Source organism: Seriola aureovittata, chromosome 8 (assembly GCF_021018895.1).
Source record: "Seriola aureovittata isolate HTS-2021-v1 ecotype China chromosome 8, ASM2101889v1, whole genome shotgun sequence".
Taxonomy (NCBI): domain Eukaryota; kingdom Metazoa; phylum Chordata; class Actinopteri; order Carangiformes; family Carangidae; genus Seriola; species Seriola aureovittata.
In genome coordinates, this window is record NC_079371.1 from 9,912,469 (window position 1) to 10,458,454 (window position 545,986).

At 39.5% G+C, this 545,986-nt stretch overlaps 12 protein-coding genes and 1 long non-coding RNA gene across 19 annotated transcripts; 8 read left to right on the forward strand and 5 right to left on the reverse strand.

Moving 5' to 3' along the window:
• The first annotated feature begins 28,294 nt into the window (after positions 1 to 28,294).
• neil3 (nei-like DNA glycosylase 3) lies at positions 28,295 to 37,504 on the forward strand. Its single transcript, XM_056383546.1, has 10 exons — positions 28,295 to 28,583; positions 28,674 to 28,783; positions 30,298 to 30,432; positions 30,831 to 31,044; positions 31,976 to 32,050; positions 32,385 to 32,551; positions 34,220 to 34,383; positions 35,876 to 36,290; positions 36,608 to 36,788; positions 36,974 to 37,504. Exons 1-10 carry the CDS (start codon positions 28,479 to 28,481, stop codon positions 37,154 to 37,156), a joined length of 1,749 nt encoding a protein of 582 aa, XP_056239521.1. The 5' UTR covers positions 28,295 to 28,478; the 3' UTR covers positions 37,157 to 37,504.
• Positions 37,505 to 37,509: 5 nt separating this feature from the next.
• Positions 37,510 to 53,710, reverse strand: aga (aspartylglucosaminidase). Its single transcript, XM_056383547.1, has 9 exons — positions 53,409 to 53,710; positions 50,909 to 51,062; positions 49,310 to 49,422; positions 46,933 to 47,045; positions 45,137 to 45,248; positions 44,716 to 44,791; positions 44,243 to 44,350; positions 42,325 to 42,458; positions 37,510 to 37,731 (listed from the first exon to the last, which is right to left on the reverse strand). Exons 1-9 carry the CDS (start codon positions 53,515 to 53,517, stop codon positions 37,631 to 37,633), a joined length of 1,020 nt encoding a protein of 339 aa, XP_056239522.1. The 5' UTR covers positions 53,518 to 53,710; the 3' UTR covers positions 37,510 to 37,630.
• Positions 53,711 to 53,989: 279 nt separating this feature from the next.
• si:dkey-237h12.3 (teneurin-3) lies at positions 53,990 to 233,156 on the forward strand. Of its 5 annotated transcripts, XM_056382542.1 has the most exons (34): positions 53,990 to 54,135; positions 55,092 to 55,118; positions 55,243 to 55,382; positions 95,469 to 96,282; positions 107,966 to 108,450; positions 110,750 to 111,025; positions 157,007 to 157,232; positions 165,456 to 165,694; positions 172,899 to 173,024; positions 174,850 to 175,064; positions 179,820 to 180,030; positions 181,092 to 181,193; positions 182,132 to 182,326; positions 183,457 to 183,657; positions 188,587 to 188,772; positions 191,188 to 191,208; positions 191,721 to 191,744; positions 192,843 to 192,989; positions 193,568 to 193,784; positions 198,848 to 198,967; positions 200,959 to 201,220; positions 202,259 to 202,526; positions 203,562 to 203,705; positions 211,583 to 211,832; positions 213,518 to 213,538; positions 216,849 to 217,081; positions 218,764 to 218,918; positions 222,170 to 223,053; positions 224,240 to 224,415; positions 224,832 to 225,067; positions 225,863 to 226,159; positions 228,129 to 229,740; positions 230,372 to 230,502; positions 231,106 to 233,156. In XM_056382542.1, exons 5-34 carry the CDS (start codon positions 108,180 to 108,182, stop codon positions 231,856 to 231,858), a joined length of 8,199 nt encoding a protein of 2,732 aa, XP_056238517.1. In that variant the 5' UTR covers positions 53,990 to 54,135; positions 55,092 to 55,118; positions 55,243 to 55,382; positions 95,469 to 96,282; positions 107,966 to 108,179; the 3' UTR covers positions 231,859 to 233,156. The 5 variants fall into 5 exon arrangements, with proteins under 5 accessions (XP_056238517.1, XP_056238519.1, XP_056238520.1 ...); XM_056382544.1 differs by lacking the exon at positions 95,469 to 96,282; XM_056382545.1 differs by lacking the exons at positions 191,188 to 191,208; positions 191,721 to 191,744; positions 213,518 to 213,538.
• A 5,745-nt stretch (positions 233,157 to 238,901) lies between these two features.
• On the forward strand, positions 238,902 to 244,516 carry tdo2a (tryptophan 2,3-dioxygenase a). Its single transcript, XM_056383730.1, has 12 exons — positions 238,902 to 239,054; positions 239,225 to 239,330; positions 239,465 to 239,555; positions 239,920 to 239,990; positions 240,555 to 240,682; positions 240,801 to 240,987; positions 241,187 to 241,294; positions 241,407 to 241,518; positions 241,723 to 241,780; positions 242,333 to 242,412; positions 242,744 to 242,834; positions 243,171 to 244,516. The coding sequence occupies exons 1-12, from the start codon at positions 239,020 to 239,022 to the stop codon at positions 243,322 to 243,324; spliced, it is 1,221 nt and encodes a 406-aa protein (XP_056239705.1). The 5' UTR covers positions 238,902 to 239,019; the 3' UTR covers positions 243,325 to 244,516.
• ctso (cathepsin O) lies at positions 244,437 to 251,765 on the reverse strand. The gene is made up of 8 exons (XM_056383731.1): positions 251,432 to 251,765; positions 250,050 to 250,155; positions 249,636 to 249,760; positions 247,428 to 247,595; positions 246,943 to 247,064; positions 245,589 to 245,752; positions 244,810 to 244,902; positions 244,437 to 244,686 (listed from the first exon to the last, which is right to left on the reverse strand). The coding sequence occupies exons 1-8, from the start codon at positions 251,636 to 251,638 to the stop codon at positions 244,652 to 244,654; spliced, it is 1,020 nt and encodes a 339-aa protein (XP_056239706.1). The 5' UTR covers positions 251,639 to 251,765; the 3' UTR covers positions 244,437 to 244,651.
• Positions 251,766 to 252,924: 1,159 nt separating this feature from the next.
• On the forward strand, positions 252,925 to 259,100 carry asb5a (ankyrin repeat and SOCS box containing 5a). Of its 2 annotated transcripts, none has more exons than XM_056383744.1 (7): positions 252,925 to 253,273; positions 255,340 to 255,419; positions 256,267 to 256,374; positions 256,622 to 256,772; positions 257,183 to 257,317; positions 258,125 to 258,316; positions 258,490 to 259,100. In XM_056383744.1, the coding sequence occupies exons 1-7, from the start codon at positions 253,069 to 253,071 to the stop codon at positions 258,615 to 258,617; spliced, it is 999 nt and encodes a 332-aa protein (XP_056239719.1). In that variant the 5' UTR covers positions 252,925 to 253,068; the 3' UTR covers positions 258,618 to 259,100. The 2 variants fall into 2 exon arrangements, with proteins under 2 accessions (XP_056239719.1, XP_056239720.1); XM_056383745.1 differs by lacking the exon at positions 252,925 to 253,273 and adding an exon at positions 253,966 to 254,281.
• Positions 259,101 to 259,918: 818 nt separating this feature from the next.
• spata4 (spermatogenesis associated 4) lies at positions 259,919 to 263,540 on the forward strand. Its single transcript, XM_056383747.1, has 5 exons — positions 259,919 to 260,133; positions 260,745 to 260,874; positions 261,232 to 261,350; positions 262,036 to 262,256; positions 263,110 to 263,540. The coding sequence occupies exons 1-5, from the start codon at positions 260,033 to 260,035 to the stop codon at positions 263,196 to 263,198; spliced, it is 660 nt and encodes a 219-aa protein (XP_056239722.1). The 5' UTR covers positions 259,919 to 260,032; the 3' UTR covers positions 263,199 to 263,540.
• Positions 263,541 to 269,211: 5,671 nt separating this feature from the next.
• gpm6aa (glycoprotein M6Aa) lies at positions 269,212 to 288,143 on the forward strand. The gene is made up of 7 exons (XM_056382538.1): positions 269,212 to 269,663; positions 281,509 to 281,701; positions 282,067 to 282,223; positions 283,119 to 283,272; positions 284,051 to 284,127; positions 284,794 to 284,859; positions 286,073 to 288,143. The coding sequence occupies exons 1-7, from the start codon at positions 269,627 to 269,629 to the stop codon at positions 286,223 to 286,225; spliced, it is 837 nt and encodes a 278-aa protein (XP_056238513.1). The 5' UTR covers positions 269,212 to 269,626; the 3' UTR covers positions 286,226 to 288,143.
• A 2,267-nt stretch (positions 288,144 to 290,410) lies between these two features.
• Positions 290,411 to 295,803, forward strand: lrit3a (info leucine-rich repeat, immunoglobulin-like and transmembrane domains 3a). The gene is made up of 4 exons (XM_056382537.1): positions 290,411 to 290,526; positions 291,693 to 292,159; positions 294,246 to 294,551; positions 294,767 to 295,803. Exons 1-4 carry the CDS (start codon positions 290,411 to 290,413, stop codon positions 295,792 to 295,794), a joined length of 1,917 nt encoding a protein of 638 aa, XP_056238512.1. The 3' UTR covers positions 295,795 to 295,803.
• Positions 295,804 to 298,629: 2,826 nt separating this feature from the next.
• egf (epidermal growth factor) lies at positions 298,630 to 317,982 on the forward strand. The gene is made up of 23 exons (XM_056382540.1): positions 298,630 to 299,506; positions 302,455 to 302,654; positions 302,831 to 303,012; positions 303,662 to 303,889; positions 304,091 to 304,293; positions 304,428 to 304,541; positions 304,711 to 304,833; positions 306,916 to 307,038; positions 307,438 to 307,563; positions 307,790 to 307,926; positions 308,306 to 308,454; positions 308,820 to 308,924; positions 309,246 to 309,469; positions 310,215 to 310,382; positions 310,735 to 310,884; positions 310,972 to 311,052; positions 311,155 to 311,271; positions 311,762 to 311,884; positions 312,276 to 312,441; positions 313,272 to 313,436; positions 314,880 to 314,982; positions 315,316 to 315,412; positions 315,533 to 317,982. Exons 1-23 carry the CDS (start codon positions 299,380 to 299,382, stop codon positions 315,736 to 315,738), a joined length of 3,417 nt encoding a protein of 1,138 aa, XP_056238515.1. The 5' UTR covers positions 298,630 to 299,379; the 3' UTR covers positions 315,739 to 317,982.
• Positions 317,983 to 324,066: 6,084 nt separating this feature from the next.
• Positions 324,067 to 342,600, reverse strand: elovl6 (ELOVL fatty acid elongase 6). The gene is made up of 4 exons (XM_056382539.1): positions 342,362 to 342,600; positions 327,772 to 327,903; positions 326,991 to 327,142; positions 324,067 to 325,734 (listed from the first exon to the last, which is right to left on the reverse strand). The coding sequence occupies exons 1-4, from the start codon at positions 342,442 to 342,444 to the stop codon at positions 325,295 to 325,297; spliced, it is 807 nt and encodes a 268-aa protein (XP_056238514.1). The 5' UTR covers positions 342,445 to 342,600; the 3' UTR covers positions 324,067 to 325,294.
• A 20,133-nt stretch (positions 342,601 to 362,733) lies between these two features.
• On the reverse strand, positions 362,734 to 374,399 carry pitx2 (paired-like homeodomain 2). Of its 2 annotated transcripts, XM_056382085.1 has the most exons (4): positions 373,022 to 374,399; positions 370,375 to 370,444; positions 365,295 to 365,494; positions 362,734 to 364,437 (listed from the first exon to the last, which is right to left on the reverse strand). In XM_056382085.1, exons 2-4 carry the CDS (start codon positions 370,418 to 370,420, stop codon positions 363,880 to 363,882), a joined length of 804 nt encoding a protein of 267 aa, XP_056238060.1. In that variant the 5' UTR covers positions 370,421 to 370,444; positions 373,022 to 374,399; the 3' UTR covers positions 362,734 to 363,879. The 2 variants fall into 2 exon arrangements, with proteins under 2 accessions (XP_056238060.1, XP_056238059.1); XM_056382084.1 differs by lacking the exons at positions 370,375 to 370,444; positions 373,022 to 374,399 and adding an exon at positions 366,026 to 366,709.
• Positions 374,400 to 499,293: 124,894 nt separating this feature from the next.
• Positions 499,294 to 509,228, reverse strand: LOC130174135 (uncharacterized). Its single transcript, XR_008828546.1, has 2 exons — positions 508,682 to 509,228; positions 499,294 to 500,783 (listed from the first exon to the last, which is right to left on the reverse strand). It is a non-coding gene; the product is annotated as an uncharacterized LOC130174135 (long non-coding RNA).
• Positions 509,229 to 545,986: the final 36,758 nt, after the last annotated feature.

Genomic DNA, 545,986 nt, shown 5'->3' on the forward strand with positions numbered 1-545,986 from the left:
TACAGGAAGAAATGTTGGAGGATTCACGACCGCCTTTGCAGAGTCCCCCACATTTGCAACCATCCATCTCCTGTAACTGGCAGCTGACTATAAATTTCGATATGCAGCCTGGGAATCGATTGCAACTTGAGGTCGTTTATAACTGTGCTGGGTCTTTGAGCACTGACTGATGGGGAAAATATGGCATCCCCATCCAGATGACATCTCCAGCATCCCTAATTGGTTCACCGTATACGGATGGAAAGGCCAAATTTACGGGTGCATGTTATGTTTTGATAATTATAGGGTGCTGCAGTAGCGGTTTTCGAAGAACCGGCTGCTGCTGCTGGGAATGTTCGGTTCTCGACTTTAGCGTAGTATTAATCATGGGTCAGGAAATCATTTAGAAAGCAGCCCGGCATAGGAGAGCTTCATGTTAAATACACTGTAAGTTAAATCATTTGACATATGTCTCCCATTTCAGCCTTCATCTCCTCATTACGTCCAACGTTTAACCGCTCCATGTTACCACACAAAGATGAAAGGATTTTAGATTTACCCTGAACTCTATAATACACTATACATCCTGCCAAGTATCAAATACGTACGCGTACAGTATACACAACAATTTTACCAAACTGAGAAACCACAGGCAAAGTAGAGCAATATACCTGACTATACTTAAACTGCTAGAAAGTTCAGTGTTTGAGCATTGCAGCGGCTTTATAGGTCATCCTGCAGCTAGTCATCAGACATTCAAAAATCATCAACAATTTAAAACCAAAGTCATCAAGTGTAAAGTATCTGAGTCAGGCAGATTGTCACCTCCTCCGCCTCAACTGTATCGCGTCACTTATGAATCACTTAGCAAATGCCATCTGACTGAGCGCCTCGCTTTATCCCTGAGCACATCTGCGCAAGTGATAGTGTGTGAGCTACATTCATGTCATAGCATATCTCCTTTCAATACACACACACACACACAAACACACACACACACAACATAACATGGTGGCAGTTGTAGATACACTGAGGGTCCAGGACTGATGAGTTGCGACAAGCCTCTCAGAGCTGACGCTATTACTCACAAACATCAAACCCTGCCAACAGCCATGAGAGAAAAGCATCCTTAATAGAAAACAAGGTCAAAAGTCGCTGATTCCTGTGTCATCCAGTCATCCAGTTAATTGGCAGTGTGTATGGCTCACCCTGAAGGTACACTTTGTGGCTCTCTAATGATGAATTCCAACTAAGAGGAAAGCAGCGCTCTCTTTGTTAGTCTTTGGTTTAATATGATGAAGGGCAAAAATAAAATTTTAAGGGATTGAAAGAAACGTTTTGTTTGTTTTTTTGTTTTTTTTCTGAGTGAAACTAAAGATGCTTAAAACGGTCAAATTGAATTTATTAAAAAGAACACAAATTCTCCAGGAGTACTTCTCAATGAGAAGTTTGTGCTCCTTCACAAATAAATATGTGCCAGTAGCATGAATTATGAAAAGGTTAACTGATGATAACACTGCAAGAAAAATAACTTTTTTGAATAGTCCAGCTAATGGAATGGGTTTGGTGATGGTTAAAAAAAGTGGAAAGCTTCACATGTGCTAATTGTCAGAATGAACTGCAGGAGCCACAGCAGATATTTTAGACAGTATGTCCTAGTAGGAAAAAGAACATGTGTAATTGATAACATAATTATAGCTGTGTTTCATTTAGATCTGCCAGTTATATGCATGCCGGCTCATTTCCATGGCTCACTGGGACACTTAAAAGGCGTGGAGCCATTGTTGATGTTATTAGTTACACCTTTGATTTTACTGGTAAGTCGAAATGTCTTCTGAGGAAAAGCCCGTACAGCTAGCTGTGCTGTCAAGTTGCACGGATTAGGATAAATGTTGAAATGCAGTTTTTATCTGCCTTAATCCACAAGGCTGCGAGAGATAAGATAACTGTTCCTTATCAAACAAACGCTCTCTTGGAGACGTCAGGAATGTGACTCTGTTGTATCTGCCACAAATATATGCATATTAACTCTGAGGTGTCATTGCAGGTGACTGATATGTTGTGGTCACGTAGTTGACAGATGTGTACTCCATATGGCCCTAGGCGGTAAAGGTCACATGATCTCCCAGGGGTCCGTGGGTAATCATTCACAGTGGTAGCCGAGGGACCTGGATCCCAACACTCCGGTGACACTGACAGATAACCAGCCAGACTCCTCCTGACACATGAGGACATACATGGAGCCAATTACACACGGAGACAATTTAGTTCTATATGTTGGATATTTAACACCATATGTGTGCGTGTGATTTCTGTGTGTTACAATGAATTCTGGTGTTTAATCAAGCAAGTAGATGTTGATGAAATGATAAAGTGTGATTCATAGTTTTGTGTGAAGCACATAATTGCCCTGTGTTAGCGTTGCTAATCACCACACGCTGTGCTAGCCGCTGAAATAAGAACAAGTGATTAGGTGATTTTTTTTTCAAAACAATGCAAAGGGGACGGACGTTTTAGAGATTAATGAGAAAACCTTGAATCTTGCACAATAAAATATAAACAAGAGAGCGAATTTAACTAACCTCTGTAATCAAGCTTTAACTTTTGCATCACTCGGGCGTGTTTTTCCTCCATGAAATTATTGTGATCACTGAAAGAATGACTCATCAAACAACATGCTTTTATCTACAATAACTCACGAAATGCTGTTGTTTTTAATTGTTTTATATTTGTGTTTATATTCCTCATGTTTGAGACTAGGGGCAGTTCTCATGGTGTAAAATTTGACACAGATGTATTGAATAACATTGACATTTAGCTCTGCTTCACCTGTGGTTTTTCTGTAACAACAGGTTAAAAATGTCTGCTGTTTCTTCTTATAATTTGTCTGTTATTGTTAATAAATTACCGTATATTTATCTCCACTGTTGTTTACACCACAGCTGAATTCTTCCATCATGGACATGGGTCTAAACACATTTCATTTCTGCTCACTATGTGTCCAGTCATGTTCTGTAACTTGACTGTGATGTCACAACAAAGTAGACACCGCTCTCAGCAATGCTCCCAAGCCCAGCCCACCTGACCCACCATCCAACCTGGCAGGATTTGGTTTCTCCAAGTGTTAACTGCAAGGAGATGTAAAACTATACAGAGATGGTATTTGGTACTTAAAACCCACCACTGTTTCTTATGGATATCAAAACTTAGAACTCAGAACATAGCTTTATCAATTGTAGTTCCCAAAAAAATGAAATCCATATTTTTGTTTTCATGATAGCTACACAAACAATTTCAACTTTTTTTTTTTTTTTTACATGAGCTAAAGGGACTGCTGCCTTTACTCAGCTAGTTAGGACATGATCCTTAGAGAGAGAGAGAGAGAGTTCACTCCATGTTAGCTTTTACATCTGAGTATTAGCAAAACACAAGGCCTCTCTGTCACACACTGGACAGAGATTGATGGTCTCTAATGCCACTTTGTGTGTCTTTCTGAGGATGAAAGAGGGACATGGTACAAATGTAAACTAGACTTTTCCAGGTTGTATTAAACAAGCTGCCTCATCGTTAAACAGAAGTGTGGAAAAAGTTTTTAAAAAATCTGCAAAATATGCACAATAGTATTATTTTAGCTTTATTTAAGTATGGGTTTCTTAAACAGCCATCTTTAAAAGTATAAAAGAGAACAGCAGAACTAATCTTTACTTTTTATCTACTAAGTTCTCGGAAGTGACAATTGCCCCAAAGGATGGTACATGGATGGCAAAGAATGTTTAATTAAGAGGAACTGTCTCTAATTCAGTATCTCCTTGTGAAATTTTGGTGTTGAGAGAAAAGTAGAGTTTCTAGATGAATATGTGATATTTACTGAAGAGCCCTGAGTTCTGTGTGATGGTTTCACAGGAAGGGCGAAATATACAGAGAGGATTGTGTGAAAGGTTGTGGTTTAAAGTTTGCTTTGCATTTCAAGAGCTGAGCATTAGATCATTGACTGAACACAGCAGGCACAGGAGTCTCTGACCATCAGTGAATTATTTTCTTTTCTAACATGTCTGGACTTGCCCCATCGCCTCACTTTTAGTCACACGCACAAATGGGCCGAGTCAAATGGTTTGGGCATCCTGTTTTCATTTTTCGACACTGTTTGAAATGAGGGTCACAGACCACATGTGAGGCACAACACAGGTCCCAGTCAGCAGTCCTCTAAATGTCCCATTCATGTCGAGGCACTGCTGAGCCAGTTCTTAAAAATCTACTCCACTGATGTGGTCAGTGGGAAAAAAACACAACGGACGGGATCAGTTTACGCTCTAGCAGGGAAGGTGTACAAATTTAGGAAACCAGCCTTGGCTGATGACATGGGCATCTTCTTTCCTGCAGACTTTCCAGTCATTCAGCTTCTGGAAATTCTCAACACAACATCGCTGTAATTATGCGAGGCACCAGTGAACACGCAACATCAGTGCACTCAGTGCTGATAGCATCAGCGTGGAACTAATCTGAAGCAAATGTTTGTCTTTACTTAAAATCAGCCGAGCACACTGCACAAACTAGGAATTAAAGGCAGCCCTTAAATATCCTGTTTTATTTAATGAGAGACACACCAATGTAGAGCCCCGAATAAGTCAGCCCTTCTCTGTTTCTGCTGCCTGTTAACAATGTCGACAAGTATTTCATATTAAGTCCTGAGTGAAGCTAAAATAAACTCTCCCATCACATAGCCTTATAAACATAGTGCAGCCGGTCTCCTTTTAAGGAAGACGGAACAATGTTTGAACATACCAACATTTCTGAAACATAATGGCGGGTAACATGCACTTTGAAGGGAAACCAAAGACAACATCAGATGCCAAATGTTTGTGTGTCCTGCCATTTTCTTAAACTAACTCAGACTCTTTTGAGTTTTTTTTTTTTTTTTTTTAATTTTTAAACTCAGAACTACAACCATATTTATTTTTCTTGTTTGCTTACATTTTTCCCTGTTAAGTTTATGTTGTGCGGTAGCATTTTTATCCACAAATGCCCAGTCTGGTCCTGAGGGGTGCCCCTTGACTTTAATCACCAGCTGTGTTCCTCTAATCAGTTGAGACGAGCATACAGAAATTGCAGGAGTTGGTATGTACTGTATTTTCACTTTTACTACTTGACGGCTGTAAAGTGTGTGGTGTAAACCTATTAATCAATGTTCAGTCATTTATGAAGGTCTTTGACTAATATTTCTTCATGTGTGGATTTTATTGTTCTGTTTCATCCTTTGCTTCTGTTACCTTTCCTTGTTACAGTAGGTGTATGAAAGCTCTACTTATCTGTAGTATTTGTATAAAATGAACATCTCTGGCAGTGTGTTCATTAACAGGTCAATTAATCACCATAATGACCAGCCCGGACAGGTTCCAGAAATCGCTGTTCCATGCTGAGGACATGTCCCCAGTTAGTCATCGTGAAAGGACTTTATCCAAGTCAGTCCTTCACACACTTATGTACCTCCAATAGACTGTCATTGCTTCACCCCTGCATTGTGGCAGGCAGATAGACAAAGACTGCAATCAATTATGAACCTGTTGCCTAAAGCACTTCAGTAAAGCTTAATAGGTTTTGAACTGGCAATCCTTAGTGGTGGGAAACTCCTGAGCCATCTAACTCCAACTTTAAAATTATATGAAGATCAGTGTAAAGTCATTTTGAAATCACTTCTACTCTAATAAGGAAAACGTGATTGGTTGCATTCGGATTTTAAATGGAACTGGCAAGTAAATCAAAAGTCAGAAAGACCAAAATTACATCTTTATCCAATTGTAAATCAACAGGAAGTTGCCCTTAAACAAGTCCATCCAGTAGGCCAGATTGATTTCTGTTCCAATAATTACCTTACTTAGCAAATTGGTCATTGGCCACGACAAGATGGATTCACATTAAGTACAGTTCATTATAGGCTTCAGTGTTTCCGCAATCAGTTACAACCATTCAGTCATGGCAGGCCACTGGCTGAGTTTCTACTACCATGCAATCATGCCCTGGTGTTACCTTACAAAACAGTTACTCCAATGAGGTGTGTTGTTTTTAACTGTGGGAAAGAGAGCACTGATATCGGTTCTATACTTGGTATCAGCAGATACCTTGAGCTGAGGTATCAGAGAGAGGAAGAGACTGGGAGAGAATGGTCTGGAAGTGTAAATGTACCTATTTGACTTGGACTTTCCAGCGGATTTTACAGTTTTGTAGATGAATTTAAATATTGACTGGTGATTGATAATCAGTTAGAAATACTTTGCAAATAAGAATTGATGTGGTCATGATGAGTTAAGGACGACCATCTCAAGGCTTAAGGATATCTTGAACTATGTGCCAAATTGAGGCAAAATAAGGCTGCACTGAAATGGGAAAGACCTCATCGAGCTGTTATGATGTGTTTGGTCTAGCAACGCAGACTTTGAAAGATGCAATCCCTGAGCTGGGACAGAGTTATTGTTTAAGTGCACACTTTTTCCATCAAATGCAGCTGAGCCTTCTCAGAGTGTTTGCTACTGGTATATGAAATGTCTGCAAACACCTCTCTGACAATGGGTTTTGAAAATCTGCCATGTCCTGGGGCCACATTGTTCCACAGATCCTCTGGACATGCTGTGAGCATTAAGCCTGCACAATAAATAAATTACATAAAATGAATAGCTATCTTGATTACTGCAATCTCAACATCAAAAGCTGCAGTAGCTTTAACAAGGAAAGACATGACTGTCCTACAGTAAATATCAAGCTGCCTGCAGTAGAAGTGAATTAAATATTAACGAAGAATCTCTTCTTGCCACCTCATGTTCCTCTGAAAATATATTTTAAAAAATACTGCAACATAAATGAAATGGAAAACTGTGTGTCCACAGTTACTGCAATGCATGTGGCAATTAGTGAAACAATTGCATCATGTTTTTGTCAGTGATGTGGTGCAGCTGTGGTGGTTTTTCAGTAGAGATGATCATTTCAGTAAACTGGTGTCATCTTTTGTTGCAGGTGATCTCCCATTTCCCCTTTGGAAACATTTGTCACAACCCACTGAGAGGTTTGCAATCAGGATTTCAATATATATTATAACAGAATAACCTTTGATGTAAAAATGGCAAAACACACCCCTCAATCTGAGAGTTTTCCTTGGTTCCTTTTTGTCTTTAGACTATCTGGCATTTAGTGCACTGCATGGCTTTTTTGTACTGCGTCATCTGCTGAAGTTTTTCTAATGAAAATGTCTTTGAAGTCTGTTGGAGATAAGATCAAACATTCTCAAATAAAACTGTAACCGAATTATTAAGTACAGAGCTTATAAAAACATTATCCACCTTCTCTTTGTCTGAAAAGGCATCAAAGCTTCCCGACTATCCGAGTATTGGCTTAGATAGGTTAAAGTAGCATGACAGGACTTGTGCTTCAGTGATGTACTACTGCTGTCACTTATCTCCGACCAGTAAACCTTTTACAAAACAAAAAGAGTTTCTCAGTAATGGCGGTGGGATGTTGAAATTATTCAACAAGTTTGAAGAGCTTGAGGTTAATGAAGGTCACAAAAACAGGTTGCCGATCTGTTCAAGAGTAAAAAACAACTGAGGGCTTCTGATTCTGTAGCAACAGAATCTATTTTATGTGCTGAGCCATCCAGCAATCCATAGAAACATTGAATCTGAATAATGAAATGGCAAACAGATTTTTTTTTAGCCATGTATGATATAATGACATAAGCTTTTAAATAGATTCTTAACAGTGGTGAAATCACTACTTTCAACTAAGCAAATTGTGATCATTTAAGCTGTGTTTAGGCCTCCTGTAAATTATACTGACTGTTTGAAGAGTAAGTTCTGACTTCTCTTTACATTTAACTATGATTTTTTTTCCCCAGCTTGCACACTGTACATGCACAGCACTACACGAACCTGATGGGGCGTAGAGGCTGTTTTCATCTGAAAGCACAGTGTGCCAAGTAACTGCAGCTTAAATGAGGCTGTTTTTATTGGCTCTTTAGTTCTTGGCTCATGGAGAGTTTAGCTTTAGCAGGCATAGCCCACAGTGTCTTAAGTAGCTTGTGAGGTCCTAACTTTGCTTTCAACTTCACTAGTGAGTGAGGCGGTTTGTAAATATTTTAACCACGAAACAATTATTTACATTCCATCTAATTGATAAAAGCTTCACCTCCCCATGTGTTTGGGGTTTTTACAACACTTCATGATGTACGAGGTGCTGCTAACTCTTACCCATGAACCCCAGTAATAGATCTACTGAATATTACTGTGGCAAATGTGATGGGAGTTTTCATTTAAGAAGACCCCAGCTCGGCTACCTCATTTACAACTTAATGCATCTGCGGTAGGAGTCTCTGTTTAATGAGGAAACAGCTTCAGGGTAGTGTAAGTCAGATGCTGTTGCTTTATGGGTAAAAGATGTGAATGGTGCATTTACCATGCAGCACTTTCATCTCATAACACTTAAAGAAAGTCCCGTAAACCCCCTGTAGACATTTCTAATGTAAAGTTGCCCAAAGGCAAAGACTATCAAACCTTTTCACACTGTCAATATTACCTAATTATCGAGGATGAAGGCTGATGAGGCCTCTGTAGGTTCTGTTGAGATCCCCGGATGCACTTACAGAATTTTTGTGGGTTTTAAGAAAGTGCAGTTTGCCTCACAAAAGTGTCAACCAGTGTCCAGTTGACTGATTTTGTCTATAGTTTCAACCACGTAACTGTCACCATCCCTATTGTAGAGGTGCTTGAGGGACTGTGCCTCTTGAAATCAATATGTTTATAATAAGTAACAAATTAAAAGAGAAAAGAGAAGAAAGAAGAAAATACAGGAATATAGAGATTTTGGAGAGCCACAACAACAGCATATTTCAGATCTGCAGTTCTACACAATGTCAACATGCGCATCCTATAGGCCAGGAAAGTAAGTGCAGCAACAGTTTTACTAAAGATTTGCAAATACAGGCGCACAGCTTCTATTTTTACTTTTTCATTTTTAATCATCGAATCATCATGGACAGCACCATCTACAAACACTGATTTAATATGATAATAATGATAATTTACAGTTACAGTAATGTGTAGCAATGAAAAGCTTGGGAGACACCCCAGCCAATCCATATATTTTCTCATACATTTACAATTTTGTGTTAGAATATGGAAGTGCTCACAAATGTGCAAGATCTGCTAATATAATAGTCCGTCTTGAAAAACAGCCAGATCAGGGGCTCAATTCCAGAAATGTGAAATACGTTAGAGAATAGTTCACCCTGTGAAGTTTTTGTCAAAGAATTTTGATACTGTCACAACATTTTGTCAGACAAGTTGCTTCCAGTGGGTTTTGACAATTCTGAGTTGGTGATACACTACTTCCTCCAAGTGGAACAAACTGTCTGAGGGCCTGGGGCCTTTCTGTGTGGAGTTTGAATGTTCTCCCAGTGCCTGCGTGGGTTCCCTCCAGGTACTCCGGCTTCCTCCCACAATCCAAAGACATGCAGGTTCAGCTAACTGATGATTCTAAAATGCCCATAGGTGTCAACGTGAGCGTGACTGGTTGTTTGTCTGTATATATCTGCCCGGTGTACCCCGCCGTCGCTCAGTGTCAGCTGGGATTGGCTCCAGCCAATTGAGTTTATCCACTGATTGCACTCATTCATCCCTTTTACTTGATGCTATCTTAATGATATTTGAGACTGAATTCTTATGTTAACAATGTGCCCGTCTGACTGTGATAATTATTTTGTGTGACTGAATCATCTCACTTGTTTATGTAACTTGGTCCTAGTGTTTGCTGAAGAAATCTGGATTTTAATACATCTGAATAAATAACAACCTGAGGCATTAGGAAAAATAAAACTAGACCAGGATAAAATACTGATAAACATAAGCCACCGCACCAACAAAAAATAAACCAATCAATATCTAGTGCAGACAGAGAATAAAAAAAAACACTGTCCCCTTCGATTGGGCTTGATTTCAGTTTCCAACAGAGAGAGCGCAAAGGGGAAATCAAATTAGATCATGAGACCATGGTTTGCCTTCTGGGGGAAAAATAAGTCTCATACTCTACTGTAAAAACATGAACCTGAAAGGTGTTGCAGGTAATGGTTTCCTGACATAACCCAATAAAAGAAAGTGTCTGACCATCCCCATGGATACAAGGGGAGCTGCTGCTGTGAGCAGTCAAATAGAGCTCAGGAACATCAACAGAGGGCAAAGCCAGACCGACCACAGTCAGCGGCCAGAGGCTCAGTCTCTCCGAGCATCATTCAGGTCAATAGTGCACAGTAAAGGTCTGTGTGGAGTCAGAGGAACTACATTACACTTACAGTAGATGCATGTACATGCTTAGTCTGTCTATTTTGGATTTGGCAACAATACAGAGTTAGCAATTAGCAATTAGCCATTCCCAGATTAACCCTAAGAATCTGTTATACAGTATGTGTATGTACAAATGGGATTACAAATCTTTCAATTACTTATGCAGTTTGATTCTAAGATGACAGCTACACTGGCTAATTGGACTTATTTCTTTTTTATGGCCAAGATATGGGTGATGTTGCACTTTTTCTTGTAGTAAATATTCTGTCGTTTGGCTGATTGTTTAGGTATTTAACAAAAGAGAATCCAGTGTGTGCTGAAACAACAGACTGATGATAGAGCAGAGCTGATATAAAAATGAACTCTGTGGGAGGAAGCATACAGGCATTGGTTGTCTGCCACTGCTGGCACCGACTCAGAGTGTTTCCACTGTAGATGCCAAATGGACGCAGGTTGTGCCAAGTGAGAGATGGATCAAGGCGACGGGCCGTGGTATTCCCATGTCTCTGATCACAGAAGGTAGACTCTGCAGGGGAACCTGGGAAAATCCGGAGGTGGGAACGGTTTCTGATTTGCTCTCTGAGCAGAGCTAGAACTCGCCCAGACTGCAAACCTCTGCGGTGCGTTTTCATTTAGATCAAAGGGCCCAACCCCAATTCCAAGCATGCAAACACAGTGAAACAGCTGCAGCAGAATCCATGATATTTCCCCTGAGGATTTTCCAAGTGGACATATTAAAACAAACTCCTCCGTGCTGTCGGCCACACCCCTGACCACTGGAGCTCTGACCACTCTATGTCCACATCTGTGCCGGTTTGAAAGGAAAATAACCAAGAACGGCCTTCTTAATCGTGAGAAAATGAGTACAAAGATTTTCAGTGTTGTATTCTTAGTTTTCTTCATCTGAAATGCGCTAGATAAAATACTGCAGCTCCGTGACATATTTACTGCAGTGACAGGATGGGAAAAAGTCTTTTCCTCCAGTGAGCACTGCAAACACTTGTTTCTCATGCATATCAAGTGGCATTTTTTTGACATACTTGAGGGATGATCTACAATGTGCTGCCATGTGTCAAAATATGAGCCAGATATTGAAACCACTGAATCCACACACACAAACATCCCTCATTCTTCTGCAGATTTCATTTCATATTTTAGGAAAAAAGATGATTTAGTCACTGAATATGAGACTGAATCATTTCAATGCACATTTGTGGTCTGTATAATCTTTTCAATACACTGTTAATACCTGCATTATCCAGTTGATACGACAGAGGAGACGCTTTTCAGTAAACACAACAGCAACACTATTAGTAGTTTTAAGAATTGAAACAAATCTGTGCAATGAATACACTATCCTCAGACACTGCAGATGTCATGTCCTTGTGTAAGTGCATTATTAATTAATAAAGCGGCTCCTTTGTCTTTGATCAGATAGGCATAGTTGCAAATGACTGGCAGAGATGGTGCAACAGCCTGCTTGTCTGTTCAAAGCCTCACTCTAGCTTTCTTGGAAATAGCGTTGCTATGGTAATAGGCAACCTGGCTTAGTTCACAGGAGAGACTGCCTCTATAAGCAGAGTTACTATATGCAAACATCTCCCTCAGGCAGCACATAAATGAGACTGAGAAGCTGCCTGAGGGCACAGCGGTTGAAAGAGTCTCGTACTACTATCATACTTGGCAGGATTATTTGTGAATTATTGATATTCTGATGGTAGATCATGTCACTCTCTCTCACACACACACACACACAGATATTCATACCACTGACATATTCTGTGAATAAAGTGAGCAACATAAAATTGCATCCAACTATCAACAGATAAGGTGGACTAAGTTTTCTTAAAGCTGCTCAGCAGGAGCCTTTGCAGATATTTAAGGGGTATATACACATGAGAAAACACCTCATACTACAAACTGGTACTGCCAGAAAGCGGACTTTTCAGTTTGCCCTGCAGCTCTCAGAGGATTCCTTCTTGAAGCCCAGGACCTTATTCTGTCTTTCTTTGGTTATTGAAGGCTTCAGCCTCAACAGCACCGCAAAATGCTGCCACATATCATAGTTCAGTGGGTGCAGTCAGACATTTTGCATCAAATTGCTCATCAAATGTTTGCTCTTGTTTTGCACTTCTGCAAGCATCAAATAAGCAGCACAAATCCACTTCCTGACTGCTTCTCAGTTGACAGGATACTTAAGTTTGCAAATGGGTGCAAAAATGAATAAATAGCTACTGCATTGAAAAATCTAAATTGAGGGAAACAAACAGGAAACACAAATTCGCATTTAGTGCAATTCACACATATTGCAAAAACGATTAAAAACGTCTTAATTTGTTTGTGACAAAAAAAAAAAATCAATAGTTCATTTATTTGCTTTCAGAGCTTTCAAATAGCATGTGAAAGTATTCTCCAACAAAAAGAGCTGGTTATGTTTTACCACACAGACCAAGCCCAGAGGTTAAAGGAAAAGCTTCCAATGCTTAAATGCTTTACTTTGTCATTATGCGTTATTTTTTATTTTCATTAAGGAATATAAAGGATATTTAGATGGCTCTTAAGTCAGTTTGAAGCTTATAGCTCAAGATGTATTTGTGAAAGCTTTGATATATAATTGTGTGAGGGAGGGAATTGTGCAACAAAGTTTTCTTTCATCTGAAAATTCACAGTTTGAAATGGTGACATCAGAAAGTTAACAAGACATGAAAACCATCAAAACCTATATTAAATGGTATCGTCTGCTATTTGCATTCTGCCTGGTGTCAGCTGGTTTCAGCCCTTTATCTCTTTGTTTCTCTCCTACTCTGTGTTCACATATACAGTATTTTAATACAGCCGAATTCCCAATAAAGCTGTTCTTATTCACATGTTTTTCTGTTTCTGTTGTCAGACAACGGAACAAGTTTGAAATAGTGACTGAAACGCAGTCCATTAAGATAACATGTTAACCAGCAGTCACTTCCAACACTAAGTTGGCAACACTGCTTGTTCACACCAAATCATTTTGAACTAATGTAGTACCTAGTACTAACACCAAGGTCTCCTACTGCACTCCAGCTTTAGTGATGTCCCTCACTTGTAAGTTGCTTTAGATAAAAGCATCTACCAAATGAGTCAATGTAAATGTAAATATAAATGAAAGCGCAACGACCAGTGGTCTAAACTTAGTCAGTCACTCAGTCACTCAGTCAGTCAGTCAGTCAGCAACAGTATCATTTATATGGCTGGCCCCACTGTTGGTCCAGCCAAAAAAAAAAGCTGACGTAATATGAGAAATAACAAAGTGTGGTGACCCATTTAAATTCTGAATGTTGGCACGTGAAGTTTGTGTGTGAGTGTATCACTAAATATGAAGGAATTCAAATAAGGGTAAAATGCCAAAAAGCCAGAAAGAGTGAAAAGAATACGAGTGTTGCCAAAAATCATTAACTGATTTTACATTTTGAGTAAATTACAGAATATTATGTTTATGGATCTGACATGTAAAAAGCTGTATGGAAGCAAGTCAAATGAAACACTACAGGGACATTTGAATACCTTGGCAGGGAGGAAACTCCCAGTTTGGTCATTTAAAAAGAGTGGGTTCATATTTTTGAGGCTGCAGCTCTAGTCTGACACTATACAACTGGTTGCCAGGCAACAGCACTGCCAGCTCCTGGAACTGAAGTCTCTCTTCGGCGAAACCTTTCTGCACAGCAAGCTACACAAACACAAGTCAGACGTTTAATTTAAAACACTTAGATGAACATGGTGTCAGTCTGGATTTTTAAAAGGCAATTAAAAACAGAGATACACACGTATCCATTTATATCATGCTCTTATGCTGTGTCTCGTTAAAAGGTTCAAAAAGCAGACTGAACACAAAACAATAATGATAATAAATGATTTTTGTTTTCTCTAAAAACGTAGGTCTCTAGCTTTAGATCTTGTCTTTTATTCATGTCAGTCCTGCAATGCTTGGAATTCAGCAGCACCTTGGGAACTGATTTGCTTGCTGATGCCTAGTGAAGATTAACGTTCAGTGGGTCAACGTAATGCAAAGTAATAATTCACACTTAGCACACTTTTTGTAAACCTGTGAGCTATACAGTAGCGGAATAGAAATCTGTGATTCTGATGAAATTCTGCACATTTGACTGAAGAACCTTGATGCTTTGCTGTCTGGAAATTGTGTTAAATATATTGCTGTGATATATTGGTGGGATCAAATTCCATTTAAGATAAGGGATGTATAGGTCATGGCTGTTTGAAAAGTTTATAGCTTAGGACTGTATCAAGTCCTAAGCTGTCAGTCAGTACATATTATATGTGATATGCATGGCAGTAATACTTATTATTAGGTCTAAAAAGAAAAAAAAAATCACATAAACAGACACTGTTTCCTCTCAGGTGTGAACTTCATTAACTGGATAGTTTCAGACATAAAGTATTTTTGCAATGATTGTTAAATGTCTGATCGAGGCCAGAGGTGCACATTTTTGATCCCAGCTCCACGTCTGAAAAGCAGGACGTCTGCTCTCTGCTTCAAAAAACTCACTGACAGCGACTGGTCACACAAAAGAGTCTATTTTGAAGTTTTTACTATGACAGATGACCCCAAATTAATTTGGTCCCGGTCTCTGACTTGCAATTTTCCTTTAATTTATGAAAGTACTTTTTCTTTTGATATGAGGCAATTGCATAGAGATAATGACATCATGCTTCAAATTTAGTTTATAATATCAGGGTTATTTTTTTCCTCCTGCACTTGGCTCTGACATTATACACTATTGTGCCTCTGGGTGAGTGTTGAGACCTGGAAAATCTGCCCATTAAACTGCCTGGAGATATTTCAAGCCTCGTTAAAGACCTGCTGTCTGGTCAGAAGATGAATTCCACCCACACCTTCTTCTTCTCTTCGTAATCATGGTCTCTCAGAGGTTTCGATGTGAAAGTGGATTGATGGTTCAAAGGGGCTCGGAATGCTACATCATTTTAACTACATCAGCTCTACTTAGTGCATTCACTTTCATTTTTACTTCCAAACAAGTGGCAGAAATAATTGGGTTAAACCTGCCTTGTTGTCTGACCACTTACCCCCTCCAACTGACTAAATATTCCCTTTCAACTAATTACACTTTCGAGCTGATGCTAAAATGCTCATTATAGCCTTCACCAGAAAATGAAATTGTTGGATGGATGAAATATTGAGTAAGAACTTTTTTTTTTTTTCTTGCCACTTGTCACAAAAAAAAAGAAAGGTTTGTGCTGCAGGAAGATAAGGCCATAATATTGTTTATCATTTGCACCATAGCTATTTTACTTTCAGACATCTCAGACTTTGACCACATTGTTGGACTTTTTCATGTTCATAGTAGCATGTGAGCATGTTACTTTTAAGTCTCTGAAATCTCTGAACACAGATAACTTTAGGTTTTTTGGCTGCAGCCTCTGAGAAACATCTCAAGAATAAACTCCAGTTTGCACCTAGTTAGACAGCCATGATGCATTGTGGGATGCTATGAGTCTACTATATATGGTAATAATTCTCACTGTATTTTCGAACATCACTACAAAATGGCAAACTCACTATATAGTGGACTAAATAGGGAGTAGTGAGTGATTTCAGACACATCTTAGGACTCAAAGATGAACTGATTAGATTTTGGTGGTTAAAAGTCAAAGGTCAAAGGTCAAGCCGTAGTGACCTCACAAAACACAATTTTGGCCTTTTGAATGTGGTATCTCAAGACCACCTTGACAAAATTTGTTACATTCACAAACATTCACTTGGACTCCTTGATGAACTGATTAGAGTTTGGTGGACAAAAGTCAAAGTTCAAAGTCACAGTGATCTCATGTTCTTGTGAATGCAACCGCAAGGTGGTCATTCTAGTTTTCTTTATGTTATTTGGCAGATTATGGCAAGTACACCTTTCCAACAGTAGTGAAAAATAGCTTGAAGCCACATTGATTGTGATCAGTGTCCATATATGCTCAGTTACAAAGTTACAAAAACTAGCATTAACACATAAAACATAAAAAAAAGAAAACTTGATAAAACTTATTTTTTACCGTAAGACATAAAGGTTAAAAAGTTACAGTATTTATAGGTTTCCAAGAACAAACTATTTTAAAAAAAAACCATGACATGACCAAAGAATATATTAAATTGAGACCTGTAGTTTCAATATATACAGGCCCTTTACAGAAAAAATGAAAACCTTCAGACGTGAAGCATTTCACCGTAAGTGAACAAGAAGGACAGAAAAATGTGATCATGCAGTAAGAAGACAAAGGCAACATAGCATCACCAAATTATAGGGATAAAAAGAACAAAACAGCAAATGACTGTGGGAGGAAGACTAAGATGAAGTTCCTCCATCTGTGTTGGTGGCTGGAGTCATGCTGGGAAAGCACCTGTGTGAGACAGAGCCCATTACAGAGCTGTTACAAGGCCATTTCCACAGAGGGAAGACCACAAGTGGCCAATTAGATAATTAGAGCATCCTTCTCCTCCATGTCTTCCCCTCTGCTTCTTCTTCTCTATCTCTTGCTCAGGACTAGAAATTTTAAGCTCAAACATGAAAAACTTTTACCATCTCTGATGTAGGCTCAGCTGGACGCACAGGAAAAAGCATAGGGATTAAGGGTCGGAGAACGAGTGTATCATTTTTCCTTGTCCGCACACCACAGGACTTGTTTACTCTCTTAACCCAAGTCATTACTACTGCAGACTGTGGAGAATAATCACAGGCTGGATGCATCTGGATGCTCAAAACAGACCATATGTGGAACTGAAATACACCTTTCTCTTAATTTCAAGCAGTTTCTTTCTTACTTATTGTAGTTTTTGTTGTTATTTAGTCATAAATCTTTAACCAACGTTTTAGTATGTTTGCAGTATATTTAGATTCAGTGCCAAAGGACCTGGGTGTGGTGGTTACAGCAGTGTCTGGACAACACTTGACTTAAGTACTGGGACTTCGTGCTCCACCTTGTCATAACTAAAATGGTCGTTTCTTCTAACAATGAAGGAAGTAGTTTGCATTTATCCATAAGTCCTTTATCTATACCCACGTATCCTGTGCAGACACAAGGGGAGCTGAGGCTGATCCCAGCACTTGATGGTATACCACAGGGCTAAGATATACAGACAGACAACCATTAACACTCACACTCACGACTTGAACCACAGGTGTATAAAATATATAAAATACATGGGATTGTGAATCTGTCTATACAATGTGAACACTAAGATCCACCAAAGGTTAAAAGATAAAAGAAATCTTGAAAATAACACAGGAGTGTTATAGTGCTCCCATCCTGGCTGTAATTATCAATGATAGAAAGCATAGTGGAATGACAGTGGATCGAGCTGAATGGCAACAGTTGTGTCAAGTTAGTGCGTCCTTCAGTCAACTTCCTTTGTTGCAAAAATAAAGTCAAAATAAACTATTGGACGCACAGTGGCCTAAACTGCCACATCACCAGTTCTAGTCTGCCAGGGAACCTTTGTTGCATGTAATTCCTTTCTCTCTCTCCCCATGTTTTTACTACAGATTACATTTACATTCCACCTCTCAAATAATACTATCAGTTAAAGACGATAACCCCATCCCCAAAAAATATATTTTGAATAATCATAATTAAGGTACCATTAATTACACTTCAACAAAGAATGGTTGTAGATTTCGAAGCTGCAAAGCAACCTTCATAACTCAAACTTAACGGTTCTTATTTTTCATTTCATGTAAAGTATGAAAACAATGTACAATGAGACAGGTTGTATACTGCCATTGCAATGAAGCCTCCTGATACAGACCAATTAAAACTCACATTGACATTGAGCACTTTCTGTTGTGTGAGGAGGTGTATCAAAGAAAACAGAAGATGAGTCTTGTTTTCCCTCGTCTTTCCTTCCCTTCTGGGCCCCGTGACACTCAGCGATAAATAATAGAACTCAAATGCAGCCTGAGGCAGCTGAGAGCACAGCAGCTCCCCAAAAATCAAGGCCTCAGATCAAAGGATTAGTTGTGGAAATCTATGCACCGGGCACATTAATGGCCGTGTGCTTCGGTTGTGTGCGTGTGGGTGTGCGATTATCTCTGAACTGAATAAGTGAGAGAGAAAAAGAGAGAGACACAAACAGTATACAGACTTAAAATGGCAAATGGTAGTGCGACAGGTGTCGCACTTATTTGCGTTGTTGTCGTGTTGTTGTCAACCTGTAATCATATTTCACTTTAATGAGATACAGGCTGACAAGATTCATGCATGATTGTCATCCACATACTAGGGGGGTGGAGTTTGTGTGTGTTTGGGTGTGTTTATTTGTGTTAGTGCATGCATTTGCATGTCAAAGTAGTGGTGCTGAATTTTTCTACTTACCCTTCCATCCTCTTTTTTTTCTTTTTTCAAGGTCTTTAGTTTTTTTTTTTGCACATGTATTGCTGGATACCCCTGTCCTTTGTAAAGATCATTTTGGCCAATCAATAAAAAAATTACAAATGTTGTATTTGCTGCATTGTTTCACAAAAACATTAGCTAGAATTTACACTAGTCTCGCATGCAGAAATGCTATAAAAGAATCAACATCACAGAAACTAAGATTAAGAGTCTATTTGAGGTACTATTTACTGTATGCAGACTGTTGCTGTGAACTAAATGCTAATGTCAGCATGCTAACACATTCACAATGGCAATGCTAACATGCTGATGTTTAGCATGCATGCTAACATTTGCTAATTTGCACTAAACAAAAAGAAGCAATAGCAGAGACTGATGGGTCATATCTTGCAGGCAGCCACACTTTCATTCGCAATGGCAATGCTAACATACTGACATTTAGCAAGTAATGTTTACCATGACCATCATCTTAGGCTAGCATGTTAGCATGCTAACATTTGCTAGTTTATACTAACCAAAAAGTAGCTATGGCAGATGGGTGTCATTAATTTCACAAGTATTTAGACATAAACCAAAGCCAGATGAAAAGACAGGGGATCACGAAAGTTATTACAGTTCATCCTGTGGGGAACATGAAACTCTGTACAACATTTAAGTGAAATCCATTTCCTAACTGTTGAAATATGTCACTCTGTGCCAAAGTGGTGGATCGAATAATCAATCACCATTGCCATCCCTAGAGTCATGCCGCTAGTGTAGCTAAAAATGAATTTCCTCACATTGCAGAATTAACTCATGTGCATTTCATGGAGATACTGTGGAAAAGCCTCCAGCGACTCATTTCATCATGCAGCACGTCCCTGATTTTATGTGTCCCTCTTTGCTAAGTTCATGAATTAGCCTACAATTAATGTGCAGTTGAGAGTGTTTTTATGCAGATGCTTTGTGTTTGTTTAGTCAGAAAGAGAGAGAAAAGAAAGCGAAGAGTGGCATGAGGAAACTGAATTTATAGGATACTTCAAAAGCTGAATTAGGAAGTTAAAATACTGACATGTAGCCCATGTATAAGTTTTGAGTGGAGGTTAGATACTGTATTCTTTAGTTTATTTCATTTATTTTGCATCATTCTACTGACCATGTCCACATTGTCAGAATAATGCAGTTTTGGGAATCAGTATTTGAATTTCAAGTGATAGGCCTCAGTTTTTTGACCTTACAGGTTTCAAACCTTATAGGTGGGTTTGCCAAGGAACAGGCTCCATTGAGTCATCCTTGTGCCAAAAAGACAAATAAAATGACATGAAAAATGTACAAGGATATCATTGGGTGGGAGGTTGTTCAGCTGGTGACTCATGTGGCTGTGAATGAAAGTGGGCAGCCTGATATAAGCCTCTGTGATGCCAAATCTCAGATGGACCTGAACAAAAAGCCAATAAATGGTCGTTTGGCTTAAGTCTGGAAACTACTATAGAACGAACAACAGCAGTTTTTGGGTAAAGAGACACTTGTGGATTGTAGGATTGTTGATGTTAATTATAAATGATCTGAGAGCTGAGAATTGAAAACTCTTTGTCATCAGGTGCTGCTCTGTAGATGATCAGACTGGATAATAAAGTAAAACAAAATGCGAAACACAAATTCAGAATGACTGTCTCGCTGAAATTGGAGTTAGAGTTTAGGGGAAGTTGGAAATATGCACTAAAATCTTCTGGAACATTTCTTTTGTAGAATCCACTTCAAAAAGAAAATATTTCAAAGAGTACATCAGAACCACAAACTCCATGAAATGATGATTCAGAGAACTGTGCATCTCTCATAACTGTGAAAAATATCAAATATGCACATATGATCAAATCAATACCAAGTACATTGTCAGCCCCCCTTTGTAAGAACTGATGCGATTGAATGTCAAGCAGGAGCAGTTAAAATCTTCAAATGCTGTTCTACAAATTGCTCCAAAAACTGACCTGAGCTATTGCACATGCAAAACTGAGTTCTGTTTTTTTTTTTCAAACTTATTAAACATTTTAAATATTTTAAGAAGTAAATTGAGATGCTGGCTTCCGCTCTGTTTTTTCTGCATGTCAGCACTTTCATTAAGAAAGATGTAATTATGTTTGCTCAGTTATTAATAGGACAGATTTATGTGTATGTGTGAGCTCTGGAAATAAAACAATTCCAATTCTGATGAGTACAGGACATTATTTTGGGATTCACCCCCAAGAAAATGAAGTGTGTTTACAGCAACTTTTGCCACTGTGATGACCTGCCTTGAAAGCTGACTAAAGCACACTAAAGATAGTAAAATTACACAATGAAGTACGGCTGTTACAGACATGAGACATACACATAGACCAGGATGCACCTGAAAGGGAATTTTATTTGACTGCTACTGTGCTGCTTTATGTATGTCAAATTATTGAATACTAACCTGCCTGGTGATGAGTGCTTTGGAGTGGACAATCAACTGTGGTATCGAAATTTCCAAAATCATCTCAACAGCCTCATGAAATGTTAAGTTAATCATTAGGTGTCATGTGGTGCACACCTGTTTCTGAAATTAGCCCCACTCTTCTCAAAAAGAATAATAATAAGATGCTGTTTTACTTTTGCTCACTGGCAGGTCAGAGGTCAACTTAATCAAGCTTAATGATACTTCATCAGGGCAGCTGTTTGGATTTGAACCCTGATCACCGGTCTGATAACATTATACTGAGACTTCCGAAGTGTGATAGCTTGATGTCCTTTACTGCAAGTGCCATCATTTACATCTAATTAAATGCGTCATTATCAAATTAGCCTAACAGTAGGCTATGCACTACATGGGGGCAATAGAGATGGCAGTAATGATGTCAACTGACAATTAAGTTTTCCTTCTGACAGCAGCAGCGTGTGGATGAGCTCAAAGAGCTGGAAGTCTCGATTCGAAACTAATGCAGTTATTTTGATGCCTGATGTTACACCACTTATCCCAGCGACAAGCGCAGCCTGGTGAAAGAGGTGAGGAGGAAATGAGTGGTTTTGTCCAATTCCTCTCAGAAGAGAGCATCACCAGTCAACGAGAGAATATTGCCACCTAGAGGGGAAATATGTTAACACTGAGCTGTAGCTTTTTTTTTTAACTCGCAGCCATTTTGTTGTGAATGAATTCATCACTAACATGACAAAAGCCAGACACTTACTTAGCTTTTGAGTCTTGCTATGGACAGAGCTCCAGGGTGTCTGCATATCTTCTGTTATTGCAGCCTTGGCAACATTTTGCCCCCTTGACTGCCTCTGGCATAGGTCTGTGAGTGTTTCTGTGATGTGTGTGTTGTTTTGCTGCAGTGACTGACTTCACACTATAGAAACAGTGTTAGTTGTTTCCTGTTTTCCCGGTCATTCCATGGTTGACTCAGTACATGACTTCACAGGCTTGGCCTGCCCTGTTCAGCTGACCTCTCCATATCCCAGTAGGCCTCCAACTCTGAAAGGTTGTGTCCGTGACTTGAGTGCTGGGATGTGGTTTGATGAACTGGGCCGTGGCAGCCTGAGGAAGCAGCTCCCTGCAAACAATGTCCATCTTTACAAGTCATTCTTATCTTATATTTAGTCTTAACAGGTATTTCTACATTATTGACATCCACATTGTTTTATTCAAGGTTGCACAGTTGCATTAGAAACCGGTCAAATCATCTTGCCTCTGGTGATTTGGTCATTTTAATACAACAAAAAGCAACAGAAAGAGGTTTTATTTGAGATTTAGAAATAAAACGGATATTTTATTAAGCAAGTAGCAAGAGCTCTGTCATTTAGATGTAACAAAGCTCTTCAGGTTGTTTCCAGCCAAGAGCGTCAGACTTTCTAATGAAGGTACAGGGGGACTGTGAGTTGTGTTCAGGGTGGATGGGCCAACAGAGTGACTAGTTGTTTTTTCCTTGCCCAGCACGTGCTACTATTCACAACATTTGCTGCTGAAAACCGTGATGGAACAGTAATAAAAAATCTTCCGGGCAAAGATGATACAGTGAACACATTATATATGAGGTGCATTTAATACTCCTCTACCCCTGTAGATCATGGAGTAGGAGCTGGGGTGTGATGTGTTGTAGACCTCTACTACACAGCAGAGTTTTTGAAGGATGGAAATATTTTTACAGGTAACAGGAAAAGTCAATAATATGATGTTTAGAAACTGAATGTCATTGGTCTTTCTATCTCCATCACATTCAACGGTGCATGTTTATTTTAAATATTATCATCTTCTACTGAGAGGAACATTTGATCAACCTTATTTTGCAGATTGCCAGCATTACAGGTAGCGTTATATAAAGGACACATGAATGTGTGCAGAACCACCACAGTATGTCCCTGGAATAATGATAATGTATGATCGAGAAATTGACAGGGAGAAAATGAAGAAGTTAGATTTCTGCAATATTATTCAGAAACAGTAACAGTCCTGACACATTTCATATGCTATAGAATATTCACATTTGGAGAGTTGCAAATGAGATGCTTTAAAAATAGCATTATTAGCAGTCATCATTTCCTGCCAAGCTGGTGGAGACAGACACTGAAATGTGACCCTGGCGCTGCAAGTACTTTTGAAATCCCAGTTGCATAGCAACGCATCTCCATCTGCAGTTAAGCTTCTCTCCACCAAAGAAACAACTGTAATTTGTGCTTCACATGCAGTTTTATACAATAAAACTTTTCCGAGAGAAAAACATAAACATCACTCTGTCTGAAGAGTATAGGCCTATTGTCCCTCATTCTTCCGAAGATTGTGTCATGTCAGCACTTCTTAATACCACGGCTAATTTGGAAATACATTTGTATGTTACTTTTGCAATACAATCAATATTACAAGCAGTTGATAACCACAAGATTCTATACAGTTCATGGCAAATCTGTACTTTCAAAATAATATTTACTTGCTTTAAATAAAGGACCTGTAAGTTATAAGACCCTACAAAAAGATCCCAATGCAAAGTCATGATTTTTACAGAAAATATCTTGTTATAAGTGTGGAAATCACAGTTGACTGAACACTTCTTATTGTGTTAACCAAATTAATTATGCACTGCAAGTCAATAGCCAGGTCATTGCTATATGCTCCATTTCCCAGCGGTTAAATTGGCTCTTGATTTCATTTAATGAATGAAATCTTATTTCATTTCAGACCTCATGAAGCATTCACCAATCAAGACACAGAACTGCAGTTTAGTAACTATGTGTGTTTTAAAATCCTCAACACATACAACACATACAAACAGCCTATGAATACAAACACACACATGACTGACGTATTCATGCATGTTTGTGAGAAACTGTACACTGCATATGTGACAGACACATTCACATACAGTACATTTATATACACCATTAACAGCTTCACACCAATTGCAATCCCCAAAGTTATTTAATATTTATTTAACAATTGGGAGCCACATTAGAAAGAATTAAGAGAAGACTTTTAGGACAGTTAGAAGGTTTCTGCAGGTCTTGAATGAATTTGCTTGATCAATGAGGAGTCTCGTAATGGTTCAGTTACATTTGTGGACTGGAGTTGCTGTGCAAGCTGGTCAGACTTTAATCTGTGCATATGGAGCTTACAGCCTGAAAGTGTGTCTGTGATCAGCTGGTCATCATGGTTTGTGTCACAGTATGCGGTGACAACCTTCCTTAATTCACCTTTAAATATAAGTCCGGAGTTAGAGATACTTGTCATAAGAAAATCACCATTTCACCTATGCATCCTAAAGCAAGGCTCTTAGTTCTCCTCAGTTTTGACTATTCAGGTATTTCAAGTTGATATTTTCTGAATACAAAAATCTTTCATTTTCAAACTTTAGGAGCTCAGCGGCCGGCAGTAGCAGAGTTGTTCCTCACTGAATGGTTACCAGATGTGATTTTGTGGTATGTGAATCTCTTACAAAAGCACATGGTCAAATTGAAAGCTGATTAAGAGGAAATTGGTGCTTATGTGTAGTAAAAATAATTTATTAGTATAAAGAAAATTGCAGATGAAGTGGGTTCAAACTGGATATTGTTTTTGAGATGTAACAATAACAATTTCTTTTAGGAAATGATAACCAATAAAATGAAACCCAAATTTACACTGTTTTTGTACAGTGCGCTGGAGAATGGAAACAGTCATGAAAACGTGTGGGCAATGAGCATCCAGGGGTCCATTCAATGTCTTGTAAGATGCAAAGAAATACTTTATGTTTGCTCGTAAAGTGTTTTATGGGCAGATTTCCTTTACTTCTGTACCCATAAAATAGCTGGATATTATATAAACATATGTGATTTACACACACACACACACACACACACACACACACACACACACACACACATACAGACACACACACACACACACACACACACATATACAGACACACACACACACACACACACACACACACACACACACACACAGACACACACACACACACACACACATACATACACACACACGCTCTCACACATGCACACAATTACTAAACATCTATGAATCAAAATGTGCCAGATATGATGGATTCCAGCATTTATATGACATAGCAGCAAAATTTACAGCAAATCTGAAGTATTAAAGAATATGAAGTATATGTAAGACATGTGTGAGCAATATGAGAGAGTGTGTAGAGTACTGACACCCAGCATTCATACACAGTCACACAAAAACGCACACACACATACACACGTCTGTTTGTACATGCATAAGGAAAAGTTTTCCAGATCCACATTCTGAGGCTCCATTTTGGCCTCTCTCTGTGTGCCACACCTGAAAGCACGATGCGTTTATCTTGACACACCTTGACACTTTCCCCCCCAGTGCTCATCAGTTGCCGGCCACGCCTGGATGATCATCTAGATCCTGGAATACTGAACTCCTGTAGCTGCACTTTTTATATTTTAGCTGACAAACTAGAAGCCCTGTGCTGCTCGCTCCATTGAGCCTGTGGTTGAGTTTAGTCTCGGAGGTTTCACACTGAAAAAAATTCCCTTTAAAGTTGTTTAAGAGCCTACAGTATGCCCTGTCTTTTACTTAGTCAAAGCAGATGTCACTGTCTTGATCTTGCAGCAAAACAAGGGGTTTTCTTGGTGGGGGCTGGTGCCGGGGCATAACAACAACTAAAAGTTTCATAGTTCAAACTGGTGCACAAAGCAAAGCAGGGGAAAACAACACATGCTCAGTGCAAGGGGAGAGTGAAAGACGGACAACTGATCCTGGGGTAAAAATATCACAGTACAAATGAGCTATTGAGCACTGTTTACACTCGGAAAACATGGCAAACAGTGCGTTTATAGTTGTAGATCAGGTAAACTCAATAGACTGGAATACAGTGGATTAAATTTGCTTGTGCTTATTATTTACTCTGCATTTTTATGCAACCTTCAAATGTATCTCCCACTGTTCTATCCTTGGGTGCAAGCACTCTATAGAATTTCACAGACTGCAACTTCTATAAAAAAAAAAAAAACCTCAAGCATATGAAAATGAATTATATGTAAAAGGTTTGTCTTGCGTCTTTTTGGTCATTGCAGTTTTTTTTTCAGAGAATACAAGACAGTGCTTTAATACAGACACTATGAATCCCCTCTGCATTGTACAAGTAATCCACAAACATGCTGCTGATGCTTTTCTTTTCTTATTTTTTAGGTTTGTTTGCCTGTACTGAAAAAGAACCATTCAAACTGAATCTGAATCCCCACCAGAAGAAATGGCATGGACTTGTTGCCCCTTAATCTTTAATATGTCTCATTCTGTGGGGGGGAGCGGAACTCTGCAGATACTCAGGAGGAAATGTTCACTTTTATCCCAGGATAGTGTAGGTCCTGAGGCAGGAGAGAGGGCTGCAAGGGGGCACAATCTGGTTTTTAGCAACTTGGATTGAATTATATCATAATTCCTTGGGTGAGACCCAGCTTCAGGTGCCCTTTTTCCCTTGGAGCCAATGTGAGAGAGCAGCTTCAAATTTTAATACACATTATTGCTGAGTGCTGCCTTTTTTGAAGGAGGGCATGGCTGTCCATTTGGCTGGAGAATATGTAGTCTATCTATTTTTATCTGGGCCAACAGAAGGGTTTCTGGATAGCAAAACTGCAGAGCAAACAAGTTGCTGCAATTACGCAAGCAAGCCATGCAGAAAATCTTTTGACAATAATGCAAATTATAATTCTTTTGAATTTTCTTCAGCCAGATGGGACCTCTTAAACGAACATGGTCGAGATATGGAAGGTCGTATGAATGTGCGATGATGGTGAAATGGATGGAGTTGAGGAGACATATCAAGGGAATTTTCAAGAGCTTGAACACACCATGTGATGTTAAATGAAAGTCAAACTACAGTCCTGTATTCACTTATAGGTAATATTTATTCTCAGCTGTTTAGATTTTCACATAATGCACTATATAAAACAATGTGCTTGGATCTATCTATCTATCTATCTATCTATCTATCTATCTATCTATCTATCTATCTATCTATCTATCTATCTATCTATCTATCTATCTATCTATCTAATACATTAAGGGAAGTATTACAGGTTACATCACAGATTTGTGTGGGTTGCAGGCCCAAGAATAACGCATTAGCGCCCTCAAGTGGACAATCAATAAAACTACTCTAATCCATCAGTTTACTGCATATTATTGGCACCTGTAAGAATACTTTTGAGAGAATTTGACAAAAGATACTGGATCATCATACCTCAAGACTACACTAAATGTGTCACACTTCATCCTTTGGTAAACTTTGCATGTTGATCCTTAATATTTGCAACCCAACATGATTGAATAATAATCATCATCCTTTGGAATGTGAGCCTTTTTAAAAAATAAAGGAAAATCAGTCTTTGAGAATTGTATTATAAATAAGACACCCATTAATATGCAATATTACGGCACCAATATTGGTGATTGCTAGAAACTTGATTTGGTACACAGCATTCAGCAGATGTCAGAAATCAGAAATGCAAATATTCAACACTTATCAAGAGCAACTAATCAAGAACTGTTTATCACACAGGCATACATTAAAATCAGTATGCAAACATATTCTGTAGTTATCTATGGTAATATTTCTTTGTCCAAAGCTTTCAAGTGATGGCTATTGTATCAGAATTCAGATAAATTTAAAAATAAGGTTGTAAGATTAAAAAAAAAAAAGAGTGCTCGAACTTAAAGAAAAGATATCATAGTTTGAACTAGGTCTACTCAAAAAAGATTACAAAGACCTGACAATAGCTGCTATCATGGAATTAGTTTTATATGTTTTATTAAATTGTAGGCTGAGTTGTGTAATGAATGAAATAAAGAAGCAATTGAATTAGGGATTAGGGAGAGTCTTTCTCACCATGTGTCGGTTAGTGTCCAATTAGACCATTTATTTCAGCAGTAGGGTTTATACTGTGTTTCTCATTTCTCCATTGCTTCACAATGTCACATTTTATTGTTGATTGAAGGGAATAAAGAAATGCATAATTCTACAGTACATACGTAGGCTACCTAAATAATACAATTATTTATGATATATCTTTTCATTAAATTGTGCAAAATTGCGAGTTGCTTAATTTCCAATCATTTGTTAAACCTTTTTTTGTCCGTAGTAAAGCTCTTTTGCCACCGAAGATAAAATGGTTAATACACCTTTAAGGCCCCATTTCCCCGCACCACGCATGCGCAACATTAAATTTTGTGGCGGGGAATCAAAACGACAACAAACCTCCCAGTCAGAAAGTTGGAGCGATAATTTTCAGTTTAACTCGAAATAGGTTAAAAAAAAACTGAACTCGAAGATGGTTGAAGGTCCAGGCTGCACATTAAACGGAGAGAAAATCCGATCCAAAGTCCAGAAAGGACAGAAACTGAAAGAAATCAGAGGCAGTTTGACAACATCGTCCGTAAGTTACGTTATGTCACGATTTGTACTGCGAGTTGTCAAGCTAGCGTTAACCGGCTACATCTCACTGCGTGTTATGTCTCTTTTCTAGAAAAACAACCCCGGGGGACATGTCTTCCACAGTTTCTATGGTTGTCTGTACACCGGTGTAGAAACTCTGGGGAAGGAGCTCTTCATGTACTTCGGTCCAAGAGCGTTGAGGTAATGTAGACTGTACATAGCCACTTTCAGTCTCTACATTTCCAAGTAACTTTAGCCTAGTCAGTGCTAGCTGAGGTTTTGAGTGTACAGGTCTTGTGTCAAACTGTCACGCAGAATAGTGCTTTCCTGCCGTGAGAGTAATGTCTCCTGCAGCACCTTCCTCCGAGGCTGCTCGCAGGGAAACACACGTGACACAACACTGGTGTTACACTAAACTCTGTGACCCATCACATTATATGACCTGCTCCATCTTTCATTTTTGCCACCAAGATCTTTTAATTAGCCGTCCAAATACCATCTTTGCTGCCAAGTTTTGCAGTGCGGTTTAAAGTACTTCCTGGGTCACAGAAGTTAGTACACCACCTGTTATTAGTCAATTAAAAAATCATGAGAAAAATAATCAGTAGCTATTTTGATAACTGATAATTTTGTAAGCAAAAATAGTGAGTATTTTCTGACTCCAGCCTTACAAATTAGACGATTTCCTGCTTTTTATTTTATTGATTATTTTATTGTAAAGTAAATATTTTTGGGTGTTTAGACTTTTCTTAACAAAGTTACAAAGTGCTTAACAGAAAGAATTTAAAAAAAGCATTCAAAACAAACACATCATTATAGATGAACGATTAATTGAAACAATAACTAGCAAATTAATTCATAGTGAAAATAATCTTTAGTTGCACCTGTACTGCTAAAAGATTAATCTGCTCCACTTAACGTCTCATTGTTGCTTGTGCTGTTTGCTCTTAGAGGACCACAATGGAAATGTATTAATTTAATCTTTTAATGATTGTAATTAAGGGTGATTGACATGGATAAAATTCTCCACCATGGTAATTGTAAATGTATTTCACAAATTTGATATATATTGTGGTATATTACCTTTTTTCAGGAATTTTTTTTTAGAACCTGTTAATGAACAAACTTAGCAGACACTGTTGTCTGTTTTTGGCTAGTCCACTTAATCAAATACCAAATAAATCCAAATAATTCATCACATTGATATTAAAAATTAGTATTAAATTATGAGTATAACCATAATTCAGTCATGGATTTGCAACATGGGCTACATTAGTCTACATACCAAGAGATATCAAAGGGTTAGCTACCACTGTGTAAATGGTATCGTATAATCTTTAACAGTTGACAAATGTTTAGTCTTACACTGTGTACAGTTCATATTGTCATATCACCCATCCCCAATTTATAGTTGAGTTATAGTGTTACTTTAATAATCAAATAAAATCAATCAATCGTCAGTATTTATAGCTGAATAGATTTGGGAAAGCATGTACAATTTCCAGTGCCTTGCATGAGAGTACTTCAGTAGCACACATGGCTGTAGGTAGAGACACACAGCTGGATGGACCTCTTGATTTCTATTACACTGTGGAGTTTTCAACCATCAGGGCACCTTTCTGTCCTCTAGTTGTCAAGTCTTATATGGATTGAGACATGCTATCTTTAAAGTAAATGTGTCTCTTCTTTGTTTCTATCATGCTCACATCCTTTAGGGTCCACTTTGGTATGAATGGATCAATGCGTATAAACCCTGCTGAGAGGAAGGATAGGATGGGCACCATACCAGTGCTGGAAATACACCTGACTAACGACATTGTGTGCTTCTTTGACAGCACTGTGGAAATGAGGTAACGGGGACACCAGCCTAGATAGATTGAGGTGATAGAAGTTCACCTTGGGGTATGAGTCTCATACGGGGAGTATGTCCTACATTAGGCTGCGTCTGAAGACAGTGGCTATTGTTGCATGAAAAACGCTGCTGTTTGGCTCGACATTTGTCCTGTTCATTGACTGTAAGGTCCTGGTGTACTGTTCAGTAGCCAGACACACATTTATTTCTACTGTTTGAAAATGTCACCTATGCTGATCCATCTCATAACAAATAAACTCAAGCAGAGTATGTGAAAGAAACAATTTTCAAATGTGTAACCTCACAAGTGCACCAGTGACCTTGTGGCACACTTGCTGTAACAGCAGCCATATATTTTCAAGATTCTTCTTGTACTATAGAATTGTGTGCTTGCAGGTTGACAGAAGACTGTGAGCAGAGGATGAGGGCTATGGAGAGTCTGGATGTGTGCTCCCCTAAGTTCAGCTTCTCCCACTCTGAGGAGGCAGTGAGGAGCCAAAGTAGCAGGATGCTCTGTGACGTTCTCCTAGACCAGGCCGTCATGCCGGGAGTCGGCAACATCATTAAAAACGAAGTCCTGTTTGACTCGGGCCTCCATCCAGCCGTGAAGGTATGGAAAAGATGATGGATTGTGTTCAGCAGAGGAATGAAAAAAGAGGGTAAAAATGCAAGACATCTCTCACAGAAAAAGTTTAAGCCCTTGTATTATTGTGTCATGCATTGCAATGAGGAGGGTGAAAATAGGGAAAAGACAAACAAGCGCATTGCGGCATACATATGCCTTTCCCTCAGTGCAGTTTGGAAATGGAAATGGAATTTTTTTTGTCTATGAATGTGTATAGTCTTTATTGGGACTCAAATATGTTTTTCCCTCTGATTTATAACATATTTGTATTTTAAAGAAACAAATAAAATATTTTCCAGTCCTGATCTGGAAATCATATCACTTGAAAAGTGAAAGGTCCAATGCTTCACATTGCTCTTAGGGAATATTTTTTATTAAGCAAACAATAGAATAAAAGTGTGATTTTTAGAGTGACCTATCCACTGCAGGAGACACTTTGCAGCATGAATACTTCTATTACTCAACTATTACCAGGGGCTCTGCTCCCCTTAGAAAGTATTAGATGGGGTCTGGGGTACAAGAATATAGTACACTGGACCAAAACATCAATCTAGGACTTTTGGCCCCTTCTTCTTCTGGGACCACTGAATCTTTATGAGCTTCTCCTCCATTATAGAGCCCCCAGGTGTCCTGAAAGAGCTACAAGCAATGTTTTCTTTTTTTTTTGCATTGTCTGAGTCTAAGTCGGGTCCTTGTTGCCTGTCTTGGGAACACCTTATATGTAATTTTTCTGTGTTGCATCATTTTAAATCCAGTTTTTCCTTCATGTCTGGCTCTTTTATTGGTTATGTGCTTCAGTATTATTGATTTGCTGACTGTGAGGTGCTTTTCATCTCTGTTTTGAAATGAAGGACCATACAAATAAGACTTACTCACTCTCTGTGAACTGGAACTAACTGTGCTGCTTCACTCTCAGGTTCAGCAGCTGACAGACGAACAGATCCACCACATGGTGAAAATGACACGTGATTTTACTCTTCTGTTTTATAAGGTTAGATTTTTGTTCATCATTGGAAATACTTTTGATTAATTGAATATGTTGTATATGTGTATGTGTACTGTTTATTTAGATGTATAAACATTCACCTTTAGATAGGTAGCTGACACCTCATTCAGTATGACTCACAAGAATGGATTCATTTTAAATTCTGTATTGCTGAGGAAGGAGAGCAGAAGTCAGAGCGCCACTGTCTTGAGAATAGATAAAACAAATATTCCTTTTTCTCCATGCATAATAGACAAGTAAGAAAAACTTAATGTTTTCTCTTGTTCTCTTTATCCTCATCTTTCTATTCACTCTTGTCTGCCCTTCTTGTCTCTATCAGTGTCGCAAATCTGGCTCTCCCCTCTACAAACATTACAAAGTCTACAAGCGTTCCCAGTGCGGCCAGTGCTTTCATGTCATCACAGTCTGTCGTCTTGGAGACAACGGCAGGATGACTTACTTCTGTGAGCGCTGTCAGAAGGGAGATCCCAGCAGGGTTGACATCAGGTAGAAATTCTCATAGACCATAGGCACTTTGCCTGGAAAGATATTGTCTTGCGTTCTTGTAAGAATGGTTTCATAGAGGGTTGGTGTAGGTATTGTTCAAAAAGGGTGATACCAATAATGTTTAAGGTGGGAATAAAATAACACCTATTACAGTGCATGTTTGCAGCAACATGAATGCATATTTTATAGCAATAAGGATTTGTTAGACTACTAAACTGTTTGCTGGCTGTTTTAATGAACAATAAAATATGCTGAATTGCATTTTGTGAGTAGAAATGTGATAAAAGCCAAAATCCCTGTGTAACACTACAATTTCTAGGTTTTTATTTGAATTCTTAATACATTTTGTTGCTAACAATGTAATGCCACTATAATACAAAGCAACACAGTAAAGCTAGGTGTCATTATTCAAAACCTAGTCTATGTAGAAAGTTCTAAAGCGTGTAGATAATAACTTCAAATTTGGAGAGGCCATCTTTGCAGGCAGATGGGCTTGGCAGGGAGTGGGAAGTGTTACGGGGGGGAAATTAATGCGCATATAAGGCTGTGTTTGCCAGACAGGGCACAGGCTCAACACCTCCTGGGTTGTGTTTGAGCAAGGCTTTGCAAGGGGTTAGAGCCTAAAGCCCTTACAACACATTACTCAGCTGATAAAGCAATCTGTGAGGAAAGTTTTTCTTCCTCCCTCCTCGATGACTGTTGGCATTGCAGATTTACCGTCTTGTCAAACATAGTCGAGCTTCGTGTCAAAGCACTAACATGTGTCCTCGCAGCTATTATGTGAAACACATTGCCTTCCCACACATCTTCATCCTCTGCTTGAACTGTAAATGTTTGTCTAGTTTTCTTTTTGTCTCTATTTTCTATATTCATGTTACAATAATGGTTGTTTAATTTTATTCTATATTATTATAATTTTATCATGAAAAACAGGACACATGGGGAGAGAGGTAAGACATGCAACACAGTGGTTATGTGGTATGCGCCTTAACCATTAGGCTACAGAGGCACCCCAGTTATTCTATGACTATATGCATCACTCATTTTGCACTTGTAGTACCAAGGACTAATTGCTCATAATATAAGTAATCAAGGAAATGTATATATAGTGTATAGTGTGATGTATATTGTACATCATATATTCACAATTTCAATAATATTATTGTTATTATATATCAGATTATTAAAATATCCTACAATGCACATACACAAACACACTACCCACAACATACCCTACATAACATAATTTCGCCAGTTTATTAGGTACACCTAGACACCACTAATGCAGACTAATACAACAGTCCTGCAATAAATTCTCCCTTCATGATGGTTATGATCAGTTTTTGTTGAAACTGCTTCAAAGAGTTGTTGTATCGATTTTACAGTCATTTTCAAGGCTTTTATTGTGTTATCCTGAGAGGTGTTTTTTTTTTTGTATTTAGTCTACTCAGTGATTGACAAAATATTAGAAAGTGTAAAAATTGTTCATTTTGTCTACCCTCATGGATGGGTGTGTGTGTCTGTTTACACACAAAAGGATCCAGAGTTCTGTTTTAACACAGTAGAATGATTTCTGCTTCAGTGCATGTTTCATTTATTAGTAAGCCTGTTTTAGTAACAAGGGTTTATTAGAATCACCATTGTCGCTCCTGTGTTTTCTTTATCCAGTAAGCTCCCAGTCAGAAACCGTCTGACTAACTGGGTATACAATGACAGAACCAATGATAATGTGGCTAAGAAGGAGGAAGAGGACTGGGCCTGTCAGCTCTGTACGCTCATCAACCAGCCAGCAGCAAAAGCCTGTGATGCATGCCTCACTCCAAGACCTGAGGGTGAGTAAAATGTTTGGGCGTCACTGTCACTGAATTTAATGAGGCGACAGAACGTCCTTGTTAGCAAGAGATAAAATAATGGTTGCTATAGTTTGGCTGTTTAGCTGAATGATCCCATGTACTGCTTGCCATCGATGTTTAAGTACTTCTGAGCAAGGCACCAAACACCAAGCTGTTGAAGTGACACAGCAGTCAAGCACGCTGTTTTCTCTGTAGTTGTGTCTCTATGTTGCTGAACAAGTAATGAGCATGTCTGTCAACTGGCCATTTTTCTCTGACCATCTTTAGATACGTTATGACAGCAGTGAACGACTGTTTGAAAGAAATGTCTTTTGCTGTCTGTCTGTTGCAACTGCCAAACCACAGTTGGATGGTTCACTTTGTATTTTTTTCTATTCTATAGTTTTTTAGTTTCTTTTTAAGATCATGCTCCCACATTTCAAATTATATTTTTCAAATGGTAGCTGACTGAGCAGCTGAAAAGCTGTATGAGAATCACTTCAGACTACAGTTTGCCCGTGGTTCATTTGGTTATGCTGAGCTTCCCAACCATGGGTAAACTGCTGACTATCATATGTCAGCCTGTCATCTTGGCATTGATTCCTGCAGTTGGTTCAAATGTTCTCATTCCAGACAAACCACACTTTGGACAGGATACCAGAAACCTGCAATTCCAGGCATCTGGCTGCATTTAGAGTTCTTTTAAGAAGCATTTTATATTTTGTATTAATTAATTGATTAATTAATTAATTAATTAATTAATTGTAGTGATCTAAATGTTGATTAGTGTTTAAAAGCCACATCAAATCTCCTTTGATTCAGTTTTGTAAAACAATAAAACATGGAAACATCCAAGGGCGGTGAATACTTTTTATAGGGACTATACTTGTGTTTTTACAGAGTTGCTGTCAGCTGTTCAAAATAGGAGCAAATATGATTCAACTAGATCTCAATACATTTGTACAAGGTTCACCTGCATTTTTGAACTGACATGAGTGTGAGTGATTAATAACAATTGTTCCACTTTTAGATTAACTTTAACTTTTAAAAATGTGGAAATGAATAATGGACACTTGTTTCTCCAGGGAAAGTTTCTTTTTTCAGTAATACCCTGATTTGCATTTCTACGGTTATATATTAGTTGACCACTGTGCAGCTCCACTAAAACAGCTGGGGGTTAAGTGCCTTGCTCAAGGACAAATTAATGTCATCCAGGGACTGTAGTTCACCATTACTAAGTTTCAAAGTTTTATTAAATGGGGATACATTTCACAGTATTTTGCATAAGGGCATCATCAGCACAACGGATTGTGTGACTTTTTTTTTTTTTTGACTACACAGCGTAGCAGTCTACTGCTTACTGGTAAATTTTATGGCAAGCTAACCACTTAAAGCTAACAACAATCTGCATTTTACGAGAGCAGCCAGTTCATCTAAATAAGGTGCAGCTGCTGAACATGAAATGAGTCTCACTCTGGCTTCATCTTCACAGTCCACAAAGACGACATTAGCACTGAGGCATCACCGTTCACCACTGATTTGATTAAGTACCCTTGCACTGCTTTCAAGAAACCACAAGAGGAGCTCAAAGTCAACTGGAGGTCTGCCTTCGGGACTTCCACCCTTGTTTTCTCTGACTTGAGCAAGAAGCCAAAGCCTGTAAACTCCCCGCTCTCCCCAGCCGGCAGTCATTTGAATTCCTTGGCGGCAGAACAAGGTTTATATAAATACAGCGTCTGCCAAGGGACAACAAGCCCCAATTATGCCTCTGGTGGCTGGCAGAAGCAAAGTGCCGAGCTCTCCAATGGGGAATCACTGGCCTCCTACAGTCACCCATCCAAGAAAATGAGAATTGATCACAGTCCCTTTCCCAGTAACAATGCTCAAAATGGAACCCCCAACACCGGGTGAGTGAATCTCTTGTTTAGCTATTCATGAATAAGTTTATAATAAGAGAAGTTTTTTGCAACTTCAGGGAGATAAGTGGGATAAAAAAGCATCTTGCTGTGGAATTTTTAATGCAACATTGTTAAAAAAAAAAAGTTGAGATTGATAAATAGCTATGGTAGGATACCTTGCAAATACGATTGTTACTCACACATATCATCACACACAGTTGAGGAGTGGTCGTTTGCTCACTAATAAGGGCTGATGTGACAGGTATTCCTGTATTTTCTTTTCAGTTTATTTCAAGCTAATAAGACTGTTTCTTCACTTCTGTCAGTACCCACAGAATGGGAGCTACAAGCCGCGGCTCCTCTATATCTTCCAGTCCCAGTGCCCCTTGTTGTTCATCCCATAGTCGTCCAGCTGTCCTCAGAGTGGTCCATAAGGAGGGGGAGAATAAGGGACGACAGTTCTATGCCTGCTCGCTTCCCAGAGAGACCAAATGTAACTTCTTTGAGGTGAAAATGGAAAGCAACTTTTCTCTATTGCATTGTGTAGCCTGGAAAATAAATAACTTAAATAATTTCTAAGTATCTTCAGGTTTAGCTATAACACTCATACACACATTTGTTTGCATCCGATTCAAATGACTGAAATAAAACTTCACAGCTAACTCAGAGAAACCTTATTTTCTCTGTTGCAGTGGGCAGACTTGCACTTCCCTTCTTGTCACCATGGTAAACGCTGTTTAATGAGGACTGTTCTGAAACTAGGACCCAACAATGGCCGGAATTTCTACACCTGCAGCTTTCAAAAGGGTAAACAGTGTGATTTTTTTCAGTGGGCACAGAATGGACCAGGGGTATCCATCCTTCCTGGTTGTTAATGTGTTTTAGCAATACACTACTTGAAAAGCCAAAGCCTATGTGTTAATATAAATAAATTCATATAGAAAGAGACATGATAACTTCATCATTATATTTACACAGATATGTCTATCCTGAAAAATACATTTAATAGGGAATACCTATCAAACCTATGATCTTCAGATTATGCCCAATCACTTGTTTGTACAAAATTATTGTATCTGATTGTCTTTTTGCATTTAATTTGTACTATGTCCTGTCCATATCCATCTTTTAAAGATGTAAATTTCAAAGTTATCAAGAGAAAACTGTTATAAATCTAATAAAGAATCAAAACAAGCCAAAGCAGCAAAAATTGACAAATGCATTTTTTTCCTCTTCTAATTTATTTTATTTATGAATTAAAACCAAAATCATCAGCATTAAAATACAGTATGAAAGCTGTTACTTAATTTAAATATATATAAAAAAAGATGCTTGCAATTATAAACCATTTAAAAGCAGTCCACAGATTTCAGGAGTGGTGTGTTTGACTCAGAGTTTGACACCATGTAGTGAAACTGGGAGAGTCCAGGGACTTTGTTACAGGCTGCACCTGAGGAGGTGAAAGAGAAAACAGTGATTTCACAGGAGAACCAAACTTTTAGCCCCATCTCACTAAGGCCACATTTAGTGCTGGTGGTGAAATGTGATATCTTTACCCTTACATGTTAACAGCTGTTAATGCAGATGTTTTCTTTTTTATTTATTTTTTCCTTTATTTAGACTCGCATAATAACGGCAGTTTACACAGTCTTTAGTTAGATACCTTAACAGAGTGATCCATCTTTTCACCTTTTTGCATTACAATTATACACAAAACAAACTTAAACAAAAGAAGGGTGTTTTGGGGAAATATGTTTTTTCCCCTCCTCCCAAATTTCCTTTAATTTCCTGAAGCCTCATGCAGAAGATGATTCTTTCCTTTACAAAGATTTCATTAACGATATCATACCATTCCTCTATAGATGGGCTGTCTGGATTAAGCCATTTCTTTGTAATTGCTTTTCTAGCAGCTACAATATTCCAGCTTTGTTTTAATATTTGTAGATGTTAGGGCTGGAATGGTTCACAAAATCTGCGGAAAACTTCACTGGGTTACTGGCGCAAGGCCTTTTTTTTTTTTTGCGCATGCCCTGAACTGAACAATACACACGCCCCCGAACCGAGACAACCGAACGGGACGGGGATTTTTTTCATGAACTGTTCCAACCCTAGTAGATGTTGAATTTAGAAGCCCAAAAAGGAGTTTGTCCCATTTAAAAAGTAACTTTTGTCTCGAATATAGTCAATAATTCTTTATAAATCCTAAGCCAAAAAGTTTTTTTTTTTTGGACAGGCCCCAAAACAAGTGGTAGTATTGGCTTCCTGGGAGCCACAATTCCTCCAGTAGCTGGAGGAGCCTGAGTGGTGAGACTTCTGAGCAGGTCTGATAAAATATCTACTGAGACTCTTCCAGCCAAATGCTCTCCATGAGGTTGAGCTTGACAACCTCCATTAAAATTCACAATATTTTGTACAGACTTCCTTTGGAATGTAACTGTTGGTTTCCCTTTCCATTGTTTGTTTTCAGTAGGTGGTACTTGCTATTTTAACCTCCTGAAATCCTCTATACAGTCTTGCAATTACTTCGAGCCCCTAATCTCTCCTGTTGGCACTAATAAAAACTTCCAATAGGTTGTTTTCAAACACCCTTTGACTCTCTAACTGTTTGTGTGATAGGGTATCTGAAGAAATTTTAAAAAGTTACTATTATTTAACCCTTGTAGTCTCTTCAGTATCTGAAAACTGCTCACTTTCAGCTGATTAAAAAATCCAATTTATCTGGGGTAAAGTCAAGGTCATGAGAGCACCATCTCAGAATCTTCATCTCTTCAAAGTCAGCGATAGTATTTCACCAGTGATAGTATTTTCAGAGATAAGTTGATCCACTTATTACCTGTTTCCATCAAGTTTTTAATTAGTCTTTTATCCTTTAACCGTGCCTGAATTGGAACTGCCCCGGACATATTTCTTTCCATCTCGCAATAGACTCATTACACCAACAAATCAAGATCCTCAGTTGGGCTGCTGTATAATAGTCCTTTAGGCAGGGGAGTGCAAGTCCTCCCTTGTGCTTAGCCAACTGAAGTGTTTCAAATCTTATCCTTGGATTTCTCCCTTGCCAAATGTACCGTAATATTAATTTATCCCATTCATTGAATAGTTTCAGGTATTTCAGTTGGAAGAGTCTGAAACAAATATAGTACTCTAGGCAAGATATTGATTTTAACAGACTCAATTAAGCTTCAAACTTAATATTAAAATTAAATTCCATCCCCTTATTTGCTCCTTTACTCTCTGATTTAACAGATTAAAATTTAAAGCATACAAATTTGTAATTTTTTTCCTTCTTTTTACTCCTAAATCTCTCATGTGAGCCACATCCGAATTTAGTTGCAAGTCAGAGCTTAATGATCGGGCTAGGCCTGTAATTGAAACTTAGTATTTGGGCCTTGGGAATATTGAATTTATAAGCTGAGACGGAACTAAAGCGATCTAAGAATGACAATAATTTCAAACTTGAACTCTCTGAGTTTGACAGGTAAATTAAAATTTCATCCGCAAATAAAGAAATTTTATGTTCTTGACCTAACATTTTCATACCTGTAATATTATTATCCTGAGTGATCCCATGACTTAAGGCTTCAAACACGGCAAACAGTAATGGAATTTTTTGGACAGCCCTGTCTGGTGCCTCATTCCAGGCTGAATGAGTTTGATATGGCTCCATTTATTTTTATTCTTGCTCTTGGGCTATTATACAGTGTTAGAATAGTTTTAATAAAGCTCTGATGAAATCCAAATTTTTTGTAATACTCTATATAAAAACTCCCAATTGACTTGATCAAAAGCTTTTCCTGCATCAAGGCTCAATAATACTGCCTGGAGTTTATTTTTTACTCTATGCTCAGTCACATTATCTTGTGTCTGCCTTTGCTGAATAAAACCTGTCTGAGCTGGACTTATTATCCGGGGGAAGATTTTTTTCAACTCTTTTTGCCAGAGTGTGGGTAACGATCTTATACTCTTGGTTCGGTACACTTATTGGCCAATAACCTCCATATTCAAGTTTATCTTTACCCTATATTGGTATCAAAGAATTCACTGTTTCTCTCCAAGAGGGAGTTATGCCAGTGTTGAGCACATGGTGACCATTATTGTAAGGATCAGCAGATCATTCATTTTGGTACATCACTTTGAGGGAAAACCATGCTGTCCTGCTGCCTTATTGTGTTTTAAATCTGATTATGTCTTTTAATGTCTTTATCTGTAATTTCAGTAATTAGAAGCTATTTAGTCCCTTGCTGATGGTAATTTATCATGTCAAAAAAGGATTCCATTTTGTTTCATCTAATTTGGGATGTGTATATAAATTTTAAAATGACTGTTATGTATCTTTTAATTGGCAGTGTTTGGAATTTGTTGTGGGATCCTTTATTTTATCAATTGTATTTTTTTACTTGTTGCTTTTTTAATTTGTAGGCAAGTCATTTAGCCTATTTATCTCCCACTTCACAATTCATTTTTGTAATTTGAGTTGATTTCATTTAATTTGTTTCTATTTCCATTTTTATTCCATGATTCAGTGTCTTTCTATGGATGATCTCCGATTTTTTTTAAATTATGTTTGTAACCTATCAATTTTTTGCTGCTTCTTTAAAATTAGAAACCATAATAGCCTATAATTATCCCACTTAGAACAGCTTTGTATGCATTCCAAAGAATCGGAGGGGACACTTCCCCATTGATAATCTTATATATGCAGCCTTATTTGCTCCCTCATTTGATTGAGAATCTCAATGTTCAGCCTCCAGATGGTGCTCTTCTTTTCACAACCTAATATTAAATATATGGTAATTGGGTGTTGTCTTAAAGTCCATGGTTCCAATATCGCAATTTATCACCTGTTATATAAATCTCTTTGGAAAAAAATTAGTTAAGCCTAGAATAAACAGAATGTGGGTGAGGAAAAAGAGGTATAATCCCTCTCTATCAGATTCAGATCCCCCCATATGTCTGAGAGTCGCAGCTCCCCCAACATTAATTTTATATTTTTTGTAGTTTTCTTCTTTCCTGTGTTGTAATCTTTCGCTGTATCCACAGTCGGCTGAAGTCTAACGTTAAAGTCTCTCCCACAAATTAGGATACCCTGAGCCTCAAAGATTAATAATTCAAAGATTTGTTTATAGACTTTTCATTCAGATCACGGATGTGCATATACATTCAGAAAAGTAACTAAAACATCCTGCAGATATCCCTGCGCTATTACAAATCTCCTTTCAATATATTTCTTTTCATATGTGCACTCAGTTTAATTTACTAGAAATTAAAATTGCCACCCTTCTCTGAGAACCTTGACTTCACAAAGACGAATACTAATTAAATCTCCATCTCTGAAGTTTTTACGTGTCTTATACTTATTTTCAGTGTCTTATTACATTCAAATCTTATTTTACATACCTGTGGTGCAAAGTGTGTGAGCAGGGGGAAAAACACTGTGGATACAAGGTAAATAGATATAATCCTGAACAAACTACACTGTTTGAAAATGAAAATGTTATCTAGTGATTTTTCTGACTGAGGTAAGAGAAACGGCCACATCAGCTGCTACAGTGACTTTAAACTATGTCTCTGTTGTCATGAGAACAAAGCAGTCACTAGGTAGAAAGGATTGTGCTGGAGTTTGCATGGATTAAGGTTCTCCGTCGCTACGATGGATTCCCATCAATTGGATTCCATAAAGGCCATGTATTTGGCCATTATTCCATGTAATAAGCATTCTTTGAATATGATCAGTAACCACTTTTATTAATTTGATTATCACTTAAAAAAGAGGCTAAAAAAGTGACCTGTTGTATTTTTCACACAAATATTTTATCTGTACAAGCCTAATTACCACTGGGTTTGGTGAATCCTGGATTGTCTTTATCAAGAATGTAGCATGGAATTTTAATTTGCAGTTTTAACCATTTAGATAACTATCATTTCAACCAAATGCAATTTACAAAAAAAAAAGAAGAAAAAGATATGTGTGTGTATCAGGTGTGTGTCTTAGTTCCTTTGGCAGGGAGCAGTACAGTCTATATTTGTGAACCCAAACACTCACCATAATGGCCTGTTGTGTTAGCACAGATGATGGCTCCAAAGAACTCTGAGTAATGCCTCTTGATTCTGGAAATAGCTGTCTTGCAGGCTGCCGAGGGATCTGCCCCGGCCCTCATCAGCTCCACGGCCAAGTAACTGTTGGCAGGATTACATGCAGTACACATGAGGCAAACTTAACGAGCGCTGTCAAGGCCACCAACCAGGATGATGATGGGGATGAGCTAGTGATTATGGCGGGGGATAAATCTGATGCAAACAAATATGATGTGAAGAAACACTGATTAAATGTGATTTAAAAATAGTAACATTCCCACGCTCACTCGATGTTATACAAGGAAGTCGTGACAATACTTTTCAGGTGTTCGCAACTGTATAAAAATGTGCATTAACTGAAGCAATTTGCCATCACTGCAATTCAAAGTTGTTCTGCACAGACACTACTGGTGCTATTAACTCCATTAGCCAGAGGTCAAATGTATAATACAATGAGTGCGAAAGTATGGGATTTTTAAGTGGAAAATGTGTAGGAACCTTGTTCCGCTGAATAATTTTGACAGGACATGTACCATGTTGTGTTTTTTCCCCACACAAGATAGCAAGCAAATAAGTAAAATTCCCCTTTCTGGAAGAGAGAGAGTTTACATTTGAATGTATCTCAGGACGCGCTAAAGGAAAAATTCAGGATTTTAGACTTGCAGTTTTAGGTCTGCTCATGTAAGGGTACCAGGGTTCTACACACACACTTTTTCCCCCAGGGAGTACACATGTGCACATGGAAATTCAGGAGCACAGTGAAAAATGTTAAAGTAACAAAGTGTATTAACAAACTTTATTTCTAGTGATTCTAGTGAAGATACCAACAGCCCATTGCTGGTTATTGCGTGTTACACTCCTTAGGCAGGCTTGCAAACACATGCTGCATTGAAACATTAGGGCACAGAGAATGAATGACAAACACTTCAGTCCACTCCTTGCAAGGTCTTCCTCAAAAACGACACCTCCGGTAATTCTAGGATTTCTAGGACTCACAAAACTATGAGTGAAACAGACAGCCCTCTGGTGTGGTTGTGTGTGACGATGAATGTAAAATTGAGTGAAAATTAAAAGAACAGTACGTGTGCTCACCAACCTGTCCTGGATGAATAAAACAAAACAAAACAAAAAAAACCCTTCCGAGACCGCCATATTCTCACAGCCTCGAAACAAACAGCAGCTTCAGTGACATCTCGCCTCTTCTGTGCAACGTACAAATGACAGTTTTGGGGCAACATAGTCCACTCCACCCTTCATATTCTAACTGCTGCACTTGCACTCAAATGCTCACACCAGAAATTGGCTGTTTAAAAGCTACACGTGTCGAAGATGTCAATATTCTCTGAAACATAATCCTTAAGTGTAGACAAAGCCATGTAACAGTCCTGTTATTCAGAAAGTATGCTGTGAAATAAACCCTGTTTAGGGAGGGAAGAAGTAGGGATGAAGGATACAGTCAACATGTCTCATGAAATTTTAAATGCAGCACTGTTAGAGAAGTTCAGATGGATCAATATTTATAATGGGAAACTATTTTAACTTGTGAAATGAGGAGCAAACCATAAAGTGGTGCATATCTGGATATACTCCATTAGATACAGGTAATCAAGGTATACCTACAAGAGGTGAAATTTTAGTCTCACTTAAAAATACACATCACATTACTCACATGCCTTCGTGAATCCTTTTTGCTGAGACAATTAAAACCTTCATATGAAGGCCCAGAGAATACTGACCTTCCCTTTGTAAAATTCCTATCTGATGGGTTTGAGACCTCAATTTTCTTCCATGGAGTGAAGCACACAATGACACAAGGTAAAAACATAGGAAAGGTATTTCTAAATCCACATTCGACTTTTGTGTTAAGAGGACAATGCATGAGGTACCTTGGTAGAAAGCGCATCATGACGTCTCCATCTCCAGTAGCGGCAGCACCACCAGCTGAGCTGTCTGCATAGGCCCCGGCTCCCACTATAGGAGAGTCCCCAACACGACTGCAGTGCAGGAAAATGAAAGGGTTTAAACACAGACCACATGAAACACTCACATATAATACACATAATAAAGTGCCAAATATAATGCACACAAATCATTTTTTAATCAGTACAATTGTTTATGTTTGTCTTTCTAGATGCAACATGAAATGCCTATATTTTCAATGAACAATGCAGATTAACAGCCAGCATCATTTCCTTTAGTGTTGCAATTCATTATGTAATCTTTTCAACCAATGAAACAGCATGCTAAAACCTGTTTATTATTTTGGATTATTTTGTCACACTCATGTTCACCCAAGGCCTAGAATACTAATACATTTTTTTGCTCATTTTTGACACTAAAATCAACATAATCTACGTACCCTGGAACTTTGTGAGTTAGTCCATTGGTTGATGTACCAGCAGCCACATGACCATCCTGATCGAGAGCAACCATCCCTGGTGCAAAAACAAAAGAAGTGCTATGGAGACATCAGCAAACACTATGGCAACATAGTAACTTATAAAAAAAAAAAAAAGTGTGACAAAGTCATTTGAAACACTCGTGTGAAGTTTTTTGGGAGCGTAGCAATAGATTGGATCTGTTTGGACAGAAACAAATTCAAAACCTTAAAATTGTAGCGTGCCCTGATAACCTCTACTTTAGTCAGCTTTTTGGCACGTTGTGCTGCTAAACGTGCTCTCATCCCTGTGTTGTTTCAATGAAGTGCTTATATACTGAGATATAAAATGCCCAAGGAAAGCTGACTCCACTACTTTCAATGTTAACTGATAAAAACCTACCTATGGTGTCATGGGAACGCGCATTAGCATGCTGTGCCATCCTCTTCTCCTGTTTCAGTGTCGCCCTGGGCTTGTAGGGTCCACAGGACATGGAAGGATCTGGAAATACATTCTTTTGACAGGAGAGAAAACTCCATTGCTGCTTGCATAATGCCACTATACTATATATGTACACACACGCACGCACAAACACTATACACACAAGCAAGACATGCTGATCTGCAGGCATTTACTTTTACTGAACAATTAGCACTATTGTCAATGCATGGTTTGGTACTTAATAATGAACAGTTGGCAGTCTTACAAAAATCATGTTCCCAGTGGTCTGGACCACTTCATGAACAAAACATTCCAGTTTAAATTCCTGCTGCTGCCAAAATGTGTCCTTCAGCTGTCCAATACCATTTTTATTGAGACACAGACAGCCTACTGTACCAGCTCATTCAATCTAAATTGACCTGGATAAAGCTCAGGATGTGATTATCTGTCAGAGTGCAGTGTAGTTTGACAAAAGGTTCTTCTGTGTCTCTACCTCAAGGCGTCTCCTCTGCTCTTATGAGTGACTCAATGTACCAGGTTGACCTGCAGGGAGGTGTGAAAAGTTCATTCAGTGTCTTCTGCTCCTTTGATGTCACAGGTAAGTGGGATTAGGAAAGAAAAGCCTAATTTTTAGTTTGAAGTGAGCAGTGATAAAATGCAGACTAGGAGTCATAAAAGGTAAAATAAAATATTGAAACAAAACTAAAATCCTTTCATATAGAATATGTATCTCTATCAGCATTACTTTTCTATGGAGCTTTCATTATGCCATCAGCAAACCGAAGTTGGGCTCAACTAGTCTGTTTTATGAAAGTGCCTGTGCATTATTCATAAAGCAAAGTCTGTTATATTCCATTTCATGAAGGTGAGGGTAAAACCCTTGAAAACAGTCTCTTTAGTTATAAATAATACAGGTATAGTTGTTCTCCAGTGGCCTCAGCAACAATCTGAAATTTTCCAAAAAAGCCTGTCAACGGAGTAATTTGTTTACAAGGTAAAAGGAGAACAATGACACCTCTCTGCAGATTCAAGCTGATACAGTGGTGAATTTTTAACTGAACCACACCTAGTCATGCTTTTATTATGACTGCCACTGCAGGTATTACTATTATTCTATATTTACATGGATTATACAATTTATGTCAACACTAAATGCACACAGCAAATTTATGGAAATAAACCCTGTGAATTCTTTTCTCGCGACCCATTTTTCAGTTTTTACTGATGAAAGTTTTCTGTGCCTCTGCACCAAATACAGAATTTTCATGAAGGTATTGTACTTCTTTGGCATGAATAGGTCAAGAAAGCTTTGGTAAAAACTTGGATGGCAGAATTGATCAGCTTTTCCTTTCCTTAACTACTGTTGAGGCACTTGCTCTTGCACTTGTTAAGCTGCTCATTGGCCATCAATAGAGGACTACGTGTGCTGGGCATCCCCAAGTGTAAATATTGTAAATTTGATCAATAGGACGCTGCATACTCTCTCTGGAAAGATAACAGCTGACTTGAAAGGAAAAATAACTCTTACTCGGGAGACTTTGGGACATTATTGTGGAGGTAAACAAGAGAGGTTGAAAGAATAGCAAAAACCCCAGCGCTGTAGGACATCACCTTTACCAGAAGAGCTGGCTTTTTATGAACTTCTTTAGTATGCCTGTCAATTTCCTAGCTTAATATCAATCTTTAAGAAGTAGCACGCCTGTAGCCAAAACAAGCGAGAGAAAAATACACACTCTAATACACACGCACACACACACCTTTCGATAATTAGGTTGGCAGTTGCCCTTCAGCCACTGTGAGAAAATATTCACAGATTTGTTGGTAGTCAGGTCTTCTGCAATGAAGCCCATGTTTTCAGCAAACACAGACGCTATAAAGAGAGAAAGAATACTTTGAGGTCAAGTTACACATTCTGGTCCACACTGACCTTGGGTTATAAGAAAAACAAAGGGTCACAAATAAAGGAGGGACTGGAGGCAATCTCATCTCATTTAGACTTTAGCTCGTGAGGAAGTTTTCCATCGCTACAGCAGTGACCTTACTATTCCATAAGAATGATGGTTCAATTCAGATGAATAAAGCCAAATGAATTGAATTTGGTGAATTGAATTTGGTATAAAATAAAAAAAAGTTGGTCTTGTGATATTTTGACATATGAGCCAAATTATTTGATTTAGAAGACACTTATCACATAGAAACAAAAGGCTTCAATATTGGACTTCACTTTACTTTGACTGACTTGCAGAAAGTTGACTTCCTCGTCCTTCTCCACTCTTTTATTTATTCATTTATATAAAAAAAAAACTAAAATAATTCTCTTATACAGTCCAGACTGTAAGTATTCAGACAGTTACACATTATTTGCTCTTAAGGCTCTGTGCTTCATCAACATTCAGTTTGAAATAAAAATCATGCACACTGTATTTAAGTGCCAAGTATCAGCTTTAGTTTGTGTAGGTTTATATCAATATTGAAAGAACTGTGTGGGAGATATAACCATTTTAACACATACTGGCTAACACATGATTCAAAAGTAATTAGACAGATAGACATGAAGTCAAACAAAATCATCATACTTAATATTTTGTAGAAAATCTTTTGCAGGAAACAACTACCTTAAGTCTTTAACCCATAGACATCAGCGGACACTTTGTATCCTCCCTGGTGATGCTCTCCCATGCTTTCACTGCAGCGGGGTCTCTCTACCTTTGGGCTGGTCTTCAGTAAGTGCAGTGCAGCTCAGTAGGATCAGACCAGTCAAAGACATTCCACCTCTTCACACTGAAAAACTCTTTGGTTGCTTTGGCTGTTTGTTTAGAATCGTTGTCCTGCTGAATGGATGAAATGTCATCCAATGGGTTTTGATGCCTTTGGCTGAATCTGAGCACACATACTACATCTGTACGCCTCTGCATGCACCCTGTTGCATCCGTCAGCCATGAAATGATCAATGAATGCCGGTGTGCTAGTTCCATTGGCAGCTGTCATGCCCGCGCCACAACAGAAGCAGCACCATGTTTGACATTTGAGGTGGTGGCTTTGGGTCATGAGCTGATCTTTTTTTTTTTTCCCCCACACTTTCCGTCTTTCCATCATTTTGATTGAGGCAGATTTTGGTTTCATCAATCCATAGAACTTTTTGGCAGAACTCTACACTCTTCTTTTTGTGTTTTTGTAAACTGCAACCTGACCTTTTTCTCTTGATTCTTGACTTGTTGTGCAGTCATAGAGAGGTTTTTGTTCACCATGCAAATAATTTTCTGCTTTTCCACAAGGCATGTGCTCCTCAGTCTACCAGGTCATTTGGCATTTTCTAGTTTTCCTGTTCACACCTGCCTTTTAGAACGTACCCGACTGTTGATGTTGGCAAACCACCTGAGGTATCTCTCTACAGTTTTGCTTTTTTTAGCCTCATTATTATCTTCTTCACTTGCATGGTCACCTCTTTTCTCCATATACCAACTCTCAACTCTCAGTCAACTCTGAGCCGTGTATGAGCTCTTTTGTGCGTGACCTAAGACTGAAACGACACACCGCCCCCCTGAGAAACATTTAGCAGCCAAGTGTCAAATTACTTTTGAACTCTTGTGATTTGGGAACTGTGTTAAAAGGGCACAAACAAAATGTGTAACTGTACCAAAAACTGTCTGGACTGTGTTTTTCCCTTTCTGGCCACATGTCTGTTATGCAATCATTCTATTTATGTTCAGAGCATTATACTGCAGATCTGACCCATGCATCCATCACCAGCTGCTTATGCTAGTGACCGAGGGATTGAAGCTTATTCGAGTGTTGCAAAAACCACGCATTACATAAATGCCTAAAAGGCTTTGCCGCTAATGTGACAGCTGCTTGATGAAGATAACTAATGTAAATTCATGGATCACAGTGTCTCCTTAAAACATATTTTATTCCCTTTTTTTCCCAAACTGCACTAGTTTGGTTCAACAGAACTGCATTTAAAAAGAAGTTGTAAGAAGAACAAGGTTTTACACTCTGTTGGTCATTGAATTTAATTTACATTCTTGTATGTTGTTTAAATAATGACTGATGTTGTTATATGTTAACATTAACCCTTCCAACATTAACCATGATTGTGTAATGATACCTTTGAAGACATAAATCTACACATACCTGACTCTCCCACTAGCAGTGTGTGATCAGTGTGCTCCATTACAACTCTCGCTACTCCAATGGCATTCTTGATTCTTCTCAGGTCTGCGACTGCTCCCACCTCCATGGTGTCCCTGCTCACAGAGAATACACACTGAGAATAAACACTCCTGCTGGGTTATCAGACACAAGTAACATCAGATTTAAGGGACAGCAAGTAATCTATCTATGAGCTTTATAAGCCAGCTTTGGTGACTAATACAAATCACAACACTTGCACATCTCTGATGCCGTCCTCCCCCCTCTAACCCCCCTGTACCCTTGATAAATGGTTGGCCAGTGATTAGCACAGACAATTTCCATAACATTGATGACTAAGCAAATTAGACCAAAGGTGTGTAAAGACAGTATACTGTTGTCAACAATTCAGCAGCAATGTAGTTTAAACACACAACATGATGCTTTTGTCAAAATAAATGTTACACATAATTCACCAAGTAAACTGTTTAGATATTATTTGTATCTCCTACATATTGTGCTTGAGATGAACTAATGAGATTCTCTATGTATTGCAATTCACTAAAAATGCTATACCTGAAGTATAATGTTCACTTGTTTGATACTGTGTCAGAGTGAAGTTAACTCATACTTGTGACTGTAGGTTGTAATGGGGGTTTCATGGATTGCTTTATATTGAGAAATGCTTCTAGTATTTATCCACCACAACAAACTAAAGCCTCAAGAAGCCAAACTGAAGCCAAAGAGTCGAGTCAACTTCCCCTGGCACAATATCAAAACTTGAACATCGTTTTCTAAAGTTTTTAGAAATGGATCTTTTTTTTGCAGCGTTGTTCTATTGGATTGGATGAAACTGTGCAGGTGTTTCAATTCTTGTTCTCCGTCACTGTGTACAATATGTCTGCTAGTGATAACTACTGTATTTCTTATGCAGCTATATTGAATAGACTATCCTCTCCCTAGAACATATTCATGCCTATACAGCCCCCAAAAAAGTCAATTTTCCTGTAAAATGGAGGAAGGAACATTCCTCAGAGTAATACCCAACAGCTTGCTGCTTGTATTTTGTCTTCCACCGTGAGCTGACATTTGCCTCCAATGATAACTTCTGAGTGTGTAAATGTTTGTGTTTGAGGACCTAATAATTGGCAAGGCCTTCAGATCCTAATGAGGCTCTTAATTAGTGCTTTACTGAGGAACGGCTGGCTGGAAAGGTCAACCAGTTAAGCCTGTAAATGTTAGAGATGCATAGACAGCACTGCAACAAATTGTCAACAGTTACACAATATGTTGACAGCTGCAGGTGCCTAATTAAAGTAAGATTTTCATCATTTTCAATTAGGTCATTTCTGATTAAAAATAATCACAAACTGTTCTCTGTTCATTTAGAGCTGCTCTTGCTCATATTTTCTACAGCTTAGGAAATTGAGAAGGAGATCATTGCCAGGGATTGAAGCTTTCACCAAAAGTGGAAAAAGATCACATTTGCAAAATAGATTTGCGATCTTACCAGTCTTTACTGTTTTACTCTGCTACATTACAAATATTTTTTACCATGTAATTTTTACTCTTAATAAAAATGCAGTTAATGTCACGGTTTACCCATTCATGATCATGGCATCCAGTGTGGTCTCTCCAGACTCATCTGGACTCCCGCCATAGCCTACACTGCCATCACACTGCTCCATTTCACAGCGGGCACAGCCCGTCTCCACTGCATCCAGCACTGAGCCACCGGACTGCAGGGTATTCCACGCTGCAGTACAAAACACAAAACAGTGAGTAATTCATTGTACAATACACAACAAAACGGAGGCCAGCCAGTCAGCCTTTCTTTCTCATGATAGGAAATACAACCTTACAGTGTACAGAGAATTTGGAGCATGTTGTCAGGGCAACCAAACATTTAGGCAGCTTAACCTTATCTGTGGGGGTGGATGAGTAGGGTTACTCTGTCCCTTAGGTCTCTATTTGACTGAAAATGGTTGAGTCTGACGTAGACAGTGCTGACAAAGAAAGTTTATGTCATGTTCTGAAGAAACTTTACTGTGTCACAATCCTGTTTTATAACATTTTTGACAGCTAATGTCAAATTAAACATACAGGGAAACATATTTTGCAATTTAGATATGGCTTGATTGAGTGCAATATCTGATATATAATATATTAGTGCTGTCTATGATTTTAAATATGTAGGGTAAATGATATAACTTAATCTATTTCCAAAAAAAAAAAAAAAAGATTTGAATCTGAATTAAAAGTCCAGATGATGCATGAGATGACCACTACAGTGGATTTCTAATAAACAGGGAGCGTGAGCTGACAAGCATCAAGCATTTGGTCACTGATCCCCCAAGTGCCCATGGGGGATCAAAATACCAACTGGTAGCACTGTCACCAGCTTGCCACTAAATTCTCAGACCATTACTCTGTGTTCAGCAGGATACTACCACAAATTCCTCCTCTTATCAGTTATGATTTATCCATCTATAAATTCTGTTCGTCTTCCATTGTAGGTAAGTGCTCTTGTCTCAGCATATATTTCTTTTTTTTTCTCTTTTCTTCTTTTTTAATATCAAACTCAGAATTACAATCTTTTTTACTTAGTAAATGCTGCAGAATGGAAGAGGAGATTAGTCTGTTATTGTCAGCTGCTTCTATAAGCCCCCAAAGGAAAAGAGATCTGCATGGGTGGATCAATAGTAGTGGCTCACAGACTTCACTTTTAAATATCTACCTGCAGAACAGATAGCGTGGTACATTTTTCATTTTCATAGCTACCTCAGGGAAAACATGTGATGTACATCTCTCAAATGGTGAGTTTTTAAGTTCACTTTAATCACCTACAGGTTTGATCTGTTGCTTGAGATGTTTTGAACACATTTCTATCATTTTTTTTCGTGTCGAGCTTTGCACTTGGTGGAACTCCACGTGACTGATAAGTGGAAAGCAATGCTGAAATATTTTCTGTTTCAACTTAAACATATCCAATGTATCATCCTGAAGGAAATCAAATAGAGTGAGAGCAAAGCTGGCAATGGCAGTTATGAAGACCAGTTAGCTCTACCCTTTTCCGATCAGCATCTCAGACTCTGATGGTCTTACATACAGTGGATTCACACTACTGCACATACTGCAAAAAAATAAATAAAGAAAAAGAGAATAATATAATATATATATATATATATATATATATATATATATATTATAATATACTTTATAATAATGTGAGGGGGTAATCCTGAAAATGCTAGTCATGGAGCCTACCAGCGATTGCACTTGAATTTTTTTTTTTCAACCAAGAGTCCAAATCCAAAAGAGATTCAATTTGCTATCAGTTATGATGAAGACAAGCATATCTGAGAAGCTGTAACGAGAGAATGGCTATATTATGACATATTTAATGGATAAATAAATAACAATTATCAAAATAATTGCTGATTAATTTTCTGTTGATCGAGTCAGTTGATGAACTAATCATTTCAGTTCTAGGCATTTTATTAAAATGTAATCATGAATGAAATTTAAAAAAAAAAAAAGCAAAAGAATCATAAATACTAAAGAGGGGGAGAGGGGATTATTCAGTTAAACCCTTCACTGTACACTAATCTCATACAACCACCATAACACTACTGTTAAATTTCATGTGTTTTTTGGTTTTCTACCACCATAAATCATGGATGTCATGTCAAGCCTTTTTAATGAGCTGCATGATGATGTGAGCAAAATGACTGTGCACAGACATGAGTACATGATGATCAATAAACAAAGCATTTGATATCCTAGCAAAATAAGTCATATCAGACTAACAACAGGAAGGCAGGTTTATCCAACCTCTGCTTCTGCAAGTGTCACCACATAAAAATAAATATTAAGATAATACCAAAAACATGACCAACATACTCTGTAACTGTGTTCAATTAATTATTCAACGCCCAGACACATACAGAAACTAATTAACAACATACACAAATGTTGTTTTGAGTGGGTATGCGGGTATTATATTTGTTTGTCTGCAGATTTTGGCCACAATATCACATGAATGAGCTCCGGACTAAAACTTTTCAAGCAATAACGTATGGTTAGATACCGTAAGGCCTACCTGCAGCCGTTGCATTCTTGAAAGGCCAAGTATTGATAACGAGAGGGAGAGATGTTTGACCAAGTGGAAACAGTAACGTTAAAGTGGAAATAAGCAGCGATATATACATTTTTCCCTGACAAAACGTTGCATGAGCATTACAACGATACACGTGGCTGCTATTTCCTATTCATTGATATTTTTTCACGCCACAGAGAATTCGCATCCGAGCAGACCACCAAACACAGCAGGGTTTTACATGTATATTTCATAAAAGTCTACACTTTGATGCAATGAGACGTTACATTCAAACTTCCTTGTTTGTCACATGCTGAGTGGGCGGGTACTTTATTAAAGGGGAAGAGCAAATACTTCGGTGCAGGAGGAAATCTGGCATGCAGTTTGTGGGATGTGACGTTTTGATTCAAATGACCATTTTTTATTAAAAAAAAAGAAAAAAAGAACTTAAGGTGAATGTAATAGCCCACATGCATTTAACCGTAGTCACAGTAGCCCCTACGCAGGTTTTACCTGAAACAGTTACAGGACTTTTTTCTTTGTCGAAATTTGGAAAATATAAATATGGGAAATATATAAATACACTGAGAATTATCCTGCTTTCATGTGGTGTCGAAATAATTGCAAAATTGAGTTTCCGACTGGGAAAATTCACGTGAACGCCCCCTCAAGTAACATCACGATTTACCGAGTTGTTGACGTCATTTACGTAGAAACATGGCGGATGAAAGTAAGTGTTGGTTAATGATGAGAAACTTTTGATTCGCAAATTCATATACGGGACATCAATTTTTGACAACATTTAATTTGTAGTAAGGTATTAGGTTGTAACCGTTGGTTGTTGTTCACTTAGAGTGCCCTAGAAAGGTTATAGCAGTCACCCTGATTAACTAAATAACACAAATACTAGAAACAGCTATCAATGTGTTGTTTTAATGCTCTGAGCAAACACACCCAAGTTGGAAGAATGACTACCTAACTTGCGAACTGGGACCATTTGAGGAAGACGTGAATGCGGCATTAATTCTGAATTATTTTGAAGGGAGTCGGTTATTTTGTGTGTATAATTATGTGAAATAATGTTTTGAAGTTGGTGCAATGTAATGAAATATAAAAGCTGCACTGTCTCAGTAGTCAAAACTAAGCTAGCTGATTGGGCAGGTTCCATGTGTTAGCAAAATATTATATGGATGGTATGTTCACATCTAATAGTTATAATAATAATAATAATAATAAAAAAGATGTTTGTATGTATAGATTATATAAAAATATAATCCAGTAGTCTCTTATGCTTGCTTTAACATTGTATACTGTTGCATAATGGTTTCCAGCCAGCGGCACTGAGCAGTGGATGGACAAGGAATTCATACATGTACAATCTTGGATTTTACAGCAGCCCTTTTGATTTCAGATTAGGATTGGGACAGGTTTAATTAAATGAAATCAAGGATTTCAGTCCTTTCAGGTAAGCCAGTTGCAGGGCCTTCCATTTTGTATTGTACTCATTGGTGTAGCTTAATCGAACACTTAAAAGACACTTGAAGATACTGAGCCTTCGTTAACAAAATTAATTTCACCTGTGCTTTTCCTGCTACAACAAGTCAAAATGTGCTGCCAGAAAGGTTTAATGAATACCAGAGTAAGTTTTGCTTTATTTGGCTGACTGATGTTTTCTTCTCCCCATAGATTGCTGAGAAGTTCACTTCCCCTCTGGTAAGTTTGTATTTTTAACGTTTTTCCATTAAAGAACTTCATGAGCACTGTACACTTGAAATGAGTGTGTTGACTGGATATGACTTATTGCACTAGTAACTTAAAAATGAAATTATTCACACAGGTGTGCAGGATGGCCTTTGTAACCTGGCAGTTTTCACTGATTGTGCTCAAGAAGAAACCTCCCTATGTAGTTGGCAGCTTGGGACTGTGGTGACTTTTTTTCAAGGGATTCATTCACTGTGGAGATGCCTGGAAACCAAGGTATGTATTTGCTGCTTGTGCCTGTAGTAGATGTCTTGGATCAGGACAGTTTGTGCTTGCAAATTTCAGCTACCTGCCTAAGCTACCCTCATTGCTGGTTGTTTCTCAGTACAGTTCCAGCTTTTCTGCTGTGTTTTTTGCTGGCATGGGCTTGACACAGATTCAGTTTGTAGCAGACATGAATTTGTTGCAGGGTGTTTGTGGCTCTCTTGCAGATCTGCTGGCGGTTGCTGTCATAGCCACAGCGCCTGCTGCCAGCTTCTTTATCATGCTGCTGCATCTACTTCTGTGTACTGCATTGAGCAGCTTAGCTAATTTATTTGGTTTGTGTTTGGCTATGCTATCTTGCAATTGGTGTCAGAAGTGAAATATGAACAGTCATATTCAATTATACGTTTGGTCAAAGTTGTTCTGGGTCATTTTTATCCCTTGTGTTGTTGACATTATAGTTTCTATTGGCCCACTGCATAATAAGTAGAGGGTTGCACTTTATATTCATCTGGGGTGGCAAATAACTGTCTTGATTTATTTCTCTGTAATTTTAGCTTCATGGTAAATGCGGCTATTGTCACGTAGACATTGATTTTACTTCATGGCTTGCTTTACTATTCTTTATTTGATCTAAAGAGTGATTGCTAATTTGGTGAGTTTTCAAGGAGTACAGAGCAACTTGCTTTAATTTAAGAACAACATGCATTGCATTCGCTACATTTAGTTGTAGCGTGTTTGCCTTGTATAAGGATACTACTGACAGGTGACAAAAGGAAAACCAAACAGTGTGCCGCCTGAACAGCCTCAGTGCTCCTTGGTATTGATTCTTGAAATTTCTGAACTATATTGGAGGGATGAACACCATTCTTCCAAAAGATACTCCCTCATTTTTTGTTTTTTGATGATGATTATGATGGTGGAGAGTGCAGACTAACGGTCCAAAATCTACCATATGTTTTCAATTGGGTTGAGATCTGGTGATCTCGAAGGTCATAGCATATGATTCACATCGTTTTCACACTCATCAAGGGGTCACTGAATGGACCCCTTGTGCCTTATATGGATGGGGGGTATTGTCATCCAGTTTGTCCACTCATTTTTCAGGTTTTTCCTTTAATATGTCATTTGTCTGTCTTGCTGCAATCTTATTGTGCTAAATCTAAAAATCTTTGATCCTTGGATTGTGTAATGTTATAAAAGCACAGCAATTTCTTGACTTGTCTGACTGAACTGATGTTAACAAAGTACAGCAACGACAGATGAAAGCTTAGTAAGTCTAAATAGCTATGACCTAATTTTGATGCTGGATCTTTCAAAGGATATGCTCCACAAAGGTCGGTCTTTTAGAAGATCTGAAGTCTAGGCTGAGCCAGCAACTCTTTCCAAAAATTAGATGGTCCAGCCAGAGACCAAAACTAATTGTATATTCAGCTGGTCCTTGTCATATTGTAAAGTCAAACATTTTCAAGGTTAGTACCAAGCAGTAGCTCTTAAATAGATAAGAGAGTGTAGCAGTGGAATAGTCGGGAAAGGGTTGTTAATATTTAACAGAACAAATGATGACATTATCACATAATGGACAAATCGTGCAACAAGTTGATAATAAGGGGAAAAAGGAATGATGAAGTCAGTGACTTGCAAGAGCACATAAAACAATGACAGATACCTAGTTGACAACAATAACAACAAGAGTGATCTATCACTCAACTGCTCAAGTCCAAAAGGTACCTTTACTGTGTGACTCCCTTACTGTCAAAGTTTTAGATTACGTCTCAAATGACATAAATCATCCTCTGACTTACCAAAATATAAAAAAATGTCAGAACTGAAAGAGGCATACAGCCAAATGTTTTGTTTCCTATAAAGTAATTCAGGAAATAGAGGATACCCCCTTTGCAGTGGAATATACCATAGCCCAAATATATCATGATTGATCATTTTATTTGTCTGTATATTATAAATAAGGAGCAGAGCAGCAGGCTCAGTTTTTTTTTTTTTTTTTTTTCCTGTGCAAAAGTGCGTTCCTTTCCCTGCTGTATTCTGTTCATCAAAATAAATTGCATGACACCGTTCACTCATACCTGCTGCTCAATGGAAAGATTATTGGCCTATCAAAGTAGGAACAAATGATGAATGTAAACCTTTAGATTTCATGGTTTTGGATTTTGATTACAAGTCACACATCAAACTAAAATTCCCTTGGAGAAGAGTTTTGGCATGAAGCCATTTGTGAAGTGTCATCTTTAATCATTTAAGAATATAAATCTATCCCTATGTTCTATCAGTCCTTTCCTCATCTCCTTCAATTTACCTCTTGGTAGGAAGGAGATGATTTTGACAGAGTGAAGGAAGCTGGTTGTGGTGAAAAGTTTTGGCATATCCTCCAAGTCTTACCATATGGCACTGCCTTGACACTACATACCTCATGCTGGGTCTGGAATTTTTCTTTCAAGTCTCTGGAACAACATATCATGGCAGAGGAGGCAAAGTGTCCCTCAGAACAGAAAACTCGATAAAATTGGATCCTCTCATTTCGTACCAAACAAGAACAAAGCATGGGCAAGGCGGGGAAACTAACAATATAGTCTAACCTTGAGACGTGGACGCCAACAGCATGCCCTCTTTTACATTATTCATATGAAAAATACAATTTTCACTTATATTTTATTCATTGGTTTTTCCTTAAACAATGGGAAATCCTAGTGTGATTTTGACAGGGGTATCTAACGGGGAGAAAATGGATGAGAGAGAGAGTGTATTATTACTTTCAACTGTGTTATTGATCGAAATTAAAGAACAGCAGCTAAAAGAATAGCTTTTTAATAATAACTTCATCAATCACCAATGATCTTTCAAGTTGTTTCATAATGTCCTTCATAACAGTCTGAGAGGGCATAGTCAATGTCAGTATGGGTAAAAGCAATGGCATCTTAAAAAAGCGTATGGATATCTAAACCACTGCACTGCTGAGGTACTATATATATATATATATATATATATATATATATTGACAGCTGCTGTAGGAATATACTAGAATATATATGGTATGCAAGCCACACATATGGACCCATATGTATCAAGCCATCCAAATTATTAGTCTAGCTATAATCCATATAACGTTGAAAGCATGCATTTAGCTGTGAATGGGCAAAATTGCACAGAGGTGGGGTTCATCTGATTGAGTCAATATTTATTGATATAACAATACCCTATTACAAAAAGTACTGCAAGTTTTCCAATGGTAAGATTTAGTGCTAATGAAGGATGTAGTGGTAAATGTAATAACTAAACCTAACCAAACCCAACCGTGACTTTGAGTAGTTCTCGTTGCCTACCCTTACCTTAAGTACTCTGTATGTGTCATTTGGATATGAATTCATTTGAAAAAAAGCATTATCGTTTTGTGTTTTTGAAACACTCAAATTTTGTTCCATTGGGTCATGTTTAAGCCCAGAAGGATACAGCAGATAAGTTAATTTCTCAAAACAATTGCTATTATTGAAGTTTGGCTTATTATGAATGTAAAGGATGGGAAATAAAGCAACCTCATCCCTTTGAATTGACCCCAGTTTTATTTAAGCACTTAGCAAAAATTCTATCAGCTCAAGCCATTATTCACTGTGATACTGAACTTGAACTTCTTCACTGGGGCTGTTGTTGCCAATGCTCGGAAAGAACAATGAATGAATACGTTTATTTGTGGGAATACCATCTCAGTAAAACTATTTTTTTTTTTTTTTGTCAAATTTTTTTTACAGAACTTATCCAACGTTTTTCAGTTCATCCTCGACCATAGAAATGAACTTAAAACAGAAAAAAAAAGTCCACTGAAATCCCAAGAGTTTTTCTAATTATCTCGAATGCCAGCTAAGTCAATTAGCTCTTTTTTTTTACGATCTTCCATAGTGTCCAAAACAGATGGTACGAAGGTTTGTCCAGAGCCCTGCCTTTGTACCACATTTGCAAATGGGGAAGTTCAGATGGTGGCATTTACAGGTCTGTTGAAAGACAAGTTGACTTTCAAAGGCAATAAATGGGGTAAAATGCCAGCGAGGTAAGCTGCAATACCAGCTGTCAGACACAAGAACAAGACGAAAATCTCTCAGTTGATGGCTGGCACAGGACAAAGTGTTCCGCCGAACAGATCTGTCTTCAGAGAAAACATAGACTAAATCTATCAGACAATATCAACTAATAAAGTACTGCCACCAAAAAAGTTTTTTTTCATGCAGTTACAAAAAAAATAAATAAATACTTGAGGTCCTATCCCATTTTTGTCCCCCTTTAAGCATAGCCAAGGAATCCCAATTACCTAGCTAATTGCTAATATATTTTACACACCTTCTCTCTCCTAACGTTTTGTGACCAACTGTGCTGTTCACTGCTCATGCATTAAACAATTGTTGGAATGAAAGTTACTTATAACCTCTGATATTTTTTGTCAGTGTGTAAGTGAAACAAAATATAATTAGCTTGTATACAGTGTTGCAGCAGTAATAAACGCCATTGTAAACACACCTTAATGAAGTGATTATGATGTTTTCATTTGAGTTTTGGGCACGCTAATCATAAAATATAAGTTGAAAACAGAAAGCGAATACTACAAAAAACTACAACAAAAGTGTTATTTATTAATTTCTTATGGCCTTTTCTTATGTTACATTTTTTTTTTTTTTTTTTTTTTTTTTAGATATTTTATTTATTTTACACATGCACATTATTAACATCAGTCGATGTAGTTATGCAGCCCATAAATCTTTCAGTAAAGCATAACCTAATTAAAAAGTCTTTTTATTTTTTATTTTTTTTTATCTAAGTCATTTTTGATAGCAAACATCTTAGTTAAGTGAGAGACTGCTCAGAATTAAAGCGCCCCCTGGCTCTTACTCAGTACAGCGGGGGCAAGCTTTTCAGTATGCCCATGTTTCCAGGCAACTGTGAAATAAGTCCCACAAATGCTACATTGCATTTTACTGTATGAAATCACTTTCAATGCACCATTCTATAGGCTACTCTATAGGCTTCTATGGCCAAATGTTAGAAATGTCAATGTCACTCAAGACCAAGACCTCATTTGAGCCCACCCATTGCATAAACAATTTCTTTTTTTTTTTTTCAGCTCTTGAGATCATGTTAGCAAATCTGCATAGTCAGTCAGCCATCTACAGAGGCTTCAGGAGCTTAGATACAGCTGTATTATTTGTGATTGAATGTTTGAATCTCCTGCAAACTAGGATTTGAGCCCATTCAATGTTTGCTTTTTCATTTAGCTGAAGCTTGCTGAACAGACTGTCAGACATGCCGGATTTAAGATAAATCCATGCATGCACTTCTAACCAACAGTCAGACTTCTAACTAGCAGGATGACAGTGCCCAGATGTCATGTACACCATGCTGCAGCTGCAGGGGAAAAATAGGAAAGTTCCATAACAGTGTACCATATAGTGTAGACCTTATAATGGTTTGCTGTCTGTGAGTGGATGAATGCCTGGGAGAAACTTACAACTGTTCATTCTGTCTTGAACAGTAAATATACAGGTACACTTACAGAATAAAGAGCCTGTTCTTGGGTGTACAGCAGGGTACAGTGTACTCTGTTGCACTTGCTTTCAAATTTGATTTAAGGTAATAATAGGACTCAATATTTGAAAGCTTTCCTGAACTATATTTATTTTTCAGTATTTCCTTATCTACAAACCTAGAATTCCTAACTTTTTTACATTATACAATATATCTTTTGCCAGATCTATTTTTATTACCAGCATGTTCTCGATAATTAGTATTAGAAAAAAAACATGCAGCCCAGACATATTTTTCATAGACATATTTGTGTACAAAAAGAGAGGATTTATTTTCCATTATATAAGCAACACCTGTATTAAGACGATGAACCTGGTCAGTGTGTATGTGTATACCCTTCTGTCCTCTCTATATGTGATAATGTATAGTGTACTCTCTTTTGTATGCTGAAACTTTATGAAAAATGGTACATTAAGTTGTAGGTTGATTGGTGAACCTATGAAAAATGGCAACAGGAAATTAAGCGTTACTCTTATTTGTTTTTCATTTAACTTAAAGGAGATTCATCTCTCAAGAATCAATTTGAATAAAGTTGAACAAAGAAGGCCCCCAAGCACATCAATGAAAAAAACTTGACTGGGGGATTAACTTAGAAAAAACCCCCCAAAACATTAAAAGTCCCTTGCAAAGTAACATCTGGGACAAGGCTCCTTAATTCTATCACATACATTTCTGTGTTGCTCTTGTCATTCATCAAAATCCGTCTTCACTGCTCTTTTTGTTGTCACAAGTGATAAATTTGAATATCTCGGTAAAGGATTTAGATGCACTCCACATACTGCGGGTGTGTTAAAGTCACTCTGCTGCAAGGGTGGAATTGCTGTTTAGACAAAGGGAAGCGACAAAACCGCGCTCATCAGTGGCATTAGTGATCCAGCTAAGTCAATCACAATGTAATTGTGCCTCTGATCCAGAGGATGGGGCTGAAGCATTAACCACAGAGTGTTGTTCTACTATTCTGTTTATGACACACTGTGTCTAATGATAAGGCTGCAGTCAGGGCTTGCATGACGAGGATGATTATAAATTGAATTGCAGCTCGCATTGAGACCACCACATACTTCAAATCAGATTTCCAAGTGGCTAAGGTCTAGTTGACAGCCTACTGATGTGTATGATTTGTTGAATAATATTAAAGTCACTATGAACATGTAATTAAAAAAATAAAAAATAAATAGTTGGATGCTAGACTATTCTCCTGAAAATACAGTGTTGCCACATGGAAAATGCTAGGATTCTTCCACTACACTGGATCCAAGTACTGAAAAAGCCTGATCCCCAATCATCTTCAAAAGATGCTTTAAGGGGGTTTCGAGATGTCTTTAGAGGAAAAAATGTCTTGGTAAATGTATCACAAAACCACAGGTATTACTCTGGAGATTTAAATTCCTCTTCATGCATTAGAGAGCAAGAAGAGGCACTTTTTCCAGCATTGGCAGGGGCACGTCTGTCTTTTCTTTTTCTCTCTTTATTCCCTGCTGCCTGAGAAGTCCTGATAAGACACATGAGTATCTGGGGAGGAGTAACCTCAGCATGCTGAGGTGGGATTCAAATTGTTTGATGGAGTAACTGATTAACTGCTCTCATTTTTTTTTATTTTTTGACTCCTTGGTATTGCTAAGGGACACTAGGCTTTGAGGTGGTGACCGTGGTCCCATTCCAGTTTTTTTTTTCTGCCAAGCCACTGTGTATGATGGTAGGGATTATATTATTTCTGTCATTGTGTTACTGGCAGACACGTAATTTGCTCTCAAGCACAGCTACTGTAGGGCCACTCTCAAGGCTCTAGTGGTAGAGCTATACTGAGAATGTATTCCTGTTGCAGTAGAGTACTTTATTGTAGCAAAATAGCTCAAAAAACATTAATTATAAATTTTGACTCAAATATCTAAATTTTTTGTCTAACAGCCCATCATAAATTAGGAGCACCCAAAACCAGTCCTAACAGTGTAAACATAACCATTGTTATTATGGTAAGACAGGAAAGACACCTCACATTATTTAATTAGATTAAATTAAATAATTTTTTGCTAACGTACTTAAACTGTCAAAAATATGACCACAAACCTATGTCACACATATATATATAGTAGCTCCTGAATGATATAAAAGTTGTGTTCTTTCAGTATAGAAGATTATATGACCAGAGCATGAGATGACCATGCCATTTTCACAAATTAAAGTAAAGTTTAGGCATGTAAAGTAACTTCGAAGGGCAACATTTTTAAGTAAGAGACATTTCAATCAGCATTAAAGGAAACTGGGGATATTTTTCTTATTATCTACAAAGCCCTCCAAAAGACGGAAACCAAAAATGTGTGAGTCCGTCTCTTAATACTGTCTGACTTCTCCCCATCTGTGGCACCCAACCCCAAGACCAACTGTTCCAACTGGTTTCCACTGGTCACAAATATGTACTTTAATTTTTAAAAGGCACAGTAATTTAACATAACAGCTGGACACTGTAATTTTTTAACAGTGATTACTCAAACAGGAGTAAATAGTGCATTTTGTTGGGGATTATTTTCAGTCACACATTTGGAGCAATAGGATGTTGTATGTGGCCATGTCCATGGTAATGAAGGAAGATGTCACCTAGTGCGTCAGTGTGGTCCACTGATGTGTTTTTGATAAGCTCTGGCTACACAGATAATACTTATCTTATCACTGAAGTTGACAACATAAGAATTCCTAATGAGTTGAAGACTAAACTTTGATTCTTGCAGTTAATGTGAAATGTATATTCTCATCCACTAGCTGCATATTGGTGTTATCACATGATACTCTGACATCAAGCTGTTACCTGTTTGTAGTGCTCCATGTAATCCTTTTGTGGTAGAGAAACCTAATAAGAGCACAGTATCCATTATTTGCATTTAAAAGCTTTATGCTTGATGAGTTTGGGGTCAAGGGCCTTTGTCAGTGACTTTGTATCAGTGTTGTTCATTACTAAAGAAGTAACACTTAGAAGCCCTCAGTCACCGGCTCAAAGAGGGAATACAGCCTCCCGTTAGGGATTGAGCCAACTACCTTATTAATTAGCCTTTACAGCTTTAGGCCAACCTGCTAACCCATTTAATGAGTAAATAATTGCTTCTTAGGTCTTATGTCATCATGTCTTTTATTAATATGGGAAGTTATCTCAAAATTACTCTTGAACCCTCGGAGTGCCGAAACAAATTTGGAGCAGAGGGGAATCTGGCCCAAAGATCCTTCTTTGGGCTATAAATCTTGGAGGATTGGTTCCAAAATAAGATAAATTCCAATTTGATTCCTTAAGGATTTTTTGAATTGTCAAAAGACTTTTTGACAAGGGATTGTTATCAAATAATTGGAAAAGTACATCCACTTTAAATATCTTACTAGAACTTGTACAAACAGATAGATTAAATATTTGGCTCCATTACACTCTTACTCCTTTTACGATTAATAAGGATGACCATGCAAAGCACAGAAAGCCACATGCACAGTGATAAATGACTTCCTCAGTCCCCAGGGTCACACTATCATGAGGAGCAGAGGTAATTCTAGTAACTCATATCATTTTACATGTTGACTTAACTTTGACAATTCCCTGAGGCTCTTAGTGGCTCTGTGCTAAGTGAGTAGTGGCCGTTCTGCTTTCCATTGAAAATCAATAACTTGTCTTTTGTGGTCTATTGTGATTGATGTATTACAAATCAGTGAAGATTTCTATGAAGTTGCTATCTTCAGTACACTGCACTGATGTTATGTTCTTTATTTATTTAGTGTGTCAGGGTTGGGCTGTGTTCCTCTGCAGTTAATCATGTCATGAGATGGATGTGCAATGTTTGTCTGTATTTGTTTATACCTGAGTTTGCCTCTAAGAATATTGGTGATCTGGGTCTGTTTGGCTGTCTATCATCATACTGGGAAGTTCTGATTTTTTTTCTTCAGGAAAGCTATAATATGTTTCTCATATTATCCTTGATTTAGATTTTTTTTCCATGTTATTGGTACAAAATAAAGTGTTGATAATAACTGTCTTAATATTCATATTGCATTAGACAGAATAGCCTATTGTTAGTTCAGTAAGATGTTTGTGACAAAAGTGGAAAACGGTAATATATACTGCCAGCAGTTCAAGTTGTTCTTGTTAAGTAACAAAACACCAGTTAATCAACAAATGTCAAATGTGCCTAATTTTACTGATTCCACTAAGTTTCTGCAGCTGAGATTACATGACCTCTTTTCTCTAAATAGAAAACACGCAGAAGGCCTGAAAGTTGCTGGAAGTGAATCTGTTTCAATCACCTTCTCGCCTTATAAAATCTGCACTTCATTTAGCTGGTAAAGTAATGACCATCAGCGCGTTTGTAAATAACCTACTTGGAGGAAATTATGCTCGAAAATGTGCTAATTAGCAAGAACAATGCTTGCACTGCCAGTGTAAAACCATCTAATCCTTGTCCTCTCTAGCTTAATGCTTGTCTCTAGTACTTCAAGGTCCATTCACGAAAAACTGTGAGGATTAGGCAGTCATTTCTATACTGTTTGTGCCTGACTACTGATGCCAAAAATCTATATGCTTGTGTTCATGCTGCATGGCATTGCAGATGAATGTGTTCAATATTAAATAAAAAGCACAAACAAAAACATGATTGCAGTTCATCCCATGCATCACCAGAGACTAGTACAGCAAGTGCATCTGCTCACCTTTTTTTTTCCCTTCTGGATCTAATTCAGATGTTTAAATTATGAGAAAAACATGCTCCCTACCAGTCTTTTGAAATATATAAAACATTCATTTGAATTTTTTAGGTTTGAGGATTGGACAAAATATTTGGAAAACTAAGGAGAAAGATTTTTTTTTTCCCCTAATATGCATACTGTATCACTACCTTTTATCATTTTTACATGATTTTCCTTCATAGGAAATAATTTTCAGCCATTGAATGACAGGACCTACAGTCTGACAAGCCCTGGTATTATACTGAACTGTGACCAAGCATCCCAGTAGTTTAGATGAGGAGGAATAATGAAAATTTTAAATTTGTATCCACCCTGACAGAAGTTGTCTGAAGGAGTTTTGTATTCTGAAACCTGTGAACATATGACAGTGTACAGTGAGTGATAATAATTTAACAGGAAGGCTCCTGGCAGGCTACAGTGTGTCTATGGACAGTTCTGAACAGTAGAAAATGCTGTTTTGCTGCTGTTCGTGCTGATGCCTAACAGCTATGACAACAGCTGCTTTTTGACTGGCTGGTTATGAAGCAGTTTGTCAAGACTCTTGACAACTTAGACTAGAAATTCTGCAATAGAGGAATGTAAGTGTCAATGTGGGCTTTGTAACACAGACATGCAGCAATGAGTCAAGATGTGCTGCTAAAGACTGAATGAATTCCTGACCCGTCCTGATGGACGGGTCCTGTGGGTGTGAAAGTGTTTTGGTGTAAGCGAGAACACATGAGTGAGATTTCCTTTCTGGGAGAGAAATTATTTGTATGTTAAATGTGCACATAATTACATCACTAATGATGTGTCCCAGCGTATCCTTGGATGTATCCTTGAATCATGTGTATGCGTTAGTGCTGGAACAATTAGTTTATTAATGAACATTTAGTTGTTTTTTTTTTTACCAAATAACTGATAAACTGAATAAGTCATTTCCAAATGTTCTGGTTTCACGTTCTCAAATGTGAGGACTGCTGCTTCACCCTGTTTTATATCACAGTTTTATACATTATTGTTTTATTTTACAAAGAAATGAATCATCAATTTAATGTTTTGGCCTTTTGAACTATTACTCAGACAACACCAGCATTTTAAAGGAAATGTTAGACATTTTGTGAAACAGGCCCATTTGGTTTCTTGCTGAGATTTAGATGAGAAGATCGTTAAGACTTTCATGTCTGTACAGTAAATATGAAGCCACGGCATGCAACTGGACCGCTTAGCTAAGCACCAACACTGGAAACAGGAAAACAGCAAGCCTGGCTCCGTTCAAATGTAGCAAAATCCACTGACTAACATGTCTAAAACTTGGGACGGGCAACGGGGCGAGACACACTCTCTTCCTGTAGTGAATTCACTCAACTCCTTCGCTTCACATTCAATCTGATTTGAACTTTTACCCACAAAATCATGAGGCTCTCCAACATCATGCTGGTTTGAGAGTACAGGCAGACTTTTGTCTGACTGTACTATATTTGCCAAACTATTTGTTGCTCAGCAACTATAGCATATACTCCTGAAAGTTATTGGTCTGGACCAAAGAGCAAGGCCGTGTTCAGAACATCCACTTGCCCACTATCTAGTGAGTCCTACATATTAAATAAACCATTTTGTAGTGTTGTTTGAATTTTCAACTGTAAATTTTACATTATAGTGCACTACAAAACCAACATGAAGCATACAGAGGCTGTATGCTACATTGATCAAGCTAAACCATTGTGCATTTCGGCCTATCTTGTTAAAGTGCTGCTTCTTAATGCCAGCTGGTACTTCAAGTCACTGTCCTCTTTTCTGCTTTTAATCAAACATTAATTTACTTTTCCTAGTCTATTACAGAATTTAACTGAATTTTTTTCAAAAAGATATCACTATTAATTAAGTCTGAGGTATGAATGTATTTCTTATTTTATAAGTAGCTGTTTGTTGGATTCAGTCCAATGCCATTGACCATGACACACTCCTGAGATGAAAGAAAGGGAGAACTGTCTTTTGCTGTTTCAAACACAAACCTCTTGAATGCAGATTTTCTGGGATATTTTGGGCTGTCTCATCATGCAAAGTTAACATAATAGCTAAAATGTCATGTTTCAAAGTAATTTTTCACTTCATCACGTGTTTAACAGTACAATCTGGATGGTACATTGAATAGAGCCAGCATCAATATCATCTGAGCACTAACCACTGTTACCACTGCTTCCTAGAACACAACCACTTCAATTGAAGGTAATTAGAATGAATGTAGGAGGAATTATTTGGATGATTGAGACAAACAACCAATCTGTGCACCACAATTGAATTGTTTTGTTGGCAATAGAGCTTCCAATCATGGTTGGACACCTCTCCGCTCCCTGCTGACTTCAGATACCAAAAGACAATGTTTGCTCATTTGCTTAGTAAAGATTTCTTTTAGCCATGCTGATTTCCAAATTCAATTTAAGGCCAATTTCTTGCCAAGCAAAAGAGAAGGTCCTCTGGAGTGCTGAGAGTATTGTAGTCTCTGTTTTGATCATTGTTTTCTTTCAGGTTGGAGGGAGAATTATTGATTTGGATTCAAATGAAGCTGTTGTGAAGGCGAGAGGTCCATTTGTCGAAACTCGCTGGCGTGCATCACTCCAGATAATGAGGAAACATAATGAAGCATGTTAACTCTGTGCTCTGTCATCATCAAAGTCGTCAGTGGCAGCACTTTGATTGGCACCTGTCGCAGAATCAATGGAATTGACTTACATTTATGCCTCCCCATCTGTTTTATTGTCGTGCAGTATGGGTTTTTGAACGAGTGGGAAGAGGCTATGATAATTCCCTTCCTCTGTCATTTTTTCTGACAGCTACAGAAAACTAAACGAGCACATGTTTCCTATATAGAGCTGTGTCAATTCCAGTTCTCCACGCAGATGAAATAATGCATAATGTCATGTTGTGGCCGAGCGCAGCAAATCACATGGCTGTTTGAATCTCCCTGTGTGCATTATTCTCCATTAAACACAGCGGGAGTGTTCTCCCATCAACCTGCTAAATATAGAATCTCTCCCTGGTCAAATCACAGTGAACTTGTTCACACAAATGAGCTTACGTTTATGTCCATAGGTAAAAGAGGGAGGTGTCGCGTTGTTGTATGAACCAGGGTGACGTGGCATACGGATGAAACAGTCGAGTTCGTCCTCCCATGAGGGACTATCCCTTAGATCTTTAATTAGGGCAAGAGAAGACAGGAAAATGTAATCAATCCTCTCACCTCTGGGGTTTCTGTAGTAGGAATATGCAATAATGTATTTTCCCAAAGGACGGTGTTTTCATCAATATTCTATTTAATAAAGCCTTTTTGTAATCATAAACATGAGTGATAAGTTTTAAGAATTCTACACATCACCAGTTAAATTCTATTCTGTCATTGCAATTTGTGAAAGCTCTCGCTGCAGCTTGCTGAATTACACCTGATGTTAATTATGAGCAAAATAATGATGATAAACAATAGTGGTTTGTGCTATTTAATGTAGTAGCTTTAACAACTGACTCATAACCAGCAGAGTTGCTCCTGTTCCACACATTGTAATATAGAACTAAAGTTGACACATTTCTTTGGGAAAGGACACTGAAGTTGTTACAAAACCACTTGCTGTTTATGGGGATACAGCAAGGTTGTGTTATAGTCCTAATTAATGCGTGCAGAGGATTGAAGCCTCCATTTATGCCACAAGACATTTGGGATAACTTTAATTTATGGAGTACAGAGAGAACTGGTGCTCTGACACAAGCAGCAGGGGGTCTTTGAAAGCGGGCGGCATTTTGCTGTGGAAGAGCTTTGAACATCTCTCCCTAAAGCAGGACAGGAATCAAAAGCAAAGGCTAATGCGCCTTATGCACCACAGTGTGCCGTATCCAAAATTGTCTCGAGCTGTTCATTATTCATTACGAATCCTTGTTAGGTTAGGTGCATGTCTGACATAGCAACAGGCTCATACATGTTCACATTCAGATTATTACATCTTATTACACATATATATGGAGTGTCAAATTAAAGGGAATACCTGAAAAATGGGTGGGGAAACAGGATGACAATGCCCCAATCCGTAGGGCGGTAGGGCTCACTGAATGGTTTGATTAGTATGAAAATGATGTGAAACATATGCCACAGCTTTCGCAGTCACCAAATCCCAACCCAACTGAACACCTATTGTAGATTTTAGATCAATGTGTTAGACAGCACTCTCCACCACCATCATCAACACACCAAAAGAGGAAATATATTTTAGAAGAATGGTGTCCATCCCTCCAGTAGAGCTTCAGAGACTTGTAGAATCAATGCCAAGGAGCATTGAAGCTGTTCTGGCAGCACATGGTGGCCCTGTACCACCCGTCGCTATGTGACCATACAACTACAGTATAGTCCTCCAGATTTGTATGAGTTTTACCGGTAAAGTTAAATTTAGCTGTTAAGCCTGAGTGTGCTGCTGTTGTGCTGTTTCCAGCTCTGTGCTTTTTGACCCCCTGCTACCCCCCGCAGAGCACCAAAGATGTTGTTGTTCTTGTCAGATGCTCACAGCAGCTAATTAGAGAGGAGCTAAGATTGGTGTGAACCAATACCATTACCATAGGTAGTTAAATGGAAAAAAAAAAAAAAAACTGCGTGTGCTTTCAGTAGACATGTAAAGAATATGTACTTCAAAGAATTTCTACAAATATAAACCAAAGAATTTGATGTGAGTCAAAGTGTATGTGACAGAACTCCTCTCATGAGGTAAAATAAATTGATAGAGATCAAGGATGTGAGGCTGAGACACTTCTACTGATGTCAACACTGATGAGATTCCCCACTGAAGGAACAACTTCTCAGAGGATGAAAGTTTGGTTTACACATGTAAACACTTGTCTATGACTGAACTATGAGGGACTAGATCCCCAGTAATTATATGAGAGAAAGATGTCGCGTAGAGGCACACACATGCCCTCACTGCTAGAGTGCAGCATGTTTAATTTTGACACTGCAGGGAGATCAGCAGCCTAGGAACCATTCATTCATATGGTAATTACATAAACCTGAGACCAAACTTGTGTTATACTATCTCGTGACAATAAGACACATCCACACAATGGACAAAATGACTGCTGATGGCATCAGCTACAGTTATCTCCATGGTTTGTAATGGAGAGAAACAAATTGAATAGCTGTGTAAATGAAACTGCAAGCAAAACTTATGATCTGTGAAATTCCAAATGTAGCCTTGTGGGGTGCAGCTGGTAACGGTTTTTATCTTGATAAGCCCGAGGAGTTAAATACATTTCATTAAGTCTTTTTTACTTCTACGAGAGCTGAATATGGCTGAAAGTTAGTCCCTCCACACTTTCCCCTACTATAAAAATCAGTGTCTTAGCTGAAATAAAACAGAACCCAGAATCTGTATTAAAATGTGTTTTCCCCTTGGCCCATTTCAGTTGTGTTTGGATGGCTTGAGAACATATTTGGATAAAATGGGAATAAAATAGCCCACCTCAATTTTCTTGGGTTTGGCGCTGTGCCTGGCAGCCACAGTCTTCTGTGGCATTGTCTTTTGTTAAGATTTGTATTGTTTTAGGAAAACAAAATCACATGTATTGTCTGTTTGTTAATGTATGTCACTGGGGTCTTTTGCCACTGTTCATTAAAATAAACTAATCACTAATTAAGCATTACCAATTCTGAGACTTGCGTCACATAAAGTGCTATAGATTGATTATTTATTTAGCCTTCCTGAGCAGGAAATGTTACCAATAAGTTAGTTAATGTAATTTACCAGGAGAACCAGTTAAAGGCTTAAATGAATCATTGGAGCTGGTTGACATCTCTGTTCATGAGAGAAGAAATTAAATTCCCAAGTTCATTAAGGTATCTTACAGGATAATGTCAGGGTGACTGTCCAGTCCACCTTGATGGTAGCTGGGTGATGCAGCAGAACAATAACGCTAAACATCAAAGTAAATCCACTACAGAATGACTTCAAGCAAAGAAAATCCACCTCTTGGAGTGGCCCAGTCAGAGCCCAGACCTTAATCCAGTAGAGATTTCTGTGGGTTGACCTGTAAGGAGGAATGGTCCAAAATTCGTCCTGAGCATTGTGCAGGTCTGATCAGCTGCTACTGGAGGCACTTGTTCAAGGTCATTGGTGTCAAAAGACGTTATTAAATCCAACGTTTCACTTACTTTTTCCACCAGTGCTGTTAATGGTTGAATGCTCTGTTCAATAGAGACAGGAAAGATTATAATTGGTTGTGTGTTGTTAGCGCTAAATACACTGTTTTTGTGTATACTTGTTAGTTACTTAGATAAAAATCAGATCCCATTTTATGACCAATTGATGCAGAAAAACGGGTAATTCCAACGGGTTCACACACTTTTCCTTGCCACTGTAATTATTTTTAAAACTGGTTTGATGATCTTAGCTCTTGGCATAGTGTACAAGCTACAGTACCATCACATGGTTTTACCTAGGAAGTCAGTGTAATTGCTTATTTTTCTTCTACCTAGAGTCACACAAAGAGGCTCCTGGTTAGGTATCCTGGAGGAAGGAAGGTGCCATCAGTGACATAAAGTGATTGTGTCTACCTTTGGGTTATTTCATGTTGACAAAAATAACTTCACCTCTTCTTGTCTGTGGCAGTAATGCGTATTCTTAAATCAAGCAACACAAAACTCTTTAAGCAAAAGATACTTTTCTACAGTTATCCAAGTTTCTCATCACAACATATTGTATATACTCCACAACCCCTTTGGCATCTATGAGTCGTTTGAGTATTTTTATCTGAATGCAGTTCTCGAGGGGAGTGTAGCTGCTGAACACCCACACGGCCTCGCTGACAGCCTTCAAACCAAGCAACAGCACTGAAGCCAAGATGCACCACCTCAGTTTGTGTCATTGCAACATACCTTCTTTGACGGACTTATAACAATTGGATGCCCCCTAACAAACATATACACAAACACACACACACACAAACACACATACACAGTCCATGACATCAAGTGCTGATGGTGCGCCTGCAACCAAAAAACTGCTGAAAAGTGACCCTGGCTGTGACCTTGTCACTGACTTGGGGTAACAAGTGAATGGAAATTGGTTTTACCTGAGTCAGGTAATCATTACTAAATGAATTTGCTCCTGAGCCAAGGGTATAAGTGGGATAAATATATATCTCTGAGATGAATACAAATTTCAATTATGTAATGAAAGGCAGGCAGGTTATTGATTTTGGAGGTTACACTCTGCATGCCTTTCATCGCTGGACTGTTCTACATTAGAATGATGAGTTTTAAATTTGGCAGGTGTTTACATGAAGCTGTCAACAATTATAGCCACAATGATTTCAGTGTTTTGTTATTTTTCTCCGGTGCTCCAGGTCCTCCAGTCCAGTGCAAATATGCAAATCATTTCTGTTTCATGCATGCATAATGAGCATAAATGTGAATTTTGTCACCATGTTGATTTTTCCAACCCGTGCTTTTGTGCACCGTCACCATCATAGCAGACACCCATCACCTTCATTATCATCATCATCTCCACTGCCATCATTTGCTTCCTAATCATCATTATAATCAGAAATGTCATAATTATTACCGTTGCGACTGTATGGATGGCACAATCATCGCTATTGTCGTACGCTAATAAAGTGGCAGTGATTCATTTCTCCATGGCTCTGACTGTGTTCATTATGCCTCAATAACAGATGGACCGTGTTAACTGCACACGTCTGACGACTGCTGAAGTGTCGGCTTCAGCACACGGAGCAGCTGGGAGGACATGGCCCGTGTTTCAGAGCTGGTCCGTGCTCTTCAATAATTCAACCCTTCCAGCTGTCTCATATCAGGCCCAAAGCTCCATGGCCTCCAAGCTCACATCAGAGCTATACCCAGGCACTGCAGTGGTCCAACTATAAATGGACCGTTGCATCAGTGTTGTTATTGAAAAAACAATGTCTTAAATGCAGAGGGCTGCTATATGAAGCCTTATGCACAGCATAACTCCAACCTTTATTTAAAAGAAAGTTCCCAACATTCCCTTTTCGGTTTAACCAATTTTTTGTAAGAATTGAAGATATTGGTCTCTTTCTTTTTTTTCACTCGAGGCGGACTTTTTAGTAACGAAAGATATCTTTAATTATTGACTGCTGCCCTGAAGGAGACTGGGTAAAGACCCCTGGATTTATTTTTTCTCCTATAGGCTTCCTGGAAGAAGAGAATGGATCTATGGATGTGGCATCCTGGTGAGATGAAAGTCTAATTATCTCTCAAGAAAACGAGTGGAAAGGCTTTTTAATTAGGACCTGACCGAATCCGCGCACTGAGAATTTGTACATTGTGATGGATGGTGTGTGCATCTCCTTAGTGACTGCAGAAAGAATAATAATCTGACGAAGAGGAGTGGACTATGTAAAGCTGGGTGGCCAGTGAATAAGAAACCAGGGAGAGGAAAGAGTTTGGTGGAGGAAGGGGAAAACCCCAAGGTGGGGTTGAGGGGGAGAGGTGGAGGAGTATGCTCAGGAGTAAAGAGGTTGGGGTAAGACTAAAAGAAGCTTGATCACATGATTCATGAGGTAGACAGTGTTGAAAAAGAAGGGCTAAGAGTTGAAGAGACAGAGAGCGATTTAAGAATAAAGAAGTAAATAAGACGGAGATGTAACAAAAAAAAAAAGGGAGAATAACAGAGAAAGACAGAGCAACAGAGCCCCAAGCAGAAGCCATGATTGGTCCCATTCCCAGCGCACAGCCGATTGGTTAGCCTTCTCCACACTCCCCTCTCCTTGGCTCTTACCTCCCCTCTCATCTCAGCAGGGGGTCCCACAGTCGCCAAGCCCCTTAATGCTCCCCTCCACTCTTCTGCTGTGTGGCTGGCATGCAGAATGCATAATCACTATATAATCATAATCAATGTCTGTGCATGTGTAGGAGGAGTATAATAGCGGCTGGATCGAAACAGTTTTTCATGTTTTTTTTTTTTTTTCTTTCTATCAAAGTTCAATAAGAAATAAGAGCGGCATACTGTATACGTAATGCACCTATGCAACAACAGCCTCGCATGTAAATTTACCAGTAAAAAGAGAACACACGATAACGTGATTATGTCGGTGCTAACTCGATTATAGGCTTGAAAGAGTGGATGTGAGCTGTGGGTACATAAGGTGTGCCTCAGAATTTGAATGCTTTTGGAATACAGCCTCCCTTTTATGTATTCAGAGCAGCTCAGAAAAAAAGGTGATATTCATTTATTCAAAAATAAACATGCTGTTTGGTTGCAGGTTCACTGTCGAAACCAGCAGCATATTGATTCCACCTCTGTAGGTTCAGAGACTCCCCATAACTGTCCTCTTCTTCCTTCTCCTCATCTCACTCATTAAAACTATTTAATAACCTCGACACAACCCCTCCCCTGATAAGCAGTGGAGAATCATCATGCTTGATTAGTAAATGACAAAACTGATTGAATAGATGAACCATCCTGATGGTTCAGGGATACAGCTGCCAAGCTCATCTAGCCGCGGCGTGTTCGGATTAACTCACATGGTTGCTTTAGTATTACTTTTGACATCATTGTCGAAAGTAGAAAAACAAATATGAAGACACCAACAGAGCCGACATAATGAAAAGGCCAAAAGATTCCTAAATAAATGTCAGGGTTTAGATTAACTACCCCCTAAATATAAGCTATTTGGATGAGAATCTGTGTGTGTGAGGCAGTGTTTCCTCTCTGCTGTGCAACATAATGCACAGGTGGCTCATCTGTTACAGTAACCCACTGTGAGCAGACTGGGCAGCATTTAAGGTAGTAGCTGGGAAGTTTAGAGTTCGGACTCCCGAGGGGATTGGAGGGGGACTGGGGTCCTTTGCATCCGAGGATGAGTAATGGAACATGGAATATCACGTAATCTAATCTAAAGATATTTTATCATCTCTAATTGTTCTGTGGATTCCTTTTTTTAAACTAATGAACATTGTTCAGCCTCTAGGCTTCCTTTGATAAGTAATTACACCAAACACCCTGAGAATGATACAAAAAAAAAAGAAAAAATATCTCATGTTTGTTCAGTACGAGGATATCAGGGAATAACATCTTGAAATCTTCTATTTATCTAGTCTAAGCCTGAAACTACCCTGGGTCTCAGGCTTACTAAGCAGATAGGGAGGTTGTTACTCATATGGTTTCCTTTACATCCTAATCATAACACATTCAGTCTGATCTTCTGATTCCTTGATGAGGACACAGTGACCTGCATATGGCTGCACAACTCCTTTGAACTCCTGAAGGTAGATTAGTAGGATTCACAAATCATCTTTTAATGAAGAGTAACAAGACACTCTCATTCTTATGTTCCATTGACTATAAAGGAAAAAAATGCCTATAGCCATTATCAGTACAATGTAAAAAAGGATATGGGCATTTCATCACTAACAAACTATTTTAAGCCTTTATTAATTTAGATGTCATCAGCATCGGCGTGTCCCTGAAACAGGCATTTGACCTCCCAGCTGCTTAGTGTGAATGTGCAGTAATTAGGAAGTGCCACCATGCCGAGGTGCACTTTGATGATATTCATCCTGTGAACTTTCAAGTCCCAAACATGCCACCTGAAGCCTTTTACTTTATTTTATTGTGTGTGCCATCATTACTGTATTTAGTGTTCTCGTAAGAACAGCAGACTAAACACGAAGCTAAACTCCACTCAGAATGAAGAAAAAGAGTCGCTGTAGTTGAAGACACGTTTACTGGTGACTCCTTCACACTGACATGGAGTGAAAACTGTAGGATAATAAAAATATAGAAGAGAAAAATTCTCTTTTTACAAACTAAGAAACTTAAATTAGCGCCGCAGTGGCACAAACCAACTTGTGTACACTTGTAAATAATAATAATAATAATAATAATGATAAAAAATTTTGCACACAGCTGCATTTTTGTCAAATAATTTTTAATGTATAAACCTTAACATGTGAATAATGACATACAACAACTTACAACATTGCTTCATCAGTCCTTGTGTATAGATGCGACTGGATCCTTGTTCAAACTAACCCATGTGGCTTTCTTGCATTTCTGGCATTTCCTGGCCCGAAGTGATGTTACCTAACTTGATATTTTTTTTTAAACAAACAATACAATTCAATACAAAGGCATTGCAAAACGGTAATTAACATTACAAGATTTCAACTTATGTCTTGTAGATAGCACACTGTATGTCCTCTCACCATGGTATGCTACATGGCATACCTGGCTTTATGTTACACCGTCATCTGTGTTGAAAATACACAAAATAAGTCACAAACGGTTCTTAACAGAGACTTCACACTTGCACTGAAAGTTCTCCCCTTTTCAACCAAGTGAGCAAAATTTTGAGGTACTGGGACTGTACATGAGTATTTCTCTTTACCACAACTTGCTTTAATGCCACAGCACTTCAGAGGAAAATATTTTACTTCCTCCTCTAATACATTTATCAGTTGTAAAGTTGCAGAGCATGCAGAACATACTATATGATAAGCTCATGCAGTATGACTCAGAGGTTTTTTTTCTTTTTAATTGATTGCGATTGTGATCAATAGCCAATTGAAATGCACAAATACAGCACACTGTCTGACCAATCACATGGTTCACTGGCGTTCAACAGTCAAATTCTGTTAACGGTGTGGTCAGGTGGTTTTTCTATTCATCAACCCTTAAAGGCTTGAAGACCAGTGTCTGTTATCTTTCCAACACATTCCTCCGGGAGGCTATTCCACATTCGGACAGCAGTTTGGATTAAGCCTTTGTCCGAGGAGTGTGCTCTTGAGTGGCTGTGGAGATATGGTGGTCTGGTGTGGCGAGTGGTGCAACACCTAACATATGGTGGTGGGAGCATGGGGCAGTGGTGGGTGGGCAGCTTGTACAAGACAGCAACAACCTGATGTCTGTGGCTACGACTGGGGATGGGTAATTGAGAACAAGCAGGAGACCTGGTCCACTCCAAAGCCTTTTTCTGGCCAAGATAAGTAGGTTGAGTGATCATCCATCTCAGTGAAGCATACTCCATGACACTGCCAACCTGTGCTTTATGGACTGTGACTCGGCTCTTGATGTTCAATTTAGTAGCCGCTCTCCTCAAAGCTTCTGCTTTATGATGTGAGTTGATGGAGCTGAAACAAGCCAACATTATATGTGACAGTCACACCAGTTATAACATTACTTACCGAGTTCAGGTTGACGCCATTATCATACAAAAAACAAGCTGCCTCCTACTCAAATGCATGGTGGAGAGTCTCTGGTAACAAACAGCTCATTGGTTACAAGGAACATTATGTAGTATGCACTATACACTTGTGGTTGCCAAGTAACTAAATGGGGGGGGGGGGTTGAAATAGGCAGCAGAAAGTATAGTTGTTTGCTTGCACTTAACTTCAAGAGGTGATTACGCACACTGATAATATTACTCACAAGGTAATGTTCTTCTGCAGTTTTACCCCTCCAGCTAATTTTATTGCCGCACAGGTAAAGACAAATACAATGACAGAAATATCTACTAATTAAAACTTAAATTAATCTTAATTAATGACATAATTGATGTAATGGGTCATGCCTAAACCCATTATAATAAGTGCCTGTGGTCAATGTATCATGATGATTATTGCAGGACTTGATGAAGCCCAAGAAGGGTCTGATAGAAAGCTCAGTGGTGGGAATAGCAATGCTACACATGTTTGTCAAAGAATTTATGTGGATAGAAAAATCGAATTTTTAAACATTATGATATGGTTAAGGTTGCATACGATGCACCAGCTATCATCAATATTCCCAACTATTTGACTGCAGCTATAAAGTGAATTTATGAACCATCCATCTAGAATACCAGCCTTACCCAGCACTATTCAGAGATTCTAGTAGGAATATATTCTAGTAAATAATCTACAATTCTTTTACACCACTTATACTTAAGTATCAGTAACGCTAAAAAGACTGCTGGAAGTAATAGTCCTGCATTCAAAATTTCACTAATTTAAAAGTAGAGAATCATTAGTAGAAGTGCACTTCAGTATCAAAAGTAAGCGTGCTCAAATAGATAGAATGGTCCATTTCACTCTTTGAGGCTACTTCACTGTGGCAAGAAAACTATGAACCCTTTAGAATGCCCTATTATTCTTTATTGATTTGTCATAATATGTAATCTGATCTTCATCTAAGTCACAAATAGACAAACACAGTGTCCCTAAACCAATATCACACAAACAATTATAACCTTTTGTATCTTTATTGAACACAGCCATTAAACAGTCAGAGTGCTGCTGGAAAAAGTATGTGAATTCTTGGAATTATAACTTGTAGAACCTCTTTTGGCACCAGTAACATCAAACAAGCTCTTCCAGTAGCTGCTGATCAGACATGCAGGAGGGATTTTGGACTATTCCTCCTACAGAACTGCTTCAGCTCAGACATATTCTGAGGATGTCTGGTGTGAGTGGCTCTCCTCAGGTCATTTCACCACATCTCTACTGGATTATGGTCTGGGCTCTGACTGGGCCTCTCCAACAGGTGGATTTGCTTTGTTTGAAGTCATTCTGTAGGAGATTTACTTTGATGTTAAGGGTCATTTTCATGCTACGTCATCCAGCTTCTACTGAACTTCAGCAGGTGAACAGCCACTCTGACATTATCCTGTAAGAGGCTTTGATAAACTTGGGGCATTCATTTTCTCTTCGATGATGTCAAGCTGTTCAGCCCCAGAGGCAGCAAATCTTGTCGCTCCCTCCACTGTTTTTTCACCCTTGGGATGATGTTTTCATGTTGGTATCTGTGATTTTTACACCATGCAGCATCTCCCCCTGTGGTGTCCATGGCAGAACACCATGCACCATGATTTGCGTATGTTAGACTCATGAACAGAGATGTTAACGAGCTCCAATGATTCCTTTAAGCCCTTTGCTTTTACGCTAAGGTTCTTTTTTTATGTTACTGATCATTCTGCGTTGTGCTTTTGGAGTCATCTCAGCTGGGTGCCCACTTCTAGAGAGAGTAGCCACAGAACTAAATCATCTCCATTTATTGACAGTTTGTCTGACTGGACTGATCAGTAACTAAACTGTTTGGGATGACTTTGTAACCCTTCCAGCTTTATGCAAATTAACAAATCTTGATCTGAGATCTCATTTTCGTGAGGCATGGTTCACATGAGCAGATGTTTCTTGTAAGCAATAAACTCCAAATATTTAAGTGTTTTTCATAAGTAGCTCTAACCCACAGCTCCAATCTTGTTTCATTGATTGGACTCGAGGTTTGATAACTCCTGACTCCAATTACCTTTTGTTAATGCTGTTAGCCGAGGGGTTCACATACTTTCTTCAGCTTACAGCGTGAATGTTTTCAATATGGACAAGAACAACACAATGATTTGTGTGTTATTAGTTACAATAGCTGGTATCTGTTCATAATTGTAACTTGGATGAAGATTTGACCAAATTTTAGGACAAATTTATACATAAATGGAGGTAATTCTAAAGGGCTCATTTAATTTTTCTTGCTACAGTAAGTAATAATACCCTATAATATTTTCTACAACAATTATAAATGTAATACTTACACAACTGGTAAAAAAAGTTTTAGAACACCTACATTTTTCTAGTTTTTATTGAAATTCAAGTAGTTCAAGTCCAGTGAGAAACCTTAAATGGCACAAAGGCAAGTGGTGAATAATGTAAATTTAATAGAAAGCAGGTCTTTTTCAAGGAAATTGGTTAACTTTCTGCTTTCCTGCAGCAATGTAAGTGAATGAAGCCTCTTTCTGTACAAAAGCAGTCTGATGCATTAATACTGTACTGCAGGAAGTAGAAGCCTATTGTATATATTCATCAGAATGGTGAGAAAAAGGCAACTAACAAAGGAAGACGGACTGGTTAGTCAGGGGTACAACCGACATGAAGATAATAACCCAAACATCAGAAGAAAAGAACCAGAAGGTAGCTTCACATGATGGAAGACCAGCGGAGTGTCCAGAGTTAAACCCCATGGAGGTGGTTTGAAATGAACTGGACACAAGGCGAAAGAAAAGCAAACTGCAAGTGGAACACATTCACAGGAAATTCTGCAACAGTGTTGAGATGAACTTTTTGAGAACGTTTGGGTTCCATTGTAGAAAGAACGTCACGAGTGTGTTCGGCTGCTGAATGACTCAAAATTTTAGATTCAGTGTAGTTCAACAAAAAGATTCTAAATTCTCCAATTATTCATTTGTTCTGTGCTTTAGTTTCAGACATTAAATTCTGTAAATTTAAATAACAGCTGTAAAAATTGAGATGTTCTAAAACTTTTGAAGTGTATGTCAAAGATATGTAGTGGGGTAAAAGGTGCAATATTTCCGTGTGAAATGAGAGGGAGTAAAAGTATAAAGTTCCATAACACAGCAATACTTGAGTTAAGGTTTTTACCAAATAGTGGCCTCTGAGCAAGAACAGAGCAATCCTGCAGGAACACACACACACAAGCACACACAAAACCGACATGACCGGTCATCGATCAGAGGAAGTCGAGTTTAGCTGAAAATAGTTTTAAATGAACCCCGAACTCCCGCTGTTTAAGACATGGCTAGGTGAGCATGGCATATCACTGGTTTCATGTATGCCAGTGCAAAGGAGTCTGCCATTTCACGGACTATTTCTCTCTCTCCCACAACGAAATGGTGACATTCTGCTTTGTCATTGTCCCACCGCTCACAGCTCAGTAGGCCTCCTGACAAATTAACCCATGCCCCGAGAGTCACTCAGCCTTGTCACTGCCATGAATTTATCATGAGAAATGTCAGTCAGTCGAGCGACAGACTCGGCAGCATAGTTGGCACTTTTTTTTTTTTTTTTTTGTACTGTTTTATCTTCTCTTTGGAGCACAAAAAAACCTTTTTGCGTCAGACCTCACACAGAGCACAACCATAAAACAACGGCAAATCTACCTGCTACTTAATTACACGTCTCTGATTGAGCATACTGTATACAGAATAGGAAAAGCACCACTTTCATGCAGCTTTAGACATCATGCAGGATTGTAGTCATGGGTTCATTACCACAAGGGACCCTTGTCATTTGATCCTTTTGTTAGTGTATAAATATTGATGAGCAGCTTTTAAAAAAATAATAGAAATATTATTGTCATTTTAATTATTGTAGATGTAGAGGTCTGCAGCTGCAGTTAAACGCCCCCATATTTACTAGCTATCTGGCTAACTCCCTGTATTGATATGCGCATGCTGCCATTATCTTCAAATATAGTTGAATCATACAGAATAGCAGAGGTCAAGGGTAAGTGGGGTTCATCAAAAGTATTTGACATATTATGCCAAAGCCATAGCGAAAATGTGGTTGATTGGCTGGCAGATGTTTGTTAAAGAAATTATGGAAAGACAGTTAAACCACCACTCAATTTGCCAAGTATTTTAATATTGCAGGTAACTTAGCAACAATGCCCCTGCTTGATGCTGCATTATCAGATAACAGCTCTCTCTTCTGAACCTGACCCAGTTATTGGTTAAACTGCATACAAATTTGGCATTTAATCCCTAAAAATGGATGATATTTTAAACACAACTACCCTGTTCTCCTTTTTGTAAAATTCTATGATGTAAAGCACAAAAACACACAGAGGTGTGTTGATAGAGCAAAAGCATTATTTTCTCTCTGGGGATGTGTCATCGTGTATGATTGCCAACATAAACACATCATCACAGAGCAACTCTCAGATTTCATTAGTCAGAATAGACTAATGATAATGATGTGGCATGTTTCACAGGTGGATTATTAATCCTTTAAATCCAGATTATAGAATTTATCATAGTGGTGTTGGCTCTATTTTACTCATGCACTGCTGCATATGTCACTTTGGCTACTACAATGGCTGAAAATAGCTTTTGGCCTTGGAATTTGGTCATTGTTTAATTTTATTGGATACAGTTCTGTTGGTCCTTTTAGTGTTGATGAATACTGCTTCAAACTATGTGCCAGCACCTTTGATATTGAAAGGCTGTTGAGGAGCTTATCTCAGGGTTTAACAGTCACATTTTGTTGGCCAAACCTACGCCATTACTTTAATACAAAAAACAAAAGGAGATCAAGACCTTTATTTAGATGCCTCATCTCCTCTCTCTTTTAAATGCCTCTGTATCTTTGGAGACACCAGTGGAACCCCTGCAAGCTCCACTTTCTGCTCTCCCACATATTGATCCAAAACAGATGCATGAGAAATTGATTATTCCATTCAAACACTGGTTCAGGTCAGAAAATATAAACAAGTTTGATTTTCTGCTTCACATAAGAACATTAGGCTTGCTTTGGTGTAACACAGTACAATATATATTTAGTGTATATAGTAAGCTTTCCTGTATATACATGTCTAAAATTGCATCTATTCGCATATGTGCTCTGCTAAAAGCAGATGATCTAAATGTTAGGCCAAAGTTCAATTTGTAAATCTGTAAAGAATTGTTGTAGACACAGCTATGTCAGATAACATTCAAAGCATTAAAGTCTGTGTCTAGCCGATAAAAACATCCTGTTACCCCTTAAGGCAAGAATTATGTCTTCTATCAAAGATTTGATGGTAGGCAACCTAATAGAGGGGCCTCTTTTCAACCTCTTTTCAAGAGGAGGAATGAGAAAGCCGACCGTCCAATCACTGTAGAGCGATAGATTGAACAAAGTATCATTGCCATGGGAGACCAATTTCAGCTCAATTATATCCACTCCCCGCTGCTCGTGCCCTCTGTAGTGATCAGCCAGGCCGCTGCGAAAGTTCTTCTCATCTTTGAAAGATGTTGAGATAATTATTTTTCTTAGTAGTAAACTTAAGTTCCAGTTGCACTGCATTTTTTTTATTTATTTATTTATTTTTTATAGGAGTGTTGATTCATTAGTTGCTCCAAAATGATTCCTGCACTGTCCGCCGCCATTTTCCAAAACTTGTCCATCACCACCAAATCTGATGTGGGCTTGCCATTCCTGACACATTTGTATTGACAGTTTGTGTTGGGATTTGGAGAGATAAGTCAATACTGTGTCAGTCAAGTGCTGGTGCGAATGCTTGAGCCTTAGGGGAAGATATTACATACACACACCCACTCGCACTGAATACTCATTCAGTGAAAACAGCATGATGTACACGGTAAAAAGGTCTTCAGTAGGGGTTAGGACATCTGTGACATGTTACGGTTTGAATTTTTCAAGTGTGTAGGGAATGTACTGTACATCTCTGCAGTGTAAGCTTGTGTCTATGAATTATTTTTTATTCAAGAAGGAAAATCACAAGCAAAATGGCTTTTCACATTGAAGGAGACTTAGAGTAGGAGAGCCACTGGGAGTAATGGAGCTCTCATGCTACTCTCTTTGCAAATGATCCTAGTTTGAGTCGGCTGCTGAAACAGAACAGAAATTCAACTTGAACTCTGACTGGGGAAAAAATAAAAGATCCAAGAGAAGTGATTTTTGTGTAACTGCATAGAGACGAGGTGTAGGAGAGAATAAGTGATGGGTCAGGTAACAGTCTGCCACAGCTGAAAAAACAAAACAACACAATCTTATTGAACCGTCTGCCAGCCTGTTATTTTTACATGCAGTATGCGGACTATGATGTGGAGTTGCATTTTGAGGAGGCGCATGGCACGTGTGCACACATGGACTGTGATCCATGCACATAATGCTGCACAATAAATCAGCAACTGTTTCTCAATGAATCATTTTTTCTGGCAGTCTTGGTTACAGCTGTTGCTTTTCTTTGTCCTGTATGATAATTAAATATTTTGGGTTTCTGACTGATAGTTGGCTTAAACAAGACATCTGAAGATGGCAATTTGGACTTTAGGAAATTACAATACTCATTTTTCACAACTTTCTGACATCTTATAGACCAAATGAAGGATTATGCAATAATGAAAATAACTGTAAATGCTTCAGTCTATATGATATTACTGTAATTAATAATTAAACAATATTTGTAAGAAAGTCCAACATCAATATTAGAACCTAACTGATAAATCAGCAAATATCGTAATAATTGTCAGATATGTCAGAAACAGCCCATTGTTGGTCGACAAGTAACAAGATATGGCAGCACAGAAATCTCAAAGATACAATATGTTTGAAGTTATTCGGAAACTGTTTCCATTACATAATTTGTCCACCACAGAGAACTGTTTGAGTTTATTTTCCAACTGAATCTTATCTTATAATTCTTTAATAATCAAATGTATGCAATTCTATTCAGCCCGAAGTCCTAGAAGATTATATTTTTGATCTTGTGTGCATGAGATAAAAAAAAAAAAAATCTGTCAGGACTTCTGGGCTTCCATAGGCTTTTTTTTTTATTATTTTTTTTAATGTTTGATATATTAGTTATGTGTTTATTGAAAAAAAAAGATATTGGCTGATACATAAATACTGTTTAACACTCAAATATTAGCCTAAAAAAATCCAGTATTAGTTAGGCTATAATCACTTTATAGCTAAATATGGGAAATATTTGTAAAATGATACATAAACTGATCAAAATAATGTTTATCATATAATTTTATAAAATGACATAATATGATTCTATCGATAATATTGAATTATTGCTCAACCCTATCTCTCTTAATGACACACTATGGAGTCAACCTGTTGCAATGAAAACAGATTTGTTTTTTGTTTCCTGTTGCAACCTGCGTAGAAACCAGCGAACAAGAGTCAATGAAAACAATGCAGCCACTCTATAAACTGGCCTCTTTGACTGCCCTGTCGAGTCCCACCCATGGCCCTTTGCTGCATGTCATCCCCTCTCTCTCCCCAACTTTCCTTTCACTCTCTCACTGTCCCTATATTAACAAAGGCAAAAACTGCCCAAAAAAATTACTTCACAGTCGCTCAATTAATCTGAGAATAAGTCAGCGATTTCGATTAGGTTTCTCATAATGTGAGTATGAGTGTAACCAGATTATTCTACTACACTGATTTGAAATTATTTTACCCTGTCAACCTTGATGGTTTCAACATGGCCGCAGCCTAAACTGGCTTGATAGAACTAACATCAATGGTGTTGAGTTTATTATCTATGCTCAGCCTCTTGTACTTTCTTGTAAAAGCATTTGAATCAAAGCACAGCGTCACTGTTATTGGCAGACTGACGGACTGTTGCTCTGCTGTACAACAGTGTCGGTTTAAAGAGGGTGTTGAACATCGATTTTATAATATTACATGCAGGAGTATTTTCTTAAATGAGAGCCTCAAAGCAGAAAGGAGTGGGTGAGTGAATTGGAGTAGAATTGAAACTTTTTTTTTTTTTTTTTTTAATTCTCAGACCTTGGATATTGCCTCTGAATAGAGTGGTTGTTTTAGTCGAGGTGTGCTTACATATGTCTGCGGTGATATGACAATCACTGGAGCCGGGAAATTCATCTTGAATGACCTTGTCTGTAATTGAATCACTGCGCTCGTTCATACTGCCATTGTTTGTAAATAGTGACGAATAATTGTCAAAGAGAAAGTATGTCGTATGTCATTAATGAGTGGGGGGTTGAGAGGGGGTTGGTAATGATGAATCTCAATGTGTTCCAGAGAGCCAGGAAGCAGAGGTCTCTCTTCTCCCTTTGGTTCAGAAACAGTGCCAGAGCTGAACTGTAATGGCCTCCTGTTTGCTTGTCACTGGAGGAGAGAGAGGAAGTTGAATGAGTGGAATTAGATTGCATTTCCCATCCCCTTCGTTGTTATTTTTGGTCAAATAACACATTGCTCTTCCACTCACAAGCAGGAGCAAAAAGCAGTTGGTGTGTAATCAATCCTTTTGGAAGGGGTGGGGTGTGTGGGGGGTCGGTGGTGGGGGCTCGCTCTATGCCTGCCGCTGTGCACAAAATGGAATAAATGTGACATTAGGGACGCGGGTATCATTACCTTGATGAATTACGGAAAGTATAACGATTATGGAAATTGTCATCGACTGATCATTCGTCTCAATTTATTGCAGCTCAGTGCCACTGTGGCCCGGCAGACTGAAATGTTATCATGTCAATAGTTCTATGGGCTGTTATCAGTGCTTGCTCTGCTCTCACAATGGCCGAGCACTGTAGGTCTGTTGTTCACCATCCATCGCAATCCAAAGCTCAGAGCCCAGACCCCCCTAGTAGTTGGTGAGGTGAACAAGGAAACAGATTGGAAAAATTGACTGGTCACAGATGTAGTGTGGTCATAGATGGGAGGAAGATGGAAAGCTATCAATGAAAGGGTTTGTGTTGATTTCCACTTAAGTTAAGGAGGAGCTGAATCTTAAAGGTCCTGTATTGTAGAGAGTGAGATTTTCCAGGTCTTTTTTGATTATAAAGCAGGTCTAGGTATAAATATCAAAGTGTGTGATCCACGAACAGAAAGCACACAGCCGTATTAAAAAAAAATGTGCCGTCAAGAATTTGACTGTAACTTTATGATGTCACAACAGTCACCTCCCTGAGCTATACCCCCAGTATGGCCCACCTGGACCCAACGTTCAACCTTGCAGGATTTGGTCTCTCCAAGCGTTTGCCTGAAATCAGAAAGCTATATTTCTATTCGATCACTCAAAAAACAGTCAGCAAATCAGGAGAGTGGCTCAGAGCCTCTCTTCTTATTGGCTGAATCGCTAGAGCAAGGGGAGAGGAGAGGGAGAGGCCCAAGAGACAAGATGCAAAAGTACACTGAGATGTTTTTGGTATTTAAAACCAACCAATATATCTTTTTATGGAGAGTAAAACTTAAAAAATATGGAACCTTTTTAAAACCTCTCTCTCATCTCATTGCTGCCAATCCTAGAAATATTTTTAGAAGTGGTAAAACCCATGACATAAAAACAGCTCAATGCAAAAGAACGATTTTTGATTAGCTCTAGCGGGCTTAGCATTATTAATATGAACTGTTCGACCTACAGCATATGGAAAAATTAAAAATCAATCACCAAATTACAATGTCAATGCTAAACTACAAATTACACACATAACATTAACAATGTTGTTATGGTAATTATGTCTTTGAAAACAGAGTAGTTGTATTATATCAGCATGCAGCAACACACTGAAGTGTGTCCCAAAGAGATCCCTGGAAAGATATTGCTCTGTGCTCGCCGTCAACAATATCAGGCCACCTCAGGGAGCTTGTTAATGCTCTGCATGTTTGCAAGTATTATCATAACGCACCTACAATAAAAAGAGAGAGACATTTAGGCCCTTTTACTCACGTGACACATCATATTCCCCTTGTTGAGAATATATATGAATATGATTAAACCCTTGACATTCATAATTTGCAGTGCAGTGGTGAAATTGGTAAGCCTCCGAGACGATAAATCATAGTTATGTCAACTGCGCTCATTAGACTTCAATTTATGAAAATTGTGCAGGATATGAAGATTTGCAAAGGTCCAGACTCAATGAAAGCCTGTGATAGAGCCCCTCTGGAGAGTTTTCTAATCGCTGCAGCAGGAATATGGCCCCGTAATGGAGGACATATCTCTTCATTAGCCCTGTGTTGGAGTACAGTAGCGTTCACTCAGGCTTTGATAAACGCAGTGCTGTTTTCTTACCCTGGCACTTTTAGCACACAAAAGTTGCCTACGTTTAACCAAGTCCTCTCGGAGTGATGTTATTGCTTATTGCTCTAAGTGCAATAACCTGCTAGGGAGCGCATAATGGTGTACTTAGCTAACATTAGATCAGAATCACTTTTACTTGCACAGCACAAGGAATTTGGCAGGGCAGCTGCTGTTTAGGTAAAATAGGATTTTATTACAAGGTGGTCTGTTTAAACTTTAATTTGTTTTGTACAAATCACACCTTCATTCCTCCACAAACTATTTCAGGGACTGGGAGAATTCCAGCAGAGAAGCTGTGGTTTGGTCATACTTCAAACTAGTGAAATTGCACAAGGTTGTAATGTGGTACTGGTTCTCACCTGTGTGTTGTCTTACCAGCATCACATTTGTTCTGCGGTATGATTGTTACAGGCTAATCTCCCATAGGCCCATCTCAGTCTTGAACTCATTAAGGAACTGTACGGAAATTATTAGGGGGAAGGGAGGTTCAGAAATGGGAGAGGATTATTTAGTTTTTCTTTTTGCTGAGGGGAAGTGCAGTTGAAATTGTTTGGGAGATTGGGGAAGGGTCTTTGGGGACTGACTGCATCTCTCCAGAGAGCCATTTGTGACTGCCCTTCATTCTGATTCTTAAAAAGTAAGGTGTGTCAAAAATGTGAATGCATTTATGCATATAGTGACAGCTTGTGGTTCAAAGATTGGCTAGAATATTTGATAAGGTTTGGAAAAAAAAAAAAGTAAACAAAACATGCCCTAAAATTTGTATGAAAAAATATGTAAAAACATATCCATCAACACATTCAGAATACAGCTGGAGAGGGTCTTTCTTTGTAAAAAGGGTTAGACATTAAGCCTAACTGCCCACCAGTCATTTTCATACAGTCCCTAACATGAGAAGACAAACTGTGACTACACTATTCCCCCACTAATGCAGTGGATCACAGGGTGTGAGTGTGAGACAAAGGTTTCACTATTGGTTGATTGGTAACAGGGGCACAGACCCAGGGGAGTGGGGAGTGCGGGGTGGTGGGGTGGTGGTGATTGTTTCATTCAGTGATTGATTCGTTAGGGAAATTAATCAATCAGTTATATTCAGAATCCTTAATTCCAATCTATAACTAGTTAGAAAGACGTTTTATGGAAATGGAAGAAAACAGGCATCCCCAAGTGTTTTGGGGGCCTGTAGTGTTCATTAACATCAGTATGTAATACTAAAAAATGTCATTGCTGTCTCATTTCCAATATTATATACAGTCAATATGGCCACTTCAATGTTTTTCCCAAATAAATAAATTAGGTCATGTTAACAGTCTGAAAATGATCCGTGTAATTTACATTTCAAATCACAGAAAGAAGAAAATAAATTATCTTAAGCCAAGATTATATCTGTCCTTTCTAAGGAAAGGCAGAAATGTGGAAAAAAAAAAAGAACAAAAAGAATGACAATTTCAAAAATGTAAATTAAACAAACCACCATTGCGATTTGTTAATTTTATTGTATTAATGGTCACCACAAATTATTTTATGTTTAAGGAAACATAGTAACATTTGATATTAAAATGCCTGAAAATATACTTGTCAGTTTTTTGACAAAAGCTGTCCAGTAACTGGAATATAGAAAGGCGTAAATGTAATTTCTCATTTAGTGTGACTCCATGCAATATGTTGCAATCGAACAGACATGTCCACAACTTATTGCCTATTTCAGCATTGAATGGGACTGGGAGGCATTGGTCTTTAGTCTTGAAATTGACTTGAACTCAGCCAAGATGGGCTTGACACAGCCTCGGGTACAATTCAACAATGACCGAGTGGAAGTATACTAAGCACAGAGTGCACACAAGGACATGAAGGACCTCACCTGCAGTGCAGGAGTAGGCAGCATACAGTGTCCGCTAAGACAGGAGACCACTCCAACATATTTTTAGTATCAGAGTTATTTCAGTTGTGTAACAAGTGCATGCAGTGGAGTGAAGTTTTGTGTATGATTTAATGATTTGCCGTAAAAATGCTTTTATTTATTTATTTAGGAACAAATCTATCTTTTCTTTAAGATTGACGAGTCAGGTGACCAGTCATTGGAAAAGTACAGCTTGATAGGACATGGTGAGGGTTTAGTCTACTGACCTCCTTTTGCATCAGACTGGTCCCTCGTGCAACATCTATCATCAATGCCCAATGTTCATCACGCAAATAACGAACATGCTAGATGTCAAGGCACCGGTAACTTTAAGAAAATTAACAATATATTACTTTTTCAGAAAAAAAATTAATTAGGCTGATACTGATATCGATTTTTTTTTTCATATATCTGTGAACAGAATTTTATTTATTTCTTTTTTTTTTTTTTTTTTTTTTTTTTTTTTTACAATTTTCTCGCAGATATTCAAGAATTCCAAATGCCTCAGGTGCAGGTGTGTTCAGTCTTGAAAAGAAGAATATCCCTCACACTGCTCTTGCTCAGCATCACAATTTATTGATCATCCTAACGTTTCGGCATCCCTACCCCTCCATCAGAAGTGTTTTTAACAATTAATACAACCCTGATCTCAAATAGATGATGCTCCAAACTTTTCTAATAGAAATAGAAATAGAAATAACAATAATAACAAACCATCTTGATACGGATCATTTAGACTTTTTTTTTTTTAATTTTTTTATTGTCCACAAGATACTGAGCGGGACATTTTACATTTGAAAAATCAACATGTCAGTGCTCTCTGGTGGGCAAACACTAATACATCTCAAATAAGGTAATATCTCATATTGATTTATTAGTCTAGCTCCACTATGTACACACATCATCATTTGAAGTTGTAAGCAATATCAGATGAATCACGCAAACTATTCAGAACAAGCAATGAAACCACCCTGCCTCATCAGACAAAGATATGAGGGCCACTTACAGAGAGTCACACTTCATCAGCACAGCGGTGGTGATGATAGATGGAAGAGTAGAGTAACAACAACTTCCTTAACAGACAGAGATTCAGCGTCACACTCTACTTAAAAAGGGTCTGCGTTGATCTCGAACTCACAGGCGATGATGTGTGTCTGTGGCAGTTGACCAGAGCAGCAATTAACGTCTGTCCTGTAAGAGGTGAACCTGCAGTCACGGATGTCATGACTCTCAATTTTACTTTCTAAGTAAAATAATGTAAGAAAAGCAAAACAAGTCTGTGCTTTCCTTTCCTCAGCAATTTATTTTAGTAGAAAGAACTGCACTGTTTTTACCCAAGCTCACCTTTTAGAGGCATATACTGCAGGTACAAAAAGATTATTTTCATATTAATGATCACATATTTTGGAGAGGTTATTCCAAGATTGGATTGGATTTCATACAAGCATAACTCCCAGTGTTGCCCTGAAGACCATCTGCCAAATGTCTGCTCAAATAAAAACAGAGAAATGAGAAAGAAAATGTGATATTTATGAGGTTGAATGCTGCTTGCTGAGGAGGAATCAGTGTCTTATCACCATGTCCGCTCCACCATAATTCCATAATCACTACCAAAATTAGGTTACTGACTGAAAAAGTAAACAAAACAAACCCCTACCTGCTCTGCTGCTGTCTGTTATATTCCTCATGCTCAGAGAGTGTTTTATCTATGGACGCTGCCATCGTCACTCAAACTTTTCAAATTAACTGAATGTAGTTCACAAGGTCTCCCACTACCAGCTTTGATTTGCCACAGGTCCCTTCCCTTTGAGGTTGTCCGTCCATCTGAAAAATTTAGAGTGACACTGAGCCTGTTTGATATTTCGAAAGTATTTCATTTTACTGTCCCTTTTTAGCCACATATTGAAAAATCTAAACTCCATTTCTGTCAGTTTGAAGTTTAAAGAGCTGTCGGTTTACTTTTATTAACAACAAATTCAAAATAAATTGTGAACAGATTTTTTTTTCACCCACAATTCAAAAACTGTGATCAAGTGTAAAAACAGTTTGTTATTTTAGACCATGTGTAGAGGATGTGGACATAGGTCTTGGTAATTTGAAATTATTTAAATACTGCAAGGCTAAAATTTGAATGTACCTGGTAGGAGTTTTTTTAATCACCTTTCACTGGCCTGAAAATTGTTTTCTAGCTGTCTGGTTTCTAAGGTTTTCGACTTCCCCCTTTCAACTTGGTGGTACTATAGCGACCCACTACAATCAATAGAAATGTTCAGCAAATGGGCTCAGAAGGAAACCCAGGCCCTCCCATCTCGTTTCAAAGTGTCCTCTGAGATTTGAAAGCTCGGCAGAGAGGCATCCATCTCTGTCCTCCTTTACAGTAGGCGACTGTGAAAGACCTCAGTCCTCTCAATAAATCTGAGACACATTTGCAAAAGCTAACACTTCCTTTTTTCATTCAAATATTATCATGTTTTTAAATTGCTGATGTCGCCTGCCACAATCTTTAAATGTTTACTCCCCCCCCCTTTTAATCTTATCTTCAGATGTAAAGGCAAAAAGGTACTTCCCTAAAATCCTCACTGTATAACCAAGGGTGAAAGCTGTTTTTTGTCCCTTTGGATGGGATTCATTTCCACATGAAAAGAGAAGTTCTGTCCAATCCCTTTATACATGTCCATTTAGTTTACAGAACACAATACTAGACTAAGAAAAGGCAATAGCCTTTACAGTGTGAATATAATGCACCGCACATATACAGAGTGCACATCTATTGTGTCTCTTGCTTTTTAACAGACATGAGACAAGACAAGACGCAGTTTTGAACACATCAGGCTCGCGGTCTGACCCCTTGGGGACAAATTCCTGCATACATAGGAAGAGTAAGGGAGTGTATGCATAATTTGTCTTTGGCTTTTTTCATAATGTCCACTGGTCTCTCTGTCCCTGTGGTGTGGCCCATCTGTTTTCTCTGTTGATACTATACATGTGTAAAACATAAGGAGCAGAGGAGAGATATGGGCTTTTATTCTTTAATGTATGCTATGCTCTAGGGCTTCAATGATGAAGTTTCTGGTTCATGTTTTGTGTATTCACGCACGCTCCCTGCAAGCTGTAGGTAGTCCGGGAAGCAAATGCAGTAAATAATAGGGTAGTATGTTCCTGAATTTAATTTTAGTGACTATTCCTGACTTTAATCTGTGAGTCTCAACAAGGCGCAGCACTACAGGATGCATGAATCAAGCACTGCGTGTTCATACTGATAAAACTGTGTCCTGTGAAACTCATTCATCAATCTATGATTTGTCTGTGGGCCATTTGTTTGATGTTTTTTTTTATTTTTTTTTATGCATCCTTACATCTCCATCTCATTTAAGTTACAGTTTCAAATTCGTAATTCCTTCAATGTTCTTTCCATCATGCAAAACACAGTTGTTTACCGTATGCACACTGATCACACTGCGCTTTAGTCTTTGAATTTAATCTTTGAATGTTGAAAGTGACTAGCCTCCAATAGAGGGCACAGTTGACTGCATGGACAAGTGCTGAATGTGTTTGGGAGAAACTAAAGCCTTTCTGAAGGTCTCACAAGAAAAGGAAATCTGAATCAAGGATGGAAACTAAAGACAAATTGTTGTAACATATTTGTGGGAAAAGAATGAGCTATTTTCCTTGGTTCAAGAAAGTGAAGGACTGTTAATCTGTCATTAACCCCCTGGTGTACCAAACCTAAAAGAACCTTCACTATTAGAATATGTTGCTTAGTAACCAACTTCCACGTAGAGTGTCTGAAAAGCCCCCAAGAATATTACAGACGAGGGAAAAAAGTAGTTTGACTTGAAGTAGAGGGAGGAAGGAGGGGTGGAAGCAGGAAGAGTATTGGCTTCAGCAGCCGTTACAAAAATTCATCTCCTTTTTTATGTCCTTTATTTCTTTCCTCTCTTTTTGCATGCCCTTGACTGAACATTGAATGGCAGAGTTGAAGATAGATTGTTGGGCAGTTGCCTTTCATGCAGATAATGCCATTTGATGGAGGCACGTTTTTGATGTGCTCCGGGTATAATAAAAGAATCAAGCATCGAAGGCCAGGGCTGATTTTGCTTGGAGAAAAGCTGTCCTCAGTGATAACTTCATCACTGCATGTGGTCGGACGTGGGGTAAATTCAGGAAGGGGATTAAAAAAAAAACTGCCCAGTCAGAGCTGCAGTAGTTGGCCCCCTATTGAGCCATGGGGCCTGCAGACCATAGCTTGAAGGTCTGTGATCTACCATTGGTATTGTTAGTCTTTCTTTCTTCTCTCTCCCTCAGAACCAAAACGACTCGGCCTCAAAATGCCTTTCTAGTGGGATTAGTGGGCTGTTGCTTTTGTAATTAATGAAACTCTGCTTTCCACGCTCTATCCTCTAAATGCTATCATTTGAAGCCTATCAGATAGGGTCTCGTATGTTTTCTTCAATCACAAAGCTAATTCAAAGTAAATGTGGTTTTAGTTTAAGACCAGGACGGAAAATGGCCAGGAGGCAAATGTACTTATCTCTGTAACTGGAGCTCATCAAGATGAAGTTTTCACACTTAAAAAAAAAAAAAAAAAAAAAAAAAAATTCTGAAGAACATCAATTCTGTCAACTTAAGGCCTACAAAACCCCTCAAAGCCTGCTCAAGCTCTGTTTGTATGTTAATGTGAAAGACATGGGGACAAAATCTTGAAACGATATGCATTAGAATAACATTTCTTCAGGGTGTGGGTTGATAGAAGTTAAATAGGACATATTTATTGCATACCCCTGCTGCAGTTGATCAATTCCACAACAGATGGTGGATGGAGCAAAACAATATGAATCAAGCTTTATTCAGCTGCCAGTCTAGAGGCAACACTTTCATTTGAACACCAAGTCGTTCTAGGCCTCCTTGTTTATCTAACAGTTTAATTAACAGCTTGAATAACCGTGTTCCCGTCAGAAAATAATACATTTATTTACATCAGTCTGCCTTTCCATTTGCTTTCCTTTTGTCAGAGCAAAGGTGAGAAATTGGAGATTTGGAGAGGCAGTCAATTATATGGCAGCGCGCGCGACCATAGGTAAGCTTTAATGAACAGCTTCTCAATACAAAAGAGAGGAGAGCAGGCGGAGGAACACAGGCGGGTAGACTGAGAGGATGCAGTGGCTCACAGTAAATCCACCTCTGCTCTGTTTCATGTTCAACTTATTGAGATATTTTTCCCGCTTGTAATTGACTAAAAAACATGATCTGATCTAGTAGGTGGGTAGCTATCAAACTGACGCAGTCTGAGTTAGATAATGTCCAGCCTGTGAGGTAAATGGAGAGTTTTTTCTAGTAAAGGAACTATTTTTTTTTTTACAGATGTTTGCATGTTGTTCCCTGGCTGGAGGTCACAGTTGACCCTCGTTTTTATTTACGGCCTACACCAGGACAGCTACAGCGGTGCTGATAGGCAGACCAGAGGCGACGCTGAGGGAAGCGACGGGATGCGCAGTTTATCAGCTGACAAGTGCATATCGGACAAAAGAGCAGCTGAGCGGCTGGGGAGCCTCTGCATCCTTACCGAGTGAGTTTTCTTTAACAGAAAACAAAAAAACAAAAAAAGAAAAAAAAGAAAGAAAGAAAGAAAACATCCCGCACTGCTGCCCGGTCACATGAGACATATAACTGCGTTAGCTCCTGAAAGGGGACAGCTGTATTCTTGGAAGTACTGGCTGAGCCGAGCCGAGCCGATCCGAGCTGAGCTGAGCAGAGCAGCGCGGGGAGAACTGGGAAGATTTCTGAGCAGACACGTTTCTCACGGAGCTGGCAGCTGAAGCTCTCTCTCTCTCTCTCTCTCTCTCTCTCCCTCTGCCTGTCTCTCTCTCTCTCTCTGCTCCTGACAACACAACGCAGCACAACGCAGTCGCACTTACTATTCCGCACCGGGCACGGCTCGGTTTCAGCGTCTGAAACAAGCGGCTCGAGAGGTTTTTGTGCGGAGGATTGAAGGAAGCGGTGTCCGCGAAGAATTACAACTGTGTCGAATTTGCTACATGAGGCTGTTGTCTACAGAAGGACGCCGCGACGCACTCTGCCCACCGCTGCCTGCAAGTTTGGACTAAAGCGCACCGCTGGAAGTTTATGTGCCGCTGCCTCAGCCGGGCTCGCTGAGAAGCTGAGAAGCTTCGTGCAGGTCAGTGTGCTGCTGGTGTTTCATCATTTGGCTTGGCTCTGAGTGGATGTCAACCGCGCGTAATTTAAATAAATGGCAGAATCGGTGGCCCTTGTTCAATAATGGTGTCTAATTTGGTCTGTACGCTCTGTTGCAATATCCCGAGTCCCCTGACTAAGATGTGGAGCCGGGGCTTCCAGCCCCCTTTTCCCATCAGTATCTCGATTAAATGAATTAGATCACACTTTGATTCACCCTTAGATGAATCACCGCCTTAATAAGTACAAGTGTTGAGTAAGATGTATGCGTTTCTGGAGGGCTCCAATTTTGGGGAATTCATCACAACCTTCAAGTTCAGCATCCAAAAAGAGGCAGTTTGTAAAAGTCACTTCCTGTGCTTTAGAAAGTATCATTTGTTATCATTTTGTGCTCTCAAAAATTGTGTAGTTTCTTGGCTCTTTTAAAATGTCATGCTAGAAAAAAATAAAAAGGTACAGGAAAGAAAATTTAAAAGATTTAGCTGCTGCTTTCTGTGGGTTAGTTTTTTTTCCCCGAATTAGTGATGTCAGTAACAACATAATCCTCCTCTCAGTCTCCATCACCTCTCACCTCAGTGTCCCTCTCAAGACCTCTGACCAAGAGCTGACACGATTGGATGGCTGTGCTCCAGAAAGTGAATTTATCTGCACATTTATATATATAAAAGCCTGAAAGCCTTACATGAGGTGTGAATCACCCTCAGAGATCGCCTGCTCAATCCACTAATAATCCAAGTGCCAATGATCTTACACACACTCTTGCTAAACTGTACCAAAATCTGTAGTTTCAGCCTCAGGTGCACGAGGGAGAGAAACTTCATCAGAGCCTCTGAATGAATTTGGAAAGAGGCCTCTGGGAAGGTTGTGTTTAGTATAGGGAGTCAAAGCCTCTTGTCTCAGGACAGGCACCTGCACAACTTTTAGAGTTGTATTTCCTGCATTAGGAGAGAGGGACGGTTGTCTGACAAACAGTAGATGGATATACAATGTGTAGTTTGTGATTTTATTTTTTAAAATTTTTTTGTATCAGGACCATTTGAGGAGCTTTAGGAAGTGCTGTTAATTAAACCAAATGGTTTTCGACATCAGCTGGGTTCATTTCCCCTTTTTATTGTGTCTCATCTATGCAACATGGTGACTTGTCTCAGTGCTTGGCTTGAGCCAGAGAGAAACGATTTGATGTCACTGTGACTTGGATGAGGCTTAAACGCAATCTGCAAACACGCATCTGAGTCCACATGATAGCCCAGAAGGACACGTATATCTGTCCAGCTAAACTGATTTATGGCTGTTGTCTTGAGTGCTGTTGAGGAGCTGCAGCAGTTGAGGCCATTTTCTGTTTCCTACTCATGCTATGACAGGGACCAGGATAGTAAAGCAAGACCCCGACTCCCCCCACCTTCCTCCACCCGCACCCACCCCCACCCCACCCCCCGCCTCGAAATCATAACTTGTACTTCTATTATCGTAGCGTTGGAGGATTGTTAAGTGTAAAGTGGCAGGTGTATTGTGAAAAATTTGTTTTCAAGTGATCGATATTCTCATCTCAATCTTCAGCCCTTGTCTGTGTCGTGGGCCACATAAGGATAAAAGACAAAAAAAACAAAAAAACACAAGACCCCATAGTATTAAAGAAACAGTCTGTCTTCCTTGTGCCAGCCTGTAAAAGCATTACAGTGACACTTATTGGTTGATATTGAACATGTGTTTTTTTGAGCACAGTTTGCATCTTATTTTTTCAAGGCACTGATGCTAGTTTGAATTGACTCTCCTGAATCAGATGTCACAATCTATGGCACTAATGTTCTGTTGACTGCCTCAGAATCCTGATAAATGAAGTGTGTTGTGTTACACTTTGAAACACACCTGGAATGAGACGATGCCCTGGTGAATATTAGGCTGTTGATTCATTTTGCACAGCACAGAGAAAAACAAATAAACCTCTGTAGTTGTCTGTGCCACAATGAAGCACTGAGACATTTAGACTTTCTGCTGTGACCATATATTGAGGCTTTAGCGTGTTGCCTCAGCTTCAAACTTCATTGCCCTTTAATCCCACTAATCAAAGCAGGTGACTACAATTTCTGATGCAGCCGAGAGCATGAAATTCTCGAGGTGATTTTTTTATTTTTTTATTTTTTTTACTGCGCGTGTAGCTTAAAATCATCTAATTAATTCAGAAATATTAGAAGAACTGTGTACACAACACTGCCACTCCATGTTCCTATCCTTAAGTAATTTCCCCTTTCATTATTCCTGTGGAGAATTTAATATTCTGTGTGATGAGAACTGCCTCCTTTAGGGATAATGTCGGCTTGAATGCTGGCCCTAAACAGTTTTATAGATTGTTAAGGGGGCAATCAAGATGACTCCTCTCCCTCAGTAAAAAATTACTCCTTCAAGATGTGAGAGATATGGAGGGAGAGTCGATGCTCAGACCTGTGCCCATAATATCTCACCTTATTACTTGTGGATGCCGACGGTGGCTCAGAAGATGACCTTATGAATTATAACATTTGATATGGCAAACAGCATGGCCGAGTCGCCTGTTTCAACACATCAGAGCAAACACGTGAAGGGTAATGCAGCCTGACAAACTACCCACAGTTCCCTGAGCTCGACGGACCGGCTCCATGTCATATTTACTTTACATAATTGCTGCCCGCTAATCTGTTACTATTAACACACAGCCTGCCTATTGTCTCCTGCACCTTCTTTTCACCTGTTTTTTCCCTCACTGCATTTTTTCCTCTCCTCCCACGAGAATAGCCAGACATCGTGATAAATAGTTGGCGTGAAAGTAAAGCATGCCACGATGTGTTTAGGATCTTTTAGAAACATAAAGAAACCAGGCTTCGGCAATTGCGAAAACATCCACCGGCGGACAGACTCGCATATTTGCTTTTAATGACCTTAGGTCAGAGGATTATTTGGGTTTGGTGCAGCAATGTGATCCACATAGAAGAGTTTAGCCTCATGGCAAAAAAAATGTTTTTTCTGCAAGCTGCCAAATTATTGCTGAAAGTCACCCTAGGATTTGGGGGGAGGAGATTGCATGTTCTTGAAATGTGCTTAGAGAAGGGATATTTAGTGACAGGACTTGATGCATTACCACTCTGGTCCTTAACTACATTGTATGCTGCACGAGAGAGAGAGAGAGAGAGAGGGGGAAAAAAAAAAAACATGTTATGGATGAGGGCACTTTTAGGACTGTATATGCTTTATGCTGTCTCAGAAGCCATGCTGGTATGTTTTGAAATTGTTTTATATAACAGATTGGTATTTTTTTCTTCTTCCCACCAGTTTTCTTTTATTAAATTAAAATACAGTTGCCTCAAAGAGTTTTATATTAGCCTAAAGATGTATTCATGTAGTATTTTCCGTGTCGAATATCTGCTCTGTATAATGTGATACCTGCCATTGCATTATGATTTGAAAGCAGAGAGGAGTGTTCTCATGGGAACAGATATTGTACTTGCTTCTTGGCTGTTATAGACTGACTCCATGACCTAATGCGTTGTGCAGAACATAAACTGATTCCTGCATCTCATTGTAAGGAAACGTGCAAATATGCTGTGGGTAATGTACATGTGTAGGTGTTCATGGACAAAACAGCTGAGCCGGTAATTGTTAATGATGAAGTGGAAGCCATTCTTCTGCCGTGTATGTGTTTGCTTAAAGTCAAGAAAAGCAAATATTCAAACACGACAGCTCTCGGTTTTGTTTCAGACATTTACTACTGCTCTATGGCCAAAGCTGGCTGAGATGAAAGCCGCCTGCGATTAGCCACAGGATGCTGTCCTGCTGGTCCAGCTCTGGGAGCAACACCGCTTCACACTGTTGTAACCTACAGATTAACATTTATGGCTCAGCATGCTCCGGTGGACTTTCTGGGTCAAGACCAAGTGGCAAGATTGAGGAGTGGGACTGACTCTGTGACAGTGCTACTCTCCCCTGTGCTCCAGGCCGAGTCTGGCGGTGAGCGCCAAACAGAAATGTGCTTAGTTCTGTCATAGGGAGAACAAAATAGAAATGCATTGTGCTCTCTGCTTGTGAAAATTGCTTTGAGTGAATAAATGCGCTGCTTCTAGGTTCGGCCTTTCTGAAATACAGACATTATCTTCAAAGTCAGGAAACCTTACATATTTAAAGGAGATTACTTGGCAAACACTTCCCTGCCACTACTTACTACACATGAGCACATTTGCCTCATAAGTCATCATTATATATTGTCCAAATATTGTGGAGACAAGACCTACTATTTTTTTATAAGTGAAAAACATATTTTTTCTTTTCGTGGTGCCGTAACTTGCTGAAATTCTAGAGACAGATCTCTTTTGCTGTTTTGCTGTAATTGCACAAAGGAATATTAGCCCTGTAGGAGGTTTCCCAGAATAGCTTCAACCTGCCAAGGGCCTCAGCTCTGGTCTTTTGTGGCCCCCGGACAGCCCAGTGGGAAGTTGGGCGTCAGCTATGCTTGTCGATAGAGCTGCTTGACGGCCTCAATAATTCAGTTGATGCGACCTCTGTGATGCTGAAAGCTGCAGGTCTGGCGGGTGACGAGGAGCGATGATGGGGACAAGGCGGAGGCGCTGGTTCACGTGGAGAGCCAGTCAGCAACACTTCCTCTGTCTGTTTATTGTCAGCAGGGTGAAAAAGAAGAAAATATGGAATATCAGACCATTGAGGAGTGTAAAACTGGCGCCTCAGAGTCAGTGTAATGGTATACAGGTCAGCAATCTTTGACTTCCAGTGGAGAGCGGTGTGCATTCCGAAGTTGGTCTCAGCCAATCGCTACAGGGCAGACTCTCCAAGTTTCACCCTTGGAAGTAGAGAAACCAGTGCAATGTTGGTGAATTTTCAGATTGATGTTTCTTTAATAAGGCCTGCAGTCTCTCAGTATTCTGATAGTGTGCCATCATGACCTACATACTCCTTAAAACGCTGACAACTGGAGAATAAAACCCTCCAGTTTCTTTATGTATTGTGTGGTTTATATGGCACCATATGCCCAAAGATAGAACACACCCAATAGATTATTCTCTGTAAAGTGCAAATATCATATTCATTGTGTGCATGTCATTTGTATTTCCATTAATTCCATATTATTAAAGTGAGTATTTTGATTCCTTTTGTAATAATGAGGTGAATGCCCAACGATAAGAGCCGGTCAACGTCTGTGTGGTCAGGTTCGATATTTTCCAGCAGTCGCAGCAGCATGCGAGTGTTGCTTTCCCATTACAGTATTGAAGCGTTCCCTCACACTCTTCAGATTTCTGCCACTATTATACGATTGCAGTGTTTTCCTATCTCCCCCCCTGCACATGCAAAAATAGAGAGGGTTGGCTTGTCTTGCAATCATGTGAGATACATTTGAATGACACCCAATGTCAGCACTTTAGATATCTCTCTGCATTAGAATTTTTTATCAGGTAGCCAGGTTTGTATGCTCCCAGCATTTCAAATGTAGTTTGAGTAATGACTTTCAGCCACTCTCTGAGTGCTGTGTTGATGGGCTATAGTAGTGCTACAATGATGTCTCCCGATGTCTAGATTAGGCCGTCAAGCAAGACCAACATTTGATTGAGAATTTGTCATTAAGAAAAAAAAAAAAAAAAAAAAAAAACGCAGCTGGTGTAAATGAATAAGATACCTGCTATAATTCCCTTTTTTTCCTCAGGATCATCCAGGGTCTTAAAGCCATTTCCTTTTGTTTATTCGATATGTTCTGGACAGATATGATGTGAAATTCATTCTTTCAATCACCCTCTGTGGCGTTGTGATTGCTCTGTAGCTTCATTACAATGCAGCTGCAGTATCACCGCAATTTAATTTATTTCCCTAACAATGTGTTGATCGTGGATTTGTCTGTGAATTGCCACATGTCTGTGGAGTTGATTTTATTTTTGCACACCATGGAGTCAATTCATTATGAGTAAGCATTAGTTGACAATTGTTGACACCATCTTGCAAGATTCTCAATTAAGTGAATGTACACGGACATCATTACTTCCTTAGATCCCCCGTGTGAAATAACACTGCAGTGATACCAATTTGAGAGAATTGCAGACTGTGGCCCATAGAATTAAGACTGTCTGGTGTAATTGGGTGTGGGATATGAAAGGCAGCACCTATTTTGATAAGAGCTTGGTTCAATACTAGTAGCCTTGGATACCGATAAATGCTGGAGACTGCATGTGTGAATGCACAGACTAACCTGCTATTACCATTCCAGATAGAGGGATATACTGCAGAAGAAACATTATAAAATCCTGCTTATTTTATATTCCAATTGTCCACACATAACAATTACATTTTAAAAAATGAATTTGGCTGCACTTGCGGTTTTCCCGCTAAAGATTCAATGAATATATAACTCATACTGTCAGTGGTGAAGGGTTATTTGGGGGATTTGTAAACATCCCTGCTCAGCTTATTATGTTGTATCCTGGCACTGGCAGATGCCTTTTTTTATTATTTAATTCACACAGACAAATAAAGCGAACAATAAAATGGTTAGGATTAGACGCTGACCGTAATGATTTACCAGTGACAGACAAGAAAAGTAAAAAAGAAAAAAAACAAAACGGTTAGTTCAGCGCAGCTTTTTGGTGATTTGTTTTTCATAGTCACAGTAGCTTTGTTTGTCTTCTAAATGTGCTGAAACTATGAGGGATAAGGCTTCAAGCTCGGTGTGTGTGGAATAATCTGAAGTGGCTGTATCAGAGATTTGCATCACTTTACTCCACTTGTGAATATTCTGCATCATACACTGAGACAAGAGACTTAGCATGGAGCAGGATTTCATCATCTTTCCTGAGAGTCTCACTGAGTGCAGTAAGCTCATCCATCACTAAGAATGCTAAGGATATAGCTGCCACTGAAATTTAATTGTTGGTAAATGCTGCCATGATTTTGTTTGCTCACTTTCTTTCTTCTCTCTTTATCTCATACTCTGTTATATGGTCAGTGATTGCACATATTTTAAGATTAAGAAATCGCAAATTATAGTAATCCGCAAAAAAAAAAAACCCATTTAGGTCAATCAAACTACAAGGAAACTTGGCAGTAGTTGATCAGATCCAGTAAAAACTCTCATTGAAAGATCAGCTAATCAAAAATGGATCATCTTGACTCTGATTTGTCGTGTATTTTTAGGTAACAGTTCGTCACTTCATGTTGCAGCAAGGGATTCAGGCATTGAGCCTCGATAAAGAACGAACACAATCTGGTTCAGATGGCATCCAGAATTCACAGAGTCTGGGCAACGTGCTGCAGACAAACACTTCTGTGTCTCCAAAATCACTGGTGTCAGGGGGAAACAGGCAGCATCTGATGGAACACTGCCCTGGTTCTCCCTCTCCCCTTCTCCAAGCGCCGGGAGGCAAGAAAAAAAAAGAAGAAGAACTGAAGAGAAACTGAAAGAGGAGAGGGAGAGAGGAGCGTCAAGGAGGAAAGGGAGAGGGACTCGACAAGATGAATTATGCAAAGCTGTCAGAGACGGCTATTGTTGGAGGTGCTGGCTGTGTTAAAGGGAGCCAGTCCTGATCTCCACCAGCTCCATCAACCGCTCTCACCACTCCCCATGGCTGAGCACCGTCTGATCTGTGCTCCGGCAAATGGCCAACAACAAGATGAGAAGAAGTGGGGGGGCAGGCAGGCAGGCAGGCAGGAAGGCACTCGGTGACAGGTGGATTGTCTTGGAGGGACACACCAGCGACGACAAGTACGCTCTTTATTACCGTTATTTACAGAGGTCACCGCCAGGGAGATCTGAGCTGATATGTACAGCAGCCCCACGGAAATATAATTACCGAACAAAGGCTTGGGCAAGAGTTGCCTTTTCAGCATTCTGGTCAGCGCTGGCGACTCCTGTTTTGCAAAATGCTTTGTGTGCATCAACTCGGGAGTGTGTGCCAACCCAGTTTCAGCAGTTGTATTTGCTTATTAAATTTGTTTTGCACAGAACTCCTTATCAGTTCCAAGATATCTTGGAAGTAGGGCTGTGAGATTATTTGCATTGTTGATTGTTGTTGTTAAAGAAAAGAAAAAAAGAGAAAACACAATTCATCGTAGCCTAAGTTAATGTCTTCAGATCACTTTATCCAACCAAGCATCCAAAAGATGATGAAAATGATGGGGGGAAAAATTAACACAGAACCAGCAAATGCTTGCTTGATAAACCACTTTAAAGGCATTAAAAATGTATTTTCTCATTCAGCTGCTTATTATGGAAAATGGTTTCCTGCACAAAAACATGATTCTCTGCTAAAGTTAGAACTGTTTTGTTCATTTCATTTCCTCTATGCTCACACAACTGGTCTGAAGTGGGTGGGGCTTAGGTGGGAAAATGTGATGTCATGTACTGCCATGTACCAATCAGGATTTAGCAACATTTGAATCAGAATCTGTAGACAGATGCTACGCTATTCTGTCACAGTCACTCAAATCTGATCTCCTAATAATTATTTTCGGTCGTTAAGTCTGTCGCATGTCAGAGAGTATTAAAAAAAAAAAAAAAAAAAAAACTCCACATCCCAAATTCCCAGAGCACAAGGTGATGTTGTCAAATAGTTTGTTTTGTCCAATCAACAGTTCAAAACCTCCATTAATGATGATCTAAAACTGATTAATGCTGCAAATCCTCACAGTGGAGAAGCTGGAACCAGAGAATTACTGGAAATTTTCTGGAATTGACTTAAATATTTAGTCAGTCATTCAGGATTAACTATGTCAACTGACTAATCAGTTCATTGATTATTTGTTTCTGCACTAATCACTTGACTTATCATAGCGCACTATTTGAAAAGTTACTCCCTTTCCTTTGAGAATAGAAAAACATATTTTCCTTTCTGCAGTTTTGATGAATAACATATTGAATGTCATTTAAAAGGGTCTAATTAATTTTGTATAAAACAACTTATTGGTTCCAAGATTTCTTAAAAAGGTTGCTATCCCCTTTAGTCATCTCTTTCTGATCCTCAAGATGGAAGCATAAAACATACCCTCTCTCATCTTTGATGAATAGCATACTCTATGTCAGACATGAAACAAGTAAATCTCACTTAGATCCTTGAAACTTCTCCAACTGCACTGGAGAGCCAATTGACTTGGACACAGTTCTTCGCACCATATTATACAGATGGTTTATGGTTTATGCTTCAAAGAAGTGCAGAGGTGTAGGACAGTACTAGGCGTCTAGGGGACTGTACTCAACTGGCATGGGAGTCGTTGTGACGTGTATGGAGCTGCGCTGTGTAGATCATGAATTGTCTTTTTCCCTGCCTCACTGGCTCGCCAGAGGACCTCTGCATGACACTAATTTTGCAGTGTCGACCGTTCCACTGAGCGGTCATGGGTGACTGACTGTCCTGATTTAACTGCATGATCAAGGCTAAAAGGAAATGTATAAGTGAGTGATACCGGAAAAGTTAAGAAGAAAAAGAAAAAAAAAAAAAAAAAAAAAAAAAAGGAACATGCATTTACAAAAGTTCTGTGGAGGTCCTCAGGATAAAGTAGGAATGTTTATATGGAGACTATGTCTTGTCACTGAAGGGCTTATTATCGATTAGGACACAAATCTAATTCTTCCTATAGAGGAGGCTCAGTGGGAAGGACTTGTGGCATTAGCTGTTTTTCAGATGGCGGATCTCTTTACAACTCCATAAAGAAGAGGGGGATCGTAATCAGGGAGGCTTCTGGGCGTGTCTGCTTGCACTCATCCTGTACATTAATCTGCCAGTCTGGACGGGTGTGTACAATTTCCTGAAAGTGATGAGATGTGAGTGAGATGTCCTGTGGCATCGTAAAACAAGTGTGTGGGGGGTAGTCTTCAGAGTCGAGTGTCAGGGTTACAAGAGAGTGTGTCACTGATTGCATCTCAGCCCATCAGGGAACAGAATGATATCCAGCAACTCTGAGAAAAGGAGGGGAAAAAAACGAAGGAGCATAGAAAAGCTCACTATTTTCATTATCCCTGCATCCTGTACTCTGCCTGCGACTGCCTCAGTTTTTGGGAAGGTCTCTCCGGGACTGGTGCTATCTTCCAGCGCAACAGTGCGCTATCCTGGCTTCATTGGAAGGTTTTGATGCTTGATGTGAAACGAAGTAGATCTCATTTGGGGAAAGAAGGAGACTGATACTCTAGTCTTACAGCTCAGCCAAGAGAGAAATGAAAGTGTGGTGTGTGAGTGTGTGTGAGGGTGTGTAGTTTTGTGTCAGGAGGCAGTGGAAAATGGCTGGTAATAAACACTTGTGACACACCGGGACTCCCATCCACATTCTACTCAAGGGTTTTTTTTTTTGCAGATTAGTCACATTCTCATCCCCCTTGTCCACATTTTAGAGCACTGTCTCCACCTGAGAGAGTCTTCTAAGGATTTTAACTCTGACATGTCTAATGTTTGAGTGCAAAGCCAAATTATGTTTTTAACGCGAGGTGCAGATTCGCTCAGTGCTGCGGTCAGAGCAGTTGGGATATCCAGCCGGGTCATGGGCAGTGTTTGCATTTTGGTAGAAACATTTCATATCACTATTATTCTTGCTGTTTAATATGCAAGTTCTTGGTTCACTTGTGTACCCACACACAGTATATCGAGCCATACAGTAGTTTAAAGGGCCAGTTCACCCAAAAAACAAAAAAAAAAAAAAAAAAAAGAAAAACATTTTTTTTCTCAATTTTGAGAAAATTTTGAAATTTTTTTGTCACACAGCTTTGTTTTTTTGTTTTACGACCCTGGCTTTACTGGAACTGCTACCTACCAAGGAAGAAATCCCTATGAAAGCTGTCATCTTCTGTGGACTGTCTAGAGTCCAGTGCCTTGAACAAAGTATTATACACCTCCATTGTTTTTGAATGGAGGCAGGAATCTCAAAACCTGGACAAATAAAACCAAAAGTAAGAGACAAATAGTAACAAACAAATTTTTGTCACTATCACAGTAGATATACATTTTTCATTGAAATATGTCATCCTCTAGTCATCATTGCTATTCTGTGTATGTAATGTGACACTGGGTTAACATGCATGTCATGGGTCAGAATTATAATTCTGTATGAGCTACAGTTTAAATTAAAAATTAAAGCATGATATGATGGTGTCAAAAAGCCACTGGCCACAGTGATGTGTGACTTATTGATTCATGTGTCATTTAACCGGCATTTAATAACCACCATCTTCCACTTGGTGGCTGTTCATTTTTTTCGGCACAGCTTCATGGGAAAAATTAAAACCTCCTCCTCCAAATAAAAAAATAAATAAAAAAATAAATGAAAAAAAAAAAAACGGAGAATGTTTCATTGAAAAGATTGTGTGAAACCACAATTAGTTTTTGTGAAACTGCTTTTGCTTGCTGTGAACAAGTGTGTGTGTGTGTTTGTGTGTGTGTGTGTGTGTGTGTGTGTGAAGACAACTTTTAAAATCGGCACACTCCAGATGAACTTGAATTTTAAAGGCTAAAACAGGCGGAATAAAAAAAAAAGTATTTCTTCTTTTTAAGAGGGGAAGTCATGTATGGCAAGAGTTCACGGGTGAGGTTCCAGGGATGGGGAGGTAGCAGTGGGGGTGGGGCAGTGAGAAGGGGATAAGTGTGTGCTTTTGAAGATGAAGCAGATGGATTAGTGTTATCTGAGCTCCTTGCTTCCTTTCCTCTTCTCTCTTTCTACAGGTAGAGTGGGTGGAGGACTGAATGGACTGAAGAAGTGACCGACAAAGGTTGAGAAGTGGGGAGGGGAGTTTGAGGGGAAATCGGTACAGGACGAGAATCACAACCAGAGAAGGAAGAGGAGGGGGAGAAAAGAGAGAAATAATCCAGTGCCGAGTATCTTGGGAGAGCGTCGGTGGTGAAGGGGAGGGAGTTGGATACCCAGCATGCAGGCAGCATGGAACGGGTGAGGGAGCAGCGGCCTTTCTGCTCGCTGTCAAAGAGCCAGAGAGACAGAGAGAGGGACTGCGAGAGAGACAAGGATCGAGAGCGCCGTTACACCGCCTCCTCGGCTGACCGGGAGGAGGGAGCCTGTCGCGTACCCACTCAGAAATCCTACAGCTCCAGCGAGACGCTCCAGGCCTTTGACCATGACCCTTCACGAATGTTGTTTGGAGGCAGAGTCAAGGAGATGGTCCACAAGGAGAGTGCAGAGTACAGCAGGCCAGGTGAGCAAGAGCAAATGTTTACTTGAGTCGTCCCACAGTAGGTCAGTGTTTGTCAGATGAATCTCCATAATTCCAGCTAAGTGTGGTGGTTATTAAGGCTGCCAGAGAAAAGTAGGACAGTTACATTTAACTTGAAGGCCGATATTATGAGAGAGTAATAGAGTGATGACCTGGCTGTAGAAAAAAGTATTATTTTTAATTAGAAAAAAATCTATGTCTCAAAACTGCATCTTGTAGTTTTATTTTCATGAATCTCAAGAGGGAAGTTCAACAATAACTCTGAGATTCAACTAATAATATCCTAATGTCCATTTCTATTTGCTGATGTTTAACAGTGCGAAACGGCACCAGTAAATGAACAAGGATTCAAGGATTTTGTTGTTTGTTGTGTTTTATACATTTTGCCATCCTACAGTTTTATGTTCTACTTATCTGTGCAAGTTTGATAAGAAATAACAGGATAATGCCAGTATGTTAGACAGTGGTAAACACAATTAAATAATGTCAAACAAAGGCACAGTTTTGTTTCATTCTCCTAAACTTTGAGAGAAAACTCACATTGGGTGTGATCCAGTGGACCGCTATGACCTTATAAAATGTCCGTACCCTGCTGGACTGTGTTAAAATAATAAGGAAAAATGCTCAGTAAATAACTCTCTCCTTTAATTGGCTGTTGGAAAGTGCTTTAATTTCTGTAATTAAAAAGTTTGAGCAGTTTATTCTATTTTATTGCGCTCCTTTGGCTCATAAGATTGCAATTAGAAAATCTATCCATTACTCCCTTACATTTTCTTGGTGCTAATTGGTGCTCATTTTAGAATTAATGGGATTATGATGAAGTTGTGGGAAGAATGCTGGTTTTCTTTATTTCTCTCTCAAATCTGGGCATTTAATGTTAATGACTGTTTCTTACATCTCTTACATCATCACAGTAAATGTCAGATTTAATGTGAGTCATGTAGGAGTGAAACAAGAGCATACCGTGTATAAATGGAGTGTTGATACTACTATATCTGCTCATTGTGTGTGTGTGTGTGTGTGTGGATGTGGGTGTGTGTGTGTGTGTGTGTGTGTGTGTGTGTGTGAGTGAGTGTGTATGTGTGTGTGTGATAGAGAGAGAGAAAGAGATGTATGGAAATATCTAAATGTAATAATCATTTTAAATGGTATGGATTTTAATGTGGAGAAGTCTATTTCCTGTAACATCTAAACATTATTGGACACATTTTCAGACACTAACTTTGAAAAGGTTTTTTTTTTTTTTTTTTTTTTTTTTTTTTTTTTTTTTGCACCATTTCCAACAACACAAAATACTCAACAAAGGGACATGGGAAAGTTTAAAGTCCCTTCACTTTGTGACCTTGAATTTGAAATTAAACTTAATTTTTGATATGTAGACATCTACCATGAACATCTTTTGTTCTAGTGTGTTTCAGCAACATTGGAACATCTGACCTTGAAATATTGAAAATCATTATTAACCATTACCATTGAAATACCAATCGTTTCTGTTTAAATAAATGGATGAATTGTTCAGGTTAATAACAGAAGCGTGTTTGACGTGGACTGTTGGTGTGGTACTGACCATACAAATAAAAAATCAGAACATCTGTACTACTTAATTATAGGTTTTAAATAGACTACTGTATATGAAGCGAGTGAAACATGAAGAATATATTCTTATTACTTCAGGGACTTATTAATGAGGTTAACATGAGGTATTTTTGTTTACTGGCAATATACCTGTGTCCTATTTTAAAAAATAAATTAATTCATTTTGCTGCAGTGTCTTTGAAGGCATGGCAGGCTATTATTTTATTTCCAGACGACACCAAAGCCTTAAGTAATTACAAATGAAGACAAAACTAAATTATGGTAATGACTTGTTGTGAAATGGGCTGCGTCTGAAACAGTTTCTGAAAACTCTTAAGTGATAAATGGGTGGATAAAATTTTTCTCTCATTTTTTCACGTGTAGATGCAACTTTGATTTCAGGTGATGTGCTTTGGGTGTAAATGTCTCATCAACCTAGGCAACATTAAAAATCTTATTTTATTACTTAAGAGCTGCTCTGTGATTTGAGTTCGAGAAAATGCTTTTGGGCATCTTGCTAAGTTGATGAGTGTTAAGTAGCCTGGGAGGCTGTTGTAAAGGCTTTAATTTAACAGCCCCCTCTCCTTCCCCCAGGCTCACGGGTTGAGTGTTTTTTTTTTTTTTTTTTTTTTTAAGTAGCCCTGCTCTTGGCCATTAACTGCGTTGTTGCTTGGTTTGTTAACTTTACAACTCCTGTCATTCACAGGGCAGACATTTTCGTTGAGGCAGCTCGGGATCTGTGAGCCACCGGCTCGCAGAGGCTTGGCGCTATGCCCTGAGACGGGCCTCTCCCACCCACTCAGCAGCTACTCCAGAGGACCAGTCGCTACAGAAAACCATGAATCTGTTTCACCGGAACGTACCATGACTCTTTGGGGAACGGGGGCAAAGTCTGGGCAGAATTCATGCCTCTCCAGTCGCTCTAACTCGGCGCTCACACTCACTGACACGGAAATGGACAATAAATCGGACAATGAGATGGGTGAGTAGGGCACACGTTTCATTCTTTTATCTATAAAAAGCTTATTTGTTTGCGGCTCATGCTTTCATTGCTTTTCAAAGGGGGAGAAATCACTAGGTAGGAAAGGCAGCAGTAGGTTGGATTATGGTTGGTGCTGGAGACAAGGACCTGATTGGTGGAAGAAAGTGGAAGCGCGATTGGTGGGGCTGGTATCTGGAGAGGCATTTGCAGCTGCCTTTCTTTGGATCAAAGGCGTGATTCCTCGCCGCATGCGGAAAAGAATTTGGCCTACCGATTGAGTAGTTGCTAGTCACCTGGTCCTTCTCCACAGGAAGCAGAGGAGTTTGATAAAGTTTCCCCATGGGCTAGCGTATAATCAAAGATAGCTTTGTGTGAGATTTTGCTTAGAAATTCTGCAGTGGTTGACTGGGCATGCACAATGGCTGATTAAATGGGTACAATGGTTTGAAGTGCAAATTTGATCATGCTGGAAACCTGAGATGGAGGATTGAGGTTCTCTATTTGAAAAGGGCAATGTATATAAGACGGCTGCAGATCTGCCATGTTGTTAAATTCACTCTGTTTTTTTATGCTCTCTTGTTTATTTTAACATAATACCTGATACGGTTAATTTGCACTTTTTGAATTATTTATATTTCTTCCTCTTTACTTTACACTGGCATCCATTGCTGCTTTTCAACAGTATTTCTTCCTCCGACACTCTTTTTGACCTGTCAGCTTCACGTGTTTCAGTGTAAATCTTAAAAAAAAAAAAAAAAAAAAAAAAAAAAAAAAGGTGAAGTTGAGTGCTGCTGACATTGTACATCATTCATCATCATCATACTGTGAGCCATCACCATTACAACACTTCTAATGTAAAGCTCAAATTATTTTAAGAAACCAGTGATCTCAAAGAGTGGCAGGCAGTTAAAATAATTAGGGCTGATTACACTTTCCTGGCAAGAGCATTAAAGAGAGGGTAAAAAAGTAAAATGTCTTGTGTTCATGTGCTATCAATTTTTATTCTGAAAACACTGGCTACATTCTGACATTTGAGACAAGTCATTTTCTTAATGGCAGTATTCATCATAGTGAGCTTGTCTCCGGAGGGAGGCTGAGTAAGTCCTTTACCTTTTCAAAATGCCATCAGAATTCAAACCCATGTATTTGTTCCAGTGTCTGGCCTTTGCTTTAGCCCAACACGCAATATACATTTATGAGTCGCTGAAAGCTCAGCCTAACCACAGAGGTGCCGGTAAACATAATCCTTACCTCCTTAGTGCGCGGCACCAGTCATATTTGTTGCTGAACATGCCAAGCATGAAACCATATCACCATTCATTGCTCCATTCTGCAAGACAATGCAGAAGCTGCTTTCAATGGCTTCTCTATTGAGCTTCAATTGCACCTTCCCTCCAGCACTTCAACTGCATGAGCGCACACACACACACACACACACACACACACACACACACACACACACACACACACACACACACACACACACACACACACACACACACTCTCAAACACGTACACACACATCACCCTGCGCCCCTTTGGCATACCTTCTTTGGAGTTTCTTTTGGAAACATCTCAGGAAGCTGCAGCTGATTGGCTGTAGTTAGTACAGTGTCCCGTTGAGGCTTTATCTAACTCACTATTGTCTCAGTTAGTTAGTGTCATTATAGAGAAAATAAACAATACCTGCTAGATCTTTGTCCCAGCTGCCATGCATTTTAATGCTACAAAAAGCAAAAACACCTAACAACTAATTTATTTAAGTGCACACTGGTATGTTTCTCTTGCGCATCATTTTAATTTGCTGAAACTGCTCTGTAGAGAGAAGCATGTTAGTGGCAGTGTAATTTAAAATTCTAATTCTTTTTTATTAAACTGTTTTTGGAGCTAAGGCCCTTTTTTCATCATTTAGATTTTGAGCGTGAGCAAAAGAAAACATTGTCATTTTTCCACCTACATACATCTTGGTTTTTCTTTTTTTTCTTTTTTTCTTTTTTTTTGTCAGGAGGCATTGCACTTTTGACTTTCACTATTTAATGAAGCAGCTAAGAGAAATGACCCATCCAAAGGTTTCCATCAACTGAATATGCATGCAGAAGCTCCGACAAGGGGCCGTTCAGCCCCACTTATTCATAAATGAACTCAATATTTCATTCTAATTCGCTCTGTTCTACAGAGTATTCGACACAGACAAGTACCAAAGCCTCAGCACATTTGCAGAGTACGGCATCTGCAAATGTTAACCTCCGTGATCCGAGGGAAGGAGGTCCACCTTTCAAATATGAAACCATGACTGGTCATCTCGGAGGTTTCGGGGCTCTGAATGATCCACTTGGGGGCAAAGTTCACAGACTGAATAAGAAGGGTTGTTTTCTGAAGTGATGCTTTTGCATTTTAGTAGTATATTTGTCAAAAGAGAGGAGCCAGCCAGTGAAAGGGCTGTCAGCTGAGTTCTGTGCCATTATTTAAAAAAAAATATATATATTATTAAAAGTATTAAAATCAACCTTTTAAAAATGAAATCCACATTTTTTACTGAAAACCAAGTCTCTAATTGCATTGAAGTGGACTGATTATATCAATCATAACAGATTATTTATGACACAACATGAAGTTGTTGGATTTTTAATGAAAAAAGTGGGGTAAAAAGAAAGGAGGAAAGTAGAAATCTGTTAAGCAGCTTTCATTGATTTTGCGCTTAAGATAATCCCCTGCCACTGATAGAATCCCTTGAAAACAAAATTGATTGATTAAAGCGTCAGTTTTATTGGTTTCCTAGTTGTAAGAGTGGCCATGTGATACTAAGCAGTCATTGCATATTGAAATAGAAGACACCATCCTGTTCCTACATAATGTGTATTACATTACAGTGTACAGCAACCAAAACTACACCTTCTAAAGATATTAATAATTATTATATTTATATATTGTTAATTTCTCTCATTAAAAACCACGTGAAAATTCCCATTTTTCACACATTTTTTATAATTTCCTAAAAAAATTATCCCTATCAGTGACTCGTTATTTTCCTTTTAAATATCCGCCTGCCCACATTGACGTACCGGTACATACATTAAAAAATCTATTCATGCTTTTTCTCCTGAGAAATTATTTAATATCATCACCTCTACATGACAGTGATAGCTCGCCATACGCAAACACCCACACACACATACATCCACAGATTTATACACACACACTTGGAGGTACATATGCTCACTTACTGTCACTTAATGTCTGTTGTGAGTGTAACTTTGCTTTAAGTGGCACCATGATAAAATAGAAATGTTTGCATGCAGCAGCTGGAGGAGAGACAGGACTGAGCTTTTATAGCTGGAGATAAGGAGGGAAGAATTTATCCAACTAAAGCCTCGTTCACACAGCAGCAGTATTATATAGACTCTTCATGAAATTAATTAATTCATCTGCGTTAGGTGAAATACATCTACATGGAGTAATAACATTTCTTAACATCACTGGTGCCTGATTTTATAGTTTTTCTAAAAATATTTTTATATAATTTGTAACCTAATAATTTAATTTGCCTTAAATGGAGGAAACGTATTTAAAATATTGTAATATATTTCTTATCAGTGATAGAAACGCTCATAGAGAAGCAAAGCATACAAAGGAACTACTTTTCAAACACTTACAAAAGGAAATACCGGGAGGTGGAATTGGTTTCATGAGGTGACCTCTGTCTTAACTGAACCATTATTTGTGATGGAAATCATATATTTAATATTTATACAAACACTGGATTTGCATTGGTTGGAATATGGGTCACTTGATGTCCCTGGGTATTTCAGTCCCACGCAGCCATGCTGTTTTTATTGAAATGCAGAGTTTTGTTCTGAATTTTATCTGAAAACAGATAATGGGATAAACCATGCCCTCTTACTTTTCTTATCAGGTTTGAATTTTATACAGATGGAATTTAATTTTATCCATCCATCATAATTTAAGATGCCTTACATTTAAGATGTAGACCCTGAAACTGTAGGTGAACTCCTCTTTATCTGTGCTCTACTGCCGGTTCTTGTAGCAAACGCAGAAAACAATAAATTATAAATGAAGACAGAAAATGTTCTCATTTCAAAAATCGAACAAATCACTTTGTAAACAAAGTCAACTGTGGGATACAACTTTTCAACAGGAGTTGCCATTCTTCAGTTACCTGGCCTCTATAGCCCTTACCTCAGTGTATTGTAATGTTTCATATTAAATTACCATAGTTTGGGTTAAATTGTTGCTGTGTAAATGTATAAATATTCATATTGGAGTCAGCCTATAGCTGCTGTGTAAGAGTGAACACAGCCATGGAGAAAGATTTCCACTCTAATGTTGACTGCGCTGACTTCAGAATCAATATTATACCCCTCATAAAACATGAATGACTGCAGGAAACAGAAACATAGCATGGCCCAGTTGAGTTGTATTCCTAATAGGGTGTGAAAAAGCTCGCACTGACTTGTTAGGTACTGCAGCTACAGCACTGCAGTACCTCGTGACAGCTCTCCTCGGCTGTATAAACCGTCACACATGGGGTTTATCGTCGGTGGGAGAGTCTTGACGCCTGCTGACCCCTGGTTGGTAGACGGGAGACTTTCACTGCAATGCCTGTCACCCTTTGTAAAGAGGCATCACTTGCTCTGGCCTGCACTTTCTGTCCAGAGTGGTTTTTGAGGGAAATGGTGTGCCCCTTTGATGTTTTCATGGAGAATGGCTAGTGTGGATGTACCACTCTCTATTTTATGTCTTTACTGCCATGTTCACATCCAGGACTGTTAACTGTATTAGAAAATAATTTCAGAATTAATTCCAGTTCGTGGAAGTCAGAGGTCCACGTTGCAGTTGTACACATTTTACAGTTGAGTATAGCTCACACATTCATTGTGTGAGCAGTGCCAGTAAAAGGTTAATTAAATCAGTAGAGGAGTCACAGCAAAGTGTGCTGTAGCACAGCAAGCACCAAAGGCTTTTTGGGTGGGAGTATGAAAGCGTATCAGACACCCTCTAACATGCGTCTCTGTGTGCATGTATTCATGTTCTCTCACTCTGCGCCTCTCCCTCTCCCCTGTCTCACGTACACACACACACACACACGCACACGCACGCGCACACGCTCCCATATCTCACTTTGTTTCTCACACTTTATCTCTCTCAGATTAGAAGAATCAAGCGAAAGTGCAGACAGTTACACACACGCACGGACACGCACGCGGACGTCACGCTGACGAAGGTGACACGCCATCTGTCAAACTCCTGTCTCAGATCTGCGCCTTGTATTGTGACAGTGGAATCAGTGTATTGATCGTAGCAGGCAGAAATCCTCCCTCACCACTTTCATAATTCAATATGGCACAAGCAGACCACAAAAAAGAATAAATAACATCAGAGAGGGTTTTTTTTTTTTTTTTGGTCAAAAGGGCTGGCCATCTGTGATGTTTTTTGAAGAACACTCCAAACCTGGCAGAGAAAACATTTTCATCATTTGTTAATAGGAGCTGGGAAGGTGTCTGAGCTTTATCGCATACCTCATCAAAAGAGGAGGCACGCTTTGATTGCCATCATTTATTGTCATCACTTCCCTGCTTGCTGGCGCCGTTGCCAGTTAAGTGCTCACATTGTTAGTGCTCGGGGTGACGGGGGGGGGGGTGTGGAATACAGCAGTGACGTGCCAAGGTGTCAGAGGGTGTTGTGCTCATCAGTCGTGTGAAAAAATTTCTATTTTGGAGTAGTTCTGGAAAAGCGTGGAGGAGGTCAGTGCCCCTGTTTCTGTGGAGAGTAGAGGTCGGTGACATTTGAGGCTACATCCAAATAAATCACAAACTGACCACTTATATGGGAACTTTGGTTCATAGCATTTGTATGTTTATTTATTCGTTTTTTTTTGTGTAGACACATTCATGTGAACACATTAACACGACAGCAACACATGGCAAAAAACTTTCTACTCACACCATAGCTCCCCCCTACAGAGTGGATGATCTGATTAGACTTTGGAGTGTCTTGCTGTATAAATTTGCATCTTAATATGGCAAAACAGATTTTCTTGAAGCTACTATGTCCCTTTAATACTTAAAAGATACAGTTCCTATTAACATAGTCTATGTGAGGACACTTTTTTAAGCATTAGTTTTGTATAAATCAAAATAGGGCTGCTGTTTACATTACTTATTATATATCACTTGATTTGTTTTTGTAAGTTTTTTTCAATTAATCTATTAATCATTTAGTCTATTAAATGTCAGTAAATTGTGAAAAACACCCATTACCACTTATCAGACCCCAAGGTGATCTCATTCTGTCAGACTAAAAGTCAAAACTCCAAACTGACAGTGATATAAAACAGACAGGAAAAAAAAAAAAAAAAAAAAAAAAAGCAAATCCTCATATTTAAGAAGCTGGAACCTCTTTGCATCATAAATGTCTTTAATGGTTAATCTCTTCTCAAAATAATTTCTGATGCATTTTCGACAAATTTCCAGAGAGTTTCAAGTGGAGCACTTTTGAGTGTGAAGTTGACAGAAGGCATTTGGTATTTGGGTTAATCTGTCAGGGTTAGTGTTACATGGTCTGCAGAGATGCAGCTGTGTCGTAAAAAGGCTATTAACTTTGTCCAGCATCTATTTTCTGACACCTAATCGTTAAGTATCAACATTTGCCTCTCTGACTTAAGTTTCACCCAGTTTTGCTAAGCGTAGGTGACAACACTGTCTTAGCCCGCACTTGGCTCGGTCTAATCACTGGCGGGTGCCAGACTGCAGGACATGTTATTACGATTACGAATCACTCTGCAGTTGTCAATTATGAGGGCCACTATTTACCGTCCTCAAGAGAAAATGGCTCATTTCATTTCATCACACTGCTTAATTGAGTGTTTGTATTACCATGCAATACGGAAATAGTCAGGAAGTCATTTTATACTCTATGAATATCAATGCAAGAAACACGGATTAGCATGTAGCTCCAGTTGTGTTCGTCATAATTACATGTATGTGTGGTGTCTCTTCAGCCATCAGGGGCCATTTATTTTTTTCTGAACCCAGGAATCCACCTTTACTCTCCCAAGGAAAAAAAAAGACTAGACATAGAAGGAAAGGGATATGTTACACTGATTGCCTGTAAAGTGAGTAATCAAGAAATTATATCCTTTTTTTCCCACTTATTGTAAGTTTAGGACAGTCAGGATAGAGTACCTACTGTAGGTCTCTTTTTCCATTTCTTATGGGCTAAAATAGATTTTCTTTCTTTTCCTGGAGTGCTGAAGGAACGTTGTCCCCAGACTAGCGCCAACCCACCAATCTATTTGGTTTCATGTCTTCTTTCCTTAACTCTCTCTTTTCTCTCCCCTATCTTGGGACTCAGGAATTTTTTGTTATATCTACTTTCATTGTGCTGCAGCTCTGACCTTTTGCGCTCTTTAGTATTGGATGTTGGAAATCAAAAAGTTGGAAGTCAAGGTGACTCCTCTGTTGTTGTCTCATCTGAATGTAAAAGCGTCCCTGTTTTGCTTGTCGTACTCAAAGGATCAGCTCATGTCGCGCTTGCTTGTCTTTTCTCTAAACTGTTGGTATAAAAAAAGGTCTTTTGTCCATTGTTGTCCACGTGTCCTTGAGCAAGATACTGAACCCAAAGAAGCTGTATTGCAGAGAGTGGCTTTGAATTGACATACACCTGAACAGTAGGACGTCTTAAAACACTAGATTATGCAGCAGGTATTTAAGGCTATAGGCTGCAGTGGTGTTCATAAGCGATCTCAGGAATGAATTAATCGTAAGAAACCAAAGTGAAACCACAGTCATCTAAACTCAATTGTGCTTTTCGTCCAATTAAGTGACCAAATATAATGAGGAAAATATGGGCAAAATGTATGGTCTTAATTGTATTTGGCTGCTCTAATTTCCTTTTTGACATATGCAATTAAGAACACATTTTAACCGCATATTATTACCCCTGAATCTTTTCATTCGCAGTGGAAATGTTTTTTGAGTCTTTTATACATATCAATAAATGTTTCATTAAAAGGCCCTGACTTCAGTCGGGATTTCACATAGTTTTCGTCATATGAGCGTTTCATCTCGCTCAAACAATGCCACAAATCAAAGGCTTTCTGTCTCCATTTATTTTTTAGTGTATCGAATAGTCATTAATATTTCCCCCGAGTTAATAAGGGTGAAGGAAGTATATGGAGATTTGTACGCAGAATGGAGCCTGCAGGTCCCCCTCGTATTTTAGAACCCTGTTTATGTTCCTCTCACTTTTTAGTTTCGGGGTTGCTTCTCTTGAACAGTCCCTTCTTACTGCCTCTATAGGGCAAAGGAGAGATGGGAAAGGTTAAAATTTTGAGTTTTTTTATATTATTATTATACACCTACAACAGCTGGGAGGGTTACAGACTTTTTTGCACTGGGTTTCGCCTGTTAGGTTCTATATAGACTATGCAGCCTGAGAGGACGACCTGCAGACACTACTCGGTACATTAACACCTTTCTCCTCCTAGACATACTTTCAAATGTATTTTATGTTAAATGTTTAATATTCAATACTCAAAGATAAGACAGTTAACCATAGAGCTTTAGTAGAATAACAGATCAAAACCAATACCTTGTAAAATATTATTAAAACCTTTTATAATATAAAACCCTTATTTTGTAAGGGCACTTCCTAATAATTGTTAAAAAAAAACAAACAAAAAAAAAAAACATGACAGTCTGGCAGGGACACACACACACACACACACACACACACACACACACACACACACACACACACACACACACACACACGCACACACAGTTTGTATGTATATTTATGTATATAATTATTTTATTATGAATTTCTTTTGTTTTTAATTAATTTTTCTCATTAATTGTTGATTTACTTAAATATGAATTTTATTCCATGTCCTATTTAACCATAGAACACTTCACGTTAAAAATATCCATTAAAGTATCATCATAAAAAACTTAAAATTCACATTTTACAATCTAAAAATTCACAATCTTTTCTTGAAGATTTCTTCACTTGAGTCACTGTACAATGTTTTCCCAAGTGAAGCTGTTTATTGATCAGATTTTTACGTTTTGTTGTTTTAAAGACATTATAGACAGTGTGTACCTCTACCTTGCAGATATAACAACAATTAAGAAGTGGCATTAAAAATGGCTATAAAATTCCGTCTAGACACCTTATTGTCATCAGGGGACATTTGTGGCTGAGGCAAATTAAGATGAGTTTGATTGTACCAGTATTTTGAGATTTACTTTTTTAATGTTTTATTTAAGTAGTCTAGCAGAAACCACACACAAACCACTGTAAGGACAGTAAGTAGGCTGCCGATGAGACGTCCCCGTGGCTCATCCAGGAGACGAGGGCAGGAGGGGGGGTCATCTAACACCCTATAGTATCACCTCATGCACACTGCTTTCTCCGCACATCATTCCGGTTTCTGTCGCTCTTTAGTTATGGGCACTGAACTATGAGAGATATGGCCTTAAATAATCTCACTCGCTGATATTTGCATGAAATCTTGGCAGTTCTCCTCACTGGAGCAACGCCATCAAATCACCTTGTAAGCTGTTTAGGTGATGGGATTTTAAACATATAAGCCTTATGTCACTGCCCCCAAAATTTCTAAGTGTGTTATCCGAGCTTAAAATAGTTTGCACAACAGAATAAAATAGATCAGTATTTCCTAAAGTGGGGTTTTTCTTTCAGGCCATTTTTGCTTTTCAGGGGGAGGAGGATCCCCGCTAAAGGACACTCTTATGGCTGTATAGAAGGACTTCAAGGGCTGATTGGAAAGAGGATGATGGCACAATGAAATCTAGGGGAACACACACACACACACACACCCACACACACTCCAACACCTGCACACACCTCCTTTCCTTAAGGGAGAAAGGTCAGTATCCAGAGGAGGAAATGGTGAGCCATTGTTATGATTGATCACACGGCAAGGTCCAGGGAGGACGCAGTGTCACTTTCATTGTCAAACTCATTATACCACAGAAGAAGATTCCCCCTCCTCCTCCCAGCTCTCATGTCCTTTCTCCCTAGCAGTCATGTGAAGAAACCCTTCCCCTGCATGCGGAGACGAGTTGGGCACGTCGAAGTGCGAAGCCGAGTGAAATATGCTGAACACACACAATATTTTCAGTCGCTACACTATGGTGCTATAGTGGGGAATTGCATAATTGTGCAACAAGAAAGGAGCAGCTGAAAATACAGAAATAGAGAAAGAATTTTAAATGAGAGGTGCAGCAGTTCTCACTTGGTATATTAGCAATATTAGCAATCAACTTACCGTCGACAACGAGGAGAAACTGCCAAATCAATTAAAATATAACAAAATTGAAGTCTTATAGCCAAAGGCAGCTTGCAAGAGCTTTGGAAGGATATTCTGGTCCTGATTAAAAATGAATGGTATCAGAATACATAAAGCTTTCTGGCCAAGGGCCCAGAGCAAAGCATCCTGAAACTGTGGTCACTTCAGAGGCAGAGGAAAGGCATTAGGTATCCGGGCTATGAAGGGATGCTCAAGTAACAGACTGTTCTCAGTTCAATTCATCTAATCACCAATGCAAACCTAAGCACTTTGCAGATATAGATTTGAGGCCAACGATTGATATTGTATACCATGTAAACTGATTCATGCTCAAAGAAAGAAAACACATTCAGGGTCTCTTCTTCATATCCTGCCTTGACCTAAACGAGCCGGGCCTTTTATCTCGGTTGAACACAACCCAACACCAACAAACAGAACATGAAACAGAATCCTTAATTTAGTTGACAAAATCTTATTTTCCCTCAAAATGCACTTCTCAATGTTACGATCCTGCCCCTGGAATAGCCACGATTGTGGTTTGCATAATGAAATTACTGCTGAATCAGTATGGAGCTGACATATTTTTTTACTCTGCTCATCTTGCTTTACATTAGCCATTTGTGATTTGAGAATACACAATTGGATTAGAGCTGCTTTAGAAGGCCAACTGTAATGTAAACATTTTTAGGTGAAGTAAAACTCACTTTAAATCACAAATCATATTATGCATGTTGTTTCAGCCATAAACCACCTTTTAGAGATTACTTGCAGTTCTTTGGTCTTTATCATCTCCAGAGCATAATAAATACTGTATAAAGAGAGTGTACTGCAAAAAGAAATAAGTGATCTTTCCTACTCAGTACATAATCCAGGGTCGTAAAAAGGCAATGAGCTGTTGGATCCCAACTTCCAGACACTTTTTGTTTTGGATTGTTTTGCCTCTGTGGTATTGATCCTGCCTAAAGGCTTCCAAGAGAGGTGAGGGCTGTCTCTGCCAAGAGTAGAGGTCACTCAGATAAATTGGCCAGGTTGGCTTTTAGCAGCTCCAGGGTCAAAGCCCATTCATCTTATTAGGCCGATGTATCCTTTTAGAGGCCTCAGCAGTAGGATTAGACAATAGAGCAGCACCAGGGCATTAGATGACAGACCATTTGGCAAATAGGTTAGAGCAGTTTCCACCTATTGTCTTTTTCTACATTACCCGGAGGAGCTGTCTGCAGAGTTTTGCATGGCAGCTCTAAAGGTTGGACGGCTTGGAAAGAGAGATTCACGATACATGGAAAACGGGCTGGATGATTGTGTGAAGAATGCCTTTACAAAGTGAACAGAGCAAAAGAGCATTGTAACATATGTCCAATCTGACTGTTGTCAAAGGTAATATGTCGCTGCGTTTTTGGTCTCAAAGACGTTTCTCACCTGAAATGACAATAACCATTAACCCAAATGTTATTTTTACGGTTGGTTATGAATTTCTCACATTAATTTTACAGTTCAACTTTCTTTAAGCTTTAACTGTACTCTGCCTAAGGTTGAATTTATTTTGCAGTAAAACACAGATTTCAACATAAAAAATAATAAATATGTAAAAAAAAAAAAAAAAGCATAATTAAAACAAATGGCAAACCCTCCCATACTGGCTCACATCAAACAATGTACAGCAGGGGTGGCACACTGTAATATAAAACCTGGTGTGCATCCAGTCATTATTGTCCCATTATCGTCTATGGTTAAAACAGGATCACCATTATATGGAAAAATGATCTCTACCAAAAGACATTGATCAGTCAGAACCTACTGGCAAAATAACTTCATAATATTAATAGACAAAAAAAACGTATTTTCACTATAGACTAATTCCCTGATTATTTTCTGGAATAATTGATTAATAGTTTGGTCTAAAAAGTGTTAGACAATAATTAAAAATCCCCCTCTCTATTCCCAAAGCTCAAGATGACATCTTCAAATGTCTTCTTTTGTCAAAAACCGAAAGTTACTCAGTTTGGTTTCATAGATGATTTATAAAAAACAGAAAATATTCACATTTGAGAAGCTATAGCCAGTTATGTTTATTCATTTATTTGTCTTCTTATTTAAATAATGAAAACAAGAGTCGCTGGTGCATTTTCTGTACAAACTTTATTATCTTATCGACAAACTCACTGAATCTCCATCCAGAAAGAGCAGGACTCCCCAAAGTTTGATCTGATGCCTCGTTCATCTCGTTGGTATCACATGGTATAAAGTGATCAGACAGGCCAGCTGGACAAACATGAGCTTGCTGCCTACGGTTTGCTCATGTCATATTACATGATTTCTGGGTGTTGAATCTCACATTTGCTGCCACTTGGAGCTGCCTGCGTGCAAGATTTTGCCGGAGCAGATTTAAGACAATTTAGATAGCCACGCAGTGTCAGTGTCATTTGTTTCTAATCTACTTAAACTTCATCGGCGAGTAGGAAAATTAACCTTGTAATATGGGTGATTACTCTCATTGGTTTAAGAAATTGTTACTTCACTCAGGAAAATGCTTAATCAAGTGGAATCACATTTGAACAAAAAGGAAGTATCACTCTGCATTAGTGTATTGTTTCTGCTTGCTTGAAATTACAGTGCAAACAGTGGATAAATGCATGATGACACAAGTTGTCAAAATAGACACATTGGCGCTGTCCTGAGTTGTTTATGTGAAACTGCTCACCGATTCCCCCCAATAATGGCTACAACAGCAAGCCTGAGTCTTTCTATCATTACTGCAGTGCAGCCTTTTACGTCTGGTATATTTAATACATCGTTGAAGAAACCCAAACGTGGTGTCAAGATGACACACACAGTCCGCCAGTAATTGGATGTCCGCCCACCCTCCAGCCCCCCCTCCCTTTTCTGCTCCTTCACTATTGTTGAGAGAAAAATGTGTTGGCTCTGATTTAAACTCAGCCTCTGACGCTCTTTGCTACATTTACCAAAAACACTGAATTACATTGACATTTTTTCACTATAATGGTGTTACTGTGAAATCTCTTTTTTTTTTTCTATTAGCCTTTTTTGTAAAGATGGAGTGGTAAGGGGTAATTTCAAATGTATTATAAGATGGTGATGATTAAAGTAATTTTCCGGCAAAGTGTTTGCAAAACTATTCTTTTTACTTAACTAGTTTTCCAGGACAAAAGAAATTCCTAGCTGAACCTAATCGAAAGCTCAGTTCAGCGATGCCTCAACAATTCATCAAACATCTCCAATCATAATGGCCCAAACCACCTGTTTATTGCTGACCTTTGACCCCTTTCCATAGAGTAGTTTGTGTTTTTTGTTTTTTGTTGTCGTTGTTTTCCTTTTTCGGCAGCCTTTCTCTGGGGCTGCTTGTTTTCAGATCACTTGAAGACGCACTGAGGGACAGCCAGGCTTCTAGAGGACTTTCTCTGAGTTTGCTCCTGAAAGAAGTATGAGGATGACATTTGGGACTTCATTAAAACAGCTTGAGAGAGAATTTTTCTTCCACCCTCTGCTGCATGACACAGTATATTTACCCCGGCGAAAGAATATTACTCACAAATAATCCACCGCCACATTCTGCCTCGCGCAGAAGCCATTTTGCATCTTAGATAACGTGGCGGTTACGTGACTGATGAGTCGCTCTGAAACATATTAAATCATCTTGTCATCCTGTCGGGGGTTATCATATTTCCATAGAACACGACGTTCTTTGTCATTTATGTTTGAAGCGGTGTTGCATGGTTAGATTACATGGGAAAATTCTTCGATGATTGCTTTGAGGAATTTGATGAGGGTGTGTACAGTCAGGGCTAAATAAGAAAACGGTATGTACACCAATTCAAACAAAGGATAACTTATTGTCTTCTTTAATCTTTTATACACCGGTTTATTTTGGGTATGAGTCAGTTCCTCCTTTTTTTACATTGTGAGATAAAAAGCATCAGCTCTCTCCACTGTCCCTGATGGAAGTGGTGCTGTACAGACCCTGTGCTGAGTTTCCCACACCCTTACAGTCTCAGAGGCAAGCTAAGAGCCAAATGAAAGTACAATATTAGCTTGAAAATTGAACATTATGCTAATACGTCCTTGGCGACAACTTCAGTTGCGCAGGCGAAGAGCTCTTAGATTATCCAGTAGCTGTACTTTTACTCCGTATTATACTTCATGAACAACATTCATTTCACCACTGGCTGCCTACCAGGGTGGGCCATATTCTCTCCATCATTTAGTTTGTAGATGTTAGCGTTACATGCACCAGGTGCTGGCTGACAACTAAATGAGTAATGTGTCTGGTAGAGGGGAAATTCAGTCAGGGGAAGCCCATTCCCTGGACTCTCCATTAATATCACAGTCCAGTCTTTCAGGGGATACTGCTGACATTTTGCTCTCTGTGTAATAGAGACCTAACCTTTAAGCACTGTAAGGAAGAAGTCATTTTTCATAATCCGCTGTCCATTTTGGAGAATTCCCCAACTACTGCCTTCTATGCAACTGTCCTCATTTCCTTCCTATTGTTTTATATTTCTTTATTTCCTTTTAGGAATGCGCAGCAGTCATCATTTATTTTCAGGCTACACATGTATAAAGTGAAATTCCCTCAAGTGAAACCGCAGCTCTGTCTCACTTTCCCAAAATTGCAATACCTATTGGTGAATTTAGCGTAATTCATGAGGCAGATTGTACAGTGCGAGCCAGGCCATAGTTGATGACTTGGATGAGTGATCAGAGTGCACATTTTGTTGTGTCCAAGACTGCCTTAATTCCTTAAATCCAGACTCATGTGTTAAGCCACCATAAGAAAAACTGGCAGATCCCCTGTGTCCTTCTTGAAGCCGAGCGGACTGAAGGAAAGTCATTGTTAAAGCAGCTGGTAATGATGATTAGCCACAATCTGGGGGATCGACTGCACATCGGTCAAATGAGTCGACATCCTCAAAGGGAGAGATGGCCCACTGTCCTAGCCACGCATACTGAGCAGATTGATTGTGTTTCCTGCAGAGATTTAGGGGAAATCTTTGATGTGTGCATGGTAATAATGTGGACATTGCCGTGAAATGCAAAGCAAGCGTCTCAGAGTTCAAAAGCTGCAGCTTTTTAACATATTCCGATAAAAATCTTAATGTAAAGGATAATTTAGCTTTGTGACACAATGCAAGGCTATAAATATACATACTGATAGTGTATCATTTCATATCTGATGACCAGCCTTACTCTCTCTACATCACATTACTCCTTTAAAAGTTCTTGGCCCATTTCACACTACAAGACGAGAGCACATTTCACATCATAATGTCACGAAAAGCAATTATAATAATGATAGCTCCTTGTCTTTGTGAAGGTTCACTCTGTGTCCCTAACCTTCTAACATAAAACAAAAATGGATGACAACACGCTGCAAGTGGGCACAGAATCAGTCACTGACTTAAAATAATAAACCTTTTTTTGAGAACTTTATGGTTTTAGGCATTAGCATACAGCCACCATTACATACTGGGGAGCTGCTGATGGGGAAATTTTGTCAGTGCAATTTTTTTTTTTTACGTTGGCTACATGTGATCATAATGTGGTAATTGGATAGCTCATTTATTTCACTTATGTCTAACTGGAGGTCTCCACACTGGAATTAATTTTGCATGAAAGCCTACCTTTGACATGATTGATGCTTTGCACTAAGGTTTCAGGTGTGGCTGTGGTGTATTAGGGTGAGGACACACTTAGTGTAAGCAGTCAGTCTACACACTATCGTTCATTTCAGTAACAGAATAATATTGTGCATATCGTGATTTATGTAATCAAAGCAAATTCTGAAAGATTCCAATGAAAGAAGTGCCCACTGGCACCGTGCTTGGAAATATTCCACTCATTTGCTCTGACTTTACTGGAAATAGCCTTTATTATAGAAACAATGATAGAATCCAGTAAATCAGGGAAAAGTATAGGGTGTAGTGTTGCCATCAATAATAGATTGGAAACAAGTCGGCACTGATGGAACCTGAGGCCTTTCCTTTGTGGAGGTCTTAGTGCCGTAGCGGTGCATGTGAATAATGCATGGTCCCAGATAGACTCCAGCTCCCTCTCTAGCCCTTCCACTCACTGGCTGCCTGGCTTGCAGGCTGGGGCGCCACTTTTCCCCAGCAGTGATTGGCTGTGCCTTGAGGGCAGTGGAGGAGATGGGAAATCACCTGCCCTATTTAGCCATGCTGTGCTAGCTGCCTTGGCTCCCCACCGTTCAGACCTTTGTGTCTGCTGCTGGCACTCGACATTAGGACCTCTGGTTAACTTTAGTCGGGGATGCAGTGGCACAGAGCTGTCATTTGGATACTTATTATCGCCCCAGACTTTTTTGAAAGGTAAATCTGCTGCACAGCTGCACTCCCAAGGTTCTTTTTCTATTTTTTCTCCCTTTCTTTTTCCCCGACAGAGCAGGCATTGTGATTGGCAGTGATGCAGTGTCGCAGTTCTGCCACAATCACGGTTGTAGCTTCTGCCTCTTCTTCGGCGCTACACACCCTGATTCCCCCCCGCCGACCCACCCACCATTCCTGTTTTCACTGTCTTTTTTTTATTTTGCTAGTTCTCTTTCACACACTGACGTATGGTGCTGGTGTGGGAAGCATCGGCTGCATTCTCAATGATCCAGCCTTGAGAACCAAGGGGGCTCTCGGCGTCCTCTCACCCAGGGGTCCCGGTGGGGAGTCCACTGAAGCCGGGCACCCAGTCCAGCCCCCCATGGAGTGAGAGCCTGGCCGCGGCACCACATAATCCATATTCTAAAGGCCAGCTGGACTGAGACCATGAAGCACAAGGAGAGCAAAGAGACCTACCACCCCCGCCCACATCCCACTCCCCAGTAACTGACTACCTCAGACAGCTTTGGCATGTCAAAATTGAAACTGGGCTGAATAGCCGTCATTTAGCAACAGCTCTTTAGTGAAAATAAGGGTCCATTTTCCCCCTTTTAGCTGGAGAATTAAGCATATTATGTGGAGAAGATCCTGGCCCGTTTCCCATATTGTTTACTCGGGTGAAATTTACTGCAGCATCTTTGCCAATGCGGATACCATTTTCCCCCGCTTCTCCCGCCCTCTTTGTTTGTACATGATGCTGTAGTGAAAATGAGCTACTTGGCTGTAGGTGGTTCAGGATCCAGGGCGGCTTTTGGGGTAATCCTGCTTTGACAGTGGATGGAAAATGTAGACGGGTGACTGTCAAAAGACAGGTATTTCAGCAGATTGATATTTATTCCCTGAACAGACCAAACCCAAGCCCACTACCTCCTCAGCTGCCACTGCTTACTCGTCCAGCACCAATTACTGTGTTCCTAACAAGCCCTCTGTACACATTCACCCTGTACACTATATTCCCATTGTGCCCTGCTGTCCATTACAAACAACATGGCAAAACATGTACAAATATTGTATTGCATTGTATTGTATTGTATTTCGGCTCTGTTGTAGGTTATCATTAAAAATACAGTACTGAAATCTGCTAAATGAACATTCATCTTGCAATAGGTTATTGTGGATGAAGCATTAACTTTTCCATGTGACTGATTCTAGTTTTAATTCTACCACCTCACCAAGGAACACCCTGTGGGAATTATAATGAGGCCGTTCGTTATTCCCAAAAGAATAGAAATCGACACCATCTCCAAGGTGTTCTAAAGTGACTAATGTAGAAATGCTTCCATCTTAAAATAGCCTGTCCTACACTAGGTCTCGAATACCGTTTCTTCAGGATGGATGATGAATATAATAATTTGGGCCACATGAATTTCACTCAAGCTGAACGGAACTGGGGCACTCCTGGATTACAAGGACCGCAGTCCAAACTTGTAACATATTTCCCCACTTGAGCCTACAGGCGTGACCAAGCTCTTTGAGTCAATGTGCGGTTGCAGTGGGAAAATGTCAAAGAAGCACTCCCTTGTTCTCGAGCCCAGAGGCATCACTTTTGATGTCCACCTTCAAAGGAGTCTTATCAGTCCTTTGCTGTTTTAGTTGTTGCTCATTAATGAAAGCAGAGTATTGCAGACATGATAAATTACATGATACATGATAAATTATAAAAATGAAATGCCCAATTGATTTGGAATTAAGATATGACGCACTGCAGCACTGTATGACTCATTAGACTTCCTTATCAAACAAGAAGTAGTTCACAGAGTGGATACTTTTTTTTTTCAAGTCAACAACTGTTTTTGCATTTTTTCCTATTACATGTGTTTTTTCAGAGATTTGAAAACCAAATAAATCCAAAATCAGAACTAATAAACTGATAGGTAGATGTCGGTAGGTCGATAGAAACATTGCATACAGTAGGTATATAGGGGAAAAGATGCAAGTTGATTTTTGTCAAGGCAAGGTGCATTTATTTATATAGCACATTTCATACCCACAGGCAACCCAAGGTTCTTCGCAGAGAATATAGGCAGAGATAGCTGCAATTATTTGCAGTAGAAAAATTATACAAATTCACAGTTTTTGACCAACAAATGTTGTTTATATAGAAGAATTTTAAATCCAGTATAATTTCTCTCATAAGCTACAGTATTTTTTTTTAATGTACAGTTATGTGACGGATGTGATCGAATCATTTTATCTTCACCTTTATATAGAATGTGGAATAGATATCAATTTACTTGGCAATATATTGGTATTAGAAGTCTTTTTAGACTCAAATTGCAAGTGATGTTAGAGGGCACTATTATTTGGCGATTCAATTGAGAGAACAGGCAGTTTCATCTTCCCACTAGGATATCTGCTGACACAATCAGCCAAGATATTCAACAACTCATTGATCCAAATTCTTCCCTAGTTAAAGTTGCACTCAAGATTGTGTACGATTGTATACTGACATTCTCTATCTGTGGCTGTTTTTGTTTGCAAAAGATGACCCTGACGATACTTGATCTAGACTGCAGACTACACATCTGTAACAGAAAACCTGTGTTAAGAACTGGAGGTTAGAGGTTTAGAGAGAAGGGAGGGTCTGATGAAAGACTGTAGACTGTAGCATCCATTGTTTTTGGAGCTTGACCCATATAAGGGACTAGAAGTCAGGATATCTCGGCCTCTGCTGCAATTATTATTTTATTAATCTACCTCCAACTTTATGGAAATTTAATATGAAATCACTGGAGTACCAGTTTAAGATAAGGAAGCTCAGTCAAGTTCTTATTCTTATCTAGATACTTTTTCTTTTTTTTTTTTTAACTTGTGGGTTACATCTCTATTAGAGTTGAAATTTAAGTGATGCTTTAAGTTTACTTTTTCCATGTCTGTAGCATAAAACTGAGAAAATTGCTTGTATCAGAAGCTTTAGATCAACATAGTCAAGGCAGTTTTATGAGTCACCAGTAGAAGGCAGAGTTTGATGAAATGTGCAGAACTAGATGTGCTTTCACAAAAAAAAGAAAATACCTTTTTCGTTTCGACAAAAAAAAAGAAAAAGGAATAATCACACCAATAGCTGACATTCTATTAATTAATCTGTGTATACATTTATGGTATTTGGTAGAGACAATATAATGCAATCAAAATCAAGGAAACTATGGAACCCAAACATTTCCCTGATAGCTGTTGTGTTTTATAAAAGTGCTTAGCAAATGATAAGATATAGCAGCATCTATGAGAGGGACACAGTCAAACTGTTGACTAGTATTTTTATGCCTCTTCATTTAGGCTACATTACAAAAAAATACCAAATTTCTTCTGAGAAGCTAATGAGGATGTGGCCATTTTAGCTCACCAAGGACTTTGTGAAATAAACAATTTTCTTTTGATTAGATCCAACCGGTTGTGAAAGTATGTCTCTATGAACAGTTAAATATTTTGCCTCCTCTTTAAAAGGCTGTCAAAAATACACAAACAACACTGACAACCTAACCAACAAGATAAGATCAAAACAAAGATGGGATAGCTCTGGTTCTCATCCTCACATTGACGGAGACGGTGTGGCATTACTGATTAACTGCTGTGATCGAAACATCAGAACATGTGATCGGAGTATTTTTGATGGTAAATATCCAATTCAGTTCATGAATTGAAATGTGACAATTTTTCTATATTTCTTCTATCATTTACACGGCTCTATGTTTTAATGAGCTTAAATTATCATGAAATATTGAATGAATAAGACGGACAAAGGATGTTCGCTATGTATGTCAGCAAAACAAAGATAAACCGCCTGAATGTGATTAATCAAATGTTATCAAACTGAAGGAGAGCCATTTAAAAGTAGCACTTTAAGGTCTGGATGCAGTAACTCAGCGACAGTCTCATGAATTCACATCAAGGTTTTGTGTGTAAGCCTGTCATCTAGCTCGATAATCTTTCGTGGATACCATTCCAGATTTTTGTGTTTTAAAGGAGGCAGCCTACCTCTCCCTCCCTCCCTCCTTCCCTCCCTCCTCTCTTCTCTTCTCCCGCTACTTCTTTTGAGGGGTAAACACACACGCAAAGCTCCTCAGCCTATCATCTGTGACCGCCGCTACAGCCAGACAGTGTAACACGATCCATGATAGAGTGGTGCAAATCGCCCGGCGCTTTCGTCTACCATCTCACACAAGGAGGGGGGGGAGAAGCCCATGAGATAGGTTGAGTTAAAAAAAAAAAAAAAAGGAAAGAAAAAAGAGGAGGAGGTGAAGAGCCGGTGGAGAGTGCTGCAGCGGTAGCTGGCAAGTAGAACGATGCTGGTGTGACTTTCCGGTCCACTAGGTTTTAACCCTTTTGACATCGCTTGAGTGCCATCCATGTGTCAGTGCGATAGTGTTCTCGTGCAGTGTGTGGCTCGTGTAGCAGCCGTGGAAAGAGGAGGAGATCCGGAGCATTTGTAAATCCAATACAAAGCAGCATCGCAGCCTGAGAAGTGGACCTTGATACAGTCAAGCCTCAGTGGGGAATTGCTACAAGCATTTCTTTAAGGTAACACACCAACTTCTTTGTAATCCTTTTTATAATAAGCCTGGAAAATGAACCCAAATACGAATCTGTGTCTGATCTCACTGTATTTTACTAGTGTCGTTTTCATGCTGGACATCTGTGCTGACAAATCAGTAGTTGAACATCTGCATCTGTCAACAACTTGGATGTGGCGAAATAATGTTTAATGCATTACAGGGGCTGTGTACCGGCAGCTCTTCTGTCAGACTGGGCCTTATTGTTACTGCAGAAATCTTCAGTCTATTGTATTCCTCTCAATCCCCTTGTGGATCTTCTTCTTCTTCTTATGAGGGGGCGGTGTGTGTTGTGTTTAGAATGGTACTGCAGACTAACACGTGTAAATTGATAATACAGCATCTTGCGCTTGCCCAAAATCTGTGTCCACAGGCTTGGAAATATCTACATTCAGGAGTAACTGGAAGCACATTTTGGACTTTCTCAGGGTCAAGCTGATTTACAGTCACCTAAAAACATTTTTAATGAGGTGTTTTGTGGTGAAATCCATTGCTGTTTTCACATGAACACACAAGGTATGATGATTATAGTTTCTCTCACATTATCAGTAGCACTGCTTGATTATGTGGAACAAAAGGAGAGAAGGGATTTTAATATTGTATGAAATAAAATGTTAGAGTATATTGCCTTAAGCTTTCTAAACTGCATCACAGCAATTGGACATTATACTGGTATCTCTTGGCTCATGCTCCAAAATAAACTGCTGCTGCTTTTTTATTTAAGAATTCCTCACACGTTCAATATTTAACATGACATCCATGAAGTATTATGGGTAATGTATGCAAACAGGGTACCCTAGGTGTTGCTTTTGGGTGTTGACTTGCCGTTGATTAATCATTTCGGGTTGACGTAATGGCCTCGGAGACAGAGATGGATTGAAGTGCTTAGCAGACCAATAGCTACAAAGACAAAGAGTAATTGGTGTGTAGTGACTGGTGGCCAATGTAAGCAGAGCAGATGCATCAACAGAGGAATAAGTCTGAGTGCTGCAAAGGGTCATGCAGTGGCATTCCCACATACATTTACAGGCGACAGGTAAATATGAGCAGGTAAATGCAATAAGCCTCTCGTCTGTGGGAGTTGCATCGTATTAGGCATCATGATGAGTTATTCTCCAGGCCACGAGGTGAGTCTTGGAGCAAGGCAGGTATATTTTTAGCCGGCTAAATGAATGGGAAAATATTAACTATGTTGTACCTGTATTTGTTCATTTTAATACCTTTCAGTTGTGTGATTTCAAAGCTGCGGTCTCATGTTGGCGTTGGTTTTTTGCTATAGCTGAGCTTTGGCTGTGTTTGTCTGTGTAGTGGTGTGTAGGTGTAATTGAGGGGGTGGGCATGCTGCTGAGCAGTTGGGTATATTGTGATCCAGCCATCTTTATATGTGTCAGTGGTAATTACATTGAAAAAGTGGGTTTGTGTCCCTGGAGGAAGAGGCGAGTGCACCTCCATACATGGTGAGTGGTGTATACTGGAGGAGAGGTAAAGTTTTAATGGAGGCGTTCAGTAGATGTGCAATCAGAACAGCAATAATGACTTCAGAATCATAAATCATAATGGGCTGATGGACTATCAATACTTTGTACGGGCTCGCTTTTGATTCATGGTTTTCTCAATGGACTAAAGCTGCTCGGCATTCGCATTAACGGTGAGATCTGAGCAATTTTTGTTTTAATTTTCTTATCTAATGTTTCACCAGGCAGCTCTGCCAGCGTTATTCTCCTGTAAGCTTTACTGGCAAACACGTCAGGTCTTCAGGGCCAGCGAGGGCCTTAACCAACAAAGGCTTTTGTGCATTATGATGTGGTTTCTGGATCGAGTGTTTCATAATTCATGCAATGAAAGGATGAACTGTTGTTTAATTTATGCAATGTCTGAATGAGGACCGCTTGTATCCGTTTATTGGGCAGAGCTCAATCTCTCCTTGCGGACCTCTGAATATATGTTCTGTTCAACTCATATCCGGTTATGAACCGCATCAGCAGCTTTAGCTCTCAATAACAAACATCAGAAAAAAGGCACTCAAACTACTTTTTAAAATTTATTTTCATTCCCTGAAATCCCATCAGTTCACTTGTCATTTTATTTTCTACACAGTGATTGTGACAAAGTGCCCTCAAGGCAAACATGATGAAACAAGACTCAAGACATCTTGATTTTTACATATTTATTTCAATTAAAAAGCTGTGACGCAACAAAAGTTTCAGGATTACATTAAAAATCCTGTCACTAATACATACAGATAAATTGATGGATACATGGATCATACATATATGAATACGTATATCCCGAAAGCTACATGAATATAAACGTTTTATGTACATGCAGTACAAGCTGTACATTCTGCGGTCTCATACGCACAGGAGATTAACAGATAGATGATTGCCTTAATGATTGAAAGGCAGGAAAAGTGCCAGTACCTGTTTCCTCAGCAGACAAAGGTGACTTGATTGTGATCATCCTCATATCCACATCTGAAATAATCTTAATAAGGTTTTTGCAAAGCATGTGAGTGTGAAATTGTCCACAGAGTGATGTCATCCGGGAGACACTGAACCCTTGTTTTTAATCAAGACCTGAGTCAAATAATATGGAGGAGAAATCAGCACACCTGAAAGCATCAGCCGGTGTCTGTTGGGAAAAGTTAATTAAAATATGAAACATAATTACAATGAAAACCTGAAATTAGAAAATTAATATATTATTTAGGATTATATCATGTACATGAATGTATCCTCTTTTCGTATAATAAGAGCAGTGAAGTGTTGTCATAGTATAACAGTACTGACATGGTCCTTTGGTCCATTGTCCTTTAAACAAATGCTAGACTTTGCTGTTCGATGGCTTCTGTTCACCTTGTCAAACACACAACTAAATTCAGGCTGAAGGCTGGTCTCCCTCTGTGTGTCACCTCGGAGGTAGAAGCACACAGAGTGCGGCTGCTTGCAGCTCGCAGCTCAAAACCAATTTGGAAACAGCAAAATGAACTAAAAAAATAAATATGCTGGCAGATGGATTTACTAGTATACAGATGATCGAACTGATTTGAAAAGTAACAGTGATGCAGGAGCTGTTTATATGCCACAGTCAGGGTAGGATTTTATGATACTGACTGACTGTTAAAAGAATAGTATCACATTTATTTTTATTTTCACTATTGTCTCATTCTTTACACACAAGAAAGTAGAAAAACCAGAATGCGAGGATTATTTGCAAAGTATCAAAAGCAAAAGCACACAATGCAGAAAATAACCCTCATGAATCTGATATATTATATTGGTGACTAACAACTCAGTAATAAATACGCAGTATTTTACAGTTGTGGTTGATTGAGGTGAAGTTTGTCCATCTTTTGTAGGCCTATATTGCAGGGTAATATAATATATAACAGTACATCATGTATTTATACAATGATCATATGTAGGGCCTACAGATGTACATTAGGTTTTAGCTGTGTTTGTTGGAATAAATACATTGTGCTTTGTATGTAAATATCTTAATTTGTATAGTAGCCGAGCTAGTAACTAGAGCTGTCGGATTGATGTAGTGGAGTAAAAACAGACAGTAAAGTTGTATAAACTGGAAATACTCAAGTGATTAAAGTAAGTACAATACTTGGATAAATGCTGCATTCCAGTACTGCCCAATGTTAGTCGGCTCAAACTACACATTCGGATATACCCAGGTTCTATTTGTAAAGAAATGCTCATTTATTGAAAATCTGTCCCAAGTGGTCTGATACGCTCAGTTTGGGAAGCAAGGACTTTGTATCCTTAACCCTCACATGCTGTGAGATTATGTATTAGTGTTGAATGTCACTTGTCACCTGTCATATTTTGCAGACCAGCGCAAACTCGTCACTGTCTTTAAAATAAATCATAATGGCCAAAATTGAGATTATAATTTGACTATAAAATATGTAATTTAAACTGACAGTAGGGTACGATCTGCAGGGCTCTGAATGCTTTTATATATACTATATATATACTGTTTTTTGGTTTTTATATTCTGTGTCTCAATATTCAGTGTTGCATAATTGGCAGTGTGGTGACATTATTAAAACAACCATGCGACACAAAAATCTTGCTTAAAACTCCAGATAGAAAGATAAAATAAATAAATAAAGGTGTCTTAAGATGTTGTATGTTGGGGTGAGTTTTTGACCAGCTATGTCGGTGTTTAAATTTAATTTGCAACACATAACTGTAGCGTTTGTGGTTCTCTTTAGTGACCAGAATTCACAGGGTAATGATCATCCCTGTCTCATGTAATGGTGATAGGGAAGGGCCAGAGCCCCTGTTCCTCAGCTGTTTACTGCGGACATTTACGGGTATCATTATCCAAACAGTGATGCCAGTGGGTGGCTACCAGAGCTGGAGGTGAAATAAGCCATTTAGCTTCTTTATGATAGCAGTCCCCAGCCCTTGCTGTTTTGGCGTCCAGGGTCAAAGCTTAGCAGCTATCTAATCTCCCTCAGTCTCAATGCTTTCATTAGCGTGGCACTTGATCAATCAACACTGCTGCAAGCGCCAAAGTTTGACACATCTTCAGATGAAAGTACATAACTGTAATACCTTTTTAGATGATCATTGTTGTTTGCAGGTTCACCTCATGTCTAATTTAATTGACATTTAATACGGGTTCAGATAAACATTCTGCAAAGTTGGCATTGCTGAGATTATAATGATGGTTTGGCTGCAGTCACAAAATTGGAGAAAACTATTTCAACACAGGAAAGTAATTACTTTTCATGCTGTCTGACACACTTTTTCCTATGAGGGTAAAACATCTGCCACAAGTTTGATTACAACAAGGCGATGTTGTGTTCAGTATCATTTTGTCAGGAATCTTCAGGCTAGACAAAATGTTGTTGATGTTTTACAGATAAACTATTAATATTTCTCATAGTATTTTAAAGTGTGTGCATTTTCCCTTATTTTTTCCCCTGTTGTAATTGGCTGAGATCTCAAAACGCATTTCATAGGTTGCATCTGCCAAATGCCAGGCCTGTCATCACATATGCATACAATAGGACACGTCGAAATCCTCGGCCCCTCCTTTCATTCGCCTTCACTTTTTCCATAATCAGGGGCAGTGGATGGGAACAGAGGCAAAAAGGAGCTTTTTATCCCTTAATAAAAGGCCACTTAGGCAGATAGTTCTCCCCAGTCTCATCAGCTTTGGTCTTTTTCTTCCCTGGCACCACATAAAGGAGTTTGTGGAAGAGGGCAAACATTCCATCTAATTAAGGATACCTTTAATATAAGCTCACCTCTCTCCCCCGTAATTTCTCTTTGTGCCCATCTCTCCTACCTCTCTCTCCCCCACATCTCTCTCTCTCTCTCACCTTCTGTCTTTTCTCCTTCTTATCATCCATCATAGGAAGCCCAAAGGTGCCCTTCGCAGTTACTGTACCTTTCTGGTTAGCTCTTGATGCCTTTTGAAATCGCGGCTTACCAACGCTTTGATGTTGCCTTCAAATGGATACTAAGCAAAACTTTGAAGTCACGACCTAGATGTGGCCAAGAATGCCAAATCGCCGCAATAACTCGACAGTTCATAAATGTTTTTTTTTGTTTACAAATGTGAGTGCAGCACATCATTAATGCGCAGTATGATTGGAGTGGCAGCAGTTTGAGTGGGGTTTTTTTTTTTTTTTTCAGGAATCTGCATTATTTGTTTTGAAAAGTGAAGGGGAGAGAATGAGTGCTCTGTCTGACTTTGTTCTATTTCTGGGGATGGCTGCTGGTGGATTACTGCAAGTGGCAGAGTATTCATTATTTAGATGGCAGTAGCGGAGTAGGGGAACGGGTGATTTCATAAACCACTTGACTATGACATGTGTGCTGCTATACTAGACGACAAGACTGAAAAAAAAAAAGTTTCACTTCCAAAAATTTTGCCACTTGTAGCAGCTCTTTGCCAAAGACTGCTGAGACAGTCGCACTAATTGAACGTGATGGAGCAAACACAGATTGATGGACTTAATGGATGAAGTTGTTGCTAGTTCTCAGGGATTGCTCTTCATAGAGGCTTTCAAAGTCATAAAGCGTTCTTCCAGCTGTTTCATGGTGCATGTCAGATGTGGTATTATTTTTTTTAAATGAAGCATTTTTTCTCCTTGTTATTACATTCAGAATGACTGAGTTGAATATTTGCAGCAGGAAATCTTTGTTGAGCCTGGCTGAATATGAAATAATGACAGTTTTGTCTTCTTGGCCGGCTCCATATTTGTTCAAAAAGATGACTGAAGATATCAGCAGCAACGTTTTGAAACGGCCTAAGAGAAAAATGTGAATGTGAAATGAGAACGCTGTGACTGTTATGTGTTGTAGAGAGAGAAAGCTTGGCACTCTTTGCCAATGTGGTGGGACACAAGCAAAGAATTTTTCTCCCGACGTAGCAGTAGCAAATCTATTGGCTCAAGTATTTACCCTGACAGTTTTCAGCCTGGACGCAGTGAGGGTCCCGCCACTGTGATTAATGCACTGCCAGGCCGCCATGGTAGAGGATGTCTCTCGGCGGTCTCCTTCCCCTTTCCAGTACTCCTCCCTGATATTTCACTAATGTGACTCGACAATGAAGAGATTGATAGTGATCATTATGCTGCTCTCAAAGAGTAATGTCACTTCCCAGCATGATCCAGCCAGCTTCTAATTCAACTACTCCTGTGGGTAGCATATGAGCAGTGGCGGTACACGTTGTTACTGTACAAGTGGCTACAACTGTGTTATGTTAAAACAAAACCAATGACGTGTCTGAATCACCTCCTCCTGCTGTTAACACAAACTCCTGAAGCCCCGTTTGCATATTTAGGTGTGACGATTCTGAAAACGAGACCAAAACCAGCCGCGATCTGGTGTCGAGATACCGGAAGATGGCCACACGAATCGTGCATTTGGAGAATCCTTACACCCCATAATATTTAGCGTTGAATGTGATGCCTCAGGATGGCTCTTGTTAACCGAGCAACTTCACACTAGAAGTATTCTTGCGCCAAACAAGGGAATCAGCCTCTCACCTTAACACTTTGCAAGCTATATCACCGTTTCCCCAGCACTCCCTGTACAAATAAAGGTGTGAGGGTCATTCATTTGTTTTCCCTCGCTCCAAGTCCTTACAGCTAGGTTGATTTGTTTATCTGTGTATTTAGCCCCTGGCCTCAATCTTCTGAGAGAGAGAGAGAAGGAGGTTTAGCATTTAAATTGGTTGATCCACCGCACGTTTGCTAAACCTGCTTTTAAGGCATTACACTGATGAAAAGCAGACGCTAATCCCTGTGGGTGTGCGACCTTATCTGACTAAACACCTGACAATGAGATTCTATTGTCACTCTAGGAACACAAAGACTCTCAGTGAATGTGTCTTGCCGTATTTATTGACCTCCACTGCAGAGTAGCCACAGGTTAGCCCGCTCCAGGTATGATTTACAGCGTGAAGTTTGGAGAGTGTTGTTTTTGACCGCTGGCCATTGACGACATGGGATACTTCAAAGCCCTGCTAACTCCTTACTCATGCCAGACGTCTGCTACAGTAAGTCCTCGGTGTCAGTCGGTGTCCAGACCTGACTGAAGAGACTGCGTTAGCATATTAGCTTTCAGAGCTAATCCCAGAATCTCCTGTATGCATTTCTCTTCTGCTTATGTTCACAGTATCTGATCCTCTAGTTTCACACTTTCCATTGTATACTTAGCCAGACAAGACATTTAGTCAATATTGTTGCCTATGAATATGTAGGAGACAAAGTGGCCTTCATCTGAATGTGGCAGAACTAAATCATAGGGATTACATTATTGACAGTGCCTTGAACAAACATCAGGATGAGGTCAAAATTCATTGTCTCTTGTTATTTGCACAGCGTCAAGAACATGTTGAGGTTTTAAAGCAAGCAGAGCATATGTCACTTGTGTTCAATAATTGTTTTATGTGGTCAATTATCATAATTCAATGTTAGACATCAGATCAGATATAACTTTAGTGCAGGCAGGGAGAAAGGATATTGCTCTGTGATTAGCTGTGGTGTCACATTGTATCCAGCATTGCAGGTTGTGTGTGAAGCATATCTTTTGGCTGTGTGCGCTGCGTGTTGGTCCAGATTTTTTTATCATCAGTGTTTGTGGGCCTGACTTAACTGCAGCATTGCTTCAGGTTCATCAAATTATTCAAGCACGGACTGTATGATTGAGTGTCATGTCATGATCCAGTGGCATATACTGAAGTGGAAATTCCAGAGGCGGAGAGAAAAGGTGTTATCAATACACACAGGGAAAGGTTATGCAAATAGTGAGAGTCCATTGTGCATTATGGCTGAAAAATGATACTGGGAACAAGTGTGACTCCAGACTGTGGTGCCAACTGTGGGTTTGCTGCTGTATCAATACACCCTTGCGTCGTTTTAATCTGGTCAAGAGTAAAGAATATACAGTGTAGTCATACAATATTAATCCTAGCCAGGAAACTCAACCAGCTGCTGCCTTTTATAAACTGACAGCTTATGGTTTTGCTAAGCCATATGCTGCCCGCTGCCGCCTTTCTCTCAGATTTCACTTCTCAGTTTCCATTGTCAGTCTGGTCTTGGCTTTTTATGATCTTAATTTTGATGGATGTATTCCAGTGTGAAATGACTCAGCCGGGTGTGAATGCGGACCATCCTTTGCCTCCTACTACAGCCATTTGGTGAGCAGGAGGAAAAACACGGGTACCATCAAAGGAGGCATGAGAAAGCTTGTGTGTTGATGGCACCCCTCCCTTATCTAATTGGGGCGAAGCAAACATGATTATATCCAATCTGTAGGACGATCAGGGTCCTCTACTGCAGAGGCGTCTCACGGTTATGCATGTTCTGCAGCGTGCGCTGCTGAGAGACAGACCAACACTATTTGATGACAGTATCAAGCTGCTGTTTCAACAAAAAGATGTGACAGCAAAACACATTCCTTTTTTTAACATTAAGACTGATGCCAAAAATTCCTTAGCCAATACCTAAACAACAAAGTAGGTTGCTTGTCAGTGCATTCACAAACAACATTCAGCCCCTATGAAGCTTACAACAACTGATACTACTTATGCCGACCTTCCACCAAACAACTTTTCAAGCGATTTCACTGTCACAGACAAATTTCTAATGTTGTAATAAAATCATGAGTTTTACTAGAGTTGTGGCGCGCTCCTGTCATCTCAATCGTTTGGTATAAGGTGATCATCTCAGCTGTCGTAAGTCAGTCTTGACGTTCAGATAAAATCAAACATGTTTAATATTATTGGAAGTTTTTAAGTGTTGTCTCATGCAAATAGTGACATTCAGTGACACTTTCTCCAGCACCAAACAGGAAGCTGCAAACCATGGTGATGGTGAGCATGGAGCTCCTCCAGGAGGTGCAAAAAAGGTCTGGAAAAAAAAATTTTTTGCATGATGGGAATGATGGGAAATAATCTCAACAGAATGTAGTCTTGCAAATGGTGAACCTGCAACATCCCAGTCTTTACAAAATCTTAGTGTGAGACTGAAAACTCTGAATTTACTTTTAAAAGGCTAAAGTCTGACACAAAGTCTTCTAGACGTTGACAGTTTCTAGGAGACAGGACATAAATCCTGGTGTCCATTGTCCAAATCAATCACCTTGTACACCCCAACCACCACACCACCTCCTGCTTTGACACAATGACCACGTCACAATACAAAGTCCTTTTAAACACTGAACTATAATTTTTCTAATTTTCATCTAAGGCTAATGTTTCCATAGGATGTCCAGTGATTTGAAAGTCTTTTGATTTTTATTGGATAAATCTGCTCTTTGTGTGATTTTCTAAGTAAAAAGTAATGGGCAGTTCACCTACAGTATCATTACTGGTGAAGACAGACTTCCCTGATATAATATGGGGTTTAACTTTCAGCCTAAGCAGTGATGAGAATGCTTAAAGATTTTCAGCGCAATTTCCCCTCATTCAGTCAAAAGGTTTGAAACTCTGAAATGTTGACCTTTGTGCAGTTGTATCTGGGGCATTTGTGATTTCAACAAATTTCATTATCCTTTGTCAATGTGTTTTACAAAATGCAGAGGTTTAGGTATAATTCATCCATTTCAATATTATGAAAATTGTGCGAATAAGGATTTGCTTTACACAGGTGTTGTGTGATTTAAAAAAATCCAGGTGCATCCTGGACAAAGTATCTTTTTATTTCTTTCCATCACACTGTACCTTCTGCAGATAATCCAGCAACAGTAATGAATACCATTTCAGTCTGTAATCAAGAAGCACAATACACCTAGTATTTATTCTTGATTTAAAAGCCCAAGGTGAGCTGTAAGCAAGCTCCCCAGTGTTGAACATTTCCTCCCTTTCAGTCGAGTCATGACAAATTCACGTCATGTTCTGAGCAGCACAGAACCAAATTTGATGCATTTCAGATGTGGAGGCGTGAGAGAGGTGCTAATTGATGCCTGCTGTGGCATGAAACACAAATTGCATAGTTTACAAGTACAGCAACAAAACTGCAGATATGCACAGCCCTGTGGAGTCATATGAAGAGGCTAAATGGGGAATGTGCACAAAGAAGCATAATGGATGCTGTCGACACTACCTCTTTGCTGCTATTCTGTTGCTCTCGCCATGTTAACACTCATTTGCTCACTCGAATATCATCATGTGACACAGACACACATTTACCTAAGCTAATTATATGTGTAAATTTATGTAACTATGTCTGTACAGTTGATGGTTAAAAAGAAAAAAAAAATCAATTTAATACCAAATGCATATTCTAAAGTTGCAGTGGAGATTCAGATCCATTATGGAGACAAAAGTTTCCTCATCATGTTTGTTAGTATACTATACATATACTCATCAAAGCCATTAAATAGCAATGATTGCATTTGCAACCATTAGTCTAAATGATAGTTTTTGCTACTTATGCTATTAGCTGCAGTAAAAATACATTTTGCATATCAAACATTTAGTTGATGATCATCCAGAGTGAGTCACAATAAGTAGGCATGTAACGATCCAGCGTCTTGCGCAGTGCAAAGATTTAGCTGTTGCAGAAACTGAACTTTTGACCTTGTTGGAGAGAAATTCTAATATACAAGCCAGTCAACTGTAGGAAACTGTTATCCGTCTGCTGTGCTTCTGCATGATAAAGTTGTTCTCCCCAGTCTCTTTCATTTTCATAAATAATCAGGATATTTATCACGCGCTTTTAGAAACACAGCAGGTTTATGATGCTCTCTCTTAGCGAGAAGCAAGCAGGCTGAGAGATTCACAGCCAAACCTCGCCTGTCTCTTTCTTTCTCTGTCTCCTTCTGTGGAGCCCATTTTGAAAAAAAAAAAAAGAGATGCTGACACTGTGTCATCATTAGGGCTTATTTTTTCAACAAAATATCAAAATGGAGCCAAGATTGAACCTGGAGAGAAAAGAGGGAAGGCTTTTTCAGTGCAGCAAATCACTGTAGCACTAAAAGAAAGGAGAATCTCTGATTTTTTATTTTTTTTTGCAAGAGATGTGTTTCTGCAGTCTTCTTACGGAAAATTGATGTCATTACTGTAAACTATAAAGTTTGTTTGTCTGTTCTGGAGTATGGAGACCTTCATCTATGATGGTCAAGATACTTCTTGAAAACTTCTTTTTATCATCAGGTCACGATTCTAATTTCAATTTGTCCAATATTTGACCAAACATTCAAAGTAATTCAAAGTAATGACATCGCCATCAGCCTCAGTTGCACATGGTTAGCATACTAATGTGCTAAACTAAAATGGTGAACATGGTTAACATCAGAAACCCTAGCATGGCTGTAGATGTTTACTCTTATTAAAAAAATGCTGCAGTAGTACAGTTTGTTAGGATTCTTATATGGTTTCTCCACAATTAAAATTTAGCCTTACAACTGTTCCTTGCTATTATAACTTTTTTATAATTGGTGTTGCTGTTTATATTGTTATCAAACTGTGAAAGGATGTTACTTTCAAGACTACCTCATGGATCATTTCTCTTCGGTGCCAGATATTTCTTAAACAAGATATACTGTTGCTCTTTTAAGCCAGCTATTTGTTATAAAATTCTGACACTTAATGAATATAAAGTGTTGCTCAACTCGGCTGCAAGTGCGTGTGTGTGTGCGTGTGTGCGTGTGTGCGTGTGTGTGTGCGTGTGTGTGTGTGTGTGTGTGTGTGTGTGTGTGTGTGTGTGTGTGTGTGTGTGTGTGTGTGTGTCTGTGTCTAAAGGGTGGGGTGGAGGTTGTGGTAATACAGTAGTTGATAAATTGTCGTTATCTGACTTGCTGTGGAGGAAAACACCCCTAACATATGGATGGAGGATTGGATAATTCCGCTGAAGTGGATTCAAGTCGTTCTATTTACCACCTGTTTTGATGTCTTGTGTCCTGAGAGTGTTTTGGCAGAGAGCACAAGCATGGGCCGCACCAGTAAAAACCACAATAGGTCCACACTTGTGCATCTGATATGCTTTGATACGGTGATCCTCATCCTATCAAGCTTGCATCTCTGTGTGTGTTTACAGTATATATTTGAATCTGGATCACATGCTTCCCAGCTTATTACAGTACATAAATACGCCACAAGAATAGGGACTGAGAAATGTTGCTTCGATAAGCCCCAGCTTCTCATTCACACATTTCATCCCCACCAGTGTCCTTATTCCACAGATTTGGCAATATTTTAGGCTACCTTCAAATGTAGTCATTTCTGTGATCTTTCCTTCGTGTGTGTATGTGTGTGTTCCTGCAATTCCTTCCAAAGCAGCCTCCAGAGAGACAGCAGAGGAGGTATGTATGAGTTGGATGCCTCCTTGACAACACCTTGGAGGTAAAAATCAATGTCTGCCAAACAAAGTGAAATGTTAGGCTGCAGCCAATACATGACAGATGAGGCTTAGGGTGGTATTTTCTAAGGTGAATGAAGACTGGAATGCAGGCAGCCCTGTCTGATGTTGTCAAGCAAAGCACCATTAGAGAGATTTTGAAGGGAGGTACGTCTGACTTCCCTGACTACTTTTATTATTGATTAACATGCTGTGGAAACGTGTGCGAGCCAATGTGAAGGGGAAGGCGGGATGCGGCTCAAAATTAAGAACGACTGCACGGTAGATTAAACTTTAAAGGCCAGTTTCGCTAATGAATTGTGATGCCAGGGCCACTCAAGAGACCTTGCCTCCATCCGGGGGTTGCACAAAAGTAAAGTCATCTTGATTACAGTGGATTGCTCCTCAGATCAGAAACAGTGTCTGCATTTCATAGCATGACCAAGATTCTCTGTTAAATCACAATATTTGACAGCCGAACTGCTTATAATTTCAGTGGCAGCGCTGCAAAATTTTCTATACTTTCCATTTCAATGCCCAGAACAGAGTTTTGAGGTAGAGTCCAGTTTCCTCAGGGTGGAGCTCGGTCTATGCAGCTGAATAGTAGCTGTAGAAGCAGCATGGCTAGCCTGGCACATTAGCAGGGCAACGCTGTGTTGCTACCTCATGCATGATGAGGCTTCAAGACTCCAGCAGTGACCTCAGCACAGAGCCATGGGCCATATCATGTTGCTGATTGAGCATGCACCGAGCCTCAGAGGGTGCGCAGGTTGCATCTTAGTTCTTCTCGTCGAGAGAGGCAAAGGGTGTTCTGACGGAAAATTCCAAAACATCAGTAGTGCTGGAAGGCTGAGCTTTAAAGCGTGTGCTTATATATGTGTGTGTGTGTGTGTGTGTGTGCGCGCGTGTGCGTGTGTGTGTGTGTGTGTGTGTGTGTGTCTGTGTCTAAAGGGTGGGGTGGAGGTTGTGGTAATACAGTAGTTGATAAATTGTCGTTATCTGACTTGCTGTGGAGGAAAACACCCCTAACATATGGATGGAGGATTGGATAAATCCGCTGAAGTGGATTCAAGTCGTTCTATTTACCACCTGTTTTGATGTCTTGTGTCCTGAGAGTGTTTTGGCAGAGAGCACAAGCATGGGCCGCACCAGTAAAAACCACAATAGGTCCACACTTGTGCATCTGATATGCTTTGATACGGTGATCCTCATCCTATCAAGCTTGCATCTCTGTGTGTGTTTACAGTATATATTTGAATCTGGATCACATGCTTCCCAGCTTATTACAGTACATAAATACGCCACAAGAATAGGGACTGAGAAATGTTGCTTCGATAAGCCCCAGCTTCTCATTCACACATTTCATCCCCACCAGTGTCCTTATTCCACAGATTTGGCAATATTTTAGGCTACCTTCAAATGTAGTCATTTCTGTGATCTTTCCTTCGTGTGTGTATGTGTGTGTTCCTGCAATTCCTTCCAAAGCAGCCTCCAGAGAGACAGCAGAGGAGGTATGTATGAGTTGGATGCCTCCTTGACAACACCTTGGAGGTAAAAATCAATGTCTGCCAAACAAAGTGAAATGTTAGGCTGCAGCCAATACATGACAGATGAGGCTTAGGGTGGTATTTTCTAAGGTGAATGAAGACTGGAATGCAGGCAGCCCTGTCTGATGTTGTCAAGCAAAGCACCATTAGAGAGATTTTGAAGGGAGGTACGTCTGACTTCCCTGACTACTTTTATTATTGATTAACATGCTGTGGAAACGTGTGCGAGCCAATGTGAAGGGGAAGGCGGGATGCGGCTCAAAATTAAGAACGACTGCACGGTAGATTAAACTTTAAAGGCCAGTTTCGCTAATGAATTGTGATGCCAGGGCCACTCAAGAGACCTTGCCTCCATCCGGGGGTTGCACAAAAGTAAAGTCATCTTGATTACAGTGGATTGCTCCTCAGATCAGAAACAGTGTCTGCATTTCATAGCATGACCAAGATTCTCTGTTAAATCACAATATTTGACAGCCGAACTGCTTATAATTTCAGTGGCAGCGCTGCAAAATTTTCTACACTTTCCATTTCAATGCCCAGAACAGAGTTTTGAGGTAGAGTCCAGTTTCCTCAGGGTGGAGCTCGGTCTATGCAGCTGAATAGTAGCTGTAGAAGCAGCATGGCTAGCCTGGCACATTAGCAGGGCAACGCTGTGTTGCTACCTCATGCATGATGAGGCTTCAAGACTCCAGCAGTGACCTCAGCACAGAGCCATGGGCCATATCATGTTGCTGATTGAGCATGCACCGAGCCTCAGAGGGTGCGCAGGTTGCATCTTAGTTCTTCTCGTCGAGAGAGGCAAAGGGTGTTCTGACGGAAAATTCCAAAACATCAGTAGTGCTGGAAGGCTGAGCTTTAAAGCGTGTGCTTATATATGTGTGTGTGTGTTGTGTGTGTGTGTGTGTGTGTGTGTGTGTGTGTGTGCGCGCGTGTATAGACTATATATCCGAACATGTGCTTGCAAACATAAAGTTTACCGCTTATGCCCATTGAGGATATTGACAGTATGAGAATAAGCCAATGATTCATCCTATTATTATTCTCATCTTGTGCTCTGCTCTGTAGCCAAGAGTAATGCAACATTGGGATATCAATTCATAGCCTTGGCCTCAGGAAAGCTCTTTGGAAAGCAGAGGGATTTTCAGCCTGTGTGATGTAGCTGCAGCTCTGGAGCCAGACACTGCAAGAAGTGTTGGCTTAGAGAACCATATGTGGGAATGTTTGGACGAGTCGGGAGGAAATTTAAAGGCCCCAACATGCATTGTTTTTTCATTGTAGTCCATCAGATAAGTCTTGGTTGACAACTTGCCCTCTGGGAAAATATATTATTTACTTTTTTTTTTTTTTTACTGTTTTCTGATATTTAATCAATAAAGCAATTAACAGAGCAACCAAGAGAACAATTATCAGATAATCAAAATAATGATTCATTGCCTTGTGGTAAGATAAAGAAATTATATCATAGAAGCATTATCATTATAGACGTTCTGCTGGTAGACTGCTGAGTGTCGGTGAGTTTTTACCAACCAGTTAAGCAAATTTTTTTTTTATTCCAAACCAACAGATTCACTTGAATGTTTTGTTTCACTGCAGCATCTTTTTAAATTTCATTGGATTTTGTGTAATATTTAAGGCAGTGCTGCATTGGAGTTTTAATCTTAATGGGAGCATGTGGGTGTATATGATGGTTAAATAATAGAGCTCAGCTAAAACTTTATTTTACTTGTGCACTAGCAGAATATAAAAACATCAACCTCTGTGGAATATTATATAGGTTTCATGGTGCCATTTCAATGTGGTGTGAAAGATACACTGTATAAATCTCCGTCTCCTCAAATTCTCTTACAATAGAGACGAAAATTAGTCATCTGTGCAAGTGGAGTGCATCCAGTTGAGAACAATATGCCAACAATTAATCAGGAAAAGATAGGCTTTCCCTTTCTTAGATGGATTCTGCTTCCTTTGTCTGGTTTCCCCCCACAAACTGAGTGACTTGCGCAGGAAATGCAATTATAGCAGCCATTGGAAAAGACTGTGCCACTACAACCATGAGTGGTTTGTTTTTTTCCTGCAACCATTTTCTCAAGTGATTGGGGAAGCGAGCTGTAAATGAATGGGGAGGCACATGAATAGCTCTCCCGAGTACACATGTCACATTTCTGTGACCCCTAAGATGATGTAGGCAACATTTTTTTTTTGTGCAATTACTAATTCAAATCTATATTGCTTCAGACAGAGAAATGACTCGCACTTCAGTGGGACTGTTTTGTTGTTATTCCTGACACTCAGAGGTTTGGTTGCAGTTGGAAATAAATTGCTAAAAATCCGTCAGGAAAGCTTTTGAATGTTAAAAAACTTCAACCCACCCTATCTCTCTCCTGAGGTGGCCAGGACCACCCTCACCACAGTTTCATATTGGCTCCATCAGCCAGACGCCATCACAACTACCGGCTGTTACTGAAGGCACAAGCCATTCAAGCCACCACAGCAATTGAGGGAGAGAGCGAATGACTGCTCTTAAGACTAGTTCAGTTCAAACGCACACAGGAGAAGGATTGAAACTGGTGACTCGCTTTTCAAAAGAATGCCAAAAAGGAAAAAAAAACAAAAACAACCATTCAAAACAGACAACACAACAAAGTGCTGAGTGGAGACGCGTTTGGATGAGAGCAGGTCTCTCCAGTTCCTCCTTTTCCCCCACTTTCTTGTTGGTGATTTGTTTATATTATACAGCTCGCGGCATTGTAGCTTACTGTGTTGTTCCACCATCAAAAAAGGATGATGCAGTGACAGAAAGAGGCAGGTTGCTGCTGTTATTGCGATTTATAACGGCATATCAAGGACACAAACTGTGAGGCCAAGAATTTGTAGCCAACATGACGGCTGCAATGAGAACTCCAGGGCGGGATTGCGTATTTATGCCATTGACTGGAAACTGGGGAGGTTCATTATTTTTTCAATACACTGAAAAATGTAACTGGTTGACATGAGCCATACTAATGTAGTATATTTTTAAAGGCGCTCTGATCAGTATTTTTTTTTTTTTTTTTTTTAAATCAACAATGGGGCAGATAACTGTGAAATACGAGAAGGCTTGCTTGTAATAATGAACCAACAGAGAATTATCAATGAATGTGGCAAGTTATTGTAAAGCACTTTGAGTGGTCAATAAGTCTAGAAAAGTGCTATTTAAGTGCAGTCCTTTTATTTACCATATATATTTATTTCTTAGTGCACAGAAATACCACTATAAATGAACGTTTATGCTGCTTCAGATGTTACAATAGGTAAGTGTTTCCTAACATGATTGCCACAACAACTTCACAAAGTAATATTGTGACAGCGGAGCGTTTATAGGTTGTAGATCTGCCTCGAAGTGTTAGAGAAAAAAAGAAAAAAATCAAGCAATGCAGGTTTATAGTTTCCTCTACCAGCTTCAGATGTTAAATCTTCAAAATGGTCCTCTGCAGCATGCTAAAAATAGTTTTGTGCCATTGTTTATATTTATTTATAACCGGCCTTTTGGATGATTTCCATCATCTTGGTTGATAACTCACAGATTCAATCAGTTACAGGAAATGGTGCTTGACGCTTTAATCTTTGTTATGATGTAACGTGGCCTCGAAGATATGTATCTAGTGGAAATATTGATACACGCAGCTTTAAATATTGCAGCATTCTTTGGGTTTTGATGATGGTTAAAATCAATCTTTCTTGACAATGACAATCCATACACTCTTTACATGTTAAATATCAATTGCTTGCTGAGCTGTGTTGAAAATGAACTTCTGGGGACTGGTTGGTGAAGTTAATGGCTGTGTGAACGCAAATCAAATAGAAATGTGTTTCAGAAAAGTGAGAACTGGCACACTTCCCTGTGGACTGAACCAGGTTTTTTAGCTCTGCAGGTTGAAGAAAATACAGTGATACATGTATTGTTAGTGCTGTACTGTGGAAACCGCGCTGTCTGCACCGAAGTTACAAAGTGTAGCGTTTTACCAAGGTGTGAACACAATCTCTCTGCACAAACAAGGAAGCCAAAGCTGTCCACACATGAATAAATACAACTAAGTGTTTTGTCAGCAGGCTAATTGTCAAAGCAGCTTTTGAGACGGAGTGTAACTGCTATGTAATCGGAGAGCTGCTAAGCAGTCATCATCTGTATGATGATCTGCCATCTGTAGCAATGTCTGAGCGAGAGTGGTGAGAGAGAGAGAGAGAGGGAGAGATGGACAAACAGCGATGTGAAGCTGCTTATAGTCACAGTCCATCTTCAGCAGGTTCAACTTTCTAAGTGTATTTAAAAATCATACATTTTTAAATGAATGGCAGTCTAGGATTTGCATCAAATGCGAGCTGATGAATGCCCGCCATATGACTGTGTAGGAGCGCATTATGTGCGTTTAAATGGAATGATGCCTTTCTATAATGCAATGATTATGTAATCCATGAAATATTGGTTACATCCTGGTTACCCTGCAGAGAAATGGCTTAAAAGAAATTTCTGTCTTTGATCAGATAAAAAGTCAGGAGAAGAGTGGGGCAAGGCTGTGAGAGCAGTGAAGGTACTCTGGCAGGAAATATGATGGAATTCACACAGCTTCTTCTTTTTTTTTCTTTTTTTTTCTTAAAAGCCCAAGCCCCTGAAAATTGCCAACTCCCTTTGCAGAGTAAATCCCCAAAACTCACCTAGGGCAAGGTTGTTCTAATGGTCCCGAATTCCAGCGGGTACAGCCCACCCCTCCACCCCCCCTTAAACACCGCCACCCCCCACCCCACCTTCAGGTCTTCCCAGTGAGAAGCTGCTGTCTCTTTTTCTACTGAAGAATACTGCCACTGCCTTCGACCAGGCGCCAGAGCTGTGCTGAGATGAATAGAAAACAAGGCACTGATGAGAATGACTTTATTGATTTGACATATATAAACATCCTACCTGGTCCAAATGGCATGTTTTATCATGGTGTTCATCCATTATTCATTTCATATAAAATCAAATGGGGATTTTGTTAGAGGTCTGTCTTTTTATTTTAATATGTTTTCTGAAATTTGAACTTTGCAGAGCGCAGATGCTGCGTTTTTTTTAATTCTATATATTCTTCTGTAAAGAGAAGAGAGAAAACGTTAGGAGCTGTAATAGAAAAACAGTAGTCTCTATATAGGTTCTGTGATCTATTTTGATGTAATTCTTGTGATGCACACATACTGCAATTTTCCTATTGATGAAGGGCAAGCCAGTCAAAGCAAGTGCCCTTTCAATTCCATTAGCAGTTGCATCACTCTCTTAATGGAGAGTAAAATGGCACAAGACCTTTTGCAGTAGTACTTACACAATGAATATGAAAAGGCTTTCATCGAGCTTGCCAAGCTTAGTGAGTGCAAAACGGCTTTTAATTGTGTCCCGACTCAGTGTGGAACATTATGTGAAGTATTCAAGGCCTATCAGTGCTTTAATCAAAAAAAGATATTTTCAAAGGAGCACACACTATAGGAACCTGATAGACCTAAACATCCAAGTATCAAGAAGAGGCATCAAAGGTTCAAGAGAAATGTGGTGAAATTTGAATTCGCAACCATAACCTCTGACACACTTATTATAAAATGGAATAAAGTGTAATACAAACCCAAACCATTTCAGATATCGTTTGCTATATCAAAAACACATATTGTAGGTATTTTCCTGCCCATGAATCATTTTGGTTCACTCATACAGTCCGACACACTTGTCTCTTGTAAAGAGAAAACCTCTTAAGTGTTAAGAGCAACTAAAACAAAGATGTACTCCATGAAGTGTTTGTGTTAAAATACAGAGGCTTTGACAGATTTGATAGATATTGCAAGCATCATTAAGAAGGGAATGAGTCTGTCATTTTTTTGTGCTTGCATGCAGTATTAATCACAAAGGTCCTTTTAAAGCATGTTGCTGATGGAGATGATGACAAGCTGACGTTGAGGAATTATGCAAAGGAGGCATCCGTCTTGATCTGATTTCAAAGCAAAGCCCCATAAACCACACAGCTGTTTCATCTGCCTTCCCAGTCACTGAGCCTGCACTTTAAAGGCCAGCTTAATTCCCTGTGTGTCTTGATGGAAGACAATGCCAGGCTTTCTTAAAGGCTCATTGTTTAGTGTGCTTATTAAAAAAGAAAAAAAAAGAAAAGAAGACACACACACACACACACACACACACACACACACACACACACACACACACACACAATCACACACAATCCAACATATGCGGTGCAGTGGATAATCTAATTCAAAGTGCTACTGTGCCAAATGTCCATATTTCAACTTGGTTTGCCCCAGTGGCTTTCAAACCTCAAGTACACAGAGAATGCACACTGCACTGCCAGTGCTACATTACACAGAATCACATTGAGGTTATCACTTATGGCTTTTCATCATTGAGAGACCCTGTCCTGAGTGTAAAACTGTTTGTCAGAAATTGGATTCAAACCCACGTTTCAAATTGGAGACCAGAACCCACTGCGCCTTACACGACTCAGACAAACTGACACCTACTGTGTGCAGTGAAATTGAGTGACTGGAAAAACAAATGGTGTCAGATATTTTTAGGGGTCCATACTTTTTTGAAAATGACCAACATACATCCCGGAATCATCCGAATTGAAACACTGCAATCCATTAGAATGTTGATTCTGATATTAAATTACATACGTGTTAACTTGGTTGCTTGTTGCACAGAAAAATTGTAAACAAGTCTCATTAAAAAAAAAAAAAAAAAAAAAAGGAAAAAAAAAATCAACCACTGCACCATTTGATCTTGAAGTCAAAAAGATAAAGATTAAGGGGATGAGGAAAAACCCTTTAACTTAGAAAAATGTTTGCATAATTAATCACTCAAAGTCCACACAGAGTCAGGTCTCAGATCTAAACGCTTAAAAGGGCATAACTCTGTGTATCTATCTGTATATCTCACAGGCTTAGGTGACTGGGGCAGTTAGTCCTCAGATTTTTTTATATATATATATATATATATATATATGTGTATATATATATATATATATATATATATATATATATATAATATATATATATATATATATATATATATATATATATATATATATATATATATATGTGTGTGTGTGTGTGTGTGTGTGTGCTGATATATTAGGAGGAGTGTGGGTATATTTGTGGAACTGAAAGGTGGATTAAGGTAAGGGAAAAGCCATTTTAGATTAGTTCTCACAGCTGTTGCTTCTTCCTCAGTATGATATGGTGAATTTAGTCCAATTGCTGAAGTTTGGTGTCATTGTATGGCAATTATATTAACAGTGACATAAGCGATAATTGATTTTTGTCATCTCATTCCAGCTGAAACCAGTTAATAGTCACATAGCGACCTTGCTGCAGTCGGGGAAGCACTGCACTGCAGTTTGGATTCATGTTTTGCCCACTTTTGTTCAGGAAAACATTTTTATCTCAGACTTAGTTTAGACTTGTTTTGCCTCTTTAACTTTTTCGAAAACAGAACTGATCCACCGTTTTCATCTCATCCCTTTGCAGCTAACTGAAACACAGCATTTCAAGTGCAAGGCCTTATTTATACCCGAAAGCTTTGTGCGCGTTTTTGCAAAGCATGCATACAGTAGGTTTAATTCAGTTCATGGGATTTTATGTTCCCTTAGTCCATTGTGGGATTATGCAGACAGATTTGCTGCATGTCAAATCCCACTCCTTTGAACGTTTTGGGATTTTGTGCTTTGAGAACCTTATGCTCAGCAACTGTTTTCACCTAAAAACACGGTTCATTTCATGTCACAGTTCAGTCATGCCTTCAACACGTTGATTCATCTGAAATTGATTCAGGATTGACCATAAAGTTGTGATGGTGAGGGAGTTCAGACTTGTGACTCATCTCTGTTGCTTGCTGTGCCCACACTATTCCCATCAACCATAATGCACCTGCACTGTTTTTATGGGTTGGAGTTTAGTCTATGCTGCATTTTCAAGCTCTTGAGTATGAGCAGCAGCAGCAGCAGCAGCAGCAGCGAGCCAAACAAGGGCAATCAAGATGTTGACTTGCACTTTATGCCAATAGATCAATATGCAGACATGAAGATAAATGGATACAAATTTCTGCAATATCTGTCATGTATCTTTATTTGTAATGCGTAATAGGAGGGCGGATTGTTTACAGGGATAGACTGTGACATATGTGGGCGTGATAATTAGGTGATGTTGGTACAGGAGAGCAAATACAACAGCTTTTATGTGTTTATACAAAAGGTGGGCGTTAATTGTGTTTTAAAGATGATGCTGCATTTATTTCACTTGAAATGGACATTTAGCTAATTTTTTTATCATTTCTTCATAAGTGATTTAAAAAAAAAATAAAATAAAAAAAACTCAAAACTTTGACCTCTGAAGATAATGTGTTGTAATCATTCCACTTCCCTCCATGTTAGATCATTTTCTGTTTTTCCGAACCCTTCCCTTCCGTCACTCATTGACATTGTGCTGTTACGCGAGTGTGTGCTGATTATATGAAAAATACTTCTGCGGGAAAGTGAAGTGGAGCTCGTGGCTGCTGCAGGCTCATACAGTGGAATAAAGCCCAGAGGTGATGTAAAACCAGCCAGTGTTGGTAGATAATCCACATTTCTATTAGCCTACTTAGCACTTTTCTAATAGGGCTCACAGTCTAGCCCAAGAGATGAGTGGGATGTCTTGTATTCATTATCACTAAGTCATGGCTGCCTTATATTTTTCAAATGCCAATACCACAGTTGATCTCGGGTAATTCATGTGTGAGGACTCCGAGTTGACTTCGCACGAGGTGGTTTGGGGTTATGAAGGGATCATATTTGATTGGGTTTGATCCAAGTCTAATCACAGTCCACAAAAAAAGGGAGGAAAAAACAACCTTCATCTGCTCCTGATGATTTTGCGTTTATTGTATTTATAGCCATGCTGTTGCTGTATAATTGCAGTCAGGAATCAATTAATCTTAGTCTGGTCTTCTGCACAAGTACTGAGCACCCTTGACTCTCTTGACCGTGCTCCACTATTCACCCTTATATGTCAACAGTATCAGTGTGTATTTGTCTAAAGTATTCTGTTATTGAAAAAAATACAAGTAATCAGTCACAAAAACAATTGGTACAACCAGCGGAGAGCAGTTTTAGTCTCACAGTATTTCTTACAATATATATTTCTGATATATTCCTAGTTTGAATATGAGAGAGGTGATCCACAGTTGTACCAATAGCCTGCATTTGCAGTAGCCTTAAGGTTTTTACCTCAAAGCGTTGGAAATGATGTCGTGGCTCTGAATGGCATAGATGTTTCCTCCTACCACTGTGGAGCCAGATTCAAGGCTCATTTGTCTACATCAAACAGCTTGCTTTATGCATTGAAGGGCACACTGAAAAGTAGAAGCACATAGTGAAGGACAGAAATTGCTTGGTCATTAAAGGCTCTTTTCCAAACAATGACTAACGTCCTTTCAATAAAGTTGCTCTGCCCAGCCAATAGCATAGAGCAGGTTTTGTTCCGTGGCGACAAGGTCTTTATGCATGGTTGGGAAAACAAAGGTTATATCATGCACCTGATCCAACCTTCAGCGTTCATATGCTCTAAATTTAACTCCTTTAGGCTTTATAAAAATTCATGCTGTCAATGCAAAAACAACAACAGCTCCTAAAAGACGCATCTCCCAGCTTTCTCAATCTTCTCTAAGCCTCTGTGAGGAAAGAAAGACGATACCCATTTGGGGCTCATTGGAGCAAATCAGAATTGTCAGCACTGTGGGTTTTTACCTTTTTAAAAGGGGAAGATGGATAGATAATCACCACATGCCATTCTGGGGGCCAATTACACAGCTTTGTGTGAAATTGGAAAACCTGTTCTCTCAGAGCTCTAATGGATGTTCTGGTCATTAGTTATTTGAGAGTCTTCTCCGGCTGTAATCAAACGTGAAACATTGCGTTAAGCGCCCATAAAGGAACAGCTGCCTCTCTAAGTGACCTTCTGTTTAAGAGAACCCAACTGTCAGGCGCGTGGCGTTTTGCGACAATTATTATGTGTGTCGCCATAAAAGCAGCTCTTATTTCCCTTCTTTTTGCAATGGTTGCATCTCATTTTAATGTCTTGCTCTTGGTTGTATTTACTTTTCTGGGTCTGTTAGGTGTCTGTATGCTGTCATATCTTGCATACAGGTGCATAATATTACCCATCTGCTGTCTTTTAGCAATCCAGTCTCTTATCTCTGGGTGTACTTTGAATCAGCAGAATAGATTACTGCATTTTGATTTTGCCACTATTAAGAATAACATTCTGATATTTCTTCCCCTCTGCCTCTCTTCAGGTGATCATCTGTCTAGTCAGCAAGGCCCACCACCTCTCCCGCCAGCCCCGCCCCCACACAAGCAGCATCCGTCCATCACGTCCCTGAGCCGCAGCTCACTGGCCAATCAGAGGAGCCCGAGCCCGCCGCCCACAGCCGGCCTGGCGGCCGACTTGCAGAGTACGGCAGAATGCGTCCAGCTGCAGGACAGCTGGGTCCTGGGCAGCAATGTTGCCCTGGAGAGCAGGTGAGTGACCCACAATGACCTACAACAGAACTGGGAAATTCAGGCGTTGTCATGACGCCATCTTCACTGACTCAGAAAGCAAAATGATGTGAAACAAATGAGCGGGGGCCTTTAAGAAATTTCAGTTAAGTTTAATGAAATAATGCAAATTTTGATTACTAGAATTTTGCATATGCCAAAATTTTATACAATGTAATACACTAAACTAAACTGAACACTAAATACTGTATTTTAATTTTTTTTTTGTTTTGTTTTTTTAACAATTTTCATTTTATAGCTCATTTGCCTTTTGTAATCTGATTAATCTACTACTATGATGTGGTTTGATGTGTTTTCAAGAACCTTATTCAGATCAGTCAGGGTTAGCAGCGACTCACTGAGTCATGACTGAACCAGCAGTTTGGGTTTTGTTTTGGTTTAGAAACATGAATTTGTAGCATTTATGCATTAAGCATCTGTGCTTTTGTGGCTCCACCACAAACTATGAGCTAAAGTGTCAGGGAAGTGCACAGTAAGTATCACCCATGTAGGCAGGTTTGAAGTTCAGTGGTAAAAGACAGTGCTGGGGGATTGGTAGTCTCCTGGTTGATGGTTGTCTCATGGAAGTCTCCACCTTCCCCAAGACAACAGTGGTGCTGCCAACAACTAGGGAGGCTGTGGAACATACTGGGAATTAAACTTATAATACTATTAATTCTTAAAACCTGATGAATTTGTTAATATGTGTAGCTGGTGGATAATAACAGTATTTAAGAGTGTCTCTTTATTAGGCCCATTTTAAGGACTACATCTCATCAGGTTCAACTATTATACCACAGTTTTTGCATGCAATAATATGGTTACCACTGAGTTTGATAAAAGCATTAGTTTCTCCTATTTTGAGAATAATTTGACTAAGTGCACTTCTTTTTTTTTTTTTTTCTTTTTTACCTTTTTTCCGCTTTTTGTATGCACCTACAATTAGGAGCTGATTACTAAATTAGACAGACCTACACTCAGAAGGAGAGTGCATGATTAGAGTGAACTATGTGAATATCAGAGAGCTCACCAGTTCAAATCAGAGAGGCTATAACTTCAGAAGAAACTTGGGAAGCAGAGTGTGTGTTATATCAAAATTTGCTGTGCAAGATACCACTTTGTCATAAGAGCCACTGCCAAGTTTCCCTCCTGAAACATCAGTTACATCTTTCTTAATCAGTGAGCTCAAAATATCCTGGCTAATGAAGTGTGGTACATTGCGCTCTGACTCAGAAATGGCCTCGAGTAAATGATTGCGTTCTCGCCTGATATTTCCCTGGCACGGCGTACCCTTCCTGAGCCCTAGATGAATGTAAACTTTGAATTTTGTCCGTGGCAGCATGAAGTAACAGCCTCTTATGATCTGACTGAATCAATTGGGATATGTGGTGACAGTTTCACTTTCTCTGGAAGATGCGGTGATTGAATACTAACCGCGTGATGACCTTGAGCTGTCTTAGCCGTATCGACAAAACAATATGGGCACACCTATCATCAAGTGAGGCATAAATCACTATCAGCACAGTGGACTCTAAATCAAGTGCTTGTCAGTGGGTGGGAACAGAGGGCTGCTGTGAACCAACGGGGCCAAAAGGGAAGACCCAGTTCACCACATAATTGCACATGTCAAGAAAACCACCAGGTTGGGAAATGTAAACAGAAGCTCCAGAAAGTATTTATTATGCTGCCTTCAGGGGGTTTTGGGCGAGCAAAGTCCTGGCACAGCACATATGCAAGAGGCCTCAGGTTCAGCAGGGGTGTGAATCTCTCTTGAATCCTCAACATCAACATGCACTTTATTCCTCATGCAGCACATCAGACGTGGTCACATGTGCAGACAGTAAATTATTCTGTACAAGGCAGTTGATTAAAAAAGTGTCAAATATAAATCACAATGTTATGATCTTGCTTAATATATTTCCTCTGACATGGCCTCCTTGAAAATAAAGCACTCATTTGACAGCATTAGCTACTTTTACAGCAATTAGCAGTAATGAATAATGTGTGTGTAACCTCCCATAAAAGTGTTGGTCTTCAAAGCGCGAGTGTGCTAATTTGACTTGGTACCAACTAGCTTTCACAGTGAATAGCTTTCAGTGTTCTTCTAAATGAGTGAAGTGCAGCACTCGGTTACTACTACTGTAACTACTGCAACACGGCAAGTGAGTAAAGTCACTGATCCCACTGTGATCGTGCTGTCAGAGCTGTGTTAAGACACCAAATTGGATTTCAGCTCATTTACTCCCGCAGTTTAAAAGCATCAAACATAAGCGTCAGATAAGTGAAGCCTCCTTCAACAGATCAGAGAAATGAGAGTGACATTAGGAAGTATTACAACTACACAAATACAGTGTAAAAAGTCATCCATATCTATTGGCGCCATTGACATTTATACTCGATCTCTAATTAACAGAAACACAAACTTCAGTGAGATGATGGCGGACAGGATCGGCGACCATCTGATCCCATGACATGACATGACTCTTCACTGGGAGTTGTCCACTGAACAGTCTATTTTCACGGTGCAGGTTTTCCATTGAAGATAAACCTATGAAATCAACCTCCTTCAGCTTTTGTTGTGCTTTATGCTTAAGATCACTCCATTTAAAGGGCTCAATTAGTTGGAAACAGAGCAGTGAGGCTGCCTGCTGTTCTTTGCTATTCAGAAGTGCAGGAGACATTTAGATCTTTTAAAGTGTGTGGAGTACTTTTAATAAATCCCTCAGGGTTCCCTCACTAACCACTTGGCTCCTCTCGAAGAGTATTTGGTGAAATTTTCAATTAAAAATATTCCATTCAATTTCATTATAAAATGAACCGCCATGTCCCTTAAGAGACCATTTGCACATATACGGTAATTATTCTCAAGCGGTACTTAATCCTTTGTTTAAGATAGACTACATCAGTATGTGTGAAATGTGTATTTTGCTATAAGCTCTATAAGTGCTCCACGGGATACGATACAGGTAGGTGTCTGGTCTTACATATGTATGTCCTTTGGCGCCCACTTCAGCACTTTTTTTTTTCACTCAGTGAGGTTCAGCTAGCACAGCCGTTATGACATTTGAGAATGAGTCTCTTGAAGGCCTGCCCAGCCACACGTTGCAGTTATAAATGTACTGTCAATCCTCATTGGATTCATGTGTCAAGGGAGTCCTTTGGTGAAATGAAATTATGTCTCAGCTCTAAAATCATCATGTGGTACAGTGTCCCACAGACAGTACATTTTCCTGATGGAAAATGTGTTAGAATTGTTCTCGGGGGCAAAAAAGAATAGCAGAGGTAATCCAAGTAGGATTTGGTGTGTGTGTGTGTGTGTGTGTGTGTGTGTGTGTGTGTGTGTGTGTGTGTGTGCGTGCGTGCGTGCGTGCGTGCGTGCGTGCGTGCGTGCGTGCGTTGTTTTTGCGTGCGTGCGTTGTTTGTGCGTGCGTGCGTTGTTTGTGCGTGCGTGTGTTGTTTGTGCGTGTGTGTGTGTGTAAATCATGAGTCAGACAGTCATGCTTCCCATCGGAGGAAAATTGAACTTTTTTTTTTTTTGTGCACCAGCCGCAGTTTCAGGATCGCACCAGGACTGATTAGTCATGTGTAAGACGCCAGCCAACTAGCCTTTTGGAAAAGAAAGGAGCTTCCAGTGATGGCTGGTTACCTGCCAAAGTGGATGGTGGTGTAGACAAAGTGGTAATCCTCAAGACGTGTTTTTTTTTCTCCTTCTCATGTGTTTTCCTTTTTGTTTATTTTGCCAACATCTTTCATGCCAGGCACACATTTCTGTGATGATTCCAGAGTCCTGTAATATTTTCCTCTTATTTTAGACTACTGTATAAACTGTTGCTGCTGCTGCTGATGCTGCTGCTGCTGGCAACATGAAGTGCATCTGTTCCAGATGATTTTTGCCAGCGAATGTAAACGCTTTTCATGAACAGAGTATAGATAGTGAAGAGTAATTCATATAAAAAATACATCACACATTTAACCTGCAGCAACTAACTAACTATTCAGCTTGTAGTGGAACATGTCCCTCGCCTGAACTGTCCCTCACGATTCCGCTCCTGTCTCAGGCCTGGAGTTAGACTCCATAGCCGCATCTTAAACGTGTGTACATAACGGCTGAGCTCTTCTTATGCCAAACCCCAATCAAATCCGTTAAATATAATCGGTTCCACGTGCAAACATTCAAAGCACTCGGAGGGAGTGACTCAAGATGGCACCATGCTGATCATTGGTGGGCAGGACGGCACGAATAAGAGCGTCGGTGCCGAAATACCATCACACAAGTACCGATCTAGCTGTACCAGAATAGCACCTGCTAACAGGCCCCCTGTAGTGAGGGCAGGTGGTGATCTGGGGGAGAGCGACGGCGACGGCAGCTAGTGTGAAAACCAGCCACTGTGATGCCACACAACATCTGTAGTCTTTTTTTTTCCCTTTCTTTTTTCAGACCGTGGATTAAAGCGCTCTGATTATTCCAGCTCTCACCTTGAAATGCTAATGCTAACACAGGACAGCAGCTAATAGGCAGATTACGTATTCTGAGGGCTGCGATTTGCATTGTTTCTAGTGTGCTCCCTCGCCCCTCCAGCTGGAGCTTAGCCGTAGACAAATCCACCCACTCACTGTTTAGTCTTTTGTCCTCTGTGAGGATGTTTTCAAATGTCATCCTGATGACAAGCAATGTTGTGAGAGCAGAGGAGACCGGGCTGGCTGCTGCTTTTGTGTTACGGGCTTCTCAATGGGACAGACAGGCGTGCACACAAACACACTGCGATCACACTGACACGTAGCCATTCATTTGCTCGCTTTCGTCTCACACTCTCTTGATTGTCTCTTCTCCCTCTCTCTCCCCCTCTCTCTCTCTCTCCCTCTCTCTCTCTCTCTCTCTCTCACAGCATACATTGCTATCACTAGGGCTGGCTGGATTAGCATAGTAATGTGCCTTGTTGCATCACACTGGCTGTAATCAATTACAGCCGGTCATCCAATGTGTATAGCCGCAGACACTTTACACTGGTCTGCTGTTTGTTAATCATGTCCAACAGCATTTCATCTTTAGACCCCTTCAGTCTGCTCTTTAGAGAAAAAAAAAAAAGGGTGGAGAGGAAGGGGCGACATGAAAAACATCAGCACCAGAATTACTCTAAAGCCGAGCAATAAATGTCCAGTGTAGGAATTTGTGTCTGACGCTGGTACACACAGGTTCTGACTTTTAGTTTCACTTGAGATTTGTACAAAGCAGACTGGATAGAAATAACTGGAATATAACTGACTATCTTGCTTTGAACCACCCATTGCATGCCATATGTTTCCAGTAATTATATGTGCATTCGGATTGTTTAATCAGCTACATGGTACCAAGAAACACTCTTCTATGATTTATTTATGTATGTAAATATTTATTGATATATTTTTTCCTTGATTTTTTTTTTTGCTTTTTCTTTTTTTTTTTTTTTTTTTTTTTTTTTTTATGTTGCTGTTTATGTTATTTTCAGCACTACTAAGTTTTCTGTTGCACTGCAGTTCTACACATTTTTGCCTTTTTGTGTTTTTAGTTCAGGCGTCTTTGCATAAATTAGAGTACAGGTATATTTGAGACATTTATTTACTGGCAAAACTGCCTCCAGATCATCTCCGCAACTCGCAATAGCTATTCACCTTCCTCAAATAGAGTGCAAACCCCTCCCGACGCACGCATACACAAACACACACGTCCTCGTCCCTTCCTGTCTGCCTCATCAGATTGCATCCACTTACACTTAACTCCCCAGATAGTAGTGTCTATTTGCCTGTGTGTCTGACTGCACGTCTGCCGCCTCCAACGTTGTGCACGTTTTGACCTCAATTCATACCCAACTGCATATTACAGAGTCTGCCGCAGCTACAGTACAGATTGTTCCAGATTGAGAAATCTGAACTTCTTCAGGTTGCAGACGCCCGGAACATTGTCATTCCAGCGGTGACACACCGTAACCTTTAAATGGAGTCCCTGTCTGTCCATGACAGAATGTGTCAATCGGGGCATCAAGGAGCCAGACGATCCAAATCTGACATTTGTTCTTTTAGTCAAGAATTGATCAGAGGGGGGTTTTAGCTCTAAGATATCCTCTCAGGAGATTGAAGGAGCTGAAATATCAGCGGCGGGACTGAAATCCGAGCAATGCATTATGGTGTAGGTTTATGATGTGTCCCCCCTTTGACATCTGTTGAAACTGTATTCAGCTAATATATGATTGCCTTCACTTACCAAAAATTTAATTTGAATGAAAGAATATCATAGGTTGGTGAAACTGTTTTTAGGTCCATTCACAGCTTTCCTTAAGCTTGTGACCCACCGCTCCGACCACATAACCAGGGAACTGCGTGGATTTTCAGTCCTTGACTGCTCAGCTTTAGATTATGTTCTTATTACACTAATTAGCCGTTCTCAGGCTCTTTTAGTAGAGATCCACAGTCGGGATTAAAAAAGCCTTTACAAAACTTACATGGAGACTTCACAGATGCCGTACAAATAATTGATGAGCTAACACTGCATTATCAGTTTATTGGTATATTTAAATTAGCAGTTACCATAGCAACCCACTCCTCCTGAGATCTACAGAACACATAAAACATAACTTGTTTAAAACGTTGTGTGAGAGTTGTTACAGAAACTGGGGGATGCCAGAGCAGGAGGGGAGGACTGTGCTTTCTCTGGTCCTTCCTCTCAAAAAAAAACGTTTTCATGATCTTGTGCACCTATCGTGACATTTAATTGTATTTCCAGTCTTATTCAAGTATTTGCTGCTTTGAGAGTCTGTTTTTTATTCCTGGATTACTTTGTAAATGTTTGTTTTATTGTTTTAGTGGTTGAACTCACCTCTTATACAGTTTATAAAGCATTTTTAACTTTTATTTTGTTAACAGCAGATCACTGGGGTGTAAACCTGGACTGGCAAGTGAATTTGTAGCACTTGACTGACTTTATTTACCCTCGATTGAAGTGCTCTTCAGCAAAACATTCAACCCTGAACTGCTCCAGTTATAAAGATATGACAGTGTCAGCACTGGGGAGATACTCTTGGGTATAATTTGTATGTGTAACAGTGAGTGTGAAGGAGAATGTTCATGCAGAGCAACCATGAGCTGAATAATACAGCTTCGGTTATACAATTAGTTTGCTCTATTCTTTTTTATTAGTGTTAATAATTAGCACACACCTTATTTTATGGCCAAAGCATTCCTGATTGAGAATTTAAGACGTTAATTTAGAGTTATCCATTATCTGAAAAAGAAAAAAAGTCAAATACACACACATACACACACACACACCCACACATACAAAAAGAGTACTTAACGGTAATCTACAATAAAGTTTTATTATTTATAATAATTTTATTTTTTATCAAAAATGTACAAAGTGTCAGCAATGACATTCTACAGTTCTAGAAAGAGCATTTGCAATGCATGGTCAGTCTGTCCAATTTCCTGGCCGTCCCCATAAGCCTGGAGGCATTTGGGTATTAATCTCTAAGTAGTGGCAAGAGTGGCAACAAGGCTTAATTCATTTACTTAAGAGCTTTTCACGTGGGGTTTAAAAGTTAATAGGACGATCACTCCGTAGTGCATTTGATTAAACCCTCTTAATTACCCCAGGTATAATGGGCTATTAGCAAAGGCCCAGTTGTAAAAGGGCAAGTGGGAGATGATTGTTTTTATGAGGTACTTTTTGTTAACCTTTTCCAATGTCAGGATTACACTGGATATTAGAATATAACCCAGTGTCTCTTGCAGTCTAATACACACAGGAGTCACACGATCATATGGTTTGTCACTGTGAACTTTTGCTGTATTAAACCGGACCCCAATCTTTCACTAACTTTAACCAGGTGCTGTGAGTCACTACAATTGCACATTATGCTGCAAGATCAGATGTTTTGGGGAGAAAAAAACATTGTCTGGGAACACTTTACTGATAAATTCATTATCAACGTATTTGTGATTTATCAAATATTCAAATTACCAAAATTTCCTCATTAGGTTGATAGAAATTATAATCTGCTCTCAATTTCCTGTTGCAGATAAGTTGTACAGAAATGTAATTTCTAGGAGACAGGGCTGCTTTGGCAGTTTCAGAGATCAGACATCTGACGGATGCTGTTTTCAACCATCACTCTTTTTATAGCCATTTGTTTAATACGCTGTTCTCCTATCTCTTTTTTTCCCCCTCTGCAGGCACTTTCTTTTTAAAACGGGCACAGGAACGACACCTTTCTTTGGCGCAGCAGCCCCTGGTTACACCATGGCAACGGGGACGGTTTACTCCACACCGGCGCGCCCTCTGCCCAGAAACAGCCTGTCCAGAGGGGCTTTCAAGTTCAAGAAGTCACCTAAACACTGCTCCTGGAAGTGCACCGCCCTGATCGCTGTTGGCATAGCCGTGGTGCTGTCCATCATTCTCTGCTACTGCATAGGTAAGGCTGGCTTTTAGACTATGCAAGCTTTTGGAATGTGGTTTTCACTGATTCATCTTTTCTCAAATCACCAAAACAGCCATGTAACAAGATAAGGCGCATGAGAATTTATTAAGATTATCACTTTAATGAGAGTTACACAACGTAGTTTTGTGTCTTTTAAACACACACATCTCCAGAGTCAGACGTACTGTGTAGTAAGTGACAAATAATTGGGATGTGAGACTTGGGGGCAGCTGTGACTCAAAAGCGGGTTGTTCACTAATCAGGTGCTGTGGTCCTCCGGTCCTCATGTCAAAGTGTGTTTGGGCAAGATACCTAACCCCAAATTGTGTGACAGCTGTTTCATCAGTGTATAAGTGTGTGTATGGGTGTGATGCATGACTGACTATGTGAATGTGGCTAGTTTTGTAAAGCATTTTGACTGGTCAATAAGACTAGAAAAGCGCAATATAAGTGCAGTTCATTTAGCATTTTACTTGACTGCTTGAGTCTGGACTAACCTGAGACTTAACCTAACCTGAGACTCGAAAGCATTCAAAATGTAGGTTTTGACTGGGTTATATTGTGATATCGTAATGTCCTGTGGAAAAAAACACAGTTTAAAACAGCCATTTACGTGAAAATCTTGCATCTTGAGTTGCAACTTGCTTATGAAATCATATAACTTGACGTGGACTTGCAGAGAAGGAGTCGAGGTTTGATTTGGACCCACAGCTCTGTTCATGTTTTTCTCTCAATCATTGACAGACACCGGGATTTTCCTCTCATCTCTTGGTTTTTCATCTGTACATATAAAAACACATTTAACTCATCAGTTCAAAGCCCCACTCTTAGAAGGTTCAGTCTGTGATTGTATCTGGAAAAAGTTCAGAAGGTGAAAATCTTGTCTCACGTTACCAGATATTCTAGGCTGAACATCTGTACTGGCTGTGGGCTTAGACCAGAGCTTCCCCTCTGATTCTCTGGAGGGGCAGTTTGCAATTTGGTCTGGCATGACCAGACTTTTTTTTTTCTGAGGACATGTTATTATTGTAAGTTTGAAAGAAATCAACCACCTAGCCTGACAATATTAACTATACTTTCAGGCTTTGACATAAATATTGCCACCTAATACTTACTGTTATTGCCTAACATGGAGGTGCAGAACAAGCTGTCAGGCGAGTACATGAAAACCAGTAGTTTCTCTGCCAGAAGCAACCTATTTCTTTCAGTTTTAGTCAGAGAAAACATGACTCCATTATCTGTAGTGGCATTAGACAATCTTTAGACATGTCATTCGGTCAAACAAAACAGATGATAGACAAGCTGCCTGGAGTGAATGGAGCCAGCATACCTCTTAATCTGTATGAAGTTTGATCTCCGCCAGGAGTATTTCTATTTCACTGCCTTTTCCTTTTTGCAGAAATTGCAGATGTCCTGATATGATTCAGTAGCGTCTGTCTGACTAAGCTCCCAGTCAGATATGCAGACATGGCCCCGGTACAGTTTCCAACAAGGCATTCCTTTCTGTTTCCCTTTGACAGCGGCAGTGCATCATCCCCGCACTTCTGATCACAGTTCACAGCACGACAGCCAATTCACGTCCTTGGGGGCTCCTGTTAAAACACAGACAGCGAGGTTCAAATGGCCAGCACAGATGGCAACGTCAAAATGAAACACAAGTTGAGGAGCTGAACTCGTAACAAAGGAAACCGTCCCAAGCACTTGAACTTTAAAGAAGACCTTGGTCCACACCGCCTTTGTTGTACTTGAACCAAAACTTGCTCATTCTGTCAAACAGGAAATGCTTTTATCTCGGCCAGGAAGATAAACTAATGCTCATCCTCTCCCTGCCTCCTCCTTTGGGCATTATTTCCTATGAGAGAGCTTTCGAACATTTTTTACAGCGTGTGTCAAAGCTGACTTCTTGCTAACCTTTAGAATCTTGACCACAGCAATAAACCCGTTACAGATTCATCTCTCCTTATGCCCTCCCTTGTCATCCAAGCCCTTAATCTTTACACTGAACCTTTCTCCCCGAGCGGATATATAAGTATTCATGCAGCTTGGAGGCAGGGGAAATGTGACACAGTTGTATAAGGAGAAATATGGCGTTGTTGGGAAGATCCTATAACCAGTGTTTTATTGCTGAATAGAGAGGGGAGTGCTCTCTTGGAGGAGAGGTCATAAATGGGCTGTATCACTATCAATATTCGCAATCCCTTTATTGACTTAACTGTTTTTGTTGCTTGTTGTCGTTCATGATCTCATATCATAAAATTAGTATGGATATATACATACATTTTATAACTTAACTGCTCCTCTGTGTGTAGGAATCAGTTGCTATTTTTATTTGTGCTTCTGCTCATGACAGATATGCTCGGTTTACACAGAGAAAACAAGCAGAAACAAGTCATTTGTTCAGCTGTTGTCACTACAGTTCTAGCAGATTGGATTCATTTACAACATTTTCATCCCAACAATCACCAACTTGTTTAATTGTAGACCTGTTGGATGTTTGGGAATTGTATTTTTGGCCTGATTCCAGAATGCGCCCCGGTGCTTAAGCTCTCTCTCTCTCTTGCTGTGTATATGTGTGTGTGTGTGTGTGTGTGTTGTGTGTGTGTGTGTGTGTGTGTGTGTGTGTGTGTGTGTGTGTATGTGTGTGTGTGTGTGTGCGTGAGAGAGTTTAACAGATGCAGCCCTCTGCCACTTGCCTCAGGAGTGTATTTCAACCACCTCCTCTCTCTTTCATTCGCTGCCAATTTACCTGCCAGGTGCAATGACTCAAGGAGCCACAATGCGCACTCATACTTTAATACTTTCCTACTGTCAGCTCGCATAATCCCATTAGTACCAAGACAAACTCAAAGACAAATACAGGCAGACCAGTACCAAAATGGTATTGTGCTTGAAGTTTACTGTACCATATAACTCCATTTTTGTTTTGTTCTGTAGCAGCTCAGGGTAAGATGAATATACCTCCTGATATTTTATAAACAAATAGATCAGATAAAATGTTTTTTTGTTTTTTTTGTTGTTTTTTCTTATCAAATAAATCTAAAGAATAGCGCACATAACACTTGCAGAACTGGACCGTGGCTGACTGACAATAGCAGCTCCTGTAATTCAAATGAGGCAAACCTGCTGAGGTAAGGCTTTCCAGCTCCACTTCTGCAAACTGCCTGATTGGAAGGATTTCAGCGATTGTTCAGATATAGGGAGGCCAATCAGGACCAAGTCCAGCTTTGATGCTCCGACTGGATGCAGAAATAGCATGTAGATTTTTGGAAATGCACTTTAAATTGAACCGGACAAACAAAAGTGAGTGTGAACAATGTCCTCAGTGAACATGTCTGATCAAAAATGTTTCTAAGTAGAAGATGACAGACTCTCTTTGTCTGACATTTGCCTTCAAAAATGTCGGACAGATATAAATGTGCATTTTTAATTAAAAATGTGCTTTAAACGAAGCATGAATCACCTGTTGTTCTGTAAAAGTGTATTTCACAGATTTCTAATTTAGGATGAAATAAATTTCCCTGAGACCTTTTTATCAAAAACTAAATAAATATCAGGCAATCAGTCAATTTTGGATTATTGATGTGTTTTTCAGTGAAGGTTTGTTGATTAAAGTGATTGCAATGAATTGTTGACATGGTGGGCATGGTGATGTAAAAACAGCCCTACCAGTTACCAGAGAAGAGTAGATGATACAGGTGGCTCCACTCAGCAATGATGAGTACTTGAGTACTGTGTTTTTTCTTTTTGGTTTTTCTTTTTTTGGGGGGGGGGGGGGTTTCCTTCACCCAACTAAAGGACCAGATGAACAAACCCTGTCTTGGTCAATCTTATGGTACAGATGCTGTTATTCCATTTGATACAGATACCATCCCACAGAACAGAAACATTTTAGCCGTGCTCTGATCTGTGCGGCTTATTTTCAGGAGTCCCCCAGGGAAGTTTCTGGAGAGATGTGCAGGCAGGTTCCAGCATAAAACAATGTTTATCTCAATGATTTTAAAGCTGTAGAGCTCCAAGTTGTTTTTGGCACACCAGGACTCCAGATGGGCCACCTCTCTCACTGTTAAATGGACTAATTATTCTTGGTGACGGTGGTCATCAGAATAGTGTCATCTGCATATTTTAACAAGAACCTTTTTTTTTTTTCTTGTTTTTCACTTCCCATTCATGTTTTCAAGTTAGTTAGCTTAGCCGAATAATTCTTATTTTTCCTATAAAGAAGAGGTGCAAATTTCATCCGTACCATAATTAGCACAGTGTTTTCCAGGTTAACAACACCACCAAGAATGATGTGAACAAGATGGGGGAATTTGCTCAGGTAGAAGTATTCATGCCTCTGTGCACTAGATACCACATGGATGTCAGAGCTCAAACTAACATGTTGTGAACTTACAAATTCAACCTCGAATTCATTGTCAGTGGTGATGCCCACTGGGGCAGATTTTGACATCAGAGTTTGGAGGCCAATGTTTTCAGCAACTTGCCTAAGAAGAGAATTGTTCATGGCCCATAAATATTCATTTGAACTGGCCTAGGCAGCAGGAATAACTTATGCAAATGTATAAATTGAGGGCTATTCACCTCAAAGAAGTTTGTTGATGAGCCGCTGTACCAAGAACAGTGAAGAGGGGATGGGTCTCTGTGGTTGTGTGGTGTGTCAGATTTACAAGAGCCCACTGCTGTACACGGTTTGCTTCCTATTGTAGGCCTGGAAAGTTGGGAAAGTCAGGAGTGACCAATATAAAGCTGTGGGGAGTCTCTGACCTTATCATCTGAAATTAACTAGTCTACAAAAAAGCAGTTTTTTAGACAAGGACGCTTTTTCTTTTTTTCTTTTTTTTTGGCTTTTGGTTCAGAGTGAAATATCTGGAAAATCAGACATTCAAGGTCTCCAGATGATAAATTCTTGTAACTTTGGTGATTCCCTGACTTTTCATCTAGTCATTGAGTTAAAGTTATAATTGAATTTTTATGACTATATGTGTAAACACTAATTAGTAAATGTGCTAACAGGCTACACTAATATGGTCAACCTGGTAAATATTACTCATTTATCTCATCCATCCTTTTACCCATCTTATGCTATAAGAAAACAGCGTGCGTGAGTGCACTTTGATAAAGCTTGGTGTCCTGTGTTCTGTCAGCTTAGAGACAGATTTCTCTCTCAGCATTAAAAAGGTTCATTTTCTAAAATACTTAATGCTAATTTTCTAAATACAGGTTTTGTCATATGAAAGATTATGCTACATTTTATTTTTTAAGTAATACTTTAACCTGCTTTCAATTTCATGCTGTCAATCGTTTTGCAAGAGTAGGTGTCAATTTTTTTTTTTTTTTTCTTTTTTTTCTTCTTTTTTTTTCATGGAGAGGATGTTTCACTTCGGGTTCATGCTCGATGTCCTCAGTTTATCCTCTCAATTTAGGCTCCAGCTCAGCACACGGTGTTTTTTCAGGACTCTGGAGCCTTTGCTCAGTTAAAAGCCACCGACATGTTAGTCTAAGAACTGGAGGTATTTACCACAAGGTGCTGTTTGAAAAGGTTGGTACTTACAAAGTAAGACTTTTGCAGTTTAACGAGACCAAGGAGAATATACTGTGTGCTTCAGTGTTAGAAGACAAAAGAGAATATTATAGATAATCTGATCTGAAGGTCTGATTCTGGGCCAATTAGATTAAACTGCATAGTTTTGTCTGTGTCTGTTTGTGTTGCCAGTACATTAGTAGATCTGTACTGAGAATTATCTGTATCTGGTGAAGATTTAGAAAAATTTTTATTTTTTATTTTTTTTGACCACACTGTCAACAGCAACAGGAAAACCCATTGATGCAGAAAATACACGAAAGAAAAAAGAGACAAAGGTGCACAGATCTTGCTGGTTTTCACATTTAAAGGCTCTGTTAGATGAGTCCGTTCAGGATGTTTAGAAAAGACAGACTTGTCAAAAATATTGATGGATCAGTCAGCATTCATTTCTGCTGCTGGGGATGTTGCTGGTTTTTGCTTCACCAGGAAAGAAAATTGATTCTGATGCTGAGGGTGATGCTGGATGAACTTACCGGGTAGCCAACCATTGTCACTCAATGTTACACCTGCGTTATTTAATTGGAATTCAAGGTTATGGAGCACCTGTTCATCCGATCTACCAAGGACAGTGCTGTCACTAAACTGATGCCAAATATCTTCATCCACAGGCTTTAAACAAAACACACGCCTTATTTCTTAACAAAGTACCTACTGATGCACTGTCCATGCTAGTTTTCCATCTTTCTTTTGGCCTCCTTCACATTTAATATTCTCCACGGCTCCACATACACCTCTCAAGTTATTTGCTGCAGTCGATATCCATCTTCCCAGTGAGCAACGGGTGTTAGAGAAAAGTTTCTCCCGCAGATCAAATGGTCGGAAATCAAGATGCTTCCTCAGCATGTTCCCTGGCTGGCGACTTTGAAGGAGATTGGCCCTCTCGCTGCGTTCACAGAAGCACCTCAGTTTCCCAAAACAACAAGAACACAGTTTGATTGGATCCAATACTGTGACAATAAAGCAGGTTTGCTGAATGAAAGCTGCACACAGTTTAGTTATGTAAGAGAACTAGAGGAGTGTTGCAGCATCCTACCCTCTCACTTCCCCCCCCCCGCTGCGACTGTCTGTCTCAATACACTGCCTTACACTTTCTTAAAAGTCTCTCACTTTCTGTCTCTTTCTCGCTTACTTTTCCACACACATGTAGCTGTGTATCTGTGTCCTTCCTGCTTTGTATTAGACTTGGAGAGTTTAAGGCTTTTTCGGCACATCCTCTGCTTGTCTGAAGTGAAAGCTTTGTGTCAAAATAGAAATTCTGCCTGCTGCCCTCTTTGATACAGTTGCTGTTTGTGCGGCGCGTTAATGAACAGCACTCCCCAAGGAAACATGCTAGAGCAACAGGGTTCCTAAGTATTGATTGAAGTGACTTTGGCTGGCCTCTATCAGTGCTGTGTTTACGCAAAAGCCACCCATGGCAGAGTAGCTGCAAAAAAAGCTAAATGTGAAGTGAAATGTTAGAAGTTTAAACACTTCTTTTCTTCTGCATTGGATCTATCCATCATGCTCTCCCACGGGTCTTTTGAGCTTAAGTGGCTTGATTGTTTTTGTGCGACTATTTGCTTATTTGTTTATCCATTTCAACAAGCCCACGCAGCTTTTTTGTGTATTTCACAGCAATGCACCTTTTCGGCCTCAATTGGCAGCTCCAAGAGTTGGACAACCAGCCGGCTTTTGAAAACGGAGGAGTTGGGAAGACAGGGCCCACTCAGTCGAGCATAGTGACAGCTCTGGCTGCTGACGGTGAGGAAATAAAAAAACTCACATCTGAATAAATCACTAGTCAAGATTAAATCAAGTTTTACTGTATGAATGCTCCAGATTAATACTGTTTAGTCTTTTGTTGGCTTTCCTTTTTAGGAATATATTTTGGTCAAGGTTTTTGGCATTTCTTTTTGAGGATATATTTTGCCATCAGGGTCAAGTTCTTTTCAGAAATGAAAATAATAAACTAAACAACTTAATAGTGAAAAGTAGAGTGTAAGGATTAAATATGCAAATACTCTCAGGCTGTCAGAAAAGAAGAAAAAGAATGTATTTATGTTAATACTGCTTTTTGAAATGAAATGCTGAATTAAAACAAAACAAAAAAAGGTCAGCTGACCTTAAAAGCATCAAAATACAAACTAATTAAGTCAAATAAAGGTTCAAATGACTATTATGAAAGACAAACTGCAACAGCAAACCATTTGGCCTCCTGAATGACAGAATGACAATGTTCGATGCTCAGTCAGCCTTTGGAGTTTATTGAGATCTTTCACCTTCTGAATATTAATCGACTGATTCCAGACAGCTTTGTACTGCCTAATCATAATTTTGGACCATTGTGTATTCAACAACAAGCAGCCAGGCCATCTCAGTTCACCTTTACAGCAAAAGCCACCAAATTAATCTTTAAGCACACTGCGGTATTTAGAATGCACGGCCACGAAAGCATTAATTGAGTTGAGCAGGCCAGGCAAAAGCTCAATTGTTTAAACTCGGCTAGATTTAAATCCTCATAAGTACTGCTAATTAAGATAGCATGAGGCAGGTTTTGGACTGTTTAAAGGCAATCAATAGCTGGCTATTATTCTCCCCAGAGGTAAACTTGGCTTCCAGTCTTCACTTTGACTGAAGCTAAAGCGACAGGCAATGGCCTCATTACACACACAACACCGAGGCATGTAAATAATGGAGGCCTGGCACAAACAGATACACTCACAGCTACAGTATAAACAGGCCCACACACTGAAATACCTCTTACAAGATGCAGGAGCAAAGGTTGAGTTGTTATTATGTTGCAGGACGACGCTGCACCATCCAACTAACAAGTTAAAAGTCATTGCCGCAGTAAATTAAGGAGCACAGCTGCGCTCCTTCTACAGTAGAGCTTTAGACGGCAATGACTGCAAAACGCTTTCCAGATTTTTCTTCTTAACAATAAAATCTGCTCTTGTAATAACACCTCGCAGACCACAGTTTTTCATGTGAGCATGAGTCATATTAACAATGGCCATCCCTCCATCTCTTTGGTGCTGTAAGGACACAGTTTAAGGACATCATTCGCCAAATTGTTTTGATTTGCTGTTATTGCTCTGGCAAGGTAGCACAGTACATCTGACAGATTCCATTTAGACCTTATCTGATATGAAGCCCTGCTCTATGAGTCACCACGACCAGAGAAAAGATGGGCGATGTGGCCTGTTTGAGTCTTATAAAAAGCCAATTATATCTGGTCATTTTTTTTCGGTGAGCAGTGCATCATGGACCACAGGGAACCATTACTTTTAATCCTGTCTTGCTTGGCCACTGCTCATTTGGAAAAAATATGACTATCTTATTGTTAGGTCCCTGCTTGACTAAAGGAATAAGATTACACTGAAAAGCAAAAGATAGAATGCAGCATTTACTGATATCCAAAGATCAAAGACTTGCACAAAAACCAAGATTGTATTTCAGATGTAAGTGTGAAGGTGCCGTGAAAGGCTCTGTGATGACTGATTTGCACCATATCACCTGAACTGTGTTGTTCTGGTTCTGTTAACTACTTACATAATCTGGATGGGGCTGTGTTTCTGTCTTCTAGGGAGGACTGGTGTGCTCCATCAGGAGAACAACTCAATCGATACCGGACAAGTCGATGTAGGGAAGAGGGTGGGTCAGAGCGTCCCACCTGGTGTGTTCTGGCGTTCTCAACTAAGCATGGACCAACCACGCTTCCTCAAGTTCAATATCTCGGTACAGAAGAACGCACTGATTGGAGTCTATGGACGAAAGGGTCTTGCGCCATCTCATACTCAGGTAAAGACTTTTTAAAAATCTTTTTTAAAACTGGTTAATCTCTGTGAGATTAAAGACACTATGACATGGACACACGATGGCTCTTTAAACTGCGACAGGTTTTTCAGCTACAGCCTTACCTGGTCTGGTATGACCAGTAGCTCATGGTGGCAGCTAACGTTAACTAAAATTAGCGTGTGTGTGTGTGTGTGTGTGTGTGTGTGTGTGTACACACACACACACACACACATATATATATATATATATATATATATATAGCTAAGCTGCTTTTAAGACCTTTCTGTACTTGTGCTACTGTTACACACTGTGTTACATTTCAGTGGTTTTATCACCAAAGTAAAAACACATATTTTAAGAGATAATGGAAAATTCATTGTCTCAGTTGTTTAGAGAAGTTACATGGTCTTGCTTTTATGGTGACCTCATCCAGCACTAGAGAGTATAAAATCTAACATAAAATCTAACCAATAAAAGCATTCATAATTTTTATGTTAATTCCACCCACCCTCTCCTGTGAAATTTAACAGCTTTTGTCTTAAGATACTATTCCACATGGGTGTGCAATGATTTCTACCTGCATTATGTCTTGCCCAACAAACTCTTTAAACAGGAATTACATTGTATTACGGAGATAAATATGGTGTCAATAAACATGCATTGTTTATGTATTTCTTTGGTTACCTGGGGTGATAAAAAGCAGTAAACACAACATTGACATATTTATCAAGATGTGCTGGTGGTGGTGTTATTTTTAAGTACAATATTGACTTTTCTTTTTATCTCCATTTTGGTTTCCACCAACTCCTGAGTGAAATATCTGTCTCTTTAGCTTCTAAATCCGACCATGTTGTCAATAACAACAGGAAAACACACTGATGTAGAAAATATGCAAAACAAAACAAAAAAAAAAATTGCAAAAGTGGAAATGAACCTGGTGAGAGCAATGAGACCAAACCAAAAGAGTAAAGCTGCAGGCTATGAAACCAAAACCTAAGAGAGGGTGAAGCGCTCCATAGATTCGAGGGGAACTGAAGAGTTAATGATAATTCTCTGTGGGTTCATCACTGCATCACTACTTTCATCACTAGCTTCACATTAAACATAGCCATGTGACCAACTGTTGACATAAGAAATTGATTGTAGCAGCTTTAAGCATGAGAAGAGGCCATTTTCACTGTGTCCTAAAGAGGTTTGTTTCTAAGCAGAATCAAAGCTGTACAATAAAGTAAAAAACAGAAATAGTCCTGATGATTCCTGACATGTATGCATTGGAACTGGGCACTAGTTTAGTTTCAGTTTTCTCCCCTCAGCTTCAATTTGCCTGTGTGTGGGCACGTACGTCTTTTCCATCCCACTAAATGTCTGCCATTTGCAAATTGAAGTGTTTCCAAAATGTCTGATGTGTCACTTGAATGACATTTCTGGGGATCCGAATGTCCGATGTCTGGTGATGGTGATGGAAGCACTCAGACAATGGCTATTTTCCACCACACTTGACTGCAAAAGCTCTTAGCTTCACCTTCTTGACATTCTCTCTTTGTAAAGATGGGCTGCACTCAAGTGTAGACGGTTAGGGCCACTCTTTGATGGAAGAAAGTCCGATGCAAGTGACAACAAGTGAGTTGGATTGCACTTTCAAGGTGAAAAAAGGAAGACCAACAAAATCAAAGACCAAAGGGTACTAATTAACAAGACACTACTTTTATGTCTTCAGCAATTGTTGCACAGACACTCAAGCTTGTCAATGCTGGACACTCTTTCCATTGTGGCCACCTCTAAATTACATTCTGTTCAGGTACTGGGGGCACAAATCAATGCATTTACTTAACTGAGCATGAAAGACCCCAATGAGAGATATTGACTGTTCGTCTTATTCACAGCTTGGAAGACAAGACAACAGCCTTTCCACCTTTCTCAAATATAGACTTCCTCCATCTGCTATTGAATGTCTGTCTCTGCTGATACAAACCAAACAAGTTAGAAAGCAAACTTTTGTAGTTTTTTTTTCCTTGGGAATTTGTTCTCAGTTGTTGTCAAGTATCAGACTAAGTTCATCCAATCTAACTGAAGAATTTACAGGCTCTGAGTGTTCCTCCTCCGTCCATGGGGCATCCGATGGTTTCTCTATGCTTGGTCTCCTGCCTGTTATTCAACGGTATTGTTGGATTGAGATGAGCTGGGGGGTGGGGGCTTTCACACCAGCTAATCGAGATGTATGCTCTTGGCCAAGAGGTTCAGGGCTTGTGGGACGAAATGTTTTATTACTTCCCCCTCAAGCCGGCAACACAAAGAAGTCAACTTCCGCCAGGTTAATATCCCTCCCCTGCCCCCTGCTCGACTCAAAGGGGTTTAAATCACAGTGTTGACTTTACCTTCCCCTCGCTTAATGCTCTCTTTCCTGTTGTTTGCAAGTCAACTGAAAGATTGCTTGGGTCCACATTTGTCACATTCCAAAGAACAAAATCCTATTTTAATGTATTTTTGTCTAGTTCTTTCAACAATTTCGTAATCCACTGGGTTTCTCTGAGGCTGGATGTTGTACACATGCTGATTTAGAGCTACATTAATTGATATAGGGCCACTAGGGAACAAAAGAACTGACATATGACCCAGCTTATAACTGTTAAACCAGTTACCAGCATCCATTTTGAGTTGATATATGCAAGTCCAATGTTTCTGTAGCACTGGTTTGGTGTACAACAACTTCTCTTTACTGGCTAGAAGGTACCAGCTAGTTGTTAACTTTGTCTGTCTGCTGTCTGGTGCTGGGTGGACAGGTAGTATGCAGCGGGTTTATAAGAGTTTTGTTTTGGGTTTTTTTATGCTGAAAACAGCTGCTACTGCTAGAAATTATGTAGATGAGAGTTGTGATACTTAATGAGTGAGCCATAAAACCAAAACGATCAGCTGCATATTTGGGATAAAATTTTGGATTTAGGTAAAAATTCAAACAGAGTTGTTTTATTCAGTTTCAGTATAAAAAATATGTTGAATAAGACGGCTTTTAAAAATAACGTGAAATTTCTCTTGGTAGTTTTATGATTTATTTACTTGGCTAGTTATTTTCTATTTGATTTGGGGGGAAACTATATATTAAAAAAATGTATTTTTTCCCATATTTTATTTTGAGGGAGAACAAAAATATACATTTTGCCTTTTCCCCATTTCTCCCCCTGCACTTTTTATTACTGGAAACATGTTTAGAGCTGTTCTTGCCATGAGAACACCCTGTCAACTGCGGTGTATATATATCCTCCTGAAACAGGAAACTTTCTATTGTAGAGGAACATTACAGTCACTTTTAACTGCTGCTTTTAAAAAAAAAAAAAGAAAGAAAGAAAAAGAAAAAGGTATTTCCTAAATTGACATGAAATGCTACTTATTTAAAAACTCAATAGTCCAAAATTTAAATGAAGTCTCATCTCAACTGTGTGTCAATCAAAAATCAATGCCTAAACAGTTCATCAAAGCGCTCTGCAAACAGCCTCATTGCTGGATTTAAATCCAGACTCTTTTGAAAAGCCGGCTACGGTGCCAATCTTTATACACCACACTCCTAAGCAGCTCACAGACTCGTTTCAGTCTTCACTATAGGCTCAGTACAACTGTGGAGCTAACAACTGCTTTAGCCAGGGGATCTGTCAGCATCTGCTGTGCTCCTCTGCAGCATATAGCCTGTTTGGGGGGTTGTTGGTACGTGTTACACTGTCTTCTGCACTGCTCTGTACCCTACAGCCTCAGTCAAAATGAGGTTCAGGTGTTGAGCAGGTGCAGAGAGAGCAGATGCACCGCTTTACTTGTTTCTCTTGGCAGGAATGAGTCGTTACTCCTTGTTTACCCCTTTAATCAATGTTTGTTTTGAAAAATATATTTAGAAGGACTGTTATGCTGCATTCCCAGCATATTTTAAAAAGCACACCAGCCTGACATGCAGTATATAGTTTGTTAGATTTATTTTTGTATGTAAAGTTTATGCACTGTGTATGTGGACCTTACCAACAAGTGCATATTTGCTTTGAATTAATTATAGACTTTGTATTTTCATTTCGGTTTACTTGATTTTACCAGGATCCACTCAGTATGTGTTTTTCATGGAAAACATATTAATTAAAAACAAATAATTAAACAATTAAAACACACCAAACATAAGTAACAGTTTTAACAGTTGGTCCATCAAGTGTACCATTGATTTATTAAATTAGTACTTGTAGGAAAATAAATAAAATTGTGTATAGATGTGACTGAAGAAGTTTTTTTACTTTGTCTATCTTTATATTTGTATTCTGTGCAGATAGACCAACACTGAATTCTAAGTATTTGCATCCGCAGAGTACACTATCAGGGTTAATTTATCAGATCATAATAAACACATTGCCAGAGGCCCTTAAGTGCACTCCTATCAGAGTTAACAATATATTTTTGGAAAACTTTTGAGCATTTGCCCCAGAGCCGTATCAGCTCTATCAGTATACAAACAACTCTCCAAACAACATCTATCAACTCCAAATAACTGTCACCGAAAAATCAACACTTATTATACTCGAATATTTGCCGTGTACACAAACCTGCTTCTTGAATTACAACTTTGAAGAGTTCCTTTCAGACTGTTTGGAAATCACAAGAGAAGCTGCATACAAAGCATCCAATAGAGGAAAATATAAACTTTTTGAACTCTTTCGCCTGATTTAATTACACTGATGTTAAAATAACAGTCATCTACATCTGCTGGAATCTTCTCTTGGTGTTGTTTTGCAGTATGACTTTGTGGAGCTATTGGATGGCAGCCGGCTTATCGCTAAAGAGCATCGGACTCCGAGCGAACCTGAGACAAGGTCCCGCCTGGATCATCAGGTTGCCGTCCACCAAGCCGGATTCATCCAGTACCTGGACTCAGGGGTGTGGCACCTGGCGTTTTATAATGACGGACGGAGCGTGGAGGCAGTGTCCTACAACACCATTATACAGGGTACGAGGTCACACATCTGCTGCGATGGCTGATGAGTGTGATTGGGGTGATGTGTAATGACATGTTTGGACAACTTTAATTTCCTTAAACAGCTGCGCCTGAACAAACAAACAGGAAGGTTGGTGGAAATTTTTTGGCTGCCAGACAAACAAGCTGAGCTTTTCAAACTTTGAGCTCAACACTATAATACAAGACCATACACAGCATTGATCCTTCCCACCTAACAACCTCTTCAGTGTTCTGAAGTCTGTGAAATTTCCTTCTGGGTTTTGAGGTAGGAGAAACACTAAGGTTGAGTTAACGTTTTTCTTTTTCTATTTCCTTTGGGGAGTTCCATTGATCTGGCCCTACAAATATGAAGGTATCGATGTGTGAGGTCAAAATTGCTTGGGTCCGACATTGGCTCAGAGAACATCCAATACAAGCCCAAGTAATAACAAAAAAGTTTGCCCTCTTAACGCCGATCAAAATGAGGGCCCCAGTCTTTTGGGGGCGCCCTTTATGAGCAATGGTCTGTTGAATGAACACAAGATCTGTCTGTAGGATATGTCAGATTAACTTCAACTCAGAGAGGATTTGAGCTGTAAACACTCAGGAGATTGCATGGCTTGTGTGGGCATGATCAGTCATTCAAGGGGTTTGAGGGTGGGGGGTGGGTGGGACGGGAGAGGAGACGAGAGGAAAGGAAATGTGTCAAGGAAATTGAATTATTTGGTCTAATTTAAAATGCCTGTGTGGCTTTTACTTAACATGGCTTAGATGGGAAGAGTCAGGCAGCAGCATACATGTTATGGAGGCTTAGACCTTAGTGGGACATGGACAAATAGCTGTAAATGTATGCCATGCCTGATACGAGTGCTGCAGATAAGGGATCCTTAGAAAGTCTAGATTCATGCAGAGAGGGAAAAAAAAAAGAGAGAAGTTGTATCTTGGTTGTCTGGCAGTATTTCTCAAACTGTACAGTCGTCAAATGTTCTATCAAGGAGGAAATTCAGATTTGCTGTAATATGACAATCTGATGGGTTATTAATAGTTGGACTTGCACACTACTGTACCCACAGACTCTGTCATGGAGTGCACACACAACTGTTACGGGAACGGAGAGTGTGTGGCGGGATCGTGTCACTGCTTCCCAGGATTCATAGGGCCGTACTGTTCCAGAGGTAATTATTAAGCTCATACATTACTTTTATTCTGTTCATTCAGTATATGATTTAAAATACCAGATGACTCAAATTTTCAAAATACTTTTTACTTAAACTTTTTTTCCTCCCTTAATCTTTAGTGGTGTGACGATCATGTTGGTTTTATATGCCCATGTTTTTAGATTTTTGCTGCTCCCCAACACAATGAGGTTGAGTGGAATTTTGTTAATCGTCCTCGAAGCATTGAAGAAGATAAAGAATAAAGTTATAACACTTCCTCCAAACACTGTCTGGTAGAGCTAGGCCAGTAAATTGTCTGAACTGTATATATCAGCCAGTAATACCTAATTACGAATGAATTGGTACTGATAGATATACTGATAGGTCTCAGGGCAGTCCGAATATTGGCAGGTTTTATTATTATTAGATTTTTGTAGCTCTCTGTCAATATCTGTATCATCCTTTAAAAACCATGTATCGGTCAAACGCTATTTCACACACTTTACCTAGCTGTTTTTTTGTTTTTAATTAAAAAAAAAAGTCTCTATGACAACTGTTGAAACTTTGTTCAAGGTAAAAGGGTCATTGCTTTTAAATGCATTGAGGAATAAAAATTTTCAGAAAGTCCTCATCTCCATTATATTGGAGTTGGGAGATTGTAAAAGTCTGGGCAAACTGAACCCCAGCTGTCTGCATAGTTAGATACTATAAGAGATCATTTGAGTGAAAAGACCTATTAAAAAGAATCCATAGATGGCAGGTGAGAGAGTGGTATCAAATCAATCTTCATATCTAACTCTTGGCAAGAAAGCAAATAAGCATATCTAACAAGTGTTGAATTATTCCTTTAAAAATGGACCATAGCTGCATTATTTCCAACATGAAGTTCTTTATTAAAAAGGCATTTAATTAGGTAGGTTGAAGAGGACTTCATTAAGCTTGTTGTCTTTCCTCAGCCGCCTGTCCAGTCCTGTGCAGCGGTAACGGCCAGTACACCAGGGGGCGCTGCCAGTGCTACAGTGGCTGGAAGGGCACCGAGTGTGACGTTCCTGCCTCCCAGTGTATCGACCCTCAGTGCGGGGGACACGGACACTGCGTGGCGGGCAACTGTGTGTGCAACTCTGGCCACAAAGGGACCAACTGTGAGCAAGGTAAAGAGAAAAGAAGAAGCTTCAATCCGTGGGATTTGAAGCAGTTAGATGCAACATACTCCTGCGTGGAGCTCAGGGGGAATCGACACAGTCCATTGGCGAAACAATCGGCGTTTTCAACTCCACCAAGCAGATAATGCCTTGGATGTTGTTATTGATACCATGTGTAAATTAACTCCCTCTTAGTGTTTAGACCACATTAGGGTACAAACTGGAACAGATTGTGCAGCGCCCGTTGATACAGTCACCTATTGGAATACTCCACAGTTGAAGACACCTGTTAAAATCGATCCGTCAATGGCATCTGTTCCTTGGTTTATTGAGAGAGAGCTGCTGCTGCTGCTGCTGCTGCTGCTTCTTTCTTTGTCAACCCCTTCCACTTCCCCCCTTCACTTCAGTGCATTTAACTTTATTGATCCCCATGCAGACAAAAGGCAATTATCAGCTCAGATTTACATGTGCAGGTCATTGATCTCTCATGTAAAAAGATATTGAGTTCACTAAATGAATATATGGGAGTTTTCTTTGACACAGAGCCATTTGGGAAAGAAAGATGGACACGAGGATGTTGAATTTGTGGTTCAAAGCTTGCATGTAAGGGCTCCGATGTGATTAATTGGTTCAGGTAAATAATCAATATCGGTGTCCAGGCAGATATGGAAATGCGCACAGCTATCGGCTCCAGAGGAAGCACAATGATGTTGTTGCAAATTATCCCTTGTTAGTAATGGGTTGATTATGTTGGTCATAATTGCCAATTATTAACCTAGATCAGCAGGTTGATCTGCAAATTGTTAATAGTAATTAATTATATCTGTCTAGACACTAATTGCACTCCTTTTCCTAGTGCCTATAATGGAGCATAATTATGCTTTCAGTATATTGGAAGTACCCTATAATGTACGGTAGAGGAGGTAGTTGAACATAGGGTAGGAAATTACTACCAGCCATCACTAAACACTGCAAAAATTTCAGCTGTGGGTCACCAGCCATCATCCGGCACTGAAGCACTTCCACTCTAAAACTGATTTTTGGCTGGTAACAGAGTAAGAGTGGCCGGGGTAAATAAGTAGGTTTGATATCCTGTCTAGAAGTGGGTAAACTGTGTCGTCCTCATTGTGTGTCCTCAGTGGATTGTGTGGACCCGGTGTGCTCCGGTCACGGAGCCTGTCATCATGGTGAGTGCCACTGTAACCCGGGCTGGGGCGGGATCAGCTGCGAAATCCTGAAGAGCACTTGTCCAGAGCAGTGCTCCAGTCACGGCACCTTCAACACCGACTCGGGAACCTGCATCTGTGAGGCCAACTGGACAGGGGCCGACTGCTCCATAGGTCAGAACACGTGTCACTTTTCTTTTCATCACTTAAAGCTACTACTGCTACTGTGTAGACTGGTGCTGTGAGTTAGGGATGCAACTAATCTTTGTTTTTTTTGATTAATCATTTGGTCAATGAAATGAAAATATCCATCACACTGTCCTAAAGCTCAGGGGACATCTTCAAATGTCTTGTTTATATAGCGTATTAAATTAACAGTCACATATGACAAAGAAATGCAACAATTACTCACGAGAAGCTGGAAATAGATCATCTTTGGCTTCTTAATTCAAAAAATTATTCAAACACTTAATTGGTTTTCTTTCAACTGATTAATCGATTAATCAGCTAATTGTTTTTTTGTTTTTTTTAAATGTGAAGCTGGAAAATGTAAACATTACACATTGGCTTTAAAAGAATTAAAGGCCAAATTAAGTTACTAAGAGCTGTAAACGTTGATGTCTTTCATTCATTCGTTCATTTATATTGATGCTATTAGTGCAGTATTATTTGCTCTGCTTCAACAGATCCTTTCAAACAGTATAGTCGCTTCTATAATGTCTGTTTTACTGTTTTTGTGGATGAAGTTTGAGTTTCTCTAACAAGTAATTGGCAACACTTTCTCTGTATTTATTCCAAACAAACTTCCCCCTTGCTGTGCACAGACACTGCAGACGCCAGATGTCCTCAGCGACAGATGTATGCGGCTTTATTAACGCTGTAGGTTGACATAGAATAGCCTATCGGTCTCATACAGCACAGCGTGTCTACATGTTGGTGTCTTCATAAGACATTTAAGGAAAAACTATTTTAACTTTCTAATACAAATACAACCCAAAATACAAGGGAAACATATGTGATGTATAATATAATCTTTAATGATTTGCAAAAAAAAAAAAGAACATTTTGGGTAATTCTTCATCTCTGATTTTGAAATATCTTTTACTGAACATTAGAGAACAATTTGTTTGCCTAGATCACAATTTGGAATTAAACTGTCTGAATAATATACACAGCCAAATCAGTGTTTTTCAGCATTTTTTCCATAGATACACATGAAGGAAACAAAATTATTAATAATGTGATGTCCGGCTGATTCATAGTGTGGGTATGCCCCAGAGGTGATGAATGGGAACCCAAGTTTTTCATCCTTTGATCTATGCACTGTATGTTCCAGTACTGTCAGCACTGTGTTTTATGAGTCTCCTATATCACATTCAGTAAAGTTTTGCTTTGGTCTGATGGGGCGCAGTTATAGCAGACAATGATATATTTTCACTAACGCAAGAAAGCTACAATAATAAGACAGTATTTTTATGATGACGATGTGTTCACATCGAGTGCGTTTAGAACTTTAAAACAATTTGATTCATGTATCTGCATGAAAACAACATTAAATGTCTGTTGATATAACACAAACACACCAGGATGCCTCTAGAGGTCTCATTTCTTTTCCAAGGAAGAGAAGGGAAGTAATCTGAACTGACTACAGGAAAGAAAAAAAAAAAGCTTTCACAGGGATGAGGAGACAGATGTTGACACCTGATAGCCAGGAGCCACTCATGCTTGGAAGGTGTTGTAACACAAAAGAAAAGACTGGTGGCAATCATCAGTCTGGGCTGCTGTTCATACATTCTGTGTTCTTTTTTACTTCAGCGTGTTCAAAGCTCAATTAGAAAACTGGTTTTGCTTAAATTGAGTGACAAGACTCGACATCCGTTATCAAGCAATGTGCAAATCCCTGTGACAATTGTGAGACACATTTTGCTTGTCTTGTAGTTTTGCATTTTGAACCTGGGTGAACAAAAATACATGCACTTCATTCTGTTTTGGACTAAAAAAAATAAAACTGTCGGTGTGATCACACCCTTAAAGTTTTGTAATCAACACTTGTGGCACGTGTTGGTTTGAAATAGAGGATATGTTAACAACAAAGCTTTGACTCCACATGTTACTCTTGTGTGACCCAGCATATGCTCTTTTTTTTTTTTTTTTTAAATCAGTGTTGTTTCAAAGCAGACATTTGTTCAGAGCCTTTATCAAAAATCCCCAAATTTTATAGCATCTTCACGTATCTTTAGTTTTTTTTAGAGACAATCGTGTATCTCTATCTGCTTTGCGCAGAGCCTCTTCATTTGCTACCAGCTTTGTATTCAGAGCTGTTGCCTTTCGACACAGGTTAATGACATGTTAGTTCAAAGGCCGACCCCTCCCAATCTGTTATCAGTGCCTTAGATTAAGGTGATATATGGGCTGTTTCCCCCCACAGAATAGACTCATTCTCTGTGAGAGAGACACGAAACAATTAAAAGCAGAAGTTGTGGTTGTTTTTGTCAGTGAAAAGGCTGTCGAATATATTTCTCTTGGCTGAAATTCAGTTGAAAATAAGTAGACTGGATGGTATTTTTGAGATGATAGATGTGTGCGCAGACCTTTTGAAGCACCATGCAGTGTGTTTGGTCGGTGCCCAAGAAAAGAGAATGATTGTTTTGGTGAACAGACTTTTTTTTTTCTTTTGTGTCTCACATTATTATCTCTTTTTTTTTTCTTTCTTTTTTTTTTTTAAAGAGAGGTAATTTGCTATTCAGTCAAAGCTTTCGAAAATCCAGACACTCACTCAGCAGGATATCTCAGGCCTGTCAATAGCAGATCGTACAAGGCTGGCCTTGATGCAGTCCAAAAGTTGGGGTGTTTACCCACCTGGGTGGGTGGAGGATTCTTTCTTAATTAATGCTGCGGTTCTTCTTCAATTAAATAAACTTTAATTAACAAGCGCATAGCATGGATCGACCGCCCACAACCCCTATCCAGCTCGAGTCAGGGGCATGTTAAAGGCAGATAAACACTTTTGCACTAATGAAAAATTGATTGCATAGATTCTATGGGAAGGAGGTATCCCTTTGGAATCGAATGACTCCCCTCCAGAGGCATGCTTAATATTCTACAGTGTCGGCTCGACTTAATCAGAACCATCCAAGGTCTCTCAATCGAAGAAAAACTCTATTCAGAGAGCTGGAAACAGACAGTTAAAAGAGCCTCAGTAAAGGGGGTGAGTGTGGGTAAAGCAGTAGTAGTGGAGTGGATTAACAATAATACAAAAATAAAGATAAGTAGATATTTTATCCATGACTTGTTATTTTAGGTGGAAGAATCATGGTTCTTGGCTAATTTGATTTTCCTGCAGGCTGTACCAAGTTTGTTAAAAAGTCACAAACTTTTCGGTTACGGGGCTATATATATTCCCTGGAGCATCTAGTCACTTAAAATTTGAGGACATACTTGAGTTACTTTCCTCCAGCACACTGACGGCTATTGTCACAGCAGAAAGCTTTATGGTTCTTCTGTTCAGAAGCTTTGATAGAAGCTCTTGGTTCCAGTAAATGAACATTTCTTATTCAGACACAAGAGCAGCCACAGCTTGTCGAGCATCAGTTTTACCCTGGTACACACTGATTTACTTACCACCCATGGATTCAATCATTTGAATTTTACTTTTTCTGAAGATAACGCAGATTCACAGCTGCTCTGCAGTTTCCGAGGCTCTGTACTTGAAAAAACCTTGTTAATCTAACATCTCCCAGAGTCCAGACATAAGAACCTGCTCATATCCACCATCCTCGCCTCAGTTTGCCAAGACTCCATGCAAATGAGCTTTCGGAATATGTAAAACCTGGAAATGAGTTGTTTTAGAGGTTTTTAGATGAACAGTGATTGCAGTGATTTATTGTTCCTCTGCTCTGAATTTCGACTTTTTGAGTGATGACAGGTTTTGTTTCATTTTTAAGCCTTCTGCACTCGTGAGGAAATAAATTGGCCTCTGACATTACTCTGATAAAGATTAGTTAAAGTGGCTGCAGAATCAAAAATGACAATAATAGCCTGTGTTGCCTGTCTGTGCGTGTGCACAGAAAAAAAAAGGCTGCCTCTATTATCCCAGGCTAATTATTCAGAGCATACTTACATTTTGTGTGATAAGCTTTGAAGTCGTTTCAGATGGTAAAAAGTGGTTGTTACACTGATTGGACCTGTTTGTTGATAAGCACATTAAAGTCCTTCAGAATTTGCTGCTGAGGAATTTTTTTTTTTTTTTTTTTTTTTTTTACATAAAATAGATGTAAACTGAATCAGATATCATCCATTTGCCTTCATAAGAGCACATATCAGTGCAAAATTTGTTTCTTTTTGATGCTCTGTTTAAACTTTAATCCCTTCAACGCTCATTCCAACACAGTCTCCTTCACACTGGTTGGTTTAATGCACTCTGAGGGCACTGCGTTGTTGCTGTCTGTATTATAGAAAACAGAATTTACAGATTAAATGTCAAGCACCAAGAATTTAAGGCACTTTATTATCGCCTGAACCCATAAAAGTAATAACACTATATATCAAGATTAATGTGATACCTTTTAGAGGAAGCGTTATCCTCGTTTTTTTATTTTTATTTTTATTTTTCCTAAACTATTCATTGTGTATTTTCGCAAAGTGGCAGCTGAAGAAAAGTGGAGTTTCAATGCTCTGACATTTTTGTATGTCAGTTGCGTATCCTGCTCCGCACTCATTTAAAAAAGAACTGTGTACACGGCAAGTCCATTGAGATCCATAAAGCAAGAGAAGGCAGTAAAGGCCTGACATTTTCCACGTAAAATGATGCTTCTTAAGATCTTCTTTAATAGATGGCAGTAATTTTGAGCCTCTTGACGAAATACTATCATACATTAGTAGTTGCCTTATAATGCCAGGATTTTCTATCAAGCAGTTTTTAAAAAATGGGTCCTTCACAATTTAACTTTGGCCCTCTCTAACTGAGGGAACTAACACTCCTCAGCAAACAACAGAGTGTTTTTCTTCAGTTGCAGGTGCAGAATATAAAAAGCGGAAGAATAAAAAAGTGAGTTTTTCACAGAAAAGAAGTTACATGTCTCTTTTTTTTCCTTTTTGCAACAGAGGTGTGTGTGGTGGACTGCGGTCCCCACGGCTCGTGCATCAGCGGCGTGTGTCACTGCGAAGAAGGCTGGACAGGATCAGAATGTGAGCAGAGGGACTGTCACCCACGCTGCATCGACCACGGAGTCTGCCGAGAGGGCAAGTGTGACTGCCACCAGGGCTGGACGGGTGAACACTGCACCATCGGTGAGCCACGGTGACACATACAGCACCGTCCACCTACACACACGTGACAGAAGGGCATGAACTACAGGAAATTCATTTATGGACAGGCTTAAAAGGGCAACTTTGGAGTGTGAATGTCAGTATATCCCATGCAGTTTCAAGCATCTGTTGGAAGGACACAGATCATGACACAGTTCTGTTGCTGCCTACAGACTCTAAGCATGCGGCTTTGCATGACAAACTAGTGACTAGTAGTTTCTGTAGATGTTTTCAGTGGGTAAATGAATAAACTGCTGTGTTTCTTGCAGTTTATTTTCCAGAGATAACTGTAACTGTATCAAACACTGGCCAGAATCTCCATCATTGGCTTCATTGTTTTTCCTGTTATTGATTAGGCGCAGTCAGTGATGGAAAGTGACTGAGAACATTTACTTAAGTACTGCACTTAAGTACAATTTTGAGATATTAATTAATTAAGAGTATTTCCATTTTATGTTACTTTCTACTCCCACTGTATGTTGCATTTTTTATAGATTAAACTATACTAAGCAATAGAAACAATATAAAACCATAATTAAATTGAACTCCATCTTTAGCAGATGCACTTCATCAACATCAAAAATGTTGCATGTGTAAATGTTTGAATTAAATGGGTTAAAACCAACATTCCGTTCTGTCAATGGAGACAATCTGAATGAAATTTAATTTTCTTAAATGTTGTTGTTATAATTTGCTAACTGTCAAGCATCTTTCAAAAGAAAGAAAGAATCAAAAGAAATGAGAAAATGTGATCTATTCTTTTGGCCAGCCGTACTTCACTTTTCATTCTTTTTTGAAATCTCTTTTCTTTTTTGCAACACCTCACAGCAACTTTGTAATTTTTCTATCACCCATTTAGATATTCCACCTTTCAGACTGCTGAAGTGATGCTCTTGTATTAGCAAGTCAAGGGCAGGTATTTAGGGAGCGGAAAAGCCACGGGAAGGCCTCTTTAGAATATCATTTTTCTGGAATGGCAGTGCTTCACCTGGCATTAATGAGGATAATGAGTTCTGAGATGTCACTTCCTATTGACCTTTAACTCAAACTTCGTTGACACCTTACCCCCTGTCAAAGGTCCTGTAGTTAAACCCTGACACGCCGCGTCAAACAGCATTCCCCCAAGTGTCATCTCCAACCTCTCAGTGACGACAAATTCCCTGAGAAACAAAGATCTGGCACTCTCCAAACTGTTGAACCCTAATTACGTATTTACAGAGATGGATCCACAACGCGGCTCCATCTCTGAGGGGGAGAGGGGATTGCAGTGAGGGAGTTGTTGGAGGGGTCACATTCCTGATCGTATTAATCTTTTCCCTCCTCGGGGCCGACTGTGAGCCGTCCATTTTCTCTCTCTCTCCCCCTGTTTAAGGCTCCCGTCAGGAAAGTAACTCCTTGCTTTGGATGCAGAGGGGATGAATGGGCAATGCATTACCTTTTCTTGGAGAACCGGGAGCTTATTTTGTCTTTCAAACCCTGAATAACTGCCATTTGCACAAAGCGCCTTTTAATCACATTACATGGCCAGAGCATGAATAGAGGACTTCCTTGGCCATTCTTCTGTCACACATATCTAGATCCTGTTTTATATGCAAGACTTAACCCACTGTCACTGCTTTCTCAGCACTGAAGTTTACCACTAAGGTGTTTGTGATTCGTTTTAGTGTACTGCTGTTTCATTGCCGTGCAGTTGTTGAAATCACTGAAGTGGAGATGACGGCAAAATTGAAAAGAAAAAAAAAAAGAAGAAAAAGTTTAGTATTCTGCTTCATGATGCGTTCATATTAGAGTGCGGGCGAAACTACATACCTCTTGACAAGCAGACAGGAAAATGTTTTGAAGCAGGCCCAGATCAAACTGGCTCATATAGTCTGAAAACAAAGTGTGTTATAACACTCAGATATTTAGAGAAACAGTGTGTTCCCTTTGTGTTAGCCTGTCTTGCTTTGGCAAAAGCTAAGCAGATGGAGAGTGTTAAAAACGAATATTTTACTGAGCTTAAGATGCTGAATTCTTTTATGTTGTTCCTATGGAGAGAAATATAATCACCATCCAAGGCGCTTCTACAGAAAAAAGTGATGATTTTGACCGTGGAAGCATTTATTATTCTGATTAATCACTTTCTGCTTTAATTAACATCCACACTCTAAGTTTGTCAAACAGTGAAATTTTTCCCCCTTATACTGAAGCTAAACTAAGAATCTAATCTTCCAAATCTGCAGCTTCTGTCTTTTTTGTCTCTCTCTGTCTCTCAAATCAATTTTCTACTTGTTTTCTCTGTTTGCATTTCTTTACCTAACTTCTGCTTATATCCGTTCTCTTCTCTATTTTATGTCTGTATGCCTGTCTGCCTACCTATCTGTCTCTCTCCAACTCCCTCTTGGCTTACATGTATAGCCCTGGATTCCAGAGTATCAGGTAAAAAAAACTTTCACTTTGCTTGAGAATTATATTCTTCATGCAAGATGTTTTTTTCTGGTCCAGCTGAACACCTATGTTTTGCTTATAAAAAAACAAAAAACAAAATGTAAACTCTTGGTTTTTTTTTGTTTTTTTTAAAGAAAAAAAATAAATGGGTGAGCTCGCAGCTCAGTCATATCCTGTCACTCATGCTTAGTATTAGCTATTCAGCTCAATCACCATAACGACTGTGCTTTACATACACAGTTGAGAGATTGAAATTAGAGCAGAAGCTGAAACGTGGCAAAGGCAACAATAATCTTCGGGAAAAACTACCTGCAAAAGCTTCTTTTCCAAATATTGAAACAAAGTTGGCAGGTACATCAGCTTTATGCCAGCAACCATTTACACTTTTTGTGCTCCCTGTAAGTTACAATAAGTAAATGTGTTTGTCAGTCTTAGCTCTCTGCCACCTCAGAGATAAGTAATTTTCTTCTCCAAATGTTTCCCTTTCCTCGGTCGTGTAATAGGAGCAGTCAAGATAGGATATAAAGGTAAATTGAACCACTACCCCCCCAGGGAGATTGTCACAAACAATCCCTCCCTTTTTCTCTGTCTTTCCTAGCACGGCGTTTATACACCTGTTCTATGTCCGAGTCGATCATAATGTTTCTGCTGTGATCCTGCTCCCCCCGATATGTCCCCTCATCTCCTGTCCGTCTTAACCAGCCTCACACCAGACTCCACGGTCCCTTCTCCCCACCCCACACCCCCCTGTCTTAATTCCCTGTGTCTGCCAGATTAAACGCCCCAAACTGGTGTGGTTTAGTCATTTTTCGGCTCCCTGTCTTCACCCTCCACTAGAAGGAATGTGATCTGACAGCAAGTGCTCTGTTTTCTGTATATGTAGAGACTCTTGATCCTCCCTCTTCTTCCCACACTTCTTCTCCTATTTACATATATACTTCCCTCTCCCCTTTGATGTTGCTGTTACTTCACATGAGTGTTTCTAACGTCTGCAATGGGCTGTTCCTACGTTCATTATTTTCAGGCAAAAGAAATGAACTCCTCTTAAATGGGATTTATGCAACTGTGAACTCACAGAGAATGTTTTAAATATGCATTCAAATACAAAAAAAAAAAAAAAAAGTGAATTTGACTCCAATGCAGCCCTTGATTTGAAAATGACACTAAGAGAATTCACGGACCCAAATAGAAGTCAACTGAACTCAATAAGAGCCATTCAAACTTTGATTTAAACATAAAAAACTCCATCTGCCACAAGGATTTGACTCATCATGCATTTTTGGTATCTCCCATTGGCCTGTTAAATAAACAGCTCAGCAGGTTTCTCCCTTTTTTCATCCCATACATTTCACTTCTCAGTGCAGCTGAACCTGCTTCTGAAACTCATGTGAAACGACTGTAACTCCACACACCCTCCCCCACATCCCCAGTCCTGTCAGAGGTGTATCGTACTGTATGTTCACTCAATACTGTCTTTTATCATTTTTGTCCCTCCTCTACCTCTGTCCACTCAAATGCCCCCAACCCCTTTGCTCTTGTCTCCCCCCCCCACACTCCCTTTTCTACTCCTGATTTTCTTTCTCTGACTTGCTCGGCTGTTTGACACATACATGATGTGTTGACAGACGGCTGCCCCGGGCTGTGCAACAACAACGGGAGGTGCGTCCTGGATCAAAACGTCTGGCACTGCATCTGCCAGTCAGGATGGAGAGGGCTGGGATGCGATGTAGCGACCGAAACGCTCTGCTCAGATGGCAAGGATAATGAGGGAGGTAGGAAGAAGTAAAAGCCTCATACAAATAGTCTTTTAGCTTCAGAAAAATGTGTGTGTTTTTATGTGTGTGTTTGTGTATGTGTGTGTGTCACTTATTGTGCCAGACCGCAAATTGGCTTTGATGTGGCTCCTCAGTGACAGTGCAAACAAACAAAACAAATCAATCATACATAAACTCTCACTGGAAGGAATATGCAAATGTTGTAGCAGAGCAGATTGTTCAACAACGTGCTTTAAAATATACAGTAGATCAATTATAAAAAAGTAGTTGAGACTAGAATTACTATTAATACCCCACAAGCTGGATTTTTAATAAACTGCTCCTCAGCCTGATCAACAAGCCCAGAACTTTTGAGGCTCATATTAGGTGACACACTTTTCAATAGTTCATACTTTAATGTCAACTCAGGATCTCTGCTGTCACTTTAATGAACTTAAGTTCATGTTAGAAGTCATCTGTGTGCACCAGAGCTCAACAAAGTAATGGAGATGCTCACGTTTTCTTTGTCAAGCCCTAACACATCCAGGTCAACAAGGCTTTCCCTCCCTGACTCAACTGTCCCTCCTGTTTTCCAGATGGGCTCATCGACTGCATGGACCCAGACTGCTGCACTCAAATCTCCTGCCAGGGTCAGACCTACTGTCGTGGCTCACCTGACCCCACTGCCATCGCAGGCCAGGGCCAGAGTTCAGCCGCCCAGCCCACATCGAAAGGCTTTTATGACCGTGTCAGTTTTTTGATTGGTCCCAGCGGCAGTCATGTGATACCCTGGGATAACCCGTTCAACAGCAGGTAAGCGGCTTAATGAATTACTGACAGCTCCTTAATGATTTGGATCACGTTAGCTGTTTGCTGTCTCATTACCAGTTGGGGAGAGGCACCTGTGTTTGTGCAGCCACTCTGAAACGTCAAAGAATCTCACATCTCTTAGCCTGTGCAGCCCCACTGACAAGTGTGTTTACGGTGGTATCACTGCCACAAGCATTTTTTTTTTTTTTTTTTTTTTTTTTTTTTTAACAAGTGAAGCTTAAGTAGCTCAAGAGCTCTTGTTCCTTGCGAAAAACATCCTTGATGGCTGTAAGAACACGAGGATAAGGTTTCGTACACCAAGGTAACAACAACAACAACATGTGGTCTTCCAAATTGGAAAGAAAAGCACAGCAAACATTTCTCTGAAGAGACTGTTTTCACTGCACATGAATGTATATCTTTTATCAGAAACCTTTTTTTTTTTTAATCATCAACAAGCTGGCCATCACACAGTGTATTTGAATATCTGAGGCTGGCCCACTTAAATAGACTTTCTCTTTGATATTAGCAAGAAAGGGTTTCTTTCTAGAAACTGTCTCTCCAACAGAGAATCACATTAAATCAGCCGCATGAACAGAGAGTCTGCAAAGAGCCAAGAAGTCAATGCTGTTTTTGTGCTATGTAACAGCAGACAATAGGAAATGGATTTTTGTTTTGTACATTATTATTGGGTGCAAGATCTATAGAAATTACACATATTGTGGCTATTATTTGATACATAATTAGCTACATTTTCCATTTTGCAAGTTCATAAAGTTGCCTTTTAGAGGCGGGGGACTGTTAAGTGTTGCACATAGTGTTACTTTTTAGCCACGCTAGTTGCATGACTGTGCATGGCAATGTTGATCTGTCGTTTAGCCCACCGCTTTGCTCCAAGTGTCTGAAGTGTCTCAGTAACTACTGTATGGATGGGCTTAAAATTTTGTCCAAACACTCATATTCCCCTCAGGATGAATTGAAGCCTCTTTGGCGATCTCTTAGCATTTAATCAAGCATCATCATCAGCTCAAAATTTTAATTTGTCCAATTCGTTTAAGACCTTGAAGGAGCTATTTGTAAGTTTTGCTATTGCCAGCGTTGGTATTAACAGCTGTTTACTTATCAGTCTAGAAGAAACGTTGTGAGTTCACCATCACACAAATCAAAAATCAACTGTCTCCAGCTGTGGAAAAAGCAATACCAATCTTAACGCTTGTCTCTACCACCTCTTTTCTCCTACTAAAGTTAGCATGCTAACCAGCTAGCCCCAGCCCGTCTGACTCACTGTAGCCTCCAATCTGCCCTGAAGATGTAGCGCTGCTCAGAGACCGTATTATAACTTCTTCTGTAATTGGAACAATGGCTAACGCTCTTGTCAAGTGACAGTTATCACAACTCGCTCCTGGCCAGAAACCACATTCAGCGGCAGAGAAAACTTAAAAATAACCCCTTTTAAAAGTGAATGAAATTTACATGTGCTTTGTGTTTAATGCTAATTAGCAAATCTCAGCATGCTTTCATGTTAAGAACAAGATGGAGAACGTGGTAACCATTATACCTGCTAAACATCAACATGCTAACGTTAACTGAAATCATTGCTGGGTCTGAACAGACTCACAGACCAGCTAGCATGGCTATAGACATTTCCCTCACATTACTTTTAGTTGTAGGATTTATTTTCCTTTGCATATCACTCATACAGTAACCACAGTAGCTACCTACAGCGCAGTGAATGTGAACAAAGTGTATTAAACCTGTGACCTTCTAGTTTTGGGTCTCTCTTTTCATTCATGACACCTTGCAATGTGACCGCACATTTTTCTACAGCTTGTTCCAGAAACTAAAGTTTTAAGGTGTTTATCCAAGGTAGAAACAATGATTGAAAAGTTTCATATAAAGGGACAGAACACTTTACCCAGTAATAGACTAGCAGGCTACATCAATATGCAAACTGAGGAGACATAGTTATATTTTTCACCAAGAGCACACATCTGTTCACAATCAAGAGTAGAGTTTATTTTGTGACTGATGTAGAGGAAAATGATTGCCAACTGTGTGCAGAAGGCTTTGGGAATATTTCCTCCAATAGTTTAAAGTAATCCTTATGTAAATAGCATGCTTTACTGAAAATATAGAATGAGGCAATTCCCCCCCAGCCGGGTTCTCAGTAATCCTCATCCTCATTGTCTTCAGCTTACTGTCGATTTCATGTCTGGCAGTGGCATTAGCTCTCTTGCTCAAAATATTCATTTGCCTTTTTATCTCCTTGTAGAAGTTAGTTTTACAATCAAAACATCATGGTGCATTTTAGAAGCTCAGCAAACATACATACCACTAAATATGACAAAATGAATTACCTTTTTTTTTATTGTATCTTATCAGCACAAACATTACACATGTGAAATAATTTTTGGGAAGAGTCACGTAATGAAGTCGAATTTAGTCATGACAGAGTTTGTTTGGAGACCCATATTTTTCAAATATTCATTTGAGGTTATAAAGTGAATTATTTATTGACAGCCTTTGCAGAGTATACATTATAAAAAAGTCTCTGACGCGCTTGAACAATGCCAGCAGAGCATCAAGACTTCCAAAAGCAGCGGTGACTGTTATGTCTAGTCGTGGAGTATCTGATGTCTTAACAGTACAGTGATGGGAAACAGTTAGAGGTCATTCCTCTCCCTCCATTTTTAAGAATGCATTGTGTAAGCAAAGAGAAAGGGAGCAGATTTCAGTGTGCGGTCGGGTTTCAGAACTCGGCAGTGAACTCGTCCCTCGTACAGCACAGAGAATAAAACATGTGTTGTGGTTTCGGCCCCCCCACCCACGCTCCCTGCCACCACCACCACCAGTCCCCCAGCTGTATCACGAGTCCCAACACAAGTCTCCCAATGGGTTCTCAGATGGTGTTTTTTTTACTGCCGGTGTGAGACAGTGACAGATATGAATGATTGTATTATATGATTCATTTCTGGGGTCTCAGCAGGTGGTGTGAGTTGCCGTTTGTTTTGGAGATTCGGCTCTTGTAGCATCTGTCTGCCTCTCTAAAGATTAATAGAGACACAGGGAAGAAGGAGTGAACCTTCGCCGGGGCTCTTAAGTGGCCTTGTTCCCCGAACCGGTAAATAAAGGATGGGAGACGGTTGTGCCAGGCGTGGAGCGGGAGGGAAATAAGAGGGGCTAAAGCTGTTGATCATCCCCGTCTCATATACGTAATGACCCGGAGATAAAGTGGCAAAATGAGACATCTTTTGCCCACCAGTGACAAATGCAGAGGGAACACTTTTAAAATTCTGCTCTGTGGTTGAGAAGTGGGGAATGATTAAATGTTGATGGAGAAATATTGCATTGTCTCCTCTACTTACTTTCAAACAAAGGACTGACTTAACAAATTACTTCACACTTGAGAATATAGGAAAGAGAAGCAGTGTTGGCCAAGTTTTACCGGAAGGGCCAGCGCTCATGTTGAATAATCACAGAGGATATCTGAGGCTTTAATCATGTATGAACCTTCCGTGTCTGTGATTTATGAAGCAAAAAACGTCAAAGAAAATACAGTTTTTTCAGTAAAAGCGAGGGAGGGGATCCTGGAGGTGGAGAGCCTTTTGACCAGAAGCAAATCCATTTGCCAGCAGGGAAAATATGGGTGGGTGGGGAAAGTGAATGAGTAATTCTCTCCCATGCTAGAATAACTACCACAGAGGTGGCCTTAAGTGAAGTATTTAACCCTCCCCACCTGCTCTGGTGGCACTGCTCTTTGGCCAGTAGTAGGAGGTAGGTTATATAAGGCAGCCACCAGGTATGAATGTAAGGAGAAAAAAAAAAACACAGGTGGCAAAGAAGATCTTTGTTCAGAAAACCTTTCCTGCATTTATTTATTTATTTGTTCCTCCATAGACTTCAAACTAACAAAAACCTTCATGTTTTAACATTTCACTCCTCAACAGTTTGTATTTTTTGTGTTCAAGTTACATTTCCTTTTCACATCGGCACTATTTATGACTTCACCTCTCTAAACTGCTGTGGCGATTCATTTGTATTGTAGCATTGCACTTCTTTTGTCAAACCCCCTTTTCATTTTTTTTTTTTCTGTGTGACAGTTTGCCTCCAGCATTGCATTTTGTTGTTCTGAATTCCTATAAAGTGCCTCTTGACACGTCAGGCGCCAAGCTTTGCAACTTCTCACATCAAGAGGATATCTGTAACCGAGCTGAAGAGCTCGTTTTAACACAATTCTTGTTGATATATTATCTTTCATCACAAGTATTACCACAGACATTTATCACGCTAGCAAGCACAAGACTTGGGTACGACATTGACAAAAGACTCATTTTTGAAAGTAAAAGTACTTGCAAAGAATAATCACGCTTTGATCGCATCGTCTCGAAAATACAATTTAGGGTAAATTCTTAATTCAGCAAGGTCAGAGCGATAACAATACTGTGAATATTTCACTCACGAATTTCATTTGATTTGCCCACTGCTGAATATATTGTACACTTCATTTACCAAGTGGAGTTTAACAGGCTGATTATTTAACTGCGTGTATATTTCATGTTAGCTAGATAAGATGTGTATTTTACATTCAAAGCTTTGATGCCCACTGTTTTCGGTGCTGGCCTCACAGACTGAATTGCCCTAAAGAGCTATATGTTTGTATGTTGCATCCTGTCTCTACATAATATTGCTTTTAATAGAAATAGAGCTTAAGCATGAGAAGAAATTTACATCAATTTCTGCGTCCTTGTGGAAAATAAATGCTGCAATACATGTGCAACATTCTGAAAAATCTTTATAGTCCTTGATGTCTTGAAACCCTCATCCTATTGAATTATGGGCTTCTAAAAGCAGTAAACAGACACAAAGAGGTGCTCTGTGAGGTGGCATTTTCATGAATAACAGACACTGACATGTGTGTGCTTCTAAGGCTCAGTAAATCATACCTCCCTGCTCATGCCGCTGGCAAAGGAATAACTGTTGTTAGCAACTGATGCCGTAGCCGCTTGTTGATGCCGACTGGCATTGTTTGTTTACTCAGCCCTTTCTGTGTTTGTTTGCCCACGCAGCCTGGCATCAGTCATCCGGGGTCAGGTCCTCACAGGAGACGGGACACCGCTGATTGGAGTCAACGTGTCTTTTCTGCACTATCCAGAGTACGGCTACACCACCACGCGGCAGGATGGCATGTAAGGGAGTCTCTATGCACACACGCATCCATAGGTGCCACATGCAGGTACACAGTGATCCATCTACATTTACCAACACTGATTTACATGTCCAAATAAACATGAGCAGTCTCTCACAGGCAGCTCAGCCTTTAGGTTCCACCTTTGCTCTTGCGGTGATTTATCTGTGCTATGCACTGCTGTCCCCAGACCAGTATGGAAAAAATTACACAGAAAGGCGTTCAGTGGTAGGAGAGTCGTCCTGGCAGTTATCCAGAAAGCATTCAAAACAAATCGAAACAGCAGCACATTGTGCCCCAGAACAATTCCTCATGCAAATGTCACAGTGGTGGAGGCCATTTTGAACCAGGCTGTTTAAAATGCATTGAATCAGCAAGGGTAGAATCAATCTGCCCACGGTGTAATAAAACATGGGATTACTATCTGACCTTCTCCTGCTATTACCACGGGCAGCTCCTTAATAATAGGAGTGCAAATACATACAAGACAAACGTATGTCACATATTTTAGAGGAAGGGTTCACTTCAGGTAGGAGCTTAAATTTGCAGATGCTCACCAGAGATAGTGAACCGGGTCGTCATTCAAATGCAGCAGACAGAGGCCATGTTTATGTGTTGACAGTGTGGAATAAAAGGCTTATGAGTGGCAGAGAATTGTACAGCTGTTGTTATGAAGCACAATCCTTGAGTCCCCAGATAGCTGAGGATTAGCTGATTTCTTCAGATATTCTGCCCTGTAACTCTTCTGACAAGGAGCGTGATAAATGGTCGGGGATAATCACACTTGGTTAGCCAACAGATCCGCTCAGTATGTTAAGAAGGAGGGGGGGGCAGCATCAAAGCCTGGCCTCTTGCAGCTGTGAGCTCCCCACTGCCCAAAGTGGAGAGAGCTCGAGAAGGAAGCTGTTGTAGGTCAGCTGCACAGCTTGGCTGTTGGCGCGTGTGTCCGTGTGTGTGTGTGTGTGTGTGTGTGTGTGTGTGTGTGTGTGTCATCCTGGGTGTGGGTTCATGCATGAGAGATGTGCATAAGCATTCAAATCTGTGAGGGTGTGTGTCTTTGTGCATGTGAATGCATGCAATGTCACCACACAGATGCTTTACCCCCTGGGTAGTGGAGCTCGCCGAATATATAGAGCAGCACTTCAAAGACTCGCCCTTCATTTCCAAATCAGTAACTTTTCCCTGAGTAATGTCGTACTAATTAAAACCAGTTCACCAGAGGAAACTCCCAGGACGCAAGACTCCAACCATATTCAACCAGAAAGTGTCTTCTTACGCCATGCCTGGTTAAACAAAAGTCATAAATTAGACTCAGTGAATGATAATAATATATGGAGGCTGTACGGAGGGAATTCACTTGAAAGGGAAAAGTTCTCTCTTCCATTGAAAAAGTATTATCAGGCTTAGTCTTGACATAAATATTTACTTTGCTTCTTGGCACTTCAAGTTAAATTACAAAAAGTTATAACAGCCCACGTTTTGGCCATCATTTTAATCCATAATGATAAAATCTTACACAACAAGTTAATTGCTGAGATGTGGAAATGTGACAAGATTGCTAAAGAGAAGTCCTGAGGGGTGAGAAGCAGCAGTACTCGTACAGTCATACAGGCTTCAAACAAACCCTCATTCACCTTTAACCTACTGTTCTTGTCTTGCACACACTGAATTCTTGTACAATAAGTGATAAAGTGGTTTATAGAAAGAACTGACTTGTTTACACAGTGTCTGATGATCTGGCGGCTTGTATATCTCGCCCAGTCAGATTTTGATCTTCCGATGTTGAAATGTTCTCAGATCTCAGCATTTACTTTAGTGAGTATGTGATGTCATCATGCCAAAACTATGAAAGTAAGTTTTAATTGACTGGCAGCTTCTGCAAATCCGAATCTAGTATGTTTATAGTTCATGAATGTACTGTTTATCCTGTCACTTACTGTTTGTGTTTTACAATGTATTTTGCATGTTTCCATTTTATGATAATTTCTTAAGGTTTGACCTCCTGGCCAATGGCGGTGCTTCTTTGACACTGAGCTACGAGCGTGCCCCGTTCCCCACGCTGCACCGCACAGTGTGGCTGCCCTGGAACGTTTTCCATGTTATGGACACCGTGGTGATGAAGCGGGAAGAAAACGACATCCCCAGCTGCTACCTGACCGGCTTGTTCAGACCCAACCCCCTCATCCTGGCCACGCCCCTCTCCACATTGTACAAGACCTCCCCGGAGGACAGTCCCATCATCCCAGAGACCCAGGTGAGAACGCTGTCACAGAGCGAACACGGGGGCATCACATTACATGGCTTTTATGGTCAATTCCAAATTCCTGCTCGTATCTGATTGTTGTGAATGGCTTTAATAATTTAACCCATGTTTGATCCCAACATTACAAGCTGCAGTGTTCAACTCGACACAAATACGGAGTAATGATAATGCTGTTATCTTCCTTTCACCATGGCTTCTCTCGCTTATTTTAAATAGAGTCAGATTTGTCTTTCAGTTTGCCTTTGAGCTTTGATTGAATTCAGGCGTCTCCCCAAATACTAAGCCATAAATTGTCTCATAGCAACACTGATAAATTCTGAGGGCACATCGCATGGAGGTTACATGCCTCAGGATTTTGGTTTGTATCCATTTGGCTCAAATCAGGGTTGAAAATCCCTAAATGCAAAATGTGACTCTGCAGCTTTTACTGTTTAAAGTGGTTAGAAAAAAATATATCTGTGTTATATTTTAGGGAAAATATCCAAATCGTCTGGACATGCTTCAGCATGAGTATCACGGCAGTCTGAGATGCAGCCTAGTCAAAAATTGGGACTCTGCAATAAAAAGAGAGTGAAACTTGTCAATTATTAGAGTCGTGGTGTTCAAGTAAAAGTATTTATTTCTCTCACAGACTCAAATAATGAAGAATTAATTTATTGCCGGTGGAGTTGGCTCAATTTGCATATAGACTAATGTAGTCTGTGGTTTGGCATAAGAACTTATTTTAAATATTTTGGCTACTCAACAGAAACTGGTGATGTTTGCCTGGACTGTCTGAGATATAATAGCCTGTATGTCTGTAACTTGCGCAACAAAAATCTCTTACATGACAATAAGGGTTTGTTCTGACCTGAACCCCAATGTCAGAAGTGCAATATATCATGTTATATATTACATCACATAATTTTCTGTAATTCGTCATCCTCTGCATTAAATACCAGCAAACTCCTGTTGCTCCTGTTACTTACAGTAGGTCTAAACTTCACACTGTGTATTTGGCACCAGACTGACTGCTAATTAAATTCATAGGTCCTTCATGAGCAAGTGGCCATACCAGGCAGTGACCTTAACCTGGTCTACCTGAGCTCCAGGGCAGCTGGCTACAAGCCCATCCTCAAGGTGCTCCTGACCCAGGACCGTCTCCCCTTTGGCCTGATGAAGGTCCACCTGATGGTGGCCGTCATGGGCCGTCAGTTCCAGAAGTCTTTCCCTGCTTTCCCCGACCTCTCCTACACCTTCATCTGGGATAAAACAGACGCCTACAATCAGAAGGTCTTCGGCCTGGCAGAGGCTGTGGGTGAGTCCCTGCTCTGAAGCGCCAACTAAAGATGTTGTGTAAGCATAGGTTCGCTGATGGATACTCGTGCTACCTCCAGGCAATGAACCTTGGTTGAACTTTTGAAGATTGATTTTGTTTTTTTGAAATTGAGGATTATTTAGTCAGGGACTGCTTTTATTTCCATGTGCAATAAAGATATAGAAGGTGGTGTGAAATGGTGAAATCCCCCAGTGAGGCATTTTTGAAGGCCAGTGCTCTTTTGCTGACTTCTGTGTTTTGCATGTATGATATTTCAGTAGCAGTGCACTGATTAGAATATTGCCTATGAGGCAGTGGTCTGAAAAACCACAGCAAGGAGTCAATAGTCACAATGAAATCTAATGACAAATACTAACAGAATCTTTTGATCAGAGCATACGTAACAGGACATCTTGAACAATTGTTATTTTTTTAGAAGAATAATTTTAAGTGTCATCTTAAGGATGTACTTAGGTTCATATTCCTGTTCATGTTCCTGTTTGTGCAGAAGTACATGCACTTGCAATTTTACTAACTTGCACAAATTTTTTCAAAGGCTGAGGGATTACGTTAAGAAGGATGAATGTTAGAGCACTCCAGCTTACATGTTTCAGAGAAAACCCCCACAACCCTGACAATTAACAGGATTCACTCATGGCTTATGGCCGTGAACATACCAATGTGTTTGTGAGTGTAATGTGCTCCATCTGAGCCTTTATTGTTTAAATAATTCCTGCCACTTTACACACTGTTTCACATTGTGGTTTGTTTGCATTTACACAAGATAAAACAGACAAATGAGAGGAAAGCGCATAAAATATAAACTGCGCAGGTGAGACACAGAAACCCCATGGGTCTCCTAAAATCATCCCAGCTGGGGAAAATTACATAGTCAATGAGAAAGCAGCAAGTACAGAAAACAGCTGCAACGTGTGCTGAATGTCTTACGGTGTACAAGCCTCATTGCTGCCGTAAGCGTCAGGTAAGGAGGTTGCAGCCTTGCTCACCATAGGCATCTGCTGTCATTACTTTCAGTGTCAGTGGGATATGAATATGAGTCCTGCCTTGATGTGGTGCTCTGGGAGAAGAGGACGGCGGTGTTACAAGGCTATGAACTGGATGCCTCCAACATGGGAGGGTGGATGTTAGACAAACACCACATATTGGACATTCAGAATGGTAAGAAATGTTCATATATTCAGTATGCGTGTGGGGTAGAGATAGGTGGCCTCTTAGGGTTACAAGCAGGCGGTCTTTACCCTGAATCACCGCAATAAATATCTGAATCAGAATGAAATATGGTTCGTCATCCCATCTGGAGATAATAGAGGAGAATTTTGAAGGGCTGATCATTCACAGTAATGATAGAATAAATCAGGGAATAAGTCACCAGGGTGCAGGGCTCACCACGGTTCCACACTACTCAGCTATTTTAGGAAGAAGACGGCCTCACGGCGGCTCATGAAGGCTTATGCTTTTGATGAACAGGCATCATGTTTAATTCTTGCATTAATTCTATAAACTAAATGAATTTCTTGCTCTGACATCAATCAGAATCACTTTAATCGCCAAGTACAATAAATGGACAAGAGTTTGTCTTTGTCGACCTGCTGCAGAGACACGAAGAAGTGAAACATGCATAATGGAACTATCAGATATACATACAGCATTGAGTCATTTCCGGGGTTATGGTACCAGGAGGTCACACTCTGTAATCTGGAGAAGCCAGTGCTATGTTACAACTGCGCAGGCAGTAATATGACTGCAATTATAAGAACTAGGCCTCAGGGTAGTGTGCATTGTCAGTTTGCCAGGCCGCTGTTTTGACATTAAACCCACTCCAGCTCATAATTGTTGTTCCAGTTGTCCAATGTAATTTGTGTCCCTTTCATCTTGAAAGTAGTCAAGGTTACAGTCTTGGCCTTCAGCAGAGTCCTTAGACTCTCACTGTCAGACTGGAGATTGTAACTGGATGTTCAGTTGTTTCAGATTTTCTAGCATAGATAGATAGATAGATAGATAGATAAGTTAGATTTTTGTGTCTTTCAGTCTCAGAGAGTTTTCTCAGGGATTTTCTTTGATGTTCCTTCACTGACAGCATCGCTGCCGAAGAGCTCAGCTTGGCTATGATCGATTTTTTTTTTTTTCTTCTGATTCGACTTTGTTATTTTCATCACTGAGGAAGAGAAAAGGTGAAGCAGTGCAAATGTTAGAGCTGATATAATTTGTAGATGTGGACCGGATATTTTCAACCAATCTTTCTCTTCTTTGTGCAGTTTTTTTGTTTATAGTCAGTTACATAACAGGTTCAGTGGAGTGTGTTTATAGTGTGTGGGTCAGCAAGTATATTGAACTGTCCTGATGTACTTTTTAATCAAGTCAAAGATGGTTTTCAGAGGTTGTTGTGTTGAGAACAGATGAACCAAATTCAACCACTTATTTTAAGATGAAATATTCCTTTATGTGATCTTCAGAAGGAGGCAATATGACCTGATACTCAATGATATCTGTATTAACACCCCTACAAAGCAACATCTAGCATGGCCTAGTATGCCTTTCTCCTAGCTCCCACTCTTGAGAGTTTTATTGTACACCTACACTCGCTCACTCAGAGGTCTCCCCATTCACCTAACAGGTAGGAGTATTGTGCTTTTCTGATTCACCTCCCTTTGCAGAGCTCTGTAGGAGCTGAAATAAAGTCAATTCCCCAAAAAGCAGCAAAAATGCACAAATTTAGCTCGATGAGCTTTTATCAGGCAGCACGTTGTCCCAGCAGCCATCAACACTTGAGTGTGCATCACTATGAAGCTGCTTCTCAGTAAAAGCCGCTGCTAGTAATTACTATGTCACAGATGCATTTATATTCTGTGCAATAGAGGGATAAATCACTTTAAAATGAAATTTCATTTGTTTCCTTTCAAGTGAAATGCCCGATGCTCAGGGTTCAGCAAAGGTTTGGTTCCTAAATGACACAACGTATCATTACAAAATGGTACGTATTTATTACCTCTGTGTGTGATTAAATTGTAGTTTATAAGGCGCCACCATGAGGTCCTGTGAGGTTGAAGAGGTTAATGAGGTTCACTGGTTTAACAGCACACCATTAAGGTGTTTGTGTGGCTAATTGTGCATGAAAATAGATGGTGCTGATACAGAATTTGAACTGCCATATATAATGAATTCTTTCAGTCTGTACTGTCTTCAAAACACAAGCAACACAAGCTGCCCAATCAAAATTTTTGTGGTCTCCATGTGGTATTTCTATAGCCCTGATGAATAGTTACACATATGCAGAGGTTTACATGAGCTCTGGAGCCTCCTCACATGTCCTCTGCAGCTGCCTGACACACAGTATAAATCCGGCTTTTGCCACTGTGTCTCTTTGGCCTGGTCCATCGAGCTTTATGTAAACCTTAGAGGTTATTTCCGTTACTAGATATTTTGGCAACCAGAGAAAGTCTGTTTTTAAGGAGGGAGGTTTGTGCAACCAGAACTCTGCCTACTTCTTGAATGTAGTCTTTTATAGCATCTTTCATGCACACCCACCAATTGGCAGGGGCAATAACATCCATTCCATCATACTCAGTGGGTTTGCACAGTAAAATCATCCTGCATGTATATTAGGTCCTCTCACATCTCCGAGATTGCACAAACTGTCTTTTGTCGGATATGTTTGTGGAAAACATGTCAGAAAACCAGTTTCTGAAACGGGAGTCTTCCTTTACTTTGTTCAGACCTTGATGCTACTTTGTCCTGCGTCTTTGTTGAACATTACAAGAACAGACATAGGGGCCCATTGCCGAACCCAATCTGTCAAGCCATTCAGAATGTGAAGTTTGTGAAGTGCGCAAAAGAACACTGAAATATGCCTCTAGCTTGACTGCTGCTGGCGCGTTGCTTTTCATCCCACCTGTCTCAAAGTATAGCACACCCATCTCCAAAGCCTTCGCTGTGGCGGCATTACAGTTGGAGTTGCAGTTGTTGTGAGATGCATTTGTGATCAACAGATAGGTGCAGCATGTGTGATATGCTAATGTTTGCTGCATCCTTTATTAGATTGAGCTGTGCTGTGTCTGGATTTATCAGAAAATTGGATGTTACTGTGCATGAAAAATCATCATGTGCAGGGTTGTAAGTGTACGTGGAAGCACTGATGACAGAAATAAAACAACAACCAGATGGTGTCGAGTTTTTCTTATGCAGTAAGTGCTGCAGCCTCCCCAAGGCTTTTTCACACTTTTCACTTGTCCTGTTACAACACCGCCCCAAAAATAAATGGCAAAGTCTGACTAAATTTAAAACATTCATAAATAGTTTAGCAAACTTGTGTTGTTCTGTCTCATTTACCCCCGTCTGACAGGAGCTTAATCAATTTCCCGAAAGGGTTTCATGCTCCAATCCTATTAGCTCGACCCAAAGACAGTGAGCTCTGTGAGACTGTGAAATGGTTTTGTTAGCGACTTTGGGATGCTAGTTTATACAGGGTTCACATCAAAGTATCATAAACCTATCTGTAATCCTATCTGCCTTTGCCCTCACACATATTCATTTTTATTACTGAGGTTGTGAGTAGGCACCTAGTTTTATCCGCATGCATTTTCTCAATCTGAACTGAATTATTCAGTCTTGCATCCAGCCACTTTTGGACATTTGAGATTTATGGCTCACGTGGGTTTTTGGGCAGGGAATGCAGTTCGATATCCTCGGTCGGCATGAAGATGAATCCAAATATCACTGTTTGCCTTCATTGCTGCTCCAGTATTGATTCTTTAATGCTGTAAACCTTGACTAATGTCCTCACCCAACACGTTAGCGAGCGGTGGTCCTCCGCAGCTGCACAGCGGTTTAGCTCCAGACATTTGCTATCGCTCTTTGTTGTGACTCCTGCTTCATTTTCGCACCACTGCAAACATCTGAGGACCTTTTCTCTCATCGTTTATGGCAAAAGACCCGAGCAAAAGCCGTCTCCCTCTCTCTGCCTCCACTCCAGAGCCTGTCAAACTAGATAAGGCAAATTGCTGGTGTCTGTGCTTTAGTCATGTCCTCCTGCCCGCCCCCCCCCCAATCTGCAGCTTGTGTCTATCTACTGTAAGAGAACTGATTCTTTATTGGACACAGGCAGAGTTCAGAAACGCACTGTCTCAGAGTGTACTTACTGTACAGCTCACACACTTTGAAGCAGTAAGATGTTTCCTGCCCACTTTTAGCCTCGACCATGGCGAATGAGTGCAAGCCCGGTGGTATTGTAGAGAATGACACAGTGCAAGGGAGAACAAAGAAGGACAGGGTGCAATTAAGACTCTCCTGCTCCTCCCCTACCAATCTCTGTACTCTCTATGTGTCACCAAGGTGACATTGCTCAGGGCGCTCTCAGTTTTTTATCAGGTATTGAGGTTCGGCCTTGCATTTGTACCATTAATCATCTCGAAAGCCGTGATGTCGGCAATAAAAAAAAATTTTTTTTCCCACTACATGACTAAACTTTGCCTTTTATCAAAGAAATGATTACGTTCTGTCATGACTCTGAGAAAGGAATCGAACAAATTGTCACCAATGCATGAATATGCATTATCAGAGAAGGTAGTGAGGAGGCCTTGCAGTTTGGGACAGTGTAATGTGGAATTATCGCTTCCATATACAGGAGGTAGGAATGTGAATACAGCAGAGCGAAAGCATATTTCTGTCACAGCGACTCTTTTAGTTTTCTATCTTCAGCTTCATTTTCTGTGATTGAAAATGGCCTTCATGTTTCCTCCACGTCTCTACAGTCACATTCACTTCATTCATTATACTTCATTTCTTTTTAATGCACTTTTATATTTTGATTTGTTTTTCAATGTCTTCCCGTTATTATTTGGAAAAATCTCCACTACTGTCGGAGCCTAACTATGTCTGAGTGTTTAATAATGTGGTAAATGCTGCGTGACATGCAGTTACATTACATTATAGGCTGTGTGATAGTTGGATGGAGCAGTACCGGAGTTATCTTGGAGTAAGAGAGACAACAGATTCTCAGAGTTTCTAAAAAGCCTGTTCTATTTTTTTTTCTCTTGCTTTTTCCCAACTTCTATCCAAAACTCAAAGACGCCTCCACACATTAATTTACTAGTCAATGAGCAAACACGTCCCTAATGGTTGGTCCATTCAGCTGCCATACTTATACTTGGACTTGAAGTCTCCTCTGCAAAATCTGTTAGTGAGTATTAGTTTGTTTGAGTCTTATGCAGAAAAACACAACTTTGTATAAATTGTATTTCTGCTTATCTCACATGACAACAGTAACTGCATCTCGTCTCAGAGAAAGTTGTGTTTACATATATATATATATATATATATATATACATATACATATACATACACATACACATACATATCTTTAAAGACTCCGAAGCCATTTTAGTCTGGTCACTTTTGGAAGTCCTCTTCTTTTCGGCCTGGGGCGCCGGATAGTCAGAAACCAAATTCCCATCAGAGCAGCTCTCCAGCTGAGACGTCACTAGCTTGATCCTCGCAACAATCATCAGCAGTAATGTGTCATGACCAAGTGTCCTTGAGGGAAGAAAACTGAACTGAACCTTAATCTGCTCACTCACTCCACAGTCTGCTCCACAGAAGAGCAGCCCAAGTTGTGCATGTCTGAGAGAATCAAAGTGAAAAAGTAGAGTGTCTCTACTAAGTGTGGACTGATCGTGGGGGGTAGTTGATGATTGATTAGTCTATTTAATCCATTCCATTATGCTGTCTAATAGCCTATGGTAAGACTTGTGTGTACAGTAAACTGTGATGGAAGTGTAAATAGAGAGGATCACGGCAGCTTGCCAAAATGACCTCAGCATTAATGTTTTGTTTTTTTGTTTTTTTTTTTCTTTTAAAGCTGAACACCAGCCAAACTGCAAGACGGCTATGCTGCTGTAACTGATCCATGTCCTACACACTGCATTAGGCTCCTGGATATGAGAAGCGTCTTTGTCTTTCCTGAGAATGTTAAGGAGCCATTACACAAACAGACATTAAGATTCTGGTCAGAGTACCAAGCTTATTTGTTATTTGTAGCTATGTTTCTGGGTGCAGTGTAAACCTTCCAGCTCAACTGAGAGTTTTCATCGCACTGTGTGTTTCATTCATTTAGCAGACACATGGATCACAGATCAATTAAAGTCCCAAGGTCGCGCATTTGATGGCGTCACGCATAAAGCCGTCCCCCGGACCTATTTGTCTTTGTTAGAAGCTCATGTATAGCGCTCTCGGATACAAAAGACGGATTGGTCAGATCGTCCTGTCGAGAGTCTCGCCAGACCGTGGCTTCATTTGAATTTGCCCTTCAATCAATTAAATCAATGAGAGGAACTAATCAGAGAAAGGACAAGCAGCATGGCCGCACGCTTGATTTCACATACATCCAGGGTTATGAAGGCTTACGGGATAACAACATTATGTGGCCATTCAGTGGAGTCATAGATCCACTAATTAGGACAGAGGCAGTGTGAACTCAAACAAGTTGCTGGATGTGAATAATTAAGTGCTTCTAGCATGCACTTCTTCCCTTTGATGTGCTTTTCCCCTTTGAAGAGAGTCCCACTATATAACCCCCCTAAAAAAAAAAAAAAAAAGCCAGCAAGTTCTCAGTGAAACATACGCGCAGTTATAAGGGGAGGTACAGTGTACTGTATTTATGTTCACCACCTCTCTGTGACCTGGAGAGGACAGGCTCCCTGTCAAGTAAAAAGAACATAATTTTAGATCAAATATACTTTAGCTTTGTGGAGGGTGGAGCAGTTCTAGAATAATGCATGGGACAGAATTATTAGGGTATATCACTTAAATTGATAGTCAACCGGATACCTGTGTACTTCCAACTGCTCACTGCACTATTTCAATCTGATCTCTGTTACTTGATCTAATACTTTGGATGACTGTAGTCTAAAAGTTATGATGAGAGCCTAATTAAACACCCTTAAATTATATATTAAACAAACCACACATTTATATTTTTTTGTTATGACAAAATACTTCCTAGTTAGGGCCAAAGGAATGTAGTAAGTAACCCTAGTTTTACTAATGCTTCCAAGAATTTGCATTAAGACTTCAATAACCGGAGTCAGCTACTTCACACTTTGGAGATTAAGAACTATTTGAAATAAATGTCTTAATATATCCTTGCATATTGAGCTAAATAAGCCAAATATGTTTTAATTTGGCCATTTTATAGAAAGTAGTAACCATTTATAAGCTAAACTGGAGACCATCTTGCAATGGTATCACACCAGCCGCCTGTCAACATGTTTACATTCTGACCAATGAGTACTCAGTAGTTATTACTGATAATTACTTATAATCTGCCACAATATGTGTCACAGCTGGAAATTAAGGTGCTTTTTGTAACATTCCACTCATAAATTCATAGGTTTCATATGTGTAATTAATTAATTAAGTAGGTGACGGTATTGTTTCCTTTTTTGTTTTTTTTTGTTTTTCTTGTCCTTCCTTATAGTAATAATATTTTGACATTTTGGAAAATATGTCAAAGTGTTTTTTTGAGTTAGATCAGAGGGATGATGTCAGTGTGTTAGCCTATCCTAGCCTAGCAACACAGGAAGGAGAAGAAAAAACATAACTTAATAACTGTCTAAATCTTGTCATTTTTATATTTGTTTGTGTATGGTTTAATCAAGCGAGACATGCTAACATGCTAATTAGGTAGGCGTGTCTTTGGTTTAAACTTGAACAGAGTCAGGCTAGCTGTTTCCCTTTACTTAAAGTCTTTATTCTAAACTAAGCTAACTGCCTCCTGGCTACAACTCCATTGTTAACACACAGAGAGGGATAGATTTTATCATCTGACTCTTAATGTGTCCTCCTGTGTATATGCACACACACACACACACACAATATTGTAAATTGAGTGTAGATTATTGTATGTTTCCATTTTAGCTGCGGCTGTCGCAGAAAAGAGAATCTCTGGTTAAATAAAGGATAAATAATGAGCTATTTATCTGCGACCAGTAACAAAAACACATGCTTTTAAACTTGCAAGTAACTGCTGTTTTGTGTACTAGGCATTCTTTACAAAGGCAGTGGGGAGAACCAGTTCATCTCTCTCCAGCCCCCTGTGATCTCCACTGTCATGGGAAACGGGCGGCGCAGAAGCATATCATGCCCCAGCTGTAATGGACAGGCCCAAGGCAACAAGCTGTTGGCGCCGGTGGCTCTGGCATGGGGCATCGATGGAAGTCTGTATGTTGGAGATTTCAACTACATCCGCCGCATCTACCCATCTGGCAATGTCACAAGTATCATGGAGCTCAGGTAAGACCAAGGCCTTGTTGTAGAGATTTTTTAGGTGCATATAAATGTGTTACCTGTTGATTCTTTACCTGTGTCCCACAATCAACTGTTGTAAATGCTTAAGTATTAATTAACCTTGAACCTTGCGTCTTCCAGTGTTTTTTTTTTTTTTAATTATCGCTTGTATTTCAACATTCAAATGATGCAAAGACGACATGGAACATACTGTAGTTAACAAAAATAGACCCTAATTTAAAAAAAAAAAAATCTGAACACACTTCTTACATTTAGTCCTCAATGTGGAGAGGGAAACTAAAATGGTATGGTGGACCAACTTCAACTCACACACATCTTTCCCCTACACATAGAAATTTGAAATCTTTTCCCTATCCATCTCCATAATTAGGAAAGACATCCTGTCTTCAGCGTGTAATTGGGATGATTTACACCCTCATGCCAAGTTGGCTTCTCTCAGCAGTGACACTGATTCGGCCAGTTGGCTTATTTCAAAGTAGCAGGTGTTGATTAAATGTACATTGGGCTATCATCCTACACGAGACACATAGATGACAAACATATGAAGACTGCCTTGAAAGGACATAGGTCACAGCACTGTTGGCGGGTAGCTGCACGTCAAGCGGTGTGGAAGTTAAGAGTTAAGATTATGAGGGTGGATGTTCACTGAAAAACCGAAGTGATTAAAAACATTCATACCTGCACGGTGATCAGCCAGGGCAAGTGACAGGGCAGTCCTCATGTGGGAAAGGTTACCACAGCATGAATGGGAGGCAGGGTGCTGCTGCAGAGGAGCATGCATGCTCAGCAACTCCTTCCAAGATAAATAATGGTTTAGGAAATGGTTTGTGTCTCCAAGCAACTACTTTACTCTGTTTACAAGGAGAGAAACAAAACATTACAATGAAGACATGTTGTGTTTGCAGAATTAAATTTAGTCTCACATAAAAGACACACCAAGGACAATTTTAATGCATTTTGATGGTACTTTCAATACAGATTTATATCAATACAGTTGAAAAAGTGCACGTTTCATTTGATGTTAGCCTCTTTCAAACATTTAAAGACCAAAGCAGTTTCAGTGTTTAGTATGTGTGATCCACTCTTCCTGTACAAGAGCCCAAATTCTCCATATGGGGATTCTCTGAACCTCTTTCAACTGCTCTTCGTGGAAAATCTGCATTTAGAGTCCGGCTTCAGTGGCCAACATAACAAGTGGGAGAATCAATACTTCAATATGAGTGGTCAAATTGAGAAAAAGCAGTGGCAATGCAGAATGAGGTTTTATGGAGACAGGAGCACACATTTTCCTCTGGTTTGTAACTCTCGGCCACAGTCCCACCTCGCCACTTTATGCCAAACACATTGTTGTTGCGTGCGACTTTCTCCGGTGGCTGTGTTTGTTCTTCAAGGGGATATTTTGACTTTCTGAGTTTCAGCTGTTTGTTTTTCCTTATCAGACTCTGTTTTTAACTAAACTCTGAGCCCTTGTTAGAACAATCTTTGCTTATTCCTCATGGTTTCAATAAGGAATAAAGACGTCAAAAAGAGTCAAGCTTTTATTATGACAAGCAAGCTGTCAGGCAGGCAAATAACAACCTTGAAAACGAGAGGTAAAAGTTTAAGATTTACCAATTTCCTTCTCTTGATTGTTCTTCCTCTCTTCCTGCTCACTTTGTACCCTGTCATAGAAATAAAGACTTTAGACACAGGTAGGTGTCTTATCTTAGTGCATGTTTTCTTGTCGCTCTCCTTACATCATCATCTTTATCATCTTTTTTTTTTTTTTTTTTTTTTTTTTTTTTTTAATAAATATACGAGTAACGCTCCCTTTTACATTCACCTTTAGCACCAGTGATTACTATGTGTAATTACAGCAAACCAATTATAGCCTGATTACATCCAAACAAGAAGAAGAGTGCACGGTCTTTTAAGAATTACGACTGTGCAAAGTGATTATTGACGACATGACTACAAGATACACTGGAACAGTTTTAAGACATTAAGTAATTAATATTAAAAAAGGATGTTATTGTAAATATATATAATCCGCATGTACTGTATGTATACATTATAATGCAGTCCAGGACAACAGTGCTGCAATTAACAGTACCATTGTGAAGCTTATAATTACATTTCCAGTGATGGTGTTTGGCAGATGCTCTTACCCGCAGGGGCTTACACAACTGCTTTGTATTCATAATTAAGACGACAGCATCAGATCAAGTGACTATGCAGATTGGTGGCAATTAGGTTGTCTCAGTGATTAACTTGACCATAAGTGCCAGAGGTGCTGCAGACAGTAAACTGGAACAACTTTATTAAGTTGGCTATCAAGGTAATGCCTCTGGTGTGACAAAAAGATGATGTGATGTAGATGCTCCTGTTGTATGAATTTAAAATCAACACCATTTAGCCTGATGTGTCTGCCGAAAGCCCCCCCCCCCCTTTTTTTTTTTTTTTTTTACTGCAGAATACATTGGCTCCTCTCTCCATCTGCAAGGGCAGTATCGTTTTGATCGCTGTCTGTGTCTGAGAATTTTATTGTAATGCTAGAAAGCTTCAGAAAATAAATAAAGCCATAAATAAAGCCATCCAGTGCAATGAAGTGCAATGAAGTGCACTGTTTGGTGACGATTTGTCGTCAGTGACCAGAATAAACTTTGTTTAGATTGTCTCCCTAAGGTCTTTGCATGTCTGCTGATGTAGCATAGCCGACCACAACAGTGCAGGTCACTGTCAGTCCATTGGCTTATATTGACTCTTGGTTTGTTTGTGTGAATCCCGACAACAACAGATCTTTTTTTGTTTGTTTGTTTGCCCTTGTTTGCCCTGTTTGGCTCCCAGACCAAAGGAAACAAACTAGAGGCATGAACATTACCATACTAATTTGGGACTAAAAGATAGCATACTCTTGATGCATGTTTGAAAAAAAACAAAAGAAAAAAAAAACTTTGAAGGCTAAAAGATGCTTCTCCTGGATACAGATGAACAAACACAGAAGTTGTTCAGCGACCTTCAAATGGCTGTTTCCTTTGTACTCAACTTGTGTGACATATATAGGTTTTACCCACGACTCTTAGGTTGACAGAGATGTTGAAGTGTATCTTCATGGAAGCTTAATTTTAGCTGGAGAGACATGGCTACGGGGTTTGACTGTGTGCTGATTGTCCACTAATGAGGTCTCAAACTTTTTACGAGCTACCACGGGAAGCCAGTGAAGGGAGCGGAGACACAGAGTGACATGTGAAAGCCTGAGCACGTTGATGTGAAGGCTGCTGGATTCTGGATCAGTCGGAGGCTTCTGATTGCCTGCAAATGCCAGCAATTAGGACACTGTGGTAGTCTAATCAAGGGATGACTAGCATCTGGACCACAAGCCAGTCACCACCTGATCAGCTGGTCAAAATGGCAGTTGTCAAATTTTTGTTGAGACTGCCAAAGAGCTGCCAATAAGGTAATTTTTGTGGCCATAGTCTGGGGTGCTCTTTTGTACCGAAAAGGTTAATAAAATATTAGATACAAGACCACAAAGCCTTAAAACTAGCCATAAAACATAGTATGCACCGTACTTAACATCAAAAGCTTCACCAAGGTATTATTTATTGCAGGATTGTTTTATAAGACTGCATAATGTCATACAGGTGTTTCATTTATTGTGTCCACCCCCTGCAGGTTGACTGTAAAAGAAAGGGTTACTCTTGTACGGCTGGCTGAATTCTTTCGAGGAACTTGATAGCAGCCACCTATTTTGGGCATTTACTTTGACTCATAAAAGCTGTCAAGTTTTACGACTCCATCTTCATCATTTTACAAAGATGTTTCATTGCCACATTTATTTTGCCATCACATTATCCCACTTCCAAAGCCAACCAGTATTGACTCAGGTACCATTAAGCTGGAGTATAACCAGAGAAGCCATGTTTACGACTGCTCTGTAAAGCAAGCTATTTCTCATGTTAACTGCCGCTGTTTTGAGCTCTTTAATGACACTTGAGCAACTGCTATGTATTAACTTTGCCCTAAGAGAAAAGGTTATTTCAATAGCTTCTCAGTGTTTTGAATTTGTTTAAAAGTGAAAATCATTTAATTGGCTTTCTTCAAATTGAAGGATCAGTCAATCGTGTGTTGTAAAATGAAATATTTCAAAATAGGTTCATTAGGATTTATTATGAGACTGTAAAAAGCAGAACCAGATGCAATGTCATTAGTTGTTGCACTTTGTTAACATAAGCCAGTCACTTCTGTAATTTGCAAAGGCTTCTCCCCACAGGGGAGTGATGATAACTGAAATGACCTGGCACACAAGTTGTCATTTCTGCTTTGCAGTGGTATCCTGTTAAATTCAGTTTGACTTCCATCCTTTCAACCTTCTCTGTCTTCTACTTGTTCTTTCTCTCAAAGGCTCTGCCCTTTTTCTCCTGCTGTGGAAATTTTCTTCAGTTTTTAACATTAAAAATAGACATTATTTCCTTCCTCGGTTCATCATAAGGTTATTTTAAGCTGCAATTGGACTGGAAAAAAAAAAACGCTACAGAAAATTCTAAATGACAGCTTAATACGATGAAAATACCCTGATTGAACATTGGCATTAATTTACTCTTGACTCTTAAGATGCGATTAAAATACAATGACGTGACTCTAGAGAAGGTTCTTTAATTACATAACACTTAAAAAAAAATTATGCAAGATTGATATTGATCTGTAAATAAATACTGCTGTGCACATTCCCTTGAATATTGTGAATCTGAGAGTATTTTCTAAAAAAATACTTAAATGCATACTGAACACAATGTTAGCTGAAGGGAGAGATATAATGGAATCTACTCTTGATAATAATCTTAAAGGTTTTATTCAGAGGGAAGAAAAATTTCATCAGGAGTCATTCAGGTTTTACACATTTTGTGTTTGGTGTTTTTTGAGAGAGTTTTGGACTGTTTGGCTGTACTGTAATGGCATGTAAAGAAAAATCCTCTGTGTCTATAATGACAACATATAACTGAGTTATTGTCTTGAATACAGCAACAACCCTGCACACCGGTATTACCTGACAACTCACCCAGTAACTGGCCAGCTGTATGTGTCAGACACAAATTCCCGGAGAATCTACCGACCGAAAATCTTAACCGGGACCAAGGATCTGCAGTCGAACACAGAGGTGGTGGCAGGAACTGGTGAACACTGTCTGCCCTTTGATGAGAACCACTGTGGGGACGGAGGCAAAGCTCCAGAGGCGTCTCTCACTGGACCCAAAGGTATCGTTTGAAACTGATAGGGTTGAAGTCAAATGGAGGGGCGGAACACAGTGATGATTTTGTCACCCAGGATCAGCCACTGTTAGATTTAAATTCATGTGTGCATTGGGCTCTGTGCCTTTGAATGATTTGATTGATTTCAATGTAATGATTGATGACTGATTTAAATGTACAAATTTTTGTTGGGGTTCATATTTTGTAAGTAAGAAAAAGTAAGTAGGACTGTCCGCTAAGTAAAAAACATGCTGCTGCTGCCTAACAAAAGGTTACTGTTTTAACCTCCAGAAATATAATGCATAATTCATTTGACATGATTGGATATTCCTGTAAATATCATTTAAGATTTAAAATTTTATTTATTCTTCAAACTTTTTTTCTCAAACAACTATTGGGAAAGTGAAGTCTAAAGTGACAGCCATCCATGTGTCGATAGCCTCAATGCACAACCTGTTCCTCCACATTCAAATGGCGCATGACCATTTTCTGCTTGGATTGCTCACTCTTCCACAAAATCTTCTGGATGAAAAGGCTAAGATGAATTGTTTTGCGCTAGTTGTTGCCGGCTCTAAATGCCAACTGCAACAGCTCAGCTTCAGCTGGGTGATAGAGGCTTGAGTGAAGGCAATCTGAGGGAGCGACTCTTAATGATTGAGTGGGTGGAAGCCGAGACCAGGGAAGAAACAGCAGATGGCTCCTTTTTCTTTTTTTTCTTTTTTTCCTGCTCTCAGACATTTGGTGAACTCTGCTCAAATGTGACACTTTTCATCTGTCTGAGAATCTCAGACTGTCAAATAGCCAGCTCCCAAGGATTCACCGTGGGCTCCCTTGGCTCATCAATGTTTTAGCAGAAAGCAATCTTGTGCAGACCTAGCCACAGGTCAAACCAAACCACTCACCTTCCATAGAGGCTTTTAAAGACTTCATTGAAAAAGAAACCATACTCTGGAGGTAAAACTGAACTTAATGCTGATTCAGAACATTTTAAATCCTCCACAAACTAAAGCACAGTCTTCCACTATACATACATGTTTCTGAGACCAGCGTCTCTCAGTCTTTAGAATTACAGCCAAAGCCACAGCATGTTAAAACCAATGTGGAAAATGAAAAATAGCCTCACTGCATGTAACTCCATACTGGATTTGCTGCACCTTACAACTCTGAGCTGACACTCAATCACTGAGACAATTTAGTCCACAGTTATCACCATGGCAACTGTCTGTCTTTCACCCCTTTCATCTAAAATTGGCCGAAGCTGTCATTTCCGCTCCCTCGCTCATTCATTTCTCAAATGGTGTGCAGATTGTTGATGATTGCCGCTGTCAAAAAATGTCCCAAACGCACCACTCATTGACACCCCCACCTCACAAGGTCCCTTTTTAGAGAGGAGGTTTACAAGACATGGCAAGTGCATATATATACGGTATGAATACAGCCTTTCCCACTTCTGCCTAAGAAATTATTTAATACCAGAAAAGCAGCCCGTGAATTATTGATGGGTGTGCTTTTTGCAGTGACCTGAATAATGGGAAGGCAAGCTTGACACATGTATCCATCGTGTTCCGTCCACTGAGTCATGCAAGCAGAGATGCCGCATATCTACCATGTTGCCCTGTTATCACAGCTTTTTTTTTTTTTTCTGTCTCTTCTTTTCTTCTTTTTCCCCCCTTATGTGATGTCAACAGGCATCACCGTGGACAAGAATGGGCTGATTTATTTTGTTGATGGCACCACGATCCGAAAGGTGGATCAGAACGGCATCATCTCCACTTTCCTTGGTTCCAATGACCTGACATCGGCCCGCCCTCTGACCTGTGACAACAGCATGGACATCAATCAGGTGACTTATACACACATTGCCTGTATGCCCACACAGAGCATGTCACAGCGCCACCTTGTGGCCCCACCCCTCTGACCCTCTTTCAGTTTGCTCACCCATGACTCAGCTCTGATATGCAGTGTTACATAACTGAATATATATTACATATAGAGTATATCTCTTTTTTCATAAATGATCATCTTTTCGGGGGAAACTGGTTTCTGAGTGAGACATGCGGGTGCATTTTTTTAGAATTTACCTTCCTTCACTGAACTTGGTAAAAGAGCTTTTTAGCATGCTGCTCCCGCTGCTTAGAAACCTCTGCAATTAAATTTAAAATTGCAAAAACTGGTCTCTTTCTGGGAATCTAAATCATTGCAGCAGAAACTGTGTGCTCTCTCTTCTGGCTCCTATTTGGGAGAATATTAGAACAGGGATGTTTTAGTATAATTCATTCCTTGTTTGATAGCATTAGATCATTCTTACTTATTTATATTGACTGTTTTAGATTGCCCTAAGGTTTTTTTTTAAGTACCTCCTTAGTTTGTTTCAAGGATGTGATCTTAATGGCATTTTCATTCCTGGTTTTATAATCCCATTTTAGTTTAATTCTGATCTTGTGAGAGATATTGTGTTATCTGCTTTATGTTTTTAAGTCTGTAACATTGTTATTGCTTTCTGTCCAGACAAGGACATTTTTATCTCTAAGATTCCCTGGTTAAATAAGTGTTAAATAAAATATTGGCATTTAACTGACAGATCTTATCCAGAGAAACTTACAGTGACATTAGTGGAATAAGCTCCAATTCCTAGAACAGCAATAAAATTGGTATAAGATGCTTGGTGTAGAAACAACAGTGACAAAGAAAATGCTTTCTGTTTCTTTTTTTTTCTTTTTTTATTTGCTCTCAACTCTCAGCAACAGTAGAGCATTTTCTCTGAAAGTACTGGTGGAAAATATGTGCTAGGAGGAGGCTGATTTAGGCAGGAAGTGGAGACATGAAGTGTTTATTGAAAAGATGAGTTTTCAGGTCACGGTAGAGGATATGGAGGGAAGAATAATTACTCATTTTGGGGGGCTTGTTTTGATGTGGCTGAAGCTGAATTAGTGTTTAGCGTTCAACTGAAAATTCTCAGTATTGAGGACACTTAGACCAGACATGATAATAAAGCAGCACTCGGTAGCCAGTTTGCCGCACATAAAACACTTTCTTCTGCAGCACCTGACGACAGCCGCCTTTGTCCAACAAAATTTACCCTCTACCTGTAAATGAGGTGACATAAAAACGGCGCCCTGCCCTTGCGCTATAGGTTATATTATTGCAATAGAGGTGACATTTCTTCCAAAGTAGAAGTGAAGCTTCCTGTGCTTAAGCATGAATATCTCTCTTCACTTCTTTCCCTCAGAGTTTTCAGATCTGACTTAAGATGAATAATGAAGAAAAATAAAGTCCAAAAAAGGTTTTTAATCATGTGATAATGGAACCTTTTGCAAGCTTTTGTCTGGGTCCCGTTTCTGAGTGAATGTAAAAAGGTTGATTTTTAAGTGTATTGACCCTTGAGAATGAGATTGGTTCTCCCACGTCTTACACGTGTGCACCTGACATAACAGTATTTAGTTTTTTTTCTTTTGGTTTGTTTTTTAACCAACCAATTTACATTTTAATTAGATTTCTAATGTTCTAATGCAGATCAGCTTACAAAAAGAAATAGTACAAACAAAGCACTTAGTAGATAGGAAGGACTGCAACAGTCAAAACCAGTGACCCTGACAGCAGATATCAAAAATTCTTGTGTCCTTTTGAGAGAGATTAGATAACAATGGAAATGCATTAAACGAAAAAAGAGCCAGGGAGAAAATTAAAGGGTGTTTTTGGCAACATGAGAACATTTTAAATGTAAACAGACGAGAAAGCAATCTGTGTTTGTGTTAGTACGCGCATGTGGGTGGTGAACATGAAGGGAGGAGAACATGAGAGAACATGAAGACAAAGGATTAAGCTTGTCACTTTTTGCTAATTAACCAAGTCATTTGGTTTGAGCCAATAAAGACATGGTTTTGGCGAGACTGTATGATCCTCAGGCATCCAAGCTACAGAAATGGCTCAGTGCAGTTTAACTAGTGGCAGCCTTAAAGGCTGAGTGTTTTATTATTAATCACCCTGTGGAAAAGTACGATTCAGGAGCATTTTTTACAGTTTTAATCATACAGTTGTGTATTTGAGGGCCATTTTGTGCTGTTTGAAAATAAGCTTTTTTACCCACTGACATATTTCTGACGAATAGACTATAATAGTTGACAAAGCTTAACTTATTTTTTTTCCAAGATGTGTTTAATGTTGCTATCAAATTTTGACCTGTGAAATATCTTTTATTTAATTTTGATTTAATTTGATGTACTTAATCGACCCTCCTCCCCCCTCCCCATAGGGAGCTTCTCTCTCAGGTTGCAGCATCAGTTAGTACAGCACAAATGGAGCGGGAAGGTGTGAAGTGCATGCTCAAGGTTATTTTGTAGCTATACTATAGTCACACTGGGGAAAAAAAGCCTTGATACTACATTTAGTTTGAAATCTCTGTCGCAGCATGTTAAAAGTTCAATGTTTAGGAGGGAGAGAGGGCATGATGGGAAACAATTTCAACAGTCAGAAATATCCTGTTATATAAATTTTGCTTTAAATTCACATATCAGCAACGCCAAAACAATGTGAGGATAAGACATTATCTAATAACCCAAAGGTTCTATCATCACATTATTTAGTTTTCCTTCCGGGCCGTTGAAATTATACATCCTAAGTTTGATAAACTAGCATAATGGAAAGAGAGACTACACTGCTACTAAAATGTCATGTTTGATTCCTGCACCAGCCAGTGTCTTAATCATCAACCAGATAGATTAGGTTTCACCCGTTGAGAAAGATAAAAGTAATCTTCTATGAGGAAAGGCTGAGGCTGGAGGAACTGAGGGTAGCTTGAAAGAGCAGGACGTTGCCTGTGCGCAATTATAATGGAGATGTATTCATGCCTTTTTGAATTCGATAAGTTGTGCTACAACATTGCTACATTTTTGTTGATCTTACAACCATGCAAGTTTGAGATGTACTTTTTTGCTTACTGCATTTTATTAATCTGAAAAAGAATAAGAATTTAATGAAATCAATATTAGGTCAGGATTACTTTGAGTAAGCAGCAATTACATTTTATTTCAATTTGTGTAATAATGTTGTAATACTGTGTTGTGAGAGTAATCTGTTATTTTCCCTGTGTTTCAGGTGATTTTGGAGTGGCCCACAGACCTAGCAATTAGCCCCATGGACAACTCACTCTATGTCCTGGACAACAATATAGTGCTACGCATCACAGAGAACGGTCAAGTGAGCATCGCAGCTGGCCGACCTATCCACTGCCCACTGGCTGGACTGGAGCGCGGAGTGGCAGGTGGTCAGAGGGCGCAGTTAACCCCTCTAGAATCTGCTGTTTCCATCTCCGTATCTTTCCACGGTGCCATTTACATAGCGGAGACAGATGAGCGAAAGATGAGCAGGATCCGGAAGGTTTCTGTGGATGGAGAGATAACGCATTTGGCGGGAGCTCCCTCTGACTGCGATTGCAAGAATGATGCCAACTGTGACTGTTACCAGACAGGGGACGGCTATGCCAAAGATGCAAGGCTCAATGCTCCATCTTCTTTAGTGGCAGCTCCAGATGGAACACTCTACGTGGCAGACCTGGGCAACATCCGCATCCGGGCCATCTATAGAAACGGGCCAACTTTGACTTCCAGTGCCAGTACGTATGAGGTGGCTTCCCCTGATGCCCAGGAGCTGTATGTGTTTGACAGCAACGGCACCCACCAACACACTGCAAGCCTCCTCACCGGAGACTTAAAATATACTTTCAGCTACAGCACAGAGAATGACATCACGGCTGTTACCGACAGCAGCGGCAACACCTTGAGGATACGCAGAGATCCTAACCGCATGCCGGTGCGCGTCGTCGCCCCTGACAACCAGGTGATTTGGCTGACTATGGGCACCAATGGCAGATTAAAAACTCTTACAGCGCAGGGCCAGGAGCTGGTGCTTCTTACCTACCATGGTAACAACGGCCTGCTGGCCACAAAGACATCAGAGATTGGCTGGACAACTTTCTATGAGTAAGTATAATGGAGACCGGCAAGATCATTCTGCGGAATCTTTATCACTTGCCAAAGTCTGTTTGATTTAGGTTGCAATTCAATTTAGGCCTCCTACATCTGGAAACTGCACATGCTACAAATGAAACAGACTTTGTACTCTGCATACTAATACAAATTATGGAAACAAATTCACTTTGCAGATAATGTTATGTTTGGGAATTTAAAAAAAGGTATTACCTGCTTCTCACAGACGAGGAGGCAGTATTAACAGCCTTGCAGTTGAAGAATTTATTAAACTTTTGTTTGAGCTTGTTACCTGCTAAAAAACTGGATTTGACACTAATATTTATATTGGTTTTTATTTGTAAACTAAAACCTCAAGCTTTGAGGTACAAAGACTAAATGGTTTGCTATCTGTGTGTACTTGCATGGACATAACCCTGTGTGTGTTCTGTCTAGTCTCACAGATAAGTGCAAGTTTACTCTATAATTGGTAACTGCACTTACCTGCAAACTGCTTTAGGGTGCACATTTAAATGAAACCTAATTATAACATTTGTCTCAGATCTCTAAAAAGCCTAGTTATACTTAAATAACTCAATATCCATAAAGTATGCTACTTTTTTTCTTATTGTTTTTTACTTGACTAAACTATGTGTATTGTGGTCAATAGCGTGTTGTGTTGACATGCATACATTTGAAAAAAAGTGAAGTTGAACAAAATGACCAACTAGTCACCTGGACTCTGTATCATAGTGACGCTTTATTTTGGTAGTATGGCATGTCAGTGATTGAATTTTTCTCCTTTGTGTAATTCACTGTCACGTCACATTACACCATGAATGATATCCTCACTATAAGTAAAAACACAAAAAAAAAAACCAACAAAGCATTCAGTTGAGATTATAATGAAACATCAATCATCCAAATAATTGAATTCATTACAAGCCTGTGGTTTTTATATAAAACTGATAGCTGAAGAGATGTCAGTCTCCCATTTTCAAATATTTGGATTGTGCGTCGGGTTGATACAGACACCCATTCGCTTCTGCTCCCAAGAAAGAAAATGTGACATTTTAATTACAATAAAGTTGACGGGTCTTACACAACAAGTATAAAAGAGCTGATAATTGAATACACAGTGGCGCTGAGATCCCTCATACATATCAATGCTTTGTCATTTGATGTTCTTTCTGTCACGCAGCTATGACAGTGAAGGACGGCTAATGAATGTGACGTTCCCCACTGGAATGGTGAATAACTTGTACACAGACATATACAGCGCTTTGACGGTGGACATTGAGAGCTCCATGACAGAGGAGGAAATCAGCATCACCACGAATACCTCAACCATTCGTGCCTTCTACACTCTGGCTCAGGGTGAGGCCACGCCACACATCTTCCCGACTCAGGCAGCTATTATGTGAACAGTTATTTGTCATTGTTTCTGGGGTTACCGGGGCAATGTTGAGTAAGCTTAAGTCGTGTATCATTACAGCTCACAGGGTCTGACGGACAACAGTGTAAATGATTACTCTCTCAGTGTGTGGGTTTGGGTGTCAGGGAGACACATCAACCTTGTGTCTGAATGGTTTCCACTTTCCGCCAGAGCCAGATGGTCCAGTTATTTCAGCACATGATGTTCATTCTTTTGATATGAAAATTGTCTAATTTAAAATACTATGAAAGTACACACAACCAATAATTACTTCAGGAAACTATCAACATTCATTTCAGTGTGTAATTACCTATTCTTCTGTTCTAAGTAGTAGTTTTTGTTCACTTTTTGTTTACAGACCAATGTAGAAGTAGCTATCAGGTTGGCTTTGACAACTCGCTGAGGATTACCTATGCCAACGGGATGGACACCCACTACCAGACAGAGCCCCACATCCTGGCAGGCGCTGCCAACCCAACTGTAGCCAGACGCAACATGAGCTTGCCAGGGGAGAGTGGGCAGAACTTGGTTGAGTGGCGCTTCCGCAAAGAACAAGCCAGAGGGAAAGTTATCGTGTTTGGACGCAAGCTTAGGGTATGTTTGATTTTTTTTTTTTTTCTTCCTCTTTATGCACATGCAAATGATCATCGACACAAAAGTGGATATTTCCTGGGCCCTTGCTTAGCTCAGGGGTAAATAGAGCATGGCCGTGACAATTTTAGGGCTAGGGAATCAATAACCAGCCCAGGTTACTCATGCTGATAATCAGTCAAACTGACCAACAAATGACATGATACTTTATTTCTGTGGCTGTGTCACTGTCCTTTTTATAACCTTGCAAAAAAATATTTATGCAATTCTTTCTTTCCATAAAAATTTATGAGTGACATCAACATTTAGTTCTGTATATTAGAGGGTTATCAATATTCCAGTATTGTACATAAGCCCAACTCTTATTTCTCCTTCTTTGAATCCGACTCTCAGATTTATGATTTACAGGACTTCATGAACTGAACTTGGGCGGTTACTTTGCCTCACAGTAATTTTCATCTCCACGAAATTTAGGAGGTTGTGATTTAAGTGTACCTGAACAATCGCCAGAGTGTCTCTCAGTTTAATGAGCCTCGTGAAGGGGGTGTTAATCTCTGTGACTAGTGAAAATCTCTGTGAATAGTTTTAGGAGCCTGCCAGACAAAGAACAGTGATATCAATACCAAGAATATGTTCTTTATATTGTACTATTGTGTAATTTATGTGCATGGATTGTGTTGACTATTATTTTTTAAATGTTATCAAATAGCAACATATTATTATAAGTAGTAAGAGTAGTGAGCATAGTTGTCTTTTTTTTTTTTTTGTCTTACACCTTAAATCAAATCCTTCCCACAGGTGAATGGGCGGAACATTCTCTCTGTCGATTATGATCGCACCCTGAGGACAGAGAAGATTTATGATGACCACAGGAAGTTCCTCTTAAAGATTATATACGACACAGCAGGCCACCCGGTGCTCTGGGTGCCCAGCAGTAAGCTACTGCCGGTTAATGTGAGCCGCACAAGCAGCGGGCAAATCAGTGCCTTGCAGAGAGGTCCCACCACTGAGAGACTCGAGTATGATAGCCAGGGCCGCCTGGTTTCCAGGGTGTTTGCTGATGGGAAGATATGGAGTTACACCTACCTAGAGCAGGTGAGAAAAAAAAATGACCAGGGGAGGCAATATATAAGATATATTGTACTGCAGGCTAGTCATTATCGCTACAGGGTGAATCAAGACCCTGACATGTAGCAGAGGTCACCCTGAAGACACTTATTTTGCCATAATCACCAGCTCCATTGACACAATTCTGCTTATTACAGAGGTACTTGGCAAACATAGTAATCATTTTACACCAACTGCAGATTTATGAGCATCATTCACAAGCCTTAGATATAAAAGAAATTTAGTACATCTGCCTCCACAGAAACATGAAGCTTCTATGCAGGAGCTACACATCACTCTATTCAGTAAACAAGAACAGACCTTTTTCACAGGAGACACTTGCACACATCATAGCAGGAAAAGAGCAGGTGTTTTTAACAACATAATAATGCCTGCCTTCCACTTAGAAAGTCCTATTATCGTGTGCATTGTGGCTCAATGGAATAGCTGAGACATTTAACACAAGTGAGTCATTGTTAATGTTATTAATTACAACTGTGCCTTTACTGATATGACAAGTCAAAACTCTCTGCTGTGAAAAAAGGTCTATTCTAGGGCAACCAGAGGAAAAATGGTCTCCAGAAATGTTTTGAACAGTGTGGCTGGTCACCGTCCCCACCTCTGGGACATATTTCTCATCCTACTTTGTAAAGCAGGGCGGGACCTGAAAACGAGCTGAAGCTAACAAAGACTGGACACCCCACACATAATATATAATCGAGACCGTTGAACATTATGCGTTCAAGCATTAGAACCAATTACAAAAACAAATGAACAAATGGCAAAATCGTGGGGTGTACTGTAAATGAGAGTAGTTATTAATTTATAATCCACTTTATCAATTTAGTGCAGCATTTAGTGCTGATGAAGTTCACTCACCTTCAGCTCTCTGCACAGTTTAGTCTTTACTGCCGTCATCGCTTCCAGATTTAGCAATTTTCCTTTGTGTCTTTGCCCTTTTCACATGCACTGTACAAATTGTACAAATTATAGGGGTAAACTCTTTTGCATGAATGGCCATTTTTTTAATACATCACAATTGATATCCTTGTAAGATTTTAGCAGTTGCCTAATGACTGTAATCACAGCCTATCTGTTGCCCATTGTGTAGTTCCTGTATTTAGCCAGTTGTTAAATATGTGCTCCTTTCTCGTTGCTGAAGCCTAAAAATGTGTCGGTGTTGGTGGAAGCAGTCGTTTTCACATGTATCCCTGACTTTAGTGTACACCTTGGAAACAATTTATTTGTTAAGAAAAAAAAAAAAGAACAATTAACTAAGGCTAAATTACATACATTAAATTATGATTTTAACAGTGTAGAACATGTATACCACGCATAAATAAAAAGATTTTTCTCAGCCACTCATTCCTGGCTGCATCTTTTCATTGCGTGACCTGGAGAAGACATGTCAACACTCTGACATAAGGAACACAGAGAGCTCAGGGAGCACAGGGAACCTCAATGTAGGTGCGGATGACTGGGCATGACATTTTAACAGAAAAGGTGGTGAACTTTTAGATGACTGTACACACTCCAAACTGCATATACTGTAAATTAAGTAAACTAGTCTCTCTGGACCTGCAGTTAAAAGTAAACATTGCTCATGTCAACAAGTGTGTGTTACTGTAATAGACAATAATTAATAGTTGAACACATTTACAAGAGTAAACTCCCTCCACACTAGCATGTCAAGTATTTCAGATCAATATATAATTATAACTTTAAAACTAAAGCTGTATATTCTGCATTAACAGATTAGACAATGGGCAGCACAATTGGTAGCTACTGTCTCATAACAGCCTAGTGCATTTTTCATACATCCTGTTTCTCCTTTTCTCAAAAAGGAAATGTCTTCTCATTCTGCTTGTACTCTCCCTGGCTGGTATTACAAATATATTATGTATAAATATTACGTAACTCAAGAAAACACTTATTTTTTTTGCTCTTTTCCCCTCAGTCCATGGTTCTCCTGCTCCACAGTCAGCGCCAGTACATATTTGATTTCGACTCTCTGGACCGGCTTTCTGCTGTCACCATGCCAAGTGTGGCACGCTACACAATGCAGACCATCCGTTCAGTGGGTTATTACAGGAACCTCTATCACCCCCCAGAGAGCAACGCCTCAGTGGCTGTGGACTACAGTGAAGATGGCCTCCTACTGAGGGTAGCTCACCTCGGTACAGGACGCAGGGTCCTGTACAGGTATCGCCGGCAGAATAAACTTTCAGAGATACTCTACGACAGCACAAGGGTCAGCTTCACCTATGACGAGATGGCGGGTGTGCTGAAGACCGTCAACCTGCAGAATGAAGGTTTCATCTGCTCCATTCGTTATCGCCAAGTGGGTCCCCTGGTGGACCGACAGATTTTCCGCTTCAGCGAGGATGGCATGGTCAATGCACGTTTTGATTACACCTATGACAGCAGTCTGCGTGTCACCAGTGTGCAAGGTGTCATCAACGAAACGCCGCTACCCATCGATCTATACCAGTTTGATGACATCTCAGGAAAAGTTGAGCAGTTTGGAAAGTTTGGGGTGATCTACTATGATATAAATCAGATCATCTCCACTGCAGTCATGACCTACACCAAGCACTTTGATGCACACGGACGCATAAAGGAGATCCAGTATGAGATCTTTCGTTCACTCATGTACTGGATCACTTTCCAGTATGATGATGTGGGCCGAGTCACCAAGCGGGAGATCAAGATCGGTCCCTTTGCCAACACCACCAAGTACAGCTATGAGTATGACGTGGATGGCCAGCTCCAGACCGTATACTTGAATGACAAAGTGATGTGGCGCTATACGTATGACCTTAATGGAAACCTGCACCTGCTGAATGCAGGAAACAGTGCTAGACTTCTCCCTCTGCGCTATGACTTGAGAGACCGCATCACCCGCCTTGGTGATATCCAATACAGAATGGATGAAGACGGTTTCCTTCGTCAGAGAGGAGCAGAAATCTTTGAGTACAACTCTAAAGGGCTCTTGGTTCGGGTCTACAGCAAGAGCGGTGGCTGGACGATTCAGTACCGCTATGATGGACTCGGCCGCAGAGTATCCACCAAAACCAGCTTGGGCCAACACCTGCAGTATTTCTACGCAGACCTGAGCTACCCAGCCAGGATTACACATGTATACAACCACTCCAGTTCAGAGATCACCTCGCTCTACTACGACCTCCAAGGCCATCTCTTTGCTATGGAGATCAGCAGCGGGGAGGAGTTCTACATTGCCTGTGATAACACTGGCACACCTCTGGCTGTCTTCACCAGCAACGGACTCCTCGTCAAACAGCTCCAGTACACAGCATACGGTGAGGTCTACTTCGACTCAAACCCAGACTTCCAGCTCGTGCTAGGGTTTCACGGAGGACTGTATGACCCCCTGACCAAACTGCTGCACTTTGGGGAGCAGGATTATGATATAATGTCTGGAAGGTGGACTGTTCCAGATGTCTCTACTTGGAAAAAAGTTGGCAGAGAGCCTGCTCCTTTTAATTTATACATGTTTAGAAATAACAACCCCATCAGCAAAGTCCATGAAGTGAGAGAATATGTTGCAGGTAAGTGATATTGCAGTTGATCCTGCTGGTACTAGTGATGATAATTAGGGCTGCTACTAATGATTTATTATCATTTTCACTATCGATTTTTTCTGCTGTTGAATTTCTCCATGTATTTTATCTATAAACTGTCAGAAAATAGTGAAAAATACCCATTATAATTTGCAAATTCAGCTGTTATCCTCGTATCTGAAACATTGATCGAGACGTTCAGTTTACTATGATATATGACAAGGAACAGCAGCAGATCCTCATAATTTAAATGCTGGAAAACACTGACTGTTTGGCATTTTTGCTTGAAAAAATAACAGATATCAAAACAGTTGCCTTTTAATTGTCAATTGGCTAATTAATAAATCAGCCAATTGTTGTAATGGTCATCATTGATCTGAATGAATTTAGGGTTATTTGTAGCTCTACTTTATAGATTTTACTTGTTTGTTATTTCTTTTTAATACTTAGCATTTAAATGACACTTGTTAAAACTTGCATTTGTTCTGGCTCAATATACAGCATTAACATTTTTAACAAACAAATGGTTTTGCTAATGAGAATGTATAAGGTAAGGTACAAAGGTTTCCATGTTGTAACTTGGAACTTTCTGCCTTTAATTTTTCTTTTTCATGCACAGATGTGAACAGCTGGCTCGTAACCTTTGGCTTTCATCTTCACAACACCATTCCTGGCTTTCCAGTCCCAAAATTTGATTTAAGCATGCCGTCCTTTGAGCTGAGGAAGAGTCAGCTCTGGGATGATCTGCCGGTGGGTATAATTAATATCTCTTATGCATGGTGAACACAAAATAAACAGAACTATTATACACCTCAAGCCAACAGGCAATTTGCTTTTGATAGTGTTGGGGTTCAGACAGACAACAAAAAACAATTTTGTTTTTTTCTTTTACATCAGTATTTTGATGATGCCATCTCTTAATTGGATTGCTATGCATTTCATAGAATAGCAGTTTTAATTGGGCCATATTTGCATAATAATATGTATAATAAGCAAAGTGTACTTTCCTCTGTCTTGTTGTTTTAGTTACTAGCTGAACACACTTCAACAGTGTCTAAGTTGATATAATATATAACATTATAATATATAAATAAATAAACTTTTAAAACAATCTTTTGAAGCTATTTATGCTAGGCTTCTTTAGTCTAATTCCCTAACACAAAAAGTGTTGCTGTAAAATTGTCATGGGGGATTTATCTCCTTTTGGCTTGAGAACACAGCTTGAAAAACACCATTATCTTAAGACGGGGATGAAAAACTCTCTGAAGCAGAGCAGTAGCTGGTTCTAAATGGCCTGGAGAGTCAGGTTCTGCCATGTTCAGGCGTTAACGTTTCACTGCACTTTTCCTACAGTCTATCTCTGGGGTCCAGCAGGAAGTAACCAGACAAGCCCACTCGCTCTTGTCATTCGAGCGGCTGCCAGAGGTCCATCTCAGTCGAGGTCGCAGAGGTGAAAAGTCTTGGCTGTGGTTCTCAGCAGCAATGTCTCCCATCGGAAGAGCTGTTATGTTTGCCATCTACAAGGGCAGCATCCATACTCACACACTCAACGTGGCCAGTGAGGACTGTATCAAAGTTGCGACAATCCTCAACAACGCGTTCTATCTGGAAGACCTCCACTTCACTATAGAAGGACGGGACACGCACTACTTTGTCAAGCCAGGCCTTCCGGACGCCGACCTTGCCGCGTTGCACCTCACTAGTGGACACAAGACTCTGGAGAACGGTGTCAATGTGACTGTCTCCCAGTCCACCACAGTCATGGATAGTCGGACTCGCCGTTTTGCAGATGTGGAGATTCGTGCCGGCGCTCTAGCTCTTCATATCCGCTATGGATCCACGGTGGACGAGGAGAAAGCGCGAGTTGTTGAGCTCGCTCGTCAGCGCGCCCTTGCGGGGGCGTGGGCAAGAGAACAGCAACGAGTGCGAGATGGCGAGGAGGGGGTCCGCCCCTGGACAGAGGGGGAGAAGAGGCAGCTTTTGAGTAGTGGAAAAGTTTTGGGCTATGATGGGTACTACGTGCTCTCTATCGAGCAGTACCCAGAGTTAGCAGACAGCGCTAATAACATCCATTTTCTTCGGCAAAGTGAAATTGGGAAAAGGTAACAATACGAGGTGCATTTTCTGCCAAAGAGACTTCATTTTGGTAGAGACATACTAGCGGACAAAATGAACAGCAGCTGTAATCAAAGGTTGCCGATATGTATCCTGAGTGTCCATGTGTTTTTTATAAAAAAAAAAAAAAAAAATAAGAAAGGAAAAATACAAGCGGTCAAAAGCAATGCTGTGCATTGTGACCTAGGGACTACAGAGTAAATGTATAACTACACCAAGCCTTAACATGGCAAATTACAGGTCAGTTCCTCTGTAGCACAAGCCTTCTGGACTCTGGACTCTCAAACAGAGGAATAGTGGTGTCTTTGGAGAAACAGTGAGCTAGTTTAGGTGTCTTATGTTTGGTTTTTGTTTTTACCAAGAAAAGTCTGGCTCAACAGAGAGTATTCTAAGAGCAAAGGAAATGTTTACATTATGCATATCTGCACTTCTCTAGAAGTACGGGGCTCATGAGTTCACCTGCCGAGAGCAAACAGTGTCCTTGAGCAGATGTTTTTTTTTTTGTTGTTTTTTTTTTTTTTAAACCAGAGACTTCTGACATTAGACAGATTCTCACCAAACAGCCACTATGTATACCAGATTTAGCACTGTAAACATCAAAATGTCTTATTCTCTCTGAGATGCTTTTAAATGGAAAAAAGAAACTGTTTCCATGTTTAAATACCCAATATTCATTGTGAAAAAAAAGGACAGTAAAGGTATGAAGAACTCTGGTGGGGGAGACAAAGGCACAGCTGTGTCGTGGATAGCACAGGGACACCATGTTTTGTAAATTATGCAAGAGTTTTATGGCGTTTTTTTAAGAAACTGAATAAATGTCTGTATTAGTCATATTAACAGTAATTTATGTTGTGTTTATACATAACAAATAAAGTCCAGCTGATTTTGATTTTTTTTTTTTTTTTGTTTAATTTCTTAGATTTTTCCAGACATGTATTTCTTTTTTATGTTCCTCCTAATATGGCTAATGTGGGGCTTCTTCACAATGCTCTGTTTAAGTAATTAACAGAAACCTGTGCATGTAGTGACAAGTATTTACAAGTGGTGATGTATCTATAACATGCAGTCAACTATTATTTCCACTAAATTTAATGTTTATTGGGCATAATGCCTTTTGACCTGGCTTCCTGTCCAATGAATATTTCATCAACACAAATATTTCATGAACCCATCTCACATAAACAAGGTTACAGTGGATCCAAATATAGATCACATCCATGTTCTCGGTAGGTATAATTTTTTTGAATGTTAAATGCACTCATGGATTAAAATGATATTGGGGTTCTTTTGGGTGTGTTGTTTTTTTAAGAATTGGAACAGCTTTTATGTTTTCAAGTCACAAATCAACAGTTCAGTTTGAAAATGAATATCAGAAGTGACTAAATGTTGAGTTGAGTTACTCAGACACTTATTTGGATATAATGCTTAAGAAAGTCTTGCCAAATATTTATGTATTCATTGCCTCTGTTACAACAAAAAAAAAAAAATCAAAATTACAAATTGCATTAATGATTTAAAATACATCTGAGCTACTGAACCAAAGGAGACAAATGCAGCACTACTCTGAAGCCAGCTGCTCGAGGCTGTTCTCAATTGAAATAGCTGCAAAAAGTTTTAATGCAACTAACCTGAAATATAGGAGTAATCTACACGGTCAGCATCGCAGTCACAGAGGATGTTAGGTATACGTTTATGTGTATTTGTGTGTGTATTTAATCGCTCAATTTTTTAAATTATATGTAGGTTGTGATCAGCTTTGCCGTACTTATGCTAAATGTTATTCTTCAAAGCACAGAAGAGTTTTGATGATAGAATGCATAATTCTGAAAACAACCCCTCCATATGAAAGTGATTTTCTTTTTCATGGTAAACTTCAAACAGCATTTCAAACCAAATGGGAGTAGAATATTCTTTACTCAAAGGTTGTTTTATGCCGCTGTTTTTGACCTCCTCTCTGCTCCTCCAGAAGCCCACAGATTCTTTATGTCATTTCAGAGATTAAAAAAAAAACATGCTTTGGCATATAGAGCTCTGTAAAACTACATCTCTTTGAATGTTGCACAGCTCAAAATCTAAAATACATGCCTTCGAAGTTCTCATCAGACTCCCTCTGGGCATACCACCCCTCTTCACCACCAACTTATAACGAAATATCTTATTAAAGTTCCCCTGTGAGCAATTTTCTGTTGTTCCTTCACACTGAAATTACAGTGAACTTATACAAACCCCCCATTTGTTTTGATATATCCATACAAAGAGCTTCGAACCCCACCAAACCCCTGCTGGAAAATCTTCAAGTACAAACTCAGCTCTGCCAAATATGAAGCATTCAAATCTTTCATTCTCTTAAAAGTCCTTTGATGCTCCCTAGTGGTACAAAGTGCATAGTTCAGACAGTCATCCAGCTGACTGTTTATCTACATATCATGTAGCAGTGCACTTGTTATAACAGCAGCCACCACTGCACTTTCATAGAGGACAGAAAAACATCGTTGCTTTTAGCTACAGCTTCAAATAATTCAGTCAAATTCTAGTGATTAGTGGGCCAGATGTTCAGGAAAAAAAAACCCAAAATAATCACTTTTGGATACTCCAGGTTAATTTAAAGAGACATCAAATGGAATAGATAAACCAGTAATATGAAAATGATCCACAGTGCTGCTGCAATATCACACTGTGACCACAGAAGGCACTGCCAAAGCAACAGTACGGCCTATCACGACGCAGTGCAACTAGACCTACTTCAAAGGCTTATATAAAAGAGATGGCACAACTTTGCAAGAACATCAAAGACCTAAAAGCATCATGCAATAACCACATCAGAGCGCTGGAAAAATGAAGCTTGTTTCATAATTCAGTCAAGCTTCAATTAATGGACGTAACACAGAGGTAGCCATATGGAATCGCACTACCAAACATGAAATGACTTTGCAAGCTATATTTCCCATTTTGGAGTCACAATGACTTGAAGGGAAAGCTATACATCACATATGAGGCCTGAGTTTGTCGTCATACAGCTTGGATTTATGTAGGTGGATGATTTGGACTTTTGTGCAGCACAGTGGCCTTATATCAAACTGGTTGTTACTGCAGTGAACCAACATCATTTAACTATAAATTTTGCATCCACGCAAGCTGAAATCTGTCGGATGTAGGGATTTAAGAAACAAGCTTGCACTCAAGTTTGAATTTTTTATAAAAGCTCCCCACTCAAAATCAATTAAGATCATATGATGTAAAGCTTAGAGGAAGGAAATCTGCAGTAATTTAAAGTGAAGTTGAATTTATAGTAGTAATACTGCAATTATTAATGTGATATTAGCAACGGACGATCAAGTGCATCAACCAGGCAGATTAGATAATTATGAACATAAAATAGTCAGGCCAAGCGCTCTAATGAGCTTCTAGTAAATAAAATAAGTGTGTAACTGACTACTTCTCCAAAGGAATCACACATTTTGAGTCTAAATTTACATTCCCCTTCACGGGATGTAAACATTTAAACACATTTGCTGCATCTTATTTTTGTAAAATTCATTTCTGTGTTGGTGTCCCTCCATGACTTTTTACCACACCTACTATTTTTGCCAAGCAACATTATTACATTTTCACAAGCACAAAAGGTGACATGTTCATTATTGCTTTTTCTCACCTCTTGCTGACAACCTGTGGACTGTCTCCTCACAAACTCCAACAGGACCTGTGGATAAACAAAATAAAATCACAGGATTGCAATGGAAAGCAAAAAAAAAAAAAAAAAAAAAAAAATCATGTCTGTTCATTTAAAATGTTTCCTTGAAAGATTTTTAAAACATATAAGTATGAATTTAATGAGGGGAGAGTTAAACCTCTCAATCTCAAACTGTAGCAGATAGTAACACTGTAAAAAAAAAAAAAAGATTTAAAAATCCCAACAATGCAGTTTCCAAAACTACAAAGCAATCTGCCCTTTATTGCATTTTGTTTCTGAACTGAATGGATTTGCATGTAATGTATAAAAAGAAAAGAAACAATGGAAAGGCCATGTTTCATTGTACTACAATGAATGAAGCAGCTGCACTCATGACCTAACTGTATTATAAAATTCTGCCTAGTATTCGGTACCAAACTGTAGATGTACTGTAAAAGAAAGAAAAAAAACATCTTCTCTCTGCAGACACAGGTGACAAAAATAATCTGAATCAAACTGTTAAAATTTTCTCCAAGGACAATGTGTGAACCACAGGCATCTAGAAGGGCTGACAGGATTTTTCTTTCCCCTCAGATCACAGAATAATTATTTTATGTCAAGATGAAAACCTTGTATTCTGAGCTTTTATATGAGCTCCGTTTTCCTGTGGACACAAAGCAACAATCTTGTGATCTTGACATAACCTAAACTGTCATTAAGATGATCATTAGCATCAAAGAAAAAGAAAAAAAAAATCATTCCGATATGGGAATCACCTATAAGCAGCAGTTTCTACCACTTATGTTGTCACTCATTTTGATGTGAATCCTTATCACTTTTTGTAGCCGCAACCAAGCAAAAATCCCTGTAGGATTGTAATATATATTAATACATGATAGAGTGTCATAGTTAGTTTACTGTAACCTGTGGTGACCAAAATGCTGAAGTCACTGTAGTGTTACATAATATCCCCATAATACAGATAAATAATTAACCTGCAATATAGTGGGTATAGATTAAACATTAACAAATTACCTTTTATCTGTTTAATTCCATTGTACGTAACTTTTTACTGTTGTATTTTTGTACAACTAAACCCTGTTAATCCAAAATTTACTAAAAATAATAAGTACACAATAATAACTGTAAAAATATATAAAAGTCAAGATAACAGTGTACATTGTAAATGTGGTGTGCAACCAGACATGGTAGTCATGGTCATAGAAGTCATTATATCTGACTTCTGTTGATTAAATCTGATCATTACATCAGATAAAAATCTATATTTTTACCTTTAACTCTTATTAATAAAAATATAATTTTTATCTGAGCAGCTAGTGACTCAATGATCCAAAGAAGACATTAGTTCATATTATGTCAAGATCAAAATAATTATTCTAAACTGAATTATTACAGTATGCAATAATTTATAATAATTATTTCTAACAGCGTAGCTGGAACACAGAGAACAAGATCAGCAACAGGCTGATCGTTCTATTGATACAAAAACATTTAGTTGATCTCTCTGTTCTAACAAATATATTGATTTTAGGAGTTAATTATTCCTGAAACTCTCATAATGGCTTGAGAGTCACAAAAAGCCTCAAGTTAAATCTGATGCAGAGATGAAGACGGATGTAGCCACTAGCAGGGCTGACACTTGACAAACACACCTCAAACAGGAAACTGTAATTGCACGGTTCAAGGACTGGGGGCCCAGACAGAGGAAAACAGCTTAACTTTCATTGGAGGCTCCATGGCAGTGAGGCAAACACAGGCCACATCCCTGCTAATGAGTGTCTCACTCAGACCTTGGAGATCATGTGTAATGACACGTGCATCATATCAGTGAGATGGACAGGTCTGTTAAAGCTTCGAAGACTTAAACCGACAGGTCTCCAGCTCTCTCAACTAAGGTACCCCCTCTCTCTTCACTAGCATCCCATTCATCCTGGCTAAATGGGAACAAGAACAAAGCATTTTGGGGTGGTTCTTGTTCACTCCTCTGCTTTATATTGCTAGGCTTGTACCATGTCCCAATTCAGAAATAGCTGCTTGTTATCATCCCTCTGATCTTCTGAGGACAGTTGCACAGGCTGTTGGGACTCTACTTGAGAAGTCTATAAAGAGTGTGGGTGAAAAACAAGGGAGCTAATGATCTTGAAGAGATTTAGAGGATTGTGGATTTTGAGGCTTACTCTGATGAAACTGGGTTAACTGTTGTTCAAAAAGGACTTGCCTGTTGTGATTGACAGTGGTTTGGTGGGAAGGACGAGCCTATCATTATTTTTCTACCGATTCGACCAATTGCGGATGAAAACAAAAAATAAACATTTCCCATGAACTGGAATGACATTTTCAGCTGCTAACATGTGTTGGATGGTCACATTCTCCAGCTCGAGCAGTGTGTACAGTATATCTCATTTGTCCCATTCACTGGACACAACACAAACATAAGCATAGTGTACTTTTTTTTTCTGAACATATTACGTGCAGCCCGCACACACTCACAATAACCTTGTGTGACTAAGGTAAATAAATTATTAACCAATTTGCAAATATTTACAGATGAGTCCAATGACCTATAGAGTGGCATCAGTAATTCCCTGAGAGCACTATGATGCAGTTTGGAAGAGGTTAATGAAGACAGACTTCAGCTTACATTTATGACTCAGTGTTTATGGTTTGCTGGTGGGTAAAGATTGTCAAATCCAAGAGTTCTTGGTTAAAAATTACTTTTATGCCATCATAGTAAACATAGCTCCAATTTGACTAACATTTCTTTCTCTTAGCACTTTATAATTAGCAAGTGTGTTTTTAGGATTAAACAGAAATCAATCCTTTTACCCTGGTACATGGTTGAGGTTTAGGTTTTTTTTTTTTTCTTGGCAGAATTGAGTTTTTCATATAATTCTTCATTTAGTTAAAATTAAGTTTATCATTTAGAAGTTTTGATGACTAAATTAAAAGGACCCCAAACCTGTTATTTTATATACACACACACACACACACACACACACACACACACACACACACACACACACACACACACATATACATATACATATACACAGCAGAGTGTCACTGTCACAAAGTCCACAGAGAAGTTTCCTGACTTTTGTTATTTTAGCATAAAGGTCTTGGACAATAATTACACTATAACATCTTCTGCTGAATATATCTGATTTCCTGTTACTTTAGTTATTATATAAGTTATATGTATTTGGTATTTGTTGTTTTGCATTTTGTTATTTGAGAAGGATCCTGTGACCGTTCTTTTAACAGGTCAAACAAAGTCCAGAAGGTGGTCCTGGCTCACGGTAAACATGGGGCAAATAGAGGCGGGCCGGATGGTGACCACATCCTCATGAGGGATTGGATGAGTTGAGTCTTTAAAAATCTGGATAGCGTTGAATACAATTTTAGTAAATATTGGTCAAGGAAAAAGAATACATCTTTACTGCAGCTGATTTGGACAAGTCATGAGTGGATGTCCGTATTTTGAGAAGAGGCATTTGTACGTACAATTTTGTTACTTCACCTAAAATAGGGCTTTCAAGGAATTTGGCTGCTTTACTTTCCATGTTTATTGAAGTTTTTCTAATTCCACTGGCTGCAACACTCTTAACAGTTTGCATTAGTTTAATCCAGGGAAAACACCAGGTGACCTCTCTCTTCACACTGCAGGTTATTCAAAAACAAACCTCCAAATCCAGAAGACGATGAGGATGCCTCTCAGTCCGGGGTTAACAAAGCCAGTAAAGGAGGAATAATCTATGGAGACTACCTGCAGGTAGAAAACACCACCTATCATATGCATCAGTCTCTGTGTCTGGCTTTTTAAATGAAAGATAAGTATCGGAATTTGCATTTGTTTTTTAAGGTCAAGTTTTTAAGCCAAATGGCTTCTTTGTTTCCAACCCTCAGCTCGACAAAATTGTCACGGCCCAGGTGTTGCAGAGTGAAGTAAAGGGTAATAAGATCCATGATGAGCACCTCTTCATTGTCACCCATCAAGGTAAAACTAGCTTTGTAGTTTAAGAGTATTTTTTTCTACTGGTCTGACACATAAAATTGTTCTTTTAATCTTGTATTTAGTCTTTATATTTTTCTTCTATATTCATCTTTTTCTTTTAATTTGAAATGTTTGCAATTCAGTTTCAAAATTTATTTTTTTTTGTATAAATTCAGCAATTCATTTGAAAAAAGGGAGATTGCTGCTTGAAATTCATACAAATCATTAAATAAAACAACCAATTTATAACAATCAAGCAGCAGATTTATCACTTATTTAAATATTGTATAGCTAAAAAAAAAAGGACAATAACTTTTTTTTTTATCTTGTAACATTACACTACAATGTTTTTTGTGTTTTTTTCCAGCCTATGAACTGTGGTTCAAACAGATTTTGTTTGAACTTGATTCAGTGCGAGAGATCTTCATCAGTGGACACGTAAGTCACATTTCTGAATCCATGTGATTGTATTCACACACAAAAATAAGAGCCTGAATTAGCCTGTATCAAACATAAACAAATATCTTTATTTTATTTTATTTTATTTTATAATACATAGTCTTTAAGTATCCTCTCAGATATTATTCTGGAGCAGAGAGGAACATTTTGTATCACTAATTTCAAATGTTTTGGAGGTGATCTGTCAGTGTTGAACACTGAATGCTGCTCAGAACAAGAAATCATGAAGTAGAATAACTTAACATAATCATCAGAGAGGAGAACACTGCTAGTCAGATCTTGCAGTACCTCTGTTGAAGAGAAAGTTATATTCAATAGGAATTATTCAGTCGTTCTGGCTTTGGAGCTCAGTCAGGAAAAAATAAGAAATGTTGTGCATCACCCAGGCTGATGTTCTAAATTGAAATTAGAGCAACGCCAAAAGTCAGAAACTCTAATTATTTCAGTAATTAGATTTTTTTTTCCCCTGTTTCAGGATATATACTTACAAGCTTTACTATGATTAGCAATTATTTCCCTACACATTTTTCCCTTTTCCTCCAGGTCCGAGACGAACGCAATATGCTCAAAGTCAACACTCGCATCCACAGGATTGTAATGATATTCAGACTGTTGGTCGACCAGTTTGCGGTTTTGGAAACAATGACAGCCTTGGACTTTTTTGACTTTAGGTGAGCTTATAACTAACTTCTGGGCATCTCTACTTCAGCTCTAAAAAATTTATGAGATGCACTCTGTCTGTGCTGTGTGCATGTATGCTTACTTGTGTGCGTTTGTGTTTGTGTGCAGGGAATACCTGGCTCCAGCCTCAGGCTTCCAAAGCCTCCAGTTTCGGCTGCTGGAGAACAAAATTGGGGTCCCGGACAACCTGAGGGTCCCATACAACAGGCGTCATTACAGGGACAATTTCAAAGGTCATGACAGTGAGATGCTGCTCGCCACTGAACAGGAGCCCACACTCTTAAAGCTAGTCGAGGTACGTCTTACAACCGCTGACCGCCTGCGTATGGTCATCGATTTTTAGATTTAGTTTATTTAAGCAGGGATCACTTTATTGTATTGTATATCTTTGTTTTTCCAACTCTGTGTTTGCCGTTTCTCGCTGTGGATAAGCTCATCTGCTACTGAACGGGGTAGAATTTGATAAAAAAAAAACCTTGGGCTGCTCTTCTCAGGAGTGGCTGGAGAGAACTCCTGGCTTGGAGGTGGATGGATTCAATTTCTGGGAGAGGCTGGAAATCAATATATTTGATGGGTTGAATCAAGAGAAGGAGAAAATCGAGGTAAGAGATGACTACCAACTTTCAGAAGAAAAACTTTCTTTCGCTTTCACTGGAGTGCACAGATGATTGACAAGAGACTGTATTTTTATTTATGGGTTGTTGTTTTGAAAAGAAAATGACAGATTCTGAGGAGAAGGAGGAACTGATGGCTGAGCTGGTCAAACAGAGAGAGCTCTTCACTTCTCTGTTTGATGAAAAGCGTCATGACCATCTCCTTAGCAAAGGTGAGGGCTCTCTACAAACTGAAAATCTATCCAATTAATTGAATCATCCCTTGTGTGTCAGGGGCTCACATATTTGTTTTTGGTCTAGATTTGACAGCAGTGTGTCTGTGCTATGTATTACCATATGAACTTTCACGCACAAAACTACATAAATGAAGACAATTTTACTTTAAGTAATATATTTTTTTTAATTTTTCTAACAAGGTGAGAGGCGGCTCTCTTACAAGGCTCTACAAGGTGCCCTGATGATCTACTTCTACAGGTTTGTGGTTTTAACAGCATTTCCTTCCCTTTTGTGGTCTGATAAAACTCTGCTGACACAGTGTATCTGTGTTATGCTTGCTTCGGATTCATAACGTTATAATAAAGATTAATAAAGTTACTTCTCTTAGACAGTTCAGGTTTTAACATCTTGCTTAAGAGCACCTCAGATTCCTGAGGCAGGGGTACTAAAATTACCATGTCACATCCCGGTTTTTAAAACTCTGTCAGCCATCCAGGTCATGTGATATCCAGCAGCTATAAACACTAGCAGTTGGACTCTCTGTGCTGTTTCATCACTCATTAGAGCGTCTTTGTCAGTTTTAGCACAAGGTGTGGTAACCAGCTTTTTAAAAACCTGTGTGGTAAGGATGTAACGTCACGACACTCATTAAGGCTCCGTGAGAGTCATATAACAGTCACCGAAAGGCGATAATTAATGTGAAACTCCTGGGTTCAAGATGTTAATGAAATTATGGGTATTAAATAAGTGATAGTCGCTCTTGTTTTTACAACTGCTATCAGCACCACTCAGTCTTCTCTTACCTTTCAGGGAGGAGCCGAGGTTCCAGGTTCCTTTCCAGCTGCTCACATCCCTCATGGACATTGACACTCTGATGACAAAATGGAGATGTAAGTACTATAGCGCCTCTGTCTGCTGTGATTCAGAACAGAAAAATGCAAAAAACAAAACAAATTTTTACAGAAAACTAGTGCTTTAATAATTTGCCCAAAAGCAGAGTTGACTAAGTTTACAGAGCTAAAGTTAGTTCACAACCTCAGAGGCAGAAGAATTGGATAACATCCTGCACGCCTGCTGATCAACCCAACAACCTATTCCCAATAAATACATTTTTTACTGATCTATGCCTCTCTTATGTCCAGACAATTTACAGCTCAAATGAAACATGCAGAGCCAAAACATCGCTCACGTCACGCTGAATATTTCTGTCTTTTGTTTTAGACAATCACGTATGCATGGTGCATCGTATGATTGGCAGCAAAGCCGGCACAGGGGGCTCATCTGGCTACCACTACCTGAGATCGACTGTCAGGTATTGTGTGCTATAAACTTTAACCAACTGATTAAACACTTTACACTTCAAGTATCTTAAACACTTCAGAGTTAATTTAGGTAAGGACAGGATACTGCTGCTCTGTGCTTATCTAAATTACCTGCCATGTGGTCGCTTCATCCAGATATGCACAAACTGTATTTAAAGTTCATTTCGAGGGAGCTATAACACCAGTTCTTGATTCAGTACTCATTAAATTTTAGCAGCAGTTTAAGTTAGCTTTTGTCCTTCAGAGTACAATTTGTGGCAGATGCGTAATTATATTGTAAGAGTACATGAGTAAAATTTTAAATACATTCTGCTCTTTCCATTTAGTGACCGCTACAAAGTGTTTGTGGATCTGTTCAACCTGGCCACATTCCTGGTGCCTCGCCACTGGGTGCCCAAGCTGAATCCCAATGTTCATACCTTTCTCTACATGGCCGAGTGCTGCGACAGCTCCTACTGCAGCAGCGAAGACTCAGACTAGAGGGCACCTCACCCGTCTGTCCCGGCTTCCTTTTTTTCACCACAGCAGACCTCACAACAGTGGATCATTTGCACAGCTGAAAGGTTTTAGTGGCAGGTGTGAATAGGTGGCCATCAAAACATGCAAAGAAACACACTGTTTCAGTATAGTGAGCCAAGATACAACATGAGGTTGGTGTACCTGAGAAAGTCCATACATTCAGAAATTATATTTTTCTCAAGAAATCAATATGTCCTGTTTTAGCACAAAATACCTAAATACTACATAGGATTATGAAGGACACTGAGCATCTTGAATCTTAATTTGATGGGGTTTTTTTTCTCTCTGGCATATAAATACAGAAAAATAACAAGTGTACAGAATTACAAAATTTGTAAAGGTAAAAACTCTTGTTTTCCATTGCACATCAAATATCCTAAAATTATGTTGGAAAAAGAACAAAAGAGCAAATTGCTAGTTCATTATTTACATCAGGCCACAGAACCTGTCACACAGCGTCTGACCCTGAATCAATCAAATGTCCATTTTAACTATTTTACTCTAATCTCTGATCCTGACTGCTCACAAAGTATAGCAGATGGCTCCTTGATAAGATTTGCTTAGATGTTTTCTCAATAAAATGATGCTAATTCACAGTAACTGACCTGAAAGCAAATGGATCGGCGAGAGCAGTGATCAAACTGGTGGTGATGAGGAGTTTTTACAAATGCATCATCTGTCATGCCAGCATGGGGGAGGTGTCAGAGATGGAGCTGTTTCAGACTAATAAGATATCGTATAGGTGCAAACCTCTGTGTAAATAAATCAATGTCAGCATCTATCATAAAACAATTTGTACAACGTAAATGTTAAACTATAACCACAAAATTTGTACATAATGTTAATAATGTAGCTGTTATAGAAGTGTTTTGTATAGTATTCTATATGGTTAAATTAATTTTGTTATGTATTTATGCAGTGATTAATGTGATCTCTGTATAGATAAACTTGAGTTATATTACCCATGACATGTATCTACCTTATGTATTTAATAAGATACATATTTTGTACAGTGCATCTATTCTTATTAGTTTTACAGTGGTGTGTGTTAATCACTCAGTTATTATCCAACATTTATCAACATATGAAGTGATTTATTTTGTTTTGGTGATGCAAGATGGTGACACTTCAATAAAAGCATTTTTTAAAGTGACACTTGAAGGCAAACAGATGACTGATTTCAATTTTGGCAGCCAGGAACACACACACGGTCGCTCTCACTCACACTCACACACACACACACACACACACACACACAGTGACACAGACAAAAATATACACAGTGTTGTTAAAGGAAAACTGCTGCCACAGAATCTGCAATACCTGGGAAGACAAGAAAAGAAAGCCGCATTAATGCCTGAGGGGATAGTGGGCACAGCTACATACAGACTACAGACTAAAAGGAGATATAAGCAGAAAATGAAAAGAGGCGGAGATCACACTTACCACAAACGTTGTCACCAATTTTTATATAAACATAACCCTCGTTCCCCCATGTCGTTCCCCAGGAGTTCTGCACAATCCAGTATGGAATGTCCCCTAAGACAGACAACATGCATTTCAGGATTGAATTATTTACAGGGTAAAGGAGCACTAGGAGTGTGTGACTATGTGTGTGTTTGTTTGTCTGAACTTGTGTGTGCACTGCAGCTGCAACCACTCTAAACTGTTACATAATCACTGACATCCTTGTTTAATACCCACAAAACGCAAGCGTGTGTGAAATAATTAATGATAAAAAATATATAAACCCTGCTGTGTGTCATGGCTGAAGGTTGAGAACACATACTGATAATAAAACTACTGTTTAACTTTGCATGTTTAAAACCTTTCAACCTCTCACAGTGATTTTGTATTTTAAACGTCGGAAACAAAGATTTAAGAGATAACCGTCCAAGTAATCAGAACTTCTATACTAAGAAATCTTGTGACATGACGTCAAGAAGAACACACACAAGTCTTATGTTTACCAACCCAGCACATTTCCAATCATTGTGTACTAAAGAGGAACAACAGGACAGGAAAAAGGCCAAAGGTGAAGTGAAGCCTACACACTGTAAACCCCGCAAAAATTGGTTTCATAATAATTAAATTACTTAACAGGCCCTGGGGTTTTCAAAACTTTCTTGACCTAAAAAGGTAACTACTAGCGCAAGTAAAACATAAAATCTCCTTTTTTCTTGAATTACGATTCTGTTTCATGATAGTGCGGTGGCAGTGTGTACCAGTAGTGTCGTATCCAACAAGCAGAACAGCGTGATTAGACCATTGGCTGGAACAGTGGTGTTGGATAATTCCTCCCAGGTAGTCCTGCCAGCTGACAGCATCCACGACTACAGCCAAAGGACCTCGCTCCACCAGCTGACCCATCATTGCCTCCTCTTGACCACTGAATAACAGATAAATAACACTGTACTTTTTGGTGGCATGTGTGGCGTTGGGATTACACATCTTTTTTGAGGAATTATCATGTAAACTATAGTGTAAAATAAGGGGTTGGGGGGGAATATGATGAATTTCCCCTCCGCTTCCTCTCATTCATCCAATGGGCGCATCAGTTTCTGAACAACTATTGCACATTTTCTCATTCATAAAATTGCCTTTTTCCTCATTCCCTATGACATATGCAGGCGTCCTGTGTCACCACATCTTGTCCTTCCCACCAGACAATTCCCACTGGGGACAGCTGTGATGCCTTGCTCTGCCAGGCTTATGACATATGGGGCACGGAGGGGTCGTGGAGTCGCAAGTCTGTGCTAAAACTATATGATGAATAAAGCCATTCTGCATCCCATTCAGCTTGAGGTGGGGTGTTGTCTTGTTGAAACTTTATGATCAGGTTTTTCTTTTGCCATGCAGTAGTAAAGATCTGGCTTATGAGCCCCGCTACTAGTACTACTATTACAATCCCCTCTACTCAATGACCCAGCACTCTGACCTTTGTGAAGACAATGGCAGGTCAAAGGGATGGTGAGATAAAGAGGTCTTTTAGTAGAAGTATGACATTGACATTTACTCTGTTTGAGAATTGCTGTATTTTTACTCTGCTTTACAGTTTATTCCTGTTTAAAAATCATTTTAAAAATATGATCATATTAACAATTATATAAATAAAAAGCTACATCTGATATATGTTGTATGGAAGGAAAGGAACTATACAAAAACTCTGAACTGTACTCTATCAAAATCAAAAATCAACTCTAACAGAGGACCCTGATGATAGCAATACTGTGCTAAAAAAACAAAAAGTATGAGTCATGTACGAGTATGAGTGTGAGTCACAGTCCTGTTCAATATTAAATAAAGAGGATCTGAATTCACTTTACCTCAAGATAACCTTTGGGCCAAAATAACTGGCCCAGAGTCAAGAACCTCTGAGCTAATGAGCAATCCATGTCTGTGTTGACACGGTAAACACTGTGGTCTGTTGTTGCGCAGGACCAATCCCCTTCCCCTCTGCTCTGTCCTTGGTACTTTATGAAAAACACATTAAAATTACATGTGATTTTACTAAGATATAGCGTTGTTAATTTTTAGCCTTTATTGCTCATAGACAACCTGCAAAAATGTGTCTTTTACCCAAAGTCATTTGCAGTAAAGTTCTTCACAGCAATGCCGTCATGTGACTGGGAGAAAAAATGGCAGATTCCCGTCTTGGCCTTGTAGGTATACTCGGACTGAGGCACCAATTTCACTCTGGTCTAGAAAGAAAATAGTTCATCTCAGTGAGTTTGTTGTCTGAATACAAAATCAAAATATCCATTCATCTTGTTTATGAAAGATTCTGGTGCAGGAACTGTAGAGAACACCAATCTTATTCTGCTTTCTCCCACTACATTTCTCTCTGATTAAAATACATAACAATATCTTTTTTAAAACACAACATTTAAAACATCAACACAGGTCTCCTCTTTCATAAACAGCCACTTAAGAGACAGAAATATTCAGTACATTTCTTGTGCATGTGAAGTAGTGGAAGTTAAGGTTTATTCTACCTTTGCATTGCGTTTAAAAGACCTGAAAATATGTTAAAGACCTTATATTATGTAAAAGTATTACCATACCTGTTTTAACCAATTCAGAGCAGAGGATGGGGAGCCACCGTTGCAACCTTCATTTTTAAAAGAGCAGTCCAGAACCTGCTGCACACTGAGCTGCTCCAGCTGCGAGCCTCCTATAGCGTGGACGGACTGCATGGCACCAACCGCACTAAATGCCCAACAACTCCCACACTGCAAAGGTAACATTATAATAATGAGAAAAACAAAACAACAAAGAAAGGTTGAACTATTATTTTATTCAAACTAAGAACACCACCACATCCTACAGTCTCCAAAAGAGAAAATCATTGTTTTGCTTATCCCTATCTCAATGTTTTGCTCGAGGAAACTTCAGCAAGGTAAATATTTATTTTCCATTGAATGATGGTCTCTGCTCCCTATAGCCGTACTGGCCCAATCATTTCTGTAATTCTTATTTGGATTTGGATAGTGCATAAAGCAGCAACTAACCTTCAAAGATTTGTTCCAAATCACAATACGTTTGAATGTGATGGTTTTTAGAATTAATACCTGAATTTTTAAAGACCTATCAGGAATCTACAGTGAGTGTGGATGTTGTACATGGTGATGGGGTGAGATGATCTGGCCAGTCTGAGTGAACTGTGACTAATTGTTTTCTGCTGCCATCTACTGACAGAAACACCTCAGGTATACCGTGTCTACAGCAAAATCTTAATTTCTGCTTCAGTTAATGTTCTTAAGTTTTAAGGCTGTGGAGCATTTGTGCTATTGTGATAGCAAAAGTTGCCCTTACACTTCATATCCAATATACATTTTATTGCTTTCCTGAAACTGAGACAACATACAGTGCAATTTCCCTGTGCAACATTTACAGCATCAGATTATGTTCAGTTCACTTGCTCAGCATAATTTCCCATAAATGTGATAAAAGCCTGAGCCCTCCATGTAAAACTCCAATATTCTGTTGCTCAATATGGTTCCATGGCTTAAAATCAATACCAAAACCAAAATCAGTCATTATTACTTGGACTGGTGATAAGTATGTGCTGAGTATACAAAATATTAGGACCATCTGCTCTCTCCTTGAAAGCGCTGAAATGCACTTGAGTCATAAAAGTGGAATCAAGGGAAGGGAAAACTGGATCAAGCTGAATTTATGAGATGTGAGGGGCTTAATATTTTGTGTCTTTGTGCGTGGTACTGCATTTTATTTTCTGACTTTCCATATCGCTGTCTGATGTGGAAACTTAGCCCAGGCAGGTTCACAGACAAAGCCAGAGAAAAAGGGCAAATCTGGGCAGGAAAACTGCAGCAGAGCAAAGTGGTAGGTGAGTGTGGTCATGTGTAGACACCACTCCCTGGAGTGGTAAAGCCTTACCTGAATTCAAGAGAGTAAAATATATGTTATCGCCTTCGCTTTTTCCTGTACGGGCTATGTCTCTCCCTGAGGACAACAGTTTTACAGTATAAATATCATCCCCGATGGCAAATTAAATGACTGAAGAGGTAAAGGACAAAAAGAGCGCAGAGTGAACCTGTGAGGACAAGCAACAGCTCCATCTCACCAACCCTCTCCCTGTTTGTGTCCCCAGGTCCAGTCTGTTCTCTGAGCAAATTTAATGACTTAGTTTGTCATTTTCACCTTCTTTTCCTTTATTATTACCAAAGTCGCTCTTCACTCAAAAATGAATTTTGCTTTCTGTTTGACCTTCATCTTCTGAAGGGGGACGGTTCCTTTGTGCTTTAGTTATGCACATCCAATCATGACTTTTTTGTGATATCCCAACAGGTTTGGAAGGTTTTTCAGTGAAGTAGGAGACATCATGCGTCCACAGGTGAAACATTTAAATTGAACAATTCAAAGAGGGAGAAGGAATAGATGATTTTCATCATTTTTAACTCAGTAATTGAACTGTTTTTTATGGGAAAAACATATCAGACAAATCATAAACTTTGTATTGGTTAAAAACTAAAAAAGCGAGGGATACACTTGTCAAGAACATCATTGTTTTGGCTGTATAATTGTGCGTGTTATGAGTGCCCTTACACACATTTGGATTCCCTATTGCCCACCTGTTTGTTATGACATCATCTGTTTGTTTTTTCATTAATGATCAAATGTTTTGATGAAAAACCCCCCCCCAAAAAAACAGACATTAATTTGTTTGAACGTAACCGAACTGTGTCTCTGTACCTGCAGTAAATCCCTGTCTATACACTATATCTATCATCTCTCTGTGTAAAACGTACTGCTTGTTGGTTCTGGACTGGTGCCACCACCGCTTTGTCCCTCCAGTCAAATTTGGCTGGGAGCCCCTGTGTCTTCAGTCCAGAGAAGAGGGGAGCTCTGTCAGCGCTTGCTCGCAGGTAGAGATCTGTGGATAACAGATACAGTTCAAAGTCACTCCTGGACACAAACACGCATGTAAACAATGACTGTGCAGATACAGCACAGTCATCCAGGGGGTAGCATGCTCAGTTACATTTCAACCAATCAACTGAACCGATATAAGTGTGTGAATCCATTTCATCTGATGAACTACCTTGAGTTGTGAAGAAACTATTTGGACACACAGAGAAGCATTTTCAGCTTTTTTACACCTGTCCATGCACCTAATCTCATCCTGCAAACTTAAAAATATGTGACAAAAAAATTCAGTCTACCTCTGAATTCCTTCTGTGAGAGGTCAGAGAACTGGTTGATGCCATACTTGGCAGCCCGTGGTGCGGTGGAAAATGAGTTCAGGAATGCGTGTCGCTTCGTAGCGTTCTGCAAAAACACAATCGACATATTAAAGTGTGGTAATTTATTGCATAAAATAATGATAATGAAAAGAAAAAGACAGCGAAGAGCAAAAATCTGAGGTCTACAGATGATTTTTCTTCTTCTTTTTGTTACATAACACAGCATGAGTGAGTCTGAACTACAACAAATTAGTTATCTGCATTGTAATATTTGATCACTAACCAGTGTTGGGAAAGAAAAATGTGGAAAGAGTACATTTACTCAAGTAGTGTTTTTGAATATTTCAAATGGCCACTGAACAGTGGCCACAAGTGAAAATTATGATATAATGGTAAATCCTGAACCCTGTGACAGCACCACCTTTCAAAGTCTCATTTTAAGTATTTTTCTCATAGTAATTCTGGACAACTAGTGTAATTTGTAAATGCAGAACTTGAAAGAGGTATTCATATATATTTACAAAAAATTCCAATTTCTGTGTGACTGATAAATTACTATTTTTTCTGTACTATATATTATCACTAGATTGTTCATAGCAAAACCATAATGTATAAGCAGAATTTTATTGCTGTATCTGCTCGAGATGGAGCTAGTTTTAAGCACTTTATTTATGTAGTTAGTTTTATCCAATGTTTCCCAACCTAGTGTTCAGTTCCCTCCAAAGTGCCACAAAATAAATCTGCAGACTTCTGAGATTATGTATTTTCAAAATAAATACTAATAATTATAAAAAAGACACACATTTAGACCTTTAAGTTCTGGTTGTTCTTGAAAGTTTTACCTTTTTGAACCCCAAGCAGTTATCGAAATGAACTGAAAAAACATTTTGGGGAATTTAGAGTTTAGGGGAAATGTCTCTTTAGTGAAGCCGTTTACAAATCATGATCTGAAATTACCAGTTTTGTCACCACTGATTTAATACTTCAAATGTGTTGTAATGTGTGTGGAAAAAATCTGAAATCTGATGAAAGTAGCATGACATGGAAATGCTCATGTAAAGTACAAACACTGCAAAATTGTATACAAGTAGGCCTAAGGTACTCAGGTAAATGTACTCATTTACTTTCCACCACTGAAAACCTGGTCACACTGTGGTATTAGGATTTTGACTTACGTTTTCTATCGTCATTTATTAAAATTAATTCTATAATATTGTACGATTCATGCAGAATTAGTCAACATTTCAAATACATTTCCTTCATCTACTTGAGTGGGCGTGATCTGTAGTGACGTTTGTTTTTAGTGAGTTGAGGAGTGTAAACACAGCTTTTCCACACGTCTCTGTCTCCCTTTCTCTTACCTGAAAATAGAGATGACGACGCTTAAATTCCTCGCTGCTGACTTCATACCGGCGGTGAAACTGTTCTCTGAACCAGTCGAAATCAACTGCAGAGCCATTCAACTTGCTCCGAGTCTCAACCGAGTTGACATGTTGACAGCGCAGAGGAGGAGAGACGAGTGTGCAAACGGTGATTATAACAAGTACAAACACCTGGCGAGCCTTCATTTGACGAAGAAATCTCGGTTACAAACGCGCACTGATTAAAAAAACAAACAAACAGGGAAGTACGAGTGTTTGTATGTTCGCGGAAAAGGTGCGGGTTAAATTGTGGCACATGCGCAGTGATCAAGAGGCTTCCTTTGAAAACAGAAAGTAAAGCATCATTCACAGGAGGGAGAGCATTTCAAATACTCCTATAAGTTTCTCATTGGCTTTAAATATGGATGCTTCGCACACTCTTTCAGAATAACCCTCATTATTAAACTGTTAGAATACACTGCATTTTATTAGAATTGTAAAGTTGTGAAATACGAGTTCATTGCACAACAGCAACACAACTGATCAGTGACAACTGGAAGGTTTTTGGTGGAGTATGGGCTCAGAATAGCCTCATAGCTAATGCATAAACAAAACTCAGGTTTTAACTGAAATCAGATCAAACATTTCACAAGAAGTGGTAAATCCTTGTTTACAAAAGCATCAACAATATATAACAGAGGCAACTGTTCAGTGAGCTCTTTACATGAGATACATCCATACTTCGATTGGATTGCCATAATTACACCTGAGGACTGTGTTACCAGTAAGCATAATAGCTCATTTAGTTCATAAGGACCAGAGTTATTGATATGTTGATTGACAGCGTTTAGCTGGGACTGATAGGGTTTAGAACTGACTGACAGACTGACAAACAAAAAACAAACATTAAAAATTATTTTAGTTTATTAGACTTCTAATCTAAAGGCAGATGTATCATTGACTTCTGTTCCTTATCTGTTCAAAATTTGAAAAATTTGCTCACAGTGCCTGTTGACAGGCTCCACATGTGTAATGATTTTGTACCCTGGTACCCCAAATATTTTTTTTTTTTTGTTGGTGTTGTTGGCTTGGATTTTGTTTTCTAAATTCCATCTAAAATTAAATACTATTATAACTTAAAATGTACATAAAAATGCATATATGTTTTTCATCTCTATTATTCATAAATAAACTGTCATGAGTTCAAACTTATGCAACAAAGTTTTTTTGATTTTTTTAACCTTGTTTATCCATATTCAAATACTCTCATTTAAAAAAAATCCTGCACACATTTTACTCATGTCATTTATCTAGAATTAAGTACCATCATAGATTAATTTACAAAAATGCTTTTTATGTAACATTTCTGGCAGGCACAGGCACTGTGTTACACTGAAATTTGTGTTACTTTTGACCATACACACCAATACCCAGTCGCATTGTACAATAGCACTACAGTAGTTGCTCTCAGGCACAGGAGCAGCTGCAAAGCATTTTTTTTCCAGCCGGAGCGTTGTCAGGTCCAGCCAACCAGCCAGTACACTGGGAGAAAAAGTAGGCTACTCTTGTGCTTTTTGGAGTGGCATCTGATCCTGCCTTCATCAGAACCAAAGCTCGTGTGTAACGTGCCAGAGGAAATGTCAGACCAAACAGAGGAGCTAACCAACAAGCCCTTCACGGCCCAGTTGTCCAATGTTTACCTCAGCATCTTGGCACTGTTCTGCTTTAAGCTCTTTGTTAAGATTTCCCTCAACTTGCTGACATACTTCTACATTGTCCGTGGGAACCGTAAAGAGGCGGCCAGGATATCAGCAGAGTTCTATGATTATGGTCAACAACACAGTGAGTACTCTGAGAAAACCATAAAAGCCTAACAGAGTTGTTTTTTCTTAAGGTGGTTTGAATTTTCCAACTGACTGCATCATATATATTTGTGCTTTTAAATTTGGTGGAAAGTGTAACCACAATACAACTGTGTTTACACTATACAACAAGAAACGTGTTCGGCCTCAGGAACATAAGGTCATAGGATAGGTAGAAAATATGAATATTGTTTGTTGTAAAATCAAGTAGAAGTACACTCCACTCACACACACATACACGCGCACACACACTCAAAATTTCCGTGTTTACAAATGAGCTATAAATACTGCATAGCTAATCCACTGAGTATAAGAGCCATTAATTGTACTCACATTAATACATACTGTAGATATGAATGATAGCCTACTTTCCTCTTATTAGCTTAATAGCTACTTATAAGCCCTGAACTGTACATTCAATATTAACCGAAGACACTGTAGGCTGACAGCTCTTTTTCTCTAATGTATTAATAGAACACAGTCATGATACCCCCCCCACCCCACCCCCTCCTCACCACCCCCTTCCTGCCCTAGTTTCCATTCCCAGCTATGCAGTGCACCCTTTCACACTCAGACAGCAACCAAAACAACACTCCACATTCTCAGGGACAGGCGGTTTCGAAGGCACGTTCTGGGGGAAGAGACACGGCGACGACAACATAATCTGTAGCTATCGTTCAAACGAATGTTTAATTTAAAGTGGACCCACTCCATGGAATACTAATCAGCCAGGCTTAGGTTATTAGTCACGGCTCTGTAGACATGGTCTTCCTTGGTCTAAAAAATCTGTTTGATGACTGCTTCTTTATACCCGCATTTCAAATTAGTGTCACTCAAGGAAAATAGGCTGCATGAATACAATAGCATGAATTTACTAGAAAACATTAGATTGATTATTATCTATGAATTATAATTAAAATGCAGGAAGAGGATAATGATGATGATAATGTGTGGAATGCATCGGCTGTTATTATGGACATCGACTCAGGTGTGCTTAAGGAGACTTTTTTATTTTTAATTTACATCAAAACAGCTACAGCCAGTTTGTCACATTTATATTAATTTGTCACGTGAATGGATTGTGAATGCGCTGAGTTTAATGCATCAGGACTTTTCAAGCACCATTAGTCACATAATAATACCCAGCCCCATGCATTAACTCTTGGACGATGAAAGCTAAAACATTAACAGAAAGGGTCAAATATGAACTTGATGAATATATTTGTGGTTGGGATTTCATTAAGCAGCTGTAACGGTTAACTAGTAAAGGAATTATAATACAAGACAAGATAAATAAATAGAGATTTGGTGACTCAAAAATATCAATCTAAGTAAAATAATTTCTTAAAGAAATAAAATCACCATTGTCTGGGTCTTTAAACTTCAAATTCAAGGACTTTTCAAGGACTTTCCAAGCCCTATTCCCTCAAATTCAAGGACCCCAGAAGGCATAATATGAGACACGGATCAAGGTTAATTGCTGTTGTAACACTAAGAAGTTTTATAATGATAACTAGCAGGCTTTACAGATGCTCACAGACAATTAAAACGAGAGAGAGGCTTGAATGTTATGAAAACTTCAGTAACAGTAGAGTATGTGGTCTCTTGCTTTCTCTTGTACAGTGCAGCAAAACAGTGTATTGTAAGCAGAGAGAGAGTAAGCAAACTAAGCAGAGACAGACTTATTTACGAGTTGAAGAGCTGAGAGATGGAAGGTGACATGCAGACAGCGGCACGTAGCCTATTTACTAATATAAAGTTAAAAAAAATAATAAAAATAAATCAAATTAACTTCAATTTCTGTTGTTGCACAAAATAAATAAATTCAAGCACTTTAACCCATATCAGTTTACTATTGACAATTTTACTGGTACACCGCGCTTAATTTTTTATCTTCTATATATTTTCTGCAAATGTCTATGTCCAAGTACTTAGCTGTCATTAACACTGGAGGGCAGCTGGAATACTTGTGTGTTGCATTTGTAAATAGGTAAATGAAAATGAATGCAAGTAGAAGCAAACACTGAATTCTTATTCCCATCACAGGATCCTGGGCAGACCGGTCACCCCTCCATGATGCTGCAAGTCAGGGCCGCCTCCTGGCCCTGAGGACCCTCATTTTACAGGTGAAGAGAACACAATCCTGGGAGAGTCATGTACACCTGCACCCCCCTCGTCTGTACACATGGGGTCTATTGTAACTATCCCTTGTGCAATTAAATTTGGTTCAGTAGCTTTGTAGATTACCAGTCAGATACAGAGACAGAGGTTTGGAAGAAAGTCAGCGGTTTCTACAGAGTTTTCAGGAGTTATTTAAAGGGGCACCTCCTTTCACAGATTCATTCAATTCATCTATCTGCACCTTTTTAACTAAATCTGGACAGTTATATACATCTTGTCGTTTAAATAATAGTGTATGAAGGCAGTACATTAAATATTTTTGATGTTACATATTACATAAAAACATGTACAGTGTGTGAGGGTTGGTCCGTAGACTTAGAAACTTTAAGAGAAACTGACTGGGAATGGATTCAAATTGCAATCTCCACTTTTACGTGCATTTTCAGCTGCTCACAGATGGAGGACTGTGCCACAAGAGATCAAGCCGTTTCAGCTTCAAAGCCCACAATGCCTTGTTCTCAACTCAGACAAGCTCATGACAAAGCAGCAATATCATTACAGAATTTTACATGGTGATTCATTAGCGCTTTACCAGACTTTTATTGGTTCTGCACTTTAATTAGCAAGCTCATTAATCCTTATTGTTGAAATGTGACTGTAGAGAATATGTAGTTTGTCAGTTACTGAGAACCATAACCACATAGGAGGATGTGTCTGTTACATAATTGGAGATAAGCCTTATTGATCTTTTTGCAATTCTTAGGATTCGCCAACAGAGGTTGACAAAGGTCATGTATTACTCAATGCCTCTTAACACGCAAAATGTCTGTGGCTGCTTGATTCGGCTTCCAGGGTCACAATGTGAATGTTCTGACTATAGACCATGTGACGCCGCTTCATGAGGCCTGTCTTGGAGACCACGTCGCTTGTGCCCGAGCTCTCATTGATGCAGGAGCAAATGTAAGTCATATATTGGCCTTATGACTCTTTAATGTTGCTAAACTGCACAGGTCAAATGTAATTTCCATGGCTGGGAAAATCCGGGTAGGGTAACAAATGTGCAAGGCACCGCTCTCTATCTACAGTCACTGTAGAGCTATTAAGTTTATGCTCCCCTTCAACTGTGCCCCCCAGGCTGTTGCCATTAGTCAACCTGCATGGTTAAACAAGGTCTAAAAATATCAATAAAAAGAAAATGTGTTTACAGGTCAATGCTTCTACAATTGATGGAGTAACCCCTCTGTTCAACGCCTGTACAGTGGGCAGTGTAGCATGCACTGAAATTCTGTTAGAAAATGGAGCAAAACCTCAGAGTCTCGTGTACCATCCCTCACCCATCCATGAAGCTACCAGCAAAGGTATGACAAAATATTCTAAGAAAATTTATCAACTTATATGTCAGGTAGTTTTTTTTTTTTACTTACTTTTTGCATATACTGTACAACTTAAGTTAGTGGAAGTTAGTTGTCACAAGTAAACTCTGCTTCACAGCAATTCATCAAATTTCTCTCAATGAACCAATACCAATGTTTATCCACTCTGATTTTTAATAAAACATAAACCAACATATCACTCTAACTACTGATTACAACTTGCACTTGATCCTGTCATGTGTGTCCTTTATTGAGCTATAAAGCTCTTTCTAACAAACCTTCACTGCGAGACACAGCTTTAAAAGTAAATCCCAACATGACCGGAGTGGACAGCTTGGAGAATAATCTCACATTGTCACTCACTGATTACTGTCTTCATGCTCCATTACCTCCAGGTCATTACGGTTGTGTGGAGGCTCTGGTGACTTGGGGGGCAGATGTGGACATGGACATTCCTCACCTGGGCACAGCACTCTATACAGCCTGCGTCTGCCAAGAGCTGGAGTGTGCCAGGAAACTCCTGAGGGAAGGTCAGCTCACAGCACAGTGTGGATCTTTACATCTCCATACAGACAGCCACACATCCTGAACTAGAAGGGCACTCAAAGAGCACAGAGCTCTGCCAAGGCCAATGTCAAACAACATACACCAGACTTCAGAGAAAAAAAATTGAAATTCATAGTAAATTATCCAGATCTGCCCTAAAATGTAATGGGTTCTCCCCTGGCACGTGTCCCATCCTTGCAAGTTTGGTGCAATTCAGTTCAGTACTTTTTGCGTAATCATGCTGTCAAACAGACAGACAGAGACACACACACACAGTACACAGACAAGGAAATAAATACACAAACACATATGCATGCACACTAGATTTTAGAAGCCTCTGAAAAAACATTTAGACTCTACATTAAAACTAAGAGTAATAAAATCAACACCAACAAAACAGTTATTTTTCATCAGTTATGTAAATTATGAAGGCAACAGTACACTGTGCAGTAGGTGTTAGTTTGTCAGTTTTTTTTCCTCTTTCTAGAGATTATATAAGGAGAATTTCAGTTGTAATTAGACAAACATTTCAGACACAACACATGCTGCAGTTTCAGTACTGCAAGGAGCCGCACAGCAATGATATGTAGCCCACAACTGACTGACCACATTTTCAAGTTATTGTGTGCCCATATTGCTGGCTTGATTGAAAGTAACAAGCTCATATGAATTCTCTCAGGGATACTGAAAGTAAAATCTGTAGGAAATGTTAGGTACATAATGGCAAAAGTGTCTAACTTCGGAAGTTTTCTGATTGGACTGTGCCTAGAATCAAGTTGTCCTTCGTACAGGTGCCAATGTACAGAAAGGCAAATCCCTGGATTCGCCTCTACATGCAGCTGCAGAGAAAGACTGCACAGCGGTGGTGAAGCTGCTGCTCGACTTTGGTGCAGACATTAATGCCAGGAACACAGAGTGTCAGAGGCCAGTAGATGTGGCACCACCCAGCAGTCTTACAGAGGGCTTCTTATTGCTCTATGAAGGTAAACACTGACCTGTAGCTTGGTTTTGTATGCATTCTTGGACCTTTGTTTGTACTCCTGTTCTGGGATTTAATATACGTTTGTCCTTACCTGAGCTAAAATGTTTTTGGAAGTAGTCTATGCATTAATCCTACAACCAGCCTCAATTATTTTTCATTGTCTCCTTTTCAAAGCTACACCACGACTTCTGAGCCAGCTGTGTCGTCAGTGCATCAGGAACTGCGTCGGCCGTGACAGACTCCACCTTCTTTCCCACCTCCCCCTGCCCAACAGACTAAGAAACTACCTGCAGTACCAATGACAGACAGAACAACCAAACTGTCTAAATGGGACTCAGAAAGACGCCTTTGACACAAACAACACATCAACTCCATGAGCTCTTCCCACTTTTAATGTTAGTTGCCAGAAATGCAGTAAGAATAATTAATTGAAATTAGGCAAAGAGCAGCCACTGAGTAGCTGACAGTGCCAAGCTGTGTTGTATGTGTGGACCTGGATGAATGTGAAGCAGGATACTGCTACTAAAAGAAGCCTGCAGGCTTAGCCTTGGATATATAATGAAAAAAAACAACAATAAAAATACATATTTATTAACTATTCAGATTTGCGGTGTTTAGAAGATACCTTGATAGTTGCAACAGCTACAAGTGAGTGGTACACTTTGATAAGATTATAATGCCACATAAATACACAAGATATATGTATGATTGAGTATTCTTAGTTTTGCATTTGATACCTAATGCACTGCACATGACTAGGAAATTAAATTTATTTTTGAAACCTGGCGCATTCCAAAATTTGTTGTTTTTCCAAAATACAGTGCTGTGTTACTGGTGTTTGATGTAGAAGTGCAGTGGGATATTTACGTATCCAAAAATACTAAAACAAAAATAGTTGACAAGTTTAAGCTTGGATTACTGAGTACTGACAACCCGCGGAGGCTGACCTTATCGGAAAGACTCAGATGGAAAATATGAGTGGGTGGAGCAGCAAGTGTTTGTTTCTATTGCTGAGACATTAGCTACTACTGTATTAATGCTCCAAAGACATTATGAACTAGATAATCATATATATATATATAAAGTAGCAGAATTAAATAATATTTAATAATATTGAACTGAGTTTTAAATTTCTATTGAATGATTTCAGTTCTATGATTACATTACATGGCTTCATTGATCAATAAGACAATAAGAAACCATTTTATTTATTTATTTGGCACTTAGCACCTCACTTTAAGTTCTCCTTTTTAGTATACCACTAGTTGGTATACAAACATTTAATAAACGATTTATAAACAAGTAAAGTATTTGTCTGTGGTTATAACTTCTCCTATTGAAGGCATATTTTATAGTATTACAACTGTGTTTTACTATATTGTCATTTATTATCTGTTAATACAGCAGCCTACACGTATGGGTATCCACATGAGGAGTTATCATTAATAAACTTATTGCTGCTTACAACTACATTATAGTGACTTTCTGTGCTCTTGCTACATCCTCTAGAGGGCAGCAAACCGTTATCTATTGTTTGTGCTGCCACAGGACCGGGACAAAGAAGTGCGTCGTTGCCATGGAAATGTAAACAAAATGCGTCAAATGCAAGCCGTAGTGGCTTGAGGAAACTTGACGAGTCAGTTCTTTCTTAGTATAATTCTATACTTGTCATACAAAAACGAGATTGGTTTGTAGGTTAAATTAGGCTCTGAGCAGCATGTCTTACGCACAGTGTCCCAAAAAAGCAGGACTGCCAAGAGAAATCGTCAAGTGGCTGCAGAGCCTCGAATTGTCTTTTTATCCGAAGAATGTGCGCAGGTAAAGAAGTGGTCTCATGATTTACAGACTGTCGACTAACTTACAGCAAGCATATCCACTATCCAGTGAGCACATATAAAGATGATGTGCACCTCAATGTCTACATTTGAAAACCTTGATAAATGCTGTTGAAAAGCTTTTTGCAAGTCCTAGACGTTTGAAAATGACAGAGCTGGCATGCTAATTGACAAACCTCGTTATATGTTATATGTTAATGCGAAGCAGCAGTTGAAATGTCTAAATGTAAATCACATTTAAACTAAATTTAACCCAGTTTTAACCTAGCTATACATTTAATGGCTAACTATAGGTTTTCTGATCTGAAACATCTCCAGTGTTTACTAGCGAGTTTTAACACATTATGCAACTCAGGATATTTTAATTTTATAACATCTACAGGTTAACAGTTACTCCATACCCGTTTCTTGTGACCCTGCCATATTTAATATTGGAGAGGCCTCCCAGAGACTCTAAAAATCTCAGTTACAGGAGTAGCACCACACAGATCACAGACTTATGAGATAAATAAAATATTAAGAGAATAATCATAAACCAGCCAATCATTCAAAGAGGTAGCGTAAATAAACTAAGTCTGTCTCTTTTATTTCCAGAGATTTTTCCAGTGGTTACCTTGTGGCAGAGATATTTTCTCGTTATTACCCCCAAGACTTTCCAGAGCATTCATATGACAAAGGAACATCACTTTCTGCCAAGCAGAGGAACTGGAGCCAGATAGAGCGGGTAAGACGAGGGGGGGAAATGTATAAAAATATAATGAGCGGGGAAGAAATGTCTTCTTTAGGCAGTTCAGCTAGCATGTGGTTAAATTAATTAATTTCTGTGTGCAGTATGGCATTTAATGCCATTTCATGTTCCCAACAAGTTAATTTACATTTTAAAAAATGACTACTTCAAGGTGTCCAAACCAAATGTTGTGATATTGTCCAACCTACCAGCAGAAGGTCTTAAATATAAAGTTATATAAAATAATCAATACTGAATACCCACACATACCTACATATACATTTACAGGATAGATCTGAAACACTAAGTTCTTATTGTGTGTCAGATAATTACTGAAACTGGTTATTGTCCCAGTCTTTACAGAAGCAGAATTTGCACTTGAGGAAGGAGGTTGTTGATGGAACCATTCACTGTAAACCAGGAGCAGCTGAGCTGTTGGTGAAGGAGGTTTATACTATTCTAACTAACAGGAGGTAAGAGCTGACTGGGAGCAGGGCAGGAAATTACAACAATTTGAGCCAGAGTCAAACATTTTACCAGATAAATAGGAGGTTTATATAGCATATTATGTATAACTGGAGGTTAGAAAATGTTTCATTGTAAGTTTGTGTATTTGTTACAGTTTAGTTTGATACTGGTACATAAACAAGTCAGACACTCAAGCTTAAGTGCTATTAGCTAACAAGTTTCCCAGGGTTTTGTTTTGTTTTGAGACATTACTATGATTTGAAAATTGCACCTCCCAGGAATGTGTTACATTAACTGTATAAGTGTAACTTTTCCTGTAACACTGTCACAGGGTTGATTGTTACACTCAGATTTCACTAAATACTGATGTTTCTTGAAAGAACGGGGGCATTGCTATTACAAATTACACACATCACTTTCTTAGATATCTGACTAAAAATGAAAGGATGTTAATACTGGAAGAGGAACAGCACAGGGTAAATGAAAAGCAAACAAGAAAAACAACCCACCAACCAGTTTCTAGTGCACTGGAACCCAAATAAACTGTGAAAACATAACTGAAAAGGATGCCAGTCAGTTGGTGTACAGCACATTTGCACAATGCTAAAATGATAACACAAATTCTAAACAGATACAAATATAACAATATATTCCTGCATAATTATAATCTTCATGAGTCTGCTTTCTCAGTATCTGGGGTGTTGAGGGCCCAGAATCAGACTTCACCGACCAAGAGTACCAGGAGCTGCTGCCCACACTGGCCCGCTCCACGGCCTCTAAAGCCATCAAGAACAACCTGAGGATAACAGAGATCATGGCTAAGCCTGACATCAGCACAAACCAGAGGAAGGCAGAAGTCATCCTCCACAGGCACCTGGAGCACAGAGCTGCAGAGAGGGCCCTCAACCCTGGTGAGACAACCCAGGGTGATAAAGGTGTTTTGTTATTAATGTATGTCTCATTTGTGCTCCATACCATGTGATCATGATATGGAGTCACATAAATAAATGAAATGAAGAGACTTATGGGGCAGGGGGGCAAATACAGGGTGCTATCACAGCTTCTGTAGTTTTTGCTTTGATCTGAATCACTGTATGTCAGTTAAATTACAATATGGGGTTAGATGTAAAAACCGTATGCTCTACAGCATGGCAAGGACATTTTACAGTTCAGAAGCCATATTTCTCTGAATGTGACAGAATTTGGCCACTTCTGACAATTTCTTTCGTCGGGTGACAGCAGGACGTTTTAAAGTGAAGCCAAATCTGTGTCAACTGGCAGCCAAAAGACTTTTACCATCCAGCCAGGGTGATGAGTGCTTTGACAGCCCTTCATCTAGAGCCACCACATCAAGTCTTACATTCTCTCTCAACAGTAATCAGCAGAGTATATTGATTTTGATGACGGTGATGCTAAAATGCATCATCTGGGTGCAGCGGTTTTTAATGGTTTTGGCAAATGGTGACAGTTAAAACGATGAAAATACAGAGAACACATTTAGTTAACTGCTATTTTATTCTCTCTGAAGCATCGACTGGTGTGTCTGTGCTTCAGTCAAAGGTTCAGTCACTTGCTTTGAAACAATGTCGATGAAAGACACTTCATCTGTCGCCAGCACATCACCTGTTCATATTGTATATTATTAAGTTACTGTCTTTTGTTACTTCTTCCACTGCTGCCAAATAATCCGATTTATTGACGGGAACGTAATTAGAGCTGAACTTAATCACTGTTAATCACATTTTCCCATTTCTGCTGTTCTAGAGTTGTGCTCCTCGTCGACATGGAGTCGAGCTGCTGTTTCCTTTAAGGAGAAAAAAAGTGCATCAGCCTGTCAGACACTGACAGGTTAACTATTAAAAAACTGGATGGAGATGTGTGCTTTAATATTACAATGTGTGTGTGTCACATGATGTATTGATACGGTTTCCTCTCTAATTCATATCTTATTTTTAACTATCATGCCAGACAAGTGTAATCTGTTTTGAAAGGCAGATTACGTCACTGGTTGTTGCGGTTTATGTAATGTTACAGTGTCTCTACCATCATGTTTGGACTATACCTGTTTGAACCAGTAGGTGGCAGCTTGGAGTCATGAGTAAAGTTCTCAAATGTTTTTTGAGACTGAAATCCACTGCTGTAAGTGTACCATTGACAAAAAGAGGAAATAAACCAGTGCATGCATCAAATATTGACCTGCCTTACTGTTTATCTGTACCCAATGCTATTCAGAGTCGCTTCCACCATAACTGAATCTTCATCTTCCCTCCTTTACCATCACTGAGGCAAAAGACAGACCTTATTCTCAATCTGCATTCTAAGAAATTAGAATCAGCCTCTGGCCAAATGCTAGAGAATTTAATGCACTGCAGCATAAATTTACTGTGGTAGGAGCCACCCTAGGCAAGAAAGTGATTCCTAAACTGGCCTGCTAAATATAAGGAATAACCAGTCATTGTGACGTGACAAAATATGTTTCCTGTCTTCTGTTTTCATTCATTTTCAAAAATGTTTAGCTCTTAGTTTAATACATTTCAGCTTTTCTATCCATTATAATCTCTATATGAGAACTACCAAATCGTGAATCACTAGCTTTTAATTTTCAAAGGTTCTCTCTGAAGATGCCAATAAACTTTGCCCGTGGTAACGTTAATTAAATGTGCTGACATATATTCCTGTGCAATCATAAATCCCATACCTGCGATAATGATTATATAGCTGTGTCCATAACAGCTGTTTATCCTATTTAATTTCTATGCATCCTGAGGGACCAGACATCAGGCTTGTCTGCTTTATGAGTTTTCTCCTCTAGTTTTAAGCACAGCCCAGTCCTATAGTATTTTAACTACAAAACTACTGTTTAATTTGAACAGACAGATTGCTTTATGTCAGCATTAATGACACCATATGTTGTGCCCTTTCACTGGATCCCCTCAGGGCTGAGTCCTGTCATCTGTACATACTGTACACAAATGACTGCAGAAGTTTCTATCCTGACAGACAAATTTTTACATTTTTAATTATTTAGTAATTGTGACCCAGATACAGGAGAGTAAATCTGCTTGTGGTTTGGTGGGTGATGATTTTGTTCCGGCGTGCAACATCAGCTTCTTCCAACTTAATGTATGAGAGATTCATTTTGATGGACAAATATAACTTCATAATATACATTATTCTGTTGGCCCTTACCTCATCCTGCATTTATAAACTTGTCTGAAGGGTATACATTTATACCTATTTGCTTTATCGTTGCTGCTGGTACTACATTATCATTTGCAGCTATGTACACAACTGTTATATACCAAAAGTAAAATCTACATTTTTTATCTGACTGGCAAGGGAAATTGTTTGTTCAATATAATATTAATACAGACTCCACGGACTGGAACTCTTAAGTAATAAACATTTGTGAAATCTGTGGCTGATATATGGTCAAATGATTCTATTTTGTGTTAATGTTTGTATATTTAGTAATGAACATTTTTTAAGCTCACTCAAAACTCAGATTCACTTGAGGTCACTGTGGTGGCTCCAAATCTCCAAGCACTCGTGGATGCCCAGTGTACAATACAATTGAGCTGTGAAGCTAGTGAAAAACGGATGACAGGATGATAAGTGTTTCTGGCTGAGTGCCTGGCTTCTCATGTGGTCTAAGAGCCTGGGGTTTAAATAGAGATAGGACAATGCTGTAATGATATGATCTTCAGCCTCAACAGACTATTAGCTACAGATGACCATGAAATCTATTGCTGCCGTAATGACAGACCAGAATTTGCCTCTTGAACTTTTGTGGGAGAGTGGCATCTAGGTCAACTACAAAACCAAAACAAATTGAATAGCTAATGCTAAACTGAACCAAATGTTGAAACAGAAGACTTCCTCTTGAGCAATGATTGATTGATTGAGTTTGAAACCGAGTGTGGATATTTGACATTTGAACAAATCTACCAGCTTATAATGTATCTGATGGTCTCTGTGAAAGCAGCCCATTCTGTTTCCATGGTAGTCACTGGCTGGTAAAGCCTCTTTCCCTGCCTCCCTCAGAGGAGCTGTAAAAACCTGACCTCCTTAATCTTTCAGTGTCTTTTGATTTCCCTCAGCTTGACTGGGCGTGAACACACATCAGCACTTAAGATGGAGGGTGCTGTCGCCTGTTGATTTCTGCAGGCGCTCTGTGATGAGCATCGGAATTTGGATTTGATCCTCACATGTGGTTATACTAAAAATCCAGACTGTGAGTCAGAAGCAAGTATATCATGTACATGTACAGTATAGTAAAGGAACAGCCAGAGTGCCGATATATTCCTTGTTTATAACGCAAAATAAATTATACTATAAACACAAATGATAATCAGTGAAATGGGCTAATTTGCATAAAGAGCACTGGCCAGGGTTACAGGGTGATGTTTATATTTATTCTACATCTACACATATCCCTTACTGAACAATATCTAGGGCTTGGTTGCTATGGCAACTAGAAAGCCCACACTGGAGAGCAACCAGGAGACATTAATAAGCTTACTGTGAGCTTCTTTGGCTCCTTCTGTTGGTCATGAGCACAGGCAGTGGCTGTAAGAATGCACGTAGGATGCATGCATACCAAAAAAATAAAAGCTTTTTAAGCTGATAAACACACGCTTACATTCATGTACAAAACACTGATAACATTTTTGATGAAAACAGGAGATGCCACGGAACTGATGTTAGAAACCAAGGATGCCTAAAATGCCCTAAGAAAGTGTTTCGCCATCTGCCGATTTTTCCTATCAGCATCACAGTGCCCACAGTGTGAAGGAAGCTCTAGTGATGAAGGCGAGGGGATGCAGCAGGGGGAGGAGGGGTCAGCGCCTCGTTGGAAGCATAGACAGGAACACGACTAGCCAGGGGGGGTATTGTGAAGCTTTGTAAGCTAAGGATTCCCCTTGAAAAAAAGCCCTCCCCCATTCTCCCACAGCAAATCTCCCACCCCTATTAACAAAGCCACAGCAAGCTAGTGTGTGGCCATGTTATCCAGGCCAAGGGTGGGGCACTGTGTGTGTGTGTATATTGGCATTCACACAAATGTGAAAAAAGTCATGTGCATTTCAGATTGTCATATTTGTATGTATTTATTCAGTATCCTCTGATGAACTGCTTGTATTTATGACCATATTTTCAATTTAGTTATAATACATTAGTCACTAACAAGCTGCTGGCCCCTGTTGTCAATTTCCCAATCCCAGGAGACTAAACATAATTAAGTGCAAATGAGTATTTTTTATGTGCCACATGCAAACAATACCACTTAAACAAATATTGAAACATCCATTAGATTGGAGTTCAGCTTTCATTTTTATTACTGCTATTTCCAGTTTTTAAAATCATATGCAGCACAAATATTTATCAAAGAGCAAAACTCAAAATGAGATGAGAACACAAAATAAGTATTTGAATCAGAAATGTTCGATTCAAATGGAAAAACAGTACCAAGACAAGACAGGGCTAAAATCCTTTTTATTATTTAATTATACTGATCCTGTAAGCCCGACACATCTGTACAGTGAAAACAGTGACCACAACATCCTTGACATGCTAGAGGACTGCCCCTCCCTGAAGAAGAGTGAGCAAACCTGATTCACAATAGAAAGGCCAATGGCAACAGGAAGCTACATTAAAGTAAAAATACAACATAAGACAAAGAAGAAATGTCTTTTAGGTCAAAAACAAGAAAGGAAAATGCCTTTCACGCTGCCCAGCAGTTACTTTTTTCTGTACTTATAACACACAACATATCTTGTTAAGTGATCCAGCTGGTCATATCTCAACCATAGTATTTGGCTAAATGACCCACTGACCACAGAATAAAAACAGATATATAAGTCCCTTTGTATTCAGTATTTGCAAAGTCAGGCCAAATACAGTTGGGGTTTGTTTTAAACTCTGCCATTTTGACCTATGGTTTAGTTTGTTTGAGCAGGAGAGTGGATTTTTGAATCAAATTATTTCATGAATTTAATTAAAAGCTACAGGAAGCTATAAACCATAAGAAACAACAATAAAAAATACATGGTTAAATGTGTATATAGAGTCTGATGTGGACTGTTATCCAATGCTAGCCAGAAATCTAAGCTACGCTAGCAAAAGCTTACCTTAATAAAATGTGCAAGTTCATTTTTTCTGAGTATTTTCATTTTTACTAAGGCTTTGACAGAATGAGGCAAAAAAAAGTAAACAAATCTTGGATAATTTAACCTTTACTTCCCCACAAGTCAGGCTACCTGAATTCTACAAGTCTACCTAATTCTCATGCCTGTGGTCTGTGCAAATAATGCAACATAGCAGTTGTCTGTCAAGTCTTTTTTCTTTTTCTTTTTTATTATGGGAGGACCAAGCAAATGTCAGGACACAATTTTAAAAAGGTGCAAGCTATATGGTTGTAGCCAACTTTTTTTGTTGACCAGAGGTACAAACTTCATCCCGTTCCACTGTGGCACAAGGTGGAAAAGCAGCACACAGAGTCTCCTAATGAGCTGGAACTAGAGTTCAAGCTAGCTGGATCTGGATCAAAGTGATGGACCAACCAACTGGCCAACCATCGAACAGAACAACCAACCAACAAACAAACCGGCACTGCCATGCCTCAAACCACGCCACTAGCCTGGCTATTAAAAGGCTAAGATGCTAAATTAAACTGAAGAGAGAGAGAGTCAGTGGACACAGGAAGTTAGATCATTTGGTTGGACAATATGCTACAGAAGGCTAATTAAATTATTAAAGATGTTACATTAAGTAATGAAACATTAATAAATAATTAAATTTTAACATTAATAAGTTACCACATTAATTTTTGAACATTAGCATAATGGCCATAAACAAGATGTGATGGTGCATCTGTCGGAGTTCCTTTAATTAGGGCAGATATACTGTAATACAAAATCGAGTTAAACGCTGAGGAAAAGACGACCCTCAGCCTGTTTATGCCAGTAAAGCTACAGGTTGTCAATACACCCATTCCTGTATTATTTACAATCTATTTTATTCATGTGTTCACTTGTATCATTCTCAGGACTCTTTATTTGCCTCCTTGACCGTTTTCCAGTTCTCTGCTGCAGCAGAAGCTCAATTTCCCCACAGGGATCATTAAAGTTTTATTTAATCCACCTATCTGATCATCCATCCATTCACCCATCTGTCTGTACTTCAAGTCAAGTCAGATTTTATCTATACAGCACACCCCACAGCAGTGATTTAGCCACATTGTGAGTTATTGCTCCTATATCTACTGTATTTAAGTTGAGACATGCATTTCATATAGTAAATATGTTGCATGATACATGACATGATATTCAATATGGAATTGAAAGAGTGAGTGAGTGTGTGTGTATATATATATATATATATGCGGTGTGTTTCTCCACATATAGTGTGCATTTATATATATATATATATATATATGAGCAGTAAAACCTCAACCTACAGTAGACGACATAAACCTTTAGTTTAAATCTTAAAAGGACAAAAAGTGGCCAAAAACTTGCTTATGCGGTGTGTTTCTCCACATATAGTGTGCATTTACAGGGTATAAATCCAATGACACCTCCTTGGTGATTGTATAATTGAATCTGTAAGACTAATAAGATTAGGAGAATCCCATTTTGAAATCAATGCCCCCCACCTTATTTAAGGAAAGGTTCAGTTAATGCAGTAGAGCTGCTGCCGCGGGGGGCGTCCGGCTTAACCATTCTGTCTGAGAGCCAGGGGTGTTTAGGGTTGGCCGGGTAAGAAAAGGTAAAATACACTTGAGAACACCCCTACCTTAACATGACATAGTAAGAAGGTCTAGATTCACTGCTCAGTCTATGCTCCGGCGCTACTTTCTGTGTTTTAATTCCACATTTTTCACACACCTGTCTATGCAGTTGCATACCCCTCTCACACATGCGCTTTCCTGCCAACCATAGAGACCACCCTCTGTTCCATCCAGCCCCCCTACTCCCCTCCTCCTCCGCCTCCTCCCCCTTCTCCACCAGGGACTAAGGAGGTTTTCAGCACTTGCCACGGCAGCTCGCAATGGACAGCACCACAAAGACTCAGTGATCACTCGCATCACCCGGACGCTTGACAGAAACCACAGCTGACAGGCAATCTCGCTGTTCAGTAGGGACATCTAGAGAGAGAAAGAAAGCGAAGAGAGCTTTGTGGACTACTACTAAATAAAAAAGGTTTTGAACCTGCAACCCAAACAGGCATTTTTTTTTTTTTTTTTACACATCTGTTGTAGCTCCGAAACAGCATCAGCACAATGGAAGAAGACATGGACGAGGGGCAGACTCAGAAAGGTAAGAAAGTATTTTTCACATGCTTGGGTAGATTTCCTTAAGTAAATCTGACGTGGGTGTTTTGTAAGTGTGTCAATGGTGCCTCTGCAGAGACAAATGCACAAATGTTCGCCTTTCCCTGGCTGAATAGGAGAGCAGCTGTTTGTGGTAATTCCTTTGTCCACTGAGTATCAGCACTCCACTGAAGAGTGCACGTCTGTATGTGCTGTTCGGGTAGTCAGAGGGGTGTGAACTGCTTGAGCGAGGGCTGGCCTGTCTTTGTTTGTTTGATAAGGTTTTCATGCCTGTCACAGTGGCTGAGAGAGAAACATGAAGAGTGAAGAACCAAACCAAGCTTATACACTCATTATGCCATCAACTCTCAGGTTTTATCCTTTGTGTCCAAATACCCAGACCCAAGAGTCAGTAGCTGTGCGACATTTAGTGTGGAATTCATGCAGGAGCAGCGCTTTCTTTCGCTCATTTAAGAGGGGCAGTGGTTGCTTTGTGCAAAGTGGGATTGCTATTTATACTTCAAACACACACCCCCACCATCACTACCTTTTCTCTTCATGAATGATTCAATGTACAGTTGGGACTCACATAAGTAAATAAATTAGAGTGTATTTTTTTGTTCACTAGTGGATCGCAACACTGAATAGGGTTGTTACTTCTAAAGCCATCCTGAAATGTCATGCTCAGATGAACATGATGCTGTTGTCATGTAGAAAACATATTTGTCTCTACCTCCCTTGTCTCCCTCCCTCTCAGACTGATTCATGTGACAGGCATGGCTTCATATGTTTTTGTTTCTCTTGCCTACTGTCCCTCCACCCTGCAGCCTGGCGCTTCTCACAGGCACACACATGAGCTGAAACAGTTGCCATGGCACTGGCAAAGTGTAGTCATTATCTATTCTCTCTTCACCCACTCCTGCTGATGACATTTCAGCAACACAGGAATAGTTCACTGTGTCTGCGAGTGTGGGAAGCAAAGAGACAGAAAGAGGTACAGAGTCAGACTGACAGAAATCAAGAAGAAGTGTAGGCAAGAGAGATTCAGGGGGCGCAAGAGAGAGTGAGAGGTTTGGGGGGAAAAAAAAAACAGGAGGCATAATCATCGACTGTAGAGAGAATAATGGCTGCCTATATGTTATTTATGCACATCCAGTAGATACGGAGAGATTGTATTTTGTTGATTAAAGGGATTGACAAAATTGCTGCAAAATGATTTCTGAGGGTGCTGTTCGCATGACAGTTAATAATGTTTGGCATGTGTACCACAGCAAACCTTACAGATTTTGATCTAATACCTCTTGGACGCCATTACTAGGTGTGTACTCAGGCATTCCTGTTCAGAAAGCAAAATCTGTAATCTTTGCCCACTAACACAAATGTTCACCCGACTGAAAGACACAGCCATGCAAGCTTTGCATACATTTCTGCATGCCATGTCCATTTACATAGGTGACGCGTAGGTTTGTAAGGACTCTGAAATCACCTTGCCTGCCAGCTCGGTTAGCCTAAATCTGGCTCACTTGAAAACATTTTCTTCTGATTATCTGAAAAGAGTGTGGTTTTGTTGTGCAGTTTGAGTTGTTAAGCACAAGCCAGTTCAGAGACGCATAAGAGCAAAAGAGAAAGACAACATTTTTTTTCCTTTTCCTTCTTTTTTGCCCCAAGTGACGTAATTGTTCTTCTGTGTCACTTGTTCAACTTTGATGGTTAGAAAGAAAGGATGGCTGGGAGCTTAAAAGTCAAGCAGGGAAAAGTGGTTCAGGATAAAATACAAGATGCATTCGGGGCAAAACAGTAAATTAAAAACATTTTTTGTCCACATATCCTGCGTTTATAGCTGACATTTGCAGTGTAACACTAACATAAAACATTCCCAGTTTGTTAAAACAGTAAATGACCAACCTGTTGGCCTAGAAGCTGACATTCAATCTGGTCCTGGCTCCCTGACAAATGCATGCAGCCACTTAAAACCCTTTGGTTACCATAATGAAAAACCTCCATCAATCACTGTTCGAATGTGAGGAAACATTAGATTTGTTTCTTGGAGTTACTTCCTTAGAGGCTTTTCTGGGAACTTTCCATCATTTCTTTGGTAGCAGCAGTGGATTCCTTGATGGGACCACAATGTATTTCAGAGTACATTCTCAAAGACTTGTATAAAACTGTGTATTTTAACATGGACACAGAACAAGTCTTTTCAATAATCAGGTAACAGATGTTTAAAGTGTATAACACATACAAAATAACTGGATGGTGAAAATTGATCCACTTCAAGCTAATTATGCTTTAAATGGTTAATCTGGAAGTTCCCTAAACAATACTGTTACGTCACTTATATAAATACAATATAAACAAACACATAAAATACTCTGGAAAAAGTAGGTTCTTCTCCAAACCCAGTGAACTCTCACAAGATTTTGCAGGGTTGGCTTTTACCTGGAAGGTTGTGTATGCTTTCACTGTAAGTAAAGAATTAGTGTTATTAGTGGATTTAAAGACAGGATCCCATTTATTGCCAGGCTCCTATGAGATCATGACACAATAATTCAGGACAACATGTAAGATACAGTATATTAGAAGAAGGTAGCAGGGCTCACTGGTCAGCTAACTTATCAAAAGGACTGACTTGAAAACTGAAATTTGCATGGGGTAAAAGTTATAAGGTGCAACCCCAGTTTTAAAGTCGTTCAGGGTAATAAATATGGTGATCAATAAAGTGAAAAAATAAAATTGTAAAACTTAGCATTAGCAATCTACAGTCCATCAAAGATCAAGTCTGAGATAGGGTTAAAACATTGAAACACTCAACATTGGAAAAGCATTGCTCACAGCAAAAGTTCTTTAACAATATGTCTGTGTAGCCATAACCATTTTAGAAGCTTATGAATGTCACGTAACATTGTTTTCTTATGGGAAGGCAGCTCTGTTTTATAGGGGCTTTTAATGTCAAGTGGGTACTGTCTTTACTATCCATCACAAATTTATTACCTTCTTAAAGGACAATTCAATATAGGTTTGTTGTTTTAACATGCCACCAACACCAACCAAGCTAACAGCAAACTGCAAATAAATACTAGTACTCGCACCTAAGAAGAGGAGAAGGTGTCAATGAGTGCACTCACAGCATGCTAATGTCCTTCTGTCTTCCTTTTCTGAGGCTGCAAATCTCTGATTATGAGTCAGACATACCAGGTGGGCACTGCTCACTTCAGCTGCTAGCCAAATGTAGCAGACACACTCTGTACCAAAGGGGCCATCAGCAACAGGGGGGCAAACCAACGCCCTATGGTTGACAAAGCAGGTTTCCACTAAACACAGGGCTGAAATAACTGACGTTTCAGCAGACAAGTTCTGCAAATGAGCACAGGATGGGTAATGGTGTTTAAGAATAAACCAAAGATTCTGGAGATAGTTCAAACTGGTTCTGTTAATTGTTGCTCAATGGAAAAACTGAGGAAGGCACACCTGTTAGCTTTTCCTGAGCCAAGAATCTACTCTGCAAGGCACCGCTTCTCCGTCTGTTTGATCAGTTTGATCAGGCTTCTAACTTGGCAAGCTGTTAAATGTTGAGCATCTCATTGATATTTTTTGTCAATCTTCATAAAGCAAAACTGTTTTATATAAAAGGCAGGGAACAAACACAGTAAACTGCAGAGTTTTGCTGTATCTTTAATGGCTCATTGAGTTTCATGCACTTTGAATTTTACAGCTCCCAAAATAAATGTCAAATTTGCATTGATGTTAAAAAAGCTGCTTTGAATATAGATGATGCTGTTGTGCACCAATATGTATGACCCCGAATCAAAAAGTAATTTGGTCAATTGTAAACATTTATATTGTATATAATTATTTTTGCAGATTTGAATTATTGTTAGGGCTCAATATTGTGTTTGGGATTCACTACTACCAACAAATGAAGGCATACATCCACCGAGATTTCTCCTGTCATTCACTCAGGTTGACCATCTTGCCTTAAAGAGCTTCTAAGCATAAATAATTAAACTGGTAAATACACCAATGGAGAGTTTGCGTCCCATGATGGCCTCAAAGTATCAGCGGTGAGTTCTGGTCATGCTACGGTACACAACCTCTCTCTTTCCCTATCTCTCCTCTCTCTCTCGCTCATTGTTCTGAATCCTAATTTGCCCGACCCAAGACAAAGTCAAGGGAGTTCCACCAATTGTTCTTTGTTTGGGCTATTGCTGGATAACTTCTGAGGGTTTTCTTATTGTTCTCACTAGTATAGATTTTTAGATAAGGGGCTAACAGGTGTTCAATATATAATGATGCACTTTGAGACCATTTGCAAAGATCCATGCTGGGTCCATGCAATGATACCTCAGCATTATGATGATACTGCTGCTACTGGGAAAATAATGTACTTATGTAAAAGGCATTTCATGATGGTTTTCTAATTATTTAGGCTTTGATACTTTCAAATCATAGTTGAAGTAAGTAAAGAAAATTCAATCATTGCTTCATTCAGGGGAGAGTGTATTTGGAAACTAATCAAGTAAAAATGGATCACAACTGTACAAATTCAATCAGACACTGAAGACAGGATATTATTACAGTCTATTGTTTGGGAGCTGTGGCTTCAATCCCTACACTCCCCAGTGATGGCTGCTTATAATGTTGGCAATCAAAACATTTAAGCTCATTTCACCCTGGAAAAAAAAAAAAAGTACCAGCTACACAGTTTAAGTCTTCAAATTGAAAGTAAAAGAACAGCCCTGGTTTCTTCTCCTGAGTTTTTGACATTTGGCTCTCAGTTCGTGGAGTGAACTTGGCACAGACAAAAGACACGTCCCTGCTCGGCAGTCACGCAGTCATGCTCAGACTCCTTCATCTCTCAGCGCAAAAATAAAAAGAGGAAATCAGTGGTTGGGCTTTTGGAACTGGCCTGCAACATCCTTCTCTGCCCAGAGGGGTTATCTGTGTAACGTGTCTCATTCACTATTGTCCCACTGAATTTGTTGACATACAGTAAGTGGGTCACAGCTCTGAAGTACCCGGACTAGTCGCAGATTTTGCGCTGCCGTTGACATGGCAACCATACTGGTTGATTAAACATGCGCAGAGGAGCTGAAAAAAAAAAAAAAAAAACCTGCTTGCTTCAGGGGAAGGGGGGCTTCGCATTAAATATAGGAAAGCAACAAGACACATATACGCCCATTACTCTCAGGCTGACACAGACACACCATCCCCCCTCTGAGATTTCTCTCCCCTTCTCTCTCTCTCTCTCTAGGACCAGGCTCACTGCCACCCCACCCCCACACAAAACTCCTCTGCTAACAAGGAACTAATAACTGCTAGTTGAATGAGCAAAAATTTAGTCTGATTGGATGTCTTGCGGTGTAAGTGAAGTCAATATGCACTAGACATTAAATTAGATTATTATTCTCTTTTCTGTCATCTCCTCTATTTAATTTTGTTCATTTCCTCCTCTAGTGCTGCATCTTATTAATTTTCTCTGTGGCTGCAACTGCACCAAAAGCAAAGCCCAACATTCCTATTTGACGGATTTTAATTAAGGACATGCCAAAGAAGCATTGTATTAGTTGTAATCAGCCCTATATTAATTTGATGACTGACAGTATGTGGAACAAGTGCTCTTTTTTTATTTCTACTAAATTACATATAATTCAATCAAAACAGCAACAAAATGAATGATCCTCATGGTCTTAAAGACAACATGAGGATGTGCTGAGGGCTTCTAGTGCATCAGTATTAGGATCAGCATTCTTCCCTCACTTTAAAGAAATGTTGGGAGGTATAAACAAGATGCATCTGCCATGAATGTGAGCTTCAAGCTGCCAGATTCTGACAGTTCATTCCAGTGCAAACATCCTTTCTCTGCACTCCTGGAGAAGGCAGGTGTCTGCAGCCCATATTTTACTGGTGTAAATAATCCTCATCTTTGTGTCTTTGTTTCTTTCTGCATCTCTCTACTTCGTTGAGTGTGCTGACCCAAATTACACCCAAAAAAGATCATGTTGATTTTGCAAGTTTGTGCAAAGTGACGATTCTGTCAGTTCCAAATTACAAAGTTTTGAGTCACTATATGTTTTACGTTTAGGGGGAGCTCTACAAAATGTAAGTGACTGAAATCAAATTAACTATTATAATTATGTGAGGCAAATCCGGAAAGAGGAGCTTTCTTGGTGGCTCTTGAAATTCAAAAATATGTTGGCGTAAAAAACATGTCTCTCCTTTGACAAAATCCTGTAAACAGATCCAGTTGGGTAGAAAGAGGAAAGCTAATCAGTTAGGTAATAAATACATTGACTGCTAATGTCATTATGCTTTAAAGAATGGACCTGCTGTGAGCTGGTAAAGAGCAGGGAAAATTCAAATTCAAGCAGAAGGAAACTGAAGAAAGTCATTAAGGTTAGAAAAACATGCTTGAAGAATACTGTATGGATATTGTATTGTATGAATACAACAATATCTAACTCATTAGTGGGTTAACAAGGGCAGCAAATCTCTGGTTAATTAACTCCAACTGTCTCTCAGATGTTAGAGCCATGTTTTCTTTAAAGGGTGTCATTTACCTCTAAGCATTATATAAGGATAACCTCATCCCTCATGCAAATGTTGACGGGATCAGTGAGTCTGTGTGCATGCCTGTGTGCGTGTGTGTGTGTGTGTGTGTGTGTGTTTGTGTCCCTTTTGCCTGTCGGATATGACACTGACAGATGGAGAAGAAGTAGGAGGTAGGAGGGGCCTTGGGAGGGGGGTCATCCTCTCTCTTTGTATTAAGGAGACAGCTTCTGTTGATTGGACCGTGGTGTTTGGGGTCATGTTGGCTTCACTTTTTTTTTTTTTTTTTAATATAAACAGAAGCTTTTTTGTGTGGAGGATGAAATATTTAAAGCCCCAACGTCTCCTGAAATCCCATCTCTTTGTTCAAATTCATTAAGACTAATCCTAGTGTTGCCAGATTTTCAATTTTGGCAAGTGAAATTTATTTCATTAACACTCAGTGGGAAAAATATCCTTAGATGTTATTTCCCTGTTGGAGAGACATAAAGTAGCAGAAAGCATTTTAAATCTGAGAGTTACTTTGAAAAGAGGGTCTAATTTTTAATTTGAAAAGATTTTTATGCTCATGAACATTTGGTGCTTCGGGGATAGCCTTCAGTCTGCAATAATGTAAAAAAAATGAATTAATAAATAAAGCAATTTCAATGAGTCATTTGCCTATTTTGCAATGAAAACCATGAATTACAATATCCAAAATACTAAACCAGCTCCATATTGTGTCCTGCTAGACCAGATCAAGTAGAAAGCACAAATAAGGTTCCTCATCATTACTCCCATTGGTCCATTCAAAGCTTACTTAAAGTCAATTAAGCCATATTCCCAGCTCGACTATCGGTGGGTGCTTCAAAAGACAAGCAGCGCTACACCTGTGAGCAAGATCAATTCAAATACTTGCAGCTCCTCATCAAGCGGGGGATCTTTCATTTCCATCGCAGGTAATGTTGGGCTAAGCAGAAAGCATGAATAATGAATGTGAGAGGCTTGTGCTCTGCTGCTCTGTGCCGCTTCTAAATTATGGATCAAGCATCTAGTAGCTCCCCGAGTCAGTTCGCACCACCACTTGCCATTTTTCAGCGGCTCGATCTTGCAGTCAGTTAAGATCAATGCAGAGTTGCAGGGGAGGAAATGAGAGGATGTGGTGGTGTGAGAGGAGGTTTCGTTTAATGCATCGGTGGCAACAACACTTTTCATTAGTAATAAATCACATCTAATCAAATATCCTCAATAGCCATAAAGCTATTACAGCATTGTCCAGTAATAGTTTTAACTGTGCTCTCAAAAATATGAAGAAACACATACAGCATTAGACAAACAGCTGAATAAAGAGAAGATTATATGTAACTATACAGATGACTAATTACACTCATCAACATCCAGCCTGACCGAGTCCGATTCAGTTTTTTCTGTTAGACCATTATGCAAGACTCACTGTGAAGTAGAAATCTTAACCTGCAATTGACATGGTCATTTCATTTCACACTTTCCTCACACACCTCGCTTTACTGGGTCCGAGGAGTTTCCTCTCCACAAACAGCAGATAATCAATCAATAAAACAATCACTCTTATTACAACCACTCACAAATTCTCCCATCTTATCCTGTAACTTCATCTTCAACTGTTTCCATGGAAACACTTCCTTCCTACATCATTTTGTTGTAGCTGACAAACTATTATAATGCAACTTAGTAGCCAGGTCTGTTATTTGAATCGGTAATACGCAGGAATGACACCTGACTTCACATATGACTGGTGCCGGGAAAAGTAAAATAGATTTCAAATTGCTACTTTAATCTGTGTGTAGAAATGTAAATAATGCAGAGGTAGTAAACCTTGATTGAGGCCATGACATAAATCATTTATATTTCTGCTCATTCCCTGTCATGTAAAGCACAGGCTCTGAACATCCACAACACCAAATTTAACCAGCATGTCTCAAAGGTAGGCAAAAGGAAGTGGAAACAGTTTTCCCCCAGTGTGAGGTTGTAATATTTGCTTCCACTTCAGGTGATTTCTGTATGAAGTTCCTTTAAAACTTAGGCTTGAATTTTTATGTTGCTGCAGCAAACAAAAGAAAAATAATAGTAGGAAATGAATTGAGAAAAATTACAATAAATCTTAACAGTTTTGATGCAAATACAACAGGAGAAAGCAACAAGCACTACATGCAAATCCAGCTAATCATCTAAAATGTCCACTTGTCTGTTCTGGTGAGTAATTCACATGACTGGACAGTTAGTTCTTACTGTGGCTTAAAGAGGCACACAGACCCAGAGCATGAGGGGTAAAGGTGACTGCCGTCTCTGTCACTCTCATCTTGTCAGTAAACATCCTCACATCAATAAATCCTGTCACTGCCTGCTTCCTGAAACGATAAGGTAACTCAGGATAATGAGTCCAAGGGAAGAGGCGGTGACAGAATCTCTCTTTGTCCTAGCGGGCCTGTGTTAAAGAAGAAGACATATGAGGCGCCAAGACACTGCACAAAAGGCTTTCTGACACAGGATTTGAGACTAGATATTATCTAGTGGCAATTATTTTATCATTTGTCCTGATGATTGAGCAGTAACGGTAAAATATGTGACGTCCATATAGAAAAGTGATCAGGAATTTAGGCTTGCATGTATCAGCTGGCCTACATAATGCCTTGCCACATGACAAAAATTCAAAAAGCCACAAAACACAAGTTGCAAAGGTTCAACTTTTTTGGGAATATTCTGCATTTTTTGCAAAAAGCCCTCAGTGCTGGAAGTTCTGCTTTGTCGCCGGACTGGCCTAATTCAAATGAATGAGGAGGCCGCATTTTTTCACTCAGCTGCACACAGCCTAAAATATTGAAAATACTGCAAACACTGGTAAAAGGAAAATATTTTATTTTGGCCAAATTAAGTCAGTCTGACGTCTTACAGAGATTTCCCAGTTGTCTGATCTGAAATGTCATGAGCGAACCATTTTTTTCCACAAACTGTGGCCTCAACAGGTAATGTGATGCACTTTCAAGAGATACTGTATTCTAAGTAAAAACTCTACAGACACACTGAACCCTCTGCTGAACCATCACACTTGCAAGCAATTTTTTTCTGTAATTAATCTTTGAGAGCAACAAATTCACAGTGCTTTTATGGGAGCTGTCCATGCATTGTTTGACAGTCATTTAAACAGGGACTGACCTTTTACCTTTAATCTATGACTATCAAAACTACACTATTTAACCATTCAACTTAAATTATAGAATTGGGCTTGTGTCGCCACTCACACAAGAGTTTGACTGGCTGATAGGGAGTCCTTGCTGCAGGTTGGCAGAGTTACATGAATTAAGGTGTGAATTGGCATGAAACTGCCTGTGGATGTCGGTTGAGTGGATGTCAGGTGGCACTGCAAGTACCTGATATTCTAATGGGCACCAAAGGTGAATTTGATGTCTCTTCCCAGGTGATGTCCCGATCCCCTAGGTTGGGCTGGTATGGATGCTGGAGAAACACCAAGACAGAGATGATGTAGAAATGTTTCAAACAGCAAACAGATGGTGTAACCGCTTCAAGGAGGGATTCTCCATGACATCATGACATACTGTACTCTGATTTCTGTGAAGGAAGGAGAAGCCTTTTGTTGAAACCCTACAGAAAACCCAACTATGAAGATGTGTACCTCCCCTTTAAACCATCCATTTAACCACTTCTAACTTTGCACAACTGAGCCGAGAAAACATCCACAAACAGACGTTAAAAAAAAAAAAAAGGGAAGAGAAGCATGTCCACCAGGCACTGATAACCTCCCTTTTGACTATTTCAATTGAGCCACTGATATTTTTGTATCTAACCAGAGTAGATTCGAAGTGTGAAAAGCTGGACCCCCCTCAGCAAACCTTTAATGGACAAGAGGTTTGGAATAAAGTAGGAAGGCAGAATAGACATTCTACAGTCTAGCACTGGATTACATCAGCGAGGATGCAGATAATCTAGGCAAGCCTGGGCAAGGGTTGGAGCTGCAGTAAGCGTCTGAGTGCTCTGCACAGCCCAGCAGGCAGACCAGCTACTTGGTATTCCACTCAGGTCCGGATCAGAGTCAGAAGCAAAGAGTTGAGGAGGAGGAGGAGGAGGGGGGATATTTGCTCTGACTCCTGCTTTGTAACACAGGCGAAGACAATAAGATAACTACAAAAGAGATGACGATGAAAACAGCCTTGATGAACGATCCTGAAATCTTTTATCATCTCTATAACCGACAATGAAAACCAACAGTCGTAGAGTCTCTTTTCTGTTCGAAGACAGCGGTGTGCATGCAGATGAATTTAATCATCAGCCATGATCGTGATGTAACTGATCAAGAGGAAATTTCAATTTCTACACTCATTGAATTACATTTGTACATTTCACATGCGTGTATTGATTCGGACTTCAGACAGCTACGCATATTTAGGCTGCAGCTCTCCATTGCGATACAGCTGTAGATAAAGAGTTACAAACTGATGTAGTATAGGCTTGGGTTTGTGAAAAACGTGTGCGTGTGTGTGTGTGTGTGTGTGTGTGTGTGTGTGTGTGTGTGTTTAATATACTGCAATGCACTGCAAGACCCCATAAAGTCTGGTTATGTTCTGTGCTTCCACAGAAAATAAATGCCACTTCTGTTGCAGTTACTCTGAGAAATGAGTGACACAGTACCCCAAAACACACACACACACACACACACACACACACACACACACACACACACACACACACACAATATGAGGACTCTAAGTGTTTCAAATAGACACATTTTTGTGCAGGAGTATTTACAGACTCAGCTTCTCTTTGAGCTATCTGTGACAGGAGATTGAAGTTGAACCGAGCAATGATTAGTCACCTTCAGAGGCCTCAGGGAGGAGGAAGCTGGGCAGAGAAGGACAGGGTTAAAGTTCAGGATAACTATGTAAAGCTCGGGCTGCGCTTTTAGTGCTGAATAAAATGTCAGCATGCTCTGCAGGGCTGAAGAAATATGGTGCATGGACCAAGAACACGGGGAAAATGTGATACTGCGTAGATAAAACAGAAGTGGCCATTAAATAACTTGCTCCAGCACGCCAACACCTGATGCATAAAAACAATCAGCTGCTCATAAACCAGGGAGGAGATGTACTGTAGTCCAGCTACTTCTCCTTACTGTGGCTGAGATTCTCACAAAGTAAATGGTACTACACTGTGAGTTATGCAAATGCATTCGCCCATTGGCAAACTTTTGTGGAATTATTTAAAACTGAAATTTCCTCCCATCCTGAATTTAGTTTGACAAGTTTTTTTTTTTGTGATCACGTTTTTGTGTTTAGGATGCCTGGAATGCTGCATCAAATGTCTGGGTGGGATTCCATACCCATCGCTCATAGCCACCATCTTGCTTTATGCGGGCGTGGCTCTGTTCTGCGGCTGCGGACATGAGGCGCTGTCCGGCACCGTCACCATTCTCCAGAACTACTTCGAGGTGGTGCGGAGCCCTGTGGACGCACTGGATGTATTCACCATGTGAGTAGTAAAGGTTCAGACTGACTTTACGTGTTGATAAGCTGTTAAAAGGAAACATTATCGACCCTAAGGAATTGGCAAATTGCATACCCACAAAGAAAAAAAAAACAAAACATGAATTAAACGTATAACGTAATTTAATTTTACTTTGATTTTTGCTTCAGAACAAAATGCCATCTGTGTTGTGTATGTTACAAAAGCAAAAAGAAGAAAACAACATCTGACCCTAAATTGGATCCCTCTGCCCTGTGGCACTTTCACAAAGGCTTGTTAAAGGCTTGTTATATTTTCGATAACAGTGTAACAGTTCAGAGTAGTATGGTGCTGTTGTGCACATTTTCAGTGGTTCTCTATTCATTCTACAGGATTGACATTATCAAGTATGTGATCTACGGCATTGCTTCGGCTTTCTTCGTCTACGGCATCCTGCTGATGGTGGAGGGTTTCTTCACCAGTGGAGCCATTAAAGACCTGTATGGAGACTTCAAAATCACCACCTGCGGACGTTGTGTCAGCGCTTGGGTAGGACTAACATTTTACTGCATGTTAACTGTCAGATTTAGTTTCGATTTTGGTTGTGTTACACCCACGATTTATTGATTTATCATAGCTACTACTGTATAAAAGTATACTGTATATAGCTGCTGACCCTTTCAGGAGTCAGTTGGTAATGCAGCAGTCTAAATGTCAGGTCATTTTCCAGGGAGTTTGGTTAAACAGAGCAGAGTGAAAGGTAAAAGTTTTCATAAACTGGGAATAGGGTTGCATTTTTATTGGGTTACATTAAATGGTCTAATATTGCATATATCTCAATTTAACCAGAAGAACCGAACCATGCAGCAAAAGACATTGCAATGGTCGTGCAAAACTACATTAAACACATTAATCAAAATAATTGTATCGTACTGCCAACAACAATAATAAAAATTAGGAGCACTCTCGTACAGAGCATACAACAGAGCTGGAGGCAATCCTAACAAGATTATCACTGGGATATAATTGCTTAGCATATCTGAAGCTCCACAGGTAGGCAAAGGAAATGAGCTATGTTGTGGTATTTGTGATCAATGGGTTCATTAAGTTAGTGTGTGTTAATCTTATTCCCATGGAAATGTCCAACCCAAAATAAGTCTAGCTGGCAGAAATGGGCAAGTGAACCATGGACACCTTGGGGACCTAGTGGCTTGGGGGCACCTTGTAACCTAAAAGGCTCACAGATTCACATCAGTCAGTTTGTGTACCTCAAGACCTGGCAGGAGTAGTGGTTAGTAGTTTATCACGATAAAGACACCATCGGTCTGATCCTTAAATCACTTAACTTGAAACTTGAGAGTGTTCAATCTTACATAGATTACATGAAAACTGTTAACTGACACAGCACCTACATGTGATCTGTTGCCCTCTGTTGCTCTTTCAGTTCATCATGCTGACATACATCTTCATGCTGGCTTGGCTTGGAGTGACTGCTTTTACCTCCCTCCCAGTCTTTATTTATTTCAACATCTGGAATATTTGCCAAAACGCTACCGTGCTTGAGGGGGCCACACTCTGCCTGGACCCACGCCAGTATGGTAAGGATGGATATTCTGTCTCCAGTTCTGCATCACTCGTATCTCTATGGCCTCCATTGCTAAACACCTCTCTCACATGCACTGTATAAATTGCTGCTTTTATCTTAATGTTTAAGCTTAATGCTTAATGTTGCTTTTATTTTAAGTTCATTCATCAAGTATGGTCCATAGTGTTTTTCTGTTAAAATCTCCTCTTTACATTCTCACTTCAGGCTTATTATATTTGGTATATGATAAACATAACTGAATCTCCCGCTCCACAGGAATCTAATAAACTATGACAAATTTCACCCTTATTTTTTTATTTTATACATACAAAGAAACTAATCTGTTACTTTTAAAATGAAATACCATAAATGACCCAATTTGATGCTCCCTATTTTGAAATTTACAATATACTCGACCACAAATCCACAAATTATTGTCCTGAAAACTTTAATGACCCAAAACGGCATTTTGTTAAGCTGGTCCATAAAAGTCCATCATATCACTAGCTTATATGGCTGGCTCATTAACTTTAATTAGTGGCAAGTCTTTCAGTCCATTAGCCACCAGCAGCCACTAACACTGCCTCTGTGTCAACAACTATTTGTGCTGCCACCGTCACACTAGTGGCCTATATGTGGCCTGTGTGTGACTAAGCGTACAATAAGATTATATTATAGTGGTGCGTTGCCTGTTGCCACTTTTTGCACTTTGTTGTCTTTAGTGCTTTTTACTGCAGAGCACTCCACACTGGCATTTATACATCCTTTATGAATAATACAATTTATTTCAGGTATTGTGCCAATCGCTGAGGCGAAAACAGTGTGTGCTGGATCAGAGAAGTTCTACAAGATGTGCGAATCTAATGAGGTAAGAGAAAAGTTACTTTTAGGTATCAAACAATGGGAATAATCGGCACAGATGATATGAATCCATTATTGTATAACGTCTGTAAATTTGTGCTAGATGGCTTTCTAACATATGACAAATCATGAATATAACACAAGCACGATTGTGAACAGTTTGCCAGTTTAAATGCCAACAACAGCTCGACAGTCGGAATGGTGGCAATGTTGAATAAGTAATACTTCTTCAAAAGATCGCAGCCTGCTCACTACCTGCCACAACGACACACTACCACTACCTCAACCACAGAGCCACCGTCTTAGTGCCCTTGAGCGAGGCACTTTACTCAGCCGCTCTGCTGGAGCTGTTCACAGGTGTATGATAGAAGATTTTAGATGTACCAGATAGTTGTAAATTATCTGAGCGCTAGTCAGTTTACAGCGTATTGACACACATGAATACTCTCAGTTACACAATGTAAACAAGATAGTGAATGATAATATCAGACCAATAGTTGAAGGACTGACATATATGACGGTTTATAATCACGCACACACACATGGGTTTATGGCTGTAAAATGGAATGAACTGAATGTATACAAGTGCATTTTCTAAAAATGGGGTTTGATTGGCAGATATGTCCAGGAAACACTGACGAGTGACATGTGCTGCGATTTGTTTTTGCTACAGCTCGACATGACATTCCACCTGTTCATCTGTGCCCTCGCTGGAGCAGGAGCTGCTGTTATTGCTATGGTGAGACACCAATAAAACTTGCACCTCCCTCTCAAGGGACATAACTATATCTCTTCAGAATCGAGCACAAAACAGAGGAGCCCCTCTCTGTGGCGTGTGTTTTTAAATGTAGATACCACAGATAGCACAGGCTGGATTTTCTTTGTTTATTTCTTAACCAAAGCAGCATCTCATGTTGTCCATCAAGGACTGATTTCTCTTTGGTGTTAGCAAATCATTTCAGCTGTGGCAGGAGTTAGGTGTTTTTGACAAAGACGGTAAGTGAGGGGAGATACTGGAGCTGGGAAAATATCTGTGATTTGTTGTGGCTGGTTCATAGGTAGCCTGTCGTATCTGCCTGTGAGAGAAAAGCTGTGGAGGGGAGGGAAGGCATTTTGGCGCAGTGAAGAAGACGGGGTTTTATCTCCCTCCCTCTTTTGGAGGCGCCAGACATGTCAATGTGTTGTCATGGAAACAGGGAGAAGAAAGGCTCAGAAATTGTTGCAAACATCACTCAGTAATTTGTGAGGAGCCATTTTCTGAGAAACAGAAAGTGCTTGCTAGTCATGGATGATGGTGCACATTGTGGAAGGACTCTTTTTCCTCATGCGCTCATTTTGTTTTTCCAGCTAATGACGGAGAAAACTCACAACAGATACACTGATGCATCCGAATAATGAGCTGCCCTCAAAAAACACTTCAAAGTCCGGAACACAGTGCTAAAACAATCTTTGAAAAAAATGCATCAGACTCATAAACTTAGCGGGGGGAAAAATAAGAAATGATTTTGAATCTCAGTCGTATAATTGGTCTGTCTGCATTTCATAAACGAAGAGCAGTGCAGCCATGAAACTGCCATTCCTTGTGAAAAGGGAAGCCTCAGTCTTTAAAGCACAATACATTCATTATAATCTTGGCTGCCATAGTAATGCAAGTCCAAGACCACATCTAGCATTATGCTGCCACCTGCTGGACCACTGGAAACACAAACAAGTTTTTCAGGTCTATCCACTGCATTTTAAATTCATTTGAGTACTATAAGTCCACAAGAGATAAAGCTGAGAAATTTGAGATGAAGCTCCAATGGGCTTCTATAGTTATTTACCTATTTTGGATTTTACACTGAAAGTAGCAGTGTTTCACAACTATAGGTGACCAAACAAATACGAACAAAGGTTTTTATTTGTTTAGTTTTTTTTCAATCTGCTTAATGACTTAATAATTTTCCTCACAGATCCACTACCTGATGGTGCTGTCAGCCAACTGGGCCTACGTGAAGGACGCCTGCCGAATGCAGAAGTATGAGGACATCAAGTCGAAGGAGGAGCAGGAGCTTCACGACATCCACTCCACTCGCTCCAAGGAGCGTCTCAACGCCTACACATAAAGACCAGCGTGAGGCCTGGCCCTGCCACTCCGGCCTCTCTCCCTCTCTCTTTCTTCTGTCTTTCTATCTGTCTCTCTCTCTCTCTCTCTCTACCATCCCCTCCCGAGGGGGGGGCGGATGGCGCCTAGGGCCCTCGCCACCGCTGATGTCACTGGTGCGTCATATGACAGTGTGGTCTGGGGGGAAACGTCACACAAAACTCCCCAGTCACAAACAGCATTTCAGATGAAAAAATAGCCCCTTTACCTCTCTCATGGATGGTGTTATGATTATCATTATGGCAGTTATATTATTCTTGAATACGAGTTGTTTAGTGCTGATAGTAGTTTTAGTGTAGTTTGTAGAATCAGAAGTAGCAGTAGTATTTCTGCTTTCTTTTTTTTTTTTTACTTTGAATAATTTGCATATAATTGTTTTATTTTTCTTGAAAGTTTTTATTTGATGCCAAGTGTCATTTTGCTCTCATGCATTATTTATTTTTTGCTCATTTCTGAGGGGGTACACAGGGGCTTAAAAAGGGTTTTTCAAGCACATTTCTCATGTTGTGTGTCTGGAGATTTCATCTTCAAGAACAATGTACTGTATGTGAACGGGTGGTTAAGTTTTGAAAATGTTTTAAATCTCACAATGCAAATAGTAAGCAGCGTAAGCCTTTGTCATACCAGTATTCCCAGGGATTAAAACCACTTTCACATGAAAGTAATTCAATCTGTTTTTCTATTTGAAGTTATACAGTAGCAAGACGACACAATAAATACCAAATCATTAGAGTAAAACAAATATTTGCTAGATGTGCCAAGCCTGTTAAACAGGAAACAATGACTTTGATAGATATCAAAGATGGGATTAGTGGACAAAAGATAAATTATGGCTTATTTTATGATAATCCTGCCATTTAAATGTATTTTAGGACTGTGAATGATTCCATTGTCTTTGAATCACAAGCCACAAAAGCACATGCAAACATGCTTTCATAAACCCCTTTTTTAATTTCTTAAAAGTCGAACTTTATAAATAGTAAACTCCTGTTTTTGCAGAACTCTGCACTGTATATACTGATATATCAAAGCATACTTATATGTTAAGCACTGACATTTAAGGACAATTCAGGTGAGAGGAGGAGATCACTGTGGGTCAGTCCACTTTGCATCGATCAGTCTCAGCCGAAAAAGAAACCCTGACAATAAAAAGGTTGTTGGTGTAATGGCACTACTTGGTGGAATTATCAGATGTGAGAAAAGTGTGTGTCACAGTATTTTTTGTTCATGACAGTAACTGTATTGCTTACACATCTTGATGCCATATGACTACACAGGTGGCCTGTCAGTTCATTGCCTGGCAACGTTTCATGCACTTATTTGACCATTTCTGTGCTCTCTCTAGATGTAAGCGCATTGGTGTTCAACTCAAAGTTGGATAACTGTACTGTTAGTAAAGACTGTGAATTTAGATGTTTTTCGTGGCATGGACATGCATTAATATAGTCTTATTGACTCAAAAGTTACTTCATTTCACTTCTTTATTTTGACACTTTTGACTGTCTTGCTGGATCAACCCTTTGTTTATATGTGCAGTACTAAACCCCTCACGCTTATCGCGTTATGCTACTGATATTAGAGACTGTAGTCTTTGAGTTGTGTCTGTTTAGTTTGTGATGAGCTCTCAACCATGTCTTAAAACTAATACTTGTACCAACATTGCTTACTCTGTAATGATCTGAAAAAAAATTGCTCTCAGCTTTCTCCTCGTATTAGTCTTTTGTACTTTCACTACGAATGCTTAGTAGCAGGCTTTAAATTGAATATGTTTTGTACATTCATGTGCCAACAGCTTGAGGTGGCTTATTTTACCTGTATGATCAAATTTGCTTGCATAAATAAAATTCACTTGTGTACTTGTTAATAAATACTTGATGTCGCTTTTGTCCATTTTGTTTTGCTGTCAAGCAGTCCCACTGGTGGTGTGACAGGATTTGTAAAAGCTACTGTATGAGCCCATATTTCACTGTCATTAAGGTGAGTCATGAAATATGTCAGGCAGGATTAGACTGTAGAAAGATGGATGACTATTTTGAAAGGAGAAAGGAAATTGATACTCATCAGCAGGGGCGCCGTAAAGGGGGGAAAAGTTAGGACGATTCTAAGGGCCCTTGACTGAAAGGGGGCCTCCCAAAAAAAAAAAAAAAAAATATATATATATATATATATATATATATATAATATATATATATATATATATATATATATTTATATTTATATATATTTATATTTATATATTTATATTTATATATATATATATTTTTTTTTTTTTTTTTTTTTATATATATATATATATATATATATATATATATATATATATATATATTATATATATATATATATATATATATATATATTATATATATATATATATATTATATATATATATATATTATATATATATATATATATATATATATATATATATATATATATATATATATATATATATATATATATATATATATATATATATTTTGGTGAGGGGGCCCAATGTGATATTTTTTCATGGGGCCCAAAATCCCTGGTGGCGCCCCTGCTCATCAGGAGGAAATACACTCAGTAACTACCTCATACCACTAGATGTCTCCCTCTCCTCTGTCAGCCAGAAACTGGGAAAATAAATAGTATGTGTGTGAAAATCAATGATTATAACTACACTAATAAGATTAAGTACTGTTGATTATTAATATTAGGCACATTATAACAATACAATTCAAGTTTTGCTTCTTAAACTGAGGTCGTATATGAATAAGCAGTTTCACACTTTGTGTATAGGAGGTTCCTAACATGTTATATATTATCTGGTACCAGAAAGTCGAAAGCTCAAGAATCAATTTAGGTAACATAACTAACATAATATTAATCTTGATCATAAAACCATAAATACATTTTTCTATTTACCTGCAGTAGGTTGTATTTGATTTTAGTTTTGTCCTCCTGATACTACACTGTATCTAAAAAATGTTTCCATGAGAAATTGTTTATAAATAAGATTTGGGCCAAGGATCAGCTGATTTGATTTGATGGTGATGCAGATACAGAACTTCTAACATTTGAATCCAAGACAAAAAAAACACATTAAGATAGAGGCCAAATCCCAGACTTGTGTTTGTCACAAAGTCCATTTCAGTCAAAATGTTAATGATAGGAATGATGTCACTTGCTGTGACATCAAAACACAGGACTGTCCAGAAGATGTTTGCACTCTCCGAATGCCTGTGTATGGAGCCATTCAAGTCAACCCAAACTAAAATCAACGTGTGAAGAAAATATGAAACAGATACACTACTGTAAAACCGTCATCTGCATGCAGGTTGAATTTGGCCCCTACCCCAAGCAACTGTTCCAGCCAGTCAGGTAATAAATCAAATCCAAGATTACACTTTGCACCCTGGTGCCAGACAGAACTCATTCACACATCTTACATATGGCCTCCAGCTCGATAAAACATTTACATTTAAGGAATTTCTTGAGAGTCAGAGGGACTTGCATCAGAATGCAAGTGCAAAAGAAGCAATCTACAGTCTTCTCATTTTGGAAGCAGGTTAAAGCAATGGGTCAAAACGAAGAAGAATTACAAAGACAAGGGGATTGGACATAACTAAACAGGGTTGGCTGTAGCTATACTATATATAGCATACTGTTAGTTAAAAAAAAATATTTCCAATGTGTCCAACAGTGAATTGAGACATAAGTAAGAGCATGGACATTCAGCAAACCCAGGAAAAGCAATGGTGTGGTTGGTATCTGAATGGCTTAACAAAAGGTGTCGCTGGAGGAGCACGTGTGGGGAAACCTCCGGAATTAGCTGATTAGCACCACGTCCAGATGACTGGTCCTGCCCTGTCCTGCCCCGTCCTGCCCCCCGGTCCCTTCCTGTAGCTTGCGTGACCCTGTCAAACCAAAGCAATCCTCCACTAATCCCTCCACCCCCCCCCTCCCCCAGCCGTCAACCTGACAGGTCACCTGTACTGTAATTAGATCTTCAGCCTGTACTGCTGCTTCTTATGGACTTTGAAAGCTCTTTTCGTTATTTTACATTTGTTTTTTGGGAAGGATACTTCTTCAGGCTCTCAATGAATCCGGATGTCTTTTTTCCTGATCTCTCCTCGATGTGAGCATTTTGGGTGCATTCGGTGAAATCATGCGTCGACTTCTCTATGTGCATGTATTCCTATGCTGCCTCAGTATGGCTCGTCCCTTCTGTCCATCCCAGTGCACCTGTGTCTTCCATGGACGTACTGATGGAACAGGAACAAGGTAAAAATTGCACTTAAACTATGCTCCCTCATTCGAACACTTGGTCTCTTTTGCCAATTTGGAAAATTTAAATTAAAGATTTAAATTGCTCATTTAGCAATGATGACGCATTTTAATGAGCAAAGCAGTAAGAACCACAGTATTCAGACTACTTGTGTTCAATCAATGGAAAGTTAAGGGGGCACACTTTAAAAGTTATATTTACATGTTCACTGAGGGGCACAAAGCTCCAAACACTGTCAGCCATCTGGCCTCCACGAGGTGTGTTAATCGGGGGTAGAGCCTGATTTGGATGAGCAACAATTAACTAAATGCAGAGCCATCCAATGTACTGTTAAAGTAAAAGCAATATTAATACCAGTGTAGGAAAATAATCAGTTTTGAATCAGGTATCTCAAGGACACTGAAATAAAGGCAAGTTTATCCAAATCCACCACAGTGTAATTTGTACTGACCTGTTTTGACATAATGTACGTTCCCTGGCGTGGTACCAATCCATTTATCCCAGAGAAAGACCTAATTGCCATCATGTTAGCACTGAACCCTATTCCCCCATCTTTCTGTGTGGGTTAATTTTCACTAACAAGTTCGACATCAGAGAAAAATTTTATGATGTTACATGTCCATTGTAAAAACAGAGAAAAGGTGCCTATGGCACATGTTCTGTACAGGACTATATGACTATGTTCTTTTGTTCATTTTTTTCGCTTGTTATCATGTACTGCTAATAAAACTGTTAGTGAAAGGCTTTTCAGTCAAACAGTTCTCTTCTGTATATGTCTTTATCATGACTATAACTGATTCCAGATATTCCACCTCCTGCAGTGGAAGTCAACCCACATGTTAACTCACTAGTTATGATGACAGTGATTATCTCTGACCTTGCCATCTAGGAAGTGACCTCTAGAAGGACTACAGTCATGTCAGAAAAAGCATCCCACGTCTCGACAGAGTCTGGATGGATGGATAGCTGAATGGACAGATACTGTAGATAGATACTTATAGCTTGTAGACTGGTTGTTAATTCTTTTAGATGCTCATCTGTTGACATAACCTGCTGTCTTAATTGGAAAATGGGTTTAAGTGTTATACCATTTGTAAAACTGTTTTGTTATCTGGCCATAGTTATGTTCAAACCATTTAACTAATTTATTTTTCAATCTCAGATCTGTGCTCTGCAATGACCCAGACATGTCCGATATCCCTGTCAATGTCCCAGTGGATACGATTAAACTTCGTGTTGAGAAAACTGCTGTACGCCGAATTCCAACTGAAGCTTTTTACTACCTGGTGGATTTACGGTACCTCTGGATTACTTACAATTCCATAACCTCTGTGGATACTGGAAGTTTCTACAACCTCAAAGTGCTACATGAGTTGAGGCTGGATGGAAATATGATCTCTATGTTCCCTTGGGAGTCTCTAAAAGAGATGCCCAGACTGAGGACACTGGATCTACACAACAACAGACTCACCAGTGTTCCCACTGAAGCTATCCCCTACCTCCTCAACATTACTTACTTGGATCTATCCAGCAACAAATTAGCAACCCTGCCATCTGATCTCATGGATATCTGGCCGCCCTTCAATGGAGCACCCATCTCTACTAATGCCTCCCAGAAAATTGTGTTAGGTAAGAAGAAAAGGTTGTCTCTGACGTGGGTTTTACAGGATGTAAAGGGCCATGGCAGGACACTTTTGGGTTTATTTGTAATTACCTCAGGAATCTCATTCCATCACCTGTTAATCTAGCTAGACTTGTTGTGACTGACTCAAACCTGCCAGGTAGTGACTGCCAGGACACAGTCAAATTAGCTTATTCTAAGTAGTGGCAGAGTTGACACTTAATTTGTATTATTTATTTATTTTCCTAATTAACTGTTGAATGTTTAACACAGCGCCTCTTGGCTATCCAAGCTGGGGTCAAGTTCAGTGGATCAAATTAGAAAAAAAAAAAAATAGAAAACATTAATTACAGAAATGTTTCTGAAGGGAAGATGATATCTAACCTTTGATCATTTTTTGAAAGGTTAAAAGATCCACTGTCAAAGTTTGTTCTTATTTTTAATGTTCTAAACTTTTGTCCAATACACAATGTTACAGGTTTTCAATATTTCCGTTTAATAAGATTGTGTTCATCTCCAAGAGGAATTAGAGATACATAAAAGAGTAGAGTCACCCATTCTCAGTTTCAAACTCAAACTTGTGGCTATCAGTAAGTCGAAGAGTTTCATTAGCAACAACTGTCAGAAATTGCGAATTGCATTGTCATTGCTTTTTGTTTTTTGGCATGACAAGAATTTTATTTGTTGCCGAAATGTCATAGCGATGTCAACTTGTCTTCCACTGCTGACAAAGAGTCAGGGGAGATGCAAGGACAGAGGAAAGATAAAATGCCTAAAGGAATTTAATTGTTTTGAAGCAGAAGGGAGTGGGCTCGAAAAGATGGTTTCAAAGTCAAAAATCTAAGCAATTGATTATAGGTAGTCACTATGTTTTATGTTTAAGGTAATAATAAAACCTTACTTATGTCCTTTTAAAACTGGACACAAGTAAGCTTTTTTTTCTTTTTAAGTCTATTTCTTATAGTCTTATCTATGGTACTCGCTTACTGTGAAAACAGTATAAATAGTTGTGGTGTGAAACCAAAGTAATTGCAGCCTTACTATGTTGCGCATATTAATTAATTGTCAATACTCCTGTTAAATCTTTATTAAAAAACCTTTTTTGGATGAAATTTTGATGTACATGTAAGTAAATGTGTGTTCATCCCATCTGTGTAGCAGTGACAGTGGGAGGGATATTGTTAATAAGCTGTGTAAGGGCAAGCTAGCTTATCCGTGCCACAAGAGCTGGCTGTGTGCACTGGTGTACTTGAAGGAGAAACAGGATTAGGCGGTAAGAAAAAAACAGACCATGCACAAACAGACGACAGCTTTTTTAGCACATCCTAAAAGCATTTCCTGTTAGTATGTTAGAAGAGGTAGGCTCACCTTTACTGCTGAATTATTCATAAATAAATTATAAATAAACGCTGTTTTTAAAATATTGAAAGAAAAATTAAAACATAGTTCGGACAAATATTTGAACTATTTTCAGTTTCTTCTAAATCTTTCAACCACAAAAATAGGCCTGACGAGCTCAAAATTAATTCAATGACTATAAAGCGTTGAAGTTGTCAGAGACCTATTTATGTTTATGCTAACAGAAAGGCTAATGGAAAGAGAGTGTTGCTACAAAATGGAAGAAGGCCAGAGGAAGCTTAGGTGCTTTGCCACTGTTAAGACAAACTAATCTGGTTAAAAGGCTTTAATATGCACCAGTACGTATGATTATCTATTGGACCTGTGTAACATGTGTTTACAGTAAGTTGTAAAGGAGTTCATAGGATCGGTTCACTTCCACAGCCCTTGAATTTCCCTCTAACGATGCCTAAAATCATGTGAATTTTCACAGCAAAAGAGAAAACTAATGGCAGTTTATAAATATGGCTAACTTACATGTACCATGCAACCATAAGATACCCACTGTTTCCAGTAGTGTTTAACTCACCACAGAGTATACATCATTAGGGGTTTGTAAATTTTTTTTTTCAATCTTATTGGTTTGCCTTGCTTCCATAAAGTTGTACATCCATTTTTAAATGGATGGTATTTCACGTGGCAATGGAATGAATCACCAATGAATAATCATAATTTTACTCATCTTTTCATTTTCAGGCCTCCAAGATAATCCCTGGTTCTGCGACTGTAAAATCTCCAAGCTGATTGAGCTTTCCAAAATGGCAGACACACCAGTGGTTTTGATGGACCTATTCCTGACCTGCGGTGGACCAGAGAATCTGGCTGGTGTTCTTTTTCAGCGTGCTGAGCTTGATAATTGTGTAAAACCATCAGTCATGACTTCCGCAACCAAGATCACATCTCCTTTGGGCAGTAATGTTCTCCTGCGATGTGACGCAACAGGATTTCCGACACCAACTCTTTACTGGGCTAAGTCAGATGGCTCACCAGTCAACAACACAGGTATAATATATAGCCTCTGCATTTTCAAACTTATATCTTTAGAAAATCTATGTATTAGTATGCATGTAAATGTTCACTCTCTGGTGGGCAGGAAGCATTAATCTGTGCAGGGCTAATGCCACAAGGTCATAATCCTTTGAAAAACATGCAAAGCAGGTCAAGACCTGGTAGGATTTGATCCATGCTGACCTCTGTCTTCTTGTGTCACCCTATAGTTCAGGAGTCACCTGGGGAGGGCATAAGATGGTCCATCATGAGCTTGCATGGAATATTGTACAAAGATGCTGGGGACTACAGTTGCAAAGCTAAGAATGTTGCTGGCAACGCAGATGCCACCATTTCTATCTCTGTTGCTGGTACCATCAGCACCACCATCCCTCCACTGAGGCCAAGCACTGGAACTGGACCAACCAGCCAAGGCACAACATTTACTCCGCCAACAGACAGTCCCAACTTGCCCTTGTTAACGTCCACAGTTCTTCCAAGAACATCAACAACTCTATCTGCTGTCCCCAAGAAGCCGAAAACTACCCCCAGCAATGGTTTACAGAAAGGCTCATTCAAACAAACAAAGACCCAGCAAGGAGGGAGAAAGCTTGCGGCAGATGAAAAGAGCAAAAAAAGTGATGCATCTAAGTCTGTCAAAGACCTAAGGATTGTAGAGGAAACATCTGACAGTGCAGTGTTGCTCTGGGCAGCAGATGGACTGCCAAATGATGCCCCTCTTACAGTTGTATATTCACCCTATGGTGAAGATGATGTCAAAAGGACAGAGGAGACAAATGCTGGCAGTGGAAAAATACTCCTAGAGGGACTATCGTCTGGGATGAGGTACTCAGTTTGCCTCATAGCAAAAGGTAGTGATTCTGGAAAAGACCCTTGCATTGACTTCTACACACTGGACAATGTAGAGGATAGTGGGCCGAATCAACTTTTCATCATCATAAGTGGTATTGCCTGTGCTTTGGTTTTGTCGCTTATTGCTCTGTTGATCTACAAGATTCTCGCTCTCTACTGCAAAGGACACAACACAGCTTCGGATGAAGAGGAGCTTGAAAAGGACAGCTATGTGAAGTTTGAGACAATTTCAATGAAACAAAGAACTTTGACCTCTCACCCAACTGAGCTTTGGGCAAGGAGAGCGACCCATGAATCAGAGCGAATGCTCCTGTGCTCCAGGTCAAGCATAGACTCCCAGATGACCTATAAAAGTGACAGTTCCCGGTCTGAGTATCTCTGCTGACATAAGGAAACCGTGGGCAATGCCTGAATGCCACATTAGAAACACATATGAAATATTTGTTATATGCCTTTTATGAAACTGATAATATATTAACTACAAAATCATTTATACATCTTTATAAATATTAATTTTTTTCACATGTGGGGTGATAAGGCACTGATTGACTGTAATATAATGGTTTAGCCCATTCATTCTCCATTTCCAATAAACTATCAATTTATAAAGATTTATATAATGATTTAGACAAGCTTAGTAAACATGAAAACATGCCCTGGAAGTTGTTGGTAAAAACTCAGATTAGTCAATGACTTTCTGATGTTTTTTATTCATGTCCTTATTTCTTTGGAGCCTTATATTTGATAAAGACATTTCAATAGTTGTCACTTCAGCACAGCACCTTTGTTGAACTGAATTATAAATAGTACCATACAAAGAGCCTGTCAGTTAACTGTGTGGGGTGTTAAATGTTATATTCAATGCCAAAGTTTAAGTGTCAGATATGAATATCATGTGGTGGTGTCAAAAAGACCCATTACCCATTCCCCATCACATTCACAACATCACTGTTGCTTTATACATCAAGTTGATTGTTGCCTTACTGGACAAGCAAGCACGGTCAGTGTGTTTGATAGAATATGTGACTCATCTGATAAACATTGCCAGTTTCTATGACTTTATGTATACGTTTGTTTATAAGTGGAGTTGTGCATTTGTTTTTAATAAACCATTAATTAAACTGTTGAACTCTATTGGTGTTATTTGTGTACCATGTTATCAGAACGGGTATGTGCACACTGTTCCTATATAAATAGGTCTCTCAAATGGTATAAATAACCTACAAAAATGTTGACCGTCAATGACTTTCAGGGTCACTAAACTCACTGACCTTCAATTATATACCATCAATTCTCTATTCACCTATGCATAAATTAAACTCTACATTACCTAGTACGAGTTAAACACAATACTTCAAGTAGAAGCAAAATAAAGAGCCTGCTGTGAAGTAAAAGTATGACCAGTGTTATTTATGAACACAAGACAGCATCGAAATGTACACAGACATATCACATGATCAGTCAGTTAAGAACAAGAGCAGGCGTGTTCATCCTGAAAATCAATGGGTTACAGTTGTCATGCTCTCTGCTCATCTGAACAGGAGTTGCAATAAATCCCAATTAGACAACCTGGAAAACTGTTCCCATGGATACCTCTGTGCCACCATCTGTATGAGCCTGCAGCAATAAATAATTTTTACACCAGCTGTGCCGTTATTATGGCAACAGACAGGCTACTTTAACAAACAGAATGAATGGATGTAGAAAAGGATGGGCTAAGGTGTTAATGATAGATGAACTATGACTGGACAGACAGTCTGTTAATTAATCTATCGATTTGTCGGTCTGTCCTTTATCCCCTCTCTATGTCCCTGGTCCTCTTGCCTCTATAGCTATCTATCCTACCCAGCTGACAATTTATCTGTTGGATATAAAAACAGATACAATAGATTTCTTCCTTAATTGTGCCACAGCTGCCACTAGGCTGACAATGCAACTGGAGGTGAGATACTTTACCTCTCTAGAGGCTTTACAGTTGCATCATAAATTCTGCTGCCATTATAGCAGGCCAGTGGAAAACTGATTACATGTAAGTAGTGACAGAGTATATACCAACATGGCTAAGACTGTTGTGTGGTTGTGGAAACATTTTGTAATCTATGCTATGCACTGGGTCTAATAAGCTGGATTTGCTTCCAATTTGACTTAAATGTGAAACAAACTTGCCCTTAGCATTTTCAGCCGGAGGTCAAGCACAAAGCCATCAATCTTAAACCTGCAATCCATTAACTTTAACCTCACTCAAATAACAGTAAAGTTTAAGGAGCACTTATTTCTTAGGTTTTTGCACATTGTTGACACTGAATGTAGAAGAAAATAACAATATCAGCAGCCAAGTAATCTGAACACAAATACAGTATATTATTAAATTCATGACGGTATTAGTACCAGCAGGTGGGACCTGGCAACCCTGATCAATATTTTTCCATAGCAGATGGGAGCTGGGTGGATGAAGCAGCCAAAGCAAATGTGCTATTTTAGGTGTTTCACCACTCTCAACTTTGTATCATATAAACTTTAGTAAGAGTGATGATTTTGCAGGTATTACTATCAGCATGACATTATTTCAATCAAAAGTTGCATAGTCTCAAATGCTTTATAATGTAACAGCTTCAAAGTGACTCATCCAGATGGAATTAAGAAGTGTTCGTTTTACAAAAGCAATGACATGATGTAGCATCTAATATGGCTGCAGCATCTACACTCTTTCTCCTAGATAACACACTTAACTTGATGATTCAGACCCACGTGTACTTGTCATTCAGTGCAACAGTTACCTGAAGAGAAATTAACATTATAATTGTCTGCCCGGGGTGAAACCGTGGGAAAAGGTCAGTGCCCGTCAGACTGCTAACATTACTCAGGAAACAAGGCAACGTTCTCAGCCGTGTAAATCTTCTACTTCTCCTATACAAGCTTACTGGTGACGTTGTTGCTGACAATATCCTAGTCATTGGAGGGTATGAATAGAGGTTTTGGTTCCTGCTGTCTGTTAGCTGTTCTCCTGGGTAAAAAGAGGACAAACAATTTAGGGATAATCAGCTCCACTCCTGCTCCGTTCTCTATAAATGACTCATTTTACCGATTCCCTCTGGGAGCCAAATGAACGTCAACAGGAGACAGCCTGACACACTGGCTTCTCATTCACACACACGACACAAAACAGAGTGTCTATTGTGTGTGTGTGTGTGTGTGTGTGTGTGTGTGTGTGTGTGTCTCAGTCATGTGTAAATTATACTTGTACTGTAAGTGTAGGTAATTTATGAATGGTGTAATAGTCTGGAAAAAATACCCAAAGTCAATTTTGTTCCCCAATGAATAAATAATTGAATATCTCAAGGTTGTGTCCGGTCTAATAGCCCATCTCCCCGTCTCCCTCTGCCAGACACAAAAACTCCAAACAGACGCATCCATCCACACACAGAATGGACATGGGTCAGGGGGTGGGGTGAGGGTAAGATTTGTTATTATGTGGGACCTTTCTTCAGCCCAGCCTCATTTCTTGCATATTCCACATTCTGCTTGAGACACTGACTGCAGCTTAAAGAAGATCTTGCTCCAATACTGGACTAGCATGTGCAAAATTTACCACGGGGGTGTCAGGAATTTCAATCTTTGCTTCCAAAACAGGCTGGCACCCTGGGGGCAAGGTGGGGAGTGAGCAGGATCCCACACACTTTTCTTTTTTTTTTTTCCTCTTTTGGTCAAACACTGCAATAGCAGTATCACCCTCTTTATTGAGTCCATCTTTTCACAGTGGATTTGCATCTCTCTCATCTCTTAGCATGACATCACCTGGTATGTAAAGTTCCTGTGTCTCTAGGGTTAAAGCCGTCGACAAGGATGTCAACAGTCTGTAAGCAAACGTTGCTTGATTTTGGGGAATTCTTGTGCGCCAGCTCTGATAGTGGGAATGCCTGAGAAACAGTGAACAAGTGCAGCTCCCAAGGCAGGGAAAAGGCGCAGGATTATGTTGGCAGCAACGATCACAGCAGTGCTGATCTATTTCATGGTGCAAAACTCTGGAGCCTTGGCCCTCAGAACAGGATGCTGGGATGAACGCCTATCACGAGCGGGGAGAAACAGCAGCTGTGCGGGTGAGTTTGACACCTCTCCTGTCCAGAGAAATAATTCCAAGTCACAGTACTGTCAGAAGTGATTCTAAAAGTACTGTAGTCCACCAGATAGTCTGTGGTATATGGAGGTCTATTGTTCTTTAAACCATGTGTGTCAGTAGTCTGTTGATTTTAACAAGTACAGTATACACTATCAGCAACCATGTCAAGTACTATTACAACTGTGATAACTGCTATTCTGCCTTGGGCTAGTGCTCAGATAAAAAAAACAAACCTGACATTGTGTAAAATAACACAAGAACTACCCCATCTCTAGAAAGAGCAGAGCAACAGATGGTAAAAGACAGCCACTCTTCAGTGTGTGTGGCAAAGTGAACTTGGCTAAGCAAACAATATAATGCACTGTACCAAAGGTACAGTACACTGGCCTGTGCTGAGTGGGTGTATCTCAGACTGAGCCCAAGTTTTTTGTGGGATGCCACAAGGACGTCACATGAAGCTTACAGGTAGTGACTGCTGACGTCTAAAAGATTATTTCCCTGTAGGAAAAGCAACTGTCATAACTGATGACTTTAGCTTTATCTCAACAGAACATAATGAAGAGTAATGATGAGTTGTCTCTACAATAGCCATTGATAAATTCTTGTCACTATTTGGTGTCCTCCACTGATAGATCAAAGGTCAAGCTTAAGAACATCATCATCTGAGTTGGTTTAGTTTCCTCCGCACTCAAGCAGGTGTATACTTATCAGCCAAAGCCGGTCTCACAATGAACAAGATGTATTTTATTTAAACAAAAAACTACATTCTAGCATCCTCACGCAGCAAATATGAGATAACAAAACATCCAGGGGCATTTTTCCCCCCTTTTTCTGTGTTCCTCCTAATGAAAATGTATTGATCTTAATCAAGCCCATTTTCCAGTTTGCACAATGTTGTGCCAAATTTGCAATTATACCTCGGTTCACTAGAAATTAGTTGATCACACCCCAAAGGCTGTGCAAGAAATAAGGGGCCACACACTCTATGCTGCTTTCACTGACATCACTCTAGAAATCTGGATAATATGAAACATCTTCCTCACATCTATTCAAGAAATGAATATAAACTTCTAAATTATCATGTGTAATTTCATAAAGTAATACTGGGCTATATTGTGTGATTTTCCTTTAACTCAATTGAGAATTCATTTATAAATAAAAGAACCAGATGGAGAGGTCTAGTTTTTGGCTATTTCAATTAATTAAATTACCTGATAGTTATAATACCTCAACATATTAACAAAACAAGTATTTCTTTATTGCCGTAAAGTAGTCCTGCTCAGTAATCTGCAACATTGTCCACAAAAGCCAAATACAGCCACATATATACTACCCTGGTATAAGTGGTATGCGGAAATGTCTGTTATATGTTATATATTGTCATACCGCTCAAACCCTTACAGTCTATGCAATGTTGCATCTCCAATACTCAAGATTGTTTTGATGAGCAACAGGATTGCATTGGCCAATCCAATGGACTGACTCAACAGCCAAAATTACCACTCAAACTGCCCTAATAATATTTATCATGATGAAAAATGGGAAATCAATGTCCATAATGTTTGCCTTCCCAGGCATTAGGAGTATCCTGATTTGTTTCACTCCGCTGTCAGATCCAATAACTATTGTAAAATGGAAAATGTTCTGACAGCACCCCTTTTCCCCAATAACCATATCCAATGAACTGAGCTTACTCGGACTAGAATAACGTTGACCACCCTGTGAACTTGTCAATCAATGATTCATCAGGATGTCTCCTAGCAACTCAGCACCAGTGGCTGTCTTAGGGAGCTCAGGCCAGACATTTCATTATGTTTGTCTGGTGTTGCTCATTGTTTTCTTCATTCCACAGAGTTAAGAGCAGTATCCATGGTTGCACATGACCATGATAGACCAGAGCAACTTCTATCAATAGCAATTCGGAGATCGAATTAGGCCAGTTTGTCAAAGTTCAACTGTTTGGACAGCAAATTACATGTCTGTATTAAGAAATAATAATTTGTACAACTGACATGTTGATATGAACATGCACTCCTTGTAAATTTAGATTTATTATTTATTTATTTAATATATATATAAAAAATATTGCCAAGTTTTTGATGTTCAGAGCTGTTTCAGAACTTCAGCGTGTTAACATTTGATTTCCTAAAACCAAAACCTATGAGAAGAAAGTGACACTAACTGCTTCAGCTATTAACTTAGTTCATAGCAGAATGTTGTCAGAGAGTCAAAGGATAGCACAGGAGCTGTTTGTTGCTAAGGGATGATGTATCGCCTGCCCTGAACTTCACCCCATTACAGCCAGGCTCTTCATCAGATTGTCTGACAAATTTACCGACAACTGCAGATTGGCACAAAGATGGAAGAAGCGACTATTGAAAAGTTGGGTTAGTCAGAGGACAAGCCTTATAAAAGGACAGAAACATCTGTGTGCATCAAATCTCATTCACAATTCAAACAAAAATCCAAACAAGTATGCTGTTGTGAAGCATTTAGTGAATAAAATGTTTTTTTAATCTTTCTGATTTTCAACCACGCCTGATTTGAGGGTCAATCCAAATCCTGGGGCCAATTCAACATGTACCTTTAAAAATAACCCTATAAACACACAGAAGCATGTCTTGGATGAATTAAGCAGGTTGGGCTGGTGGACACAAATATATAGCCATAAAAAAAAGAAAAAAAAAAACAATATGGCACTTTCAGACAACATTTGGAAATAAAAAGTTTCTCAGATTACAAACCATGTTAAAACTTTAGTCACCTAATGCAACCATTGTTGTGGGTGACATTGTTTATACCATTGCGCTGCCAAGTGAGAATACTGAGTTACCCTTGTCTACCAATATGGAGCTTTGGAAAGATCTGTACTGTGTGTTTTAGTGTTTAGATTCACATAAGAGGTGTGTGACTTTTGATTTTGTTAAGCTATACAGCCCTTCCTGTTATTCGGTCACGGTAAAGCCATTCATCGGCTGGACCTCGATGGGAGGAACCAGAGAAGGCTCGTGGCTGGTGTGGGAAGTTCTATCCTGCTCGACTTTCATTTCAGACAGGAGGGAGTTTACTGGGCTGACAAACACACTGGGGTCATCTACAAAGCATCAGTGAGAGGAGCACACAAACAGGTGATTATGTAACAGCTAACACTAACCCCAGCAAGGAACTTCACTGATGCAAATGGATTACCAGTCCCTTGTATGAAATATATTCAAACTTGAATCCATCTACAGTAACAGATCAGTATGGCAGTTAAGGATCACCAAATCACAAAAACTCAAATGTTAACTTGTTTGTTTTCCAGAAACTCTACTCATCTGACAAACACATTTCAGGCCTTGCAGTGGACTGGGTTTGGAACAGTGTGTACTGGACAAGTCGAGAAAAGGGAAAAATCAAGAGAATGGATTTAAACGGGAAAAATGAGAGAACTCTTCTAAGACACTTGACCCAACCAAGTTCTATAGTTGTTGACCCCACTAACAGGTAATCCATTCTGCATTAGACTTTTATGTTTGTCATGACGGACCTTGTGTCCTCATGTAGGCAAGTTAGAGGACAGGTCAAATGAGATTACATTTATAACTCCCATGCTTCTGCGCACACAGTGGAGATTCCTGGCATTTTTTGTGTTTCTACTGTATAAATGTTTCATCTCCCTCCATTAAGCACGGCTTGCACAGAGGTGCAAAAATGCCAGACTGACTCTGACATACCACCGATCTGTCACGTAAAAGACAGCTCGTTTTTAGCCAGGGAGTCATTTTATTGCATTTTTGGTCTAGTAGACTGGCAAGTAGATACGCCAAAGCAAATACTGGCAGAGAGGGATTTATATTAATATTTCAGAATATTTCACCGTGATAATAAAATGCCATGAGCATATTTTAAATTACTTTTTACTTTTCTAAACATGACTAAAATGTGACTATAAGGCAAAAGGTTCATGAGACTCCTGAGTAGGGGTGAATATTAGCATTCAGGGACAAATGGGGACATCAGTAGAAGCATCGAACTAAAAATGGCAATATTCTGTAACAAAGTAGGACACAAAGGGAGCAAAAAAAACAATGGTGAAGTTTCAGAATACTTCATTGCGCAGCCATCTTTCTCAGTTCCAAACATACGTTTGCAGGTTCCTTTTTTGGCTGTCCGGTGGAATGACTCCGAGTATCCAACGCTCCGATGTGACAGGACAGATGAAAACCACGCTTATTAAGATAGCCGAGCAACTGAAAGCCCTGTCGATTGACAGAGAGGACAACAGACTGTTCTGGGTTCAGTTTGGTCTGCAAGGAGAAAGTGCCATCGCCTCTTGCGATTACAATGGGAACGCCTTGCACATCATAGATCAGCCACTTCGGTGAGCATGTCATTGTATTCAAATCAGTTACTCATCCTTTTTACTTTTGTCACTGAATCTCCAACAGGCCAATATTGAGACGTCTGAAATTATCTAACATCATTTCTCAGTGAAGAAAGACATTTCAATAAGTGTCAAAGATTCCAGAATTAAGGCATTGTGATTATTTCTATTAATGTTTTATTGTTTTGTTTTTGTTAGGTCTCAGTCACTGGGGATATCAGTTTTTCTGGAGCACTTATACTACAGTGATGCTGCATCTCAGGTTATAAAACAAGTGAACAAGTACACTGGTGGAAAGGCACTGGATGTTAACATAAAACAAATGGCAAAACCCCCAGTTGACATCAAGGTGGTACATGCCCTTAACCAGCCGCTGGCAGACTCCCCATCATCTTTTCCAGGTTGTGGCTGAACTTCGACATTTAAAATTGCTCTGTAGCATCTCACCATTTTATTATTTTTATTTACATTGTACTGTATATATATGAAAATGAAAATGTTTTGATAATCTATTTTTGTTAACCCTTTCAAACAGAGTGTGACAAACAGAGCGGAAACTGTGTGAATGTGTGCTCCAATCTAGCTGAGAAGGGGGTTTGCCAGTGCAGTGAAGGCTTTGCTCTCAGTAAGCAAGGCACTTATTGTGAAGGTTGGTATGTTTGCCATTAAATCAAAGAATTAAAAAAAAAAAAAATCGCAATAAAACATTTTTAGTTCAGTCAGTGCATTTTTACTAAAGTCAGTATGAATCTCAGAAATTTCAGGGTAATATATTTATGAAAAAGTTATACCACACTTTTTGTCTATGTGCGCCATAGATGTAAATGAATGTGCCCATTGGAACCATGGCTGCTCGCTTGGTTGTGAAAACATCCCAGGCTCCTATTTCTGTACCTGTCCTAAAGGATACGCCCTCCTTCCAGACAGGAAGACATGTCAAGGTAGAGTGGAAACAGATTTGCTATTATTAACACGTTGATCATAACTAATGTCTATTCTATTCTTTTGTGTTTTGATTTTTCTAATGGGTTTATTAGAGATGTGAAGAATTGATATCACACAAACAATAAATTAGCAGATGAAGTTACGCAACTAGTTGACAACGATCAATTCAATTTTCCTAGCTGTGCAGAATCCCTGTTCAGTGAAATAAGAACGAGAGGAAACATTTTGGCTTTATTCAAAAAGTGTTAACAGTTGCACTGTCTTTCAGTATAATTAATATAACTCTGGTTTGGACTAGATCATTATCTTTTTTGTGTGTGTTATGAAAGGTGGCATTTGTCCCACAGACACTACCTTGACCCTACTGAGCCAATAAAAAGGCTGGGTCACAGACAACCAGACAGACCAGACATATGTGAGCTGCCAATTGTGTGTTAGGTTACTTTGGGTCACTTGTCGCACTCCTGAAGGCCTGGTAGTGGTTAGACTGAGAGGCTGTTTAAAGCTCATGAGAACAAGGATGTTAATAAATGTTATTATCTAACAATCTGCCTTTTTAGGATTAGATCAATATATCAGTTTGATGGCCTGTATTAAAAATGTAATAGTGGCTGTTGGAAATGCTTGATAGTTGTTAATTTGGCCAGAAACTGGTCAAAATGAGAGATTCTGATTGCTAGCTCTAAATATTGGCTGTCAGGAGCTACACTGAAACATATACTGTTTGAAAACTTTTTTTTTTTTGTAATTACACTAATTCAGTTATTCCATATAGCTTTTCTATGTGTCTGGTCATTGCTCTCTGCCATAATGCAGGTCTGTTGTCTGCCTGCATAACAGATTGTTTTTAAGTGAACAGATACCGCAGACAATCTAATATTTTTGGCACAAACATGCTTTGCAGTCATGAGGGAACGTATAAGAAAATCTTTATTTAGTTAAATAAATTGGTAAGAACAACTGATTTTGACAAGGATTTTTAAGAAATATAGAAATCTTTTTTGTTTAATGATTAAATTTAGTGTTGGGTATTTAGTGTGTGTTTAGTGTATTCCTAAATTTTAAATTTTTCATTTAATAATGGTGATCTTAAATCATCAAAAAAGATGTGGTTGGTTTCTGACCAAATTTGCCATTAAAAGCTACAGTGGTGTCTACACAGTGATTAACTTCATAACATATTAAAAGACATTATGGACACATCCTAATCTCTTCTCTTCTAATCTCACAGCTGAGAGGCCAATACAACAGGAAAGGTTCACAGACACAATGAGATTAGATAACGAGATGACATTTTCAATAGGGAACATATCTGGTCAGCAGCTTTGTCTCTCTAAGCCGTCTAAGTAGACAACCTTTGCCAAGGTCCACAAGAAAACAAACATGCAGCCAAGCAGCAGACTAGACAATGGAGACAGCAGCAGAGATTACATGGAGGAGGTGGATAGAGTGACGCTGCTTACGTTTTTTGTTTTAGACTCAATAAAAACAATAGGGAAAAGATTAATTCACAATAAACAAAGGCACTTAAAAAAGCAGTTTTTCATGTAAATTGCTTCAAGTAAAATTTGAATTTTTTTTTCCATGCCATCTTTCATCATTTTCATGTGTAGTACAGTTCGTCCTGCACATTTACACATAATGTATTCTTCAATTAAAGTTCAAAGTACAGTATGTAGTTCAAAAAGCAAGCTAGCTAGCGCAATAATTTTACCTGTTACCAGTAGGAAGAAGTCAACAGTAAGAGGCACAGCAACTGCTCCTGTAACTATTTCACGTTAAATTCATATCTGTATATTGTCTGTGTATACATGGAGCATATTCACAAGTACAGGAGATACCACACTCCTGTGAGGTAACATTACATCACTCTCTCAGTGTGGGCTTAGGCTGCACTCTCATCGCACTTTAACAGCAGAAATACAGCACACTTCATACAGGGACTTTACCAGAGCTTGTTGTCCATCTGTTTGTCCACGTTTCTATTAATTAATTTTTATTCGCTTAGATCAGATTTTTACCATAACTGTTAAAATGGAAAATAGTGTTTTAAGATATACATTTCTTTCTACAATCAGAGATCATACCATGTGAAGGCAATATGACTAAGTGTGGCCATGGATGTCTGAAAACAGATGAGGGTGACATATGTGTGTGCCCTGAGGGATCATTACTACAGGAGGACGGACAAGCCTGTACTGGTATGGACAATATTACAGTGAAACTAAAATCTACCTAATATTCATAACTTTATGGAATTATTTGACACACACACACACACACACACACACACACACACACACAATCTAATACCAAAACAAACACTGCGAGGCAAGAAAGCGGCCTTTCTATTTTGCTTCATTTAATAATGGAGTTCCAAATTTATAGTGGGGTTCAGGTAAAATCAGGGGAGACAAAGTGTGCAACAACACAGATGGATTTTCTCTCATCAGTAATAAAAGTTACAAGACGGAAGGAGTTTTAAGCTGTTAAAAAAAAGCAGTATTACATAAATACATGGAGCCAAGTCCTGTTAGAAAATGGAGCATGTTTGAAGAGAACATAACTTATCTGTGTAACACTATTTTTGGCTATTGCAGGCTGCTCATCTGTAGACAAAGGGGGTTGCAGTCAGCTCTGTACTCCCGTCACCCCTAGTAGGTGGCAGTGTGGTTGTCTGCCTGGCTACCAGCTCCACCAAAATGGCAAGCGCTGTATTGCTACGGGTGAGTCATACCACGCCAAAGCAGAAAGCTGAGGCGCATAAGCCCACACAGATGAACAGACTTCCTATCTGTCTAAATCTCACTGTTTATCTTCTGCTTCCACAAACACAGTCTGCAAATGACAAAGAAAAATTTGCAAAGAAAAGCAAATTATGAGTTTAGTGTGTTAACATCTACTACAGTACAACTGATCTGATTATAAAAACACTGCCTTGGTATTTTTCAGGACCACCACCGTATCTGCTAGTTGCTAATTTAGTAGATGTACGAAGAATGAATCCTGATGGCACTGGTGATCAAACCCTGGTGGAGGAGCCCAGAGGAACAATCATAGCTTTGGATTATGACCCGGTCCAGAACGATGTAAGATGAAAACCCCTTTCATTTAGTATCGTCATTTTGAGTCAGATTTTTTTTATTAGTTGCTGTTGTAGTAGAGTATGAGTGTGTGTTGATGTACTTTACTAACCTCCTACACTCTCATGACTCCTACAGAGCAGCACATTTAGGTGGATGAGATTCAGGTTTTGGTGCAGGCATCCAATGACACCTAGTGGACAGACGCTGTAATTTGATGGCCTATAGGTTGCACCAATGTTTAATCAAGAGTCATTTAACCTTTAGTTCACATTTTGGTAGTTTCTGGTGTTCTCCGTTTAGATTATTATCTGCATGTTTTACCATTTGCCCATTTTATATGATAAATGTGTCTTCATGAAAAATTTCTGTATGCATTTTGAAGGTGTACTTTGCTAGTACAAGCCAGAAGACAATAGAGCGGATCGATCTGAACGGTGGGTCCAGAGACATTGTTGTGTCTGAGAATCTGAACTCTCCAGAGGGACTGGCCATTGACTGGGTTCACCGCAGGATGTACTGGACTGATAAAAGGTTTGTGGTGTGTGTATATAAGTAAATTCAGCTGATCCATTCCATGAAAAGATGGTTTCATTTAGTGCTAGACTTATGAATCTTGTGTAGAAATTTTACTTTTATTTTTCTATGCTGGGCCACACTCTGTTGATGTGACTTTCAGTGCTTAGGTCAGTGTCGATTATGTCTGTCTGTTTTGTTTTTATTAAACCTCAAGCAAACCCTGTGAAGCATTGGCAACAGGCATTTTAAGTAATTTTTGTGTGGATAAAGTTTATAGTATTTTCAGGTAATTGTTATGTTGCTAAACATTAACAAAACTGACATGACTTTTGTTCTCTGTTTTACTCTCTTTTGTTTTTACTTGTACTGTTGCGCTCCAGCCAGTCGACTGTTGACTGCAGTACCTTGGTAGGACTGAACAGAGAAACCATTGTGAGAAAAGGGCTAGAAAAACCAAGAGGAATCGCAGTCCATCCTTTGGCAAAGTGAGTATGCCAGGAACCATACATGCACCAGTTCTTTCAAACAAGGCAAATTTTCAGTATCTCAATAGCAGCTCTACTTGTTGAATTACCCTGAAAAGACCACTGAATTTTTGTAACCATCATTCTGGACTTTAACACTGCCCCCCTTTTCTATTAAGTAGTTTCAAAGTGAAAAGAATAAAAACTTTTCTTTTTGTTTTATATTCTGTAAAGTCATATCATTACCAAGAGGTCCTGTTTTAAATACTATATTATTAAAAAAAAAATTCTAAATGGGATTAATAAGTATCTGCCTAATATACTTCTTTTTGTTGTTTTGAGGAAGTTGTTCTGGACTGATATGGGAGCCCAGCCTGTGGTGGAAAGTGCCTCTTTAGACGGGAAAGTTCGGACTGTCATTGCTAGCACCAACCTTGTGTCACCTAGTGGCCTGGCCATCGATTTCACAGAGGATCGTCTGTTCTGGTGCGACCAGCGGAGGGGTCTGGTGGAGACTGCTGCCCTGGATGGCTCAGACCGACGGATCCTGTTAGAGAACCAAGTAGGTGAGGCTTGTTTGAAACATGCACATGCAAACATGTAGAGGTGACACTGTACTGGAAAGTACATCATTAAGTATTATAATACAAGACAGAATTGTTTATGTTAAAATCAGGGCCATAATACACCTGAGCCTCACAGTTAGAGATGATAAATACATTTACAGCTTTCGAACTACAACTGAGACTGACATACTAAATCTATGTGTGGGTGCAGCTGTATTTGCTAAATGTTGATTTAAGCCTGAGAAAGTACTGTACACTTTAGACTGATGAAGGCAATGCTGCATCTGACAACACAGAGCTAAGTCAAACAAGCTGAGCCTTAGATGCACTGAGCAGCCACCATACAAGGGGAAGAAAATTACCTAAGTGCACTGTGGACTTGGCGTATGTCAATTAAAACTTTATCCAAACCTTTCATTAATTTATCTGTAGATGCAGCAGTCTGCTGAGAACGACAATACCTTGTTCAGAAAGCCGTCAAATGCTTATCACATGCATCTTCTTGCTTTCCAATAACCCACGCTATCATTTCAGTCCAGGTTATAAATGTAGTCCTCCTAAATACACACAACATTTCTACCAGTTGTCCAATTTACTCTTTCATTCAGTGACTGTGTTCACTTGAACCAGTGTGTTCTTGCCCTTACTGTAGTCATGGACTTAACTGCTGAACGAACAGAAAATAATTCTCACCTGGTATCACCCAGTGAACTCAATTCTTCCTCCTCTATTCTGATTGGTCCAGGTCGACCTTTTGACCTCGCAGTATTCGGGGACAGGCTCTGGATCTCTGATTGGGAGCACCAGCAGCTGAGGAGCGTACACAAGCGGACTGGGAAGAAACTGCAACGTATCCATGGCAGCATGGTCCACCCAGCATCCATTGTGGTGGTTCATCCCCTCGCTAAACCAGGTACAGAGAGAGAAAACAGGGATTATGATCTGAGGAGTTGGTATATCAACACTAGTAATTAAAAGTGGCATAACAACAGAATAATATTGTATGGCAGGAAGGAAGAAGGAAGGAGGAGAGGAGTCTTCTTCCAGCCAAAACAGTGCTAAAGCGTTTTTGTTATTATTAAGTTTACAAAATTTATATCAACAAAGCAACTTTCTCTACATTCAGTGTAGATGCACAGCCTCTAAATATGATACTTGGATACAGTATATATAGGCCAAGAACAACAGAAAAGATCAAACAAAGAATCCTCTAATCCTTGACATTTCCTGGGCTTCTCATCGTCGATTTGCATCCTTATCTTCAGGGGCAGACGTTTGCCTTCATCTGAATGGAGGTTGTGCCCAGGCGTGTGAAAGCAAACTGGGATTCTCCCACTGCTCCTGTCTGTCAAGTTACATCCTATCAGCTGACGGAAAAACCTGCTTGCCTTCTGATGCTTCAAATGGGACAGCAGGTGATTTATTTTATGCTGGGAGACACTTCTGTAGGAACTCTAAATGATGATAAATGCTAATGATAACCTTACGTATTAACTGTGTAGAATCTGGAGACAGTGAATCCACTGAGTTGACATCTCTCAAGGGCAGTGAGCCAACTCTCTTCACAGACAAGATGGTCTCAGGTAACAGTGCACCTTTACAAAAGAAAATGATTTGTGGTTCCTACCATTCGATATCTTACTCTACCTCCATGTTATGTTTCCATATGTCCCCTTCTCTGTCAGACCAGAATGAGTGTTACTCACTCCGCTGTGATGTGAATGCACAGTGCCTGCTTCATGCTGGCAGCCCAACCTGTTTATGTCTTGAAGGTTTTACGGGTGATGGACAGTCGTGTGTGGGTGAGTATTTCTTCTTCTGTACTATCAAAGTGTCTTAGAGGGATGAAGTTACATATCCTGAAAAAAAGCCTATGGGATAAAAATTTGGCACAGAGAAGGTTTTATCTCACTTTTCTGTAGCAGGGATTTAAACTGCAGGCTACATATTAACATAGGTGACAGCGCTGGGAATGGAGTGGAATTGAGTTTTTGAAGTAAAAACATTTCTCAGTGGAAGAGCTGCTCGGGAAGCAAAGGTAATGTAAGATAAAAATTAATGAGAGCAGCTAAGTCTTTCAGTAAGTTCTTTATAGGCCAGTTTCAGTGACTGATGCTTTCATCAATGTACCAGCGAGTACGGTCTGCTTATAGAGATTATATTAGATTATATTTTGATGAGAAGGTACCATTAAATGTATGAATTGAAGAATTGTAGACCTGTGATACTTTGAATACGGTAACATTTTAGGTTATAAAAGATTAGTCATCTTTTCTTCTCCCTGTGTTTTAGATATTGATGAGTGTAAACTGGGAACACACAATTGTAACAAAAACGCTGAATGCCAAAATACTTTGGGGAAGTATCTCTGCAAGTGCCAGGCTGGATACCACATCAATGGGAAAACATGTCAAGGTGCGTCTTGAATTTTTACAGCAAATGTAGTTTTGAGTACCACTTTTTTCCCCCATTTAGATTATTACAAACACCATGACAAACACTGAAACTATATTCACTCCTGCTACTGATCATCACATGTACTATTTAAAGTGGTGAGATATCAGGCTCAAAGTCAGTAAAGTGGAGGCTTAAAACCACTGTGATTAAGTAACCGGGCTTACTCCGGCGAATCCCTAGTATCTATCATTCTCACATCTGGGATGTAAAATAATCCCTTTTATCATAGACAGAATACAGTGTATATATGAGTCACTTCAAGACACAAGTAGTATTTCAAATAGCAGACTTTGACTGAAGATACACAGTAGTGCTGTACTGTAATCACATCATATCCCTAATCCTCAAGAGCTGGAGACCACATCGACATGGGTGACGACCAGTAGCCCTGCTGAAGTCACCACCCGGCACCACAACAGTAACTCTGTGGAGAACTGCCCCTCCACCCATGAGTCCTACTGTCTATACCAGGGCGTCTGCTTCTACTTTCCTGAAATGGAGTCCTATGCATGCAAGTAAATAAACTTCCAATTGTGTAATCCCTCTATTTGACCTGCCACTTTCGAGTTGAACAGCTTACTGATAGTGTGCTCATGCTTGCTGGCCTTTCTCCAGATTAGATAATTAGATAACACATACGTAACACATTACATAAAAAAGGCTGCTATTCATTTGTTCAAGAGAGGTCGTAATGTTCATTTATGCTCAATACAAACAGATATAAAGTCACTCAGACTGTAATCAGGAGAATATTTAAGTGTTCTTTGGGAAGTATTTTCCTTTTCAAACAGCTTGTCACATCACACTTCTATCTCTGATGTTATTTATGACAGCTGACAAGCTGTAGGTGTCACTGTTGTTCCATGATTAAAGCCACTGCATCATGACAGTGGCTATTGCTACTATTGCTACTTTCTCATATTTAAACACATGCAACATAAAATGACATATGCATATATATATATATATAGTTAACGTAATTTTTTTCCCTTGCAATGTTCAACAACACTATAGCTCGTTATGTTATTCTTTCCATAGTTTGTAATGTGTACTGCTGTTAACTTCAATGTAGCATAAATCTATAGCCTAAGTGCAGTCAGTCAGGTTCTAACAAAATACAGTTAAGAGAGTTATTATTTAAAATTTAGGATTTTTACATAATTTTGCATTGTATTATATTTAATGTAGCATATGCACATGACCCACTTAGTTGAAAAGCTTGAAGAACGCACTTCATTTCTCAATAGTGGATTCTGATCATTCAGTACATTACATTATTAAATGGCTGGCACATCGGAAAAATTCAGTGTAACTTTTAACTGTGTCTTTGTTGAACCTGTTGCAGTTGTGTATCAGGCTACATGGGGGAGCGCTGTCAGTTCAGTGACCTGGAGTGGTGGGACCTTCAGCAGGCTGAGGAAGAGAAAAGGAGAAACATGGTCATTGCGGCCTGCATGGTCGTCCTCATCTCCCTGCTCTCCATTGCTGCCTGCGTCACCTACTGCTATGGGTGAGAGGACAGGAGGACAAAAAGTGGTACACGAGGACCAAGGCATATAAAATTGTAATGTGAAAAATAAGGCAAAAGGGAAATTAAAAGAGAAAGTGAGAAAAAAGAAGAGAAAAAAAGAATTCCATTTTTATGGGTTTTATAAAAATGGTAAATGTAAGAGTTAAAAAAAAAAAAGTATATATATATATATCCACACATACAGTACGTCACAGTATGTGCTGGTGTATGCACGACAGTAATGATGTACAATATAAGCAGTGTTGGGTTTAGTCTGCTGGACACTGGAAGCACGGGGCAGCACAGATAGCCAGGGAGAAGCGGCCTCAACAATGAATGAGCTGACAGCCTTTAGAGGTGTCTATCAAACCCATGGTGGCATGATCCGTGTAATGTAGGTGTCTCAGCATGACAGCAGGGGGTCAGGGAGCAGATCACATGTGGAACGAATGGCAGCATGCAACCCTGGTTAGCTGAGTAAGGAGCATAGGTAAACTACATACTGCCACCCCTCCTCCCTTTTATTTCCACCTGAGCTGTCTCTAAGTAGCTGATTTGTTTTACGGTTGTTTCGCTGGCTTACGGACAAGGCTGTTGGCATTCTCCACTCTTTTGACTCACAAAGCACATCCCTCCCCCTCCACATACTACATCCTAACGTTTGCAGCCTTGGTTCCCCCTGTGGAAGCAGCACGCTTTCAATTACATGCTTGGTTTAGCTTGTTCTACAGCAATTACACATAAAAATAGGTCATTTCTCGGCTACAAAATGGAGCCGGTGAGGTATGACCCCAGTGGAAACACTACATCGCCGCCAATAGCTCTACCTCAAATTGCCTTCTGCACTTGACTGCAAGTGCACTTGTCAGTTTTTGAGTTTGGTGGTTGAGTTTCCTCTGCAACACACACAAATATGTTAAGAGTCACACAGTACACACAGCAATACGGGCAAAAAACGCAGTTTCTCATACTCTGTGTTTTTAAAGTCAGACATATAAATATAGCAAATATAGCAAACGTACACATACACATACACACAGCCTTTGGGCTAGTACATCACTGAATCTAGATTTATCCTCTCTGGTCGATAGTATGTTAAAGAGATTAAACACACAGAGCTAAGCGACTGAGACCTGTACAGTGTGCTGCATCTGCTGTGCTTTTACACCGTGTGTGTGTGTGCGTGTTCGTGGGGTGCAGTGCTAGATAACATTATTAACAGGCCATAGAGAGTAAAGGTCATTTTGATATTTTCTACCATGATCAATTTGAATGTATAACATTATGCAAGGACACCATCTCTTTGACTTGATAACCATGTAAATGCCATGTGGGTCTTTGAATATCTGTATGTAAAATTATGTGTTGAGCGAGTCTGAGGATTCTTGGGATTCATAAATTAATTAAAATACTGCATGAATGATTTTACCGTCTTCCACACAGAACTAGAAAATTCTTCCACAAACAACCCTCAGTGGATAATGTGAGTGAGACCAGCATGACAGATGAGAGCATGTTAGATGCCACCACCACCAGTGTGCCTCGGGTAAGACCATCATCACCAAGCTCTCTCATATACGTCTTAAAGTGAAGGAAGCCATCCAGTGAATCTGAGATTAATGTGACTTGACTGATGTGGCCAATAATTTGAATCTGTGTGGTCTCTGTTCATAACATGCGGAACACACAAGTTCAAATCATCACATTTGAGAGGCTGGAATAAGAGAATATGTGGCATTTTTTCACATTTGTCTTGCTTGAGAAGTGAATGAAATGACTGAAATTATTTTTCTATTAAGCTAATTGATTCATTGACAAATGGTTTCAGAACTAATAAAAACCCATTCACCATTTAATTAATTTCTGTATGAATTTGCAGTTCTACATGCTGGTAGAAAATGGAGTGGAAGAAAAAGTCATCCCTGCCATGGGCTGTCCCAGGAGAGCTGTCTGTCCATCATGCTCTTCAGAGACAGGTACCTGAAACTGACATTGACCTTATTCCTTTTATCTTCTTACAACTTTAATGTGAAGAAGTTTTTATGTTTATTTTTTTACCGGCTGCTAAATTATCGTGGTTTTGTTTTCATCACCAGCGGACAACCATGTGTCTGAAGAGTCAGAAACGTTGTCCAAACACAACAGAGGGTATGAGTGTTCCATGGTGTCGGCTCTTGCCATGGAAATCACTAAACCCACTGTCCATCACTCGAGTCCATCACTGTCAAGCTCATATTCCTGTACGTCGTTCAAGCTGACACCACTCTCCCAGACTGCCAGCCCAGAGTCACCCGCTTCTTAGTTCAGCGGAGAGACCGACACCGCTGTACAGTTAAACGCACACATACTGTAACATCTGCCTGATGTACAAACTGCAAATGAAGAGTTTCATTCCACAATGAAATGTGCCGCAAAGTGAACAAGAGCCACTGAAGCTGTTGCCTGGAAAAGTAACTTGTGGCATTTTTGTGTAAAAATAAATTCATGTTTACTTCTCAATTATAGATTTCTATGATACACAATATTTCGGTCAGGCCAGTAGATGTAAGCAATTGTAAATACAGGTATTTGGTAGCAAAAAAAGGAAACTATAGTTAACACACAGACTACAGTGCATTGTAAAAGTAATGAGTGCCATCTTTCATTGAAAAAAATAATAAAATAATGAAATTGTAGATTACCAATATAGTATAAATATCCCTCACCCAGAATACAATGGAGCTGTCAGCTTCAAATAAGTGTATTCTGGGAGGTGGCATGATGGTGTAACACCAGAGTACAATGCTGCATTAATGTTACAGCATAGCCCTCTAATTCTTAATCATTTAACATTAGTAGGCTTAATAATAAAATATTGTTGTTGTAAACTATTTTCCAAAATACAGCATTTGGATTGAAACTCTTCCTTACACTAATATACCTGATACTGTAGCTGACAACTATGTAATATACATGTGTACAGTATGTCTTTCCTTCAAAGTTCTAGAGTAGATCGATATTATCAGGAGTTGTACAAGCTCATAACTTGCTCAAACACAGAGATAAACCAGTGAAAACAGAAAATTAAGAACTACTCCCACTGCTTGCTTTTGAAAATGTCATTGTCATGGACTTTCTAACAAGAACAGCTAAATTTCTGTTTGTCTTTAACCTCATGATCTTAGCCTAGATCCCAGCACCTTCATTCACATCTCTGTTTTGCATGTTTTAGTCACAAGCATTTGCTTTACTCAGGGTGGCATTGCCTACTAAAAATGTTGGACTCCACAGGGTCTTTAAATAGGTTTTCTATTTTTCACCTATCACTGAATAACTGAGGTTAGCCACCATCACTATAAGAATTTCATTCCTAACACCAAGTCGTGTAAATGCTGTTTATGCAGCTTTTTCATCAAAGCATGAAATGTTTCGAGGTGGAGCACTTACAAGTCTTCACATTTACTTTGGGCTACTGTTACAATTTTTTTTTTTTTTTTTTTTAAAATGATCAAATATCTGAAAATCCCTCTCAACTTCCTTGGATAAAAAAGGTGGTTGTAGGAGAGCAAAAGCTGAACACTGCCTGCCTGCTTGTGTTACAAAGGGACACATTTGTTTTGTTGTTTAGAAATTACTTACATGTTTTCCATATTTGCTATATATTTTATGGAGTAACTGTATGAAGTTTTCCTTTCAGTGTGTTGTATTTTGACCATCGAGGTGGAGCTCTGTCAGGTGCAGTGTGGCTCAGTGAAAACAATTTGTTTCTTGTCTTGCCAATCAATTCAAATTGACAAAACGATATGTAAACGGTATAAAACACAGACTATGCACCACAGTGTGTATTACCATGGTTACATTTAGCCAAGCATAACAACTATCATGTCGGTGCATTACTTAACTAACCTGAGAACTGTGACATTGTTAGCAAACTTGCTATATTTATTCTATACAAAAATCCATGTTTACTTTAGCCAGAGTTCTGCTTAGATCTGTGCTTTTAGAAATAAGATGAGGGTTAACTGAACTGGGTTGATGACTGACTGATGATTGACTGAACTGGACTATTTAGTTTGGAAAGGGAAGGCATCTTGCTATTTACCTAATTTCTTTACAGTACAGAGTTTTATATCCCCTAAACAAGCCAAAAACGGGTCATATTTATTTGGACAGGACAGACAACATCCAGAATTTTTATTCACACAGTTTTCGCCTGATTATTTCTCTTATTTTCGGCAGACATAACTGGAATTAGAAAATTGCAAGATGAAGCTCATTTTTATCTCCCTCAATAAAACTATATTCCCAAAAATCTGACTGTTTTAATAACTGCAACATATTCACCAACATCCTCGGTTTACTAGACACACAAAAATGATTACCATCACTAAACTTTTGCCTTTCTTTACCATCCTTATTTCTTTGAAAAATACACTTTTCTAATGATATTATCTTTGTTATAATTGAAACCTTATTTTGACCATTCAAACCCCATCTCTGTCTCGTTACACCACATCGCACTTCTTCAAAGCTCTAGCCCATGCTCCACTGATGATGCTTTTCTATCCTCCACCAAATCTAACGCTCTAGTGATGTTGGTAGCGATGCTGTCACCCTCCACCACCACCACCACCACCACCCCATCTGTCTATTTCTATCTCTGTCTGTGTCTGCGACTTCGTCTCAAGGTTGACTGGGAATTGTTAATAGAAGGACCCATAGCCTCTTTGTTTCGAGGCAATGGCAGAAAACAAAGCACTTTAACTCAAAAAACCATCAAGGGGCACATAGATATTGATTTTCCTGGCAAGACACACTTATCTATATATATTGGCCTCCATTAGGGCTAACAGATAGGTTAGGGCACCACTCAAAACAGCAGCAGATCAGCCCTCAAGTAAAGATGAAATTGGGCCCAGTGTCAATTTATCTTGTATTACTCATCAATTGGGGCAACAGGGGGCAATAGAGTCACTGACACTGTAAGTAACGGCCCTCAGGGGGTCTCAGTTACGTCTCATTTTTGGAAGCAGCTTTGTTTCAAATGTTAATATAAATATAAACTTGCCACAGCTGCCAATTTATTAGTTGTATTCTATAAATATATTAGTATTTTATTAGTTTACAACAGTCCTGCAATAAATCCTACCTTAAATGAAGGTTATGATATTCTGTTTTTATTGAAAGTGCTTTAGACAGGTGTTGATTCACCTTCATTTTAGAGGATGCAGTTTGTGGTGCCGTTACACTGGCAGCTGTTTCTATTACGCTGTCTATCCCATTTATATTAATGTTGGTTGGCTAAATAACAAAAACTGAACATTATAAGCTTCATGAAGGTAGGATGTATTGTGGGACTCTTGTATTATGGTTTTAGCTAGGTGCACATCATGAACTTTAAACTGGGTGTCATTGTCTCAAAAACATTAACAGTAATGTGGTTGGGACTCGCTTATTCGTCATCACTATGGATCAACAAAGAATCTGTAAAAGAAAAGAAGTGGGTGACTATATGTACAACAACATGAGTAAAACAGACGCCTGGTAAAGCAGTGCTGACTGGAATAGGTCTATTAAGCTTACTAAGACATAGGACATCCAGTTGCTGTAATCCTAACCTTCTGCAAAGCACTAACCAAACACCTGAACAAAAGTCTGTCTTTTTGATATTGTAAGCTACTTGCTTGTTCATGTAGCAAATCAACTGTTTATTATACCACTAGATACTAGAATAAACCTGTTATTGTACTACTAGATACTACTGTTACTAATACAACCACTGACTTGCTAGTTAGTGAACATTTTCTATGCACCAAAAGTAAGCAGCCTATCTGGATTAATCAGTAGCAGAATTATTAGCTCTCCATCAAAGTCAGCAGACAAATTAGCCATTTTAATTCTGCTGTAATGGCAAAGTTACAAGTTGGACAACAATTCTCTCTCTATACTCACTATTAATGAGCTGGGCACCTCTAATAACGCAACCATCATGATGTGTCCCTATCATCTGAAAGATGTACAATAAGCAGAATTGTAAAATGTAAAGCTCTCAGAAAGAGACAGAAAGAAGCCAACTGTACATTCAAAATCACCGTCTACATCCAGTCAAATCACTTGCTGTTGATATATAAGAGCATACAAGTTTCAGTTTTAGCTTCGGATTTTATAAACAAATAAAAGCAGCGGGGTTGAATGTGTCAATAGATTCAGAGATCCAGTCAGAAAAGGCTAGAAAGTTATCTTACTAAAGGAATTTCATTTAATAAGTGAATTAATTTAAAGAAAATAATGTGTTCAAATTATGAAGGAAAGAGAGATGACTGGACAAGAAAGTGATTTTTTTTTTTTTACAGAAAAAAAAAAAAACTTACACAAGTGAGTAAGTATTACAATTCATTCTCTACTAGCTAATTTTGTATTTTTCTGCCAGATGGGACTAGCTTTGCTTTATCGCTCACGTCTCCATCCCAGCCCGGAGGACAGCTGATGAGGGCTAAAGAGGGAATTAGCTACCCACTCAAAGGCTTTGCTCTGATCCTTCAGGTCAGTATTTGGTCCCCTCAGCTCTTGAGCAGGACAGAGTAACACTAGTTTGGAAGGATTTTGGCAGATTTAAAATCAAAAGGGGAGGGGGTCTAATGCATGTATTGGACATAGATACATGAGCCAGAATCTATGGGTGGAGGGAAAGTCCCAAACATTAGAGCTTCCTTCATAGTTTTGTCTCCTGAGGGGTAATTGGAGAGAAGGTTTTGAGTAGACTGATTTCAAGCCTGAAATATGCTTTCCCATAAGTGGGAGCCAATCCCAATGTATATCAATGAACATTACCATTACTACAACATGAATGCATCTCACTTAAACTTTGAAAAAGTTTCAAAGTATTCAACAAAACAGACGTGTATTTGAATAGATTTAAGTTATAACTAAACATATTTTATATATATATATATATATATATATATATATATATATATATATATATAAAAAATTTAATCCAAATCCATTTAATCCAATTTTTTTTTCCAAAATATTTATTTAGGACATATTTTCAAAATACAGCATATGATAGTACATATGAAATCAAATCTTTTTTTCCTGGAACTGTTAATGGATACCCTTAAGTACTGATTCATTGTGTTTAATGTGGGGCTACAACAAACAATTCCATGTATTATAATTATAAACTAATCTGACAGTTATTTTTTTACTCAAACAATTAATTTTTTGTCTATAAAGTGACAGTAAACAGCAAAAAATGCCTGTTATAATTTCCCACAGTCCAAGCTGATGTTCTAATGTCTTGCTTTGTTAGAACAATCCAAAATCCAAACGTATTCAGTTTACTATCATGTATGACAAAGAAAAGCATAAAATCCTCATATTACAGAAGCTAGAAACAACAAATATGTAATTTTGCTTAAAAAATTACTAAAATGTTTACTCAGATATCAAAATAGTTGTTGATTATTTATTTATTATTTCTCTTGTAGTATAGATATTATTATAGTACTATAGAATTACTGCAACTGGATTTGATCAGGAACATCCAGATACCATGAACACTGGGAGAACATATTTGCTATCATCATTTTGTTGTCTAGTTTTACATTTGAGGCAGGACTGTCTTTGTTCCAGCAGATGGCGATACCGTATAAATAAAACCACTTTGGGTCTATGGTGAGATTATGTGAAAGGTATATTGTGGTAATGGTAGCAGCAGCAATCCCTCAAAAACGATTACTTCTTAATGACTGAGTGTAAGACAGACCCCTGCTTTGACCTTTTAAGTGCAAACAGCTCGTCTGACAGGAGTGAACTTTCTGCATATAGACTAATAAAACAGTGATGACTGTATCAGATCAAAATGGGGGAATGGGGGATGCATAGTAAAGTAATGCACCTCTTAGCTCTCCTGCAAATGTATATCAACACAATAAACTAGACCACATCTGTCTATATTGACTGAGATTAACCATTTTGTGGCATACATTTGATCTTATTGGAAATGTCCTACAAAACTGTCACAAAAACAACATTTCTGAAGTCAGTTTGAGACGGTCTAAATCTAGTCTTTTTTTGTTAATACAATTACAGTCTTTCAGAGCCCTACTGATGTACAAAACAAGGTTATACAGTACCGTATGTGTTTGCAGCCCCTTGTCCCCCTCATTGCTCCTCCTAACAAATTATAGTACATTAACAAAAATTATATTATATTAATAAACAAATATATTATTATATTAATAAACAACAACAATAATAATAATAACATACAAGAAAATCTCAAGCCTTTTAAGATTTAAATTATTACAATATATCCTGTTCTGCATAAACTGAGATGCGACTTGTGAAAAAGCTGCCACAAATGAACATCAGAAATATGTCCAACAGTTTCAGTGCATCATTTCACAATCCTGCAGGAAGTCAAACCCATACACATCTGTACTTCATGACAAATCCGTCACTATGACCGACTGTCCATAATCTGCAGCTTAAACTGAACAAACTAAACCATCCATCATGCTATATCCAGTAAAACAGCAACAGTCACCACAACAAAATGTGACAAACACGTCAGACAGGTCTGTTAACAAAAGCTAATAGATCAACACCATGTTCAACAGTGCCAAAATAGAACAGGTCGTTTCTTCTGTGGAACTCTAAACACTGTCATTTTAGTTCTTATATTTTAGGCTAAAAGAATTGGACACTGCATGTGTAAAAAGAGTGTGTTAAAACACAATACAAATTACAAGGCGTTTGCTTAATGCCATAAACAAAGTTCATAGCTAGTGATAAGATATTACATGGGAAGCTGGACACTGGCAAGATGGAAATTTTAAATTTTTATTTGCTTATATATTTCAGGGACAATGCAAACTAAACTAACTAAATGTGCCAGTGTTAGTCCACTAAAAGGCTAGTTTTCAAGGCTGCCACTTGGCCGGGTTAGCCAATTAGCAAAATGACAAACAAATTAAGGAGAGACTTATTTCTTATTATTTCTGAAAACACAACGCACCTCATGTTGAAGAATGCTCATTAGGTGAAACTTTCAACAGTAGGCCAAGTTCGTGACTGTACTCAAATTGGCGTTATTTACTGTTAATTACAGCGCCGCCTTGCTTATGCTGTAGCAACAAAACTAGCGAGTTGAGCTAAGCATTAACTTCAGTCACGCAGCGTCCTTTGTCACACAGGTGGGAAATTATTTTTTTTCAATCTTTTAGCCATTTTCCAGCAGTGAGTTAACATTAAATCTTAAAATGTTTGTTCGTGATGTCATAAATCTCTAGCAATCATCTGCAGTCACAGGTGGGACTAATGCTAGCTAAGCATGTTCTTGAAGATAAACGCAATTCAACCTTTCAAAAACTTTCTGGTCGTTTGACAACACTTACCGCAGTTTGAAGACATTTCCAGATTACTGAAAGGCTCCTTGATCCAGCCGGAATATGAATATCATGTTAGCTTTACAATAAAGTTTTTGAACTTATTCACCAGCAGCAACTTGTTTAAGACGAAACAACGACGGTAGCCGGAAGTGACATGTTTTGTAGTCCTTCAACAAGCGTGAGGAGACAGTCGTATCCGGCGGCCATGTTTTTTTTTTTGCTTATCTGATAACCGCTGATAAGGGAACACAGTGGTCTAAACTAACCATTCATGTTTGTGTTCTTGCAATACCTTTTAGTCACTGAACTACTGCAAAATAAAACTTTTTATAAAATGTGAGTAAAAGTTTTCATCCTAAAGTGTGTGGCTGTTAATAGAATCCAGAAGACACATGATCAAACATGACCATTTTTAGCCATTTATACTGCTGGCTTTTTCCATTAAACAGGATGCTAATTACTAATTTCTCAAATTATGAACTCTGCCCTGCATGTGCTACAGAACAATTCTGCATTCAACTACATGTGGTATTAACACATTCACAATATGGCATTAAAGTGAAATACACAATGAATTTATTTTTCTAAAAAGGTAGAATTTGATCTTGATATTCTTATGCATATGATATCTCTTTGATGAAAATGGAACGAAAATAATAGAGAGAGCACAGAACCCATCTGATTTACAGAAAATGTACATTGTCCTTACTGTAAGTGAAAGATCTGTGCATCCTTTAACAGTTTCTGCACAAATGTAGTTTGTCTCAATGATTAACCCTTATTGCACAATTGCACCTCTAGGCGGAGGCCAGGTATCTTGGATAAGAACACTTTTAAATACAGGTCTAGCAGCAATTGTAGAGTGGTTTATTGGTTAAGCCCATTAGCTTGCTTACTCCAGTCATATATGCTGTTCATACCTGCAACCAGCCAATTTTATCCAGCACTGACACACATTCACTTCAAGTGGAAACCCTGATATGCTTCAGAGTAGCAGGTATGCAACTAAACTGTTTGTAATTACTGCTACATAAGATCCACTGAATAAAGTTCGGAATGCATGCAAGCATATGGACTACTGATATTAACAGCTGACCAGATATACTAGATATCTAGAAGTGACCTTTCTAAGAATCGCTGCTTGTAAATCTGCCAGGTATCCCACAAAATGGCTTTTCAGGTTCAGCACCAAAAAATGGACTGTGTAATGCCACGTTGTCACCGCTGAGAAAAGAATGAACACCACAGGCACGTTACATTTTAGCACTCTTTGTTCATACGTTACGTTTTTCAGCAACAATTGTTTTTGACATTGATACAGTGCAAATGCACAATAGCACAACAGACACCATTAAGGATACATACTATTTTTTGAAGTCAATACGGCAGATTTTGACAATTTGCATGTTTATTTTTTTTCTTTTGCTAAACATAAAGATGTTTTTCCTCCATTAAGCTGTCAATGTCCAACAGACTTTTTTTCTTCACTGGTAGGGACCCTTTAACACAGACAAGCGTTTGGAAATCAATGGCAAGTCATTTTCCAAGTGTGGTCGGCAACTTCTGCAAGGTCATGACAAATGGTGAAGCAGGGCACTGTCAGCATCTGTTTCCCATCATGCCCAGGAGCAGTGTGATCATCTGAGGCAGTCAGTCCAATCAATTTCATTCATACTTTTTTCAACTATGCGGCCATACTGGATGAATTTCAGCCATACTGTAAACCGGTGCTGATGTTAAACATGTCTACTTTGTCTTGATATGCATATTATATTAAGAAAGAGATAACCTAAGACCTGAGAAAAATATCGCATTTTGCAATGTAAGACACAGAAGATACAGTGCCGTTCACCCCATCAGTTCACATCAACCACCAACACACATGAGCTTCAAGCACTCACCAGTGTCTCAAACTTTTTCTTTGACAGATCAAAACAAAACAACAAACACTGACGACAGACAGACAAAAACATACTCAGATGGCTCAAGTTAACACTGACTCCATCCATCTTCATATGTACTGATTAATTTATTTTTTTTAATATCACTTAAACATATGCTCATGGCAGATGTAATTTTTTAATCTGGTGATTTTGTCTTTTTGTTATCTTTTAGGTTTTAAGAACTATTCATGGTGAATTCAAAAAAGGGGTTTTTAAACTTCAGGTGGACAACTCGTGATGGCTTCTGATCATGGCGGCGCTGCTTCCTCAGCATCCCTCAACGGAGACGTCACCTCCAGTGAGGCTTTTTAGATCTGCACATTAGTAGTAATGCTCAAGCACAAACACCAGCCATCTTCTTGACCCTCCCACCCCCACCCCACACCCACTCCCCCGGCCTCCATGCCACCTCTCCATCATCCAAACCCATTCATCCCCCTCACTCTCTCTCTCCCTCTCAAGTCACTGGTCCCTGCTCACCATTTCCAACTCCCTTTTTCTTCATTATCTCCCTTCTTCCCATACTTATGGCATTTTCTTACTCGCTCTTCTTTGTGATAGCCATAGCCGATTTGGACTTTCCAATGTAGGCCTCGAAGAAGAACTGGACAAAGAGCACAAAGTAGCTGAGATACATGAGTGAGGACCACACAATGTTCTGCATGTGGGATGGACACTCCTGGCCCTGCTGCATCCACGAGTACACCAGGTAGTTGACCACACAGCCCATCAGCATCTGGGTGATCTGGGTCAGTGTAATGAACATGGCAAACTTGCGCGACAGCTTGAAGCCGGCTGCCCGCAAGGCGTAGTAAGAGTACATGACGGCATGGACTAAGTAGTTCATAGTCATGAACCATCCGCCGCCGGCCACCATGTCTTTGTAGGAGTACCAGGAGTAGAGCAGCACGGTGATGTGGTGGTACCAGTGGAGGAAGATGAGCTTCTGTTTCCTCAGGACAATGAAGAGAGTGTCACCTACAGGTATGGTATGAGTTGTACAAGAGATGGGTGAAGTTTGTGAAGAGCATGAGGAGGAGGGGAATAAAGACAAGGGGGTGAATGAAGGGACAGAAACAGGAGGAAAAGAGAATATCATTACCACTGGCCCATTCAAAATGACTGGCTATGATTCAAGCTGCTCTCAAATATGCAGAAAATGTTGGCTAAATGAACTATGTTAAACCACAAAGCTGTTGGCACAAAGTAGGACTGAAATGTTTCAAACAACTGAATAGGCTGCCCTTTAAATAATACACAGAAACACAAGTGACAGCAAAAGCTGTATTCATAGCATCTAATACAGATTTTAACATAAGGCTGCTACAGAACAAAATGTGAAAAGGTGAAGGGATCTCAACACTATCTGACTATTAGCAATATTACACCTTGGCACAGAGTCATATTGTAAACCTGAATATATGTATTTCTGCCAAATGTGTATGAGTTTAATTTAAAATGACTGTAAATTTGTGATCCTGAGCCTTGTGGGTAAACAGTGACTGTCCATTCTTCCAGCATTCACAATCTAGTTCATGCTGGTTTGGACAACAACCAGATAGAGAGAACAGAGGCAGTGAGCGTCTGCCACCTTTCATTCCCACTGAGAGGAACAACTGCTCTTGGTTTAAGCCTGGAGTTCATGCCACTTTAAGGCCCAGAGGGACACAGATGGGCTAAAAAGCAACAATACAGGCAGAAAAGGATCCTAAGAAATATAAAGCATAACCCCAAATAAGTTCACATTTTATGAGAAGGATGGACAAATAAAAGGTTTTTCAGATGTATTTCAGTGAGAACGTTTATAAAAAATAAAAAAAACCTAATGTAGAAGCATATGAAATCAAATATTGATAATTTATTGGAATTCATTTAGAAATGCTAATATTTAATATTATTAGCATTTGATTAAGGAAGGAAAGTGAGTCTAATATATTGCAGCTACTAAAATGAGTGCAGTCAGACATTGCAACATTTGATTGCATTGCAACTGGAAACACAACAGTTGCTATGAACTGATAAATGAGTAATAGTCATTTTTCATGAATATGGTATTGTTATTTTGGTAGTGTTAAATGTTGTCTTTAACTTCAGTGAAACACAGGTGAACTAAGAAAAAATGTTTCTGGTGAGCAGTTTATTCACTTGGGCAGGGTGTTTTATGGAAAACATTATAGTACACTGGTATTATAATACATGGCAATATGAGATGCTATAAGAAGGTTTTGACTTACCCAATTCTGGTGCTTTACTAAGTACAAAAGCATATGCCCAGAACTTGCTGACAGGCCCGTTGTAAAAGCTCTGGTCACAAACTGACTGTTTAAGCCCTTTTGTCATCAAGATGTACATCATGTAACTCCCAGTACGGATGGCACCAAATATACTACATGGACAGAGAGAAAATACAGACACAGCTGATTATTATGGTGGGAAATATGTGGCTACCACACATGAGCAGGTTGTAAGTATATGGTATGTTTACATACAGCAGTCTTAGTCACTTACTATACACTGTCCATATGCACTATACTGCATGTGAAGTCTATGCCTTGTGTGTGTTGCATCAGCTGCAGATTCTTTTAATGTGTTGAAATATGCAGCATTTTTAACATATTTCTTTCCAGCCTGAATTAAATTGTATTTGCAGATTGTTTAAAATCAACTGTGACTCAGTTTCCCTCTGGATAATGAAATCAATCTGATTACTCAAACTGGATTCTACACATTTGCCAAGAGATGACTCACAAAATATGTACTTGCTGTGTAAATAAGTTTCATGGCTCCATAACAAAATATAGCTGCTTCCCCCTGTTGGTAGTAGTGTGTAATGTGACCAGCATGTGTCACTAACAGACACTCTGCAGCTATAGCCACATTCAAACATAGTTTAATTATATGTATGGACAGTTATTTTCACATCAAAATAATTTGGGTTACTCTATGTGACAGAAAATTCATTTTTACTGCACATTTACTGCCGTTCATAAAGTATGTATAATAACTCTTTCTCACCTGAATACAGCAAGCGTGAGGGACCATAGCACCAGCGGTTTCCTCAACTCAAACTTCTCCCTCTGCTTCATGACATGGCGGCCCCCGAGGATACAGGCAGCGTAGAGTGCAGAGAAGAGAAAAGACTTCTTCCTGTAAACACAAAAAGTAAAGAGATTAACTTTAACCTTTCTTTGACTTTTAACTGTCTATGCATAACTGGGTTAATTCACTGATTATGTCGCGTCTTTTTCAGCAACAACCTGCTTAATATTCATACTGTCACATACAGAAAACACTGGGCAGCTTAGCTGCTGCTTAATATCAAGTCCCAGAGCATCCTGACATGAGCAACAAGCATCTATTGATCAGTTAGAAATCCATCCTAAAACTACAAGCAGCTATTTACCATGGACACCACAAAACTACACAATTTATGCTCATGTCAAACTGATGACATCTAAAAGTTGAAGTGTATCCTAAGAGGGTTTATTCCTTTACATCTTCGCTGTAAAGTATTTTGACAGTATTTAGTTGAGGAGCCATTACTGTTACTCTTGTACAGTACTGTAAGAAGTCCTTTTAAACCCCAAATTTTGAATTTTAAAAGACAGTTATATAACATTAAGTCGGCATCTGTACCTGCTCCTCTTCCAGCAGTGCTACTATAATAAGTACAACATACTGATTACAACACAAACCCAAGTTGTACCGAGTTTAAGCAACGCCTGAAGTAATGATTTAATGATTTAAATCTAACTCCAACTGTCGCTAAATGCTTAGCTTTCAGTTTACAGTTATTGCCTCTATTCAGCTCCAACTCCTACCATGCTGTTTGCCTTAATTGACTTGTCAGAGATCACTGCTGTGCCACATGAAGTGGAGGACTTGTAATGAAGCATCACCTGGCCCAACTGAATCTGAATAAAAGCATTTCCTAGCACTCAGCACAATTACAACGCACAGGTGGTCTGATGCGACAGACTAGATGCTGAGTAGGACCGACAGAAGATGGGGGCATGCTGCCTAAAACTAGAACAAACACTGTTTGGTCTACTGGACAGAGAGCAGAGCAGCTGTTTGGAGCAGCATTAGCCAAAAAAGTTAGGGAAAATAAACCAATGACTATAAGGTAGCAACTGCTAATGAGTAAGGCATTAGACCTGCAGTAAGGTTGCTCAGTGGTCAGAGGTAGATATGTGTGTAAAAGTACAGTGGTGCCTGAAAAAGAGGCTAGTACAGTAACACCCTTGGAAAAATAAATAAATAAATCGGGTTTGCTCTCAGAGGACATTGTAAAGGGACCAAGGAATGAGGCATTCTGGGCGCTCTGGGACCAATAGCACTGGCGATAATGAGCTGTAAAAAAAAGCATTGCTTTCAGAGGGGTCACGACATCATGATGACTGTCAACCATCAGGAATCAGCCCAACCCTAACCCAAGTATATTATTCTATTCAAAGCCTTACTGTAGTGTGTAGTGCTGTATTATACAAGAGAGAAGTTATATCTCTGGTTATGATCATCTATTCTGTGTTTGTACAATACAATGCAGACTAGCACAAAGGTCAAATGGTTTGCATATTACTTCCAATACAAATGCAAACATTTCTCACAGAACCATGACATATGCAAACTGTAAACAGCAATCCATCCTGTTCTGTTTTGCAGCCTCAGCAGAGCACAGCAACAACAGCACTTAGTTTTGCTGAGCAGGTGTGTAGCTGGGCAAGAAAGAGAAAAAGTGTTCAATTCACTAAGCCATAAAAAAAAAAAAAAGTGGCTGTATGATATATTACACATAAAAAGAAAACATTTACTCAACCAGATTATAAGCGAGTAAGTCATGTTAAGCAGTTATATCTCAACTAGTACAAACAGATTAAAAAAGGTCAACATTTGCCTGATGCCAAAGCTGCAGATGGGCTTGGGGCTTCCCTATTTCTCACCTATTTTCCCAATACATTTCAAATATAATCAACTCTATAAGAAATACTACCACCATTACACAATATATCGACTCTTTGTTTGTCTCCACCTTCCCACACTAAAAAGAAAATGTTGCCAGGAATGTGAATCTTAAAATATTTCTATCATAACAGTAACCAAGCGGACAAAGATAACTGTCAATTGTTTAAAAGAATGGACGTCATTGTGTGTCAGCGTTCCGAGGATGAAGGATGCCACCTCTCTGTTGTTGCAGGAGGCCCAGAAACTGATTTAGGCCACCTCCAGTGAACAAAGGACAAAGCAGTCCAGTCAAAGTCAAAAGGAGCAGCTTTCACAGAATGACAACAGGGCTGGACTGCAGAATGACATCACTGTTTCTCAACTACACACCAACGAGGGGAGAACAGAGCAACACAATACACAGTGGCCTACATACTGTAGTGAGGCCGGGAGGATTGCGAAGGAGAAACAATCTCAGCATTCCCCTTCAGTGTACTGCAATCCAACCTAAAAGATCACAGGTCAGAGTGATATGTGACCTGCGCAGTGAGCAGTATACTTTTTACACCTAATGATATCCTACACAAGTAGCAGTAGAGACCATGTATAATTCAATCACATTAAGACTTGCCACTAACATTTTTTATAATCGATTAACCATTTAAATTGAGACCATACAACTTTGGAAAGAAGATATAACATATTCTTCCATTTGCAAATGAAAACTTTATTTCATAAGAAACAACACAAACTTGCTCAACTCAATATACTCAGCAGTTTTGCTGCGACATCCTTGCTTGGTCTGGTATGACCAGTAGCTTAAAGGGAGCTATGGTTAGCAAACTTTATAGACTGTATAAAATAAATTATTGTGTAACTGTTACAATGCATTTTGGCATTTACCATTATCCTGAAATTGTCACTTGTAGCCACCAAAAGTTTAACCTAAAGTTGGTCCTTTAAGTAATTCATTAAGTAAAAGTCCAAACATGTGGTGGTCACAGCTCAAAGAGACTCAAATATTTGCTTGCTGTGCGACATTTCTCATCAATTTACATCAAATACCTAGGACTGTTGTTTAGATAAAAGCCTTACTGCTAAATTCTTAAGTATTATGTTACCCTGTACTTAAAGAATTAGAGATATACTATACACATTGTAATTCGTTACCACTGATTCACCTTAAGCCCAAGCACTCATAACCTCAACCACCTTTTTGAAAATTACCTAAAAAGACATAATTTACATTTCAGACCCTGTGAACTGAGTGACCAAAACTATTACACTTGTATTCTCATTATGTCTTTGCACTTAGATTCTTATCTTTGTAATTCGTATCTGTGTACAAAAGAATGACAGAAATCTGTGTGAACACTGACCAGCTATAATGCAATTCAGTATAACAAGTCTGAACTGGTTTGACACGTAACTTAGCATACCAACTCAAGGCAAAGATAACTGACTGAAAACTATCCAAAAGATTAAAGAATCCAAAAGAATGTTATAATCTATCTCTAACACAAACGTATAGAGGAATATTTCCGTGTCATTCTCTGTGTTTTGTCATTATCATTACGTGCATAAGACTTAGCCAAAGGTTAAGATGTGTCGCCTGCTGCAATATGTTTAGAAGATGGATTCCACTGCTGTCAGAAAAAAAAAATGATAAAGGGTAAAGAAACCCAAGGGCATGGTCAAAGCTGACAAGTTGGTGTGGAGGTGATGGGGGAGGGGGTGGTGCTGCTGTTGTCTTTGCGAAGGCTCTGAGTTGCCAGCTGCAGCCAAGCTATGTCTGCAGTCACAGGAATGTATTTGAGACATCAGTGTGAATTCACATCATCATTTCATGCTTCCCTGTGTCTCTACAGCTCCACCCATGATCATCAGTATTCAGATTCATCCAAGAAATAATGCAGGATTCAGAGAATAAAACAGGGTTTTCTGCTCCTTGGAACAAGCCAAAATGCCATCATACCGAAACAAAACAAGTACTATCACTGCAGGGAAAGACAAAATGACCCACACATTGTTGATCATCACAAGCACTCTGGACCGACTTGAGGATCAAGACACTGACAATAGTCCATTGTGCATAGTCACCAAGAAATTCACATACTACCTCTTTGGATCCTTGCTGATATTACAGAAGGTATCTTATCAATCCATTTTGTGAAAATTGAGACTTTATATGGATGATTTAGAAGGATATGTTTACCATCATTGGTGTTTCATTCTCCTCTGGTGCAGGGACTAAGAGGATCATTTACCTCCATTATCATTTACCACTTACGAAGTCAGAAACTTTGGCCTGGAAACAGCAGAAAGGAAAACCTTATGAAATTTTGTACAAATAAAAAGAATCGTGGAAAAACAAAAGGACAAAGACAAGCATTAAACCTAGCACCCCTGATCCTGACTTATGTCTACACAGGACAATACATTAGAGGGGTGTGGCAAGAGGCTTGACTCTGCTGTTTGTCAAAGTGGACCGAGGCAGCACAAATGAAAAACTACAACATCAGAGCTCTTTTGGAAAGGATCAGCAGAGATTTCTTGCTTTCTGCATGGTTGGAAACCAACTGCTTCCCTCCTGCTGAGATTTCCTCCAACACAACAGTAAGCAGCAATGGCTTCATTTAAAAAAATTATAGGTGTCTCAGATCCACTACATATTATACATGTTCAAAGTGTTTATATTATTTTTTTATGCCCACAAAGCTTGGTATACTTAAATAAACAAAAATGTTACACTTGTTTGTAACAGAAAAATACTAAATTATAAATAACTTATATGCTCTGTGTGTTGCTGTGTTGATATTCCTTATTTTGTTGTAACATAAACTGAGTCCAATATTAGTTTACATGAAAACCACCAGCTTAAGAGATCATGTTGGTGTGTACAGCAAGGATAATATGCAGGAGCTGCTGGGTTAGGTAGGTTAGACATCTCTGGCATCTCTTTCTCTCATGTGTGATTATCATCACAGGGCGAGATGCTGGGCATTGGCCCAGTTTGCACTGCTGCCAAATCATGCTGAATATCTGGGATATCAAAAAAAAAACAACTCATATTATATACTCATATTCGACAGAGTTAAGAACATAAAGCCAACAAACCAAAACTCTAATGCTGTCCTGTGCCACTATGGCCCTACAGAACTATCCACACCAAAAAGGTTCTGGACATCAGCTTAGGGTATTGTGACACAACAGAGGTGTGCACTTTCTGCCTGTGGTTTTTGGAGGACTGTGTACTGGCATGTATCCTCTTTAGTACAGTACATAGTATAATGAGGATGTTGATCCTGTAGACCCTCCCCTCCCCCACTGGCAGTGTTGTATAAAGCTGCTGGGTAACCTGCTGTGGTACTTGGATCTGTATTAGCTGGTCCAGGAGATTTCACTCGTTACATAATCCTGAGTTTGCAGTCTGAGGATGAGTCTGCACGCCTGTGCCCGTGAGCTGGTGTCTAACTGTCTTACCAAAGCATATGTTTACAGTGTCACAAGTGCATATGCAACTGCAAGCATAACATGTGCATGCATGCATGTGTGCACACACACACAGTTCAGGGTGTACAACTCTATTCCTTGTCACTGCTCTGTATCTAAAACCGAGGAAAGGCAATCCGAGTTACTGTGCCAAAGTGTAGGATGTCCAGCAAACCACAAAATAAGACCAAGAGGTGCTGTAAATAAGACCTACCTATTACAGAGTGAGCTGTTATCCAGGAAGCACCCAGATATAATCCAGTTAGTAACACACCCACCTTTCCCTGTTACTGCATTGAGTTTCATGTGGGACTTAAAATGACCAACCTTGTAAGAGTACTACCATTTGTTCAGTTCATTCTGCATCCGGTGGCCCACTTGAAAGGATCATTTGATTATTCAGGAAACAGAAGAGTACTTTTGTTGAGTGGTTATTATTTCAGCCTGTTAAGTGCTTAAGAACATCTTGAGTCATGCTTATTTTAAGCAGTAAGACAAATGGCTTGAAGGAAGCTTGTATCGCATAGCAGTCAACAGTATAAGCACAATGTACACATTTTTACCAAACCCATTCACCTTGACCCAGTCTTTATACTGGACACTTACTGTATTCAAAAGATCACTAATGTGTGGCTTCTTTTTAGAAGACTACACGACTATAATCTGTGACTACGCTATTTATTCAGTTTCGACCTTGTGGAGAAATGAAATTAAAATGCACTGTATTGTATTTGATTGGTATAACACTGCACTTTTTGACCACTGGTGGTGCTATGGACTGATGTTTGAATGAACAGGTCCCAAATTTGTGTCTATCTTGTGCTCTACTAATGCCACATAATAACACACACGTACTAAGTCAAGCATGAGGGTGACACCATCGACATTCCTGGAACTGCAGAGGGCTGTAATGCAATTATGTACTGCATGCAAGCCACACTATTCCACTGACTGAAAGTTTATAGAGATAACGTGCCAAGAAAAGCTACAATGTGCTAACAGGGTGGGGATGACTGCTACCCAATAAAAACAATGCAGGTTTCAAAATGTTTTTAAAAATCATGCAAAAATCTTAAAAACTGGAGGTTCTCATGGAAGATGCTTTGGTGTTCGCTTGGGGTAATTCCCTCATTTGCTACCTTGCTACACTTTTTAATCATCCAGGCGCACAGACTGAACTATGCCACTCACACTGTACTTGATTCTCCATCCGACACATCCGCTTAGGTAGTTAAAGTTTTCAGTTTATATGCATTTAATGTATATTTGATTTAAATGGCAAAGATTACTGATTGGGATTTTACAGAACTGACAGGGCACTGGCAATCAAAAGCTCAGCTGGTACTAATAACTTTAACGGGTGGGTTTCCATCCAGTCAAAAAAATCTCAAAAAATTGCAAAGAAGTTTTTGTACTTTGGTTTTGCAATATTCTGGGATTTTTTTTTTCTTTTTTTAATTGGTGAATCAAAAAAAGCAAAATATTATTTTTCACTCATATTTTCTACATTTTTTTTTTTTTTTTTTTAACCATTTGGAGGTTTGACCGGCACTCTTAATTATTTCATCTTGTTGCACCATCTTCTTCAGCAATGATTTAATGGCCCCTCAGACCTGTTTATCTTGGCAAACCAACTCCTAATATTCACATAACAGTGGATGGAAATGTGCATTTATACATATTTTCTTTTGAAATTCAGTTAGCATCTCCACTTCCTCCCACTGAATGAAGCCAAAATATCACTTGAAAATACAACAGCTTGATAAGAACTACTTAGATTGGCCCATGTCCCATCCACTAACATAAAGTGGGTGGGGTTTATGACCTAGCCACCAGGGGACTGTTGAGATGTTTTGGCTTCATTTTTGGGGAGCTTTGATGTCATCCATCTTTGTATACAGTCAGTGATGGATATCCATGTAATAATGGCTCCGTTCTATTCAAGTGTACTAGACAGCAAGCAAAAAAATACTAGGACCCTGAAACTAAAGCAGCTAAATGGACTTTGGCCATCATTAGTTTTATCATTTATACCTCTGCTTTTCCTATTGTGACATGTTGAAATGTTTTCCATTGCCTATTTATACACCAAACATATACCTTATGAAAAACATATTCACTGGACAATGCAGTATGTTATTACCAACTTGCTAAAGGAGGTTGGTAATATTCATGATATATTCACCAATGTATTTCCAATGATATGGACATTAAATAAAACAGGAATTACATTTAACTGCTCTTTCCTTTGTCTGCAGCCATGTTTTTCCTGGACAGCCCGATGATTAAATCTGAAAGTGAAACCAGAGTGGAGCAACACTCCAGGCAGACCTGGAGTGAGGAGCCAGCCCACATCTTCATCTCTGACCTCACCAGTTGAGAGGAGAGCAGCCAAGCAAACATCAAGCCTGGGGTGGATTCTGGGTTAACATGGTCAGGATTGATCAACATCACCATGTGCTGCTCTCGTTAAAATGGCAGCAGCATGAAGAACAAAGACTTTGTAGATTTACTGTATGACTATCAAAAGGAACCTCTAGAATTGAATGCAACAATGATGTCTTCAAATTGAAAAATAATACATGTCAATGTTTGCTTGCGTTTTGCTCAGTTGTGGAGTTCTCCCATTTGATTTAGCCCCGAACAAAACATCTCTTTATGCATTAAATTCAGGGCACAAGAAAACCTATGAAGTACAAACAGAAGGTAGTCCCACTGTGTTTACAAAATATAATATATCTTTCCACCCCAGTTTGACACCTCAAAACTAATTCTTTATTGAACATTTAGAACTGTCCTAACCTTCCCATACCGTCTGCACTGGAGCTTTAAATAATGCATCCTTTGTTAGTTGCCTGCCTGTAATGCTGCCTTCTAGAAATATATTATTCCATTGTTTCTGTTCAGTGTAAGCTACTAGAGAAGAGTATCAACAAACAGATATTATTTAACCAAATGTATCACAAAGGAAAAAAAAAAAAAAGGAACTTTATGAATGTGAGGACCAGTGAAATGACACCCTGTTGCCAAATTTAAGATGGGCGCATCTACTGATCTCATCCATCCACCAGCAGGGCTCAGACAATAGGCTGGACTGCTCTTGGGCTGAACGAGTAACATGACACTTGGACAGAAGAGACTTATCACCTTAACTCATCAAATCCCAGGAACCTGACCTTCAAGACTAGTGAATGAGCTGTGATACTTCTGAATGAAAAAGCAAATGATAAGCTGTGTTGAGCTGAACGCGTCAACCAAATACCACTAAAACAAAGCAACAGTCCCAATCCTCTAATAACATCTGCAAAGACAATTAATTATGTTATTTTTCCCTACAAATGTATTTCCAGCGTGATGGTAAGAACAACAGAGCAGCTGAATCATAAAAATAGCGAGAATAAACATTAACAAAACAGACCACAAATGAGATCTCATTGTTCATTCGCACTGCAGCATTCTCGCTCTCTGCATCTCTTATTATCAGTCCAGGGCAAAACCACCAGAGATCCATCAAAAGTGCGGTCCCCCCGTGGGGTTGCTACCTATCCCAGAGGCTTTATAAAAATTAAATAAATACATTTTTTTTTAAAACACACACAAAGAACACAGGTTCCCAGCAACCTGCATGGCAATGAGGAGCGATGACGTCTGTGGGAGTACAGAGTGAGTCAGCAGGTTGAAGATGTGTGTAACAGTAGGTAACAGCTCTCTTTAGGACAGCAATGCCACACTGCAAAACATGGAAATCATAATTTAAAAAACAGGCCTTTTCTACACTGCAGCAGATTTTTCCCATCACATTGAATTGCATTACTACAAGAAAAAAAAAAATCCCAAATCCCAAATGCACCCATACAATGCAAGAGCACCATTTGAATGACACATACATAATCCTCAACAGAATATTATACATCAGCCTGATATTAGATAGTTTTCAATGATATATCTCTACCACATTTGACAAAACAAGTAATCTGTCTATTAAATGATTTGCTTTTCTTTATGTTGTGTCCTGCTTGTCTTGTGTTTATGTGCTGTTAATACTATACTGATGATGATGAATCCAGCAATATTGTCAATGCCGTCATGCTAGAAGGTATAACTGTAATGGTTGGGAACACTGCCATCTTTCCAAACTGTCTTGTTGAACATCACATCATATCACAGTATAATTTGAAATGAAGTTCACGTTATGTGTGTGTGATTTAAAATGCTTTATTTAGAAAAATGGCGACAGCACATATACCTATGGCATTTCACAGAAAGCAGACAAACAGTTTGGAAAATCATTTAAAACATAAAACATGATACATTAAACAGTTACATGAGTATATGAATCATTACTGAGGACTGTGGCAGAAAAATGTGTAAATGCAGAATACAATAAGTGAATTTGAGATTCTTTAAGTGAATCTGAAGGCTGTATTTCAGCAAATATGACATTTTCAATTTTGTAAATATGAGAAAATCGACAAGAGAAGAGAAGTCCAAGGACTACAGTTCCTGTCACATATAAAGAAAAATCTTCCACTGCCATACTAAAATTGTAACACTAAGTAGCCAAGCAAGCTATTTTAAGTCCTATTCCCTATTCTACTTTATCTGCAGCAGAGCCAGTCTTCTCTTGATCGTATCCTACAGTTGAAGCACATGTGTTGAACAGAGCGACAAGTGCCATGGGGTTCAGAGTATGTGACAGAAAAGAGTCACTAATATTAATATCACCCAGCTGACATGCCAGGTTCTAGCTGAAATGATCGTCACTTCACTTTGCACGTAATTCTCAGGTCCCAGATGCTATGTGACGCTGCTGACACCCCTGAAATAACAAGACAGCATCGACAGCAGTTTTATCTGAAATAGGGGAAATGTGTTCGTCCATTTTTCAAACATTATATGTAGAAACTACAGTTGTATTTGATCAGCCCGATCAATTGTTCTAGACTGTTAATAACAACCACTGATTACTTTGAAATGGTGAACCACAACGTCATCAGTATTGTCAAGCATGACGGACATGTCAGGACAATATATTGTCCCGTTCCTGCACTACCTCATGTGTTCATGCTTGTTATAGGGGTGAAAGAGGTTGATACTGATGTTGATAAATAACAGCATCTACATCCATAACCACTCGTTCCTCTTCCTGGTCTACTTTCAACCAGTTGCTTAATTGTCCACGCTTCACAATGCTGAGCTGTCTGCTGCCAGTCCCCAGGGAACACATCAGATCAGGGTACCAGTCTCCATTCATCCCTGCAAACACATGCACGCATTACTTTAGTCAAGGCACTAGACTGGACAAAAAATATCTTTCTGAAACGCAAATATTTGCATGTGTCATCAGTAAAAGTGATGAAAAGTGAAATGCCACAGGGTAAACTAAGAATAGTGAATGAACTAGATTCATCAATGCATCTTAGCTAAAAATACCTGACAAACTAAACAATTTCTGACTCATTTAACAGCTCAGATTACATTTGAAGTATGATAACGTTTTCCTCCTTTGATAATGATAAGATTAAAGAAATGCAACACCATCATTTGGCCCTTGATATGATGATAGTGGTCTGCTTATTATTTCAACTAGCTTCCCGCCTATGCTGAGCACCTTGGATACTAATAGCTAAATTGGACTACCCATCTACCCATATCTGCCACTAGTTGGACTGTGTTATCGCCAGAACAATTTGTCTGTTCATAAGTACAACAGACACACCTCAAAGAATGTAATACAGAAAATTGGGTTCAATGGTCACATTAAGATAAAACTCATATTCCTGAATGAACAGTGTAATAGCAAAGGTTGCATTTTTGTAACTTGTCTGAAATACAAATAGTATAGACTATAGTATAGTCCAGTTAATCTTATATATGTTGTGTTTGTTATGTTATGTTTATTCAATCCTTTGACATGCAAACGGTTTTACCTGCATGTTAAGCATCTCCCACTTTTAACAACTTTCATTACCAACATAAACCAATTTCTTTAGGAATGTAAAAGTTAAGATTTCTGACAAAAAACATTTTTCAGGTGATATAAAAACTTAAACATACCATAAATTTGTCTTACCTTTAGAGATTTGAATAGTTTTCTTGATTGACAGTCTTTTCAACAACAAAGATCCTCCATCTCTGGTGGTCTGCTCCTCCTCTGCTGTGACAAATTTCTATTTCCAAAACTTATGCTGGTTTATATATACACCAGGTAAAATCTACCACCGACAGCATTTTTCATAACTTCTGAGAACTCATTCTATCAGATTTCATGCGGTATGATCAGGGAAGAATATTGAGCTATTGGTTCAAACTTTCAAGCACATTGCTGTTCTCGCCTCACTCCAATCATTGATGTCACTGCAGGTATTTTTCATAAAAGATGGTCAAAGGTAAAACACCTGCTGTGGCATCACTGACTCAGGTGTTAAGTGCAACATAATAAAATGTTTAAGGACGTAGAATATAGTTCCTCCATGTGAAGTTTGGACTGATCTTTGGCCAACATTAGCACACATGTAGGGTGTTTACAATGTGATGGGCTGGAGCTAGAACCCAGAAGTGAACAATAAAGCATTTCCTTAATCACTGTACAATAATAAAAATGATGTATTATTAAGTAATATTGTGCTCTGACTTTTAAAACTAGGAAGTATCTGCTGTTTTTGTTATAATGTGGCAGAATCAGCTAATACTTGTGCATACATCTCAAGTACATAAATGTTAAACAATAAACATTCATCTGAAGAACATTTTTATTGTTCTTTTACTATATGACTAAGAAGACACAAAAAATAAATTGTCATTCATGACAACGAAAGTGTGTCTACGGCAGCCTAAATACAGATATTTCGGATATTTAGATTTTGCTCTCAGCATATTTGGTTTCTTATTTGAATAATATGCCAAAAACTAAACCAGGAGCGAGCACTGACATTCATAAACAGATTCAGAAGCAATTAACACCTGACTAACACCCAACCTTTGTGCTAAGTGAACATTTGTCAGTCAAAAACTAATTGAATGAGCATTTTCACTTTGTCTTAGGGGATGTAACTCCTGGACCATAGCAGAGGTCTGCTGAAGGTGCCTTACCCCAGGCTAAATGAATAAATAAAAGTGTGGTGTGCAAGTCTGTGATTAAAATCACTGCACGGCTAAAAAAAAAAAAAAAAAAACACTGCAGTTGGTTTTCAAGTGTCGTACAGAACTAACCATTTGACAACAGCCTCATTTGTTTCTGTTTTGCATGACATATGCATTCGGACTTGTTTACTTTTGTTGTATTTTTCCATTCTCTGTCTCACCCTTAAGTCATAAAAACATGTCACACCTCGTCAGTTGCTCCCTGTACATTATGAATGTAATGAACAACCGATCAAATCCCATTTGCTGTGGTTGTTGCCTCTATCGGCCATGTGCACTAGCCCAGTCTGACACCCTCCACTACAGGAGCAGCAGAGAGAAGTCAGCACAGATCAGCTGCAACATGATTGGCTAATGCTCTGTCAGCAGACATCAGAAGATGAACGTTATTGGCCCGTTGTCAGTACCAGGGTATGGACAGCTCCTACACACACTCTCTCTCTCTCTCTCTCTCTCTCTCTCTCTCTACTTCTCTCTCTCGCACACACACAGACACAGATTTCATTCCAATGAATAAGAAGGAAACAGTTTTAAATCTGGCTCCAAGAACACCACTCAATCCAAATTTGTGTTAAAAATAATATGAAGAATGTGAGTCTTTTCTACGGGCAGTTCAAACAGACGATAGAGGAAGCCAGACGAATGCCCCCTGCTCACCGTGTGCTGCTTTTTACAAACCCACTGCCACTGAATGCTTAATGAAGCCTATGCTAACTTTACGCATGACTCATTTTGTTTAGCTTAGAACCATTTCTCATACAACCTGGTGTGGACCTGGGCGACAATTACTTTTCAGTGAGTCCATGCCAAGGATGCTTGGATGGTCCTGCACATGACCTACATTTGAAATGCATCAACGCACACAACCACAAAGCAATATTTACTTAACTCCTGTAGCAGCAGTGAAATATCAGTCCTGGGTAATACTGCAGCTTGTGCAAGGCCTGGCAGAAACTGCCCTGGGTAAACAATGACAGTTCTAGGATTATTTTCATTTTAAATCACGGTCCTCAGTGATGCCAATGTTTCATGAAATACATTACAAACTCTGTTGGAGCTTGTTAAGTAATTAATAAGTTATGGGTTAATCAGTATTCTCTGTTCCTCATTTTGCCAAAACCTAATTTTTAGAGTTGAAACTATAATCTATTAATCAAAGACAGAAAATGAATTGCCAGCTATTTTAATTCATGAAATGAGCAAGCAAAAACACCAAATTCTCAATTTCAAATTCTCTTATGTATAGATTTGGTACTTTTCTCTGGACATCTTTGCGTTTTGGATTGCTGCTTGATCAAAACAAGCTTCTAAGAGCTCGTGATGGCCACTTTACCCTTTTGTCTGCAGCTTTAATCATTTTAACACAGAGCAAAACATATTTTTCAGAATAGGCTTGAGTGACTGCTATAGATTTAAATTAAATATCTGTGCAGCAGTCTACTTTAATTGAAATAAACGGAAGACCATCTCTTTGGAAGGAGAAAAGCATATGGTCGATGGGAATGTTAACCAGGCTACCGCCAGGCTTGGTTCAATAACCCACTGGGCCAGTGACTGTCTAAATGGATGAGGCAGCTGGAACCATGGATGACCTTTACAGCAGTATCGCGGTAACTGATGCCGGGAGAATAAATCACAGGAAATCAAGGACAAATCATACCCGTGAAAAGATGCATCATGGAAAAGCGGAGTGCCTTGTAGTGTCTGCTGAGTTCAAACAGGCTCAAGTGTAGCACAACATCGCACTGGCACGCGGCTCCAGGCCTGCGTGAATTTGTTCATTTTATGAAGCACAAGCAGCAATGTGCGGATGATGACAGAGAGCCTGATATAATAGGATACGGCGAGGTTTAATCCCGGTGAGCGAGGCTGGTGCATGTGCGCCGACACAGCCTCCTGCTCACATTTAGCACGTACACACCGCGCTCAATTTGCAGTAGAAAGCGTAAACAGCGATGTGTTTTTTTTTGGGGGGGGGTTTAAACCGAGGGGCTAACCATTACGTTACATCGCAGTGAAGCCTTACCAGTTCTCCTGCATCCATCGGATGGCTTCGTCCTCGTTAAACTGTCTCTCGAACTCATACTCTTGTAGAGCTAGCACCGACATGCTCACTGTGCTGTGTTGCTGTTCACGCTGCTGAAACAAGACGATACCCGGCCGAAGTGTTTCTGTTTAGTCTGTTCCTTCGTAGCCCTCGACTAGCATCGCTCGTGCTGCTGTCAAGACCTCGCGGTTGTGCGCGAGCAGCTCGGCAGTGGCGGCACCTTCCTCCTCTACCGGCTGACCGAGCCTACGCCCTCTTCCTCAGGAAGATGCACGCCAGGTCCTAACGCCGCCTAAGTTGCTCCCCTCTGTCGTACGGCTGCCATGTATTGCAATTAAATTTCAGTACAATTCACATTATTTCACTTCAGGTCAATTTTATTTTATATAAATTCAGATCAAGTCAAGTTTATTCGTATGGAGCAACATTGTCTTAATGGACTTCATAGTACTGTGCAAAGATCTGAGGCATTTTAGATGTTTGGATTATCATCAATCAGGCATTAGGGAGGCCAGTATCCAGTCCTAAATTTATTCAGCAGCGCGATAACAACCCCAAACATATATCTTGTGTCATAACTAACTTCAGTGACAAGAACAAGGAGTCTTGCAACAGATGGTATTTCCTCCACAGAGCCCTGAGGTCACCATAATCAAGTCTAGCAACTTAGAAGCAACAGCCTGAATTCACAGAATAGCTATGGCAAGTTCTTCAAGATGCTTGGAACAACCTACCTGCCAAATACCTTCAAAATCTGTGTGCAAGTGTGCATGGAGAAAAGGCAACGGGAAGTCACACCAAATTGCTTTCACTTACAGTAGTTTTATTTTTCTGTTGGATACTTTGTATGAAGTTAACTGATAAATAAAAATGCTCATGGCATTATTAAAAAACATCGATTTACTTATAAATGCAACCCAGTCCAAGTTAAATAGAAGACAAAGAAAATTGCTGAAAAAAACATAAAAAAAAGAATGGAAATTCAAAGAGAGATCCCCTTACTTGCAACCATGATGTTGAAAAAATTAAATATTAATTAAAAGCTTTAAAAGAATCAGTTAAGTTCATTTGTGTGTAGATCATTTAATGAGAGGTCTGAAGCATAGTGCTGAGGTATAGGTCTACAATTCAAATACATATTAGAAATGTTTCCATCAGCTTTTTTATCCCTCATCACTTATTTAAAAAGTGCCTGAATACCTCTTTTTATCTGTTTAATCCTTGGTTTCATAATCTCAGTGTGAATAAACAGTTAATTTCACACTTTCCTAATAATAGAGATGTACATTATATCATATCCAATCAGTTTAGCATTACTAGCCTGATTATGTGCCACTTTGTTGCATAATCACTTCCCAACGTTATGAAAGACTCATATAATGGTGAAAGCTATTTCTTCATCTGGCAAAAAGGTTTTGGTACAGCCTGTCTGAACATTCACCTAGTGATTTCAAGTCTGCAGCCAAATGCAGATATATGCACACACACACACACACACACACACACGCACACAGCACAATTATGCTTCTTCAGATATGGTTGCAGCACTGACAAGCAGACTATGCAGACAAGCAGACTATGCTCCCCAGGAGATCTTTCGATGGTCGGGTGATGATGTCTTCTGATTATATTGCAGCATGACTTGGACTTTAAGCATATTTGCCAATGATCTCTTACAAAAACACCAGGGTCAAAAAATCACCTCATTCAAACATGAAAAAACACTCCCCTCCTCTGTTCAACCAACTCCTCTGCCTGGACTACATGTACTCAGCAGCAAGTGTGGCCAACCCAAAAGAATTGACACTGACCACACTCACATTGCAGATGTGTCACACTGTGTGACTGTTGTGGAGGAATAGAGGGAAGAGATGAAGAGAAGAGAGGAGGACAACTTTTTCAATTATCATTTATAACTTTTAATTTACATTATTTATTATTATTATTATCATTATTATATTTTATTTGTTGCATTTGTGTTTGTGTCACCTGATGTTTCATGATGATCTCAGTCCAGTGTTCCCTCTCTTTTAGCTCTGTGTTTGGTCTCCACCAGCTCCTGAGGGAGATCTCTGTCTCTTTAGCTGCTAAATGCTCCACTATGTTCACCAGTTGCTATCGGACTGTGTTTGTCTGCTGTTTGCTGCTGAGGAGGTGGGCAGTTGTTTCTCTGAAAAAGTATATATATTCTATTATATTGTGTTGTACTCATACTACTATTATAGTTCAAAAATCTCAAGCTGACATGTCAGACTGGGTGGCTGGGATTGCATAGGGGCGTTTACAAAAGCACTGGGTGTGTACACATACATCCCCGGTGACCTGAATGGTGTAATGAGGATGAAAATGAAGTGAATCATATGCTGTGGCCTTCACAGTCACCAGATCTCAACCAGTGGTTGTTTTGGCTCAACACCTTACAACACTTTATCTTGATTTTTTCTTTAATTTGTCAACTGTCTGGTATATTATACATCACTGATATGTTTTACCAATCTACATTTATTAGGCTGCCTCATCATTTAGAAAGACCCAACAGTGTTCCTCAGTCATTTTGGTTGGGTTAAGCTGTGCAACAACTACCTTTCATGTTCCAACCATATATCGAACTGAGCCCCTCGCCTCTCTTTCTCCCCACCTTTATAAAGAAGAATGAATGGTTACCTGCACGGAGCAATTAAGTGTGTGTGTGTTTGTGTGTAGATATATGTTCACCCAAAGTAACAGAATAAGCAACCTTAATCAAATTAATAAGTTGATGAATACATGAATTGTAAGACTATAATAATTCCAATGTCATGATGGACAGTTTATTGGGTTTTGGCTGAAACAGTGATGCTTAACACACCAGCTGGGCGGTGTCAGCTACTGTTAGCATAGCACACACTAGCTCTAGTTAGCTAGCTTGGTTAGCAAGGTACATCCGGAATACACTTAATTGTAATATTAACAGGAGTGCTAATATAGGCTAGCGAAAATCAGGCTGAAAATGAAATGTAATTAAAAAAATTAAGTACAACTGAACGCTGAACATGACATTTTCAGGCAAAGAAAATGTTACCACTAACTTTCATGAACCAAAACCACAAAGACAATTCAAAACTCTAGAGGCATCACTCTACTCTCTATCCTCTATCCTGAATGACAGGCAGGTCGCTTTCCGGTGCGCTTGGTCATGTGACAGACTTCACCTGACTGTTTAGGCGGGAGATTTAACGCACCAATGCCCTGCCGGCTGTTTTGGTCTGCAAAGCTGCTCTCTGGCTAACTCTGTGATAACACTCCTGCGAACATTTGCCAATGCTGTTGCCAAGCCAACCTGTTAACAGTCCTAATGTCGCCTCAAAATTACTTTGTTATCAACTGTTGTTCCTTTTGTGACATCCATGCCATCTGCTGTGAACCACACGCATGAAGCTAAAGTCTTACTTCCTTCTCTGTTGTGGGCAACGTGGAGCCACTGCGACCCTTCCCCCGAGACACTGCACCAAGTAAGTTTTTGCTGCTTGTGCTTGCATTCATATTGTGAGGTGATGACTTAGCTCTGGACAGTTGTTGTCGGTGTGCTCGGCTATATGAGCAAGCTACAGACACCAGACATTGATTGCCCACAAGCAGCTATGTGTTTCTGCTCTGATGCTGTTGCGATCTGATACCTGCTGTTCCGCCGTTCCTATCTGCACTTTCCTTTATGAATCACTCTGTTGTTGTGGCTAAGCTCGTTTTTGTTTTTGGTTGTGTGGTGAATGCAATGCTGCTGTTTTATGTAGTTGTCAAAAATGAATGTTTTTAAAAGCCTATCATCTTTTATTGCCAATATTAAGTGTCAGTTTTGTCTGTTAACTTATCGGCAGAACTGATAACAGCATATTTCCTGTACATAATGTTGCACTTGTTTTGGGGGATTTGCTATCAGCTCTCTGTGAACTAGGCCTCTGTAGAAGGGGGTGTATTATTTTAGCTTCATGTTAAATATTAATGTCGTCTTCTTGGACACTGCCTATTGACAATTATTTCCGGTTACTATGACTTCATGGGAACCCATCATGGCTTTTCTCAAGCATATACATGACAAGCCTTCTCTTTAAGATGTTTTTGTCTACACATTTTATATTTAGCTGAGTGTTGGAGAAATATTTGAACTCAAAATATTGGATTTATGTGTCAGTTTGCATCTCGACTGCTCAGCTCCTGTGTTGTGGTTAATGCTGCTGCCTATAACATTGTGCTTATGACGATATTCTTGGTCATCTGCTGATTGTCAGAGCTACATAATATTTTGAGGATTATCTGATGTAATCATACATAATATGTCATATGTGAAGCAGATCATTTTTTTGTTGTTTTGCTGACATGTTCTTGACTGTTGCTGAATTTCATGTGTGTTGCTCGCTCACGTGTTTTCACCTCAGCTCATAGTTTATTCCCTGCAATGGTTGGAGATGCTTTGTTGGGGGATGACCACATAGCCATAGGAGACATCGGCTCACAAATGATATGATTCTAAATAATGGCTGGCTCTGGACTCTGTGTATATAACCTATAGTTTTCTTCTGTGCAAAGTTTGATGAAGGTTGTGGGGAGTGTTCAGGCTAGATACCAAATATCAGCTCTGTATTAACATAAATAAATCTGTTCCACCTGAGCCAGCTGACTGAGCTGCACTTACGTTCCTGCACCTCTTCACGCTTGCTCTTTTTCTCCCTTGTTACCTAATTATGCTTCCTAAAATATCCAGCTTTTGGATTTCATCTTTGCATCATTAGTTTCTCAGAGGTCTCCTGAGTGTGATTCAGCTGTAGGACTGAGGGGTGTGACCTCTCACCTGTCTGTCTAAACATATCATCTTAAAGTCTCCCAGTGGAGCATCTGCTGCTGAAGCCGGGTGTGCTACAGCATCATCTGGGATTTCATCATCAGAGCTCTTTCTCTCCACATCAAATAAATCTGAGGAAGCACATGAGGGCTGTGTGCATGTATTAGTACATGCATATGCGTGTCTGTTGTGTTGTGTTTTGTAAGTTAGTGAGTGCACCTGTGTAGTTGGTTTGCCCTCAGGGAAGACGTTTGGCAGGCATGTTAGGCATCTGGAACGCAGCTCAGGGGAGCTGGACTGCAGAGAGTTGAGAGTTGCTCATGAGTTGTGTCCTTTCGTAGTCGGAGAAGTCAGTCATGTGAAATGTGGGAGAGAGGCAATGTGTGCGTGTGTGTGTGTGTGTAGGTCATCAGAACAAGTGCTGAGACTTCAATAATAGGAGTGACGAGGCAGAACTTAATTGTCTCACGACTTAATAATTAGATAAGAAATGTATCTTATTGAAATCAGTGATTTGGTTTTTGTTGTTGAAATAATAAAAAATGATTTAATAATAAAACTCAGAAACAAAGTAGTCAATTGAAAGGATTTTTAGAAATGTATTATTTGTTTTAAATAATTTAATAAGTAAAACTGTTATTTGGCTCCAGTTTCTTCGGTTTGAATATTTTCATGTTTTCTCTTTTTCCCTTTCTTTTTTCATCATTGTAAATTAAATCACTTTGAGTTTGGGACATATAGTCCCACAGAGGTTTTAAGACATTCTGGTTTTTTAAGCACTAAACAGTTAATTCAGAACAGTATATTAAAGTAGTTAACAATCATTAGTTGACTAAATAATCTTAAATCAAGGTCCATTTACTACCAATTTGTGGAGCTCTCAACCTCATCTCCTGGTCTATATCTGTAGAGACTTCATGTAGTTTGGCCTTTTGACCTCAGGGCTATGGATGTTAAATAAAAGACAGTGAGACAGATAGAGCTGAAGGGAAAAGCAGCAGAGAGTGAGAAATCACTTTTTTGTTGCCTTTTTCCTCCATGTGAGATTTGGAGCCTGACAGATGTTCATGTGCTCTGATATATTCTAACTCACGATTCCCTGTCGAGTCCTGCTATAGGTAGAATCACAAAGACCACATGTCCGTCCATGTTTATTTTTGTTTTTGTTTAATATTTAGCAAATACTTTTTGAATCCTACAATGAGTGGGCAAGTAGTTGAAAGTCTTACTGAGGACTACTAGTAGCTAGAATATACCTTGCATTTCAGGGTCTATGTTGTTGTTATGTTGTTGTTGTTTGCTGGTTGATAACAATAATAATCACAAAACACAGGCTTCTGTTGTGAGCTGCCACTTAACCTTGGTTAACAGTAATCTTACTATATAACTTGTGACCATGAAATGACCTTTTGACTGTGCTGTACATTGTGCTGTAAACTGCTGATGTTTAAATGCTTTTACATGGATTTTCCACTTTTAATGTTATGTGTTAGTGTTTTCCTCTGATGGACGAAAACTGTCTTCCCATGACTACAACCCATGTAGGATCATACATCAATATGACACATACTCCCCCCCTAAACTCTTTGTTCCACTGTTTTGCTTGCTTTGCTTTAAAAACACTGTGTTCTTGAAGCAAAAACAAATATGTCCTGAAACAAGTTTGTTAACATACAGTATTTCACAGTTCATCTGGATGCACTGAGGTGCTGTCACTATGACAGATTAGGTTGAAGTTCTGGAAAGTTTATGTGCAGTTTCCCCCAATGCTTACACCACTGTAGAAGTTTAATACTCTATAAACGTGCAAAATGAGTTGACTAATACTGACAATAATTTGTTACGTTTAAGTAGTTCATTGAGTCTTTTAAAAAAATGCCAAACAATTGCTGGTTCCAGCTTCTTTTTTGGACTATTAGTTGGACAAAAGAAGCTATACTGATAGACAACACCTTGGGTTGTCAGGACATGTGATGGGTCTTGTTTTTTGGTACCAATAAGTTGAATGTTTGCATCACAGTGTGAACTTCACTGCAAAGACTTCTACAAAGTGCAAAGTTGTGTGGGTGTGTGGCCGTGAGTAACCTTGTAACTGTGGTGACAGTCCTCCAAGCCACTTCAAACCTCACAGAGGGGGCCTGCAAAAAGCCTGAATTGCTTTCTGAAAAAAATTAAAGGAAAACAGCTCGATAGACACTCGTTTTTTTTAACAGCCTCCAACCTTTTTTTCTGTGAGAGCTACTTTGACAAAATCAAACGGGCTGAGAACTACTCATGTCATCAGCAAACTGAAATAGCTCATTCAGTACACTTAATTTTCCAAAATATAAACAATCGTGGGCTAAAAAAAATGGGGCTCAATCTGATGTCAAGCGCTTAACTCACTTCATCCATGGCAACAAATTTCCCGTTTCTTGGAAAAGTTTAGTTTATATCTGTACTGCTGTCAACAGAGTTGCTATCACTGCATGTCGCCTATGGCATATCTGATGTAAACAATCTTGACGCGTAACTGATTTGACTGACAAATGACAAATAATGATCTGGTGTTGAAGAGGGGTGGGTCTGTCTGTGTATTTGATTTAGTTGCATTTGGAGAAGATTTACTGAGTGAGGTTGTGTTGCATTAAGTTTGAACGATGCATCTAAGGTTTGAACAGATGATATTCTCAGAACCTTTGACTGAACTATATCTGGTAGCTTGTGAGCCCCCTGTTGGACACCCCTGGTCTAATGCAATCCAGTAAAACAGCCTTGCAAAGGCTGTTTTAGCCTTGCAAAGGCTGTTTTACTGGAACAAACAATTTTGTTCAGACTGTGTCAGCAATGTTGATTAATCTATATGGTTATTTTTGTAGGCCTGTATTGTGGTGCTGTTGCTCTGGATTACATTAAGGTATATCCTATTTTGCCTCCTGCTATAGCCTATATGCTTACAATGTGGAGAGAAAACCTGAACCCCTTCTATATAATGCAGAATCACAAACCATAACACAACAGGACCTAAAAACAACCTTTGCAGATTATTCAGCACCTCTTTTGAAACAGCAAAGAATACTATAAGCTTCACAAAGGCTATCGGTTGTTACAGGCTTACTGATTTTCCATTAGATTACATAGGTGTTCTTTAAACTGTGTCCATAAAAGTTCAACTTTCTTAAACTTTGTCTTACTGCCACATTATACTTACATTAAATTGCCCTTGTAGCAATTTAAAATGCTATTTGAACACGCAAAGATGTAAATATGTTATTACATATACGTATCAGTAAACCTGAGCATAAGGAGAATGAAAGGCACCTTATCAGTGCATTGAATCCATAGGGGATAAAATACAATTTTATTGTAGCCTATAAAATTACTGTGATATTTCACAAATGGCCTTATTTGTCATACGATATGGTATTGTTGCAATTTTCTCATTATATTTTTTATAAGATGGTATAGTATATAGTTTAGTATGTAGTAGGCCCTATATAGTTTTAAAGAGTAATAGTGTCACAGGTACTCATTGCAGTTTTAAGATAAATGTATATTTTCAAGGAGAACACATTGAAACTTGTCTCAGTGGGTTCATCAGGACCATATTCACCAGCATATTGCCATCTAGTGGTCTTATGGTGACTTTCAGCCCAGCAGATCTATTTTGCACTCAAAATACCTGATCTCGCCCAAACAAATTGGATTCATAATGTATGACTTACATTACACGCCGCTGATATCATATCTGAGGCTGTGGACCAGCCCTTGCAGTAAATCTATTCTATAATATCTTCCAGTACTCTGTGTGACATTGCCAATAAGATGGAGAATTGGTGATATGATGTATGAGTGGCCAAGGTGAATGTATTGTTTTAACCAAAAGGGCACCAGCTGCAGTCACAGAGTTGTGGTGTGGAAAGTGGAAATCTGACCTATTGGTTTAGAGCAGATAAAAACAAATTCCCCCTGACCTTTCCGCTTCATTACCTGCCATGATACCTCATAAATTGAGGAGAATACAGTGCTGGTGTCATGTCAGAAGCACAGTGCGACCGGCAGTTTTCTTTTTTTCTTCTCTCCATTTTTTTTTCTTGACTTTATTTTCAGTGATTGTGTTTCGTCACCTTGTAAATCTGTAAGATGAATGTTTAAATTACCACATTGTCAATAAATACCCTTGCTATAATTACCTAGAGAAAGTTAATGATGAAATAATTAATACATTTAAATAGTTTAATTATATATAACCATATAACTGAAGTTGTCATAAAATATTTTTTAAGTAAATATTTACCTACAGAAAATTAGAAATGCCATAAATGATCAAACTATACAGTTATTGATGCAGAAAAGGTACACCAATGGAAAATCATAGGATATTTGGTGAATAGTGAGTCGACTGAAATAAGATTATAAGGTGTATTTTCAAAACTGAGCAGATGCTGAATTATGTTAATTGAAAAAAAAAAAATTAATTGTGAGAGGAATTGATTTAATACATTGAAGTATCTTTGGCGCCCTCTGCTGGCCAATACGGTCTCAAATAAACTGCATGACTGGGTGAATGAGAGCTTTAGTTGGTGGTGTGTTCATGGACAAATCGCAAAGAAATAAACACTGAAAAGTTGTAACTTTCATACTTTATTTATCAGCCTGTTGGGTCACCTCATAGCACTTTGGAGAAATGGTTACATAACTTGAGCCTATAATAAATGAACTATAATGGTTTTTAATGACAAATGGCACAAAACAACACGAAACTTTAATAGTTAACTAAGGACAGGGCAAAATTCTACACTAAAACACTAAAGGCAATGTGCACAACTGCAAAATATAAGATCAAGAAGTTTAATATTTTAAATAAACATTACATTTGCAGGGGGTCTTAATATCAACATAAACTTAAATAAATTACATAAACAGGAAATGCTGTAGTACACCACAGAGATACCTCTCATTTGCTAGTGTCCCCATTACTTATGATAAATGTGCATGTGATAAAATGTACAAATATCACTATAAAACCCATTGGTTAGGCCAAAATCTTACTGCAGTGCTGTGGGACTCCTCAAGGGGTCGCAAAATACACCAGGCAGGTCCTGAGATAATTGGCAGAATAGCAGAACAGAAAAACATATTTCTGCTTCACAAACCAGTGGCTACTTTTTCCATCTTCTTTGTTATTCTAATCTTGTGGATTTCTTGATGATTTGACTTCTTAGAAATAATTCAAATCAAAGAAATCTGAGAGGAAAGAATCATTATTAAGTTGAACTGCTCATAACCTGTAGACATATACAATCAGTTAAAAGGGGTCACAAGTAGACTTAGCTTTGTTTTAGGTGGTCACAAGACAAACGTTTGGCAACCACTGCTCCAGGAGGTGTTTAAAAAAAAAAAATACAGAAAGTATGCAAAGGTGAGTCCTTACTGAAACCTACCATTTTTGCAGATGGTGAGCAGATATTACATAGGACAAAGCAGAAAATTAGCCCACAGCAGAATAACACACACTGCATGACATCAACGACAACAAATAAGAGCAGCCCATTCCTATAACTTACTACAGAGGATGATATGAGCGCCCATAACATCTCCTGCAGAGAGATATAAACCTTCAACTGTAATCTACAAGATGCTGCTGTAACCATTCATCAATCCTGGCCCTGGGTGTGTACATGCATAATATATGTATGTATGTGTATATATATATATATATATATATATATATATATATATATATGTGTGTGTGTGTGTGTGTGTGTGTGTGTATGGCTGTGTCATTAATGACAGTATATGGTGACACCATCCATCGGGGATTACCACACCGTGTGCTCTGGCTCTCCCACCGTGCGTGGTAATGAAGGAGAGCTGTGGAGACTGGAGGCGTGGGCGGCAGGTCGCTTTCCACCAGAGTTTACACGGCAGACGACAAAGCTGGACGTGACTGTCTTAGCAGAGATTAAAACTGTCTGAGAGACAGAGAGAGAGAGAGAGAGAGAGGGGGCTAGTGGTCTTTATGCACTTGTGCAGTCAACCTGCTTGTGCAATTTAACAGCAAATCACTGGCTTACAGTCCAGGAAATCAAAGGGAAGACTAAGACAAAATAGTTTTTTTTCAAGTGTCACTGCTGTGCTGTGTTTCAGCTAAAGGGCACGAGGATGGTGCAAAAAGCTGCACCTAAAGCTAAACAGCTAAATTGTTTTCTCAGCAAACATGGAACTCAAGGTTCTGTCAATTTCATGGTTTTGTCTAAAAAAAACCAAAACCTAAAACATAATCTAATATGAGAAATTGAGATATGGATCACCATCAGAACAGTTGTCTCTTGAGTCGGCTCTTTTCTGTAAACAAAATGTCAGATCATTTGTTCAGATGGTTTTTTTTTTTTTTTTTTGAGACTCAGACAAGTTATTAATCATCATGACATTGCTTTTCCCACTCACTTACAGACACACCGTCAGATTAGATATTGCTTTAACAAGTACAGAAATATGCCAGTTATAGTACATAATTTATTTTCTGATCAAAACTTAAATTCTTAGCTATAGGCCATTGTTTGATCTGAATTTTGTTCCTCATCAGATAACCTACAAAGGCGGATGGTAAAGAAAGACAAACCTCAGATATATGAAATTAAATGCTTGACATTTGCAGATAGGCTTTAATTAGGTGATGTTTTGTCATTTTGCAGAATCATTGTTGGGAAAAAAAAAAAAGATGGCTCTTAGAAATCCCACTTCAGTCATGTGAGACTTTATCTTCAAGGAGAAATCTGCAAAGTTATTGTTTTTCATTTTGGAGACATCTTTGACGCAAACTGATTATTACTGTTGTGGTTTTGAACTTAATCTACGCAGAGATCAGTTGGCAAGCAAACAGTGAGTCAGGATTGTCTGCTGCTACAGTTTCACTTGGCAGTACTCTTTTCTTTATTCTCATCTCAGACGTGGATGCTAGTGCTGTAGCTAACCAGTTCTTCTTCAGTTTAATTGAAACCATTTGAAAATGTAACATGCATCACTTCCTCCACTATAACATGATTTCTCATGGAGAGACTGTTTGGGACTAAAAATGTAAAAACTTTGACCAAGTGGCTATAAATTGAATCATTATTGTGCTACAGCATATGATTTTGGTGAGGTTTACAACTTTAACATTAATGTTTGTAAAACTGTTGAATATTATTATCTCCATATCAACCATTAAAGGTGGAGTGAGATTCTCGCCGCTCCTCTCCACTCCAGGTCTCTGCATATGTTCAGATCCTGTGGAGATCAGGCAGAGAGAGCAGATCTTAGAAAGATCAATACTCCTTAGTGGATTTCCTATATCAACCACAGTGAAATCCTACCATCTGTGACATATAGGTTGAGCGTATAAGTCACTGCTGAGTGGGATCGAATCCAATAAGTCGCTTTCCACACCGTCTGTTCTTGCTGGGTTGGAAATGCTGTAGGCTGGGAGAGGTGGATGAGTGGAGCCACCAGGTACACCAGGTGGAGTGCACCCCCCTCCCTTTTTATTTTTATTTTTTATTTTTTTTATTTATTTTCAATAGTTCATTGTTTATTTCACATTTCACTGCTGTCCACCTAAAGGTCATTTATGGAGGTTATTTGTCATCGTATCTGACATCAACAAAAACAATCATGAAAATGGTTTAATATTAAAGCTCTAAGCTTCTCCCCCTCCTCTCTCTCTCTTTCTCTGTCTGTCTGTCTGAATATTGTGTGTGTGGTCATATGAGCAGCGATCAGTGCCTGGGTGATCCACCCTCCCACACAGCTGAAATTAAATTATACTACATTATTATGTAGATGTGCAGAGTTGGCACCAAACTTAAATAGTCTGTCATTTTTTGAAAATACACTTTAGACGAGGAGATTGATACCAGTCTAATGTCTGTATGATCAGTTTGAATGTACAGCCAGTAGCCATTAGCTTAGCATTAGGTCTGGATTCAGGGGGAAATGGCTTCACTTCAAAAAACACAATGCTATGCTTCAGCTTTTGAAAGAATCAAATAAACAATATATATCAATGAAGAGTTTATTAGTGAGCTTTAGATGTTCTTTTAGGTGGATTTTGTGTTTTTCTGACACAACCAGGCTAGCTGTTTCTGCTTGTTTCCAGTCTTAATGCTAAGCTAAGTCAACTGGCGTCTAGCTGTAGCTTCTCATTTAACACAGACATCAGAGTGGTAACAATCTTCTTGTTTAGCAGCAAGAAACCTAAATATGTGTGTGTATAGATTATTGCTCTCTTTTTAACTCCATCGATTTTTTTGATATGTTATTTTTTTTAGAATTACACATTGAATCTATGAATTAATGAAAGAATAGGACGCTAAATGTGATTTTTTTTTTTTTTTTTTTGGTCAAACTTTCTATATATAGACTAACATGACCATAATGGAAAGAAGTCAGACCTAATAAATGACATAATAATGTAATAATAAACAGAGATTGTAATAACACAATAACATAATGTGCATTTTAAATAAAAGGCCAAATGGAAAATGTGAGAAAAAAAAAAACATAAATGTGCAAAGAAGAGGATAAATCAACAATAACCCTGTTAGAAATGAAGAGAGCAATCAATATTTATATTATTACCTTAAACAACAGTGACATAGACATTTCAGCTTGTATATAATAATTGCTTGTTTCAAACAGCTGGTCGTCAACAGAAGAATGTGTGGAGAACAGTCAACCATTAGGGTTGTGTTTAGAAAAAGTGAATGCCAGAAATTAAACTTGGGAAAAAAACCCAAAACACCACAACTCCAAACTTACCCCAGTGAAAACTGGAGCTTCCAACATCTGGCTTTAATAAGGGAGCAAGCCAAATAAATATTTTTTACAAGGAGTAAACATTTTACACTTCAGCCAGCACCAGAGTAACTTACAGCGACTTAGCGGGCAGAGCTTCTATGTTTTGTTCAATGACAGTCTGTCGATGGAGGCACAAGTTGTTGAATTATAGGCTGGTCTCTCTCTAACCACAAGCTGCTGCTGGCAGGATGGTCACGGGCAGCAACTGCAGCAGGCTCTGGAAGTAGTGGACAAAAAAGCTTATTGCTCTTAGGCCATGTGCAATGTAACAAAAACACTGTGAATTACATCATTTAAGCATGTGAGAAAAATCCTGTTTCTGATAAAACAATGGCAGACATTTGTTCATTAATAGGCAAGGTTTGATGTTTTTCCTTTAAATGAAACATGTACAAATTCAAACATGAATGTTGATATATTGAACCAAATTCTGAGGGCAATTTTATGTCTGCAGTGCAGACCAGCAAATGTGTGTGTGTGTGTGTGTGTGTGTGTGTGTGTGTGTGATGAGCAGAGTCAGTGATTTAGATTTGAGATGCTGTTGGCTAAATTTTAAATCTGACTTCCTCTTAGTGACTGTTTTAAACAGAAAAAAGCTGACTGCACAATTCAGTATGACAAAAAGATCAAAAGATTTATGCTGTCCTCACAAAGAAATGACAAAGAGTCATCAAAGTTTCCTCAGTTATCTGCGTAATGGGAAAGGATAATGGCATGCATAAGTATTTTGATGCCTAGAAACACAAATTCTAATGCAAATCTAACATTACTACTTGATACAGAAACCTAGTCTGGGACAGCAGACGAAGGCTTGAAATAACTGAGTTTTAAATTCATCAGGTAACTGTGGTTAAGACTGAGCAATTGCCCAGATTCTTACGCTCATTCAAACCTACTCTTCAAAGGCAAGTTTCCAGCTTTAAAACCAAATATATCAGATGTAACATTTAACTGTAACATAGTAGAAACTGCTTTACATTATATTATAATTAAAATCTTGTGGCTGTCCCTTTATTTCTTCCTTTCTACCCAATATCTGAACCACATGAAAGCACAGAGGTTTTATTTAGGAAACACAAATTTCTGACTTGTAGCTTTGAACTGAACGTGGCATTAGAGGGGGGATAAATGATGTAAAGCTTCTCTTTAAGTGGCCCTCCCCATAATATTGTGCATTTCATGCCCAAAGATACCGTGTTTGTACAGCTGGAGAGTCAGATCAGTGTGTAGAGTGTGACATTAACTCTGCAAGTGTTCAGGGTTTTGTATTCACGGGGGCAAAAAAAAAAAAAAAAAAAAGTTGCACTTTAAATGGCTGTGCATGTAAGTTTCCACATTATTTGTATATTTTGCACAATTTGACACAGGCTGGTCAGAAGCAATGAAGAAACCTCATTATTGAAATATCTAATCTTACTTAAGAGGGAAATTTAGGATTATTACCATAAAGACAAGTCTTAATGCATACCATGAAGATTCAGTTGGAAATCCTCCCACATTTTGCTTCTGTAATGGTGAAATGAGTTGTTATCTGATCTTTGATTTTTCAGGTAAGACGGGATGAACAGGCAGGATTTCATTCAGGCCACTAAACTCACATGAACTGGTGAGAGCATGAAGGCGAGCGCTGGACAATTTCCACAGCTTTTTCTAATTCACTCTGCGTGTGAGGGAGAAATTGTATGACACAAAATGAAAAAAAACAAAAAACTAAAACAAACAGAAGCGCTCAGGTGTAATTTTCTATCTGAAGTTGGAGCCTGGGAAACTATTGTGCCAGGCTGCTCGTCAGACACAGACTCCGGGTGGCTGACAGCGGCGAACAGAGGTAAACGTCAATTAAGACGTTACAGTAGATGACAGGCCTAAAGAAAACAGTGCTGAGAGATGCCATCTGGGGCAGACTGTGTAAACTGAAGGTGTCTGAACACGATGCTTCAGATAAGGTTAAAATGTTAGCAGCTTTAGACTTGTCAGGTTAACATGAAGAGGCATGAGGAAGACTCTAGGTAGTCTATGTGCCTGCAGGCTGCCTATTTTTGAATTATATGTGTTTTCATTATTTTATTTTCAACATTTTTTATAGTTATATTTATAGATAATGCACAATGTATTCGTGGATAATATCTGATAAAAATATAGGATGCGTTTCATGTGGTCAACACGGATCATAATATAGTATTCCTGGTTTTTCTTACAGCTGGGTAGGTCGACCTTAATGCTGAATAATACCACTTGAATGGCATTTTCATCCAGAGGAGTTTGAGCGTGCAAGCTTTTTTCTGCAATAACCTGCCGAACACACACACACACACACACACACTCACAATACTTTTTCGCTACTTTTTTTATGTATTCATTTTGCCCACTAAGGTAACTCGGGGAGCCAAATGGCTCAGAGATACCTTCAACATTAACACCCCAGAGCAGAGCTATACTGAGTGACATCCAGGGTTCAATTTTTCTACACTGAGGATGCCAATCGAGCTTTTAAAATATTCTGGCACAGGCTCTTAAATCACTGCTTTTCACCTGGCGAAACATATATAACATCTACAGTTAGTTCTGAAAGATTTTTTTTTTTTTTTTTTACCCAACACAGGGTATGTTTCCTCTATCAAATAAATTCATGAGTCTCTCCTGATGGATCACTTTTTCCCTCCCACTATTTCAAGGTCCATGAGAGCCGTGCTGCTGATCTCTTCAGCATGCTTAATGTGTAGAAATTGATTTGGAGAGAAAACATCTCAGATGTGTGTTTTGTTTTCATTTTTCTTTAATAGAACTTGAGCGAGCAGGAAGTGTGTGCGTCATGAAATTCGCCCTGGTTATCTGCTTTCACACGCTCTGGCCAGACGCCTGCCCTCAAACAGCACCGAGCCCCCACTGTGAGAGGAGCCGATACACAGCTTACACACATGCGCGCGTACATATTCACGCACACGTCGATCCACATACAAGACACACACATATACCCAAAGATATACATGCACTGGACACTAGCATTGAGGAAGTATGCATGCCTTTGTGTACCTATTCACAAGCGTGGAGGCATGAATGAACACCCGCAAGTCAATATTTTCACACAGAGCACACACATTTAAATCAAAGCCTGCGGCAAAGACATACATGTTTTTTCATTTTGCAGTCCGCAAACGCATGTGAATGTTGTTGCAGCGAACAAAAAGAAAATTGAACAATTTCTCCTGCATCATGTTGTAGAAGCGAAGCGAGCAGGTCAGTGACTGTGTGGTTTTCAGAGTTCAGCTCAGACGGACGCTCATGCATCTTGTTATATGGAGAACTTCTTCTTCGGGCCTTAGGTGAGGGTGAGAATGTGTGAGGTCACACCATGTGACCTTTAGCTGAAGCCGCTGGGCCGCCATTGGTCCAGAGCCAAAAACCCCCCCATACCCTCAACCTCAACCTCCTCCCCCAGACACACAGCAGTCCTCTCTACTGCCTGACCGCTGCACTGAGGGCCAAAGTGAGGAGACTAGTTGTGTGTTGTGCACCTTCTATGTAGCCATATTCTGAAACACATATAGAAGGACCCCAACCCTAAATTATACATATGTGGGGATACAAAAAAGGTGTATGTTTATATATTTCCATTATGTTTGTTTGGTGCATTTGAATGTTTTTCTTGTGAGACAGGAGCATGTGCAGATTGTGAAAAGCTAATTTCCCCCATTGGGACAATAAAAAAAACAATTTATCTCATCTAACTTATAGATACAAACTTGGCTTTAACAAGCTGAAAATTGCTGATGATCTTTGAGGTGTTGGTGCTGGGTGGCAGAAATTGAATCTTGCTCATTTAGCCCTGATGCCTTATTGCTTACTTCAAAAATAAACTACTGATCAGCAGCACTCTGTAAATCTGAAATCTGTGTTCATTATACCTTAACTCATAACCCACAGCTCTCACTCTTCCTGCTACTTTTAAACACACAACCCAAGACTCAGCTTCTTTAAATAATCTGCATGTTTGTTTTTCTTTGTGGCTGAAAAGGCAGAGGTTTAATTCTGGAGTTCTCTCTGGAGTTAATCTTTTTTTTTTAAGTCAAGCAAGTCCTACAAAAGGGTTTTATGTTGTGCATTCATAACAGTCATAATATCACACATTAACATCCACCACTGAAGTAGCCAATATATTAATCTTTGAAGATGAAATTGTTGCCATCATCATGCAGTAAATGAATGAAATTAATTAATGAAAAATAAATATTGTTTTAGAATTTTTAGTCTTGCATCAGATTTAATTTTGATCAAAATTCAACCAGCAATATCTGTGATCCTTCATAGTGAGTGTGTGTGTGTGTGTGTGTTCAGTAGTCTCATGCATATGTCATGCAACTTGTGCAACAACAACAACAAAAAAATATGTAACGTTTCAGAAAATGCAATAGTTGAAATTCAGGCCTCATTAGCGTGTAATTAGAAAATATGCTCCCTGATGCGTCACATGCAGAATATTATACCACCCAGTCTGTTGTAAAGCCGCCGCTGCATGAATATTGACAGCTTGTTAATTATTTTGATTAGGGGCTGTAACGATACATGTTTGGATATTTGCACTTGCTCGCTTTTTTTTTTTTTTTTTTTCTTCAATTCCCAACGGAGTGTTGAGGTGAAAGCTGTGTCGGTTCGGGTGTGTTTCCTCCCATTGGATTTTTATTTTAATCATGCTGGCGGAACAAATCTCACATTAAGATGTACTAGTGTGTTTTATACCAAAAACTGGCGGCGGGAGGTGTGTGAATTTGCTTTAAACACATACTGAGAATTGCATCTTTGTTGGAACATGAACTACATGCGTCTGCTGTATCTCTCAGGCGATATTAATGCGTGGTTATGCCTGGAAAGTATATAGTTTTCTACTTGAACATCAGTTTGGTTTGACGCATTAATGACTGCAGTGTCTGAAGTTTGAATTAATTTCTAATTTAAAAAAACAAAACAACAAAAAAACATGAGCAGAGTACAAGCAGACACGGTACAAACAAAAGCTCGTTTTGCAAAGCTTCTCTGCAAATGTCAGTAAATAAACCAGTGTAGATGCAGCCGCAGCAGCTAAAAGCCATGTGTTGTTTTGCATTGAAACTGTAATGAGCTCTTACCTTGCGCAGGCTGAAGAGGAGAGGAGAAAAGGTCCGCAGTCCTGAGCGCCGTTTCAGCCAAATGAACATTTCCCACTGAAGCCTCCTCTCTTCAGGTCATCCTCTCCTCACATGTTGATTGTGTGGATGTGTATTGAGGCTGCAGACTTGCGTATTCGCCCCTATACAGCAGCCGAGGCTTATCCCCCCTTGTCAGCTGATTATTGCTCCGCGTTACCGACTCCATCAAAAGGTGACGAGACAAAAGAGCGCGCAGCTTTTTTTTTTTTTTTTTTGCTTTTTTTTTCTTCAGGAAAATGTAATTGTGCAGAGTGAGGAGTTCAGGCCGCAGACTGCGCGCTGCAGATAAGAAAATTACTTGAATTCATTGGTGTTGAAAGAGAAGAATGGCTGTCTTGTGTTTGTTGTTTAACAGTGGTCTTCTAAAAAACAACATTTAGACTAACTCTTGATTTATTTCTCTTCATTTTAAATCCCCCCTGAGAGGTGACCTCTTCCAGCATGACATCAGATCCTAAATCAGCTCCTTCAACAAGAGTGCTGCAATGGCTGCTTTTTTTCCTTTCTCAAAAAAATATCCCAGTTATTTTAATTGTGACAACAGTTTCATATAATCATACAGAGCGTTTAAAATAACACAAACTCAAACAACTCACACGGTCGACATTAGGAAGCTGGAAAGTGCACTCAGCTCGGCCTGCAAACCCAGACTCGGGACTATTTATCTGGCTCTTTCAGCGGGGAGCATTGCGGTGCTTTCCCCCCGGTGTCTCGGCTCTGCCTGCAGCCATGAAGCTGCATTCGTCCCCCCCCTCCCTCCCACTCCCCACCTCGCCTCCTGCTGTCAGCATCGGCCCACATACCTCTGTGTGAGCTTGTTTGCTCAGGCTTGTGAATCATAGTTTCCCTAGACCGTGGCTTTGTTTTGTTTTGGCGCATTTTACGCACTATAATGCATGACTTTAAAAAAGTGCAAAGTTACAAAAGAAGGGCAAACAGATGCATGCACGAGGCAGGCAGGCTGCGTGGAGATCATCTGGATGTTTGGAACAAAAAAAAGGAGCAAGACTTTATATGAATAACAACATAAACTCTAAACAAATAACGCTTATGGTTAAATTATAGAGATTAAATTCATCAGTAAAAATATGAATTTGGACAATTACACTTTTGTAGAATTGCAATTAAAGCATTAATTAAATCAAGTGATTATTTAAAATTGTGGATTATAGGACGTTTTCTAATAATCCACTTGAGAGAATCCCCCTGAGTTCAAACACAGGGAGAAAAAACAAACTCTAATGGACTGTTGTCATTGTTGTGTGGTCCAACTCCTGTTTGTTGATTCCCGTGTTATTTCAAGCACCAGTGACCAGCCGAGACCCTTGGCTGAGCAGGCAGACATGTATTCTGCAGTTAATCTGACGGAGCATCTCGCTGCTATGTGTATTGGAGCGGCCCATTGTTTTCCTCTATAGATTAGCCGCACAAGTTACTCACATAATCGAAAGGCTATAGACAGGACTGTCATTGCTTTACACTCCACTAACGGACTACCGACACAAAGATTCAATAAAAGTCCTCCAGCAGAATGTTTTTGAACAATATATTTACTTCCATTAAATAAAACACAATAGTTTTTTTGGATGTTGAAAAAAAAAAAAAAACATAATTCCGTACCAAATAGTATACACAGAGCAAAAACCAAATAATTTGTCGCAGGAACATTTTTGATGCTTCTTTTTTTTTTTTTTAAATCCAGAATTGCTATTCTAAATCGATATTCACACAGACATTAATAATAAATTTATAATATGTTAGAAACACACAACTGGTGCGTTTTAGTATGTACATTCCCTTTTTGTTTGCAAGCAAAACATGATTCCTTTTTAGGGTTTTCTCTTTTTTTTTTTTCCACATGCGTTGATAAATTGAACCTGGAGAGAACTGGAGGGTTATAGCGCATTCGCCTCGACAAACAGGAGATGATAATTCAAATATATATACAACCTTTTCAGTCAACAATTAACGTCCAAAATCCATCAGGAAAAACCCTCATGACGAGCTATGAGAATGAACCAGGCTTGTGTTGTTGTTGTTGTTGTTTTTTTGTTTGTTTTTGTGTTTTTTTTCTGTACTGTGGCGCAGTGTGAAGCAGAGGCCTGGACTCGTCATCATCATCAAAGGGGGGAATAAACCTAAAAACTCCCATTTCAGTTTCACTCCGACCTGGAGTTGAGCTTGTTTCAGTGGTTCAGTCTTCTAGTGCCCTTTTTTTTTTTTTTTTTTTGAAAAATGAAAAAGTAGTTGTAGTAGTCTCTTGTTCCTGTGGCCGGCTGTTTGTGATTACCCACACACTGCAAAAAATGACCACCATAACCAGCCATTTAGTCTTTGTAATCAACATTACAAATCACATTTTCTTTTCCTGAAATAAATGAAAATTAAATCTACCCACGTGGCGCGATGGGGATAATCTCAGTTTTTTTTTTTTTCTTGAACGTTTGGGGGAATGTTCAATGGCAAAATCTTGATGAAAAAGCCAGAATATATTCCAGCTAGTACCAAGAAAATGCCAGTTGATCAAGAAATTTCCCTAAACACATGAAAAAAAAGGTAAAATGATCCCCTCGCCAGATTTCCTTACCCCCCTTTTGCGAGAAAAATAACACTTAAAGCGTCACTACCAGCCTCTAATGACTTGTTAGGGTGGTTATTTTTTGCAGTGCAGGTAGGTATTAGACTGGTCTGTCCACGGCGTATTGGCAAGCGCTCAGATTAGTCGCCGGATTCTGCACACTGGCGTATCCAAAACTCGAGTGCTGCTTGGCTTTCAGTCTCAGGCTGGCCAGGCTGGAGTTACAAGTGTCCCTGTACACATAAGGAGGGGTCGGAGGCGCGTAGGGGCAGGCCGGCGTGGGCACCCCCGAGTTGAGAGACGGGTTGCTGAGGTTGTTCAAGTTATTGAGGCTGTTGAGGCTGGAGCCCGGCACGCCTGTGACCGCCGATGGCACCATGCTGGAAGTCATGGAGGATATGGAGTTGGGCGGCGAGAACATGGTCTGCGAGGACAAGGGGTTGACATTCATGGAGTTGAAGAAGGGGAAGCTTTTGGTAGATAAGGAGGCCGACGTGAGGCCCTTGGCGGCCCAGTTGTTGTACGTGTAGCTGGGGTACATGTCGTCGTAGGGCTGCATGAGTCCATTGAACTGCGGGCCGAAGCCGTTTTTGCAAAGCTCCGCTTGTTGGTTTCTTTCCCGTTTCCTCCACTTGGCTCGCCGGTTCTTGAACCAAACCTGGAGCAGAGAAATTAGAAAGTTAGAGATTATATTAGAGGATTATTTATCCACTATAGCCTCTGTAATTCTTAGTATTTATTGTATTGAGTCAGTTCTATATTTTAATTATCAGTCAAATCCTATTTAATTTTTTGCACTTGCTGCTGAAGTTTAAATTAAATGAATTCTTATTTCCTGATAATCGCAACGTCTATAAATCCAAGGTGGCTTCTTCTTTGATTCCGTCCTTATCTGAGCAGAATACACACGGGGCTGTCACTGCACTGTCTTAATGTGGCGGTGGATGTGTATTCCTCCGCAGGCTCCCACAAACAGGCTGACCTCCATCACACAACACCAGGGCGACAATCGCAAAATACAAGCTTTGCACCTCTTTCACACGAACAGGCGAACACGACTGGTATCTGTCACCGACTGAAACCGTTCACGTTAATAATGTGTTGTTGCACTTAACAGGCAAATAACAAACAGGCAGTTTTCTCCCGGTTTATAATAAAACCACTGGAAATATTGAAGTTTGCCGAGAACAACAAATGAATTTGTACAAAGATAGATTATGTTGCAGTGAGTGCAGTGGATTGTAATTATATTTAGCCTAACAGATAAACATAGACAGTGTAATTAAATTGAGCTTGAAGCAGCAGTATATTTAAACAAGACTCTAATTATTTGTTTTCAGCTGAAAACTGTGTCCTAAATTATTTTCAAGGAAATTTCAGCCGTGCGTAAAGTTTGGTGTCCGTGCGTAATAACACTTAGGTGCAGGATATTTATAGTTGAACCGGGCAATTGGTACAAATTACCCGAAATTATACACACGAATTGTTTTTGTTTACACCCAGGGGAACACTCACCCTGACCCGGGCCTCTGTGAGGTTGGTCCACACGGCTATCTCCTCCCTTGTGCTCATGTCCGGGTAGCGATTCCGCTGGAAAGTGGCCTCCAGTTCCTGCAGCTGTTGGCTGGTGAAGTGAGTCCTCTGCCGCCGCTGCCGCTTCTTTTTAGAGGGGTCATCTGAGGAGTCGTCGTTTTTATTTTGGATCTTTTCTTTTTCTGTCAAGAGGAAACGAGTTACTTTAGTCAGGGTCAGGCGGATTAAGGCCTTTGTGCTACAGTGAGGGAAGAAAAATTCCTGAATCCACGACACTCTTGGGAAATGGATGAGCTGTTCAGTCTGCCTGCACTGGAGAGGAAACGCTCTGATTCATAAACTGAGTTAGTTTTTCGTGGTCTGAATTTTTGCATTGTCCTTCATTTCATGCGACTTGCCTTGATATTTTGATTTAATGTTGACACTGAATGTTTGAGTAAATGCCTGACTAATTTTAGTTGACACAGGACAAGCTCTCTTTCATTCACATGACACGGAAACTTTTCACAACACACGCGCACACATACACGCGCGCTCACACACACCAGCATCAAAACCAATTATCCGAGTAAAAAAAATGACAGCTGTAATCTGCTATCTGCATGCATGTAAAACTCGCTGTGCGCTGATTCACGGGAGCCATCTTTTGTTTGATATCAAGATGACATCTGCGGCGCCTTGCAGAGAACATCTGCACCCCGGGCGGTTCTTACCGACTGACTCCGGACTGGACGTGTCCGACACGGTGTGCACTTCTAGCCGGTGTTTAGAGTCCACAGACCGCTGCAGCGGCTGTAAACTAGAGGCCATCGCCAGAGCCGTGTAGTGAGTGGAGGCAAGTTTATTCCCTGTTAGGTGGTGATGTTCTGTGTTTAATGGATCCCTCATAGAGTTCATGGGTAAAAGATCGCACAACTGGCTGTCAAAAGCAGATTAAGTCCCCTTTTAGTACAGGAAGGATAAGCGGAAAGTCCGACGGCGGAATGTGATCAGCTCTCCAAAAAACGCACAGCAGCGCGGCTCCTCTTGCGGTTCAGCAGAAACCCTCTTTCTGTTTAAGCTGGTAAATGCTTTAAAATAGCCCATTGAGTGCTGCCATAGCATCGGTGGCAAACAGCGGCTACCTCGGCTGACTATCAGAGTGACAAGGACAGGTAGGTGATATTAGATCCAGAGGCATACACACACTACACCGCTCTCTGTTCATTTCAGCTGTTGCCTGCGCACTGCCCATCCAACTGCGCCTCTCTCCAGACCTCCACGTCACCAAGTTGCGCCCGCCCATATTCTCTCTGACAGGCACATCCATGTGGATATGACGGTGTGCCCAACCAACCGGAGCTTGCAGAAACGAGATATGTCTGCCAATGTGTTTATGCCGGGCTGGCGCTTATTTTTCTCTTCCAAATAAAAGCATGTAAAGAGAGATGGGACGCACGGTGTACCCGAGGCGCTCCGAGGTGTCGTTGCGCAGCAGCCCAAGACCAAATAAAAATGAAAATAACACAGTTTGGCCTCATTTTATGAGATGGGTCCAGTGGCCCAGTAAAACGATGCAGTTCTATTGATACCCAAGCTGAGCCGCGTGCTCGCAGGCTCTGTCACCGCAGTTTACTCAGGGAGTCGATGTGGATGAAGCGAGCTACTGAGAGGATTGTATTGAAAGCACAAAGAAGATGAAAAAAAAAAAATCCACACTGAATATCAAACAACAACCTCCTTGCCTACAGCACAATGATCCTGCGGAGGGACACGCGATTTTAACTTCAAAAGGAGGGAGGTGCCAGCCTGCTCCAAAAACTGTCTGTGCGCACTTGTCAACTGACGCTAACTACCAGACATGTACAGTATGTTAAAAAGAGCACATGTGCAGCTGGTGCAGCTCATACTGGCGTGGTGCATATGGTGGGGGATGCAGAATTTCAAGTAGGCTATCATATGTTCATTCAAAGGCAGTGAAGACACAGGAAGTTTTAAAAAAAGGTGGTAAAATGACTTTAAAAGCGACAAACTGAGGCAGGATGAATAATGTGCATTTTCATCACATGCCTCAGAAATGTGACCCAACTGTGACCAAAGTGATTCACTATTCACCACAACCCCGTATGTAGCCTCCGTGCACTGGGAAAGCAGTGTCAGTCATACTAGTTGTCAAATGAGGCGACCCTCTTGACCTCCCTAGAGTTAAGGTTCAAATATCCATTAAATCAAACCAACGGAGCCACAGTTAGTTCGCCGCGCAGACTCAGTTTGTTGACGACGGATTACTTCATCAGAGCTTAACTGGATCTCCCTCCTCACTTTGCGTTTGGACCCCTCAGTCTCAGGGAGCACTCCTCTAGTGTTTTCCCCCCTGTTTAATCTGATAAGACTCTCATTTGCCTAAGAATTTCTGAAGTAGGACTTTTAATGAGTTGAATTGATATGACTGCTTTTTTTCCTTTTTCTTTTAACCTATAATTCCCCAAAGATTGTGACGCGTTAAAGCAAAGCAAACATGTTCAATCAAAAAAAATGTGACTTTAATTTTCAAGGCGGGACACTGAGGGTGGAGAAATGTCAGCTGGGTAACAGGTGATTGAAGTCATGGAGCGATTTTATAGAGAGGAGGCAACATTCACGCCAATCAGGGCGACTCATAGCAGTGTGCAAGTGAAAATCATCATCATCATCATCATCACCATCATCATCACCATCACCATCATCAAATAACACACTTCCCATCTCCACGTGGCCAGGCGGACGCCCATTACAGCCAGCACATTTGGATTTGGCGCTGTTGAAAAGTTACTGGGCTAATCCCGTGAAAGCCCCTGATATATAAATACCAGCAGACCATAGCCTACAACACACACACACACACACCCACACACACTGAGGGAGGGGCAATACTTTATCAAAAGCAGCGAGCCAATCACCCTCAAAGAGCAGTAAAACCTTGTTTTGGATCGTCTCTGAGTCATTGAATTAAGATGATTGATGTTTTTAGTTCGGATCATTCAAGCATAATTTAAAAGTAACAGATGTATTATTATTAACACATTACATGTGTATGCATACATAAAACAATCATGCTCTGACATTTCTAAACATCAAATAAAATACATGTTAAAATTTAATGAGTACCTTATTTCAATAGTAATAATAATTATTATAATGACATAAACATGTAATTCTAAAAAATTGAACGTTCAGTCAGAATCAGGTTACTGTTTCCTTGATAAGGATAATAATAAAATCCTATTTCCTGTGTCTTATTTGATGGAAAGCAGCGGTCAGTCTGTTGCTCCTTTTTTCCTTCCAGCCGTATTGTAATACTAAACTTGAAGTGGATTATCGGTTTCCTCTTCATTTCTACCTTCTGAATGCTTTATCTCACTTCTGCGGATTACTGCGCGCAATAGGCCTCTGTCATAGAGGGCCATTAATTAGCAATTCAGTCAATATAGGGGGAGACGACAAGGCTTTTTACATAGGATTAAGGAGACATCAGATTTCTCCATTAGTATATTCCTCCTCACGACTGGGCTTTCATTATACATTTAGTTTTCCCCGGAGTCAATCCAACAAGCGCCGCATATATTATACAGCAGAACAGTTGACGCTGGTGTGTCTATATTTGCAAGCATCATTCTGACATCCCCCCCCCCCCCCCCCCCCGTGTTTTTATATTTCAGTTTTCTTATTATTCATAATCAATGATCGTTCACAATGTGCAGCTATGCCATGACGAGCCTGCGCTCTGTCGCACAGTCCCGTCGATGCTGGCTAAATGAAACAGAATGAGGGTTATTGGTTATTCGTTTAAGACCCTAACAAGACTCGATGTCATTTCCACTCCGCACTGGAGAATAATTAATAAATCCCACACTTTGTCGCGCAGGATTCCAGCTTGTGTTTAGTCCTGTTATCGTTTTTTTTTCTTTCGGGGATGTCAGTTTGGAAAGCAGCATTTATGAGAACAGATCTGAAAATGGTTAAGGAGGATTATTGGGGGGGGGGGGCGCATTAAAGTCTGTGTTTTGTTGCTGTATTACTTTGCTGAGCCAAAGGCCGTGCAAGTAGAACTAAAGGCTATAATAACATTTATAAATAGGTTCTTTTAATTACATCACATAACGCCGCTGCAGTGCTGTCAGCCTTATCTCATGCTGGGATGATGCTCAGTGTTTTCTGCCAGCTTCAAGTGCAGCACTGCAGCTGCAGGTCCACATCTGGCCACCAGGTGTCCCTCTAAGACAGATAACAACCTGGATTCACCCTAAATGCCTCCACAGTGACAAGAGAAGAGGCCAAAATATCTGTGGCCACTTTTGAACAAACTAGTGAAATTCACTGCAAAATATAATATGAAACAGGTTTTTTTTTTTACCATCACATCTTCACTATTATTCAACAGTCTTAAAGTTGAAGTTGTGAAGAGAACAACTGGAGATTATAATGTGAGAATTCAAACAGAAGTGATGGCTTGGCCTATACATTTCCAGCGTCATTTTATTTTTACCTTTTAATTAAAGATGTTGAGTTTATTTTTTAAGAAACTTAACAAAAAGCAATACATTTGAAACAGTAGCTCACCATCACACTACCACATCAGTTCACTGATTTGACACAAAATCAGATTATGATCAAAAATGTGTTTGTGCCACATCTGAAGGTGCATTAATAACTGCATTATTATTGTTATTATTATTAATAATAATATAATATTAGTTTTACGTTGACTTCTCAGAAGATGTCAACTCATTTTACTTTTAGCCTTTATAAAAATGTTGACGGTTGACAATAGAATTTGTAGACGGGAAGGGTTAGAATAAAATATTCGCTGTAATTAATAATCAGGCCATGTTTGGAAAGGAGCACTCGATATACAAATATCTATAGTGTTTGTTACCATGACGACCATTAAATGAAGGACAGCATATCTTTTTAATGATTTATATGCAGATTTGAAATGGAAAATATTAGCCTATGTTTTATATTATATTAACAAAGAAGCCCTGTTTTATTATTTCTGCTGGAGGAAACGCGTCACACTGATTCCTGTGGATCAGATACTCACCTATTTGCGCGCAGGTGGTGGCCAGTTTGCGGCAGTGGGAGTCCATTATGGCAATTTGAGGAAACCGCTTCTGTAAAAACAGACAAAAGAGCCATAATTAGCCTTTAAGGCTGGTAAATAACCTCCTGTGTGGTTCACTGTCATACAGCTCTGCCTGTGCAGTCAGTAATTTTGGAGTCAACATATGAGACCTAAAAGAATAGTGGTGTGCTCAAAGGATGACACCAGAAAAATGCTGGTGGTCTAGAGGAAAAGATTTAAAATGCATACAATTAAAATACAATGGTGTTGTTATAATGAAGCAAATGCATAAAATACATTAAACAAAGTTGGGATGTCAGCGATGGTGCTTTCTAAACGAATCTGCTCTGATCTGAAAGTCTCACTCTTTGTAAAAATGCGTCAGTGATCGATTTATTTCCAATTTAATTTTACCGGTCAGGAAAAAACTGTAGCTACGGCAGAAAAATCCCATCTGTATTTCATGAAAGCCTCATATGATAAAAAAAAAAAATAGAATAAAATAATGGAAACAAGATGATTTATATTGGAGAAAAATCTCATCAGCCAGAAGCTCTTTCTCATCATTGTTTTAAGACAAATTAGAGTCTAAAACGTCATATTATGGCTCATCATGTATTGTTCTATTTTTTTTTACCAGTGCAAGATTTCTTTTTTGTACAGTCTGATATATTGTTTAAAATCCGTCGTGTTTTGCATGAGCCGGATCTTGTGTTTCGGTGCAGCCTGCAGCAGTTGGAAGTGCAGTGATTCCGTAGTAAAATCACGGGATTAGAGTCTGATTGAGATGTCTGTCGGTGGGATATTACAAAATTCATTATCGCAGCCCTCATACTACTTCGATATGAAGTTACACAGATGGGGTTTTATTAGTCCAGGCTCACACTGTTTGCTTATGATAATTCAAGTCGGGGGGAATTTGCATGCAGTCATGCTGTTAACCATTTTCCTCACTTCTTCTCTTCACCTGCTCTACATCATCTATGAGGTTTTTTTTTTTCTCTTTATTTCAGAAGATGCAGATATTGGAGGTTAAGTTTTACACGGTGTGTACCTGCACAACCTTTCCTCTCCTCCCTCCCCTATATCCCCACTGCAAAATGAAATAGTGGGGGTCAGGCTGTAAGGTGTAAGGTTATTGTATGCGGCTCCGTGTTATCTAATCAGTGAGATTTAATGAAGGGGGTACCTCAAATATATCACCCTGCCTGGCTGCTCCGCGTTATTTAGATATTTTACTGTATTTTATTCTGGTGTGCTAAATTTCAGCATTGAATGATGTTTTTTGATCTTTTTTTTTATGCTGAAAAAAAATGAAATGAAATTAAGGGCGTATATTTCCCTTTACAATTACAAGTAAAATAACAAATGACAAATAAAAAATACTTAATTAATAACGCTTAAATAAATTAAATGCATAAATAACGTAATAAATGACGTTTAAGTCAAAGAGAATTTATATTATTGTGCTAATTTGCAAGCACGTAAATTTAGATGATGAAATTAATATTATCTAATTCTCCAAAATAGGGGATCACATAAAAACTGAAAGACAGCAGTTTTCATATTTTTGCATTATAAATATCTTAAAATAAATGTGGCACGTTCAACACCAATAATATTATCAATAATAATAATGATACTAACAGAAATAATTATAAATGGTGGTTCTGTGGTATTAAATATTTATTTCTCTTTAATTTTTTTCATCAAATGCCGCAGTGGACGCTTGTATGGATGTTGTGATTGCTGATATTCATGTTGTTCATCCATTCATTCTCACTTCACGGACGCTCCACCACCAACAGTTGATGTGCATCAGTGACTCACATGGCATCCGGCCCAGTGCAGACAGAAAGCTGGCATTGCCTCACACTGGCTTTACTTCTGAAATTAACACAGTAGAGCATGAGACTGCAGCCTTTACCGGGAGATGAATCGACTAACCTCCACCATATGGTCCTGTATTAATTAAAGGCGTGAGACCGTGAACGCCCCCCCTCACCCCCCCACCCATTCTCTTTTCACTATATTGCAAAAGGATGCACATCTGAACTCACTTTACCGACTTGTTGTGAACACTGTTATTGGTGATTTGCTCAAGAGCGTGAACTCACCATTTTATTTGTGTTACTGTGCGAGTGTTGAGACGCTTTGTTTGTCAGGTATACAGACATTTTAATGCCTTTTCATGGAATTTACGTTGCTTTTTAAACTCAGAGCACCAAACTGACAAACTACAATGACGCCAAAATGCGCAAATATCCAATTCTTGGATACTTCAAGTGATATTTAATCATTTCAAACCATCGCCAACCAGAGGACAGTACTGTCTGGTTTACCCCCTCGTTTTACTTCCCACACTCCATCACCTCTAACGATACATCATTATCACCCGCCGACCTGTATGGCGGACCCCGCTCTCACATCACTTCGTGCTCCTTCATGTTGCACAGCCACGGCTTTGAAATTCACATCAGGACAGGCAAAAAAAAGAAAAAAAAAACTCGAGGTGGAACAAATTCCTCCACTTGCATTAACTCACATCTCAGTTTCTTTAAAAAAAAAAAAAAAAAAAAAAAAAAAAAGAAGTGCCCGCAGCTCCTCTATAGCCTACTGCACTTACCAGTTGTAGACACCGGTGGGGTTTTATTTGCCCAGCCGTCGTTTATTCTGTAGTGAAGAGTTAAATTCCACCGTCCAGACACACTCAGACACCAGCAGTCGTGTTTACAGCAGAAAATTCAGTCAACTTCAGGGTCCAGTACCGTTGAAGTCTAAGTTTCTGTCCGGAAATATGAGCGTTGCATGGATGTGGCTCCCCCACGGCTATGTTATCCAAAAAAAGGAGACGCAGCGCTACCTTTTAGGATTGTTTCATTTATGCGCATAAATAACCATCTATTTACAGTGCGAGGAGAAATGGCGAAGGAGGCGCTTTCATCAGAGTCTCCCCTTGGTTCGTCCTCTTCTGTCTTCCTCAACTTTTTCCCCCTAGAAAGACGCTCCAAGAGTGGCGCATTTTTTCCTCCTTCTTTTGAGCTCACAGAGGGACCCCGCGCGCGTGTATGTTTGTGTGTGTTTGTGTGTGTGTGTGGGGGGGTGTGTGTGTGTGTGTGTGTGTGCGCGCGCGCGCGCTTTTAAAGGGGTGTGTTTGTGTATGTATGTGCCTGTGTAGTCTAGCTGAGGACAAACTTAGTAGCCTCTCAACTTTCAACAACAATCAAACAAAATAAAAAAATCATCACTGTGGTATCTTTAAAAAGAAAACCTGTGTTTAAAAAAAATAAAATAAAATAAAAAAATTTAAAAAAATAAAACACTGATATTCCTGTTTGCCCGCCCCGCCGCGTTTACGGTTACACTGCACCATTTGAGATGCAGGCAAGCAAAACATAGAATGGGTCAATTTGCCTAAACCCAACCTGTAATTTAAAACAAGCAACTCAACTGCTTATTATCTAAACTCTGTGCGCGCAAAAATAAACAATAGTCACGACCACAGATTCATGACTAAACCCACTTACTGGCAGGTAATTTAAATAAAATAGGCTACATTTGCAGCCACAGATACTGATTCCTGTTCCAGCTTATTATGTAATCAGTAACATTAGAGTCCAATTAATGCTCATTTAAGGGCCATTTCACACATGATCATTCTATAATTTAACATATCTGCAAAACAGAGTATTATAGAGGTGATGGAAATTGATGCATCAGGCTGCTTCAGGGCCAGACAGACCTATGGTGGAGCGGATTTATGTGCAGATGAAGTGAACAGCTGGCTCGGATGCAAATGTTCTTTATAGATCCGTTTCCTGAGATACAGACAGATTTTTTTTTTTTTCCATTCAGCATCTTAAGTGAGGCGAGCGAGCAGACCGACCGGACGTAGGCCTGCGTTCCCCTCTCCTAATCCTTCTTTTACATTTTTAGTCATACTCCCATTAAACCAGTAATTAATGCGCACATCCACACGGGAATTTCCAGTCAAAAGGGGACACTGAAGCAAAACGTGCGCATCACTCACCCCTCCAACCCCCCCCCCCCCCCCCCCCCCCCCCCCCCCCCGTAGAAATTTGGTGAATCAGAGGCTGGTATCCCAAACACACATGTGATATAATAAATACTCAGCCCTACAGAATGAGTCATTATGAAAGTGGATGTGATTTGAACAGTTGCTTAGATCAGGTTTATTTATTCAGGACTAAACATGTGAAGATATCCTCATTTTTAGCGCAGATAGTCTAATACAGAGGCCCAGGAAGGCCATATTTGATCAATTTCTCCACTGGCGTAAATACACGCGCAGGCTAGGTGCGTTGACTCAAATGCAAACCAATGAGAAAAATAAATAAAATCAGCTTGTTTACCAACACAACTCATTTAGTGCTTCAAAATGTGACCCCTCGTTTGCTTTAATATTGGATTGTGATGTGGCACACGCATCTATTAAAGCACAGAATGTACACACACACACACACACACACACACACACACACACACACATACAATGCAAGTAAACGAGCCCAAAGCACGTGCAGAAAAATCTCCCACATCATGCACATCTTCAAATCACACCCCGCCTGCACAGAGGGAAAAAGAGGGTGAGCGGCGCCTGGAGAGGCAAGATGGTTCGGCTATATTCTCCTCTTACCTTCTTATACAAAGAGAGAAAAAAATCAGTCAAGAGCCTCCTCTTTCTCACGCAGAAAGGTGCAGAGGAATGCCTGAAGTTCAGAGAAGGCTGGCGGGTATGAAATCTTTCGCCTCGGGGGCAAACCGGCGGCTTCTTTTCATTTCAAGCGCTTATCGATTCGCCGTTGTCATCTTTGGCGACGCAGAAGGACACTTGAAAGAATTTCTGATGGGGCTGTGATGTGAGAATCAGGGTGACCTGCTCCGCTGGTGTTCTCTCCTGATTCTTAACGAGCACATCAGCCCCGCCAGCCTCAGTACAGTTGGACATTTCAACTTTTCCTCCTCATGCTGCATACTGGAGAGGACTTTAAAACACTCTTCCCCCCCGGCTTTCATGTATATATCAGCACGTATCTAAGCCTCCACTTTAAAGAGGCAAGATGATGGACTGCCCAGCAAATTCAGCCACAACACAAAACTCTCAAAAAGTAGGCAATTGTAGTGTTGGGGTTTTTAAAAATACAGGAGATTTTTTTTTTTTTAATTATTATTTTGAATGAATTGTCTGCACAATTCTCTACTGTGATTAATTGCAGCTCTTCACATCAGTGCAGGCTTCAGATGCTTCAGAGCATCTAAGAACAGGTTATGCACATAATATGATGTATAAAACCCAACATTTCCCCCCTTGGAACCAGTACTTGGATCTGGCAGCCATATAATTATTTAAAGTGACTAAATACACGGATTTATAAAGCCACAACAGTATCCTGAAAAGACGCACAAGCATCATAACCTGATATGCACACCCTGCAGATGTGGCCCTACATTTATATCTCTCAGAATAGAGCCCATATAACAAATATTCTTGCTACTTGTTAAACTGCCCTGTGACACAAAGGTTATTAGTCTTCTGAAATTAAACCCAACTTAATTTCTACAGACATAGAATAAATGGCTTGATGTGACAAATGTCTTTTCGCATCTCTCCAGCACTTTGCATCCTGCTCATGCCACAAGGAATCAGATAAATGACAGTCAAATCAAAAAGAAACAAATGTGTGTCAAGGAGCTTGTCTCTGACTTCTCCCTTCACTTCACACCATGACTTTTGAATTAATTCTATAGGCCGTCAGTAGAAAAACGATTCTGAAGCTTTTTTCCCACAGCATTCAGTGAAATATAACGTCCTTGTTTTATACATGGTCATCACTCTGTTGCACCGGGAAGCTTGAGTAATGCAGATGTGAAGTGGTTCCTTTATTCGGGGGGGTGCTCTTTGCCTGAGAAACCGAGCCTGGTTTTTTTTTTTTCTTCTTTTTTCTTTTTTTTTTTTTTCATTTCAGTTTTAGCCTCAAACCACATGCGATTGTCGCCTAGTGTTCTGTCTGGCCAACACTCTGTGGCCATGTAATAAAATTTGGAGTCAAATTGGTGTTTCCAAAGCCACAAATCTTTAAACAAATCAGTTTATGTACTGCTAATATGTTAGAAATAAAGTAATGGCTGGGAATTGAGTTTTATTTTGGGGTGTGACTTCTCTGCGATTGAAAGGAGGATGAATATAGAGAGGAAGACAGAAGACAGAGAGGAAGGAAGGTGGAGAAGATGAGTTCGGAGAAAGAGAGGAGGAAAAAAGACAGAACATTAGATGAGTCTTTCTCCTCTGAGGCAGAAATATCCTGTGTGTATTTCCATTTGTCAAGTATCACTCCAAGAATGTTATTAGCGAAAAAGCTGCCTGTAAATTAACCAAATTAAAAGGGTGGCTCTTTGATAGCTCTTGAGCTTGTTGAGCGGCTTTATGCCTGATCCTTACTATTCCAGCTCTGTCACAGTACCAAAGGGAGATGAGCTACACCAACGCTAAGCACTCCAACTCAGCAACATGGCTTGTGGTTTAGAACGTAATACACGAGGCCAGTAAATGACTTACATGTTAGGCTGCCCTCACTTCTCCCGACATGCTCAGCTAACATGGTGTATATTTAAAAAGTACTCAGCTCTTCGTCTTTGTCTTCTTCTGTAATTATCCTATCCTCAGCTTCCAAAGAAAATGCTTAGCTGATGTCATTGTGGTTTTGGCCCCCCGACTGCTCTAATATTAATCCCATGCATGAAGCGGCTTCAAATGAACAAGGATTACTTTGAATTAAACTCTGCTCCATGTTTTTATGTGAACACATTAACTCCTGTCATTGCTGGTCAGTCAGACGAGCCCGTCTCCATTTCTCTTGACTTTGGACATGACATGGCTTCGGTCAAGCATGATTAAAAATGTCCCTGAGACTAGGACGGCATTCATTACGCTGACAGCCGCAGACAGACAGCACAGCAATGCTTTTTATTGCATGCGCTTGATCTCGGCGAAAGTAATAGTCGGTGCATGCATAAACACATGCGGCCTCAGCCTTAATCACAGGTGCGAGCGGGCCAATAAATTGCTCAAGCCGGTCTCTGATCAATTACATGAAAAATCAATGGGAAGCTGCCACTAACCTGCCTAAGGGGAAATCGGCCAAGAATGAAATTGGTGTGATAAAATGACTATGATGCCTCCCACCCTGTCAATAACATGTAAAACAGTTCAGCTACATGCTAACTCTCCTGTCAGCAGACCTGAGGTGGACCCAAAGGTCACAACTGGAGTCAGCTTCGTCCTAATTGGTCCGCTGTGGCAGAGAGCGGCGGCATGAGGAGAGGCAAGGGAAGGAGCAGGAGAAACATAGGCTGATTCAGACCGAGTGTAGAGGATGGGAGAGTAACGTGTAAACCAAAGCCTTAAAAATGTTTATAAGAATAAAGACATGCATATGAGGTGTAAGTAAGAGTGAGGGAAAGGATTAATTAATTCAAGATAGGGTAAAAGAGGAAAAGACTCAGGCCATGTTCACGCAAATTGAAATAAATTTCATTTTGCAAATTGAAATAAATTTCATTTTACAAATTTCCACATCAGTGTTATCAACCACCAATAACTAATCTTTCCAAAATTCTCTCTAAAGTCACTAAATTTGAACAGGATGCCAGAGACTCTGTGAGGCAGTTGTGCTTTGAGCTAAATGCTAATGTCACCATGCTAATGTGCTCACGATGACAATGTTAAGTTCTTTACCATCTTACTTTTGCGTGTTAGCATGCTAACATTTAGCACTAAACTCAAAGTACAGCTGAGTGTCATTAGTTTTCCAGGACTTTATGAAGCAAAGTATTGTAGTACAAAATAAAACTAGATGAAAAATCAGGGGATCAGCAAAGTTGTTCCATTTTATCCCGATGGGGGAGGGGGGATGTGAAATATTTTAGTCTGGGCCAAAGTTGTGGACCAACCAACCGACCTACAGTACGTTGTCATCTCCAGAACTGTGCCACAAGTGTTGTGTTGTAGTGATGATGGGGATACAGGGGTTTTTGATGCTGACTCATGTGATTTCAGGAACCTGATTATCAAGTGATTTGTTCTTTCATATCTGAGTCTTGACTTGCTCACTAGCTTGCTGTGTAAATAGCAAAGCAAACCTCGGAAAAAGACGGAAAGTTGCTTAAAGGGAGTGTAATAAAGTTGCTGTAATGCTAAAGCCTTGTTTCAGATCTCCGACTCTCCTGTTCAGATCGGTCCAGAGTTGTGCTCATTGATGGATGTTTCCTTGTTTTTAGTCTTTTTTGACGTTGTATTGTGGCCTGCAAAGTTCAAGAAAAACCTGAAAAGACTAGCACTGACGGATGAGTTTTGATATTTAAAGACATTCAGATGGTTAGTAATGAGAAAAGGAGGAGGATAACAGAAGACTGGAAGAGAAGATAAAGCAAAGGGGAAAACATAACATAACTGATCCAAAGACAGATTTTAAAGAGGAGCCAGACAGATAAAGAAGAACACCTCCAAAAGGAAGACAAAGATAAGAGATATGAAGACAAAGAGCGAGGACGAGAGATGGAAGGAGGGAGGGTGGATACGACATGGCTAATCTGAAATCAGAATGCTAGACCCATGTCATGTGTTCTGATTAGTTCCAGTGTTTCATGCTCATCTCTGCTTTTCATGGAGCCACATTGCCTGGCTGCACTGTACACGGGCGCGCCGCAACGCACCGGCCATCCCCATGCATTCAGTAGACTAACAGTGACACATGAGAACCATAAAGACGACGCAGGGTCAACATCCACTCATTTTGCACTGATCTGTAAGCGTGTGTATCTGTGTCAGAAGCCTTATGAAAGCAGCACAGACTGGAACTGTGGCTGATTTTTAAGAAGCCGCGTTACAGCCGTTAACCTTCGGACGACTCTGTTCAATCATTTCACATATATAGACCTCAACGGCTCTTTGGCCTTTTCCTTCACATCAGTACTTCAGGTTCACTAATCCGTCAGTGGGCAAACATCACAGAAAAGGTGATGGAGGGAGGTGGATGTGTGTGTACTCATAAGTCTTCATGCTGGATGCAAGATTTGCTGTGTGACTGATTCAGAGTGTGTGTGTGTGTGTGTGTGTGTGTGTGTGTGTGTGTGTGTGTGTGTGTGTGTGTGTGTGTGTGTGTGTGTGTGTGTGTGTGCGCGCACGTGTGCGTGCGCGCAGGGGTTGCTGTGCCAGTGGTGTGGGAGAGAGAAAGAAAGAGAGAGCGAGGCCGTGTGTGAATGAGGAGGGTGAGGTGGGGGTGTCTAATCCAGTCCCAGTGTGAAACTGTTGACATTTGTGCTTTTTTTCCCTTCATTATGTGACTGGGGCTGTTTTGCGCTGGATTAGCTACAAATCTCCCATGCAGCACATTCAGCATGCCACTAGTAGTTTAACTTCATTAATAATGGATGAAGAGATTGTAATCCAGGAGTAAGAGAGCATGCAAGAGCACCCTACACACACAGAAAGAGAGAGAGACAGGGAGAGAGGGCACCCCTCTTGTAGAATCAGAGCCTCTTTTTTTTTTTCCGAGACAATCCTGTGATGGTGATAACATTACCTATTATTGCTACCCACAAGTAATATTGCATCAATACCTTTGTCTCAGGTTGTAATTTGCGTGCAACCCACAAAGGTAGGGGTGTGTAATCGAATATATGGAGGGGTGAATAAAAGCGGGGAGACTTCGGAGGTCTCGGCGGTGCATATGCTAGTATCTTCCATTGATTGTGTTTACTCAAGCTTCTCATTGCAGACTATTATAGAAGACCGGGGGACACACCCTGGCCTAACAGCAGGATAAGGGGGATTAAAGGTATACATATTCACTATTTCTCTCTCCGCTGCCAGCTTTGATTTCTGTCAACACAATGGTTGATTCGGCCTGAGCAAAATAAAGGCCAGTGGTGTGAAGGTGGAGAGACATTTAGGTGTTAGTACAGTTTTTATTCAGATTGGGAATAGAGAACAAAAACATACTTGTTGCATAAGTGGAATGGGCAATGGAAGACTGATGGTGAGACGTATAGTGTAGGTAAGAATAATTTCACACATATGAGATAATTATATATTTTACGTTTAGCATTGAATTAAGTTTATTGGTTGTTTTATTGACTGGATGGTGGAATGAACCTGTTTTTGCGCCCTTGGAAAAACATTTCCAGTTTGCTCCCTGTTCCCTACAAGTTCCCATCAAGTATAGCGGACACAGTGTGGCGTATAGATGAAAGCCTCATTGGATTTTGTCACAGGGCCACAAGATAGCATAGTTTACTTTAGTGGTACAAATTTGCAATTAATCATATTACTTAATAGTAGCTCACAAACATTGAACCTGGGACTCTAACGGCCCCCGTATGTCTGAGGCTCAAGGGAAATGCCACATTTGTCCGGATGCATGGATAAAGTAGAAATGCCTGTACTTTAAAATAAATGGAAATAAATGCTCATGCAAATTTAGAAATAAAGATGGCCTCCTCTGCACTCCTCTTTCCAGTTAAGGGGCATTTGAATGGGTTGATACTGCAGGCTTAGGGGAAAAAGATACTTTAGTACAGTAACCGGGGGAGTTTTCATCTTGTTGAAGAACTGGCATCTAAAATCACCCAAAACTGAGTCAGTGTCAGGGTATCAGCATATCAACCTACTTTAAATTTCTGTTGTCAATATATTGACGTCCCTTCAGAAATTAACAAAAAAGAATTTGTGAACGCACTGACCTTTTATGAAGAGGTGGAAACTTGAATAAAGTTTAAAAAAAATGATATGCACATGTTCTGATCCTGAATGACTCTCACATGAGGTGACACAAGATATCAATAAAAATTTTGTAACCTCATGATGTCCAGTTTGAACACCCACAAAAGGCACAGGTCCTTTTATACTATTATTTCAAGTGAGGAATCACTTGAATTATTCAATTTCACAAGAAGGCCATGCTCTTTAATGTGGCCTTTGTGTAACTGATACGAGATGTTTTACTGGAGAGAAAAATGTGCTGCCAAAGAAATTGTGTCATTTAAGCTTCAGACACACTGCATCACGACAACTGTAGATTCAGGGGCTGACTTTGTCTTTTTGTCTTTCTTTAATAAAAAAAAGAACAGAGAAAGATGTAATTTGCATAACACATAACATAACCCCTACAGTACAAAACTGTAGCTCTCTAATGTAGTACGAAAAACATCAACAGCTCACACCTGCCAAATGCCACAGGTGGAGATATCTTGTGGAACAGTAGCCACCTGTTTGTGAACCTCCTGTTTCAGTTGAACAGAAATCTTGTTTGTTCTTTTCATTCTGCAGGAGCTGGATGGCTCCGGGATCGCTTACTCTCCCACTTGAAAGTGAGATCAGCTCACAGGAGATTTCGAAACAAGACAACTAATCAAAGCTTTTGCCTACAATTATGTGAAGATCAAAGTCACTCCATAATTAGAAAAGATGAACTTTATTCATCCCAGAGGGCAAATACGGGTTTTGAGTTAAAGTGCGATATGTGATAAAGTTCTGATGCTGCCAAAGGGAAATGATTATAGTGTATTTGTATATGTTATTAATCTGAGAGTAAGAGTGTGATAGAGGGCTTCACAAAGAGGCCTTGTTCTTTTGATTTAGATATAATCACATTCAGAATAGGAATGTGACTTTTATTGAGGCTTTTTCGGTGTTGGTGCAACTTTTTATATCTTTATATGGTTTTGATAATGTTCAGTGAAATGAATTTAATATTTCATAAACTGGACTTGGTGCTAGGGCTGTGCAATGTGAACAAAATGACATATCCTCATGTATGTTATGTTATATCCATTTCCAGATATATCCAGAAAACAGTACAAATTATAAGACAGCACATTTTCTGTAAAATTTAATGTAAATTCTACTGTGTAAATTGGGGCCATGCCTTTACAGATGTCAGTTGCAATGGCAACTTCTCATTCCGTCTTCGTGATTCTTTTCCATGTGGGGTTATCACAGGCAAAAAGCCTCTAACAATGTCTGAGTCTGGGGTTTGTTTTCAGCACTCAGCCGTACTTCTACGGCTCTCATCCGTAGACTCCCTCTGTTCTGTTTGACATGATTCTTGCGTAGGTGGTAAAACAAGTCAGTGGTGTTTGAGTCAGTTGTCTGTATGTGGCATAATTTACATAGTAGTGTTTTCTGGTCCATGTCAGACTTTTCATACCCAATCCACATCCATGCGCTAGAAGTAGAGCTCTCCTGTTTAGTCTTGGCTGGTCTGAGTCCTTCTCCTGTTCAAAATTACCCTGTTTTCTATCACACACTCTCCTTTGTGTTTGTTCTTGTTGCCCTGATGCAAATTCCCTGATGCAAATTCCCTGCTTGCATTCGTGGCATGTGGAAGAAAACAAAGCATCACCCAAATGTAGAAAAATATTGCTGGGAAGTCTGATTTTTGACGCAACCGAATATGAAACAACAGACGTTTTACTATTGTCACACGATGTATATCGTCATATCACACAGCCCTACATAGCATGTATTTCCCTCTAGTCAAAGCTGCCAAAACACGTATTCTTACGGGTTGGAGTTGATGAGTCCCTTTTGTGTTATCTGGCTATTGACTCAACTATGGAAGATGCAATTACACCTTATCAATAAACACGACGGGAGAGTCTGAAAACAAAAATCTGACAGCAGAAAACAAATGTGAACTTTGGTAAACACCTTTCTCTACTTGGACAAAACACTTTAAAATGCTGTAGTTCACATTCTGTTCACGCAACTAATAAAAATAGTTACTTTTAATTTACCAAACTGAGAAAATCTGTCAGTAGACTCTAAGATCTGGGTTATATCAGTCCAACAGTCCTAAATATCCACTGCCAGCATGTCTAATGTTCAGTTTTAGGTAGACAGCCCACATCTAATATTTTCTCTTGGCAGCCTTCCCTTTCAAAAGAACAGGCCAACAGTGTAAACGTTTTACACTGTTGGCCAATGAGCAGCTACTGGGCCGGTTGTGGGTTTAGCACTTTGCTCAAGGGCACAGCAGCTGTTGTTGTTGCTGAGGTGGCGGCGAGTACGTTTACTGTCCCAGCAGTGAGCATCCAGTCGCAACCTTCCTTGTGCAACCATCAGATCGTGTAATTAGCCGCAGGCTGTCGCAGGCACAGGGAATACCAGGCGGACAGCTTTGATGTGTGAGGTGCCACATTGCTACAAATAAATGCTTAATGGGCTAAGCTTAGGTGATGTCATAGTTCATTGTAATGGCAGTTGCCAGCCTCATAAATAATGCTTAAGATTGTTTCCAAGTACATCTTTTGACTGACGTGTCAGTTTGCTTCAGGCTGGCGCTGCTGACCCCTGGCATGCTGTGAATGTCACACAACAGTTTCCATTGTAATGAACCAACGGAACAGACACACACACAAACATAAGAGATGACTTTCATCACTGAAGGAGTTTTCCAAGATAAAAAAAGACTCTTACAAATGTTGGTGCAAAATTAGAAGTGTGGCAGTTCATCAAAATGAAAACTCCTCTATAGTTTTATAGAGATGTTCAATAAAGACTCTAGGGGAATTTTGTTCCAACACAGACACACAGAACTACAGTCGAGCGTGATTCACAGCCACATATGCACACACAACAACTGGTGTGAGAATAATGAGAAAAATGCCAGCATGGCCTAAAACCCTCACAGATGGATACACATGGGAAAATAAAGTTTTCAAGTCAAGAAGCACATGTATCTACTTTCATTACAGCCAAGCTAGTTGTTCTTATTAGAACATTGCAATCCAAACTCACCACATATTATGACATAAATAAAACACAAAAATACTCGGACAAAATGGGTCAAAATGTGTTATGACTCAAATGTTGGTTTAAGGATTTGATTATGACAAGTGATGTAATCACTGACTCTATAAAATGACAGGAAATAATGAAACATGTCCACCACAATTCCCAAAGGGATGTTTTGTTTGACAACCTGCATAAACCCCTTTCCATTTACAGTGCTATAAAAGAGGAGAAGCTCAAGTCAGCAAAATATTTAGCTTTTTTTCTTGATAAATGACCACAAATGTTGATTGATTATCAAAACTGACAGAAAAAAAAAACAAAAGACAAAATTTTTAGTGGTGAGTATATCAGCATATTAACTTCAGTCCTGGACATGACTGTATCAAGAACTTTATTGTTTTTCATACTTCAGGTATAGATTTGACACCTCCGCAGATGTATGCTCTGGGTTTAGTGTTTGCTGAAGGACATATAAACTGAGGCTGAGATTAAACCTCTAATCTTTTGGCTTCAGAGCGGTATCTCTCATTCCAAGTCCGAACCTGCCACTCCCTGCTTTTTTCCCACTCCCATATACTATATACCCCCCTATGTACCTCCAAATAACTAGTCAATGAATCATATGTGCACCATAAACTAGACGCCTCCATTTCGGGTCTTTTATGTCTAATACTTTCTGCCTTCCAAAATAATACACAGCCGAGCAGTAACCTCGTCACGACAGGACGTCTCCATGGCGGCTGCCTCTACATGATACAAGTGCTAATGCTGAGTACAAAGTTACATCTGGTTCCCCCTGACTGGGAGGAAAGCTAGCCTGCTGACACTGAGGCTAGGCTAAGCTGCCGCTGGATAGCTTGTGCTTTCCGTGTCTTTTGGGGGCTGCAGTGCATGCGACGCGTCAGCCAAGGCCACATGAGCCCCGGAGCATTCCCCTGTCTCTCTCTAATGTTTCAATTAATTGCAGGGCTGTCACGAACGGTGTTCAGCTAACAGGAAACACATTGGCTTTGACGTGAAAGCCCCAATTGTTGATAGATGTAATTAGAAGTGTAAAACCTCGTTCCAGATTGTTTCACACAACTGCGCCCTTTCACTATGCCTCCCTCCACTCCTCAATGTATGCTTAACAGGTTTTATTTTAAGTTTCATACAGAGTTCGAGGTTTTGCTGTTTGATTTTACACATCATGGATCAATTATCTTTCCAGTGACAGATTTCTGCCAAAAAAGTTGTTCATTAGTCGTTTATTTATCATTTATTTATCTAGTTGTAAGTATAGGTGAGAAAGGGTTTCAAACTGTCCTGCACAGGAGCCAATGAGCCACTATACGTTGCTCAAGGGCATGACAATGGAGCTTGTGATGTACTCATTCAGTCCCCCCACCCAGGTTTTTCATTGCAAATCTGGCAGATTCAGACTGTAGCGACCTTCCGGTCACAAGAAAGCTCCTCTAACCTTCAGGCTACTCCAGCGTTGGAATACTTGTGTAATGAAAAAGGGATGAGATAGTTTATTTGGGAAAAAATGTCTGAGGAGTGTGAGAGAAAAGAAAGCATGGGAGTGGAACCAAAGCCTTCATTATATGACTGATAATGCCTGATGTGATGGATCACGCAAACACTGTGTGCATCCCTGGTGGTGCACATGACTTCATTTTGCATGTCTGGTGGGACAAATATTCACTCCAGGCAATTTCAGAGCTCTGCCCTTGCCTTTTCTTCATATTCTCATATGTTACTTTAATAAATATGGCACAAGTAAAATTTGATTATGAAAATTAATCGGTGTGTTATTGGATCACATTCCATTTTTGTGAGATTCAGCTGTGGACGACCCTTTCCATTCGCCTTGTATCTTGACAGAGTTATCTGAAATTCACAGTCAAGTATATATAAAGTGTGATTATTTAGGCCAAACACAGAGAGGTTATGTCGCTGATAAATAAGACTTTAGGGATTCCTGAAGAAAATCATTAAATGAAAACCTATAAAATGCTTAAAAAAAGCAGTGGCTCCAAAAGAGTATTCTAAGTGTTTTTATATGAGTAGTGTGGTTCTTTTTCTATTTTCTATTTGTAGGAAGCAGATTTACTAAAGGAGTGTTCTTTGATCTCTGCTTTGATTGGCAGACTGAGTGGAAATCACCCCAAAGTGCATGAAGTGATGCAACAGAACCTGTGTTTCTTCTCCCTTTCCTGTGGCATCATTCCAACACATAATTGAGGCAGTGCTATCATTTTCAACACAAAGACATGAACGTTGCTGTCACGGCACAAGTTTGAGCAGCTCTTCAGGATCAGAGAATACTGCAGTTGTAAAATTTGAATTTTATGAGGCAGCTTTAGTCATGACGCATCTGAAGTCTGATGTCTGCACATGTACATATCTATACATTTGAATACTTTTATATTTAATATATTTGATGCTTGTGGGTTTATGAAACCATGCAGGGGCACATCTCGGAATTGTGGACCCTAAGGAAAAGAGGTTATTCTGAAGGTTAATCTACACTTAATCTACTTTCCCACATCTAACCCAAATGTATCATGTCTTGTTTGTTTATGTTTTAATTGTGACTTGACAAGAGATGGCAGATGAAAATGAGCTTCAAATGAACTCTGGTTCAATACATCAAATGATAATATTTATGTTTAGAATCTTACATGGTCCCTTACAAATAAAAGTAATGGATTATTTTTAAAAGAAATAACCCAAAACTCACAACATCACAAAGTCATTTAGAAATCATTACTGACACATCAGAGACTAAGAAAATGACACAGCTAATGATTAAAATTAATTACTGAATCATATTTTAAGACTTTATTTTGGTACATTTTAAACAAATATTATTTTAAACCACCACGTTTCTTGTTTATCACCTTGTGACCCTTCACATTTGTTGTGTGACACTTTGGAGGGGTCCTGACCCCTGCTTAAAAAGTATTTCTGTGTGGACACCTTAGAGTAAAAGTACTGGTAGTAGTTACAATACCAACATACTGTTATTGCTATTATTATGAATAGAGACTGTGGATTGCATCACATACTGACTTTAATAGGGAACCACCTTAAAAACAAACGACCTAAAATCTAGACTGACCTGTAAAAAGTTGGAGGAGAGTGAAGATAATCCGACTTCGGCCATTTCAGATGAAATATGCTGTTCCAACTTTGGACAAATATTGATGGAGACGCTGAAACTAGTCTTTTTCTTTTAAAGGATAGTCCATGTTTGTCAGGAAGATAAAATGTTTACAGACTGGATTTGCTGCCATTGAATGGTGGGCTTCAGGTAATGATTGATTGATATTTTCCATTGGCCAGTGAGACATGAATTTAGCAGAGGTTGACAGGTTGTAGGTCCATGATCCTCACAAAGAGAACTGCAGATCCTCTAGTGTGTTGAAGGCTTGGCCCTTGCGGACCAACTGAGTCTTAACCCCTTCCCTGGTGCTCATGGTTATAACACAGAGCATTCTGATCACTGGACCTGAAGGGCAGTTCAAATACCGTCAGGTCATCGGGGGCCCATATCAACAGAACCAAGGCTTTGTCACCAATCCCACTCAACTGCAAGGATCTTTAGGGGAAACAAATCGATCAACTCCTGACTCCATAACTGGTCTATGGCTGCAGAGAAGAAAAACACCATAAAGATTTTTTTCTCTGTGCGGCTCGATCTTACCTTTATCTCTGCGAAAACACTGAAAAAATATTAAATAATGGATAGGAATATTTGATGAAAACATACCAGGTTTGAAATTAACAGGCACCAAATTAGCACCAGACATATAAACTCTGGCAGGAGTGACGCCTTTTCTAGATTTCAGAAACGATTCTGATACTTGAAAGACAAAGAAATTGCACAGTTGACATCAAAAAAAAAAAAAAAAAAAGCAGAAAAGCAAACGTCTCCTTCTTCTTTTCACTGATACAAAAATGAAGATTTTTAGCATGCCCACCTGCTCCTCTCTCTCCTGACACCCAATTAGCTATCAGTCCAATTACCTCGGCGTACAAACCCCAGATCCCTTTAGCTTTTGAACCAGAGCAGCCAAATCAAAGAATGAGTTGGAATCAGATCAGACTCTCCATCTCTTGTTCAATAATGTCTCCTGGTGCACTTCATGAGAGATGCAGTCTAATATCAGTGGCTTCAGTAGAAAATGTCACTAACCTGCCGTGAACATCGCATAGTGTAAAAAAAAGCTTTGATGACATGTATCTTTGATATTTCGTATGTCTTCCACTGACCCTTTGCTCTTATTGTGATTTCTGTCCACCAGATTTCTGCTAATTTTTTACTCCAAAATAAGACATATTTCTACCTCTTCCTTTAACAATGTTGATTATATCCTCTTGTAACTTAAATCGCATCATATTAAAGCAATAGACGGAAAATTTTCAAACACTTCTGAGCTATGTTTTTTTTTTTTTTTTTTCCTGTGCACTGTAGCAATATAAGACAGCAGTGGAGTAAAGGGCAGATTGCTATTGGTGTCTCAGAAGGTCATGGAAGAGGCTTTAATGTCCTTCCATACTCTGTCGGCATGCCGTGCAGCTCCCTGGCTCTCCTGATACGCTGCCTCCCTGCTGGGACACTGAAGCAAGTCTGTCCTGGCTGCAAAGCAGGAACTCAGAAAGCGAAGGTGTCAGCTATGCAGCTCCCAGAAGAAACGGTGGAGCGCTGGAACGGGGTAGTGGTGGTAGAGGAATGACGGTGCCACCTGTTCAACTCAACTAAACATCCAACACAGGGCACTTGAAAGGAGAGAATAGGTATTTCTGTTTTAACATGGAGACTTTATGATTTATATTGTCCCTGTAGCACAAAACGTCCACAACGATGGCATGGGATCAAAAGCCATGTCAACCAATACCACTGGCTCAAATAGTACTCGATGTGCTCTAATTTCTGCCCTTTAAAACACACTTTCCAATCTCAGTCATTTAAAACAACATCCCTCCAAATTCACTGCCTGCGCTCTTCAGCATGAAGTGTAGGCCGAGAGGATGATCATTGTTGCAAGACACAGAAAATCTAAAAACAAGCAAGCTAGCAGCTCTGTGAGGCTGAACATGTGCTCAGTGGCGCTTTGAGCTAAATGCTAATATCAGCATGCTAACATGCTCACAGTGACAATGTTAACATGCTGATGTTTAGCAGATATGATCTACATCGTCATCCCCTTCATTTAGCATGACAGAATGCTAATTTAAAAATTTTTGACCTGATAATGGTGGTAGACGAAAAGTCACAAGATCAACAAACTGATTACAATAAATCATGTGCGGACAATGTGTGTACCAAATGTCATCACGATTTAATCAAACAGTTTGAGACATTTTACTTAAAAACACAAACGTCAGCCTCATAGCAGCGCTAATGGTAACGCCAGGGGATCATAGAAATCACTGGGATTCATCCAGAATCAACATGGCAGTCAATTCAATAGAATTTGAAAATATTTCGGTCTGGACCAAAGTGGTGGACAAACCAGTCCATAGGTAGATGGTGCTATCCCAACAACTTTGCTGCTAGCATGGCTAACAAAAGACTCTCACCACACAAACAGACACGCACAGCATTGTGTAGCTGAGGACAGTAAGTGTAGAATGCAAATATGAACTTCTAATGTGCTGCAAGAATGAATGTGGTGCAAATTACCTTTTATTTGTATTTATTTTTTGCTAAAAATTCAGCCTAAATACAATCTGTATGACATGTTGTCACTGTCTGAATCGATGTCAGTGCCAGGTTAGTCTCACATTCTGTGTTTTGATTTAAAAAAAAGCTCAGAAAGCAGCATGTAGTGTAGTCATTAAATTGCTTTGCATAAATCTGCCTGTTTACAGACTGCATGTTGTAAAATTTCTATAAAAACGTAACTTTTTTTGTTTGAGTTTGTAAAAAGCTACTGTACTTCACAGTGGGAGGAGGCTTGTGAAGCTGAGAAGTAGACGATCAGTCCTTATAAAAAGGATTGCACTTCTGTACTGACTGGATGCCAAAATATTGTAGGTCTTTAAAGGTTAGATTCATTTTAACTTCCTAAGATAGTCATGCAGGTGCAAAATAATGCTTGTAATGTTGTCATACAGACAATATTTAACTCTGGTGCGTGGGATGTTGATTAATCAAGATTTGGTTGAATTATTGAGCAGTAGCTGGTACGAACACCCCAACTCTGACAGTGTCACAAAAAACAATTAAAACGTCATTAACCTTCTACAGCAGCCCTTTTTTGCTCAATCAGATGATATCATCCTGAGGAAATGTCCAGTCCATCCATTCAAGTTTTACCACTCAACCACTTTTCACACTTACCATTATCTTCCTCTAACTCTATACCCTCATTCATCCCAAAGCTCCCCTTAAAGCACTTTTACAAGGTGAGAAGTGCCAGATCCAACAACAATTGAAAACAGAGCTGGTGTATCAGCTGTAGCCATCAATCATACTTCGATCAATCACTGTCACCCTGCCCCGCGCCAACCTCACACACCAGTCTCTCTGCTGCGCCCTCGGCATGTAGCCCTCAGGAATGCTGGGTAATGAGGGATGGCAAAGGGGCATCCAGGCATCCGATTACGAGCCATGTTGGGAAGAAAGGAAAGATGTGTCATGTGAGGGTGTGTGCGAGCTTGTTTACATTTACATCAGAGGTATTTAGCTTCTGCTTTCATCCGGAGGAACAGTGAGATGAACTTTCTGCCTCGCAAACATTACAAGTGACTTCTGAGAGGGGAAGAAAAAGTCACAGCAAGGAGGCGATGAACGAAAGAAGTTTATGACCAGGAAGAGTCTGGGGTAATTGTTGACATGTTAGATGATAAGCTGATATTGCTCTGGGTTTTATGTTGTGATCAGCTACCAGTCAAACGCCGTCTGTTACTGTGCCGGCCTTTTCTTTTGACTTTCTGTTAAAGATTGACATTCAATATGCATCATTGTTTCCTTTGCTCATTCTAAATACCCAGTTACCTGGCTTCTTAACCCTGCATGGACCAACATGCCCCTCCCCCTTGGTTTAAAATAGGCTTTTTTAGTGCTGATGTCAATATCCAAGAAATAATTTTTTGCTCACTTTACAAACAAATGAAGAAACAAACTACAAATCCCTTTTTGTATTTAACAAAAGAAGTTAAAGTTGACATCTAAACACGAGCAGGTGTGTTGTACAACAATGTAATACAACATTAAAAATGGCATTAGATTTTGAGATTTAAATATGGAATCTGGCAAAAGAGCAAATAAACAACAAATAAGAACTAACAAACAAGAATATGAATCTGACCAGACATTTAACATTCAGTATTTTCAATTCACTGCTCACATTTATCAATACTTGTTGCTACTGTACAGGCCCGTTTCAGTTGGTTTAAGACACAATAAAATACTATAAAATCTGTTCATGCCTCCATAAGGTTCCACTGGACCTACACCATTAAACTTAGGTTCTCTAAACTGAGTAACAAGACCTCACTAGATGGCTAAAACAAGCTGTAGCAAAACATCATGTTTTTCATCAACAAGTGAGTTGTCACATTAATCACTAAATGCAACAAAAAATAAATAATCAGGGATTTGAACTGAGGTAAATTTGATTTAAAAAAAACCTTTATTTTAAAGGCATGTCATTTTCAGTATGTCACATTATAATTCATCTAATTGATAATGACGTCATTGATCTATCAATGTTATTGATCCTCACAGTGTTATACTAACAATGGTATTGTTATAAGCAAAGTCAAAGGTACATATTCCCAAACCAAGCACACAGCTGTGTTGAAAATAAGACATAATAAGATTTACACTTGTAAAGATGTAATATTAGGGTGTAACATGTTTATTTGTTGTGTATTAAACTTGTTTATTCGTAGATCTGATGGTTTACCAATATTTATTCCAGCGACAGCCGCTTTAATTCAGCTTGAACATCTTAAGATATGAGTCCTCGGACTAAGTATCTTTTAAATGGCAGCGAATATCACATCATGCCATGGAAGAGATGGAGATCTCACTGTTAATCTGTGCTACAAACAGCAACTGTTGGAGGGGGCACTGCAAGGTATTAAGTGTAAATCCTCTTTCCAGAAAATTGTTCACAGCGCAAATGGAAATTCCATCAGAAAATTCAGGTTCATTTATTATTCATCGTCACCTCCTCACCGATGCCTCGCTGGAGGTGATGAAAAATGATGGCGGATGCGCAAGTATATCATGTGGGACTCTAATATATAGCTATCAAAAGCAGTGAACTGGAAAAGACAGGATTTAATATGGTATCTGGTCCTAAGTCCCTACTAATTCAATAACATTATGCCAAAGATTTATTAGGCATCCCATTTCCCATAAACACATCTGCTCACTGAGTTTGATGCAGGCAGGGCTGCAATATGTAAAGTATGCCTGAGCTGTTTGCTTGGGGGCAGAGTGCAGCTGAAGACACCTTTTTAAAGGGAAAACTTGAAGATTCACTTTTCAATGTTACTTCCCTTTAACCACTTTATTTCCATTTTATACAGTAAATGAATACGATATGGTCGATAGTGACTCATGGTTATTTGCAAACTTTTAAACAAACCCTTTATAGTCAGTTGATTTTCAAATATAAAGCTTTTTCTGTGGGACACTGAAAAGTGAAACATAGCTACTCTTGCGAAGTGATCACAGTTCCTTGATCCTTTCTGATTTATAGATAGTAAATGATTTTTTTCCCCTTGAAATGGACTCATTATTTTGAAGTGCGCTGCAGTCGAGTGGAGAGTGATCTGTCAAATCTCAACTGGAAGGATTCCAGACCAGCAAAGGACAGATGTTACCCGTTTGCCTTCAAAAAGTAGCTATTTCTTTTTTCTCTTTTTTTTTTTTGTATCTGCTATTATTCAAGAGCCTAATTCACTTTGTCAAATCTTTACCAATGTTTTGAGTACAATTTTGAAATTGAATTTATCACTTTTGGATCTGATGTTGCTGTTGCCAGATTCCTCCGGAGGCCGTCATATCATCCCCAGTCACCTATCAGACCAGAACTAACCTCATTACCGAGGAATGTGTCTTACTCATACACACCGAACCCTCCTGCTCTCTACAATATATCTCAGTGTCAGGATGTGCTACCTTTTTGGGCCCAGATAGAAGAGAAATCATGAATCTTACAGATATGGAAATGGATTCCTCTTATCTTTTCAAACCTCTCATGTTTGCCCTGTGCTTATGTAAAGCTGTAAAGTTTTAAAGGCGACATGGGAGTTTCGGAGACGCGCAGGATAGCTGAGAGCCATCCTCTCCTCTGGAACCCATTAAGAAATGTATAAAATGCCTTCCTACTCAGTTTGATTTGTAGTTAGAGGGTTAACCCCTCAAATGTCTGTCAGTGGTTCCCGAGAATTTGAAACCCCAGTAGTGAGTGATTGTTTCAATGTAAATGGGGCATGAAAGCCCCTCTATAACTTTTCTTTTGGGTCTTGTCATGCTCAATTATAAATCCCACAAGTGACTCCTGGTTTTCAAGTGGCCATTTTACAGTTTCAAAGTAAAAATAGCCAAAAATATTTTCACGAAGAGGCTAAATAACAAATTAAACTGTCGCTTCAGGAACATCGGAAAAAATAGTCCAAAATATGAGAGAGACCCTGTGTCAACATGATATCTGCTTGTTGTGACAGTGGGGCCGCTGCATGCACAAACACATGACTGAGTTTTGTGGGGAGGTATAACTGAGGCTGGCGCGGTGTTGACATCTCCAGCTGTCTCCAGGGTTGGAATAAAGATCTGACACCCACAGCGGTGCAGCGTAGACACCAGCTGGGCCTGGAGCCAGAGAAAATGTCTTTCACCTCCTCTATCAACACTGCCATTCTCTTTTTCCTTCACAACCACAAGTCTCTCTTCTTCACCTCCTTACACAAAAAAAAACTTCCCTTAACTTCTCTTTTATCTCTTTCTTTTACTTTAGTCGTACAATATTTTCCCCCTCAACCTCTTTTATTCTCTCCAATGCATCCCTCTTCCGCTTTAGCCCGAGTTCCTCTACTCATCCCTCCCTCCCTACTTCCCCTTGTTCTTCCTCCTCCCACTTGCAAATCCTTTCCAATGACACAACACTGATTTTCTGCCAACTTTTCTTCCCTCCTTGAACATCAGTCTCTGTGGCACAGTAGCTCTTGACTTTTGTGATGACTTCATACCGCCTCTCTTGGCTTGGGTGGCGGTCAACTCAAGCGGAGAATGAGGACTCTTGAGAGTCGCAAGTGCTGTCTGCTACAAGTAGTGCAGAAGATGCAACAGAAGGATAACATTATCAGACACTTCTAGTACATTTAAATGCATGGCCTCTGTATTTTTCTTCTCCCTTGGCAGAAATGACTACAATACATGACTGTACTGAGTGCAGTAAAGTGGCGAGCGCCTGGATTTATTATACAGTAATGTCCTTTTTTTGATTCTTTTTGCGTGCAGCTGGGAGAGAAGCAAAAATTCACACAGCTTGAGCTCATGAGAGAGTCAGTTAGTGGTCTTTTTGATATAAATAAAACATCAGTGTAGGGGTGGACAATCTGGAAATCTACAGTCTTAATCATGATCTGCATTCCGTTTCCGCTCTGATTTTATTATGAAAGTCCTGACTGGAAGCTGTTGTTCATATGTTTCTGCCGCTTTGACGTCTGTCTGCCCGCTGCTGATCTTCTTCCAAAATGCTGTCATCTGTTTACAAAATGTGTCACAACCAAGCTGTTTAACATTGACAGTGGGCTTGTTAGCAGTGATTGAATCTTTGAAATTAAATATCTAAATATAGCACCTTTTTAAAGACGCAATCTGTACAATTAATCTGAAAAGTAGATTATATGCCAAAGTAAGATATAGTATATTGCGTATAACCTTTCTTTGATGGAACATTAACTTCCTCACAACAGAAGATGGAGACTCTTGAATAAACTGAGTGAACTTATTATCCCACTAGCCACCACTTTAGCTAGGCCAAACAGCTGTTGCGACTCATTCGTACAACATAATACATTAGCTGTTAGCTTTTCTCCAAGGGTAGTTCGGCATCTAGTCCTGCAAGTATTCCCTATGTCACCAAGCATCTATCAGCACCTATTTCGCAAGGATGCAAGAATAAACTTTGTTGTGCACTTTCTGGTTACAGTTTGTTTATCAGCTGGCTTTGATCGGAAATCATCCGCACTGGAAAACGTCACTGTGATACAGTACAATTGACAGTTTCTTGAATTTGGATGAGAAAGTGTAATGCATACAGTATATACATGAATAGCAATTCCGGGCAGGGGCTTTTTGACATCCTACAACAGTGAGTTCTTATAGGATGGCATCCTGCCCCAACTTATAATACAGACCGAGGGTTTAATACTTCTGAACATTTCAGAAATTGCACGAGTTGCACTTTGAAGACAGCATGAGATGGCTACACCATTATTTAAACTTAGTATGTCAATCATTTCAGCCATGAGTACTTCTGTGGGAGAAGCTCTGTAACCACAAGATATCAGCCTTTGCCAGTGAATATTTATGTTCCAGCTTAGAAATTGCCTCACTGTGTTCAGCACATCTGACACTTCTAAGAACATTAGTGGAGGCATTGTTAAAATACTTAGAGGGAAATGAAATGCTTATGAGACAGAGAACAATAACGAGTAAATCATTTGATTTTGGGAGTAGCCTACCAATCATCTTCTGGAGAAATGATCCAGTTCCACATCAGACTGATACCAGTCAAAATCTTGTTGTACTAGTGTTACTGTTATGGTAGTGTTATGTCATCACAGGCTGAAGATGCAGGTTATGAAAAGAAACTGGTTCAAATTATTATGATTTAATTTTAAAGCCGTATCTTTTTATTTAGGCGCAGACATTACGACATGTGGATCACATGTAATTCCAGTTACACTTACATATTAACACCTATATCCATGTTTAACTGTATTTAACCAAAAATTATGGCTTATTTGGATTGGATTAAACCATTCAGTGACGCTTCATATCCTATGGATGGGATCATAGTCATCCTGGAAGAGACCACTCTCATCAGGATAGAAATGTTTCATCATAGGATAAAGGTGATCAAGGGGACAAGTGGACCCAAACCATGCCAGTAGAATTCCCCCCAGAGCATAACAGAGCCACCGGATCCCCTCACTGAAGGGGTCATGTATTCAGGCCTTTACCGTTGTCTTGGTGTTCGCCACACATGCACTCGCCCACTTGTTGAGAATATGGCGCAGGATGACTCATCCGACGATGTCACTTTGTCTACATCTCTGTAGACCAGTGCCTCTGGTTTTTACACCACTGAACTATCAAATGTGCATTCATCTTTGTAATGAGGGATCATGCACTGCGACTCTACTGTAATATCCCTCTCTATGTAACTGTTGACAGACTGTTCTTGCTGTCGTAGTCTGATCATATCCTACGCTGACATTCTCAGTCACCTGAGAAAGACTTGCTCTTCTCTTTTTCCTTACATATCACACTAATGCACGAGCATCGCGCTCATCAAATACGCAATTACTGATGTCTTTCCCATAGACCTGAATGGAGATGTCACTTTAGTCAGTGTTCCTATTAAAAAAACAGCTAGTTGAGCATCTTTGTGATTGAAGCTCCTGCCATCTGTGCCCTAACAATGAACCATCTTTTCAGTCAGTCAATGACATCTTTTCTTCTTGCCATCCTGATACAGAATCAGAATCACCTGGACATGCATGATTGGATGCTAATTGCTTAATTGTACCATGCAGGGCACCTGTGTGGAAGCATATGCATTTGTTATGTTTCTCCACTCATTTATTCATGTTTCCTTTAATTCGTCACCCGTCTGTATATCCAACCTTAGTTATTAGTTTGTCCATCAACTTTAACTCTGTCATGTTAAATTCTTTATTGCTCAGTCTTGTTACATTTTGAAGATATTTAATTGGATTAAAAACAGTGTGTGTGTTCAGTAATTGCACGTCAACTGCTGAGGTACATGTCTCGTAGCGGGAGAGAAAGCCATATTGGCTTTGATGAGGGCTCTGTGAAGGGTGCGGAAAGGGAAAGGAATGCCTTCAGATTTCATTTGGAGCAAAAATGCTGATGCGGTGGTAAACGAATGCAGACGAAAAGCTGGAGAAAAGAGTGAAATCATGATCACAGTCTTGACGTGGTTCACAGACAGATTTTTGTGGTCACCCAGCAGCGTTACAGAAGCAATTCCCAGTTTCGGCTCCTTTCCCCAAATGTTTTCCTATCGCCGCTCTTACACTTGCATTTTATGGGGCTCGTATTCTGTGGCCCATGGTAGCGTTTAGTACCTTAAATTGGGCTGATGTAGAAGAAATGACTGAAACTGAACTGGATCCAGGTTGATCAGGATTTAAAGTACTGTGTGTTAGTTTTCTTCAAGGTGATGATAGTAGTAAATCCTCAAACATGCTCTTTAGTGCTGTTAGAGTTTTAGGAATTTATGGTTATTTGGCTGCTGCGCTGATTGTATGAATGGAAAATAGGTGTCAGCTAAGGAAATTAGCCCTTAGAGAGCATTACAACTCAAATATTGGACTATAGTCATAAAGTCAGTACCCCATTGGCTATGCAAATCATTTTAGAACCTTTTGACCTGCTTGGCTTTTATACGAATGAAAGGGAAGATTCTTTGGTTTAAGCCTCTTAGTGACAGGAACTCTGGGCCCGAGGCCAGCAGTTATGACTGATGGAGAGGGTTGTCTCCTCAGCTGCTCCTGTACCCACTGAGAGAACAAGCTAAAGATGTAGAAGCCAAATATAGAAGGCTATTTCTCACCCTGGGTTGATGGATTACTCTAAAGCCAAACTATGTACAGTGTCCAAAGAGGTAAAAATGTAACATATTCATAGGATGGGTATCATACATAGTAACTGCACCTTTTTTTTTTCCCACCTTTTCATTTTATCTTGGCCCCGCCACATTGCAATAAGTTTCTTCTGCACATGGAGATCATTGTGAGATTCCCGGCTCTGAAACTGAATAAGACCTCGAGCAAATTGTGTCAGAAGCCAACAAAGCTGGTGGCGTTTGTTTTGAAGGCTGTCTGCTCCCAACTTATGCAGTCTCCTGAGCTGGGTTTGTATTCTTTGGAGCCGAGTCCAACCAGATGTTTCTCTTTGAGCCACTGAAACTGATAGCTCATGACGCAGTGTCATTTTTCACCGCCATATCTCCGCGCTCCACTCAACACCCACATAATGCTTCATTTCTGCAAGCGGAATCAATACGTATTTTAAAGTAATATTCTCCGGGAACAATTTTTCGGTGTGTGGCTGGCATCTTTAAACTGTCTGAAAGCGATCTTTCAAAGGCAAAGCCTGTGTGGGAGGATTTGGCTGTGAGTAGGGAAAATGCGAATCAAAAGGGGGCAAAGATCAATATGATTTTCAAACAACATAGCAGTAATTCCTGCTGTCTGTATGCAGCAAACTCAAACCTGAATGACTTTGTGTGGGGGAGGTCTTTTTTTTCCTGTCTTTTCTCATATTCCTTTCGTCCTTAATATCATCTCCACAAAAGACAATAAGAAAGTAACATGGGTGCAAAGATGGGGTTCACTCTGTTTGAGGTAACGATTGACCTTGTTAATTAAATGAGAACAGCTACTATTGCATGGCATTGAACTGTTAAAGATTGCACACAGTAAACCATGAAAATCAATACTCAGCCAAGAGGAAGATCAGAAATTGCTTGATGAAACGGTTTTGTTTGGTTTTCTATCCGCAACTTCCCACTTCCCACTCCCACTGTTCAGTGGCCCCTGTGGTATGTTTGTATCTTTTCAACACTATGGATTTATAGATGCCTCAGCATTGTAAATCATCTGGAAATCAAACATCCACATGCTCTGTATCTACCACTATGGCCAAAAATACCTCAACGTTTTTCCAAGAAACTCCGCTCTCTTGTGTTAAATCAAGAAGCTTGTCTGATCAGAATGAAGTTCAAAGCTGTGTTCGCCACAACAATACAGAGAGTTAAAGGTCCCAACAGATGCTGCACCTCCTCTGAGCAATGAGACAAAAAAAAAAAAAAAAATGACAGCAGTGACCTGTATCTACATTATGAGGACCTTTGTAAATAGTTGGTATGGCTCTCTAAAAATAAATGACATGGATATCCTTTAAACAATGTCGCACAAGTGGCTCCTATTTGTCTGTTGATCAGAGGAGGTTTCATTCTCCCATCAATACTTGTCAAGCCCAGTTTCTTTTATTGGAAGACAGCAGTGGAATAAGATTTCAGTATGTACAATCAAAAACTGAGAATATAATCCAGTATTTTAAGATAATATATGTTATCAAGAAAGAAAAAAAAAAAAAGTCACAATCCTGAAAACGTGGGGGGTAAAAAAATGACATTATTATTACATTATAGTGACATTCTCAGCTTTTAAGAAATTGTATTGTGTCAGCTAATTTCATTATTTCATTATCATCTTATTATTAGCCAAAGGTGTAATTCAAACCAACAATATGTGTTTTTGTCCTGACACTGGAAACTGTATGTTGTTAGCTCTGTCCTCCTCCCCCTCACTGGGTCAAGTTCATGCCCCAGCACTTGTCGCTTGTCTTGGTGAGCTGTCTGTTTTTAAAGTGTCAAGGTCAAACTTGTGTCTGGGCCACACCAAGCATGTCACAAGAAGACAGTACTTACAAGGCATTGGCGCTGCTAGTAATGCCTACAGCAGATGTTATATGGACAAAATGACGTACACCTTTCAGAAAACAGACAACAGCTCAGGCGGATAAAAGGTGTCTGCACAAGAATGACTTTTTAAATCTGATCCTTATTTCATAAAATTTTGTGAAACTGTGTTTGTCAAAAACAAGCTGAAGTTCCTATATAAGTTATGTCTTATTTGATGGCAAATTAATTATTATTATTATTATAAAAATTTTGATTTGAATTCATTTTTCAAGCTTGTCCCTAAATGACCCCACCCTACCCCAGCACACACAAAATCAATCTTAAAGCAATCCAATCTTTTTAACATGCTCATAGTTTTTTGTCCTTGAATTTTTTACACTTAACACTTACTTAAAAGAAAGATTTAAAAAAAAAAAAGAAAAACTCTGGCTCTGCCCTGAATGATCCTCATGCTTTTGCATGCAGTCTTTTGCGACTTAAATTTAGCCCAGCGCCTTAATCCCCTGCATTGTTCTGTTAGTTGGGAACAATGCTAGACATGTTTTTGGGTGCGTGGCGCGCAGAGCTTTAAATGTGGACGGAGTCAGGTCCAGTCCAAGTTCACCCCGTGCCACTGTGTCATCTGCCAGACACAGAGATGACTCACTGCACAACTGGAATCAAGGGGGCTGCGGTGTCGGGTGTCCCACGCGTTCGAGAATAACCAATCAATGTCAAGAAAACAAAGTAAAGCACAAATTAGCCCTGCACAACTGGACATGGGAGATGTATGTGTGTAGAGTTTTGTTTCTCGGCTTAAAAGAGCTCACAAAAGAAATGTGTGTCGGCCTTTGATGATGATTTGTAACTACCTCAAAATTTCATCTTTTGGTATTTCCCTTTGCCTTCATTCAATTTAACTGCATGATTAAAGATATAAAAGAATATGAATCATGTTTTTTTTTTTTTTTTCGCTGTTCCTCTTTTTCTTATTTTTCCCAAACAAGAGGAAAAACTTTGTTGTGAAGTCATTGGGGACAGCGCCGCAGTGCCCTATACAGACAGCTCCTTTAACACCCACCATGTCCACCTCACCCTCCTAAAACAATAAAGGGTTAAATTTCATTTGTTTTCACACATGTTAATCTCTGCTTGTAAAACTTACACAAGCCCAAGGAGGTGTGCTCATACAAAAATTCCTCAGTGAGTTTGTCAGGCGACGAGTGCGTGGCTGGAGTGAGTGAAATTAATGAAGTCTGTAATGGGTTATCAAAGAGGGGAACTCGATATCTGTGGCGGGGAACCCCACCTGTTTATGGGGAGACGCACTTGGTCCACACGCATACACATGCATACACATGCATACACATACACATACACATATGCACACATCACAGTCTGCCAGACCAAAGAATTGCAGGTGGGGTTCAAATGCTCCCCCAATGCCAGAACAACAGGTGGATAGGCATTTTTTTTTATGATGTCTGCCCTCTCCGTGTGTACTTTTCAAGGCGAGCAACATGAGACTTCAGAATTTCCTGCTAGAAACAAAGACAGACAGACAGACAGACAGACAGAGAACTGTATACCTTTTGTTGAGGAAAATGTTCATGTCTCAAATGGAGGTCAGCTTGATTTAGACATTCATTATCCTTATAAACAGGCTGTTTTGCTGATCACTGTTGTTTCTAGATAGAACAGTTTTACATTCGCTTGCTTCTCTGAATGAGAAAGATGAACGTTATTTAATGTTCAAGGCACCAGTGATAACAATTTGTAATAAACAAAACAGGAAACGGGTAGTTAGCATGATCAGCTGACCACACAAAGTAAGACCAAAAACTAAATCCCAATCAAGAGAAAAGTTAAGAGAATTGTTTTATTTTCTTTCCTTTCGAAATGAGAAGATCGATACCACTCTGATGTCTGTATGGTAAATATAAAGCTAGAGCCAGAAGGCAATTAGCATAGCTTAGCATAAAGACAGGGAGCAGGGGGATAAAGCTGGCCAGGTTATGTCCAAAGTAAAAAAAATCCCCCTAGCAGCACCATTAATATTCACTAACCCATATGTCAGTTATTATTAAGTGTAAAAATAAGTTTGGGTTTTATGGAAATAGCCGCTGCTATTTGTCAACTAAACGCACAAGAGCGTAAGAAAGAGTTTGGGACTGGAAATGGCAAACACAGATTGGAGAATTGGAGATTTGCAATATTAAACGCGGTGTATTGCACCTTTATTTTTTTCCCGCTCTCTGAATATCTCTGGTGCCACGGTGGAAGAAGAGAGGAGACTGTTTACAGATGGATTACTGAGATGTGTCTCGTGCATGCAGGTGATGTGACTATCTGCTGTAAGGAGCTAAAGTCAAGGGTGCAAGAAGAAAAACATGGTTTTACTTGAACCCTATTTACACAGTTTCATTGGTCATCACTTGCTGTTTTGTTGTTTATGGGTTTACCGAATTTCAGATATTGTACACTTTTCCTGCAACAGCAGAAAGAGTACTGTTTAGTTCAGGGACATTTTTCACAACAAAAGTCCCATTTAGGATCCACATCCCTTGAATCAATTCATGCACAGTAAGTTTTATGAGGTGACAATTTCGAGATTTTATGAACTGATAATTTCCATTCAAGGGGCTATTTACCTACCATTACTTTACCTAACAGTCAACCACCCTGGTTATTTGCCATGGGCACACGCCAGTCATAGTCAGCCAAATGGCAGGATATGTGGAACGCTTCACTGAGCAGCCAAAGTGTAGGTAACACCCCTCCAAAACCACTTGGAAAATAGCACTAAATTTCCACTCCACATGCATTCTGAATATCCAGCCACTGCACGCCTCGCTACATATGCACAGTTCCTCAGCTAATGGGTCTAAAGTGACTGTTAATCTGCAGAATATCAAAGAGTTATTTGCACGACTTGTAATGTCAGCCTTCCGTCTACTGTGACACTTTTTCATCTCAGGAAACAGATCCATGTTACTTAATGCTTGGAGCTTACATGTTGAATTTGCTCCTTCTTCAGTGTCATTGAAACAACACAGTCTCACGAATACATGAAATCAGCCTGAAGTCTGAAATGCAGATTATGTGGCATGGATGTGGATGAAGTGAAGAACGTTCTCCTCCACTGTGGCAACAGCTCAAACTGGACATGGTTCACTTGTGTTTCTTCTTTGGAAGATCAAAATGTTTCAGTTAAAGTAAAATTCAGGGTATCACATATGTATCACTTGCGACTGACATATCTGCCCCGCTGACATCATTTTCACATCAAGTGAAGAAGTATGCTGATTTAACAGTTGTTATTTTTGTAATTTTTGTTGACTTGCAATAATCTGTGCATCAATTTCATCCGTAGCTGTTGCCATTTTTTTTTTTTCTGTTGCCACTTTTTTCTGGCTTTGGCGCAGGAACATGACGTCCCCGTTCTTAATCCTTTAACTGCTAATGCAAAAAATAGTCAAACATGAAGATAAATCGTGAGAGATAATATTGCAGCTGCAGGGAGTGCTGCTCTCCATAACACGGAAACGCGGCCAACGCAAACTCCAACGTAGAAAACCCAAAGGAAAATAAAAACGTGCCCTTTCAACACAGTAACACTCACACTGCAGTTACAAGTTATTAAAAAGCTGAACAATTATGGAAACCATATTTCAGTTGTAATCGTCCATTTGATACTTGTGGCGTTGTGCACACATATTTCATTGCTGGAGCCTGAAAGAGTTCTTGTGATTCACTCACTGAAATGCATCATCCATTTTTACTCTTTTCTTCTCTAAAATGAAGCCAGAGCAGACCTTATTTTTTTGCTTCTCATGGGTTACACTGATTATTGCAATGTGTTATTTCAAGTCAGTTTTGATTAGATACTCTGCACTTGACAAATTAATTCAATCTGTTACTTTTGACGTCCATATTGTGTTTATTCACTCAGCGTGCTAGAATCACAAAGAAATCCGTTACAACTATTGTATTGTTCGTTTTTCCAACTTTTACAGACAGTTAATCAAATTTGGTTTTGATAGACCTAAGCACCTCAATAAAACATGCTCATCACCAAGGTCATCAGTCAGTTGTGTCTGTTGTAACTATGTCTCCCAACTAAACTTTCCATTAGTTTTCCAAACACCCCCACCACTCTGTACTTTCCATCTCACTGAACTGTGGAGCATGCACTAATACTCCTGGCTCATCATATTATGTCCTTTAAGTTCATCTATATACAGTATGTCCTAAATCACCATACAGAAGTGCTAATCATTTTCAGTGCACTAGGGCCAGTGTATAGTAAGATCAAAGTTAAGCTCATTCGTAGCTGGAATTTGTTACCCTCTGGGTTATTTTTAGGTTCTCCTTGCTAACTATCTGCCTTTTGGACTTGATTGGAGATTAGCGCTGTTTTCATTCTGGCGCTGAGTAAACATCCTTCCATTTATTTTCAAGCTCTGAATCCTCCCACTGCGGCTAACTGGATGGGCACCTGCTATTTTTGGGAGGATATGGTGAGGGGTCCTCTAAAGAGAGACAGGCTTGTTTTACACCCTGATCAGAATCTATAAATAATATCTGTGAGTGTGTGTGAGTGTCTGACTTTTCTTTTTTTTTGGGGGGGGGGGGGGGTGTAAAAGGGTATGTGTGGGTGATGATGTGTGTATATGTGGTGTGTGTGTATATACATGCTGAGCATATGGGTGTGTATTTGTGTATATTTATGTGAGGTAGAGAAACTGAGACTGACACAAGTGAGTGTTGAAATATAACAACGTGTACTGTACGGTTTCCTCTTGTGTGGTGTCAGTTTGATGGTTGGAAGAGTTGTTGATGATTATTTATAGGTCATTAGCTACTTTACTATGTTAACAACTTAAAAAAAATGATAATCATTATATTTCAAAGTTGCCCATTTGTAGTGACTATGATGCACATTTCTTCTAGCAAGTTGAAAAATGCTGTATTTATGTTTATTATTGAATTAAAATACAGAAACTACTCTCACTAGTGAGTATTTTCTCCATTCAAATCAACAGCATGTTGCCTGCATAAAATATTGTGATTTTATTTGGTTTTTATTGTTTTATGCAATACATTTGCAGTGAACCACACAGGTTGGAGAAGTGCTGCTGCTGTGGTTTTAAGATTTTAAACATGTTGAATGTCTGGCCCCACCCCAAACAGTGATGTCACAGCAGGTGTTTGCCATCAGCTGTCAGAGGCACACAGTTGTTGTGACCTCACTAGGTGGGGCGTGGTCTATGTTCAAACTGCTTTACAGCTGCAGTGTTCTGCTCTGTGTAATTAAAGGCCCCCTCCGATTAAAATCAGGTTTTCAACCTTATTAACATGCAAAACAAACCCGGATCCTTGTTGGTACAGAGGGTGAGAGTTTGCATTAGAAAAACCACTAACACTGCATCAGCTAACAAGCTAACAAACAACACTAACTGATACTACAAGATACCAACTGTGCTCACAGTTCTGATTCGTCTGCTAGTCACTGATTTTGGTGGACTATAGATTCCTCATCTGAGTCTGGGTCTCATTGAGGCCCGAACGTGTCTAGATGAATCTCTCCAGTGTTTCCTCTAATGCTATCCATCTTGATATGCACTGTTCATAAGTTTGTTTGTTTTTTTCCTTCTTTTTTATGTGGGAAAATCTTGTTAAACTAAATATCAATCATAGCAGTCTATTTTTTGCATACTTTAACAGTGGTTCTCAAACTTTTCTCACTAAACTGACACAAATTAGACCTTGGACCCCCATTTGATAAGATTTTGTCCCATGGTACCTCATCTTTTTTTTTTTTTTTTTTTAGTGTTTGAAACCCATGACCAAAATAGTCATACATTCTGTCATTGTTACTGGATGGATGGAATTATAGTTAAAATAAATGATTCCCCTTTTTGCTGTGGACCCGTAGGAACCCCTCAAGGATCCCTGGGGGTTCCCGGACCCCACTTTGAGAACCACTGCTTTAAAACGTGTCTGGAGGGAAACTTATGTTTGTGTTAACAATTTTAACAAATACAAATCGGCATGTCGACAAGATGCAACTAATAAAAATAAAAAAAAAAGTATTTTTTTAGATCAATATTTGCTTGAAGTAAGTGAGATATCAAAGTTTATTTGGTTTTCCTTTTAAATGTTCAAATGTAATCTGCTCTCAATATTCTGCATGAACACAGCTGTGCAGCGTGTTAAACAGTTGAAGACAGAAGTTGGACCTTGAAGTTTTTACTGGAAGCAATTACAAAACTGTGATGACAATGTTGGACAACAAATTCTATTGTGACTGCAAATAAGAGAAAGCATGAGATACCATACAGGATTTGATACTGAAAAGTAATATGTTAAAAGATAATTTGTACAGTAACAAGGAAACTACATTCACAAAACCATAGATTGTCACCACCAGGATGAAATAAAATATCACCAATGAAAGAATGAAGTCCCAGTGCAGTCGGTAATACAAACCAAACATGTAGAGTCCGCAAGAATAAAAGTAAAATGCATGTTTGCCCATTAGCCTCAGATACTGAGTATGCTAGCTTATTTAGCAATAAACAGATAACAGAAAAACTAAAGTAACAAATCACAAGTCAGTAATCACAGAACAGGTATAATAGAAGAGTACCTACAGATAATGCTTTGGGGGAGTGCACAAAGATAATTTTCAGTATTTGCTTAGTCACAGGTCTGACAAGATGGCGGCTCTAACGTGTCAGTTAAACTGCTATAGAACTGTGCCAGTAACAGTTGCTATAGCAACAAAATGTTGCTGATGGCAGGATACATAAAATCAGTCACTCTGAAAATGAAATTTAAAAACTGTATTAGAAATAATCTTATAAATTTCATGTTAATGTTCTTAAAGGAAGTAGTGTAAACAGTAATGTTCCCTGCCGTGCTCGTAGCATGTGAGGGCGAACACAGGCCTGACAGCTGGTCTGCTTCAGGACTGTGAAGGTTATGATCACAGTGACTGATTTCTATCTCACCACTCACCCAGTCAACATGGCCTCAAGACCCCTGCTCAGACCCTTAGACAGCTGGACCCTGGTTCTGGTTTCACTACTAGTTTGGTCAGTACAACTACAAACTGGAGTTCGTTGTCCATGTACCATGTCTCTATGACTGTGACTAAATGCCTCCACACAGACTTATCGTACTTGGTAAATAATTATACTGACACTTGTTGCATAACAATATCCATGTACTGTGAAAGCAGATACACTAAAGAGTAGGGAGGTAAAGAGTAAAGCTTTCTCCTTCTGTCTTTTTCTTTTCATGAGTAATGTCGATTTTTTTTTTTTTTCAAAGCACCCTTCCCCCTCCTCTTTTCTTCCCCCTTCCTTCTGCTTTCTCCACTACTTTCCCTTGCCCCTTCGCGCCAGCTGTGGTCTGCACAAAAACTGATTTTCAGAGTGTTAACCACCATGTTCTTCCTGCCGACGGCAGGATTTCATTTGCAGAGCACAGGGGGCCAATATCTAGGGTAATTCCCAGGGTTTAGTGCCACTGATCTCTTCCCAGCTCACCTTGGGGAGAAAAATTAAAGCAGCGATAAGGCCTTACCCTGCCCAGGACCGTGTTCACCCTGTGCTGTCCGCTGCCTCACTTCTGTCAGCTACTGGAGGCTCACACAGATAACACCTGGTCAGTCTCATATTCACTGTCTGTAGGTATTTGTGCACAAACTAAAGGTGCCAGAGAAAATATGGTAAATATTAACATTCATAATGAAGACTTTAAGTTATTATCTTGCTTCATTATGTGTATCTTTAAATAGTCAAGCCTTATAACTTGATCACCTGCAGATTTCAATATAAAAGTATGAATTAATTGGTTTTCGAACAACAACAACAACAACAACAACAACGACTTACTGTCACCCTGGTTCCATGAAGGCTCACTAATGTCTTTATCAACAGCGGGACAGCTCTGTGTTTTAATGTGTTTAAGGTAATGTAAATGCTAACTGTCATGTTGCTAAGAGGAAGGTTTTATATTACAGTACTATAACCACAATTCCAAGTGATTGACATTTTAGTTTAAGTTAAATTGAAGCACACTTCTCACAGGTCTGTGAAACAAACAGAAGCTTGGTGTTGCAAAAAGAAATGCATTACTTTCATGAGTGGCAACATCTTCACTGAGCTTTTATAATACCACAGATTTTTATGTCATTTCATAGAGAGGTAACAGCATAAATATCATAAATTCATTAGACTGAAATACATTGCTTCAAGTCAGATAATTGTGCTCCAGGTATCCGTCTCTCATAGATCTCTCATTCTTTCTCTGTTTAAAAGAATCCTAGTATGGTACAGTAGTTTCTGCTTGTATATTCCCATCCCCCCAGCAGCAAATTACTTTTCTATCATTTGATAAAAACCTTGTCCATGACCATTTTTAGGACTTGGATAAATGTCATTCTCCCGTGAATGTGACATCTGCAAAAATCCTAATTTAATTTCAAATGTGTTCAAACTGACAGCATTTCATTTAGTAGAGAGATAGAGAGAGAGAGAGAGAGAGGGACACACATTAACAAATGAAATGTCAAAAGATTGAGTCACTTTTTTTTTTTACAATTCAATTAAAGTGGGGAGATGTGTGATTTCCATGTACAGTATGTTAAATGGAATATAAAATTGGTTGCAGAGGTACTTATGAGGAATTTGAAAAGAAATAAAAAGTTACCTCCAAGTTTTTATGGTTGGTGGTCCGTTCAAGGACATCGCTCGTCATTGCTCTGCTATTGCACCTCAGCTGTGTGATGGGAGCAATTAAAGGCAAAGTCTTGCTAACCATGTGCTCAAGCTCAGCACAGTGGAGGGGGAAAATAAATAGGTTCAGGAAACACACAGGCTTTATAGCCACCTTCATTCACTTATACAGACATTTACTATTTCTTTTCAATTACTTTCCCCTCCTCTCGGAGAGGAGTGAAATATAGGAGTAGAAATATCAATAATCCTCTGACACCTTCATGCATATTCTTTTCAAAACCATCTTTGAAAGCACACACAACCACACACACACTTTATTCCTTCTCACTGGGAGTGGGGGATCCCGGAAAAACAATCTGTTGCTGCACATCGGGGGGGGAGAGAGAGACTTGTGGGTTTAAGTGAAACCAACTGAGCTGATGTCTCCCTGATTAAACGCGCAAGTTATTGTTTCTTTAAAAAACTGCATCACATAATTTTCTCTCTCTCTTTCTCTCTCTCTCTCTCTCTGTCTCTCTCTCTCTCCCTCTCTCTCGCTTTCATACATGACATGACTGCCGGTTTGACATTTTACCATACAAAGTGCGCCTCAATGTGTTTCCAATCGGCGCGAGATGTGAAGCCCACGGTGGGACATGCATGCTGCCCTTTGAAATGATGCACCAGGAGGAAAACATAAACAAATGTTTGCCACCAAGCACGTTCAAATCGCCCCCTCCTCCTTCCACCGCCCACCCACCCCCGCTCTCCAGAAAGCCACAGCCTCACATGTGACACATTACCGGGGAGGCAAAAACATGTTTTTGGAATTAAACTATTATGAGCCCTCCAAACAAGATAAATTTCCTAATTGGCTCCTTTCACAACATTTACATATTGCCCCCCCCCCCCGCCCCTCTGAGGTGGGTGTTGTTCGTTCGCTGGGTGTCAAGTAGAAGTGTCTCATGGAGGTAAAGTTTATAAGGAGCAGCCTGGTGGAGAATCACGGGGGGACAGAACCACACTGGGCGAAAAAGAGCGGCCGCGTCGACATACGAAACAAAACAAACAGTCTGACTTCTAAGCCTTGGCAGACCCTGCTGACGGGTCCTTTGGTTTCTCAGCTTTCGTCCCAGATGCCTTTCAAGCCTTTTATTCTGTTTTTTACTGGCATTCTTGTTTTTTTTCTTCTTAGCACTGCATTTGGGGTGTGTGTGTGTGTTTCAGTAATCCCCACAGGGATAGACTCAAAAAGAGAGCGAAGGGAGTAGGACAGAAACAGAGGGGTACAAGGCACAGTGTGAAAGTAGTAGAGGGCTCCTTTAAATGCCACTTTCAATCAGCTATACGCTACATTTGAAGACACAGTCACACACACATGCACATACACAATGCTGCCATAACAATACACATAGCCAATGTGAAATGATACTCTCAAAATGGCCAACCCAAAATAGCTTCACACCGCACTTTAACAGCTCCTCACTTTCGCTGTCAAGTTGAGCAAACACAGACGTCACGACTATCAGAGGAGTCGTCCCTCTCCCTCTTCCCCTGCCCACTTCTGAGACGCTGCTGCTGCTTCTGCTGCTGCTGCTGCAGAGAAACTCAATCTATTGTTTGATGTGAACAGACAGATTGTCTTCCAAATACTTTGTGTAAACAACCCTCGTTTTAACCTTCCCCAAAGTGTGACTTAATAAAGATGAAAACACAAGGTGTCCGTTTCCCCCCTCGCTGGGGAGGCTGAATGAAAACCACATGCGTAAATACACCCCGTTGCGCGGCGCTAAGTGTGTGCATGAGAGAAAAAAACAGTAATCAGATTGGTTTCCTGTGACAAACAATAACATTTATTTTAAACTAGCAGCATTTTTCTCAGGCAGAGGCAGTAGCTCCCATGATAATCGGAGCCAGACTTGTCTCGGCTCCAGGACACTGGGATGTTGCTACCTAGCTGTCTTTGGACCAGTGGGGCAAGTGGGAGGTCACATTAGCACTGGTGTATGACATGATGGTATTGCTCTTTTAAGAATAGATTTAGTTTGGAAGAGGATTCAGGGGAAGGAGATCATGGGTGATTATTTTAAATATAGCACTTAAAGGTTTTATCAGCTGGGCTTTTACTGGGATTTTCCTCCCCATAAAAAAAGTACAACAACTTATTAGCGCCTGGCCTGAAGTGGAGCGCTCACATGTGCTTTAGCATCAAGAGCTGTAGTTTCTTGCCTTTTTAAGTCACTGTGTTTCAACTTCACATTCATTGTTAGTTCAAATGTTTACTGAGTCATAATTACTAATTAGAGGTGCTTGGCAGGACAGTAACAACATTGTTTATTGGCTTTCAGTAAAATAGAAGTAGCCTGATAAATTGGCTGATCTAAATCTAATGTAACCTGTAACAGTTGTACACACCACACAATCATATATGTTGATATCAGAGAACATGCTTATTGATACTAATTTCAGTCATATTGCATGATTTTACTGACAAGCAGGACATATAATAGAAATACTCTTCTGAAAACTTTGAGAATGAAGGGTGTTATTGGGATAATATTTTACCTCTTGCTGCATATCTGTTTTACGCAGTCCCTATGAGGATCTACTTTAATTATTTAATGTGGAAGCTTATCTCGGTTTCCCTCCATTTTCATAATGAGTGATAGCTTTGGTGCCCCATGTAGCTCAGCTTAACTGTGATCAAGTGGAGGCCTGTGGGAGCTCCCAGCACGCTTACAGTCCCCTAACAGACAAACGCGCCAGCGATGATGGATCACACGGTTTTCATCACAAACTCATACGAATGTCTGCTCGCCTCAACTTAAGGGCTTCTGACCTAAGAGCTCCCCCCCGTTGGGGTGATTTTAGTTGGACAAATTTCAACTCCTACAGGGTCTCTGCCGGCTGTGAGGGGAGTGGCTGCAGGACTCATCTGCCTCTTATTACGCACCCAAATTGAGTACGTACACAGTGGATGTGTTAATGGATAGAAATGCGGTGCAGGGACATGGCGTGCAGGGCTGGTAAAGAGAAACTTCTCCCATGGCCTGTTAGACTGCCGGGGTAGCCAGAACTCTCAGTTTATCTCTGCTATTATGTCTAGTGTTATGTTACTTGGCAGAGGTTGGAAACGCAGATATTTCTGTGTCATTTATTTACACACTGCACATGTGAGTATGTTCCTTAGAGACGATTGAAGAACTTCAGAAATGTACAGTATTTCCCTTCTTACTTTCACTTTTGTGGCCTGCTGATGTGACCTAGAATTACATGCCAAGTGCTAATGTTGACTTCAGTAGATTCCAAAGTCTCGACCCAGCTGCTGTCATTTATAAGCATTACAAAACAGGCATTTGGTGAAAAGAGGACCACCACCACCCTCGACCGTCACCTGATAACTAAAGGAAGTTTGTAAATTAACACTGTCCACCAGAAAAATACAGATATTACATTATATTTTTGCCTGTATTAAATATTAAAAAAGAAAAACTTCACCAGTAAATAACCCTTTTTGTAGATTTCAGAACACCTGTGCAGGGAAGTAATAAAAATGAATGTCCTGTTTTAAAATGCACTGGCTAATTTCACGAGCGGATGAGAAAATTAGTTTCGCACGCTGCACATAAGTGGGTGAGGATTACCTTGCGAGGGCTGTTAGTGGCAGGCGCAGTGCAAGCAACCTGTGGCCGCAGTGTGTGGAGAAGCTTTCATGGCAACATTCAGTGCCAGTTTTTTGAGACTGTAGCTTGCCATGACGAGTGCCTCGCTGAGCCCACAATGGATTATGCATGACCACGACACTTAAATATAGAAGCGCAGGCAGCAAAACTGCAGCTATTTTACCAGTAACTGACGGTAGCACCTGTTGCTAAAGTATTGTACTTACTAGCAGGCCTGTTTTCATGTACTCTCCCAAAACATATCCTCATTACCTTAATAGAAATTGTAATCCGGTAGCAATTATGTTGCCCACAAAATGTATTTAAATGTAGTTTAGTTGTATAAACATAATTTCTAGTTGCATTATGGGAATTCTATGATTCAGAGGCTAAGATATCCTTCATATTAAGAAGGATATCTTGGACTCTGATGCAATAAATTCTCTCCGTGTCCCTCAGGTTTATAGAATGGCAATGCTAAATCACTGGCGTACCCCTTTAAAGGACACTTTCCACGTTTCCTGCTGAGAGTTGGATAAGATAAGATCTAAACCGCACTCATGTCTGTATGCTAAATGTGGAGCCTGATTATCTTAACTCAGCGTAAAGACTGAAAGCATGGGGAAACAGCTAGCCTAGCCGTCCAACGTTATAAAAAAAGCACCTCTGAGGTAATCCATTAACACATATCATGTTTGATTTATACGCACATATAAACGTTTAGCTTGTAGTTAGTTACATGCTATAAATATTTCTTGGTGATCAGAGGTCTCGCTTCCAGTCATTACGCTAAGCCAGGCTAATCACCTCTCTGGATGCTAGCTGCACAGGCCACAGACATTACACACAGTCTTCTCATCTAACAGTCTGCGAGAAAGAAAAAAAGCATATTTTCTTAAATGTCAAACTTTTAAGTTACTGGCTTAAGTACAGCCGGTTTCTGCTTTCAGGTGCACATATGGAACACGTAAACAATACATGTCAGTTGAGGGACACACTCTTCAACAGCACTTATACTAGTGTTGGGGTTCTTACGCAATATTCTACCTAGTAATCAATATGATGTAATTAATAAGACATCCAGTTCAGGCACAGGATAGAACTCCATATTAAATTTAGTGCTGCATTACATATTAGTATGCTGGTCCTTGTAGTCAAAACTTCCTTATACACTAGTAATCGAAGCCGTTAGCCAACTGTTCCAATTAACCAAAGACAGGTTAATATCCTGATGGGCTGGTTAGATAACAGGATACAGTCACAGGGATATTGGGATGCATCTGACAAAACCACGTTTTGTCATTAAAAGACAATCAAACAGCAAATGTTCTGGTATTCAGATGATGCAGTGAAAAACTGAGAAGAGAGTGAGGATTAGAAACAGCTTTGAGTGCAAATTGAATTAGCCCTTTTCAGATGACTTGGGGTAAGAAATGAAATGTCATCCTCGCCCATGCAGGCAGAAATGCAAAACATGTGAATGAGAAGAGCATCTTTTTTTCCTTCTTTCTTTTTTTCTTTTTCTATGCTGACTCTTTTTACTGTACTAAAATGTGTCAGGCATAAATCATCACAGTGAGGATGAGAACCAGCCGCTTGCGGCTCCTCGACACAAACAGACTCATGCTAGATGGTGAGTCGTGCTGCTGTCTTCAAATTGTGTGTCACAGCTTTAACCCTGCTCGGACAAATTACCTCTTGCGGTGCTGCTGCTCCCACCAACCGAAAAAAAAAGACACATCACAAGACTGATTCATAACTTAGAGGACTTGTGGTTTGCATTAATCATTTCTGTGTTTATGAAAAAAAAAACAATTCAGTGTTAAAGGTTTGTCCCCAAAAATATCCATCTAAACAAGTAAATATAATAAGATTATCAGATCTTATAGTACTATGTTCCTAAATGGAAACATTGGAATAAAGTGAAACTGCATTGAAAAGTGAAATGTTATCATTCTATATTACAAGGAGTGAATACGAGAGCAATAATCATTAGTTCTCTGCTAAAGACACTTGCATTGGAGCAATAATCCACCAGTAAATCTCAAACTCAAACTAAAGGGTGTTTTAGTGAGCTGGAGCTCAAGTACGCAGCTTGTAGACAAAGTGATTGTGTTTCACTGAAGCATGAGCCATTCTGTCACTATTTTTATAGACCTACAATCCCAACCTGCTGGAGAACTTTTTTTTTTTTTTCCCCCCTCTGCAAGAAAGTTATATGCAGCTCCCTGGTGCTGGATTTGAAGTTGATATGCAAGACTCATCGAAGTTAATAATGCTGGGAGCAGACGAGTGGAAGCGGGTGGTGTGTTTCTCTGCTCCCCTGGCTCCTGCCGTGATGGTGGTATAGTTATGACACCAGAAACTGGCTCGAACTATAGATCCATTTTTCAAAAGCTGGTTTTGGTGAGAACACACAGACTCGAGTCGTAACAGTGTGATCATGTAACAAGAATCTGTGTTTAATGGTCTCACTGGTGCAACTCAAATAAATATTCAGCGGAGTTATTGTTTAGTTAATGTCTAAATATCTATGTGCAGTGATATTTTGTACCTTTGGTCAATAAGGAAAGCCTTTAGTTCTTTAAACTGAGTATAAATCTTCTTCATGCCCCAGAAATTCCCATAAAGGTTGCATGATGTGTAGGACTATCCTGACTGGCTTTAATTCCATGAAATCACTGTTGAAGTGGTTTCTACTAGAGCAGTGAAATATTTACTTACTTATGAATCATTGTGGGAATAGTCTTTGTGCAATAGCCAAAAAACAAAACAAAACATGAACACAAGCGGGGGTTCCATCAAAATAAGAGATAAGCAGCTGGTGGCATTAATTGTCCAGTTTGCATTTAAACCGCTGCAGAAAAAGACGCGAGTTGACGTAATAAAAAGAACACCATGCAAACCTCAAACAATGGAGAACGATGTCGAAAATATGATGCAAATATGGCGTCCATTTTTATTTCATGTATTCATTCGAACCCAAACAGATCCCATGTCGTCATCTGCCACCATTTTTTAGTCTCTTCAGTGGACGGTGAAGTCATTTATTCACCCTTCCTCGCAGTTTGTTTTTTTATCAGCACACCCATTTTTCCATTTCAGCCAAGTGCGGTGTTTTCTAGGAATATTTTGATGCTTCTACTCTTTTTTTTATTTGCAAATTGAAAATGCACCTAAAAACAGGTGGATGGAAACACACTTACAGTATAGTCTCTGTTCATAGTATGTTGCAAAGCAAGTCACTCCTTTTTCTAAATGTTGCTGATTGGGAGGCCTTATGTTGTTGGTATTTAGCCGCTCATCCGTCCCTGTTGGTGAGCTGTGGCCTGCGACCACTGACCCTTTTTTTGGGGGATGAGGTTTGTTTGTGTTTTTCCTGATGCGGTGAATTGCTCTACCCCTCGCTACAATAAATAATTATTTAGTTAATTGGCCCAGTTTCCATAGTCTAATGTTGTTGTGATACTTCATGTTGAATATTATTATTAAAGTTAAAAAAATGACACTTTACTACTTGGGATGTAACTGCCATGAGTTTGTGGTGGAAGCTTAAAACGTAATGTTGCTAACAGGACGTCACTTACTGTCACTTGCCTAAAATGCGTATGTGGAGCATACTGGTGGGTGGGGGGTGTATTTTACTACAGATACAAGGCACATGCTGTACGGTGATGATGGGTCTGAAACTAGGTTATCCATCACCGGCTGTCCTCAGTCCACGGGTCCCTGGCCAATACCACATCCATTATCAGGTTGTGGGGATACAAACGGAGAAAATGAAAGGGCTTTTTCCCAACAGGAGACTGCATTAAAAACGTATGGACAGATGTGAGAGTCTGGCAGACTGACTGTACTCTTCACTCTGAGGACACAAGCTCAGGAATGTATTGTTGTAAATGATAAAATAGTGCACAGGGACAGACATTAATTATAGCTGACTCTTAACCAAACATAATGTGTAAGAAAGAGTTTTACCTTTTTAGAAACAAAGGACATGCACTATTAAATATAAAATCTTTTAGACTGAACTATACCTTTTAAACATATACGTGAATATCCAATGTTTTAAAATAGAAATTCACGCGTAGGAGTATAGAGTACAGTGTAAAGAAGACCTATTTTTTCCTCTGCAACATGAGGCAGAAAAGAAGAAAAATCCCACCACGACTTGGCCAAAAGTGCTTTTTCATATTGTAAATTAAGGAGAAGACTGTGGCTTTCAAAGCAAACCATTATGATAGTTAACGTAGAACCACTTAAAAGGCCAGCTGCGGGAGTGACGTGAATAATAGTGTTTAATTTGTCTAATCTTAGCAGGAGCAGTGGGTGGCTGGGGTGGTGGGGGTGGGGGGGTCGCTGTTACCATGCTGGCACTTGAAGAGAGCTGCTTCCACCACAATGTGGTGCAAATGCCCTAAATTATCGTTTGGCTGTGTTGCTGTTGTTTTTTGTGCCGTTTCCCCCCTTTCATTTGTAGTTTGTCTGTTTGTAAACGTGTGTGCACGAAAGACAGAGATGGTGCGATTACTGTGGAAAAGTTAGCGCAGGAGGAAGTTTGGCACGTGAACGCTTGATTGAGGAGATGACTTTCTGTTTCTTTTTCAAGGGGGCTGTAATTTGCCCGAGCGCTATAAAATCCCTATAAATAAATAATTTAAGAACTTAACAGATGTAGTTTGGAAAGTATTTACAAGGGCAAGTTCCTCTGACCCTTCTCGCTGCAGCAGAGACATTCACTTGGCCACATTATAACGTTACATGTATGGTGAGCCTTATTTAAAGTGTCAATAAAATTGTCTGCTTTTGGAAGTAGGGTCGAATGTGGCTGCTCGCAGTGTGAGTGGTTTAAAAATACAAAATAATGCAGATATCAACAGTTTTGCGAGTATTCATCATCCAAGGGCTGTGGTTTATGCTGAGCTATATTTCCTTTATTTTATTTTCCTAACTGAATTCAGCGCTGCTGCCTCTTGTGTTGCACCAGCCAGCACTAGTTTGGCAGTGGAAAATCACTGCTGATTTTTATACTGCTTGTTTTCAATTTGACACAGTTTTACTTTCCTGTAAAAGACGGTCCTGGAGCCGAGACATCTCCTGTGATTCTCCCAGCAGCTCTGCTCAGTGTTGGTTTGCGTTGGAATAGGAGATGTTGCTCTGCAGCTAGATAGTCTCGTACTATTTATTGTTATAATCCCTCAGCACACATTATAATTATGTGACAGAGCTAATAGTGCGCTGAAATGTAAACTCATGTGACATCAAATACATGTATAAGATTTAAGACGGGCTTTAAGAAAAAAGGAAGAAATGTCTTTTAAGTGTGAAAAGATAAACACTAATGTCATCTGCAGCTTTAACAAAAACAAATCATGGTCATGAACACCTAACATAAAGAGGAGAAGGCGCATACTGCGGGGACAAACCTTGTGTGTGTGTGTGTGTGTGTGTGTGTGATCTCACCTAAATTAAACCATGTGGTCACCAAAAGTCCCTCACCGCTCTCCCACCCCCACCCACCCACCTCAATCTCCTCGTTCCTTCAACCCAGACCTCTCATTGACCTTCCAGGCGCTCATTGTCCCAAAGTGAGACTTGATTACTAGCCTAAGCCCTGTGAAGGTTCGCCTCAGTGGCCACAGCTGATCTTTTATACTAATTTCGGATTAATGCGGGGTCTGCAACACTGCGTAAACACAGCCACTGAGAAGGCCCCTGCCACACAGAGCTAAACATTAATCCTCCTTAATGCTGAGAGTCAACTTCCAGTCCTTATCAGAATTTGTCTTAATCTCTGCCTAGGCTGTACAAAACTCCACTGCTCAATAAGTAAAATGTACACCACCAAACAACAAATGAGCCAATGAGCTGTGCTGGATCAGGGAAAAAAAAAAAACACACAGCACAATGTAGTGGCGAAGAATAGAAATGAAGCCAGACTTACCTTAGAGATCTTTAAAACACTTGTCCTGATTTGCAGATTCTAAATGAAGATTTAAGGAAGACAAAATGAGGATAGCAACGACTGCACTTTCTGCCTGTAATCAAAAAGTTCAATTCTAGCTTTGTTTTTGTGCAAATTTTAGTCTTTCACTCCTCAATTTCAGCCACTGCCACAAGCATGTTTTCAGCAAGTTTCCCCCACTCTCTGACTCTCTGTCTTATTTTTCTCTCTCATGCCGTTACGAATCCACTGATGTGTGGGTTTTGACCATGTGGGTCCTAGTCCCTGTCTAGTCTAGCGCCCTTCCCTAGACTGAGTTCGCTTGTCTGTAATTTTCTCAATATGAGATATGTGATATATTATTTCAGCAAATATCTCGGCTCAGTTCAGCAGCGTTTCGAATACTTTGATTTATGACTGGATGTTTTTGTATCATAACCACTGGCATATTTATGGTGTATTAAAGTCAAAGAGTCAAAGACCTTTTTTTTTTTTTTTTTTTTTTTTTTTTTAAAATACTCAGGGACATTTTTTTTTGTTGGTGTCATTTGCTTGGGTCATGCATGAAACACAGAAAAGAAATTTTTTTTATAATGTTCATCTTATTGTTTTTTTCAAAAGACAAACTGAAATACTGTACAAGAAGAAATGCAACAAAAAATAATCCTCATATTTTACACTGTGTACTTAGGCCATAGCCAAAAACCTGATTCAATTTCATGATAGCAAAAGAGAGGAGGTTGGAAGTTATTATTCTTTATTCAGGTTCTTACTGAATTTCAGATATTTCAGTTTAAGTAAAATAAAATGGGGAAACTGGGTGTATGACAATTAATAATTAAAGTGTAATGGATGAGTTTAAACATATTTATTTACATTTTTGGCAGGCTTTCTAACGGCTCATTTCAAAATAAGGGTGAATTTCCCGCTCCAGGGTCCTATTGGAAAATGAGCAGCCAAGCCCTTTGGGTGAGGAACATAACGCCAGGGCACCAGAGGGAACGAGGCGACTAATCTCTGTGTAGCCCAGTCCAACAAACAGTGCCGCAGAATGACATGTGGACTGTTGAGAAGCTCTGTTTGTGTGTGTTTGTGTGTGTGTGTGTGTGTGTGGACTGGAGTGGGCCGTGTTCATGTTAAGCTGGCAAATGTAAACACAGTCGGCTGGGGAAAAAACGGAGGCCACATAATTATAAAGTTTGAAGGTAAATGCCAAAGCGAAGCGTAAGCTCTTATAAAACACAGGAGCGTGGAGAGAAGAAGCTGGGAATGCCTCGCACATACCTACATTACATACTAGGTCCTTAACAGACCTGCTGTTTAAACTGACTTTTCACTTTCACACGCCGCAGCCTGGGTGAGACGCTGTTGACTTTTACAGTTTCTTTTGGGCCGCACTCTGCTTTGCAAAACAAAATTATCCCATTCTGAGGTTTTGGGAAAAGGCCTTTTAATTTAACGGTTGCATTTGGCAAGAATCCCCGTCACTCTGAAAATTCATCACTCTGAATTTTCTATTTTCTTCCACATGAAGATTCATCTCGCTGCTCTGTAATTATGCTGGTGAGGAGATCAATGAGCTGGGAGGCTTTTCCTCCAAACTTGGGTCAATAACTTTCGGATTCTTTGAGACGGTTCTGCGCTGCCTCTAGCCACTCTACATTATTCAATTTTTTACTGAGGTTAGTGCTAGTCTTTTATGAGCTGTGAACTGACCACAAATGTACGGACTAGTCCGTCCCAAAGTACATCCCTTACCCCTCTTCCCATCCTTTCTCGACTACTCTTCTCAAGTCTATGGGAAAGGGCAAAAAAAGATGGCAACAGCTTTAAAACGGAAAAATCCTTTAATGCAATTCCTACCTTATCTAAAACACCTACATATCTGTCTCCAGTCTGCGGCCTTTGAAAGGATATTTCAGGCCTGGGATTGAGGGGGAAAATCTCCCTTCAGAAGCAGGGCTAGGGATGAGTTATAGGCATCTAAGAGGCTGGAAATCTCTGGGGCCTGACCATGGCTTTAGCATACAGCTCCAACCACGGCCAAGGGCCTAGAGCAGAGGCAGCCCCCCCCACCGCAGCCCCAGCACCCCCGGCACCCCCCCCCCCCCCCCGGTCCTCGTCAAAGGAAGAAATATAGTGAATCATGAGAAGGCAGTACTGATATTAAGAATTAAGAGGGCCAGGTTTTGGTTTCATGGCGTTTTTGATTCACGCATGTTCCAATAAAGTCTGGATGATCAACCCAAGTTCTCCTGCTGTAACCTTCTGCTCTTCTGCAAACGTTTACTGCTACTGTGAGATGATTAATGTGATAAAACAGAAAAGAGTTGAAGCTGAGGTTAAATTTAGGCATGAAACAATTTTATTCAATTCCACAAAAAAAAAACCCAAAACACACAAAAAAACAAAAATAAATATAACTCAACATCCATGTATTCGCTTTCTCTTGAGCTTTCATTTGCCTTTCAAGGTCTTCCTGATGGGAACAGCTCAGGTGTCATATTGTGACCCAAGTGGAGCTAACTTTCACACTCATCTGTGGTTTAGTTTGTTAATGATCTGAATGATAATTTGTGTCTGATATAGTTTTTCCAGTTTTTTTTTTTTAAATTTAAAAATCCTTTTTTTATTTTTACTAAATATTTCTACTTCTTCACGGAGAGTTGATTCTCAGCGTCTAAACGCTGGATGTTTCAATCCACGTCATTCGTCTACATCCGCATCCACGTCTAATCCCGAGATTCAGGGTGACGGCAAAATCTCGGGAAAAAAAATTTCCTCTAGTGTCAAACTCTCTAGTGTCAAACTCTGCACAAACATCGTTGTGCACATGAAGGTCAAACATCCAAGCAAAACACATTTTTGAATGGAGGGGAGCTGTACAGTTCACTTACTAAAACTGCAAAATCAACAGTTTGATTTCCAGTAAAATTAAGTTTTCAGAATATTTTTTTTATTGAAATTAAACTTTACTCACGACTCAGAACTCCTTTGTATAAAATGGGAATCGAGTCTAAGTCGTGATGGACCGTCTACCAGGGGAACTTCCTCAGTATTATGCCTGACAGTGTTGTGTAGTAATATGCTATAGGCTTTGAGGGCTAAGACTTGCTGTCCTGCCCAGTGTCTCACTTGTCTTTGCCCCTCTATTAGTTTGACTTTAACGCACTACTCTGGTCAGAGCCAGTAAATTTTCCAGCAGAGGATAAAGTTCAAGAAGATAAAATCAAACAGATGTCAGTGTGAGGGTGAGTCTTTCTGACCCATAAAAGTGCTCTCATCAAAGAGCTGAATCATTTGTTTTGAATTATTACATTGTTATCAAAAGGGACGGCAGCGGCCTGTTTGAGGAGGAATCTGATCTGTTTGTCTAAAAACACAGGCAAGGAGACTGTGGCCCAGTGGAACCATGGGAAAAGAGTGACGGCTGACAGGCAGAGGCAGCTGGGGATGGGTTTGATTGACAGCCATCATCTATCTTTGGACTTTGTGTTTACTTTTGTTTAGCGGAGCCGAGTGTTGACTGTCTGGCACCTCGCTCCGCACGCCAAATTTCTTGTAAACTTCACCCTCTGGCCAAGTAAATAGGTAGGAAAATCAATTTAAAGAGTAATGTTGTGTTGTGAATCTTTTTGTGTTTATGACACTCCTACGCCGCACGTTTCCTCTGTTGTAAATTTGATTAAGTTTCACTAATGAAATTTGTGATAAGATCAAAAGCAAACTAAGATGCTGGACAGATAAGTTCAATAAATGTTGATTCTTTCTGAATGGTTTGGCACACATTGGACTTATTTAGTCTTACACCAGAGGAAGATCATACCACTCAGGGTCATACATTCATTCAAAGTTCATGTTAAGGTTACATTTTTGCCTTATCTTCTAAATCTTGTCTCAACTGATGAGAGAGGTTAAGTCCTGGACAATAAAATGTTGCTTTCTAAAAAAAAAAAAAAAAGGTACCTTGTGATATATAAGTAATAAAGGAAATAAATACAGAACATCTGACCAAATATACACAAACTATTTACATCTGTTGCTATAATTCGGGCTCTCAAGAATTTACACCATGAAGAAGTGAGAGTGTTGTCTTTTGAAGGGCCCAAAAACAAACTGGATTTCAAAGTGTCTGCGACATAGGAAATTCGAGGTCACTCGAGGGGGAGTAAACTAACTTTTGGTGTTTGCACACTTTACTCATGTGAACTCTCGCTGGATGAAGCACGCAATTTCCGTTGGTACAGTAACTTATATGACATATGAATGTGCAATGCTTGCCTTCACAGAGTTGTGTTGGTAATCCAACAACAAGGTGCTCTCTGTTTTATTTCAAAGTAAAGTTCTGAGTATTTCTTTTTTTTTTTTTTGTCTGAACTCCAGTGAGGCATTAGTGGAGAGATCAGGCTGTTTTCTCTTTATTTGACTGCCTGTAGGTGTTGTCCATGAAATGTTACAGTACAGTAAAATCTTTTTTTTTATTCATGTTTCCTATGGATTTTGAAAAGCAATAATGTTTTGTACATTTCACAAGTTTTGCTATGAGACACAGCTTTACAAGACTCCAGGGTGTCTTGTGGAGGTGGCCCAGAGTTACAGAGTCTCCTGCAATGTCTCGCTCGCAGGATGAACCACGAGGGCCTAGCTAGCTGGGATCACAGGAAGACGTTTGATAAGCAGACCCCAGAGTGCTCTCGCTCCCAGCAGACTATTCTCACATTCGCAGTGCGGGGGCAGCATGCCAGTAGCCAGATTACTCACCACAGCAGTCAGTACAGCCTGTCAGTCTACGCTGAGGTTAGTTGAAGTTCATAGCATATGGTCTGAGAGGTCAGTTTGCAGATAATAACCGTCAAATATACTCATCTTTTAAATGCTAACATAATGCATATATGTACTTTGCTTTTTCTGGGTGCAGGATACTGAAATAAACACTGATACCCAGTGTTTATTTCAGTAACTCAAGTCTAAAAATTCTGAATTATAGCAATCGATACATTTAATAAAAAAAAAAAGATAAAAAGAAGTTAACTCTGTAATTAGCACATCTCAGTTTTAACCAACCGGAAAGAGCTGTTTGTGATGATAAGCAGATGAGGATTATTTTTCAAAAACCTTGTTAAAAACCTGTTAATGCAAACTAGAATATATGACCCAACAAATGTCCACTCTGAAACATAGAATAACTCAACAAAACAAAACAAAAATCTGTTTCTCTAGGTTTTTTTTTTTTTAATGAACTTCCCCCCTCGCTCAGAGCCACAATGACTGGCCTGTTAGCATTCTGTTAGATTATACTAAATATAGTGAAAAGTGAACTATATTAAACATTTATACTAGCTTAAAAATATTCTGTGAACTCTGGTCGACCTTTTTCACAGTTATTTCTGCTAGTTATTCGGCCCCATTCCATCCCCACCATCAGAATACATGCCTAACTAAGCCAGACTGATATTCCACAACAGGTCAGTCTGCTATTCTAGCACCTTAATGTGAGAGGAGTTTGTGTTTATTCTGTTCTGCTTTTAGTGACAGTACATGACAAAGATTTTGAAACACTGCTCGGTTAAATCAAATTTGCCGAGAGATCTTTTACTGTGGACGCAGTACGACATCCACTGGTCAGTTTTAACATACTATACTGTGTCTGCTGCCACAGCTGTCATAGCAGTCATTGTACAAGCATAATAATTATTATCAGAGTTAAGAATGTTCAACAAAGTTATGTCCTCTCTAACCGGTACTTCAGTGTGAATGAAACCTCTCCTGATGTATCTGTGAACAGTAGCTGCTGCTGCTGCTGCTGCTGCTGATGATGATGATATTAGAGGACTTTATAATGATTTCACTAAGTCGAAGTAATGTAGCACACTGACTGCTCCTAATGACAGAAATAAATATCTGAGATATGTTAATATAAATATGCCAAAAATGACAACACTGAACTGCACACAGCATGGTCATAATCACCATTGGGTCCAGGGGGTCAAAACCATTAACAATGGTTGAACGTCTTGGAGCCCAAGTGGTCAAAAAAGCATAAATAAATACCAGTGACATCCCTGGTGTGATTCTGGCTGGAAGCCAGTCATCCCCTTCTCTCTTCCCTTATGTTTCCTGTCCTGTCCCCTTTCAACCATCTCAAAAGCCTCCAGTGTCGGAGAGATAAGAGACTGCTTTCTGTTTCAGGCTTACTTTGTCACTGTGGTTAAGAGGATGAGTGTGTTTTTGAACAGAAAATTGTGAAACATTGTTTTTAAACAAAACATATGTCATATGTGGCTTCAAAAGAGTTATTTTAGATGTAATTTTAGGGAGGATGCATGACCACCAAAGGTCAGGGATTAAAGTTGTTGAGAATTAAAAGGGTCAAGTTGTGGCACAAGTTGTGGTAACAAGCAAAATGAAGGTATGTTCCCTCCCTTATCAGCTAATACCAGTTGTCAGAATATTAGCCTGCAACCATCTGTAAAACTGAAACTGTATCAGGAAAATGTCCTGTGTCCCTGCATAAATGTGAAATAGCAAAAGACTGAATAATAATGGAAAACTAAAGTTTTTAAGAAAGTTCATGTGCATCACTTGTGCATAAGAATACTCTGGCTCCAATAGAAGTACCCTCACACGGTGACTTGATATTTCACACTGACATTTAACAATAATCAGTGATTCTCTGCAGAGGGATGAGCTGTCAACAGCAGCAAACCTCCTCATCTGCCGGAGGCGACACGGGCTCATAATGACTTGCGAAGGATTGCTTCTGGACCCCTGCATCCCTCAGTTATTGATACAGTAGGGTGGGAAAGATAGCTCTATTTTCTGCAGAGGTGAATGATGAGTGCGGCACCGTTTACATACTGTATTTTCCAGTGTTTGCCCTGAGGAAGGGAGCCTTGGTGGAATTTGTATTGACTCTACAAATGTTTAATGAGCAAGCAGCAACAGCAGCTGGTTGCACAGCGCTGATGAAATGATGACACAAGACACACGTGTGTTCCTGTGCACAGCAGCAACTGGGCATGTGTAGCACACAGAGCACTCTACACGCCATAGTTGTATGGGTAAACAATTTTACATTTATTCTTATTTTTTTTTCTTTTTTCTTTAGAAATTACACTCCGCCACTTTCTACTGTCTTAAATTTAATGATGCTCAGTGGTATTGCTGTTTTATGTACAACAGGTACAACATTAGATGTGAATTTAAGTTGACTGAGACACATTTAAAGACACACACATTTCAAAATTGTACATCATTTCAAGATGGTCACAAAATCACCACAAAATAAACACAATATTTCTTTTAATATTAAACTTTGCGAGCTGATGTCATAAATTGCCACAATTAAACACATTTTTTCACAGATAGCATAATATAGAAATTTAAATTTCTCACACATGAATATAAATGAAATTTAATGAAATATACATGAGCAAATAGAAAAAAAAAAGAAAAGGAAAAAAATACGCAAATTGCATCATGATGAAAATGGCTTTTCAACCTCATGTAAGTCCAGAATAGTAAAACAGCAGAAACACTGTGGTACTAGGCATCGTGTTGATCTTTAAGAGAGCGTGGGCAGCCACAGTCCACAAAGCTAACCCTGTCATCTGGCAGCAGATTTGCAAGAGAGATAAACTGAGATCCTACAGGGGATCAAACCCAGCCTCTATCTCTAACAGAGGATTTAGCCAGCAGAGACTAAAGGGGCTAGAGCAGAATTACTGTGTATGGAGCCCGAATGAGTCGTCGCATTTACCCTGCAAGTTGGTTGCTTTTGTGCCTGGATACTGTTTAGCAGGATAATACAAAAGATAAAAATGCATTTTTATCCTGTGTTACAGGTTAACATTAAGGTCTGTTTGGAGGGGAGGTATAAATCTAACAGCGGCACTTTAGACACAATTTTACATTTGTAAGAAGCCTGTTAACATAATTTATGTACCTCCGTAATCAAACTTCATTGGCAAAGCTCTAGCTCCAAGTGATAAGTTAGTCTAAATTCATTACCTCTCTTGCTAAAGGAGGGTCATTCATTGCCGCTTAAAGAATTGTTCTTGGTTCATTACTTTTTAATGTTATTAAACCAGTGTGAAAAACCATACACACATATGTTTAATTTACTTCAAGAAAAGAGAACGTCACAGTGAAATGTTATGTCAGATCAGAAACATTTTTAAAGCTGTTAATCTTGCTTATTAAAGCAATTGACTATTTTCCGTTTAGTGAATATTATATAGGAAGTATTCAAAAAGTAATGAGTAATGACATATACAAATCCATTAAGAAATATATTGCCGCCTTTAATTGGCAGTGTTTGTTCTATTATTCTTAGGATATTTCACAGGTAGTGCTTCGTTGTGTATATAATTGAATTTGGATTGGATTTTACAAGAGTGCTCACTTTTCTTCCAGAGGAATTGTGCACTTTGAATCCCCTCTATGACCTTTTTCATGGAACCATATCAGATTTCGTTCTAGTTATAGTGAAAACCTCATGGGTTTTATAAGGTCCACATTTATTAATGCTATTAATAGACATTTAGATGAGGGGTGTGATGGAGTCGGGTGCTGCAGTGTCAGCTGGGTATTTGATTCTGTTGACCAACCAAATTAGAAGCCAATCAAACTAAAGGTAATTTCCCTACAGGACTTTTTGAAATGTCAAAACGGGTCACAGAGTTAAGAAAAACATGTGAACAGAAGAAAAAGGTGAGTGAGTGATTACAAATATAATAATGTGTATGTGCCTTAACAAAATGGAGTGTTTTCACACTCCATTTGTCAAATTTCTTAATTTTATTATTGAATAAAATGACCCCCTGCATTGAGAAAGAACAACTAGTACTGATGAACCCACTAAGAATCAACATTCCAGTGTGCAGGTCTTTGCAGCCTCTCAGAACTAATCCCATTGCTTCTCACAGACAACCCTACAAACTGTGGGCAGCCATTCCCGGCTCCCTGCGCTCACACCCGATGATTGTATGCTGTCAGTTTAGCTCAAAATGGCGGAGGGATGAAGGAAACACGTCGCTCACATAGTGGCTAAAAGGATTGTGACAGCGTACAGAGACACAGCACTCACCAACCTTCGTAAAAACCAGTGGCAGGCGATGCGTCCATCCTAATGGTACCCGACTTGGTTGTGCTTTGCAAATACATTGGCAGTGTTCGTGGGCAGGAAGCCAGGGAGGGATCACGTCCTTGTCACTACAATGGGGAATTATACCAGTTGGTTTGGGAGCCCGGGCCGTGGTGCGATGGGATATAGAGATAGCGTGTTGCACCGTGCGAATAAAGCTCCAGGTTGGCAAGAGAAAAGGCATGTGAGTGGCACAGCACTTTTGTGGCTAAAGTGCAGACTTGGAAGCAGGATGAGATTAGGAGGTGTCTATCAGCATGCATGGTTTAGCGGTGGGGTTTTTTTAGGAGCTATGGCCAATCAACACCAATGGCAGCTTCTAATTTTGCTTTGGCATAATGCAACCTCGAGTTTTAACATTTGGGAGACACTGTTTTCTCCAACAATGTACAGTATAATATTACACAGTAATTATTGTGAGGAACAAATTGTGGCCTCTGATTTATGACACAGTTTGTCCGATCAAAATAGCGTCATTTCATGCTCTGGTGTTGCAACCAGTTTCATCACTTCCTTTTTGTCTGACCTTTGTTGTTAATAATTACAGTAGTAATTAATTAAGAGTAGTTGAGATGTCAAATATTTGACATTTAATCTTTCTCAGAAATACTTGGCACAAGATTTTCATAACAGAAAAAATAATCACTAAAAGACAAAAGTGACTTGACGGCTGATTATATAAGTCGTGTGAATCATCTTCCAAAAAGTGTATTAGCTATTTCTATATTTATGTTTCCCCATTTATTGTTTTGGTCTGGGTGAATATTGCATTAGCCCATGTCAAACAGCAAAACAATGCTTTACTGTAGAGTTTATGATTAAAACGCAAGAATATAAATGGATAGAAACAAAGGCAAGTATCATTCTTCAATTTGTTCCATCTAGAAGAAAAAAAGCAAAGATGCAAATAAGTTGGAGGAATTTGCATTCTGGATCGTCTGTGTACATTGGAGGTCAGAGTTGCAGTGCAAACTATTAGCCCACTCCCCAACCCCTGTTGCACAGCCCTACTTCTTATTACTACAATGGTGGTTTCACCTTTTCAGTTTAATCATTCCAGTAGATATTAAACTCTCCCGGCAGGCTGGGGGCTATATAGTGTAGGGATTTACAGAAGGATTTGCATCCTCCTTTCTGCTAGTTCAAATCTCTGTGTCTTCTCAGATCAAATTATCATAACCATCATCGGGCACAACTCCACCATGAAAATACAGAGCAGGAAAAACGCCGTCAGCGATTCCATGTTCCCCTTTCTCAGAAATATGAAATATGGTTATTGTGCAGTGCTATGCGGTAGAATTTGAGTGTTATTCCATGGTACCGGAGCCATTGTGGAAAACATGAGTTATTGTCAAATAACTGTGTGATTGACATAAAAAATTCTCCTTTGTAGTAGTAAGTTTATTATATTTCTGTGGAATATAAAATCATATTTGGCCTCAATAGAAGAAGTATATTGTGTTTGTAATTAAATTGAACTATAAAAAGACAATGAATTTTTGATTAATTATACCCCTGACCTTAACCCAGAAGTGTTTTGGTGAAATGTGAAAGAGTCTTCATGTTCAAAACCTTGTGTGAATGAAGCATTTTCATGAGGCCACATTAATGTGATTGTTTTTAAAAGTGAAAATTAAGTAGGATTTTTCCATGCCTGAGAACTGGAAGCTCTTCATTAAATACAGCTGAATGCACCAAACACAAGAGGCTGAGTGAAAGTTTTCATATGGAGAACTTTCATCTATTGCGGCGTATTATATATCCAACTTAATACATCATCAAGGGGGTTAACACACCATCGCGTGACTAGCTGTGATGCCATAAGACTGAAAGTAAATTAACGTGACGCGGCGGACCCTGGGACCCTTGATAAACGTGGAAACCTTTATTATTATTTATCTAATTTTGGGTGTGTAAGCTGAGAGCAGACGGGGCGGGTCAGCACAATGTCCGGATTGTTACACGCTGCACGCACCTACATACTGAGGGAGAGATGAAGGCTTCCACCTATAGGGGCACCGCTTTACTTTCCAATCTTTAAACCTGAATATGGCTAGTGTGGGAAAAAGTGCGTTTTCTACCACTCTGCCTCTGACTGCAAGGGAACAGGTCAAATCCTCTGCCAGGTGCCCCAGGCTATTTTTCCTTTCCTTTTTTTTTCTCTGAACACCTCCACACCAAGAGAGCAAAATCTCTGTCAGAAGAAGGAGGAGGGGAAGGGAGGGAAGGGGAGGAGGAGGCAGAAACACTCTTCTGTTTTCACTTTGTGTGTGTGTTGAACCCTCTGGGGCTGAAATAATTAAGATCAATATATATGAAAGTTCAAGATACTTTCGTTTTTTCAAAGTTGCTTCATTTCAAGGTAATTAAAGTGTGATCTGGATCTCATGTGAGTCTGCGTAGCCTCATTGACATACAGTATCACTGGCGATGGGCAGATTTACGAACCATATTGCTTCAGCATCTGCTAATTACCCTGTCTCACTTTGTGTTTGGACCAATTATTGGAAGGGATACACACACAGCCACACAAAAACTAATACAAATGATGTCTTTGAAATTTATTTTCCTCATTCATTTTAAATACCACAATCATCCAGAACAGATAATATTCATAGTTTCTATTTTTAATACAGTAATTTTAGAGAAAGAACATCTCTGACAGTTATTCTTTAATTTAAGCAGTAATTGTCAGAATAGTTTATTAGCTATACAAGACATTACTGTCGGCATATGAAAAATAAAACATTATCATGCACCATTTTTGTAAGAAAAGTGTCACAATGGAGATGAAACTGCATTTTTCTTCAACATCAAGAAAATAAATCAACTTACTATATTTCAGTTTGGATTGAAGAAGCTTATTTTCTTTCATAAAATGTGTTCTTCACCCGAAAGACAACATTTAAACACATATTTGAAGTAAAATATTGTAAGTAAAATTCATCCAGCCCAGTTGATGTATATAGTTTGTACAGTGCAGTCTCATACCCCCCCCCCCCCCCCCCCCCCCCCCGTCTGCTGTGGGATATAAAACAAATACATGCAGTAAAAGCATTGAAAAAAAAAAAGCATGTTTGGTGAGTTTGTGGAAGGAAGATTGAGATGTTTTTTTATCATTGATTCCCATAAATATTTGATCTAGTTCGATTGACGTTTAAAGGCCAAAGGGTCATGAAATTTCCGTGGATACATACAGCAAAACGATCATGTCAACTTTCAATTCCAGCAATGAGAAGAGAGAAAAAAAACCCAACCAAAATAAATTGTAACCGTGCGTTTTTTTTTTTTTTTTTTTTACCTCCCAGCATCGAGATGATATCATTACTCTGCTGAGCATCTCTAGTCAGAGTGACATCAGTCCATTACACTGTCAGAGCCCTCAACTCTTCCCCCACCACCCCTCAGAGGTCACCTTGGGGAGGATTCCACTATCCACCAAGCCCACCACACAACACCCTTCCCATCATGCCATTGTTCAACCCAATTCCACCTGGGATAGACACAAGAGGATTGGAGAGAGGCTGAGGAGAGGAAATGTGGTGTGTGTGTTTGTGTGGACGACCAGCTGTCCCAGGGTTCTTGGTGGAAGGCTGCAGCTGTTTAGGCAGCTTTATGCCGATAAAGGCCGCAGGACTGTGTGGAGAGTGTATGGACTCTATGAATACATAACTCAAACACATTTATGTCCCCGTCCAGCTTTTCACCTTGTACCTTTTTAAAAACAAACAAATCAGCCAATGAAACAACTTTGTCCTTACATGGATAATTAAAATGAATGACTTGCCACTTAACTTCAACTGAACATTCCTGTACTAGAGTGTGATTATGTCCTGTTAAACCACAGGTATGTTGCACTGGTTAAGAGCTCTGAACTGACTGGTAGTTTTAAAATGCATGCAAGTTGGTCCGTAAAAGCAGCCACAAAGTCCATAATGTCTGAAAATAGAAATACACATTTGTGTAATCTCACCATGACTTTGTTTTGCTTGTTAAGAACATTGTACTCCAGTGGCGGTGAAGACTAAAGAGGTATTGTAGCTATAATCTAGAAATGGAATTGACAAAAACTCAAAGAAACTCGATGAACAACAATGGCTGTGAAATGAAAGAGAAACATGATGGAAGTGCCTGGATGCTGTTTGACTGGTCATAAAGTGACACAAATTAGAAAAAGAAGCCCAATTATTTCTTTGCTAAGGATTTTGGGCATTCTACGCCTCATTAGAAAGTCAACAGTTGATAGAGACAGAAGGGGCGTAACGTACAGTAAATGTCCCCAGTCAGATTCAAATCGGGGGAAGTTACAGTTCATGGTCTGCATTTTAACCTCCTGGGCCACCTGCTCCAGCTGAGTCTGTTTCAGTTCATCTGAAAGAGCTGACCTTAAGTTTAAAAAGAGGCAACAAACCTGAAACCAAGAACTGGAGACAATTTGTTCAAAAGACAACACGACCCAACTGATGCAGTGTGTTTTAGACCAGTTGCAGATGGTCCCACATTATGAGATGCTGTATCTAGAATACAGCTAGATCAGTTGTGGGTCTTGCAGCCAATGTCTGAAACACTAGTACTGCTGGAAGAAGGAGTCCAATTTCCTGTGTAGAGCCTTAAGCCTTAACATGTCCAGCATTTGGAAACTGATTTGCACTAGAGTCAACCACCCAAATGTACATACTCATGGTATCCACAAATTGGGATATTGTATGAATTACATAAGTGGTGTTTGAGCACCTAAGTCACAGGGATCAATGTGTCCTGCTTTGTCCTTTGCGCGCCTCGCCTCGGATTAACCAAAGCTGGAACAGCGTGGGGTCACTGTGTGCCACCTAATTTACAGCTGACGTCCCATGTCACCTACTGTAGGCACATGGATGGCATGATGTGGGACGCAGATGCCTGCAAAGGCCTGGCACCACGATAAATTTGGAAACAATACTCGATGCAGTGCAGATACAGGATGATTGATTGCAAGTGTTCCTAACCTTTTAGGGAAAAGCCCCGTGAGGTGCTGAACTCACGTACAGCTGCAGCTGCCCCATCGAAACGGTCACTTCTGTTGACTGTAGCAGGAGGAAGTCAAACTGTCATATCCCAGATATTTTGATATTCAGTGTTTGTTTTGTACCAGTAATTACTGTATATTCTTTACCTCATAAAAAAAAAACCCCAGCCATTTAACGTACAAGGAGAAGTTGAAGGTTTGAGAACTCTAAACACTGATATACAGTATTTCATCCTTGAAAGATGTGGTTGGATACTTAATATCACAGTGGTTAGCTCCTCCAAGTATTTAGCCCGATTGCTCGGTTCTTGTGTAGCGAACTATTTTAAGACGAGCAGGATTAAACAGTTGGCAGACCTCTGTCCCTGCACTCTGGTTCATATTGTAAACTATGTTAGTATGCACAGGTGATATATTATGTAATGTTTAAACTATCAACATCATCTTTACTTACAGAACTGACAAGTGTCTCTCGAGTTTTTACTTTGATTATACATTAAGAAATAATTTCGTAGTGGAACATTAAGGATATCATCTATTTATCTATCGTCCATTCATTTATATCACTATACAGATGTCGCAGTAGAAGTATATTTCCCAGTATAAATACTGTTGACTGCTGTTATGGGTTGACGATATCTATCGGTCCACATGAACCACTGACCTAACACCTAGACAATTATATCATATATTCCATTACATTTTATAACTTGATAACAAAAATACATAAATGCTGCCTCCTAATACTCACAATGTAGGATTAGAGTGAGGGACTACGCTGCTGACATACTTGGAAAACTTCAGCCAGGCCAATAAACAGAACACACAAAGAGCTCTGCAAATCCCTGTGGACTTCTCTGCAGTGATGCACGCGGCCGCAGATTTGAAGGTTTGAAATGAAATTTCATTGCTACACCCTTCTCACCAACAATGTTCCCTGTCGCACATTTCAGAACATTTCAAGTGAGTTGTGGTAGTGCAGAGTTTATTTCTGGAACAAAAAAGAACAGATGAAATGTGCTGCTTCAGTAAATGTCCAGACAGGGAGAATACAAAAACTCACTTTGACTTAAAAGGAGAATATTAATTATGCAGCATCTTCAAAACCGACTCATACTGACACATCAGTGACAACAATAATCTGACAAATTGTCCACAGTAGTGCGCATTGAGTGTGATAACGTCATTTCAAAAAAAAGAAAATAAATATCTACAGCAGGTCAGTGATGTGCCAAGGTAAAGAAATATCATTCCCAGAAGCTTTGCGAAGGATTCGGGGAAGTCTTTGGAGTTAGATGCAAGGTTATACAGGGGGCAGCCAGAACGGGTGTTTAGTTTGGTAGATCGAGTCAAACAACAGCCACAGAATGGAAAAGATACAGAACCATAATTCACCTTGCATCAGGAAGAACAATGGCGACACAGAAAAAAAAAAAGGGCTGGAAGGCAATGGTTCAATACAGGGGTGAAGTGCAATATTGAAGTGAATATTGAATGATAGGGTGCTGACAAGTGTTTTCAACAAATATAGCAACTTCTTTATCCTTTTTTTCCCCTCTATCTGACAGAACTGGAGATAATTTGATCTGAGAGTGGTTCACCTGGGAGAGCTGGCTGTTCTGACTGCAGGAGGATTTGTGAACTGGCTCTAAGGCAAGTTCAGCAGAACACACAAACTCTTATTAAACTTCCTGTTTTCACCGATTGAGAGCATGCACATGCATGTGCTGGCGCAGGCGCGTGCACACACACACACACACACACACACACACACACACACACACACACAAATGTAGCATTTAACTGACCTTTATGACCTTGTATTTGTTGGCGATGAGGGAAAAATTGTGTGTTTCATAAAAGAGCGATTTCTTCTTTGTGATAATGACTGTTTTTATATGTTCCTGGGGCCATGAATTGGTGTTATCCTTATATGGCAGCAATCATTGCTTGGCTATAACAATAAAGCTACTGCTCTAGATCAGTGTCCATACTTCAAGGTCAAATGAGGCAACAAGGAATATCTGTCAGACAAGTAGGGATGATGAGTTCTTGATCAGACTATGAACATTTTACCATTGAAACCTTTTTGTGTGTGTTATTGCGATAATTGTTAACCACATTTCAAATAAAAAAACAAACAAACAAACAAACAAAGCAAAAAACAACAAAAAAAAATACAGTAGTAAAAGATCCATAACCACAACTGCCGTCCAGTCAAATCCCATCTTCATCAGAACTGGCTGTCCTTATGGTAAAACAAAATAAAGCAGAGCTAAGTAAAAGTAAATGGGTTTTCCTATTGAATGTTATTGCTTCAGGAATGGGTGCAGATGGCTATTGATCTGCCTCATCCTTGGCCATTACCGTTGGGATGGCAATCAGGCAGACCCGTTGGTTTCTGGGTAAACAAGCATTTTCTCCTCTCATGGCAGAGCGGCACAGAGATTGAGAGCAGTAAGAGGCTTGGAAAAACATTTCTATCCGTCTCCCCTGTGCTGCTGACAGGACAATTGAAAAGTATCTGTCATTCATGGATGGCCTAAACATGATTGTCTCTATGCTTGCTCTGGCCTATGAGAAGAGATATATGCCCTGGGGTATAAGGGGACATTTACAAGAGCAAACACTGTCATAGAATTCATAAATGGGGGGGGGGGGGGTTGTTGACATGATTAGTTGTCTTTGCAGGCTGAACTTGTGCCTCCTCACCAAATGGCATCAGCCAGACTCATAATAATGTAATTTGCTGTGAGTGTCATAGAGATCAACACTATGGCATATTGAGTCCATTATAATCAACTTATGAAATCGGTACTTTCTTAATTTACCACCAGAACATTGCAGTAGAACAGCTGAAAAACTGGAAAAATACCACTGGCTAACTCAGACAGGCTCCATGATATTTGAGTTTATTTAAATATTTCATCACATTTTGTCATTTCTTTATATTTTACTTACAAGGCACCTTTTGCATTCAAGCACACAATAACTGTCGCTATCTCCTAAACTTAACCAACCAACCATCCTCATCTCAACCACATACCTGTAGTTGCCGGATTTAAACATAAAGGTGGCGGAACATCACGCAATTGTTTTTTTTGAAAGGCCATATGTTTGAAGTCACGACGAATCTGTTGCTTTGGTTGTGGACATTTAACTCCCACACACGATCACCAACTGGGAAACAATTTTCTATCCATACAATGTCAATTTCTATACCATGATGGGTGTAAATGATTGCAAAAGCGCTACATGTTTACGAATTCTTAAAGTGATAAAATGATCTGTTCTCTGAAGCTCGCCTCCCATTGTAGATTTTTTTTTTTTTTTTTTTCATCAACCAACGATTGAGCCGTATATTTTCATTAACACTATCTATTCTTTCGGAATCTATAGTGTGATGAGTCAGGTCCTGATTCCTCTCTCTGCTCTAAATGCCATTCCAAACTCATTACCTCTGTCTCGTGTCTGGCCATCCAGCCTTCATGTTCTGACCTTGAGAAAATAGATAGAAAGGTGACAACTGAGTACCCATGGTCTATAAGGGAGACAAAAAAAAAGGTGATTTAAAGTAAGTATATACCCGCCATACTCCTCTATTATCTGGGGTGCATAACCACAATTTCTATATGTGTGGACTATGTTGTTAAGTAGTGTAGGAACAACTAGTGTTTGATGGAATAGCAGGATACCAGACAGATTATGATGGGATGATTGTAGGTCTCTGTGCTGTTGCTTCACACAGGTGGGAAGTGGTCTTGGTATCACTTCCCACACGTTTCTGCATCATGTTTGTGGTCTGTGGTGCACAATATCTGACATTAACAAATTATAAGGATCCTCAAGTTCCCATCTTTGTGGGTGTGTGTCAAATTTTCCTGTCAGAAATAATTATTCAATATTTTAATTTTGAAATGAAATACAGAAAAATCTCATGGTCTTTAGCAACCTGGGTTCCGCCATTAAACGGTATTGATATCTGAAGCTCTGGGTTTGTAGTTTTTTTTTTTTTTTTTTTTGTTAACTGAAATGAACTGACTGAATATGATCGTTTTGTATTTGAAACTTTCATGGCAGATATGTGCAAATATTAACCTTTACTGCAAAGTGTATAATGACAAAGCGAATAGTACTTTAAACAAGGAAATGCACTGGATTTGAAGCTTGTGAAGTCCTTCCTTCACACGTAACAGCAAAGACATCCTGCAGTAACTGATGAACATTCAGCCCTACAGATATCTTATTTCACGTCTTCAGTTTGATTTTGTTCTAGTAGAGGATTACCACAGCCATATTGCCTCAAACAAAACACTAACTTCCTAAATTGCCTCCATTTAATAGTCTAGGAAATCATGTTCTGTCTTTATGCATTAAGAAGGATTTTTCCCCTTTCTACTTGCTGTTAGTAATAATAAAAGTGCTTAGACTGCTTGCTAATAACAAGTACTGTGTCTTAAAATCTTATTTTTCTTGAATAAAAAGACAAATCTGCACATGAAGTGATGTAATTTCTCTCGTGTTCAGACAAATCAGGCCACAGACTTATTTCTGAAAAATTATTGAAATAGTCGGATTTCTTACAGAAACAAGCGGAAACATTTGACGCATTTCCCCACCTATTCTACTAGAATGATTTTAAGAGTCTTTAAGAGTAGTTTCAGTGACATTACCAAGTATCTTAGCAACAGGATCACACCGGATTTAAACCTCACTGTCTGCGGCTTCATGTGATAACCTCAAAGCAATCATTCCCCCATTCTTTTTTCTAATTTTCACCACATTGCCATATTACAGATACATGTGTTCAGTTAGTGATCTTTATTTAATAAGGTGTGGTGGAGCGGTTGAAGATTTGCTTTGTGTCATGAGTGGACACGTTAAGAATTTGATTGAAGTTAAGACCTCACCTTGTTAGCAGCTTCTCCTTTTTTTTTTTTTGGTCAGATTGACAGGAGCCCTATATACCTTGATTAAGCCATGTTTCTTAGGCTCATCTTTGAACTGAGGAAATCAAAAACTGCTGTTGGAATCCTTAATATGGAGGTGTCATTTAGAGTCAAATAGAATGCAAATTACTTGTACAATTGAAATGTCAACTTAAACATGCTGCGCGCCTGGCCTGTGGCTACCCGAAGAAGTCATTTAAAGTCATTTCGTTGATTCAGAGTCCCACTAATCCTTTTTCATTTCCTTATAGTCTCGGAGGTTACAGGAATAACTGGAAGGGGGGGTGCGGGGGTGGGGAGTGGTTGGGGTGGGGGTGGGGGGGCAACACATCTGGGAATCAGGCTGATTTCCGCCTCCATCTGGCTGGACGAATAAGGTTCGTCATAAGTCGTATCCTCAATGTTTTTGCTTTAAAAAAAAAAAAAAAAATCTGCATCCTAATTACAAAGAGGCTTTGCTTATTCAAATGGGAATCCTCCTAACTGACCAGTTCATCAAACAATCCAGTTGAGATAGAAAGGCAGCAGAGAACATCCTTGTTAATGCAATTTCTCAGTGTGTGGATTTACATATTTTGCATTTAAAAGGACTTAAGTTCAAATTCTGGAATATATTTTATTATTTTGAGAATTTCTTCCCCCTGAAATATAATGAAACAAGATATATAACATAGAAGAAAACACTGATCAATGAAATGTCAACATGTGCTACTTTTATGTACTGTACCGTGTTGGGAGTGGGGCCACAAGCTAAGATATAAACTGTATTAACAGTGATGAGAGAGATAGATGGATGAGTCTCAGTGGAGGTCGTGTCCATGTTATGGTCTAATGATTTTATCTTCAATCATAGATGTTGATATGTCTCTAAAGATGGAGTCTACAATTGTTTCAAACAGTGCACTCTCTTGTATATTATTATTTGAAATCACAAACATTTATAATTTAAGATTTTGTAACATAATTGTCATTGTGATAACAATTCATAAACATGCAGGGCTTGTTTTCTCCGGGCCAAATTCCCAAGTGGTCACCACAATGAATTTGATTAGTAATGCCACATCCATCATCTGATTCGGTCACGTATGAAAGGATCCATTCTAACGGCATGCCATATATCCACTTCCATTGAAATGTAGAAATTGTTACTGCTTAATAAAATAGGTGAAATCGCTCCAAAGGGGCCTTAAACAGCAGTGGCTGTGAGGATATTCATGATTTACACACACACAGTGACAGGCCCAATGTAAACTTCAACCATGCACATGCACAAACATCTACCCTGGGACATTTACTCATTGTCTCCATCTCATTGACACACGGCCATCAATTATTGCTGCATCTTGCACTGGATCGTCTGTAAGGTCGATTTGATCCATCCAAACAGTGGCCTGATGCACTGTCCCCCTCCTTTCTCCCTTTAAATTGCCTTCCCCAAGGGAGTGCTTGTGTTTGCTCCTGGTGAGGGCCTATGTCCACCCTCTTAATTTATAAGAGAGACAAAATGTTTTCACGAGTTGTGCTAGACTGCAATACAGTGTATGCACTTGGGATGCTCAGTGTTGAGTTAGCCCCTTTTTATTCATGCAACAGTAAAGTGGAGCTTGTAAAAGCAGTATTTTAACGTTTTGGGAAATATGCTCGTTCACTTTCTGATGGAGAATTAGCTGAGAACACATCGGTCCTTTAAATATGAAGCTACAGCCAGCAGCATGTTAGCTTAGCTAAGCACAAAGACTTGAAGTAGGGGAAACAGCTCTGTTCAATGGTAACGAAGTTCACTTACCAACACCTAAGGCTCAATAATTAACACGTGATATCTCTTTTTTTTTATCTATACAAAAAGTGAAGCGTAAAAACAATTTGAGACAAAAGCAATTTGCTGTTTTAGTTATGTGTCAGATAGATATATATATATTGGACAGATGGAAAAATGGTATCAATCTTCTTCTTTAACTATCTGCAAGAAATTATATTTCCAAAAAAATTCCTTTCATTGTTACCACTGCAAACTTCATTCAACACAGACACAAACTGAATACCAGCTCTCCTACATACTGAGATGTTATTTTTTTTTACAGAATGACTTTTTGTTTATTGTGTACAGATACTGATGGCTTACTAACCACACAGGTATCTGGGTCCCTGCTGTTACATTCTGTTTATCTTTTAGTTTGCAAACAGGTAATTTGAAGTGAAGGAACAGAACAGTTATTGCAAAACTTTCTCTGACCTGCCTGAGGTTTCTACACCACCGAGTAAACACAGACAGATAGATAACACATTTCAAAGCATTTTTTACTGAAGAGAGGACTTCGTAAATGTCTATCATATGACAGCGAAAACAAATTGCTTTGTTTAACAGCTCCTTCAGTGTCTGAGGTTTTATTGATAGAAGATGGACTGCTGGCCCAGTTTTTTTTTTTTCTTGGAAGGCAAAAGTGATGAAGTATTCTCATGAAACTTACCGATGTCTCAGGCATCTTGCCGTGACCTCTGGGAGCTATTGGAGCGTTGTTGTGTCCCCAGTAACGAGACCTAGACAGCTGTGATTTCAGATTACAGACTTTTCTATCATGTTCAGTGCTATTGGACTGCAGAGAGCCGCTGCCACCTTATTGTGCTTCTTAAGTGTTGCGTCTTCAGGGACCCATTGAGGGCCCCAGCTGCCAAATAGCAGCGAGAGAAACCATTTGTCTTAGCTCGCTTATCTTTAGCTCACCAACCCCCCCACTGCCCAACCCTGGAAAGAGAAAAGAAGTGCACTGAAAAATAAGGAAACTCTTAAAATAAGGTAGATGACCTCTGTGTCTGTAAGAAGCCGCTGACATTCATGAGCACAGAATTGGCATAATTTTCCATTTTCATATGAAGGCTGAATACCAGATTAAATGGCTTGTTAAAATGTACATTTTGCAGCGTATGCAGACAGTCTGGCGAAGAGGGAAAACTGGTTCTGCCTCTCGCCATATGGACCGTGTTATCACTTGTTAGAGCCTCAGTATGTTGGACGCTATGATCTTATTAGACGTGTTGAGTGACAGATGTGATTTATTGATTGTATGTACTGCTTTTGTGTCCCGCTTCACAGCACGGCCCACTGAAACTTTGACCTGCAAAGTCTGTTAAATATACTTTAGTTGTATTTGCTTAGGTCAGGGAAGAATGGAAGGTTAGCACTCCACAAAATAGTTACTGCAATATCACTTTTTAAATAGAAAGAAATAGATTTTGGTTCCATTACAAGGTCTTAACATTTGAAGGCAGTGGTCAAACAAAAGACCCCAATAAATTACATTTACTGGAGCAATGTTTTGATATAACCGTAATATCCATGAGGCTTTGTTTAGTGGTCCAGCATTTGTGCAAGTTTTTATTTTTTATTTTTTTATTTTTTTATTTTTTAAAGATTTGTGCTCTCTACATTCTGTTTGCCTCTAACCTGTAATTTGGCAGAGCTACGTAGCTGCACAATGCATTGTATCAGGCGCTCACAGTTCACGGCCAATACCGATCTAGCATGTCAGATCTATGCATTTTTACTTCTAGACTTAATTTTACAGTTCACTAATTTAGTAGGTAGTTTTGACTGCATATCTGAATGCGCTATGCTAATGCATGTCATTAGCATTTTGTCATTAGTGTCCAAAACACACCAAACCTTAAACAGCTACTATATTTAATGTTTTAATGTAAAAGTTGTAAAAGTGTGTGAAGATTCAACATATATCCAAGGCTTGGCAACATCAATTACTCATTTATAACCTTTGATTGTTTCAGATGTCAGTGGGAAAGACAGCATCACCAGCTAATGTAATTTCTTTATACAATAAATTAGAACACATTATATCCAAAACAAACCTGGACCTGTCAAACCTATCGGCCGTGTTCTGCTCTTTTCCTCAATATGACCTTTTCTTTTTCATGCTGAAATATCACAGGTAATAAAAGCTTGGAAGTCAGATGCTAAATGTGTTTAGTTTTTAATTATCACACTGATCCTCTTGGCAAATAACAGTACCGATCAATAGAGGCTACTGGGAAATATTCCATTGTGAATGCATAGTGGGGATTATCTCCATCATCATCATTGTCATCGTCAATGACAAAATCAAATTACTGCTGATGATGAGTGGACCCTGCTGTGGGAGATGCGACAGAAGGATGTGGGGAAATACAAAAGATGATGCAGTGAAATTTCTGACTTTGTGATGCAATGTTCATTCTTTCTTTCTACATTCACTTTAGCAAATATAAAGATTTTTTTTGTTTTTTAATTTTTTATATATATATACATACATACATACATACCTATATATCCATTTTAGTTCCGATGTAGAACAAAGACAAAGTTTTTGATTAATAATCCAGGACAATGGATGATTCTACATTACTCCTGATTACATCCAATACCAACGCTTTAAAATCACTTTTTCCTGCAATACTAGATGTGGCAACTGAGGTATGGATAATTTTGAAGAAAGATCATGGTTGTGGCAAGCAAAAAAAAAAACCCCATTAATTGCACGTCTGTGAGGGAACTCCAGTCTCCCGCATGAAAGTTGGATGCGCTACATGTCCTTCTATTACCTTTAAGGAGCCATTTGAAAGTTTTGCTATTGCTCATAGCCAGCGTTAGCATCAACAGCTGTTTACTTACCAGTCTAGAAGAAACGTTGTGAGTTCAGCATCAAACTTCATTCCCTACTCACCTAGTGCTTCTTCCAGCTGTGGAAAGGAACGCCAATGTTGACTCTTGTCTCTGTCACGTCTTTTCTTCTACTGAAGTTAGCGCGCTAACCAGCTAGCCCTGGCCCACCTTGTCACTTTCTGATAGCGACTCACTGTGGCCTCCAATCTGCCCTGAAGATGTTGCGCTGGTCAGAGGGCGAATTATAACCTCTTGTAAACGCAAGTGACAATCAACACCACTCGTTCCCGACAAGAAACCACGTTCGACGCCAGAGAAGACTTACAAATCGCCCCTTTAACTTCCATACCCTTACTTTCCACATTAGCTGTGCATGTAATCTCCATAAAGAAAGGCCCCAGGTATTGTTGATTCACCCTCATCTTATTGGAAATGTAATCACTATAAATATATCACTGGAATATTTGTTGCTTTTGCTGAAACAAGAGTAGAAAAATGCACTTCATCCACAATCCCCTTACATTTAATTTAAAAATAGACTACAGTCTCCATATGTATGGTTTAGGACATCATATTTATTTGCCTGTATACCTGTATTATTGTAGTATGCTATGTGACAAAAACAGGCACTTGTTCTTTTCGTTCTAATTTCCCAAACTTAGTGAGTCAGAAAATATGTAGAACACAGATATGACAGAAACATCACTTATCACTTAGAGATTACGTGATATCTTTTGTGTTGAGGCCTTATGTTGTTTCTACACCGCCCAGAGATCCCTAGGTAATCAAACACTGCAGGTTCCATTGTAACATACTATATTTTTCCTTAAACTCTGTGTTCATGATTTTTGCACCACTCTCCTCCTTCTCTGTGTATAGGCTACAATGTTGACATGTAAAGTGCTACAGGACTATAGAATGTGATAATTTGCCAACCCTGCTTTAATCTTCCTGTATTATCTGGCGTTACAGAAGCCAGCTGTGGTCAATAACGTCTCAAAAATAACTCTGAGGGGTAAACCAACATTTAATGTGCTTCTCCAAACATCAACCTCTTGCTGACCTTTTGCCTCTGTGACAAGAGACTAAGTAAACTGCACTTATGCTCTTAAGAAAGTTTATAAATGTTGCATGTGCGCTGAATGTTTCCTTTGCTAATCAAGCCCAGCCAGAGAAAACAAACTGCCTTTAATTTCAGCTTATGACTTGTGACTTGTGACTTGTGAGAGGTTACCTCTCTAGTTCACCAAAAAGGACACATTCCAGCAAACATACCAGCAACTAAATAAGACAGTCTGTTTGTAATTTGGTGTTGAACTTAGTGAAAAACTTGAACAGACTGGCTAACGGATTGAACCAAGTATCTGCTTCCATTTTTTTTTTGTCACTATTTTATAGCGACATTGTGTTTCTGCGAAATAAAATCACTCCACACAACCAATTAATCTCAGGACCATAAAGCCACATGCAACACTTTAGATTTGCATTTATTCATATAAAGATATGAGTTATGAGGCTCAGTCACATCCATCAATATCCTGTAAAACTGACACATTTAGTTTCTAAACTCACTTGTTATTAAAATTGATGTGAATCTACTACAGTCCCAGATAGGTGGCACCACAAGTCAGTAGTGGGAGATAATCTGGTGATCAAAGCAAAGTATTTGCTGATACTAGTTTTGACAGTGCTTAAGTGTCTCATCAGTGAACCTTGGATATGTTTGGTCCCTCCTGTTTGTACAGGAAGTCTGCACCTCACCAAACCTGCCCATCCCTCATATAAACAACAGGTAATTATGGGACAATGGCCTGAGCCAAAGCCTTAAATATACAGTTAGTTTGAAGCAGTTCTTTCAAGCTCCATATTCAAAGGCAAACTCACTAAGCCCAACAAAATAGCAAAGATATTCCTCTTTCCTGACTAAGTAATACATTAATTTCTCATCCCCTTTCCCTGTTGCCCAGTGGCATGTCTAGTCTCGGTGATTTCTTTTACCTCCAACAGAGCTTTGGGAAAACGAGAAACTTACCTTCTCATGCTGCTTTTGCCTTAAGCTACAGTCTGAGGTTAGTCATATTAGGCAGGTTTTATTGCTGCCTTAAAAAAACAAAAAAAACAAAAAAAACAAACCTGATTGTGTACATACAGACCTGGGGCACAGAAGGTGGTGCAAAGATGCAAGCAGTGCTGGGCCTACACATGTCGGCTGTGCCTGCATGCATGGAGGACTTTAGAGTGAAAAAAATCTGGCTTAAGGTTGTCCAGTTTATAGCTCTTTTCACATGACAAGGGCTCATTCATTTAAGATTTAATTTAAAAAAATATTAATATACTATACATGGTAGGCAGCTGGGTAGCATTTTCACTCCCCATTTCTATTCACTTTGTACAACCAGAAACATTTGTTTTTAGCTGTGCACATCATAGGGAGGGCTTCTTTAACTGTAAACTGCAGTTTCTAGTCACCTCTCATAGCAGAGAACCCAACCACCAAATATATGAAAATCTGGAAAGAAACCCACACCAAGGCCAAACATGACAAAAATGTAAAAAAAAAAATCTCGTAATGTTAAGGAAAAAATTCCTGGATCCGCTCCTTTAACCGGATCAGCACCAAATTGTAATGGGTTCCTCTCTGGCCCATGCCCCCACCAAGTTTGGCGCAAATCGGTTCAGTACTTTTAAAACTTAATCCTGTCAACAAACAAACAAACGTGTGAAAAACAGAAGATCCTTGGTGGAGTAAAAATAATAGTTTTCTGGCCATAGTGCATAATTAGCCTTCTTTTATTATGACCTGGATGCATTTACATGCTTACATAGTATGTTAATAATAACTTTTCAGATGCAAGTGTAGGTTATGTTTCATTCAGAATACCCCAGTACCCCAATGCAAGTTTGAAAGGGAAATTTATCTAAATTATAGAATAATGGCCATAACTCCTACTTTCAATCATAAGTGCAGTCTAAGGGTCTCAATGCCCAAAGGAAACTAAGAGCATCTGTCCCCCCACCAGCACCTGAGTGATCACAGAGTGGCTAAAAAGTTAAAGAATTCACATTTTTCACAATTTTATATGATACTTGTGCTGAAAGGCAAAAGTGCAGCGTGTGTTGTGGCTTCGTGTGAGCCAGTTTCGGCTTTTTGTCCTTCCCTGACCCGAAAAGTTTGGTCCACATCAAAGCCACAACACATCTGGTTTTGAGTAGAGGCAGAGGGCAGGTGGACGCAAGAGGTCTTCATTTTAGCAGCGGGGCGATGTCAGAGGGGAGCAAGGGGTTAGTGGCAACACAGAAATGTTCACCACACACTTGAGGGAGATTAATCAGAGTTTAGAGGAACAGGATTGTCATTTCCTGGATGAGTGTTGGAAAATTAGCTTGACCATAAATCTCAGTGGGTTCAGACGTCCTGTCCTGGCTTTTATCAGGTTCATATAAAAATGAGTTAACTACAGCCAGTTAAGAACTTTGTGTTATAAAATGGGCTGTTGCAGTTCAACATTGTAATCAATGTACAGTAAGAGGTGTTTAGGCTGCCTGCTAGATTTGAATGTTTTGCTACATTAAGAAGGTGTTTATGTTTTTTTTTAAGTATTATTAGTTATTTCATTATTTCACGACAACAAAGCTGAAGTGAGACTGACTGCTAGCCTCTGCTGGAACACATACAGTCAGTCAGTGCAGTCTGCAAGTCTGTAAATTATGCGTTCTTAATGTTTTTGGCTCTACACGAGGACACTGTATATCAAATGAAACAATGTTGTTACAAAGCTTAAGACTTAAGTTTTAAGCGTGTCTGAGGGTGTTCACATCCATATTGGGTTAACAGTGGAAGATTCATAGCCTCTTTACCCCCTGGGGACTCTATATAAAAACAAGTCCTATAGTTAATCAGATGTTGATGTAAACCATTATCTTGCAAAGGCACTTAAAATTTATTTCAACAGTGAGTTTCCTATGAGCAGTCGGGTCTTGAAGGTTTTCTGCCAGTCGGAACAGTTTTGTTAGTTTCACCAGATAGATTTATGTATTTTATATTATATTTGTGTTTTTGTTTGTTGTTTGTTTTCTCTGTTGGAAAAAAGGTGTGTCACATGCTTCTGGGCCCAAATTTACAATTTAACAATATATGAATAAAAATAGTGGATGATAGTTATGAGTATGCTGATAGTCCACTGTCATGTAAATCTTACAAAGCAGATGAAGTTTTAGAGTCTGAAAAAATAATACCTTAGGTTGTTATTTTTCTGCCCCCCCCCCCCCCCCCCCCCCCAATGTGCTATTTACTGACTGTACTCTAGTAACTTCACAATCTGATGTGTCATGATAAGTCTCAATTCCATGACATGGTTCGGCTATAAATCTGTTTTTAAAAAAAATATATATATGGGAAATGAATGATGAAATTTTGCATATACGTGCAGGAGCTGTTGTTAGGTGCACCCCATGGCCCAAGTTTGACAAATTTGCAGGAAAACTATAGGACTTAACACGGATCTAGTTCGAATGGACAGAAAACTAGTAAGAAAACAAGTCGTGCACTGTTTTTACTGGGCTTTTCCCGCAGACCATCCATCCAGCAACACAGTGATGCTGACTAATGCAACAAGTGCCAAAACAAATAATTTTTGGTTTTGAGTTTGTGAGATAGAGAAAGTAAGAGGCACAAAAGAGATGGAAACACTCAGAAAAAGGTGAGAGAGAGAGAGAGAGAAAGAAAGAGAGAGAGAGAGAGAGAGAGAGAGAGAGAGAGAGAGAGAGAGTGTGTGTCCATGTGTATGTGTTGGCGCATGTAACCTCTGCATCTATGGCCAAGTCATCCTGCGGAAGATTGCTGGCAGGCCTGGGGTCGTGGGGTCACCCCTCTGAGGGAATTGTCCCTTTAAAAGGTTATCTGGGCCTCAGTTTGGTGCTGTGATGTGATTTCAGTTTGTAATTGTGTATGATTGAAATAATATATAATATCAAACAAGCTCTGAAGGTCATCTTTTTTCCCATGGTTTCACATTTTTTTATCTCCTGAGAAAAATTCTCCAAATGTGTGACTTGTATGGTAAATCCATTAACAAGCAGAGCCACAAAAAAAAGAAAAAAAAGAAAAGAAAACATAACTCCAGTAATTCAAGACATGCAAAGGAGAATAAAATCTTCTGCTACAGCAAAAGACACAACATATCATTACTGTAAATTTCATCTCCCTTATCTGTAATGTAAATATACTTATTACGAGGCATTATGTGTATGGTTTGTCCTCAGCTGAGAAAATCCCCAATCGTTGTAAATGAAAGAAAGACATTCATCTCTTTGTTCTCTGCCTTTTCTTCCATTGGCTGTTTGTCGGTTATTCCTGATTAGAAAGGATCTCCATCTGCCTGTCTGCTTCTTGTTGGGCGAAAGCTCAGCTAAATCCGTGCAAGCCTAATGTTTATCCGATGTGAAAATAATTACTCAAAAGTGTTTTTCTTAATCCTGATAATTAGAGCGTGAAAAGGAAGATCAGTGTCACTGTATATCACGGGGGCCTGGCGATTGACTTCCTGGTCGCTGTAAGTTTCAGGTGAAGATGGGAGCGGATAAAGGTTAGATTAGGCCTAATCCAGAGCAGCAGCAGCCCTTAATCTGTTATGATACAAGGATGATCACTTAAAAAGGTCTGGATCCAGGGCTCTGCCTCCTGGTTGGGCGAGAGAAGGCTCGACTGGGACCCGTCTTAAAACCTGCTTAGCGGCGCGGTGGCGCCAGCAGCTGTGAGCACTTGTGGACGACCATGGTTATAGAGCAAGAGAAAGACAGAAAGAAAAAGAGAGACAGAGGAAGACATCTCAATATCATCCAACGCCTGGGTTTCCCCATCGAGAGCGGACAGGGATTAGGGGGGGAAACCTGTTGTCGGCCAGTAATCTCAAGATCAACAAGCAGGTTTGAGTCCAGGGCTATGATTTCACTGTGGCACATCAGGGATCTGCAAAATGAAGCCCAGAGTGGCATTAAGGGCCCAAATGGAAAACAGCTCATCTTGTTAGAGCAAGGGGAGGCATGAGACTAGCGACCCGGTGATATTGGACGGAACGGGAATTCAGTCATCTCGGATCCAGATCATATTACCAAACTCCAGCGGGATAGGAGCGTGAGCAAAGGGGGGATTAGGCAAGAAAATCTGCGTGGCTTGGTGAATTAGGGTTGGAAAAGATGGCAGAATGGCATGGTGCGCCGTTGGCATCGTCGAGATGCTGAAGTGGATGCACATGCCAAGGAGGGCAGCGATGTGAATGTAGTGACACATAGAGTCTTCCGATGTTTTTTTAAAGTATCAAATGGAGCGGCTGGATGGAAAAATAGAGGAGAGAAACACACACACACAATTATAGAATGTTGAATGTGTTATTTAAAGAGAATAACCACAGGAACAAATAAAAAAACTTTATAGAAAAAGTGGTAAAATGTTTCATCTGTCTGCTGCAGATGAATTAAAGAAAAAGGAAAAACATAGAAAAAGGAAAATGCTGTTAATTGGAGAATAATAATAATAATAATAAAAAAGCTTTTTGTCTTGAATACACTAAAACTAATTTCCTGTGTCTTTTATTGATACAGAAATAATAACGTATTGAATGTTAAGTCATGAGCATCACTTTTGCAGGTTATCGGATATTGGAGTGTCGCCAGTAATTAGTTGCATATTTACCAGGCTGTTTTATATGATAATAAGCAGATGGAATCAATTTACGCATATGTTTATTGACTTTCTTTTTTATTTAAACCAGCCTATTGATTGGTGCAGAAATAACTCGACACCCAGTTGCCTAAAAGAGCTTCATTACCTCGTTTGCTGTGTTTTAACACGACTGTTGAAATGCCAATTTGTTTTACTACTCATGACGACAACACACTCGTGTTTATTTTGTTGTCACCAATCTGGACTTATAGTTGGTAGCTATTGATTATTGGTCATTGGATTGTGACAGATCAATTAGCTGAGGATGACATTCAGATCAAAGTTAAACAAACTGACAAATTCTCTCTTAACTTGTGCTTTAATCACATTGTTTGCTTTCATTAATAAGAGTTGATGTCATATCCTATTTAAATGATTACCTTCTTGTATCAGTGTCGCATTAGAGGTGCAGCCTGTGATGCTGCACAGATGCAGCAGTGATATATTTCAGCAGGATGCGATGGACATACAGACAATAATCAGCATCTGAATTCCTTTAACGTCCAACTGCAGTAAATGAACAGGATTTATTCTCTGTGACACTGATGCGTCTTTCATGATAACAAAGCACATGTTACATATACAGCGATAAAAGGGAAACACTGACCACACTGTAAATCTGCACAGTGTCATCTTTTAAGCAACTAATTACAGAAGTCTTGAGTTAAAAACAGGAAAACTGCCAGAACTGTAGTCTTTGTATAAAATGGGTAAAGGACTCTTAATTTTAATTATTCTTCTATTCCTGCGCTCTATACAGTCAAAACACAGGAAACGTTTGCTTCTGATGTGTGACATGTGCTGCATATGGGAAGGAGCTAGGATTGTGACACTGTCTTTGATGGGGAGGTAATATACCCCCCCCCCCCCCAGCCTGTTTTGTATTTTTTATATCTAGAAAGTTCAGTAACTGTTGCACATCAGTGATGTGTCTGATGTTGAAAATAATGAACAATAATCTTGCTGTTTATCATTCCAATGTCTTTGGAAAACTTTATCAGAGATAAAAGAGTCAAATATTTTCCTGGGCATTTTTTTAAATCTCTAAAATAGGGAGTTGACTACATAAATGTAAATACAGGTAAAAAGGCAATCACATTGATAGGAGCTTTTCACCAGACGAAAGAAATAGGATTATTACCTTGACATATGCTTAACATCACTGCCATTCTCTTTAAACTGTTGGATGTTGACCCCTTGTTTCTTTAAGAGAGAGGAAGTGACATCACGTCTAATAATAAACTGGATCAATACCACCACATTTTACAACATGAGGCTGTACAGAGGCAATGAGAGCTGCCTCTCTAAACTGATCATAATAGAGGAATTAAGTCCCTCAGTATCTCCTTATTTCCGGCAGGACATATATACTTTTTGTGGCACTATGGTAATTTTCTGTAATTAAGAATCTAATCAAAGCATATGCTAAACCGCAGCTTTTAATAAACACATGAGCTGCTGCTGACAGAGGACAGGGAGCTGTTGGGTTAACGTACATGTTATTAGATTCCTGCATGTAATGAAAAAAAAGGGCAAGAAGAAGAAGAGGAGGATGAAGAGGAAATTTACCACTGTCGTTTCTTTCTGGGGACATTATTTTATAATCAGCAGATATAACATTTGAAATGTGTCCAACTATAATACTGTAAATACAGCTTGTATTCTTATTCACAATGCTTTATAAAGTTTTATATAGTGTATAAAACACTCAAACACAGGAAATAATGTGCAGTGGTTGATAACGCTGGACAAACAGTTCAATTTTTCACAAATCTCTTAAATCTGGGATGAAAAACTGGAAATATAAAATTATAAATAAATAAGTATTATTGCTGTCAGTCAGATGTTTGCCACATGCAAAGGTTAGGCCTGCATTTGCCACATTGTTTATGCCAGATTATTGCCAAGCTTTTGTAAGAATCTTCATAATGGAGTCTGATTATATTCGGGCTACTTCTTGCTGATTTACCGGAGTGACTCTGGTGAGCACAGGAGGGCATGTGCAATCTCTTTTGTCTGGATATAAAAGAATAAATATCCTGCTAAATCCAGAGTGCTCGCAGGGCTGGGCTAAAGCTGCCGCTCAGTATTCACCGCTGTGTCTCTCTTTGCTCTTTGGTTCCACCATCCTGGAACTTTCCTCCTTTTTTTTTTTTTGCCTCTCTTGCAGTGAGATGGAGCAAAGGGAGGGGAGCGAGGCGGAGGGGAGAGAGCAGCAAGGGAGGAAGGAAAATGAATTGGGGTTTGGCGTTTGATGTGTTGATCGGGAGAGAAGCAAGGACAGCAGCTGCACTCAGAACCCTCCCAGGGGAGAGCAGGCTTGATAGCTAAATGAAGACCTCTAGTGCTTTCTTGTTAGCCAAGATGGATCCTGCACCCAGATGAAGCACAATTAGTCAATGGTGACGGCTTTAGGTGTCCACCGATCACAAGGCACAAGTCAGTGCTTCTCAGGGGCGAAGCTATTGGCAGTTAGTGCCCCGGGCTGTGTCCTAGCCCTGCTGGCCTTTTCAGGCCTCTTTACCACTACAGAGGGGAGAGCAGAAATCCCGAGCCGAGAGGGGCTGCAAATATCTCTCGTCAAATGATCCCTCTGGCATTTGGGATACAGCTGTGCACATCTGATTAGAGCGAGGCGGGCATGGTCCAGTTTGGCTAAGAAGTGCTTTCTCTTAGATCTCAGCGGCTTTCTCATCTGACACATAAAAAAGGAAAAATTCTCAATAGAGTTGCAGCTTGCCCATCAGTCAGCTATTAAATCCCTCATGTCTGTGCTAGCCCACTGGCATTCTGACAGGAGAGAATTGATTGCTGCTCTATCTTATGTTTAAGAGAAGCCCAATTTGTACTCTGTATCAACTCACTTGGAAATAAACCTCATCTTTGGCTGTTAGAGTGCTGCTGCCACTTCTCGTTGCTATTCAGCGTCATATTTCTTTGTTGCTACTTTTCCAAATTTGGCCTCCCAGACAAAACAAATCAGACCAGTCATTTGAAACTACAACAAAACATGTTTGCTTTTTGTCTGCGTTCTACCGGTGCTCCATCCCCTCGGCATGTACTCCCTACCTTGGCTGCCGCTGCTAATGTCACTTGAGCAATGCAACATGGGGAAGTTTGTGCCACTGCATGATGAAGCGTTCTATTTATATTAAAATGAGGGAGCTCCTCTGGGAGATATAGAGGAGAATGGAACAACAAACATGGAGCTTTAGAGACGAAGGCAAGTGTGGGGGGACCAGTGACAGCAAAATGGCAACTCCTCCATACAAAGTGGCCCTAAGGACCTCAGGAAGAGTTATAATATGAACAGTGGCATCCAGGAGGGCCTTGTGGGCGTAGTGCATACACTCTGCTCTTTGCCATAAAACAACACCCACGGTAATAAAGTAAAACCCTTAAATCCACACACCGTACCACACTATCCCCTTAAATTGGTCTTACTTGGTGTTTTCTTTTTACTGTTAGTGCATTGACCAACGGTGTCGTAGCATCAGCTGACCTGTGATAGATTGTTGAATCTTCCTCTGTTTGTTGTAGTACTTGTCAAAGCCTGTATTTGTTGGTATATTGACTACTGTCATTCATGTTTTCCCCCCAAGACAAATGACACCTCCAAAGGACTGCATGGGTGTGAGAAACTATTGCACATCGTCATCTTTCAATGAGGTTATTATTGTAGTATCCTTACATTCTTAATTCATCACTGCTTTGATTAGATAGATAGATAGATAGATAGATTTTATTTAATCTTATGTGTATTGCTCTTTGCTTGTGGTTGTTTTCTTCCTGTGGACCCCCCATGAGCTGTGTCCTTAATAGAGATTGAATGGGTATATTATATGGGTGAATATATATATAGATATATATCTCTCTATATAGATATATACACATATAAAGATATATGGATATAACGTTCTTTTTTTTAAGGTTTTCTTTAAGAGGCCAGTATTGGTGTTGCACATCAATATAACATGGGCTAATAAAAAAAAGACCATTTCTTACAACAACTTGCCCTAATAACCTATATTATCGTTCAGCCATGGTAATAAAGGCCAGTGGGCAATAACAGCTGGGTTTTCCTCTATTTCTCCAAGAGCCCAGTGAGAGTGGAGGAGAATGGACCCTGGCCCTGCAGTCTGTCTAGTTAATTAAGCTCAGGGGTGAAGGCGTTATTTGTGGGAAAGAATCCAATTATTTTGCCTCTCCACTCCTCCAAGAAGAGGGGTTTGTGTGGTGATGATGATGAAGATGATGATGATACCACTCAGAGGCAAGATAGCCACTTCACGACTTAAGGAGTTCATTTCTTGTACCTTGTACCCCCCCCCTGCTTCCCTTCCCTTCCCCCGGATTAGCCGGTTCCTGCATGTAGCCCCTTTGCCTTTTTAACAGACACAGTGATATTTCATTTGGTGAAGTGCAAATGCGACTGTTACTGTTTCAGGAAACGCAATGAAAGAAAAAAATTCAAAATTGTATGTTTCAGTGTGGCTCCTAGATTTCTGGTGGGAAATTCTTGAGATGAATTAAAAAAAAAAAAAAATAAAAAAAAGAAGCATACCCTGGTTAATTGTAGCTTCAAAGGCAAAGGGGCTTATATGAAACAAAAGAACCAATTAAAATCTCTGAAACCTTAATTACGACTTTAACATCTAAAAATAGACTGCTATATCCCTGTCTGCCTCGGTGTAATAGATGGCCTTGTTTGAACACAGATTTTTGCGTTTCTCCATGCAATTAGTGGCCTTAGGTAGGGATCAGGGAACGCTAATCTGAAAGCACCAACTTAAACAAATGCAGCTGTTTTTTGAGAAAATGTCTTACTTAAGGAGCACTTCAAACTGTGCTTCAAAGGAGTGATTACGCATATTTTCTTCTTGAGATAAGATCCAAATGGATGTGTTCTTTTTTGACTACCAAACATAAATATTACATGTGCAATAAAGTGGTAAACCACACACTCCTCCAATGTTTCTGTTTCATTTGGTGATTAGATTTGGTGCGAACAGTCATTGCACAGTGTTGTTTTTGCGCTGTTCTACACAGGCACTGCTTGGCAAACAAACCTTGTGGCCCCTATGGTGGCCCTCTGTTCAAGCATGGGCGCTATCATTGCTCATGCTCAACAAACCATTTCTTTCTTTTTATAGCAAATGTACTGATGCTAGAAACATAAAATACACCACTTCTTGAGCACCATTCCTCCGAAACACCTCACAGACATTTTGTTCAATACAACAAATGTTCTAGATAGAAGGTTAAGTCTGTTCAAGGGACTTCATTCAAGTCTAGTGAAACTTTCCTTTTCATCTGTGCTCCTAGCTGGTGGACTAGCCTTTCTGATATAGAACAAGATGTTTTGTAGCTGAGGAATAAAACTAGCTTAATATGTGTCTTTTAACATGCATATTTGAAAGATGAGATGAAGTTCTCACCTAGTCTCTACATGTAATTGGATGGGGAGAGATTGAATGAGAGTATGTGGCTGACGAGAGGCAGTGAAAACAAACACGGGATGCTCAACTAACTTGCAGAACATGGTAAGCGTTTAGGCACAGTGTACAAAGACAAGATTTCATCTGGGTAATGATTTATTTACTTTACCTGATTTGGCCGAAAAGAACATCCATGACTGCTGGACTCTGGGTGCTGCTTTTCTTATTTGCTGCACGTGGCCAGTCAGTCACTTCTGGATCGATCTTCTTCATGACTTCAATTAAACTTTTTTCTTTATTTTCTTTTTCAAATGTAGAGTTTATCTAGATTCCTTTTTATTTACAACATGCTTTTTAAGCAGAATTTTCCTTGCCTTTGCCTGGAGTTCAGCACATTTGAAAGTATTTATATGAAAATGTGATTGATCATAACTTTAACTACAGTTAATACAGTTACGTCCAATCGATGGACTGTAAAAAAACAAAACAAAACAAAGCACTTTAAACTCTAAAATAACTTAATTTCTACTCATTTTTAATAAGGACAACACAGTCACCTTGTGTATTGAGGTATTTGTGAGATATCACACGCAGAAATGTATCTACCTGTCACATGTGACACATTTTCCTAATTGGAGTTTTGCCTGAACAAACCTGAACCTGTTTGATGTGACTGTTTGTGTGTGTTCTTGTGCACGTACAAAGACACCTCCTATCGTTTCACACTTTTCATGTCTCCGCTGGGAGAGGCAGGGCCCCTAATCTGTGCCCGGGAGAGCTCACCCTTTTCTCCCCTCCTGAACTTTGTCTCGGTGTGGGTCACCTCGCCGGGGCCACAGGGGAAAGGCTGCCTCAGCCAAGCCTTAATCCTGGGGAGTCGATAGATGCTAGCATGGCTGCAGGCCTCAGCTCCGCACAGGCGCCCCAGGGAGAGCTGCTCATTTCAATAAATGTAAAGTGATGCTGTCCACAAGCAAACATGAAAGCCACACACACACACACACACACACACACACACACACACCCACCCATCCATATACACACGTTATTATACATGCGCACACATACCCACACATGTGAGTCAGAACTCATATGTACGCAGATTTGATGGAGAATTGGTTGTCCTCGGGGCAAAATATGGAGGAGTGATCCGGTGATGTAGTTAAATGACAGGCAAGCGAGTGGAACATTTGCTCGCTTGATGCTGTCGATGCGTCGCTGCTGCCCCGATAAGACCTTATTTACATTTGTCAGGGTGGAATTGATTTCTTTTTTGCCCTTTACAGACTGCTCAAACTGCAGAGTGCATGGGAGCTGTGTCGCCCGCCTCCGATAAAGCTGAGAACGTCTGTCAAAAGTCTGAGTTATGAAACCCTGACAACTTTTGGAAAAAAAAAAAAAAAAGTCTGAAAAATCTGTACCTTTTCTCACATTTTCTGCTTCCATCTTGCCACACATTGGGCCAAACAAACCAGCTTACCTTCACCTTTATGTGTGTGACAAGGACATATGTTGATGTTAACCCCCTGTGGAGTGAGGCTGCAATATTTGTATTTGTGTGGATGTAAACCCCTTGATATGTCTGCGTGCAGGTGTGTGCACATGGACTCATGTATGCTGTGTGTATGCATATGTGCACTGTGTGTGTGTGTGTGTGTGTGAGGCAGAGGAGGACACAATGAAATGGGTGGCTGAGCGGGCGCCTCCCACCATTAAAGCACTAAATGGGCAGCCGGAGGTCCCAGTGAGTGTGTGAATGAGGAAGGTTCTCCTGGGAGGTTAAGGTCAGTGGGTTTCTGATAGGACTGTATGATTAAGGTCAGGCCCGGCTACTAATGTGACTGTGTGTGGCGTCGAGATGGATGCCAAACTCTTGAGGGTTAAGTTCATGATTTTTTTAACGGGCCAAGGTTAAGATCAGACAGCAGAAAAGAAAACACACTAATGTCACTGTCACAAGTGAGGTGTTTGTTTTTGTTGTCGTAGATGAGGAACAGCGGACACTGCAGCAAGTTTTAATGATATTCAACACTGACTTTCCATGTGCTTGTGTTTGTGTTCATGCGCACGGATCATTTTATTTTAAACACATAAAACAATCTGTAGCTTTGTGTTTTTTCATGATGAATATTTTAGCAACAAGTATTTTTCCATTTTTGGGAATCCCCCATGAAGATGCCCCCATGTTTTGAACACAACACGCCCATATTCGCCACATGGAGCATTACCTGCTTTAAACATTTACTTAGGAGATAAATGTGAGTATTCAGTTAGGGCTAAAGGGACAATTGTCATCACTAATAAATCAACCTCATACATTTTTAATTGATGGATCTTTTGATTAACTGCTTGGAATTTGGTTGACATCTTGTCAGATTCATATGCATCAAATATGTTTGGACAGTGTTTTCTCTAGTGTCATTTTATTGTCGTTATTTCTGTATACGTATATCACATCTATTGCCTGCTGGTTGCAGTCTTCTCTTATTCAGATTGAGGGTCTAAGAACAGAGGGGATCATATGCTGTGCAGATTGTAAATGTCTTTGAGGCAAATTTGTAATTTTGAGCTACATAAATAAAATTGACTTCACTTATTTTGTCTATAAAATGTCAGAAATGAATGAGAGATCATCTCTCACACTTCCCCAGAGGTTCAGGTGGCATCTCCAGTTTACTTGTTTTTCCCAAAACCCATAGATATTCGATGTTGATATAAATCAGAGAAAAGCAACAAATCCTCACGTTTGAGAAGCTGGGATGTTTAGCTTTTCTGCCTAAATTATAAATAGATGATCAACATTGTTGATTTATTTTCTGCTGGGTGACTAATTGATTAATCAAGTAATAATTTCACTTTTCCTTGTACGTCCCTGGAATCCTTCAGACACATTTTGAAACCTTCCTTTTATTTTTGCTGTGTGATTGTGCAATCCACTCGGACACAGAGACAACATGGGGTGTCTGTTGGAAATGTAAAAACTGAGGCAGATGAAAAAAATATCACTTTAAGGTTTGACTTAACATCAGGTTGTTAGCCGCTCTGGCTGTCACCGCACATCATCAAATTTTAATGAGACCTAAACAATGCAGTGATATTTTGACAGATCCAAGAGGGCCACTTCCAATGACACACTATCAATAAAACATCATCGCATGATAATGACATTCCTGGCGGTCTTCAGCTACAGCCAATCCAGTGTAAATGTCTGGATGGACGGACTGACTGATACACAGGCAAATAAATAAATCTGACCTCCAGTACTAAGGGTATTTCACTTATAGCTGCCAGACGGGCCCTGCACCAAAAAAGTGTTTATTAACAAGACCCCCCCCCTAAAAAAATAAATTAGAGGTGGCCCTCTCTGCCTATCTCCTTCGAATCAAACTCTAAAAGATTATTCCACATAATTATACTAAAGGGCAATTGGTTGATATGTGGCAGGGTCGGAGGTCGTGGCCTGGTATAAGCAATCTGTAGGCTTTGGTTGGCAGGCGGTAATACGCAACCAGGCGTCAGCCTCTAACCCTATTCCCCAGGCTGATTGCTACCTGTCACCTCCCTTCAACTCATGTAAATTGCGTCTGCTTTCTGCAGGAGGGGTGGGGGGTGGGGGTGAGGATGGGGATATGTGGATTTTCAGCTGTGTATGTGTGTATGCATTTGTGAATACATGCCTGCCTGCCTGTGTGTGTGTGTGTTTAAGTTGGGGCATGTGTCCACTCTCCACCAGTGCCGTCCTGCTGCTGCTGGGCGGTAATGGCTTCTTGGGGCAATCAGAGGGAGACACTTTCTTGACTCATCTCCTTTAATGGCGTGTCCTCCTCAGGCTAAAATTGAACAGTCCCGACATGGCCTAAGGCAGCCGATGAAAATTCAATAATTCGGCTCAGTCAACGTCGTTTTTTTTTAGCGATGGGTAGTGTAATTACGCTGCACTAACTTGACACCTGGACAGGAATGTGTGTTTGTGTGTCAGTGTGTGTGTGTGTGTGTTTGTGTGTCAGTGTGTGTGTGTGTGGGGGGGTGATGGTGGTGGTGGTGTTAGGGTTTCTGAATGATACCTGTAGCACTTTTAGTTGGTCACCTTGATGCACCCATCTACCTGACACCAGGACCCGTTCAAGCCGGTAAAACCACAGGACTGCTCACATTAGATTAGTTAGGCTAGTAACATGAGAAACTGGGCTTCATTTCAGTTTGACAGCAGCAGTAACAATTTCTGCTTCTGCACAGTGTTTTTCATATTCATTGCAAATAATCATAGCTCCAAGCTGACACTATGAATATGACAATTAATTGCTTAACTTTGATGGCTTGAGTAATATTTTAGAAGATTTGCTGCTAATTGCTCTTATATTCAAGTTATTAGTAAACATAGATTCACGGTTGACTGCAGGAATAACTAGTGAAAGATGACATGAGACCTTCTGTATTTTTTTTCAGAGCATAAACAGCAACTTTTTTTTTTATCTCTGAACCTATGAACAAAATAAATACAAGTTCAAGGAAAGATGATTCACTATTTTATAACTAGTCGAGCTAAAATCTTTTTAAAAAGTGTATTTTAGAAATCTACTTGTTTACATAAAGCTGCAGTCTATATGTTGTTTCCACTGAAAGGATGAACCCATTCTTAAGACTTTTTAAAAATGATTTGACCATTTTGCCAATAGTGAAAGAGTAACTCTTTTTTAGTAATTGTGGTCATTATGGTTTAAATACACAGTTTAATGTTAAATAAACGAATCCTCACGTAATTAGCATCTAGTTTACTGGGGAGACTGTTTTATGTCGAAACCTCAAGAATCAATCTCACTCCAAAATATTGATATTTATCATTTATATGTCAGCTGTCTTATATCAAGAAAGCAGACATACAAATTTGTCACAAAATAATGAAGTGTACACTATGTATGGTTTAAATTTATATTGATTTTTTCTCTCCAATGTCAAACACAAATGCTTCATTTTCAGGAAAAAAGAGAGAGAGAGAGCGAGAGAAAGCGAATACATTTGAAATGAAGAATGGTTGTGACAGGGCGGGCCTATTTGGCTCTGTCAGTTTTTATATGACATTATTATTCTCCGGGTTATAAATTTTGGCATGTTAAGATCTCCGACAACAACGACATAAAATTCAATCAATGACGCCTCCTTTCCCCACCTCGACTCTCAGCCCAGCAGCTCGGCCTGCTGATAGTTCCTAAATCAAAGCCAATGGGATTCTGCATAATTGTGTAGCAGCAGTGGCCCGGCGTGGGGTCGCGAGCGGTGGCCACTCGGCTTTATGGAGTTAATGTGAATGGCGGTATAAAATACTGCTTCATAAAACACTATAGCTCTAACATATCATGAAAAGAAAAAGGTCCATGTTTATTTATAACGGCTGCTTCTTGCATGGGGGAGGTGGTCCATCACACTGCTGCGGTGCGGCCAAAGATACTTCTTCAGAAAAAGTCGATTTTTTTTCAGAATTACAACAGGAATTTTAAAATTTTCCAACACATTTCTGCACCAAAGACTCTTAAAACTCCTCAAACCCACTGATGAGCAAGTAAAAGTTTACAGTTTTACAGTTTAAACATCAGAAAAACATGTAGGCTAATGATGCTTTATTGCTAAATTGCCTATATAAACCTATTATACCAACACCATACATATATCACATTGATAGAATACCAGTACAGTACCAGATGTTTCCTTTTCCCTCAAATCATTTAGAAAATCATTATAACAATTCATCTGTGTGTTTAACTGTGTGTTTGTGTGTGTGGATGTTTGTGCTCACAGAGGTGCACCTCCTCTCCATCTGCATGCTGCTGCTCGCCTGCCCTGCTGATTGCTTTGATTGATCATTATCTGATGGCCTCTTAATTAGAATGCTAATGAGGAGGAGGTTTTCTGCTCGGCCCGTCTCCTCTTCCGTGCCTTGTCTCTGAAATGAGGCATAATGGAAATGCAGTAATGGAAATGACATGGGCGATGTGGGATGGATGATCCCCCAGTTAATAATTCCAATCTGTTAATCAATGGCCTGGTCGATCGGCTGCCACACAGAATTGCGACACAAAACCACAAAACCACTTGGTGTCAGCACCCTGGGTGAAAGGGATTATGGGAGATGGCAGTGATTTGGGGTTGTGGCTGAACGAGTAGACTCGAAGGTGTGTCTGACAAGCTTTTCTTTTTCCAGCAAGATACACAATTATTAATATCCGTTTCCTTTCATACGTGTAAACAACAGTGTTCAGAAAGAGATTCAGCATCTACATTTCTAATTATAGGAAAAATAACATCGTGTTCCTGATATACCGAGACTTTGCAGCTCTGCTCACAAGGTTAGATGAACATAGGGGAAAAAAATCCTTTCTTTTTGGGTGATGGTTGTTGGGCGCTGGGGGTGGGTTTGTTTGAGATCAGCGCGTGGAACGAAAACGTATTAACAGCATAATAACAAAAGATTATGTTCATCTAGGGCGAGGCCCTCCGTTTTCTCGCCAGGCGCTGACTGTGAAGTCTTTATTCTGTGAGTCGGCAGCACGCTGCACCCTTAAAAAGGTTATTATGTTCCCTCACTGTGGCAGGCACCGGCCCACGGAGCTCCGATATTGTGATGGGGGTCGCCTGTACCACATTAGAGCCAATAAATGTGCGTTGGCACTTCCTCAATTTAAAGTAAAGCCCCCTTTCCCTTCTACCTCCCTTCTTCATTCCTAATAGGGTATTCCGGCAACGCATCTAATAAGTTGTGGGATATCTGCTGTGGGATAGGTCTGAATATTTCTCTTCTCTCTATCTGCAGTTGTTGCAGTGGGAATTTGTCATCTGGTAGCTGTTACTTTGTATGAAGCACCAATCTTTAGTTTGTTTTTATTTTTTGAAACTTTTAATTAATTATTCGCAACTGCTTTTGGGAACTGCGTAGATCTTTTTTTTTTTTTTTTAAACATTATATTTATTAGAATTTCAGTCAAAAATCGTCTGCTTTTACTTATGACACGTGTTTTGATTCATGTACTCTCCTAAAAATATCTTGAACATGACTCCAGGTGTGTTTCTGAAGCAATATAACACTGTAAACATATTTTGCCTTCTCTCTTAAAAACTCCAGGTCTGCTGTGCTTATTGTGGCTTTTAAAGAAGTTAAGGTTGGCGAATCTAAACACATTCTAAGCTGGGTTATTCTCTGATGCCTATCATGGGAGCTAATATCAACCTCGGGGATCATCCAAAGCCCACTGGGTCTGCAGAGGACTCCAAATTCATGAGGATGATGTGTGTGTGTGTGTGTGTGTGTGTGTGTGTGTGTGTGTGTACATGTGTATGAAACGGGCAGAAATAGAGATTTGATGATATCGTGATCACCTGTGAACGCTAACAACCGTATCGCAGGTTTAAACTTGTTCCTGCAGGAGCTGTAAAAGTAAGAGCTGAAGGCCATGAATAATTACCCCAGCACACACACACACACACACACACACACACACACACACACACACACACACATACACACACAATCACATGCACCCACACACACACACACACACACACCTTCAGCCTCACATCCGTTACCACATTGAAAGTCTGTAAGTAATGAAGAACATCCTCCAGCGGCAGGACAAGCACTTTCAATGACTGATTGATGATTGATTGCCCGCAGAGCACCTCCCTAACGGTCACTGTGTGAGGGGTTTTTCTTTTCATCTTTTTCATCCTTACAGAGAAAGAGTGAGGTGAAGATAGAGAGAGGGAGAAGGAGCATGAATTCATTAAATGTGCCAAACCCTTGCCTCTAAAATTGATCTCTCTTTTTTTTTTTTTTTTTTTTGAGCCATCGCCTGATCTCATCTGTATTCCAGATCCATTCCCAGATGATACCACCTCGATCAAGAGGCAAATGCAATAGAATCATAAATCTCCTTTAAAATATCCCGCTTTAGAGCATGTGCATGTTTGGTGGGATGATAGGATCTAATTAAATAAACCTCTGTTAGCAGTTTGCGTAAAGGCTTATTTTCGCTGCTTATCCTGCAATGTTAAAAATGTGGGTTTTGTGGTGAAACTGCTTGGCAAAGTAAACACATTTTATTTGTTTTCAGCTTGTCTTTTTACAGTCTTCAAGGGATTTCAAGGGTCAAGCAAAGACTAACCATCTGCCCTCCCTCCCCTACAATTAACGTTAATGATAGTTTAAATAGCTCAGCAGAAAGGCTTCAAATTTACTCCCCTGTCTGAGTCAATTAACCAAATGATACATCCCACCTTCTCCAATTGCCACTCCACAGCGAGAGTGATGTGACACTTCCTTCCTCCAACTGTCCAATGGCACAATCCAGCAGTCAGTCTTGGTCAGCATGGCGTGTCTTTTCTTAAACACGCATTGATTTGAGGTGTCGCCACATTAAACATTAACCGGGTGCGCCTGAGCCTCTCGTCATGAACACCAGGGGCAATTAATAGAGCAGTAATGGCGGGGTGGGGGTTGGGGGGTTGGGTGGGCAGATCACTCAGACGGCGCTGAGTGATGACCGCTCTGTTACCACCTGTTCGGTGTGGAGGGAAATTAAGTCAAACCTTGGCACCCTGCTGTGAGACGCTGATTGAAATTTACAAGGCTACACGCACGCCACTGACAGCCATGTCGGATTGGACACTTTGAGGAGAGCCAGACATGTAATAAGTAAGGCATGCTTTGTGCTAAAGACCGAAGGCATGGGAAGAGCTGTTGGGTATTAGAGGAGGGCAGAAACAACTTATTAGCAAAGGAGCAATTGTCATAGACTCTGATAAAACAAGATTTTTCATAAACACAAGGAAAAAATGAGGGTGTTTGTCTTTTCTTGTAGTAGTAGTTTTGATGTATGTACTGTATGATAGAAGTAATATAGATTTTAAAGGAGTATCATGGGCCTGGATATATATTTTGTTTATTGCTACTAGAGGAAATAAGAGGAAACCTACCAACTTACTCATTGTCATGTCATATAAAACAATTTCAAGATGTACAGTTCAGCTCAGTGTCTTCACAACTACACGGACCTCATGCGCTGATTTACCAGAGAGCCATAAAAACAGCCTCTTGTTCCTAACGTCATCTCTCCTTTTGTCATTTTCTCCCTCTAACAAGGCTTGACAAGTCTAAAGTGGCCCTGTTTGTTCTCCTTTATCAGGCAGGCAGCTCCGAGCCTCTTGTATTCAACACACACTACAGTGGAACCAGATGTCCTTTTGCCAGCGGCACAACTTTCAAGTTGACAAGGTCCCCCCAGAGAATGGGGGGATGGATCGGTGGCAGGCAGAATTTGTGACTAATAGCCAGTTTGATGTGACAGGGCCCCGCCGTCTGGGGAAATTGAAGCGCTCTCCGTGTCGATACCTTTTGTGTCTCGCTCAGTTGTAGGTTATTGTTGGCCTGGCCTTGGGGACTGAGGGCTGGGTAGTTTACATTGCAGACACTACGTGGTCAGCAGCAACTTTTTTATTGTGGGTATTGATTGGTCCCGACTGCCCCGCTGTGGCTAATTTGCTTGTTAACATAAATTTGTCAGAGAGCAAAGCAGGGGAGGGGGATGAGGGGGGGGGGGGTTCATCAGCCTGAAGTGTCCCAGCCTCCATTTTGTCCCCCTCCACTCCTTCATCTACACACTGTGTCAGCCCCAGACACTTATTTCAAGCCATATATTTTGTTTGGCCCCTTGTTCGTCTCTAGTCCAATACACGGGCCTGTTTATTAAACAACTAGTAGTTAAGCTGTCATTTAATCAATACAGCCTCCCCCTCTCGCTGCCTGGAATTAAACAAGAGTTAAACACAAACCATGCATAATGACCTTTTTATGGGACCCACTCAGCCAATGAAATTAACACCAGAGACTGTCCATTTATACCTATAAGCCTGCGTAAGTCATTAACTTCAGAAAATATCATTTTAAATGACAACACATGGCCGTCAGCGGGGGCCACACACTCTCTGCTCCCACCCTCGCTCTCATATGTTGAGTCTGTCAGTGCGCGGAGGAATGCCGTGGCTTTCTAACTAACAACAGACTGAATATATCTGTGAGAGAGAAAAAGAGAGAAGGCATGAATTTTATATTAAATTCCTTTGGCTAATCCAGTTCGCTGTTCGGTCCAGACTGAGTTTAGGCAAAATATTAATAATGCATTGAAAGGAGCTTATTTTCTTCCTCCTGGAAAGGGTTTAGGAGACTGGTACTTTCTCAAGTTATGCATCTTGGTTATTTGTAAGCACCCAATAACTAAGCAGGTGACAGTTCATTTTATGAGATCTTAAGCCAGCCAAAGCCTGAGAACGCCCCTGGTTGGATTTCCTAATACAATAGAGAGATGGTATGAAAAGGAGATAATGAATTGGTGGAATATTTTCGTCCTGTTTCTTTGCATCCTTGAATGCTGCTGCCTCAGGCGGTTCCTTAACCTTTTACAAGCCAGTTTACATTTCAGTAAACAGCACTTTGCTTCTTTTGTTACTCTCATCTGTCAGTAAACTCGAGTTATCTGATTTTATATCTCACATTTCACTTAAAATTCACTGAGTATCAAACTTTTCTGTAATCTGTCACATAATGCTGTTGGTCTATCTACTCAGGGAAGCACTAAGTGGATTTGTCTGGCACAGACACATATGAAACGTTATAAACACTACTTACTGTCACAGTCTTGAACTGTTTTCACTTGCCCAACAGTGTTTTGGACTCTTTCTCAGTCTGACTGCACAAGCTTTAGCTGTCTTTGCCTCATCTCTGGGAAGTATAATTTTGGTTTTGGGAGCCGCTGCTGTCCTGTGGTGGTGGTGGTGGTGGTGGGGTGGGGTGGGGTGGGGGGGCTATGGCAGGGAAGCTGTCTAATATGACGCACTGTCTATGCCCCCCAGCATGACACATGTGCACAGACTCATCCCATGTCCCCCTCTCTGGAGGGTGTAAGGTTTCCCAGCATGCCGCAGCCTCTGAGAACAGGGGAGCACCAGACATGGTGGCGAAAGCCAAGGGTGACATCAGCAACAACTGGTGCAAGATGCCATAGAAACATCAATAATATTTCTCTTGGCATTCAAAATAAATCATATCAGGGGGTATGGAAGTCATCCTTAAGCTATAAACCAATCAGAATTTTATTATTACTGTGAAAATACTCAAAAAACTCAACAACCATGACAACAAGAATAAGTTGCCCTTTTAATAACTGTCATAAAGTAGAATAAAAAATGAGACTAACCCGGCACATATTGTCCTGATGAACCAATTCAGTCTTTTGTCTGTAATATGTCAGGAAATAGTGAAAAATGCCTTTTATAATGACGTCTTATTATTTTACCATATCTTTTATCTAACCTCAGATTTGACACGATAGAAGCAGCAAATGTTTTACTTCAAATTAATTTTCTGTTGATGGACTAATCAATTAATCCACTAATCATTCCAGCTTTAATTTGATTTTTTCATAGAGCACACATCTCAACAACTTTCTTATTCTTGCAGTATGTCAGATGATATCTCTCTTAACTGGACACAGAGGTAAACAGTGACCACTTAAACGCTCCCCTAAGGGGGTTGCATACTTTGACCTCACCATGACCCCAACCCAGCCGTAACCCTGACCTTCATCTGACCTCTGACCTCTAAATTTAACCCTAACACCAACTCTCAGCCGGGTCTGCACCCTTCAACCTGATGGCCTGTGCCTCGGAGGCACATCTGCTTCGGGATCCAGCCTTTGAGCAAGGAGAAGAAAGGCAACGAAATCTGACTCCCAGATGAAATCCACTCAATTTCTCAGTGATCCGCTACCGTGAGACAAATGTTGATCTTTCGTCACTGAAGCAGAAACAGCAGCATGACTGGCACTGGCTCCTCCCACAAGGAATCATGTGCCAATGGTTGTCTTTGTGCTGCGTTGCTCGGTGGTTCATACATTTGTGGAAAATTTGTCAGGCATGAAATTAGGCAACAATTGGTACTTCTGTCAATAAGACAGAAAATAGGGAATTCATGGATCATGTAATTTATTTAAATACAATTTACGACACTTTCCTTTGCAGTTTTATGGAATTAATCAAGTATAAAAGACACCGCTGAGATACTGAGGTGTAAGATTCTTTATCTTTTTGCTCTTAGGTTGAAAGAAAAAAAATATCTGTTAAAATTGCTGGAGGGTGGTCGTGTTGCTGGAGAAGACACAGTTGCCCCAATAATATCAACGGCTGTTTTAGCGTTCAGCTGCTCAGGCAACAAATCAAAGTGTAATCTCTGCACTCAGAATCACTTGTAAGGACAAATATTTATCTCTTTTTAACGCGGTCCTTACATTTGCCGTTTCACCAAATGTGCCGAAGATTACTCAGGTCTCCTGTGTTGAGCATCCTGCCACGAATCGGCCCACTGGCTCATCTCGAACGCGGTGGTCTTTTTGATACATGGGCCTGCGGACTGGCCCAGGAGCAAGAGAACAGAAATAAATTTCCCCTTCGTACCCCCCCACCCCCCCACCCCAACCCACCCCCTCTCTCTTTCCCTGTGTCCCTGTGACTCCCAAGCCTGAGCCGTACTTTTCATCCCAGCTTCGGAAATACTCCCCTGCGGCTTTTGGCTTTAGTTCCTTTGCGGCCTAAATCTCTGGACCCCAGAGCAAGCATGGGCCTGGGTTGCAATGGGTGGTCACCAGGAAAGTTGTAGACTTTCAGCATACTGAGGAGTACACGCAAGAGAGTGCACATTTTTAGAGAGGAAAAAAAACAACAGAATACCGCTGCATTAAGCAGACATCCTGTTAAAAAACTCCCCCTTTTGAATCCAGATGCTCATATCGCATCTGACAGTTGTTGGGCGGTAAAGTTCAGGCTTTAAAGCAACTGGCTTTCTGTTTCTGTTTTCAGCTTGAGCCTCCTAGACTGTAATGAAAGCAAAACAGTAGAAAATTCCCACATTATTAAATAAAACATGTCGATGGCCAGGGGCCAAACATTGTCACGCCAACAGGAGCAGAGAGCACAGCGATATTCAGCTCGTAATAATTTGAACAGGATTTGAATGACAGAGGTTGTGTGAAATATTACAAGTACTTAAGATGTTATGAAATGGTGAAGATGTTAAAAAAAAAAAACATATATTATTAAATGAAAATGTTAATATTTAAATTTTAGACACTTTTTTCAGACACCCTGGCTCTGGTTATTTTTGTCCCGATACATGGATTTGACAGGACAAAAGCAAGACACGAGTCCACCTTCAAAGACATGAAATTCATTCTTACCCTCTGCCTTAAGGACATGATATCTGGTGTCAATACTACACTTAAATGCTCTGTTCAAAACACAGCACCAATCAATTTTTGCTGTCATGGTAGCAGTCTGTCAGACCAGAGCAGACGGGGTCATTCGGGGGTCACCATTACAGCTCCCTCTGACCTTGGCCGAAGTGGTCTATTAATGAGTCAGCTCTGCGTCTGATACAGCAGGGTGATGTGTACTGGTTCTACAGCCTGTTGTCCTGCATGAAATCCCTTCAAGAAGTAGACAAAAACCTCAAAGACACAATCCGACAGTTTCTTTAAAAATAGATGTCACTGTTGTTAAACTCCGCCACCATCTGAGATAGCACAATAAATAAGCTATTTACTATCAATTAAAGTGATGATTATTTTACTCAACTATAATTGACTAATCGTTTAATTTGTAAAACATCAGAAAATGATGAAAAATGCTGGACAGATGGAGCCAGGGGTTTTCAGTTTACTGTCACATAAGGCAAAAAAAACAAAATAAAACCTGACCAATCTTAACAGTGGAAAATTCTAAACCAATGAATTTCCAGCTGATTCATTTTTTTCATTGTTTCATCTGTACAGGATTTATTCAACACATTTTCTGGTTTTACATTACACAAAGTGTTTTAAATCACTGGAAGCAGAAACTGTGGAATAAATGGATAAGTAATTAGGTTATTTAGCAAGAACTGACTGACGCAGCGACCGACTGGACAAAAAATAAGGCCGAGCTTACAGGAGATGGACATGTAACAGAACTGGACACACTGGCCATGGTTCCTAGAAATTGTAGTAATTGTTTGATACCGATAACTCGAATCAGCAAGTCTGATAATATGTGCTGGAAATTTGTGATTCATTTGAGATTGTGATACTGAGACTTGATGGCTTCCTGCCTGTAGTGGGCAATGATTCCCGTTGTACATGACCACGTGCCAGCAATGACAATGTGACTGAAGCGTCAGAAATCATAAATACATTACTTTTTGTGTAGAAAAGACTTTCATGAAATGAAGACATGTTTCCTGACTGTCTTCCCAGAGTGCATTAGTGCTCTTTCTCTCTCTCTCTCTCTCTCTCTCTCTCTCTCTCTCTCTCTCTCTCTCTCTCTCTCTCTCTCTCTACTCCTGAAGGCCTCATCAGAGGAATCCTGTCCATAATGGAATCCAGATGGGAAGAGATGAGCAAACACAAGACATGGCAAAGATAGAGACATTAATTACCTTTTTGAAATAGCACATTTTCCAAGGCCTGACTGGATGAATTTGAAACGAAAATAAAAATATCCACTGATCACATCCCACACACTTTTGGGCCAGATATAATAATTTAAATGGGAGAAAAATGTTGCTATATTTAAAGTTATCTTTAGGTGACAGATAGGCTCTTTCATCTTCCCTTTCTAAATACACTGTGAGAGAAATAAAGGATTTGCGGTGACATGATGCACTTCTTAGGTGTTGTTTACATTATATGTGATGATAAAGATTTTTATTGTGATCTGACTCAAGTCCAAGACATTGCCAATTGATTCTTTGAGTGATGATGTGGTACATTTCCTTGTTAAAACGTGGGTTTTTACAAGAAACAGAGTCACAGGTCATCTCCTAGAAAATCCAGTAAATTCCAGCATGAAATGCACAGAAGCTACATTGTTCGAGATCACACTAGTTTGAAATCCACAATATTGCAAGGGGGAAAAAAAGAATATAGTAGCTTGGGCAGATGAGAGGGAAAAAACATGCCCACCTCTCCCCACCCCGCCCCCCACTCCCCTCCGGTTCCCTCTATACCTGCCTGTCTTTTTCTGCTGGTATCCTCAACACCTTTCTTTGGGATTTACTTAGAATATGAAAGGATTGAAGCTACACCTGGCTTGACAGACACTGTGCTACTTTATTAAACCTCATGCGTCAAGTACGGCACCGTATTAAAATTGAAAAACAGGCAGTGAGAACCCGATTCCTCTGGATAGACGGTGTGAAATCCTTGGTCAAAGCACTGTGGATCCTTCTCTCCTCGCACCCAGTTCTTTCTGAAGCCCTATTGATATTTAGATGATGCCATCGTAGGTAGGATAGACATTTTTTTTTTTTTTTTTTTTTTTTTAAGATATTGATTTTAAATTGCACATTAGGCCTATTCCACGTTGCTGGCTATATCTTAAAGATGGGCCACTTCTGCCTTCCCCAGGCGCTACCTTACGTGTGGGAATTTGTATGGATTTTTTGGGGCTTGTTTGCAGTGATGGGGGAGCGAATGCAATAAGTGCTCCATTACTTACACAATCTGTGAGTGCTCAGAAAATTAGTCACCAGTGACCTTTTGGCCTCCTTCTCATACTCATTCACAGTCAAAAGACCTGATGGGAATAAGAATAAAGTCAAACTAAGGCGATGATGCTATGGCGGCTACGCAGCCTCCACAGCAGCAGCCTGTTTGAAGACATGAGACTGCTCCATGGGTTAAATGAATAAAATCATTCAACATTTAAAAAAAAGAAAGTGTATGAAATAAGACAAATACAACAGTGCAACAGTGTGGCACTTAACCCCTTATGATTAATGTCGTGTCACTATTCTCCGCACTCAGATATGGAAATGTAAAGCGAGCCGCTTTACATTTCCATATCTGCAAACATCATTAAAAGTTGTTAAAATTGGATTCTGCTTGATTTTCAAATTTGTTAAGTAACTCTACGTTTAGCGTGTGCAAAACGTGTGACACATGGTTAACAAGTCATATTTAATTTGACTTTATGTGTTAACATCTCATTTTCTTCACTTCCCTTCTAAGTCAGTGTCAGCAGTGTTCACATTGCCAGATGTGTCCAAAGGCTGTGTGGAGCAGACAGTGACCAGTCAGACACTGCAGAGTATTCACCTGTGTCGTGACTCTGTGTGATCTCTGTACCTTTTTTACTTTCCATTTCCACTGATCATATTCCTGTAATCTTTACCACCATACACATGTAACATGTAACCGTAGCAACCGTCTCAATCAATCACCAATGAGTAACCTGCAGAAAATGCGATTACAATTTATCTTTGTTTTGAAATAATGTTGCATGAACAGACGGCAGCCACAACAGCAGTTGTAATATATCTGTTTTGAATAAAGTGGGAGAGTCTCTGGGAACTAAGACAGAAAAGACTCAGCAGCCGTCATCTGAACATGATGTGATCAGCACTTATTTCCTCCGTTTCCCTTTGCAGTGCTTTGTTATTGCTTTCTTTTGACATTCCACTTATGTTTCATTTGTCTGAGATGGTAACTGCAACTGTCCTTTGTTTTCCCTTTGAGAGCAACGTGAAGCTGTTGTATCATCATATCTTTAAGCTTAGTGTACTGATGTATTACAGAAATATTAAAGCGTAAGTGCAATGACAGCACAACTGATAACAATATGGTGTATGGCCACGTGAATATGCTCGGTGGTGAATGCAGTGTTGGAGTCAGTATGATATGGTATGACTTAAATAGCACGGTGGAAAAAAAAAAAGCATGTCTGCGAGTCATGATTCATGATTTTAAATGAGAATGGGAATTCCAGTGTTTTCCTTTGCATGCACCACAGTTACAGGTCTTTTTTTTGTTTGTTTTTTTTACATGAGTGCTTCTTCACTGCTAGTCAGTCGGATTTACTTTCATGTTTCTGCTTTATAATAAAACTTTTAACAAATAACTACAGAGAAAAACAAACATACTGTGTTTTTGATGAGACCAATAATTTCTCAAAAAACCATCATGTAAACAAAGCAAGAGATTTAAACAGACTGCAGTTGGCTTAAAAAAAGGCTCATTTTGTACTGTATTTATGACTGTAATATTTAAAAAGGTTTGTAAAACTTTATATTGAAAAACAACTAAGATTAAAGAACATAACAATTCTCAAAGAATATAAATCTAATGATGCTTAAATTGCTCTTTAATGCAAAGTGAAAACATAATCTTACAAATTTTTGCCAATCAAAACGTGAAACTGAAATATCACATTGACATAAGTATTCAGGCCCTTTGCTCGGTACTTAGTTGAAGCACCTTTGGCAGCGATTACAGCCTCGAGTCTTCTTGGGTGTGACGCGACGAGCTTTGCACACCTGGATTTGGGGATTTTCTGCCATTCTTCTCTGCAGATCCTCTCAGGTTCTGTCAGGTTGGATGGGGACCGTTGGTGGGCAGACATTTTCAGGTCTCTGCAGAGATGTTCGATTGGGTTCAAGTCAGGGCTCTGGCTGGGCCACTCGGACATTCACAGAGTTGTCCCTGTAAGCTTCTCCTGCATTTTCTTGGCTGTGTGATTAGGGTCGCTGTCGTGTGAGAAGTTGAACTTTCAGCTTGGTCTGAGGTCCTGAGCTCTCTGGACCAGGTTTTCTCAAACCTGACTGGTCTCCCTGTCACTGCTGCTGAATACTTTCTGAATGCTCTGTAAATGACAAGAGAACATGGTTTCTTTTGGCAGATGAATGTGGGACCAGTAATTCACATACCATGTATCTGTTATGTACTTAAGTTTGCACTACAGGAGAAACTTGCCTGAATATGAAGCGTCAGACTCTACCAGAGGGAAGGGAGGGCAGGTGATCTAAAATGTAAGGCACTTCCTCCGAGTTATTTTTAAACGAAAATAAAGTAGGATCAGCACAAATCGAACAAATGATGAGAAACGACCTGGCAGAAGGTTGTGTTCTCCCTCTGAGGTGATACTGAGGGAGGAGATGAGGAGCGTGAGGGCCTCCATTCCCCTCCCTTTTCCTGTCTCTGCTTCTTTAGCTCTTTTTCCTCTCACTCTCGATCATTCGCTCCCTATTTCTCCATCTCCCTCTCTCCCTGCCCTCTCTTTCTCTGCTCTTTTCACTCCCTATATCTCTTTCTCCCTCCTTTTCCCTGTATCTTCCCAGCCGTATGTTTCCCGCAGAATAATAAGGAAAAAAAAAAAAAAAAAGCAAGACAAATCACAGTGATGCATTGCTTAATTTAATAAATGAAGCTTGAGAAACTTGATCACACAACACACTTGTCTCCATAAAGGAGCACAAGAGGACTGACTATTGCCAGATGCCGATGGATGTCTGTGAACAAAGAGGACACACACATGTAATCTCTTTGGGTTTGGGGCGACACTGTCTATTCGATGGGTGCCAACAGAGCTCTCACTCTGTATGACTGACTATGCTTTGACATCACAGGGAGTGGAGGAAAGATACTCCCTCTTTATGAAGAGTAAGATGGAAAATCCATTTACCCGAGCTGACTCATAACCAGAGAAAAAGAGCTTGTTTTAGCTTTCAAAATGAATCCATGATGAAACTGCGCTGTATGTATGGAAATGTGGAGGCCTAGTCGGTTGGAGGGGAAACAAAATCTGTCACAACTCTGTGGGGCTCCCAACTTGTTTGAGTTAGGTGGTGAACTGAGCAAGAGTTGCAGTTGGTCAACAATTAACAAAGAAATAAAATTAATACGTGAAAGAAACTGGGCTGTCAGCAAAAGTTATTTTCACAAAGATCTGTGGTCGTGTTTTGCTGGGCAAACCAATTAAATCATTTATGGCGTCATACTCTCATTTGCATGTCATTCCTAAATAAAAGAGATCAAATTCAATACTTCACCGTCACGTCAACCAGCATCCTAGAGACTTGTTGCAACTCCAATACAACAATACAACAAGCACACTCCCTAATATGAGCAGTTTAAAGAAGACAAGAACACAATCACAGGACTCCACCCTGTCATAAAGTGCAGCACTGAGGCAGAAAGACTAATATGCTAAATAACAAGAAAAACAAACAGAAGAACAGAACACACAGCAGGCCAAGCAAAAACTGTCACCATGATTACATGCTACCGTGAACAGGCTGCTTAGAATAAAAAAAAAATCAACATACGTTATGTTGGCAAAAATGAGCAGTGGATTGGATGAGATTGTCCGTTTCCTGGACCTGCTCTACAGTTCATGAGAAACGAGTCTTCTCCTTCGTCAGCAGTGTTGCAGAGTCCCCTGGGCAATAAGGCAAGCTGTTCACTGGCCAGCGCTGTAATTGACATTTGAACACCTTTTAATTGTATCGATGTTAAGCAAGATGATGTTCAACAATAAAGGGACAGAAATTTGCCCAAAATAAAGGTCCAACAATAAGGTTGTATAACCATTGAACTGGTTGTGGTGTTATTTATAGGACTGGTGTCAGAGTTCTGAGATGCAGGGAGGTCTTGCACATCCCCAAGTAATTGCCATCCCACCCTGACCACACTGTGACATCCCAATCCTCATGTTGATATTTCTGTCAACTACCTTACAGCATTAGTGGTGAGATACCATTAAATGTCCAAAAATGATTACATTACTTCTAAAAAAAAAGTTATACTGACATTACATGTTAATGACCATGTTGTTGCCAGAGCAAGTGTGGAATCGTCACTGCAGCACAGCATGTTAAACTGTCCTTGAAATGATGGCACCATATAATCCATGGACAAATACATTGCAAGCTGACTTAATCTGTTGGATCACAAGCAAGGATAGACCACATTATTAATGAGCCATTTAAACAGCATCACCTAATCTGTGCTGAATGGTGTCAGCATTGTTTGTGTGTGAGCAGAGTTTGGTGATAACGCAGGAATGATGTACCTGTACATTTCATGACAAAGTCATGAAATTTAAAGTGTAATTTTACTTTAAATAAAAAGTTTAGTAAATATATTTATTCATTTGTTTATGATTATAAGAGCCAACTGATATGAAACCATTGTTTCCATTGACTGAATACAAGGTTATATAGATCAGATTGGTAAGACTCTTTTCTTTTTTTCCTCTTTATATGAGAAACCAGATTTTCCTCCTTCAAGAATAACTTTGGTTCAATCATTTCAGTACGTATGCCATGACCGAGAGAGAAAGATCTGATGAAATTCCTTTGTCATGGGTTGGGAGAGACGATTATTTATGGTGTGATTTTCTCTTATGTATTTCCTTAATTAAAACATATTGGCTTCCAAAAGCAATATAAGAAACAAATTGCTTTGGCATGGCTGTGGCAGTTGGAGGACAGACTCTGCATATTGGCAGACTAAATGAGATGGGATTTGGAGTCTTTGAAACTACATTTGTGCTTCAGACTATGGTAATGAGGCCTAGCAGAATGATATCACCATTCCCAAATATTTAGTTTGTCATTTTGTGGTAACAGGCCCCCTCTGTGCGTGCATGGGTGCGTGTGTGGAGCAGCTTTGGAGGTGTGGGTGAGCATCTGAGGATTACTTTTACAGATTACAGATCATTTCAGGAGATTACCTTTTTTATAAGGTAGATGCTACAACCTTGATGTGATGTCATCACTTTCACTTTTATTTTTGAAATTTTTTGCATTCCCAGTCGGAGCCTTTATTCCAATTCAAAATCTAACTGTAATCTAAAACAGTAATGTTTCATTTCACATTCAGCAATGCTGTTATCCTTTAACTAATGCATTCATTCATTCTGTGTACAACATGTGTCTATGTCTGTGCGTGTGCCGTGTGCATGGAAGCACAAACGCGTGTGTGTGTGCGTGTGCGTGCGTGTGCGTGCACTAGAGAAAGATGGTTTCCATCGGCTGACTGACAGTTTCAGCTGGGACCGGGAGGAGACCGTGAGACAACCCTTCCTCAAACAACAGTGAGGGGTGGTGATACACTGCAGTGATAATGGCCTCTTTGAAAACAAGAAGGCCCTCCCTTCCTGTATTTTGGAGGGAACATATGTTTGTCTGTCTCTACTTCTGTCAACAGAACTCCACTACAGTGGCAGAGACCAAAGAGAGCTCTGCTCCTCATGGGCCGAGGGGGAGGAGAGCGTCCCTGTCAAGGCACGGCCCGATATGACAACTCATTTCACAGCAATGCGCTGGTGTGGTTTCTCCGTAAACATGGATATGAAAAATGCTTTTGGGGAGGCAAAAGTTTGTGGTCAAGACGAAAACATGACATAAGCCCTTCCAAAAGAGAGAGAGAGAAAAAAAAATGCTCTGTCTAAATTGGCAAAAGTTTCGGTTGGGTAAACCAAACTATACTGTTTGACCTTTCTCTACCCCCAGCTATAAGTCTCACTCTTTGTCCTTTGCTGAGAGTGGAGACTGAAACCAGATGTTTTTAACAGATAACAAATGTCAGAGGCAATAGCTGATAGCACACCTGGTACAGTGCAGACAGGGTGACCGGCTGTGGTCACGTGAGCAGTCTGACTCCCAACTCTCTCATGATCATGTTCTTTTGCAATTCCATCAATCAATTCAACAACAATCACGTTGTGCAGTTCAGCAATGCGTCGTTATACAACGCATGTTTCAACAGTTTAAACATTTCAATAGCAATGATTTTCCCATGAGCATTAAAGATGGACATATATTATGTATTTTGGTACATTGGCTCAAATGCCATCCACAGGTCAAGTCCATTGCAAAATGCAAAACTGTCCTGTCAGGTTCTTTTTGGGCATTTTATGCTTTTTTTTAATATGGTGATAATGGGGATGACGAGGGGGGAGGGAGAGAGAGATAGGGAATGACACAAATAGCAACAAAACTCCCTGGCCGTGCATGAACCTGTGATGTTTTGGGTCATTGCGGACACCTTAAGCCTTAGACCCCCATCTTTTCAAGTCTTTACAGGTTACTGTAGTTTACCCATAAAAACAGTCTCTGAAAGAGCATAGTAAATGTTCACACTCATGTTCTTTTGTGGTGTTTAAATTCCTGTTTGGAATACTGACTAGGTCAAATGTTTATCATGTCACGGTCACATATATAAAAGGCATAACTAAAATCACACTATTCATTTTCCATGTCGGTGTTGTCAGCTTGAAGTCACCCTGATCTATTATGAGATATTGCCTCTGATCTGTGGTTAGCTTTTTTTTTAGGACTGACATCATATGAACTGTATATAGTAATCCTCCCATACTGATCAGAGCTTGTGGAGTGTTTGAGTCAACACAGAGACGAGCAGGGGAGGGTGGTCTGGTCCCGTAGTCTCTGATGATTGATGAAGCTTCTTGTGACACTGACAGAGAGGGATCAGCACAACAACCAACAACTTCTGCATAACTCTGCTTGAGCTTGACGCCAGCCACGCTATTGTGTCATCGACACTGGCTCGCACACACTGAGACACTAGTAAACACATCCGCCCACCAGCTCACACACACATATTGAGTCACTCAAAGGGATGGGGTTGATTTATTGTCGCTGAAACATAGTTTCTCATACAGTATAAATGGATGCTGGACATGTTTGCGCCATAATGCGCTCCTATAAAACGATGATTATCTTCTGTTCTATGTGGATTGGATTACTCCCACACCTGTGCTCCCAAGCTCACAATTTTGGTTGTCATCTCTCCAAAATCAGCTTCTAGCCACCTGTTCTGATGACCATAGGGGTATGGGAACCAAGATCATCCACTGCGTGCACTGCAAAAAATATCCATCCACTGTCGACGGCCATGCATCGAGGCTTTTAGTCTAAAAACTACCCTTTAAAAATATTCATAAATAGAAACCCAGTTTCACATGACAGGAGTCTTATTTTCATTGCTTTGGTCAAAATTCCTATTGGTAATAATAACAGTGCACTCACCAAATTAACTGCTAAAATCTGAGAATGTGGCGACAAGAAGCGAAAATGAGAAAGTGAAGTCCAACAATGAAATTATTACCCAATTATTGAATTGATTATTACCAGCATTTCAGGAAACTTGAGGCAGTGAACTTTGTGAGTACAATGTTTCCTAACTTATAGAAATGGTGGACAAAATGATGAAAAAAAGGCTTAAAGTACAGACTAAGTCCCTCTTATTGAAACTGCATTTTTCAACAGGAATTCACTGTCACAATAACTTTGAGCCATTAGCATAATTACTTTAAAACATGGCAGCCTAAACTTCACTGACCTCTCAGCTGCGTTTTACATTTGTGTGCTACCAGGTTAGATTTGTTGTACTGCAGCACAGACAGATTTTCCTTCATAGCGTGGGACAGCAAGAAGCTGCTGTTCAAGCACTACAGTGCTAAAGCTTTCAGGGTTTCTCTAAGTCTCAAGAGAATGGAAGTGAATGGGTGAAACAAAAGTCACTTCCAGTACAGGAAAACTGTTTATTGTTGGTTTATGATAAATATAGTCTTTTGAAACAATAAAAGTTAATGTCAAGACAGTATATCATTGTAATGTAGCTGACAGAGTCCGGCACTGAAACTGAATGACTTCTGAATATAGACATTTTTTGCAGCGGGGTCGCACATCAATCGTCATTTTTCAGTTTCACTCTTGCAGCTGCCCAGATGTATAATTTACAACATTAATGTCTCAAGTCACTTTCATTTTATTGAGTTATCAATTTCTCTGCATGAGGAGCTCTAACAAAGTCGTGTGACAACTCCCAGCACATATAGAGATGACATTTAAAGAGCTGGCTATTAACAATATATCTGGTTGCAGTCAGAATGAACCATTTTATTACTGAGTGCATATCAAATAATAGCGTCTGTTGGCACATGGATGTGAACAGGACACATCAGGATCTCCGCAACAGGCAGCAGGCCACATAGACCGTCCTGTGGTCACTAGCATTTGGCGCCAGCCATACAGACCCAGAATTCTTCACTTCATAAAAAAAATGTTCAGGCCCATTCACAGTGCCTGGTAATCAATACTACCGGCACAGCTGTTAGACCATAAAACGGCCCTTAATTTGGAGACAGCCCCTTCCTCTCTGTCAGTCGGCTTCAGTCTGTTGTAAGATGTTAGCTAGCTCACCTACATGTGGGTAAAGATGACAGTGACAGGCCCAGCGTGGGCTCAGGGTAATTCTAACTTTCAAGTTTGCAGTTATCGTTTACACCCTCAGTAAAAGTGCACACATTCCTAACACAGAAAGCCCCGTAACATAATATGTTGAGAAAAATGTTGCATTATTGTATCCAAGTGCTCTTATGTTTGATATTTACTGCATTTAAATCACTATTTTACTGGTGTATTTTATGGCTTTAAATAAATTGAAGGAATTAAAAACACCGACAAAGTAATTCAGCAAAAAAAAAAAAAAGAAAAAAAAAAAAGTATCTGTATCCCACAAAGTGCACACTTTTCCTGTCCAGTGTTTCAGCACTGAAATACTGTACTACAATGCAACAGTGCAATTTGATACGTTTTAGACGAGACCTTGAAGCAGGCCAGAACCACATCTATCAGTGACTAAATCTGTCCTTGCATTCTCGGGGAAGACTCCAAGGATGAAGCAAGTCTTCAAAAGCATCTCTCTCTTTTGATGTAAACTTCTGTGACTGGTAGGGTGCCTCCTCAGCCCCGCCGTCTTTTAATTGATTATGTGAGGCAGAGGGCACTGTATTGTAAATGAGGTGATAGACAAAGACCGCAATCCTCAGTAGCCTGACCCCCTGTTATTTTCCGCTACAGTGACGGTTAACAGTAAAGAAAATCTAGATGTGTCATTCAAGGAAGAGGTCATGGGAATATTTAGTGTTAGTCTAATGCACTATTAAAAACATCTTGGAAAACTGTCCCCATCATTTGTCTTATTCAGTAACAGTTTGAACAGTTTTTATCCTAAAAATAAAATAATAAATGTTCTCATTTGTCTGACATGAATATCTGTAATTAATGAAGCTGCCTCAATTTCATGGAAGATACTGCAAATCCCTTTTTAGCCGTGCATGTGCGTCACAGGCTGCTGTGTTTTACAACACGTGCATATTCATTACATAGAAGCAGTAAGTTCTCTCACATGTCTAGCATTGTCCTTGGGCACTCACTAGCGAAACAAGCAGAGGAGTCTGGCCCTGCTTTTTCCTCCAGGTGGTTGAAGGATCGTTGTTGCTAATAGACTGCGGCGGTAGAAATAAAATAAACCTTTAGACTCCAGCCGCAGCTCAGGGCAGCATGACATTTGACAGTCTTTTATGGTGCAGAATGAGACATGTTTGGCAGTCGAAAAATTCAATTGTGGCGTATTGATTCTCAGCCGTCAGTCATTATTCCCAGGTTGATTGACAGGAGAAAATTGGTTACGTTAAGTATTTCATATGTTCATATGGCTGACATTTGTTTGCCTGCTCCCTATGTCAATATTGTTGGAGAGATCTGTAGCTTTATGAGATAGCATTATACACTGACTGTGGCGTTTGTGTGATGTTCCAGTGTTTTTCCTGACATAATTTAAGATATATTAAAAACCAGCGGAATCTTGAGGTGTTTAATGCCAATATTATTGTCTTCCTCCAGGGGATCATGTATGTTCATAATCGGTGGCAGCCATGTGCATGTGTGCATATGAGCTCTGCACGCTGCACAACTGCACGCACACACCTAAAAATATATTCTCTGCATACTTTTAGGCACCGAGCATGCCAACGACAATCAAATGGAGCTATTTTCATTGAATTGTGTCGACACTTAGCCTCAGAAGAGAGCGCGGTGACCTCATCGCGCTGACAGTTGGCTCACCTGGGCCCATGCTGACTGTGGTATTTGATCCACGTTAGGACTGACATATTACTATTTTTAAATTCGTGTCAGTGTGGTTGGAGTGCCAGTTGAGGTTTTATAAATGTAAGCCAGATATGCTGTCAATCAAACAAATATATTCAAAACAATTAAGATACTCTCCAGTAATCATTATGCTGCCTGTATTTTGTATTATTAGACACAGCCCTGCTCCTTTTTTCTTTCATTGGGCCAATTCCTCATATTTAATCTTAATGGGGTCGACATCAAATCGAAGTTCACTTTTGTTTGCCTGGAAATAGTTCCAGAATTGATCTGATTATTCAACCTGGTTATATGAATTTTCTTAAAACCCTCTCTGATCGCTGTATCACAGTCAATAATCTCTTTGCATACCTTGTAATTTGTGTGTGACGACTGGTAATGTGCTACTGCTGTATGTCTGATGGTGGCATTCCTATATGAGGTTGAACTAAAGGAGCTGCTGAGGAGAGCTGGGAAATGCTGGGGAAAAAAAAGAATCAAAGTCATCATTTCAAAAATGGGCAAGAAGATAAATACATAAGCTATGTGATGTGAGTGCCTCTGTGTTTCATTTTTATAATATACATGTTTTTTTAATCATTTCATCACACATCAGCACATCAGAATTTGTCTTATTGTTAAACAAAGCCAGAAATATTGTCACAACATGTCAATGCTCAAATGAAGAGACAACCAAATGAACAATGACCTCATTACGCAGACCAGGGGTCAACCACGACTTGACAGATTTACATTGAGCACAGTTTCTTTGTCTTTATAAAATATTATTATAATATTCATTCCATGACAGAGCGCACTTGTATCAGATCAGCACTTCATTTTGACAGATACCCTGAGTTTAGATGTTAGAAATAGTATCAGGAGAGAAAAAGATGGATCCTTACAAATAGGCCTCCTGTGACGGATGTATCACCTTGAGCGTGTGAACAAAGATCAAAAAGCATGTGTTATTTCCACGCTGTGACTTCACATCAGACTGGTTTTGTGTTGGGAGAATGCCAGCCTCTTAGCTCCAGCAGCAAATGATGCTAGCAAAGCAGACATCACTGTCTTGTGAATAGTAATTATTTACATACTGGAGGCCATACTCACATGTTAACATTCGTACTGACTGATAACTTTGGCTGCTGGCTAATTATCTGGCTATAAGTATAGTGCCAAAAAAGTAGCAGGTTGCTGAGATGGCTTTTCCAGCTGTAACTTGTAGCAGAGAATGAAAGACAAAAATATTGCGAAACACACTCTGAATGAACCACATGAGTCAAGTGGAGGATCAGAATAGAACTGTAAAACTTCTATTTAAAGTGACAACTTTCCCCCCTTGTCTAAGTAGTATTAATGTTGGCACTAAACTGGATTGAATATAACAGAATATATAGTAAGTTTCACCACTGCTCATTTTAGAAAGGCCACAGTCAGGAAATGTGTTCTTTGTTTAGATAATCAAAACTGATACAGATGTTTGATTCTGGCTGCTCGGGGCGGTGTTATCACAGCGGCAAAAGATGGCAAAAGAAAAAATTGCCTATTTCCCCTTTCACTATCAACTATCTTCTTTGGGATTGAGTGACTAAATTATTCCTCGCCTGTTTGTTACCGTGACATAAAATCTCAGTGTTTACTTGGAGATTTTGAGACTGAAAATACAGACCCATCTTTGACAGGTAACATAACACCATTCATTGTGCTTGCCCTCTATTTGGCTATTTCAGAGTTATTCTTTGCTGGTCAAACCCAAAAGCAAATGTTTAGATTAAACTTGCCCATCCCTTATGCTACACTGACAGAAGCACTGTCCATATAGATCTCCAGTCCAGGGTCAACATTAGCTTTTAGCTGGACTGAGCGGTGGTGAGGTCAGTGGATCAATAGTAAGACCACCCCGACCCCCCCACTTGTGTTCATGACATCATGTTTTATATGTGAAACTTTAATTTCTCTAGAATATATTGATAGTTTATGCCAATCGCTTGTATTAGTCTGTACTGCGTGTCTTTACATAGAATTTTGTAACATGTATTCACGTAAATGATACTAGTCTGATGGCACTTAACCCTAAGCTGAACCAAACATGTTATCTCTGCACAGCAGCTCATCCCTAGCCCAGAGCCACACTTGTTGGGTTTAGTATTAACCTGTCTTCCTCTACTGTTTGACGGACATCACCAGGTGTTTGAGTGGCTCAAGGGTGTGGCGGTCTCTTTAGCACAGGCTTTTTCATTGTTGTTTTTTAGTTGAAAACATTGCTGCGTAAGCGCATGATCACAGGCCTCAGGCTGGGAGCAATCACAATGTGGTGATTTCCCCTTCATTGTGTTGGCTGATGATTTTTCATGTGCCAAGAAGTGGCTTTGAATGAGAAATTTTGTTATGTTAAACTAAACTGATAAAGGGTACTATTGATTCTTTCTGTATACCACTAATTAGATGCAGTGTGTGTTCATGGGCCAACATTTTATTGCCATCAGCTTCATAATGTGCCTCATGTACCAAGTGTGAGCAATTAGTATCTTAGTTTTGTGACACTACTGGTAGTTTGCACTGATGATAATTTATGATGTGATCATTTTCTTTCAAGGTGAGGTGTTGCTGTTTCTTTTGGCACTGCACTTAAATCTGTCAAACCTCTAATGAACCTAGTACTGTGACGTCCGATCTCCTCATCAGGTTGTTTTCTTTTTTCTCTCCCTTTGTTTGCTCCTTTTCTTTATTATCACTGCTCATTTTCAATACATGTCACGTCATGGTGGCTACTTTTAAACATACCCTAGTTTATTTGCCCCACCTACAATCTTTCCCACACCATACTGTAGGTTCATACACATATGTTGTAGACAGAAAAAAATGTTAAAATCTTGGCATTGAAAGTTAAAAACTTTGTTAGTGTACCTAATCCAGGGTTTTACAGAATCATCCAATATCAGCATTCCTCTCTGGCAAGTTGATCAGACATGGGGTGTTTACAAAATAAAAGCTGATGAGCTGGGCACACAAAAAATAGGGCTCCAATTAGAGCAGTTTAGTTATGAACTGTAAAAACTCTCAATATTGCTGTATTCCCGGAGTTTAGGACCGCATTGAAATACATTTCTAACAGACAAACAGAAACATATGTGACAAAGGCAAGTTCATTTGACAGATCAGATTTTAAAGACATCTAGTTTGTGTATTTGCTTTGGACAAAAGCGTCAAATGCATGTAACGTAAATTGAACATATTCACATCTGTAAAATCAGCATTCCTCGTTCAACACACTCTAATTACTACGATGATCACATGTGATGACTGGACATGAGGCCGGTTCTGATTCCAGCCTCATTAAAGATTCATGCATGCCTGTGGGATGTAGAAGGTCTGGGACCTGGTTTGTCGTTGCTAGTCAGTGAATTCTGGGAAACCTTAAGTGGGGTAAATGTATTTCATGTAATCCCCGGATTAGCATAGCAACCACCTAATGGCCAGGAGTGGACGCCCTCCTTTTAGTTTTTGTGTCCATTTCACCTGAGGCAACATGGTGGGTGGACTGGTTAGTGAGATCGAGGATTTAGACCACCAGCTGCTACTCGGAGGCTTCAGAGGAAGAGGTGGGCAACAACAACAAGCCGTGACTCGTCCCTCATACGACAGGATGCAAAATTTAGCAATTAAAAGTAGCACTTCTTGTGACTGACGTTTTTGTGAAATGTATATTGACACTGAAAGATGTTGAAGTGTAAAGTCTTGTTATCTAATACCACAGGGAAACCGTGTTATTTCTGATAACAACTTTGAGAGACTTTAATAGTTTGTCTTTGTATTTTGTGGGTTTTTCTCCCTCAGCGTTGTGCAAAACACAATTAGATGAAAGGTTTTTGTGTGCAAAGTTTTACAAGCTGCCGCCTACAATTAAATGATTTCAAAAACATCCTTATGAAATTGTATATGTCAACAGTTTATAACCCAATAAGACTGGGATTCTCAAGCTTCCCCCAAAAGGCTAATGATTAAAATATATTATAATTTGTCATGGCGTCTCATGGCTAGACTAAATGACTACTTTTAATTCGCGTTCATTTTGGTTTTAGCAATCACTCGTTGCCCCCGTTTCTCTATTTACAGCAAGTTTGCCCAACTGATTTTACATTTTATTATGTCATCTTTTGAATGAACTACACTGGTTTTATAAGAAACACATGACCTAGATGAAAAGTGCTGTGCTCTCTCACTTTTTCTCTCTCTCTCTTACACACACGCACGCACACACACACACGCACACACACACACACACACACACACACGCTAATTTGGCACATTTACCTTGTAGTGCGTGTCAAATTAACTCTTGCTCCCTTTGAAATATTCAACTCTCTCTCTGTCATTCTATATAAGAAAGTATAAGAATTAGTATTCCTGTGTGTGTTACATACTAAAGGGTTAAGATGGCTGCATGCAAATTTGTTGTCAAACTACTGTGATCTGGCGTTCCGCAGCCCAGAAAACTCAAATTAAGTGGCCTCTCAAGTTTTCTCACTTGAGTCGTCAAAAGCGATCCAAGGGTTTTCATCACCAATCACCACACTGATCTGTTTGCATTCACGCAAAAACCAAGAGAAAAAAAAAAAGAAGATGACAGTTGGACCATAGCTATCCACAAACGATGCCTCAAGGCTTGAAGTGTGAGTTCAACCAAGCGTAAAATGTCAGACGGGGAGCTTCCAGGGATCGCTTGTTGGCAGGACGAAGTGGAAACCCAGCTTCATGTGAGGGGAAAGGGAGAGGACGTTGGGTTTGTACTTTTGCAGCTTGTGGATGGCTCCGTGTTCATCTCAGATGTCATCCAAGACAAGTCTTGCAACACTGACCAGAAACAGAAGTTGTAGCCTATATTTTAGCTGGGTGATTATTTATGTACCTGCCATGAATTTTCACTCAAGCTTTGCTGTGCACCAAAACCTTCCACATCTCCCCCAAAACCAGATGGAACAAGGCTGAGTAACCACAAAAAAAAAAAAAAGAAAAAAAAAAAGAAGTATCAGACTCTCAAGATTCTCGCTTTCTTGAGTTATGAATTCACCATATGCTGTGCAAAATTATACTTGTGAATCTAACGGCTGAGGTTTGTTTGTGAGAAACTCTATGAGAATAAACACTGCAATCCTGCTTTAAGACCTCAATCAATCTTATCGGGTGGTAGGCTGGATTTGCATGATAAAAACAATCAAATTTGTGGTTTTGAGAGATGATTGCTCATGGTATCCACCACCAACTGCTTTTCACAGCTAATGCTAATGCATTATCCACAACTGCAAAAGCAGCATCATACACTGGCTTCGGAATCCATTAACAGTATATTCCTATTGAAAAAAAGAAATCTCGAGCACCATAATGTTACTCCATCAGCTTATCCTGTTTCAGCAAAGCAACGCTGTGCACTGAAAATACACCATCGCTGACAGAGAGAGCCTAATCCAGTGATTGGTTTTACCTTATCACACAACTTAAGGAGTGTACACTTCTAAGCTGACGGATTGAACCTCTGTTCGATACAGGTTTGCAAAACTGAATCTGTTGAGCCTCCAAGATTTGATATGGGTATTTAAAGCTCTGTGCGGCATTAACCGCGGAGCACAACAAATAGCCTGCCTTTTAACAGGGCTAGGGAATCCCGGGGCCAGTTGGGATGCAAATTGAAATGATCCAAGAGTGGATTGAGAAGGTGAGGGTGGGCTTGGATGGGGCTGTGGAGGGTGGATGTGGGAGTATAGCGAGGAAAGAGGGCTGTAGGAATGTGGGAATGAGACGAGGTGGTGTGAGGCTTGCGGTGAGGGGCTGGCGAGTTTCTGAGGAGTTAGTCGCGATTAGCCTCAGAGACTGACTCATGATTTGAGTGACAACTGTATAGTAACAAATAGCGGTGGAGAATGTGCTGCCATCATGCTCCCTCCTCCACTTCCCCCACCTCCTACGCAAAGGGTGACAGTCATTTGGACAGCAAACAGTGGATCACTGCTCAGCTCTCCTCTGTTGATGTGTGTGTGTGTGTGTGTGTGTGTGTGTGTGTGTGTGTGTGTGTGTGTTTGTGCCGGTGTGTGTTCCAGTCAGGATGTCAGCAGTTCAAGAGGGGTGAGGGGAGAAGCAGATTCTGTACTTGATGTTCTAGTTACACATCCTCCGTGTGATGATGCACAGTTTTATCCTGAATTACGTTATAATGCTGTAAAATCAACAACATCAGTGCTGATGATCACACAGCTGCGAGTTTCTGCCTCAGGCATTTGTGATACAAGAAGACGGCATAGAGACATCATTTTTCAGAATTATCACTGATCATAAAATTGCTCTGGCAGAGGATATTCTTCCGCGGACAGGCAGACAGACTGAATTGAAAGCATGCTGGCAAACGCTGGCAAGAGAGAGCGACTGAGTTTAAACGATACGTGATAATCGAAACCATGCGGAGCCTTGGCCAGAAGAAACGGCAGCATTAGAGCAATGGAACCCACGGTATAAAGTCGTGCATGCTTACTTCATTAGGTACACAGTCTGCCGACCAGAACATCTGACACCACTAGAACAAATGGGATTATTTTGATTCAAAATTGCCATCATGTTGGCACCTACAGTGCAAAGTCACCCCTGCCAAAAATCGCTGACTGTCTCTCAATGTAAACTTTCAGGCAGCCATTTTAATTGTTGATGCTATCCTGCCAGTGTAAGGATGTGCCAATTGATGCCATCATATGTGCACACTCTACTGCTTACCTGCACACACACACACACACACACAGACACACACACACACACACACACATACCCACACGCATGCACACACACTCACAAAGGGCTCATTAGTGTTCCACTGTTAAGCAGCCACTGACTAACGTTTGAAGAGTTGTAACCTCGGTACTTTTCATTATTGTAATTAAAAAGTGTTGAATTAACACTATGGACATGAAAAGAAGAAGACTCCCTCCACTGACCCCGTTAATCAAGACTGGAATGATCTGCCTAACTGGGATTTAATTGCCTTCTGCTGTTTTCTTCCAGCAATAATTTGGTTTGCGTTGGCTTCGCTGTGCCACTAAAGTAAGCCAAGCCCTGCTGGCCCATTAAAAGCTAAGGCACTCTGTTTTGGTGGGTGTGGGGGTAGACGGGAGAGGGGTAGTGGGGGTCGAGGGTGTGTGGATGTGTGTGTGTGTGTGTATGGGGGGGGGGGGGGGCGTAATGGCAACGCACACAGGGTGACTCATGATCGGGAGTCCATGGAAGTCAATGTAAGACTATAAAGAAAGCAGCTTCCCTCTCTAGGGTGTGGTGAGGTTTAAGGGCTTTCACATACAACTTTAAAGAGCCCAAGTTTTAAATCCTAGGATATACTGTTAAATCACATGGGAGGCTTATTGTTTTCAAGGCTTCACATATAAGCGCCGTTAACCCTCTGAATGCCATTGAAACCAGTCCGATGTATGCTCATTATAGAGTATGAGCAATCATCAGCAGGGCAGGTGTGAGTGAAATGCGTCTGTGTTCGAACATACAGTTCAAGTCGCTCGACTATGTTTCCAGTTATTATCCAGTATCACGTTACGCTCTGTTAAATAAGTGACTCCCGCCCCTCCTATAAGCACCCCCCCCTCCCTCCCTCCCATCTGACTGTGTGTCCATATATGATTGAGCTTGCGTTTGTATGACCACCATCCCGCTGAAACCACCCTGACATCACTGAGAGCCTTTTTGCTGCATGTGCAAAAACCAACCAGCGGGCTGAGATCGAGCCCTTTTCATTAATCTATCATCAGCTGTGACTGAGGCTGTCTGCGAGGCAACGCTGCTGGGAATACTGGGAATAAGATGAGGAGAAATAAATAAATAAATAAATAGCATGCATGCATGGTTGCAAAAAAAAAAATTCTGACAGGCATTTGAAGAAAGTTTCTTTTAGTATTTTTAGCCAGATGCATTAAAAAAAAAAAGATTACACTGAGTAACAAGCATGCATGAAGATAATATAATAATATGAGGATCTATTTGATGATGGAAGATAGATCTTTGGACATCCAAGCAAAGTTAACTGGTGCAGATGTAACCAATTTCCTCGCATTTCTTTGTCTATTTTGTTTTAGATTTGAAGAGTTTTGTTGAAATGAGATATTCCCTGTTTGACTGAAAGTCTCTGTTTTACAAAGAGAGGAGCAGAAAGTCTAAATTCATGACTGGAAAACAAACCTGCAGAATAAATCCTCCAGACACGTGATTTTCACTTACTTTTGTTTCATTTCGGAAAATAAACATTCACTTCAACCATAAAAACCTTTTTATTTATCGCTTGTTTTTCATTTAACCAGCCACGGCTCATCTTCCCTCACGTGTTGTGCTGCTGAGACAGTGTCGAGGAGTAAGATATGATTGTATCATCAGATATCGATCCCAGCCCCAACCTGCTCCATCGCCTGGTTTTGATTTCTCAAACTGGTGCAAGAGGCCTGAAATTGGTCCTTGCAGTGAATTTCACCGTGGCTGTGTTTTTATTTGTCAAGAAAACATTCATGCACTGCTCAGCCGTGTCCATAGGGCCTGTCTGTCTGATTATCTGTCTGTTCTTTTCTGTTATGTTTGTCCCTCTGCAGTCTCTCTGAAGTGATTGGTTGTAATAGGTTTCCACAAAATATCTTTTTATGTGTAACACGCTCTGATGTTTATTTCTTTTTATTTGCTGAGTGCAGATATGATGTGTGAATAGGTGCAACCAGCAACAATGAATGTGAAGAGCAGTGGTGGTTCAGGCTTAATTTCTAATACAGACCAAATTTAAGGCTCATTAAGAGCAAAAATAAGTTAATGTTAAAACATCTGTACAGAAAACTGACCCCTGGAGCTTATCCCTCAGTTATTATTTAAAAAAAAAAAACACATTGTCGGTATTTTATTCTTAAACAGTAAAATATTTCTTTATTTCTTCTGCACATCTGTGCTTTATCTGATGGGGTAAATTATTCAGGCCAACCTGCACTGCCAGCAAGTGTTGTGGCATCTCACTAGATTTCTCCTCCCTGGAAAATATGACTCTGTTGTAGAAATCTATTCATCTGAAAGCTGAACTGCTGCAGTGTCAGTCAGTCAGTTAGCCAGTCAGTCCGTCAGCCAGTTGGTCAGTCAGTCAGTCAGTCAGTCAGTGAGCACAGCTGGTTGAGCAGCTCTTCATCAATGACGATAATTTGTTTTGAAATAAAATAATGTGGGAAGTTTTAGGCCGTGATCTGTCAAATCTTATGTAATCTTTGGTCATGATTCTGATGCTGAAAACCGCTGGAGTGCATTCGATCTGCTGCTTGAATAGATATAAAAATACTAATGGAAATATGAAGAGCATAAAAGTGCAGATTTACAATTTGCAATAGCAATTAGCACACAGACACACACACTATCACACACAGTTCTGTATCATCAATTATTCAACAGGACTTTTGGTGTTTGTATGCCTGGATGCTGAGAAAATTATAGGATTCTAACTACTTTTAATTTCTTTAAATAATTATCAATTTTTTTTTGGTTCATTCAAAATTGAATTGAAAAAAATTAGGGAACATTTTTGGAGTATTTCCTGTCTTATAATAAGAAAAAGCTGTATACCCCAAAACAGACAACCCCAACAGAGATTCACAGCTACATCCACACCCATAATCCCTCCATACAGTGGCATGGCTGTGATGTAGCTCGAGTGCTTTCACCACTACAGATAATGCCCATTATTCCAAGGAACACCAACTGAACAACATGACCCTGCTCAATCTAATGAAGTCACTAATTTAATATGCCACTGTGCTTTGGTGGCAATAGATTCAAAAACTAATCTGGGCCAAAACTGATTAGGCCTATTAAGTGGTAATGGAGCGAGGGGCACTTAGCATGCTCGGAGGTTAAGCACCTTTATTTAAGGCGTGGCTGCTCTTTTGTTGTCCTGTTGTTAAGCTGATTGCATAGCTGTGGCCATCTGTCTACTTGTGTGGTCTTCTGATTCTTCAGACGTGTTCATGCTCAGATCTTTCAGATGTCATTTCAAATGTCTGAGTTTGTGCGCAAGACCCGAGAGGTAAAGAAAATTGATTTGATTTTTGATTTGAACAGCCACACAAAAAAAAAGTTTGACAGCGCCTTCGAAAACATTTCCTGTGGGTTTAGGCGTCTGTAATCTCACACAGTTTGATATTTGTTGTTGTGAGGAATAATTTATAGAGGGATGCAAACAAAAAGCTGAAGTCTGGTAAAAGTGTGACAACTGAAGGAAAACTGAGCATATATTTTGACAGGTAACACATTTTTATCAGAGACGCATTTGAAAAAAAAAAAAAGATTATTTAAATCAAACAATCCTTTTAAATAGTGCGGACTTCAATTTAATCAAGTGTCAGAGAGAGCTGTTTGTACTAAAATCTCCCCGATGGCAACAGCCTATTGCGTAGTACTTTAATAGTAGAATAAGCTTTCATTGTCTTTTGATGTGTGACTGATCTGCCGACCAACACAACCAGAAGGCATTCCTTACCCAGAGAGCTGGCTGTGGATCCTCACTCTCTGCCAGCTGAACGCTCACTGCCACGGCACGTTTTCTTCTCACTCCCAGAAGGCCTTGACACTTTTCTGGCATGTATGAGGGATAGATCATGGGGCATAAAAAAAGACAATGTCCTGCAGTGAAGAAAATTTATGGCCGGACAGCTCGCGCAGACCCATATGTTTAGGAGGGTGGAGATGAGGCCGTTTTCAAAGCTGCAATCAAATACATCTCAATTAGAGCTGATTTTTTTTTTTTCTTTCCCTCGCAGTGATACCTGCTTTAATTTGATCGGGCTCAAGACAGACAAGCGAGGCTGCGACACGAGAGGCATTTAGAGCCTTTGACTTGGTTTTTATGTTAGCTGTGAGTTCAGTAATTTCTCCTCTGAAGAATTTTCAGTTTAGGCCTGATTTAAAAAGAACAAAAAAAAAAACAAAACAAAAAAACATAAGACCAAACATGAAAAATTGCATTTTTTATTTGGCGAATGTCAAATTACAAGCCAGAGTTACTGAAACTTTTAAAGGAAATAAAAGGTCTACTGAAGAGATTAAAATCCTTTAAGTAGTGAATTTATGTATCAAGCAAAATCAGGATGAGTAACTGAACCCAAACTGCACTAATATGTCGAGGATTCTGTGAAACAGCAAGTGCCTTCATTCCTAACCTATATTTTTAGATTTATTAATGTTATTACATTTTATTTTGGTGTGGATATAATGGGCTCATGTCAGCTTATCTAGACAACAGTGCTTCATATATCTTGTATTTTGTAGGAATTTGTTTGTTATTAGGTTTCCAACAGTAAGGTCAGATTTGCAGGGAAATTACAGTAGTGGAACAGTTCACACATCTAAAGCAGGTGTCAGACGCCATCTACTGGTAGCTCAGGTTCCTTTATCTTTCAACTGTCTGCTGCTACATGCTGTCCACATTCTCACAGTGAGCACTGGCTTTAACACATTTTTTTTGTTTTACACATATTGAACATTACTACTTAAATTCATTGATTAAAAAATAAAATACATGCCTATTTGAGAGAAAAATGACTAACATATGGAAATATTTGTTCCTATATTATCAAGGCAAATGAAGAGAAATGAAATATGATGTATAGATTTCTTTAAAAGAACTAGAACATACTGTGTGCAACAAATAATTGATATACTAGTGTGATTTGAAATGAAAATAGGATGTTATTTGAAGAAATATGTAAATAAACTGATCCCAACAGTCAACACTTTACTGTAAATCAGAAGAAAGTGTTTATGGTGAAAACTAGAACCAAAATTACCTAAAGAAGAAAAAGTCAATTTGCTCAAACAAGCCAAAATCAAACAAACACTATACAGATTGAATAATTCTGCTCAGGACTCAATCAAGTCCCGTCCCCAGCCGTTTCAGTGCGGTCTCATAAGACTTTGAGGCTGAAAGCACAGCCATGGAGCAGCTGAGCACCATCCTGTCTGTGACTCCACCATGTGACCCTGCGGCCTGTCTATCCAGATGGCCACTTTTCTGTCTGTCTGCCTGCTTGCCTGCCTGCCTGCCTGCCTGCCTGTCTGTCTGTCTGTCTGTCTCTCGGCCTGTCTTCCTCTCGCAGTGCCGCCCATCTGAGCCCAGTCCCTGAGCCCAGTCCCTGAGCCGGCACGGGAGCTCTTCCTCTGACAGCTCCCTGAGCCCTGCTGCTGCTAACCAGCACCAAAATACCCTGACCGGCACGGGCTGCATACACGTTAGTGCATGAGGGGCTAAATCATGTGTATGCAATGTTTACGGATGAGCGTTTGCATGTGTTTTCACAAAGGCTTATAAACAGATTATACCAATTCCAATATAATTAGTATTAAATGGCTCATGTATTTTCCACAAAATGTTTAAAATGTACAATTTTTGTGCCCCGAAAATGTCAAGACTTTTCCTCCTGATGTCTTTCTGTGATGGAAAGGTCTGTGGAAAAACTTTCAAACCAAATTGCAGTGAAAACCCAAACGGATGAAAAATTCCTTCAAGCAGCTCTGTAGGTCTCTGAAGCAGTGACTCACAGTTTAAAAGAAACGCAGAGATATAAAACACTCATTTAGATATAGAAATAAACAAACCACTATACTTAACTAAATTAACGGACACAATGACAGACTAATAACTGATGATGTTTCAGCCTCATATCCTGATCTACCATAAATACACTTCCTGTATAATTTGTGTTGAGCAAAACAAAATGAACTGTGCGAGGCAAACTGCTGCTATGTTGACATTAGAAAAAGAATCAAGATTGTGCTCAGGTGCTTCGAACCATTTGTGGGTTATTTTTACAGATGCCATTTTCCATGACCCTGTCTTGTAAGATGACTCTGCCTCTTACAAGCAGGAGAGATGGCCGCCCTCAGGTGGGCGTCTTCCTTACTTAGGACGGCACAGACCACGCCCCCGACATGGAGGATCTCCTTCGAGTCGTGTTTTTATCGTTTCTGGACTTAAGTGTAGGCCACTTAACTATCTAAGCTTTCGTAGTGATCATCCCATTTATCTGGGATTATTGCAGTGAATTTACTGTTTGGTCTTCTTCCAGGCCTAAAATGTCAAGTCCAAAGTCATGTATGCAGTAGCTTTATTCGGTAAGACCTTCGCAGATCCGTCCAAAGCTGGTAGCAGTTGATCTTTGGATAGAGCATGAAATAAATAAATCCTCTTTAGCAGATCAATATTCATCCTATTTAATGCTGGATGTGAAACTGCTGGATTTGAGGTGGTAATGCTGATGTACAGCTAATCGTTGGAAAATAAGCAGCAGGGCTTTGCGATTCTCCAGCAGATAGTTTAAACAGGAAGACGGATGAGTAAATGCCGATTGTCTAGGCAGTGAAAAACCTGCTAGTGATTACTTGTAATTTATACCTTCCAATTAATACGCAGTGAGTCTCTTCAGGAGTGGGAGGGGAGGGGGGATAGTGTGAGGACTCATGTTGATGAGTGTGTTATTGAAGCAGGAAAATGAGCCGCTGACACATTTCCTGCTGCAGTTTCACAGTAATGACATTGTACACTAATGATATTAGTTGACACCGCTTGTATAAATAGAGAGAGGGGAAGTGAATTGATATAACAGAAGGGATGTGAGGTTTCATTATTATTCTTCTTACTCCCCGTGTATTTCATTGTAGGAAGAACAAGCGAGAGGACATGACCTCTGGCGGGATTGGATTTTGGCATGAGGGAGGAACTGACTCTTCCTCCATGTGTAAATTCACTCTGTGGTAACAGCACTAAAGCACCTGTGACAGAGTGTGACAGTGGAGAGTCCACAGGGCTCTGCACGAGTTGTGACTGATAAGTTCGCAGTGGTGCACTATAAGGCCGGTTCCCATAGCATAAAATACATTAAAGCATCAAGAACTTGACCAGTGTAATTTACGGCTGAACTCTCTGTTCCCTGTTGGGAAGAGCCCCGCCCACACAGACTCTCAGCCTTTCTGGCCAATGATTTACATCACTTGTAGCTACTATGAATTGAGGGGCTGAAGTCTGCATACCGACTCTGTACAGTCGTCTTTCTAAACGTGAGCATGACTGCAGCTCGCTTTGATGGATCGTCCCAAGATGTGTCCTAATTCCAGAAACAAATGAATAAGGAAATACTTTCGAAACAAAAAAAATATGTCTATTATGAAAAATTAAAACCGCTCCTGCTTGTGTGTCTTGACTTCACAGACCTCACTGGGATAAGCAGGATTTACAGTTCTTTTCCTTTTAATAACAAATAGCCACATAGACCAAAGGATTTTTTTCCCCCTGCATATTATGGGGTGTTTCAATCTCTTTTTTTTTCTCAGGCCAACAATTTGTTTTCCCATAGAGCACCAAAACTTACAGTATTACAATTCTCCAGGAGGTTAATAATAGAAGCTATGGACAAATACTGCTTTCTGGCATTTTTCCACACTTGCTACTCAACTTAAAGCATTTTTAAAAAGACCCAGGCATTTCTTGCTTCTACTTGTTTAAACCAGAAGGGTTAGTCCTGTCAATTACCATAAATCAAGGCACTATTATAAGCAGGACCGTGACATGATGACAAAGAGACCTTAAAATATAAATATTATGCCATTAAGCTCATCTTTGCCAATCTGGGATTACACTGATGACCTAGCAGGTACAAAATCTATTTTTTCTCCCGGCACACATGATACCCATATGGCTATGAAACTGACATGAATACACAAACAATAAATTTCGTAACTTAGACCCAAAACACCTGTGTTCTTGTGGCTAGAACCTCGCTGAAATAACACAGTCAAGCAGAGAGTGGTTGTTGAGTTATTGTTGTTTGGAGACAATAAAGTCACTGCCAGTGGAGTTTTCAAGATCACAAACTATGTCTATAGATTCAAGATTCAACATGCATCACGCAACATAGTACAGGTTTTCCCTGATAGTCTCCAGCTGTGTAGTAACTTTATTAAAAACTATTAAAAAAACAAACTGACTAAATAGAAATATATAAACATATATACAACTACACACTAAAAGGCTATACAGAGGTAACAAAACCTGAACAAAATGTGCAAACAAACTAAAATAAGTTGACTAAAAATACTGTAGTATAGTAAAATACGCAACACTTTGCTGGTCATTTCTTAAGTGTTTGATAATTTACTCTATGTTTATGTGTATTTGTAGAAAAAACGGATGGCTTTGACTGTAAATTCATAAAGAATACAAGTGGTAGGTCACTGAAACTGTGCTGGAAACCAGAGATCCCAGTGCAAAGGGGGGGACGCATAGAAGGAGACCGGCTCAGTGCTACAAAGCTGCCGAGCCGGGATGTTTACCAAGGATTTTTGGCTCACCAAGCTGAAGGGCTAAGAGAGAAAAGAAGAAAGGAAAGACGAAAGAGGAAGAAGACGAAAAAAAAAAAAGAAGATATTTGGCATTTCTGACTTTTCCTCAACAAACACCCCAGGGTCTAAGAGTCTCATTTAAATAAACAAAACCAAGGGGGCTGGATCAATTTGTGGACAATAAGCTTTGCCTCGGGGCCCCGTGCTCTGACAAGCTTCGAAAGTGGCGCCGGACTGTGTCTCGCTGAGTCAGAGGTAGAAATCCCATCCTTCAACAAGTTGTTGTGAAGCAATGTTCACAGGCTTCACTGGTGGCCTCAGCCGCCTCTGCACAACTTTGAAGTCAGTGGAGGCAGACTCGGCTGCAAATAGGCAAATCTCCATGTACAAAATGGCCGCTTGCCTCAAAGGAGGAGTGTAGGAGAGGAGAAAAAAGCAGCTCTTGGCTGTGCGGAGAGGAGCTTGGACTGAAACCGCCGCCTAGACCAGATGTCGGATTTAGGAAACTGACTGGAGCACCTGCAGACTCCAGCAGCCAGGTCTCGGTCCTGGGCTACTCCAAAGGTCATGACCTCTCTTCAGAGGTAAATGAGGGGGTTTCATCAGGTTTCCATGTGCTGTATCTTTGACAGCAGTCGCACAGTAAAACCAGTGTTCCTTGGTTCCCTGTAGTTACCATGTATGACCAGCAGAGAGCGGCCATGACACAAAGAAACCCCACAAGATCAGGGTCAGTAGTTTCTTCGAATGTCAACAAAGATTGCAAGAAATCATCATTTCTGCTCTTACTCAGCAGTTAAAGGTTTATTAAGATGTTTAATATGAATTAGAAGAATTGTGTCTGTTCCATGACACATTCAATTCTGAAGCAGCCTCATCCTCACTGAAGCATGTGAGCCTAAAAACAAACAAAACAGGAAAAATAACATTTTCTACTTCTGCAACTATAATATAATCATATATAATGCTGAGGTGAAATGCATGCATTCGGAGCACTGAGTCATGTTCTTAGGGAGGAAGAGATTAAGAGTAATTATTTGTTTATGTTCAGATTCCAGCATATAAATGGATTAACTTTTGCCTTTTGATCGGTACAGATTGGTTCACAGGACTTCACCAGTGTGTTGCAGGCTAAGACGTTGAAGATTTTCAGGTCATAATAAAAGGTGACTGTAAACTGTGAGTATTTGAAAAGCAATGGTCAGCTGTGATGTGTCTAGTAGACCACTAGAGACTGAACTGCATCCACAAAAGACAATTTATTTCACCCAAAATAAAAGCTCTGGCCCATAACCAAGGTTTTTAATGAGAAATCATTGCAATGGACGTAACACTGAAATTGCTTTGTTGTTCTTTTGTTTTCATTTCTTTTCCACTGTAATGTATTGTTCTATCCTTTGTTTATCTTTATTTATCAATAACTACCTAATGTTTTCAACTCTCTAGGTTTTTCTATACACAGATATTTATCCAAAGTGCTGTGTAACAGTTTGCCAGGAGCATGTTTATGTATGAGGAATTTTAACTTCATTTCTGCAGCAGATTTATATCCTAAAGTTTGTATCACGCTGTCGGTCCGATCAGCTGGTTGCAACAAAGGGAAAAAGTGTTGTCCACAAGAGGTCATCTGCTGTGATTGGTATGAGCCAAATGATACTTTTAGTCCAAAGCTTACACATTGTACCAATAATCATCTTTACTTTCTATTAGCCTGCAAAGTAATTAAAAAATTATTTTTTCCCCAAAACTTCTTATCAGGAGAAAATTCGACCAAAAAATAACGAATAAAATAAGTGTTGCTTCCATTATATCTGTTTCTAAATAGAGGAACCTGAGGCAATAGAAATGACCAGTATCATCTTAAAACACTTGTAATTATCGGTCAAATCATAATTCCCCTATTAAAATATCAGTAAAGTTTGTTTATTAGCTTAAACACACAAAGTGACACATTACATTTACTGTGGATTCACTCCTTTGTTCTAATGATAAATTCCTAAACAGTTTTTTTTTTCCAGTAGTGATGAACTTCAGAGCTGGCCTCTCTGCATCTTATCTACCATTCATTGTACAGCCAGGGGTCACTTGGGGTCACTGACAGTCTGTTTGACACAATACCCCACAACCCCAGCCTCCAAACCTTATCGAGACATGGCCGACATTTCTACAATGTATGACTGTCCATAAAAGGTTCAGAACCTGAATCACAGCAGCCAGATAAAATGAAAAGTATGACATCACCGCCAAGGCGGGACAGAAGAGTGCGATACCACCACCAGCGGTGTCCATCCGCTGTCAGGTATACACTGAAAGTGTTACTCCTCGCTTATCAAGGAAATGAATTAATGACAGTGCCTGCCAGTTGGAATTGGCTGCAGGAAAACATTAACAGAAATAACAGAAGTTTTCCCAGCACAGGCAGAGAAACCACCATGAGAGAACATATTTTCTGAGACAAAGATTTGCAGCGCTCTTGATTTTAAAGGCCCATCCCACAAAATGTAGTTTCTACTGTTGCAAGAAAACTGAGACCGCCCATTGGCTTTCAGTATTAGGTTTTATTTTGTGGGTGGTTATTTGATGATCAGCGTTGGTTTATTAGGATGTAATTTACATGTATTTATAGAAGAATAAACTGAATGTTTGATCCTTTGAAAATGGAAACCCTGAATCAGTTCATGGCTCTTTTGAATTTAACATTTGACATCTTTCAAAGTGTGTTTCCATGAATACTCCTAAAACACTCACTGACAAACCACATGTTTGTGCAGTGAGTTTTATAATCCTGCAAGGCTCCAATTGTTATTTTTTCCTCTTAAACTAATTGAACCAAGGATGTAGAAAATCATCAACATGTCAGTTAAAGTTATATTTTTTGTTTAGCAGCTCCACTATCTTCCCAAGGTAAGATTTGGGAACTACTGGTAGTAAAATTTTCAAAATAAAAGGACAATTTACTACCGTGGGTCAGGGAAAGGGCAGCCACGTTTATGCTGCACTACATTTAAAGGGCTTCAACTCCCCTGAGATGAAATAAGATCCTTTCTGTTGTTTGTTCACATTTGATAAAGACAAAAACATTCAAAAATGTGTCTATTACTGTGCTTAAAAACATCTTTATGGATTTTCATGTTTGATATCAACGCTTATAAAGGGGAGGTATGACTTGTTCTTCAGATTGTATAATTGAAGGAATTGAGACTCTTAATTTCTTTGATCCCATGGCTTCCTGAAATGGCCGGCTTAAACACTGCTCTGCTGTTCTCTCTCTTCCCACAGGAGACTTTCCATCTCATCCCAGACACTGAACGAGCTGGTGTAAGCCTCTCTAAGTCACTCTTAGCTCCGCCGCCTCAGCTTGTATAAACCAATTCATGCTGAATAAGACCATGTTAATCTGGGGTTTACAACGGGACTAAGTAACTTGATTTCTATCCTCTGTTAACCTGAAGTTGCTGCGATGGCCAACTGGACAGGGTTTTTTTTAATTATTGTTACTGTTCCCAAGACAATGTGTTCATGTTTTCATCTCAAGTTGTCCTGTTGCTTTGTGTTGTTGAAAAGGAAGGATAAGACACACACACACACGCACACACACGTATACACACTGCATCCAAAAAAGGGGGTTTCAGTTCCCACAGCTTCATTTCATTTTCCTGAATGCACCGAAAACTACAGATGAATGAATTCAGATATCATGGGCACCAACTGAGATGAAAATATATTCCCATCTAATTAATGCTATGAGCATAACACAGGCATGTGTGTGATGTAAAACCTACATTACACACCCATGAGTTTATTTTCTTTTCATCTTTCTATTCAGAATTATTGCTGCATTGCACAGGCCATTAACAATCTTTGATAGAGATAATTATACTGAGATCAAAAATGACAATTTTTATGGAGCAGTTTTCAATACAAAATTAAACAGACATATCAATAAAAGTGAAAGACATGACAGTTAACGAGTCTTTAATAGAGCTGAGCTGTGTCAGAAAACAATCAATGGAACTAGTTTTTCTTTAATTTCCATATAGTTTGGTCCAGTGTTTATGGAGCTTTACCGCAAAACTGTTGACATTTGACTTAAATCGACTCAGTTGAATGAAATTTCACTTTTTCTCAACCTTCACAACCCTGGATAATAAAAAATGAACGATTCACAGGGCAGCTACAGCTCAAGAAAAAAAAATATAAACTAGATTTTAAAATCTGGTTTAAGCCACCATTTTGTCTCTTTCTCTTTCTTGATGGGACCTTTTCTGCAAACAAACCTGGTGTGTGTTATACTTTGGCAGGCTTGACAAGGAGTTTGATGTTGATGAAAACCTGTCATTGGGAATCCTTCGATTCATGCATGGGGGTGTTTGTTGCTGTGGGAGACTGGACTTATCAGCAACTGTCTGCACAGTGTGATATATGGAAGGACTCGTCTCAAGGAGGTAAGAGCATGAAAAGTGGCAATATCTATTGATTCAGTGTATGAATCAATAGTTGAGGAAAATTGTTCATCTAGTGCCAAATAATATCCAGTTTATGAAAAACCTTTTAAATCGGCAAGTGTCTGGTTGGCTTTTCTCAGGAAAAATCTTCTGGTTTTGTTTTAATGATCCCAAACCAAACATTGTTTCCTTCGAAAGAAATCTTTGAAATAAATACAAGAAAAGTCAGAAGGTTTAGCCAAAAGACACAGGAAAGAGTGCCACTGAACAACAGAAAACAAAAGAGTGTCACTTCACTGGCCAAACTGTAAGACATGTTACAAGGTGTAACAATAAAACTGCCACCATCATCTTTCAGAAAAAAACATTTATCAGTCTGCTTTGATCGGTTTTTAAAGATTATCTGTAGATGTCAGCGAAGATCAGTCATCCAGATCTTGGTATTTCTAAGGGCTATACGAAGGCAACTGGGCTTGAAACTTCACATGGCAGTTTCTCAAAAGCTGAACTCAAGACTTCAAACATGCAATGTTTCCTCTGACTGAGTCCATTTTATACAGACGATCTGTCCATATTTTGACAGAATCCCAAAACACTTCGGCTCGCTTATCAAAGTTTCCAGACGAAACACAGAGAATCAGTTGGGATGTCATTTTACAGCTCTTTACATATTCACACAAAAACTAATCCACACAAAGTGTCCGACATTACTCAAAGGTACCTCCAAAAATGCAGTTATCAGAGGCCCCGTGTGGAGTACAGTCAAAGAACACCCGGCTTTCTGCTCCTTATCTCTGCACTCTTCAGTGTGGGTGAGTGTTTGGTGGAGGGAGATGGGAGGGGAGATGAGTGGAGCTGCAGAGGGGTCTACGTTGTGTTATGTGTACTGGGCACTGGAGCCTCTCGTGACTGGACATTGTCAGGTGGGGTCAGCCGCAGGGCCGGCCTGCGGGCTCGAACCAGGAATGCAGCCGCCTTATCAGTTGTAAAAGAGCTCGAAACCCTGTGAAAGAAAAGCAAACGTCTCTGTAGGAAGACACAGATGGGTCCTGTGGGATATTTTTCATGCCCTGCTTCGCTCTGGTTGGCAGATTTAAAGCTGTGGCGCAGATACCAAGTGACTCCGACTGTCATGGAGTCTGTGATTTAATGTTTCCCCTTTTTATCCCCTCACCTCCCTTTCTACTAATATTTTGATAGATTTATATAACATACTGATATGGTGATTGCTCATCTACCAAGACAGTAGCTACAGGAGCTTAAAGCCTCATTCATACATAAAACTGAGGTGCATTCACATTTGTAATTTAAAAATCAAATATTCTTTTTGGCTTAACTGATCATAATTGAAATTAAATGCTTGTTTTAATGCCGTGTTTACATACAGTAAACAAGCCTGTAAGAAAGCAGTAACATTAACATCTTAGATTTAGTTGTTTTTGTCTCGTGTTCCACGTATTAAAAGAAGCATCAATCAGTTTGAAAGTAAATCAAAGAATCTTTGTAAACTTAATGAATTAGTTGAATATAAGAAGATTTAAATTATATTGTTTTACTCTCAAAGTGTAATTCACTCTGCAGGGCACCTTTACAAAGAGCAATCAAAGTAATCAATGGAGCAGGAAGTTGAAGAATGTCCGGTTTGCACAAAAGTAAACTTAAAACTTTAAAGGTACAACTACTCTCAAAAGCGACTGAGCCTAAATTATGCACATCACATCCACAATAGAAGCTCTTTAAAGTTGCTGTAATGTAATGACAAATTCTCAAAGCTGAAACTGTTACTTGATTAACTGATTTGTCGATCTACTGAAAAGTTCATCTGTGACTATTTTGGTTATTGATTAATTTGGCTTCAAAACTGTGAGCATTTCTTTGTCATAGTAAACATTTTGATGGGCATATATTTATTCCATTCTAACATTTCATCAAGAATATCAAGAAAAAATGAATTGCTTTTTGCATATAACAGATAAACTCAAAGTAGGTAATCTGACATGTAATGAGTTAAAATATGATAATAATATGAAAATATCTTTATCTAATTTCAACCTCTTCTTCGTGATTATATAATGCGTTGCAGACAACAGATAAGAGTGGAACAGTTAGAGCGCAACGTGAACCTTCGAAGTCGACAGTTGTCAGTGAGCTTGGGGCTACAAAGAAAAAGTTTTAAAGTTTTCTATTTTCATGAAAAATTCAGAAGGATTTTCTATCAGCTGTGAAGTTGCTCAACTCGGTCTGCCTTTCTCTCTTGGGCCATTCCTCATCCCATAATCCCTTGCACTGTCTCCTCCTCTATTCCTTGGCAAGCTTGGCCAATCAAAGACCTTAAATGGGTGAGTGATAGGGGGTAGGATGAACCCATTACTGTGGCGACGACTGAAACCCTTCCTACAAACAGCCAAGTCACTAAGTCGCAGACTTGTTGCTCAGCGGGAAGCAGGCACTGGTGGATTAGCACTGCAGCAAACATGCCCAAGGGCCAACACGGCTGGGGGCTCTGACCCCTCAGGATGGGGGGGCGACACCTCCATGTGAAGCTCATAAAAAACAGGCCATCAAGAGGTAAAGGAAGCCCCCTCATACTGAGCTGACCAGCAGATTTGCATTGTAAGGACTGGCGCGGTGATGCTGTAATGTGGTCATGACCCCGTCTCCATGGCGCTGAGAGGCTGACAATCCAGAAGTAAATCCTTCAGCTCACAGAGAGCAGACTTATATATAGACTCAATCTGGTCCCTTATTTAAAGTCATCAGTGGAATAAAATAGCGCATGTGTGATTGTATACAGAAGGCAAGGACAAACAAATTTGCTTTTTTCATTGCACCACTGCTGCACCCACGCTGGACTGACCCCGTGTTGAATAACTGTGGCTTTGACTATGTAGCAACCAGCGGCGATTGCTCTAAGACTGCAAGGGAAGCTCAGCTTCCCCTAAAATGTCAACAAAATAAGTGGTCAAATATGTGCTGTTGTGTGTACATTTCATTGACTAAATATGCGCTAGAACTCGTTCATCTTTTGTTCAGAATCAGCTACTTATCACAGGTAACAGCACGACTTCTTCTCATTCATCCCCGCAGCGCCACAGAGCTTTACACAGTGTAGACGCCGAGCGTCTCCTGACTTCAATGGGGAAGCAGAGAGTGGGTTGTTCCACTGCAGCGAAACTAGACGGTCATTGGATAAATGGGCGGGAATGATTGTCCCGCCCATCGGACGCTCAGCGTCTCTGGGGGTCTATGGGGCAGTGGGCTGGCCCGGACGCTCGGCTTCTGCATGATGATTGTATGATCTGTCTGAGGCTGAGTCCCTTTTTGATTGACAGCGTAATGAGCGAATCAGCGATCTTGAAGTATAAGCATCCACCGGAGCAGTTTTCAAGTTTTTCATTCCGTTGTTCGGAGTTGATCTGGAGACGTTACTGATCCTCAGCGACTTTGTCTTTGTTAAAAACGACTAGCGTTGTGTTTGGCGACTCTCTTCTGTCACTCTGCGAATTTACATATAAATAAACGGACACATTTTATGATGTAGGCCGAAAATGAGCTTCCCCTCCTTATAAGACCAGCAGCCGCCACTGGTAGCAACAAAAAGAGGTCGGCCCTTCTGGATGCTTCCCTAGTGTGTTTAAATTGGACTCCCACAGGGCTCAACAGAATATAACACTGAAAAATAAGTCTTACTGTGCTCGAGCGGAAGAACCGGTTTTATATTATCAGGTGCAAGCGCTTAGTCTCATCCAAAAAAGAGAAAAATCAAAATTATGATGATCAGACAAATAAAAAGGAAAATTACCACTATCAATGTCAGTAATATTATATGCATGTTCAGCATATGATTTCTTTGACAGACTAATAATGACTAAAAAATATGTCATAAATCAGCGGTTCTCAACCCATCTTCACTGGTTTCATATGTCGGCCACCTGTGAAGAATAAAGTCATAAATACTCAAGAAAACAGTACTATAAAATCAAAGGTACGCGAATAGCAACTCTATGAAAATGTCAAATGTATTAACAAATATCAAAATATCAAAAGAGCCAAACCTCAGTAGGAGTGTTAAGGGTTTTGCTTTCCCTTCACCATCATCTGAAAATGATTAAGTAGGATTAATACTTTCCATTAAAAATAACTTTGGGATGATTTTTCACACATGTCATTGAATATGTGTCATAGAGTCACAGTCAGATCCATCACTTCAACCTGTTTTGATGGGGAGACTTGATGAAAAGTTTCAGCTCCTCTGCCAGGAAACAGCAGCATCAGTGACATTCATACTGCTGTCAGTGCATATTAATGATGATGACTTTCATCTGGTATTTTTTTTTTTGCCATCGTCAGGTACAAACACACAAGCCAGTTTCTCCACTGGCTGTGTTTTTTCTCACCGGAATTCAAATTTGACTTGGTTGTTTAAGTGTTATACGTGAGTCGTCTGACCCCTGGCTTCTTTCCAATTTACTTCAAATACAACAGATACTAAATTATAATCATAACGTTTAAATTATACAGAACATATATACACACACATCACTTCTATGTGACTGCACTGCGCTATGTAAACACTGCACGTTACATTCTATGTCACTTTCAACACGCACACAACAAATTAGACCAGACAATGTACCCATCAGCATCACTCTAAACAAATTGCCACCTTGCTGACCTCAAGAGACAGAACATCTAAACAGACAGAGAGGTGTGTACATTACACACACAGATGCGCACATTCTCCCTTAGGCTAATGACCACTGCAGAGATAAATTAGAGAGGAGAATGCTTATACACAAGCTTTATATGCTCAGATTAACATGCAAAGAACCAGACAGTTTGAGCCTCTGCAAAGCGTTTGCATGCAGCGAAACTCTCATGTTCACCTCAAGCTAATCTTTTTTTTTTTTTTTTTTTTAAATGCCTATTCTTGTGTTGTAATCAATAGGAAAATACTGTATCAGCTTGTATTGTGACACTATACTTAAAAAGATGCAGCAACAGCAAACTTTTCCTGGTGTTTTCTTTCCTGAATTCATTGTGCTTTTGTCTCACTGAAAGCTTGGTGGTAGCATCATATTATGCATATATCAGTGGTTCGCAGGGAAGTGGCAATCCTTTCCTCTGTTTGATACTGATGTGTTGAAGTTTTAAAAAGTCTGGAGGAGCATCAATTAAGACACATATTTTTCCATATTGACACTACCTTTCCATAAGTTAATGTATGTGTTAATATATTGGAAAAAGTATAATAAGTACCTGCAGTTTGAAAAATGATTGATAGCTCAAACGTTGAGAAGACTTTGGCTGACACTTTAACTGAGTGGATTTTCTTATACTGTAGAAAGAATGAATCCTGAACTGCTGGTTTTCCAAGGAGCTGTTATTCCCCCGAACTCCTCAAGAAGCCTTAATGAAAGTATTATGCAGGGCAATGATGACAGACATAAACGACTGATTTAAACGTCCATCATTTAGTCCAAATGTGGCCCATAATTCTGAGGTGTGTTGGCACTGTGGGGCCGCAGCATCCCGCTAAGCCAGAAGTCTGAGCGATGAGCTGCAGAAGCGCCAGGGCTCATCTCTGCAGACGCAAGCGGGGCCTCATGTGTGACTGAGTGGGTGCTAGAACGCCAAGCAGAGAAGTGCCAGGTCACAGTAAAGGTTAACAAAATCAAGGCAGGGAATTTACGAGCGTCCGTGCTTCACAAGCGATGTCGCCGGCGGCAAGGGGGGGGGGGTGTAAAAGACAAGGGTGGATGAGAGGATTATAGAGTGTGTGGGAGCATGTGTGTGGACGTATGTGTGTTTGTGTGCATTTGTTGGTGGGATCCTCACCTACTTTGCAAGCAATACATTGTGACAGAATGATGAGGGTCCTTTACTGCAAGTGTGTGTTGACTTCACACACTGTTGGGCCAGTAGCGCTCTGTAAACTGACTGAAAGCAGCTGAGACATTGTGCACATTATGAGGGTCTACATTCGCCATCATCTGTCAATCTCATCTGAACTGAACTGATGAGCAACTTTCTCCATCCTGATATGAACATTTCCTTTGCAGAAAAGAAGCAAATATCAAGTTGCTTCAGTCATGGAAAAACCTTGTGAATCAACTTTACTTGGTTTCATCTTCATTTTATTTAAAGGCATAATATGTAACTTTTCCACATTGAAATGTCTAAAACCCTGAACACTAGACCTATGTTACATATTTTGTTAAATATGTTTAAATGTCTCCATTGATTTTCAGACTTAGAGAAATCCTAGGTAACGGTCAGTTTCATTTGGTTGCTTGTCAGTGTTGTCATATCTCCTTTGTGCATGCATCAGCATTGTGGTTGTCTGCCAGAAACGGTCAAAATTAACTTTTTATCTAGTTTCAAGCCACATTTTCACAATAGATCTTAATAATTTTCCAATTCTATGTTGACTGGATGAAGGATTTTAGTCATCGGACATCTTAAGTTATCAGAGAAACCTCGGCTCACAGTCCCTCTGAGACATCCTGTGTTCTCTGAACAGCGTTGAAGAAACACTGATTTTCAACGTGAAACTGAGTTACTCTGTGATTTTACCAGATTTAATCACTGTGTCCATTTGTTTTGGAGAAGAGGAAACCTCTATGGATAATTCAGTTGAATCATAACTTATCCGAGAACCAAACTGAGCAATCGTTAGCAGCAGCTCTGCTCGCAGCGCCTCTGTGACAAATTTTAACATGAAACTGCTTTAATCAATATTTTGAATCAGTTTGATCACCTGGTCCGTTTGTTTTGGAGAAGATGAGACCTCTATGGATACTTCGGTTCACGGTTAAGCGATTGACACTGAAAGAATCCTAACCAGGAGTAGCTGATAGCTACCACATGTAACAGCGTCAGTTATACAGCAGTGATATATAGTATTATTATTAAAAAAATCTGGGTCAATAGTTATAGCCTAACATGTTAGCCCTCCAGAGTCAATATGTGGAACATTTGAGACCCAGATTTCTCCTTTCTGTTAAATTACATTCAAAAGTTCAATTGCTAGCTTAAACTTAGGGTGTAGCACGCTAACGTTATGTCATTTACTTTGTGTAGGGCCTAAGCAACATGTTCACAGTTGGCTGGAGGGTTTCGCTTTTTACCTCTTTTGTCAGAATAAACGGAGATCGCCTCTAATGATATGCTGGACGCCATGCTAGACACTAACTGGTTACGCATGATCCCAACCTACTTCACAATGTCACCAAATTCCGTATTCACTTATTGCTTTGACTGACTGATGTTCATGAATATTTTTTATCAATATAAAATAAAACAATGGTTCCAATTTCCTGAAAAGAGAAAAAAAAAGTCTTGTAAAGGAAAACAGAGGAAAACTAAATGAACTACTGCTGAGAATGACGACTAAATGAGAGTAGTCTTTGTGTGATGTCTGTCAATGATGACCAGAGTGTATTGCAATGTACCAGTATATAAGCTACATCTTTCACTAAGCATGGCCTCAAATCAGTGGTTGCAGTAAATATAACGTGAACAGGGTTCCTTGTAGAAAGTATGATTGAAAATGCAATCATACTTTCAGGTACTGTAGTTCTTTTGCTGAATAACACACTGTGGCTAAGTGGCTTTCAGAGGCTTTTGGGTTGTGAAGGTTGCCTTTCCTGCAGATGAAAACCTTAAGCTTAACTTCAAGTCACCTGAACTGTTCCATTAAATCTGTCTCACATTAAAATTACACTTATAAAGTCAATGTATATCATATCAAACCATTTCAGACTGTCATTATTCCATCTAAATTTTAAAATTATGACATGCTATAATGTGAGAAACACTTCCCCATATCACCAACACACACACACACACACATACACACACACACTCTCACTGCACAGATAAGATGCCTCGTCTGTGTTTCGTGGCTGTCTATAAGTGGAGTAGGGGCCCTAGATTTTGGGAGACAACCTAGCGATAGGACACTTCATCACAGTGGTTTGTGGAAGGTTCTCAGCCCCCCGCCCACCCCACTGATAGCTCCAGTTTGTCTGGAAGAGGTTATGCTTTGTGATAGTCTGGCAGAATCATGGATTTGTCTCCTTGGACCAGTTGGAACTCGTACAGTGTATCAGGTTCTAGCAGCATGTGGTTTCAATTTGATCTCTCACAAAACTGCTTTCATTTCTCTTGATCACTGTCAAACGGTGCAAATGCTATTATTCTATGCATTATCAAAGTAACAACAGATGATATAAGTGGTTGACTTCCAACCAAGTGCACTGCTGTGGGTTGGCCGTGCATGTTTTAATGCTGCATCAAGTTCTGGCTCCCTCACTGGTTCCTTGCCGGCATCTTTCTGTCCTCACCACATGTGAAGACATTCATCATTTTCACATATAATAACACAGAGCATTGAATTTCCCTTTCTTATTTTTACAAAGCTACCCCTGAGCTTAGTGCACAGTAGGCATCAGTCTGCCTGTACATCTAACCAACTGCGGTGCTGACGGCTGGTAAATTCAGGCAATATTTTGAGTTTCCAAAAAACTGTGGGGGAGAGTCTGCGGCTGATGGCTCCACCCTGGGCTGAGCACCATCCATCTCTCCCCCTTCCCGTCGCCTGCCGCCCCTCTGCCGAGCGCCGCCCCACTTGAGATCCATTCGGAGAACATATTTGCCAGATGACAGTGCGCTCTGTGTACCATCCATTATGGCTAAGGCAGATACATTGTCATCGGGAGCCTCTCACGCTGGCATAAATCCATGGTCAACAGTAAGTCTAGGTCAAGTGATTTATACACAGGGGCACTGACAGACATACACTCGCTCCTCTCTTTTACAGACATATACATAGAAGCATGTTCACATCTGCCATGCAACTGCCCAGGCCAAACTAAGGAAACCTGTTACTGTACTCACAAGAGCTGTAATGGGAGTCTTGTTTAAAATAGAGAGGAATCTGGTCAAAGTCTGGCGGAGGTCACTTCTTGAGGAAATGCAGAGCCCGAGGGAGTGAGTGCTAGCAGTTCTCCTCCTCCCTGCTCCTTTTCACCAGAGGAGGAGGAGGTGGTACAGTGTGAATCTCACAGACACGCATCCAGCATGGAAACAGAGAGCTGCGCATGGCCAGGGGAAGATGAAGTGCTAAGCGGGTTGACTGTACTTGACCGTAATCTCTGGATGAGAATTGAGGAGATGCAGTGTGTGTCCCGGAGGCTCACTTGTAACATGTCTGTAGAGCCCCTGGTAATACTCGCGCATTACAATATTCCGGAGAGGGACATCTCACTTGAGTCAATTGGCTTGGTCTCAAGGCCACAGCGGTGTTAAATGAGCACACGATGGCTGTACCACCACACTTGAAGAATTGATACAACTCTCAGTCGATAAAAGGTTGTATTCCCGTGCCATAATTCACATATGAATCTTACTGACCAAAATAACAGCACATGATGTAAGCACTGTAGCCTGTCTGTGGATTTAAAGGGTTTTTAAAATAGCCAAATATTGTCATTTCCATCATACCAAACAGACAAGTGGTATGGCAGGACTATTGGCGCTCTGTCAAAGTCACATCACGGCAGGGAGATGGACTGATCCTTCTGATATTGCCACCCCCCAACCCCCCTCGCACATCCCATTGTACATCCTCAGACTTCAACAATATTGACTTCTGTTGAGGAGATTAGCTGTCAAGCTTTTATTTTGTTAAGGGATCAAGGTCCTTCATGTTCTTACCTAAATATAACTTTACTCCATTGCAGGTTTGAAATTACTGGTGCAGGTGGTATTTCATTTATGAGAGCGCTCAAGACCCAGAATGCCTCGGCTTGACCACTAGGCTTTGGAGGGATTATCTGATGAATTCGTGTTTTACAGCAGCTGTTAGTGAGAAGTCACTGGGGTCTAAAAGTGGATGTGAAAGCCCTCCGTCAATTGTGCCATATGGTCACTTTCATTTTTTACTTGTCTGAAAACTTGCCATTGCCCCATTTATTTTAAAACTTTTGCTTTGCCTACTTGGTGCAGCCAACTGTAGCTGCCCAGGGTTTTGATTGAGATGGAGTGGAAAACAACACCTGACACAAGCTCAGTGCTGTGTGATAGGGGTCGTATCAAACTACACCCAAAATTAAACGTCCTTAACCCTGTCTCCCTGAGCATCAAGCTAATCTTGTGCATGTCTGCATTGATAAGGATCTCCTGCAAGACAACTATGCGGCACCTCTTAGGTCATTGGAGATTTTGATTTATGAGGCAGGAGGGGCCACGATTGATGACCTGCTAATGCCCACTCGGATGCTTGGATTGCCATCGCCATTCACAAGAGGCCAGCAGACCAGGACTAAATGAGACCGGGCTGGAAATGTCACCTGCGTGCACAACCTTTTACGCCCTAGAGCCCTTCTCAGAACTGTAAACTCTATCTTACACGCCTCTGACCACTTCCATCGATGGCTTATGGCAGAATCTCACCAGCGACACCAGCCACCACCCCCTACCACCCCCACCCCCACCCCCCCTTCACTGTAAATCAAACTGCTATCTAAAGCAGCAAGACTCGGCCTTTCAGCACTGGACGGTGACATATGGGAAATCCCCAGCACTGCAATATACCGGTGGAGGTCCTACAAGACCATAAAGGTCACAAGCTACACTCGGAAAACCTTGCTCGGATTTTTGTCACATGGTGTGCAAGCAAAGAGGAAGCGGAGTACCAGGCTCCCTTCAGCAAGAAAAGCCTTGTTGACAGAGTTTAAATAATTGAAAGCCAATTCACTGTGCAAATGAATATTGGGTTTAACGAAGAATAAACCCAAGTGTATCAGAAATCCTGATTCTGATCATGCCTCTGAAATTGCTTAACCTGTGAATGAAGTGTGGTTAGAGCTCTTAATCCAATGTGAGAGGAATCAAAAATAGTAACTGACCCATTCTACAAGAAAGAAAGCTCATTGACTCATTGGTATTAGGTGTGTATTATACAGATATTTCGGCATTTATACATTATATTCAGAGAATCATATTATAAAATATATTGGTACATGGAGAGCTCACACTGCTTTCTTAAAGGGAATCAAAACTTCTGAAAAAATGTGACATCATGGCATCCTTGGTTTTTGGTTTAATGTGAAGTTTATGCTGATAGATACGACTGTCTCTTACTGACTTCAAGGCATTTTTGTGTCTGGAGCAGCTGGCTCTGCATTCTGTTTTGGCTCAACAAATGCTAAAGTTCCTCCAGACTAATGGATCTTTCAAATTATCTGTCATCATCGTAACAGAATAATGGCAAAGGTGTAACTTTTGAGTGCCTGTTTTTCACTTGATTCAAAGTGTGTTTATTTATGTATAGTGAAGCCTTAACCTTGGACCCTTGAGCTTCTGACTTAAAATTGGAGTAAGTGTACTCTTTACAGCTATAAAGCAAAAACTTATCCTTCCTGGCTTCTAAAAACCCTTGGCACTTTTGTTTTAAACCTAAACTGAACCCCCCATTAAACAAGATCTTAGGAGACCTTAAAATATGAATAGTATTATATCTCACCACTAGTCATTTCTGTTGGGTCACTGCTAATTATCATTCAGATTTGTCACATTATGATATATGATTCTATTATTTATGTTGACCATTGTAAGCTGTGCCAGAGGCCTGTCAGTGCTGCTGCACTTTATCTATCCTGAACACTCAAGATGCGGCAGTGATGTCTCTGCAGCAGCTGGCCTCTGTGCTGTGCCTGGCTTGCCACATGCAAACTGTTCTCCCCAACATTCTACACACGCACACGCACACACAGACACACACATGCACACACACACATACGCGCGCACCCCCCCCCCAGGGAAGTGTCCTTTGAGTAATGAGACATAGCTGGGCCTATGTTCAACGTCTCGTCACTTAATGTGACATGAATCTCCCTTGCTATGTGTGATCGATCTATTTATTACCCTGTTTATGTAAAGCCAAGCAAAGTCTCCTGACGCAGGATTTCTTCAGCCTGAAATATCAATGGCCATCACTCACTTTTTATTGCTTTTTTCTTGTCCTCTCTGGTCTTGTGGCATTTGTTTTGTGGTGTATTGGGGGGCATGATCTAAGATATGGAACAACACTGCAGCAACTCTACAAGTACATGTGCTTGCGTATCATGGTAGTTCATGGTATTCACCGATAGCCAAGAAAAGGTCTTGCACTGTAATTAGAGCAGGTGTGTTTTTAGTTTTAAGACCATATACCTAAATTTAATATATTGCAAGAATATGAGATGGTAGTAGCAATAATTTATTTATTTGTCACAGAACAAACTGTGGAGGTGAGTGTGAGACAAAAGTCTCAATGGGCTGTTGTGTATTGTAAATTGTGCTGTTGTTCTTTGTGTTGTGTACAAGTTGCATCTGCATATTCAACTCCTCTAATCATGTCATTGTCCCATGCAAAACATGTCTGCATTACCTTATAAGAGCTCGTTTTGACATAGACCTAAACAAGTGATGGGCTATTCGTGTAGTTTAAGCAGATGTTTTTGAAAGCCACTTATTTTCCCCTTGTGACCGTAACCTTCAGCATCAAGCATCTAAAATACCTGGCAAAACATATGGTGAAAACAGGTACTGTAGATGTTTTTAGGGTTGCAGTCTCTTGCTGAATAGAGGTTCATTCTATGATTTGTTTAGCGCTCAGTAAAGCCAGAGTATTCTACTTAAGATCATCTTCAGAGCTGTGCTGTATGCTTTGGTCCAAACCACCCTCCAGATCTGCTCGTGTCTGGGCTTTTGCTATCATGCAGATGCCAGGCCTTCCTAAGAGGGCTTCTCGGGGCAATCCCAGTTACAAGCTCTGGTGTTAACCTGCTGGAGGACTCTTATCAGCTATATGTCATGTTCGCATTTTCCCCGCAGTTCCGCAAACCCTCTCACTGTTGTCTCAACTCTCTCGTAAGCTCCACCCTTGAAGGCCACTTTTATCTGGAGCGCTAAAGTGGACAACATATTTGTCCAGAGCTTTCCCACAGTCTCAGGAGTTGGAAAGTGGACGAAGCAACACCATTGCAAAACTGAACAAGAGCCAGCGTGTCCACATGAGAGCCGCAGGTTTCAAGTGTATCCATGGGCGACTCGCTGTTGATGCCCCAGTTTGTTCAGATGACCTTATAGATAGTTGTGCCGATTAAATTGCTCTATATTGATTGAAAGGCTTTGATCTTTTGGAATCTATTCATAATATTTTTAATGAAAGAACGTTTTCTTCTTAGTTAGCAAAATGATAAAATAAAGAAATGATAAAAGAAATAAACAAAATGATAAATTTACTTGTCTTTATCATCCAGAAATCTATTGATAAGGCTTGATTGACAATGACAAAGTGGGCTTCTGACTCTTTCCCTCTGCTGACAGCTACAACCCGAGGCCCCAACCCACCACAGACACCCCACTGAATCTGCTCATTACTGGGAACAATGAAAGAGAAGCAGGGAAAAAAAAAACACCCGAGTGGGTAAAGTTTTTATTGCCTGTGTTTTGTCATGTCCACCCAGAAGTTCCTGAAACTTTCGTTTTTTGTTGATGGGGGGGAGTTGGCTTAGTTTGCCTCCCTTTGCCTTTGACTACTGTCAGGCCTTTTATGTTCTTCCTGTGGATTTTGGGTCACTGTCAGAGAGACTGGGAAGAGGGTGTGAGGGAAATTTAAATGTGGCTCTCCAAAGGCTGGGAGAGAATATTGAGTGGCTGGTTTTCTTTTGGGGAAATAGAGAATTTGTGTCCTAGTTATTGGAGTTCAATCCAGCCTTTGATGCTTCTGGAAAACATGTAAGTAACTATTTTTTATATGCACATTTATTCCATAATTTACTGCAGAAATATTTTTTCTCCAAATTGCTAAATTTTAATTTGGTGTCCTGGGATTAGAAATGCATTTTATTGGTCTGATGAGATATTCTGACTTTATGAAATATGAAAATATCTAGAGTCATGTGGTGACATTGTGTTTTCCTCCAATTTTTTATATTAAAAGTCACGGAAAACTCCTCTAGTGTCTCTTGCTGGCCATTGAAGGGACACCTATCTCTGCTTCATGTTGGCACCTTTTTCCCTCCTTGGGGATTAGGAGCTGTCAATGGGGCTCTCTGATCCACACACACACTCTCATACCCTGCATAGACACTGCAGTAGCTGCTCAAATCTGTAGTTCTTAGGGTGCTGTGTATGATAGTGACTAGGCGAGCTTGGGGCTTGATTAGTGCAGTTAGCCCTTCTAAGGCTCTGGCTGTTTACAGTGGATTACAGGGAGGGAGGCAGGGGTTAAGTCTACCCAGGCACCATGCCTCCCCCACCTCCCTTTCTCTCTCCCACCCACGGGAGCCACTGCAGCAGGGCTGGCAGCTCGTCTGGGCTCCCCATCGCAAGGCCAGGCTGACAGGTAGCGGGATTTGGCAGAGCACTTTGCATGAGAGCCAACAAGAAAAACTGAACATGGCGGATTAGCTCGGGATTATGTTGTCAGAGTTAGCCTTGACGGACAAACTGCAGAGGAATAAATTGCAATCTGTTTGAGGAGCACGCTGCCACGCAAACAGGAGAGGCATCGGCTCGTCTCACAGCCTGTCCAAAATGACAGGGAGGGGAGAAAATCATTAATAATTTATAAACAAAGTCCACGGCCATTACTGACGTCTGCCCACTCCGGCTGGACGAGACGTCTGGTTGTCTAACTCCAACATCAGGAGCTGGTTCATGTTAAATCTTAAAACCAAAAGTGACAGGGCATGTATGGAGATTAGAGAAGGTCATACTGGGAAGGGCTCGTAAAATGTACTGGCTACTCCTGTGAATTGAGTCTATTATCCTATTTCTGAGAGAGGAGCAGGCAGGACGGTCTAGATCTCCCTATGCCATTTTATGAACTGTCAAATTCATATTCATTAGCTTACAGTTTTGACTAATTTAGTCTCATGCAGTGTCAGAATGAGCTTTTAGTAAAGCTACGGAAATTACATAAGTAGCTTTTATGAAGTCAGGGATTCCAATAAACAAAGCCCAGTGTTTAGGTTGTGGTCCATTAATTGCAGTGAGCACTTTACTGTGTTTCTAGACAGCTCATCGCCTCTGTGCAGGGATGGTTTGTGTTTTCTTTTGCAATATTTTGACTTAAATTATAGATGAGTGCATTTAGTGTGTGCTCAATCATGGTCAAAAGGTCAACTGTTGACTCTTATGTTAAGTAATCATTTCACAAGCAGGATCCAATTGTTACTTTGTTCATATTTATTCAGTGTATTCAGTGGCCTGCAGAAAAATACATTTCCAGTATTCATAAGTATTTTAACCCCATGATACTAAATAGCAATGCCAGCTTTAAAGTAATACTCTTATCTCAGTCATTTACCTGTAATTACTGCACGTCAACATTAAACCTTAATTCATATGCTTCAAATTTTGCCTTGTCTTAACAAAATTTAAAATAATTGAGGGAATTTTAAGCAATAAATTGTGTTTATTTGAAATCTGGTTGCATTGAAATGGATGAAACAGCAGAAGTTTTGATTTTCAGTGTTCACAAAAGAAAAACTTTAGAGTTCAGGAAGCTTTTTAAATGAGAAACTAACCCTACATCCGGAGGGAATAATAATGAAAAAAAAAATTCTACAAATTTCCCACTGAAAGAGCAAACACACTACGACAGCTACATTTCATTTCTCTCTGTTTTCATCTCATATTTGAGTCGTTCTTTATTGGCGAATTGAATTAGCTCGATTTGATGCCATGCAGCAGCGTTCTTGTGCCGAGGGCTGACTGGCATGGTAAAACGTATTAATGAGCTCTATTGCATTCTCTCCTCTCCTACATCATTAGGAATGCATGTCTGTATGTTAAACATATGAATATGCATCGGCATAGAGCATTTGCTCTCAGAGTTAGCAGCGAGCCAGCACTGTGCCTTGAATAATAATCCAGCAGAGAAATGAACTGCATTTCCTTTGCCTTCGCTTTGTAATTAAAAAAGATAATAAGAGTACATTTTGTTTGTTTTGTTTTTTTTTAACTTTATCAGGAAACTGATTCTGAATGTCAAATTGTGCTCTGATGGAGGGAGTCGTTTTTTATTTGGTGATATTTGCCAATATTAAAATATGTAATTTAATTGTTGCATGTTTAGATTAAATTAAACAAAATGATTCTGTTTCGCTGTTAATTAAAAATATAGTATGTTGATGAGCAATAACATTAGACTGAAATTTATTTCATTTCTGCCTGTTTCCCAGAACAAATCCAGTCCAGTGCTCCCTGTCACACTGTCAGACTGAGGGTGATCCTGAGGTCAGCAGAGGTCTCTGGATAAAGGTTAACAAATTACCACAATGCCTCTCACACAGCTGATTGATGTAGCACGGGGGAGGGGAATGTGTATAGGGGTTATGTCAAGATAAGGTAAGCGTGGTGATAAAGATATACAAGAGACAAAAACAATTAAATAAGATTTTTCGTGTGTGCATGTTAATGTATATGAGTGTAGGCCGTCTTTACATGGCGTCCTGACCAATGGCCAGTGATATCACATTAAAATGAAGCTAACTTTTCAACAAAAATACAATTTACAAAACTTAAAGCTTATAAGTCATCCGTGTGTATTACTGCCTTTTATATAGAGGGAGGTCACTATCTATGACAATGAATAATAACTTTATTTTCAATTATATCCAACAACAGGATGCAGTGATGTTCCATTCAACTATGTTATATGCTGAATGATTTCCCATGGAAATGAAAGAACCGGAGCTCTGCCTCGTTCTAAGAAAGCAGCATTTAACTGATCCGCTCATGGGCATTTCTTTCTTCTGAGTCCAGCTCTCTCCCCGCCATGTGCTCTCACCTTATGCTCCGACTCTGGTCTGCAGAGGACCTGCTTTTCATTCGCCACACACAGGTCACCAACGAAAACAGCCGGCTCCCCTCAAGAACAAAGACGCTATCTGCACACATCAGGCAGTGTGTTATAAGAACGGGTGACATAGACCAGTGAGGGGAGGGAGGAACCGAAGCTACTGATTTACTGACAGGACAATTAGACGGAGCAAATCTGCTATCTGAGCTAAATATTCCAGATAGGGTGGGCATGCAGTAGGGTGACGGATCCTCCAAGGGGGGGGGGGGTCTATCCAGCCATGGGTGCCAGGGCGCCATGGGTGTGTTCATGTTGACTGACTTATCGGGGTGGAGGTGAGAAACACAGATGGGTCTGTCTTCTTACTATTACTCCAGTTTCCATGGAGCTGTTGCTGCTCATTATGACAGAAGAAGTAAGAAACGACAATACAGGAAGTGACAGTCACTAAATATTTTCATTCCAAAGGTATCCAAAGATGGAAGAGGATGACAAAACATAAATTCATATGTGTTTGCTCGAAAAATAGCAACAATCCATCCGTGTTTTTAAAATCTGGAAAGATGAGCTCCAAAAAAAACAAAATAGTTTCCAGCACATAAAGCATTTTTGAAAGGAGACTAAAACACTAAGAGCGAGTTGAATGTATTCCCCACTGATCCTCTCTCACTCTTCTACAAATAAATAAATCAGCTCCATCCCTGCATGCAACTTTTGACCCTTGGTGACTTCACTCACTGGAAATTACAGTTTCCACTTTCTCTTTGATTTTTCCAAACGGTATTATCTTTGCTCTCCAGTGGAGGGAGGGTAAACAGTAGCAGCAGAGAGTCATATGTCTCTTTAAATAAACTTCATTGTCTGATGATGTTTTAATGGGCAAACCTCGATCCCCTGGGCAGTGACCCTTCTGAGTGTGCTGCAGCCATGCACTCTGCACAGGGCGCTGACATGTAATTGCTATGTACATACAAGGCTATTCTCTGGTTACTCCACTGCAAAAAATGCCTATCTGAGTGACTCTTTTGGTATTGTACTGCCATGAAAATTTAAAGCATTTAATTTTGCATTACGTGCAGATCTTGACATGAGTTACATTACTTTGATTTTTGCTTGCAGTGGCGTTCCACTTCATGAAAATTTATAAAATGAATCCAAATCGATTTATATCATTAAATAGATTCCAAATATAGATTTACATTGATTCTATCACTTAAAATTATAGTGAAATGATAATAAAATAAATTGTTCTAATATATATGTTGTTATGGTGTAAATTTGTGAACCTATTTAGTCCAAACTGTCATTATCAAACAGAAGTTTTCTTCTGCAGTGATAGCGCCCCCTTTATTAGTGTTTTGCTTCTGACTTTTCATGATATCACTACACTTGTAATGGTTACACAAACCCAGTTAACCAGTGTTAGCCAAAAGCTAACACAGCCAAAAGCTAGCTGAAAGTTACATCAAGTGGATTTAGTGCTAACTTGAGGAAGCTAGGCTAGCTTTCTCTGTCTGAGTGGACCACAAACTTAAGAGCATGATGGGTTCTCGTAAATGTTGAATGTTTTAAAGGGACATATATTTTAAAGTATTGAAATACATAAACAACACTCTGTTGAAGAAGGAAATAAATGTCTTGTGTGAACATTCGTAGGCTACAGAGTACATTGACTCGCTCCAATGTGAACTTATGGGACACACACTCTAAAATGATTTTATCCACCTCTGAAAAAAGCGAAAAATATGCATAATAACTGCGTGACCGTTTTAGTTTATATTTCTTAAGGTTAAACCACTTGTTCAGGTGGATATTTTTTGCAGTGGCCATCAGCCTATTATGCTCCACCCATTATTCCCACATGGGGGTCCATTTCCAGTCAAAACCGAGAGGATGTCCAGAGATCAGACAACATACTGATTTTATTTTCTCACCAGACACGCACACACCCCCAGTTTGGTGATGTTTCCCTGGGAAGAGATGTGCTGGAATGACATGATCACGAAGAGAACAAGAAACTTGAGGGGGGGAAAAAGAACAGAGGATGTTATCAGATTGAAGGAATGAGCAGCAGAGAAAAAATGAGACAAAGTAACTCAACTCAATATGTGCACAACTCCCCCGTTTTCCTTTTCTAGCTGAAACTAATGAATTTTTGCGGGGAGAGGAAATGCTTTGGGAATAGGTAAAAATTTCATCAAACACCGGATGTGTGCACTTGATTAGTAATTCAGACCAAAGCTAACTTTGGTAAGACAATATTACAAGAGGGCTCAAGGAAATAGCTAATGAGCAGCTAAGCTAACTTTCTCTTGCTCCAGAGCATACAGTCATCTGATTTTCTAGGCATCGAATCCTAATTGGATTGGGGAGAAGTGAAGAGGACAAAGAACATTTATCTTCCACAATTATCAGGAATTCCTATCTTGGGCAAATTTGCCAGCTTACATTACCATTTCATTGAATTAACTATTGATGAGCAGTAGAAACCAATATCATTTCAATCTTCCGACCCCTAACTGTCAATAGATTATTCTGATTTTGAATATTAGCGAAAGCTTTAAAAATTATCAGTGAATTTTGACTGATCTTTTCCACCCCATCTTTAATTCCTCACTCTCTTTCTCTTCCCCTCCCAACACCTGTCTTCCATTAGGGTCTGGTGACCAGCTATTGACTCAGAGTGCACAGGAAGCGATGCAGTGACATGCGCGACATTCTCGAATCATTCACGAGCCGGCACTGAGGGTGCGGCCTGATGAAGACGTAAAGTAATATCCCAGCAGCACATGAGGTCAGCCAGCCCCCTTTTTACAGGCAACATGAAAAGAGGTTCGAGTGCCGGTCACGAGACAGGGCTGGGCCCCTTTGTCTCAATAAGGGTTCATCAGTTCAGATAATGTAACAGGGTGAGGTGGCTGCTGCAGGATATTGCTAATATACCATGTGATGTAATTAGGTGATATTGCATGCATCCATTGACATTTGCAGACAAAAACAACTTCCATACGTGAGAGATATAACATCGCTACCATTTGAAGTCTTGCATTTCCCTAAGGTCAGCTTTTCAGCAATTAAAATCTGGTTAAAAGTTGACCATCTTGCATTTTTGAAATTGTCAGCGGGGTCACAAAAGGGTTTCATGAGGTTATAAGTTCAAGGAACTTTCTCAGCGTACATAAGACCGTGTAATCAGATATTGGTATTGTAAGCTTTTCCTCTTATTGTATAGAAAACATTTTAAAGTGCCACTACCATGTGAGAAAATGCACCCACCCCCCCAGCTGTGTCATTCACAGGTGAAGTACAGCTATGTTTTGTCTGCCCTCTGAGTAGAAAACAACAGTAAAAGTGAGATAATATTTGTCTGCTTTGACGTTGTCCACAGGTTAGGGTCACCAATTAACCCCAGATGGATGGAAATCGCCCACACGAGAGGTGACGTGAGGTGATTCGCCATCACATTGGTATTAGTCCCATAATGCAAGCTGACGGTGGGGATTTCAGAAGCAGGGGAGGTGAAGCGGGGGTCCAGAGGGTTCGTGTTCAGGCCTCCTCTGTGAATCATGCAGCCTAGCGTGCGATCGGCACACTGCCCTCCTCTTGACTCCCTCATAAGCTCTGTTACAATAACACACTTGCCTTTCACTCCGGCCCTAACCCCAAACCTCCCCCGTTCCAAACTCCCTCCACCCACCACCACCACTAACACTCCACTTCTTTGAAAAACACAGGAGAGAGAGAAAAAAAAGAAACAGTCCGGTACCTACAGTTTTCTGTAAGATAAAAGCTGGAGGGTATTTATTTCGGCCACTGGCTCCCCTCGAAACTCCATTACTGTTGTTAGCATAACTTCGATGACAAAGATAATCTTTGTTATCATCATTATTATTATTATTCCCCACTTTAATTAATTCTCCCCAGGGCTCAGAGCAGTAATGTGGAGCAGACGTTGACTGTTTCTGCCCCACTCTACTTCCTCAACAACAGTCCCAACCAAGTGCATGTCAAGGTTAACAGTGCCATCTACAGTAGAGAGAAAACTAGTCCATCATGTGCTTTGATGATATGAGAGGTACATTGACATATCTGAGGTATCAGCCATCTTGTACTGGTGGGTTTTTACTTATTGTTATTCAGAGTGGGTTCAGAAAAAGTGGGCAAATGCTGAAGGGTCCCACTACAAAAAAACACTCGCAGTAATCATGTTTTTGTGAAATGTTACAACCGTTCTTAACATATGCGCGGAACGTTTTGAAGGGAACACTGTTCGTGATACAACTGATTGGAATCACAATTTCAATTTTTATTTATTTATTTAACCTTTATTTAAGGAGAAAGTCCCTTGACATTAAAATCTCTTTTTCGAGGGAGACCTGGCCAAGATACCATACTATTACAAGTACTGGTGTCGAATATACCAGTATTGAAAAATTAAATACTAATATTGTGTTAATAGTACATGTATGACAATATCGTGATGGCAGATGTGTTGTTTGACGTTTCTCGTTGCCTTTTCACTATCCATTGAGTGTAACTGCTCTTTATGTACACTTGTGTAGGCTACAGTCATGGTTACAGATTCTCTCTCCACCTCCCTACACTCGTATTTGAGTGTATTCCATTTGCCAAAAAGACACAAAACACAAAGATAAAGATGAATTTGACAGATAATATATATATTATTTTTAATCGTGATAATAACATTATCGTGAATTGCTTTGGCCACAATAATCTTGCAGTGAAAATCTGATATCATGACAGCCCTAATTACAAGGTTACAAAAACAAAAGAATAGAGCATATGAAAAAGAAAAAAATAAAGCATGTTAAAAACAGACAAGAGACAACAGAGACATAAGATAAAAAAAATAAATAAAAAACTGCTTAGAAAAAGATTTACAGTCTCTCCCAGGGAGACAGAATCATATTGGTTATTCCGTGAATCAGGGCACAAAATAGAAGAAAGCTGCTCTACCAAGTTCTGAGTAAATCCCTGCGTACCTGGTAGAGCAGCCATCTAGTCGAGCGAAAATTGTAGTAGGAGTTTGTGAGTGGTAGAAGATGACACAGATGTGAAGGGAGTTTGCCAAGTATGGCTTTGTAAATAAAAGTATAATGATGCTATCTCCTTAGGCTTAATGAAGGCCAGGAAACCAGATCATAAAGTATACAGTGATGAGTAGCGGACAATGAGTTGGACATAAAACATACAGGGCACTGTGATACACGGAGTCTAGGCGGCACAGGGCAGAGGAGGCAGCTTGCATGTAAATAATGTCCCCATTGTCTTAGATGCTGGCTAGTCTGTAGTGTATTTATCTCATTTATTAAGGCATGCAGTAGATATTCAATATTTTAATCCATTTATGGCACTTCTAGAGTTCCATTATGGATAGTGGTGTTGAATTGCAGCCTGTTTTCCTTGCCTTTTCCTGTCTGTCAAATCACACATTTCCATCCCTGTGACAATCTAACGCTGAGACTAATTGTAAGCATCCTTAAGAATTAAACTGATTCCCAAAATGTTGTTGGGGCCGAACGCAAAGTGTGCTCCAAGTGTCTCAAGGGACAGATTCTTGATTGATGCAGAAATCCATTTTCTACTTTGTTAGAATATTCCTAAATAATTGTTTACCATTTTAATCGTTTAAGCAGGACTAAGGCTAGGTGAGCGACATGAACTGATTCACAGTTGACTAATTTAGCACATCAATGTCAGAGACTATACACAGGGATTCAGAGATTTAACCATTTGCCTTGATGAGAGAGTGAGGGGGGAAAAAAAGGCTAAAGATGGACCATTACTGTTTATCCTCAGCCTTATCACTACTGGCGATGGTCTTGTAAATATTATCCTATTCTCCTTAATCCACTGCACAACGCCGCGCTCACCCACTTACCGGAAGCTTCGGCATTTACCTCGGGATTTGCCGGGGCTTGGGCTACAGTGGCTGCGAGTGGGAAAGTGCTAATCTACAAGGCAGATTCAGGATTAGTCTGGTGAGCCAGGTGACCCGAGGGCCCGAGATCTCATTGGCCGGAGGAGATGCAGGCCTGTGGTCCATGGCAGGGGGTGACTAACTAGAGGAAACTAGGAAGGGTGAGGAGGGGTTTGCCCCCCCGCCCCCCCAGCTCCGCTTTCTGCTTGTTTCTCCCATTCTCCTTTTTTCTCTCTCTCTCTTCCACACACTTTCTCTCTTGCTGGCTCTCAAGAAGCCCTGATGAGAATTCCACTAATCAGCTGAGGATTAACGGGGACTCAGACAACACTACATCTAATTCCCCCTTCACCGCCACTGGGGCAACAAGAGGCCCCCACGCAGCACTACAGCACAGCAGCACACCAACACTGAACAGATCACCATGCATGTGTATGTAACTGTTTCTATCCGGCTCAGATCCGAAAGCGATATTCACTTGTTGATTTGGACGTAACTGATCAGTGTGATTAATGAATTGCTCCATCATGCTGACCCTGCCTAGATATATTAGGTGTATATACTACGTGTTTTGCCTAATATATTTCGAGGTATATGTAATTGTTACCTTGATTATGCTCAGTTGGGTGAAGGGCTACTTTTTCACCTACAAAGCGCAAAACATCAAAGACTGTAGTCTTGCACGTGGTCAGGTTTAGATCACTATGGTTTTGTTTGTGAAAGATTGTAGTTTCAGTTAAATGTTAAAGAGAATAAAACACTTTGTGCTTCAAGTCCCTGTCGCTTGCATGATGTTCCCAACCACTACAAATCATTCCAGTGGAGTCAGCGATAGAGGAGTGCCGTGCTGAAACAGCTATTTGATTAATAAATTGGTAAATAAGCTGAAAAATTATTTGCAAAACTATCGATAGTCAATTAACTGCCATTTATTTAAAGTCATTTATCAAGCAAAACTGCCAAATATTCTCAATAGTGAGGAGTCGCTGGCTCTAATTGAATTCCCATGACACTGTACATAATTAACTTCAATTTAAAGAATCAGTCATGAAAATAACCATTAATTGCAGCTGTAGAGAAGTTCAAGTGAATGTGTTCAGCTGTGTTATTGTTGTGCAGGATGATGCTAAAAAACGCACAAATGAAAAAAAAAAAAGAATAGAAAATAAGGAATTGAGTAAATAATTCTGGCTAATATACCCATATGGGATAAGAGTGTACAGCTCAAGCACAGCAGCGCTTCACGTGCTGGCCTCTCTGTTTTGCATGTGCTTTGTTTCTGTCTGAGATGAGCGTGTCGGCCTACATGAGGGCTCTGAGTGTTATCCTGTATGCTTGGATAAGAACACGATGGTCAGCTTGTGTTTTTCAAAGTGACTCTGGCATCAGAAACTCATTCATTTTAATGCTGAGGCTCATTCACTTGCCAGGTCATGCTGGGCCACCCACAAAGCAAAACTACTTCTAAAAAAGAAAAAAGAAAAAAAGAAATCCAAACATCAAGCCTGTGTAGTGTGACACCCTGTGAGGTGGGACATGTGATATATTATAAAGTCAGTATTTCTGCATCTGCTTAATAGTCATATCTCAAACTGTGCATTATGCCTGATACACAATTCATGATAATATATTAGAGGCATCAAGGGTAAGTGGGTTGCATTTTCAGTCTGGTTAAGTACATTTTGGCAGCAGTCCCGTGCTATCTCGGAGACAGGTTGGCTTCCCAGCCTCCCACAGTTTTGCAGTAATGAAGGAGCTGTCTTACCCAAACAAACAGGCTCTCTGGAGATGTACCTCAACTACCTCCTTAATCCAGGAAGTCTCTCTTATCTCCCCACAAATGGCCCCGTAGTGAGGCACAGCGCACTACAATGTCATTCATCAATTAAACCCCAGAGCGATGAGCAGGTACGATTGCTTCACGTTCGGAAAGTGAAAAGTGACAGCACACGCTGTGGTGGCGGCGTAGATCAGGGCTCTGAAAACCAGTTTGGTCGATCTGACGTCAATCTGTGTGTCACAGAGCTGAGTCCGCACAGAGTGATGTGCCTTTATTTTTCACTGGCAGATATCAATACCTCTATTACTCAAGTCCTCCCTGGTGTGGTGGTGCTGTTATGTTGGTCAATGAGGATTTTAAGCTCATCCTACTGAGGCATTTGTCATAAATCTTCAAGGACAAGAGCCTGTTCAACACTGTTAAAATATTTTGAAGAATGCTTTTTTTCCCTCTGACACTTAATAGAATTTTTTATATATATATATATATATATATATATACACACACACACACACACATATATATATATATATATATATATATATATATATATATATATATATATACACATATACATATATATGTATATATATGTATATATACATATTTGTATTTCAAGGCCAAATTCAATTTCTTGCATGTTTCAGCTTCTTAGATGAATTTGTTTTCACCAAAACCAATTTTTCATTCTTACATATTTGAGTTGGTAGCTACATAATTTTTTTTCCTAATTGCTCTTCATGTCTTTTAAAGACAAACTCTACTGTCTAAGCATGCTGAAGGTAAAACGTACCACATATTAATTCTGACTAGTCTCTTTGTCTTAATTTCCATTTTGCTTCACAGTATATTTTGACTATACCTTTGTCAGACAGCAGAAACAAAGCGGGAAACATAGGAAGACCAACTCTCTGCCAGAATACTGTTGTATTTTATCCGTGAGCTAACTGCTTTACATGCCTGATGAATTGCCCTATGCCCTATACCACAAACTTCCCCTAAATAAGCCACAGGGTCAAATTTCTCCCACATGTGGTCCTGACAGTTTACAAAATGTAAAGAGTATGACATCTGATAGAAATGTACTGAGCGGTTAGATGGCTCGTCCATAGAGATGGCAGCGCCCGAAGGTGTTGACAAGAAGAAACAGGGGCAGAAAAGTGGGGGAGTGAAGACTGGCAGCAGAGAAAAGTAATTTGTGGAGGAGTTGTGACACCTGGCGCCACTCATTAGACAACTTCATAGAGAGCTAAAAGCTTTGCTTCTCCCAGTGCAAAGACTCCCACACAGTCCTGACTAGACCATGTCAGGCCCGGGGCTGTCCAATGAAAACCAGGAAGCTACAAAAGTTTGTCAAAAATTAAAAAAAACTTTATAATATTCACATATACAGTTATAAAGTGATTTAAAAAAAATAGTTTTAAATGTTATTATTATGATTAGGTTATATTACAGCTGACACAAATACACACACACACACACACACACACACACACCGAATCAACTTTTGACAAACTTTTGTTTTTCAGTCATTCACCTCACAAACTACAGTTTAGTTTTTTTCCCAGTTGTTACAGTAGTTGGCAATGTCTCATTAGACAAATTATTATTTTAATACTTTTGATAAATCATGTCTGAATATTACTACTGCTATTCCCACTACTAACACAACTACTAATAATAATAATATTACTATTAATACTCCTACTACTACTACTACTACTACTACTACTACGACTACTATACTACACAATACAATAATAATAATAATAATAATAATAATTATAAATAATGTGATAGTAAAATCACACATTCTAATGTCCACAATGTAAAATTGCTGAGGCGGTAAAAATTAATACAACTTTATGTTTCGGTTACACACAGTTACCTGGAAAGAAAAATATATGCTATTTTAAATCCACTTAGTAATTTTGAATCAAATTAGATAGCAAATTCATAAAAGGAATAAGAATGAAATTAAATAAAATCAAATACAATAGAATATCTAATTAATTATGAAACTTTTTTTTCACCTCTAAAAAACTGTAATTCTACTAATAGTTGCCTACATTACGTAATTTCACTTTTTTCAATTATTACTACTTTAAATGTAAATATTTTCTTTTGCATTTTACTTATTTTTTGAGGATAACAGTTGTCACTGATAATATAATATATAATATCTAAAGTATTAAAGGTTTAGAGTTTATGAAATATTACTGGTACATATGTTACTTATATGTATACATATGAAATACATAATGTAAGACAATGGTTTATAATTAATTATAACAATTTTAATTGGTATGAATTATCAATTTATTCTAGATACTTTCAGTATTTTAAAGTTGATTTTTTTTGTGTTGTTTTGTGTTTGTACTATAATTTGTATATCTTAATAAAATACTCAGCTCAGAAGTGTTCACTCTCATCTTGAGTTAATATGTGTGTGTATGTTAAATAGCCAAGCAGTTTCCCATTACTATCAATTACTCTGAGGCAGGTTTTGAGCCAGTTGCTAAGAGCTTTCATCCAACAGTGTTGATCGTTCATACTGATCTTTACATTTTTTTCAACCAAAGCTCTTATAAAGAGCTAAGACCATAAGACTGTGTTTGCGAGTTTAGTGACTCCGCCAACAAGGCAACAAGGAGCTGGAGAGAATTGGAAACCGAGCACACAGCCGGTACAGAAAGCTGAAAACAGCTGTGTTTTTACAACCACTGAAACACAACGCTAGAAAGGATTTTTTTTTTTTTTTTTTCCATCAGCTACCCATACTGCACCTGCCATTTCCATCACAGCCATGTGGTCACAAAGGGAGCAGTATATCTGTCAACAGGATCAAGTCCTCAATAGACCCCGCGAGCCACTCAATCCTTCAAGACACCCCCTCCACTGGCCTCAACAAAGCCTCAAAACCCCTCAACCTGGCCATCTCAGCCCAATTCATTCAGGATATCCTCCTATTTTCTCTAAGGAGGACACTTCCTTCACCTGTCCAAACTGTCCAAACTACCTGAGGAGCAGTGTGTTACCGATACAGACGCCAATTCAGTAGCTGTTCTCCAGAATCTGTCATACTAGCGTGTTTTTGAACCTGACAATGAGACATTTATTTTTGAAAACATCCTGCCGCACTGAGCTCTTCTGAGGGAAATGTGCAGGTTGATGCAGTACCCTCCCAGTCTGGTTTGTTTGCAGTTTCTGAAATAAATGTAAATGTCAAACTCAACATCACCTGTCTTGACAACAATATTTACAAATGTCATTTCATGGAGGAGAGATACAGCAAACAAAAACTCACTGCCCCTTGTAAAGAAACTTGTCATGGCGGCTGTTCTGATCCCGTAGTTCGACACAAGTGTCAGTATGGGGTATGCACCCTCCGAGGTAAAAACCCTCAAAAAGAGGGAAGGAAACATAGAGACTGGGTCGACGTGCTGGGGATTAAGGAGGGGTCACAGTGGATCAGCTGGGTCTTCCTCTCCCACAGAGGAGGGAAAACAAATATTAATCACCTCTAGCACTTCACATACAAAGAGCCCCAAGATGCAAGGGCAGGAGGGCCGGCGGAGAAGAAGACAGAGGCCTCAATAACTAATGAAAAGCCCCCACAAGGGCCATGTTGTGGTGGGGCCGACACCTCAGTGTGTGAACGTGTGTTTCTAGTGTTTGGAGGCAAATTCAGTTGCACTCACACATGCAGGTGATGTTGAGTGGGCAGAAGGGTTTCTTCTCCTTAATGTAGAGTTGATTATTCTACATTAAGTGCTTGTTTACATTTATGACTGTTTGTAAGTGTGTGAAAGGAACAGAGTGATCAAGACGGAAAAAGAAAATGCTTGTGTGTGTGACAGCGAAGGTAACTGAAATGTGTGTTTATTTATTCTCTTCCTAGTTGGCAACAGGCTCTGTCCACACTCCTCTTCCTTCCACAACTCCCAAACCTCCCCCAATCCTTCGTCCATGAGGCATCGCACGAGACGAACCCCACCTGGCATCCTGGTGATGGCGCCATCTGGTCACGGCCAAGGCTCGCCATCGGGCCTGCAGTCAGTACCCACAGTGCCAGTGTGGTGTTGTTTAATGAGCGCATATGAGCAAACATTTGACTGCCAGGTGGCGTTGCCGCCACGCCATGCCGACCAGGCGGAGTTCTGCCATTGCCGTTCAAACCCGGGGGCATCAAAGGGGGGCCTTGGATTTCCAAAGTAACTAAGCCATAATCCACCCCCTTATTGGTCCCATTCATATTGAAATACATGATCAGAGGAGCTGCAGAGGCCCTAATCTTGCCAATGAGCGGTCCGGCACAGCTGCAGGGATAAAGTCAGAGTATGAGACCACCAGTATATTAGAAAAACTCAGGCCTAGCTGATTGGATTAGGGGAGACGAAAGGGGGAGGAGGGGGCCTCAGGGGTGAGGAAATGTCATCTTCTAACGTTGTGTGTGGTGTGGTGGTGTCGGTGTTGGCAACCGAGGATCAGGAGGTGGGGCAGACACACTTTGTCCCAGGGTTCGGTGACCCGCAAAAGAGAAATTGGAGGGGGTGAGACGAAGAATAGCGACAACAAAATGGAAAGCAAAAGCAAAGGCTGACTGTGTGGAGTCAGGCCTTGATGGCACCCCCCAGCCGCCCAGCATGAGCTCGTCTGGTATTAAGTTGTAGCATGGCAGTTTTGAGGAGGGAAAGAAAGCAAGAGAGAGAAGGAGGGAGAGAGAGAGAGAGAGAGAGGGAGAGGACTAAACCGGGCATTAGCTGTCGACTTAAAGGTTTGTGCTGGTTCCTCTGGTAGGAAGAGCCGCCCCGTTTAAGTGTGATTGAGCGTGGCTTAGATGGGGATCAATGGTTATCCTCTCGACTGTTTTGTTTTGAGGTTTCTTTTCTGTATTTACTGTGAGGAAAAGGAGAAGCCATTTTGTTTCACAAAGCAGGAGCCAAATATTTCCATAGTTGTATGTCTGGCACCGGCAATTCATTTAAACCGACAAACACGAACTTCACCATTCATGACTGTTCCTCCACAATTTTCATCTTTAGCAACTGTAAAAAACAAACGGTGGAATCTTACAGGTTTATCTCAAGTGCTATTTTGAGAATATATCATAGGAATGAATGTCAAAGAAAACAATCAAATTAAAAACACATCTTCCATCACTGATGTGTTGTTGAATTAGTCAACATGACAACTCCAGATGGTTCAGCGGATGGGAGTAAGATGGCAGTAACCCTAACCCCAACTCGTGTACTGTTTGTTTTAAAAGGTGATGATTGTTAATTGAGTTTTCTTTCAAGCACTCTGCTCACCAAAGGTCCTTTTTTGGGGGGCGGAGTTAGCATTTGATCCTACTCCTATTCTGCAATATGCAGTTAAGTATTGATGACTTTGAAATAAAGTGACTTTTACTATGTTCACATCATATCAGATTTACATAAAGACAAGCAGCAGCCACAGACCTTTTGTTAGACTTTTAACAGGCTGAAAACATGACACCAAATCTGCAGTTGTTGGCAGCTAAAGGTAACTGAAGCTAAAATGATCAATTATAAACATCAATGTTAATGTATTAAATACATTAAATTAATGTGTTTTTTGCACTCTGTGGCAATGTGGCCATAATTTCCTCTGATTTTTTGTCTGGACTGTCATTGCACTTGGTGATTAGAGTGATTCCTCTTCCATCTCTACTTCAGACTCTACAGTCGAGCAGCAGCACAGAGTCACACAGCCTATATAAACTGAGCTGACGATGGATTTTTGGCTCTTGGTACACTTACCCAAGATGTTTACACTGGATTGACACTTCTTCTTCACATCTTTTATATACAGTCTATGGTTAGGATGGAGTCACAGGGATAGATTTAAGTCTATTTCACATTCATTTATCTTAAAGTGGCAATGTATAAGAATTGGCCAAATGTGGACTGCACCTTTAGACCCTCCTCCCCTTCCCCTGTGCCATAATTGGACTTGCCATTGGGCATCGCATGACAAATCCCAGTAGGGCGCCGCATCAATGGGCCAGTGGACTGTCAAAAAATCCATTATGTTTTTTCCAGCCATCTCTGTGTACCTGACATTCAGAGGTACAAAGTGGTATTAAGAGATGGGACGGGACGGGACTAGCAGGTTAGCATGCTAACTTCAGCTCACTTTTGTAACACAATACATAGACATCTTTGACATAACATCAAGTTATGCTGATAATCTTAACATATTGTCCCTTTAACAGCATGTAGTCTGAATGAAGATCATCTGAAGATATCAAATATGTGGACAATTTGAATGATAATTTGACCCTTGTATAAAAAAAATACAAAGCATTATCCATGCCAGTATAAACCAAAGAGCTCTATACAATAAAATTGCATATACTATGAATGTTAGTTTAGGGCAGGCCGAGTTCTTTAAAATGCATGTATGTGGACACATGTGCATGCCCACACAGAATGATATTGTATATGTACACACACACACACACACACACACACACACGCACACGCACAAACACACACACACACACACACACACACACACACACACACACACACACACAAATACACACACACACACACACACACACACAGGTGGGATGTCTCTTCTCAGACATTCTTTGAGTTTGTAGACAACAGACTTTCATAGAATCCCTCTGCAAATTCATCCAGCTGCACTAGAAAAAACACTTCTGCATTTGACTGTGAGCATGCTATATCGAGCACATCTCTCTGTTACGTGTTAAAGATAAACTTTGGATCCAGGAAAAGCAACGTTTTAATCTGACAGACCTACCACAAATAGAAGTTTTTATTCCAGTGGAATCAAGGTACATTGTATCTTCAGGATTTACTTGAAGAGACTAAATTTTTATACAATCTCTTACCCAGGAGCGTCCAAAGTTTCACCTCCTATTTCCCCAAAGCTAGACTCTGAATCCCAACTGGGTCCAATGGGACTGTTGTGTAGGTGACCTCTAACCTCTGAACTCTCTGGAAGTTGCCAGGAAACAATATTGACATGTCCCAAATGCAAAATTACTTTTTATATATGGACTGTATATATTCACACTAAAGAAATAACAAAATTAAGTAGAATGCATTCATGCATATTTATGACTTGATTTTTGAGTGTGCTTTAGGTGGACCGTGTTATCCCGCTATACAATGCACAATAGAATTGAAGGAGCATAGTACATATAGTGTAAACTATAGAACTGAGATATACAGTACGTCATAAATTAAGCTCCTGAATGATAAAGTATCACAACAGAATCGAACCCTTTTGTGTGTGTGTTATAGTGTGCTATACTCAATACCAGCATTTTCTACATTAGTAATGTGGCGCATTTCCTGTTTCCTATTTATTATCATTCAATCCACTATCCTTGAGAATATAAATACAGTGGGTCATCCTGCTTAGAGAGATACTTTTCCTAAAATGTTTTATATATTTTGTGTTTCAGTGAAAAACATTGGTATGTATTTGGACCCTCCCTTTCAAAAATCTACATCGCTTACATACCTGCAGCATCCAACATGTCATTTAATCTCTGTTAGTATGCTGCAAGGGTCACTTCAGTCCAGAACAAATGTCAGCTCTGGTCCCTGTGGGCTAAGACAGCTAGCTCAGCAATGCTATTGTTCCTCAGAGGGATCTACAGTTGATTAAGTACCCTGTCGAGAGAGTGGAGCAGTTGCCAAACAAATACTAAAATGTCTAGAGCAATAATGGTTGGTGAAGTGCCAGAGCTTATTATCCACTGTGCAGATCATTACATTAGCAATTTAAAAATTAACATTTACAGGTCTTATTTTACATGTGCATGCTCTCGTAGAATTACCCACAAGGCCTGCAACGGTCCATGCTGTGTGGCACAAGCAGTCTGTGATACAATAAACTCACAGTAAGCAGTTGTTTTAGCATCTTTCAGTAGTGAATTAATCATATTTGTGAAGTTAAAAAACAAAATGTAGCAATCAGTTTACGAAGTTCTTGCTTCTTACTGTATTTTAAGTGTCATCTTTGTGCACATATTGTTGAGTGATAAGGTTTATTCTTAGAACAAATTCACTCTTTTTCATATATCATTAATACTATCAAGGTTCATATATCATGAACTTTTTTTTTAAAACGAGGGTGAGAAAAGTCTAACATTATGTTTCACAACCAATTTTCCCCCAAAATGAAGATATAGTTCTGTTAGTCAAATGCTCCTTAATTATGAGGAAACCTAGCATGAAAAAAGTTAATTGACTGGCACTTCTCCAGAGCAGTTAGGCCTCTTTTGGTATAGCAACAGCTGATGACAGAGCACCCCACAAGCATACAAATATGCATTGCTGTGTAAAGAACATGTCGATAGCCATTAATAATTCCCTAAGTTGACTTAGTTGTGGCCACATGTTTCCCTTCTTAGCATTGCAGGGGTGTCGTTAGGTGCCCTCCTTCTGCTATTCAAGCTAACAGGCTGTGCCGATATGACAGACTGCAAATCTGTAGTCCCAGTGCGCCCTGGGAGTTGGGTGACAGTTTGTGTCAGCTGCGTCTTTTACCTGTCGTCAGGGGGCGGCTGCTATCCTTCTTCCTCTGTCTGGAAGTAGGTCTCTCCTTTGCCCACTTGTAGCAGAAAGGCTCCTCGCTGGGCAACATGCCTCTGTAATGCTGAGGAGCCCCACAGCTATTTATCTCCATCTCCGCACCTTTCGGAATTGGCAACATCCCCATTTCACTAGTGATCCCTCAATCAACAGCTGAGTGCCTGGCTATCGAGCCATAGCTGTGACATTTGTATATTCTTACATGTTAAAATAGTAGCGAGTGAGTGAGTAGGTGAGTGAGTGAGTGTTGAATTTGTCAGTGTACCATGTTTAGTCAGCGGTGAGGGCTTCATTGGTATAAGCAAGAGTGTATTATCACAAATGTCACAAATCACCAAACAACCAGGACTGGTATCATTATGGAGCTGTAGAGTACGTGTAGACAGACTGAGTACAGTTGAACATGAGCTAGATTTGGTGTCACATGGCACCAAATTCAAAACCGTAGAGCTGAAACGTAAAGACATTCAGCTCAATTGCAACAAACACTTGTTTTTTTGCCTGCTTTCTATCCCAGCAGGCATCGGACGTCAGTGTAACTTAAGAAAGATTTTGAATTGTAGCGACTCTAATGTCAAACGCACATTAAATTTTGGTTGGATATGAAAATTGGGTTGATGTCAAAACCCAATGTTGGCTAACTGACATTGTGACATTTAGAAAACTAGAATGTCAGTGTTTTATACATCAAGATGGTGCTGGCATGAGATGCTTTGAAGACATTTGCTTTTACTAAATACATCAGCCAGTGCATTGATAAGTTGCTTAAAACTGAAATCTAATTTACTTGTAAAATGTGCAGTTAGCAGTCAGAAGCAGCAAAAGAGTGTTTAGTGACTGCTATCAAGTTGTGTATGTGCTGAAATAATACAATGTTTACAGTTGCTTATGCCCAAGAACTGACCTCAAACATGGCTGACAGAGTGCATTACATCACCAGAAAGATAACAGCAGTCTTTGTTAGGTTACATATTATCACAGTGCACTAAAATGTTGAGATTTCAGTCAGATTTTGATCCATCATAGTAGATTACCACTCAGCGCAATTAAGAGTGCAAGCATCTGTTTAAAAGTATAAAATCTTTTAATGAAATAGCTGTGTTTTGTGACTCCAGGTTCAGATTTAGTGGATATTTAAGTGACTGAGTTGTTGTCTGTTGACTCAGAGGCCACCTCCACATGACAACAAGAACACTGAAAAGATTCATTTTTAACAGTAACCCCCTCAGATTATCTTAATTATACACAGTACGCAGGCTCAGTCCTTTGAAAGTTAATCCTCTCTTGCCTCTCCATGTAACCACACGCACCAGTAAAAGATCACTGGAAACCCCCCGGAGTAGAATGAACATGCACAAAATTGTCTGCTTATACAAATACTGTGTACATGTACACTAAGCACAAAGCATTATAAGGAATGCTGTGCTTTTCCGTAGAATAAACTGAATTCATGTGAATTTCTCAGTTTATTAATTAAGTCCATTGGATGCCCATTTACATCTGGATTGTGCAGAAGGGCGTCAAACTCAACTTTAGGAAGGCATTCTCTGTATTTTGAACATTCAACGCACAGCACAATAAGCATAATTTTTTTTTAGGCAAACCAAATAAAGATTTGTGAAGATTTAGTTTATCCAAAATCTATTTAAGTTTGTCACCTGCCTACTTGCTGTTGTTGTTGTTGTCGTTGTTGGCGGCCTTCTCAGCAATTTTCAGCTATGTGCTTATGTGATTTTGACTGCAATTTTGTCAGGCCTCTCTTGGATATGAGAAAGACAATAAGGTAATCTCCCTGGGTTTAACTGAAATAAAGTTGAAACACACTCTCTATATCCATCTGTTGCTTAACTACTGGTGTGAAATACCTTTTTAAAACAGCCTCCTTTATCTGAATTACAATACCAGAGCTTCCTTGATGACATCCTTCACAAGCATAATGTAGTATGCCACTCCGTGAAACTCCTTATCAAATGTAGAAACCTACATTATGTATAATTGTTCATTGTAGAACTTACCATTGATAAACCAAAGTGTTTTCGAGTGTACCCCCCACACCTGCTGTGAGCTCACATGACTTTATTGAGACCTCCTCAACTTGACAGAAGATCCGCATGGTGAGCGAATGGATCCTGTAAAGGAGATCAGAGATTTATTGTGCTTACCTTGCACCCATACCTTGATGTCATAAAATTTTTATGATGTGTTTTCCACTGAGTACTTTTTAAGCACATCTTTACCAGACAGCAGAGACATAACTCACTTGTGGCCGTAACTTAGGCAAGACAGCCTCTCTGAGACCGATATGAACCTGCTTCAAATTAGAACTGAAGCACACATACATGAACTGGTCTTCACTATTCTGTTTTTCGGCACAGTCGATTTAGATATTTCTGTTATGCGCTGTTATGTGGATATAGACTGATGTTAAAGTAATATTTCATGCTTTTATTAATAAATATCAGATAATGCTGACTGTGATTAAGGCTTGTTCACACTTACATCAAAGCCACACCAGTTTGTAAAGCTTTCAATTATACTGTACCTTCATTTTCTTTCGAAATTTCATTTATTAACTCACTGTGAAAGGGAAAATTCAGTTTTTGTACAATCTAACAATGTTGTCTAAACCACTTTGTTGGAACTGAAAAGGAAAAAAATTATGTCAAAGGTATTTCCCAAATTCTGCATATTATGCAGCCATTAGATTTTCCAGAAACTACCTTCTGGTTCAGCTTTAAGACATTTTCACCGCAACTGTGTGCAACAAGCAGGATTACAATGGAGTGGATTCTTTAAATGTACATTGTAGTGCAGAGACGTTAACATCTGAACTGGAGAATAAAATAAAATAAAATAAAATAAAAAGAACGGTAGCCGAAAACTATGAATGCAGTTATAATATACAATAGTACAAAAGTTGTAACACTGCATAGAAGCAATGTTTTACTTACTGTATCTATTTATTAATTGCACATGGTATTGATGACTCTTTTTCCTGCAAACCAAATTTACCTATACTGGTACAAATAACCTAACCTAACCTAACCTAAGGTAATTAATGTAACCTAAACTTATCTTTCAAAATCTTTCTTTGTAAGTGAACTTCTTGAAGAGAGGAAAGTATCTTGTACTTTCCCATACCATTAAACAGATGAGGTCACGACCTTGCCTTAAAGAGAGGAAAATGCTAAATGAATTTCCATGGCTTTCATGGAGAGTTTTATAGCTTTATTGTGGTCAAAATGTTGGCTTCAGAGGTGTTTCAACCCCACCACAAATTTTTGATTTCCACTTCTGAAGGAAACACTTTCACTTTTTGGAGTACACACTCTCTTTGAAGAGATTCAATATTGGGACAAAACTTCTAATATAGCCCGGATCAATACGAAAATATCAGTAGGCCTATTCATCAAACCCTAGACTATTACATAAACATAATGCAGTAAATTGCACTTGGAATGAGGTCTTGACTATATGTCAAAGAACATACACACAGCTCTGATGCAGGCACACACACATGCAGTATTCAGTTTTCAAAAATGTTACACCATAATGAATTTTGGCATTGAGGGTGTTTTAATTAAGCTTATATGTTTTGGTTCCCAGTTTAAACTCATTCATTTTCATTTGGATCTGGAGAGCTGTGCGGGTTCAGACTTGTCCTCTGAGTGATATGGTTGGAGGACACTAAATCCTCGTTCTGTTAATTAAGGCTCAAAGAAATATTGTGGATGAGAGAAACTATCTTGGCAAAAAAACATCGGTGAGAGATGCTCATGGGAAATTATTGTTTTTAAGTTAATAAGTTGTTTTTGCTCTTAGCAGAGTGAAAGGGGATTTTAGGGATTCAAATCAAAACAAACAAAATGTCCAAATGAACTAAAGAGCAAGGAAAGGAAAGGAAATCAATATCACACATGGTAAGAACAAAAAAAAAAAAAAGTTCAGAAGCAGTCAGCTAAAATTCTGCTTCAACAGTGTTTATGCACATGCAGTGACTCACATAAACACACACACACACACACACACACACACACACACACACACACACACACACACACATACACACACACACATACACTATCGCAAAAAGACTTGTCAAAGTTAAAACATTATGAAGGAGCCCACAATCTCTTCATGCTAATCAAGATAAATAGCTTCTACTGTAGCAAATTGAACAGGCTCCATTTAATGCCGTTCTAATTTTCATTTCTTATCTGAGCATAGGCACGCTATTAAAACAAATTGTGAACATGAAGGTTTGGATAATATTTAAAAGCTTGAAGCAGCCACATGATTAATGTGGTTACAGTTGGCAGATAAGAGAAAGACTAATGGCTCCCAGAGGCTGCCAATTCTATAGCACCCCAACAGCCTGTGTTAACCCAGTGATTTTCTAACTTGCTCGCTGAACACATTTTATTTCTAAAATAATTTAAAAAAAATATTCAAAAACATGACAAATTTTACAGAAATTACTGACAGAAAATAACACATACTAAATGTAAATTTTAAATAAATAAATAAGTATAAACATGGAGTGAAAAACAAATCAAACAAAACTGTATTTACAGACTGACATTTTCATTTTACGTACCAATCAAACACCTTTAATCAGTATTAGTGAAATATGATCAGTATGATCACACTGTATAGACAATGATAAGAATCTGTATGAAGACAATAACAAAATCATGTTATGCTTTTACCATTAAACCAGTGAGCCTAATGAGAGCACTCATTTAATTTTCCCACAACCAGATCTATTCAGATTTTAAACTGTCATATCGTAACATATCTCCTCAACACTATAATCATGTTGCATGGTGCAGAAAATGACCGCTGATGTTAAACCTATAATCGTGGTGCAATGGTATAAACTGAACAGCTGTTTACAGCTCTACTATCTAATTTTTTTTATATATCAGAGGTACTTTTTGAAATGCATTTTGTATGTTGTATGATCTGTGTAATACAGTAGAAGCAAATCAAGCTAAGCTAAGCTACAGTGGTTCAATAAATTTTGTTTGTGCAGCATAAAATCAACTTGTTTAATCAACCAGACAAAAACAAACTGATGATGATCGGTGCCGCAGTTGTGTTGATTACATTAAAGCTTTATTCCACACACATCTCTAAGTATAGCCATATGTCCATAATTCTTATCATTCACTGAAATGCATAATAGTACTTAAAGTGGTTAGACACTTTATAGCTTTTTTTTTTTTAAATAAAAATTGTGGACACAAATTGCTCATAGCTTTCATTAATGATGAAACTATATGTATAAGGCTGTTTCAAACTAAAATTTGAAAATCTACTGATAATAAATTCCACCATGCTCCAATATACTTAATATGCATTCATTAATTTTACTTAATTCATTCTGATCTGTGATGATCTTATTTATCTATAAGAGCAAAATATAGCCAATCTATGTGGCAAGTGTTCAAAAGCTATCATAGCAAATATGATAGTAAAAAAATATAAAATACATCTTAATATTGCGAAATGCAGATCAACCCCTGCATACTGCCTACTTGAAACTGAAAATGTCTATTTGTATGATCTGTCTGTCGGTCGATACTTTTCAGGTTTGCCGGACTCTTTGTCTCTGAAACTCAACACAAATGCAGTGACACATGATTCTGTGCTGCACTGCTCCCCCATGTGGAGCTACACCTCCACTGCATCTACAAGAAAACAGAACTCATCACAAGATCAGTTGTTAACTTTTTGATTTTGCACATTCAGAAGTAGCTGTTTCTCGACGTTCGTGTTGCTGGCTTTGTAGAAAAACAACACGCTGTGATGCTTTGAACAAGTCTGCAGAACAACCAAAAAAACAACAAAAAGAACCAGATCAGGTAAATCTCTCCTTTTATTCCTCTAAACATCAACTATGCTTCAAAGAGCAATGCTGCAACTGATCATTAAGCAACAGGTAACAGTTCAGGCTCTCTCTTAAACAGTTGTATTAGTGGTTAGAGTGCTGATCTCTCTGCCACTGAGCTGGGACGTGAACATCCAGAGGCGATAAAATCAATTGGCTCCCCATGTCTGCACAAAGCCATTGTTTTTTTTTCCCATGCCACTCTCAAATTAGTGATAAATTTGTGCAATAAATAGATACGTTGCTACATGAAAATAGTAGTTGCGTTCAGAGATCCATGATGTATACAATTCATACTGCCCCCTTTGCTCTTAACACAGTTAACTAAACATTTGTTCTTTGCATATATTTCTACTGCTCTGTGCTTTTCAAACTTGCAAACTTTGCTTTGTTTGTTGTTTGTAATATGCAGCATTTGAACTTATTCTCCTTTTAGGTCTTTACTTAAGCTAAATGCCCTAAAATGAATCTAAAGTGGTGGCTGTGGGTGTTCCAAGGGCCCCTGCAGTACACTAACTTGTCAGGGCAGGACAGAGCTCTGGGGTGGGTAAATCTGCCTCCAGTGCCCCAGGGATGAGGGATTACCCTGGGCTATTTGGCTGCTTCCAAACAGGTGAGGAACCAGGTTAGACATGACAGACTTTGTTGGGGTGTCCAGGGCTTAGGGGATATTACTTTAAAAGCAACTTGGTGGGTGTTCCCGGTTCTCTCTCCATGTCTTCTCTTGCTTGTTTGTTTGTCAGTCATTAGAGGTGGGGCATTTTGCGCTGGTAGTGGTTCTTAATCCGAGTGGTAGTGATTATAGGGGTGGTCAATAGAAGCTAATTGTGTGCACTGCTGAAGTTAATAACACAAATGCAATCAGTAGGCTTTAAATGAGGAAGCCATCTTGTGTTGTGTTGTGCTGCAGGGCTTCCCTCTAATGAAATACTTTTTTGGGGACGGATATATTCACTTTCAACCAATGTGTGCGATCAAAGTACTCGACCGGCATTGTTACTGGGGCCACTTTTCAAACATAAACCCTATCTAGGCTGGGGACTTTGTGTGCCTTAATAAAGTCCTAATCACTGGGAAGCATTGTTTATTTTCTGTTATACTGGCCCCGGGGCCACACAAATTTAAACCCTCTGGCACTGTGGCTTTCCCTCAAAGCCTCACATATCCGCTAAATACCATCAGAGATCTGAGACTTTTCCTCGATCGTCCCTTTCATTTATGTTTGTGGTGACCTGACTCGGCCTCTCAGGCACTAGTTTCATTCACTAATGCTGAACCAACTGTACTTTCTCTATCAAACACAATGGATTTTATTCCACAGGGATAGTAATAATTTCTTATCGTCAAGATGCTGTGGCTCTCATGATTTCAATCCGGTACTATTTGTTGCATTACATGTAATGTTTGTAATTCAGGATTTGTAGCTTATTTTGTTGATACTTTTACTAGTCTGATTAAGAGCAGCAATTTAATGCAGAAAAATCAGGATGAATATCTGGAAAATGTCATTGTAAAGCTAGAGTTCTGTCAAAATACAGAGTACATAAGCACTTGAATAATAGACAAAGTATAGTTTTGATTAGCACGCTAAATTCAAGTAAACATGGCAATCTGGTCTTTTTTGTTGTACTAACTCTTTAAAAAGTTCTGCGTATTTGCTGTAGCAAACAAATGTTTTAAAAAGATTTGATAGTATTATCTTGGAGTATTTATAATGTGGATCTGTGGATCTTATTGTGGATATCACATCACCACCTAGTGGAGTTTGTTGTTTTTACAGCTACAGCAGACGCTTCTCTGCTCTAACAGAAGGTTCAGCCAACAGGGTGACTGAAAAAAGTCAACACCAAATCACTTCAAAAATAATATCCGGCCACGTATGTCACTTTATACGGTTTCTCTACGCTGGACATCTCAATAAGGAGCAAAACATCCCAACCCAATTATCATTGACTGTCACTGATATTCATATCAAGGCCAGATTTTCCCCGTTTGCTCAGGGAACATCCCATTCAAGCAAATGTGTTTGCTCATACTCTCAAGACATGTGGGCTGAGGAATGAAATATCAAACAGGACAACTGTTTAATGGGATGCACGCACACTCACACAGCCACATGTGCACTCACACACACACACACACACTGATGCATGCAATCAAATACACACACTTGCTGCATTTCACAAGCAAGCGAATCTGTGAGCACACACACTCACTGACACTCCATATCTCAGTTTCCTAAATGTTAATTAGACCTCTATCATGTCTGCTGAATGATCAATGACAGCGTTGTGGGTTTTGCATTAATAATTTGTAACGGAGAGACAGCGACAGAGAGAGAGAGGGAGAGAGAGAGAGAGAGAGAGAGAGAACCGGGAGATGTGTCCTGTTGTGTTCTGGGACAGGGGGGAAGGCTAGATTACCCATGTGCCAGGGGAATCTAATGCAATTATGAGTGTTTGCTTACACCATGTGTCCCCTTCCGTCTGCGCAGGGGCATCGGGACTGCACCCGCCACCATCCTCCTCCTCAGCTCTCTTGTTTGTTTTCAGTATTTACACCACCACAACCCCCCACCCCCACCCCCACCCCCACCACCACCGCCCCCACCCCCTCTCCTACTCATCCTCATCACCATCACCCCTCCTCATTTGCCCCTGCCTTCAATATCACTAATTAAAGTAAACCAATAAGGTTGGGGGAGGGCAGAAAATAAGACTTGTTTGAAGACCAGATTGAACTCTACCGGCAACTCAGAAGTCAAAAGAGGCACTGGGGGTGGTGTGTGTGTTTGTGTGTTTGGAGGGGGGGGGGTTCTGGCAAAATATACATTATTTATAATGCAAGAAAGAAGGCCACATAGGGAGAGACGAGGTTTGTTTAAGAGATTACTGATGGCCTGCTTATTAGCTTTAGCTCACATTCCCAGTCATTTGCCTATTCTTCAAGACTCCCATGCCATCCACAAAGAAGTAGCCAGATTATTGATTTGAATCCAGTTTGACTTTTTTTGCTTTTAGTTTTAATCTTATTATGGCTCCACGTGAATGCATCCGTCATTATAGAGAAGGTAGTTATAAGACATGTAAAAAGGAAGAAAAACTAAATAGATAGATAGATAGATAGATAGATAGATAGATAGATAGATAGATAGATAGATAGATAGATAGATAGATAGATAGATAGATAGATAGATAGATAGATAGATAGATAGATAGATAGATAGATAGATTGATAGCACAACTCTAAACATCAATATGTAATTATGTTTGGATTGAAATGTTGCCCTTTGCACTATATCAAGTGGGGCAGCTCTGGTTTGACTTTCTTATTTTGACTATACCCTGGGACACGGATGACATTTAATTTTTGTGTATTTAGTGCCAAGGATGATATTAAGCTAATCTGCCCATGCTCCTGTTTGCTCTTAGGGATTTGGGAAGTATAGGCAAACATGAAGCACACAGAGACTCCAGCTAAGATACGGGGCGACAGAGAGACTTTTTGTAAAGCGACAGAGGCGAGGTGGTGGCAGCGAACTGTTGGCTCTCTCAGTGTGAGGTGGTGGGAATAATGTCCACGTCCAAACCTTTCTCGTTAGGATTACATATTTGATGTTAAATCCATTGCTAAAGTTTAAATCTGTGTGTTTTGCTGGCAGCAAGGTTGACCTTACAATGTGAACCTTCTTAAAAACTAACTTCCCAAAGGCATTCAGGATTTCTGCTGCTCTGCTAATGCAAGGCATACATTTTGGAAATAAACACCTGGATCACAAAATGGCAAATAACAGAATAACTGCAGTTATACGGTACAAAATCACCATGATGGACTATTTTAATGTCAGCTAGTTTTATTAGCAGTTGTGTGAATAAATAACTTCATAGGCAGAATGGTGGGCTTATGGTCATCCCATTCAAACTGGAGACATCAAGCTGCACACAGGCTAACCCCTAAACAGTGTTGTACATTGAAACTGGCAGTATACAAACAACACAAATACACCATGTACTGAATTACACAATATTACTTTACAATATCCATAATATTTTATTTTAGTTAGTGTGTTTCATTTTACATACACATACAGATATACTGTATATTATATAGTTTACCACACAGCACATACAGTATATTATATATACACTGCTGTATATTTCATGTCATATTTACTCCTCAAACCAGTTCATGCACTATAGGGATCCTAACTTCGTTTTTAGTCAAAATTCTACCTCATTAAGGTGTGTAGAGTTGCACTACTAGAGTAGTTACTTGTGCATATATATCGTTTATTTACACAGCTATTTTCACAATGCATAAATAATGTACCTGTAATCTAAACAATGTAAATAGCTTCCAAAGCTTTTTCACAACTATTCATTTCATATAGTTCTTAATCCAAGATCTACCACTTTACATTATTTCTTGTACTACTGTAACGTGAATATCCCTTAGGGGCCAATAAAGTCTTATCTCTCATTTATAGGTGATTTATTTACTATTGCCACCTGCCACCAGCTATCAACATCCAATCAGATTTCTATGCTGCCACACCCTGTTCTCTATAACTCTCTAACTTCTTTATAACTTGTTGTGTTTACGTAGCAAATTTCCAGATGAAAAATAACTGCATATATGAATGGGGTTGACTAAAAGCTTTCCGGTAATTTTATTATTAGATTTTCAACTAATAAGTTTTAATTAGTGCTGTTGATTATTATGTAAACCTCTTTGGAAGGCAGTGACAAAGCAGTATAGAAAAATTGAATCACTCTTTATAATTCAGTACATTTCACCCTGGCCAGAGCCAGCTTTATACATAAAACATACCTAAATATAAATTCATCATTACTCACTTGTATCCTGCCTGCCAATGTATAACTGAAAACTGTGGGATGCTTGAGAATGAGTAATGGGCCCAGTCACCTGTAATGGATCATTTCAGGTTTCTTTTCACCACAATTACCAGCCAAAGAAAAGTGTTTCAACTGTGTTCAGTTAGAAGTGTATTTTTTGGGATTGGCCCAATCCTTTTGTGGCCTGGCAGCTGGCCAAGGAACAGTGATTTGGGAGCCTCATCTTTGGACAACAGTGAGTTGTCGAGAGGAGAAGGAGAAAAACAGAATGATGCGCTTTACTGTGGCAGTATAACAAGGTAACTATGATTCACCGCACATTCATCTTGATTCTTCTTGTCCTGCCACAACCTTGAGAGTCATGGAAGATATATCAAGTAAGATCGACATGTAACAAATATATTGTAACAACTCAAGAGTCACCAGAGCCAGAATCTTTTTCAGGGCCAAACAGAACAAGTGCGAAAACATTTTTCTCAGTGTTGCAGGATTAATTCATGTCAAGTTTAACATTTTAGAGATTACAATTTGCATTTCATCCATTTATGTATCACATCCATCCAATGCGATTCAAAATGAGAAGAGCAAAAGAATTAGCCAGACACATGTCACTCAAGAATTTATACAGCTGCAATCAGGCAAAAATACTTTAGGTTGTTGGTATCATAGACAGTGTTAGCATGTACAGTAGGTACATGCTAACACTGTGCTAATCTATCCTATTTGTATTATTCTCATTCTCATTCTCATTCTCGTTCTTGGTTTTGTTCTTGTTCTTGGTTTTGTTTTGTTCTTGTTCTTGCTCGTTCTTGTTCTTAGTGGTAGTCATATTAGTAATACCATTTCTGTCTCTCACTGTCATTTCTGTGTTCATAAAATCCCATCCTCATTATTGTAACTCTATGTTGTGCATGTGAATTGTAATCTTGAGACAGCTGAAAGTCAAAAAGGGGATACTAAAATTAGAGTAATGTGGTGTCTTCTCTTAGTTCCAGTCAGAATCACTGCAGCTGCGTTTTGGACCAATTGCAGACAGTTTTGTTACTAAATGCTGAATATAAACATTACCATACTAGCCTTCTATTAATACGATCTACTAAGCTCATATTTACGAGGGCACACATTTAGGAGGAAGCTCTTCTTGCAATTGCCAAGATTAAATTTGCTGAAGAAAATCATTATCTAATTTTATCTGGTTATAATTTTCACCGTATCATTTTGTTTTGTCTTTCATTTTTTTGTATAAGAACTTTTGAAATATGATCATTAATAAAAGTGCTAAACAAATAAAGTTATTAATAAGTCTGTTTTATTCAGAGGTAACTCAGTTGAGTTTTACGACACATAGTAAAAACTGTGAATAAAAATAAAACTAGTAGAAGACAGTGAACATGCACACATTCTTCCTGTCTGGTGTACAGACTATTGTACATTGTTCCATATAAGAACACAACCAGCAATTTCATACCAATTTTATTCTTACAATCACACAAAAAAATACCTTCACAAACATTCCCAGGAATTACCCGAGCCCGTTGTGGCTGTGGAAGACAAGGGAGCTGCAAACTGAGCAGGTTTGGGAGGTAGCTAAATCTCCCAGTACTTTCTTCATGCTTGTGAACTTCTTCTCAGGGATTAGGGGGTAAACACACAGGGTCTGAGAGAAATATCTCCCCCTACCTCCAGCCCATAACCACATGAAATGACTCTGTTGACTCAATGTTGGCACGCTGAAAAAAGCATTGTGGCAGACGGGGATAGGGCTGGGTCCAAGTCTGTCGTGGATGAGTTCTGTCAAGCCCACAAGGTCAAATGATCTATGATACAGTTACGGTAATCAATCTTTAAGTTCTATGACAATAAGGATCAAAGACAGGGGTATTACCACATCTATGCATGCAGAAAATCTGATTATGCAATCCTGCTATTTGACAATCATGGTATGATATTTATCTGTAATCAAAATATTATATTGTGTATTGTCTTTGCTATGGATGCCATATTTAGACAAGCTCATTTATGACAGATTCAAACAAACTAAAGTAAATCAAACTACACCAACTATCTCCTTCCCACACATTCTAGTAGTATTCTGTGTGACCAATAAGGGAGAGGCCAAACAAAGGAGTGCCATGATAGCACCTTAGTGCTAATCTCTCAATTACTACTTTACTGCTGCTGTCAGACAAAACACAACAAAAGCTTAGAGCTGTCACGCATGCAGCTCTTTATGTGTGTGTGTGTTTGTGTGTCTCTTTGGTAATAGCCATGTGTG

What these genes read in the sequence shown, in the direction of transcription:
- pitx2 (XM_056382084.1), bottom strand. Translation starts at nt 366,209, where the DNA reads ATGAACTCTATGAGGGATCCATTAAACACAGAACATCACCACCTAACA. An exon ending in GTCCAGTCCGGAGTCAGTCG is followed by an intron (nt 365,495 to 366,025) that starts GTAAGAACCGCC and finishes TCCTCTTGACAG; the next exon opens with AAAAAGAAAAGATCCAAAAT. An exon ending in TCACAGAGGCCCGGGTCAGG is followed by an intron (nt 364,438 to 365,294) that starts GTGAGTGTTCCC and finishes TCTCTGCTCCAG; the next exon opens with GTTTGGTTCAAGAACCGGCG.
- tdo2a (XM_056383730.1), top strand. Translation starts at nt 239,020, where the DNA reads ATGAGTGGATGTCCGTATTTTGAGAAGAGGCATTT. An exon ending in TATTTTGAGAAGAGGCATTT is followed by an intron (nt 239,055 to 239,224) that starts GTACGTACAATT and finishes TTCACACTGCAG; the next exon opens with GTTATTCAAAAACAAACCTC. An exon ending in TACCTGAGATCGACTGTCAG is followed by an intron (nt 242,835 to 243,170) that starts GTATTGTGTGCT and finishes CTTTCCATTTAG; the next exon opens with TGACCGCTACAAAGTGTTTG.
- spata4 (XM_056383747.1), top strand. Translation starts at nt 260,033, where the DNA reads ATGTCTTACGCACAGTGTCCCAAAAAAGCAGGACTGCCAAGAGAAATC. An exon ending in TATCCGAAGAATGTGCGCAG is followed by an intron (nt 260,134 to 260,744) that starts GTAAAGAAGTGG and finishes TTTTATTTCCAG; the next exon opens with AGATTTTTCCAGTGGTTACC. An exon ending in ACTATTCTAACTAACAGGAG is followed by an intron (nt 261,351 to 262,035) that starts GTAAGAGCTGAC and finishes CTGCTTTCTCAG; the next exon opens with TATCTGGGGTGTTGAGGGCC.
- lrit3a (XM_056382537.1), top strand. Translation starts at nt 290,411, where the DNA reads ATGCGTCGACTTCTCTATGTGCATGTATTCCTATGCTGCCTCAGTATG. An exon ending in ACTGATGGAACAGGAACAAG is followed by an intron (nt 290,527 to 291,692) that starts GTAAAAATTGCA and finishes TTTCAATCTCAG; the next exon opens with ATCTGTGCTCTGCAATGACC. An exon ending in CTCACCAGTCAACAACACAG is followed by an intron (nt 294,552 to 294,766) that starts GTATAATATATA and finishes GTCACCCTATAG; the next exon opens with TTCAGGAGTCACCTGGGGAG.
- si:dkey-237h12.3 (XM_056382542.1), top strand. Translation starts at nt 108,180, where the DNA reads ATGGAACGGGTGAGGGAGCAGCGGCCTTTCTGCTCGCTGTCAAAGAGC. An exon ending in TGGCAAGGATAATGAGGGAG is followed by an intron (nt 192,990 to 193,567) that starts GTAGGAAGAAGT and finishes CCTGTTTTCCAG; the next exon opens with ATGGGCTCATCGACTGCATG. An exon ending in ACAGCATGGACATCAATCAG is followed by an intron (nt 218,919 to 222,169) that starts GTGACTTATACA and finishes CCTGTGTTTCAG; the next exon opens with GTGATTTTGGAGTGGCCCAC.
- neil3 (XM_056383546.1), top strand. Translation starts at nt 28,479, where the DNA reads ATGGTTGAAGGTCCAGGCTGCACATTAAACGGAGAGAAAATCCGATCC. An exon ending in GACAGCACTGTGGAAATGAG is followed by an intron (nt 30,433 to 30,830) that starts GTAACGGGGACA and finishes GTGTGCTTGCAG; the next exon opens with GTTGACAGAAGACTGTGAGC. An exon ending in CCTCACTCCAAGACCTGAGG is followed by an intron (nt 34,384 to 35,875) that starts GTGAGTAAAATG and finishes TCATCTTCACAG; the next exon opens with TCCACAAAGACGACATTAGC.
- ctso (XM_056383731.1), bottom strand. Translation starts at nt 251,638, where the DNA reads ATGAAGGCTCGCCAGGTGTTTGTACTTGTTATAATCACCGTTTGCACA. An exon ending in GTCGTCATCTCTATTTTCAG is followed by an intron (nt 250,156 to 251,431) that starts GTAAGAGAAAGG and finishes GTGTTTTTGCAG; the next exon opens with AACGCTACGAAGCGACACGC. An exon ending in CAGTCCAGAACCAACAAGCA is followed by an intron (nt 247,596 to 249,635) that starts GTACGTTTTACA and finishes TTACCTTTGCAG; the next exon opens with TGTGGGAGTTGTTGGGCATT.
- egf (XM_056382540.1), top strand. Translation starts at nt 299,380, where the DNA reads ATGTTGGCAGCAACGATCACAGCAGTGCTGATCTATTTCATGGTGCAA. An exon ending in CACAGACAAGATGGTCTCAG is followed by an intron (nt 311,053 to 311,154) that starts GTAACAGTGCAC and finishes CTTCTCTGTCAG; the next exon opens with ACCAGAATGAGTGTTACTCA. An exon ending in ATGGAGTCCTATGCATGCAA is followed by an intron (nt 312,442 to 313,271) that starts GTAAATAAACTT and finishes AACCTGTTGCAG; the next exon opens with TTGTGTATCAGGCTACATGG.
- aga (XM_056383547.1), bottom strand. Translation starts at nt 53,517, where the DNA reads ATGTATATATCGCTGCTTATTTCCACTTTAACGTTACTGTTTCCACTT. An exon ending in CAAGAATGCAACGGCTGCAG is followed by an intron (nt 51,063 to 53,408) that starts GTAGGCCTTACG and finishes TTTGTACTGCAG; the next exon opens with CGTGGAATACCCTGCAGTCC. An exon ending in GCGTTCCCATGACACCATAG is followed by an intron (nt 44,792 to 45,136) that starts GTAGGTTTTTAT and finishes TTTTTGCACCAG; the next exon opens with GGATGGTTGCTCTCGATCAG.
- asb5a (XM_056383744.1), top strand. Translation starts at nt 253,069, where the DNA reads ATGTCAGACCAAACAGAGGAGCTAACCAACAAGCCCTTCACGGCCCAG. An exon ending in TGATTATGGTCAACAACACA is followed by an intron (nt 253,274 to 255,339) that starts GTGAGTACTCTG and finishes TTCCCATCACAG; the next exon opens with GATCCTGGGCAGACCGGTCA. An exon ending in CTTCTTATTGCTCTATGAAG is followed by an intron (nt 258,317 to 258,489) that starts GTAAACACTGAC and finishes TCCTTTTCAAAG; the next exon opens with CTACACCACGACTTCTGAGC.
- gpm6aa (XM_056382538.1), top strand. Translation starts at nt 269,627, where the DNA reads ATGGAAGAAGACATGGACGAGGGGCAGACTCAGAAAG. An exon ending in GACGTTGTGTCAGCGCTTGG is followed by an intron (nt 282,224 to 283,118) that starts GTAGGACTAACA and finishes TTGCTCTTTCAG; the next exon opens with TTCATCATGCTGACATACAT. An exon ending in CCTGGACCCACGCCAGTATG is followed by an intron (nt 283,273 to 284,050) that starts GTAAGGATGGAT and finishes AATTTATTTCAG; the next exon opens with GTATTGTGCCAATCGCTGAG.
- elovl6 (XM_056382539.1), bottom strand. Translation starts at nt 342,444, where the DNA reads ATGTCGGTGCTAGCTCTACAAGAGTATGAGTTCGAGAGACAGTTTAAC. An exon ending in CGATGGATGCAGGAGAACTG is followed by an intron (nt 327,904 to 342,361) that starts GTAAGGCTTCAC and finishes TTGTGTTTACAG; the next exon opens with GAAGAAGTCTTTTCTCTTCT. An exon ending in TAGTAAAGCACCAGAATTGG is followed by an intron (nt 325,735 to 326,990) that starts GTAAGTCAAAAC and finishes CCATACCTGTAG; the next exon opens with GTGACACTCTCTTCATTGTC.